The 491,881-nt window shown below is 39.4% G+C and overlaps 2 protein-coding genes and 1 long non-coding RNA gene across 26 annotated transcripts, besides 9 other annotated features; 2 read left to right on the forward strand and 1 right to left on the reverse strand.

Moving 5' to 3' along the window:
- Nucleotides 1-2,061: 2,061 nt before the first annotated feature.
- On the reverse strand, nucleotides 2,062-11,394 carry LOC101929073 (uncharacterized). Its single transcript, NR_120650.1, has 4 exons — nucleotides 11,238-11,394; nucleotides 9,992-10,045; nucleotides 3,677-3,872; nucleotides 2,062-2,205 (listed from the first exon to the last, which is right to left on the reverse strand). It is a non-coding gene; the product is annotated as an uncharacterized LOC101929073 (long non-coding RNA).
- Nucleotides 11,913-290,216, forward strand: MYO3A (myosin IIIA). 23 transcript variants are annotated; one of them, XM_011519500.3, is made up of 36 exons: nucleotides 11,913-12,012; nucleotides 13,428-13,514; nucleotides 17,774-17,830; nucleotides 29,778-29,962; nucleotides 32,558-32,692; nucleotides 74,174-74,278; nucleotides 74,843-74,942; nucleotides 94,504-94,580; nucleotides 99,187-99,332; nucleotides 101,706-101,771; nucleotides 104,061-104,216; nucleotides 144,659-144,758; nucleotides 146,452-146,568; nucleotides 147,795-147,899; nucleotides 148,002-148,085; nucleotides 165,887-166,089; nucleotides 174,065-174,163; nucleotides 174,252-174,366; nucleotides 198,360-198,486; nucleotides 203,082-203,292; nucleotides 206,075-206,222; nucleotides 221,132-221,285; nucleotides 223,130-223,218; nucleotides 225,114-225,243; nucleotides 231,534-231,613; nucleotides 232,430-232,507; nucleotides 234,994-235,199; nucleotides 243,751-243,862; nucleotides 246,396-246,558; nucleotides 248,100-248,223; nucleotides 251,347-252,241; nucleotides 254,385-254,529; nucleotides 270,889-270,995; nucleotides 278,949-278,989; nucleotides 280,648-280,791; nucleotides 289,527-290,216. In XM_011519500.3, exons 4-36 carry the CDS (start codon nucleotides 29,795-29,797, stop codon nucleotides 289,645-289,647), a joined length of 4,851 nt encoding a protein of 1,616 aa, XP_011517802.1. In that variant the 5' UTR covers nucleotides 11,913-12,012; nucleotides 13,428-13,514; nucleotides 17,774-17,830; nucleotides 29,778-29,794; the 3' UTR covers nucleotides 289,648-290,216. The 23 variants fall into 23 exon arrangements, 22 of the variants coding, with proteins under 22 accessions (XP_011517802.1, XP_011517800.1, NP_059129.3 ...); XM_011519498.3 differs by lacking the exon at nucleotides 17,774-17,830 and having other exon boundaries at nucleotides 11,913-12,210; NM_017433.5 differs by lacking the exon at nucleotides 17,774-17,830.
- Nucleotides 52,558-53,104: an enhancer, noted in NCBI's record as "NANOG hESC enhancer chr10:26263803-26264349 (GRCh37/hg19 assembly coordinates)". NCBI's record gives its function as "activates a minimal SCP1, AML or CMV promoter by ChIP-STARR-seq in naive H9 embryonic stem cells {active_cell/tissue: H9 hESC(naive)}" and the evidence as "EXISTENCE:reporter gene assay evidence [ECO:0000049][PMID:30033119]".
- Nucleotides 78,139-79,338: an enhancer, noted in NCBI's record as "BRD4-independent group 4 enhancer chr10:26289384-26290583 (GRCh37/hg19 assembly coordinates)". NCBI's record gives its function as "activates an origin of replication core promoter dependent on BRD2, P300/CBP, MED14 and CDK7 cofactors, and independent of BRD4, by STARR-seq in HCT116 cells {active_cell/tissue: HCT116}" and the evidence as "EXISTENCE:reporter gene assay evidence [ECO:0000049][PMID:35650434]".
- Nucleotides 79,656-80,855: an enhancer, noted in NCBI's record as "BRD4-independent group 4 enhancer chr10:26290901-26292100 (GRCh37/hg19 assembly coordinates)". NCBI's record gives its function as "activates an origin of replication core promoter dependent on BRD2, P300/CBP, MED14 and CDK7 cofactors, and independent of BRD4, by STARR-seq in HCT116 cells {active_cell/tissue: HCT116}" and the evidence as "EXISTENCE:reporter gene assay evidence [ECO:0000049][PMID:35650434]".
- Nucleotides 277,480-278,003: an enhancer, noted in NCBI's record as "NANOG hESC enhancer chr10:26488725-26489248 (GRCh37/hg19 assembly coordinates)". NCBI's record gives its function as "activates a minimal SCP1, AML or CMV promoter by ChIP-STARR-seq in primed H9 embryonic stem cells {active_cell/tissue: H9 hESC(primed)}" and the evidence as "EXISTENCE:reporter gene assay evidence [ECO:0000049][PMID:30033119]".
- Nucleotides 291,472-292,039: an enhancer, noted in NCBI's record as "OCT4-NANOG-H3K4me1 hESC enhancer chr10:26502717-26503284 (GRCh37/hg19 assembly coordinates)". NCBI's record gives its function as "activates a minimal SCP1, AML or CMV promoter by ChIP-STARR-seq in naive and primed H9 embryonic stem cells {active_cell/tissue: H9 hESC(naive and primed)}" and the evidence as "EXISTENCE:reporter gene assay evidence [ECO:0000049][PMID:30033119]".
- Nucleotides 292,040-292,605: an enhancer, noted in NCBI's record as "OCT4-NANOG-H3K27ac-H3K4me1 hESC enhancer chr10:26503285-26503850 (GRCh37/hg19 assembly coordinates)". NCBI's record gives its function as "activates a minimal SCP1, AML or CMV promoter by ChIP-STARR-seq in primed H9 embryonic stem cells {active_cell/tissue: H9 hESC(primed)}" and the evidence as "EXISTENCE:reporter gene assay evidence [ECO:0000049][PMID:30033119]".
- Nucleotides 292,606-293,172: an enhancer, noted in NCBI's record as "H3K27ac-H3K4me1 hESC enhancer chr10:26503851-26504417 (GRCh37/hg19 assembly coordinates)". NCBI's record gives its function as "activates a minimal SCP1, AML or CMV promoter by ChIP-STARR-seq in naive H9 embryonic stem cells {active_cell/tissue: H9 hESC(naive)}" and the evidence as "EXISTENCE:reporter gene assay evidence [ECO:0000049][PMID:30033119]".
- GAD2 (glutamate decarboxylase 2) lies at nucleotides 294,056-382,242 on the forward strand. 2 transcript variants are annotated; one of them, NM_000818.3, is made up of 17 exons: nucleotides 294,056-294,569; nucleotides 295,294-295,353; nucleotides 295,526-295,675; nucleotides 296,727-296,960; nucleotides 301,571-301,661; nucleotides 302,223-302,335; nucleotides 307,346-307,461; nucleotides 323,605-323,684; nucleotides 346,803-346,857; nucleotides 348,324-348,440; nucleotides 351,320-351,384; nucleotides 358,693-358,771; nucleotides 364,029-364,178; nucleotides 370,149-370,256; nucleotides 370,586-370,675; nucleotides 378,472-378,679; nucleotides 381,718-382,242. In NM_000818.3, exons 1-16 carry the CDS (start codon nucleotides 294,494-294,496, stop codon nucleotides 378,643-378,645), a joined length of 1,758 nt encoding a protein of 585 aa, NP_000809.1. In that variant the 5' UTR covers nucleotides 294,056-294,493; the 3' UTR covers nucleotides 378,646-378,679; nucleotides 381,718-382,242. The 2 variants fall into 2 exon arrangements, with proteins under 2 accessions (NP_000809.1, NP_001127838.1); NM_001134366.2 differs by having other exon boundaries at nucleotides 294,458-294,569; nucleotides 378,472-382,242.
- Nucleotides 295,782-296,410: an enhancer, noted in NCBI's record as "H3K4me1 hESC enhancer chr10:26507027-26507655 (GRCh37/hg19 assembly coordinates)". NCBI's record gives its function as "activates a minimal SCP1, AML or CMV promoter by ChIP-STARR-seq in primed H9 embryonic stem cells {active_cell/tissue: H9 hESC(primed)}" and the evidence as "EXISTENCE:reporter gene assay evidence [ECO:0000049][PMID:30033119]".
- Nucleotides 470,107-470,166: an enhancer, noted in NCBI's record as "active region_3164". NCBI's record gives its function as "activates an Ori minimal core promoter by ATAC-STARR-seq in GM12878 lymphoblastoid cells {active_cell/tissue: GM12878}" and the evidence as "EXISTENCE:reporter gene assay evidence [ECO:0000049][PMID:35858748]".

Consider the following 491,881-nt stretch of genomic DNA (forward strand, 5'->3'; position numbering starts at 1 on the left):
GCTTGCAGTGAGTCAAGATTGCCCCCCTGCACTCCAGCCTGGGCAACAGAGCAAGACGCCATCTCAAAAAACAAACAAACAAACCGGGTCTCACTCTGTTGTCCAGGTTGTAGTGTAGTGACACAATCCTTAGCTTACTGCAGCCTCAAATTCCTGGGCTCAAGTGATCCTCCTGCCTCAGCCTCCTAAGGAGCTGGGACTAAGGTGTGTGCCACCACACCCTACTAAGTTTTGTTTGTTTGTTTTTTTGTTTTTGTAAAGATAGGATCTCTCTATGTTCTTTATGTTGCCGAGGCTGGTCTCAAACTCCTGACCTCAAATGATTCTCCTACCTCAGCCTCCCAAAGTGCTGGGATTACAGGTATGAACCACTGCACCCAGCCTCCAGTAGGGTTCTTGTGAGGATTAAGTTAAATGACGTATGCAAAGGGCCTAGCAGACATATGGTACAGGGTTAGTGTTCATTATGCTTGTTTCTTTTTTCAGATAAACTCATTGAAATGACAATTAATTGTATCTTGACTGTCACAGTAAAAAAATTTCAGAAGGACAAATGTATATGGAAGGGACTAGGGTAGTTCCACTCTTTTTCTTGAAGATGATGAGGACATGGCAACCTTGCAGCATGCAGATGTACATTTCAGCTTCAACTTCTCTTTGGCACCACTGGAAGCAATCATTCTCAATATTTATCCTCCCACCTATCACCCATCCAATCTGGACTCTGCCTAGTACCAACAATGGCAAAAGCCCCTACAACAAGGCGCTAAAATTATTTACTATGATTTGCTTTGCCTGAAAGATGCCCCTGTATTTGTTTATAAGCATCATAGACCAAATGCTGAAAGATGTAAATTCCTGGTGGGTTTGGGTGAAAAAGAAATGAGTCAGTGACTCTGAAAACATTTTCTAACTTCTTTACAAAGATGTATTTTGTTCTTTTTGTTTTGTTCTGTTTTTACATTTACTTAACTGGTTTTCCTGCTTTTCAAACAAAGCTATCTTGTACAGAATCTAGTGCCCCCATTACACTAATTGGCAATGTAAATATTTTAGCAAACTCTGTGGGATCACTTTACCCCAGCTTTGGGTGAATGTATAATTTAATGCTACCGAGACAACTCGCACCATCCCATCACTGGATGCTTCAGAATCCAGTGAATTCATTACATGGCAAAGACTTTTGCAAAATTTTGAAACCAGAAGTTAGTTTGCAATGGGGAGGACAAAGCTATGCTTTCTTTTCAGCCCCATGAACGCTCAAAAAGAATGCAGATTGGTAGTTTTATTGCTATTTGCTTAAATCAAAGGGAACAAAATTCTTCCACAAATGCACATGTTCAGAACTCTTGGCCGATTAATTAACTATTGTAACCATAGGGAAGGCTAATTATATTGCGAATCACAAGTTTACCCTGAGTCATGTTGCTCTAAAAATTCTATTTCATGGTCATTAAATGACCTTTATGTAATTCCTTGATATCCTTCCTTTGGTGTTGAAGGAAGTTTGATTTGGAGTGAGATATGCAATAATTATTTTCTGTGTTGATTTTTCCCTCCTTTTTTCCTCTTCTTCCTCCTCCTGCCCCCAATGTGCAGTATTACGGAAGTTGCTGTCAAAGAAGGAAGTTTTAGCAGTAATGAATTGCCAAGGGAAAATGCAATTATTTTCTCAAATAGATTTTTTTCATTTATTATATGATCCACCTTTAGTTGTTCCTATGATTCCTCATTAGAAGCGATGGATCAGGTTTGAAATCTGGAGCTGTTCAGGGGCACCAGCCTGCCTTTCAGGGTTGATGAGATCGATCATAGGAAATGTGATAGAGCTGGCTCAGCCCAAGTTCCTGAGTGACAACACTGCGTCCTGCTCTGGTAGAACTTGAGTCTGTGGCACTCCCCAGTGACAGAACCAGACCCCTAGGTGTGTTAGTGTCAAAAAGGAGCCAGGCAGTTGCTGTGCGTAGCTATTTTGCTACATTTAATCATCTACGTCAGGAAGACAGGATTCATTTATATAATTCAGAATCTTCATTCAAGCAAAGAATATGGTTAGCAAAAAACTGTAGTTTCTCAAAGCCATACAAGCAATTTTATTTGTATTCCTGCAGAAAACTTAATACCAGGCAATTAAAGTAAAAAATACATATTTTTAAGTGGTATTGCTGGGGGAAATTTCTCCATCAGTCTTAATTTTGGCTGTCTCTGTTGGAAGAAGCACATAGTTTTAGTAGGAGGATTTTCATGAAAGGGAATAATAGCTCAAAGTAGTAGCTACTATTTATCGAGTCAACGAAGTGCCAAGCCCTTAAATATGATATCGTTTACCGTCCTTAACATTTCTGAACTTTGTTCTTCACATCTCTTTGAAGGGATTAATAATATCTACCTGGTTGAACAAATGAGAAACATCAAGGTTCTGAGAAATTAAAAGAATTATGCAAAATTCATGCACCTAGTGATTTTATGCTGGTGCAAAAGTAATTGGGGTTTTTGCCATTACTTTTAATACATTTAATAGAATCAATCGTAGTGATGACAAAGGCCACTGTCTTTCCATAGGCTATTAATTTTCTTGATTGAAATAGTTGGCATATTGGAAACACAAGGGAAAGAGTTTTGTAATAACAGCCCTGAAATGCTTCTGTGAGAAAATGATGGTAATTATAATAATGATGACACAACAGTAATAATTATAGCTAATATGTAATAATTATGTATTATATGCCATGTAATGTCCTCAGCCCTTATAATTTTAATTTTATTTAATCCTCAAAATAATTCTGTGATGTAGACAATAGTAGTACTCACCATTTTCTAGAGAACTAAATCAAGGTGCAGAAACCCTAAATGTTGTACTCATTGTAACACAGCTAGTAAGTAGTACAACTGAGAGGTAAACTGAAAATAAATTTAATTAAATGTGTATAGTAAATTTTTTTAAAGCTGCTATCTTAAAATAAGAGTTGAGTTTTGTGATGGTTAGTTTCATGTGTCAATTTGACTGGGCTAAACAGATAGCCAGGTAGCTGGTAAAACATTATTCCTGGGTGTGTTTGTGAGAATGTCTGCAGAAGAAATTAACATTCGAATCAGTAGACTGAATAAAGAGACTGCCCTCAGCAATGTAGGTGGGCACTAGCCAATCTATTGAAGGCCTACAGAGAACAAAGAGGAAAGGTGAATTATCTCTCTCATGTTGATCTGGGACATGCATGTTCTCCTGCCCTGGGACATTGGACATCATAGCTCCTGGTTCTTGGGTCTCAGAAGTCAGGACTTACACCACGGGTTCTCCTGGTTCTCAGGCCTTTGGGCTTAGACTGAAACTATACCACCAGTTTTCCACGGCAGATGGTGGGACTTTTCAGCCTCCAAAATTGCACAATCTAATTCCTTATAACAAATCCCTTTTTATATATCTACATATATTCTATTGGTTCTGTTTCTCTGGAGAATCCTGACTAATACACATTTCATAGGTGAAACAGAAACAAAACTAAATAAACTCTATTGAAATGTAATGACACAAAAGGAACTGCATAACTAAACTTATTGGCTTTTGTAGCATAGAGAGTAGTTTTGAAGTACTCTCATACATTCGCAGCACTTTTATAACCAAAATAGCTTCATTCGATTTACCCTCTTTCTCAGACTGATTCCCTGCCATACTTACCTCCTAGGGGTTTTCCACACTGGTAACATCCTGAATGTTTGTTTGCCTGGTTTAGCCTGAATATGTTCAGGATCTCCTAGAGGTTATCTGTAATATCACACTGTCAATAGGAGACAATAACCCAGTGCATTTTGGCCTGAAAATTCCTCACACCCTAGCATCTGATCATTCGAAGTTAATGGATGCTTCATTTGTTCTGTAAATACAAAGGTCATGCATAAGGTTTACAAAATACCTGGTAACTAAATGGAAAACAAGAACTTTGCTCTGTATTTTCAGACCACTTCCCTCCAAAATTGTTTTTATCTCCATCATTTTTTCAACTCTACCATATTGTGAGTATATCTACCTAGGAACACCCAAATCACTACTTAATTGAATTCACAATTCAACTCCTGAATGGTGACATTCTGCATGATGCTGATAAATGAAGAATATCCTCAAGGGGAACAATGTTAACTGTGTTATACAAGCTCAGAATCCCCACCAGGGAGCTTCCAGCTCTTAATTCCTTCCTTCTATTCCTCTTCTACTTATTACAAGCACTTGCAACATTCTTGCAACAAGAATTCCTAAATTCTTGAGACAGTTCTGGTCAGAAGGTAAACTCTCACACCAGCCATACTTCCACTGGCTGGAGCAAAGAGGGAGTAAGGAAGGAATCTCTGGAGATCGGCGTGCTTCAGAGGATACACTCCTCCTCCACGACACGCTGCACCTCCATGGTTTCAAAGTAGCCTCTGTGCTCCACAGGTTCCGTCCCCCAGCCTCACCTCACATTCTAATTCCTCTAGGGCCCAACTGTCACTTTTGCCGTGGACCCTGCCCTCCCTGTCCTGCTGAAAATTGCAGCCTCCACCGCTTCACCCACTATTTATCCCCTTTCCCTGTTCTATTTATTTTCACATTTATCAACAACTAAAATACAGTACATTTGCCGGGTGTGGTGGCTCATGTCTGTAATCCCAGCACCTTGAGAGGCTGAGGCGGGCGGATCACTTGAGGTCAGGAGTTAGGGACCAGCCTGGCCAATATGGTGAAACCCTGTCTCTACTAAAAATACAAAAAAAAAAATTAGCCAGGTGTGGTGGTGTGCACCTGTAGTCCCAGCTACTCGGGAGGCTGAGGCAGGAGAATTGCTTGAACCCAGGAGGCAGAGGTTGTAGTGAGCCGAGATCTTGCCACTGCACTCCAGCCTGGGCGACAGAGCAAGACTCTGTCACAAAAAATAAATTAATTAAATAAAAATAAAATGCAGTATATTTTACTTATTTGCTGATTTATTTTGTCTCCACAACTAGAACACAATTTGCTTAAAGGCAGAGATTGTTGACAATTTTTTGGGTTATCATATTCCCTACACTTAGAACACCTGGCGTACAAGAAGCTCTTGAGCCATATTTTCGAATGAACAAAATAAGAAATGACTTATTTTCTTAATTCTTTTTCTAGGTACTGATCCTTTACAAGCAGGATTCTACACCATTGGTATAAGGGTATCTGTCTTTGTTCCCTGCAGAAACTGAGTTGTGGTCCATGAGTATAAGCTTAACAATAGACACTGTAGCAAATTGAATCTATTTGTAGGACCATCACAGTTACCTTCCCAACTTGAGTTTCCAGTAGCCCAAGCCCTACTACCCTAATATTAATCAGAACATGAGTGGAATATCTGGGCAAGAACACGTGCACAAAGAAAAGCCAGGGCTCTCTTTGAGACCTTGGCTGTGCCACTACCTTGACATATGACCTTAGGCAGATGAATTAACCCCAAATGTCCTACTCCATAAAACAGGGAGTTGGAGTAAATGATGTTCAAATAACCTTTCATTCTCATCATGCCTTCTAGCCTCCAACCCAATATACTCCACAAAGGAAAATACAGGAGTATAAAGATAGACTGCTAGTATTGCTGCAATACAAAGAGGGCTGAAAAACAAAAATAAGAAAAACTCACAGTAAAGATCAGATTTTTAAAAAGCCATGTTAGCTGTAAATATTTTGAAGAAAAGATGTCAAATACCTACCTTTACTTCTTTTTATCTTTATTTTTAAAATTTTTTATTGTAGAGATGAGGTCTCGCTATATTGCCCAGGCTGGTCTCAAACTCCTGGCCTCAAGGGATCTTCCTGCTCTGGCCTCCCAAAGGTGGTCCTGCAGGCTGGCTAGCCTGAGCCACTGCACATATCCACCTTACTTTTTTTTTTTTTTCTGAGACGAAGTCTCGCTCTGTCACCCAGGCTGGAGTGCAATGGCACAATCTTGGCTCACTGCAACCTCTGCCTCCTGGGTTCAAGCGATTCTCCTGCCCCAGCCTCCCGAGTAGCTGGGATTACAGGTGTGTGCCACCACACCTGGCTAATTTTTGTATTTTTAGTAGAGATGGGGTTTCACCATGTTGGTCAGGCTGATCTCGAACTCCTGACCTCGTGATCCACCCGCCTCAGCTTCCCAAAGTGCTGGGATTACAGGCGTGAGCCACCGCACCCGGCCCACATCCACTTTACTTTTTAAAGAGGTTTTTTTTTTTTTTTTTTTTTTTAGATAAGAGTCTCACTCTGTCACCAAGACTGGAGTGTAGTGGCATGATCTTGGCTCACTGCAACTAGCAGGCTCAAGTTATCCTGCCACCTCAGCCTCTGAGTAGCTGGGACTACAGGCATGCACCACCATGCCTGGCTAATTTTTTGTATTTTTTGCTGGAGATGGGGTTTCGCCATGTTGCCCAGGCTGGTCTCAAACTTCTGAGCTCAAACAATCCGCTTGTCTCAGCCTCCCAAAGTGCTGGGATTACTGGCGTGAGACACTGCTCCCAGCCTTAAAGAGGTTTTACACCCTACTGTGTTTTCTCAATGCTTGTCCCTTCTCTCTATCCCCAAAATGTGTGGATTATAAACTTGTCTTATTTATGGTCTTCATTAAGTTTTCTTGGAAAACACACCTTTTAGAATGAAACTACTTTTAATCTGCAGCTTTATTTCCAGTTAAGAATCCAAACCAAATATTTACATTCTAATAACAATTATTTGAAATGTTATTGTGTCAATCATGAGATTCAATGGAAGTATCTGATAATAAATGAATTTAGGTCAAGGTAAGAAATAAATAGCAAAAACACAAATTCACTCTACAGCAAATGAGACCTATTCTTCCATTCTATTCATTGTAGCACTGCCCGAAATGTACAGATCAGTAGGAAAATAAAGCCTATGCAGTAGGTGCTATATGAAACAGTTTGCATACACTTGACAAAAGTGCACATTTCAGTTAAATTATATAGTGAAATTATACAATTCCTCCCTCCCACACAGTAACATAACAGCAAAACAATGACAAAAGTTCAAAATTAATAGAGAAACATCAAGTAGAGGCCACCAATAAGATCTTAAAATGTGGAATATTTTACTAACAACTATGTAAGTCAAATCTTGGACTCCTGCCTGAATAGATGTAAGATGATCATTTTGATGTATTTGAATGAGTAGTATGTATATGTAAATGTTTTGAGGTCCTGATAGCCGCAAAACTGACAATAAAGGCACAACCAGCTAAAAGTGCCCAAAATAATAATCAAGAAAACACCTGAGCCACGTGTTCTAAAAAGTTAATAATGCAAATGATCAGATGATTTAGATAAGGTTAGTAGTGAAAGAATGTGTAGGTTTTAACTGAATATCACTTATATTGGTAATCTTCCATCTTGGAGTATCAGCACATATAGAAGGCAATTTTCCAAACATTTTATAGTTATATGTGGCAAAGACGGGTTTCAAATTCAATGCCTAGAACAGTTGCAGCACCTAGAAGTACCCAGTAAATATTAATTGAGTAATGAATAAGAAATGGAGGGATGGATTCCTTAAAAGTGGTCTACTATATCCATCATACTAACTCCGGCAAATGCATTTTCCTAGGAAAAGAACAGTCAAGCATATCACAACTAAGATTATAATGGTTCAGTAAGTATAAAAGGGAGTGGGAATTCAATGTGGATACAGAAAAGAGAGAAAGTCCTAAGAAAGTCCTTAGGACACAGGAAGGCCGAAGCCCATTCTTGGCCCATCACTGGGAAGCTAGTTCAGTGGGGTTTAGATCATTTGAAGCATCATGTTTTCATCCTTGATAGCTCTGTGAGAATCAAACTCTAATTTGAGCATTTACAGAGGTGGTAACTTTTGGAATTTAGTGTGATAAAGAGGTGATTACTAAGATGGTGGCCTTTGAGAAATCATTGATTCCTCCCTTCAGTTTCCTTATTAGTAAATAGAGACACCTACCTTACAGGTATTTCCATTAAAGAGGGACATTATGCATATAAAATGAAATAATGCACTAAAAGAAAGTTTGCACTTTTAAAAGAGAGAACTTTTAGACCTAAAGGCGATTTACTCTGTTTTCTTGCCTGAGAGGGTCACCACCCAGGCATAATCATAAATGCATGGAGTCTTCCTACAAGGGGCTTGAGTAATATATTTGATTTGACTTATTATAAAGTGGAGAGGGCAAGGCAGTAGAAAAATTAGGAAACATCTGGAATACTCTAGGATGGCGAAGGCCTAAATAAGGCAATATCAGCAGAATAGAGAGATAAGGCTAAATTTGAGAACTAATTTGATTGGGCTGCAGTTCATGTACAAATATCACAAGGTAGGGTTTATGAAGCTCAGAAAGCAGGAATGAGCAATCTTTCTTCCCTTAATTGATCTCCCAGATCACTGGGTCACTTGTGCTGGGCTAACTGATGAGACGCCATTAGTCTACAAGGTGGAAGTTTGCTCCTGGCAAGTGCACTCATTTTTTTTTCTCTCTCTCTCTCTTTTTTTTTTTTTTTTTTGAGATGGAGTCTCGCTTTGTCATCCAGTGCAGAAGCGCGATCTTCGCTCACTGAGATTGCTCCACCTCCCCAGCCTCCTGAGTAGCTGGGATTACAGGCATGAGCCACCTTGCTCGGCCCAGTTCTGCTTTCTCTGAGTCTTTTTGCCAAGAAGTAGATGAGTCGGTTAAAACTGGAATGAGGCTGGACTGTGGCACGCACCCGTAGTCCCAGATACTCAGAAGGTTGAGATGAGAGGATCTCTTGCACCCAGGAGTTTGAGACCAGCCTGAGCAACATAAGGAAAAACAAAAACTTAAAAAAAAAAAAAAAGTTGATATTGCCAGGTGTAAGATGAACAGGACACCATGCTTCTTCCAAGGGCAGGCTGTGCTGTGAAATGTCAACAACAGTCCCCTTTTTTGAGTGACTACTTCTTTCTAACTCATTGGAAAATCTTGCTTCCTATGCTCATAGACTATCAGAAAATTTGATTTTTGAAATTATGTCAGTAAAAATGAAACCTCCCATAATTGCTTGTAGGATCTAACTCACTTTGACAACAGAGACATGGCCCCGATTTACAACTCAAGTACAGAGCTTCAGATAAGGAGTTTCCCAAGACAGCATTCCACATTTATCCAAGGAAACAGAACCCTTGGTCACAGCCCAAACCTCATGTTGACTCCCAGCTCTGCTTTGCTTTGAGCCTATCAAAACTCCACTTCATGGTTCCTCTAGTTTGCAGTATCTCTACTGTAACATTGAGTCAATGAACCTGACTTTGTGGGACTGCAGGTTTTGTCCTTGATGGTCTTAGGCTGGTTGGATTGGACACACTATTCTATTCCGTGTTAATGCCATTCTTTTCATTATTATAGCTTAATTACATGTTTCTTTTTTCATTGCCTTATCAAAAGGTTCTCAGGGCTGGAGGCAGTGGCTCACACCAGTAATCCCAGCACTTTGGGAGGCTGAGGTGGGTGGATCACAAGGTCAGGAGATCGAGACCATCCTGCCCAACATGGTGAAACCCTGTCTCTACTAAAAATACAAAAATTAGCTGGGCATGGTGGCGGTGCCTGTAGTCTCAGCTACTCGGGAGGCTGAGACAGGAGAATCACTTGAACCTGGGAGGCGGAGGTTGCAGTGAGCCGAGATCGTGTTACTGCACTCCAGACTGGCAACAGAGTGAGACTGACTCCGTCTCAAAGAAAAAAAAAAAAAAAAGTTCTCAATTTTTTTTGTCTTAGAACCTTCCTTTATTTACACTCTTAAAAAGTTTTGAGGACTCCAAAGAACTTTTATGTTATAGCAATTAAAACTGAGAAATTTTAAAAATATATTTCACTACTAAGCTCATTACATGTTAACATGAATAGCATATTTTTAAGTGAAAAATACCTGTATTTTCCAAAACCAAAAAAGTTTAATGGTAAGAATGGCATTATTTTATATTCTTGCACATTTCTTTAATGTCTGGCATAACAGAAGACGTTACCTGTTTCTGCATTCAATCTGTTGTGATATCACATATTATGGAGCCACTGGAAAACTTCATCATAAATTCATTTAAAAAATGGGAGAGAAAAAGGAGTGGAAAAAAGTCTTATTATTAAAGTAATTTTGGTCCTGTGAACCTCCCGAAATGGTTTCAGAGACCGCCCCCTGACCCCCAACAAATTTCCCCTAGACCACACTCTGAGAACCACTGGACTTAGCTCTTCTAGCTTCTGTAGTTTTCATATGAATTCTAGAATATATTTGTCTCTTAATTTGGGAGGTAGTAATTATGTGTTTAACATCTTGTCTTCTAACTTAGGATTCCAGTGTCTTTCCAATTATAAATAGTCTGTCAACAATCCTGCATTTTTAAATTTTTTCCCACTTTTCTCCTATATTTCTCATTTTTTATCATTCTTAGTTATTTCATGTTCTTTCATGCTTCTATTGTGAATGGGATCTATTTTTCTATTGTATTTTAATTGGGTGTTGTTTGTCTCTATTGAGATTGTGACTTTATTTTGCATGTGAGCACTCAGTTGCTCTAATTCTTAAAATCTCCCAGGTATGTCCAAATGGCCATAATTATGTTGAATAATATATTTGCTGTGATCTGTTTTTGATGAGATAACTTCTTGATTTGAAGCTGTTCATATATGTTAGGCTTTTGATTCAATATAATCCCTATTACAAGTCCACTATTCAATTTCTAATTTTTTTTTTTTTTTTTTTCGAGACGGAGTCTCGCTCTATCGCCCAGGCTGGAGTGCAGTGACGTGATCTCGGCTCCGTCACTGCAAACTCTGCCTTCTGGGTTCACGCCATTCACCTGCCTCAGCCTCCCAAGTAGCTGGGACTACAGGGGCCTGCCACCATGCCCGGCTAATTTTTTTGTATTTTTTAGTAGAGACGGGGTTTCACTGTGTTAGCCAGGATGGTCTCGATCTCCTGACCTTGTGATCCGGCCGCCTCGGCCTCCCAAAGTGCTGGGATTACAGGCGTGAGCCACCGCGCCCGGCCCAATTTCTAAATTTTAAAGCTACTTTAAGAGGAAGGGTCTTGAATATACTGAATGACCTTTTGAAACAGATTTTTAACATCACATTTTTTCCTTAAGATATGCATTGATTAGGATTAGATGACCTCTCTTTGGTCTCTTCTATAATTCTCATTTAGATAACATGAACGACAGACCCATTGAGATAATTAACAGAATCAAAGGATGTTTTGGTTGTAGTTCTCACCTGTTCAATGGATGAAGGTATAGCAATACCCAATATGTCCCTAGAGACTGTTCAAGAGAATCTGGCCATCAGGGTCCCCCCAGGTGAGCCCTGTGTGACAGGAGACCACAGAAGGTCTGGAAAGGATTGCAAAGGACCAAGTAGAGGGTTGGTGACTAACGGGCTGCCTCCCGAGGGTAGAAGTTCTTGCCTTTAACTTCAGCCCCAGCCCCAAACTCCTTAGCAGTCTGCAAAAGGGAACTGGACCCTGGGAGCGATCTCATTAGCCACTCACTATCCCTCTTGGACCTGAAACCCATTACATTTTCCGGGTCCGAGACCCTCGTAGTGTGGGGAATTTCCTGGGAGGAAGATACTACGCGGGGCCGGGAGCAGAATTTGCTCCAGGCACTGGGCCAGTCCATGAGGGCTCCAGGATCCAGGGGCCCCACTCCCTTCTCGCCGGGCTCCGGGCCAAGGAAGCGCGGCCGGAGTCCCGGGAAGCCCCTCGGCAGCCAGCCAAGGGCCCTGCGAGGATGTGGATGGCGCGGATGGCGCGGCCTCCACCTGCGGGCAGTGGAGAGAGCGGCGAGAGGAAGAATATTCCCCGCGAGCCGGGATAAGGGGCCCCTTCGGCTCGGTTGACCCAGGTCAGATCCTCCCGCCGACCTTCGGCCCGCCCTCTACAGGCGGCCCAGTTCTTCCCCTGCTCGGCTGCCCCTGCCCGCCCCTCGAGGGAGCGCCCGTAGCCAGCGCCCCCGTAAAGAAATAAGGAGGCGCCCGGCTTCCCGCCCAGGTACGTGTCGGGACAGCGCAGGGGACTGGCTTGGGGCGGCGGTGGGTAGCGGCGCCCGCGCGGCGCTGGAAACGGCCCCGCTTCCTTGGACCCCGGGGCTTGCAGGGCGGGCCCGGGGCTCTCTGAGCGCGAGGCTGCCGCGACCGCCCGCCCGCCCAGGTCAGATCCGGAGGACCTGTGTGTTTGTCGGGGCCTGGGGTGAGAGAGGGGACTCGAGGGGAGAAGTAGAGCGGGAAACCAAGAGGGGGAATGTGAGGCTTGAACGAGCTGGATGGGAGAGCTCGAGGGGAGGAGAGGGATGAACTTGAGGGGGAAACGGGGGCGGGGGTGAACTCGAGGGGGAGCCAGGAGGAGGGAACGGGAAGGGTGAACCTGAGGGGTGGACTTGAGGGAAGATCTTGTGGGTGAACCCGAGGAGGGAACGCGAGGGGATAGTGAGGGGGGATCTCGAGGAGGGAACGTGAGGAATGAACTTGAGGAGGGAACGGGAGGGGTGAACGTGAAGTGGAAACAGGAGGAGGGAACGGGAAGGGTGGCGTAAGGGGTGAAGGAAGATCTTTAGGGGTGAACTTGGGAAGGAAACGTAAGGGGAGGACCTCGAAGAGTAACGAGGGGCGAGAACTGAGGGGGCCCTGCAGGGAGACTGGAGGGAGGAGGCGCCGAGTCTGGCGGGTGTCGCCTCGGAGACCTGTGGCGCGCGCGGGCTTTGCGGCGCCGCCCACAGGTGGCGCTGGGTCGGCCCGTCCCTGAGGGAACTGCGTTCCGGGTGATTTCTCAGAACAAGCAGGTCGGTGGAGCTGGGCTCCCTGCAACCCCAAATGCATCCGTAAAGGAGTTTTAATTTTAAGGAGAAAGAGCAGACAAGAAAAGTATGATCATTATTGAGAAATAGAGAAACCTACCAGGAAAGGATGTCCTTTCAAGTCTGCTCACCAACAGCTCTGTTCTGTTCTCCAAGTAGTTGCTAACTCGCACCTTGCTACTATCCCCCTTCCAGAAAAAAAATTTTATTATTGTTAGAATGGAAATTGGCCATAAGCCTTGAAATGACTGTTGTAATGCCACTGAACCCTACACACTAAGCGTTTTTGAAAACTCAAAAGAATCTTCATTTCTGGTTGTTTCTAGTTTTCTTGGTGAATTAACTAATTGTACAGGTGCACTTAAACCTTCTTAAGCATTTTTATAATTCAGACGGATCTGGTAGCTTGAGAGTTGTTTAATGCCAGCATATGAAATGAGGGGCTTTAAGTTCCTTGTTCATTGTGTAAAAGTGCGAAAACTTAGTTACTGAGGAATAAACTATTTGTCTTGCCCTTCTACCTAGAAGTTTCTAAGTTCAACTTCTGATTATTTTCCCCAGATCCTGAATGTTTACTCCCATAAAGCCATGATCTTTTTGTTTTGGGTTACAGGCCCAGGGCCCCAGTGCAGCCTGGACACAGTATTCAAAGTTTTGGCGTCTGAGCATTGTTATGCGTTATTTTCAAGCTTTGCTAACGGTAGGTGATAAAATTGACAAGTGTTCTGGGTTTGCCAGAACCTAAGTGCCAAGTTTTGACAGATAAATTGGGTGCATGTTATTCGTGCCATATTGATTTTTATTACATTATAAAAGATAATTATTTTAAAATGGGAAAATTTACAGATGCATAAGCTTTCAAAGATAACATGGGCTTTATGAATATATTGATGAGATGTCTAGCATGTGAAAAATTACATTCATTTGTCTTAGTCCTTTAAAATTATTATTTGGGGACGAAAATGCAAACTAAAAGATTCAATTTTGTAATCTTTAATATCAACTTAATATATATGTGTATATATACATATATTAAAATTTGGTCATGTCACATAATTTGATAGCATCATCTTGTCCTTTTTCGACTGCATCTTTATAGCCTAATTTTTTTTTTGCATATATTCTTTGAAAAATAACTTTCTCTGTCAAATCCAAAATATTTGAAGGTCCATTATTTGCTACAAGTGGTTTTGATAAATAAATATTTGGAGGCTGAAATACCCTTTAGAATGTATAGTTCTTTTATATAAATCATATAAAGTTTGTAAAATGTTTATTATGTAAATAATTTTTGCAGTGTTATTTCCAGCTGCGTTTTCTTTTTCTTTTTATAAACAAGGATCCTTTCATTAGTTTTGTCCGGGAATTGATAATTTGAATGATTGTACCTAACAAACAAACTCCCTCCCCCTAGTAATAGGAAACAAATTCAGTTATTCATTAGAGGGTAAATAGAAGATTTCTGATAAGCTTTCAAATTGATACACAGACGATCCCTTACTACTTTGGCGACACATTGGGAGTTAGGAACCTCAAGTTGGGAAGCATTACTCTTTTGAACTAAAATCATCTATCATTGGACACGTAATTTCTACCATGAACTTAAACATTATGACCTTAAAAACTTTCTAATCTTCAGTTTTCTTTTATGAAAATATGGGTTACAGTAATGCTTTTCTAAAGGGCTTCTCCTGATAATTAAGTGACATACTGCATGTAAAACTTTAAGCACAGTAGGTACCTGGAATATGGTAAGCAGTTAAAAAAAATAGCCACTGTTAATATCCATTTTTCCTGATATCTGAGGGTGATTAGACAATGTCGATATGTTTATAGTTATAGATCATGTCTTGATAAAAAATGCAGAACCTCATATAGAAGTCGTATGCGATAGTTTCAAGCCTGAAATTGGCCTTTAGAAATGTTTCTTTGGGTCAGCTCAGTACTTTAAAATAATTGATTTACTTACCGGTATTTTCAAATTAGTAAATTTTGTGTAAGTTCCTGGAGTCCTGGCTTCTCCTGAAAAAAATGGAGGACCAGGCAAGACAGCTCTTGCAACTGCTCATGGCAGAAGCCAGGATGAGTTGCCCACTTTGGGTGGGGTATACATTCTCCACTTTGCCACATTGCTGCCATCCTCTGCCTTTATTTCATCAAGTCCTGCTTCACTCATATATTTTACCTCCCTCACTCCTGCAGACATTTGAGTTTGTGATTTCAGACTCTGGAAATATCCCTTACTAACTTGAACGGTTAATTATATGGCTCACACAATAGCTTAACTGTCATCCTTTGAAAAGGAGAATAATCCTGTATTGCAATTTACGAAACAGTTCCTCATAAAACTCAGGTGATGCTTATATCAACTCTGAGAATTTGTTCAGACATGCATTATTATCCCATTTTACAGCTGTGGACATTGACTTTTAGGTTTATACTAAAACTTAAAGTAATGATCTGGTGACTTAAAGTTTTTTGGAGGCTCACTAACACCACCTTTTAAAGATGGAGATTTTTTTTAAAGGAAATTATAGTCTTTCTTTTGGTTCTAGCATTTATTTTAAGAAGTACTTTTATCCTCATAAAGGGAGAAAATGAATGGTGGAGAACGGAATACAAATACAAAAGTATTTAAGTAGATTTTGTATTTCCTCTTTGCAAAACATTTTTAAGCAAATTGAAGGGAATAAAACATTGGTTATGGCTCATTCAAAACAGAGCATACATGTAACTGGACAAGGTCTGTTTTAAACTATACTGTTATTGGAAAGCTGGAAAGAATGTGTGTCCAGTTCATGTGGTCTGTAATTAAGCTAGACCAGATTTCTGTGACCAGTTAAGCTAGACCCATTCCTCTGTTTTAATGTTCTGTAAGAAAGGAGACACCCGAAACTTGTTTGGCGATTCAGACTAGTGTTTTACAGGGCAAATTTAATTTTTTGTAGGTTTCTTTGAACCAGGAGGGCTTTGTTTTATTATTTTCATAGTCATTCCAGGAGAATAATCTATAGAATAAATTAAAATCAGGCATATTGCATTTACGGGTGTAGTAACTGTGTATGGTCCTGCTGATATGTGACTGTGTATGAGAGACGTTCAAACCAGTCTGATAGAGGCTTGGGGAAAGCATCTAGGCAAAGACAACAGGTCCTGGGGCAGAAAAGGGTTTAACAATGTTGTAAGTCCCGTCGGAAGGCAATTGAGGCTGAAGTCACTGAGAGTGGTGAGAACACAGGAAAGTCAGAAATGGCCAGATCATTCAGGGTCTGGAGAACTTGGTAAAGAATGTGGATTTTGTGGGGTTTTTAGCAGGAAAATAAGATGATCTGATTTCTATGCTGAGATCATCCTGGCTACTCTGTGGAGAGAGACAAAATTCTATAGCTGACCAGCTGAAACTCCAGTGTGTTTCTTCCATCATAGGCAGCAACTTCTTTTGAATCTGATGTAATCCTTATGTGATGCAGTGTAAGCAGCTTGACAGAAGTGGGTCCATAAAGGGAAGGATCTGTGAATAGTATTCTACAGAATATACATGATGAATGTGTATAAAAGTGAGACTCATGATATTAAAATATTGCTTGGTTTTGAGTAAAGCCATCTGCTGTCTTCTTAGCATGTTCTATATCAATGAGGCAATTTATATTTTCATTAAAAAGTCCTGCTTTCTGCATGTATTTTGGAAAGTTAATGATTAAATTTATTGATATTTGCATTATATTAGAAAAGAAAACATGCCCGTGTTCACTTATGAAGCAGTTATTACTAAGGTGGGTTTCTAGCCTCTTTCACCAATAGATTTGGTCATTACATATGAAGTATTATGAGATACAGAACTTGGAGAGAATGATTTTTTTGTTTAACTTATGTACTCTCCTTAGAGGTTATATGAGTAAAGAATTAAGTGTTTGGAGTTAAAATATGAAGGCACATGAATGCAGTCATTTCAAGAAAAATAGCTTTTTTCTTTCTATTTTTCCTTCTGTAATATTTCTAGGAAATTGTCCATCTAATCTGGTTTTAGATTTATTAATATAAAATTATCTTTTTAGTCTCTGCTCTAATTTGTTAGTCTTTTCATCCTTAATGTTGCACATCTCTACCTTCTTTCTTGCTAGTTTTTTCTTGATCAATCTTGACAAGGATCTCCCTATTTAAAAAAAATTATCTTTAAAGAACTATTACATTTATGAATCCCCTAATCTTTTTTTCCTGTAATGTTTTTCTTTAATTTATACCCTTCTCTTTTTCTACTGTCATTGGTTTTATATAATTTTAGCTTTTCTTCCTTTCTAATGTAAAATTTGAGGCTATATATTTTCCTCTGTGCACTACTTTAGTTGCTGGTCATACATTTTGTTGAGTAAATTTTTCATTATTATTCAGTTCTAAGTCTATTTTAAAATGTTCATTATGTTTACTCTTTGACTTTTAAATTGTTTAGTGCCTTTTTAAGGTATGCAATTGTATAGTTGTTTTTTTTTAACAATGTAGCTTGCAGTAGTTAATTTCTTACTTAATTGCATTGCAATCATACGTGCTCAGAGAGTGTATCTATTCTTTTTTGTATGTAGGATTTCATATGTATTCTGGCATATCCATTAAATTCTCCTTGTTAATTATGTTGTTCAAATTTTATTTATCCTTACAAACATTTTTTTGTTTAGTTAATCAAAAAATTACTGAGAAGGTATGTTAAAATCTCCCATTAAAATTGTGAATTTATTTCTTTATTTCTTTCAGCCTTTATTTGACATGTTTTGGGGTTCTGTTTTGAGTTTTTGTATTTTCTTGATGAATTAAGTTTTTGATTACTATGTAGTGGCCATCATGCCTCTAATAAATATTTTTGCTTTAAAATATATTTTGCCTGATATTGAGCTAGCCACATCACTTTCTTTTATTGAGGATTACATGGTACCATTATTGTACTTCCATTCTTTTCTCTCTGTTTAGGTTTTAGGTGGATGTCTTTCAAACAGCCTGTAGTTACCAATTTCTGTCTTTTCACTGGTGAGTGTAGTCCAGTTATAATTATTGTGGTTACTGGTATATTATAATGATTTCCACTTGTTATTTCATGCTGTCTATTTCTACTGCTTTTTCTATGTTTCCTTTATTCTCCTTTCTTGAATTTTTTAATTGAATGACTTTTGTAAAGTCAGGTTTTTTTTTTCTGCTAATATTTTGGAGACTATACATGGTAATCTGAGATTCTGCTGTTACAAGTATTTGACATGTATATTTTTCTTTTAAAGTCTAAAGTTATTTCTAACTGCTTCCTGAACTATATGAGGAACGTAGAACATTTTAAATCCTATCACATTTCCACTTTTGATTATTACTGTTCAATCTTGTCCAACAGAGCCCATTATTGTATCCTACAATTATATAACATACAGTTTCTTTGCTGTTTTTGGTAATTTAGACCTTTCTTGCGGGATCATTGTCATTCTTGAAACATATCCTTTAGAAGTGCTCTTTCTCAGGGGTCAGTGGTGTTAAACTTTTTTTCTGAAAAATACCTTCATTTTGCCTTTCATCTTGAAAGATACTTTTATGGGTACTTTTGTTAATTTCAGATTAACAATTATTTTCTTTCAGTGTTTTGAATATATTATGCTACTGTCTTCTTTTGAAAAACCAGCAATCATTCCAATTATTTTCCTCTGTATGTAATAACTCTTTTCTATCTGGTTGACTTTAAGAACTTCTTACTGTCTTTGATGATGCTGTATAGTTTCATTGTGGTATATATAAGTGTGGATTTCTTTTTATTTATCTTATTTGAATTTTCCTGAATTGGAGTGTTCTACCTTTCAACTATTTTGGAAACTTCTCAGTCATTATTGATTGCCTTTTCTCCATTCTCTTATTTTCTTCTCAAATTCTGATTAGATTTGTATTAGGCTGAATCAGTCAAGAAAACAGTTAATGCCATATAGTTCAACAGAAGGAATTTAATATGGAGAATTAGTGACAAATGTTTGTCATATCTGAAAGCCAAATAGGGGATAGTGAGGCAATTTAAAAGTTAACAGTAGCAAAAGACTGTTGTCACTTCTCAGGCTGCAGGAGGTAGTCTTAGCAGAACCCAGAATCCGAGGCTATCTAGAACCCTGACAGTTTCTGTCCTACAGGGACAGGGACCATAGAGAGCCACAGCAACTGATGGAGACATCACCATAGAAAGCAAAGAAAGCAGAGGAAAAATATTTTGATTTCTCCTTTCTCTCTACTTGGGACTCACTGGCAGAATTTCTCAGGGCAGGAAGCCAGCTGGACAAGGAGTGTAGGAAATACGGTTTTGAGATGTCGGTCCCCGAGATTCAGGAGATGGATGATCATGCATGGATCTGAGAGCATCCTGGTCATCCCATTCTCCTCTCCCTATCTTTTAACTTGTTTTTCACATTTTTCTATTATTTTGACCCCCTGTATTACATTCTGGGTAATTATATTGCTGTGGTAAAACATAAATTACATAAAATTTACCCTTTAAACTATTTTTAAATGTGCAGTTGAGTGGTATTAAGTACAGTCACATTGTTGCCCAACCTTTAACACCATCCATCTCCAGAAATTTTTTATTTTCCCAAACTGAAACTCTGGATTCAACAAAATTCCTGTTCTCTCTTACCCCAGCTGCTAGCAACCACAATTCTACTTTTTGTCTTTGAATTTGACTATTTTAAACATCTCATATGAGTGGAATCATATAATGTTTCCCTTTGCGACTGGCTTATTTTTCTCAACATAACGTCTTCTCGGCTCATCCCTCTCATACATGTTGTAGTATGTGTCAAGTTTCCTTTCTTTTTAAGGCTGAATAATATTTCTTTTCTTTTCTTTTCTTTCTTACTTTCTTTTTTCTTTTTTTTTTTTTTAGATGGAGTCTCTCTCTGTCGCACAGGCTGTAATGCAGTGGCATGAGTTCAGATCACTGCAATCTCTGCCTCCTGGGTTCAAGTGATGCCTCTGCCTCAGCCTCCCAAGTACCTGGGACTACAGGCATATGCCATCACACCTGGCTGATTTTTATATTTTTGTTAGAGATGGGGTTTCACCATGTTGGCCAGGCCGGTCTTGAACTCCCGACCTCAAGTGATCTGCCTGCCTCAGCCTCCAAAAGTGCTGGGATTACAGGCATGAACCACCGCGTCCAGCCAATTAATAATCTGTAGGTGTATACAGCATTTTGTTATCCATCTGTCAGTGGACATGTAGGTTGTTTCTGTCTTTGGCTATTGTGAATAATACTGCCATTAATGTGGGTGTACAAATATCTCTTTGAGCCTTTGATTGAATTCTTTGGCTTATATTCAAGAGATGAAATTTTTATCCTATGGTAAGTCTATATTTACTTTTGTGAAGAACTGCTGTACTATTTTCCTCAGCAGCTGCAATATATTCCTGCTAGCAATGCGCAAGAGTTCCAATTTCTCTACAACATTAACAACACTGAAATCGCTTTCTGGGTTTCTTCTTTCTAAATAATAACTTCTAATGAGCATGAAGTGGTATTGCATTGTGACTTTTTGATTTGCATTTTCCTAATTATTAGGATGTTGTACATCATTTCATATGCTCATTGACCATTTGTATATATTATTTGGAGAAACTTCTAGTCAAATCCTTTGCTCATTTTTTAATTGGGTTTTTTTTTTTTTAGTTGTAGAGTTATTTATATATTCTGTATGTTAACCCTTTATCAGATATATGATTTGCAAGTGTTTTTTCTCATTGTGAAGATTGTCTTTTCACTCTGTTGTTAATGTTTTGTACATTCCTTGATATCCAAAAGTTTTGGTTCTTACCAAGTCCAATTTATGTATTTTTTCTCTTCTGCTTGTGCTTTTGGTGTCATATCCGAGAAATCATTGCCAAATCCATTTTCATGAAGCTTTTCCCTTATGTTTTCTTCTAAGTGTTTTATTATTTTAGCTCATATGTTTAAGTCTTTGATCTATTTTGAGTTAATTTTTATATATGATCTAACAGTAATGTTCTTTTGCATGTGGATATCCAGTTTTTCCACCACCACTTGTTAACAAGACTGTTTTTTCCCTATTGTTGGAAATCATTTGACTATATTTCTGGGCTATTTCACTCTATTTGTCTATGTGTACCAGTACCACAATGATTTGATTACTGTAGCATTGTAGTAAGTTTTGAAATCAGGAAGTATAAAACCTCCAACTTTGTTCTTCTTTACAAGATTACTGGAGATCCTTTGAGATTCCATATGAGTTTTAGGATGTATTTATTTCTATTTCTGCAAAAAACATTGGGATTTTGCTAACAATTGCATTGAATTTATAGATCACTTTGGGAAATATTGACATTTAACCAATATTAAATCTTCTAATCCATGAACACAGATATCTTTCCATTTATTTGTGTGTTCTTTAATTTCTTTCAGCAATGTTTGTACTTTTCAATACACAAGTCTTTCATCTCCTTGGTTAAGTTTATTTCTAAGTATTTTATTCTTTTTGATTCTATTGTAGATTAAATTGTTTTCCTAATTTCTTCTTCTGGTTGTTCATTGTTAGTGTACAGAAAAACAACAGATTTTTGCATGTTGATTTTGTATCCTGCAGCTTTGCTGAATTCATTAATTAGTTCTAACATTTGTGTGTGTGTGTGTGTGTGTGTGTGTGTGTGTGTGATTCTTTAGGATTTGGTACATATAAGATCAAATAGTCTGTGAACAGAGATAATTTCAATTCTTTCTTTCCAGTCTGAATGCTTTTATTTATGTTTCTTGCCTGATTGCTCTGACTGGGATTTCCAGTACTATGTTGAATAGAAATGGTAAAAGTGGACATTTTTGTCTTGTTCCTGATCTTAGGAAAGAAGCTTTTAGTCTTGCACCATTGAATATAATGTTAGCTACAGGCTTTTTATAAATGGTTATTATGTCAAGGTCGTTTTTTTCTATTCTTAGTTTGTTGAGTGTTTTTATTTTGAAAGGGTGTTGAATTTTGTCAAATGCTTTTGCTGCATCAACTTAAATGATCATGTGTTTTTTCCCCTTTCTTCTGTTAATATGGCATATTACATTGATTGATTTTCATATGTTGAATCATTTTTGTATTCCAGAAATAAATCACCATTGGTCATGGTGTATGATCCTTTTAATATGCTGTTGAAGTTAGTTTGCCTGTATTTTGTTGAGGATTTTTGCATGAATCTTCACAGAGATATTCATCTCCAGTTTTATTCTCTTGTAGTGCCATTGTCTGGTTTTGGTGTCAGGATAATGCTGGCCTCATAGTATGAGTTAGGAAGTGTGCCCTCTTTTTAATATTTTTGGAAGAGTTTGAGAAGGATTGTCGTTAATTATTCTTTAAATGTTTGGTAGAATTCACCAGTGAAGTGATCTGGTCCTGAGATTTTGTTGTTATTGTGGTAGAGAAGTTTTTGATTACTAATTCAATCTCTTTTGTAAGTGATACCTCTTCAGATTTTCTACTTCATCATGATTCAGTCTTGGTGAATTGTGTGTTTCTAGGAATTTGTCCACTTCATCTAGTTTATCCAATTTGTTGGCATACAAATGTTAACAGTACTCTCTTATAATCATTTTTAATTCTCTGTAATTGGTAATAATTTTCCCTCTTTGATTTCTTGCTTTAGTTATTTATGTCCTCTCTCCTAGTAAATCTGCTTAAAGGTTTTAAAGGTTTCGAAGAATCAACTCATGGTTTTGTTGATTTTCTCTACATTTTTATTCTCTATTTTATTTATCTCTGCTGCATCTTCATTATTTCCTACTTTTTTTGTCACCTTTAGGTTCAGTTTGCTCCTCTTATTCTTGTTCCTTAAAGTGTAAAGTTACGTCATTGATTTCATATTTTTCTTCCTTTTTAAATTTAAGCTTTTAGAGCAACAAATTTATCTCTTAGCAGTACTTTTGCTGGATTCTGTAAGTTTTGCTATGTTGTATTTTTATTTTCATTTGATTCAAGATATTTTCAGTTTTCTCTTGTAATTTCTTCTATTGGTTGTTTAATAGTGTACTGCTTAATTTCTACATATTTGTGGATTTTCCAGTCTTCTAGTTTCATTACATTTTGATCATAAAGGATATTTAGCATAGCATGTTTTCAGTCCCTTTAAATTCATTAAGGCTTGTAATGCAGTCAAACACATAGTCTATCCTGAAGAATATTCCTGTGCACTTGAGAAAAATGTGTATTCTGTCACTGTTGGGTGCAGCATTCTGTATATGTCTGTTAGATCCAATTGGTCTATAGTGTTGATCGTGTCCTTTATTTCTGATTTTCTGTCTCATTGTTCTATCCATTACTGTGGATATTGAAATCTACTATTATTGTAGAGCTGTCTGTTTTCCCCTTTAGTTCTGTCAGTGTTTGTTCATATATTTTGGAGCTCTAAATTTTGGTACATATATGTGTATAATTGTTATGTCTACTTGGCAAATTGACCATTTTATCATTTTCCCATTTTCTTCTTTGTCTCTTGTAAAAGTTTATGACTTGAAGTCTTTTGTAGATAGTATATAGTTGCATCAGATGTGTTCCTTTATAAAATTCATTCTGCCAATCTGTTTTTTGATTGGAGAGTTTAATCCATTTACATTTAAAAGACCAATAGAGAAGAACTTACCATTATCATTTTTTGGTTGTTTTTCGATGTTATAACGTTTTTGTTACTCATTTCCTCTAATACTATCTCCCTTGTATTTAGTGTATATTTTGTAATGACATGTTTTGATTCTTATTTTCTTTGTGGTTACCATGGGGATTATACATAACATCCTGAAATTATAGCAACTTATTTTAAACTGATACCAACTTAACTTGATTGCTTATAAAAATTCTACTGCTTTACAGCCCTGCCCCCACACTTTATGTTATTGATGTCACAAATTACGTTTTATATATTGTATCCCCACTTAACATAGATTTATAAGTATTTTTATGTATTTGTGTTTGAAATTCAAGATAAAAAAAGTGGCATTAACTAAAATTACAATACTACTGGGTTTGATAATTTTCCATGTAATTACTTTTACTGGAGAACTTTACATTTTCATGAGACTTCAAGATATTGTCTAGCATCCATTCATTTCAACCTAAAGGGCTTCATTTAGCATTTCTTGTAGGGCAGATGGAGTGGTAATGAACTCCATCCATTTTTGTTTATCTGGGAACAAAAATTAATTTTTTTTCTCATTTTTGAAGGATAGTTTTCCAGATATAGAATTCTCAGTTGACAGGTTTTTATCTTTCAGCACTTTAAATATATTATCCCTCTGCCTTCTAGCTTGCAAGATTTCTGCTGGGAAATTCACTGATAATCTTGAGAGTCCCTTGTATGTGATAAATTGCTTTTCTCTTGCTGCTTTTAAGTTTCCCTTTTTTTTTTTTTGTCTTTGTCTTTTCACAGCTTGATTATAATGTCTTGGCATGGGTTTCTTTAGATTTGCCTTGCAGGCCAGTTGTGGTGGCTCACACCGGTAATCCCAGCACTGTGGGAGGCCGAGGCGGGTGGATCACGAGGTCAGGAGATCAAGACCATCCTGGCTAACACGGTGAAACCCCATCTCTACTAAAAATACAAAAAATTAGCCGGGCATGGTAGCGGGCACCTGTAATCCCGCTACACGGGAGGCTGAGGCAGGAGAATGGCGTGAACCTGGGAGGTGGAGCTTGCAGTGAGCCAAGATCACACGACTGCACTCTGGCCTGGGTGACAGAGTGAGACTCCGTCTCAAAAAAAAAAAAAAAAAAAAAAAAAAAAAAGATTTGCCTTGCAATTCAGTGAGCCTCTTGGATTTCTAGATGCATGTCTTTCCTTAAATTTGTGAGGTTTTTGGCCATTATTTCTTCAAATAAGCTCTCTTCCCCTTTCTGTTTCTCTTTTCTATCTTGAACTCTCATAATGTATATATTGGTCTTGTTGGTGGCGTTCTATATATCCCTTAGGCTCTGTTTATATTCCTTCGTTCTTTTTTCTTTTTGCCCTTCAGATGATAATTACAAGAAATTTGTCTTCAAGTTCACTGACATTTTCTTCTGCCTATTCAAGTCTGCTCTTGAACTCCTTTAGTAAGATTTTCAATTCAGTTATTTTATTTTTTATATCCAGAATTTCCATTTGGTTCTGTTTAATAAATTTATCTGATTTTGTACAGTCTGTCTTATTATAGATACTTTCACATGTTCCGTCTATCTCTATTCTCTGAAAAAAAATGCATAAGATGGTATTATTTCTTTTCTTTTTCTTTTTTTTTTTTTTTTTTTTTGAGACAGAGTTTTGCTCTTGATACCCAGGCTGGAGTGCAATGGCATGACCTTGGCTCACTGCAACCTCCGCCTCCCGGGTTCAAGCGATTCTCCTGCCTCAGCCTGCTGAGTAGCTGGGATTACAGGGATGCACCACCATGCCCGGCTAATTTTGTATTTTTAGTAGAGACAGGGTTTCTCCATGTTGGTCAGGCTGGTCTCGAACTCCCGACCTCAGGTGATCCACCCACCTCTACCTCCCAAAGTGTTGGGATTACAGGCGTGAGCCACTGCGCCTGGCAAAGATGGTATTATTTCTTTGGAAAATATTTGATAAAATGGGTTGTTGAAATCATTTGAAATTTTTCTATGGACTCTTTTATATTCATTTCTATTTAATATTCACCAAATATTTATGGACTATCTACTATGTGTCAGGCATGGTTTTAAAGTCTTTGAAGTACATCAGTGAAAAAACAGGACAAACATTTCAGGCCTCAAGGGGCTTACATTCTGGTAGTGGAGAAAACAAAACATAATTACAGGAAATTATGTAGAGTGTTAGGAAGTGATAAGTGTTATCAAAATAGAGCAGGGTAAGTGAGACAAGGAGTTGGGAGGCAAGATGGGATGCAGGAAGTAAGACTGGGATTGTAAGTAAGATGATCAGGGTGGGACTTATTGGGGAGGTGATGGCTGATGTAAGACTTGAAGGAAGTGAGGGTGTGAACCATGTCAATATCTGGAGAAAGAGCATTCTAGGCAGAGGGAACACAGATAACCCAATGGGAAACCAGCCCTGCTATGTTTTAGAATGAGCATGAAGCCAGTTTGGTTATTTTATTAAAGAAGAATTAGGTGCATGTTTACAAAAACAAGCAGAATAATTGTTGAGATGAATCTGAAGATCCTGAAGATACGTTTTTCATTGTATTATGATCAACTTTTCTATCTTAAAAAAATCCAAAAGCTCAATATATAATAAATCTATTCAAAAAGATGAGTATTCATTTCAAAAATGTAGCTTTGCTAGTACCTTTTCAGAATTATGGTAAATGCACATATCAAATTATGTTAAATATATATGTTGAAAATAATTATTTGGCTTACATGATCATATAACTAAGAACTTATTTATATGTTTTAATTTTATAGGCTAGAGAATTACTTTTCATTCTTTGCATGCTAAAGTATTAGGGAAAATATATGAACATTCATTTTTATGTCAAATGCAATTTACCATAGTTATTAAGTAATTAGTTGTTTACTAGCTGTGACATTCTATTTCATTCTTAAAGAATAAACAGCTTTGTATGGAAAAAGTGTAGTTTAGCAGTCAAGAGACTTGATTCTAGCCTAATTCTTGAAATTATTTAATGTATTATTTTGAAGCAGTCATTTTAAATGGCTTCATTTTACCTATGTGTTGGGAGTTTTGTTCATTTGCTTTATATGGAACATGACTAGGTGTATTCTGTTTCCAAAATGCCTCTTTTTTGTCATTTTGTGACTTTTTTAAATAATGTTTTACACTATATTGATACACTGCTTTAAATATTTGTCTGATTGAGAACTGTTAAAGAAAAAATTGCATTTTAAACAAATTCCTGCTTATTTTTAGTGTCAGCTCAAATCTTTTCCTGACCACTTCAGAATTTTTTCTGAATCTTTTCCTGGTCAGTTCAGAATAAACTGCTTTTCACCTGGGCTATTACAGCACTTTATGCATATTCTTATTATTTATCACTTTTTATAATATGTTATAGTTACATGTTTATTAATCTATCCATGAGTTTTCTATCTTTGTATTTCCAAAACTCATAAAAATACTTTGCACATATTTGTTGTTCAGTCAATTTTTCATTGAATTCTTATGTCTGTGTATTGAAAAACTAACAGTTAACTCCTGAGAGTTAATATATCAGAAATGAAGACTGTGTTCAGTAACATTACTGCTTGAAAGGCAGTATTCCATGTAATGAATGTTTCTGTTGGTTGACAACTCCTATTTCAGACCTTTAACAAGATTTAATTTGGTTTTTTGGTCTAACGTTTATGTTATAGAGATGGCATAAATGCTTATTTGCATGACTCAAGTAGATGTAAGAAGTAGTGATTTTGTCACTGATTATGAAATTGTTAAAGAGGATGATTATTACTGATTACCTCTTTGCATTTTGGATCAAAGACATGAATTTCATAAGGATTAAGTGTTCTAAGAACTATTCAGAAGTGTGTTTTTATATAGTAATACAATTTTTAGCATGTATTCATAGCCATTTACTCGATAATGTGCCCGTAAGTATAATGAATCAGAATATGCTCTTTATTGTGTTTTGGATTTTCACGTTCTTTTCAGTTCTCCCTAAACCTTATTTCGCTTCCTAACTTAAAAAAAGTATTTTTCGAAGAACCCTATTCATTTATTTATTCAACAGCTATATATTTAACATTTACCGTATTTTCTAGGTACAGAGTAAGGCCAAATCTATTATTAGATTTGGAAGTGAACAAAATAGATTAGGTCTCTGCTGTCAGAATTAACAATGAACAAATAAACATTTGCCCATTTAGTCAATATTTATTGATTGCCTACCATGTACTAGGCATTGTTTTCGGAATTGTGGATACAGTCATAAAATAACAAAGCCCATACCCTCATGTAGCTTACATTCTAATGAAAGAATAACAGGATAAGTGGAGAAGGCTAACTTCATAAAGGTTGGTCAGGGAGGGCCTTTCTAAGAAATTGACATTTGAACTGAGATCTACAGGACAAGAAGGAACCAAAGGAAAAGGCTATTTGAGGACAAACAGCAGTTACCCCGGCTAGCAATGAACTTACTATGTTTGATGCACATTGGTTTGTAGCTTTTGAGGTCAGAATATTAAGGATTTATTATTCCTTCCATTTTTTTCAATAAATTATGAAGTACAGGCATCACTTGTAAAATTTGGTAGGAGAAGGTAAACAGCAAAGAGGGAACAATTTGTAGAGAGACAAATTTGAGGAAAGATATCACTTTGAAATAGTAATTCCAGAGAACAGGGAATATACAAACAACAGAAGTGCAGTAGGGTTGCTGGGCAGAGTTGAGAGTTTACTTGTCAATGTGTTATCCTGAATTTTAAGTGAAACTAGTCAACATGGTTGTATGGTTTTCTCAGTTATGGGCACAGATGTGAAGAAGATGTAGTATTTAACCAGAGTTGTTTTCACCCTCCAGGAGAATATGATGGAAAAAGGGAGGAACAAGAGTGTTTAGGGCCTTTGTAAAGACGTCACAATAATACAAGGCTTAGAGTCTATCCTGAGGAAGGAGAAATGAGTAGGGAGTGAAAAATTAAGAGGGCTGATGGGCTTAAAGAAAGTTAAAGATCAGTGGATTGGTGATGTGAATAAAGGTGAAAGTTGTGAGTGTGGCCAGACAAGTGAATTTCATGGGCTAATATGGAATATTAATTTATATTGAAAAGAGTGTGGTTTGTATAGATAATTGAAATAATGTGAGGGCTACCAGAAGTGCTAAGAACACTTTCCTTTCTTTTATTATTCTCACCCTTTTTTGTAGTTTTATAGAAATGATATAATATAGGGAGAATATAGAAAAGAGCATTACTTGGAAGAAAACATAAAATGTCCTTTATAAAGTCACTTGATCTCACTGACCTATTCTTTTAATTAATTGACAAATCAATTAATTATTTCAGCAGTGTGCCAGGTATTGGACATACAGTAATGATATCAGATACATAAATGCTATCTGATTTATAATCACAATAACGGTACCAGTGGTGATATAGGATAGTGATATTATTGATAATATTGATAATGATATCAATAAATGGTCTCATTGGCCATATTCTTTAATTAATTAATCAGTCAATCATTTCAGCCCTGTGCAGTTGCTGCACATACAGTAATGATGTCAGATAACAGCAGCGTAGAGTGCTGCTGGAGTACCGAGGTGGTGCATGCAACCCAGATGGGGTGGAGAGTAGTCACACTTGTATGAAGTGGTCTCTAAGCTGAGGTCTGAAAGATTAGTAGGTTTTGCAATTTAGCAAAGAAGCCACAGGCAGAGGGGGTCAGGAATAGTGTATATTAAAGTCCTCAAGAAAGAAATGCCTTGAGGTATAAATAGCTGAATCATAGTATATGAGAGAAGAGGCTGGAACATTAAGCAAAGGCCATATTTTAAAGAATTTGGTAGGTTATGTTAAGGAAATTCCATCCTAAAAGCCATGTTAGAGGACCCATTATTGAGTTTTGCATAGAGAAGTGACATAAAACGTGATCACTTATAAAATGCAAGATCTGCTTAAATGAGGAAGTTGAATTTTATCTTCTCTAAGGTTCATTCTAAAATTATTTGATTTGTTGTGATACATGAGTATAAAGAAGAAAATCAAAATTATATAAATATGCCTCTTATTTTAATCTAAAAAGAATTAACAGCAATTAATAAGAGACTAGATTGGACATAGAAATAAAGCCCTGCTTACAAAGCATTATTAAATTCATATTAATGTTTGCAAATGAGAATTGAAATTCAAATTTCCTGTGACTCTGAAATATGTTTGGTTGCTGTTGAATATTTTCTATCATATCAGTGAAAATATTCGCTAATTTCCCATGGGTTTGTGTGTGCCATTTGATATCCTCAATCAACTGTAGATGAAACTGTACTTCTTATCTCCAGGTTTTTAAACCTTTGAGATGTTTCCATTAATTGGAAAAACAATCATCTTTGATAACTTTCCTGATCCTTCTGATACATGGGAAATCACTGAGACAATTGGCAAAGGAACTTATGGGAAAGTTTTTAAAGTATTGAATAAGAAAAATGGCCAAAAAGCAGCAGTCAAAATTCTTGATCCAATTCACGTAAGTCATATTTTTTCCTTCTAATTAGCTTTATTTTTATCTGTATGAAACACTTAAAAAGACTGTATTTTATCTTGATTTATTCATCACAATAGCAGTCTAAAACAGGTTACAATTTGAAGATAAATGTAAAAGAGAAGTCTACTTATTTGCTTTTCCAAATTTCTGTGCTTAGTATATGTAATAAGGCACAATAAGTACTTGATGAATAAATGCATAAGCACGCAAAAATGCAGCTCTCAACCGACGATATTATTAAAGTTGACTGAATGTTATTTTAGACATGAAAAATTGTAAAGATACAAACTCAGGGGTCTAGAAGTAATCCTGAAATGGCATCTTAACCATATCTTCTTTTCGTCCTGTGTTTATTTAGGCTTCAGGAGGTATTTCTCTTAGGCCAAACTAAAGAAGACTTTTTAAAATGAAATTTATTTCAGAGAAAGAAAATTAATTTTCAGGTTTGCTTAAATGTTTCCAAAGCAGACATGGTGTGGATTTATAATCAGGGCAAAGTTCCTTATTGTGAAGAATTAAATTTCATGTTCAGCTCTGCTAGTCTCTGCTTACAGGAGGCCACAATGGGGGCCCCATTTGCTTTTTTTTTTTTTTTTAAGTAGCAGTTGTGATAAGCGAAACTGCCAAACCTTTTCTCTGTTGTTAAGAGCATGAGACTACTGAGATTCTATCTTCTGGTAATGAGAGCTGGCAGTTTCAGAATATCTTCAGGTTGCTGGGAGACACCTTTCTCTCCCATAGCACATGGGAGAGCCAGAATGAGCTCAGTAATCAGATGCTCCCCAAACATCTATTGAAAGCAACTGCTCCAATTAACAGACTCTTGCACACATGATGGGAGCATGGCATGATGAAAATGATGTAATGTGTATAGAGAGGACATCAGAGTGCTAGGTCCTTGTTACACTCATCTACTAACTGTGAGATGCTGCAAAAGGTCTCTGAGTCTCCATTTGTTCGTCTTAGGGTTGCTGTTTCTTTTTTTATTTTTATTTTTTGATAGTTTATTTCTGCTAAACCCATTATAACTACACTCTTCCATATTATTTTGAGCAGAGGAGAAAGGTAGGGGAGGTTTATTTTAAAGCAATAAATTAAATAAATACACTGGAGGAAAAAAAATGAGACTCAGTATGCCCAGGCTTAACTGTTGCTGAATGTCTTCACATTCTCTTGGAAACTTCTAAGCATTTAAACTGAAGGAACAGAGGTACAAGTTAAGTTCTACCAAAGTGACTATACCTCTCTTTCCTGTAGCCTTTGCATTAGGGATTCAGGTGTGTGGCAGCAAGAGAAAGAAATTCAGCCCAATCCCATTGTCTGGCCCCATAGTGTATCTCTTTCTCTTCCTTCTTAATGGAGAACAAATGGCTTATAATCCATGTAACGACTATTCTTTCATAATTTACTCACATATGGTATACCTACAAGCCTTATAAGTCCCCCCTATTTAGTATAATTTAATGAAATATTGATTTCATGACTATTAAGCTTAATTTATCCTTTTGCTTTCATTCTTGTCACAGTACATATACATTTTTCTAAGAATTATTTATTTACTCTTCATCATGTCACAAGTCAAATAAAAAAGATTTATAACCAAGAGATTATAATCTTAAATAAATTTAAATGCATCCAAACATCTTGCAAAGATTTGCTTATTTTAAATTAAAGGAGTCTTACTCTTACATATTTTTAATCAGTCATTTTCTTTTCAAGAGAGGAGTTGAATGAGTAAGATGAGAAGGTAGCAGGCTCGGAGTCTATATCTGGATTTTACAGTAACCAGCTCTGACTTCAACTTCTCAGGGCTTAACTTTATGCCTTTAAAATTAGAGCTCAGATTTAAATTTCTACCTCTATGATTCCATGATTCTATAATAAAACAACATAGGCATTAAATGTCACTGTAAAAGCAGTATTAATAAGGCTTTCTCTTATTTATTGCTGTATGAATTGTTTCATATATATGCGATTTTCTAGAAATATGTCTAAGTGGCTGTCTTTCATTCTGATTGATAAGATAGCAACCTGTTCTTCTTTTGGTGAATGGACCTTTAGATCACTAAAGGTTTTGTGCAATCTTTTATAACTTAACTCTATTTGAGTTTTTTGGAAAAGTGGGAATTTATTGTTTGTATGACTGATTTTTGGATAGCTTCTAAATATCCTATTTTCCAAAGAAACAAAATGAACCAGATTTCCAGTCCTAAAATTTATTATTTCAGGTCAATGGCTTTGCCCTTGTAACAAAGTTAATAATACAAAAAAGCAAAATCATCTGGAGTAGCTCTCCATAGATGTTTACTTATAATTGCAAATAAAAATAACATTTTATTTATCCATTTTAAAATTTGATGAAATTAATATAACTTGAGATTCACTTGATTAGCATGAAAATCACAATCTCTCCCCTTAAATTATGTAATGAGAAATTACAATACATAATACTAAGCACAGTAAAAACTATTATGACCTTGACATAATGAAATTCTGTATTTGGTATTCTATAATCTGTTTCTTTGACATTACTCATGGTTTTCTCACAGTTCTATTCTTATGACTTTTTGAAACTAGGATATTGACGAAGAGATTGAAGCAGAATATAACATCTTAAAAGCACTTTCTGACCACCCTAATGTGGTCAGATTCTATGGGATATACTTTAAGAAGGATAAAGTAAATGGAGACAAGCTGTGGTTGGTTCTTGAGGTAAGTGTGTCAGCATCATTTGTATGGGTGGAAACTTAGAGTGTGGTTCTGAAATGACTTGTTATACTATTTATGTAACATTGATATCATAAAAACAGTTCTGATAAGTTCCTGACCAGCCATGAATGTTGTGCCTAGTTTTGGCCTTGCCTTCTTAAGAAACATCAAAAAATTGAAGGAAAGCCACAAAGACTAGTAAATATTAAAAAGAAATGACTCCACAATAAAAGACCAAATAAACTGAGATTATTTTTCCCACAGAAAAATTAAAAGGGATTTCATTATATTTATTTATTCATCTGTATTTTGTTTCATTAACATGTGATAAGCCTCTGTGCCAGGTGCTAGGATATAAGAAAAAATTAATGTTAAGTTGAGGCTTCATTAGACAAAAATAGTGAGCTATGATTTTCTTTTTCTGTCTTTATTGAATGCTAATGACTTGAGCTACAGAACCAGATATTTATATTTACAGGGAAGAAAACTTACTTAAAATGGTGTCGATACTGAGTAAGTTGCTAAAGGAAAGCTGTAGTGTCTGCCCTTTCCAATCCTGAGAGTAGTTTTTCTTACACTTAAGCAATCCTCTCTAAGGCAGGAGTACTAGCAGCTCCTGCACTAAGGTGACTGTCAGTCCCAGAATAATTCCATTTTTCTGATTTTCATTGAACATTATTCAAGTGTGGTAAACATTATTTCTAATAAAATCTATTAGAATTTTTTAAATTGCTTTTATCAAATTCAGAGACAGTAGATACCTTTATTTGACAGCTATAACAGCATATATTTATTGTGTTCATCATTGTTTTATTAGCATTTGAGTATTTTATTTCTTTTTGAATGTTTCATTGCTTTTCCTGAAGTGGCATTGTCTTAGTCTGTTTGTGCTGCTATAACAAAAATCCACACACTAGGTAATTCATACAGAATAGAAACTTATTCCTCACAGTTTTGGAGGCTGGAAGTCCAAGATCCAGGAACCAGCAGGTTCACTTGTCTGGTGAGGCCTGTTCACTTCCAAGATGGCACCTTGTTGCTACATGCTCTGGAGAGAAGAAACGCTGTGTTCTCACATGGCAGAAGGCAGAAGGCAAGAGAGCCCAACACTGTGTGGAGCGTCTTTTTAATAAGGATCTTAAAACCGCATTCATGAGGAAGATGCCTTCATGGCCTAATTACCTCTTAAAGGTCCCACCTCTTAACAATATCACTTTCACCATTAAGTTTCAACACATGAATTTTGGAGGGGACACAGCCAAAGTGTAATAGGCACAATAATCATATATAAATTATATTAAGACTTTATATTCATATTTTTCTATTATGGTTTTTTTTTTTTTGAAATGGAGTCTTGCTTTGTTGCCCAGGCTGGAGTGCAGTGGCACAATCTCAGCTCACTGCAACAGCCTCCTGAGTTCAAGTGATTCTCGAGCCTCAGCCTCACAAGTAGCTGGGATTACAGTCACATGCCACCATGCCCAGCTAAATTTTTTTTTTTTTTTTTTTTGTATTTTTAGTAGAGACAGTGTTTCACTGTGTTGGCCAGTCTGGTCTCAAACTCCTGATCTCAAGTGATCCACCTATCTCGACCTCCTAAAGTGCCTGGTCTCCATTATGGTTTTTAAATGATTCTACAAATAATAGATGATCATTGTAGAAAATATTTGATCCTATTAAAAAATTCTTAATATTTAACATATTTGCTTCATTTTTGTATGTTTTTTTCTTTTTTTCCTTTTAAAAAATTTTAAGTACAGGAGTACATTTGCAGGTTTGTTATATAGGTAAACTTGTGTCACAGGGTTTGTTGTACAGATTATTTCATCACCAAGGTGTTAAGCCTAGTTCCCATTAGTTATTTTTCCTGATCCTCACCATCTTCCCACCCTCTACCATCAGGTATCTGTTGTCCCTCTCTATGTGTCCATGTGTTCTCATAATTTAGCTCCACTTATAGGTGAGAACATGTGACATTTGATTTTCTCTTCCTGCATTAGTTTGCTAAGGATAATAGCCTCTGGCTCCAATCATGTTCCTGCAAAGGACATGATCTCAGTCTTTTTTATGGCTGCATAGTATTTCACAATGTATATGTACCACATTTTCTTTATTCAGTCTGCCATTGATGTGCATTGATAAGGTTTGGCTGTGTCCCCACCCAAACCTCATCTTGAATTCCCATGTGTTGTGGAAGGGACCCAGTGGGAAGTAACTGAATCGTGGGGGCAGGTCTTTCCTATGGTATTCTCATGATAGTGAATAAGTCTGATGAGATCTGATGGTTTTATAAGGGGAAAATTTCCCTGCATAAGCTCTCTCCTTGCCTGCTGACATCCATGTAAGATGTGACTTGCTCCCCATTGCCTTCCACCATGATTGTGAGGCCTCCCCAGCCGTGTGGAACCATAAGTCCTTTAAACCTTTCTTTTGTAAATTGTCCAGTCTCGTGTATGTCTTTATCAGCAGTGTGAAAATGGACTAATACAGGCATGTAGGTTGATTTCATGTTTTTGCTATTGTGAATAGTGTTGCAATGAACATACATGTGTCTGTGTCTTTGTGGTAGAACAATTTCTATTCCTTTGGGTATATACCCAGTAATGCAATAGATAGCTGGGTTTCATGGTAGTTCTGTTTTTAGTTCTTTGAGGAATCATCACACTGTTTTCCACAATGGCTAAACTAATTTACAATCTCACCAGCAGCATATAAGCATTCTCTTTTCTCTGAAACCTCACCAATATCTGTTATTTTTTGACTTTTTAAAAATAGCTATTCTGACTGGTGTGAGACGGTATCTCATTGTGTTTTGATTTTCATATCTCTAATGATCAGTGATGTTGAGCTTTTTTCATATGCTATTGGCTACATGTATATCTTCTTTTGAAAAGTATCTGTTCATTTTCTTTGCCCACTTTTAATGAGGTTGTTTGTTTTTTCCTTCTAAATATAAGTTCCTTACAGATGCTGGATATTAGACCTTTGTCAGATGCATCGTTTGTAAACATTTTCTCCTATTCTGTAGGCTGTCTCTTTACTCTGTTGATGGTTTCTTTTGCTATACAGAAGCTCTTTAGTTTAATAAGATTTCATTGGTCAAGTTTTGCTTTTGTTGGTATTGCTTTTGGAGTCTTCATCATGAAATCTTTGCTGGTTCCTATGTCCAGAATGGATGGTATTGCCTAGATTGTCTTGCAAGGTTTTTATAGTTTTGGGTTTTACAGTTAAGTCTTTAATCTATCTTGAGTTGATATTTGTATATAGTGTAAGGAAGGGATTCAGTTTCAATCTTCTGCATATGGTTAGCCAGTTATCCCAGCACCATTTATTGAATAGGGAATCCTTTCCCCATTGGTTGTTTTTGTCAGCTTTGTCAAAGTTCAGATAGTTTTAAGTGTGTAGACTTATTTCTGGGCTCTCTGTTCTGTTCCATTGGTCCATGTATCTGTTTTTGAAACAGTACCATGCTGTTTTGTTTACTGTAGCCCTGTAGTATAGTTTGAAGTTGGGTAGTGTAATGCCTCCAGCTTTGTTTTTTTGCTTAGGATTGCCTTGGCTATTCAGGTTCCTTTTTGGTTCCACATGAATTTTAAAATAGTTTTTTTCTAGTTCTGTGAAGAATGTCATTGGTAGTTTGATAAGAATAGCATTGAATCTATAAATTGCTTTGGGGAAGTATGGCCATTTAAATGACATTGATTCTTCCTATCCATGAGCATGGAATGTTTTTCCATTTGTTTGTCATATGATTTCTTTGAGCAATGTTTTGCAGTTTTCATTGTGGAGATCTTTCACCTCCCTGGTTAGCTGTATTCCTAGGTATTTTATTCATTTTGTGGCAATTTTAAATGGGATTGTTTTTATCTGGCTTTCACCTCCCTGGTTAGCTGTATTCCTAGGTATTTTATTCATTTTGTGGCAATTTTAAGTGGGATTGTTTTTTATCTGGCTCTCAGTTTGACTGTTTTTGGTGTATAGGAATGCTAGTGATTTTTGTACGTAGATTTTGTATCTTGAGATCTTGCTGAAGTTGTTTATCAGCTTAAGGAGTTTTGGGGCCAAGACCATGGAATTTTCTAGATATAGAATCATGTCGTCTGCAAACAGGGATTGTTTGCCTTCCTGTCTTCCTATTTGGATGCCCTTTATTTCTTTCTCTTGCCTGATTACTCTGGCTAGGACTTCCAATACTATGTTGAATAGGAGTGTATGTTTTTTGTATGTTTAAATTTGTTGACAACATTACTTATGAAATTATCCTATATTCTTACTTAATGTAACTTCAGATAGTTTTAATCATTGTTATGTTTTTCAAAGTAAATACATTCACTTGAGTAATAAAAAACATAGTTTCAAAGGGTTGATGAGATAAAGCAATAAAAACATAGACCCAGTTTAGTGGTGCCACCTTCTCCTGAGCAGTCCACACTTTTGATTTGTTGTGATTGCTATACCTAGAAGAATGGCTGAGCTTCTACACTGCCTCATTTAGTAATCCATGTTCTTAATTTTGGCAATATTGTTCATTACACTTTTGGAGCGCTTCATCTGCCCAGTCTTGTTTGGAGACCTACCATGTGTCTGACCTCTTTGATATCTCTCTGCTGCCCACCTTGATGGAACCACTGGTTCCTGGATCCCTTGGCCTCCTCTTTTCAAGTTTCTTTCTCTGTTTGGCTCATCATGTAGTAATTTGTGCCTCTCCCAGATTACCCATTTTGCTGATGTCACCAAATCTTGAATCCCTCCAGTTCAGTGTCAGCAGGGAACAAAATTTCCAGTCTCTTAACCTGGGTGTGTGTGTGTGTGTGTGTGTGTGTCTGTGTGTGTACTGCTCAGGCAGGCTTCTGAATGTTGATATTTTGCATATGTGATAAGAGGGTTTCGAGTCTTTTGATTAAAGACTTCCAAATGACCCCTTGCTTTTTGCCCTGCTCCCCTCAACTGCTTCTCCACCTCTACTATTCCCTAGCACTATCTGGGTTAATCTGTTCAGGTGACCGCAAAAGAACCACACAAAGGATCTTAGTTTGTGGCTTCCTCTGCACTGCTAAATCAGTTACTGCTTGCTTATCTGCTTTCCATATTGCAAAATTTATTGAATTTTTTTGCTCAGTGTTCTCCTTTTTTCTGTCCTCTTTTTCTTTGTGGTTATAATTGTTTATTCCTTTACTAGTGTTTTAATGGAGATTCATGAGTAAGAGGAAATAAATTTATATATTTCATTTGCCAACTTTATGCTCTGGAGCCTTTCAAAATGTATAATAGTATTTTCAAAAATCTTTCATCATCTGATGCTGTATATTATTTTACAAAATTAAATAGCCATGTATGTTCTTTAAAAATAGACAATTTATCTATGATTTCAATATTACAGTTGACCCTAACTTTTAATTGTTAGGGATGACAATCTCCCATGCACTGAAAAATCGAAGTGTAAATTTTGACTCCCCTAAAACTTAACTACTAATAGTCTACTGTTGACCAGAAGCCTTACTGATAACATAAACAGTCAATTAATGCATATTTTTATGTCATATGTATTATATACTGTATTCTTACAATAAAATAAGCTATAGAAAAGAAAATGTTATTAAGAAAATCATGAGGAAGAGCAAATATTTTTACTGTTCATTAAGTGGAAGTGGATCATCATAAAGGTCTTTGTCCTCATCATCTTCACATTGAATAGTCTGAGGAGGAGGAAGAAAAGGAGAGGATGATCTTGCTGTCTCAGGAGTGGCACAGGTTGAAGAAAATTAGAGGATGGTCTTGCTGTCTCAGGGTTGGCACAGGTGGAAGAAAATTAACATGTAAGTGGACCCACAGAGTTCAAACCCTTGTTGTTTAAGGGTCAACTGCATTTTTTATTTCTCTAGTTTGAGATAGGTTTGTATTTTTAGCAAAATCACATATAAAAGCAAAGCTAAACTTTTACTCATCTAAGCTTAGTTACCAAATAATAGAATATAAATTATGAACCTAAACCATTTTGCCTTACATTAATGGATAATTTTAGAGTTTAATTCTTGTTTGTGTTTGCATATTTGAGAAGTACTGCTGTACATAATCCTTGATGTAATCTTGAATATAATTTTTGTTTATATCCTTCAAAACATTTTCGATAATGAATTTTTAATTTTTCTTCCATGTATAGAATCATTGGCAGATGTGCATTTAAGTGGAGATTCAGGTATTCTGTCTAATATTGGCCTAAATGGCCAACAAAATAAGGTGTAAATCTTTTCCCAGGGCTTAAAAATATTGAATGAGATCATTCATTGTTATTATGCCTATTAAATCCCTATTCTAATATCTTGGCATTTCTCACCTGGAATTAGGAGACAGTTGGAAACTCCTGATATTAGTTAAATGTTTTTTGAGAGAGCAGATTGATTAAAATGAGTTGGATTGATTAAAATGTTTTGGGAATATCTTATAAGTAAAGCAACATCCAGATATAATGAATCAGTAGAGTCGCTACAATTTATTTGAATTTTGTCCTTATAATTTATTATCAGATGGAGATATTGGAAATATCTCTAAATGACTTTGGAAAAAAAGAATAAATTTAGTTTAATAAAATGGTATTTCCAAAATCTGATCTACTTGAATTTACAAAGTGGAGGGAAAAAAAAGGCTAAGGAAAGCAAGAAGTTGGCAAACTGTATATAAGATAATTGATTTGCATATGTAAATTAGACTAATCACATATACACATAAGTGGCTAGATGTACAATTACCTGATTTATAAACATGAATGGTGCAGGTGCTGCTTTAGAGGCACTTTCAGAAAATTGGCTTGTGGCATCAATGCTTTGTAGTACAACATGACTGCTAATTATACCTTTCATTGTAATAAAGTCCATTTAAATTATTTTGCATGAGGGTACCAAAAGAGGGGCAGTGGCTGTAATGTTACCCAGAGAATCATGTTAACAGTGCTAGGCTTTTAATGTGAATCTACATACAGAAGGTGAGTACTGGAGGGGATGTATCAGAGCAATGAGTTACTGTCCTCATTCTAAGCCTGGTGTGTGTGGATGGCCATACTAGCCTAGAGAAACTCCTGTGAGATGCTTTTCACAACGAAAAATCACTTTACTTATATTTCAATCCAGAGTTGAAATCCTAAGAATAATGATGTGCCAGATCTTGCTGGGCAGTCTGTTTTCTCTAGTTACAATTTTAAAATTATTTCTTTTGCTTTCTGATATGATTTTTCTCTTTTATTTATTTTACCCTCATTTGTTATTTTATAAGTTTTTGAGCATGAATGATATACAAGGACTCTGTTTAGGAGTTATTTTCATCTTAATTCTCTGCATGTTTATTTTGAGAATCTAAATGGTACCTAGGTTTAGTAAAAGGGCACTAGTTGCTGGCCCTCTGAAATTCCAGTTATACACTTGAATGAAGTTTTATGCTGTGGAAACTAATTTAGTTTTTTATAGAACATCTACGGGGAGTTTTGTTGTCATTCAATATTTTAGGTTTTCCTAATGATGTAGACATAAAGGGAGAACCAATGTTTTCTGTTTGTTTCTACCTATGCCTCATTTTGAAATACCTTATGTATATTCCTTTCTGCCTGTTGCTATCACATCTCTTGACTGACTTGTTTAGTGAGATGTAAATACTTCTTTTGACTTTGCACTGCCTTTTACCCCTGATATCTACTGTTGGGGATCAGTATCAAGCGTGGAGGGGAGCTGGGAAGATGAGGACTCGGGTAGGATTCTTCAAATGCTTCCTACCTGAACCGGGAGACCGTAAAACAGAATCAAAATTGAGTTAAATCAGTCTCATATAAGGCATTTGCTATTGATGGACACAAAGGGGAGAACTGAGATTTAATTGTAATTTTCCCCTTCTTGGTTGGATGAACAACCACATTTTAAGTAGGTAAGGAAATCTGGGCTTCTCTCTCAGGAGCTGTTTGCTTAGTGTGCCTTCAGCCATAATGAATCCAAAATTCAGAGTTAGGACATCTTTCTGTTAAAAGACCCTTTCCCTCATAATCCAATCTTAGCTATAATTGCTCCTTTCACAGTGGTGCTACAGACTACATTCTATTATTCATTTGAATTGGTCCTGATTTGTTCATTCATAATAGTGACATTGCTTTTTCTCATTGCTCCCCAATTATAGCAATTTTTCTCTTTGAAATTATATCCTTTTCAGGAGACTAAAGACTGCCAATTACAGGTGGTATTTCAAAGCACGAAAATTCAGTAAATAGTCATAAAGCCTCTCAAATGCACATTTTCGGTCATCAAAGTGGTTTTTATAGACATAAATACTACTTTCATGTGTCATGCATTATTGGTTGTTCTGTTTTTATACTTACATCTAGTTAGTAATATCAGGCCTGCCTTGAGGAAAGGAAACATGGAATGATAGAAAGAAGATAAGTTAGAATGAATGTGAGCTTTCTGTTTGTTCAGCTATTAACCCTTTAATGCTACTGCCCTGGAGGATAACATGTACACAGAAGGGAATATAAAGCCTTTGCGGACTTGTATATTTGTGAGGGGTCAGGAGAAACAGGGCAGGAGTGAGGAACTGGGCTGCTGAGTTACTTAGATGGCACAGAATTGTTCCTTCTTCCCTTTGGCAGTTCACAATTGCAGTGGAGTAGCAGACTCACAGTGTGATTCCTTTCATGTTCTTAAGGCTGGAACCACCATTCCCACCTCTCATGTAAAAGGCTATTATTTGGTGTACTTGCAGTAGAACAGACAGCCAATTACCTAGAGTTGTTTCATTTTTTGTTTGTTTAAAGGGCAGGATAGAAACATGGCCTAAATGTACTTCTTTATACTCTTCTAACTTAGGAAATTTATACATAATATATATAACTCTTATATATCTTTCTTTCCTAATTGTACTTCAGTGCCGGAAAAAGCATCTTCTTTGAATAGGCATGCACATTTATAGTGTTACTTCAGAGGTAAGAAAATATGAGGTGACCAGTGATGTCTTGCTATTTAATAAATTAATAGATTTTTATTGTACACATTAAAATATTTCTTCTGGTAAGTTATTTTCTCTGTTATCATAGATTTATTGTTGATTACATTACTAGTGTGCTATAGTGTTCCCCCTAGATTTTTAAAGCATTTTAGGGTGAAGTAAGTGTTCTATATTTTGATTTAGTGGTTACATGATTGTATATGATTACTAAAATACATCCAACTGTATACCTAAAAGAGCCAATTATATTATACAACAATAATACCTTTAAAATACTTCTAGTTTACACATTGGAAAAGGAATGTGAAAATTTTACACACTACAAAAGCACACATTAGAAAATGTCTATTAGGTGGTAGTCCCAGTTTTTATTAATATTTTATTAGTATTTTATTGGAATCCAGAATTTGGTACATTAATATATTTCATAGGAATTAAGATGAACATATCACACTTTGCATATACAAACAAACAAGCAAAAATAAAACTAATAAAAACTCACCTTAGCTTAGCTTTGTCCCCTGATTTTTAACTTTTTGTTGTTTCTATTTATATCTTATTGTACTATGTCTTGAAAAGTTGTTGCAGTTATTATTTTTGATTGGTTCATCATTTGGTCTTTCTACATAGGATAAGAGTAGTTTATACACCACAGTCACAGTGTTATAATATTCTGTGTTTCTCTGTGTACTACTATTACCAGTAAGTTTTGTACCATCAGATGATTATTTATTCCTTATTAATTTTGTTTTCTTTCTGACTGAAGAACTCCCTTTAGCATTTCTTGTAGGATGGGTTTGGTATTGATGAAATCCTTCAACTTTTGTTTGTCTGGCAAAGTCTCTATTTCTTCTTCATGTTTGAAGGGTATTTCACTGGATATACTATTCCAGGGTAAAAGTTGTTTTCTTTTTCCTTCAGCACTTTAAATATGTCATGCCACTCTCTCCTGGCCCATAAGGTTTCCACTGAAAAGTTGCTGCCAGAAGTATTGAACCTCATTGTATGCTATTTATTTCTTTTCTCTTGCTGCTTTTAGGATCCTTTATGTATCCCTGACCTTTGGAAGTTTGATTATTAAATGCCTTGAGGTAGTCTTCTTTGGGTTAAATCTGCTTGGTGTTCTACAACCTTCTTGCACGTGGATATTGATATCTTTCTCTAGGTTTAGGAAATTCTCTGTTACTATTCCTTTGAATAAACATTCTACACCTGTCTCTCTCTACCTCCTCTTTAAGGCCAATAACTCTTAGATTTGCCCTTTGGAGGATATTTTCTTTTGCACTGGGTCTTTTACTTCATGGCGGCAGATTCCCTTATGGCCCAGAGTGTGTTTAGAAATGTCATCTGGGAGCTAGGGCCTGGAATGGGGGCCTCATGATTCTGATTGGTACCCTGTCCTGCTGTGGCTGAGCTGGTATCCAAGATTCAAGACAAAGTCCTTGCCACTCTTCCTTCTCCTCTCCTCAGGGGGAAGGGAGGGGTTTCTTTTGGAGCCTTGAGCTGTGCAGCCTGGGGCTAAGGGACGTGATGCCAGCACTCCCTTGGCTGCCCCAGTTGGTGTCTCAGTTCGTTGCGTGATCCCCGAGTCCACTGTCTCTGGGCCCTAGTGCAGCACTAGGACTTGCTTATGATTTGTAGTCCTCATGGCCTAGATTGCTTTTCAAGTTTACTTGAATATATAGAGTGCAAACCTGCAAACCTCTGTAGCGAGGTTTGCAGGCACTCAAGTTCAGACTGCTGGAATTGGTAGTTCCCCTCTGCCTAGGCTGAGTTTAAATGCTCCCTCTGTGGGTGGGCGTCAGTTGAGCTTGCCCTACTTTTCCTTTCTGCTCTAACAGGACAGTACTGAGTTCAATGCCTCACAATTGCTGTGTTCGCCCTCCTGCAGCACCCAGAGAAACTCTGGGCACCACCCATTGGCTACCGGGGTAGGGAAGGGGTGGTATAGGTGATTCAGAACTGTTTTTTTTTTTCTCTCTCTCTCTCTCTCTCTTCAGTGCCTCCTTCAGCAATATGAAGTTAAAACCAGATACTATGGGTGCTCACCAGATTTTCGGTTCTTAAGAAGGTGTTTTTTTCTGTGTACATAGTTATTAACTTGGTGTCCTTGCGAGGGGGTGGGACTGGGATAATGGGTGGAACTTTCTATTCTGCCATCTTGCCCCCGCTCCCTGGTTTCTAAACCCTGAAGCCACGATATACTTTGAAGAGGTATCTTCCATAGCATGTGAAAAGATGACCTCTGTCATTTTATTACGTGTGTGCGTAAGTTTACAGAACTGAAGTTTATTCATCTAATAATTTATTTATTCTATAAATAGTAATCTGTTACTCTGCACCAGCCATTTTGGTAGGTTCTCAATATTGAATAGAGAACAAGACACTCTGCCATCATGGAACTTGCTGTATAGTGGTGGAGGAAGACAATTTAAAGCTAAATTTAAAAGTGGTTATTTGTGTTTATTAGTGCTATGAAGAATATAAAAGGGGACATTGATAGGATAGGAAAGAGAAAACCTTTTGTGAAAAGAGTAGTCAAAGAAGTTCTATGTGAGGAGGCAGCATTTTAATCTGCTACCTGAAAACAAACAAAAAAAAACTGAACAGTTTTAGTACCTTTATTCTTTGAAATAGCCCCCAAACTACTTTTATGAAAGGAATCTCAATATCTTGAACCCCATGCAGCAAAAACTGCAAGAATGGTGTCTTGGAAACTGTGGTTTTCTAAACAAGCACAAAGGTGATTCTTATGAAAGGAAAGTCCAAGAAACTCTATCAGAGGTTCTCAAATTATAGTATACGTAAAAACATTCTGGGGCTTCTGCTTCTGGTCATGACAGACCAGGTATTGACATGCTGTTGTACCATAAACAACGAGAAAGCTAGACAAAACATATTTTTAAAAACACAACACTTTTTAAATATTGGAAAAGAGACTTAGGACTGTGACATTGATAAAAGGAAATAAATGAGGCGAACACTACAATTACCTCATCATTATTCATAGAGGCAGTTTCCAGAGCACAGGCAGAAGGAAGCTGTTCCCAAGGAGATCAAAGCAACTGTTGCTGCACTGAAGAAATTGGAAAGGCAGAGTGACTGGACTGTGCAGAGAAGAGGAAGTTATGCAGAAAAAAGCTCTGAAAATCTACATAAAGATTATCTACACAATCTAAATAAGTACATAAAAATATTTAACTGAAAACCCACATAGATATATGTAGAGTGTGACTTCAGGCAGTTTGGCAAAGAATAATTACCAGAGAAAGAATCAATGTAGGGCTGTAATCCACACAACTACTGGAGTTTGTGCAGGATTGAGAGATGCTCGAGTTACTACCAGCCAAAATGGGGAAACTTCACTGAACGCCTGAGACATTTAATAGAGACCCTCCAGAAAGGTTATACATTGGAGGAAGGACTAAACTAGCCCTAGAATAAGAGCTACCTGAAAAGTTCAAGTTGATCCACAAGTAATTAACTGCCTGCCAGAGCAAAATTCAACATTTATTATTAGAAGACAGCAAAATCTACAATTCAATAATGTAACACTAAGAATATCCAGCTCCAATATTAGATCACTAGATATGTGAAGATTCAGGAATATGCAGCCCATTATCAGAAGAAAAATCAGTCAATAGAGTCAGACCCAGAAGTAACAGAGATGTTGAAATTAGCTGGTTCGTACTTTAAAATAGTTATAAATATGTTCAACAATTTAAAGAAAAACATGAACATAATGTTGAAAGAAATGGAATATAGAAAAAAGAACTGAATAGAACTTCTAAAACTTAAAAATATAATATATATGATGACAAATTCATAAGAATCAGGTTTAACAGCACAATAGGCATATGGGAGAAAAGATCAGTAAACTTGAAGGCAGGAAAATTTAAGCTGTTCAAACTGAAGCATAGTTATCAAAATAAGGCTGGAGAGAAAAGTCTCTGTGACCTATGAGACATTACCTAGTAGTCTCACCTATGTGTCATTGCAGCCTGAGAATGGCGGGTGTAGGGGGTGGAGGATATCATTTAAATAATGGCTGAAATTTTTCTAAATTTGCTGAGCACTAAGAAGCTGAAGAAGGTCAAAAATCACTCAAGTATGAGAAAGAAAGCCACACTAAGGTATGTCATAATCCAAATGCTGAAAACTAATGAGAAGGATTATAAAAGCAGCAAGAGAAAAAAGACACATTACATTTAGGGGTCATAGATAAGAATGGCCACTGGTTTGTCATCAAATGCAATGGAATGACATCTTTGAAGGACTGAAAGAAAAGTCCCTTCAATTTTGAATTCTGTATTCAGTGAAAATGTTATTCATAAATAAAGACAAAATTAAAACAGACATTTATGTCAAATGAAAAAATGAAGAATTTACTGGCAGAGACCTGCACTATAAAAAATGTCAAAGAACATTTTTTAGGCTGAAGGAAAATGATTCCAGGTGAAAAGTCATACCTACAGAAAGGAATAAAAATCACCATCAGTGGTAAATATAGGGCAGATATGAAACATTTGATTTTATACTTGTTGTATCTTTGAAAGAAAAAACGCTTTTTAGAACTACAATTATAACTCTATATTGTGAAGTTATAACCAGTGTAAATAGCAAAGGGACAGAGGAGGAAAATTGGAAGTACAAGCAGTTTACCCTTATCCAAGGTTTTGCTTTTCACAATTTCAGTCACCTGTGGTCAACCACTGTTTGAAAATATTAAATGGGAAATTCCAGAAATAAACAATTCACATTTTCAGTTGTGTGCCTTTCTGATTAGCATGATGAAATATCATGTGGTCCTGCTCCATCCCACCCAGAATGTGAATTATCTTCTTGTGCAGCATATCTATGTTGTATATGCTACCTGCCTATTAGTGACTTAGTATCCATCTGGGTTATCAGATTGTCATAGTATTGCAGTGCTCATGTTCAAGTAACCCTTATTTTACTTAATAATGGCCACAGGCCAGGCATGGTGGCTCACGCCTGTAATCCCAGCACTTTGGGAGGCCAAGGTGGGCGGATGACAAGGTCAGGAGATCAAGACCATCCTGGCTAATACGGTGAAACCCCATCTCTACTAAAAATACAAAAAATTAGCCGGGTGAGGTGGCGTGCACCTGTAGTCCCAGCTACTCGGGAGGCAGGAGAATGGCTTGAACCCGGGAGGCGGAACTTGCAGTGAGCCGAGATTGCACCAGTACACTCCAGCCAGCCTGGGCAACAGAGCAAGACTCCATCTCTAAAAAAGGCCCCAGAATGCAGGAGTAGTGTTGCTGGAATGTTGTTATAATTGTTCCATTTTACTAGTAGTTATCATCTCTTACTGTACCTAGTTTATAAGTTAAACTTGATCATAGGATATATGTATAGCAAAAAGCATAGTATATATACGGTGCAGTACTATCTGTGGTTTTGGGTATCCACTGAAGGTCTTGGAACATATAATCCGTGGATAATGGGGGACTAGTGTATACAATTAAAGTGTCTTATATGTGAAGTGGTATGTTATTTTAATGTAGATAGTGATAAGTTAAAGATGCATATTGTAAACCCTAAAGCAACTGGTAAAAAATAAAATGAAGTATAGCTAATAAGCTAGTGGAGTACAAAATGGAATACTAGAAATATTCAACCCAAAGAAAGTAGGAAAATAGGAAAAGAGAACAAAGAAGAGACGAATAGAAACAAATACAGCAATGTGGTAAACTTAAACCCAGTTATATTTATAATTACATTAAGTGTATATGATTTAGACTATACAATTTAAAGGCAGAAATTATGAGACTGGATTGTAATACCCAACTACAAACACACTTTAAATAGAAACATGCAGATAGATAGATTGAAAGTAAAGAGATGGAGAAGCTGTACAATGAAAACATTCATTTTATTCATTTCAATAGTTGGAATGGCTATTTTAATATAAGGCAAGGTAACTTCCAGACAAGCAGTATAATCAGAGACAGATGACATTTCATAATGACAAAAAGTTCAATTCATCAAGAGGAGAAAACACTTTTTAGTTTGTGTGTGCTTAATAACAAAGCTTTAAAATTATATGTGTCAAAAACTAAGAGAAATGAAAAAAGAAATAGTCATATCCTCAATATTAAATGGAAATTTCAAAATCATTTCCTCAGTAATTTAAAAAACAAGTAGAAAATTATTTGAGGATACATAAAATTTAAATATTCTGGACCATAAGACAAATATCAACAAGTTTAAAAGAGTCAAAATCATAAAAGAATATTATCTGACCATAATGGAATTAAATTAAAATCTATAAAATAAAAATATAAGAAAAACTAACAAATACCTGGGAATTAGATCACACACCTCAAAAACAAACTTTAGGTCAGAGAGGAAATCAAAAGAAAAGTGTGAAAATATTTTGAATGGAATAATGGAAATGCAACATATCAAATGTGTAGAATGCATTTAAGCAGTGCCTAGAAGGGCATTTGCACCTCCCTGTAATGTATATTAGAAAAAAAAGATTTAATATCGGTTATATAGATTTTTGCCTTAAGAAGTTAATAAAATTGAAGCAAATTAAATCCAATATAACCTAAATGAAAGAAGTAATAAAGATAATAGTAGAAATCACTTTAGTAAAAAATAAACAAAAATAATAGAATGAAAGGAAGAGTTGTCTCTTAATAAAGTAAATAAACTTGATCTCTTTAGACAGATCCAGAGAAAAGTAAGAAAATACATATTATTTATATTAAGTATCAAATGGGGAAAATTATTATTGAATTTATAGACATTCAAATGATATTAATGAAATATTATGAACAACTTTATATTGATAAGTTTGGTAATTTAGTGTCTTGGGTCTTTCTGGAAAGACATGAGTTGTATAACTGATATGAGAAGAAATAGAAAATGCAAATAGTTTATATTAATAAAAGAAACTTAATAATTAAAACCCTTTCCACAAAGAAAATACCAAGCCCAATGACTTCACTGGTGAATTCTGTCAAATATTTATACTAACTTAATTCTGGAGAGATATAGAAATATTATTGCTCTAGCTCTATTCCCTTTTCATTTTCATTCTGTATTGTTATACACATTGTATCAGTAAATAGTAGAACCGTGCATTTTTTTTATATTTTAAAGAAAAGCAGAAGAAAGAAGAACAAGTATTTAATTATAGTTTGTTATCTGTCTTATTTAATGTTTCCAGTTCTTTTAGTTTGTTCCTGTGAATTTGAGTTCCTGCCTGGTGTGATTATTTCAGTACAGCTTTGCTCCAACCCACCTCTCTTATGCAATTGTTAAATATGTCACATTTCTATATATTGTAGGCCCAACAATACAATTATATGCCTAATGTTTTATACAATTGCTTTTTAAATAAGTTAAGAGAAAAAGGAAGAAATATGCATTTACAGTATATCTTCATTTTTCTCTAATAAAATAATTATCATTACTAGTGCTCTTTGTTTTCTTGTGTAGATCCAGATCACTATGTGAGATCACTTACTTTCATTCTAAAAAATTTCCTTTAGTATTTCTAATAAGTTGGTTCTGCTAACAGTGAGTTCTGTCAATTTTGTTTACCTGGCAATGTCTTCATTTCCCCTTTATTTTTGAGAGAGTTTTGCTGAGTATGATAGTCTTAGTAAGGTATTTTTTCCTTTAGCACCTTGAATATGTCATCTCTCTGCCTTCTGGCCTACATAGTTCTAATGAGAAGTCAGTTGTTAACATTGTTAGTTCCCTAATATGTGACAATTCATTTTTCTTCTGTTAATTTCAAGATTTTCCTTTTATTATAGGCTTTCAACCTTTTTACTATTGTGTGACTAGCTTGGACCTCTTTGCATTTATCTTTTTTTGTTTGTGTGTTTGTTTGGAGACAGAGTCTCACTCTGTCACCCAGGCTGGAGTGCAGTGGCACAGTCTCAGCTGATTGTAACCTCCGCCTCCCGGGTTCAAGCAATTCTCCTGCCTCAGCCTCCCAAGTAGCTGGGACTACATGCATTTATCTTATTTGAGTTCATTGAGCTACCTGAATGCTTCTCATTAAATTTGAAAATTATCAGTCATTACTTCTTCAAAGATTTTTCTTCTGCTGCTTGTTCTCTCTCTTGTTTTCTCATACTGTCATTACATGTATGCTTATATTTCTCTGAAACTGTTCATTTACCTTCATTCCTTCTTCTTTTTTTCATATTTTATAATCCCAATTCAAATCTGTTGAGTCCCTGTAGTGAAATTTTCATTTCCATAACTGTAGTTTTTAAATCTATAATTTTCACTTTGTTCTTTTTTTATGAATGATGAGTGTTCTCTTTATTGATATTCCATATTTGATGAGACATTACCATCAAACCTTTCTTTGCTACTGTAAGGATGATTTCCTCTAGTTCTTTAAACATATTTATATCTTTGCTTTGGAATATTTGTCCACTAAGTCCAATGACTGGGCCCGCTCACAAGCCCTTCTTTTTTTCATGTGTATGGATGATATTTTCCTGTTTCTTTGCATGTCTTATTTTTTTGTTGTTGTTGAAAACTGTACATTTCAGAAAATTTGCTTAAATTATTATAAGAAGTCTTCGTACTAAGTTCCCTGGGTGGGGAACTTGTTGTTTGCCTGTTTGTTTAGTGACTTGGCTGGACTATTTTAGTAAAATCTATTTTCCCCATCTATGAAGCCTTTGATGTCACTCTTCAGCAAGCACAGCTTAGGGCATATGTACAATCACCCTGGAATGACAGTGATTTTAACAGGGCTTTTCTATGACTGTTTCATTCCCTGGTCTTTTTATTAATCTGTCTGCCTCTGTTGGTGCCACCCCCAGTTATTAGGCTCCACTAATTGTCAGCTGATTCCTCTGTTGTTTCCAGCAGTGTCCTGGGGCATGAATTGTTTCACAATCTGATTCAATTAAGTTGCAGACTCCTTACAGGAGTACTTTTTGTGGCTAGCTTTGAGGTTCATTTTGATTCCAGGACAGTTCTTCTTAGCTGTTTCTTTTTAAAAATTCTATTTGCTAATTCTGTGAAGAATGTCAATGGTAGTTTAATGGGAATAGCATTGAATATATAAATTATTTTGGGCAGTATGGTCATTTTCATGACATTGATTCTTTCCATCCATGTGGACGGAATAGTTTTCCATTTGTTTAGGTCCTCTCTTATTTCCTTGAGCAGTGGTTTATAGTTCTCCTTGAAGAGGTCCTTCACATCCTTGTTAGCTCTATTGCTAGGCATTTTATTCTCTTTGTAGCAATCGTGAATGGGAATTCATTCATGATTTGCCACTCTGCTTGTCTATTGTTGGCGTATAGGAATGCTTGTGATTTTTGCACATTGATTTTGTATCCTAAAACTTTGCTGAAGTTATTTATCAGCTTAAGGAGTTTTTGGGCCAAGACGATGGGGTTTTCTAAATATAGAATCATGACATCTGCAAACAGACAATTTGACTTTCTCTCTTCCTATTCAAATACCCTTTATTTCTTTCTCTTGCCTGATTGCCCTGGCCAGAACTTCCAATACTATGTTGAAAAGGAGTGGTGAGAGAGGGCATCCTCATCATGTGCTGGTTTTCATAGGGAATGCTTCCAGTTTTTGCTCATTCAGTATTTTATTGGATATGGGTTGTCATAAATGGCTCTTATTATTTTGATATGTGTTCCATCAATATCTAGTTTATAGAGAGTTTTTAACATGAGGGGATGTTGAATTTACAGTAACCAAAACAGCATGGTATGGGTACCAAAACAGACATATAGATCAATGGAACAGAACAGACACCTAAGAAATAACACCACACATGTACAACCATCTGATATTTGACAAACCAGACAAAAACAAGCAATGGAGAAAGGATTCCCTATTTAATAAATGGTGCTGGGACAACTGGCTAGCCATATGCAGAAAACTGAAACTGGACCCCTTCCTTACACCTTATACAGAAATTAATGCAAGATGGATTAAAGACTTAAATGTAAAACCAAAAACCGTAAAAACCCTCGAAGAAAACCTAGGCAATACCATTCAGGACATAGTCATGGGCACAGATTTCATGATGAAAACACCAAAAGCAATTGCAACAAAAGCCCAAATCGACAAATGGGATCTAATTCAACTAAAGAGCTTCTGTACAGCAAAAGAAACTATCATCAGAGCGAACAGGCAGCCTACAGAATGGGAAAAAATTTTTGCAATCTACGCATCCAACAAAGGACTAATATCCAGAATCTACAAGAAACTTAAGCAAATTTACATATGTAACAAACCTGCACATTCTGCACATGTATCCCGGAACTTAAATAATTTTTTAAAAGGTATAAATTCAAAAAATAATTCTATTTGCTAAGCTGTCCAGTCTGTGGTTAGCTTGTTGCTCTCATGGAGTTACCAGCCTCAGTGTAATTATCAAAATCTCACTCTTTTCAAGAGTACTCTTAGGCTTTAATTTTCCCACACTGTCTCCCAAATACAGTCAGAACCACTGCGGAGAGCTTTGGAGTTCTTTGTTCTTATGACCTGCCTCTCCCTCTGGGCCAACTCTCTGAGCCACTGTTCAGGAGCTGGCAGCAGAGACAGGGGCCCACATCTCTTAGAGTGACACCTTGTTTCACATTGAACTGGCTGGGGATGTTTGAGGGAGAGGATGGCTCAAATGCCACAGACTCCTACTGTTCTAACTGAGATTGTGTTATGATCTTGAATGTTTCTTCGCTGACTGTATGCCCTTATGACAATTTCCAAAAACTTAAAATGGCTCTTTATTTTTCCAATTTTTAGTAGTTATGGTTGCTTCACTGGAGAATGAATTGATGAGTTCATCACACCACCATTCTGGAAACAAGAGTCCTAGAAAATATTTAAGAAAGAAATAATCAGTCTTATTGCCTCATTTTATGAGGCCAGCATTATACTGTCAACTGAAGAATTGGAAGATTCATACATTTGGAAAAGAAAGCTTTATTTCTTATAAAGTGTTGCAGTCTGCAAGCTAGCCATCTGTAGGCTGGGAAGTGTGGCCTCTGGTAGAAGCCAAAAGCAGGCACTTTGAGGGAGGGAAGGATAAGACAGGAATTTATGCTGAATGAGTTGGCTAAGTATACATATTCATGAAGGGGAGGCATGTGCACGCACAGTAGGTTATCTTGTATGTAATATGCATTCTGTGTTTGCTTTGGGATGGAGATGTAGCATTTAAATGTACTACAATTAGGTCCTATACATGAAAAGGTGAAGCAGAGGACAGGAAGGCCCTCAGTGCATGCAGCCTCAGAAGACTGGCCAGAACCACTCCAGGATCAGGCAGTCTCTTATCAGAAAGGAATGCTAGTTAGTTGCTGTGTTGAAACCACAAAAGTGAGGGGTAGCATTAAGCAGTTGGTTGAATTAAATAATGGAGCAAGTATCTCAAAAGGGCTGCTTTCTGTTTAATCTTTAGGAAAGAAAGCGTAACGGCAGTTATCAAAGAAGAGGGTGTAACAACACGTGTCCAACTTATCCCATCATGGCTGGGACTGTTTTTAAGGTTTCTCTAGGGTCTACTTGGCCAAGAGAGGGTCTATTGAGTTGTCTGAGATGCTTAGGATTTAACTTTTATTTCTCAACAATGTTGAAAGAAGACAAAGACATCATAAGAAAATTGAGTCTGACATTCCACATGAACCCAGATGTAAAGTACTTCACAGAGTATTAACAAATAAAATCTAGCAATATATAAAAATATTAATACATCATGACTGAATGGAGTTTATTTCAGGAGTGAGTGCAAGTTCGTTAAAACATTAAAATGCATTTGTTAAAACATTAAAAATTCTCTGCACCACAATTGCATTAACAGAATCAAAGTGGAAAAAAATCATGAAAGACATGCCGAAATTCAATACCCATATGTGATAAACACAGTCAGCACACTAGGAATAGTGGGAATTTTATCTAATAAAGTGTACCCACCCAATTTAAAGGTAGTAAGCTAGAACTTTGGACATTGTACAAAACCATATAAATGAAATATGTTCAAAATCTTTAGTCTTTGGGGAAATTTAAATTAAAACCACAATGAAATGCAATTAGACATTTGCTAAAATGGCTAAAATTAAAACACTGATAGTACTGAGTATTGGTGAGGTGGCAGAGCCAATTGTACTCTTATACACTGCTTATGGCAGTGTAAAACAGTTCAGTTACTTTGGAAACATACAGCAGTGTCTTATAATGTGACATATACGCCTACCACATGATCCAGAAGTTTCACTTGTAGGCATTTGCTAAAGATTAGTGTTTCCAAAAGACTCAAGCATGAATATTGATAGCACTTTTATAATGAGCAAAGTGAAAACGGGAATGAATATTAGAAAATCACAGTTTCTGCTTTTGTAGCCTCACACAGAATATAGTCAGACTAAGCTAATGGCCTTAAAACATTATTAGAATAAACAAAAAACAATTGAAAAACAACAAAGCCAGTAATGCCAACTATAGAAATTAGCAATCATTTTTCAGAAATTTGAGTAAAAATCTCATGTCCCCTCCTAAAGACAGAATACATTCAGAGAACTTAACAAAGGCTGTCTTTGGAAGTTAGCTGCAATGATCTGTTTATATAATATTATACCTTTTGATTTAGTTTTGTTTTGTAATGTTTGACTACAGCTAGGGTAGAGAATTCATTTTCAGTGCTGCTCTGTTATTTAATTAGTGTAGCTCTAGCTTAGGAAAATTATACTTCAATTTTGTTTGATTAAAGAACACTAAGGTCTATTTTAGCATTGTGTTGCAAAACTATACATAATTATTTTTCAGTCTACTATTATAAAATCCCCCTTTTAGTCTATCTTGGTGATTTAAAAATTGCATAGGCTAAATACGACATAATTCATTCACCTGGATGCAATTATTTTTAAAGGGAAACAATATCATTTTTATTTTTTATTATCTGTTGCCTAATTATACGGTATTTACTTTTCATTTAAGATATTTTAATTCTTCATATTTATTTTTAAAAACTCATATTTCAGTTTGAATATTATCTTGTTACTTTTCTTTATGTAAGAAGGACATTTTATGCTGGTTGAAGAAAAGTATATTTTGCAAAAGACCATATTTGAAATTTCACTAATTCTAAATGAAGAATTAGAGAGTTCATGGTATGTTCATATCTGGAGGTTCTTTAGGAAGATTTTCAGACACAAAGTCATTTGTGGTGTATTGATATTTAGTTATCAACAGTCTGCTTAATAATTTCCATGTTTGTCTATTCACTTCCTCCTCCAATTTCTTTTCCATTTTAATCAAACTCTTGAAGTTTCATTCAGAAAACTTTTTCTGTTCTGAAAACTAAACCACTGATCCTACTTTGGTAACAGAGAAATAAATTCCTTGTATGAAACAGGTACAGGAGGGGTTGGGCAGCATTCAAGGGGAGGGGATTATAAAGAACTTCAGTTTCTCCTGGTCAGGTTCATGTGAGCCTCACCTAGTGGTTTCCCTAACAGCAGATACAGCCATAGTCAAGCAGATAAACCAATATACATTCAAAGCAAAATGACTGAGAAAATATTTGATTTTAAAAATTTTGTCATTTGTGATTTTCTGTCCCTAATCTCTTAAAAATTAAAATAAGTGGGGTGTATTTTTTCTCAGTGTAACTTAAATAAAATGAATGAATGAATAAAACTTGTGTTTCATATTATATAAAATGAGAATTTTGTGACTTTGAAGAGCAAGAGTTTAGGTTTACATTGACTAACTTACTAAGCCCTAAATACTAGATGTTAACAAACCTTAGGTATGTGTTCTTTACAAAATAGATGCACAAAAGAGAAAGGCATTTCTCCTTTCTCTTTGTCCACCATCTCACTTCCACTTCCAGATAGAAATATCCAAAAGTATCACATACAAGAGTCTCAGTATTTTGGGGAGACAGGAGTGGGGAGGTTCTGTTTCTGATATCAATGTTGCTATCTCTTTGCAATTTTATATAGTTTTTTTGTTATTTACTCCCAAATCTCTGGCTTCTAATGTGAATTTTTTTTTAATAACATGTATAGCAAACGATGTAGTAGAAGACATAAAGGATATAAGGCTTTTTATATTTTCAAATATACTGTGTGATTTATAAGTAAAATTTGAATATCTTGTTTTAATAATTTATTCTATTCCTTTCATATGTTAAACTTAGAGAATGATTTTGAGTTTGTTTTTATTGAAGTGTCTTTTGTCTTGAAAAATTAAGTGGCTATGTTTATTTGGAATAGGAATGATGTATTAATCTGTTTTCACACTGTCAGTAAAGACATACCCAAGACTGGGCAATTTATGAAAGAAAAAGGTTTAATTGTACTTACACATGGCTGGGGAAGCCTCACAAACATGGCAGAAGGCAAGGAAGAGCAAGTCACATCTCACGTGGATGGCAGTAGGCAAAGAGAGGAGCGCTTGTGCAGGGAAACACCCCTTTCTATAACCATCAAATATCATGAGACTTCTTCATTATCAGGAGAACAGCACAGGAAAGACCTGCCCTCATGATTCAATTACCTCCCACCAGGTCTCTTCCACAACACATGGAAATTGAAGATGAGATTTGAGTGGGGAAATAGCCAAACCATATCAAATGAAGTCATATACCACCTAAAATTGTACTTTATTATTTCTATAAAATACTTAGCTAATATAAATAAGAATATAAGAATATTACAGAATATAGAATTATAGATCCTATGTAGGAAATTACTATCTTAGTTGAATTGCTCAGATAACTAATAACATTTTAAGGGAATTTATCAGGTGACATTCAAGCCACAAAACAAATTTCATGGGGAGAATTTGTTTATATGCTTTAGATTTCTATATTTATATTTTCAGAAAGATTTGCATATTTTATCCCTTTGATATGGTACTATTGTTGCTAGTGGTAATTGTGGGTCATATGTTTGGTATGTGCAGACTATTATTATTGCCTCTCGTCTGCTACTTCATTGTCTGGAAATGTTTGATTGTAATTTTTTTCCACATTGTTTGCTTAGATCTGTAAAATAGAGGATTATGAAATCATTTTGGAGTTCTTAGAGAATTGGTATTCATGTCTTTCACCTCACATTCTAGTGTGACTTTAACTGGTCTTTCTTTCTGAAGAGAGCAACTCACTGCATTTTAGTATACAATCAATTGTGAGGGTATATCTCCTGCACTACAAGCCAACTCAGTGGCTTCTACAGAATTAGAGTACAGTGTTTGCAGTTATTAGAGTGAATAGCATTGTTTCTTTTTTAACTATTAAAAATTTCCTGCTTTGGTTTTTGTATACATACTTGTTTTTAAAAATCTAGTAAGCTTAAGTAGTTGTAGTAAGAAAATGATTTAATCACCATCTTACCAGGGTCACAAAATATTATCTTAGTTTGGAGAAAAGCTTTTCTTCTATTACCAAAAAAAAAAAAAGAAAACAGTGACCATACAGAAAAAAGTTGATAAATTTGAATCACCCAACCCACCCTCCCAAGTGTACTTCTGTGTTCCAGAAGACATCATAACCAAAGGAAACATACCAAAACAATCTGTAGAAAACTATTGTCAACATATATGACAGCAGATTTAATATTCTCTTTAAAACCTTTTATTTTTTCCATTCTAACTCAATGTTACCAGTCTCTGTGAAATTCTATAGTACTTTGCACATAATTCTTTTACCACATAACTATAATTCAAGACCTACATACAGTCTAGGTAATTGTGTGTTTTCCCTCTAATGAGGGGCTTTTTCAACCTTGGCACTGTTGACATTGTGGCTTGGATAATTGTTGTGGGGGCCTTTCCTGTGCACTGTTGTATGTTTAGCAGCATTCCTGGCCTCTAGATGCCAATAGCAGTTTCACAGCCTTGACAGTAAAACATATTTTCAAACATTGTGAAGTGTCCGCTGGTTATAAAATCTCCCCCAGGCAAAACAAACAAACAAAAAACAAGGAAAGGCCGGGCGCAATGGCTCACGCCTGTAATCCCAGCACTTTGGGAGGCCAAGGCGGGTGGATCATGAGGTCAGGAGATTGAGACCATCCTGGATAACACGGTGAAACCCCTTCTGTACTAAAAAATACAAAAAATTAGCCAGGCGTGGTGGCAGGCGCCTGTAGTCCCAGCTACTCGGGAGGCTGAGGCAGGAGAATGTGGTGAACCTGGGAGGTGGAGCTTGCAGTGAGCCGAGATCGCACCACTGCACTCCAGCCTGGGCAACGGAGCGAGACTCCGTCTCAAAAAAAAAAAAAAAGCAAAAAACCCCACATAATGCTTATAAAATCTCTTCCAGGCAAAACAAACAAACAACAATAAGAACAACAAAAAACCCTCACTATTTTGATTGTATTTTAAGCCTCTTGAGAAAAAGCGGTCCTAGTCATCTTTGATGCACTTGAGCACCTACTCAGTGTTTTGCATATAGTAACAATTCAATAAATACTTGTTGATTTTAAAGGAATAAATTATGATTCTTCTAAATTCCACTTTCTTAATCAAAAGTATTACATTATGAACACATTTATATATAAATGTGTCAATACCTCACTTGTCTAAAAATGTATTGGATATAAAATTCAGTCATGAGTAGAATGATTTCATTCTGGAGAAGACATTCTAGGGGCACTTCATTTATATTGAACTTGGATTAATTTTGTGTGCTTCATATTATTTCAGGTCCTTTTTGTATATTCTTGGTGTTAGCAACTGTGTTTTTAAAACAAATTGGTAGACTTTATTTTTTGAGCAGTTTAATTTTGCAGAAAAATTAAGCAGAAAGTAAAGAGCTATATAAGCTTCATCTTGTACTAGTGTGGTACATTTGTTACAACTAAGCCAAGGATGATACATTATTATTAACCAAAATCCATAGTTTACATTAGGGTTCCCTACTGTTATACATTTTATGGATTTTGACAACTGTATGATGATCTGTATCAATCATTACAGTATCGCATAGAGTAGATTCACTGCCCTAAAAATTGTCTGTGTTGTACCTATTCATCCCTCCCTCTCCCCTGAATCCCTAGCAATTACTGATCTTTTCATTATCTCCACTTTTGCCTTTTCCAGAGTGTTATATAATTGGAATCACACAGTATGTAGCCTTTTCAGATTGCCTTCTTTCATTCAGCAATATGCATTTAACGTTTCCCCATTCTTGGTGTTTGCAACTAGATTTTAAACACAATTCAGGGTTGTATCTCCTGTTTCTTGGACACTTACCACTAGTAGAAAAGTGTACTGTTATAATTTGACATCCATATACCAACCATACCATACATCACACTATATACAAAAATTAAGTCAAAACGGATCACAGACCTACCTGTATGTAAAACTGAAAACTATAACGTTCCTAAGGAAATTACAGGAGAAAAAAATTGTGACTTTGAATTAGGAAAAAAAAAATTTAGACACAAAAAGGCACATTTTATGAATTTGTTTTAAATGATCAATTTAGAGCTTCTGCTCTTCAAAAGACACTTAAAATAAAAGGGCAAGCCACAGGGTTGGAGGAAATACTTCCAAAACATCTATTATGATAAAGGACTTATATCCAGAATATATAAAGAGCTCTCAAAACTCAACAATAAGCAAATAAGCAGTGAAAAAATGAACAAAAAATTGGATGTTTCACCAGAGAAATTATATGGATGGCAAATAAGTACATGAAAAGATGGTCAATGTTATTAGTCATCAGGAAAATCTACTCTAAAATCACAATGAGATACTAGTACTATTTAGAATGGCTTTAACAGGATTAAAATGGTGGATAGAAGGCAAGATTAACTTGCAGCTCCTACTCAAGACAGACAGAGCAGCATGTGAAGACTCACATCATGAAGTTTTACTCCAAGAACTACCTACCACAGGAATATACCAGGAAATCTGAGACATTTTGAAGGAACTGGATCACCTCTTCAGGTTCCCTGAGATGCCAAAAAACTGTGAGTCTGCTTGCTTTCTCAATGGGGAGGCTCGTAGTCTGGGGCAAGCTCTCAGCCCTGGTTACCAGCTGCCTGGAAATAGACTGGGTGCTGTTGATGGGGCACGGTGGGAGTGAGACTGGCCTTTAGGACTGCAGGCTGTGTGGGAGCTGGGTGAGGCTTGTGCATGCCAGCTTACCCCCACTTTGCTGGTGACCTGTGTGACTCAGCAGAGGCAGACATAATCTCCCTGGGAATATAACTCCACTGGACTGGGAACTACACCGTCATGCCCCACAGCAGCCACAGCGAGCCCCACCCAAGGAGAGGCTGAGCTCAGACACACCTATCCCTGCCGCCACCTGGTGGTCTTTCTCTACCCACTCTGGTAGCCAAAGAGGAAGGTCTTGGAAGACAAAAACTCTTGGAAGCTCTATGGCCCTGCTCACCACCTGAGAAACCTGAATACCTATCCAGGTGTCCCTAGGGCAAGTTTGCATGCTCTCTATAGGACTGCAGCTGATATGCTATTGAAAGCACCACCTCCTGGCTGGAGGCCAACCAACACAAAACCAGTGCACTAAACAAAAACACAACCAAAGACCTTCACTAAGCCCACTTTACTCCCCTGCTACCTCCACCAGTGCAGGTATCCACAGCTGCAAGACCTGAAGATGGATCACATTACAGAACTCTTTGCAGACGCTCCTCAGTACTAACCCAGAGCCTGGTAGCTCTGCTGGGTGGCTGGAAACAGAAGAGCAAAACCAATAACTACAATTTGGGTATTAAAAAACCCCATTCCTAGTGAAATGGAGAGAACACCATATCAAGGGAGCACCCTGTGGGACAAAAAAATCTGAACAGCAGCCCCTAAATCCCTGATCTTCCCTCTGACATAGTCTACCCAAATGAGAAGGAACCAGAAAAACAATTCTAGTAATACGACAAAACAAGATTCTTTAACACCGCCAAAAGATCATACCAGCACACGAGCAATGAACCCAAACCAAGATGAAATCTCTGAATTGCCAGAAAAAGAATTCAGAAGGTCAAATTTTAAGCTAATCAAGGAGGCACCAGAGATAGGTGGAGTCCAACTTAAAGAAATTAAAAACATGATACAGGATATGAAAGGAAAATTCTTCAGTGAAATATTAAATAGATAGCATAAATAAAAAACAATCACAACTTCTGGAAATCAAGGACACAATTAGAGAAATGCAAAATTCACTTGAAAGTCTCAGCAACAGAATTGCACAAGCAGAAGAAAGAACTTCAGAGCTTGAAAACAAGGCTTTTTAATTAATCAAAGACAAAGAAAAATGATTTTTGTTTTTTTTTTTTGAGACAAATTCCCACTCTGTCACCCAGGCTGGAGTGCAGTGGTGCGATCTCGGCTCACTGCAAGCTCCGCCTCCCGGGTTCATGCCATTCTCCTGTCTCAGCCTCCCTAGTAGCTGGGACTACAGGCGCCCGCCACCACGCCCAGCTAATTTTTTTTGTATTTTTAATAGAGACGGGGTTTCACCGTGTTATCCAGGATGGTCTCGATCTCCTGACCTTGTGATCCACCCGCCTCGGCCTCCCAAAGTGCTGGGATTACAGGTGTGAGCCACTGCACCCAGCCAGAAAAATGAATTTTGAAAAGTGAATAAAGCCTCCAAGAAATTTGGGACTATGTTAAATATCCAAACCTAAGAATAATTGGTGCTCCTGAGGAAGAAGAGAAATCTAAAAGTTTGGAAAACATATTTGAGGGAATAATTGAGGAAAACTTCCCCAGCCTTGCTAGAGATCTAGCAAATACATCCAAATACAAGAAGCTCAGAGAACACCTGGGAAAATCATCACAAAAGATCATTGCCTAGGCATATAGTCATCAGGTTATCTAAAGTCAAGACAAAGGAAAGAATCTTAAGAGCTGTGAGGCAAAAGCATCAGGTAACCTATAAAAGAAAACCTATCAGATTAACAGCAGATTTCTCAGCAGAAACCCTACAAACTCGAAGGGATTGAGGTCCAATTTTTAACTTCCTTAAACAAAACAGTTATCAGCCCAGAATTTTGTATCCAGAGAAACTAAGCTTCATAAATGAAGGAAAGAAGGTCTTTTCCAGACAAACAAATACTGAGAGAGTTCACCACTACCAAGCCAGCACTACAAGAACTGGTAAAAGGAGCTCTAAATCTTGAAACAAATCCTCCAAATACAACAAAATAAAATCTCCTTAAAACATAAATCTCACAGAACCTATATAACAATAACACAATGAAAAACAATCAAGGTATTCAGGCAACAAATAGCATGATCAATAGAATAGTACCTCACATCTCAATACTAGCATTGAATATAAATGGCCTAAATACTCCACTTAAATGATACAGAGTGACAGAATGGATAAGAATTTACCAACCAAGTTTCTGTTGTCTTCAGAAGACTCACCTAACACATAAGAACTCGCAAAAACTTAAGGTAAAGGGGCCAGGTTTTTCGCAGGCTACATAAATAACACACCTGGTCAAACCAATCCCCTGGGCCCTATGCAAACCAGAAACCACCTCCTCCAGCCTCCCGATACAATAAACTACCTTTCTGCCACACATGGTGTTTCTTTTTGTTCCAAGCCCCCCTCCCTTGTCTCTGTACAGGGAAGCTGTTCTCTTCTTCTTTCTTGCCCATTAAACTTTTCGCTCTTTGAAACCACTCCACGTGTGTCTGTGTCCTGTCAGCACAAAACCAAAAACCCTGGTGTTCCTACAGTCATCAAAGCCATATCAAGACCACAGTGGAATAAAATTGGAAATGAACTCCAAAAGGAACCCTCAAAATCATGCAAATACATGGAAATTAAATAACCTGCTCCTAAATGATCATTGGTCAACAATGAAATCAAGATGGAAATGAAAAAATTATTTGAACTGAACAATAATAGTGACACAACCTATCAAAAACTCTGGGATACAGCAAAAGCAGTTCTAAGAGAAAAGTTCATAGCATTAAATCCCTACTACATCAAAAAGTCTGAGGCCGGGCTTGCTGGCTCATTCCTGTAATCCCGGCACTTTGGGAGGCTGAGGCAGGCAGATTGCCTGAGCTCAGGAGTTTGCAGCCAGCCTGGGCAACACAGTGAAACCACGTTTCTACTAAAATTCAAAAAATTAGCCAGGCATGGCGGTGTGTGCCTGTCGTCCCAGCTACTTGGGAGGCTGAGGCAGGAGAATTACTTGAACCGCGGAGGCAGAGGTTGCAGTGAGCTGAGATCATGCCACTGCACTCCAGCGTGGGTGACAAAGCAAGACTCTGTCTCAAAAAAAAAAAAAAAAAAAAATTCTGAAAGAGCACAAATATATACAATCTAAAGTCACACCTCACAGAACTGGAGAAGCAAAAACAATCCAAACCCAAACTCAGCAGAAGAAAAGAAATAATGAAGATCAGAATAGAACTAAATGGAATTGAAACAAACAAACAAACAAACAAAAACAACAGATAAATGAAATAAAAAGCTGGTTAGACAAAGATTAACCAAGAAAAGGAGACAGAAGATCCAAATAAGCTTAATTGAAAACGAAATGGGAGATATTTCAACTGATACCAGAGAAATACAAAAGATTATTCAAGGATACTATGAACACCTTTGAGCACATAAACCAGAAAATCTAGAGGAGACAGATAAATTCCTGGAAATATGTAACCCTCCTAGATAAAACCAGGAAGATATAGAATCTCTGAACAGACCAATAACAAGCAGCAAGTTTGAAATGGTAATAAAAAAATTGCCCACCAAAAAAAGTCCAGGATCAGACAGATTCACAGCTGAATTCTATCAGACATTCAAAGAAGAATTGGTACCAATCCTATTGATACTATTCCAAAAGATAGAGAAAGAGGGAATTCTCCCTAAAGCATTCTGTGAAGCCAGTATCACCCTAATACCAAAACCAGGGTAGGACATAACAAAAAAAGGAAACTGCAGACCAGAAGAAAACTGCATATCCCTGATGCACATAGATGCAAAAATCCTCAACAAAATACTAGCAAACTGAATCCAACAGCATATCAAAACAGTAATTCACCATGATCAAGTGGGTTTTATACCAGGGATCCAGGGATAGATTAACATATGTAAGTCATAAATGTGACACACTACATAAACAGAATTAAAAATAATAATTACATGATCATCTCAATAGATGCAGAAAAAGCATTTGACAAAATCCAGCATCCCTTTATGATTAAAGCCCTCAGGAAAATTGGCATAGAAAGGAAATACCTTAAGGTAATAAAAACCATCTACAACAAACCCACAGCCAACATTATACTGAACAGGGAAAAGTTGAAAGCATTCCCCCTGAGAACTGAAACAAGACAGGGATGCCCACTTTCACCACTTCTATTCAACATAGTACTCGAATTCCTTGCCAGAGCAATCAGTCAAGAGAAAGAAATAAAGAACATCCAAATCAGTAAAGAAGAAGTCAAACTGTCACTCTTTGCTGATGATATGATCTTATACTTAGAAAACCCTAAAGACTCATCCGAAAAGCTCCTAGAACTGGTAAATGAGTTCAGCAAAGTTTCAGGAAACAAAATTGATGTACACAAATCAGTGGCTCTGCTATATGCCAACAGCAGCTAAGTGGAGAATCAAATCAAGAACTCAAACTCTTTCACAACAGCTGCAAAAATAAATAAATAAACTATTTAGGAATATATCCAACCAAGGATGTGAAAGACCTCTTACAAGGAAAACTACAAAACCGTGCTGAAAGAAATCACAGATGACACAAAAAAATGGAAACACAACCGATGCTCATGGATATGTAGAATCAATATTGTGAAAATGACCATACTGCCAAAAGCAATCTACAAATTCAATGCAATTTCCATCAAAATACCACAATCATTCTTCACAGAACTAGAAAAAAAATCATGAAATTCATATGGAACCAAAAAAGAGCCCAAATAGCCAAAGCAAGACTAAGCAAAAAGAATAAATCTGGAGGCATCACATTACCCAACTTCAAACCACACTATAGGCCATAGTCACCAAAACAGCATGGTACTGATACGAAAACAGGCACATAGACCAACGGAACAGAAGAGAGAACCTAGAAATAAAGCCAAATACTTACAGCCAATTGACCTTCAACAAAGCAAACAAAAACATAAAGTGGGGAAAGGATACTCTATTCAACAAATGGTGCTGGGATAATTGGCAAGCCACATATGGAAGAATGAAACTGGATTCTCATCTCTTACCTTCCACAAAAATCAACTCAAGATGGATCAAAGACTTAAATGTAAAACCTGAATCCATAAAGATTCTAGAAAATAATATGGGAAAAACCCTTTTAGACATTGGCGTAGGCAAAGACTTCATGACCAAGAACCCAAAAGCAAATGCAACAAAAACAAAGATAAATAGATGGAACTTAATTAAACTAAAAAGCTTCTGCGCAGCAAAAGAAATAATCAGTAGAGTTAGCAGACAATCCACAGAGTGAGAGAACATCTTCAAAATCTATATATCTGACGAAGAACTAATATCCAGGATCTACAAAGAACTCAAACAAATCAGCAAGAAAAAAAATCCCATCAAAAAGTGGGCTAAAGACATGAGTAAACAATTCTCAAAAGAAGATATACAAATGGGCAACAAGCATATGAAAAAATTCTCAACATCACTAATTATCAGAGAAATGCAAATCAAAACCACAATGTGAAACCACCTCACTCCTTCAAGAATGGCCATAATCAAAAAATCAAAAAATAATAGATGTTCGCATGGAAGCATTGAAAAGGGAATATTTTTACACTCCCATCAACACCACTATGGAACCACTATGGAAAACAGTGTGGGGATTCCTTAAAGAACTAAAAGTAAATCTACCATTTGATCCAGCAATCCCACTACTAGGTATCTACACAGAGAAAAAGAAATCACTATATGAAAAAGATATTTGTACACACATGTTCATAGCAGCACAATTTGCAATTGCAAAAACATGGAACCAGCCCAAATGCCCATCAATTAACAGGTGGATAAAGAAAATGTGATATATATATATGATCGAATACTACTCAGCCATAAAAGGGAATGAAATAATGGCATTCACAGCCACCTGGATGGAATTGGAGACCATTATTCTACATTATTCTAAGTGAAGTAACTCAGGAATGGAAAACCAAACATCATATATTCTCACTCATATGTGAGAGCTAAGCTATGAGGACACAAAGGCGTAAGAATGATACACTGGACATTGGGGACTCGGGGGAAAGTGTGGGTGGGTGGTGAGGGATAAAAGACAGCACACTGGGCACAGTGTACACAGCTCGGGTGATGGGTGCACCAAAATCTCAGAAATCACCACTAAAGAACTTATTCTTGTGACCAAACACTACCTGTTCCCTAAAAACCTATTGAAATTTAAAAAAAATTTAAATAAAAATAAAATAAAAAAATAGAATGGCTTTAATGAAACACCTCACAATGTCAAGTGCTGATGAAGATATGGAACAACTAGAACTCTCATACACTGCTAGAGGGGCTGCAGATGGTATAGCCATAGCCACCGTGGGAAACAGTCTGGCTGATGCAGAGACAGTTAAATATATAACCCATAGGATTCAGCAGTTTCCTCTCTTTGTACTTACCCAAGAGAAATGAAAACTTATATTCACATCAAAATCTGTACGTGAATGTTCATAGCAGTTCTACTTATAATTGCCAAAAACAATTAAAATGCCTTTCAGTTTTATAAATGAATAAACAGTGGTTCATCCATTCAGTAGAATACTCAGCATTAAAAAAAAGGAATTAAAAAACCCATTAAAACAGCATTTAGAAAAAGAATGTGCAAAGAAGCCAAATATTTACTCTTGTGTTAACATAATAGTCAATTGCAGAAAGTACAGCCAAATAGAGGCCACACTGGAGAAATAGGAAGATAAATTTAGTCTCCCTACAGTGCTTTTAGAAGTTTAAAACACAGCCCTAAAACTCTTTTTTTTTTTTTTTTTTTTTACTTTTTTTTTAGAGACAGCGTCTCGCTCTGTCGCCTAGGCTGGGGTGCAGTAGCTCACTGCAGCCTCGAACTCATGGGCTCATGCAATCCTGCCTCAGCCTACCAAGTAGCTGAACCTCAGCTATGTGCCACTATGCCTGGCTAATTTTTATAAAAAAATTTTTTTAGAGGCAGGGGTCTTACTGTGTTACCCAGGCTGGTCTCTAACTCCTAGCCTTAAGTGATCCTTTCACCTTGGCCTGCTAAAGGGCTGGATTACAGATGTGAGCCACTGCACCCAGCCAAACTTAGTTTTTTGGCTTTTTTTTTTTTTTAAAGCAGCTTGCAATTTAAAAGATACAATTTCTTTTCAATCAATTGTGAGTACTTTTGTGAGCCAGCAGCACTAGGCCACAGTGGAGCCAGTCTGACCTTTTATTCGGCTTCCAGGGCAGCAACACTCTTGTTTATGCAGCTAAAAGGGTATTACCCTTCCTGATACAGAAGAAAAATGCAAGTCTTGGAATGCTAGGCTGCACATACTCCTGTATAACCTGAAAGAAGTTTTCTCTGAATGAAGAAAAACACCAAATATAAATGTGCCTCAGTTTTTTCATGTTTAACATGAAGATGATACTACCTACTTCAGACAGTGGTGAGGTTTAGAGATAATCATGTAAACTGATTAGAAATGTGCCTGGCACAAAGTAAGTATGCAATTCATCTTAACTATTATTATTAATCCAAAATGTACTATAAGTGTTCAGGCATCCAGTAAAATCTAATCACCACATTAGAAAAATTGCATGAGAAAATTCATTCAGTTTTTCAATTTGCTTTCACCTTCTGACTTGGGTTAGAAGAGAGTCAGGGAAATGATGGTTTCTTTAGTTCCCAAGCAGGTGGGAAAGGAGGAGGCCCCGTATGTCAGGGTGATGGGCAGGGAAACCACAGAAAGGAGCCGTGGGATGTGTGACAAGGCTGATGGCAAAGGCTGAAGTATTAAGGATTGGAGGATCAAGGATTTGTGGGGTCAGTGCTTCACTGGGACGTTCTCTTGTTCCAGGGCCATTTATCCAGTTATCTTCCATTTTTAATTAATATTTGCTGCTAATATCAGTGTTTCTCTGTTCTGCAAACATACAGCTCTTTTGAAAGTTTTCTGTGATATTTAATATTACGTAACTTTGGAGAACCCAGATGTGGAAAACTCCCCTACCATGTTCCTTCCTCTTGTTTTTGTATGTATATTCTCCCTGTTTTGGGTGTGGGGAGGGGAAGGAGGATGCCAAAGTATGTACGGGTACATGATATTCTGGGTAATTTTCTAAGATATTATTTGTAATACTTACTGTAATAATAATGTATCCTGAAATTTTTTCAAATTTTTAAATTAATGTACATACAAAATGGTATATAACTGTTTTGAGGTGACATAATCTATTGCACTATTGATTAAACTATCATAAATCAATAATGCTTTTAAGCCCTAGATCCTAAAATTTGAGAATAATTTGTAGAATCATAATTCTTTTTTTTAAGGTAAAAGAGTTGTATTTCTTTTTTTAATATATATATTTTTTATTATACTTTTAAGTTCTAGGGTACATGTGCACAACATGCAGGTTTGTTACATATGTATACATGTGCCATGTTGGTGTGTTGCACCCATTAACTCGTCATTTACATTAGGTATATCTCCTAAGGCTACCCCTCCCCCCTCCCCCCACCCCACAACAGGCCCTGGTGTGTGATGTTCCCCTTCCTGTGTCCAAGTGTTCTCATTGTTCAATTCTTACCTGTGAGTGAGAAGATGCGATGTTTGGTTTTTTGTCCTTGCCATAGTTTGCTGAGAATGATGGTTTCCATCTTCATCCATGTCCCTACAAAGGACATGAACTCATCATTTTTTTATGGCTGCATAGTATTCCATGCTGTATATGTGCCACATTTTCTTAATCCAGTCTATCATTGTTGGACATTTGGGTTGGTTCCAAGTCTTTGCTATTGTGAGTAGTGCCGCAATAAACATATGTGTGCATGTGTCTTTATAGCAGCATGATTTACAATCCTTTGTGTATATACCCAGTAATGGGATGGCTGGGTCAAATGGTATTTCTAGTTCTAGATCCCTGAGGAATCACCACACTATCTTCCACAATGGTTGAACTAGTTTACAGTCCCACCAACAGTGTAAAAGTGTTCCTATTTCTCCACATCCTCTCCAGCACCTGTTGTTTCCTGACTTTTTAATGATCGCCATTCTAACTGGCATGAGATGATATCTCATTGTGGTTTTGGTTTGCATTTCTCTAATGGCCAGTGATGATGAGCATTTTTTCATGTGTCTGTTGGCTGCATAAACGTCTTCTTTTGAGAAATGTCTGTTCATATCCTTCGCCCACTTGTTGATGGGGTTGTTTGTTTTTTTCTTGTAAATTTGTTTGAGTTCTTTGTAGATTCTGGATATTAGCCCTTTGTCAGATGAGTAGATTGCAAAAATTTTCTCCCATTCTGTAGGATGCCTGTTCACTCTGATGGTAGTTTCTTTTGCTGTGCAGAAGCTCTTTAGTTTAATTAGATCCCATTTGTCAATTTTGGCTTTTGTTGCCATTGCTTTTGGTGTTTTAGACATGAAGTCCTTGCCCATGCCTATGTCCTGAATGGTAATGCCTAGGTTTTCTCCTAGGGTTTTTATAGTTTTAGGTCTAACATTTAAGTCTTTAATCCATCTTGAATTAAGTTTTGTATAAGGTGTAAGGAAGGGATCCAGTTTCAGCTTTCTACATATGACTAGCCAGTTTTCCCAGCACCATTTGTTAAATAGGGAATCCTTTCCCCATTGCTTGTTTTTGTCGGGTTTGTCAAAGATCAGATAGTTGTAGATGTGTGGTATTATTTCTGAGGGCTCTGTTCTGTTCCATTGGTCTATATCTCTGTTTTGGTACCAGTACCATGCTGTTTTGGTTGCTGTACCCTTGTAGTATAGTTTGAAGTCAGGTAGCGTGTTGCCTCCAGCTTTGTTCTTTTGGCTTAGGATTGACTTGGCAATGTGGGCTCTTTTTTGGTTCCATATGAACTTTAAAATAGTTTTTTCCAATTCTGTGAAGAAAGGCATTGGTAGCTTGATGGGGATGGCACTGAATCTGTAAATTACCTTGGGCAGTATGGCCATTTTCACAATATTGATTCTTCCTACCCATGAGCATGGAATGGTCTTCCATTTGTTTGCGTCCTCTTTTGTTTCACTGAGCAGTGGTTTGTAGTTCTCCTTGAAGAGGTCCTTCACATCCCTTGTAAGTTGGATTCCTAGATATTTTATTCTCTTTGAAGCAATTGTGAATGGGAGTTCACTCATGATTTGGCTCTCTGTCTGTGATTGGTGTATAAGAATGCTTGTGATTTTTGCACACTGATTTTGTATCCTGAGCCTTTGCTGAAGTTGCTTATCAACTTAAGGAGATTTTGGGCTGAGACAATGGGGTTTTCTAAATATACAATCATGTCATCTGCAAACAGGGACAATTTGACTTCTTCTTTCCTAATTGAATACCCTTTATTTCTTTCTCTTGCCTGATTGCCCTGGCCAGAACTTCCAACACTATGTTGAATAGGAGTGGTGAGAGAGGGCATCCCTGTCTTGTGCCGGTTTTCAAAGGGAATGCTTCCAGTTTTTGCCCATTCAGTATGATATTGGCTGTGGGTTTGTCATAAATAGCTCATTATTTTGAGATATGTCCCATCAATACCTAATTTATTGAGAGTTTTTAGCATGAAGGGCTGTTGAATTTTGTTGAAGGCCTTTTCTGCATCTATTGAGATAATCATGTGGTTTTTATCTTTGGTTCTGTTTATATGCTGGATTACGTTTATTGGTTTGCATATGTTGAACCAGCCTTGCATCCCAGGGATGAAGCCCACTTGATCATAGTGGATAAGCTTTTTGATGTGCTGCTGGATTCGGTTTGCCAGTATTTTATTGAGGATATTTGCATTGATGTTCATCAGGGATATTGGTCTAAAATTCTCTTTTTTTGTTGCATCTCTGCCAGGCTTTGGTATCAGGATGATGCTGGCCTCATACAATAAGTTAGGGAGGATTCCCTCTTTTTCTATTGATTGGAATAATTTCAGAAGGAATGGTACCAGTTCCTCCTTGTACCTCTGGTAGAATTCGGCTGTGAATCCATTTGGTCCTGGATTTTTTTTTGGTTGGTAAGCTGTTAATTATTGCCTCAATTTCAGAGCCTGTTATTGGTCTATTCAGAGATTCAACTTCTTCCTGGTTTAGACTTGGGAGGGTGTATGTGTCCAGGAATTTATCCATTTAATCTAGATTTTCTAATTTATTTGCGTAGAGGTGTTTATAGTATTCTCTGATGGTAGTTTGTATTTCTGTGGGATTGATGGTGATATCCCCTTCATGATTTTTTATTGCATCTGTTTGATTCTTCTCTCTTTTCTTCTTTAATAGTCTTGCTAGTGGTCTATTGATGATTTTGTTGATTTTTTCAAAAAACCAGCTCCTGGATTCATTGACTTTTTGAAGGGTTTTTTGTGTCTCTATCTCCTTCAGTTCTGCTCTGATCTTAGTTATTTCTTGCCTTCTGCTAGCTTTTGAATGTGTTTGCTCTTGCTTCTCTAGTTCTGTTAATTGTGATGTTAGGGTGTCAATTTTAGATCTTTCCTGCTTTCTCTTGTGGGCATTTAGTGCTATAAATTTCCCTCTACACACTGCTTTAAATGTGTCCCAGAGATTCTGGTATGTTGTGTCTTCATTCTCATTGCTTTCAAAGAACTTCTTTATTTCTGCCTTCATTTCATTATGTACCCAGTTGTCATTCAGGAGCATATTGTTCAGTTTCCATGTAGTTGAGCAGTTTTGAATGAGTTTCTTAATCCTGAGTTCTAGTATGGTTGCACTGTGGTCTGAGAGACAGTTTGTTATTATTTCTGTTCTTTTACATTTGCTGAGGAGTGCTTTACTTCCAACTATGTGGTCAGTTTTGGCATAGGTGCGGTGTGGTTCTGAGAAGAACGTATATTCTGTTGATTTGGGGTAGAGAGTTCTGTAGATGTCTATTAGGTCCTCTTGGTGCAGAGCTGAATTCAATTCCTGGATATCCTTGTTAACTTTCTGTCTCGTTGATCTGTCTAATGTTGACAGTGGGGTGTTAAAGTCTCCCATTATTATTGTGTGGGAGTCTAAGTCTCTTTGTAGGTCTCTAAGGACTTGCTTTATGAATCTGGGTGCTCCTGTATTGGGTGCGTATATATTTAGGATAGTTAGCTCTTCTTGTTGAATTGATCCCTTTACCATTATGTAATGGCCTTCTTTGTCTCTTTTGATCTTTGTTGGTTTAAAGTCTGTTTTATCAGAGACTAGGATTGCAACCCCTGCATTTTTTTGTTTTCCATTTGCTTGGTAGATCTTCCTCTATCCCTTTATTTTGAGCCTACGTGCGTCTCTGCACATGAGATGGGTCTCCTGAATACAGCACACTGATGGGTCTTGACTCTTTATCCAATTTGCCAGTCTGTGTCTTTTAATTGGAGCATTTAGTCCATTTACATTTAAGGTTAATATTGTTATGTGTGAATTTGATCCTGTCATGATGTTAGCTGGTTGTTTGCTCATTAGTTGATGCAGTTTCTTCCTAGCATCGATGGTCTTTACAACTTGGCATGTTTTTGCAGTGGCTGGTACTGGTTGTTCCTTTCCATGTTTAGTGCTTCCTTCAGGAGCTCTTTTAGGGAAGGCCTGGTGGTGACAAAATCTCTCGGCATTTGCTTGTCCGTAAAGGATTTTATTTCTCCTTCACTTATGAAGCTTAATTTGGCTGGATATGAAATTCTGGGTTGAAAATTCTTTTCTTTAAGAATGTTGAATATTGGCCCCCACTCTTTTCTGGCTTGTAGAGTTTCTGCCAGGAGATCCACTGTTAGTCTGATGGGCTTCCCTTTGTGGGTAACCCGATCTTTCTCTCTGGCTGCCCTTAATATTTTTTCCTTCATTTCAACCTTGGTGAATCTGACAATTATGTGTCTTGGAGTTGCTCTTCTCGAGGAGTATCTTTGTGGCGTTCTCTGTATTTCCTGAATTTGAATGTTGTCCTGCCTTGCTTGGTTGGGGAAGTTCTCCTGGATAATATCCTAAAGAGTGTTTTCCAACTTGGTTCCATTGTCCCTGCCACTTTCAGGTACACCAATCAGACGTAGATTTGGTCTTTTCACATAGTCCCATGTTTCTTGGAAGCTTTGTTCATTTCTTTTTATTCTTTTTTCTCTAAACTTTTCGCTTCATTTCATTCATTTGATCTTCAATCGCTGATACCCTTTCTTCCAGTTGATCGAATCAGTTGCTGAAGCTTGTGCATTCATCATGTAGTTCTCGTGCCGTGGTTTTCAGCTCCATCAGGTCCTTTAAGGACTTCTCTGCATTGGTTATTCTAGTTAGCCATTTGTCTAATCTTTTTTCAAGGTTTTTAACTTCTTTGCGATGGATTCGAACTTCCTCCTTTAGCTTGGAGAAGTTTGATCCTCTGTAGCCTTCTTCTCTCAAATCATCAGTCATTCTCCATCCAGCTTTGTTCCATTGCTGGTGAGGAGCTGCGTTCCTTTGGAGGAGGAGAGGTGCTGTGATTTTTAGAATTTTCAGTTTTTCTGTTCTGGTTTTTCCCCATCTTTGTGGTTTTATCTACCTTTGGTCTTTAATGATGGTGACATACAGATGGGGTTTTGGTGTGGATGTCCTTTCTGTTTGTTAGTTTTCCTTTTAACAGTCAGGACCCTCAGCTGCAGGTCTGTTGGAGTTTGCTGGAGGTCCACTCCAGACCCTGTTTGCCTGGGTATCAGCAGCGGAGGCTGCAGAACAGCGAATATTGCTGAACAGCAAATGTTGCTGTCTGATCGTTCCTCTGGAGGTTTTGTCTCAGAGGGGTACCCGGCCCTGTGAGGTGTCAGTCTGCCCCTACTGGGGAGTGCCTCCCAGAAAGGCAACTCGGGGGTCAGGGACCCACTTGAGGAGGCAGTCTGTCCGTTCTCAGATCTTAAACTCCATGCTGGGAGGACCACTACTCTCTTCAAAGCTGTCAGACAGGGACATTTAAGTCTGCAGAAGATTCTGCTACCTTTTGTTTGGCTATGCCCTGCCCCCACAGGTGGAGTCTACAGAGGCAGGCAGGCCTCCTTGAGCTGTGGTGGTCTCCACGCAGTTCCAGCTTCCTGGCCGCTTTGTTCACCTACTCAAGCCTCAGCAATGGCGGGTGCCCCTCCCCATAATTCTTATCCTTGCATTTGAAAATCAAGCTCATGCTTCTCCAAATTATCTTCTAAAAATTAATTCATGTGAAAATTGTGTTCTAGGAATTAATTTTACACAAGTCTAAGTTTATATATTCATTTTATTTATGAAAGCATAAAGATAATGGCATTAATCATTTGAAAGAGAACATTGGAACACTTTTAAAAATGTCTTGGAAGAACTTTTCTAGAAAGAACATAAAATGTCACATGTTTTTAATAGCCATCTTAAAATATTCTTGTTTAGCTCTGCAGTGGAGGATCAGTGACTGACCTTGTGAAAGGATTTCTGAAGAGGGGTGAAAGAATGAGTGAGCCTCTAATTGCCTATATTTTACATGAAGCACTAATGGTAAGGCAATTTAAATTGTATGTGCATTAATTATGAAGCAGTTCCAGTTAAAAAATGTAGATCCTATTTTTAGAAAAATGTCACTAGTGATACTACATTAGTATTTATTGATGGAAGAATATATGCAAAATCTGACATGTTCAGCATAGCTAATTCTTTTTTTCCACTACAAATTTACTTTCATTGGACCAACAGGATCCTGAATTCTGACCTCTTAAGTGTATTTCTGAGACTGTGATAGTGATGAAGGTAGAAAACTAATAATAGGGTTTTTTGGCCATTATCTTAGATAGGTATATGAAATATTTTCTTCCATTGAAACTCACACATTTGTAATACGATATTTGCTAAGAATTAAGGAGCATGCTTTGATTCTGTGAATTTTTATATAATTCAAAGTGGAAATGATGTTCTTTGATGTGACTAACTCAATGTGAAACATTTGAGTGTCTGAATGTTAATTTTATTATGTGTTTCCTATTGATTTTGTACAGGTACATCATCTGAAAATTTTTATTGTTTGATGCTTTTGTTAAGAGTCATTATATATTTCTTATCTTCTAGGGACTTCAACATTTGCATAACAACAAAACTATCCACAGAGATGTGAAAGGCAATAACATTCTATTGACCACGGAAGGTGGAGTGAAACTAGTAGATTTTGGTAAGTTTTGTTTAAAATGCATGAGTTTTAACTCCATAATGAACTAGTATGATATGATTTGATCTTTTTCGAATGGCCTTCCTTTCTAGGTATTGGAAATAGAGGAAAAATCAGTAGTATCTTATTGAGGTAAGAAGTGCAGAGATAATTTGGCAAATGAGAGATTCCCAGAAGAAAGGGTAACTTCTTTCAAGTCAGCTAGTTTGTGCTCATATAACACCAGTGTAGTAACATGCGTAGTTGATCCTCTAAAACAGACAGCATCTCAAATGATTACTGTAAGCCTATAATGACAATCTCATGGTTCCTACTAGTGATTGCTTTGCAAATGGACATATATCCAAATCCAGGATTTTGAGATGTGAGGGGAAATTTTCATTATCATCTGGGAGTATTTCCTCCCTCCTAAGGAGAAACAGGAAAAGATGGTCTCTTTCTTCCTCAGGACCCTTGCATGTCATACAGTGATGCCGGAAACTGCTACAGTTACCTGTGACTAAGATGCTCTGTCCTGAGCAGAAAGCCAGCTCTGAGAAAGGCAGAGCTGAGAGAGGGGAAGAATGGGGGTGTTTGATAACATAATTGAGGCACTAAGTCAATCAACTTTGGAGCCTACCTTATCTCTGGACCTTTTGTTATGTGAAATAATAAATTTCCATATTTACTAAACTTTCTTGTGAGAATGGATGACAGTAATCCTGAAGATGTCTCAGTATCCTTCAGTCGTTATTCTCCTTCCCTTTTGCACTGTAGGTGGGTAAGGTATCCCTCCTTGTGTTTCTGTAACCTGTGTATACTTCCTTGTTTGCATTTATCGTATAGAATTATAATTATACATTTGGTCTTTATAGATAAAGATACTTAGAAATATAGGTGGACAGACAGAGTCTTTGAGAAGTGGGACTGTGTCTTAGTCTATTTCGTAGACCTAATGCTTTGAGTATAGAAGTCCACTGAGTGTTAGTTGAATGAATGAGTCTTCCTTCATTTTGCATTTTGGAAACTAAAGCTCAGCAAGTTAATGGGTTAATTTTTAAAATTTCTTTAATATCTAAGTATTTTGGCTTAGCCCAGGAATGAATTTCAGAGCATCTAGAGAGGAATGGATGAATAGTGTATCCTCAAACATGCATGTGCCTATGCTTTGTTTTTCTCACCTGTGCATTTGAAAACTTCTGAGCAGCAGTGAATTTGTGAATTCCTGATTAATAACTGGGGTGCAGCTAGTCTATGTTTCTGGTTGAATTCAGAGCCTTGAGCAATCTGTCTGGGTTAGTGTACTAATAAGGGCTTCTGCTTGAAATTACAACAAATCATTCTTCACTGCTTCATAGGAGGGGCCATTATTCTCTCCAGAAAATAATTTTGTCTACCCTGTAAGACAGACTCAAATGGAGAACTTGCTATTTAACTTGGGATCTCACAATTCCCTTCCTCTAAAAAATAGATACAGTAAGTATAGCATAGATTGAAAATTGTTAAAACAAGTATCAATAAACAACTTTTTAGCTATTAAAGAAAAATTTGGTAAACCAGAAGCTTTGAGAAATGTAAATTCCTATGATTTCCTCCAAAATAAACTAGATTGAAAACATATACTTAGATAACAAATAAGGCAACCTTTTATATATTTTTGTTTTGTTTTGTTTTGTTTTTTGAGATGGAGTCTCACTCTGTCGCCCAGGCTGGAGTGCAGTGGCACGATCTCGGCTCACTGCAAGCTCTGCCTCCTGGGTTCACACCATTCTCCTGCCTGAGCCTACCTAGTAGCTGGGACTACAGGCGCCCACCACCATGCCTGGCTAATTTTTTGTATTTTTTAATAGAGACGGGGTTTCACCATATTAGCCAGGATGGTCTCGATCTCCTGACCTCATGATCCACCCGTCTCGGCCTCCCAAAGGGCTGGGATTACAGGCGTGAGCCACCGTGCCTGGCCTTTATATGATATCTTTTTAAAACATCATAAATTGGAGTAGTTAACAAAATGAGAGCTTTGGTCTTATATTATTTGATTTATAGATTTTTGGCAATAATTAGAAAAGAGGGCCAGTTGCTTATGAAATGCATTCCTAGTATCTGACACCAAAATATTATTAATTACATATAAGATAGTACTTATAATATTTCTATTCTCCACAGTAAGAGGACATGGATTCAGTTTGCCTATGGTGATTAGTAGGTTGTTGTATGAATTAAAACCTGAGGATGGTAGGGGTGTACATTTATACTGAAAATTCTTGAGGGCAGAAAGAACAAGATGTGGTAAACCACAACCTGCAGAATCAAACTGAAAATCAATGTCCTCATTTTATTTTTAAATCAAATTTTCAGAGAAAGCTACAGCTGGGAGTAAAGGGTTATAGAATCAATTTTATTTGAATCTGTCACTTCATAATTATACTATCAGCTCATTATTGGGTACTGAAGATCTTAGATAGCTGTCAGGCACCTCATACTCAGAATGTCCAAAATGGAGCTGCACCACCTCATCTGTCTAGAAATCTGCTACATATAAAGAGTTTCTTGTCTTAGAAAGTCGCCCACATCTACTCATTGCTCAAAACGAAAATCTTAAGCTCATCCTCGAGTCTTCCCTTGTTTTCACCTCCCACTTATACAACTTAGACACAAAACTTGTCTCTCTGTTAGATATCGCCAAATTCCATCTTTACTGCTCCTGCCCTAGTTCTAGCCCTCATCTCTTGCCTGGGCTCCTGCAGTTATACTTTACTGAACTCCCTGCATCCTAATCTCCTTCCTTTCCTTCCAATCCTTTCTCCACACTGCAGCCAGGGGGATCCTTTCAAAAAACACATCTGATCCTGCGACTACCTTGTTCAGTATCTCCATCCCTTGGGGAAGGCTTTTCCTTATGATCCTCCGTGCTGGAACAGAGTAAGCAACTAATGAGTAATAACTTCTTTATATCTCTTGGTGCTAATCAGGTACCCTCTCTTCCTATTACCTATTAGCCAGGTCCACATCTTTCACTACCTTAAATGTGCCATAATCTTTCCCAGTCAGAGCTCTTACACTTGTAACTTGGAAAATACTTCGAAATTTATTGACGTGCTTTTTCTTTTTTTCCTGCCTGATAACATGATCTTCACCCCAGTGTGCCTGAGGCATCACTCTGTTTGGCAGTGGGAAAATAATGAACATTTATTCTAGAAGAAATGCAAATTGCAAAAAAAATGATTGAGGTAACATTCAGTTTTTAGCATTCAAAAATAGGAATTTATAGCAAGGCTATCTCCTGAGGAAAGCCTATCTCCTGAGGAAAATCTGTCTAAATTGCTTACCTTCTCTTTAGCATATGGAGAGAAGTTTTCAGGGATACACCACAGGGTTTTTTTTTATAAGACGGGGTCATTGTGGAAAGATCAAACAGGGTGAAGCAGGGCAGTGAGATGAGCTTTTTTTTTTTTGAAACAGAGTTTCCCTCTGTCACCCAGGCTGGAGTGTAGGAGATGAGCTTTTAAAAAGATAATGAGGGCAGGAAGGAGCTCTTACCTTCTGTATTAGCCCATTCTCACACTGCTATAAAGAACTACCTGAGACTGGGTAACTTATAAAGAAAAGAGATTTGATTGACTCACAGTTCCACAGGCTGTGCATGAGGCATGGCTGGGGAGGCTTCAGGAAACTTACAATCATGGCAGGAGGGCAAAGGCAAAGCTGGCACATCTTACTATGGTGGCTGGAGAGAGAGAGTGATGGGGGAAGGGCTACACACTTTTAAACAAGCACATCTCGTGAGAACTCACTATCACGAGAACAGCAAGGGGAAATCTGCCCCCATGAACCAATCACCTCCCACCAGGTCCCTCCCCCAAATTACAATTTGATATGACATTTGGGTGGGGACACAGAACCAAATGATGTCACCCTCACACTTCCTACCACTCTCACTCGCCATTCCTGAGGAAGCCACTCAGAATCTGCGGCATTCCTGTCTGCGGTGAGCCACATCATTGCTAACCTGGAGGGGCAGAATGATCAGATAGTGGAAAGACTCAAGTTAGCTTTTCCAAACCCTTAGCTTTAGTTTTCCAGAAACCTGAAAGTAATTGATAATCTGGCTGGAAAGTTTCTAGAAGGGGTTTTTCAGAAGATAAGGGGGGTGGGTGTACAGTGAGGCACTGGGCAGATCCCCTGGGCCAGCTCTGCTGTGTCTAAATGGGAGTCAGCCAGAACTCAGAGTGTTCTCAGCTCTAACTGGAGCAAACAGACTTAATCTGCAGGAGGAGCCACAGGAAGTGCTCTCTGCATGAGAGGAACAGACCACAAGCTCCCTGGAGGCAGACTACGGCCTGGGAGCCCAGTAGGGCACCTAGCGGCTAGGCAGACAAAAGCATATGGCCCCTTAAACTAGAAAGCCACCATGCCCAAGGACCCTCTCTTTTCTCCTGACACAAGGTCTTAAAAGAAGGAGGAGGGGCAGGCATGGTGGTTCATGCCTATAATCCCAGCACTTTGAAAGGATGAGGCAGGAGGATTACTTGAGCCCAGGAGTTAGAGGCCAGACTGGGCAATATAGCAAGACCCTGTCTCTACAAAAACTTATTTTAAAAAATTAGTCAAGCTTGGTCACATGTACCTGTAACCCCAGCTATTCAGGAGGCTGAGGTGGGAGGATTGCCTGGGCCCAGGAGTTCGAGGCTGCAGTGAGCTGTGATTGCACCACTGCATTCTAGCCTGGGTGGCAGAGTGAGACCCTTTCTGAGGAGGGATGCCATCTGAGAAATGGAGAAAACACTTTTATCCAAGAGAGACTGAACCCTATCTAAAAGGACTTATGGATTTATTGAATTTAACTGAGCTTTATTTTTCTTCCAGCCAGTGGGCATGAGCTTGGGGAAAAGCCATAATAGTTATAGTAAAAACGAAGAAATTGCAATTTCTCTGTGTATCTAAGAGTAGATTCTGAATTTTGACCAGTTACACACATGATACTTTCCCTGCATAGAAACCTTCCCTCTCCTCTGCACTGTTATATATAAAGTTTCAGTACCACAAAAGAAATAGCACTCGAATATAATTCAAATATAAAATTTTCTTTTTAATTCTCAGCAAGGCAAGTTACTTCTATAGAAGGATGCACCCCTAGAGATGGAGCAATGGTGAGCGCACACCTGCACAAGGGAGGGGAAGGGGTTCTTATCACTGATGCACGTGGCCCCTGCTGCTGTGTCGTTCCCCTATTGGCTAGGGTTAGACCGCACAGGCTAAACTAATTCTGATTGGCTAAATTAAAGAGAGTGATGGGGTAAGTGGTTTGGCAGGAAAAATGGTTATGACCGAGCAGGTAATCGGAATAAGTCAGGGTGGACCAGGTAATCGGAATGAGTCAGGGTGGACCAGGTAATCGGAATGAGTCAGGGTGGACCAGGTAATCGGAATGAGTCAGGGTGGAGCAGGTGATTGAAATGAGTCAGGGTGGAGGAGGTAATTGAAAAAGGTTGCTTTATGAGGAAGTTAAGTTTAAAAGTAGAAGGCAAAGAATTGAACATACTGACATATTGATTCTTTGAAAAGAAATTTAGAATTCATATCTAACAGCACCCAGCTAACTTCTGCTTGCCCAAGTTTTCCCCAACGCCCTGTACTTCATTTAGCCAACCAGTTGTCAGACTTCACTGTAATCATATTTTATTTGAGTACTTTCTCTGCTAAGCTGTAGATTTCTCTGGTCTATCACTTTGTCACTTTGTCCCTAGAACCAGGTACAGTGCTAACATTTTGAAAGTACTTAATGAATGAATGAAGGAGGGGGAAGACTTGCCATATAATTATGTGACAATGAGAAAGTCACACAGAATCTGCAAGGGCATCAACCTGCACATCTACAAGTGTGAAAAAGTCTCTGCCTCCTAAGATTGGTTGCTGTGAAGAATAAATGGGATGCCAGAGGCAAACTACTTAGTATAATTGCTGATACTTCATAATTCAGAAAATCTAAACTGTTACCATTATTATGAGATAATATTCCTACTTAGCCTATAGCTCAGTGCTATACACATAGTAGGTGCTTAATAAATAGTTGCTAAATAATGAAAATCTGAGTTTCCAAAAGAGGTGCCTCTTTATGTTTCCAAAAAAGAAAACAGTAACCCTCTGCTAGAATAAATTCAGTATTACTTTAAATATGAAGCTACCTAATTACACTAAAAGTAAGATTCAGTTTGCTAATGCTCATTATGAATACGGCCTTTAAGAAAAACTTTTAGTTTTTTATTAAGTGGGGTATACTTTTACAAAAAATCACCAGATACCTCAGAGAGCAAAATGACAAGTGAGGTTATAAATATTATTAATGAAATGTATTAGCCATTACTGGTATATGATCAGTCAATCAATAATATGACTTCCCAGGAGATAGATCCCTTCAGGCAAGTGAACTAATGTCTGAAAAAAAACAATCTTTATCTTGAATAGAAAATGAAAGAGACTAAATTTAAAGGACAGCCCTTAGTTCTTATTTCTGCGGATTTCTCTCTGGGGAACTTCATTTCTAATAGGATACTTAACATTTCAATACAAAAGTACAGAATGTACTTTTTGTGATTTATTTAGACCTCATTCTTATGACAGAATATTTTATGGTTTTAAATCTCTTATTACCCACATGCCCCATTTTAGACCAAATCCCCAATGCATAATGTAGGTCAAAGAGAAGCTGTGATTTGTTTATTAATAACCCACTTTTTAGCACCAAGTGAGGCAGTACACCCGAACTTAAAAATTATGGAGTGCCCTTCAATCCTTCCTTTCTTTATGAATAATTTAGAACAAAAGCCATTGGGTGGGACAAGCAAGCATGGGAGTCCAGGTGCAGCTCAGTAGGCAGTTTGGAGTCTGAGAGGGGTAAGGAAGGTATCTGCTGGCAGGGAGTGTTGGGTCCCCAAGTGGGATGAGAAGCACATCCATGTAGGGTGATGGGGATGATCCTGTATGGGGACGAACTTCCTGTAGATGAGAAAGGTATCTGCATAGGGATCAGGGTGGAGAGAAGAGACTGGTTACCTAAAGGAGGCCTGATACAGTCAGGAGATATACTGAGGACAACGGGCGGCAGGTTTCTTACTGTTACAGAAAAGAATTATAGTGATGTTGGGTTGGAATTGGAGGTATCAATGTGAACTCACCATTTTATATATATTTAATATCTGTTTATATTAATATATATAAACATATAAAAATAAATATAATGTGAATGCATGTGAGTGTGTGTGTACATATTACCTAGCTAATTCCACTAACAGGGTATTAAGAGAGCACATCTAGCACCTAGCTTTTGGTTTTTAAATGTAATTCTCAACTAAAAGGAATCAAGGATTCTTGGAGAAAGGCTGATTTTAGGGCTCCATGAGATGACCCTGGAACTTACTGTGCCCTCCAAATAAGGAAATACTCAAATAATGATGGAGACATGTCAGAAGCACACAGAAACCAACTTGAAGCAATTCTTACTCTCTAGATCTGGGACAGTTTGAGCACCAAAATACTAATATTGCTGGTAATGATAGTAATTCACTGAATGCAATAAAAACTCCATTAATCCATACTGTCATAAATACATACATAATTAAATGAATGGGGAGAAGCAAAAGCTTTTCCTTACAGAAGAATGCTGATGAGTAAAGATAGAAGAAATCGTGTAATTTTAAAATTCATCATTTGGTAACCATCTATGTAATAATTAATTCATCCAAAAATTTCAATGGCTGCTAAAACTAGTGAGTTAAGTTTTGATTAGAAATAGGGTAGCTTAATTGTTTCGAAATATCTCTCCACAAAATACTAATTAATTACAAAAGAAAGAGGGAAAGATTACAGGGGAGAAGACTGGCAGACACAACCATTAATCAAGTGCTCAAAGCAAACATAACTAGTAATGAGATGAATGCAAACCACACAGCACCTGAGAGGATGCAATGAGAAGACCTCAGCATCACTTCTGTGATGTTCCTGCCAAAAATAAAATCGTGAGGGAATATACAACAAACCCAAATTCAGGAACAGTCTATAGAACAACTGGCCTGAAATCTTAAAAAAAAATGTTAAGTTCATGAAATTCAAGAAAAGATTGAGGAACTCCTCCAGATTGAAGGAGATTAGAAACTTGACAACTAAAAGCACCACATAATCCCGGATTAGATCATTTTGTTTTAAAGGACATATTTAGGACAGTTGATGAAATTTGAATGGGCTCTGTAGAGTAGATGATAGAAGTGTATCAGCATTAAAATTCCTGATTTTGAAGGTTGTGTAAGGGGAATATCCTTGTTTGTGGCAATTACAAACAAATATATAGGAGTGAAGGGGCATTATGTAGCCCACCTTACTCTCAGATGGTTCAGGAATAAAAGTACTTTGTAGTTTTCTTGCCAACTTTTCTCTAAGGTTGAAATTATGTGTATATGTGTATATATATGTATATATGTAATACATATTAGTTGAATGTTATGAATCTTGAAAATTTGAGAGCTAGTGCTTTATAGAGTGAAATAATACACTGAAAAAGAAACTAGGGGGAAACCATTTTAAAAGCTGGCAGAGTTTTCAAATGCTCATAACTATATAAAACATTAATATATTACTCATCCAGAATACATTTTTGTACTTTGAGGAGGCGACTTTTACCTTATTTGAAAGGCAAGGTCTTTATAATTATTATGTAAAGTTGAACCATGAATAAGTGGACTCTTTATTTTAGAGCTTTATGATTCAAGCAGAACCTGTGGGCTCAGGAGTTCCAAAACTGACTATTTTTCAAAGTCGAATTAAGCTATTTAACATTATAGAAACTGCTGTAGGTTTCAGTCAACGATCTTTTAGTTGTAAGGACTAGATGCCCCAACTAGCTACTGGGTACATAACGAAATGAAGGCAGAAATAAAGATGTTCTTTGAAACCAACGAGAACAAAGACACAACATACCAGAATCTCTGGGACACATTCAAAGCAGTGTGTAGAGGGAAATTTATAGCACTAAATGCCCACAAGAGAAAGCAGAAAGATCCAAAATTGACACCCTAACATCACAATTAAAAGAACTAGAAAAGCAAGAGCCAACACATTCAAAAGCTAGCAGAAGGCAAGAAATAACTAAAATCAGAGCAGAACTGAAGAAAATAGAGACACAAAAAACCCTTCAAAAAACTAATGAATCCAGGAGCTGGTTTTTTGAAAGGATCAACAAAATTGATAGACTGCTAGCAAGACTAATAAAGAAGAAAAGACAGAAGAATCAAATAGATGCAATAAAAAATGATAAAGGGGATATCACCACCAATCCCACAGAAATACAAACTACCATCAGAGAATAGTACAAACACCTCTACGCAAATAAACTAGAAAATCTAGAAGAAATGGATAAATTCCTGGACACATACACCCTCCCGAGACTAAACCAGGAAGAAGTTGAATCTCTGAATAGACCAATAACAGGCTCTGAAATTGTGGCAATAATCAATAGCTTACCAACCAAAAAGAGTCCAGGACCAGATGGATTCACAGCCGAATTCTACCAGAGGTACAAGGAGGAACTGGTACCATTCCTTCTGAAACTATTCCAATGAATAGAAAAAGAGGGAATCCTCCCTAACTCATTTTATGAGGCCAGCATCATCCTGATACCAAAGCCAGGCAGAGACACAACCAAAAAAGAGAATTTTAGACCAATATCCTTGATGAACATTGATGCAAAAATCCTCAATAAAATACTGGCAAACCGAATCCAGCAGCACATCAAAAAGCTTATCCACCATGATCAAGTGGGCTTCATCCCTGGGATGCAAGGCTGGTTCAATATACGCAAATCAATAAACGTAATCCAGCATATCAACAGAACCGAAGACAAAAACCACATGATTATCTCAACAGATGCAGAAAAGGCCTTTGACAAAATTCAACAGCCCTTCATGCTAAAAACTCTCAATAAATTAGGGATTGATTGGACGTGTCTCAAAATAATAAGAGCTATCTATGACAAACCCACAGCCAATATCATACTGAATGGGCAAAAACTGGAAGCATTCCCTTTGAAAACCGGCACAAGACAGGGATGCCCTCTCTCACCACTCCTATTCAACATAGTGTTGGAAGTTCTGGCCAGGGCAATCAGGGAGGAGAAGGAAATAAAGGGTATTCAGTTAGGAAAAGAGGAAGTCAAATTGTCCCTGTTTGCAGATGACATGATTGTATATCTAGAAAACCCCATCGTCTCAGCTGAAAATCTGCTTAAGCTGATAAGCAACTTCAGCAAAGTCTCAGGATACAAAATCAATGTGCCAAAATCACAAGCATTCTTATACACCAATCACAGACAAACAGAGAGCCAAATCATGAGTGAACTCCCATTCACAGTTGCTTCAAAGAGAATAAAATACCTAGGAATCCAACTTACAAGGGATGTAAAGGACCTCTTCAAGGAGAACTACAAACCACTGCTCAAGGAAATAAAAGAGGATACAAACAAATGGAAGAACATTCCATGCTCATGGGTAGGAAGAATCAATATCGTGAAAATGGCCATACTACCCAAGGTAATTTATAGATTCATTGCCATCCCCATCAAGCTACCAATGACTTTCTTCACAGAATTGGAAAAAACTACTTTACAGTTCATATGGCACCAAAAAAGAGCCTGCATCGCTAAGTCAATCCTAAGCCAAAAGAACAAAGCTAAAGGCATCACACTACCTGACTTCAAACTATACTACAAGGCTACAGTAACGAAAACAGCGTGGTACTGGTACCAAAACACAGATATAGATCAATGGAACAGAACAGAGCCCTCAGAAATAACGCCGCATATCTACAACTATCTGATCTTTGACAAACCTGAGAAAAACAAGCAATGGGGAAAGGATTCCCTATTTAATAAATGGTGTTGGGAAAACTGGCTAGTCATATGTAGAAAGCTGAAACTGGATCCCTTCCTTACACCTTATACAAAAATTAATTCAAGATGGATTAAAGACTTAACCATTAGACCTAAAACCATAAAAACCCTAGAAGAAAACCTAGGCATTACCATTCAGGACATAGGCATGGGCAAGGACTTCATATCTAAAACACCAAAAGCAATGGCAACAAAAGCCAAAATTGACAAATGGGATCTAATTAAACTAAAGAGCTTCTGCACAGCAAAAGAAACTACCATCAGAGTGAACAGGCAACCTACAAAATGGGAGAAAATTTTCGCAACCTACTCGTCTGACAAAGGGCTAATATCCAGAATCTACAATGAACAAATTTACAAGAAAAAAACAAACAACCCCCTCAAAAAGTGGGCGAAGGATATGAACAGACACTTCTCAACAGAAGACATTTATGCAGCCAAAAAACACATGAAAAAATGCTCACCATCACTGGCTATCAGAGAAATGCAAATCAAAACCACAATCAGATACCATCTCACACCAGTTAGAATGGCAATTGTTAAAAAGTCAGGAAACAACAGGTGCTGGAGAGGATGTGGAGAAATAGGAACACTTTCACACTGTTGGTGGGACTGTAGACTAGTTCAACCATTGTGGAAGTCAGTGTGGCGATTCCTCAGGGATCTAGAACTAGAAATACCATTTGACCCAGCCATCCCATTACTGGGTATATACCCAAAGGACTCTAAATCATGCTGCTATAAAGACACATGCACACGTATGTTTATTGCGGCACTATTCACAATAGCAAAGACTTGGAACCAACCCAAATGTCCAACAATGATAGACTGGATTAAGAAAATGTGACACATATACACCATGGAATACTATGCAGCCATAAAAAGGATGAGTTCATGTCCTTTTTAGGGACGTGGATGAAATTGGAAATCATCATTCTCAGTAAACTATTGCAAGAACAAAAAACCAAACACCACATATTCTCACTCATAGGTGGGAATTGAACAGTGAGAACACATGGACACAGGAAGGGGAACATCACACTCTGGGGACTGTTGTGGGGTTGGGGGAGGGAGGAGGGATAGCTTTAGGAGATATACCTAATGCTAAATGATGAGTTAATGGGTGCAGCACACCAGCACCAGCATGGCACATGTATACATATGTAACTAACCTGCACATTGTGCACATGTACCCTAAAACTTAAAGTATAATAATAATAAAATAAATTTTTTAAAAAAGGCCAAATACAAAAAGCAGTCTCACAAATGAGAGAGCAGGCCCAAGGGGACTGGAACTGGGACAGGTAAGTGAAAGGCAAGAGCTGAGACTGCTTGCTGCCTCCTACTCTCTCATTGGAGAAACAGTCTCTTCTCCCTACTCCTCAGGTGCGGGTGTGCAGAGCAACCTCTGGAGTTTTTATGTTGCTATCAAGTTCACTCAAAAACAGAAGCCTTAACCTCCCTTGTCTGACCTCAACACAGCTGTAGAAATTTTATTAAGAGCTACCAAGTGTGCTTCTCTATGATGTGATAACTTCAGGTAAACCAAGAGGACTTTACTTATATTTTTAAGAATGACTTCTTTGCTTCTCAGTCCTTCTCATTGTAAAACAAGTATTTTGGACTAGAACTAAAATATCTTAGTCTGCAGCTCTAAAATTTTAATCTCTGAAGAACTTTAAGTTAATAGAAATTGTGGTGGGCAGGAGAGAGGACAATGGAGCAGGTAAATGGGGCAAAAAGGAAATGGAAAAATAAGACAAGGTATCAGTGATGATAGTGTACCATGAATGAGAAGTATGCTGTATACTCTCTACAGCTAAGGTCCAGTACTGGACATATGTACACATGTACATAGTCATCCAGGATTGAATGATGCAGACAGAGCTAGGTGCATAGTTCATATGTCCAAAGCCAAGAAGAATGCAGCAAACAGTGTGATGTTGAGATCTTTAAAGAAAGCCATATAATTATCTTTATTATCAGATATGAACTAAGTTTTAAAGAAAGGAAAAGATCTAGATCCAGGAAGACTGGAGAGGATGGACTTCCAAGAGAAATCACATGAATATTGATTGGAAAGGTGGTTGGAGTGAGCCAGTTACCTTGAGTTGCTGTAGAGACTCATTGAATCTTAAAGCTAGAAAGAAGCTTAAATATCATTTGGTATAAAGTACAGGAACCTCAAAAGATTTTTTAACCTTGTTATATGCAAAATGTCTGAATATGAATTTCTTGATGTGAAAGTATATAGCATCCATGAGATAGACTAAGTAGTTGTTTTTTTTTTTTTTTTTTTTTGTTTTGTTTTTTTATGGAGTCTTGCTCTGTTGCCCAGGCTGGAGCGCAGAGGCGCAATTTCGGCTCACTGCAACCTCCGCCTCCTGGATTCAAGCGATTCTTCTGCCTCAGCCTCCCAAATAGTTGGGACTACAGGCACACACCACCACACTCGGCTGATTTTTGTATTTTTAGTAGAGACGAGGTTTCACCATATTGGCCAGGCTGGTCTCGAACTCCTGACCTCGCGATCCACCTGCCTCAGCCTCCCAAAGTGCTGGGATTACAGGCATGAGCCACCGCACCCCGCCAAGATTCACTAAGTAGTTTTTAATCCAAAAGTAATAAAGATCACTTATTTATTCCAATCCCCTAAATTAAACAATGAGAAAACAAGAGCCTACAGAAGCAAAATGACTTGCTGAAGGGCACACTTTAATATTCCATTTGCTAGAGATTTACAATGGTTTTGAAATATACTAACTGAAGAGTTTTGCATATATTTGTTAAATACTATTTAATTAAATAAGATTGTCAAATATAGCATTCTGTTTACTTTGTGGATTGTTTTTGTTTTTGAGACAGCATCTCACTCTGTCACCCAAGTTGGAGAGCAGTGGTGCAATCTTTCGGCTCACTGCGACCTCTGCCTCCCTGGCTCACAGGTCTATTTACATATTAAAGATGATTATTCCTGGCCCAGGGTAGTGGCTCACACTTGTAATGCCAGCACTTTGGGAGGCAGATGTGTGTGAATCGCTTGAGCCAACGAGTTCAAGACCAGCCTGGGCAACATGATGAAACCCTGTCTCTACTAAAAATACAAAATAAAAGTCAGCCGGGTGTGGTAGTGTGCGCCTGTAGTGCCAACTACTTGGGAGACTGAGATGGAAGAATCACCTGAACCCAGGAAATTGAGGATGCAGTGAGCTGTGATTGCACCACTGCATTCTAGCCTGGGCGATGGAAGTGAGACCATGTCTAAAAAAGTTTAAAAAAAAAGAAAATTATGATTTATATACTTAGTTTACATTATTTAAAAATCATTTCAACAAACTAGAAAACATAGAGGAAATGGACACATTCCTGTAAGCATACAACCCTCCTAGATTGAATCAGGAAGTAATGGAAACCTTAAACCAATAACAAACAGCAAGATTGAACTAGTAATTTAAAAACTGTCAACAAAAAAAGTCCAGGACCAGACCTATTCACTGAATTCTATCAGACATTCAAAGAAGAATGGATGCCAATCCCACTGAAACTATTCCAAAAGACTGAGAAAGAAGGATTCCTCCCTAAATCATTCTATGAAGCTAGTATCACCCTGATACCAAAAGCTGGAAAGGACACAACTACAGACCAATTTCCCTGATGAACATTGATGCAAAAATCCTCAACCAAATACTAGCTAACTGAATCCAACAGCACGTCAAGAAGATAATTCATCATAAGCAAGTGGTTTTCATCCCAGGGATGCAGGGATAGTTTAACATATACAAGTCAATAACTGTAATGAATCACATAAATAGAATTAAAACCCAAAACCATATGATCATCTCAATAGATGCAGAAAAAGCATTTAACAGAATCCATCATCCCTTTATGATAAAAACTCTCAACAAACTAGGCATGGAAGGCACCTATCTCAAAATAATAAAAACCGTCTATGACAAACACACAGCCACCATCATACTGAATGGGGAAAAGTTGAAAGCTTTCCCCCTGAACAGGAACAAGACAAGTAGGCCCACTTTCACCACCCCTATTCAACATAGTTCTGGAAGTACAGAGCAATTAAGCAAGAGAAGAAATAAAGGACATCCAAATTGGAAAAGGGGAAGTCAAACCTGGCTGTTTGCAAATGATATGATTGTATACCTAGAAAATCCTAAAGACTCCTCCAAAAAACTCTTAGATTTGATAAACTAATTCAGTCAAGTCTTAGGTTACAAAATCAATATACACAAATCAGTAGCCCTGCTATACCCCAAAACGACCAAGCTGAGAATCAAATCGAGGACTCAATCCTTTTACAATAGCTGCAAACAAAATAAAAATACTCAGGAATATACTTAACTGAACAGGTGAAAGATCTCTACAAGGAGAACTACAAAACACTGCCAAAAGAAATCATAGGTGACACAAACAAATGGAAATGTATCCCATCCTCATGGATTGGAAGAATCAATATTGTGAGAATGACCATACTGCCTGAAGCAATCTACACATTCAATGCCATTCCCATCAAAATACCAATATTATTTTTCACAGAATTAGAAAAAAATGATTCTAAAATTAATATGGAACCCAAAAGAGCCCAAATAGCCAAAGCAATCCTAAGCAAAAAACAAAACAATACAAAAAAACTGAACAAAAACAAAAAACAAATCAGGAGGCATCACATTACTGGACTTCAAATTATACTACAAGGCTGTAATTACCAAAACAGCATGGTACAGGTATAAAAGTAGGCACATAGACCAATGGAACAGAATAGAGAACCCAGAAATAAAGCCAAATACGTACAGCCAACTGATCTTTGACAAAGCATACAAAAACATAAATTAGGAAATAGATACCCTATTTAATAAATGATGCTGGCAAAACTGGCAAGCCACATGTAGAAGAATGAAACTGGAACTCTATCTCTCACCTTATACAAAAAGCAACTCACGATGGATCAAAGACTTAAATATAACACCTGAACCTATTAAAAATTCTAGGAGACAACATTGGAGAAACTTTTCTAGACATCAGCCTAGGCAAAGAATTCATGACTAAGACCCCAAAAGCAAATGCAACAAAAACAAAGATAAATAAATGGGACCTAATTAACTAAAAATCTTCTGCACAGCAGAATAAATAATCAACGGAATAAACAGACAAACCAAAGAATGGGAGACAATATTTGGAATCTATGCATCCAACAAAGGATTAATATCCTGAATCTACAAGGAACTCAAATTACCAATAAAAAAAAAGTCCATTAAAAAGTGGGCAAAGGACATGAATAGACATTTCTCAAAAGAAAATATATGAAGACCAACAAACATGAAAAACTGTTCAACATCATTAATCATCAGGGAAATGCAAATTAAAACCACAATGAGATATACTACCATAATCCTGCAAGAATGGCCATTACTAAAAAGTGTGAATACAATAGATGTTGGCAGGGATATGGGGAAAAGGGAATACTTACACGCTGCTGGTGAAAATGTAAATTAGTACAACCTCTATGGAAAATAGTATGGAGACTCCTTAAAGAGCTATTAATAAAAGTAGATCTACCATTTGATCCAGCAATTCCACTGCTGGATATCTACCCAAAGGAAAAGAAGTCATTATATGAAAAAGACACTTGTACTTGTTTGTTTATAGCAGCACTATTCACAATTTCAAAGATGTGGGACCAACCTAAGTGCCCATCAACTAATGAATGTATAAAGAAAATGTTGCATGTATACACCATGGAATACTACTCAGCCATTAAAAGGGATAAAATAATGTCTTTTGTAACAACTTGGATGGAGCTGGAGGCCATTATGCTAAGTGAAATATCACAGGAGTAGAGAACCAAAAACCATATATTATCACTTATAAGTGGGAGCTAAGCTGTGAGTATGTATTACATACATGTGTGATGTAATGGACTTTAGAGACTCAGAAGAGAGTGAGCGGGAGTGGGGCTAGGGATAAAAAAACTACCTCTTAGGTACAGCATACGCCACTAGGGTAATGGGTGCACTAAAGTCTCAGAATCTACCACTGTATAATTCATTCATGTAACAAATAAACACATGTACATCAAAAGTTATTGAAATAAAAAAATAAATAAAAACTATTTTAAGCGAAGAGTTGTCTAACCAATGTGGAAGTCTTAGGCCTTTTAAAAATGTCAACTGTAGAACTAGGTTTTAAACTTCATATAACTTTCAGAAATGGGAGAGCAAAACTTTTGCTTGTTACTGCATGCCAATATAAAAGTCTTATTTAACTTTAAAAAAATCCACCAATTTAAATATTAATCTGATTTCAAAATATTAATCTGATTTCAAAAATACCTTCACAGAAATATCCAGAATATAGTCTTACCAAATACTGTTTGACTTATGCAATAGGAAATGGGGTGGCTGTACAGTCATGGAACAGTCTAGGAAGCATTGTTGGATGACCTAAAATAGCCATGGCCCTCCCAAGTTGACACATAAAATTAACTATCACAGTGTCTTAACCTCATCAACAAAATAATAATGTTAGATGGTATAATACAATTTATGACCCCTTTATGTTGACAAAATTCTATATTTTTATAGTTTCAGTTCTCATTCCTACAGTATTTTGTTATTAACAATGACAAAAACTATGCTTTTCTCTCTGCTCTATTGAGATGTCAAGGGTTATAGCAAATTGAGTTCCCAGAAGTTGTCTGGTCTATTTGAGCCACAATAGAAAACACATATTTGATGTTTCTGCTGTCTTTCTAAGATCCTAAGAGTTTTCTTGACTACAAGAATAAAGCCTGCATGTTTCTATCCCTAGAAATAGCACTTATGCGATAGGGAATGGAGTTGCTGTACAGCCATGGAATAGCCCAGGAAGCCTTGTTGGACAGAACTAAAATAGCCTGAAAATTCCCTAGCAAAGCAAACGACTGAAGAAGCATTAACATAAACCTAAACCTCTATAATGTTCCTGTGGCTTTGACTTTTAATAGATTATTGCTCTTTCTATTAGCCTGTTTTCTGTTCAGCCTTGGTCCTTTTTGACCTCTTTTTCCTTTCTGTATCTTCTCATTATACCAACATTCTGCCTGGAATTTTCCACCCATCAGCAGCTTCTCTCTTGAGATGATTATGTAACTGTTTATCTTGGTGACTTATTCCTTTAGTTACTCTCTAGACAAGATGATTTTCCTAATCTTCTTTACTTCCTAGGGCTCCTGAACCCATATTTTGGATCCCTGTTGCCTTTAAAAGTGATTTATGTCAATCATTTTAATAGAATTTTGCATTTTTCTATCTTAGCTATTTTTCTTGTGGGAATTTACACTAAGTAAAAATATCATTTGTCCTCAGAAGAGTGACTTTTCTTTCCAGCTTAAGTTTACTAACCTGAAAATGAGCAAGTTAGAATTCATGACCATTAAGTTATCTTCTAGCTGTGAAGCTAGTTTTGTGTTAGTTTAATGATCTTGATGTTTAACAGGCATTGCATAGCACTCAAAAAACATGAAATTTAGTAAATTCCTTCCTCTGTCACTTGTTCATAGTTGGGCATGTGTCCTGTTTTTAATGTTACACTCCTCACTCTTCTGTCTAAGTATATTTCCAATACTGAAACACCCATTTGGTTGCATATGGCCGTTGAATTTCATGGTAAAAGTCAAATGCCATCTTGGAGAAATAAAATATATTTCCATTTTAAATCTCCTTTAGTACCTTTCCTCTACTTGGCTTTTAAGATAAGCAACCAAAGCCTAAAATTAATGTGACTTTGGGGAGGCACTTTTCAAAGCAGGGAAATCAGGTAGTAAAAGCCCATGATTTGGGTTTAACCCATCAAGTCCAGAGCAAGGTGAAGGGTAGGAGCTCTGTACAGTCAGATAACCAGGACCCCTTGTGTGAGGAGCAGGAGTGTGAAAATGGAGAAAAGAAACTGTACTCCTAATTCTCTTGAAGGTCAGTTATGAGTGTATCTAACAAGGTGCAATTAATGGAATGACATGACTGAAATATTTGATTATACCTCTTTACTGTAGCTCTTCAGTCTGTAATCTCTCTAAAGGAAGAGAACTCGTTCTGTTAATGATGTTGGTTTAAATAGATATAGTTAATTTGAAACTTCCAGTCAGATAAGGTGTGATTTGCCCAGGGTTGGTAGATGGAAAATAATTTTATGAAGATTCACAAGTCACCTACTATGTGCATAACACCATATAGGACATTCTCAAACTCACTGGAATTTGTTAGTGGGCAGGGACAGGAAGAGGGCAGGGAGGAAGCACGCCATTCAAATAACAATTACATGACAAAATATGTAAAATCGTTTACAATGTAGAAGATAGAAAGAAATAGGGATCAGTATAATTGGAGCAGATTAAAAGCCAGCATGGGGGAATTAAGACTTGAAATGGGGCTTTAGGAAGGAGCAGGATTTGGAGTTGAGAAAGAGAAAGTAGGAGCACCATTCTGGTTTTTGGCTCTGCAGAAATCCTGATTTAGGATCCTTTAATGTGACACTAGGTCCACTGGCAGGTTTGAGGAAATGGAATTTTAATATTAGTTTGCAAAAAAGATTATAGCAATTGAAAGCTCTTTATATGAGTAATTAATGCAAAAAAGTACATCTTGTCTCTTCCTCTAGGTGTGTCTGCACAGCTCACCAGTACCCGGCACCGTCGGAACACATCCGTAGGAACACCGTTTTGGATGGCTCCTGAGGTCAGATAGAGTTTTGAGGCAGACAAACGTAATAGCTGATCCTGTTTGACTTTCCTTTTTATGTGTACTCTATCTCTGTAAGCATTTTGGAATATAACAGAAGAAACTCTCAGTTGTGTTATTTTCATGTGAGAATTTTGCATGTGTGAGGAGGCACCTGGGAGGTGGTCAATAAATGGGCTGTGAATGAACACGAGTCAATGAAAGAGGGAATGAGTAAACCAGATGATGTAAAGAGAAACTACTTCCAGGTTTGATTTTTCATTAAATTTAGGTGTTTAGCATGTATCTGTACTAATGATATTTACATTATCTTTTAAAATTATAGTAGAAATATAATATTATCGGAACCCCTAGCCTTTGTGGGATCAGATTCAGGTCCATTAACCCATATGGCAGGTTCCTGTGTTGAGTCACTCTGCCTGGGGGCTATGCTCAGCTTTAATAAATTCTTTACATCATTACCTTTGGGAGGTTGCAGATAAACTGCTAAAATAGTTGAGGGAAAAAGTTTTCAAGAGTCATCTTCTCCCCCCATCACTATTAATGATTTTAATCTTTTAAATTATGTTTATCACTTATGAAGGACCCTTATTTTTGAAGACTCTCTCTACAACTGTTGGGGAAAGCGCTGCTATTTATCTCCAGTTTTCTAGGGAGTGAAGGGAGGAGAAGTAATTAATATACTATATTAATATTTTCAAATCTTATAATTAAATTTGAGGATTAAAAGCTGGTATGCTGTTTTTATTTGAATACTTGTTTAATTATTACTTGCAAAACAAGTTAAAATGTAAACTTAATACAAAATATGGACAGAGAATGAAGTATTTTAAGAAACTTAAAAAAATCCACAATGGATTAAAAAAATTTTTTTACCATGGAGCATATCTTAGAGTAAAAATATAAAGTATAGTCATAGAAGCAAAAACAAAAATTGAATAGGAGAATCTCAAAGGAGAGTTTCTTTAGAGTTTGTTCTGATATATTACTAGTGTTTTTAAAACTTACCAAAAAATTACAAAAATGAGAAGTTAATAAGAACCTAGTTATAATACCAAATATTGCATTTTGTTTGCATATATTAATATAATAATAAATAATATTACATATAATATCATTATATAATTAATATCCTAGCTTTATGGGTTTTGTATGTTTATTTATTATAACAAGCCATTATTCAATATTTAAATTTCCATTTAGTAAAAACACTTATTAATATGCAGTTACTAGACAGTAATTTTTCTGATGTCAGTTTTATTATTAATAAACCTATAGTAGCACAGTAGGGCTTGAAAGTTCTTTCTGGCTTAGCAAACTAATGGATATAATAAACATGAAAAAAGGTTCACTACAGTTTTTTTCAAGCTGTCATGGAAATACATGTTTGAGATTTTGTTCATATTATATTCATCTCTCTGTAATAAGTATTTTCTAAACTTGAAGAACATATTTTAAATAATCAGCTTTCTAGTTAATCAAGATATTCCATATCTACCACTCTATGGTATTAATAGCAGATTTCTAAGAATTAGAAAGCAATAAGGTGAACAAATATAAATATATTCACCATAATGGCATAGAAGTATTTCAGTGTTTTTAGAGCCCAGGAGGCAAGGTTGTTCAAATCAATTATCACTTGAAAAGTGAAATTCTTGATTGGCATGTTTAAATTAAATTCTATATCAAAAGTAGCATTTGCTGGTTACATAAAGACATCCTCTGCCAGGATGAAGGTAACAAGGGAATTAGCGACTGTAGTAGGTGACTGTACAACTTATCATACAAACCAGGACACCCTGGAGAGCGAAAGGGGGTGATATTTATTATGATTCTAGGACTACAAGCATTAAACAAGAATGTCTAAGGCAAACTGGGACATAGATTCACCTGAGCCTATATGGGTAGATATCCTCTGACCACACATGTAAATTCATGAAATAATGTATTATCCTGAAAAATAATTTTCCTTAGGAAAAAAATGATGGGGCAAAAGACATTATTTTTACACTCTAGCAAACAAAGTTATATTAGACAACAGAATGAGAAATTCGTATGAATGCATTTTTGAATTTTTAACAGCTTTATAAAGGTATAACTATAGAATTAGGTCATTTAACACATACAATATTCTGATTTTTAATGTATATTCACAGGGCTGTGCAATCATCATCACAATCATCACAAACGTTTTTGCTCCCCCTCAAAGAAACCTAGTACTCATTAACATTCACTCCTCATCTTTGCCTAAACTCTCCTACTCTAAGCAACCATTAATCTATTTTCTGTCTCTGTGGACTGGCCTTTTCTGGTTATTCTATTTATTTATTTATTTATTTATTTATTTATTTATTTATTTATTTATTTATTTTTTCCTGAGACGGAGTCTCGCTCTGTCCCCCAGGCTGGAGTGCAGTGGCGCAATCTCGGCTCACTGCAAGCTCCGCTTCCTGGGTTCACGCCATTCTCCTGCCTCAGCCTCCCGAGTAGCTGGGACTACAGGCGCCTGCCAACACGCCTGGCTAATTTTTTATATTTTTAGTAGAGACTGGAACTACAGGCAACTGCCACCACGCCTGGCTAATTTTTTATATTTTTAGTAGAGATGGAGTTTCACCATGTTAGCCAGGATGGTCTCGATCTACTGACCTTGTGATCCGCCTGTCTTGGCCTCCCAAAGTGCTGGGATTACAGGCGTGAGCCACTGTACCTGGCCTGGGTATTTTAAATAAATTGAGTCATACAATATATGGCCCTGTGTCTGGCTTCTTTTACCTAGTGTAATGTTTTCAGGGTTCATCCATGTAGAAGCATGTATTAATGCATCACTTATTTTTAGAGTTGAATAATATTCCATTGTATGTATAGACCACATTATGTTTATCCATTTGTCAGTTGATGAACATTTGGGTGTTTATCACTTTTTGTTATTATGAGCAATATTCCTATGAATATTTGCCACATGAATTTTTAATGTAAAACTTAGGACTTTACTGTTTCCCTCAGTACTTCAGGCTGTGCTCTCTGATTTCAGCAGTTCACTCTCATGTGATATTAAAAATACTTTCATAGAAAAGGTTAACAAGCACTGTGTATGATGATGTCCCATCAAACTAACTCTTAAGTTGAGAAACTATTCTGTCTTTATATATAGACATATATATATGCACATATATGCACATGCATAATTTATTATTGTCCTTCAGGTACTTAGAAATGAATTGGTTAATGGTCTTCTTATTTGCCCATAAACTCGCCATCCACGCCAGAGCCAGAATATTACCAATAGCATGCATTGGCCTCTATCCCTTCCTCTATCCCAACTCCTTGCCTCCTCTCAAGAGTGTCTGTTGCCCGATATGTTGTGTTTATCATTGCCTTCTTTTTACTTTTTAATCACACTGATATGCTTATAACTAAACTGTTTCCTGTCATTGCCATTAGTGTCAGGTATTAATAAAGATTTATTTATGAAGTAGTCACCTTTCCTGGATGACATGGGTGTAAATCTTACCAACTGAATTCTAGTGTGCCCACACATGGATTTTTTAAATGTGTTAAGCCTGATGTTAAGTGAAGTCAGAAGGTGAGATATCATTCCTAAAAGGGCCTTAGATTTTTCACTTTATATATCATTTTACAGTACTGTATTTAAATGACACAATTCTACATCTGCCATCATTCTAAAAATATCTTTTATTTTTTCTTGTGGGTTGGCATGTACAAAACATAAAATTTTAAAAATGCAAAAAATGGTTCTTAAAATGTAAAGTTGAATTTCCTTTTTGTGTTTATTGATGTTAATAATTACCATTCACAATCAATCTGCATTTGTACTTACACATTTAGAACTAAATTGGGAAGTAATCAATGCAATAATTTCTCTATCTAATACAATCTTATAAAATTACAAAAACAAATTCCTCTTTTTTCCTTGACTCTCAATTACATCTTTCGATTACTGACATGTTTTAAAACTGGTTGCAGTTTTACAATTTAGGGTGGCCCCAGATAGGCTGTTGGTAAAACCACATCAAGGTTTATTTTTATTTAGTTTTCTTTTATTAGTGGCTTAAACCTTTTGCATTCCTCCAAACTTGTCTTATTCCTCCCTTAGGTAGCCTTGCCTTCTAGTTGCCAGTAGAGACCAAGGCCATCTAACTAGACAGCCCTCAAGCATATTTACCTTTATTTCCTCCACTTTTAATTCTTCAAAAACATAGCCTTCATCTTTGCCCATTCCCTCAATAGACATTTATTGAGTGACTACCACTGCCCAATCTTTAGCTGTGCATTTGATCCCATCCCTTTCCATTTGGGACACGATTTCTTTCCTCTTTTTGTTCCATATTTTCAAAAATATTTTTCATAGGCTTCTTCCCTTATATTTTAAACCTCCTAAGGTATTATCTGTTCCCAGAACAAAAATACTACTACCAATAATAATTTGATCTTTTATTCTCCTCCTAAGTTACTGCCTTCGTCTTTACTTATAGCTATCAAACTTCACCAGTTTAAATACTTAATGCTTTGTTCTAAGTATTTTATTACATGCTTGTTAAAGTCACAAATTTCACCTTTTGATGGTGTGGTTTTCTACTAGGTGATTGCATGTGAACAGCAATTGGATACCACTTATGACGCCAGATGTGACACTTGGTCCCTGGGTATCACGGCCATTGAGCTGGGTGATGGAGATCCTCCACTAGCTGACCTTCATCCCATGAGAGCACTCTTCAAAATACCAAGGTCAGATGACTAACATTGGGTCCAGTATCTGCAGCCCGATTTACTTCCTCCAGCCACCAAGTGTTCATCATGCTCTTCATGGAGACGTTCAGATATATTCCAACAAGTTGGGAGCAGAAGATCCTGGAATATTATTCTGCTTCTTCTGAGACATTGTATTTGTTCAGTAGTTGCATTTCCCTGGTCTAAGTAAAAGAGCTTTCTCTTGATAATCAGTGTGTCTTTCTCTCTTTTGCTAGGATTTGATTTCAGAAAATAGCAGTTCCTCCCACCCTTTATCCATTCCCCAATGAGTCAGTGAGGCATCAGAGTCCATAGCCTGTGCAAGTGTTTTGCTTTGCTTTACCTACCAATCTAGTAATTTTTTACTACTTGCTAAGATTTCCCTTTGTTCAGAACTTTAAAATAATATTATTAAGAAAATTATATATAAAATTTATCCAGAAAATAATGGTTTTAAACATGTTAGTATTTTGAATATGTTAATATAAAACAATAAATTTAGAAGAATAACCTCTTTTGGTGCCATGAAAGCACTTGACTATTTATGTGGCCCCCCACTCCTTCATGTGTGTTTCAACAGATTTTCCCCTACTATCCTATAAACTAATTTCTTTAAACACTATTTTCTATGAGTGGTGGTTAGTCCCTTGATGTTTCAGATAACTAATGTGAAAAGACTGCCTATATTTATTAAAGGTGTTATTTTTAAATATCTTTTTAAGGATTTTGCCTTAATTATAATGCAGTGCACAGCCAGAGCCTGTGGTGACAGGGTTCCAAAACATTAGAATATTTGGCATCTAACTAAATTATTATAAGACTAAAACATTTGAATTCATTTTTAATTTTGCCTTTGAATTTCTTGTCCTATCTAGATGTTCCAAATTATAATACCTTGGCTATATATCATCCTTTACATACTGCTTATTTTGTTAAGTGGAGAAACAACATTATGGAAAAGAATGGAAAACCTCTATACTAAATCCAAGACATTTCATTAATTTTGAAGAAAGCAGGAAAAAAATCTGTAGTTTCTAATTCCTATTGTCATTCAGTATGTAAGGTGAAGTTCTGTACTGCCTTAGCTGTTTTAACTGTGGATTAAACCATCATATTTAGTCTGATGTTATTACTCTTGATGATAATGCCACATGAAGGAAGGATGACACTGTTGATAGATATTGTACCTAGGTAACAGGCAATGTGCAAAGTAATTCTAGAAACTGCATCATCTTAGTTATTTCTTAATTATGTCTACCAGCAGTGGAATTCCAAGAATACTGACTATGGTAATATGGAGAAAAAGGGAATCTGAAAAGCTACCCAGTTCTGAGTGTTCTGAAATAATCCAAACTTTGTTATTCAAAGCAAGCCAATAAATCTCATAAAAGGAAATTTTCAGGAGGACAAGAAACAAAACAACATTTCTGGAGAAAAGAATTACTTCTTTTAATGTGCAAATTAGCAATCTTCAAATTGTCCTAAGGATTGTGAAATGAGCTTAGTCCTGATCTGGGGTAGATGAGTAGCTGCACTTTTCTTTAATGAGCCTGTACAAACTGTACATTAATTTCATTATAAGCTATTTAAGGAGTAATGCAGAACTGAAGACAAAGTATTTCCATTTCACTAATGAAAACAAAGAGCTGTTAGAATTAACATAAAGCAGCACTTCAGCAAATTCAACTATCATGGTTGATCAATGTTGCTTGATTACAGAGTTAGATCAGCCTCATTTTCAAATGATGTTCCTTTGTATTCAACGAATGTGCCAAAAAATATATTTGTTCAGCTTAAACTGAAAGGAATTAATAAAATTGTTAAAGTTGTATTCACAGCTTTATCGCTAATAGTATTTTTCAGTTCCTTGACACTTTGTAACATGTTTCCTGCCGTGTGTCCAGTAACAACAGAACAACAACTCATAAGGGCATTCTACTGTGCGACTCCCTGGCACACCTTCCTCCATATTCCAAACAGGCCACTTCTGTGTTCCCTGGATGTTCCTCAGAGACTTCATTGGGACTCATAGGAAAAAAATACCTTTCCCCAGTATCTATTGTTTCTATTCTGTTAAGTATTGATGTTTCCCCCTAGAGCTAAGTAAAAGCAAGAAGACTCTTTAAAAGAAAAAATAATAACAGTTGGAAAAATCAGGTCATATGTTAAGTGCTTACAGAGAAACAAAGACCGTGTCATTTTGTATAAAGAAAGATGAGTAATGATTTATCTGTCTTGGAATTGGGAAAAGATGGAATCCTTGATTACAACTGGCAGAACCTAGGATTGCATTAGTCTATCTGGCTCTGCCTCTCATTTTACACTGACTGACCAATATACAGAATCCAACATTGATTCTTATTTTTCTAGGAATCCACCCCCAAAACTAAGGCAGCCTGAGCTATGGTCAGCAGAATTCAATGACTTCATAAGCAAGTGAGTAAAAACAGTCTTTTAAAAAACCAAAGATATTCCCTCCTGCTATAACTAAATCTCCTCCTATTTCTTCTTATCTGTTAAACAGCCCCAGAGATTTCTATTATTTTCTTCAAAGGAAGCATCTATAGTGTCTTTTAAATGTTGGGTGAATTTATCATTGCTCAGATAATGGCCTTAGGGTCATGTTTATTCACTGATCAATAGCTATGCTTCTGTGGACCCTTTATAATCAATGGTCATGTTCTTCTGTTCGCCTGTGTTTTGCCTATGGGTGTCATTTCATATGAGATGGGTCTCTTAGCATACCATTAGGTTTCGCTTCTTTATCCATCTTTATCCTCTGTGCCTTTTAATTGGGGCATTTAGCCTGTTTACATTCAATGTTAGTATTGGCATGTGTGGATTTGATCCTGTCATCATGTTGTTAGCTGGTTGTTATACAGACTTGTTTGTGTGGCTGCTTATGGTGTCACTGGTCTGTGTACCTAAGTGTGTTTTTGTAGTGGCCAGTAATGGTCTTTCCTTTCCATATTTAGCACTCCCTTCAGGACCTGTTATAAGGCAGGCCTGGTTGTAGTAAATTCCCTTAGCATTTGCTTGTCTGAAAAGGATCATATTTCTCCTTTGCTTATGGAGTTGTAGATGCTTCCACACAGATCCTCAATGGAACTTAGTGTCTGACGTATTTCTTGCAGTTTCCCCTCTGAGAAACATTTCCTGGTTTCTGCCAAGCAGTTAGTATTCTGTCCTGGTTGCTATTGATTTGGTTTGTCTTCCTCTAGTAACATTGCCAGTTGTATTTAGCTTACCTGTTTTGACATCTTTCTCTATAACTAGACAGTAAGCAACTCTAGGGCACTGAATGTGCCTTACTTGTCACTGTAACTCCAGTGTCTAGCAGAGTAACTCCAGTGTCTAGCAGAGTGCCTAGTACACATTAAAGATTTGATAAAGTTTTGCGTGAATAAAATAATTTCATATGTGCCTCTTCTGAATACATAGATACAATTACTACAGATGTCAGAAATTAATGCATTCTGTTAAATTAATGGAAAACTAAGAGCACTTGTTCTTATTTTTTAGACACTGGCATTCTTATTCCTTAGCATATTTTAGCATTCCGGGGAAATATATTTTTGGTTAAGCTCAATGAAATAAATTGCCTAATTATCATAATACCGATTAGAAATGGCGCTACTCAAGCCAAGGCATGAGTTTCATCTTTTTATGCTTTTTTTCTTTTTTTTTTAATATCCCCAAATGACAGCCCAGTTTTCTCATAATCGTAGACTCTGTGAATTGCAGGGTTAAAGGGGTCTTGGAAAGTTGTACAGCCCAAGTTTATATCCAGAGGTTAAATCCTTCTCAAACATGTGCACTCAGTGGCTGTCCAATCTATACTTAAATATCTCCAATCAAAATAGTATTTCCTAATGCAGCTTATTCTACTTTGATAAGCCTCACTCTTGAAAAGTTCTTCCTTAGACTGATCTGAAAGCTGTTTCTCTCTTGATTCCACCAACCAATTCTAGTTCTCTTACCCCTTGTGACCACTGAAAACTACTTGAATCCTTCTTTTACATATTCAAAGTCAGCTGTCACAGCTGGTTAAACTTTCTACATTTGTTCAAATGCTCCTCCTGTGCTGTTGTTTCAGGTGCTCTCACTAGTCCTATCCTTTCTCATGAATATGCTCTGGTTGAACCTATCAAGAGGTACAACAGGCATTAGTACATCTGCTGTATGACCTCAAAAAATACATATTGACATGGAATTTAAACATCCTTAGCTGAGTGGCCTTCTCAAATGGGTTAGCAGTTTTATCACATAGAAAGAAACAGATCAATTGAGAAGCCTTTAAAAGCATTTGTGAAGGGAAACTGCATTGTTTGTTTTAATTTTAGATAAGCATTAGAACTATAATGACTTCATTGTCATTTATCTGCAGCTACTGACTTGTAAAGGAGACTTTGCAGTGGAGACATTTTAATTATCACTATGCAATAATCCTTACTGGGAGACGACAGAAGTGGTATTTAGTTGAAAGTTGGTATCACTGCAGCTTAATCACTCACAGATGTGTGCACTTTCACAAACATTTGTTTCATCATATTGCAGTTAGCTATTTTTGAGAGATTAAAAATTGCAATTAATATATTTTAAGCTTGGGCTGAGCATTTATGAGGAGCATCACTCTCGTGTGTTAGATTAATTTTTAGGAATATGAATAATAGTTTCAAAACTCTAACTTATCTAATAATTGCATGTTCTTTTTTGCCAGTGCAGGTGCTTGACTAAAGATTATGAAAAGCGTCCAACAGTGTCAGAACTTTTACAGCATAAATTCATTACTCAAATTGAGGGCAAAGATGTGATGCTACAAAAACAACTAACGGAATTCATTGGCATCCATCAATGCATGGGAGGCACAGAAAAGGCCAGGTAATCAAATAATATCTTGATTCCAAAATCCAGAGATTATTGAAAGATTTTGAACAGTTTAACAATGTATTAGTTTTTAAGGTGAATAAAATTTGGAGGTAATGGGGACTTACATGAAAAGTGAATGTCACCTGTTGAAATGCCTCTCAATATTGGTAAAATTACAGGCAACACTTTCTTTTTTTTTGAAACAGAGTCTTGCTCTGTTGCCCAGGCTGGAGTGCAGAGGCACGATCTCGGCTCACTGCAACCTCCACCTCCCGGGTTCAAGCGATTCTCCTGCCTCAGCCTCCCTAGTAGCTGGGATTACAGGCCCATGCCACCATGCCTGGCTAATTTTTTGTATTTTTAGTAGAGACAGGGTTTCACTGTGTAGCCAGGATGGTCTCGATCTCCTGACCTTGTGATCCGCCCACCTCGGCTTCCCAAAGTGCTGGCATTACAGGCGTGACAGGCTGCACTTTTTAAACAACTTTGTAAGAACAAAGAATGTAAACTTCAAAAGATCATTTTTGTATTGGTATATGTTTTCTTGTATTTTCTGCTTTTCTATAAAGTAAGATATCTTAGATTTGGGATTTAAAAAAACCATAAAACTTGAAAGACCTTTTGACACTATTATTTGTTCATTTTCCCTGGTTAAATTATATTTAAAGATCATTTTAAATATCTTCGTACATCCTATTGGGATTTTAAATAGTATATAAGTTTATTTTAGGAAATTTAAAAGTCACAGAGAAATATACAATGGAAAAATAATCAAGTATAACATTTTAATCTGTAACCTTTTAATATCTTCTTCTTGTTGGATATACTTTTTTGTTTTTTTTGAGACAGGGTCTCACTTTGTCTCCTAGGCTGGAGTGCAGTGGTGCCATCTCTGATCACTGTAGCCTCAACCTCCTGGGTTCAAGTGATCTTCCTTCTTCAGACCCCCAAGTAGCTGGGACTATAGGCATGTACCACCGTGCCTGGCTGATTTTTGTATTTTTAGTATAGACGAGGTTCTGCCATGTTGCCCAAGCTGGTCTTGAACTCCTGAACTCAAGTGATCCACCTGCCTCAGCCTCCCAAAAGACTAGGATTGCAGGCATGAGCCACTGCGCCCAGCCAAACATTTTAAAACATTTTTAAAACAAAATTGGAATAGTATTATATGTGTCCCAGAGACTGTCTTCTTTCACTGAATAGTGAATATCCATATAATTAAACATTCTTCTAACACAACATTTTAATGGCTAGATAGCATTCCCTTGCCTGACAATTTAATGATTAATTTAAATAATCCCATACATTTTGGTAGTTACTAATTGTTTTTACTCTCTCAAGTAACTGTGTAATGAACAGTTGTACATTAATCTCTTACTGTTTTCTTAAGATAAATTTCTATAGATAGTACTATTAAGTCAAAAAATTATTAAAGTTAAATTTATAATTTCACTTTATTCTTGAAAATCCTATTTGTTTCATCCCAGAAACATATCACTATTTAGGGAGTTGGAAGAAGTGAATAAGACATTACTTATTTGAATTCCTGTTGTGAATATACACATTTAATTCCCATTTGTTTAATGCCTACTATGTGCCAGATTTTGTATTAGGACTTCATTATGTTATCTCATGTGATTTTACAACAAGTCTGAGGAAAATATTTTATGATAACCCATTTTCATAGCTGAAAAGAACTGAAGTTTGCAGAGGTTAATTAACTTGCACAAGGCTGCACAGGAAATAAATGACTTAGCAAGGATTCAAATTCTGATCTTAAAGCCCAAGCTTTAATTCACAGGAGTAAATGGACTAATGATTGTGGATGATCTTGGGAGATAATAATCCTTGCCTGTTTGAGTTTACAGCCTTGCTGCAGAGACAGACCTGATATACCTTTAATGAGGAAGAATTAAGTGACAAAAGAAAGAAGCAGATATGTAGTTTATAATGAGGAGATAATCATGGGTCATCCATGCCCATCTTTTTATCTTTGTGTAAATGTAGTTTCATAATCTGCTGCAACCTCATTCTTCCCGAAACAGACAACCAATAATCAAAATAAACAGAAATTGAAGTGTATTCACATTGTGTAGGATGTTCAATGTCAAGAACTGTGAAGGATATGAGATATTACCCTACCTGCAAGCTCACAATTTGGCTTGCCACAGTTTCATGAATGCTGGTAGAAGACACAAGATTCATGGATGAGAGACAAAGGACTTTACTACTCATTGCCGAGCTGACAGCATGAGTTTATGTTCACATTGGTTCTCCTTGCCCCCTAGAGTCCTAGGGGAAATGTGGAATAGGTGGATGTTGTGTCCACACTTGGCTTGCCTCATAACTGGGAAATCCTGAACTTGGGAAACTCCAATCTTTTAAATAGGGGCTGCTTGCATGCTTGCCCAAATTTTGCCTTGGAGGAAACATTAGCTTTACCATCCTGGACACCAGATAAGATTTCCATCTGTCCTAGTATTTTTAATTTCCAAGGCTGTTTGCTATACAAACATTATTGAAAATATAGTCTGGAACAAAAGCTAATATAAGACATGCAGAAATTTGAGAGACCCATAAATAATTGTCTCTCAATGTTCAAACATCGTGAGAATGGTTGCACTACACAGTATTTAGATTCTCATGCTTGTGCTGTAAGTTTCAGTGATTATTGGGCACAGTGTTATGCTCAACACTTTCTGATTCTGAGACACAAGATGTAGTCTTGTTTATCCTGTTAAAAATTCAGAATATGCTTTCAGTATGAGAATTCATGATGTACTCAGTTATGGAAATTTTTCAGTTGTTCTTTTAAATATTGATCCTCTCTCATTCTTTTCACTTTTTATTTCTGAGACATAAATGTTGGAACCTCGTATTTTACCTCACATGTCTTGCAATTTCTCTGTCATGTTTGTCACCCATTTATCAATCTCTGCTATATTCTGAATGAATTCTTCAAAATTGTTTCCCAATTCACTAATTTTCTCATAGAACTGGGCCTAGTCTAGATATCTTATATACCAATATTTTTTTCGTGCTGATATCTATTATACATCAACATCTATAGTTTTCATTTATATAATTTCTTACTTGGTGAGTGGTTTTTTGTTAATCACTCTTTTCATATCTGACTTTTTATGTCTGGCTATTCATTTTTTCTTTTGGGGGAATGTAATTCCGCTTTTTTTCTCTTTGATCTTAAACATACTTTTTAACAGTAACTCTCAGATTTGCATTTCAACACAGGTGAATTGTCCTGATTATTGAGTTCATTTGTTTATTTAATATTTGGTTTCCTTAGTCTAGGGTTCAGAATTTTAGTTTGCCTTCTCATCTTGAGTGGGAGGTTTTTTATTTTGGTTTTTCTTTCCTTCTGCATTCTATTTGGAGGGTTTTGCCTTTGCCATTATCTGGTTTCAAGATTCCCCAGGGCCCATTGTGATTTGAAGGAAATTGCAGATCCAGTTGCTGAGCCAGTGGGAAGTAGATCTTATGTCTCTCCATCCTGCCATCTCAAGCACCTGGCTCCATATAAAAGGAAGAAGCGGCAGTTTTTTCAATCTTTTTCCCAGGCAAGGGACCCCACACTCAGCCCCATTCTTCCCACCACACCTCGGTCAAGGCCTTCATTGTGAATGTGTGTTTCAGTTCCTTTACTCTCCAGGCCTCTTTTTCCCGTTTTTGGTGCCAGACTTTGAATCAGCCTATAGTTTCTGCCCTCTTACCTGGTGCTTTTGTTTGCCCTGTTAGGTCGTCTCTAATGCTCATCTTGTTTTAGAAAATATCTTTGTCTTTTTTACTTTATTTTTTTAATGTGTAAGAAATATTTTATTTTTTATAAACGTATGTTTGGAAGAGGTGGGAGTTGAACTTGAATCTTTACCCACAACACTCTCTTGACCATGGATCTTAGTTCAAAGGAGGAGGGAAGATTATCCTGCCCTCAGCATTCATATTCACACTAGTCCCAAAGTGTGAGACATACTCAGGCAAAAGAAAACAGGCTTGGTTATGCCACTGGCAACACATTAAACAAAAGCTGTCTTCTTGAAGATCACGAAAAATAACTTGATTTGTCACAGTTTCTGATGTTGGTAAAATGGATCAAAAAATCTGATTGTATTAAATCAACATAGCTAACTCAAAGCTGACATTTTTCTTTTTGTACATGATGTCATCCTTTAGAACTGAAGGTATGTGCTTGGCAGTATAATTTTTTAAAAATTAAAGATTCAGCTTTAAAGAAAATGGTCCTAATATAAATTGAATACAAACTGAATATAAACTTCCTTGTTGAGGAAAAGTGGAGTGTTGGGAGATACTATGGAATGGATATGAGAACTTTCTATTTTAAGTCAAGACCTGAATATAAAACACATCACTTTTCTAACTTATTCAACTATTCTGAAGAATTAAGACCATGTTATAATACACTCCTCAAAAAACGGGAAAGCATTTTTCACACGAGTTAAAATTGACAATGTTAGAAGGCAGACTAAATTGGGAGAAACTCTAGTTATAAAATATTTTGAAAGAAAATTTTTCTTATGAATCCAGTATTTTTAAACAGTTGACTATCTGATTTAATGGGAATAGATAAAAGTCATTTGTAACTGAAATGTGCTAATTCAGAATTCTTGAGTAAAACAATACAAGCCCACTTAAAAAGTAAAGCAGTTTAGCGGACAACATTGGATGGCTCAGAGAATGGAGAGGATGGGAGAGAGCCAGGTTTAGTCATGAAAGCCGGTGGCTTCAACTGTCCTTCCTCAAGAATCACCAGCTAAAAGGCTGCCACTGAAAACCACCCACCTTTCTCTAACATTGCCTGCAGTGACACTAGTTTCTTGAATGCTACAACCCACTCAAAATATTCGTAAACTGACTTTGAGCTTTATGTTGCTTCCTTGAGGTTCTAAGTTCCATACTGGACCATCTGATCGCCCACGTGTAGGTCACAGGCCCACACTGTAGGTGAAAGTAGGTGGTGAAAGACACTTGGTCTCAGCTCACTTCCAGTTTCTATGTGAGAGGCAGAGTCCTACCTGCTAACCATTTTGAAATTTCTTCCCCACAGCAGAAGGGTATTTTTGAGCTGCTGAAGCAACAGGTGGATAGCCATTATATGGAATATTTTTTATTCTATTTCATTTTATTTTAGAGACAGGGTCTCACTGTTGCTCAGGCTGGCCTCAAAATTCTGGGCTCAAGTGATCCTCCTGCATCAGCCTCCTGAGTAGCTGAGCTTACTTGCACAAGCCACCACATCTACCTCCTGTATGGAATATTTAACACTTCCTACAGTTCTTTATTTTATATATCTTGAACATTTGCCTAAAAAATTATTTAAGCTATGATTGTCATTCCTCATAAATAAAGAAAATATCTAATCCAGCATCTACTTAAATAACAAATTCCAAATTAAAACTTCCTTTTTTTGAAAGTCATATTATTAACATGTTAACATCTTAAATTTCTTTTGTGTTTTATATACAATGCAAAATAACTTTAATATTTTACTTGATGCTCTCAATATGCCAGTGGCAATTACCTTTGATATTTATAGATTGTTATATTTTGCATATAATTTCATAGAAATAAAAAGGATTCAGTAACTCCTTTTTCTTACTAATTTTGGTTTCTTAGACCAAACATACTGGCTGTATTTGTGGTGCTGTTGCAACTAGTCCACTTGTCCCAGCATCTATGGTTTTCAGGCCAGAATATAAGGCATATTTGAGACATATGTGGAAGGATTAACAAAAGAAAGACAAACTAAAAATTGACCATCCAATCAGTGTTAAAAGTACCGGCCAGGTGCCGTGGCTCACGCCTGTAATCCCAGCACTTTGGGAGGCCGAGGCGGGTGGATCACGAGGTCAGGAATTCGAGACCAGCCTGGCCAACATAGTGAAACCCCGTCTCTACTAAAAATACAAAAAATTAGCCAGGTGTGGTGGCAGGCACCTCTAATCCCAGCTACTCAGGAGGCTGAGGCAGGAGAATCGCTTGAACCAGGGAGGCGGAGGTTGCAGTGAGCCCAGATCATGCCATTGCACTCCAGCCCGGGCGACAGTGTGAGACTCCATCTCAAAAAACAAAAAAACAAAAAAAAAACCAACAAAAAAAACACACAGCCCAAGCTGTCAATTCCTTATTAGGCGTGGGACTTTATGTAATGTAAATTCGCTCAAATAGGATTTTGATTTTACAAAACAGAACAATGAAAAGAGAAAACAAAAAAATAGGAAGTAATAATAGGGTTCCTTCCATGTGGCACAATGCATGACTCCATTTTATGTTCTATTTTCTGGGCAAGATAATTTTTCTTTAATGGCTGTGACTATGTCATGTTGAGAATTATTCACCCTTTGGAACATATACGCTTTTCCTTGACACATGAGACTTTAAAAATGCTATCCCCACTGCTTTTCTGATAACTATGTTTTCAATTCCTATCTCCACATGACTGAAAGATACTTCAAACTCAACATGTCCAAAATTAAACTTATGGTATTCCATCTGTGTTCTTTGTTCCCTTATTTTATTTTATTTTATTTATTTTTTTGAGACAGGGTCTTGTTCTGTCACCCAGGCTGGAGTGCAGTGGCACGATCTCAGCTCACTGCAACCCCCACCTCCTGGGTTCCAGCGATTCTCCTGCTTCAGCCTCCCGAGTAGCTGTGATTGCAGGAGCCCGCCACTGTGCCCGGCTAATTTTTGTATTTTGTTTTTTTAGTAGAGATGGGGTTTCACCATCTTTGCCAGGCTGGTCTCAAACTCCTGACCTCGTGGTCCACCCGCTTCGGCCTCCCAAAGTGCTGGGATTACAGGCATGAGCCACTACACCCAGCTGTTCCCTTTCTTATTAATGGCACCACCACTTATCTCATTATGCCAACCAGAAATCCAGGGATTATCTTAACCTATTCCTCTCTCCTACTTTTCATTTTTAGTCCAAACCAGGACTAAATGTCTTACGATCCCACTCAACACCAATTGTGCTATAATCTTTGCTACCCTAGAAATCGCGGATTGAGATGACATCCATGTTGTCTCAACATTTGTTGAGGCCATTGTATAAAGGTCTAGATAAAGGTTCTACACAGAGGTCTGACAGCTGAATCCTTTATAGAGCCTGTGCTCTGGGGCTAACTTTTTAGTAAACAGGATAAGACAAGAACATAAATAACCATTATACAAAGTTTCAATCCCATTTCCACTAGCAGGGGCAGGAGGGCTTATCCAGGAGGTCGCCTTTGAATCAGCACCATGAGGGATAAACTGGACTGAATCATGTGAAGATAGAGTTATCACAAGATGAACGTTATAGCAGGAGAAACAGCCTGAGCAAAATCATAAAATCAAGGAGATAAGCTGACAGAAAGGCAAGCATTTAATCAAGCTGTAAGGGGAAAACCCAGAAATAGGTTTGGAGAGGTATACAGAGACCAGACCACTGAGAGCACTGAAAGTCAGACTGAGAGGTTTGACCTGTGTCCATGACAGCCCACAGTGGGGAGTACCCCATCGCCAGCTCTTAAGCCACCTGTGTCCCTTTTGTTGGTTCTAAAAGGTAAATTATGGATACACCAAGGCAGACTACAGCAATAATTTTGGATTCATTTTGCTTGTTCCCAGTATGACCATTTTCTCATATGTTTCTTTTTAACTTTAAAATATGGTATTTTTTTGAAGGTAGAGGGAGTTGGTCCCAACTTTGTTTAATGATCATCTATCTCTAAATGTGCTTAATTGGGTCTTGTCCTTTTGCCATCTTCCATTACACAAGAGTGGGTGCCCAGACCTTATTATGGACACTTGAATCCCAACCCCTGCCTTGGACTGCCAGGATGGCAACGCCACTGTCTACAGCAGCCCACTCAAGCTAGGGACCCAGACAGGAGTATTTTTCTTCACCTAGTTCAGTGTAAGTCGATTCTAATGGCCCCATAGATGAAGTAAAGACTGTATCTCAAATTAAAATTAGAAACAGGAGAGCACCGTTCTGAAAACAAGATAACCTAGAGTTTGCTTTTATTTAGATAGGAATCTATCATGAATCAAGAAACTGGATAATGATAGCTCCATCATTAAAATACATGGCCATTTGCTATGACCAGATCTAGTCGCTAGTCTAGAAAAAAATAGAAAAGGAGCTACAGTTCACATAAAGATAATTATATTAATAATACTAACAAAGGCTGATGTTGAATCTTCAGTGTTGAAAGGATGATGGATTTGCTTCAAAATTATGTATTTAATAAGCTGTAATAGGCAAGACGGGCTAGTGTCTGGATATTTATATATTTAATATATTGATATATATTTAATATTGGTGTATATTTAATATATGTGGACATTTATTTGTTTCTATGTTTTTGTGTTTTTTTTACATGAAGCGTGTGTGTGTGTGTGTGTGCGCACACATCATTTGTGCTTATATTCTAAGTAAGATTTTATTTTAGAAAATTCCCATCTTATCTTGGCTAAAATAAAAAGTAAAGGAAATGTCCCTGTCAGTGCTAGAAGGAAAGGTCTCGTAAAGGAATATACTGGTAGCTGTGTCCATCCAAGATGGACAACTCAGGAAGAAACAGATAAAGCTGGGGAATATAGCAAGGATCCCTCTAGGACCAGGAAATTTGGAAAAGAAATAATAACTTACCCTTTCCTGTCTTAAATATTTCCTTATGTCAGTCTTCAGTACTTCCTCTTCCAGAAAAGCTCCCAGAATAAAAACTAAATGGCTTTTTAACGTGGTCTCCAGGAATTTTAAAAGGAATAGGCAATTGAATAATTATTCCCTGGAGAAGGCCATTGTAAGTACCTCTGCTCCTAAGTAGCACTAAATAAAGGAATTCAAGTAAAGAAGAAGAAGCAGTTGCTGATACTACAAAAAAGTTGTAAATAATTCTGAGAATAAGTTACATTGTTGCTTCAAAATGAAACAGTGTAAAGAACCATCATGCAATCTGCCCACTTGTGCTAAATACCTAGTTCAGTTCCTGTCTTTATCATACCACTTTCCCCCCTGCCAAGTAATTATACAATCATAGATTATTTTTGCTGGAAAGGAACTTTGAATGTGGATCCTTATTTTAGAGATCAGGAAACTAAATCCCAGAGAAATTGAATCCTGCCTTCTGAGACAATAGCCAACAAAGCTGTAACTCAAGTATAATGATTTTTCAGACTAGCTCTTTTACTAATTTCTCTTTTCCTCACTGGTGTCAGAAGTTGGCGGTCACAAAACTGATGGACAGATTTTGTTTGAGCCACTTTGTATGGTTTACTCACAATGGGCATTTACACTTAAATTTTATTTTATTTCTTTGGTATACTGCAGTTAGAGTTTGCATTACTAAGTAGAATATTCAATGGTCAAGGAATCTTTGTTCATGTTTTGCCTAAGACTTTTTTTTTTTGAGATGGAGTCTCCGGCTGTCGCCCAGGCTGGAGTGCAGTGGCGCCATCTTGGCTCACTGCAAGTTCTGCCTCCCGGGTTCACACCATTCTCCTGCCTCAGCCTCCCAAGTAGCTGGGACTACAGGCGCCCACCACCACGCCTGGCTAATTTTTTTTGTATTTTTTTTTAGTAGAGATGGGGTTTCACTGTGTTAGCCAGAATGGTCTCAATTTCCAGACCTCGTGATCTGCCCGCCTCGACCTCCCAAAGTGCTAGGATTACAGGCGTGAGCCACTGCGCCCAGCCCCCTAAGACTATTTTTTTAATTAAATTAAGGATACAGAGTGTGGAAAAACTAAGTTTAAGATGGGTATCTAACTTATCCTTGAAATGTTTGGGAAATGATAATTTAGGAACTAGGTTTAATGACATATTGATATGGGTGTTGAAATCATCAACATAGTGATGTTTTCATTTCTTTTGGAAAGAGTCTCTCATGCCTATGACGAGTTTTGGAGTTTGCCTATGTTATTAGTAGCCAAGCTCTCAGCAGGGGCCAACAAAACTGCATTCAGTGAAAAAAAGGCCTGGACCATTTTCTCTAGTAATTAATACTGTAAGTTGTACTGCACTCTCAGACTTTTTTTAGCCTGTTATTTTGTGTGCTCTATGTGATCTACTTTTCAGTCTTTAGTTTCATTTAGGCTTAAAATGACAAGTCGCCAGTGGCTCCCATCACAAGTTGCCGATGACAGTAAGTGTTCCTAAAAGGACCAACTTGCTCATCTCTCCCTGTGGATCCACCCATACTGTAGCCCCTGGGGCCACTTGCTGGTTGCTGAACCTGCTATGCATCTTGATTCCTCTCCATTTTGGCTCAGGGAGTGTTCTCTCCTTGAAATCTCACCCACCTTCATTCTGTTCTTGGGAATATACTTAAAACCAGTCTCCAACTGTTGGCACCTTTGAGAAACCTTTCCCAGAAGTTACAAGTATGTGTTTACACTTCCTTTCCTCTGTGGTCATACATCACTTTGTTCTTCAGTTAGACACACCTGGGATAGAGTCCCAATCCTGCCGTCTATTAGTCTTGCCATGAACTAATTTTGTGACTCTGTACAAGTTACTGAACCTCTCTTAGACACAGTTACAACCTGTTTATAAAATGAGGACACCAATAACACCTATCTGGTAAAGGTGAGAGGATAAATGAAATGAAATAAAAAGCATGAAGCACCTGTACAATGTTAGCAGTCACCAGCATTTTGTGGATAGTTACATGCATCTGTATTTTACAAATCTTAATCATCTATGTCTCCAGTGCTGAGTCTAGTACTTTGCATGTAGTAAGTGCTCAATAAATTTATATTATTTTGAATTGAAGAGTTTGGGTTGAGATCTGAAATAGAATGCCTTGATATGGCTTTATATGTTCAACAGACACAATAGTGCGTTTAGCTATTTATTACTTACTGTGAGAAAAAAATTGGAGAACCAATTAACATGGAAGATTTTTTGAGATAAAGGTTTTGAAATTTTGTTCTAAATTTTTTAATAGATACTTCCAAATCTATTTTAATATATGGTGAGAGATAGGGATCTAGTTTCATTCCTTTGCATATGTATACCCAGTTTTCCCAACACCATTTATTGAAGAGATTGTCTTTTCCCCACTGTATGGTCTTGGCACCTGTATTAGACCATTCTCACACTGCTCTAAAGAACTACCTGAGACTGGGTAATTTATGAAGTAAAGAGGTTTAATTGACTCACTGTTCCTCAGGCTGTCCAGGAAGCATGACTGGGGAGACCTCAGGAGACTTACCATCATGGTGGAAGGGCGAAAGGGAAGCAAGCACATCTTCACATGGCGTCAGGAGTGAGAGAGTCAAGGGGGAAATTCTACACACTTTCAAACAACCAGATCTCATGACAACAGCAAGGAGGAAGTCCACCCCCATGATTCAGTCACCTCCCACAGGGTCCCTCCCCCCAACATTAGGAATTATAATTCAACATGAGATTTGGGTCGGGGCACAGAGCCATATCAGCACCTTTGTGAAAAAAGAGCTCACTGTGGATTTATGGACTTATCGCTGGGTTCTCTATTCTGTCCCATTGGTCCATGTGTCTGTTTTTATGCTAGTACCCTGCTGTTTGGGTTACTATGCCTCTGTAGTATAATTTGAAGTCAAGTAATGTGATTCCACCAGTTTTGTTATTTTTTGCTTATGATGGCTTTGGCTATTCTGGGTCTTTTGTGGTTCCATATAAATTTTAGCAGTGTTTTTACTATTTCTGTGAAGAATGTCATTGATATTTTGACAGGGATTGCAATTAAATCTGTAGATTGCTTTGGGTAGTGTGGGTATTTTAACAATATTGATTCTTCTAATCCATAAACATGGAATATCTTTCCATTTTTTGGTGTCCCCTTCAATTTCTTGGATCAGTTATGTAGTTTTCATTGTAGAGATCTGTCACTTCTTTGGTTAATTCCTAGGCATTTTATTTTATTTGTAGCTATTGTAAATGGTGTTACTTTCTTGATTCCTTTTTCACATTGTTTGTTGTTGGCATATAGAAATGCTACTGATTTTTGTACGCTGATTTTGCACTCTTTACTGATTTATCAGTTCTAATAGTTTTCTTGTGGAGTTGTTTAGGTTTTTTCAAGTATACCGTCATATCCTCTGCAAACAAGGATAATATGACTTCCTCCTTTTCAATGTGGACTCCCTTTATTTCTTTCTCTTGTCTGATGGCCCTACCTAGGACTTTCACTACTTATGTTGAATAACAGTAGGCATCTTTTTCATATTCCCAATCTTAGAGGAAAGGCTTTAAATTTTTCCCCATTCCGTATGATAGTAGTTATGGATCTGACATATGTTCGTTTTATTTTGTTAAGGTATGTTTCTTCAAAATCCAGTTTTTGAGGGTTTTTGTCATTTAAATTGATGCTTAATTTTTCACATGGTTTTTGTCCTTCATTCTGTTGATATAATGTATCACATTGATTGATTTGCATATGTTGAACCATCTTTACATCCCTGGGATAAATCCCACTTGGTCATAATGAATGAGTTTTTGTTTGTTTGTTTGTTTGTTTGTTTGTTTGTTTTGAGACGGAGTTTCGCTCTTGTTGCCCAGGCTGGAGTGCAATGGCGTGATCTCGGCTCACCACAACCTCCGCCTCCTGGGTTCAAGCGATTCTCCTGCCTCAGCCTCCTGAACAGCTGGGATTACAGGCAGGCACCACCAGGCTCGGCTAATTTTTTTTTTTTTTTTTTTTTTTTGTATTTTTAGTAGAGACAGGGTTTCTCCATGTTGGTCAGGCTAGTATCGAATTCCCAACCTCAGGTCATCCGCCTGTCTCGGCCTCCCAAAGTGCTGGGATTACAAAATGTGTAGTTGAATTTGGTTTGGTAGTATTTTGTTGAGAATTTTTGCGTCAAGATGCATTTGTGATATTGCCCTATAGGCTTTTCTTTCTCCTGTACTTTTCAGAATAGTTTGAGGAGGATTGGCATTAGTTCTTTAAATGTTTGGTAGGAGTCAGCAGTGAAGCCATTGGGTCCCAGGCTTTTCTTTGCTGGGAGACTTTTTATGACGGCTTTGATCTCATTACTTCATATTGGTCTGTTCAGGTTTTGGATCTCTTTATGGTTCAATCTTGGTAGGTTGTATGTGTCTGGGAATTTATTTATTCTAAATTTTTCAATTTATTGATGTATATTTGCTCATATTAGCTACCAAAGATCCTTTGAATTTCTGTGGTATCAGTTGTAATGTATCCTTTTTCAATTCTGATTTTACTTAATTGGGTCTTCTCTCATTTTTCTTAGTCTGGCTAAAGGTTTGTCAATTTTCTTTATCTTTAAAAAATCAACTTTTTGTTTCATTGATCTTTTGTATTGTTTTCTTCTTTCCAATTCATTTATTTCTGCTCTGATCTTTATTATTTCTTTTCTTTTACTAATCTTGAGTTTAGATTGCTCTTTCTTTTCTAGCTCTTGCATACATCATTAGGTTGTTTATTTGAAGTTTTTTTTTAATTTTTGATGTAAGCACTGATAGCTATAAATTTCCCTCCCATTACTGCTGTCACTGTATTCCATAGGTTATGGTATGTTGTGCGAAAATTATAATTTTTATTTCAAGAATTTTTTCAATTTCCTTCTTAATGTCTTCATTGACCCATTGGTTGTTTAGTATCATATTGGTTAACCCTTTTCCTGTTTTTTTTTTTAAGTACAGCTTGCTGCTATTGCTCATTTAATTTTACATAAACATGTTTTTTGAGACTGTAGCAAATCTGACTGATTTTCAATGTGAAAATAAAATATATAAAAACTCTTCTTGGAGTTATTTCAAAACAGAACTAACATTAGAATAGTCTGAATCATCAGAATTGTCTATTTTGGAAAAATCAGATGCATCAAATGAATCTTCAGCCAACAATTGTTCAAGAACGATGTTAACATCACTTGGAGGGATGCTGTGTTTTCTAGGATTTGACATTTTCAGCAATTGAGAATTACTATATTTTGTAAATGAAAGTACCACTACCAAAACCAGAATGCTATAAATAGAATGTTATCTTTTGTTTCCGAAGTTAATATACCAGAGAGATGCAAAAATAATAAGAAATGCAAAATACTTCATGACAAAGTTATCTTAGGGTAAACACTGCAGCCACAAGCACCACTAGCAAGTATTCTTGGGGTAAATGGGAAAAGCGTTCATTTCTATGTGTTTGTGTAGTTTCCAAAATTGCTATTGTTACTGATTTCTAGTTTTGTTTCATTGTGGTCAGAGAAGATGCTTGATATTATTTCCATTTAAAAAATATTTTAAGACTTGTTTTGTGACCTAACATATCATATATCTTTGAGAATTACCCATGTGCTGAGGAGAAAAATGTGTATTCTATAGCCATTGGATGAATGTTCTATAAATATGTATTAGGTCTATTTCATCTATAATGCAGATTAAGTCTGATGTTTCTTTGCTGATTTTCTTTCTGGAAGATTTATTCAATGCTGAAGGTGAAGTATTTAAGTCTCCAGCTGTTATTTTATTGGGGTTTATCTCTCTATTTAGCTCTAATATTTGCTTTATATATCTGGGTGCTCCAGTGTCAGGTGCATATATATTTACAATTGTTATATCCTCCTGCTGAATTCACCTCTTTATCATTACATAGTGACCTTTTTTGTCTCTTCTTATAGTTTTTGTCTTGAAATCTATTTTGTCTGGTATAAGTATAGTGACTCCTGCTTTTTTTGGTTCCGGTTGGCATAGAATACCTCTTTCCATTCCTTTATTTTCAGTCTATGTGTGTCTTTTTAGATGAAGTGTGTTTCTTGTAAGCAACAGATCATTTGGTTTTAGTTTGGGTTTTTGTTGTTGTTGCTGTTGTTGTTGTTTTTATCCATTCAGCCACTGTATGTCTTTTGATTGGAGAGTTTAGTCCACTTACTTTCAATATTATTATTGATAAGTAAGGAAGTACTCCTGCCATTTTGTTATTTGTTTTCTAGTTGTTTTGTGGTCTTCTCTTCCTTCTTTTCTTCCTTCTTCTCTTCCTTTTAGTGAAGGTAATTTTCTCTGGTGGTATGATTTAATTTCTTTCTTATTTTTTGTATAACTGCTATATGTTTTCTGATTTGAGGCCACCACAAGGCTTGCACATACTATCTTATAACCCATTATTGTAAGCTGATAACAACTTAACAATGTTTGCATAAACAAACAAACAAACAAAATGAAAACTAATTAAACTCTACCGCTTTGCTTCATTATTCTGCTTTTTAACTTTTTGTTGTTTCTGTCCATATCTTCTTGTACTGTCTATGTCTTGAAACATGATTGTAGTTATTGTTTTTGATTGGTTCATCTTTTAGTCTTCCATAATTTACCATAGTTACAGTATTATAATATTCTGTGTTTTTCCTTGTACTTACTATTACTAGCAAATTTTGTACCTTAAAATGATTTCTTATTGCTCATTAAAATACTTTTCTACCTAATTGAAGTATTCCCATTAGCATTTCTTGTAGGACAGGTTTATTCTTGATAAAATCCCTAATTTTGTTTGTGTGGGAAAGTCTTTATTTCTCCTTCATGTTTAAAGGGTATTTTTGCCAGATATACTATTCTAGGGTAAAATATTTTCTCCATCAGCACTTTACATATGTCATGCCACTCTCTACTGGCCTGTAAGGTTTCCACTAAAAATTCAGCTGCCAAATGTATTGGAGCTCCCTTTTATGTAATTTACTTCTTTTGTCTCACTACTTTTAGGATCCTTTCTTTATCTTTAACCTTTGGGAGTTTGATTATTAAATACCTTGAGGTGGTGTTCTTCAGATTAAATCTGCTTGGCATTCTATAACCTTCTTCTTCTTGGACATTGATATCTTTTTCTAGATTTGAGAAATTATCCCTTTCAATAAACTTTCTACCCCTCTTTCTCTACTTCCTCTTTTTAGCCAGTAAGTTTTACATTTTTCCCTTTTGGGGGTATTTTTAGATCCTGTAGTTGTGCTTTATTGTTTTTTATTCTTTTTTCCTTTGTCTCTTCTGATTGCATTTTCAAATAGCCTGTCCTCAAGCTCACTAATTCTTTCTTCTGCTTAGTCAAATCTACTGTTAAATCTGATGCATTCTTCTATATGTCAATTGCATTTTTCAACCCCAGAATTTCTGTTTGATTATGTTTAATTATTTCAATCTCTTAGTTAAATTTATCTGATAGAATTCTGAATTTCTTCTCTGTGTTATCTTGAATTTCTTTGAGTTTCCTCAAAACAACTATTTTGAATTCTTTGTCTAAAAAAGTCACATACCTCTCTTTCTCCAGGATTGGTCCCTGGTGACTTACTTAGTTTATTTGGTGAGGTCATGTTTCCCTGGATAGTTTTGATGCTTGTGGACATTCATCTATATTTGGGCATTGAAGAGTTAGCTATTTCTGGTAGTGTTTGCAGTCTGGACTTGTTTGTGCCTATCTTTCTTGGGAAGGCTTTCCAGGCATTTGAAAGGACTGGGCTGTTGTGATCTAAGCCATATATGTATTAGGGGACATCCTCAGCCCAGTGATTCTGTGCTTCTTGCAGACTCATAGAAGTACTTGGATAAGATCTTGAATAATTTCCTGGATTGCCAAGCAGAGACTTTTGTTCTCTTCCTGTACTTTCTGCCAAACAGAGTCTCTCTCTCTCTCTCTCTCTCTCTCTCTCTCTCTCTGTTCTGAGCTAGATCTAGGGATGAGATGACACAAGCACCCTGGTGGCTACTGGGACTGCACTGAGTCAGACCTGAAGGCAGCATAGCACTGTGTCTTGCCCCATGCCCACTGTAACCACTACCTGGCTACTGCCTATGTTTGCTCAAGGCATTGGAGTTCTACAATCAGCAGGTGGCACAGCCAGCCAGGATTATGTCCTTACTTCAGTTCAGGACAGTGAGTTCCCTCAGGCCCTGGGTAGGTCCAGAGATGTCATCAAGGATCCAGGGACTGGAGTCAAGAACCTTGGAAACTTACCTGGTGTTCTATTGTAGTGTGGGTGAGCTGGCCCTCAAGCCATGAGACACAGTCTTTCCCACTCTTACCTCCCCTTTCCACAGGCAGAGGAGCTTCACCCCATGGTCACCACCACCACAGGCCCTTAGGGAGTACTGCCACGCTACCAGCAATGTTCACTTAAGGCACAAGTGCTCTTCATTCAGCTCATGGTGAATGCTGCCTGGCCTGTGACTTAGCCTTCAGGGCAGCGGGCTCCTTTCCAGCCCAGGGCAGGTTCATAAATACTGTCCCAGACTCAAGACCTGGAATGGGGACCCCAAGAGCCCACTTAATGCTGTATGCCCCTGTGGCAAAGCTGGTACCTAAGATGCAAGACACAGTCCCCTTTACTTTTCCCTCTGCTTTTCTCAAGAAGGAGTCTTCTGCCCATAGCCATCACAGCTGGTAATGTGCTGATTCTTACTTGAAGCCAACAAGTCTGAGTCTCACCCAAGGCCCATGGTGTACTATCTGGGTATCACTGCTGGTCATTCAGGGCCCAAGAGCTCTTTAGTCAGCAGGTGATGGGTCGTGCCAGGTCTTGGTTCTTCCCTTTAAGTCAGCAGCATATCTTCTGGCCCAGGTTGAGTCTAGACATGTCATTTGGGAACTAGGGCCTTGAAAGGGGACCTCATGACTCTGATTGCTGCCCTATCTTACTATGGCTGAGCTGGTATTCAAGATGCAAAACAAAGTCCTCTTTACTCTTAACTCTCCTCTTCTCAAGTGGAAAGAAAGATTCTGTTTTGGAGCTGTGAGCTGTGCAGCCTGTCATTGGAGAAGGGGTGGAGCAAACACTCCCTTAGCCCACTGGCTCTGAGCCCAGTTCAGCAGTAGGACTTACTTATGAGTTGCAGTCTTTGTGGCCTAGGCTGCCTTTCAAGTTTATTTAGCACCCTAGAGCACTGTAGCCCATGCTGGCAAGGCTTGCCAAATCTCAAATTCTGACCACGGGGATGGGCGATTCCCCCTGGCTAGGGCTGGTTTAAATACTCCTTCTTTGGGTGAGTGTCAGCTGAGTTCAGCCTAGTTTTGCTTTCTGCAGTGATAAGATGGGTTGGCCTTGCGGGAGTCATTTTGCCAAGGATAACATGGTCTCTGTATATAACTAATGCTAGGGAGAAGAGCACTAATTTGACCCAGTAGCAAAGCCTTAATGATTGGAGGGAGTCAGAGCTCTGAATATACACATTGGCTCTTAACAAAAGCCATCTCAAGCCTAGCCCAACCAATGGGGTACATATCTGTGTCCTAAGGAAGGGTGGGGCTACAAGTAAAAACTGAAAGAACTGAAAGCTGTTTCACTCAACCTGTAAAAGGAGGGTACAAGCAGCTGTGCTTTTCCATGTCAATTAGCACATAACATATAGAATATAACACATAACAAACAGATCCATCTATTTGACTCCTGGGTGAATGGAGCTGCAGAAGGGCATGGCATGCCTGGTGTGCAGGCTGTCCAGCACAGCAGCAGTGTATCCACCCAGAGCCTCAGCAGCAGAGGAGCAAAATCCCTGGCAGAGCAAATGGAGACACTGCTTCTCTGGCTGAGCAATGCTGAGCCTGGCCAGCAAGGACTCCATATGCTCAGGAGCAGCAAGAACACCCAGAGTGACTAACAGGGTGCCAGCCACCATCTGCCCAGCAAAGTGGGAAGGAGACCAATGTCCAGCTAAGTGAGGACTGAGTACCAGTGGTGTCTGGCTGAAGCAGACTTGTCCATGAGCACTTGTGAGACATACTTAGGGGGACTTTGTAAAGTGACAGAAGTCCCACATTAGCATGTGATAACAATCAGCCTGCAAAATTTGATTACTAGTGTTATGACACTTATTGTACCCCTAACTTGTATGGGTGGCATTAGATAGATAGATAGATAGATAGATAGATAGATAGATAGATAGATAGATAATGTTCATTATGTATGTATGAAAACATGCACACATAACACAGTTCCTGGTCCATAACTTCCATAGTCCTTGTATTTCCTGAGTGACTAAAACAATAAGCATATCTTTTGTTGAAGTATGTGGCTTTTTGTCCTTGGTTCATGTAGCAGCTTTGGAACAGCTTCAGAGTGATAAAGGTGACAGACAGACTTTTGTTATAGTGTTGGGGTGCTTTAGGTCTCAGAAGCAGTCCTCAGGAAACAGAATCTCATTTTCTGACCTTCCCCGGTCCTCCTTTCATCTGCTCCTTTTGCTCCCCAAGCAGGCCACAGAGACCAAAAATAAAATCTTTACCCACCTTTCTGTCTTGGGGCTGCCCGTAAAGAAATTATCTGACCTACCTTCTCTGATTGCAGATCATAAGACCCACTCTTTATCCAATCTCGTTTCTACAAGGTTGTCCATGCTTCATTTGTGCCTATCCAGTGAAGTCTCCATAAAAGGCCCAAGAGGACAGGGTATGGAGAACTTCTGGCTAGCTGAGCTCTTGCAGGAAGGTGAATAAGAACTCATTCATGTGGAGGGTGGCACATGATCATGGAAGCTCCTTCCCACATGCCTTGCCCTACACATCTCTTTATCTGTATCCTTTGTAATATTCTTTATAATAAACCAGTAAGTGTAAGCAAGCGAGGCACTCTAGCAACTTAATCAAACCCAAGGAGACGGTCATGGGAACCCTGATTTATAGCGTTGGTCAGAAGCACAGGTAAAACAACCTGTGGCTTGCTATTAATGTTGGAACTGGGGAACAGTCTAGTAGAACTGAGCCGTCAACCTGTGTAATCTGATACTATCTCCAGGTAGATAGTGACAGAATTGAAATGGGTTGGAGGACACCTATTGGTCTATTGGTGTCTGTTGCAAAACTGATTGCTTGCTTGATGCATTGAGAAAAAACTACACACATCTGGCCACAGAAGTCTTCTGTGTTAATTGTGGTGTGAGAGCAGAGGAAAAACTGTATTTTCAACACTGGTGGCCCATGTTGTACAACTCCAGGAGGCTCTATTCATATCATATTCCACATCAGTGCCCTCACCCTGGAGCACATAAACGGAACATTAATGGTGCCTCCCTGGAGTTGTGCAACGTGGACACGTGGATCAGGAGCCTGAGAAAATTCTGAATACATTTGCTTTACAACCCAAAATAGATTACCATCTGTGATATTAGCTATGTACACAAATAGAGAACCCAGTAGAGTTAAAAGCTATCCCTGGTTCATTGTTTGTAATCTGGATCCTGATTTAGCCTGAAAAATTTTGTAACCCAAAGTACTTTCATATAAGATTGCATTCACATATAAATACATTCAGTAAATATATACAAGGATGAGATCGTAACATGATTCTCTGAAGTTCACGTGGAATCATTTATTAGTTGTTTCTTTGGTACCTTTAGCATCATTCAATGAAATATTATTTTTCATTAGTAGTTAGTATTAAAATATGCTCAATACAGATAGGAACACTTAAATTTTATCAGCTATTCAGATCACTTTACAAATTCTGAAGGTTTAGGTAAGATTCCCAAATTCCTGTAATGTAAATGTTTCCAATGATGTTCTAGAAATAATTAATTATTTTACTGATAGCATTACCTGTTTTTAGCTTCATTAAATGGACTCAATTGTTTACTTGTTTCAAAAATATTTGTACATTTTCTTGTAATTTTATAATTATTTTGTTCAAAGAGATTTCTGAAAACTATTACATTTGATTTCATGGGACAAAATAAGATGAATCCAACAAATATGTGTACTTAAATACAAAGAAATAAAACACATTTTACTAAAAATAACAAAATTTACTGAAAAATTCTGAGTATACATCTTTTGGCCAGAAAAAAATTATTGTAGAGAGAGAAAAAAAGACACATATAACCTAAAGGGTTATCAAGAGCTTTAACCTACATTATGAATTTCAGTAAATATTGCAATACTAAGTTTTTGTGTTTTTTCCTTCAAATTAGCAATGCCTAGGATTTGACTGAATCCATTTTTACTATTGGTGTCATAAGAAAAGACACATTTCCGGCCGGGCACAGTGGCTCACGCCTGTAATCCCAGCACTTTGGGAGGCCGAGGCAGGTGGATCACGAGGTCAGGAGATCAAGACCATCCTGGCTAACACGGTGAAACCCCATCTCTACTAAAAATACAAAAAAAATTAGCCGGGCGTGGTGGCAGGCGCCTGTAGTCCCAGCTACTCTGGAGGCTGAGGCAGGAGAATGGCATGAACCCGGGAGGTGGAGCTTGCAGTGAGCCGAGATTGCACCACTGCACTCCAGCCTGGGTGACAGAGCCAGACTCCATCTCAATAAAAAAATTAAAAAAGAAAGAAAAGACACATTTGCATAGACTTACATTTACTATTGAGTTCTGCCCCATAGGAGGCCGGACACTGAGTACGGATGATAAAATTTGTATTCTTTTTTTTTTGCAGTGAAACAAGATGCATGGGTTGAATGGAGTGCAGAGCAACTGTTTTCCCTGGGTGCCTTCACATTTTTAATACTCTAAATACATTTTTGTCATTATATCAAAGGCCTTAGTAATAAATCTATTGACAGTACCTTACTGGAAAATTGTGCTTTAGAGTAGATATAACTTTAGCAATGACAGATAAGGGGGAGAAATATTTTTTAAGGACAGTAGTGTAGTTTTAGGTCAGAATAATTTAGTCTTTGAGTAGAATTCAAACTGACATGCCCCTCATTCCTTACTGCCAGGAACACAGGGCTTTATCTCTGGCTGTTCAGTTGCCCTAATCTTGTTTGCTTTCCCATTTACTTCTCTAATCTCTGAAAAAAAGTATTATATTTAACAGAATTTGTAGTTTTGGAAGATTCTGATTTACTTTGCAGTTAGGTAGTATACATTTATATAAATACAGCTTGTTTTTTTTTTTTAAGCGAAAAATCTGAAGTCAAAATTTCCAATGTTTTAGCAAAAAGAAAGAAAGATAGGGAAATAAGTAAATACCTAACCGTGACAATGCCAGTCTTGGAACTAGAAATTGAAATGGAATATTATTATTTCATGTCTATTCCCACAAGGGGAACTTGTGCTATAGATTATATACATACATATATACATATGTGTGTGTGTGTGTGTGGTCTGTGTATATAAAGCCTGACAGCACCTGGGCAGCCCAGACTAAAGTATAGATGTTGTTCCCTGTCCATGAATGATAGTGTAATTCTCTTGTATTTATTCATATAGGTTTGAGGGTGGTCGTGCATTCTATTGTGGTCCTGCTAAATTTGATATGCCATTTAAATATCAAAGTAGAGTTATCAAGAAGGCAGTTGGATATAGTAGTCTGGACTTCAGGGGAGAAATCCATGTTGGAGATAATGCTTTGAGTTGTTTGCTTAAAGAAGTATTCAATGCCACGGCATTGGATGAGGTCACTGAATGTGAGTGTTAAGAAAGAAAAGTGAAAGAGGCCCAGGACAGAGCTCTGGGAAACAACAACATTTAGTCACTAGCAGAGGAGCCACAATAGGAGATTAAGGGAGTGTAGCCCTCAAGGGAGGAAGAGCAGAGAATGTGGTCTGTTGCAAGCCACGTAACCTGAGTGTTTTGGAGAGAATAGTCAACTTTGCCAAGTAGTGCTGAACATTCAAGAAAATAGTGTAACATTGAATTTGGCCCCACAGAGTTATTTAATGACCTTGACAAGAGCCACCTCTGTAGAGTGGGGTGAAGGACATATCAAGATGACATACTCATTGATATAAACACAGAGAAGGGCAGATAAACACTGTAACCTTTCCTGTATAATGCACCTCAGTCTAATCATGAGAAAACATCCAAAGAGCCTCAGTTGAAGGGTATTAACCAGGCAGTCCTAGCCAGGAGAGGTGGAGGTGAGAGACAAGGTGAGGAAGGAGAAATAGGGAATATGAACTCCTCTTTTAGGAAGCTCAGCTATGAAGGGATGAGAAATAGGGCAATAGCTGGAAAGGATAGGGGATCAAAGGAGATAATTTTAAAGATGGGAGATACTAGAGCACAGGTTGTATGCTGATGGAAGGAGGAGGTTGATGATACATATGAGAGGGGATCATTATAGCAGTGGATCCTGGAAACAGCAAGTGCACAGCAGAAAAGTTAGCCTTTGCTCAAAGCAGAGACAGTTTCTTTTCCATTAGAACCAGAAAGGAGGCAGAGTGATGCAAAGATGAAATTCTTTCTTTCTTTCTTTCTTTCTTTTTTTTTTTTTTTTTTTTTTTGAGACGGAGTCTTGCTCTGTTACCCAGGCTGGAGTGCAGTGGCGCAATCTCAGCTCACTGCCTTTGCCTTCTGGGTTCAAGCAATTCTCCTGCCTCAGCCTCCCGAGTAGCTGGGACTACAGGCACCCACCACCGCGCTCAGCTAATTTTTATATTTTTAGTAGAAATGGGGTTTCACCATGTTAGCTAGGATGGTCTCGATCTCATGACCTCGTGATCCACCCACCTCAGCCTCCCAAAGTACTGGGATTACAGGCATGAGCCACCGCACGCAGCTGAAATTCTTTCTACTTGTTTATAGTTGCTCAGTGAGGTGTGAGTTATGGTCATCAGTTGAGAGTTCTGGTACAGAGGACTGTAAAAGAAATGTCTTTTTAGTCTTTTTTTTCTAGGTTCTCCATAATGAACATGCATTACTTTTATAATTAGATAAAAGATTACAAAAATTTATATCCTTTGACCCAACAGATTTTGTTCTTTTGCCAAGGAAGAGGAAAAATATTTCTGTACAAATATATTTACGGCCTCCCAAAGTGCTGGGATTACAGGTGTGAGCCACCGCACCCAGCCATTATTTTTATACTTGGAAAAAATCAATGTAATAAAAACAATCATACACTCACCAGTGACCCATCATGCCATTTAATGATTCTTGGAAAAGGTAAACACCATCAACCTTCCTAGCCATTAACCAGATTATTTTCCTGTAATGGTGTTTGTCCCACAGAAACTTGCAGCGGCTCTGGTAATACAGCTCTATATGTTAAAGGGACTGTGCCACTCCATCTTTGCAACAAAATTCTACTTACAGAAACTGTGTTTCTTTGCTGTTTTTTTACTTGTGTCTATGCTTTTACTTGTCTCTAAGCTAAGCGTGGAGTGAAGAAAGATGTCAGGAATTCTGCAGATGGAGAATAACCATCAAATAGTCTTGCCAACACAGATATCAGATTTATTTCAACATCTAAAACTCAGGTCGCTCTATCTAAAATAATACAGAGCAGAGAGAAGTCACATTTACAGCGTAAACACGCAAAATTTCCCAGTATGACATTTTTTTTCTTTAGCCTCCAGACATCTGATTCCTTTTCAAAAGCACACAAATCCTCTCACCCAGCCCAGAGCCACCCAAAAGGGATTTCCATATGGTAGATGTTGCTTAAAATTTGCTAACAGACTTAATGAAGTTACTCCTCTTAACAGGTAGGATTGTGCCTGTTGTCCAACTCATAAATAAAGGATCATACATCACTTCTTTAGGTTGTTCCTTAGTTGTAAATCAAAATTTATACCAGAGTGTAACATATCTTTTCTTCTGTTGTTTGAATATGTAATCCGTGCATATTAAAATAGTGCACAGCTGTAGTCAGTGAAAAAGCCTTCCCACCAATGTCCCTCCACAGAGGCAGCCAGCATACCCAATTTCTTGCATATATTTCTAGAGATATTCTATTTATATATAAGCAAATAAGTGGAGCATTCATGAAAAACTTAATAAGACCCTTAAACATCACGTAATATTCTTTATCACTGTATCAAATACATGAAGGATGGTGGTCAGAAAAGCTTATAATGCCAGAAGCCACTAAAAATTGGAGATTAGAAAGAATTTAATATTTTTCTGAAATAGAAGTCTAAATGATTGGGGAAAAGACAATGCTTTAAAAATTGATTTCTATACACATCAGTTGCATTAAAGGAGACATCTAATTGGGTGAGCATATAGAAAAATACTAATCGTTGCTACTGGCTTGTAAATTTTTAATATACTAGACATTTTATGGTTTAGTTTTTTAAAATAGTTTCACTCTCCCAGTCATAAAGTATGCATTGATCTTTAATACATATATATATTATATACTATCTATAATATTATTTTATATATTAATATATAGTATATATAAAACATTATATATTAAATATAAATATATATTTAAAATTATTTTGTGACCCACAGATGATTGATAGCGGCTTGCCATCCCCCACTTCAGACTCCTCTTTTCTCCAGATTTTTTGCCTATTACAAGGTCAGCAGTTAATGGCTCATAGGTCAAATCAGGCTTGCCACCTATTTTTGTGAATGAAGTTTTATTAGAACACAGCTATGCTTATCCATTTATGTGTTGACTGTAGCTGTTTTCATGCCATAATGACAGGGTTGAGTATTTGTAACACAGGTTGTGTGGGCTGCAAAGCTGAAAATATTTATCTGATCCTTTACATAAAATGTGCCCTGGAGTAAGAAATCTTCATTATGGTAATGAATGAGCAAGAAGCATTAGAGAAAAGAAAACTCAAGAACTGATTTTAAATGTGCAATAACATTATAAGGTATAGAGTATCACATAGGAATATGCAAACTATGTATAAAATCTCTTGGATTTCAGTTATTTCATATGCTTTAGTGTCCACCTAGAAAAAAGTAGGGACACTGCTCTTATAGAGATTTAGAATAAATTAAGGGTGTGGGTACACAAGTACATACATAGCTAAACATGTACGGATTTTCATCTACTTTCATGTATCACTTTTCCAATCCCATCCTTCTTTCCAACATTGCTACAAATTTTATGAATATATATTTATCTGTGCAGCCCAGATTAAAGTACATCTTTAAAGAAGTAAATGTGAAAGAGAAAAGTCTCCAGGAATGAAGAGGGCAATTAAGACTTACTGGGGGCTTGGTCACTATGATATCTGTCACTCCAGGTATTGAGCGTTGATCCAGTGCTATGGCTCACCAGGCTGGTGTGTGCTTCCTTCTCCACCATCATTTCAAAACTACATACCAGGTCAAAGGGGTCAAACTGCAGATAAATAAAATCTAATCTCCTAGGGCACACCAGGGAGAGCCTGTACTCCCGTCGGTACTACCAATGCTGGTAGACAACGTTGGTTGTTCATGTTACTGGAATTTAAAGATGGATAAGGAAATGAATACAAAACCATTGCTTGGATTTATGTTTAACAAAAGATTGCTATTCTACCCCAGTGGCTCCTTAATCACCTTAGGTGATACAGCTTGATATTTACAAGAGTATTTTAAAGCAAAGTAAAAGCAAATAAAGCTGTTTCATTACAACAGTACAACTAAATAGTAAGGATAAAAATTTAACATCAGGCAACAATAGTTGTTTTTTTTTCAATTTTTAGAGCAGAAATACAAATAAAGCTATATTAACCACCCCTAAGGGTATTTGTGACCTTTGACAACACTGAAAGAAAATATTTATAGTCTGAAACTATGTCTCTCCAGTATTACAGAGTAAATGAAAAATATAATATGGTTAACAAGTTGTACTTTTCACAAGAGGACAAAATTCTTATAGAAGGATTCCGACTTTGCTTTTTCCAAGTCTTACAGAAAGAAAACATTGAAAAAAGTAACAAGAATGGAAAGAGTGGGAAAGTAACAAGAATGGAAAGCACTTCTATAAAACGAAGGCAAAAGGCAAATATTAAAAGTATAAAATTATCTTGAAACATATTTAATATATATATGTATGTGTGTATATACACATATACATTGAAAAGTACATATATTCTTTGTCTTAGAATATTTAATTTGTTTATAACCAGAGTGTAAAAATAAAAATACGTTTTCTTTGGTTTCACAGTAGATGAACATTTAGTAAAGGCAAACTATTCACTCAAATATATTTTGAGCATCCATCATTTGTGAGAATCTGATCTAGGAGTACAGGGTATGTCAGTCAGTGATAAAACAAAACAAAACCTGTTTTCATGGAACTTACATACTTATTGGAAGACCCAGACAATACATATAAAAAGTTTATTGAGCAGTGTAGTATATCACATGGTGATGCATGCTAAAGAAAAATAGAGCAGCTGGGCACGGTGGCTCACCCCTGTAATCCCAGCACTTTGGGAGGCCATGGAGGGCGGATCGCGAGGTCAGGAGTTCGAGACCAGTCTGGCCAACATAGTGAAACCCCGTCTCTACTAAAAACACAAAAAATTAGCCAAGTGTGGTGGTGTGTGCCTGTAATTCCAGGTACTCAAGAGGCTGAGGCAGGAGAATCACGTGAACCTGGGAGGTGACGTTTGCAGTGAGCTGAGATCGCGCCATTGCACTCCAGCCAAGGCAACAGTGTGAGACTCCGTTTCAAAAAAAGAAAAAGAAATGAAAGAAAAATAGAACAATATAAGAGGGACTGGAAGTCCTCAGGGTTGGAGGGTGGGATTACGATGTTGAAAATGGTGGTTATCCCAGACCTCGCAATCAAGAGAAGTACTTTAGGCTTGTGGCTCTTTGGGCAGAGAGAAGAGTCAGCCTTTGAGGCAGGAGTGAGCCAGGTGTTAGAGGCTCGGCCAAGAGGGATCGAGAAAGCTAGCGAGGAGTAATTGGGGACACACTGTTAGGAGATACGGTGGGAGAAGCAATGGGGTGGGTGTGGGATCAGATTATAAGAGACCTTACTTTGAGTGAGTGACATGGGAGGGTACTGACCAGATGGGTGACATTTTTGAGTTATGTTTTAAAAAGATCATTCTCACTATATGCAATAACCAAGGTCGGAAACAATGGTGGCTTAAAGATCAGTGTAGTAGCAATGGAAGTTTTGCTTTAGAAATAGACATTTATGATTTTATTAAATACTCTAGGATTTAGATGGAGAGCACAATATTGTTTAATGAAGAAATCCCACCTTTTCACCCATGTATTCAATCAGCAGTTCATGGAAAACTCTCCAAACTGTTTTTACATACGGTCCAGGTTTTCTTAGCTTCCTGCCAATATTTCTGTATTCTGTACATTTTCCATTTGCCTTTCTAGATTTTGGTAGGCTGAGTAACGACCCTCTGAGACACCTAGGTCCAATCCCTGGGATCTGTGAATATTACTTTGCCTGGCAAAAGGAACCATGCAGTTGTGATTAAGTCAAGGATCTGGAGAAGGGGAAATTATCCGGGATTAGTGGCCGGGCCCTAAATATAATCATAAGAGTCCTTATAAGACAGAGGCAAGAAGGTTAGTGAGGGAGAAAACAATATGAGTATGGAAGCAGCTGTTAAATTGATGCAGCCATGACCGAAGAATGCCTACAGCCTCCAGAAACTGGAAAAGGCAAAGCAATGATTCTCCCCTAGAGTCTCCAGAAGGAACCAGCCCTGCTGATGACACGGTGAATTTCCAGATGAAACTGATTTGGGATTTCTGGCCTGCAGAACTGTGAGAGAATAAATACTCATTGTTTTATGCCACAAGATTTGTGATAAACTTGTTATAGCAGCAATGGGAAACTAATACATAGGTCTACTTCCTGCTTCTTCACTCTGCCCTGTGCCCTGGAAAGCTGACCCTGGTGTGCTGCACCAATCAAGCACCTGCAGATTGGAAGTGACAATGGCCAGGATCTACCTAAGGCAGCAGCTTCTATCCAGTGGTGCTAACCCTAGAGCTACAGCTCTCTCTTGGCTTTTGGAAACCACTTCTTCCGCTTGCAGCTTCTGGCCAAGGGTAGTGAAAGTTGCTGTAGAGGGATCTTCACTAGCTCTTGTTTGTTTCCTTTATCAGTGCCCACACCTTCATAAAGACAGGCTCTTTATCCAGTTTCTGCTCCAGCATTTAAGGAGGTTAGAAGTTGTCACTCCATCCTAACAACCAGTGAAAACTGAACAAAATGAAAAATCAACAACTCTTAATTGGATCCATCAGAGAATAAGGTTACAGGGTAAACCACTCCCCACAGGTAGGAAAATACAGAAAATATCAGCTTATTGGAGCAGAAACATGCAAGCAGAGACATCCAAGGGAGCAATTAGTGGGGTGGGAAAATTTGAACTGTAATCGATGAATTGCTGGAGGCTCAGTCTGACAGTTAAAAACTGTAGGAGATTCCAGTCACAGGTGGCCTCCGTACTTTTATGGGTTTTACCTCCAGATTAGTCAGGTTCTCACAGTAAATTTCAGAGAAAAATCCCTTTGTGTTTACATCAGGGAGAGAGGAAAAAGTGCCATTTAAAAATATGGCAGAGCATTCTGTTCCTTTTAACATGGTTTACCCTCCTCTTGTCCTTCCTAAGGAATAGGAGGGGAGTAGAGAAGGAGGAGACTGAGGCACTTGTGAAGATCACAGTTGAAAGTCACTGTCATTAAAAGGTTGAAACCTAATCATATAACTATAGAATGCTTCCACTCCCTTATGCCTGTAGCATGTTACCAACACATGAATTAACACCTATTTATTGGAGTTACTTTTACCCAGTCTTGGCTATCAAAGAAAAATTACAAGGCATACTAACAGGCAAAAATCACAGTTTGAAGAAACAGAGCAAGCATCAGAACCATACTTAGATATGGCAGGTATGTTGAATTACCACACCAGGAATTTTTTGTAAGTCCACAGTTAATATGATAAAGGCTCTAGTGGATGAAGTAGATGACCTGCAAGGACAGATGGGCAATGTAAGTAGAGAGATGGGAATTCTGAGAAGGAATTTGAAATGTTAGAAATCAAAAGCACTGTAACATAAATGAAGAACAACCTTAATGGGCTCATTAGTAGACTGGACTCAGTGGAGAAAACAATCTCTGAGATATATCAATAGAAATGTCTGAAATGGAAAGGCAATGAGAAAAAAGATTGAAAAACTGGAATAGAAGATCTAAGAATTGTGGAATAACTAAAAAAGGTATGATATATACATAATGGGAATACCAAGAGAAGAGAGGAGGAAACAAATATTTTAAGCAACAATGACTGAGAATTTTCCAAAGTTAACGTCAAATACTAAACCACAGAACCAAGATTCTCAGAGAATGCCAGGGAGGATAAATATTTTAAAAAGATACCAAACATATCTATAGCACATGTAAATGGATAATGGCAGGGCATATGTCCCAGAGACAGTGATGATCTGCTATAAACAGAATGTAGAGAGCTTTAGTGTTGGAGGCTGAGGAAACTAGGTCAGGGGATGGCATTATTACTGAGAAATACAGATGTCCTAAATGTGTTCAAGTTCCAAATGCCCAGAAGCAAAGCGCTATCTTCCCTCACAAAATCTGAAACTCCTCTAGTATTTATCTCATTGACAGATACCATCATCTATTTAATTGTACACACCAGAAATCTCCATCTTTTTCAACTCTTATATCCACTACATCACCAAATTATATCATTTTAATCTCTTTAAAATTTCTCAAAACTCCATTTTTTCCATATCCATGAAGGAGATGATGGTGTCATTGACTGAGGTAGAGATAATTGAGGTGAGGCACAGTAAGAAGGACAGGAGGAAAAAAAAAATAGATGCCATGAAAGCTACAGAGGAGAGAATTTCAAGACAGTAGATCAATAAAGTTAAAGGACACAGAGGAACTGAATAGAATGAAATCTAAAGAGGGCAGTTGAATAGGACGATAAGAAGGTCATTTTACTTTCAAGAGGCTGATAGCAGTGCTGATGCCAGAGTTTAGTGAGTTGAGGAGTGAATGTAAATAAGGAAGGGTTCTGTGAATTAAGATTGTCCTTTGAAAAGTTGACAAGGAGATTGTTAAAATTTGAGAAAAATGCAGCAAATTGAGGAAAGGACAACTTAGGATGGTAGACTTGATCAACTGAGAATATGGACCCGGTGGAAAGGAAGCTTCTGATAGGATGATAGAGCAAGTTACACAGATAAAGAATCAATAGACAAATTAGTAGGGTTAACCCTGGAAAAAAAAGGCGATGCTTCCACCCTGGAAGTCACAGAGAAGTTGGGAGGGATGTGAAGAGGAGATACATGAAAATATACTACCATTTTGAGATAGAAGGGAAGGAACCTGAGTGAGTTTGTGTTAGTTTCCATTGAAGAAAAGGGAAAATAGATATTGGAAGCTTGAAATGTAGACATTTTTGGACAACTGCTATGTAAAATGAGCTAGGAAGTCACCCTCTGGATGGGTAAAATAATTAATGAGTAGACTTCAAGGTCCAGTGGAGGGAAAACTAAAATCTTTCAGTCGTGAGTTTTGTGACCACAAATAAGCAACACTGGAGCTGAAGAGAAGTCAATGGCTAATTGGATCTATTAGTCAGTGCCCTGGAAGCAAAAATAGCACAATCCAAAGAAGTGTGATTGAAGAGAGTTTTTGTTTTTACTTTTTATTAAAATCAACTTTATTTTTAAGAGCAGTTTAAAGTTCATAACAAAATTGAGAGGAAGGCGTAGGGACTTCCCATGTGTCCCCTTCCCCCAGGTAGGCACAGCCTTCTCCACTGTCAACATCCCACACCACAGTGGTACTTTTTTACAATTAGTGAACCTACATTGACACATCCCTATCATCCAGAGTCCACAGTTTACATTAAGATTCACTATTGGTGTTGTACATTCAATAGCTTTTGACAAATGTATAATGATAAGTATCTACAATTGTAGCATTGTACAGAATAGTTTCATTGACCTAAAAACGCTCTGTTCTCTGCCTATTCATCTCTCTGTGTCCTCTAATTTGCTGTCAATTAGTGATCTTTTTTACCATCTCCATAGTTTTGCCTTTTCTAGAATGTGATAAAGTTGGACTCATATATGTAGTTTTTTCAGATTAAGTTCTTTCACTTAGCAATATGCATTTGTATTTCTTCCATGTTTTTTTCATGGCTTGATAGCTCATTGCCTTTTAGCACTGAAAATACACTATTGTCTGAATGTACTAGAATGTATTTACCTATTTCTTCCTGAAGGACATCTTTGTTGCTTCCAGTTTTGGCAATTATGAAAAAAGCTGCTATAAATATCGATGTACAGGTTTTTGTGTGGTTTTCTACTCATTTGGGTAGAAAGAAGCACAGTAGCTGAATTGTATGGCAAGAGCATGTTTCATTTTATAAGAAACTGTCAAACTGTCTTCCAAACTGGCTGTACCATTTTTCATTCCCACCAGCAATGAATGATTGCTGTAGCTTTATAGGAAGTCTTGAAATTGCACAGTGTCAGTCCTCCAGCTTTTTCTCCTTCAATATTGGTTGCCTATTCTGGATCTTTTGACTTTCCATATAAACTTTAGAATCAGTTTGCCAATATCCACAAAATAATTTGTTTGGATTTTGCTTGGGATTGCATTGAATCTGTAAAGCAGGTTGAAAAGACCTGACATCTTGATAATATTGAGTCTTCCTATCCATGAACATAGAATATCTTTCCATTTACTTAGTTCTTGTTTTATTTTATCAGAGTTTTGTAATTTTCTTGTATGTATTTTGTTAGATTTATACTTAAGTATTTCATTGGGGGGTGCAAATGTAAGTGGTATTGTGTTTTTAATTTCCATTTTCACTTATTCATTTCTGGTATATAGGAAAGCAGTGACTTTTTTATATTAATCTTGTGTCTGAAAACCTTGCTGTAATTGCTTATTCATTCCAGGAGGTTTTTATGCTGACTCTTTCAGATTTTCAACATAAACAATTATGTCATCTGAGAACAAAGATAGTTTTATTTCTTTCTTCTCTATCAGTATACCTTTTAAGTCATTTTTTGGTCTTATTGCATTAGCTATGACTTCCACTATGATAATGAAAAGGAGTGTAGAGAGAGAACATCCTTGCTTTGTTTCTGATCTTAGCAGGAAAGCTTCTAATTTCTCATCATTATGTATTGTAACTGTAGGCTATTTTACATGTTGTTTATGAAGTTAAGGAAGCTCCCTTCTGTGGCTCATTTACTGGGAGTTTTTATCATGAAAAGAGGTTGAATTTTGTCAGATGCTTTCTCTGCATCTATTGATATGATCATGTCATTTTTACTTTTTAGCCTATTGATGTGATGAAATATATTAATTTATTTCACCCATCAGTCACCACCCCTACATACAAACACTCTTCCTCAGGTTACTGGAATCCTACTTCTACTTAAAGACCAAGATTAAATGCTAAATCTGCTAAGAACTGTATCCACTGTTCCAAAATGGAATTAATTTTCCCTCCTTGCTATTTCCACTTTATATATTACTTTAATTTTGGCATTTGCCGTATACTTTGTGTTTTTTAAAAATATTTGTGTTCACATCTCCCACTAGTTTGAAACTCATTGATTGTACAACCTGGATTTTTTTCCACATTCAGTAACCCCACAACACTTGGGAAAATGCTTGCACGTGGCAGGGTCTCAATAAATATGAGTTGGATTGAACTGCATACTTAGATTTTTATTAAAACAACAATGACACTTTGGGAGGCTGAGGCGGACGGATCACTTGAGGTCAGGAGTTTGAGACCAGCCTGGCCAAAGTGGTGAAACCTCATCTCTACTAAAAATACAAAACTTAGGCTGGGCGTGATGGCTCACGCCCGTAATCCCAGCACTTTGGGAGGCCAAGGCGGGCGGATCACCTGAAGTCAGGAGTTCCAGACCAACCTAACCAACGTAGAGAAACTCCATCTCTACTAAAAATACAAAAAATTAGCCGAGTATGGTGGCGCATGCCTGTAATCCCAGCTACTTGGGAGGCTGAGGCAGGAGAATCACTTGAACCCGGGAGGCAGAGGTTGTGGTGAGCGAAGATCATGCCATTGCACTACAGCCTGGGCAACAGGAGCGAAACTCCATCTCAATAAATAAATAAATAAATACATACATAAATAAATAAATAAATTTAAAAAATACAAAAATTAGCCTGGCATGGTGGCGGGTGCCTGTAATCCCAGTTACTCGGGATGCTGAGGCAGGAGAATCGCTTGAACCTGGAAGGCAGAGGTTGCAGTGAACCGAGATCTCCCCACTGCACTCCAACCTGGGTGACAGAGTGAGACTCCATCTCAAACAAACAAACAAACAAACAAAAGACAGTGATACAAGAATATTCTAAAGCCAATGCCCTTCCAAAATTCACAGCTCTCACTTTCCATAAATTTCCATATCAAAATATGTTTTCCTTACAATTCTAATATATGGCACTTGGCATGTAGCTAAATCTGACAAATCAATGTATGCATATTTTAAAACTTATTTAATACTGGAAACATGAAAATTAACCAGAAAAATAAGCAGTCATGATTGATTAGATATTCACTGATGTATAAAGATGATGGAAACACTTAGATGTTCTTGCGAAAAGGTAGATGGACTTACTCATTTTAAGAAATGCCCAATATTATACAAAGAAAAATGATTTAAAGCTATTTTCTATCCAAACCTCAAACATTCAGTTGGTTTCAGGCAAACATGGGTATTGAATTAAGGTAATGAAGATTCAAGACAACTTTTTATTTTTATTTTTATTTTATTTTATTTTTTTTTGAGACGGAGTCTCACTCTGTCACCCAGGCTGGAGTGCAGGGGTGCAATCTCAGCTCACTGCAAGCTCCGCCTCCTGGGTTCATGCCATTCTCCTGCCTCAGCCTCCTGAGTAGCTGGGACTACAGGCGCCTGCCACCACGCCCAGCTAATTTTTTTGTATTTTTAGTAGAGACGGGGTTTCACCGTGTTAGCCAGGATGGTCTCGATCTCCTGACCTCATGATCTACCCGCCTCAACCTCCCAAAGTGCTGGGATTACAGGTGTGAGCCACCACGCCCGGCCGACACCTTGTTTTTTGCAGCTTTGTATCAAGACATAAAAGGATGAATAACACTTGATTTCTACACACAACTTTCTCAAGGTATAGCAGGAACAATGAACATGTATAGACTTCATTAAATATGAGAACTTCTCCACTAGTGGTGTATTCTCTCTGGAAAGACCTGCAGTGTCTTCACAGAGAGGGTAATTTAAGACTAACTTTGAAGGATACGTAGAATTTTGCTGAGCATGGAAGGAAAATAATTCCAGGTAGAGAAATGGAATGAACAAAGTACAGAGTCTTGAAAATGCTTGGTATATTAAGAGCCCTTCTGTACGGAGCTGATGGAGAATAATGTTGGAAAGGTTGTTTAAGGCAAGATTGTGAAGGCCCATGAAATCCATGCCAAGAAAGTTTTAAGTTGTACCATAGAAGATAGGGAGCCATCTGAGGTTGTTTTAATCATCACAATGACCAAATCTTTTCTAAGTTTTTGACGGCTAATACCAAAAACATCATAGAAGATGAATTCACAAGAGTGGAAGAGTGAGGGCACCAACCAGCCAAGTATTGATCCCTCTGCTCCTCACCATCCACTCCCTATCGTTCTCCAGTAACAGTCTGTAGCAGCCAAATGGGTCCATAAAAACAGAAAATTCAGGGCCCTTCAATTAAATGGATAATTGGATTTCTTCCTCTTTTGTCTTAAAAAGAATATATCAAAAATGGTTATACTTATAAGAATCGCTTTGAAAATAGGGGAGTAAATGAGATGATACTTGTTCAATTCAGCAAATGTGGAGACCAACTATGTGCAAATTCCATGCCAGACGTTGTGGGGGGATATACAGTCACTTAGTCATTCAACTAAAGTTTATCGAGAAACTACACTATTCTAAACAATCTCCTTATTCATGGGATACAACAAGAAGCTAAGGGCATAGTTTTGCAGATCTTGATGCTTACATTCTAGTAAGGACTTCAAATATTAACTAAATTATCTACACAAGTGTATAATTTTTTTAAGTGGCATAAAAAATTATGGAGGAATCTTGTAATCCCAGCATTTTGGGAGGCTGAGGTGGGCAGATCACGAGGTCAGGAGATTGAGACCATCCTGGCTAACATGGTGAAACCCCATCTCTACTAAAAGTACAAAAATTAGCCATGCATGGTAGCGCGCCTGTAGTCTCAGCTACTCGGGAGGCTGAGGCAGGAGAATTGCTTGAACCCAGGAGGCAGAGGTTGCAGTGAGCCGAGATCACACCACTGCACTCTGGCCTGGCGACAGAGTGAGATGCCATCTCAAAAAAAAAAAAAAAAAATTATGGAGGAATCTAATTAAGAGTTGCAAATAGGTATAAGACACTATTTCTGTCATTAGATACTTTTTTTTAATATCAGAAACATGATTTGCAAATAGTTTCTCCCAGTCTGTGGCTTGGTTTTATTTTCTTAACAAGAAAGCAGCAAATTGAGGACTGTACACCTTAGGATGATAGAAGATGTGATCAACTGAGAATATGGATCTGTGGAAAGGAAGCTTCTGATGGCATGATACAGCAAGCTACACAGGAAAGAAAATCGAAAGACAGGTGGGGCGGGTTAACCCTGGAAAAGAAAGGTGGCACTTCCACCCTGGAAAGTGAAAAAGAAGTGTGTATGGGGGTGAGGGAATATGAGGAGAAGATAGATGAAAATATACTAACATTTTGAGATAAAAGGGAAGGAACTTGAGTGAGTTTGTATTAGCTCCCATTGAAGAAGAGGGAAAATAGATATTGGAAGCTTGAAAGGTAGACATTTTTGGACGACTGCTATCTAAAATGAGCTAGGAAGTCTCCTGCGGAGGGGTAAATAATTAATGAGTAACTCCAGGGTCCAGTGGAGGGAAAATTCTAATCTTTCATGTGTGAGTTCTGTGACCAGAAATCTGCAACACTGGAGCTGAAGAGAAGTCAATGGCTGGCTGGATCTAGTAGTCAGTGTCCTGGCAGGAAAATGACACAGTCCAAAGAAGTGTGATTGGAGAGAATTTTTTGTTTTCATATTTTATTAAAATAAACTTGCACAGTGCAGATGTTTATAATTTTAGTGAAGCCCAATTTATCAATTTTTTATTTCATGGATGATATTGTTGGTGTTGCATATAAAAACTTATTTCCAAACCCAAAGGTATCTAGATTTTTTCCTATGTTATCTTCTGGAGTTTTATGGTTTTACATTTTACATTTAGATATGTGATTTATTTTGAGTTAATATTTGTAAAAGCTGAAAGGTCAGTGTCTTGAGTCACTTTTTTTTGCATGTGAATGTCCAATTGTTCCAGCACCATATGTTGAAAAGATATTCCTATCCTAGGAAATTTACAATCTAGTAAAGGGTATAAGGCCAGCACACAAATGAATGACTGAAATGACATTTAACTAAGATATCTATCCTAAAGGATGTGTAGAATTGTGCTGAGGAGTGTAAAAGGTGACATTTAAGGTGGATTGTGAAAAGTGAATAAAGTTTTATCATACAGATTGGGCTGAGGAGGAAACAACAAGAACAAAATGACAGGTGAAGAAAGCACAGGGATGTATAGTTTAAGAAACAGAAACAAGTCCAGTTAAGCTAAAGTGTAAAAGCGTATTTTCTGGCAAATACACTGGAAAGACAGATTGTGTAATGTTATGGAAGGCCTTGAATGAGTTTCCTATAATTAGTCATTGAACAACTATTTATTGAGTGCCTACTGCATGCCAGGCACTGTTAACAGCTGCTGGGGACACAGCAGTGAACAATACAGGTACTCTGTCTTACTAGTACCATAAAATCTAGATTGGCATTATATTAATTACAATCTAATAGGAGAAGACAGAGGACAAGGTAGAATATGAGAGGTGATGAGGAAAATTGGGGGAGAAGGCAATGGCTAAAAATAGAGCAGGAAAAGGGTGATGAGAGATTCTGGAGAGAAGCCACTAATTGACAAGGGCTCACCAGGAAAAGACTCTGATTAATATAATATTGAAAGAAGCCCATGGGAAGCAAGAAAGAGCTTTACAGATACCAAAGAAAATGGCATTCCACTCAGAGGGAACAGCAAATACCAAAGCTGTGAGGTAGAAGCATGCTTAATGTGTTCAAGAAACAGCAAGGAAGCCAATGAGGTTGGAAAGAATTGAGTAGGAGGGATATTAGAAACAGATGATGTTAGAGAAATAATAGGGGTATTGAGGGAGGCACAGATGCACAAATCATATGGGCCTTGTAGGCCATGGTAAGGCATTGGATATTCCTTTGAGTAATAATGGTAAGATCAGGAACTTTGAGCAGAGTAGTGACATGATCTGACATTTTTTTTAAAGATCACTCTGGCTGCAGTGTTGGGAAGAGTGTCAGAAGGTAAAGATGGCAGCAGGCAAACCTCTTGGGAGGCTGTTGCAGCAGTGAGAAGAAATATAGTGGGGGGATGGTGGGGAGAAATGTCTAGCCCTAGATAGAATTTGATGATAGAGCTGATGGAATTTGTATACAGATTGCATGAGGGCTGTGAGAAACAGAAAAGCCAAGGATGTCTCTAACATCCTGAACAATCAGAAGAAAGGAGTCACCGTTGACTGAGATGAAGAATCATAGGAAGGAGTAGGTTTGGAGACAGAGTATTTAGGAGTGTGGTTTGGGATGTGTCTGTCTCTCCAAGTGAAATATCAAATAAGCATTTAGATGCAGAAGTCTGGAGTAGTAGTTATCAGTGAATGAGTGGTGTGTAAGGCTATGATATAAGGAAGTGAATGTAGAGAAGAAGATAACTTCAAGAACTGAAACTTGGGAGACCCCCAAAATGTAACAGAAAGATAAGGAAAAAACCGAAAAAGATACTCAGACAGAGATACCAGTGAGTTAAGGAAGAGAATCAAGAGAGACTTACAGGAAACCAAGGCAAAGGTATTCAAGAACGCCTTTGTTAAATGCGCCTGGTAGATTAGGTAAAATGAGGACTTAAAATTGACCATTGGATTTAGCAATGTAAAGGTCAATAGAGTCCTTAACAAAAGCTGCTTCCACAGAGTGTCAAGATGAAAGCCTGAAGAAACTAAGTATATGCCGAGCATGGTGGCTCACGCCTATAATCCAAGCACACTGGGAGGCCAAAGTGGGCAGATCACTTGAGGTCAGAAGTTCGAGACCAGCCTGGCCCACATGGTGAAACCCTGTCACTATTAAAAATGCAAAAAAATTAGCTGAGCGTGGTGGCCACGCCTGTAATCCCAGCCACTCGGGAAGCTGAGGCAGGAGAATCACATGAACCTGGGAGGCGGAGGTTGCAGTGAGCTGAGATCACGCCACAGCATTCCAGCCTGGGTGACAGAGCGAGACTCCATCTCCAAAAAAAAAAAAAAAAAAAAAAAAAAAAGTATACATAATTCTTTTGAGGATTTTTACTATAAAGCAAAGAAATAGAACAGCAGATGGAGGAAACTGGAAGTCAGGGGAGGCAGTTTGTTGTTGTTTGTGGGGTGGGTGATATAACAGAGAAAATTCAATGATGTAGGAATGAGAGAAAAAGCAGTGGGAGTGATGTCCTTCCCTAAATGAGAGAGGACAGAAGCTATTATAGTATACAAAAAGAGCAGTGGGCCGGGCGCGGTGGCTCACGCCTGTAATCCCAGCACTTTGGGAGGCCGAGACGGGCGGATCACGAGGTCAGGAGATCGAGACCATCCTGGCTAACACGGTGAAACCCCGTCTCTACTAAAAATACAAAAATTAGCCGGGCATGGTGGCGCGTGCCTATAGTCCCAGCTACACGGGAGGCTGAGGCTGAGGCAGGAGAATGGCGTGAACCCGGGAGGCGGAGCTTGCAGTGAGTCGAGATCGCGCCACTGCACTCCAGCCTGGGCGACAGAGCGAAACTCCGTCTCAAAAAAAAAAAAAAAAAAAAAAAGAGCAGTGGGCTTAGATAGGGGAACAGGCAGTTTATTAATAGGCTTAAATTTCTAAGCAATAAGAAACCATTACAGTTTTCTGAGTAAGTGTTAAGATTCTTAATAACCCTCATAATCTATATATTCCTTCCCCTTTTACCAAGGGGCAAATCCAGATACTTAAGAGTATGTCCAAAAATAAATACCAGAAATACAATCATCCCCAAAATAAAATGGATGTCCAGAAAAGTTTAAATAAACCATTGTGTTTATCTCAGCAACTTCTCCTTTGTGTTAAATCAAGATCTTTATGCTGTTTTTGAAAGTTGTTGAAATGTTTTACTTTGAAAATAAACTTTTTGGTACATGAAATCTATTTTTACACACATCTAACCTTTTGAAAATTTATAATGTGATTTATTTTGTATTCCTGTTAAATTTTGCTGAATAGTAATTAAAAATGACCATACCTTGATCACCAATGACCTAACACTATCTCCAACAAAATTAGGAATGTAATGAATTCAAACCCTTCAGCCTCATCACCTTGTAACAGATTCAATCACACAGAAATTTAGAGGAAGCTTTAAAACAAATTATATAAAGATAGTTCTTGAAGGAAATTATGTACTCTTGATCATCCATGAAGTAAATTCTGTAATTTGCATTTTTCCAATGGAAAGGAGTAAACAAACAGTAAAGATCAAATATATTAGGCTATTTTCTGGTATCTTATCATTGAATTTAATAAACAGATTCCTAGAGGATTTTCAGTATCATATGTATCTAAAACTTTTTTCCACTATGAGCAGTAATCAATTCTTAAATCAGAAAGCGTTTTTCTCCACAGACGTGAACGTATTCACACGAAGAAAGGGAACTTCAACCGACCTCTAATATCCAATCTGAAGGATGTAGATGATTTAGCAACCCTAGAAATTTTGGATGAGGTAAGAATTTCAGTTTAATTAAACTTAGACATTCCAGATGTTTTGTTAATTTATAGAAGACACGGGTATTGGTAGAAGGGGAAGGAATATATAGATTATGATGGTTATTAAGAATCTTAACACTCACTCTGCCCATGTCTCCCATCTGTAAGTCTCATGCTTTCTTTGTCTCTTAGCTTCCTATTATTTCACTTATCTTCAGTTTTAATCTATATAACTCAAATTTCCAGATCTTTCCAGCCTAGTGTTCATTTTTGTCTGATGCTCAACTGATAGGGGTGAGGTCCTCGCAGTGTAAGTTGTTAGGCCACAGATCTTCCTTCTTTTTCATTATTTGTGGGAGTCTCAAAGATATGATTTATTGTATTCAAAGAGCAGTCAGCCTATTGTAACCACCATGTGGTGGCCTCCCGCTTTGTCCTCTCCTGTTTCAGCTCTTAGTGGCTGTACCCAGAAACTCTGGGATACCTCAACAGCCTGTCTGTTACCATGGTCAGTGTTCTTCCTCATGGGATCACAAAACCCTTGTTTCACACAGCTTATCTTTCGGGGGTATTGAATTCTGCTTGGAACTCCTTATTCTAATTATCTCAGAAGTATTTCAAACATTTTTGTGAAGGTAGAGATCCAAGCTATTAAATTCTAGTCTCAGCCTACTTTCCCCTCACCCTTCTTTGTTCCACGTAGTCAGATCATTAGAGAAATAAATGCCCTCTTTTTAGCAGAAGGTCAGGACTTCTGTCCTGCCTGATGAACACCTTTTTATTTTTTTTACACTGCTGATACATGCCTGAGCATTTGACTCAGAAATGTACCAATCAAGAGGTAAGTTCTGAATAGAGGTAGTCATTTGGTAAATTTAGGGTTGCATAAACAACTCAAGTACTTCCTCAAAATAATCTCAAGAACATCAAACATCTTGAAATCAAATCATGTTGGCAAGTCAGAGATTGCAGCACCTTTCTGAATTCTTACATATAAAATTTTTTAATAATGTGAATTCCTAGGCTTGTGGATTGCAAAGAAGTTTTCACTAATCATGTTGTTGACCAAGATATTAATATATTAAATGGTGGGTTTGTTTCTGTTGTCTATATTTTATTTTTAGTTTCTTTTTGGACCTAAGATCTTTTGCTCCTCTCTTGTGTCATGTACTGTAAATGGTGGTTTCCGACATTATCAAAATCAATTCATTTACTCAAATGACTTATCAACTATGAAAATTACATTTTAAAATTTTTCATAGTACTTCATAAAGCCAAAAGTCTGAAAAAATAAAAGGACTAGGACATTCCATAAAGCCACTGGATCACCTTGATTTGGAATTAAATCATATTCACTTTATCTTCCCTTCCCTTTTCTCTTTACTTCGTTTTTAATCTTTACATCACTTAGTGCTATTACTTCTTTTCTTGAAAGCATTATATATTTAAAATTCCTGTGACACATAATATGTCCTTTGGAAAATGCAGGTAACAATGACATCCTCTGTGGCTCTCAAAACCAAAGAAAATGGCTGTCAAGTGAATGAGTAGTTGCAGAGCTGATGTTACATGTTTTTTACTATCAGTGTGTCTGTTTTTCTAATCCTTCGTCCAGATTCCAGATGTTCTGTTTATTATTGTTTACTTTTTAAATTGTAGTTGACCACAAATAATTTTTAAGAAGGAGAAATTATTTTATTTTATTGCAGAATACAGTCTCAGAGCAACTTGAGAAGTGTTATTCCAGAGATCAGATCTACGTCTATGTGGGAGACATACTCATTGCTCTTAACCCTTTTCAGAGTCTGGGTCTTTACTCCACAAAGGTATGTCGTATGGGGTGCATTCTGTTACTTCATACACATAATTATACATTCAGATACTTAAATTAATTTAAATGAATGCCAGAAAATTTTATCCAGTATTTTGAATAAACAGTTACATAATTTTTGTTAAAACATAGAACTAGGAAAAATAGAAGATAGAGTCAATCTGGGTGCAGTTTGTGGTCTTGCTTTCTCCAAATGCGTGTGCCAGAGTGTTAATTACATTCAGTTATTGGTAACGGCTCTACATTAAATATTGTATCACTAAACAGATGCCTTTAAAAGCATATACTTAAATCTGCTTAAAAAGGTATGTACTTAATGTATGTCTGCCGCTGAACTGAGTATGGGAGCGTCAAAAGTATAATTACATTGTTTATGTAGATAATACATACTTAATGGCTTTAAAAATTGTCACTGTGAGTTAAAAATTCCTTTTGATGTATTATTGGCTTCATTAATATCACAAACATGTTTTATGAATATGAATATATAATTATCAATTATTTAACCACTGGTGGCTTACATATAGAATACTATTCTGGAATTAAACAAGGTTGTTTTTCATTTTTAATTGGACTCATTCTCTTCTGGCTATTTGTGTACTCCAGAAACTTATTTAATACTGTTCCTAATAGTTGTTTTTGTGTGTGAAAAGTACATATCTCTGTCATCTTTTGCCATCCTAAAATTTACAGAAATAACAGTAAATTTATGAGCCTTGACCTATGTTTCAGGAGATACGGGTTTTGGTGCAATCTTGCTATCAATTCACTGTGTGATCTTGGACAAATCAAATGAGAGAATGTATGTTAAATGACGTGAAAGGAAAAAAGTGGTTATCATGTGTGAGACATTATTATGTCCAAGGAGCAGTTAACAAACTGAAACCCGATCGTCTTATTTTTAATGTATGCTTTCATTTAAATACATAATGGAATTTTGAAACCTTACATTCTGCTTTGGAAGTGGAATGCAGAATCTTTTAAATTACTTTATGTCATATCATATTTCTGGGCTGTTTTGTGTCAGGCTCTTATTTTACATAGTTATACATTTAGATATATGTGCAATATGTGTGTAACATGTATGTAATAATGTTTTGGTGGAATGAAATGGTGTTTTTATTTATACTTTGCTTTAAAAATTGGAGCTATATTTGTAAATAATTCAGGACTTAAATAAAAACAAAAAGCCCTACAAAATGTATTCTTTTTAACCTTTAGCATTCCAAACTATATATTGGATCAAAGAGAACTGCCAGTCCTCCTCACATTTTTGCAATGGCTGACTTAGGATATCAATCTATGATAACATATAATTCAGATCAGGTAAGAAGAGTCTCCCATTCTTAGAAATTTACCTCTTAGTTACTTAAATGTCACTTAATTTTGAGGATAAGGTCTTCTCACAGTTTTCTTTTCTATGTATAGTGCATTGTTATTTCTGGAGAAAGTGGTGCTGGAAAGACTGAAAATGCTCATCTTTTAGTTCAGCAGCTGACAGTGCTTGGAAAGGTATAATTTATTTTTTTCTCTGTCCCATCAGAAATATTTGTTGAATTTCATAACTTAATATAACTGATTAGATTAATATTCTCTAGTATCTCACATTTAATAATGTACAGAAATTTTAAAATACAGTTGTTATCCTTTGAGAGTTTAAAATAATGAGCAATATGAAAAGCATGTACTCTGTTTTGAGGATTTTCTAACTTTTATCACACTTATTAGGCAAGGCTTATAAAGGTGATTTTCATTGTTTTTAGTCCCAGTGCATTTATTGAATGCTTTCTTTACTTTTTCTCCTTTTGTTGCTAGCAGGTTAAAAGAGAGTCAACAAACAAAAATCAATTGTGTTTACATACCATATGTATATACTAGTAATGGTCAATTGCAAATTGAATCTTAAAAGTGCCATTAACAATAAAATCAAAAAAACATGAACTATGTAGATCTAAATATTATATGTGCAAGATTTGTTTGCTGAAAACTGAAAGAGTTAAAAGAAATAAAAGACCTAAATAAACGAAGAGATATAACATGATCATGGATTAAGTGACTCCATATTATTAAGACGTCAGTCTTCTACAAATTGATCTATAGATATAATGCAATTACAATAAAAATCCAAACAGGATTTTTTTTTTGGTGGGAATTGACAAGGTGACTCAAAAATATATATTGAAGGGCAAAGGAGCTAGAATAACCAAACAATCTTGAGAAAGAACAAAGTTGGAGGATTCATGCAACCTTATTTCCAGACTTGCTGTAAAGCTGCAATAGTCAAGACAGTGTGTCATTAAAGAAAGGATGACATACAGATTGACTGAACAAAATAGTGAGGCTACTCATATATGGTTTATTGATTTTTGACAAAGTTGTAAAATTCATTAATTAAGAAAGGTGGTCTTTTCAACAAATAGTGTTGAAATAATTGGATAGGCCCATACAAAAAAAAGAACATTAATCTATACTCACATGTTATACAAATTTTTAACTCAAAGTGGATCATAGATCTAAACATAAAACCAAAAGCCATAAAATTTCTACAAGAAAACGTAGGAAAAGTTCTTTGTGATGTTGAGTTAGGTAAAGAGTTCTTAGATTCAACACAAAATGCATAATTTATACATGGAAAAATTTGATTTTGTCAAAATTAAGAATGTCTGTTCTCTGAGGACACTGTTACAAAAATGAAAACACAACCCACAGACTCAGAGAAAATATTTGCAAGACACACAACTAGTAAAGGACTTGTATATGAAAAAAACTCATACAAATCAATAAGAAATGAAATGACAATTTAAAAACAAACATAATGTTTGAACAGTCACTTCACCAAAGAGGATATGTATGGTACGTAAACAAATGAAAAGTTGCTCAACATCAGTATCATTTGGGAATGCAAGTTAAAACCACAAGAAAACACTATTACAAAACTATTAAAATGGCTAAAATGGCTAGTGTTTTTTAATCTAACAATACCAAGTACTGAAAAAGATATGTGTATTACTCCATTCTCACACTGCTATAAAGAACTTTCCGAGACTGGGTAATTTATAAAGGAAAGAGGTTTAATTGACTCACAGTTTTGCATGACTCGGAGGCCTCAGGAAACTTACAATCATGGCAGAAGGTGAAGGGCAAGCAAGGACCCTCTTCACATGGCAGCAGGAGAGAGAACAGTGAGAGAAGGAGGAACTTGCCCAACACTTATGAAACCATCAGATCTTGTGAGAATTCACTCACTCTCATGAGAACAGCATGGGGGAAACTGCCCCATGATCCAGTCACCTCCTGTCACCTCCTTTGACATGAGGGGATTACAGGTCCTTCCCTAGACACGTGGGGATTACAAATCAAGATGAGATTTTGGTGGGGACACAGAGCCAAACCATATCAATATGTGTTACCAAAACACCAGGGGTTTGGTCTAGGTCCTGCTACTTGCTGCGCAGGAAGCCAATGACTGAGATGATGAGTATTGCCAAAGAACTAGGCTTTAATCGGGTGCTGCACCCAGGAAATGGGAGCTGTCTCAAATTTATCTCTTTGACCAATTAAAACTAGGGGTTTACATAACAGGGAAGACATGTAAGAATGTGTAAGAACACAGAAACTAGGGAGAGACAAGGAAGCAATAATGATGAATGTGGGGTCTGCATCTTATTGTCTGGATGTGGTGATCTAGTGAGTTTCAGTTCTTTGATACTTTTTTTGAGAGGCCTGAAGGTGGTTCATCAGGAGGGAACTCAGATAAAACAAATTGTAAAGTTCAAGCTCCAAGACCAGAAGGGTCAATTTTCTATGTTTATAAAAAAAAAAATCTGTGGGACTATTGGGTTTCATATGGAGCAACTGGAATGCTCATATATTTCTGGTGAGAATGCAAAGTGGTACAGCCACTTTGGAAAACAGTTTGGATGTTTCTTATAAGCTCCACTTACCATACAACCTAGCAGTTTTACTGCTATGTGCTTATTCACACGAAATGAAAACCTATACAGAAACCTATAGACAAAGATTTATAGAGACTTTATTTACAAACTCCAGAAAGTGGAATAAACAAACTATAGTACATTCATACAGTGAAATATTACTCAGCAATAAAAAGGAATAAACATTGAGTCCAGGAGTTCAAGACCAGCCTGGGCAACATAGCAAGACCTCTATGAAAAAATTTAAAAGTTAGCCAGGCATGATGGCACATGCCTATAGTCCCAGCTACTTGGGAAGCTGAAGTGGAAGGATTGCTTGAGCTAAGGAGGTTGAGGTTGCAGTAAGCTATGATGGCACCACCGCACTCCAGCCTGGGTGACAGAACAAGACCCTGTCTCAAAAAAGGAAAAAGAACAAACACTGATACAAGCAATAATGAATTCCATTTAATTATTTTTGGATGAGGCCGGGAGTGGTGGCTCATGCCTGTAATCCCAGCACTTTGGGAGGCCAAGGCGGGTGGATCAAGAGGTCAGGAGTTCAAGACCATCCTGGCTAACACTGAAACTCCGTCAGTACTAAAAATACAAAAAATTAGCCAGGCGTGGTGGCAGGCGCCTGTAGTCCCAGGTGCTTGGGTGGCTGAGGCAGGAGAATGGCATGAACCTGGGAGACGTGAATGGCATGAACCTGGGAGGCAGAGCTTGCAGTGAGCCGAGATTGCGCCACTGCACTCCAGCCTGGGCAACAGTGCAAGATTGCGCCACTGCACTCCAGCCTGGGCAACAGTGCAAGACTCCGTGTCAAATAATAATAATAATAATGATAATAAATAAATAAATAAATAATTATTTTTAGATGAAGCTCAAATGCATTATGCAAGTCAAAGAAGCCAGAATCAAAACACTGCATACTGTGTGATTCAGTTTACATGCCATTCTTGCAAATTTAAAACAATACAGACAGAAGCAGATCAGTGATTATCAGGAAATGGGGGTGGAGAGAGGGGTTCACTGCAAAGAGTCATGAGACAATTTGGGGTGGTGAAGGAATTATCCTATATGTAGACTGCGATGGGGATTACATGATGGCACATGTAAAAACTCTCAGAGCTGTACAGTATAAAGGGTGACTCTTACTGTATGTAAATTATACCTTAATTGTTTTCAAAAAAGGAAGCTGAGGATACACACTTTGATTTTCCAGGTAAAGATCTTAAAGTAAGATAAAATTGTATTTTAATAACATTAATGGCCAAAAAAGAAAAAAAACTGTTTACAATTTATGCCTGTAAAAATTTTTATTATGATCTATATGGTTATAATTAGTCATGTTAAAATTTTTGCCAATTCTGTGATTATAGGAATCTTGTGTTGCAAAACACCAATAGGTTCAAGGTTAAACCTAATCTCTCTATAAAAGAGTGAGGCTGCATAGTTCAAAACAACTACTTAATTGAATTTAATTCACTTTTTTCCTTATGCATTTGGAATTTATTCTGATTTATACTGCCATGAATGGATCAAATTGTATCTTTTTGTCATATAGCTATTCAGTTATCCCAATACCACTTATTAAAAACCCATTCTTTCCATAAATTTGAGATGCCACACTTATACTATACTAAATATCCTCATGCAGTTTGGTCTACTTCTGATTTTCTGTTCTGCTCCTTTGGCCTTAGTGTCTGTTCATGCACCAGTGTCACACTTTTTATTGCTGAAGTTTTATATACTTCATTTTTTTCTTTTATATATATATAAAATATATAATATATATTATATTTAATTATATATACAATAATGTTATATATAATATAACATGTAATATATCGTTTGCAAATACTTTTTCCTAATCCACAGGCTGCCATTTCATTTTGGTGATTGTTTCCTTTGCCATGCAGGAGCTTTTGACTCTGACATAGTCTTATTTTCTTTCTTTGCTTTTTTTGCATGAGCATTTGATGTGATATCCAAAAAATCATTGCCAATGCCAATGTCCAGAAGCTTTTCCTCTATGTTCTCTTCTAGAAATTTTATAGTTTGTAGTCTGATATTTAGATCTTTTATCCATTTTGAGGTGATTTTTTGTGTATGGTATAAGATAAGGATCAAATTTCATTATTTTGTGTGTGTAAATCCAGTTTTCCCAGCACCATTTATTGAAAAACTATCCTTTCTTTATGATGTCCTCTTAGTGCCCCTGTCAAAAATCAGTTGACCGTAAATGTTTGGGTTTATTTGAGGGCTTTCATTTCTATTCCACTAGTTGATGTGTCTGTTTTTATGCCAGTACCATACTGCTTTTATTACTATCAACTTTGTCATGTAGTTTTAAATCAGGAAGTAATGATGGCTCTAAATTTTTCTTCCTCAGAATTATTTTGGTTAGTTGAGGTTTTTTATTATTTCATACAAATTTTTGGATTTTTTCTTTTTTAATTTTTATTTATTTTTTTTAATTTTTCCATAGTTATCGGGATACAGGTGGTATTTGGTTACATAACTAAGCTCTTTAGTAGTGATTTGTGAGATTTTGGTGCACCCATCACCCAAGCAGTATACACTGCACCATATTTGAAGTCTTTTATCCCTTGCCCTGCTCCAGTTCTTCCCCACAAGTACCCAAAGTCCACTGTATCATTCTTATGCCTTTGCATCCTCATAGCTTAGCTCTCATGTATCAGTGAGAACATACGATGTTTGTTTTTCCACTCCTGAGTTACTTCACTTACAGTAATAGTCTCTCATATATATATATATATGATATATATATGTCTCTCTCATATATATATGATATATATGTCTCTCATATATGATATATATGTCTCTCATATATATATGATATATATATGTCTCTCTCATATATATGATATATATATGTCTCTCTCATATATATATGATATATATGTCTCTCATATATATGATATATATATGTCTCTCTCATATATATATGATATATATGTCTCTCTCATATATATGATATATATATGTCTCTCATATATATGATATATATGTGTCTCTCTCATATATATCTATATGTATCTCACAGTTTCTTTATCCACTCATTGATTTATGGGCATTTGGGTTGGTTCCATGATTTTACGATTGTAAATTGTGCTGCTATAAACAGGCGTGTGCAAGTATCTTTTATGAATAATGACTTATTTTCTTCTGGGTGGATACCCAGTAGTGGAATTTCTGGATCAAATGGGAGTTCTACTTTCAGTTCTTTAAGAAATCAGCATACTGTTTTCCATAGTGGCTGTACTAGTTTACATTCCCACCAGCAGTGTAGAAGTGTTCTCTGTTCACCACATCCACACCAACATCTGCTGTTTTTTGATTTTTTGGTTATGGTCATTCTTGCAGGAGTAAGGTGGTATCACATTGTGGTTTTGATTTGCATTTTCCTGATCATTAGTGATGTTGACCATTTTTTCATATGTTTGTTGGCCATTTTTACATCTTCTTTAGAGAATTGTCTATTCATGTCCTTAACCCACTTTTTGATGAGATTGTTTGTTTTTTTCTTACTGATTTGTTTGAGTTCATTGTAGATTTTGGTTATTAGTCCTTTGTCAGATGTATAGATTGTGAAGATTTTTTTTCCCACTCTGTGGGTTTTCTCTTTACTCTGCTGACTTTTCCTTTTGCCATGCAAAAGCTCTTTGGTTTAATTAGGTCCAAGTTATTTATCTTTGCTTTGGTTGCATTTTCTTTTGGGTTCTTGGTCATGAAATCCTTGCCTATGCCAATGTCTAAAAGGGTTTTTCCAATGTTACCTTCTAGAATTTTTATAGTTTCAGGTATTAAGTCCTGAATCCATCTTGAGTTGATTTTTGTGTAAGGTGAGAGATGAGGATCCAGTTTCATTCTCCTACATGTGGCTAGCCAATTATCCCAGCACCATTTGTTGAAAAGGGTGTCTTTTCCAGATTTTATGTTTTTATTTGCTTTGTTGAAGATCAGTTGGCTGTAAGTATTTGGATTTATTTCCAGGTTCTCTATTTTGTTCCATTGGTCTATGTGTCTATTTTTATACGAGTACCATGCTGTTTTGGTGACTATGGCCTTATACTGTAGTTTGAAATCAAGTAGTGTGATGCCTCAAGATTCGTTCCTTTTGCTTAGTCTTGCTTTGGCTATGTGGGCTCTGTTTTGGTTGCATATGAATTTTAGAATTGTTTTTTCCTAATTCTGTGAAGAATGATGGTGGTATTTTAATGGGGATTTCATTGAAGTTGTAGATTGCTTTTGGCAGTATTGTCATTTTCACAATACTGATTCTACCCATCCAGGAGCATGGGATGTGTTTCCATTCATGTCATCTATGATTTATTTCAGCAGTGTTTTGTAGTTTTCCTTGTAGAGGTCTTTTAGCTCCTTGGTTAGGTATATTCCTAAGGTTTTTTTTTTTTTTTTTTTTTTGCAGCTGTTGTAAAAGGGGTTGAGTTTTTTGTTTGATTCTCCACTTGGTTGTTGTTGGTATATAGAAGAATTACTGATTTGTATATATTAATCTCGTATCTGGAAACTTTGCTGAATTCTTTTATCAGTTCTAGTTTTCTGGAGGAGTCCTTAGGGTTTTCAAGGTAAATTATCATATCATCAGCAAATAGTGACAGTTCGACTTCCTCTCTACTGATTTGGATGCCCTATATTTCTTTCTCTTTCTGATTGCTCTGGCTAGGACTTCCAGTGTTATGTTGAAGACGAGTGGTAAGAATGGGGATCCTTGTCTTGTTCCCATTCTCAGAGGGAATGCTTTCAACTTTTCCTCATTCAGTATTACGTTGGCTGTGGGTTTGTCATAGATGGCTTTTATTACATTAAGATATGTCCCTTGTATGCTAATTTTTCTGAGAGTTTTAATCATAAAGTGATGCTGGATTTTGTCAAATGCTTTTCCTGCATCTATTGAGATGATCTTGTGATTTTTGTTTTTAATTCTGATTATGTGGTGTATCACATTTATTGACTTGTGTATGTGAAACCATCCCTGCATCCCTAGTATGAAACCCATTTGATCATGGTGGATTATCTTTTTGATATGTTGTTGGACTCAGTTAGCTAGTATTTTGTTAAGGATTTTAGCATCTTTGTTCATCAAGGATATAGGTCTGTAGTTTTCTTTTTTGGTTATATCCTTTCCTGGTTTTGGTATTAGGGTGATGCTGGTTTTATAGAATGAATTAGGGACAGTTCCTTCTTTCTCTATCTTGTGGAATAGTGTCAAAAAGGTTAGTAACAATTCTTCTTTAATGTCTGGTAGAATTCTGCTGTGAATCCATCTGGTCCTGGACTTTTTTTTTTTTTTTGGTAATTTTAAAATTACAATTTCAATCTTGCTGCTTGTTATTGGTCTGTTCAGAGTATTTGATTCTTCCTGATTTAAGCTACAAGGGTTGTATTTTTCCAGGAATTTATTCATCTCTTCTAGGTTTTCTAGTTTATGTGTGTAAAGGTGTTCATAGTAGCCTTGAGTGATCTTTTGTATTTCAGTGGTGTCAGTTGTAATATCTCCTGTTTCATTTCTTAATGAGGTTATTTGAATTTTTTTCTTTTCTTTTCTTGGTTAATCTTGCTAATGGTCTATCAATTTTATTTATCTTTTCAAAGAACCAGCTTTTTGTTTCATTTATCTTTTGTGGGGTTTTTTGTTTGTTTGTTTCAATTTCATTTAGTTCTGCCCTGATCTTGGTTATTTCCTTTCTTCTCTTTGGTTTGGGTTTGGTTTGTTCTTGTTTCTCTAGTTCCTTGAGGTGTGACTTTAGAATGTCAGTTTGTGTTCTTTCAGTTTTTTTGATGTAAGCATTTAGGGCTATGAACTTTCCTTTTAGCACCGCCTTTGCTGTATACTAGAGGTTTTGATAGGTTGTGTCATTGTTGTTCAGTTCGAAGAATTTTTTAATTTCCCTCTTGATTTTGTTTTTGACTCAATGCTCATTCAGGAGCAGGTTATTTGATTTCCATGTATTTGCATGATTTTGAAGGTTTCTTTTGGAGTTGATTTCCAGTTTTATTCCTTCTGGTCTGAGAGAGTGCTTGGTATAATATAACTTCAATTTTCTTAAATTTATTGAAGCTCGTTTTATAGCCTATCATATGGTCTATCTTGGAGAAAGTTCCATGCACTGTTGAATAGAATGTATATTCTGCGGTTGTTGGATGAAATGTTCTGTATATATCTGTTAAGTCCATTTGTTCCAAGGTATAGTTTAAATCCATTGTTTCTTTGTTGACTTTCTGCCTTGATGACCTGTCTAGTGCTGTCAGTGGAGTATTGAAGTCTCCCACTATAATTGTGTTGCTGTCTATCTCATTTCTTAGGTCTATTAGTAATTGCTTTATAAATCTGGGATCTCCAGTGTTAGGTGCACATATGTTTAGGATTGCGATATTTTCCTCTTGGACAAGGCCTTTTACCATTATATAATGTCCCTCTTTGTCTCTTTTAAAGTTTGTTTTGTCTGATATAATAATAGCTACCCCTGCTTGCTTTTGGTGTCCATTTGCATGAAATGCCTTTTTCCACCCCTTTACTTTAAGTTTATGTGAGTCTTTATGTGTTAGATGAGTCCCCTGAATGCAGCAGATAGTTGATTGTTGAGTTCTTATCCATTCTGCAGTTCCGTATCTTTTAAGTGGAGCCTTTAGGACATTTACATTCAATGTTAGTATTGAGATGTGATATACGGTTGCATTCATCATGCTGTTTGTTGCTCGTGTACTTTTGATTTTGTTTTTTTGTTTCTGCTTTTAATTTATATTTTTGTTTCATAGGTCCTGTGTGATTTATGCTTTAAAGATGTTCTGTTTTGATGTGGTTCCAGGATTCATTTCAAGATTTAGAGCTCCTTTTAGCAGTTCTTATAGTGGTGGCTTGGTAATGGTGAATTCTCTCAGCATTTGTTCATCTGAAAAAGACTGTATCTTTCCTTCATATATGATGCTTAGTTTCGCTGGATACAAAATTCTTGGCTGATAATTGTTTTGTTTGAGGAGGCTGAAGATAGGGTCCCAATTCCTTCTAGCTTGTAAGGTTTCTGCTGAGAAATCTGCTGTTAATCTGTATGCTTTCCCTTTTAGGTTACCTGGTGCTTCTGTCTCACAGCTCTTAAGATTCTTTTCTTCATCTTAATTTTGGATAACCTGATGAGATGAGAGTGTGCCTAGATGAAGACCTTATTGTGATGAATTTCCCGGGTATTCTTTGTGCTTCTTGTATTTGGATGTCTAGGTCTCTAGCAAGGACAGGGAAATTTTCCTTGATTATCCCCACAAATATGTTTTCCAAGCCTTAAGAATTCTCTTCTTCCTCAGGGACAGAGATTATTCTTAGATTTGGTTGTTTAACATAATCCCACATTTCTTGGAGGCTTTGTTCATATTTTCTTATTCTTTTTTCTTTGTCTTTGTTGGATTAGGTTAATTTGAAGACCTTGTCTTCGAGCTCTGAATTTCTTTCTTCTACTTGTTCAATTATTTTGCTGAGACTTTCCACAGCATTTCACATCTCTAAAAGTGTATCCAAAGTTTCCTGAATTTTTTATTGCTTTTTCTTTAAGCTATCTATTTCCTTGAATATTTCTCCCTTCACTTCTTGTATCATTTTTCAGATTTCCTTGTATTGAGCTTCACCTTTCTCTGTTCCCTCCCTGATTAGCTTAATAACTAACCTCTTGAATTCTTTCTCAGGTAAATCTGGGTTTTTTTTTTTTTTCAGTTCAGATCCATTGCTGGTGAACTAGTGTAATTTTTTTGGGGGGAGGCGGGGCGGGGGTGGGTGTTGAAGAGCCTTGTTTTGTCATATTACCAGGGTTGGTTTTCTGGTTCCTTTTTATTTGGGTAGGCTCTATCAGAGGGAAAGTCTAGGGCTGAAGGCTGTTATTCAGATTCTTTTGTCCCACAGGGTGTTCCCTTGATGTAGTACTCTCCCTCTTTTCCTATGGATGTGGCTTCCTGTGAGCTGAACTGCAGTGATTGTTTTCTCTCTTCTGGGTCAAGCCACCCAGCGAGTCTGCCCAGCTCTGGGCTGCTGCTGGGGGTTGTCCACACAGAGTCCTGTGATGTAAACCATCTATGGGTCTCTCAGCCATGGATACCAGCACGTGTTCTGGTGGAGGTAGTAGGGGGAGTGCAGTGGACTCCATGAAGTTTCTTAGCTTTGGTGGTTTAATGCTCTATTTTTGTGCTGGTTGGCCTCCTGCCAGGAGGTGGCACTTTCCAGAAAGTATCAGCTGTGGTAGTATGGGGTGGAACCGGCGGTGGGTGGGGCCCTAGAATTCCCAAGATTATATGCCCTTCCCCCCCCCCCCGCCCCCGCTACCAGGGTGGGTAGGGAAGGACCGTCAGGCGGGGGCAGGGCCAGGTGTGTCTGAGTTCAGACTCTCCTTGGGCGGGTCTTGCTGTGGCTGCTGTGTGGGATGGGGGTGAGATTCCCAGGTCACTGGAGTTGTGTACCTAGGAGGATTATTGCTGCTTCTGCTGAGTCATGCAGGTTGTCAGGGAAATGGGGGAAAGCTGGCAGTCAAAGGCCTCACCCAGCTCCCATGCAAACTGAAGGGCGGGTCTCACTCCCACCATGCCCCCGCAACAACTCCGAGTCCATTTCTAGGTAGAGGGTGAAAATGGGCTTGAAAACCTGCCGCAGGCTATCCTCCTCCCAGCTGCAAAAGAAAAGTGCTTGGCTCTTCCCTGCCTGTGGGGTCTGCACACCAGATTGGCACCCTCCCCCGAGTTGGGGCCAGACTTCTCGCCCCATTCAAATTGTTACAAAGTTCAGCTAAAGATTTCCTTCTTCCTGTGCAGTTTTACCTCCTGCTCCTCTGACCACCCTACCATTGGATCCCTGTGGTGCCAGGCAGGAGTGGCCTGCTAGGGGACCCAGGAAGCTCCCAGGGCTTTTCTGCTGCTTCCTCTACCCCTATATTGTGCTTGGCTCTCCAAATGGATTCAGTTCCGTGTAAAGCCAGAAACTTCTCCCACAAACAGACCTTCACCTTCTCAGCTTCTCCAGTGGGGATGTGTGTTCGGGAGAGGAGGGTCTTCCTTTCCCACTTCTGCAGTTGGGACACTCACAGTATTTGGAGGGTCTCCCGGGTCCTGCAGGAGCAATCCGCTTTCTTTAGAGGATCTATGGGTCCTCTTGAGATTGCTGGTTTGTTCTTGCAGTTGATCTGGAGCTAAAATTCACAATGCAAGCCTCTGCACGCTGCTCTTTCTGGAGCTGCAATCTAGTCCTGTCTCCCATCTGCCATGATGATTGACCCTTCCTGGGATTGTTTTTTTCTGTTTCTGTGAAGAATGCCTTGGGATTTTGATAAGGATTGCATTGATTCTGTATATTTGAGTAGTATGGATATTTTAACAACATTAATTCTTCCGATCCCTGAGATAAATTTTCATTTATTTGTGTCTTCCTCAACTTCTTTCATCACTGTTTTATAGTTTTCAGTGTACAGATCTGTCACCTCCTTGGTTAAATTTATTCCTAATGTTTTGTTTTTATGCTTTTGTTAATGGGATTGCTTTCTTGATTTCTTTTTCAGTTAGGTTGTTATTTATTTATAAAAATGTTATTTACTTTTATATGTTGATTTTGTATCCTAAGATTTTATTGAGTTATTACTTCTAACAGTTATTTTTTTGGGATATTTGGGGCTTTTTACAGGTAGGATCATGTTATCTGCAAATGCAGTAGTCTCCACTTACCCCACAGGGGATATGATCCAAGATACACTTGTGGTTGCCAGAAACTGCAGATAATTTCAAACCCTATATATACTATTTTTTCCTAAACATCCCTATGATAAAGTTTAAATTATAAATTAGGCACAATAAGAGATTAACAATAACTAAAAATAAAGTATAACACTATACTGTAATAAAGGTTATATGAATATGGTCTCTTTCTCTCTCTCTCTTTTTCTCTCTCTCTCTCTCTCTCTCAGAATACCTTAGTTTCACTTGTTTCAGGGGATCCCTTGCTGACTTCTTTGTATAGGCTCAATGCTTTCTGGTGCAACCACTGACACCAATCAGAAAACATTTTCTGTTCATGTCTTCCACCCACAAATTTAATGCCTTTTAATCTTAACTGAGTACTGATCATGCACTGTGACTATGACTTTTGGAATATGATATGTGACAGTAAAACTAGCACAAGTTTCTTTTTCCTTCTTCACAATTTCACAGATAGTAGACCGCAGCATACAATTTTTTTTCTTCCCTTATGAAGTCAAGAACTTTCATCTTTTCACTTCAAGCAGGCAAATATGGTTTCTCTTTGTTGTATTCGAATTGTCAGCATGACTACTCTTGTGCTTTGGGGCCATTAAGTAAAATAAAGATTATTTGACTGCAAGAACTGTGATACTGTGACAAACTGAGAGGGCTACTAAGTTGGGTAACAGGTGGGTAGCATATACAACATGGATACATTGGGCAAAGGAAGGATTCACTTTCCAGGTGGGACAGAGTGGGGTGGCACAGATTTAATCACACTACTCAGAGTGGCATGCAATTTAAAACTTAGAAATTATTTATTTCTGGAATTTTTCATTTAATAGTTTTAGACCATGGTTGACTGTAGGTAACTGGCTCTATGGTAGAGATAATTTTACTTCTTCCTTTCTGATTTGGGTGCCTTTTATTTCTTTATCTTGTCTGGTTGCTCTTATTAGTACTTCCAGTACTATGTTGAATGGAAGTGAAGAGAGTGCGCATTTTTTGCATTGTAACAGATACTATTGGAAAAGCTTTTAGTTTCTCCTCATTGATTATAATGTTAGCTGTGAATTTTTCATAAATTGCCTATATTATGCTGAGGAACTTTCTTTCTATACCTAAACTGTTGAGAGTCCACATCAAGAAAAGATGTTGTGGTATGTTAAATGGTCTTCTATAACTCATATATATGATGTAGATTATTCTGTGGTTGAAAAATATTAAAAAATGTGTCTTCTCAACGTAAAGAAACTTATTACCACTTTGCTTAATATTGCTTTTCTATTGCCTAAGAAAAATTTATATAATTGTAGGTAGCTCCTGTATTCTTTGGGAATGAAAATGGTGATGCCAAAGAATATTTCATTCCTTCCAAAATGTCCTTTTTCTTCCTGCAGAATACTGCTACTTAATGGAAATCACAGCAAGACCAGCAATTTCTAGATAGTTCGTAAGAATCTGGGACATTCTGTCAATAGAAAGATAATAGCTATAGAAAGGCCTCTTATGAGTTATACCTTAGTAAATGCTTTTCTTTTTGTAATCTCATAGGAAAAATTGAATACAGCTTCCACTTTTAAAATTAAAAAAAGAAGAGGTGTTGGACTTTGTCAGATACTTTTTCTGCATCAGTTGAGATGATTATGTGGTTTTAATCTTTGATTCTGTTAATATGTTGAATCATATTGTTTGATTTGCATATGTTAAGCTAGACTTGCATGCCAGGGATAGATTTTGCTTGGACATGATGTATAATCTTTTTAATATGTTATTGGATTTGGTTTGCTAATATTTTATTGAGGATTTTTGCATCAGTGTTCATCAGAGAAATTGGCCTGTGGTTTTCTTTTCTTGTGATGCCTTTATCTGGGTTAGGTAGTAACGTAATGCTGGCTTCATAAATGTAGTTGAAGGTATTCCCTCTAGCTCTATTTTTTTAATTATTTATTTATTTGTTTTTCTTAGAGACAGAGTCTCACTCTGTCACCCAGGCTGGAGTACAGTGGCATAATCACAGCTCACTGCAGTGTCTGAACTCCTGGGCTCAAGCGACCCTTCTGCTTCAGCCTTCCAAGTAGCTGGGACTACAGGCATGTGCCACTGCACCTGGCTAATTTTATAATTCGTTGTACAGATGAGGTCTCACTTTGTTGCCCAGGCTGGTCTCAAACTCCTGGCTTCAAGCTGTCCTCCCATCTTGGCCTCTCAAAATGCTGGAATTATAGACATTAGCCACACTATGCCTGGCCTAGCTCTACTTTTTAGAAGAGTTTAAGAAGTATTGGTATTGATTTTCTTCAAATGTTTGGTGGAATTCAGCTGTGAAGCCACCTTATCCTAGGCTTTTCTTTGTTGGGAGGTTTTGATTACTTCTTCAATTTCTTTATTTGTTTTTGGTCTGTTCAGGCTTTCTAATTCTTTCTGACTCAATTTTGGTAGGTTGTATTTTTCTAAGAATTTATCTACTTCCAGGCTACCCAAATTGCTTGTAGATAATTGTTCATAATAGTCCCTATGATCCTTTTTATTTCTGATACACCTGTTGTAATTTCTCTACTTTCATTTTTTATTTTACTTATCTTAGTCATCTCTCTTATTTTCTTAGACTAGTTAAGGGTTTGTCAATCTTATTTTTTCAAAAATGAAACTCATTTTATTGATTCTTTTTATAGTTTTTCCTTTCTCTATTTGATTTATTTTTGCTCAGATTTTGATTTTTTTTCCTTTCTTCTGCTAATTTTGGCTTTAGCTTTTTCTTTATTTTTTAGTTCCTTGAGGCATTATGTTAGACTATTTATTTTGGAGCTTTCTTCTTTTTTAATGTAGGAATTTATTGCTACAAACTTCTGTCTTAGAATTGCCTTTGCTGCATTCCATAGGCTTGGTATGTTGTGTTTTCCTTGCTGTTTGTCTCAAGGTATTTTTTTACTTTCCCTTTTACTTTCTTCTTTGACCAATTGGTTGTTCAGGAGTACCTTGTTTAATTTCCACATATTTGATCATCTGTGATGCTCCTGCTTAGGTGTGCCAGAGGCTTGGAGGCTCAGGGTGCAAGGTGCCACCTCACCTGAGATGTGTGGTGGCAGCAACTACTTCAGTGTTCAGGAGGCCTGCGGCCCTCTGAGAGCAGAGTGCTGCCTCAGCTCTGGTGGAAGGGAGCTCCCTCAGCCAGGCTCAGAGCCTGTGCAGACTGCAGGGGTCTCCAGTCGCAATGACTGCAAGTGTCCACAGTAGTGAGAGAGGTTGCTGGGGTATCTTGCTTACCTTTTCCTTGCAGGGAGCTGTCCTTCCTTCCTGCTTGTGAGCTGATCCCCACTTGGGGCATGAGGTGGTAAAGGTAAGGTGTTTCTTTTCCTTCTCTATGTGGCCTTTCTGGGTTTCCGTGCTCTACAGGATTTCTTCTGGCTGCTTTTTTGCTGTTCTCCAGTGTGCTCCTTTAGTTATTTTGGTTTAAATGTACTTGTTTACTCATTTGCAGGTAGGGGGAGGCTTGAAGGTGTATTAGCCCATTCTCACACTGCTATAAAGAACTACCTGAGACTGGGTAATTTATAAAGAAAAGAAGTGTAATTGACTCACAGCTCCACATGGCTGGGAAGGCCTCAAAAAAACTTACAATCGTGGGCAGAAGGTGAAGGGCAAGCAAGCACAACAAAGCAGGAGAGAGAGAAAGAGGCAGCAAAGGGGGAAATGCCACTGTTAAACCATCAGGTCTCATGAGAACTCAGTCATTATCACAAGAACAGTGAGGGGGAAATCCGCCCCCATGATTTAATCACCTCTCACCAGGCCCCCTCCCCTGACACGTGGGGATTACAATTTGACATGAGATTTGGGTGGGGACACAGAGCCAAACCATATCAGAGGGAGAGCACTAGGAGCTTCTGGCCAACCATCTTGATGTCACTCCTAATTCAAAATGATGAGTAGGAAGAATTCCATGTTGCTGTTAAAAAATAATTGACTGGTTTTAGTATCTTCTATCAGATGTGTTGACCTAGTGGCTTAATATAACCTCTCCTTACCAGATTTGTGACCCTTTCGGGAGTGGAAGAGCCAGGAGAGACCTAAAAAAAAAAGGTGGTGCTACCCCAGGTGTCTGATCTCAGCCTTTTCTTCCCCCTTGCCCATCAACCACCCTCTCCTTACTTCTAGAAGTATCATTCTAAAAGGTTTTAACAACAGTGAGATAAGATTTAATGTGGGGCACGGGGGCAGTGAGGCACAGCATATTATCCTGGTGTAGAGGAGCTGAACACTTGAATGAATTTTCTCACGGGTCTTTGCTATTCTGTCCTGATCTGCAGGCTGATAGAGTTTCTCATCAATGATAAATTAATTGTGTGTGAATGTGGTTCTGTAGATGTCAGCAAACTTCTTAATCTAATCTCTTTGTCTTGTTTTAGATTAATGTTAATTGGGGATAGGTATATATATATTTTCAGATTCCTACCCTTATCACATCTTATCTTGTTTTTACTTATGTCCTTGATAAGGATTTACCAGATGCAAAAACGAGGTGTTTGGTAGATAGAACTTACCTTTGAAATATGCAGTCTTCCAAATCTTACTTAACAGGTCACTGCTATTCAATATATGCCAATGAAAATGTTATCTCACCTTTTTCATGGGTGCAAGGCCAGCCCAAAGCATTTTAAAGAGCCAAGTTCATCCCCCAAATTACTACACTCTTCTTCCACACCTTATTGCCTCTTTTATAAGATACCCAAAGTTCTTACACAGCCTCAAAACTTCATTGTGAATGCCCCCTCCAACCCACTCAAATTCTAATGTAGTCTATGTTCCAGAAATAGCCACCACTGCTCTCCCTCAACATAGAAACTTTGCAGTAACTCTAACATAGTTGATCTCGGTAAAGTATTAAGGTAGGTATTACACTGAAAATCTACTTAAGCTAACTTCTGCCAAGTTGTGAATAACTAATACCTCCCTAAACCTCTGGGGGCAGAGGTTGGAATGCCTTTGTAAAAGTGATTGGCTATTAACCCAAATAAATTTCTACTCAGTAGAATTTCAACTGAAGTGGTAAAGAAGAAAAATGGAACATACTTCTTTGAGGAGAGGAGCATAAGAGGTGGGGAAGGAATAGAGGTAGAGCCATGTAAGCCTGCTAACCTTGACCTGGTTTCCACTCCTCCCATTCATACTTCTGAGCTGTTCTCAGTTTTCACAATTATTCCCTTCTCTCTGCTTCTGAATTAATGAGTTATCTTTCCTCTCTTAGTTTCAGGGTTAGCAGCTTCTGTGGAAGCCAGTAAAGTGGTTCTGGCTTTGGGGACTATTTGGATGGGGGCCCACGCAGGTGGAGGAGGAATAACAGAATGACAGGTGTACTTCAATGTGCGTAGGCTGCTTATAAATTATGTTTGTAAATCAGGCACTGAACAGAACTGCGCTTGAATAGAAAAGTATAGAATATCTCCTTGTCCCTTTTTAAGAAAACAAGTGAGTGAATCCACATATGGGAGGGGGAAAATAGACCAGGATGTAACATCTGCCAATATATCAGGAACATGCTTTTGTATGTTTATATCTACATAAATTGCTTACCAAAGAAGAGACATTTCATTATATACCAAATTAATTTTTTATGTTTTTAAAAATATCTTAATATTTTCTATTTAGGCTAATAACAGAACCTTGCAAGAGAAGATTTTACAAGTGAACAATTTGGTAGAAGCCTTTGGCAATGCCTGCACTATTATAAATGACAATTCTAGCAGATTTGGAAAATACTTAGAAATGAAATTCACCTCTTCTGGAGCGGTAGTGGGAGCACAGATTTCTGAATATCTCCTGGAAAAATCCCGAGTTATCCACCAAGCTATGTAAGTTTATTTCAAATCTCTCCTATTTTGGAGGAAGCAGAAGCAAACATAATACTTTAATAGTAAAATGTCTTTCTCATTCAATAAAATTTTATTTATCACTTACTATATGCAAAGCACTTACTATTGAGAATGAAGAGATCCATCAGCACTGTCTTATTCTCAAATATATGTTACATCCAATAGAGGAATTAATGTATAACCTAAAATTTATGCTGCCAGATAGAAAACCTAAGCCCATCATAGAGGTACTAACAGCGTAAATTAGAGACCATTCTGACATAGCAGAGAATATATTTATCTATACAAAATTAATGTGAAATTTAATTAGAAGTAACTGAGTCCTTTTCTGTTTTAAATGCTAGCATATATAAATAGATCTTTGTATTCTATTCTTCCTATGTTTATATACAAGGGACCAAATAAAAGATTCAGGAAGGAGCTTTATCATATTGACCTTTTATTGCTGGCTGATTTAAGCCATCAATACTCTTCATAATGCTTTGATATTAAGTTGAATGAATTCCTTTTGCGGGTTTGTAGCTTAATGACAAAGTTTCTCTCCTGTCTCACAAAACATCTTTGTTATTCTAAAGAGGAAACTATCGTTACACATTGGATTTGTACCCTGGTGGTTACATTATTTTGCTTAAAAGCATGGCAAGTTAGAATCTTTCATTTTTCTTATGTTGGTTTTATGCTAAACATACTCTACATTATTGTAGTAGTATGTCATGTTAATTCACAGTAACATAATAAGCTCTTGTTTTATATTAGTACATTATTATTTAATGTAAGTGCCTTCAAGCTTGGTGTCATTCAATTCATGAGTAAGTCATGAATAGAAGTTGCCTGGAGTCCAGCTCCTAATATGGAAAATTACTCTTTGGTCTTCAATTAAAAATATGGAAGGAGGCCGGGCACAGTGGCTCACACCTGTAATCCCAGCACTTTGGGAGGCCAAGGCGGGTGGATCACGCGGTCAGGAGATTGAGACCATCCTGGCTAACATGGTGAAACCCCATCTCTACTAAAAATACAAAAAATTAGCCGGGCGTGGTGGTGGGTGCTTGTAGCCCCAGCTACTCGGGAGGCTGAGGGAGGAGAATGGCGTGAACCCAGGAGGCGGAGCTGGCAGTGAACCGAGATCATGCCACTTCACTCCAGCTGGGGTGACAGAGCGAGACTCCATCTCAAAAAAAAAAAAATGGAAGGAATGATTATTAAACACATATGGCTTTCAACTGTGGTACCACACCGTTTTAATCCACTTTGGGTAAGATATTTAAACCTTAAAGATTCTTACAGGATCTTGGCTCTGTAATTCATTGTATGTATGATTTGAAACAGTTTACTTAACCTCTCTGCACCTCTGTTTTTCATCTTTAAAATGAAATAGCATTAGTACCTACCTATCAATTAAGACAAGGTACCTACAGTATATAGCACAATGAATGGCATATATTAAGAACCCCATAAGTTTAAGCCATTAGTAGTAATAGTAGTGTTAATAGTTGATTAGAAATAACATATAGCACAGTACCTGGGATATTGAAGATGTTCAGTAAATGGCAGATACTATTTATTGATGTCTGTCCAGTGCCCAAAACTCAGTGGACATGTGTGTCAGTGCCGTTGCCACCCATAACTAGAAGGACCGCGGGATCTTAGCAGATGTGGAAACTTAGCTAGTTCTCAAAACCATTTGTTCTGCTTTCATAATTGTGTAAGCTTCTCCTTCAGGCCCTTCAGGAAGAACTACTTAAGAGTAACTAATTGGTAGATGGCACCACCATGTTGCACAATGTCAAGGGATATAATTCACGGTGTATTCTATGGAGTTGAGTGCAGGAACTCAGTTCATATAGAAGAGCACATGAACAGAACACTCTGGAGTTACACAATGAGGCCCTGAGCTTGTAACCATAGAAATAATATCATTAATGCTTACTGAAATATCGTAGGATGCATTCTAAGAAATAGCATAGTCAGGATTATATTTAAGGCATGCTGTGAATTAAGTAGTTTTTTTCCCCCTAAGGAACTATTCTAATTTTACAAGTTTGCTTATTGGGGAAAAGCATTCCAAATTCCAAATTCACAATCAAGTGGAAATATAACTCAGTTATAATTTGAGCACAGCTGTCTTTAATTTATAACACTTTTTCCATTTTTATATCTGTTTTTTCTTTCACCTAATTTAATTGCATTTTTAAGTTCCAGAGGAGCTTTGAGTGACCTATGAATATGAAAATATCAGACATGTGATTGATGGAAGAATTCTTAATAGGTACATTTACAAATTATAAATTTAATTGCACTGTTATCAATCAGGGTACTGAACAGAAAGAACAAGCTCAAGGGTTTTAACTGAGAAAACTGTTTACAGAGATCACATGGGCATTGAAGAGCCAAGAATGAATGGTGAGAAGCCCATGGACTAACAGGGGTGAGGAGCCATGGCTGCCTTCCTGTCTGCAGGTGGAGGGAGGGGCAGCACTAGTGCCTGGTGCCAGCTGCAGCTGTGGATCAGGGGCTGCCTGTCTGGAGCTATGGCCCTAATGGGACACAGCCAGTCAGGGAGAGAGCAAGGGGATAACATCCCAGCCTCTCTCTCCTTCATTCGCCTGTTTCCTGCCTGTGCTTCCTATTGGCTGAACCCATATGGAAGCCAGAGAGCAAGGGAGCCCAAGAATTGCAGGCTGTAGGGATTGGCCCTTGGGGTCCCAGAGCAAGACAAAGAAGAGTGTAGAATGATTTGAGGAGCAGGGAAGAATTAGAGCAGACGAGTATCTTTTTTTAATGAACTCACCCTTTCTTTTAAGACATTTTGTTCTTTTCTTCGGTTTTTGCCTCTGGCGATGTCATCCCAGCTCAATCTCTGACCACATTTATTTTTAGATTACCTTTCTAATGATGATAGTACTATCTTATAACTTGTGACTTAAATCCTTTTCTAAACATAGATAGTTTTCAAGGAGAAAATTTTAAAAGAGGCTACTTAATTTCAAGAATAAGATGAACCTATTGAAGGCAATGCTAGATAATTCTCATAAATACAAATTATAGCTATTTCCATTGCAGTTTCCTCCTGTTACTACAGTTTAGTTCAGCAAGCATTGATTGCATTTCTCTGATGTCCCCAGCACTTAACAGGACTCTATAGGAGACATAAATAAGTGGCTGACATGGTCCTCTCCATTGTGGAGAAAGGGAAATGTATTTATGGAGCAATTACTCTATGTCAGGCACTGCACTAAGCACCTTACAGCCATTATCTCTTTTAATTCTTCCAGTCATGTGACAGGGTGTCATTTTCTCTTTTAAAAGTGAGAAACTAAGAGAATTTTAATAAGTTGCTTAATGTCAAAAAGCTGGCAATGACTGAGTTGGAGTTTGAAGCCTCATCCTTCTGTCTGACTCCCAAGCCCACCATTCATGCATCCATCCAGCCATCCGTCTATTTGACACATATTTATTGAGTGCCTACTGTGTGCTAGGCACAGGAGACATAAAGCCAAGTAAGGCAGGATTCCTGTGGTAACACAGCTCACAGTATGATATAAAACGTGCTGATCACTCATTGGTTTCTAGTCTCTCATGAAAGTAGGAAATGAGTTCATCTGCTAAGATTGAGCAGGTAGGTGGCAAGAGGAGGGGACTGAGGAGACTGCATATCCAGGAGGAGAGAGTTTACAAGGAGGGAGCTGTGATTAAAAAGGAAAAACTGAAAGTGTTGTTTTACGAATACCCTGTAGTGCCTTAAGAATGCAAAGCTTCGGCCGGGTGCGGTGGCTCACGCCTGTAATCCCAGCACTTTGGGAGGCCGAGGCGGGTGGATCATGAGGTCAGGAGATTGAGACCATCCTGGCTACACGGTGAAACCCCATCTCTACTAAAAATACAAAAAATTAGCCAGGTGTGGTGGCAGGCGCCTGTAGTCCCAGCTACTCAGGAGGCTGAGGCAGGAGAATGGCATGAACCTGGGAGGCAGAGCTTGCAGTGAGCCAAGATCGTGCCACTGCACTCCAGCCTGGGCAACACAGCAAGACTCTGTCTCAAAAAAAAAAGAATGCAAACCTTCATTATTAGCTTTCTAAGTCTGATTGTTGGCCACTTCGTTGAAGATTCAAAGGTTTCACAGGTGAGTTAAGCTATACCCTTGTGAGTACTTTGACACCGTTTGAGGCTGTCAGAGGCCTTGGCTGCACAGGTAAGCTTCAGGGTGCAAAGCAGGTGAACACACATATGAGACAGCCCTGAGGGCCTTCCTGCAAGCAGCTGAGTGGAACTCACTCTGAAGAAGTGTTAGAAGATCCACAAGTAGGAATGAGGCCACAATAAGAGAAATTATATTTGGTAACTTGCAAGACCCCATGTCTGTCCCCAGGCGGTCCTGACCTGGGAACCCCTGAAAACATTAGCAAGTGTGGGATACTGTAGTGCTCTGTGTTCTTAAGCACAGCTTGATATGGTTCGTGACCCCGGGTAAGCTTTGGAGGTGTGTTCTTTTCCTGTTTCTTTAACTTTCTGATTGTCCGCTGAAGATCAGTATATTCCCAATAGTATCTCCAGATCTTTTCAAATTATAATTCTCAATAAATGTAAACTGATGAAGAGAAATCCATTAATATTGTTTGTCTAAGTTTTAACACTTAACGGATACAATGTACAATTAATGTACATTGTTAACAATCACAAATGTTAACACTTAACTGATACAAATGTGATCATGATTGTTAACACTTAATTGATACAATGTACAATTAGTGTACATTGTGAACAATGTAGTACAGTGTTAACATTCACAATTGCACTGTATTAGTTAATGTTAACAATCACATTGTTAGCACTTAACTGATACAATGTACATGAGTGAAGTGCACAGTCAGTGTGCTTCATTAGAAGAAAGCAAACTGAATTATATGCTGTGCCAGTCGTAGAGAAGTTTTTATTATTTTGTGGTGAGAAAAGACAAGAACTAAAGGAAACTTTCAGTTTTGTTCTAACTTCACTTGTATGCAATGTTGGTGTTACTTGCATTATCACTGGTGACCACAACAAGTAACAGAATAGGATGGGTTCTGAAGGAAAGGACCCAGCCTCTGGACCACCCCTTTTCTTGAAACCTTCACTTTTCTTTGCCCCATGACTAGATTCTCCTGATTCCTCTCCTACCTCCCTGAATTTTTCTTCTGTTTTAGATTTATCCATCCAGTCTCACATTGTATATTTACCAAAGATTTGTCCCTGCAGCTTTTCTCGTTTTTTCTCTACACTCTCTCACTTCAAAAATTCTTCTGACATTATGGCCTCAACAGAGAGCTCTACGTGATTGACACCCAAAGACATACCTCTCCCCCTCTCTTAAAACTGAAAAACATTTACATTTTTTTTAAAATTGCCAACTACCTACATATCCTGCTACCATCTCAAATTCAAGTGAATACACATCTCAAATCTGTTTCTTTTCCCATAGCCCTTTTCTTTTGGAATGGAACTATCCTTCTCTAGTTATATAAGACCCCCCGACTCTCTCTTCACTCAGGGGAGAGTTTCAGTGCAGAATGCATGCTAACCAATAGCATTGTTACTTTTCTCTTTAGAAATGTCTTCCTTCCTTTTGAAATACTAACAAGGAAGACCAGAGATCTGCATTATTCACCTTATCAAACTCTACCCTTTCATATTAAGTATTTCAATTTGTTAACTTTCAAGAAAGACCAAACAGGGTACCTTCAATAATTATTAGCGTGTCTGTCACAAGTATCAAACCTTTAATGTTATTTTAAACCTACATGACTGATGTGTTGGAGTCCTTATTGAGCTTCTGTAAAAAATTATTCTTGTGATGGCTTTTGGCAGAACCTTGGATCAAAACTAGAGATTATAAAATAAAGCCACAGTTGTTCTAAAACTCCACTGCATTATTGGAAGAGTAAATACATATGGATATATCTGAGTTACTGTTGATTCTGAGGAAAACTTCTACATACTGAAAGAATGAATAATTTCTTTTTTTTTTTTTTTTTTTTTTGAGATGGAGTCTCGCTCTGTTGCCCAGGCTGGAGTGCAGTGGCACGATTTCGGCTCATTGCAAGCTCTGCCTCCCGGGTTCATGCCATTCTCCTGCCTCAGCCTCCCCAGCAGCTGGGACTACAGGTGCCTGCCACCACGCCTGGCTAATTTTTTGTATTTTTAGTAGAGACGGGGTTTCACCGTGTTAGCCAGGATGGTCTCGATCTCCTGACCTTGTGATCCGCCCACCTCGGCCTCCCGAAGTGCTGGGATTCCAGGCGTGAGCCACCGCACGCGGCAAGAATGAATAATTTCTAAAGAGAGCAATAGTAAATTTCCATCTACACTGAGATTATACTGCATAATATACAGGGGGAGAAGACCCTGGAATGTTTTTAAATCCTTTCTTACCTTTTAAGTAAAATAATTTGCGTGTAATTATGCATATCATGAAGTGGGCTTTTTTCCGTTCCATGTACTTCATATGGAAAAGAATTCAAAGGCTCCTCTGTTCTACTAAAAATAAGCTTAATAATAATAATTCCTTTTCTGAAAGTATTTCATTGGCCCCCTAAGTTTGCAGATAAAGGCTGTGGAGGGGGTGAAGGAAAGGAGCAGGGCAAGAGGGGATGCAGGCTGCTCCGGAAGTTTGGGTGTGATGAGTTGAGGACCCAGAGCACAGTTCAGGCCACTGCCAAAAGTGGCAGGAAGGGGAGTATCCACAACAATTTAGTGTCTCCTGCCCCAACCCCTATGGTGGCATCCAAAGCTTTGTGGTGGGATGACAGTTTTATACCAATGGAAAGAGAAGTAACAATAGAAAAAAGTGAAGACAGCAAGTCCTTCTGGTTGAGACATAATTAATTTAACCACTGTAAAAGGAATCCTACTCTGCCCCAACCCCAGCCTGTGAGCCTGGTGATAATGGAGTGAACAGTGAAGTGAAGATTGAGGACCATCCTAAAACAGGAGGAGATCCTAGTGGGAGGACGAGAAGGGGAATGCCACAGAGAGATGCAAACCCCAGGGTGTCCCAGCTGACCACTAGGCTCATCAAGAGTGGAAGTAAAGCAGGGAAGTAGAGATGGGGAAACTATAGAGCAGGAAGTTCATCCTCTGCTGTTTCAGCAGAGAGCCTGAAAGTGTGATTTTTCCCTGGAGCCCACTACAGCAGAAGGAAGACATGAGGGAAGGAGAGGGGACCCCAAGGTCCAAGAAATTATGTTGTGGAACATCCTGAAGTGGAAACTTACCTTGTTGTAATCATATTCCCTTAATGGCATTATTGCAGCATCTGGAAAATGCTAGTTATGCTACTTAGAATCACAGAGTCATGGGATTTGAGACTTATAAGAAAGAGATTCCTCATACAAGTGAGAAAACTGAGTCTCAGAAAGACAATATTAAAAGGTGGTTAAAGGCGTGGGCTTTGGGGTCAAATAGACCTGATTCAAATCCATATTAATCATCAACTCTGTGGCTTTGGGGGAGATTGACAGCTCTAATCCTCGGTTTCCTTCTCCATAAAATAGGAAACACATGACCACCTCAGGGGCTTATGGTGGGTTAATGAGACAATGTAGCACTTGTAACCACTGGCATGGCTGTATACATTATTCTTTTTCTGTCTGCTCCACTGGCATGTAAACTCCAAGAAGTTAGGGATTTTTGACAGTTTTGCTCCTGCTATATCCCCAGCGCCTGGAACAGTGCCTGGAAGTCACTCACGAATGTATACTGAATGATTCCTATGAAGTGATTAAGATAATTTCTGGAATTTAATGACAGTGGTTGTTGAAAATAATGACAACAATAATGACCACAGAAAGCCAAAATGCAGTATTCAGAAAAGCCCATATCAGCACTCACAGTCGTTGTTCAAATAATTATATTGTCAAGTAACTTAAGCAAGAAATGTTCTTACTAACTACCTTACTGTAAATATCTTTTTTTCCAGTGGAGAAAAAAATTTTCATATTTTTTACTACATTTATGCTGGTTTGGCTGAAAAGAAGAAACTAGCCCATTACAAACTGCCTGAAAATAAGCCTCCCAGGTAATCTACCAGGTTGAGCTTTCATCAATAATACTTTCACTTTTCCCTTAATTTTAGACTTTTATCCTTCCTTTTATATTTTTTTTAGGTACCTACAAAATGACCACCTCAGAACAGTACAAGACATCATGAATAATAGTTTCTATAAATCCCAGTATGAATTAATTGAGCAATGTTTCAAAGTCATAGGTTTTACAATGGAGGTAAGTATGAAAGACACTTGAACTTCTTTAGAAAGTATCTTTTTATCATCACTAATGTTAAGAGCATTTATTGAGTGATTAATATATACCAGCATAAGTGCTTTACATAAATTGAAACAGCATTATGAAATAACTGGAAATATAATATTTACTTTATAAGTGAAGAAATAGTGGCCTTGAGATATAATTGAATTTCATTTTGTTCTTAACCTTTTATTTTACTTATACTTACATTTCCCATATACATATATGGGAAATATATATATAAATACATATATAATTTTACATAAATATATAAATTGCATGTTCTTTTTAGTGCAGTCTTTTTAATAACAACTTTATTAAGATATAATTTCCATACAATATAATTCACCTATTTAAGGTGTATATTTCAGTGACCTTTAGTATATTCATAGAGATGTGTATTCATGACCATAATCATTTTTAGAATATTTTCATATTATAAATTTTTCACCCCAAAAAGAAATATGGTAGCAATTAGCATATTTCTGATGCAATTCTGACTTCATCCCTACTTTCTATCACTATAAATCTGCTTTTTCTGGACACTTTACATACAAGGGATCATATAATATGTGATCTGTTGTGACTGGTTTCTCTCACTTAGCATGTTTGCAAGGTTCATCCATTTTTGCAGCATGTATCAGTACTTCATTTTTTTTTAAAGTAAGTTCTTTAACGTTTTATTTTTTTTTAATTATATTTTAACTTCTAGGGTACATGTGCACAATGTGCAGGTTTGTTACATATGTATACATGTGCCATGTTGGTGTGCTGCACACATTAACTCGTCATTTACATTAGGTATATCTCCTAATGCTATCCCTCCCCCCTGCCCCCACCCCATGACAGGCCCCAGTGTGTGATGTTCCCCACCCTGTGTCCAAGTCTTCTCATTGTTCAGTTTCCACATATGAGTGAGAACATGCAGTGTTTCGTTTTCTGTCCTTGTGATAGTTTGCTGAGAATGATGGTTTCCAGCTTCATCCTTGTCCCTACAAAGTACATGAACTCATCCTTTTTTATGGCTGCATAGTATTCCATGCTGTATATGTACCACATTTTCTTAATCCAGTCTATCATTGGTGGACATTTGGGTTGGTTCCAAGTCTTTGCTATTGTGAATAGTGCCACAATAAACATATGTGTGCATGTGTCTTTTTTGCATGTGTGCATGCAAACATATGTGTGCATGTGCATGTGTGATAATCCTTTGGGTATATACCCAGTTAATGGAATGGCTGGGTCAAATGGTATTTCTAGTTCTAGATCCTTGAGGAATCACCACACTGTTTTCCACAATGGTTGAACTAGTTTACAGTCCCACCAACAGTGTAAAAGTGTTCCTATTTCTCCACATCCTCTCCAGCACCTGTTGTTTCCTGACTTTTTAATGATCACCATTCTAACTGGTGTGAGATGGTATCTCATTGTGGTTTTGATTTGCATTTCTCTGATGGCCAGTGATGATGAGCATTTTTTCTTGTGACTGCTGGCTGCATAAATGTCTTGAGAAGTGTCTGTTCATATCCTTCGCCCACTTTTTGATGGGGTTGTTTGATTTTTTCTTGTAAATTTGTTTAAGCTATTTGTAGATTCTGGATATAAGCCCTTTGTCAGATGGGTAGATTGTAAAAATTTTCTCCCATTCTGTAGGTTGCCTATTCACTCTGATGGTGTTTCTTTTGCTGTGCAGAAGCTCTTTAGTTTAATTAGATCCCATTTGTCAATTTTGGCTTTTGTTGCCATTGCTTTTGGTGTTTTAGACATGAAGTCCTTGCCCATGCCTATGTCCTGAATGGTATTGCCTAGGTTTTCTTCAAGAGTTTTTATGGGTTTAGGTCTAATATTTAAGTCTTTAATCCATGTTGAATTAATTTTTGTATAAGGTGTAAGGAAGGGATCCAGTTTCAACTTTCTACATATGGCTAGCCAATTTTCCCAGCACCATTTATTAAACAGAGAATCCTTTCCCAGTTTCTTGTTTTTGTCAGGTTTGTCAAAGATCAGATGGTTGTAGATGTGTGGTATTATTTCTGAGGGTTCTTTTCTGTTCCATTGGTCTACATCTCTGTTTTGGTACCAGTACCATACTGTTTTGGTTACTGTAGCCTTGTAGTATAGTTTGAAGTCAGGTAGCATGATGCCTCCAGCTTTGTTCTTTTGGCTTAGAATTGTCTTGGCAATGTGGGCTCTTTTTTGGTTCCATATGAACTTTAAAGTAGTTTTTTCCAATTCTGTGAAGAAAGTCATTGGTAGCTTGATGGAGATGGCAATGAATCTACAAATTACCTTGAGCAATATGGCCATTTTCATGATATTGATTCTTCCTATCCATGAGTATGGAATATTCTTCCATTTGTTTGTGTCCTCTTATTTCGTTGAGCAGTGGTTTGTAGTTCTCCTTGAAGAGGTCCTTCATGTCCCTTGTAAGTTGGATTCCTAGATATTTTATTCTCTTTGAAGCATTTGTGAATGGGAGTTCACTCATGATTTGGCTCTCTGTTTGTCTGTTATTGGTATATAGGAATGGTTGTGATTTTGGCACATTGATTTTGTATCCTGAGACTTTGCTGAAGTTGCTTATCAGCTTAAGCAGATTTTGGGCTGAGATGATGGGGTTTTCTAAATATACAGTCATGTCATCTGCAAACAGAGACAGTTTGACTTCCTCTTTTCCTAATTGAATACCCTTTATTTCCTTCTCCTGCCTGATTGCCCTGGCCAGAACTTCCAACACTATGTTGAATAGGAGTGGTGAGAGAGGGCATCCCTGTCTTGTGCCAGTTTTCAAAGGGAATGCTTCCAGTTTCTGCCAATTCAGTATGATATTGGCTGTGGGTTTGTCATAAATAACTCTTATTATTTTGAGATATGAACCATCAATACCTAGTTTATTGAGAGTTTTTAGCCTGAAGGACTGTTGAATTTTGTTGAAGGCCTTTTCTGCATCTATTGAGATAATCATGTGGTTTTTGTCTTTAGTTCTGTTTATATGCTGGATTACATATATTGATTTGCATATGTTGAACCAGCCTTGCATCCCAGGGATGAAGCCCACTTGATCATGGTGGATAAGCTTTTTGATGTGCTGCTGGATTCGGTTTGCCAGTATTTTATTGAGGATTTTTGCATCGATGTTTATCAGGGATATTGATCTAAAATTCTCCTTTTTTGTTGTGTCTCTCCCAGGCTTTGGTGTCAGGCTGACGCTGGCCTCATAAAATGACTTAGGGAGGATTCCCTCTTTTTCTATTGATAGGAATAATTTCAGAAGGAATGGTACCAGCTCCTCTTTGTACCTCTGGTAGAATTCGGCTGTGAATCCATCTGGTCCTGGACTTTTTTTGATTCGTAGGCTATTAATTATTGCCTCAATTTCAAAGCCCGTTGGTCTATTGAGGGATTCAACTTCTTCCTGGTTTAGTCTTGGGAGGGTGTATGTGTCCAGGAATTTATCCATTTCTTCTAGATTTTCTAGTTTATTTGCCTAGAGGTGTTTATATTAATCTGATGGTAGTTTGTATTTCTGTGGGATTGATGGTGGTGTCCCCTTTATCATTTTTGTTGCATCTGTTTGATTCTTCTCTCTTTTCTTCTTTATTAGTGTTGCTAGCGGTCTATCAATTTTGTTAATCTTTTCAAAAACCAGCTCCTGGATTCATTGATTTTTTGAAGAGCTTTTTGTGTCTCTATCTACTTCAGTTCTGCTCTTGTCTTAGTTATTTCTTGCCTTCTGCTAGCTTTTGAATGTGTTTGCTCTTGCTTCTCTAGTTCTTTTAATTGTGATGTTAGGGTGTCAATTTTAGATCTTTCCTGCTTTCTTTTGTGGGCATTTAGTGCTATAAATTTCCCTCTACACACTGCTTTAAGTGTGTCCCAGAGATTCTGGTATGTTGTGTCTTCATTCTCATTGCTTTCATTTATTTCTGCCTTCATTTCGTTATGTACCCAGTAGTCATTCAGGAGCAGGTTGTTCAGTTTCCATGTAGTTGAGTGGTTTTGGGTGAGTTTCTTAATCCTGAGTTCTAGTTTGATTGCACTGTGGTCTGAGAGACAGTTTGTTATCATTTCTGTTGTTTTACATTTCCTGAGGAGTGCTTTACTTCCAACTATGTGGTCAATTTTGGAATAAGTGTGATATGGTGCTGAGAAGAATGTATATTCTGTTGATTTGGGGTGGAGAGTTCTGTAGATGTCTGTTAGGTCTGCTTGTTGCAGAGCTGAGTTCAATTCCTGGATATCCTTTTTAACTTTCTGTCTCATTGATCTGTCTAATATTGACAGTGGGGTGTTAAAGTCTCCCATTATTAATGTGTGGGAGTCTACGTCTCTTTGTAGGTCTCTAAAGACTTGCTTTATGAATCTGGGTGCTCCTGTATTGGGTGCATATATATTTAGGATAGTTAGCTCTTCTTATTGAATTGATTCCTTTACCATTATGTAATGGCCTTCTTTGTCTCTTTTGATCTTTGTTAGTTTACAGTCTGTTTTATCAGAGACTAGGATTGCAACCCCTGCATTTTTTTGTTTTCCATTTGCTTGGTGGATCTTCCTCCAAACCTTTATTTTGAACCTGTGTGTGTCTCTGCACATGATATGTGTCTCCTGAATACAGCACACTGATGGGTCTTGACTCTTTATCCAATTTGCCAGTCTGTGTCTTTTAATTGGAGCATTTAGCCCATTTACATTTAAAGTTAATATTGTTATGTGTGAATTTCAGCCTGTCATTATGATGTTACCTGGTTATTTTGCTTGTTCTTTGATGCAGTTTCTTCCTAGCGTCGATGGTCTTTACAATTTGGCATGTTTTTGCAGTGGCTGGTACCAGTTGTTCCTTTCCACGTTTAGTGCTTCCTTCAGGAGCTCTTGTAAGGCAGGCCTGGTGGTGACAAAATCTCTCAGCATTTGCTTGTCTGTAAAGGATTTTCTTTCTCCTTCACTTATGAAGCTTAGTTTGGCTGGATATGAAATTCTGGGTTGAAAATTCTTTTCTTTAAGAATTTTGAATATTGGCCCCCACTCTTTTCTGGCTTGTAGAGTTTCTGCCAGGAGATCCGCTGTTAGTCTGATGGACTTCCCTTTGTGGGTAAGCCGACCTTTCTCTCTGGCTGCCCTTAATATTTTTTCCTTCATTTCAACCTTGGTGAATCTGACAATTATGTGTTTTGGAGTTGCTCTTCTGGAGGAGTATCTTTGTGGCATTTTCTGTATTTCCTGAATTTGAATGTTGTCCTGCCTTGCTTGGTTAGGGAAGTTCTCCTGGATAATATCCTAAAGAGTGTTTTCCAACTTGGTTCCATTGTCCCTGTCACTTTCAGGTACACCAATCAGACGTAGATTTGATCTTTTCACATCATCCCATATTTCTTGGAAGCTTTGTTTGTTTCTTTTTACTCTTTTTTCTCTAAACTTCTCTTCTCGCTTCATTTCATTCATTTGATCTTCAATCACTGATACTCTTTCTTCCACTTGATTGAATCAGCTACTGAAGCTTTTGCATGCGTCACATAGTTCTCGTGCCATGGTTTTCAGCTCCATCAGATCGTTTAAGGTCTTCTCTACACTGTTTATTCTAGTTAGCCATTTGTCTAATCTTTTTTCAAGGTTTTTAGCTTCTTTGCAGTTCAAACATCCTCCTTTAGCTCGGAGAAGTCTGTTATTACCGATCATCTGAAGTCTTCTTCTCTCAACTCATCAAAGTGATTCTCCGTCCAGCTTTGTTCCGTTGCTGGTGAGGAGCTGCATTCCTTTGGAGGAGAAGTGGCCCTCTGATTTTTAGAATTTTCAGCTTTTCTGCTCTAGTTTCTCCCCATCTTTGTGGTTTTATCTACCTTTGGTCTTTAATGATGGTGATGTACAGATGGGCTTTTGGTGTGTATGTCCTTTCTATTTGTTGGCTTTCCTTCTAACAGTCAGGACCCTCAGCTGCAGGTCATTGGAATTTGCTGGAGGTCCCCTCCAGACCCTGTTTGTCTGGGTATCACCAGCGGAGGCTGCAGAACCGCAAATATTGCAGAATGGCAAATATTGCTGCCTGATCCTTCCTCTGGAAGCTTCATCTCAGAGGGGCACCTGGCTATATGAGGTGTCAGTCGGCCCCTACTGGGAGGTGTCTCCTGGTTAGGCTACTCAGGGGTCAGGGACCCACTTGAGGAGGCAGTCTATCCATTCTCAGATCTCAAACTCCGTGCTGGGAGAACCACTACTCTCTTCAAAGCTGTCAGACAGGGACGTTTAAGTCTGTAGAAGTTTCTGCTGTCTTTTGTTCAGCTATGCCCTTCCCCCAGAGGTGGAGTCTACAAAGGCGGGCAGGCCTCCTTGAGCTGTGGTGGACTCCACCCACTTCGAGCTTCCCAGCTGCTTTGTTTACCTACTCAAGCCTCAGCAATGGCTGCAGCCTTGCTGCCACCTTGCAGTTCAATCTCAGACTGCTGTGCTAGCAGTGAGTGAGGCTCTGTGGGCATGGAACCCTCCGGGCCATGTGTGGGATATAATCTCCTGGTGTGCCGTTTGCTAAGACCATTGGAAAAGCACAGTATTAGGGTGGGAGTGTCCCGATTTTCCAGGTACCATCTGTCACGGCTTCCCTTGGCTTGAAAGGGAATTCCCCGACCCCTTGTGCTTCCCAGGTGAGGCGATGCCCTGCTCTGCTTCAGCTCACACTCCGTGGGCTGCACCCACTGTCTGACAAGCCCCAGTGAGATGAACCTGGTACCTCAGTTGGAAATGCAGAAATCACCCATCTTCTTGTTGCTCACGCTGGGAGCTGTAGACTGGAGCTGTTCCTATTCGGCCATCTTGGAGTCAGTAGTTCATTTTTTTATTGTTAAATAATATTTCATTTTATGGGTATACTTCATGTTATTTGCCCATTCATTAGTTGATGGGCAACATTTGGGTTGTTTTTGCTTTTTGTCTATTATGAATAATGCTGCTATGAACATTCATGTACAACATTTTGTGTGGATGTAAGTGTTCATTTATCTTTGATATACACCTAGCATTGCAAATGCTGAATAGGGTAACTCTTTGTTTAACCTTTTCACTAAATTGTTCAACTGTTCTCCAAAATCACTGCACCATTTTACATTCCCACCAGCACTGTCTGAAGGTTCCAATTTCTGCATGTCTTCGTCAACACTTATTGTTATCTGTCATTTTGATTATAGTGATTCTAGTGAATGTGAAGTGGTATCACATGAGGGTTTGGGTGAATTTACCTAATAACTTATGGTGCTGAACTTCTTTTTCATGTACTTATTGGTCATCTGTGGCTCTTTTTTGGATAAATGTCTGTTCAGATCCTTTGCATATTTTCTAATTGGGTTATTGTCTTTTTATTATTGAGTTGTAGAAATTTTTTATAATCTAGGTATACTAGCCCCTTATCAGATGTCTGATTTGCAAAAAAAAAAAAAATTATAGTATTTGTTATATTTTCCCTTTCTTGATGGTGTCCTTTGAAGCACAGAAGTTTTTAAATTGTATGAAGTTCAGTTTATCTGTTTTTTCTTTTATTGTTTGTGATTTTAGTGTTGTATAGAAAACCATTGCCTAATCCAAGGTCACAAAGATTTATGCCTAAGCTTTCTTCTTATAGTTGTATAGTTTTAGCTCTTACATTTAGGTCATTGTTCCATTTTGAGTTAATTTTTGTGCATATTGTGAAGTAGGGATCCAGCTTCATTCCTTTGCTTCTGGACATTCAGTGTACCAGCACCATTGTTGGAAAGATTATCCTTTCCCCATTGTTCTTGGTCAAATATCAATTAACCACAAATATATAGGTTTATTTCTGGACTCTCAATTCTATCTCATTGATTTATATATTTATCCTTATACCAGTATCACACATGAGTATCGCAGCTATGTAATAAGTATTGAGATTGGGAAGCATAAATCCTCCTACAACTTTGTTCTTTTTTTAAAATTTTTTTTGGCTTTTCAGGGTCAGTCCCTTAAACTTTAATATAAATTTGAAGGATCACCTTGTCAATTTCTAGCACCTTTAAAAAAATTTTTTTGTTCAGCTCCCTCTTCCCCATCTTACCTCCTTAAATCTACATCTGCTCTCTTTCTCCTCCCCTAGTTAATGGATGTATACATAGTCCAATATTCCATATTTATTTACCTAGTCCCAGAGTCTTGTTTATAGATACACACACACACACACACACACACACACACCCATGCAGATGTTGACACATGCATATATATGGTGAGATGATCATTGTTTTATTAATATGGGATTATATTACACACACTTTTCTATATCTGATTTTTCTCACTCAGCAATACCTGTGAAAATCCCTTCAAATCACCAAATATATCACTGAATCACCCCTTTTAAAGGTAGTATAATGTTCCACAGTGTGTACTACCATAATTTATTCAGCCGTTCAGCCATGACTGGGCATATAACTATAAATGTTTCCAGATCTTTGCTACCATGAGCAAAACTGAAGTATGTCCTTATTGACTGGTTCATTTCTTTCTGTGGAATAGGTTCCGTTCCTAGTAGTGGAATTTCTGGGTTAAAAGGTGTATATTTTTTAAATTTGAATAGAACTTGCAAGATTGCCTTCCAATAGTTCTGTAGCACTTCACATTTCCACCAACAATACATATTAATACCCTTCCCCCACTCATTCCTGCCAGCAATGTGTTGTGGCTTTTTAAATATTTCCTAGTCTGGTGGGTGAAAGTAACATGTTGTTTTAAATTTGCGTATCCTTGACAAATAATATATTTGAACATCTTTCTATTTGTTTGCCAGCTGCTTAGATTTACTCTTATGAATTGTATATTTATATATGTTGCCCCTTTTATTGAATTATTTATATGCTTTATGTCAATTTGTAAGGGCTCATTGAATATTATAGACATTATATGTTTCTATCATTTGTGTTATAAATGTTTCTTTATACTTGTATAATTTGTCTGTGACTTACTTTTTGTCATATTTGTTTACCATAATGAAGTTCTAAATTTTCGTTTATTCAAACAAATTTACGTTTTTGTTCATAGTATCTAGGTCTCTACTTTCAGTTAAAAAGTTTTCCCCTAACTCTAGGTTGTATGTGTAGTCTCCTAGATTTTCTTGAAAGTTTAAAAAATAAATTTATCTTTAATCATTTGAAATTTATTTTATGGTACCAGATGGAGCACCACTTTTCTTTTATTCCAGATGGAGAGCCAGAATTGACTTATCCTATATTAAGGCCTTATATGACATATAATCTATTTTTGATGCCTCTATTTTAGCCATCAATCTATGTTTTCTACTTCTATACAGTATTCTGTTGTCTTGATTACAGTGGTTTGATTCTGTGTTTTTCTAGTAAGGCTATTCCTGCTCTCGCTTTCTTCTTTTCCATATTTTCCTTAGCTATTGTTTAGCATTGCTTGTCCATACAAACTGTAAGATCAATATATTCAATTCCAACAACCCCACTTGGACTTTTAATTAGAATTATATTGAATTTATATATTAATTTTTGGAGCACTGTGATTTTCATGATATGTATGTCTTCTCATCCCAAATTATGAAGCGACTTATGTACTTTTTGTCTTACAACTTTGTTTAGATGCTGTTTCGAGTTTTTAATAATAATCTATACTTATATTCATCTGGAACTTGCATCTTATTTTTAAATTTATTAATAACTATGTTAAGGTTTTTATTATAAGGGAAATGAATTTTCCAATGGCAGAATTTTTGAGATATATAATCATGTCATTAGCAAAAAGAAGAGTTTTACCCCTTTCATGTCATGTCATCATTTCTTTTTCTTGTTTGTGCTTAGATCATCTAAGACTAGTCTAAGTCAATATTAAGTAATAATGATTATAGTTGGCCTCTGAGTCTAGTTTCTGATTTTAAGTGGTTTTAGTGTTTTGCTATTTTTTTGGAAAAGAATATTTATCATAATTAATTTCCTTTTATTGCTGTTTTATTTAGGGTTGTTATTAGGAATTCTGCTGAATTTTACCAAATTTATTTTTAGCTGCTATTGATATAATCATATTTTTTCCTACAGCAGTTTGTTGATGCCTCCTTATTCTGTTGATAGATTTCTTAATATTTAAATATCCTTACATTTCTGGAATAAACCCAATAGAGTCCATCTTTATCATCTTTTTGATAAATTTCTGTATCTATGAGCTAGTATTTTATTTCGAATTTTTGCATCTATATATTTAGCAATGAAATGTATCTATTTTTTTCTTTTATATCAGATTTGATTACTAAAGTTATGCCAGTGAGCTTTTTTCTTTTTTTCTTTGGCCTATGTGAGTTAAAATCAGTTCCCAATGTTCTCTGAAGACAAGAAGCACCTTGACACACATACATGAGTCTTAACCAGACCTACCGTATAGAAATTTCTGGGAGAGATCTAGTATTTGCTGCCATTACAGCACCCCAAGTAATTCTTATCATTAGAGAAGACTGGGGACAATGTCTTTTAAAACCTTAAATAAAGATTAGAGGCTGGGCGCAGTGGCTCACGCCTGTAATCCCAGCACTTTGGGAGGCCGAGGCGGGTGGATCACGAGGTCAGGAGATCAAGACCATCCTGGCTAACACAGTGAAACCCCGTCTCTACTCAAAATACAAAAAATTAGCCAGGCGTGGTGGCAGGCGCCTGTAATCCTAGCTACTTCGGAGGCTGAGGCAGAAAAATCACTTGAACCCGGGAAGCAGAGGTTGCAACGAGCCAAGATCACACCATTGCACTCCAGCCTGGGCGAAAAGAGTGAAACACCATCTCAAAAAAAAAAAAAAAAAAAGATTAGGGTAAAACTCAACTGTGTCTGACCCTTGGGCCTTTTTGATATTGAGTCTTTAATTACCTTTCTGATTCTTCTATGATAATTATCTTTTTGAATTTGTTTTTCTCTTTCAGGTTATTTGTATTTTGCTAAGAAATTATCATGAAATCTTATGCCATAGATTTTCATGCTGAATTTTCTTATAATACTTTAAATTAATCCCATATCTCTGGCTTTGTTTCCTTTCTCATTCCAAATAGAAATTCTCATTTTTGCCCTTACTCTTTTATCTTTAATTGGGTTTACAAGGGGGTTTCGAATCTTAAAAAAAAGAGAAAGGCAAAACCACAACAGCTATTGGATGCATTTACCCATCCGATAAATGTTTTCATTGTCTGTATTATTGGTTTTAATTTGATTTTTATATTTTTATTAATTTATTCATTTGTTTCTTCTGTTCTTTTTTTTTAAGAGAATACTTGGTTTCTCTATTTCTTTACATTTGTTATTGAATAATGAAAGCATTTAAGGCTAGAAATTTATCCCCAAGTAATAAACACTTCCTTATGTCCCATAGGTTGTATTTTTTAATTTTTGTAACAAAGTATCGTGTTTAATAGGGACGCCTAAGGCTTTTAGAGAAGCTTTCAGACTTTGCTCGTAACAGTTTATTGTTTGCTACATTGATTCAGAGTGTGTGATAAAAGAAGATTTTACTCTAAATGTGAATCAGGCTTTTAGATGAACTCTTTCTGGAATTTTAGATGAACTCTTTCCGCAATTTGTTGAATTTTGATTTCATTTTCATAAATGACACTCCTGCAGCTTTAAACAGTCAATGTGTCTGCTTAAGAAGTTTACCAAGATCCCTTGGGTTATCAGATCTCTAGTAAGAGCTTAAGCTAAAACAAACAAACAAAAAACTAATTCTTCAATTATTCTCAAAAAAATTAGAAAATTTAATCAACAATATATAAAGTGTAGAAATGCTAATAGACGTGAAACTTTATAAAAATTATTCAAATTGTATGCTATGAAATTATTGAATCTAATGATTTTGTAGTCTGTTTTTAAGGCACTGTTGACTCCCTTCTAAAATGGAAGACTATCAGCAATAACTTTAGTTCCATGATCATCTGCTTGCCAAAAGTAATATTTGTAAAGATGTAAGTGCTTTTGGCATATTCTCCAAATAGGGAAATTCTGCTCTTGGCAGCTCTGAAGACAGGAATCTCTCAGTCTTGCCTTCTCTTTGAAAGCTTTTGGCTCCATCTTGAGTATCCTTGCTGCAGGCTTACAGGAGGTGGGGACTGGGGAATGTTTTCAAGACCTTACCCCTAGAAGATGAAGTGTGATCTTTACCAACTGGGTGAGGTTGGAGAAGAAGCAGAGTAAATGGATTTTATTTTGGTTGGAAACTAGGGCCCTGCCTTACAAGGGAGGTTTAGGTAAATCCAGTGCCATCTTTGTCCATCAAGATCTTAGAAATCTTCACTGATCCATCTCCCCAAAGCTAACTTTATAACCCAGAAATTTTCCAGACAGTTATTTGATAGAACAAGAATACATAGATTCAAATGGAATTCCAATTGTTTAGTTCAGCACTATCTTATTTAATAAGGACTTCTTGAGAGATTTTGTTTTGTACAATCCATGTAAGAATGGAAAATGTAGAATAATGATATGACAAGTTGCCCACTCTAACTTAAGAAATGAGAAATAAAAATTACTATGAAAGGAACTTTGTTAGACTTAACTGACAAATCAGACAGTATCTGTAACAATGAATATTTAGAGTACAGTACTACCCTCTTATCTGCAGTTTCACTTTCTGCAATCCCAGTTACCTGTAGTCAACTGCAGTTTGAAAATATTAAACAGAAAATTCTAGAAATAAACAGTTTTAAATAGCATGCTGTGCTGAGTAGCATGATGAAATCCCACTCCTTCCATGCTGGTAAATGAATCTTCTCTTTGTCTGGCATGCCCATGCTGTATAGGCTACCTGCCCCTTAGCCAATTAGTAACCCTGTTGGTTATCAGTTCAAAAATACATAGTACATATATAGAGAGTTCAGTTCTATCTGTGATTTCAGGAATCCACTGGAGGTCTTGGGAGGTATCCACCATGGATTAGAGGGGACTACTATAATCTGGTGTGTTACAGTCAAACAATTGTTGCTGTGAAACATTCCAACTTTTAAAGTAAACTTTTCTAGTATGGGCTTTCTCCTTAACCAAGAGAAATTCAGATTTGATGAAGAGACTCTTTCCTGGCTACTTTTACAGGTCCAGAATTTAGAATCTCTCATTGAATTCTGAATAAACATTGCTACTCTGTTTCTAGAGGAATTAATTGCTTGTAGGGAAACTGGTGAAAGAGTTTGAGGAGCCAGAGGGGAATCTGGAAGGCTATTTCCAGCACCAATCAAGAATTATTAACAATTCCTCTTGGGACCAGAGCGGGAGTTATTGCAATGAGTTCCCCCAAAGAGTTCTGATTTTACCAGAACATTATGAATTATAAGGACAACAAGAAAGTTGTACTCTAGACTCAATGGCAAGCCAAGATTGAATGCATCCTTAGGAAGACACTTTACTCGCAAAAAGTCGTGAGCTGAAGTTAAATGACTTTTTGGCTTAAAAGTAGAGACTCCAACTTGACCATCTTCATTTCTGAATCATGCTTTCTCTCCATTGATTCATGGACCCTACCTGGAACTTTGGATTGACAAGTCAGGCTGTCCATTCTATATCTACTACACTGCAGCTGTAATTTGGGAACTCAGTGGTTCTGTGGTCTCTAGGTCAGAAAGGAGATGAATGAGCCCCTTCTCTCTCAATGCATTAGATGGTTTTTAGGCTATAAAATGGAACAAAAATCCATTGTTTAATGCATTTTCTCTGAGGGCTTTTGGAGAAGCTTTCACACTTTGCTCTTAGCTGTAATTTGTTACAGTGAGACAGTACCTGGTTCTTAAGTGGCCAGTATGTGAATCTCATTCCCCCATCTCCCTCCCTCCAAAAAAAATTAAGCAGCAAAGGTTGTCAGGATGTCTGGAATGATACATAAGGACAGGAACATTGGCTTCACCATAGCACCTTTTGTCTGAGAGTTGAAAGAAAATGATGAGGAGTGAGTAGGAGTTGAACAATTGAGAGATCACTAAGCATTTAGAACTTATCATGGATACCTCGTGTAAAGGATAGAGTGTGCATACCCTTGTACATGCCATGAGGTCTGCGTGGTAGGCATCCTATCATGCTGAAATTTGTGCCATTGACCTTACCTGATTGTCTTTTGGAAACAAGGTCTGAACTGTAGGACCTGGAGTCAGAGATGACCCTGATATATTTCTGGAAAATCGTTTTTTGGGTTTTCTTTTCTTTTTTTTTTTTTTTTTAAGAGATGGGATCTCTCTCTGTTGCCCAGGCTGGAGTGCAGTAGTACAGCTCACTGTAGTTTCAAACTCCTGAGCTCAATCTGTCCTCCCACTTCAACCTCCTGATCAGCTGGGACTATAGGTGATTACAACCATGCCCAGCTAACTTTTTAAAACATTTTTTGTAGAGATGCATCTCACTATGTTGCCCAGGCTGGTCTGAAACTCCTGGCCTTAAGTGATCCTCCTGCCTCAGCCTCCCAAGTAGCTGGAATTACAGGCATGAGGTGCTGTGCCTGGTGATATTTTTAATGCTAGAGAAATAAGTGTGTTCATAATGGCTTCAACTCTGGAAGAGGAACTCCCTGACTCAGAAAGCATGAGTTTCAGCCATATTCCAGGTGATATGTGGCCCCCACCCAAAGACTACAGATGAGCTAGGGGCACACTCCAAGGAGACTCCACATGCCACCCTGTTCTAAATATAGTCTCATTCTTATGCTCTAATTCTGATGTCCCAGGCATCATAAATGACCACTTGAGTGTTTTGCTCTTGTTAGTCAGCCTAACCCTAATTCTACCCCTACCCCTACCCTTTCCTAGGCATGACCACTTCCAGGTGCATCTTTCCCTGCTGCCAACATTCAGTTTCAAATCTGGCCACTCCCCTTCCACTGCATCATTTCTCCTCCCTCAGTCCTCCCTAATCGGGTCCTCATTCTTCCCACAGTTTGTACCTATGAAGACAAGCTGATTCAAGCAGTCAGTGTCCTGGCTCTTAAAGCAGAGCCAATTTATTTGGGATTCAGTCAATAAAGAAAAAAGCAGCAGTCATTCTTTTCCTCAATCTTTGGTCATAAGATCAATGTTGCTAGTGGTAGATGCTCCTTGTGAACTGTGCCTGGCTCTGTTGGATGCCTGGTTAGGGGAAAACGGGAGCAGCTAATAGAAGCTCAGGGCATCCTTCTAACTGGAAGATGTACAATAAACAAGACAGTGCCTGCTTGTGACCAGGGGCTGGGCCTCTTCATAGCTCTTTTCCCTGCCTTTTGTCTTCAGAGTTGATCTGCTTCTTACACATTCACTTTTTCAGAGTTTGCTATCTTAGAAGCAAGGATCATTTTTAATTGGTTTGTTTACTTCAAAGTCCCACTCATCAGAGGCAGTGTTTCGCTTATATTTGGCTCAACTACTTTCTCTTGCTTGGTTTAGTAACACTAATGTTTACTAACATTAAAATGAAACCAGTTTTGCAGCTAGCATCTATTGACAAATATAATTATTTATTTCAAACTGTATATTCCAAATTTAAACATATTCAATGCTTATTGAACATCTAAACATATAGCTTAGGATAAAGGAAAATATAACATCTGTTTTTGGATCTGAAGCACAACCACTGCTAGATATTTTGGGAAGGCTTTTAGTCCAGTTCAAGGTGATTCTCCGAGGGTGTGGTGGCCTCCCATCTAACAGCAGAAACTGTCCCAGTTTGGATTTGGTAGAAATAAACCGCATGAGCATTTACTTCCTTTTTATCCCCAATATTGATTTTTATGCTATCTTATTGGCTTTCTTGGATATGTTGTTTGACAATAGCTGCTTCTAATCTATTTTGATAGTAAAAGGCAACTTTAATATCAAGATAAGTGGCATGATTCTGACATCCTCTAAGCACAGCATGCGACCTTCACAGTTTACTGCAGCACAATTTGAGTGACTCTCCAATACAGTCTCTTTTTCTCACTGTCTCTCCTGCTCTCTCTCTCTCTCATTGGTGTTGACAGCACCCCAAGTGTATGTGTCCCTTTAAATACTCTCAGAGTTTACAGTTCACGTGTGCATTTGTGATTCAGCACAATCCAAAGGAATGACAGGCAAATCAAATTCAGATATTCTCTAAAAATAACACCAATTAGAAATCTCTGAAACCGTTAAACCATATGATTTCCTAAGCCATTTCCCTGCCATAGTTTTAAAATAAATGATTGGTAGTTTGATGATTCATAGTAGTTTGATGATTCAATGAGTAGTTTGTCTCATTTAGAAACAATTTTTACCATATAATGGGAATTTTCGGGGGGTTTTTTGCACAAATTTATGTCTTATGTCTAAGATGAGAATGCCTTTTTTCTGTTTTAATTGCGCTTTCATTTCTTATGATAGTCTAAAAATCACATGCTAGCATGTTTTCTTTGGATTATTAGTTATGTCTTTAGGGAAGATCAAATAATATTTGTGAAAGAAATTAAATATTTTAAAGCATCACAAAAAGGATTGAATTTCCATGAAATACTCACTTCATTTTTAAAAATTGGTTTTAGGCCAGGCTTGGTGGCTCACGCCTGTAATCCTAGCACTTTGGGAGACTGAGGCGGGCGGATTGCCTGAGCTCAGGAGTTTGAGACCGGCCTGGGCAAACAGTGAAACCCCGTCTCTTTTAAAATACAAAAAATTAGCCAGTTGTGGCAGCGTGCACCTATAATCCCAGCTACTCAGGAGGCTGAGGCAGGAAAATTGCTTGAACGCGGGAGGTGGAGGTTGCAGTGAGCCGAGATTGTGCCACTGCCCTCCAGCCTGGCAATAGAGCAAGACTACGTCTCAAAAAAACAAAAAAAAAAACAAAAAAAAACTGATTTTGACCAGAATGGAAAGGGTGTGTGTATTCCATTTGGTTTGTTGTTTGTAATAACTTAAAAATAACAATTTGATACCAAGTTATTTTTTTCAATCAAAAAACATAAAACAAGTTACAATTCCAGAATGCCATGATTTGGCCAACATTGATGACTTGAACTAAATGACGCAGCCAAGGAGGTAGTTGGTAAAATAAAAATAATTCTGTGCTAGGGAGTCAAGATCCCTAGGCTAAAGTCCTTGACACTGCTTATTTCTGGCTGTGTGTCCAATAACTAAACTTTCTGGTCTAAGCTTATTTACCAGTAAAAGGAGGGGAAAGGGATAATTAATTTCTGAATCACTTCGAACTCTATGATTCCATGACTAAAATTGAGGGGCATTTAATTTCCTTCTAGTTTCTGCAGATTGCTCATGCTGTTTTATTGCTTTAAGTGTCTGCAGAATTGAACCTAAGAATAGAGAACATATTAATATCTCACATACCAACAGCTGCAAATGCTGATTGCAGAGCATCTCCTTCTATCCCATCAGTTCTTATCTGCCTGGTATGTGAGTTGCAGTAACATCCCATCCTGGGTTCCCTCCTCCCCAACCTCCCTCCACCCCAGCCTGCCTCCCTGTCCTTTCTCAACAGGAGCATCAACACTATGGCCTTCCAAGGATTAGACTGGATGGTGCCAGATCTGCCAGGGATGGGCCACTTTGTCCTGGTCCATGATGACCCCCACCTACTTTGAGATCTGGTCATTGTTCTCTCTCCCAGTCCTCTCTCACATGGGCATCAGTTAGGCATCAGGTATAGGTTGAGGCCCTAAGAAAGGACTTAGCACATGTTGCCAAAACAACTCTGTGCACCGAACTCAGTCTACCCTGCATGGACTGTTGCTTCCATTCCCAAAACAAAATCACTGAAAAGGAAATCATATATTTCCCAACCACAGGGCTCTGCCACTGAGAGAAGTTAATTGGCTTTTGGAAAAAAAACAACTTGGCTTAGTGAGATCTTTTTGTTCTCATAAACTCTAACCACTCACTGAGGATGCAAAGTTTGACGTCAAAAGAAGAGGACATTTAGATTTATAAAAAAATTCTGAGAAAGATAAGTAGAAACAATGAGGCACAGATTAAGAGACATAAAACAAATAAGAAAGATTCTGTTTTGAAAGTGAAGGAAATTGTACTGTCACTTGATTGAAACAAAAGAAAACAGTTTGACAAGCATTTATTGAGTACTACCTGTGTACCAGGCCCTGTGCTAAAAGTTAGAGATGTGAATTAGTCACAGTCTTTGTCCTCAGTAAGTTTATAATCTGATAGAAGAAATATACACTAGGCATCATTTCAATAAAATGTAGTAAATTCTATGAGAGCAGAGAATTTCACGGAAACACGAAGTCTGGGGTGGAAAAATGAACACCCCAGAATGGGAAAAAAAGAACAGCATAAGCCAGAACTGAGACATGAAATTAACAAAATAACATGGAATGCTTGGGAACCTACGAGGAGTTTGGCTGGCTGAAATATGTCAAAGAAAACTAGCTGGAAATGACAATGGACAGGCAGTCAAGCACAAGAAGATGTGGCACCTTCCTTCTCATGCCTTGGTAGGAAGCTGGAGGTTTATTGCTAGGGGAATAGGGGCCATTGAAGGATTTTAACTGGAGACATAGGAAGATGTGATTTGCCTGCTAGAAAAGTCACTCTGACAGCCGTGTGGAAGACGGATCGGCGAGTGGCAAGACCAGAGGCAAGGAGACTGGTCAAGAAGAGGATCATGGCAGAGGCAAGCTGTGTGCTAATCATGCTTTTGAGTCTAGGTATGACCCTCACCTTGACAGATAAATATGCAACTAAATGCAGGCAGTTCACCTGTTAGTTGTTTTTAATATCCAAAGAAGGCATGCTTGTGCTCAGAAAGGACAATTTACAGTTGCTTATATTTAATTAATTCAGTGTATGTATTAATGATTTTGAAACCATGTACCTATATCTAGATTTTTTCTTAAGCTTTTAAGTTCTGCTCACTCATCATTTTATTCAATTTATGAATCCAACAGTTTTTTGTATAAGAATAGAAAAAAATCTTAGTCAGTTTTTCTTTATTCATTTAACTCATAAACATAACTTTACATTGCCCTAAACAAACATAACTAAATTCTCTTAAACACTTGAACTTATATAAAAATTTAGTACATCTCAGTCTTTTGAATGCTCCAAATGATGGACAGGGCAGGCTTACAAGGACTGATAAGTGCCTTCTAAACTTTCTAATAATTTACCACATCTTCTTATGCACTTAAACTTACTAGTGCATAAGAAGATCTAATAATTCAAAATTATTAATGTAGTAAATCAAGTTGTTTTACATTTGAATGCAGTTTGCAATCAAAATATGTTCTGCTTTTCAAATTAAAGTCATAAGTGTAATATCAAATAAGTATTTAAATTTAAGTCACAAGACTAATTGTCAGATGCTTTACTATGTCACTAATATGATCTTTACTGTGTCTCACATATTAACAGTTTTAGATATTTAAGAATAAACACACTGATTCTTCCAAGATTACATATCTTATTCATAAATTTAACAAAAAAAAAGCATTAGTTTGCTAGGGCTGCCATAACAAACTACCACATACTTTGTAGCTTAAACCACAGAAGTTTATTGTTGACAGCACAGGAGGCTCAAAGTCTGAGATTAGGATGTGGACAGGGTTTGTTTCTCCTGAGGGTTGTGAGGCAGAATCTGTTCTATGCTCCGCTCCGAGTTTCTAGTGGTTCCCCAGTAATGATTGGTATTCTTGTACGGCAGGTCCATCACCCCATCTCCACCTAAATTTGTCTTCACCTGGTGTTCTCCTTGTGTGTGTCTGTCTTTTCACATGGTGTTCTTTTAAACAGACACCAGTATAGTAGATTAGGAATCCACTGTACTCCAGTATGACCTTATCTTAACTATTTACATTTGCAATGAGCCTATTTCCAAATAAGACCACGTTCTGAGTACTGGGACTTAGGACTTCAACATATGAATCTGAGGGGGACACAATTCAACCCACAACAGATGCTACAGATTTCATTTACTTCAATACCTCTATTCTTATTTTTATATTTTCCTGGGATTATGAGCTGAGACTAAAAGTTCAGGACTATTCTTTGGGGACAAAGCATTTTGAGACTTTCTCCAAAATCTAGATCCTGCATTTTTCTGGGACAAGGTTTCTCAACCTCAGTACTATTTACATTTGGAGTGAGATAATTCTTGTGGGGTTTCTCCTGTGTGATGTAGGATGTTTAGCAGCACCCTTGATCCCTACTCCATAGATGCCAGTAGCACTCCAACCCCATTTGTAACAACCAAAAATGTCTCCAGACATTGCCAAATGTCCTGTGAGGGCAGAGTTGTTACTCCTTTCCCCACAATTGAGAACCACTATTTTAAGGTCATTTAATCCAAGCCATAGATCTGGGTCTGTTCTCATCAGATCCAGTTGGGGAACCCCAAGATGTACCTTTCAGCTGATATTTAGTTGTGATACTTGGTGTATCATACATTCCCCTGGGCATATTTCAGGTGTTACTCCTACTCAATTTTCATTATAACCTCTCTGAAGAATTTTTCTGCAGGTTTGGGTAGGTAGGATTTGGAGATGCAACTCTGTATACAGCCAAGCCTCTTCATTATTTTGCTGGATTCAACCAATCCCTTAAACTTTATGATGGAATTCTGCATCATTTTATATACTTCCAAGTTCATAGACCAGTTTTATACTCATTATATCGGTAACATCCTTATCGAGGGTAAAAAAACACATTTAAAAAAACTGTTATTTAAGTTCAGGGTACATGTGCAGGTTTATTAATATAGGGAAACGTGTGTCACGGGGGTTTGTTGTACAGATTATTTCATCACCCAGGTATTAAGCCTGGTACCCATTAGTTATTTTTCTTGATCCTCTCCCTCCTCCTACCCTGTGCCACACCTCCTACTGTCCAACCTCTAATAGGCCCCAGTGTGTGTTGTTCTCCTCTATGTGTCCCTGTGTTCTCATCATTCAGCTCCCACTTATAAGTGAGAATATGCAGTATTTGGTTTTCTGTTCCTGCGCTATTTTGCTAAGGATAATGGCCTCCAGTCCATCCATGTCCCTGCAAAGGACATGATCTCATTCTTTTCTGTGGCTACATAGTATTCCATGGTGTATATGTCCCACATTTTCTTTACCCAATGTATCATTGATGGGCATTTAGGTTGATTCCATGTCTTTGCTATTGTGAATAGTGCTGCAATGAACATATGCATACATGTATCTTTATAATAGAAAAATTTATATTCTTTTGGGTATATACCCAGTAATGGAATTGCTGGGTCAGATAGTATTTCTGTCTTTAGGTCTTTGAGGAATTGCCGCACTGTCTTCAACAATGGTTGAACTAATTCAGACTCCCACCAACAGTGTAGGAGCGTTCCTTTTTCTCCACAACCTCACCAGCATCTGTTATTTTTTGACTTTTTAATAATAACCATTCTTACTGGTGTGAGATGGTATCTGATTGTGGTTTTGATTTGCATTTCTCTAATGATCAGTGACATTGAGCTTTTTTCATGTGATTGTTGGCTGTATGTATGTCTTCTTTTGAGAAGTGTCTGTTTATATCCTTTGCCCACTTTTTAATAGGGTTTTTTTTTTCCTAAGGCCTATAGTTTCCTCAAGAAAAATACAGCACAATGTCAGATGCTGTATGAATTTTTCCACCTGAAAGCCATGAAAGCCCATGCTGGTTCCTTCATTGCAAGTTATACATATTACAAATGCTAATTCCTTATCAGAGTTTCCTTAGAAAAATGATCTACATCTAATATATCAGCATATGTATTGTTACACTTCTGAAATACACCCTACATCCATTTACTTCTTTCCATCTCTACCATTTACTGTTATATCCAAGCCACTGTTATCTCTCACCTAGACCATTGCAGTAGCTCCTGAGTTTTTCCATCTTGCCCCAGTCCACTCAGTTTCACAGGATAACTAGACTCATCCATTTAAAACACAAAAATAATGTTGCTTCCCACTCTGAAATCTCTGGTAGTTTTCTCTGGCAATTAGCACATAAATCAAAGCTTTTTTTTTTTTTTAATTGTGTCCCAGTCTCACTCTGTCACCCAGGTTGGAGTACAGTGGCACGATCTCGGCTCACTGAAGCCTCCGCCTCCTGGGTTCAAGTGATTCTCCTGCCCCAGCCTCCCGAGTAGCTGGGATTACAGGTGCACACCACCACGCCCCGCTAATTTTTGTATTTTTAGTAGAGATGGAGTTTCACTGTGTTGGCCAGGCTGGTCTCAAGCTCCTGACCTCAAGTGATCTGCCCGCCTCGGCCTCCCAAAGTGCTGGGATTACAGGTGTGAGCCACAGTGCCCAGCTCCAAGCTCTTTCTGTTGGCCCAGGGAGCCTGGGTGGTCTTGCCTAGGCTCACCTCTCTGAGTTCTTACTGCACTGTTCCTCCTCATCCTCACCCTCTTCCAGCCCTCGTATGTCTTCCTTCTTTCCTCTAGGAAGGTTTTTGCCTTTGCTGTCCTCTGCCTAGAATAGTTCATGTCTGGTGCCTTCCTGTCATTCAGGCCTCAACTTCCTGATGGCCTCCTCCAAGGGCAGCCTTCCCTGACCTCCTAACTGAAAAAGCCTGCCCATCCTTTCCCAGGAACTCTCCTCTTTATTAAGTTAGCACTTTTTGGCTCTATTTTCTTCGTAGCCCTTGTAATTTTTTTTCTGAACATATCATGTTATTTATTTGCTTATTTTCCTACTGTCTGCCTCCCCACGGCCTGAACACCCCAAGGAAACCAGGATCTTTAGCCTATCTGCTACTGAATTACCTGTGACTAGAACAGTGCCTGGCATAAAATATGTTTTTATTAGATCAATGAATAGATATCCCACATATATATTCATTCAACAAATATATTTGTTGTTTATGTATTTATTACATATATATGTATATTATGTATGAGTAAATGCATGCCTTGAAGATGTTTTTTCATATCCAGCTTTTATCTGGACTTGGAATATGGGAGTGAATGGAATAATCACCTTTGTTAAGTGTAGGAGCTGGGCTGGAATAGATGCAGCAACTTGTAAAAACAGTAAAGAATGTTGCCTCTTTCCTGTACTTCACTGCACCATGAACATAGTTGAAGAGCTAGAATTACCATAGACTCCTTGATAAATGCCTCCAGTGTCTCCAAAAAGAATCATATATGTGTGTTATGTGTTTCTGAATGTAATTTGATGTACCTTAATTAGGAATGTATGTTAAAGAAGTAATAACTACTATAAACTCTATACTGTCATCTAAAATTCTTATGTGGCCTGGCACAGTGGTTTACACCAATAATCCCAGCACTTTCAGAGGCCAAGGTGGGCAGATCGCTTGAGCCCAGGAGTTCGAGACCAGCCTGGGCAACATGGCGAGATCCTGTCTCTATAAAATACCAAAAAAAAAAAAAAAAAATTAGCTGGGCATGGTGGCATGCAACTGTACATCTACACAGGAGTCGCAGGTGGGTGGATCACTTCAGCCCAGGAGGCAGAGGCGGTAGTGAGCTGAGATAGTGCCACTGCACTCCATCCTGGGCAACAGTGAGTCTTTGTCTCAAAAAAGAAAAAAAAAAATCTTACGCTTACATTTAAACGACACATATCCTTTGATTTTGGTCCTGGGATCTTTTGATTTTTCTTTCTTAGTCCTCCTTTATTCATACATATAGCCTCACTTTTAAGATGGCCTCAAGGAAAATCCATATGGTAACAACCACACTAAGTTCTGAAATTAAATTCTGCATGGATAGATTTATCTATGGCCTAATGAATGAGGCATTTCTACTTCCTCTGAGAACAGCTTCTCATTTTTATTTTTTATTCATATTTGCATTTATAAAATATTTTTAAGCACTTAAAATTTATTTTAAGTAACAGGCACTATGCTAACCTCTGAGGTTAAAATAATGAATGAGGCTGAGCCTACTTGGATCTCAGTGTGGCGTCATCATAGTCTGTGGATAGATATGAAAGGGCCTGAGGGTTCTCTTCCAGTCTGTCCCCAGCCATAGTCACTGGTTGGCTGTACTCAAGGAAAGAATGATGCCAATGTTTCTGTGGTGTGTTTCAGCAACTTGGTAGTATATACAGCATACTCGCTGCAATCTTGAATGTTGGCAACATTGAATTTTCTTCTGTGGCAACTGAACACCAGATTGACAAGAGCCACATTTCTAATCATACAGCCCTGGAGAACTGTAAGTTTTATTACCTTCTATTCAAAACTGAAATCTTTCAAATCTTATGACATACCATAAGTATCACATAAGGACCATTTCAAGCAATTGTGCTAACCTAGAATCCTTAAAAGAATACTCAGATTTAATGTGTGTAAAATTAAAATTTTAAAGTCCACTACTTAAAACATCTTCATGCTTACAAATTAACTGATTACTGTAGAACACATTTCTGAAGACTAGGCTTTTACAACTATTTTGGGAGCTATTTACATTTCGATATAAAAGCACAGATAGTATAGTTAAAATTCAGTAAACTGATCTGAAAAAGAATTATGTTATTGTCTTATAGATTTAGCATCTATACCATTTTACAAGTAATAAAGACCTGTATGTTTCCATACTAGATGGATTCTACAGCCATTCATCCTGGGTTGATTAATTTTGCGATCATTTCTACACAAGAGAAGCATGTCATAGTATTTGCTTCAAATCAAGTTTTTCTTAATAGTAGAGTTTGATAAATTATTTCCAGTAATTTAAGGTTTTCCATTAATATCTTCAACAGCACAGCTTTTTTCTATTTAGTGTTGCCTAGTATGCCCTGTTATTTTATTTTTAATATTGGCACATGCTTTCATAATTGCATATTTGCTGTTTCATTAATAATAACAAATGGAGAATCACTCCTCGTCCAAAAGCTCACACCTCTAATCCCAGTACTTTGGGAGGCCGAAGCTGGTGGATCACCTGAGGTCAGGAGTTTGAGACCAGCTTGGCCAACATGGTGAAACCCTGTCTCTACTAAAAATACAAAACTTAGCCAAGCATGGTGGTACACGCCTGTAGTCTCAGCTACTCGAGGAGGCTGAGGCAGGAGAATCGCTTGAACCCAGGAGGCAGAGGTTGCAGTGAGCCGAGATCGTGCCACTGCACTCCAGCCTGGACGACGGAGCAAGACTCTGTCTCAAAACACACACACACACAAAATGGAGAATCATGATACAAATTTTTATTTATATACTTTTTCCTGATTTATGCTTAGGAACAGAGTGAGATGGTGTAGTTTTAGGGGGCTAAGTGCCAGATTATCCTGGTCTGGACCTGTCCCCAGCATCCCTATAAATGCTATCCCACTGTGTCTCTGGAGCCAATGTGATAATACAGTAGCACAAGTGTATGGAATTGGCATGTAGTGACCGGCATGTGCCTGGAAACCTCAAGGAAACATGTTCTAATTTTCCATATTTAAAAATTTTTAATTGGCATGTATGATATTAACTTATCAGAAGTAGAAAGAATAACCCTACAACTCCATTGATAAGATGTAAATCTCACATCTGATCATATTCAGAAGAGCTAGCAGCAGCCAATGGAATGAGTTGCAATAGAGATAGGTTGTAGATAAGAGTATACCTAGAAACAACCATACTAAAAAATGATTTTGATGATTGAGAACCTATTTCTGCATAACAGAAGACAGTCATATAAGTTACAAAATGTTGATATTAATATGAATATCATTAAAATTAACATACTTTCTGGAATAACCACTCATGGAAAGTAGAAACTTTATTAATTTACATTAAAATGATTTCTAATTGAAAGTTATAAGGAATTATGTCCAAACCAAGGCTGCATTTCCATATGGTTTTACAAGAGCCTTGTTTCAATTAAGCACCAGTTCTGACCATTTTGTCCCATAAATATCTCTCAAATCTGACCACTTCTCTTTATCATCATTGTCACCATTCTCATCAAAAACAACATCACCTCTCACCTGAACTAAGTGACCTCCCAGTTGTTCATTTCACATCAAGAATTGATTTTTTCCAGGTCATTCTCCACAATTCTTTCAGAAACCACATAACCCATCTATCAGTGGGCTCTCTCAGTCTCCCCCTTTCCCTCTCCATCACCTCCCTCTCCCCCTCCTTCTCCTTCTCCTCCTTCTCCTTTTCTCTTCCTGCTTAAATTTCTTACTGGTTTCCCATTCTTGCTGGATAAAGATAATCAAGACTAGTGCTTTGTTTTATAAAGTATTGTGCTTAGCAATTTATCCCCAGGTAAAATGCCTAGCATGTAGTAGACAATAAATGTATGTCAAATAAATAAACAATGTAGGAACAGAAATAGACATACAGATCAGTGGGAGACACTGTTCAGAAACAGATCCAAAGTATATTACCAAAAATGGCATCACAGATCACTAGGGAATCGGTATTGTAGGGAACTAGCTAACCATTTTGGGGAGGAGGAATTTGAATCATTCTTATATACTGTATATCAGAATGAATTCCAAACACACATAAATTTAAATGCAAAAAAATCATAAGAGAGACTGGAATTGATTTATATAATATTGAGGGGAGAAAGGACTTGAAGTTTATGTGTAGAAAATCAAAAGCACAAATTATTTTCTTTAAAAAGTGGATATTTGACTACATAAAAATTAAAACTTTTATACTAAAAAAAGAAAGCATAAATAAAATTGCAGTACAAATGAAACTGAGGGAAAATATTTGCAACATATATATCAAAGCATTTCTTTAAGCTATGAAGAGGCTCATATAAATTGATCAGGAAAAGATGAACATATCAATGAAAATATTGCAATTTTCAAACTAAGCAACAGAAGTTACCAATAAAAATATGGAAGAAAAAAGTATTCAGCTTCACTAGGAATCAATTACAAATAAATAGAAAACATTTTCTCCTATCAAATTGGCTATTTTAGAAAAATGATAGTCCGTGATGTCCATGAAATTGAATTGAAGTTATTGGTGTTTTATTTGGCTGAGAGGAGTGTAATTGGTTCAGAGATTTTGAAGAGCAGTTAAATAGTATATATCAAAAAACTTTCAGCCAGGCCCAGTGGCTCACGCCTGTAATCCCAGCACTTTGGGAGGCCAAGACGGGCAGATCACGAGGTCAGCAGATCGAGACCATCCTGGCTAACACAGTGAAACCCCGTCTCTACTGAAAATACAAAAAAATAGCCAGGCGTGGTGGCGGGCACCTGTAGTCCCACCTACTTGGTAGGCTGAGGCAGGAGAATGGCGTGAACCCAGGAGGCGGAGCTTGCAGTGAGCGGAGATCGTGCCACTATACTCCAGCCTGGGTGACAGAGCAAGACTCCATCTAAAACAAAAAACAAAAAACAAACAAACAAAAAAGACCTTTCTTGATCCCAGGAGTTCGAGGCCAGCCTGGGCAACATGGCGAAACACTATCTCTACCAAATAATAATAATAATAATTAGCCAGGCAGGTTGTCATGCGCCTGTGGTCCCAGCTGCATGGGAGGCTGAAGTAGGAGGATCTCTTGAGCCCAGGAGTTTGAGGCTGCAGTGAGCCATAATTGTGCTGTAGCACACCAGCTTGGATGACAGAGCGAGACTTTGTCTCAAAAAAAAAAAAAAAAAAAAAACTTTTACATATTTACGTATTTTGAAAAATTGCTGAATTTAGGCAACCTATGCTAAGAAAATAGTACAAAATATAAACACAGATTTATGCTTAAAATATTTATCCTGGCATTTTTTAAAATTATTGATATATTATCATATTTGTCAAAATATTATGCAGCAAATTAAAGCATATTTACAGACAATATTGAACAAAATGGGAAATGCATAAGATGTTATATGAGATAAAATGTTTATGCAGACTAATGGTAGTAAATATGCCTAGAAGGAAAGAAATGCAGAATGTTAACTTAGAAGGTAAAATTTCTGCAATGAGCCTATCGTACTTCCACGATATGAAAAAATATAGGGTTTAACAATCTTAGCCATATAACCAAGAAACATCTTGTCACAAGTGCTAAAAGTAAATGTAAAATGTTCAAAATATTTTAAAAGGAGAACAACAGATTTGAAAAATTAGCCAATCTGTCATGTAATAGTTTTGGTTAAAGATGTTTATTATATTCAAAAATGAGTTTTGTTCACGGAATTAAAGTGTTACTAATTTTAAATTCCCCATGAAATGTAATCAACATTAAATGCCAAATAAATGTTTGTTCAAACATCCAGTTTTAACAAAATTTAGTAATTGAAGTATGAAACTAAAAAGTAGGATGATATGTACATGAATGTCAAGTATAAGTACATGAATGTCAAGATAAGTTTGTGCTCTTTCTGTTGTGTATTGCAGAAGGTACTTGAAATACATTTATTGAGGTATACCCCTGAAGTCTAAGTAACCTGTTCCAGTTAATTTCTACATTTTGAAAATATGTATATAATAATGGTATCCAAATTATGCCAAATCTATTCATTATGTTTTAAAATTATTTAGCATAATTTAGTGAAACTATATTTGACATCACATAAACAACCACTCGCTTATGCAGCTGTATTACTCTGCCAGCCAGTGTGATTTGGGTTATGTTATAATATGCAGTAACCTAAGTTTAACCAGCTGAGAAAAGTTGAGAAAAATGATCAAGAAGAGACATAGGACTCATGTTGGATAGTATCATATTTTTACATTACATAATCTCCACACATTTAATTCATGTCATTTGAAGAAGGCAGATTAAGACATTTTCATTTTTGGGGAGTGACCTCATTGCCATAATTTCTTCTAACAATGCATCTGTTTGTTTTTCAGGTGCTTCTTTGCTTTGCATTCGGGCAGATGAGCTACAAGAAGCTCTCACCTCCCACTGTGTGGTCACTAGAGGAGAAACAATTATACGACCCAATACTGTAGAAAAAGCTACCGATGTCAGGGATGCCATGGCTAAAACTTTATATGGACGTCTCTTTAGTTGGATAGTCAATTGCATTAACAGTTTGTTGAAGCATGACTCATCACCAAGGTAAAAATTTTTACAGAAACATTTTTTTCCCAAATGTCAGGTGATGTAAGTCTACTTTCTAATTGATTGTTTTGTATAGATCTCTTTCAAGATGTTTCTATAATTGATGTAATTAAATTATTAAAATGATAATTTAGTAGATAAGCTTCACTTCCTAATAGTTCCACCTCATAATGCCACTTAACTATAAAATTTTTAAGTTGCTGCAACATAAAACCTGTAGCAACATAAATAACACAATAGAAAGTGAATTCTTAAAATGTGATATCTTACTATGAACTAATAGGTTTTTTTAATTAGAAGTTGTACCATGAAGCATATACCATTTTATGCTTGTATAAAATGTCAGCTCAGCAGTCCTTTGTTTTTATTTTGAAGGTTTAAATTAAACTTTGAAGATAAAGGAAAACTTTATTTTCATATTTTAACTCTCACTGTAATGCCATTACAGCCTCACTGTAACTCCAATGAAATTTGGTTCAGAAATGCACTAGATAAATGTAGGTAATAGTAAATGGCAGGGCCATGATGTAAGCATTGTTATCTGACTGTAAGTCTAGATCCTTCCTTCTTAAAGATAATTACAGCCACGACTGACTGAGTGCTCTCTATAGGCAGGGCTTATACATGGACACAAGTCCTTCCATCTAAAGCTTTGTTCTGTGATAAATGGCATAATCTTTAGAATTTTGCATGTGGAAAAGCAAGATGGATGCCTACCATAAGATCACCTCATTCACACTTGCTTACTAAGCATAAAAGACCATTTATACACATTTCAAGTATGCAATTCATTATTATTTTTTTCACTAAAATACATACCACACCATTATACTATGTATAGTCAAACTGTCTAAGACCTTATCCATTATTTCTCCATGTTCTTAACTTTGTGTCTCTCAAAATTGCTTGTGTACCTCCTGGGTACTATCTATACCATTTTCCCATTACAATGTAATGGTCAAAATGGTTGTATGTTCTGGTACGGTCATCTATATTATGTCAAGCATTCATATGAAAATGGAAAATATTCAGGGATTTTTATTATCTGTATATTCCAGAAAATGTAGGCAAGATGGCAAGATATTTAGAGATTTGGCCTCATTTTGTTAATTATCATCTGCATGTTTGGCACTAAATGATACCTACCCAGAAGGGGGATCTACTATATCCACTGTAGCCTATGTACTAAATGTACATATACTAAATATACTAAATGGCAACTTTCCTTTCCATTCACTAATGAAAACCATCCAAATCTTAGATTTTAAAATTTTTTACAGAAAGTCTAAAAGCTAAAGGGAGACCAATTGAAATAATTTAGTTCAACTTTGTTAAGTTGTACACTAAGACTTTAAACGGTATATGTTGTATGCTGGGCTTTGCCACTATCTCGTTATGGGACACTGGGCAACTTACTGCATTTGTCTGGGTCTTTCCCTCCTCAACTGTTAAATAGGGGCATTGAATGACAAGTCAGTGGTCTTAGTTGTTGGGGTGTATCTTGGAGCCTTTTAAGAACGTCTTGAAAACTGCCTATTTCCTTCACTTAAAAATAAAAAATAGATATATTTCTATATGCCCACGAAAATATTGCACGCTTATGATTCCATTCCTCTTGAAAGCCATTAATAGATCTTACTTTAAGAATCTCTGAACTAGATTATTTGTAAGGTCCCTCCTGCTTCTAACACTTTTTTATGCAATGAGTTAAATATTTATCTCTGTGGGATCCTGTGGGGCAAAGAGATTGTAAAAGGATAATAATCTTGACTAAACCAGCATAAGTTTTAACTAGACATCTTGCCTCATACAATAATACAGAATTATTATTCAAAATAAGAACTTTCAGAAATACTCAAATAGCTTTCCTTTTGTCCATCCCAGCACATATTTAAAGTATTCTACAGCCTGGATTTTGAATTCAGTTGCTTCCTCCAAATGTAGAGCGGATCCTTCAGGTCACAGTGTGCAGTTGCTGACTGTCATTTCCAAATCACTTCCTTACATAATACTAAGTGTAACCCTGGAACACCTAAATGATGAACACAAAGAGAAGCTTTTGTACTTTCTTTTTATAATTCACATCAAAATAACTCTACAATGTATATATTTCTTTGGGGAGGAGTAAACCTTTTGACCAATAGTAAAAAAAAAAAAAAGTATTTGAAATACTTAATTGTAAAATAAAATTTAATTATATTTTAAAGTATTTAAATGTAAAAATAAATCCCTATGTATTTGTATTTCTCCAGTTTGCCATTTGTTCTATATTAAAAAATTATAAGCAAATGATCCAAAAACAAATAACAATTCTTTAAAATAATTAAGATCTTTTTAGTAAGATTTTCAAAATTGTTCTCCTAAAATGAAAGACTATACTTTTTAACAGAATTTTTGCTTTCCTGGGAGAGTTTTTATTGAATATGTTTTTGCTGTGTTCTAATTGCTTCCCAAGTTGTTCTTGTAATTCCTGACTCACTCAAGCCTGTGACTTTGTTCTTAGGAGAAGAAAAAGTTTCTTTTGTTTCAGTGTATAAAAGTATCGGAGTGGTTTCTGTAGTTCAAGGAAAATATTGTTTCATTTTCATATAAAAATCAATATCTGCCGTTATCTTTATGTGCTACAGAGAGAAGCTATTTCAGTTAAGAAAGTTTCACTCTAAGTGTATGTTCTTATAGTAGTTTCTTAGCTCAGTCACAAATGGTAACTCTAAGATTCCCTGTTTTACATTACCTCTTCAGGAAATAACTCAAAATAATGCCTCTTCAATTCTTCTAGTGGGAATGGTGATGAGCTGAGCATTGGCATTCTTGATATATTTGGCTTTGAAAATTTCAAAAAAAATTCCTTCGAGCAGCTGTGCATTAACATTGCAAATGAACAAATTCAGTATTATTATAATCAACATGTGTTTGCATGGGAACAGGTAAGTCTAAGTACTTACTATAAATATGCATGCATGCATGTATTATAGGCAGACTTGTACAAATGAAGCAGGACCTTAACCATAGATTTAATGCCTTAAACATTTTAGAAAGACAAAAGATTTTTATTATCTCCACGTCCATAGTAAAAACAAACAAAAACAAAAAAACTGGTGTGAATTTAGTGTGACTGATATGTGATGTTAAATGTCCTCCATTGAAAATCGGTACACTCTTCTCCAAAACTTAGAATTCTGAGCCTTTGTAAACGAAGATATTTCCTTTGAAAATTTAAGTAGACAGATGCGTCCAACAGTTTTTCTTTCTGTAGACTACATAGCTGAAATTCCTTTTGAAATTTCAATATCCAGCTAAAAGCCATTAAACTTCAGAATTCCAGTAGCTAGGCAACAGAATATAAGATAATGGGTTTGATGCAAATGCCATGAAATGATCATTTTGTCAGGGTACAATGTGTAATTTATGAATCAGCTTCAAAAAATATTCCTCCTTAGAGAAAAATCAGACTTAAATCACATTTGATGTACTGTAATACTAAGAATACTTAAATTATTTTATTAAATCTAAAGGAGTCATATTTAATATCATCCAGTATGTCATTTTTCTCCTTCAAGTAATATTATATTGTTTTGCATTTAAATTAGAGGTACATGAACTTCATTTTATTCAAAATATTTAGGCTTCTTAAGAGTTTATTTTGGAATTACATTTTGAAAACAGTGGTCACAAAATAAAACATTTCGATTTTGACATTTCTTAAGCCAAAAGAAGACATAAATTTAAGACCTTATCTAGTTGTTCAGCTCTTTTTCATCTATCCCAGGATGTTCCATCAAATATTCATTCCCTCTCCCTCTCTTCCTCTTCTTGTCTCCTCTGCTCCTCTCTGTCGGTGCCCTCCCATAGCCTAGATATGCGAAGAAATATCTTTAAAATCTTAAAAGCAAACAGAATAAAAAACAAAGCCCTTTTCCACTCTGCTTATCTCTGTAGCATGGTCCTCTCTTTTCCCCTCACAGCCAAGCTCCTTGAAAGCATGTTCAGCACTCACTGCATTGCGTTTCTTCCTTCCCCATCTGGTACTTTGAGGCGTATCTGGCTGTGACCTCCCCAATTCCCCTGGAATGGCCCTTCCTCATCTCATCAGTCATTAGTTCATTTTTGTCTTTCTCACTAGGCATCTCCTTTAGATCATATATTGTGTCTTAATTCTTTTTGTCTTTTTAGAGGCTGACACGTAGCAAGTGTTCAATAAGTAATGTTGCCTTGCTTTAATGCTTCACAATACTCACAGCATCCATTTGAACCAGAGACCAAAACAAGTAAAAAATTTTTGGTTTGAACTTTTTGATATGATCTATCAGAATTGCTAACTTTATGGGACCAGGTGTATCCCCATGCATTGCTCATGTGATGAATTAGTGACTTGCATTGGTAGATCTCTGTTGTTCTTTTGGTGGTTGGGTAGACTCTGGTTTTAGCCTTAACCAAGGTACAGATATTTCAATAATTATTGCTTTTCACTGTTTATAAAATGTTAGTTTACAAATTGCTTTTTTTTTTTTGAAACAGAGTCTCACTCTGTCACCCAGGCTGTAGTGCAGTGGGGTGGTGTTGGCTGACTGCAGCCTGCGCCTCCCAGGCTCAAGCAATCCTTCTGCCTCAGCCTCCCAAGTAGCTGGGACCACAGGCATGCACCACCACACCTGGCTAATTTTTGCATTTTTTCATGGAAACGGGGTTTCACCATTTTGGCCAGGGTGGTCTTGAAATCCTGGGCTCAGGCTCAGCAATCTGCCTGTCTCGGCCTCCCAAAGTTCTGTGATTACAGGCATGAGCCACCAATCCTGGCCTACAAGTTGCTTTGATTGCTGGCCTTGAATTTCATTCATGATCCCAATGCTCTTAATTCTTTTGTCTAAGGGCTTGTTACAAAACTTATTCTATAAAGCCCTTTAAGATACCCTTGAGAGGATTTTGAAATAAAACAACTCAAAATTTCCCCCAACAAAATAAAACATTCAACTAGAATCCAGGATTATACAAAGCATTTTGAGGAATTAAAACAATTTCCAGTCCTTTCAGGTGCCTTCCTAGAATAACTATCTAGGAATTTCTGCTTCATAGTCTTATGAACCAGACATTGGCAGTTGAGTATGATCAGATTGCTGAATGTGTTATCCAGAAGATACAGAATTAGTCAATGACTCTCTTGATTTTAACACGTGAGTGTACTTGTTTTTTCTTTCTAACTCCCAGGTGAATGCTGAAAATGTAACTGAGAAAAGCTAACTAATTGTATGTAGCTATCACAGACAAAGAGCACACTTACACTAATTTCTGTAAATGAGAAACTGCTATTAAATCTTGAATTAAAGTCTTGGTCTACATTTTTTGGTCGAATATAATTACAGATTTGACCTAACTGAGAGCTCCTTAGTTTAATAGAGCCATTATTGCCTATTATTTCAGAAAGAAATAGTGTTCTTACTTTCATGAGACTTACAAATGATCCGGCCAGATCTCGGCACAAGTCTTGGGCAGCACCTTTACAGATGAAACACCTCTGTTCCTGCTTAAACCAATAAACATTATTTTTATTGACAGTTGTACAACACTGGAACATAAATAACAGTCTGCTGAAAGCATTTTCCTATTTAGTCCAATTTCAGTGTATTTGTAATAGACAGTGGGACACTCCAGCAAAGCTGTTTACAATGGTATTTTGAATATCATAATATCATTTTCCCATTGCCTTCCATTAAAAAAAGATCAAGAAACTACAGTAAAACATTTTTTTGTGAAAGAATTTATGATGGTGACCCAATCTATAGCATGCAGAGTAGATAGTTTTATGTTTCTTGGAATTGTTTCCACCTGTTTGCATTACCTTTGAAACATTTTCCTAAATCCAGGAATCTCTATTATCCACTCACTGGCAGCTATACCTCCTTTCTCTTATAGCCTGCTTTCCCATGGACAGTTACTATATGCCTCAGAATCTCTTAGTAACAACCTGGAGCATCCACTTTGTATCCCTTTATTTTCCTTATTATCTAGATATTTAGAATGTTAAGAGAGCTTGTGTATAGAAGCATTATTTTTCTATGTGTAAAATATGTAGCTCCTAAAATTTTCCTGGAGTTTGATATTTTATAGTATTTGAAGCTTTTACAGTTTCCCGGCACTGGGAGAATAATTTTATGTATATTTATTTTAATGAAATCTAAAGATACTATTTGTATCTCAATAGTTTGAAAATTAGATGGTAATCTATGTCCCCACCCTGCAAATAGAAGATGATCAGCCAAGAAGTATAGTTGTAATTATTTTAAAATTTAAGACTCAACCCCTTCTAAATGAGTTGCAGCCAAAAAGTATATAATTTACTCTCAATTGTATCAATTCCACAAATATAGTATTCATATTTCAGCCTTCGCTATTACATTCGTACACCATTATTGTGTCATACACTGTCAACTTCCATTTTCTGAGAGGCTTTTATTTTGCAGCTCAAATGGCAGTATTCCATTGCCAAGAAAGGAAGTGTTTTTTTCACAATAGCCCTCATGCTGAATTTCCACGATAAATATGTAGCCAAGGTTTTGGTTTTGTTTGTTTGTTTTGTGGTTTTCTTCCGTCGGAAAGGGAGCTTAACAGTAATCAAACTGTGATATAACGACTGAAGTTCTCTGGAATCACCTATCTCATATTAGAATCCCACATGAGAAATGTACATACCTTGTCAAAAGTGTTCTCATGCAGCTGCTGTAGTGGTGGTTTTTGTCCTTTGTCTTAATTTTGCACTGTGGTATCATCATTGTGGTATAGAACATACAAAAGAAATGCTCCCTGCTCCCTAGAAGTTTATACTTCAAATCAAGGGGAGTACATACCAAGGACTGGTCAATCCTGGGCATGACTTTGAATTGGAACAAATGCCACTGTTCTTAAGGGCCAGTGAGCACCTAGAACATGTGTATGATGCTACAGCGTATTGATCTAGAATCCTGAAAATTCACTCCACTTATTTATGTGTGCCTATTTGTATTTTGGATAAGCTTTCTTCATCCATTAGAGCAGCACATCTGACTATTAACTGAACTAAAGTTTTTTTTTTTAAATGAGCTATTACTATTTATTTCTGTAGAAGGATGAGCTTTTACAGACATCATTTAGACATGCATCTATGGGTTTGGAACTGAATGTCAGAAGTAGTTTTAGAAGCAGGAAACTATTACTATTTACAGCACATAATGGAAACAATAACTGCAATTATGGCTCTAGCTTCTCTTGCAGAAAGTAATGTGTATGACTCTCATCTCCAGCTGCTCACATTCTAAAGTTTACAGTGTTTGAGATTTTAAATGTGGGCTCCAACACATAATTTGTGGCAATTACAAAGAATAAAAATTCACTTAATATAAAATACCTACATTTTCAAAACTTTTTACATTATAAAGTAAAAACCAGTCATTTGATTTTTAAAAATGTGTGGATGATTAAAAATAACCCCCTTATCAGTGTCTTCACATTGTTTTGCTCAAAAGTGTGAATTATTATTTTAAGTTCAACTTTCTTCCCTATTAAGTCATATGTGTGCAAATGGTAACATTTGTCCCATTTTAGCTCTCCAAGTGATAAGCATTTCCTTTAAGTGTCAAAGCAGCCAAATACATTTGAGAAGCCCTTAATACAACAAATCTTCCTTTTTAAGTGCTTGACCAAGTGTTAGGTTATTAAATATTCCTTAAATGTTTCACACACTGAAGATGGCAGCTGATGTCCACGTGGTTGGTTGGTTGGAGGTGTTTCGGGACCCTTGCAGCAGCTCTGGGCTGTGGACCTGTTGCTCTTCTCTCCCTCTGGCTTCGCAGACGGCCTCTCAGGCTCTGTGTTCCTCATCCCTGCTAGGCAGCTGCGTAGCACACTTAGTCTGTTTCTCTTTCATTGGTGAAGTTTGGTCGACACCCTTAATGTGATGTGGGGATTTGTGGTACTTATTTTGATGATTTAATGATATTCTTAAATTTAAAAGGTTTTTTTTCTTTTCTGAGTTGGGGTCTTGCCCTGCTGCCCAAACTAGAGTGCAGTGGCACAATCAAGACTCACTGTAGCATCGAACTCCTGAGTTCAAGTCATCCTCCTACCTCAGCCTCCTGAGTAGTTGGGGCCACTGGCGTGTACCACCATACCTGGCTAAATTTTCAGAAGTTTTGATAAAAAGTAATTCTCAGTGAAATACATAGTTAGAAGTCTAGATCCATATGATAGTACTGTCGTTTTCTACATGTGAGGTTAGAGCATACTATTGACAAACCAAAATACAATTTTTTGGTAAAGATTTAAACATGGCAGTAATGGAAAAATAGTTTAAGGTGAAAGAGATCCTGATATACAGAACACTGTATTTCTGAATTTCTAATCCAAATGCCTCCTTATTCTAAGCTGATACCTATTAATAGAATATAAATTTGTAAAATCCTTTATGTCTCTTAAATAGTTTTGAGAAACAGGTATCATATCCAAAAAGTGACTAAATTGGAATTTTCATCTTAGCATGCATTAGTATATATATTTTTTTCTGAATAAGGAAGCTGCTGTAGGGAGAAATATTCTAAAACTCATCTCTTCAAATTTTAGTAAAATGGATGTAAAATAAAACATGAATATTTTATTAGGAATTATCCAAAATACTTTCTCATTAGGTTATTTGTCATATTCTGAATTAATGACTTGTGTCATCTCAAGTTAATGATGGCCAGCATTCTCTGTGACTTGCTATTAACATTAACATAAAAACTAACAGGATCATCAATATCAGCTTCAAATAGAAAATACAGGAAGAAATAGATTTCAAATCATAAATCTTATTTCATAACAAGAGTTCACGTTTTTACAGGACAAGTATTATCACTGTTTTTTAGAATTTAAAAAAGTTATTTCATTAAAGTATTATTAAAATATGTGTATATAGAAAGAGAGAATGAAAAATCAAACATGATGAAGCTTAACAATTGTGGAATAAACACCATGTAAAGGGTACACAGGAGTTCTTTGTACTATTCTTGAAATTTTCTGTAAGTTTTAAATTATTTCAAAATGAAAAGTGGCAAAAGTTTTTTTTTCACTGTAATAAACATAAAACATACTCAGTTCATCCTGAGTTATGGTAGCACCCTTAAAGAAATCTTAGATTTTCAACCTTTAAAATCTTTCTGTTTGATAAAGGAGGATTTTTGTCAATGGTTAGAATAAGCAACTTCTTCTCAATGGTTTCTCTCTACCCTGGGCAATGTTTTCATGAATAGGCACACTCATTTGAGCAGGGGTGAGTAAGAGTTCTTTTACTAAAATACAGACTTCAGGGACTATATATGTCTATGTAGCTTCTTTCCTGTTGCAAACGTTCTGTCCACAGTCTTAACCACATTTATTCATTGAGTTTTATAACATATCCAAGCAGTTGTGCATTCTGAAATATTAGAAGAAACCTAAATAGGTTATCTATATTTCATTGATTAAAATGACTCCCTCTCCTCAACTGTGATTTGCCCAAGGTTATAGGACAGTGAAATGAAACCAGGACCAGAGTAAAGGGCTTCTGACAGCTATCCATGGTTTTTCTCATGAACAAACAAGTAAGCAAAGAACAGGGATCTAGTAAAGTAATCTCCTGTGCAGAAGAAAAAGGTGCTCTTTCCTTCTTTCTTTCTAAATAGATAAGAGCACCTTTTTCTTCTTCATAGGATATTACTTTATTAGAATAATCTATTAGATTATTAGGTTATTAATTCATAAATATAAATTATTATTTAATTATTAGATTATTTCTGTTGGATTAGAAAGAAGGAAAGAAAAGAAGCATAAGTCAGTCTTAACATGAAAAGCCAAGGAGAATCAACATAAGGCAGGATAAAAGAAGGCAGGAAATCCCAGGGAGCACTTAGGCTGGCAGCAGAGGCTGGCAAGGGTTGTGACAGCTGGAGACCCCTCACAGGAAGGAACTAGAACTAGAAGGTGGAACAACTGAAAAGGAGAATACAGCCACAAGCAAAGAAATCTCAGACATGATTTTAGGGTTGGAATGGAAAGGCAGAGAGCATCTTTGCCATGTCCTAAAGAACAGAAACTCGACCGGGCGCAGTGGCTCACGCTTGTAATCCCAGCACTTTGGGAGGCTGAATCACCTGAGGTCAGGAGTTTGAGACCAGCCTGGCCAACATGGCGACACCTCATCTCTACTAAAAATACAAAAATTAGCCGGGCATGGTGGTGGGTGTCTAGAATCCCAGCTACTCGGGAGGCTGAGGCAGAAGAATCGCTTGAACCCAGGGGCCAGAGGTTGCAGTGAGCTGAGACTGGGTCCACTTCACTCCAGCCTGGGTGAAAGAGCAAAACTCCATCTCAAAAAAAAAAAAAAAAAAGAACAGAAACTCTATCTTTCTGATCTTTAAATTCTACCTTCCCCGGCCCCATCTACCCCTAACCACACACAGAGTAGGCACTCCTCGAACATTTCTGGAATTTGAGTATATCACATCCTCTCCAGTGATCTGTACAAAGACAGCATCACAAACCCAGGTGAATTGCCAGTGCCATCTCATGATATAAATCTCATTCTTCCTTCCTTGACCTAAAATGGGTAGGACCATAAAAAAGTGGACTAAACTTATAAAAATAAGAGATACTGATTTATGACTTGAAAACAAACACAGGAGAATATTGAGGGTCATATATACCAGCTATTAACATTTCCCCATTCTGAAATATCTACAACTGTGGAGCAGTGTCAAATGGTGAACTTGCCTATCAGAGAAGGCTATGACATTGTTCCCCAGGTGTAAGTTCTGTGAAAGAACTAAGTGTTCCCTGTCACTGCATATACCAGCCTTTTATAAAAGAAAGATGTCACGAGCCAAAGTCCTCAAATCACTTCAATTGGTGACTTTGGAAGAATCTTTTTAAAACTTTGGGCTTGGATAAAACTGTCAGAAGGTAGTAGAGAGTGTTCTCCTATAGTAAAATGATGAGGTGGTGTGTCAGAGGGAGTGGGGAGAAGACTGTTCTAGAACCTGTCTATTTTTTACTTGAGGATGTAGTCAGCCTACTTAAGCAGTGTTCATCTACTGCTATCTGGATTGGTGCTAAGAAATAAAAACACACTAAGTACAGATTGGCTGGGCATGGCAGCTCACACCTGTAATGCCAGCACTTTGGGAGGCCAAGGTCAGCAGGATCACTTGAGGCCCGGGAGTTTGAGACCAGCCTGGCCAACATGGTGAAACTCCATCTGTAATAAAAATACAAAAATTAGTGGGGCATGGTGGCATGTGCCTGTACCCAGCTACTCAGGAGGCTGAGGCATGAGAATTGCTTGAACCCAGGAGGCAGAGTTTGCAGTGAGCAGAGTTCGTGCCACTGCACTCCAGCCTGGGCCACGGAGCAAGACTCTGTCTCAAAAAACAAAACAAAAAAAAAAGACCCAGTAAGTACAGGTTGATTGGTCTGGTGTGTACTAATGTAGGTGATGAGACTATATAAAAAATAAAATTATTGTTGATTCTTAAAGATTTAGGTACTACATAGAAGGGCAATAAATATTCATTTCTGAGTGCTAAAGTTATTTGTGAACTAGAAATGTAGGTTATTCTATATTTTAAATTATTCCAGACATGGGTAATTTCAGAACTTCAACTAAGGAAACAAAGATTTGAAATAGTTCACTGTTGCGGGAAGTCAGGGACCCTGAATGGAGGGACAAGCTGGAGCTGCGGCAGAGGAACATAAATTGTGAAGATTTCATAGACATTTACTAGTTCCCAAATAACACTTTCATAATTTCTTATGCCTGTCTTACTTTAATCTCTTAATCTTGTTATCTTTGTAAGCTGAGGATGTGTGTCACCTCAGGACCACTGTAATAATTGTGTTGACTGTACAAATTGATTGTAAAACGTGTGTTTGAACAATATGAAATCAGTGCACCTTGAAAAAGAACAGAATAACAGCGATTTTAGGGAACAAGGGAAGACAACCATAAGGTCTGACTGCCTGCAGGGTCGGGCAAAAAGAGCCATATTTTTCTTCTTGCAGAGAGCCTATAAATGGACATGCAAGTAAGGAAGACATCACTAAATTATTTTCCTAGCAAGGATTAATACTCTGGGAAAGGAATTCATTCCTGGGGGAGGTCTATAATCGGCTGCTCTGGGAATGTCTGTCCTATGTGGTTGAGATAAGGACTGAGATATGCCCTGGTCTCCTGCAGTACCCTCAGGCTTACTGGAGTGGGGAAAAACCCCACCCTGGTAAATTTGAGGTCAGACTGGTTCTCTGCTCTCAAACCCTGTTTTCTGTTGTTTAAGATGTTTATCAAGACAATATGTGCACTGCTGAACATAGACCCTTATCAGTAATTCTGCTTTTACCCTTTGCCTTGTGATCTTTGTTGGACCCTTATCAGGAGTTTCTGATTTTGCCCTTGTCCTGTTTCCTCAGAAGCATGTGATCTTCATTCTCCTTTTTGCGCTTTGAAGCATGTGATCTTTGTGACCTACTCCCTGTTCTTGCACTGCCTCCCCTTTTGAAATCCTTAATAAAACTTGCTGGCTTTAAGGCTCAGGTGGGCATCACGGTCCTACTGATATGTGAGGTCACCCCCAGTGGCCCAGCTGTAAAATTCCTCTCCTTGTACTGTTTATCTTTATTTATCAGCCAGCTGACACTTATGGAAAATAGAAAGAACCTACGTTGAAATATTGGGGGCAGGTTCCCCCGATAGTTCACCATTATTCTAGTCCATCTTCCCAACTAATGGTACCTCATTTAGGTCTTCCAACTGTATTTTTTATTATTAGAAATCTGACTTCTAACAATGTTTTAGAATTCTGTTAAAAGTCAAATTCTAAGGAACACTTGAAGACTGTAGCTTGTCATATCTCAAGAACCTTCTGATAAGATTATGTTATGATAATAATATCATCATCATGGTGATAGAAGGAAAAATTTCCAAGCTTGGGGCTTACATTTTTCTTCAAAATGACTCATATTATTGAAAGGCAAGAGAAGTCTTACTTCGTATGCCACAGAGAGGCAATGCAAGAGCAATAGAAGCAGTGTGAGCAAGCTGACAAGGAAGGAGTCTAGACCTGCAGGCGAGGGCTACAGAAACCATAGCTGATGTTGTGACTGCCCTTGTCAAGTCAGTCCACTGAGATCAAACTCAAGAGGATGATTTCCCCAGGAAAGTCACTCAAATGCCAGCTTCATGAATGGATTCCTGTGGAATGTTGTCCCACAACCAAGAGGACACACAGAAGGAAATGGGAAAGAGACCAGGGAGCAAACATCAACCTGACACCAAGGATGTTTTCAAGAAAGTCCTGGAGCCTTTCCCTTCATTTAACTCTGTCTGATTGCTAGCTTCACAAATCGTCAGCAACATCACAACAACTGATGCTGTAAGGAAGCCTCTGAGTCCAAAACACGTCATGTTTCTTATTATGTGGTTTCAAAACAATAATACTCCTAATAATAGCTGACAGGCATTAAGTATGTAGTATGTGCTAAGCATGTATCTACTTTATTTCCCCCAAAATCTATCCTCTTAAGTAAATACATAATCAAAGAAATGCAAATACAATAGGCTACAATTTCCCCCATCAAAAATAGATTAAAAATATATATATTTTTTGAGATGGAGTTTCATTCTTGTTGCCCAGGCTGGAGTGCAATGAATGGCATGATCTCGGCTCACCACAACCTCCACCTCCTGGGTTCAAGTGATTTTCTTTCTCAGCCTCCCAAGTAGCTGGGATTACAGGTATGAGCCACCACACTCAGCTGATTTTGTATTTTTAGTAGAGATGGGGTTTCTCCATGTTGGTCAGGCTGGTCTTGAACTCCTGACCTCAGGTGATCTGCCCGCCTCAGCCTCCCAAAGGATTAAAAATATTTTAATGAAAATATTCATTGCTGGTGAGGATGCAGCAAGTTAGAAGTGTTTATTATTAGAGTGCAGTTTCTTCAAGCTTTCAAAAATCCATCTATGGCCAGGTACGGTGGCTCATGCCTATAATCCCAGCACTTTGGGAGGCCAAGGTTGGGGTGCGGTGGGGGAATCATTTGAGGTCAGGCGTTTGAGACCAGCCTGGCCAACAGGGCAAGACCCAACTCTACTAAAAATACAAAAATTAGCCAGGCACGCCTGTAATCCCAGCTACTCTAGAGGCCAAGGCAGGACAATCACTTGAACCCAGGAGGCAGAGGTTGCAGGGAGCTGAGATCATGCCGCTGCACACCAGCCTGGGCAACAGATTGTCTAAAAAAAAAAAGTCAATCTACAAACACGTTTCAGGTGCCTGTAAAATGTTCATACCATGTGATCATCTAATCAGTTTTAAGATGTAATAGAAAATACAGAAAAGCTTGATGCACAAAGCAGTACCCCAGAGCATGGTAGAGTGCATGGAGAGTGACCAGTTAAGGAAGGGAAATTGCTGAATTAGGAAGATGAAGGAAGGTCTCTCTGAGGAGGTGAGACCTGAATGATGAAAGTGAACCCTCATTGTATTACTCATCTGTGCTGAGAAATCTGTGCTTAAATTTGCACCTGATTTACAAGCCATGTGGACGCTTGCAGCCTGTCTCAGCCCATGGTGACCACCCTTCCATGCTGCTGTGCAAGTCTGAGGGCTCAATGTAATCATCTTGAATCTCTCCTGGAATGGCCGTTTGGCCCTAAATATTTAAGCTGGTTGTTTAGGCCAAGCTTCTGTGGGCTTTCCTGCCACTGTGCTGCTTCATGACTCAGACTCAAAATTCAATGAAAAACAAGGGAGAGGCTGGGCACGGTGGCTCACGCCTGTAATCCCAGCACTTTGGGAGGCTGAGGCAGGTGGATCACCTGAGGTCAGGAGTTCAAGACCAGCCTGGCCAATATGGTGAAACCCCGTCTCTACTAAAAGTACAAAAATTAGCTGGGCATGATGGCAGGTGCCTGTAATCCCAGCTACTCGGGAGGCTGAAGCAGGTAGAATTACTCGAACCCGGGAAGTGGAAGTTGCAGTGAGCCGAGATGACACCACTGTACTCCAGCCTGGGTGACAGAGCGAGACTCTGTCTCAAAAAAAAAAAAAAAGAAGAAGAAAAACAAGGGACAACTTTGTCCAGGTGTGGGATTTCCTAACATCTAAATCTAATGATTTTCCTGAAGAAAATATATATAAAATGATTATTCATCTATTTTCAAAAGGGAACTCAGACAGTCTGAAGAGAGTAGGAATTACATTAGCTAAACACTTCAGCTTTAATACAGTTAGTAACTCTGCTCACCTTATGCTTTAAATGTATATGTGTTTGTTTGTTTGTTTGTTTTTTGTTTTATGAGATGGAGTCTCGCTCTGTCGCCCAGGCTGGAGTGCAGTGGCGCAATCTCGGCTCACTACAACCTCTCCCTCCCAGGTTCACGCCATTCTCCTGCCTCAGTCTCCTGAGTAGCTGGGGCTCCAGGCACCCACCACCACACCCGGCTAATTTTATGTATTTTTAGTAGAGATGGGGTTTCACTGTGACAGCTAGGATGGTCTCGATCTTCTGACCTCGTGATCTGCCTGCCTCAGCCTCTCAAAGTGCTGGGATTACAGGCATGTGCCACTGTGCCGGTACCTAAATATATTTTTAATGTACAGGGCAGAGCAGAGGACTTTCTGAAGAAATAGGAGCTTTCTTTCTCCATATGCTTGAAAACAACTAAGTATTTTGGGATCATAACTGCTATATAATACATAATTATTTTAGGCATTATAATTTTGCTATAAGTATTTTATAAATTCTGAGTAATAGCGTTTTTTTCTTCCTTGGTTTGCCTGAAGTCCCTAATACTAACAAGTGTCTTGAATGGGAGCCCATTGTTTTCCACGCCACTCATCTCTGCTCTGTGTAACCCGCCACAAAAACAGTCAGTGGATTTTGACACAGGCAAATAGAAATGACAAATGCATTAGTTTAGACCTTAACCTCGTGTACTTTCTGTATAAAACAGACAAAAGTTGTTTTCAACTTTGCAGTTGCCATTTAAATTGTAATATGCTGTGAGCATGATGTGTCTAACAGTAAAATAATTCTAGGTCTACTCACTTCTCCCAAGGTTACCTTCAAATACAAAAGCTGTGAAACTTCAAGTCATCGTTTTCATTTTCTTATACTGGATAAGCTAAATGCCTTTCAGGTTCTCCACCTTTTAGACCATCTATTCTTCTCATTTTTATGCATTAGATTTCATTTTATTTAAAAATATGCATTTATTTTTCCTGGTGACACCTTTGAAATGAAATTTCAGCTTCATAAGGCCCCTACCATAGTGACTAAAAGCTCTGGCTTATCAAAATGTCCCACCTGCCACTGGCTACATTGCAGATGTTCCCAGAAATTTTTCTTTCTCTTTACTATTGTAGTACATTATACATCATAACTATCCATCTTATGTTACTCACATTATTTCAAATTATATTTGAACTTTGTGGAGGGCCGGGAGCTTGTTTTAAACTTCTCTGTCATCCACTATAATGCCTTGCCTTCAGTATTCAATTAATTAAAGAATATATTAAAATAACAATGAAAATGGTCTGTAATTTAAACATGGGAATGTCACATAGTGTTCCACTCGAGTCAGTGATTGATTTATACACTTACCCAGGAATGGTTGCTTATCACCTGAGAAGCAGTGACTCCCCCACATGCAAGCATGGCTGCATGTCGTAGTTCAGAGGTCACACATGTACTCTGTCTGACAGACTTCAGCACTGGGCTGGGGACAGTGTAAAGGCAGAGTCATAGAAGCCAACTGGGCACAAGCCTTCATGTCCCTTTTGTAAAGTAGATCATAGGTACCTATGCTGTGCTGGTACCTTAACCCTACAGTAATTATCTGTGGTTCATTGTTTCTATTTTACACATCTTATATTACACTATACTCAACAGCAAATTATTATTAATATGCCATATGTTTTTACTTTGTGAAGTGGGGTTTGTTACCCCCATTTAATAGATTAGAAAATAGATGTTTATAGAGTAAGGAAATTCCAAAGGATTTTGTGGCTAGGCAAGTGGCAGAGCCGAGATGAACCTATGTGTCCTTGGTTCTAAATCCACTGGTTGTTTCTATAACTCTCTGCTGTCTTGTAACTACGTAAATGTCTGGAATTGTGATTGAAAAGTTATATACCTGTGCTTGAGAGATTCAGTGGGGAAAGTATACCTCTAAGATGTATCTAGTTAAATATTCTGTAAAGTCTGGAACATAATTTTGTTACTTCTCATTAACAACATATTTTCCTACATCTTGAAAACTTAGGATGTCCATAATTCTAGTATGGAGACTAGAGCTTCTTTTATTACTACCCTGAGTATAATCAGTTCAGACTTTAAGGAACAAGCAGCAATGTGGAGAGAAAAATAAAATGATACTCTCAGTTTAAGAGCAAGGTCAGGCCGGGCGCGGTGGCTCATGCCTGTAATCCCAGCACTTTGGGAGGTTGAGGCGGGAGGATCACTTGAGGTCAGGAGTTTGAGACCAGCCTGGCCAACATGGTGAAACCCCATCTCTACTAAAAATATAAAAATTAGCCGGGCATGGTGGTGTGTGCCTGTAATCCCAGCTACTCGGGAAGCTGAGGCAGGAGAATTGCTTGAACCTTGGAGGCAGAGGTTGCAGTGAGCCTAGATTGCGCCAATATACTCCAGCCTGGACGACAGAGCGAGTCTCCGTCACAAAAAAAGCAAGGTCAAAGGGAGCAATTTATTTTAATATATGCAAAGTAAAATTTTAGGTAATTACTATGAAGCTATATATTATTCACAGTTTTAAGTGGTTTTGTCTTTATTATAGAATGAATACCTAAATGAAGATGTGGATGCTAGAGTTATTGAATATGAGGATAACTGGCCCCTCTTAGATATGTTTCTGCAAAAGCCAATGGGTTTACTTTCCCTACTTGATGAAGAAAGTAGATTTCCCAAGGCCACTGACCAGACTCTTGTAGGTGAGTTTTCAGTCCAGTGTGTCTGCATGGTTTTATGAATAGAGTCTTGTCATTCTGAATGATTTTTTAAATGGCTTTAAATTATCTGGAAGAAAATAGCTGTCACAAAGCCTGCATATTTGACTTTAAAGAAGAGCCTTTGGATTTAATACCTGGACCAGTGCATGTTTATGATAGGGTAAAATATTTAGTGATAAATTAAGCAAGTTTAAATATTGGACTTCTCCTTATTTTGTGGTGAAGCTCAACCATAGAATCACAGGTTATAAATGACCTTAGAAATTTTCCAGCCCAAAATTAGAAATTGGTGAGCAGTGCAAAAGGACAGCTCTGGAATTGAGAAGAGATAGTTAACAGGTAGGAAATAAATTAATCTGTGATGTTCTGTTCTATTCATTTATTTAATATAGGCAAATCACTTCAAATACCTTAATAACCTCTAAGTTACAGTACATTAATAAATATTCATGATAATAATCCTAAGTCATCAAAGTAAGATTAAATGTATTCATTTTTTGTGTTTGAGAAAGCAAAGAAATGTATAATACATTTTAAAAGATCACCATTCAAGCTGGTTAAAATGAAAATGTCTTACTCCTTAAATTAAAAAAGAAAAAAAAACTAGATTTTTCAGATATCTGAAAAAAAAATGTTTTTAAACGCAGAACATTGTGTTCCCTGATGATAGGAGGTATTTATTCTGTATGAGAAATACTTTCAGAAAATGTGGATTCACATCTTTCTGTCATTTACTTTGGGTGACATGTAGAGCCTCTTTCTTACCATTAGGTCTGTGATGTTCCTTCTTTCTGACTCACTGATTGGCTTAATTTCTCCTCAAATTGGACAATACTAGATGGAAAATAAACTGACCCCAAAGTGGTGGGGAAAATCATTTCATAGCAGTCAGTTGATTTTTAGATCAAATGATCCTTCTAGAATAAGTTCTCCGAAGGTGGCAAAATTGTTATAGAAATTCAGCTGCCTTTAAGATCATGTTTTATTTCTCATGTAATCAATAATAATTTATAGCTCTACAAGTAGAAAAGAGAGCAAAAACGCCAGATTTTTAGGCTCATGGCTTGACATCAAACTGTGTTTTACAAACCTCTTTGGTCAGTCTCAAGTAGTTTACTTCCTCCGTACCAGTGGTTCTCAAAATGTGGTCCCCTGCCCAGGAACATCAGCATCACCTGAGAACTTATTAGAAATGAAAATTCTTGGATCCCACCCCAAACCTACTGAGTCAGAAACTCTGCGATTAGGGCCCACAACCTGTGTTATAAACCCTCAGCCAGGTGCAGTGGCCCACACCTGTAATCCCAGCACTTTGGGAGGCCGACACAGGTGGATCACCTGAGGTCAGGAGTTCGAGACCAGCCTGGCCAACATGGCAAAACCCTGTCTCTACTTTAAAAATATAAAAAATTAGCCAGGCATGGTGTCGGGCTCCTGTAATCCCAGCTACTTGGGAGGCTGAGGCAGGAGAATCACTTGAATCCAGGAGGTGGAGGTTGCAGTGAGCCAAGATCGCACCATTGCACTCCAGCCTGGGCAACAAGAACGAAACTCTGTCTCAAAAAAAAAAAAAAAAAAACCCTCAAGGTGACTCTGATGCATGACATGGCTTGAGGACTGATGCCCTAAATCGTAATGTAATGGTGGAAATTAATGATCTTGAGTTTTACTTTACCATGTATAATTCTATTCCAAATCTGCATATATTAGCTATGTAAAATTTTCTTTGTTCACTGCACATTGTCCTTTTTATGGTAAATAATTTTCGCAGTATTTTTTGAGGATCTCATACATGCTTGATATTTGAGTTCAGTATTTTTCTACAGAAAAATTTGAAGGTAACCTGAAATCACAATACTTCTGGAGACCCAAAAGAATGGAACTTAGTTTTGGAATTCACCATTATGCAGGAAAGGTAAGAACTCTAAAGAATTATGACTGAGTTTCTCCTTAGCCTTTTAATGAATAATAGGATAGACATGAAAATTATGGCCCAAAATGTTTATAGATAATGATAATGTCATAGCTGTCTGTTTCCGCCCCCACTGGCCCTAATTATGCCCTCTGATGTCCTGTAATCCATCCTGTCCTTTGCTAGCCACTCACTATGGAGGCCAGACCCACTCCAGGGCATGCGCTTCTAGCATCTATGCTGAAGAGGTTAAAAGAAAAGTCTTTCTCTTAGTTTAACAATCATAAGTTTATAGTTTTTCTAGAGGAATCATTTTTAAGTAACTAAGAAAAAACAAAAAGAAAAGACACAAAACTGAAAGAATCCTTCGGTGAGATTAGCTGGCAATGGTTACCTATTTGTTTCCTTCTTGTAGCAATGCCTGAGGACCTTTGGTATAGACTGCCTTTTTCAGACTTTAGATGATTCTCTCTCTACTGCACTCTTTGTCCCTCCTCCCTTTCAAGAAGAGAAGGTGCCAGGCTGGAGGTACAGTCAGATAACTGAGCTAAGCCAGATGAATGGATTATGATGCAGTTAGAGGAAGAAATGTCTCTACATTGACAGAAACACATTCCCACAGCAGAGAAAACCTCAGATTTGTTGTCCTAGACCCAGAGGATGCTCTCTTTCCTTCCTTCTGCAGAGAATGACAGGTCATTCTTTCACAATGATGTCATAAATATGGGAGGACAAAGAGGATATTCAGATCAAGAAAGAATGTATCAAATGAAAAATACATAAAAATAAAATTACACAGAACTTAAAGTTATCTAAAGTTATCTAAAGAAACAATCTATTAGTCTGCTCGGGCTGCCATAACAAAAATATCACAGGCTGCATGACTTAAACAACAGAAATTTATTTTTTTGACAGTTTTGGAGGCTTACAGATCAAAGTGCTCTAAGTGGGGTTAGCATCTGGGAGGCCTCTCTTCCTGGCTTGAAGATGGCTACCTTCTCAAGGTGTCCCCACATGGCCTTTGCTATGTGAGCATAGGGAGTGGGGAGAAATATCCCTGGTTCCTCTTCCTGCTCTTATAAGAACACAAGTCTTATTGGTGTAGGGTCTTACTCTTATACCTTATTTAACATTAATTACCTCCATAAAGGCCCTGTCTCCAAATACAGTCACAGTGAAAGTTTACATCTTCAAAATCTGAATTTTAGAAGAACACAATTTGACCCATAACAAATACTATATTGGATCATTTCCACAAAAATCTTTGGATAACATTGATCTTTAAAAAGTCGTAAAATTGGCTAGGCATGGTGGCTCACGCCTGTAATCCTAGCACTTTGGGAGGCCGAGGTAGGAGGATCACTGGAGCTCAGGAGTTCAAGACCACCCTGGGTAACATAGCAAGACCTCATCTCTAAACTTTTTTTTAAGTAATAACATTATTTAGAAGTGCCAGAAACACAAAAAGCCACAGTGTTTTTAAATCACACTACTACTGAGATAAAAATCTATCATGGCCAATTCAACACAGGTGGATCAATTATCATAGAAATAGGAATGCCTTTGTGGCTCAATATGCTTCCTTTATGCTGCTCCATCCCTCCAAACAGAGAAAAGAAACATACCAAATTCCTAATGTAATAAATGAGAGGAATCAAACCTCTTTGGTCATTTCAACCCAAATAAAATCAGTGAGACACAGATGATAAGGAGCTACCTTAAGATGATAAGGAGCTACCTTAAGATGATAAGGGGCTACCTTAGTAAATGCTTGTATCACTGTTGCTGAACATAGAGTAAGCTCATAATGAGTATCTGTTGTTGATGATGATGATGGTGAGGAGGAGGAGGATGACAATGACATTGATTGTGATAATTATAGCATACTGTATCAACAGGTCCTCTATAATGCAAGTGGATTCTTAGCCAAAAACAGAGACACTCTTCCTACTGACATTGTGCTACTTTTGAGGTCATCCGACAACAGTGTAATTAGGCAACTAGTCAACCACCCTCTGACCAAAACAGGTAAGACAATTTTCCTTACCTGGAAGTTTTCTGAAGCCCAATCAAATAGTTTCTATCTCTGCGCTTTTCACTAATTTCATCCTTAATTTTTCATGTGAGTTTGTTTTCGGCTCACTAAATATTCATTTGTTAATATCCTCTGCCCCAGATCATCTGAAGAAAATATAAAAATGAATATAAATAAGCTAGTTTTTCATTAAAGGTAAGTGTTTGCAGCAGTCATGCAGAAAATGTGGTGGTATCCTAGCTACTCACTACAAGAGTATACTGACCTCCAGAGTTCAGAATTACCTGGGCAAATCAGGAGTGGGCAGCTTTTGGATGATTCTTTGAGGTTCCAAAAGTTTGGTGGGCTCTCTTATTGATTAAAAATGGACGTGTCTTTGTTCCACCCAACCATAATACATCCTTGCATTTGCTGTAAGTAGAAAAAATATAGTTTGGGTTGTTTTTCTTTACTGGAGTTTAAAATTGTTCTCTGCATTTCTTTTTTCATAGTTTTATTGAAGTATAACTGAAATACAAGAAACAGCACATATTTAAACAGTAAAATTTGATGAGTTTTTGACATATATAAGCACCTGTAAAACTATCACCATGATTAATAGTGAACATACTCATCACTCACAAATGATGTTTCTCATGACCCTTTATAATCCTTCCCTCCAAACCTCTCTGTTCTATCACCATTTGTTGAAGAGATTGTTCTTTCCCCATTGAATTGCTTTGACACTCCTTGAAAAATCAATTGACTAATAAATAGGTCTATTTCTGGACTCTTTATTGGGTGTCATTGATATTTATCTATCTTTAGGCTAATGCACACTTCTTGACTACTGTAGCTTTCTATAAAGTCCTGAAATCAGGCAGTACAAGTTAACCTGACTTTGTTCTTATTCAGGCTTGTTTAGGTAATTATAATTTGTTTGCTTTTCCATATACGTTTTAGAATGAGCTTGTCAATTTCTACCAAAAATCCTGGTTGGGTTTTGATTGGAATGCACTGAAACTATAGATCAATAATGGGAGAATTGGTATCTTCCCAACATTAAATCTTCCAATCAGCACAGTATAGCTCTCCATTTATTTAAGTCTCCCTTAATTTCTCTCAGCAACATTTTGTAGTTTTCACTGTACAAGTTTTGCACATCCTTTGCCAAATTATCTGCTAGTGTATCACATTTTTATGTGATTATAAATGGTAATTTTTAACTGAAATTCTGGTTTTTGCCAGTATATGAAGTCTAATTGATTTTTGTATATTGATTTTTTGCCCTGCAGCCTTGCTAAGCTCATTTATCAGGGTAGCTTTTTTTTGTTAATTCCAAAGGATTTTCTTCACAGATTGATCATGTTGTCTGTGAAGAAAGAGTTTTGCCTGTTCTTTTCCAATATGTTTCCTTTTGAATTCTTTTTTCTTGGTTGCACTGGCTAGAATCACAATGCAATCACCAGTGTTGAACACAGGACAGGTTGCAAGAGTGAACACTCTTGCCTTTTTCCTGATCTTGGGGAAAGAGTAGTTAGTCTTTTAGTCTTTCACCACTGAGTATAATGTTAACTGTAGATTTTTTCATAGAAGCCCTTTATCAGGGGAGAAGTTACTTTTTTTTTTAATTCCTAATTTCCTGAATGGTTTTTTTTGTTGTTGGTTGTTTTTCGTTTGTTTGTTTTTGTTTTTCATGTTTTTTTTGAGACAGAGTCTCACACTGTTGCCCAGGCTAGAGTGCAGTGGCACAATTTCGGCTCACTGCAACATCTGCCTCCCAAGTTCAAGAGATTCTCCTACTCCAGCCTTCCGAGTAGCTGGGATTACAGGCGTGCACCACCACGCCCAACTAATTTTTGTATTTTTACTAGAGACAGGGTTTCACCATGTTGGCCAAGCTGGTATTGAGCTCCTGACCTCAGGTGATCCACCCGCCTCGGCCTCCCAAGGTGCTGGGATTACAGGTATGAGCCACCACGCCTGGCCAATTTCCTGAGTTTTTATCAGGCATGCATATAGTATTTTGTTAAATGCTTTTTCCACATCTACTGAATAGATTACCCTTTTTTTTTGTTATTTTTTTAAATTGACAGCTAAAATTGTGTTTATTGTATACAAATGACATTTGGAAATATACGTACATTGTAGAATAATGAAATCCAGCTAATTAACATATACATTACTGTATATAATTATTTGTGGTGAGAACACTTAAAAATCTACTCTCTTAGCAATTTTCAAGTATATAATACTATGAACTTACGTATCCTATCTAGCTGACATTTTATCCTTTGACCAGCATCTCCCCAACCTACCTCTTCTCACTGCAACCACCACAACTACTAGTAACCACCATTCCACTCTCTAGCTCTATGAAATCAACTTTTTTAGATTCCACAAATTCCATCCAGTATTTGTCTTTTTTGACTGGCTAATTTCACTTATAGTGTCCTTCAGGTTCAACCATGTTGAATAGTATTCGTGTGTGTGTGTGTGTGTGTGTGTGTGTAGACACCACATTTTCTTTATCCAATCATCCATTGATGGACACCTGGGTTGATCATATCTTGGCTATTATGAACAATGCTGTATCTGTTAAATGGTGAGTGACTGATTTTTTAATCATTCCTGGGAAAAACCTCAAATGGTCATGATGCATTGTACTTTTTATATATTGCTGAATTCAGTTTGCAAACATGTTTTAAGAATGCTTGCATCTTTGTTTATGAGGAATATTGCACTATAGTTTTCTTATGCTTCATTTTGTGACTTTGGAATCACAGTAATGCTGGCCTCATAGAATAAATTGAGTAATATTGCCTTTTCTTCAATTTTCAGGAATAGTAGAATGAGTATTATTTCTTCCTAAGTTGCTTTGTAGAATTCACCAATGAAGCCAACTGGGCCTGAAGGATGTTTTGTGAGGTTTTCAACTACAAATTCAATTTGTTTAGTAAATATAAAGCTATCTGAGTTATCTAATTTTTGAGTGAGCTTTAGTAGATTGTGTTTTTTAAGAAATTTATTTCATCTACATAGTCAAATTTATTGACACCGTTGATTACAACATTTTCTTACTATCCTTTTAGTATCTGTAGATCCTGAAGTTATGTCAGCTGTCTCATAAGTGACGTTGGTAATTTGTGTCTTCTCTCATTTTATTCTTGATAGATTTCCTAGACATGTGTTAATTTTATTGATCTTCTCAAATGGTTTCATTGGTTTTTTTATTGGTTTTGTTTCTATTTCATTCTCTTTTTCTTTCTCGTTTATCTTTGTTGTTTTCTTTCTCTGCTTACTTTGTGTTTTATTTTGTTTCCTTTTTTCATTTCTAAGGTAAAACTTAGATCATTGATTTAAGAAGACATTTTTCTAATATCAGCACTTATATGGGTTATTTATAAGAGTTTATAAGGTTTCCAAATATGGTGAGATTTTTCAAATATTATTTATGGACTTCTAATTTAACTTCATAGTGTTCAGAGAGCGTACTTTGTGTTATTTAATCCATTTAACTTTATTGAGATATGTTTTAAGACCCATAATATTATCTGTCTTATTTTATTTTCATTTGCACTTGAAAATATTGTTTATTCTGCTGGTTGTTGGATGAAATGTTCCATAAATGTCAATTAGGTCCACTTGATTGAGAGTATTGGTCACATCTTCTGTATTCTTACTGTTTTTCTCTCTCCTGGTTCTATCAATTACTGAGAGAGGGATTTTTAAATATTTGGCTATAGCTGTCAATTTGTCTCTCTTTTTTTTTCAGTTTTTGCTCATGTATTCTTAAGCTATATTATTAGGTAAATAAACATTTAAAATTGTTATGTCTTCTTGATGGATAGACTCCTTTGTTATGTGATGACCCTTTTCATCCTTGGCAGTATTGTTTGTTCTGAAATCTACTTTGCCTAATATTAATATAGAGACTCCAGCTTTCTTATGATTAGTGAGTGAATGGCATATCTTTTTCCATACTCTTAATTTCAACTTATTGTTTTTCTTTATATTCAAAGTAGGGTTTTTCTAAACAGCACATAGTTGCGTCTTGGTTTTTTTTAATCCAGTCTGACAATCTCTGCCTTTCAATTGAGATGATTAGATGATTTACATTTAATGTGATTAATGATATGGTTGGATTTGACTCTTATCATCTTGCCACTTGTTTTCTGTTGGTTATATTGGCTTATTTTCCCAGGCTTTACCTGAGTTCCCTCACTCGCTGCATTTCAGGCTGACACTTCTCCAGGCAGAAAGCTGGCACAATCAGAGGGCTCACCTCATTTGTCTTCCCTCTCTTAGGGATCAATGTCCTTACACTGCTTGACGCACAATGTATGAAACCTGTTTTTCATTTTGTATGTCTTTTTAGTTGTTTGAGGTGCGAAGGTTAATCTAGTCGGTGTTACTTTATCTGACCCAGAAGCAAAAGTCATTAATTTTGACTTTAACAATTGCCATCCCTTTTCATATACACCAACAGCATCTATCCATCTAATTCCATGTTTTTTGCCCTTATAAAATATGCAGCCAGGCTCTAAATACTATGTTGTGTTGCTTGGCTATCAGCAGAACAGTGTCTGGTTGGCCAGGGAGAAGAGAAGAACTTAATAGTCAAGTATGTTTCAATAAACTCAGAACCTCAGAGATAGCAAAGACATATGGATTTTATATTCACCCAGATGTGCAAACATGTAATAATAATCATAGACAACTTTGTTATCTATTATGTGCTAGGCACCGTGCTAAGCACCTTCAATTACTCCTAATAACAACACAATAAGGAGGCACTACTTTTTTACAAATAAGACATTAAGGCTTGAAAGTGTTGAGCAGCTTTCCCAAGGTTTCCCAATGGAAAATGTTAGAGTTAGAGTTCTTCAATTCTATATTATGATGTCTTCAAGATTCTAAAATAACCATGGCCCTTTGTATATATGACTTCACATATGACATACAGTTCAGCCATTTTTAGGGGAAAGTGCACCACAGTTACTTGCAGCTCACGTCTTTAGTTGGGTTTATCACAAGTTTGTTCATTAGGTGAGCTATAAAAACCAAAATGGATATATTTTCAGAAATTAAGGTCTATGCTAATTTTAGTTCCCGTTGATCTACATAAATAAATTTAAGCGAAATTCCTGAAACTGCCACTCTAAAGATCATCTGTTACTGTATCTGTCCACTCTGCTGTAGTCAGTAAGTTTCACATTTTGAAAAGTGAACAGGGCAGTGTGCAGGGCAAGCCTAGCATGGAAACTGTGGCACACACCCGTCTCAGCCCCTCCCCTGGAGTTCGGATGGAGGGGAGGAAGCAGAGCAGAGGCCCTGCCAGGCACACTCCCATCATGATTCCTTCCTGCACCATCTTAGGCCAGCCTTTTGCAACCATAAAGAATGGGAAAGGTTTGCCAAAAACATTCAGCCTCTACTTATCACCTAGAAGAAGGAGAGAGACAAGAAATGATCTTTCTGAATTGATACTGCATTTTGAAGATATTTTGCACATTACTATTAGGATAATAAACTCTTCGATTGTGGGTTGGTTGGTTCCTTGTGCTTGGTGGGGTGAGAGCTGTGAAAGTGAACTGCATTTCAGGGGCCTTCCATGTGCCAGACATATTATCGCATTTCATCAAAACTCTGTGAGGAAATCACCATTATTCCCATTTTATGGATTCTGGGTGCAGATCAGAGACTAAGTAAATGACCCAAAGGCAACACAGTTTAAGTACTATACCTGGGATTCAAAGCCAAGTCTTTCTGGCTTCTCAGGCCATAATTTTTTCACTGTTTTGGGTTGTGTGCATTTGTGTAGTCCTTAGAATGAAGCACGTTTCTGAAAGTTAGATTGAAAAAGGCCATTGCCTCCAACCATAGTTGATTTGCTTATAACCACCTCATGCAAATTAATGATTCATATGATTTTTCAGGCCAATTGTAAAGCTTAGCCTGTGTTAAAGAAAATCTCAGATGCCATTTATCACACAAAAAAATAAGAAGCAAACTGCTCCCTCAATCATAATCATCTCAAGTCTTCTAGCAATTCAAAGGAAACCCAACACCTCAGCCTTTTCTGTTTTCCAAGCTCAAGAGTTTTTTTCTGAATTTAAAATTTGTTGTACATTTTTACATAATTTTTTTTATTCCTAAGTTCCTCCATAAATAGTTAACCAAGCATATGATTATGAATATTGCAGGATTAACAATGCTTATTTTAACATTTAAGTAAATGGGAAAAATCATCTAGCCATTAAGGATTCTAAAAGGTATATTACATTTTTCTACATTCTCATAGGTAATCTGCCACATTCTAAAACTAAAAATGTTATAAACTATCAAATGAGGACTTCAGAAAAATTAATCAACCTGGCAAAGGTAAGAAAATGCTTTTTTTCTTGGCAGTGAGTCTAAGAATCTAACCGGTATGATGGCAATATTTGTATGCTTCTCAAAGTCAACAGTTTTTTTCTTAGTTTTTCTCCCTTTGATCTTGCTTTTCTGTTTGAACAGATATTTATGTTATGTTCTTGTTACTGCTAGGGGCTAAAATAATCATGCATTTCTGATATATTAATATTTCCAACTCTTCTTTTTTAGCTAGTTTTTGGGGGGCAGTTTTTGTTTTTGTTTGTTTGTTTGTTTTTGAGACTGGAGTCTCACTCTGTCACCCAGGCTGGAGTGCAGTGGCATGATCTCAGCTCACTGCAACCTCTGCCTCCCAGGCTCAAGTGATTCTCCTGCCTCAGCCTCCTGATTAGCTGGGATTACAGGTACCCACCCACACCCAGCTAATTTTTCTATTTTTAGTAGAGACAGGATTTCACCATGTTGGCCAGGCTGGTCTTGAAGTCCTGACCTCAAATGAGCAGCCTGCCTCGGCCTCCCAAAGTGCTGGCATTACAGGCATGAGCCACCATGCCTAGCCCTTTTTTAGCTAGTTTTAAATGTTACACTAAGACCAACTAAAAATGTACTAGTGAAGATGAGAGATATTCACAGTCTACATAAGACCAATTAAAATTCCAATGAGACTGACAAAACAATTACCTAAAGGAAGAATATCAACATTTTGCTGTTTTACATATTTGAATGCATAAACTAAGATAGCCTGAAGGAAAATGCCACATGCTGTCTGTAGATAATAAAGTACAATAGATACCAAGGCATCACTGTCTTCCTTGGTCTCCTTAGGGCGACACTGGAGAAGCCACACGTCATGCCAGAGAGACAACCAACATGAAAACACAAACGGTTGCATCATATTTTAGAGTAAGATATTAAACTATGATGTATTGTGCTTAGGGGTGCTATTTAGTCTAAATGAGTTACAGATCAAAAGCCAGTAACACTAGCAAAGAGAATGTTTATTGTATTCCATTTACTATTGTTAGATACAGGATATGTTAGCATCTACCTTCAAAATCTGCAGATTGGTTTATTTTTACATTCTACCTGTGAAATTATTGTATCCCAGGTCAATCTTAATGAAAGTCTATACCTTGATTAAAATTTGTCCATAGAACAGAATGCATTTCCACTAGAATAAAACCTAAAAGGATTTTTACTTCAATGCTATGATAACTACCAATTCTCCTTCCCCATCCTGAATGATTTTAGAGTAGACAGATAGGGCAAGGCTGAGCATCCATCTCCATTTCATATCACCCTGCCTGTACAGAGCTAAAAACCTCAAAAGGAAAATAGAGCCCGTGTAGGAATGGTGCGAGGAGAAGAGTCATCAGGAAGATGCGGTAACGTGCTTAAGAGAGTGTGCTTAGCATAGGATCAAGGCGACCTTCCTTCCTTGGGCAATGTAGGATAAAAGAAAAAAACCAAGTACTTTTTTTTCCTCTGTGCTCTAGATAACCCTCCCATTATTGGTTCCAGTTCTTGTTTACCTATTCTGATAAAAACCTATTAACCATCCAATGAAAATGAAGAAAATACCACTAAAACTTGGAGTTATTACTTATGTAATTTAATGTGGAGGAGGTGGAGGAAATTAGATTAAATTTACTCTAAGTGTTCAGTGAATGTATCCAACTCTCTAGCAGAAACATAAAATTCTTTAAAAAATATATGAGTACCTTTACTAAATATTTTTTAAGTCCGAAGCTCATAGAAGACAGTGTGTACTTAATCATCTTTGAGTAGTGCCAGTACATTTATATGCTTAATACCTGACGTTTGTTGCTAATACATTTCACTTTACATCAGAAATGCAGCATAGGTGAATCACTGAACGTATTTACAGCCAAGTTGTTTCCTTTTTTTAAGTGAGTTACCCAACACCATTATCATACCACTGTTGTTGGCATCAAACACTGTATGTATGTTTAAACCAGATTAGTTCATGAAATCTTTTTAATCTTCAGGCTGAAGTGAGAAATGATAGAAGATAATCCCACCTAACATGAAGTGTGTTTTTAAAGCTATTTTCATTCTGCAGAGAAGACTGAACACAGTGTAACACTATGCTTTAGTCCCTCAGAAAAACCAGCGCCTAAATTGCAGGAAGGTCCTGCTTAGAGTATCACCCCTGTACCACCAGTACTTGGCAGATGTTCGCACGAGTAAAGGAATGATGACTTACAGATAAATGTAATGAAAAAGGCTCCAAAGTGACAGGCCCAGCTGTTTGAAAAGATCACATCTGAGCCTCAGTGCCCAAGAGGAAGCCATGCAAATTCAGAGCTTTGTCGGTTGCCAATTTCAGCATTTGTTTTGCACTGGCTTTATGACTGTAGGCTCTTACATTTCCAACACTAAACGGGATCCAGCCGTCAATTGCTATTTGTGTCCATACATTACCTCACCAATAAATGTGATCCTGGTCTTTGAGATACTCGCTTTCTGGGATTCCACTTTTAGTTGATTATCCTAATATGTTATACTTACTTGTCTAGTAATTGGCTACTGTTTTAATAAGGTATTGCTATAGAACACAGTTTCATATCTATGTGAATTTTTTAAATTATCCAAAAATAAATAAGAAAATGATCAAATTAGAACTGATGAAAATATTTAATTGGATTTCACTTTGCTTATATCTACTTCTTACATATTAAACGCTATTGACTTTTCTGTCCTTATTTTAAACTAAGAGATGATCCTAACAGGGATTAAGGTGTTCCCTTTTTTTTAATTGTATTTTAAGTTCAGGGGTAAATGTGCAGTTTGGTTATATAGGTGAAGCTGTGTCATGGAGGTTTGTTGAACAGATTATTTCATCATGCAGGTATTAAGCCCAGTACCCGTTAGTTATGTTTCCTGATCGTCTCCCTCCTCGTACTCTCCACCCTCCAATAAGCTCCAGTGTCTGTTGTAAAGTATTCCCTTTTTTACCATCTATAAAGAGAGAGTTGGACAAGGAAATTAATATATAAGAAGGATTAGTAAGATTGTATAATATTATAATTTGGTAAGTTAGCCTAAGAGTATATAATTGCTTACAAACTACATCAAAAATAATTTTATCTGTTAATTAAAGTTGCCTTAATGGTTTATAAGCAAACTTTTAATAGCTAAATTTCTAGTTACTGCCTCTACATTTTTATAAGTAAATCTGTATTTTTTAGAACTATACTATAAATAAAATGTTCATTAAAACAGATTTTCCTCCATTTACTGTGACTAATGGGAGCATTTATAACATTCATTTTTTGAATGTTATTCTTGTAGTAAAAAGAAAGGCCTACAAGCTCATACGTTTTTGTATGCTACATTGGGAAATTTATTTTTGTTGTGTATTATAGTATTCCCTGATGGATTTGTTGTCTAAAATGGTGGTGGGCCAACCTCATTTTGTCCGTTGCATCAAACCAAATAGTGAGCGTCAGGCAAGAAAATATGACAAAGAGAAAGTTCTGCTACAGCTTCGGTACACAGGAATTCTGGAAACAGCAAGAATTCGAAGACTAGGATTCTCCCATCGGATACTTTTTGCTAACTTTATAAAGCGGTATGTGGATTTCTTTTTCAGTTTCTATTGTGCAGTTTATATAAAAATCATTCAGAAGAATTATAAGAAACATAATATGAAAAAATCTTTAGAGGTCTAGGAGGGAGGCATTTTGTTCATGCAAATGATTATGTGTTGAAAAAAGAAGATAGCTATTAACTGAGGCTGAAAGACTCTGGACAGATGGGTGGTACTATGTGGTATAGGCAGCATGATCCAGAGGCGTGAGCTTCTGTACTGAGGAGTTGGAGAATCTGGGTTCTCGCCCTAGCTCAGCCACTTGCTATGTGACTGTAGGCCTATACCACTGATTCTCAGCTGGGAGAGATTTTGCCCCTCAAAAGACACTTGGCAATGTCTGGAGACATTTCTGGTTGTCACATCCTGTGTGGTGTAGGGGCGTGGGGGGATGCTACTGACCTCTAGTGGGTAGAGGCCTGGGAATGCTGTTAAACAGCCATTCTACAATTTACAGGATGGCCTCCCCACAACAAAGAATTATCCAGCCCCAAATCTCAACAGTGCTGAGGCTGAGAAACCCTGGCCTATAACCCTAACCTCACTTTACTCGCCTACCAAATCTGCTCTAACTACCTGATAGGATCCTTATAATGATCAAATGAGATACTGTCTCTAACGGTGATTTGGAAGATGAAACAATTAGGTTTATGTGTCAATTTAAAAAGCTAACATAAATTTTTTTAAAAGAATCAATTGGTATAAGGAATGTTTTATTTTATTTTTTTTTTTTTTTTGAGACGGAGTCTGGCTCTGTGACCCAGGCTGGAGTGCAGTGGCGCGATCTCAGCTCACTGCAAGCTCTGCTTCCCAGGCTCATGCCATTCTTCTGCCTCAGCCTCCCGACTAGCTGGGAGTACAGGTGCCCACCACCATGCCCAGCTAATTTTTTTTGTATTTTTAGTAGAGATGGGGGTTTCACCGTGTTAGCCAGGATGGTCTCGATCTTCTGACCTTGTGATCCACCCGTCTTGGCCTCCCAAAGTGCTAGGATTACAGGCGTGAGCCACTGCGCCCAGCCAAGGAGTTCCTTTTAATATTTGAGATTAACATAAAATAAATTAAGCTATATACTAAATATATTTTATTGAGTAATACGTTATTAGTAATGTGAAGGTTCAATATCTTATATATTTAATATTTTAAATGCCCATATTTTTTATATTTTTTCAGTTCTATCATTTCTATTGGTCATTAAACATAATGAAATTTCCATTTTTAAAGATGAAGTCTATTAAAATTTTCAGGTGAAACCCAGTATTTGAGGAAGTCCCATTTATAATATTCTTCACCCTTTTTCAAAGTATATAAATTACTATTAAGAACAAAACCGTGTTTTGTGATTGCACATCAAACTTGATTTCTAATTTTCCTCCCCTCCTCCGTAAAACTTTATGCATTTTATTAGCCATTCTTTTACTTGGAGTAACCAAGACTCCTTCTAAATGTGATGAGAATTCTGATTATTTCTGCTAATTTTTTTTTTTTTTTTGAGACGGAGTCTTGCACTGTTGCCCAGGCTGGAGTGCAGTGGCCGGATCTCGGCTCCTGGGTTCACACCATTCTCCTGCCTCAGCCTCCTGAATAGCTAGAACTACAGGCGCCCGCCACCACGCCCGGCTAATTTTTTGTACTTTTAGTAGAGACGGGGTTTCACCGTTTTAGCCAGGATGGTCTCCATCTCCTGACCTCGTGATCCGCCCACCTTGGCCTCCCAAAGTGCTGGAATTCCAGGCATGAGCCACTGTGCCTGGCCTATTTCTGCTAATTTTTATATGTTCAGCAAATTTGTGGTAGTTCTTGATTTAGTTTTTCTTTTTTTTCTTTTTCTTTTTTTTTTTTTTTAGACAGAGTCTCGCTCTGTCACCCAGGCTGGAGTGCAGTGGCGCAATCTTGGCTCACTGCAAGCTCCGCTTCACAGTGAGCTTGCATTCTGTGCAAACTCACGCCATTCTCCTGCCTCAGCCTCCCGAGTAGCTGGGACTACAGGTGCCCACCACCACGCCCGGCTAATTTTTTGTATTTTTATTAGAGAAGGGGTTTCACCATGTTAGCCAGGATGGTCTTGATCTCCTGACCTCGTGATCCGCCAGCCTCGGCCTCCCAAAGTGCTGGGATTACAGGCGTGAGCCACTGCACCCAGCTGATTTTGGTTTTCTTTAGAGACCTGGGATTATTTATTTGGAATGCTTTGAAATCAAGAAAACTCTACTACCTTTTTCATGATGGAGATCAAAATTACATAAACATATGACTTTTGTGTTGGCCAATCCTTATAGTAGTTTAAGACAAACCAAAACCTCAAGTTTAGAGTCCAGAAATCTAGTTAGCAGCTAATCATCAACTTTACTTCCTACAGATCAGACACAATTTTATAACCAAAACTAAGAAATAAAAAAATGGAATTTTTTTATTGGCTAATAGGTAAATTCTCCATCCTGCTCATGAAAGCAGGTAAACCAAAAATACTAGATACAAAGGAGTTTCAAATATCAAATTAAGATTAAAATTTGACCTTATTATCATGCACTTCATGTTTCAGAAAAAAATGAGATCTTTAATTTGCTTAAATAGTAATATAGATATTATGAGTGTAATATTAATATAAGTACTCTTAAATTTCAGTGATTTTTTAATGTATAAGGCACCATGCTAAGCACTGTGGGAGACACTGAATTTTAGAAGTGGCTTGATCTTCAATATTGGACAGTCCAGTTAGAATCACCAGAGGCACAGACATGGAAAGTTAACAAGCAATGTGAAGTAATAAGTGCCAAGGCCAAGAGAATGATATACACAGTGTAAGAGTTCAAGGGAAGGAAGAGCATCTCCAGGAAGGCTGATGAGAGAGGATATCAAGAAGAGGCATTCAGCTAATGCAGAAGGATCATTTGATGCCAGGAGTTTGAGACCAGCCTGGGCAATGTAGCAAGACCCCATCTCTAAAAACAATTTTTTTTAATTAGCTGGGTGTGGTGGCTCATGCCTGTAGTCTTAGCTACTCAGGAGTCTGTGGCAGGAGGATCACTTGAGCCCAGGAGTTCAAGGTTACAGGAGGCTATGTTCATACCACTGCACTCCAGCCTGGGTGACAGAGCAAGACCCTATCTCTAAAAAAAATGAAAAATAAAAAAATAAGAAGAAGGACTCAAACTGGGACTTGAAGGAGGGTACGGCTTATGGAGAAAACAGGAGTTTTCTTGGTGTACAGGTTGGTGTGCCAAAAGCTAGCGGGACTTAGATTGGATTGGGTTGGTAGAGTGGGCATTGCATTGGTGAAGTGACAGAAGATAATATGAAAAAACAATTGTGTTAAAATTATGAAGAGAGCCTTGAATACCAGCCTAATCTTATAGCTTGAAAAATAACCATAGTTTTACAATGTAGAGCATAATGAGAATAAAACCTATTTTCTTAATGATATTGTAGTTCAAATGTCAGAAATGAGAATAAATTCTTAAATATATTTGTAATTATTGTGCTATTACAGAATAGCAAATTACTACACAATAAATAAAGAGAAGGGGATAAAACTAAGTGTATAGAGAACACATGAATAGCTGTTCTGAATACAGGAAGTTCCAGAAATAAAAGGCTAAACCTTTTCTGTGTCACTAATTTGGAAGTTGTCATCCAAATTGGCATAGACTCTTAGGAAGGCAGAACAATTTTCAGAGGTTCTATGGGGGTGTAAATAGAACTGCTAATCCTCTGCATAGGATGCAAAATTCCCCAGACCCTTTGTTCTGTTGTAGATAAATTCTTCTGTTCTATAACAAAGAAACAATCTTAAGGAAAAATATACAACATGAACTTTGCACAAGACACTGGGTTTTTACTGCAGCTATTTCAAAGGAACCCTTACGCTAACAAGCCAGCCACTTAACTTGGCTCCATTTTCCCACTAAGCACCTGTACATAATGGTTTGGCTACCAGAGCTCTAATACAACTAGAACTTACTGAAGGCAGTAGTATGGTGGAGTAGATAAGTACCATGCTTTGAAGTCAGCAAACCCGGGTTTGAATCCCAACTCTGCCACTTACTAAATCTGTGGCCTTATTCAAAGTTACTTGAGTTCTATAAGCTTCAAGCTTCAATGTCCTTGGCTGAAAATAGGGATGATAATAACAATATCTACATTATATATGTGTTTATAAGTATTAGGTGAAATAATATATATGGATTTTATTGATAGAACCAGGTGTCATCAATACATATTAGCTATAATTATTTTTATTATTTTTTTTGCCTCAGTCTCAAGCTCCCAAAATTACCTATGACCTATAGTGGCCTAGGGGATGCCCTCCATAAGCACGTGTGGCTTACCTAAGTATTTATTTCCACAAGTCCCAGCAACAGCACATTATACATTCAGCAAACGTTTAGTTGAGGGACCCACTGTGTTCCAGTCCTTGAACTAAAAATGAGTTCAAATCTTAATTGAAAGATTCAAAGTCCAAAGATTAATGGATGAGCCCCTGACATTAAGAAACTCACAGACCTGTTATGGAAACAGGGCTTTAAAAATCTGCATTATCATGCAATGTAAAGTCAGCTGCAGGCAGCAAGGGTGTGGGTATCCTGTGTTCATTGTTGTGTCTGAGGCACCTAGAAGGGTTCCTGGCAAATAAATAGTAGGTGCTCAAGTATTTTTCAAATTAATGAAAGAAGACCGGGTATTTTTAATGAAAGTATAAAGAAGATACTCTGAGAGCATAAAGGAAGGATGGTTTAGATTGTATGAGAAATTCTGATAAAGCAGAGAATAATAAAAGTAATACATAAAACACAGCAAAAATATTTTTACTTACAACATCAATGTAAGTTTGTTTTTTAACCTTTTGATAAAGGCTTAATTTTTTTCTTTGAGTGTACATCTATTAATTATAGTTTATTGGCTCTTTCTTGCATAAGCTATCTGTAATCTCTCATTTATGATTTCCAGTTAACATTTCTTGGAGTGAAGCAAGATATTAAAAATACTTGTGAAACAGCCACAGGACTGAATATTTCTTGATTCTTATGATTTTCCTCAATGCTTTGTAATTGCTTCATCCACGTTTAATTTCATGGTTTTTTACAAGACTTCTTTATAAAGTCTTACCAAAGCATTTGATGCAGTTTTATAGAAACAATCCTCTGGCTTTCTCACTTAGATTTCAATCTGATATTTATTTGAATAACATCACACCAAATACAACTGGCATAAACAGGTTTGGGGGCAAACACAGCTCATCCAGTGAGAGCAAACACACACACGGGCGCACTAGTGAGAACTGCCAGCCTTGAGCCTTAAGTGTGCAGCGGACCTCAGTTGGTGCGTTTTGCATAAGAAAAGACAATTTCATTACTCCAGTTAATCTGTTAATTGAAGATACATTGAGGAGAGTTTTTAGAATATTGAAAAAGTAGGTCTTCCTTAAGGAAACTAGGAGTGGGATGAAAGGGCGCGCAAGCGTAGTGAGTTACACATACGAAGGCATAGAAGCATGAGCAAACATGGCCCTCTGGCACAATTTTAAGTAACTTTCATGACTGGAGCTCGGAGTGTCATGGAAAATAGCAAAGAGGAGGCTGGAAAGGCAGATAGGGATATAGGAGGGCAGAAGGGAGCTTGCATGGTAGTCATCATGTGTGGCAAACAATTTAAAGCCAATGCTTTTTGGCAGGTGTAACCTTCTCCTCCGACATTCCCACTGCTCCCAGGCTCCCATATTTATGGTATCTGCCTAGACTTTGAAAGCACCTGATTTTGCCATCCCAGCTTAGAACTTGGGACATCCATAGAGACTTTTCGAGTCAGGAAAGGACATGATCAGATTTTCATTTAAAAAAAGATAATTCAGACAGAGCTGTGGACGGTGGCTGGGGCAGGGCAGGGGAGTGACAGTGGAGGTAACTAGTTGGGAGGCAATTGCAAAAGTCTAGGTGAGAAGGGATGAGGTATTCAATTAAGGTAATGGCAGCAGGCATAGCGAGAAACAAATGGATTCCAGAGAGACTTTAAGCTTGTTAGATCCATAGAGTGAAGAATAGGGAAGAGTAGGCTGGCACACAGATTTCTAGCTCACCTTTTAAAAAGTGGTAATATCATTCATAGAGACAGGAAATGGAGGAGGAAGGAAAAAGTGATGAATGTCGCTGAGTTTAAAGTTAACCAGGTGGGCATGTAGAGTAGGAAGTCATAAATAATGTGTTTAGAGTTGATATCAACAGTTAGGGTTGATGGTGTAAATTTAGGAATCACCACATACAGGAATAGTTGGAGCCAAGCATGTAGATGAGATGCCTGTGGACAGAGCTTAGAAAAAAATGGAACACTGTAGAACACTAGCGTTTAAGCAACAAGTCATTAAATCATTAAATATGGGGCATGCAGGGAGACTAAGAGGGAGGAGGAGAGGCAGGGGACATTAGGTGGAAGCCTTGGAGAGAGCAAGACAGAACAGCCAATAACAGCAAGTGCTGCAGAAAAAACGCTTACAATTAGAATGGAAAAGGACCTGTTAGATTTCACCACTCCTGCATCCTTTATGAGTAAATAAGAGGCCTTGTTGCTATGTGATTAAATGAGATTCTTGGAGCTGAAGAAGTGATGGGAAGTGAAGAGTGAAGAGTGATGGGAAGTGAAGACGATTATTTTAAACCGTCTTTCAACTTATCAGCAAAGCTAGTGGAAGAAACAGAATCATTACAGATGAGCGAGGCTTAAGGTGTTTGCTTTGTAACAACACACAAACATCCATTTTGTAAATGGAGGGAGCCAGAAGAGAGAAATGAGATTGAAAATATACAGAAAAGGAGGAGGAGATGGCCTCTAGAACACAGGCGGAGGATGAAAATCTCCTCTGAAGGAGGAGGGAAAATTGATAGTGAACAAATGAATTTTTATTTGGGGAAGAAGCCTATGAATTGTGTGTCTGGTGGCTTCCAGTGATATAGTAGAGAAGCTTGTCTGCTGAGAGAGGTACGGAGGGCAGGGGCTGCTGGGAGACTTGGAGAAAGCAGGACGCAATTAAGTCGCTTTTGTGAGGAAGAAGAGAGGAAAGTGGCCCTGGACACTGGTCAGGATCCAGAGCTTTCTTGGGAGCCTGGCTGAGTCAGGAATCCACACATCCACAGGGAGCCGACTGTGAAGATTTTCTCTGGCTGTGCTCTGAAGCCCGGCACGAGGATAGAGACGCAGATGATTGGCGGGTCCAGGCACGCATGTTTGCAGGGAGTGCACAACAAAGGAATGAGAGTAGGAAAGGTGCGGGGGCTGCCTAAGGGTGGCTCCTGCGATGAACTGTGAGACCCTGGCTGGTTCTGGAAGGAAGGAAAGCCAAGAGTTGATGGACAGGCTGTGAATGCAGAGTCGCCGCTACTGGGTCACCATGTGTACATGAGCGAGTTAGTCCTGAAGTGAGCAGGCCTAGTGGCTAATAGGCACTCCCTGGGGTTATTTGCACTAACAGCAAAAGTTATGGTCACTTCATTCTATACCATTCTAGGCCAGTATTCTTCTCCACGGAGCCTAACAGAAGCTACTTCATTGCAGATTTAATGAGGTGAAACTTAGCAAAGTTGAAATATGTTCATTTTAGAGGTTTTATCTCCGGACTCATTTTTAGATGAGGAAATTGATACTTAATTGTGACATGTCCAAGTATATACAGTTAATGAGTCAAGGGTAAAACTCTGCTCTGCATGTCACCGTGCCACCTCAGCCGTCTACATATCAGGGCCTCTCTTTTGAAATTCAAAACCTACCAAAATTTGCTGCTTTGTTGCACTGGACTTTCAGGCTAATCTTGCACCAATAAATTAAAAATAGTAGAGTATTAAAAATTCTGGAAATCTGTCTTTTTGCACAAGATTATTGACCAGTGTAAAGCAGATTTTCTTTCCTTAATTCATCCCCTTCCCCACTAAGCCTTGTGATTTAACCTGAGGACCTGCTTTCAGTTCTTTCCTGCATTAGCCCTTCCTCTTTCCTTCCCTCGATTATGGATAGATTAACCAATAGAGCAAAACTCTAGCAGGAGACATAGTGTCCCTCAAGGAAAAACAATGATGGAAGGCATGTATACAGTGATGGGAAGTTTCACTGGAATTAAGCTCCATCACCCAATTTGAAGATCAGCTTCCAGAGTTTTGTTAACACTCAATGTGAAAAATAATTCCTTCTGCTTCCTGCCACTGCAGTCCTGCACTTTTTAGTGTCCAGAGAAAGGTAGCGAAAAAACAAAAACAAAACTGCTAATTTTTTTGACTGATGGAGTTCTTGTCAGGGGAGTGCAGTATTAAGTTTTGAAAGGTGATCACAAAGGTGAAAACACAATGCTCAAATTTATACAGACTGGACTGGGTTTCCATCAGTTTGGAATTTGGTCTACTCCGAAGTTGTTCTGAGGATGCCTAAAGGATTTCTCCGCATCAAGTCTGGGCATCTCTTCCTCAGCCCCTGCACTAAGTTGTTGGGGAACCACCAAGCTACAGAGATGTTGGCACTTTATGCAATACTAACCAGCCCTTTTTTCCATTCCAAGGTACTACCTTCTCTGCTACAAGTCGAGCGAGGAGCCCCGCATGAGCCCTGACACCTGTGCCACCATTTTGGAAAAAGCTGGTCTCGATAACTGGGCTCTTGGAAAAACAAAAGTAATGTTTTCATGTAATTTTCAGGAAAATAAATAATTATGCTGGGTTCACTGAGAATTGTAACATTTTACAATGTTTGAAAGTATGGTTTTTTTATGTTATAGAATCTATAACTTACAATAGAGGAAGTAAAGTTATAAACTCATAAAGATTTTCTTTTTCGTCAACATTAAAGGCTTTTGCTCTTCATAAAGATTTCTTTTAAGAAATACAAAAGGCTGGGCAAGGTAGCTGACACCTCTAATCCCAACACTTTGGAAGGCCGAGGTGGGAGAATGGCTTGAGCCCAGGAGTTCAAGGCTGCAATAGCTATGATCACACCACTGCACTCCAGCCTATGCAACTTAAGACCCTGACTCTAAAGAAAAGTTTACATTGAAATTTAAAAAAAGAAATGCAAGAAAAATTTATCTTGAAGATTTATCAAAAAAGGATAAACCATAATGATTGTACTTTACTTCAGATGGTATTGAAAACAGATATATATTCTCTAGTTTATCACTACTAAATATAGTTAAAAAGCTGTAGAGAATCATAATGATCCAAATAAGATTCGTGTTTTCCTTTTTTTCTTAATTCTCAGACCTGCTTCTATCATAAACTTGAAATTTTTCTGGAGTAAAATATTCACCACTATTACTAGACTCGCTATATGTATTGGACATTGATGTGTTTATATATTAGCTTGCAGAACCTGTGAGATCTTAGCTTATTTAATCCCTTAGAGAACAAAGTAAAAAGCATAACCAATCTTGAACATGGAAGAAAGAGAGGTCACTGTTTGGAGAAAGGATGTATTGGTCTTCTCAGGTATTCTCATAGCATTACGAGACAGGGATCAGGAAATAAACAGGGTTCCATTGTGCACTGAATATATCTTAAGGGGATATGAAATGTATCACGGGGAGGATGAGGAAAAGAGCCAAGCTAAAGCCAAGAGATACTCATAGATTGACCACTCAAGAATACCTACTATCAGCCACACCACAGAAGTAAACCAAAACAAACTCCCATATTTGCAAAGAAATTTATAATATTTGTGTCTTGGGTGTAGGAGATGTGGGAGAGAATTTTAATAATGTTTGGATGAGAAACTATCCCTGTAACAATTTAAGAGATTTAAAAAAAAAGCCACCTTAAACTGAGTGTCCTGTGTATTCAGTAATCCATATTTACTTTAGTAAGGGGATATTTTGGGCATTAAAAATGAGTATTTTATTCACACCATTTTCTCTTAGATTATAAATTTCAAAATGATCAATTTTATCAGGCTAAAATCTCATGATTTATGGTCTGAAACACATGCCTAACTTCAAATGGAGTTTTAACTTGTAAAAAGGCCTTTTGCAGTTATAGTTCTGCATGATATTTAAGTAGCATTTTAAAGCTATTTGTATTCTTCCACTTCACCTTTTCCAACTCATTAACATGGATAGAAAGTATTAATATAGGAACATTTCTAATGTCATGCAAAAAGAAATGATGACCTTTTTAAACAGATTGAATTTTAAATGAATTGTCAACAGCAGAATGGACTAAATGTATTAACATCTAGAGTCCTGTAGAAATTAAAACTGAATTAAATCAAACCTGTAACACAAACGTGTTTACCCATGGTGCCAAGCTTTTAAGTAATGGAACACTGAGAGAATTCTACAGTCAGGGTTATCAGGTCTCATGACTCAGCCATAAAATTTGAATGTAAGTGACTTTCTTGAAGGATTCAATAAACTCTTTGAGATGAGTTTTATTAGGAAATTTAGCCATTAAAAGGAAAACAAACAAAAAACAAGCTTTTCATTTCCTTGGAGGAGGGGAGAGAAATGTTAGATGAGAACACGCCAAGCCTTCTGGCTCCTCCCTTGCTCCAATTGATGTTGATTTTAGAATAATCAAAAGTCAGCCCTCCCTTCTCCATGGCAGCCTTTGGGTCCAGTGAGAACCTTGTTAATGAAATCTGCCTGGGGCCTTCTCTTGGCCTTATTCTCTTCACTGACAACAATACCAGCCCCAAAGGACAGTGACCTGCCTTGTTCATCTCTGTATCCCCAGCAGATACGTACCTGTAACAGGTCTCAATAACATTAATAAACATTAGATGAATTAACTAACGGAACTATAATTCTGTCCTCTACTTTATAATAAGATCTATTCAGATTTTTTTAATTTGGGAAATATAGTTGCCTTTAAAAAATAAAAAGCATAAAAATTAGCTTAGCCCAGAATATACGATGCTAGAAACTTTGCTAAAAGAGCTCAACATCCTCCACTCTTATTGTCTCATCCAACAAAACCTAGTTACCTGTTGTAAATAAACAGCATGGTTGTCACCTTCTGCATTTCTTCTCAAAGAAATGTTTTCTTCAAGCATAAAAATCTGTACTGTCATAGTGACATCTAGGGCAAAGAAGCAAAAGACAGTGATTTCCAAAATCTCAAGCAATTTAGAATGTGTTCTGTTCTTCAAAGCACAGCACATAACTGCTTCACATCTGTGTGCCATGGTTCTTTGTATTATATTTTAATTTTTCAGGTGTTCCTTAAGTATTATCACGTGGAGCAGTTAAATCTAATGCGAAAGGAAGCTATTGACAAGCTTATTTTGATTCAAGCTTGTGTCAGAGCATTCTTGTGTTCAAGAAGATACCAAAAAATACAGGAGAAAAGGAAAGAAAGCGCTATAATAATACAGTCAGGTAATCTCTTTGACATATTTAGATATGGTCATAAAATCAAATCTTATAATACTTCTTACAGGCAAACCTCCAATTCTTGTGTAGCTTTTGTGTTTAATTCCAGACTGTGTTGCCTTGATACTTTTGCTATATTAAATCTAAGTCAAATTGTTTTAGTGATTGACACTTTTAATATTTGGATAAACGTTTTGTCTTAAATAATTTAATTTTTAACTTTTCTGTCAAGAATTAATGGAACACAATTGACCTATTGTGGAAGATATAGCAAATAATTAATTATAGATCTCAAGAATCATATTATTATAGCTCATTGGACAATAAGAATTTTTTCTACTTTATTCCAAAGGTTACACTTGCCATAATTTTTGACAACTTAAATCTTATTTTGTTAAAGGGCATCCATTTATTTCTGTTAACTGTAGAGAAATAATATTTATAACCATACTTTACTTCACATACTTTTATTAAGCTGTATTAATAGACTTTGGATTTTGCTTTCTATTTTTCCATAAGAAATGAAATTTAGATAGAGCTTGTCACAGCCTAGTATGCTCTCTTTCAAATTTTTTTGACTGGATACTTAGAGAAAAAAAATGTATTTTGCTTTTTAACCTATACACACACACACTACAAGCACTGTGTTCTGATCTTTTTAATTCTAGTCTATTCCATTTCATTTTTAGATGCTAGATTTGGCCTACTACATCAATTTTATGATCCACTAATGGTTTGCAGCCTGCATTCTGAAGAACACTAATATCGTGGGCAGAGGAGCTGACTGACATTCAAGAGATTAACATTCCAATCCCCGTTCTGTCAATCAGCAATGAGTCATCCTCATCTCTTTTTGTATTTTAAGCCCTTAACTTCTCACTGAGAAATCAAAATGCAAACTCAGTAATTTGGGCTCTAATCCTTTATCCACAATTTCAAAATTTATAAAGCTCTGATAAAAAGGTTCTTCATAGAGCCTTTGGCAGTAAAACATAGCAATGTGATGTGAAGTTATTTACAGTTCTTTACTCCCCCAACTTAGTAAAAATATTCTGTTTTTCTGAAGAAATAGTCATTGATTATTGGGCGCTGCCCTGACACAGGGAATGTTACAGAATATATATTTGCTCTGTATTAACTTTCTAAAACTTAAAAAAAATTAATCTGAATTCTCAAATATACAATCTGATCATCTGAAATGTATCTGGCCAAAATATATGAAACACATAGCAAAAAAATGAAAATGATTATTACTGAATTTTAAGCAAATGAGCACACTTTGTCATCAACTTTGCTCATCTCTATCATTTTGATTTCATTTTAGTATTCTTCTTAGTATGAAAGTTACTTTAGTTATTGTTGCTATAGCTTGCCATGTAGAAGAATCTTGTTAATGAATCACATTTTTAAGTGAACCTGTTCTATTTGGCATTTTAATTTTATTTTCCTCTTTGACATCAATGGTCAAAGCCACCATTTCTACTCTTTAAAGTAAATTTCTTTTATTTGTTTATAATTAACACTACTATGGGCTTTCTGTGTTTCAGCTGCAAGAGGACACCTTGTCAGGAAACAAAGAAAAGAAATTGTTGACATGAAAAACACAGCAGTAACAACCATTCAAACTTCTGATCAGGAATTCGACTACAAGAAAAACTTTGAAAATACAAGGTATAATGATGTTCATTCTTATACCGTTGTAACATATAGATTTTTCAGATCTGTAAGGTCATAGAATAATGTTCACAGCCTTTCTTGTACTAGTCAGGTTCCTGATACTGACACATCAAATGTCAGTGAACACCCAGAGGCTACTTTTGTGTTCTCTATCCTATTTTGGAGTTATTTCTCAAATGTTTTCTTCCTTGGCTTCTACCAGATTGCTTTCTATAATTCTACTTCTAATTCTGAGTGTCCTTTGCTAATATGTCCTCCAATCCCCACATTTAAATCCTCATCCATATCTAAATGTATCCCTGGGCCCTCTCATTCATTCCAGTGGCTTTAATAGCCAATATGCCATTGGCCCCTATGTCATAATCACCAGCTGCTCTTTCTTCTTGTGAGCCCTCATGTCTGTACTTCCAAGTGCATGTTAGCAAACCACTTATTCACTTATTCAGCAGGCTTTATGCTGGGCAGTGGGGACACAGATACGTGAAGCAAAATCCTTATCCTCAAATTTCTCAGAGTATTACAGAAAAAACAGGACAGACAAACACATCCCTCTTGTAAAATGTGTTAACTCTGCTATAAAAATAGGCAAAGGGTACACTGGGGGCAAGGAGGAGGGAACCCTGCCTTGGTTGGTAGTGGTTAGGGAAAGGGAAAAATATCTACATTTTGCCCAAGTGGTGAAACTTGAATTTATCAAACTGAGTACATGGTCATCCAGAGAGATAAAGATCATTCCAGCCCCAACCCTAGTCCCCTTGTTTTTAACATCAAGTCTGGCCATAGAAAGGGTGAAGGAATGAAATAGAAGAAGAGGTGGCTTCCTAGCTTCCTTCTTTCCCCACACACCCACATCTAACGTTCTCTTCACCCACCGCTATTCTCTCCTGCCAATAGTGGTCTCACAGATGATCTCATAGATGACTTCTCTGCCACCTCTTCCCCTCACCTTCACCCACACATTCCCTGAATCCCTCAGGCCAACCTCATTTCCTTATTTGAAAAACAGGAATGTTTATTTGAAGTTTAGATACATTTGGTGTTTTCAGTTTTTGTGTATTCTGAGACCTATATATATGCTCTCTGTCTTTGCTTGTGAGGATCCAAATGATTTGTTTCTCTTTGTTACTGGCGATAAAACAGTCCAGCAAACTTCCAGACATCACAGGCCTGCCTCAGGAGCAGGAGGCTGGATGATACCTGTGACTTCTGTACTTCAGTCTGGAGGCTGAGAGAAATATAAACTGGCTGCAAATCGAAGAAAGATGGACTAATTGTACTACTTCTAGAAATTACTGCTTGTAGATATCACATCTAATAAGGAAGTGTGATGTTCAATTACATACCCATTTGCTACCACCTTTCTTCTGAGGATACCAGGGATTAGCTTTCAATGTAGCAGATACTTATTAAGAATCTACTGCACACAAGATCCACTTCAGGGCACATGAGTGTGAGTAAGAAGCTATCACTGTGGTCTGGGATGGAGAATTTGACATTGATTGGGCTAACTCTCATGGGAGGTGGATGACAAAGTCAGACATGAAAGAAGTAGAGGCAGAAAGTCAAGGGAAGCTTGTAGAGAGGAAAGTTAGGGAAGGGAGAAGCAGGTGGGCCTGACCACTGCCAGAGATCTGCGGGCCAGCACTCCCTCCCTCCTCCACTTCTGACTTTCCTTTTCCCTCAGCTACCTGAAGCGCTTGTTTTCACTTAACCATTCCCTGTCAGAGCCCCTGAACTGTGACCTAGAATACCACAGCGGGGAGCTGGAGAAAGGCCCAGGCCGGCAGGGCTCTCCAGCAGATGTCAGAAGAGATCGCCAGTCCTCCCCACGCTGGAGCTCTGAAGGGTTGATCCTCAGAAGCACCCATCATTGCACATGTTCCCCAGCCAGCCGCAACACAGAGTAGAGTTGCCTGAGCCCAGACATGTAACTGATGTGGGAATTTCAGCAGTGTGTACAAGTCTTCACCAGTGAAATGCATTTAAAGGATCAAAACTAACTTATAAATGGATTTTTCGGAACGTAATCAGTTAGGGACTGCACGCTTATCTTCTTAGTTGTATTTTGAATAAATGTAAGCATTCTTAGAGAGGTCAGTACTATGGAGGAATTCAAAATACTAGTGTAGCGATTCATCAAAATCATGGGCATCTGATGCCCTACCTAGTTTTTTGACTGATCCTAGCAGGATTCTGCTATGCCTCCTGTACTAGCCTGGGGATACCACAGTAATTCTAGTCCTAGGAAGTGGCCAGTAGAATTAGAAAAATGGAATCCCGGTAGCTTTTTCCAGATTTGACTCAAAGAAGAGTCCGACTTCACAAACAGATCACAGAAGACCTAAACTCTCACATGGGTTTCTGGGCTAAGATGAAAAGTTTGGTGCAAAAGCCCTCCAAGTAGCAACGAGAGGTGTTAGCATATCAAGGTGTCATGGTATGACATTTTCATTCCATCTTAACTTTTTTCTTGGCTGTATTGCTCTTGTAAGGGTTTTGCCTTTGGCTAGAAAAAAAAAAAAAGATGCAGAGAAAACCTTATCTTCAAGTGAAGGGGAAATCATTTTGGAAGGATATTAGCAAAGTAGCAACTGTGAAATTTTGGCCACCGTATTACATGATCATGAACTGTAGCGAGGACATTGCTTTTCCTTTAATTTTATAAGATACTTCCTCTGATCAGTAAACTTAGTGCTTATTAAAGTACAGTATGTCAGCCAAGTGAACATACCCTGCTTACTGGTATCAAACTTAGGTATATTTTTCACAGCATCTCACTACTAAAGGTACTTTGTTTTGAAAAGGATATATTTTGAAAGGATTAAGTTCCTAGAATTTTGATATCTCATTAAATGAAAAGATGGTTCTTCATATGCTAGGATATTTCTCACTCCGAGTTGAATCTGGTTTTCTCATTATTTGAGTAGTTATCACAGTTGTCACCAGAGAGAACATTCTGGAAAGCACTTGATTAATGTGACTTGATACTTTTTAATTTTGAGCTTTCTTTGTTCCTTTTGCCTTTCTCCCACCGGTATCTAGCATATAACTATTGCCAATAGAAGTAATAAGCTCCAGTTTAGTACTGTATATTCAAAGATAATATATTTTACACAGGGAATCTTTCGTGAAGAAACAAGCAGAAAATGCAATCTCTGCTAATGAAAGATTCATTTCAGCTCCAAATAATAAAGGAAGTGTATCTGTAGTGAAGACTTCCACTTTCAAACCTGAAGAGGAAACCACCAATGCTGTGGAGAGTAACAACAGAGTGTATCAGACTCCAAAAAAAATGAATAATGTGTATGAGGAAGAGGTTAAGCAAGAATTCTACCTTGTAGGGCCAGAAGTAAGCCCCAAACAGAAGTCTGTCAAAGACCTGGAAGAGAACAGCAATCTAAGGAAAGTGGAGAAAGAGGAAGCTATGATCCAGAGTTACTATCAGAGGTACACAGAGGAGAGGAATTGTGAAGAGTCAAAAGCAGCATATCTAGAAAGGAAGGCCATATCAGAAAGGCCAAGCTACCCAGTGCCTTGGTTAGCTGAAAATGAGACTTCCTTTAAAAAAACTTTGGAACCTACACTTAGCCAAAGGTCAATTTATCAAAATGCAAACAGCATGGAAAAAGAAAAGAAGACATCTGTAGTTACCCAGCGTGCACCGATATGCAGCCAGGAGGAAGGCAGAGGCCGTCTGAGGCATGAGACAGTCAAAGAGAGGCAAGTTGAACCAGTGACACAGGCCCAGGAGGAAGAAGATAAAGCAGCGGTATTCATTCAGAGCAAATACCGGGGTTACAAGAGAAGGCAGCAGTTGAGGAAGGACAAGATGTCTTCTTTTAAGCATCAGAGGATTGTCACAACACCAACAGAAGTAGCAAGAAACACTCATAATTTGTATTCCTATCCCACAAAACATGAGGAAATCAATAACATCAAGAAGAAGGATAACAAAGACTCGAAAGCAACTTCAGAAAGAGAAGCATGTGGTTTGGCAATTTTTTCAAAACAGGTATGTGAATAAATAAATTTATTTACTAATAAAAGTCCCTGGGAACTATACAATAACTGAATTAAACACATAATTAATAACTGGTAGATTGTTTTATCTGCGTTGATGGGCCCGCAAACATTTTTAATAAAATGTCTCAGGGATTGTGCTATTCAAATAGCCAGGAACTTTTAACCCAATTTACCGTGGTAACAATAGTATAAAATATGATAGAAACCTCATGTAGTCGTGATACTAGAGATTGGTTTATACAGCTTACTAAAATGCTGAGGCTCGACAGTGAAAAGTTTGATGTATCTTTAATTAGATCTTTAATTAGAGCTAAAAAAAAAAGTCGTTTTAAGTTTTCTAAATCCTCCAAAGTTTATGCTTTCTCCCTTTCACAAATTTGAGAAGACATAATTAGGTATCAGATTTTGATAGGTAGCCACACCGAAGCATATACAGTGAAGATGAAAGTCTGCATGTCACATCATGACAGTGAATGAACAGTCATGGAAAATAAGGAATCACAAAGAAAAAACGCAGAGAAAAGTTCCCTCCTGGAGAATATCTCATGCCAATCATAGGTGTGTTTCAGCTGTTTCTAGAGAGGAGCATAGGAAGCAACAGGTTTTAGGGCTTCTCATGGGTATACATGCAATTTGTCTCTGATACATACAATTTATCTCTGATACATACAATTTATCTCCTATAAATTGGTGCTATGGAAAGATCGCAAGAACCGGCTTCTGTAAATACCAATTCCACTTCCTCCTTTCTCTTTCTAGGCATTTAACCTTCATAAAATCACTTTATGTGTTAGCACTGTTATTTTCTCCAGTGTGAAATGAAGAGTTTTAACTGGATGATCTCTAAAATACATGAATTTCCAGGGTAATCAATGGTGTATGAAGTAATAAAAGAAATATCATAATGGGTTAGTTCCAAGAAAGACTATCTAATATTCCTGAGTCCCTAAACTCCCCTTTTTGTATTTGACAGTGGCTGAGCCTATGAGAAACACGATAACTGCACTTGGACCCTTCCTTAGTGCGAGAGGTGTGGCCCAGACATCTCCAACTTCTAGCTGTCAGTAGAGATCTGCCATTTTTAATTTACCCATCCCCTTCCTACTCTTCTTAAGCATGTGGAAATAGTGAGCTTAACGAACATACAGTTCTTCTCACTCCAAAGACCAAATCAGGGATTAGAACTCAGACCTGCTATGCCGTGGAGACATGAGATGTAGAATTACCAAGGCATCCACTAGGAGCTGGCCAGTAATGCCATGGAGTAAATTCACTGCTCCATGGAACAAAGCTAGAGGCTGTCCCAGCAGGAGCCTCACACTCAACCCAGCAGGACAGCCGTGTTCTCAGAGCCAGGATGCGGACACGATAGAGGCGGGGGGCAGAATGGAAAGAGAAACCAGAATAGAGCAGCCCTGAAATCAGGGTAAAAGACTGGAAAGAAGGCCGGGCGCGGTGGCTCAAGCCTGTAATCCCAGAACTTTGGTAGGCTGAGGCGGGCGGATCACGAGGTCAGGAGATCGAGACCATCCTGGCTAACGTGGTGAAACCCTGTCTCTACTAAAAATACAAAAAATCAGCCGGGCGTGGTGGCAGGCACCTGTAGTCCCAGCTACTCTGGAGGCTGAGGCAGGAGAATGGCGTGAACCCGGGAGGCGGAGCTTGCAGTGAGCGGAGATCGCACCACTGCACTCCAGCCTGGGCGACAGAGCGAGACTCCGTCTCAAAAAAAAAAAAAAAGACTGGAAAGAAAAGGAAGGAGGTTTACACAATCAAAGGCAGCAGAGGGGTCCTCAGGACAGAAGCAGAAAGGCAAACACAGCAGAGTGGCGAGGCTGGAAGCCGGATCTCAGAAACCTGGGAAGGAGTCGATCAGAACAGAATTCTGCATGTAGCATGACGTGCTTGGCAGTTTTAAAGAAAAATGTGAGATGGCAAGTATTCAGAGCACAAGGGGGGAAGGTTGTCAGGTGAGAACTTTATCAGACCTTGGTGCAAGGGACAGGGTGGGCCCTGGAGAGGAACATGAGAGTCCCCAAGAGTGCTGGTAAGGCGTTTCCCAGCCCCCGGTGCCTGCAGAACTCTCTGTATTCTTTTCCTTGATTTAACCTGACACATGACCTTCTTTTTAGATATCAAAGTTATCTGAAGAATATTTCATTCTGCAGAAAAAATTGAATGAAATGATTTTGTCACAGCAACTGAAGTCACTTTATCTGGGTGTCTCGCACCATAAGCCAATTAATAGACGAGTTTCTTCTCAGCAGTGCCTCTCAGGTAAAAATCAGTAGAGTTAGAACTTCCTGAATGGGAAGGAAATGCCAGATACTTTGTTTATTAGTTTCCCACCATTATTCTATGGCAGATTTGAGGAGCCTGTGTCCTGTCTTAGGAGAACCTTTATTTCATTTCTTATATGGAGATACAGTTTTTTTAGGATGTTCTACCCACTTTCTACCTTCTCTGACTTAATTCCCCTCCATTTAGTATGTTTTCCTTTTTTCATTTTAACTAGAACTTGGCATATGACGCCACAAGGGAATAAAAGGGGTTGGTATAGAGAGGGGGGCTGGCAGGAGGCAGATTTGATAAGAGAGCGCAAAAATAGAAATAGAAATATTTCTATTTCCTTTGTCAACATCTGCAACCTTGAGTATAGAGTGTGGAAGGTGCAAAACCCCATTATACAAGAAGTATTGTTATTGAACTTTTTTCTAGTCAACCTATTATACTAAACTGGTGAGGAATTCAATCTCAATAATTTTCAGACCTCCCTCTCCCCAGAGCTGTGCAAAGGTTATATGGCCTTGCACACCACCAAAAGATCAGGTACACCCTGTAGTCTCTGGTCATTTGCCCATGAAGTTACTGTTGGGACACTCATGGCTCCAGCTGGCCTCCATGAGCCCTTCAGGTTGGGAGGTCTGGCTGCTCCCACACCCTGCAGGTGGCACCTAGACTGTGGAGGTCTGGAGCCTCATATTATCCATGCCCACTCCAGGTAGCCATTCTCTCTGCAGTCTTATGACCTCCCCCAGGAGCTGTCACGGTAAAGTTCAGGAGTCCCACGACTTTGAACCCTGCTGACCTCTGCCCAGAAGAATCTGCATTTATTTTCCCTTGCTTTCTTGGAGGCCCTCCGCAATCTCACTGCCCCGTTCAGGGATCCCTGACATCATCTCTGCAATGAGTTTGGCTGTTACCAAAGACAGGAGGAGCCACTGACCTCATGCAACTTCTAATTTCTTCCCTGAAAAAATCTCTGAGGCAGAAATATACTAAGATGCACTTGGCTATTTGCCTGATATGAGAGGAAGGGGAAATACCTTAATGTTTTCATCAATTATTCTGCCACATCGTTTTCAAGTCAAGAATTGCAGTGAAGCTGACCACAAATGGCTCTTTGGTGCCCTTCATTCCTGCTGCTCTCCTGCTCTCTGGCCCTGGCTGAGAGCCTCCTGCTGTGAAGAAGAGAGACTAGCAAGTCAGAGCCCAGAGGCCCATTCATTTGGCTGCTGCAATGGCCTGTGCCCAGGAGGCATGCTGGCAGGGTAGGAGCTGAGGGAAGGCCAGGGCTTCAGGTTCCCTCATGGTCACAGAAGTGGCAGCACTGGTGAGTGTGGGGCAGAGAGGAGCAGGTGGTGTGGGGAAGCAAGGAAGCCAGGCAGCTCACCCCAGGCCGCTGCTGGAAAGGAGAGGTACAAATGGGAGGCAGCGTCCTGGGAGGAAGTAGAGGTCGCCACCAAGATTTTCACTTTTGAACATCTCAGGTCAGGAGTTCAAGACCAGCCTGACCAATATGGTGAAACCCCTTCTCTACTAAAAATACAAAAATTAGCTGGGCCTGGTGGCAGGTGCCCATAATACCAGCTACTCTGGAGGCTGAGGCAAGTAGAATTACTTGAACCTGGGAGGTGGAAGTTGCAGTGAGCCGAAATCGTGCCACTGCACTCCAGCCTGGGTGACAGAGCGAGACTCTGTCTCAAAAAAAAAAAAAGCAAAAAGAAGAAAAAGAACAACAACAACAAGGGACAACTTTACCCAGGTGTGGGATTTCATAACATCTAAATCTTCTGATTTTCCTGAAGAAAATATACATAAAATGATTATTCATCTGTTTTCAAAAGGGAACTCAGACAGTCTGAAGACAGTAGGAATTATATTAACTGAACACTTCAGCTTTAATACAGCTAATAACTCTGCTTGCCTTCTGCTTTAAATGTTTATTTATTTATTTATTTATTTATTTTTGAGACAGAGTCTTGCTCTGTCACCCAGGCTGTAGTGCAGTGGCGCGATCTCGACTCACTGCAAGCTCCGCCTCCCAGGTTCTCACCATTCTCCTGCCTCAGCCTCCCTAGTAGCTGGGGCTCCAGGCGCCAGCCACCACGCCGGGCTAATTTTTTATATTTTTAGTAGAGATGGGGTTTCACCATGTTAGCCAGGGTGGTCTCGATCCGACCCTGTGATCCGCCCGCCTTGGCCTCCCAAAGTGCTGGGATTACACCGTGCCCAGCCTAATTTTTTTTTTTTTTTTTTTTTTTTTTGAGACGGAGTTTCACTCTTGTTGTCCAGGCTGGAGTGCAATGGCGCGATCTCAGCTTGCTGGAACCTCTGCCTCCTGGGTTCAAGTGATTCTCCTGCCTCAGCCTCCCCAGTAGCTGGGATTACAGGCGACCACCACCATGCCCAGCTAATTTTTGTATTTTTTTTTATTAGAGACTGGGTTTTACCATGTTGGCCAGGCTGACCTCAAACTCCTGACGTTAAGTGATCTGCCCACCTTTACCTCCCAAAGTGCTGGGATTACAGGCTTGAGCCACTGCACCTGACCTAATTTTTCTTAAATGTATGCATAGTTCACATATATTTCAGTGTTGGTCTCTGTTGAGAAGTTTGGTAATGTTTTTGTGACCAAAAATATACCATAAGAAGTTAACTCTTGTTTATATCAGTCTATTGTAAAATTGGTCATTTCGCTTAAAGTTGCAGTTTCTAAGAACCCATTGACATTGTCAAGTGAGAACTTACTGTATGATGATGTGGCTGTTCAAAGAATTACCTCCAACAAAGGTTCCAAGAACTCCTAGTGTTTTATGCAAACACATTCAAACATTCATGGAACAGATAAATCTCATTGTATGTGATTTGTTTGAGAAAAAAAGAAAGAAAAATATACGAAGTTACCTATTTTATGATGTTCATCTGTCCTAGAACAAAAGTCTAACAATAACATTTTTTAAAAACTATTGTTCAATCTCAATTATTAATTAATTAATTTTTGAGACAGAGTCTCACTCTTTCACCCAGGCTGGAGTGCAGTGGCACGACCTCGGCTCACTGCCACCTCTGCCTGCTGGGTTCAAGTGATTCTCATGCCTCAGCCTCCCGAGTAGCTGGGACTACAAACGTGCGGCACCACGCCTGGCTACTTTTTTGTATTTTTAGTAGAGATGGGGTTTCACCATGTTGGCCAGGCTGGTCTTGAACTCCTGACCTCAGGTGATCCACCTGCCTCAGCCTCCCAAAGTGCTGGGATTACAAGTGTGAGCCACCGCGCCTGGCCTCAATTATTAATTTAGAGATAAAATTCCTGAGTATAGTATTTAATACTAGCCAATGGAATGCAATAGTACATTAAAAGACTGTCCACATAATACATATTAATATAACATATCAAAAGATCAAAAAAACTATCTTGATAAATGCTGAAACAGTTTTCAGTAAAATCCAACACTCTGTACTGATGAAATGTAAAACTCTTACTAAACCAAAAGCAGAAGGATATTCTTTAACAATATGAAGAATACGTTTCTTAATTCAATCATCTACCTCATAATTAACTATAAAACACTGGAAGCAGTTGCATTAAAAAGGAGGATGAAGATAAAGATACTAGTAACACCACATTTTTATGTTATTGGGAAATTTCCAGTTAATGCAATAAGACAGCAAAGAGAAGCTTTTTCAAAAAGCATAACTATCAAAAGGGAACAGATGGGATTGTAGGACTATTAGCAGACAACATTAAAAATGCAATGATTGATGCTAGGAATAGAATTCAGTAAGGATGTATAGTTATATAGATAGATATTCTTTCCTATAAAAATTTCTAATAGAAAAAGAGCCCATTGGAAATAATAGCAAAAAAAAAAAATCAATACCTTGAAATAAAGCTAGCAACCAAACCTGAAAGAGACAAAAAAGAAGAGATGCATAATGGAATGATACATTGTGTTTCTGAATTGAAAGATAAAATACGGTAAACATGACCATTCTAAAATTACTTTCTAGGTTTAAAAAAATTGCATTCAAAATCTCTATGAGATTTTCTTTGGAATTTAAGAAAATATCCCTAAGGATCATTTGTAAATTTCAGAGAAAAAAAGAATAACTATAAATGAGGACTTATTCATTAGATAGTAAAATGAATAATGCTATAATAATTAAAATCATATGTCCCCTTTACAAAAATCAATCACAGATTAATGAAACAGAATAGCCCTAAAATTGACCTGAGTATTTATAAAAACCTGTCATTTACAAAAAGATACATACGAACAGAAAAGAAATGGATGGATAATGCTTAAAATGTCTCTGATTTGGGATGAGGAAATAAAATATTCTTATCTTCTGCTGAATGCCCAGTTATTTTCCAGATGCACTGATCATTTAAATGTAAGAAATAAACAAACCAAATGAAGCCAGATGCTATGAACTGAGCATTTCACAATCTCTGCTTAGAAAGGACAAACTATAAGAAGTAATAAAAGGAATTACAAAGAAAAACTGTGATAGATTTGGATTACATGAATGTTAAAACCTTCTAGAGATTCCAAAGCATGATTAAAAGTTAAAGAGCTGAAGACAAAATATTTGGAACAAATGTAAAAAGAGTTAAACTGTTTAGCGTAGAAAGAGCTCTTTATAAATCATTCGGAAAAATAGCACTCTCAATGGAAAAATGGCACAAGCCATTAATTTATTTACAAAAGAAGAAATACAGATGGAAAATAAGCATATATATGACCACTCTAGGAGTAAAAAAAATAAAAAGTCAAACCCACTACTATTCTTTACTCATCAAAATTGCAAGTATGAAAAAATATTTTAACAGTAATAACAAAGTGCTAATGTAATTATTCCCAAACATATGGTAAGATGGCAGTGTCAACATTTTGAAAAGTGACTTGGCAATATGTCCAAAAAAAAAAAAAAACCCCACTGAATTAGTTTATATCATTGACCCAGTAAACTCACTTATGAGAGCATAGCCTAAGGAAACAATCAGAGCTGAAAAAAAAATTGTGTATATGGTAAGAAAAAAAATTGAACAATAGGAGAATGATTAATAAGTAATGACACATTCACATATGGAATATTAACAGCCCTTTAAATTCATTTTTCAAAGAATAGCCTTAGCAAACTGCTAGCTAATCTAACCACTGAATAAAATATTGCAGAATTGGAATTGTAATACTGTAAGTAATTCAGCTTAATCTTCACATACGCGAGGTGGTTCATTAACAACAAGAGCCCCTAAGTCTAGGGTTCTAGAAGAGTTGAGTGACTAGTTAGTGAGAACAAGATGGTCATCTCCAGTATAGCGGATACTCTCCATCCCTCGCTAACTTCACTTCTATATAAAATTAAGAATCTGAATAATATTATTGCAACCTGGTAGAGGACTTCCACAGCCACATGTGGTAAGACTAGAGTGTCATCTCCAGATCTGTCACCTTTGCTGCCATGCTGTCTCAAGCCACTAAAAGTTTCTTTGATACTCCTCCAGCCAGCTTGTGATCAGATGTGCTCTAATAAAGAATAATCACTTTTTAAAAATACTGGTATATTTCAGCTCATCTTGATAGGAACCAAAAACCCTTTTATCTATGTGTTATGAAGTATGAGCGGAGGGAAAGAAAAAAACAAATGTTGTGTGTTTAAAGTCAGAGAATGTTCTTCAATTCTGTATTTTTAACAGGCCAATCTAAGAAAATGACTATGAACAGTCAATAAATAATTTTTTTAAGTTTGGCTCTCTGGGAAAAATTATTCCAAGTTTTCACCTCAGGCTATGTATATAAATTTTTTAAATAAATGAATACCCACTTCATTTTGAAAAATAGCCAAGATGTAATTAGATGCCACCTCTGAGTTTTCCTTATTCTCCAAGCAAATAAACATGTATTTTGGTTGTTTGGCTGTATCCATAGTTGGTGGGCAGTCATACACAGAAGACGTGCTCACAGTGTTCCGCATAACAGCTCATTCTCCCCAACAAAGACCTCACTCTCAGGGCACCCTTGGTATCACCATGTGCATTCGCATGTGCTTCTGTTGTGGCGCCCTGTTTTGATGACTGCTCACATATAAGCGAGATGACCAGGCAGGTGTGTGTGTAATCTAACTCCTTGGACTAGAACAAAACGAACTGGCTTTTGAGGACTGTAATCCATGCGAGATGACAGCCCAAGGAAAATGACAGAAGTGGAGTGCCAAGATGTAGCGATAATGTGCAAGAGACAAGCGACAGTCCAGAGGGTGTATCTGTGGGTCTCACCCCCCACACAGGCTGCTTTATCCTCCTGCTTCTCCTGCCACAACTAGGAGAGACATGTGGGGCAGGAACCTTACCTGAACCTACCAGTATTGTTAAAAAACTAAATGTTTCGGCTGGGCGTGGTGGCTCACGCCTGTAATCCCAGCACTTTGGGAGGCCGAGGCCGGCGGATCACGAGGTCAGGAGATCGAGACCATCCTGGCTAACAAGGTGAAACCCGTCTCTACTAAAAATACAAAAAATTAGCCGGGCTTGGTGGCGGGCGCCTATAGTCCCAGCTACTCAGGAGGCTGAGGCAGGAGAATGGTGTGAACCCGGGAGGCGGAGCTTGCAGTGAGCCAAGATTGCGCCACTGCACTCCAGCCTGGGCAACAGAGTGAGACTTCGTCTCAAAAAAAATAATAATAAAAAATAAAAAATAAATAAAACTAAAAGTCGTTTTCAAGGATCTGGGTATTAATTCAAAGTACCCAAATCAGAGAGCGGCCAAAAGCTACAAGCCCATGACCTATAGGATGGGTAGAGGTGGAAGCTATCCCTGGGGCATCGGCATTCAGTTGGCAGGAAGAGAAAGGCCACGGGAGTGGTTGTGCAGTTCAGAATGGGGCTGGGGGTGGCAGTTGCCTCTTGAGAAGGTCAGAGAAGACTGCGAGTCAGATCCCCTAAATAGTAACACATCCCCTAAGTTCTAGGGACACTCAGAGCAGGACAAGCACGTACCCTTAGCTTTTCACCTCAAATAAACTCAAGAGAACAGAGATATCCCAGAGTAGACGCAAGAGGTCAAATCCAGGGCAAGCATGAGAATTAAGGGTACGAAGGCTCAGGCCTGTAATCCCAGCTACTCGGAAGGCTGAGGTGAGAGGGTTAGAGCCCCGGAATTCGAGACCAGCCTGGGCAACATAACAAGACCCCATCTCTTAATAAAAAGAGAGAGAGAATTGAACATGTCCGTCGGTGCTAAAGGAAGGAGGCCATGCAAGGCAGAGAGGACTCCTTTGGAACTGTCCTGTCCATAAGCTCAGAACTGTGTGCAGCTCTCTTTAAGTCTAGAACCAGTGCCAAAACAGCCAGCCTGGCCAAGGGCAGATGAGGTGACTGGTGGAAATGGCAGCTTCCAGAAGGCAGGTTGCAACCATGACTAGAGTGAGTCTGCCTTTAACATGCAGCAATGAAAATTCCTCTCCTAAGATTTCCCATAGATCACTCTATTGCTTGAAGGTCATAGACTCTTAGGAGGAAATGGAAATTTACAAAAACTGAAAAGTTGATTTATTAAGGAAAAAATTACAGTAACAAGTGCATTTCTGTTCTGCTAATATTTGATTTAGACATGTGATATTTCTGCAAATTATACTCTGCATGTATACTTAAGTAAAACAGTGTAATTATCATTAAAATGAGACTAATACTGAAATTTAATTTTCTAAATCAATTTTCCCTGGCAATGAGTTTTAAATCTATCTTCTTTCTTCTGAATGCAAAAAAGCGGGGATGTTAGGTGATTCATTATCCAAAAAAAGTGCATTTCTGACAAACCAAAACACTTAATGACATTATTACCACAACTGCAACGTAAATAAATATCTTACCTTCTGGCTACTGAATACAGCAATAACCTTTACAAGCTAATATTTACCACGCACAACCCACAAAATAGCCACAAACCTTATTATGCTAGTACCCACATTGATATGCTGCTGATAATTTGTGATTATAAATGTTTATGTCACTTTTGTAATTAAGGGGTTAGGATGAGGTTAGTAGAGAGTGTTTATATTTTTCCAAAGGAGCAAAAATTCACAGATCCATTAGAGGCCAAATAAATGTATGCCTCTCTGAAATATTTGTATGCTGATAAGCTCATGGGAAGTTTGCTCTTTAAAAAAATATTCTGAAGGAATTTAAGCAGAGCAATCATAGTCTGTTGAATGCAATACATTCATCATAATTTTCATTCACTGGCTGGCCACCTTGCATTGCAATATCTTAAGTGAGACACCCCTTAAGACTAGTCAGCCCTCTGGCTTTAGATTATCCTGGTGAAGAAACAATGTCAAGAAGCTAACACTAAAGCAGATTAGATTTTCAGAAATTCTGAAAATTCAATGCATTTTGATTTTTAGATCTCCATGATACACTAACATGCATATTTATGATTTTACATCAATGCTACCATACCATACATTCCAGGATTCTTTTTTTTTTTTTTTTTTTTTTTTTTTTGAGATGGAGTCTTGCTCTGGTACCCAGATGGGAGTGCAGTGGCACAATCTCAGGTCACTGCAACCTCTGCCCCCCAGGTTCAAGTGATCCTTCTGCCTCAGCCTCCCTAGTAGCTGGGATTACAGGCGTGTGCCACCATGCCCGGCTAAATTTTGTATTTTTAGTAGAGATGGAGTTTCACCATGTTGGCCAGACTGGTCTCGAACTCCTGGCCTCAAGTAATACACCCGCCTCGGCCTCCCAAAGTGCTGGAATTACAGGTGTGAGCCACCGCACACAGCCCATTCCAGGATTATTATTTAATGTAGTGTTTTGTTTTCTTTTTCTCTTTTTTTTCTGTTTGCTCCCCTCTGTTCCTTTTCTCAACCCACATTACTCACCCCCAACCAAGGGAACTAGTATTATAGAAAATGTAATTTTTCATATTTTTTGCAGATGTGCATACATGTAGGTGTATATATATAACAGAGATTTTCATCATTGTTTTATATAAATAGGATCATAATATGATCATAATATAAACACTTAAGCAACTTGCTTTTCTCAATACCTTTGCAGGAATCCCTGCATATCAACTAGTATAGCTGTAATTTATTCTTTTCAATGGCTGCATAATCCTCTATTTGTGAATCACAATAATTACATAACCTTTTCCCTATTGTTAGATATTCTCTTTGTTTCCATTTTTTGCTACCATGAAAAATGTTGCAGTAAATATCATTGAAAATGTACTTGTGTACTGGAATTTTAATATTATGGGACAAATCCCCAGTGATGAAGTTACTGAGTTACAAGATGTTTTTGGTTTTAATAGATTGGTTTCCTAAAAGGCTCTAGAAATTAACATTTCCTTCAACAATTTGGGAGCATACACTTGTCCTGACATCCTGTCCATCAGTGATATCCTTCTTTTTTTTTTTTTTTTTTTAGATGGAGTCTTGCTGTGTCACCCAGGCTGGAGTGCATTGACGTGATCTCAGCTCACTGCAAGCTCTTCCTCCCGGGTTCACACCATTCTCCTGCCTCAGCCTCCTGAGTAGCTGAGACTACAGGCGCCTGCCACCACACCCGGCTAATTTTTTGTATTTTTAGTAGAGATGGTGTTTCACCGTGTTAGCCAGGATGGTCTCGATCTCCTGACCTCGTGATCTGCCCACCTCGGCCTCCCAAAGTGCTGGGATTACAGGTGTGAGCCACTGCGCCCAGCCAATATTCTTCTTTTTAATCTTTGCTAATGTGTAGCAAAGTAAATGGCATCTTGTTTTAATTTATATTCCCTTATCTGCTAGTAAATTCAGGTGCCTTCCCATGCTTATTTGCTTTTTGGATTTGTGCATCTTGAATTTTCTACTGGAATCTTGCTCACTTTTCATTGGTCTATATTTTTGGTAGTCATTTGTTAGCACTCTTTGCATATTAAAAATATGAACCCTTTATTTATATCTGTGTTGTAAATATAGCCTTCCAAGTCTATCATGTGTCTTTTGACTTTGTTGCCAAATAAAGGTTTTTGCCTATATTTAATAGGCAAATATGTCTTATCTTTTTTATGACTTCTGAATCTTGATAAAAATATTCACACCCCTAGATTGTTCATGAATTATCCCAGATTTTCTTCCAAGAGCTTTATTACTTATTTTATTTACATTTATCTTTAAAGCATGAGAAATTTATTTTTATATGTGATGACAATAGTGATCCAGTTCACAGAAGTATATGAATATCTACTATTCACTTAGCACTACATCTCTAAGCTGAAATGAAATCACAGTCTTTGCATCTCCAAACACTACCACATGTAGATCACCAATGAAATGACACAAAGACATCAAAACCTAAGTCATGATCCCCACCATCTAGAGACTTCGAGTTCCACTATTTAAAAAAAAAAATTCACAGTGAAAAATAGTAAGCGGCAAGAATATGGGATTAGGTTCTATGTTAGTTTTCCAGGGCTGCCATAACAAAGTACCATAGACTGAGTGATTTAAACAGCAGAAACTTACTTTCTCACAGTTCTGGAGGCTAGAAGTTCAAGATCAAGGTGTCAGCAAGGTTGTTTTCCTCTGAGGCCTTTTTCCTTGCCTTTAGATGGTCATCTTCTCATGGTCTTCTATTTGTGTGTGTCTGTCTTTTTTTTATTATTATTATACTCTAAATTTTAGGGTACATGTGCACAACGTGCAGGTTTGTTACATATATATACATGTGCCATGTTGGTGTGCTGCACCCATTAACTTGTCATTTAACATTAGGTATATCTCCTAATGCTATCCCTCCCCCCTCCCCCCACCCCACAACAGGCACCGATGTGTGATGTTCCCCTTCCTGTGTCCATGTGTTCTCATTGTTCAATTCCCACCTGTGAGTGAGAACATGCAGTGTTTGGTTTTTTGTCCTTGCAATAGTTCACTGAGAATGATGGTTTCCACCTTCATCCATGTCCCTACAAAGGATATGAACTCATCATTTTTTGTGGCTGCATAGTATTCCATGGTGTATATGTGCCACATTTTCTTAGTCCAGTCTATCATTGTTGGACATTTGGGTTGGTTCCAAGTCTTTGCTATTGTGAATAGTGCCACAATAAACATATGTGTGCATGTGTCTTTATAGCAGCATGATTTATAATCCTTTGAGTATATACCCAGTAATGGGATGGCTGGGTCAAATGGTATTTCTAGTTCTAGATCCCTGAGGATTCGCCACACTGACTTCCACAATGGTTGAACTAGTTTACAGTCCCACCAACAGTGTAAAAGTGTTCCTATTTCTCCACATCCTCTCCAGCACCTGTTGTTTCCTGACTTTTTAATGATCGCCATTCTAACTGGCGTGAGGTGGTATCTCATTGTGGTTTTGATTTGCATTTCTCTGATGGCCAGTGATGATGAGCATTTTTTCATGTGTTTTTTGGCTGCATAAATGTCTTCTTTTGAGAAGTGTCTGTTCATATCCTTCGCCCACTTTTTGATGGGGTTGTTTGTTTTTTTCTTGTAAATTTGTTTGAGTTCACTGTAGATTCTAGATATTAGCCCTTTGTCAGATGAGTAGATTGCAAAAATTTTCTCCCATTCTGTAGGTTGCCTATTCACTCTGATGGTAGTTTCTTTGGCTGTGCAGAAGCTCTTTAGTTTAATTAGATCCCATTTGTCAATTTTGGCTTTTGTTGCCATTGCTTTTGGTGTTTTAGTCATGAATTCCTTGCCCATGTAAGGAATGGTATTGCCTAGGTTTTCTTCTAGGGTTTTTATGGTTTTAGGTCTAACATTTAAATCTCTAATCCATCTTGAATTAATTTTAGTATAAGGTGTAATGAAGGGATCCAGTTTCAGCTTTCTACATATGGCTAGCCAGTTTTCCCAGCACCATTTATTAAATAGGGAATCATTTCCCCCATTTCTTGTTTTTGTCAGGTTTGTCAAAGATCAGATAGTTGTAGATAAGTGGCATTATTTCTGAGGGCTCTGTTCTGTTCCATTGGTCTATATCTCTGTTTTGGTATCAGTACCATGCTGTTTTGGTTACTGCAGCCTTGTAGTATAGTTTGAAGCCAGGTAGCATGATGCCTCCAGCTTTGTTCTTTTGGCTTAGGATTGACTTGGCAATGTGGGCTCTTTTTTGGTTCCATATGAACTTTAAAGTTGTTTTTTCCAATTCTGTGAAGAAAGTCATTGGTAGCTTGATGGGGATGGCATTGAATCTATAAACAAACCACTGCTCAATGAAATAAAAGAGGATACAAACAAATGGAAGAACATTTCATGCTCATGGGTAGGAAGAATCAATATTGTGAAAATGGCCATACTGCCCAAGGTAATTTATGGATTCAATGTGTGTGTCTGTCTTAATCTGCTCTTTTAAGGACAGCAGTCACATTAGATTAGGACCCACTTTAATGACATCATTTTAGCTTAATTACCTCGCTAAAGACCCTATCTCCAAATACAGTCACATTCTGAGCTACTGGAGGTTAAGATTTCAACATGTGAATTTTGAGGTGACACAATTCAGCCTGTAACAGGTTTAAAATGGCTTGTGCAACTAGCAAGTACCATTTATGCTCAATGAAAGAGAGATCACTGGGGAGTCAGTGAAAGCTTCATGAAAGAGATAGGATTGAAGGTGGACATTGAACAAGCTTAAGATTTCAGTGAGGCTATGAAAAGCTTTTCTATGAGAAGGTGAGAAAAAGCAAAGTTACACCTATAAACATCGTCTCTCAGGGCTTCAGTGAGATAACTGGACTGACAAGAGGAGAAAGTCCATTTGGGGGGAAATGGGAGATAAAACTGAAATTGCTAAGATTGTAAATAACCTGGAGTCAGAAGTTTAACTTGATGAAGAAAGAAAAAAGAGGCATCATCATAAATTTTTGAAACTTGAAATTTCACAATTAAAGTGGTATTTAAGAAAGGAAAATCTGGGCCAGGTGTGGTGGCTCACGCCTGTAATCCCAGCACTTTGGGAGGCTGAGGCGAGATCACCTGAGGTCAAGAGTTCGAGACCAGGCTGGCTAACATGCTGAAACCCCATCTCTACTAAAAATATAAAAATTATCTGGGCGCAGTGGCAAGCACCTGTAATCCCAGCTCCTTGGGAGAATGAGGCAGGAGAATAGCTTGAACCAGGGAGGCAGAGGTTGCAGTGAGCCAAAATTGCACCATTGCACTCCAGCCTGGGAGACAGAGCAAGACTCCATCTCAAAAAATAAAAATAAAAATAAAAGGAAAAAGAAAGGAAAATCTGGTTTTCATTTGTGAGATAAAGCATAGAAACCATATTAAGACTCTACCACAGTTATTAAATGAGTCGTTTCATCCAGAGTGATTGCAATGGCAAATGAGACTAGGTGGTGGATGAATATTAGATATTTCAAAGGATGTGTCAAAACAATGGACAGAAGTTAATGATTGCTTGTCTGTAGGAAATGAAGAAGAGGCACACGGCAAAGGTGTTATCATTGTTTTCAACCTGGGAAGCAGAAATAATGCTGCCATTGAGGTTGTAGTGTACAGAATGTTAGATGGAGAAGAATGATGACTGCGGGTTCATTTGAGTCTGAGAGAGAAGTATTCAGTAAGGAGTAAGAAATTAGGGCAGGAGCTCCTATGGGATGGGAGGGTCAAACCTGAGGTGTGCATTAGGAACACCAGAAATTGCCAGGACCTGAGGAGAGGATGATTCAATCCAGGAGGCAAGGGGAAGATCACTTAGTCATCTTAAGCACTTACTATGTGTCAAGTATTTCTATAAGTACTGGGAATACAAAGAAAAATAAGATAAGTCATCTACCTTCAGAAACTTTATCCTGAGTCATGAAGACAAGGGGTGTTTAATAATGCTTAATGATGAAGGGTCAGAGACAACAGGGACAGATAAAGGACCTTTGGATTTGTTGGTGAAATGCACCCTTCACCTTCTATTTGACATTAATTTTAATGTCAAAAACTGCAATTCCCTTTGCACCAACCTAATAGAAAGCATTTTCAATAGACAAATCAGATTGAATGGGGGAATATTTGATGAAAAAATGAACACAAGATCAATAATGCCTTTATTCCCAGAACCTTTTTTTGTTTTTCACTCTCTTGGCAATTATTCAGCTTCTTGGCCATCTTCATTTTAATTAATTTGTATTATGATAGTAATGTTCTGATATTTTAATTCAGATTTTAAATAATATTGAAGCCAAGTTAAAATTTAGTCACATACCACATTCATGTTTCTAAAAATATTAAGAATATCTAATAACTTATACCATATTTTTATGTTTCTTGCCATTCAGATTCAAATGAGTAATATAAATGGATATGACAAATGCATTTTGAAATGATAAAAGTTTGCAAGAGCCAATAGAAGCTATTTAATAATCAGCACTGGGAGAGAGGATAATGAGAAGGAAAAAAATAAAAGAACACTATTTATGATGGTGGCAAGAATTCAGGCCTTACCATCTTTCCTCGTGCCTGTGACAGTCTAAGATGGATCCAGAAATGGCTCAGATATTTGGACTCCCTCCACCTCCTCCATCTATTCCTTGAAAAAGGGAGAGAGGGAATGGGAGATGAACCTCCAGGGATGGGTTGGACAGTGCTTTCACTTTTGTTTATTACTAATCTGTACTAACATGGTCTCATTGACAAAGATCTCTTTTTGTTTTATTCAAAAAAGACAGTAATGTATGATAGTTGAGGTTTCTCTGAGGAGCATTGTTCCATGCACTACACCTCTGTGAAGTACTCCCAATTAGCTGATCTCCTTTGTCACCCAGACATTTCCCATACCTTTTGGAATGAATGAGCTGGATAATGTCAGAATATGAATACTTCTGTGATCAGTGTCTTTACTTAGTGGGCTGGTCAGGGAACTAGAAGGTTAGACGTCTATGAGTCTTTCACCCTCGGTTGAAGCTGATTTACACTTGCCAGTCACAGTTGTTTACATATAATAAATATAAATATTCATTTATTTGATTAGTCTAGTTTGGGACAGCTCTGTTTCTCTGTGTATTTCAACATCTGGGGATTAGGAATCATCACTCCCCCTTTACTGTATGCAAGAATGAGCTATTACTGCTTTTAAAGTCCTACCTAGAAATATGTGCTCAGGTGTATTGAATGAAGCTTTCCAATAAGTACCATACCCAACTCACACTTGTATCCTGATCTATCTGTCGAGCAGACATTCTTGCGCAAACAGAGTCGGTGGATGGGGTGGTCAAGAATCATGAAAAAAGTAGAAATATGTAATGAGGTCTATTAGCTCTGTAAATACAAAGCCACTTGTAATGAACATGAACATCCAAGTGTACAGATCACCAGAGGCTCTGACGGTGTTGCTCCCGGTTTGAGATCTTGGCTATATTAACAGAAAGAGTAGGAAAAGACAAAAAAATTTATTCTCTCTTGGTCACTCTTTTAATGTCATATCTAAAACAGCTGTTGGTTTGAGGTTCTAAATTTTGGAGAAAGAATAGATTAGGCTTTTGAGAAAGAGTCAACTCTGCAAATGAGCTGTCTCTTCATTTGGGGCCATAACATATGAGGCAGTACTTAAAAATGAAGATCGTGCAGTGCTTGGATAGACGGGTCACTGCGTGAGGCTGGTACAAGGGGGAGGGAAGGGACAGAAGAGGTTCTGTGAGCATAACATTCCTTTTTAAGTTTTTTTTCTGGCAGCTTTGACCCCTGACCTTATCCATCCTCTGAACTGCTCTATTCAATTCCACGTGACCAAACTATGCATTCTTTCTCGTTCTTTCCTTCCTCCCTCCCTCCCTCCCTTCCTTTCTTTCCTTTTTTTTTTTTCTTGAGACAGAGTTTTGTTCTTGTCACCCAGGCTGGAATGCAATGGCACGGTCTTTACTCATTGCAACCTCTGCCTCCCAGGTTCAAGCAATTCTCCTGCCTCAGCCTCCCAAGTAGCTGGGATTACGGGTGCCCACCACCACGCCTGACTAATTTTTTTGTATTTTTAGTAGAGACAGGGTTTCATCAGTTGGCCAGGCTGGTCTCGAACTCCTGACCTCAAGTGATCTGCCTGCCTCAGCCTCCCAAAGTGCTGGGATAACAGGCGTGAACCACTGCACCCGGCTGCATTGGTTTTCTTTTTCTTCCTCTTGTTTTCTTCCCCTTAGCTCTCAAAGTCCTAGACCACCAGACAACTAGAGGAAAGCACATGGTGAGGAGTAGGATAAGGGTTGGTTATGCAGCAAACGTATTTCCTTTTTCTCCAGCCTTAGCCTCAGTCATATGTGTATAATTTCTTATTTATCCCAAAAGGAAAACATCACTTGATAATAGTATTTGTAATTAAATACTTGTTTATGATCACCTTTCTTATAGGTGTCTGTAAAGGAGAGGAGCCAAAAATATTGAGACCCCCAAGACGACCCCGGAAACCCAAAACATTAAATAACCCTGAAGACTCCACATACTATTATCTACTTCATGTAAGTGGCTCACTCTTACTATCAGATGGGAGCCATCACATCTACTAATGGCCAGTGTGAAAACTGTGGCTAGATTAGTTCAGGCACAAAGGAAGGCCTGGCAGGACAGAGATGCGCTTGGTCTCCTCTTCACTGCCCTCCCCTGGCTGGGGATCTGGGCACTTTGATCTCCTCCAGCCCTTCTTCCTCACATTCAAGCCTCTCCCATGGTAGTACCTACCATGTCCTCCTTGCAGCTTTCTCTGCTGGTCCATTAATATGAGCTGATATGAAAATATCAACTCAGAAAGAGAAACCCATCATAGCAGGAGCTCTCCAGAGAGGGGCCCTGGTGTAAATGGGTGGGTTATGGTGAAACTAGAAGAAAAGGAAAGAAGAGGGGAAACAGACGTTTATTAAGCATCTTTTAAATTCCAGGCCTAGAATAAGGCTTGTTCACATCCACTGTGATAGCTAATCCTGGAAATATCCCTGAATGTATTATCCATATCTCTCAGATCAGGATTCTGAGACACAGATAAGCATGCCTTAGCTGCCAGGCCATTCATTTTATTGAGGTCTTCTGACCCCTCAGCTCCTGCTCACTAACAGCATGAGGACTCATTGGCGTTGCCCCTGATCGCCTGGCCTTCTTCTCATGTTCCTGTTCTCTATAAATGCCACTGTCATCCACATGGTCTCATAAACCAAGAACCTGGGAGTCATTCTGGTTTTTGTCCTCTCTCTCATACCTGTGATCCATCAGTGGCTCTAACTGTGGCTTCTACCTGCAAAAGCTCACTCCAACTCATTTCCCCCCTCTAATCTCACAGCAATTACCATATTTCAGACTATTAATCATTTCCCACTGTGGAATATTTCAGGTCCCACGTAACTGCCTAATCGCATCCTCTCCAGCCTGCACCTGAAAATGTCTCTAAACCATACCTTTGAGCATGCTCCTCCCTTAATTGTTCTTTTAATGGCTCAGCAACTCCTTCAGGATGAAGTCCTGATTCCTTCCAAGGCCTTCTTCGTGGGACCCGTGACTGCTTTTCAGCCTCTTTTCTTGCCCTCTTCTTGTCCTCGAGCCATAGTGAACTGCTTGAAACTCTGCTGGTGAGCTGCATTCCCTCATGCTCCCGAGGCCTTTGCACCCTCTGGCTGGTCCCTCCATTTGCAATATTTATTCAGTCTTCCACTCCCCACTGCCACAGTGACACAGCAGCACTCCCCTATGCCCTGGAGAACCCAGAGGATGTGTTGAAACCCAGAGAATCAGTTAGAAATAAGTTTCCCACCTCGCAGGCAGAAAATGAAGCTCACACTTGACCTCCAAGTTAGCCAGTCTTCTCTAGTTCATTCCCTTCTGTCTAGTGATTTCTTTTCAGTTTCCAAAGAGGGTTGTCTGTGGAAACCCATTCTCCTCCCCTCTCATTTCCTTTAGACAATCCCATTAGCTACTACAACCTCAGTGACTGCTGATTTCTGAATCTTGATCGCTGGCTTAGATCTCTCTGTAGCTCCAGACTCAAATATCAAACTACCTCATGTTTGTTTTACATATTCTACATAGATACACATGGGCATCCATGTATACATGTATAGAGATATATACACACACATACACATCCATACATGGGCGCACACACTCACAGCTTTGTTGAGATATAAATCGCATGCCATACAATTAACCCACCTTAATATACGTTAAATGGTTTTTAGTACAATAATCACAATCAATTTTACAACATTTTCATCACCTTAAAAAGAAACTCATTAGAAGTCATTACCCACTCCCCACCCCCTGCCCCAAGCTCTAGGCGATCACCAATCTAGTTTTCTGTTTCTGTAGATTTGCCTATTCTGGACATTTCCTATAAATAGAATCACACAATATATGGTCTTTTGTGAATAGTCAACTAATTTTACAAACCAGTAATCTGACTATTACCTTGACTTCTCCCTCGTTCTCATCTTCCATATTCAAAAATCTAAATCCAAATATCTCTTGAGTTTCTGTTTCTCTCCATGCTCTGTGCTAATACCCTCTTCCAGGCCAGCATGTCTTGTCAGTAGTTCTGAGTCACTCCTCTTACTGGTCCCTTGGTCTTGTTTTTCCCCTTCCAATTAACGTATTTTCCACACTGTAGCCTGAGTTGTATTTCTAAAATTAATATCCAATTATACTATCCTCCCATTGATGGAACTTTTCTGTTACGTCTCACTGTCCTAAGATATGAAGGCCTGTCAAAATCTGGGCCTGCTCACCTTTCCAGCCTCTGTGCTTGATATTCATTCATTCACCCCTCCAAACTCTCCACTCCAGCCCTTCCTTCCCAGTAACCTGCATTCTCCTCTTCAAATTGTCCACGAACATTTGTCCTTGGACATGCCCTTTTCTCAGCCTAAAACACACATCCTCTTCCCCTTCTTGTCTTTCATGATCAAAACACCCTCAGCCTAGATGTCTTTTTCTTCAGGAAACCTTCTTGTCACTCCCAAATCCCAAGAGAGCTCTTCCTATATCCTCCCGAAGAAGCCCATACTTCCCTTTTATGACACTTTATCATGCTAAAGAGGGATTGGTGTGGCTTCCACGAGGTCAAGGAGTTTGCCTATTGCATTCAACCTGACACATAGCAGGCATGCAATAAATATGTGTTGTACAAATGAGAGCAATGAAATAAAAGAATGAAAAACAAATAGGAGTAAATTGAGAAAAATCTAAAATTCCAGATACCTGCGTTTGACAGTCACTTTATATAGGAAGCTGAATAAGAAATGAAATTGATTTTTTTCTATGCTCTCAAATAATTTAAAAAGCAGCAAATACTCTGACATTTGTTTATGCAATTAAATAGAACAGCAGAAACAAGATTAGAAATTACCAAACATTCCCTATTAACCCTGAGTTTAAGTAGTCAATGATACTCAATGCTCTTTATTAAGTGCAACTGAAATGACAAGTGATTGTGATGGCTTCAACAGCAGATACTATTCCCAGTATGAGAAATTGTAAAAGACCTGAACTGAAGTGAAATGTTATTACTAACAACCAGTGAGAAGTGTGGAGCAAATTCTGAGCCTCATAAATGAGTTCCATCCCCAAGAAGCTTACTTTGTCATTGCACTATTATTTTTAAGTGACTATATTTCCATACATCCTAAGTCATTAGGGAATAGGATCCTTTTTAATAACTCTGAGTTTGAAATCTATGACTTCAATGAAAAATAACACAGAAAAGGAGTATATTATTACAAGTGAAGATATACCACGTGTTCATATTTATCTGGCCCTTCCCAGGATTTGAGGCATTACACATAGTGAAAAGTGTGGCTGTAATGAGGCCCCAGTCCCTTTAACCACCAAACACTTTCTGTAATTTTAAATGGTTTTCATGAAAGTCTTTCTAAAATATATTATACTGCATATTTTAAACCCTTTCTTGATGACCCAGGGTCACTTAAGTGAATGAATTTTTTTTAACTTTTTTTAATGTTTTATTTTTCATTTTTATGGATACATACTAGTTGTACATGTTTATGGAATACATGTGATATTTCGATACAAGCATACAATGTGTAATGATCAAATCAGGATAACTGGAGCATCCATCGTCTCAAGCATTTATTTCTTTGTTAGGAACATCTCAATTCCACTGTTTTAGTTATTTTGAAATATACAATAGAGTACTGTGAACTTTTATTGTAGCACTATTCAAAATGTTTGTTCTTGATTCTTGTTACTGAAACACCAGGGGTTTGGTTGAGGTCCCGCTGCGCACCACACAGAAAGCCAATCACTGAACCGAGTATTACCAAGGAAGAAGGCCTTAATCAGGTGCCGTAGCCCAGGAGACACGAGCTCAGTCTCAAATCCATCTCCCTTACAGATTCAGGCCAGGGATTTATATAGCAGGGAGGAAATGTAACAATGTTTAAGAAAACAAGAACTAGGGAGGGGCAAGGAAGTAGTCATGGTGAATGAGTGCAGTGTTGTGGTGAGTTTCAGTCCTTTTTTTGAGGGGCCTGAAGGTTATTTCCTGAGGAAGGAACTCAGATAAAACAAAAGTTTCAAACTTTAAGACCAGAAGGGTTAGTTTCTATGTTTATCAAAAAGAACAGTCTATGGGACTATTGGGTTGGTTTCATTTGTATCTATACTTACCAGAAGATCCCTGACTGCCATGGCTAAGGCAGCACCCAATCTCTCTTGTATGTCCCTGGCCTGCTTCATTTTTCTCCGCTGCATTTTGCGTTTTTTGTTGTTGTTGGTGGTGGTGGTTTTGAGACAGAGTCTCACTTTGTTGCCCAGGCTGGAATGCAGTGGCCCAATCTCAGCTCACTGCAACCTCCGCCTCCCGGGTTCAACCGATTCTCCTGCCTTAGCCTCCCAAGTAGCTAGGATTACAGGCACCTGCTGCCATGCCCAGATAAATTTTTTGTATTTTTAGTAAAGCCGGGATTTCACCATGTTGGCTAGGCTGGTCTCAAACTCCTGACCTCAGGTGATCTGCCCGTCTTGGCCTCCCAAAGTGCTGGAATTACAGGCGTGAGCCACCACACCCAGCCTTCTTCAGTGCATTTATAAATATTTATTTGTCTACTTGTCTCCTGTGTGACTTCCCCCTCTAAACTAGAAGCTCTATGGAGGCGAGGCCTATGCTCGCTGTTACAGCCATACTCCTCAGAACACTGTGCTGCTTACATCGTAACTAGAAGACTGTTAAATAATAGACCACTGTAGTACAGTACTCTCAGGGGCTGTTGAGTTGTAGAAAATTATTTCCTTTACATTTGCCCAACACAAACATCTCTGCTTTCAGTTGTTTTGCTATTTTTATAGTTTTTGTTTTGTTTTTTTTTCTCCTTGGATGTCACTTCTTACAATGGCGATTCTAGCGGCCTTAAAATCAGTATTGCCTCTTTCCTATGACTTGATGCTCTTTATCTCTTACGTCCAGGAAATGCTGCTGCTGTGTCCAAAATAAGAGTGAGCCAAGCCGCAGAAGCGTGCCTGTGGAGGAGAGCATTAGCGGAGTGCGCATGGCCTGTTGTACTGCCTGGGCTAATGCTCAAAGCTGTGCAGCATCAGCAAAAATGACTCAGGGCCAAGTTTCCTCAAAAAAACGAGTAATCGAACACAATCTTATCAGAGATCCCTTCCAATTTTATTATTCTTTCCAGTACTTTCCCTGAACTACAGCAGTAGCTAGTTTGGCCACTCCAAAGTCTTTTTCTTCCTAACTTCAACGTTTAGCTCCTTCATCCGTCTAAATAAAGAAATTGGTAGTGTATTACCAAAAGGAAAGTAAGATTGTGCTCACCATGATGTAATGGATATGAATTTTAACGTTTTGTCATAAAACATATTTCTTTATGTCGGGTGGGGCTGGAGGGGGAGTGCAATGTGCCTGATTAAGGAACAGGTTCTTCAAAGTCTTCAGAGCTAAGACACTATTCTTTAAAGGCCTCCTCAAGAAACACCCAAGCCAGAAAATCTACGTGAGTCATGTTTGTCTCCTCTTTCTTTCTTTTCTCTACTCTGGTTCTACAGGAAATTGCCATGGGACATTTGCTTCTTTATTTGCATTTCAAATTTCAAGTTTTTAATTTGTAATTTCAAAACTATAATTGAAAACATTGTACATCTTCGCAAAAAAGTCCCCACTATAAAGTCCGTGTAATAAATTTCTTATAAAATCCTCACCTTTGAGGAGTGATATGCTTCCCTTTTCATGACAAAGGGTAGAGGTTAATGCATCGTGCTCCCCTTTTAGCCCCAGCTGTTAGGAAACTAAGAGACAAATGTAAGCCTCCATCTTAATGCACCTACTTCCTTTGCCTCCTTTGTTTCTCATTTACAATTTTTACTTTATTATTTTGATTGTATAACGACTTATATTATGAGCCATCTTAAATAATTTTTGGAAAAATATATTACTGAATTACATTTCATGAGAATATTCTAACACAAGGCCACGCGCAGCGGCTCACACCTGTAATCCCAGCACTTGGAGAGGCCGAGGTGGGTGGATTGCTTGAGCTTAAGAGTTCGAGACCAGCCTGGGGAACATAGCGAAACCTTGTCTCCACAAAAACTACAAAAATTACCTGGGCACGATGGGTCATGACTATAGTCCCAGCTACAAGGATGGCTAAGGTGGGAGGATCACTAAGGTGGGAGGATCACTTGAGCTCAGGAGGCAGAAGTTGCAGTGAGCCGAGATTGCACTGCTGCACTCCAGCCTGAGTCACAGAGCGAGACACTGTCTCAAAAAAAAAGAAAAGAAAAAAGAATATTCTAACACAGGCAAGAGTGAAAGATGTCTGGACAATACATCCTCTTCTAGGAATTCGTGTAACTGAGAACCAACTTATATACACCATGTCCCAGAAGGAAGTGCTGATCTAGTATAAATAGGATCTTCACCAGCCTGAGAATTCAAGGGCAGAACATTATTTGATTCTTGGTTATATAAAGGGCATCTCTGTCACTCAACATAGTGCCATCACTTAAGCCTAACTTTGAACTATAGGCAATTGTTACCCAGAACAAAAGGGACTTTTTTTCAGGTAATGGATGAGGGAGGCAGGACCTCTGTAGGAAACTACTACTGAAGTCATGTTAAAACAGAAACAACCACCACAACAAACAGCACCCCAGTCCCGGAGATCATTAACTGAACTGCTAGTGGCCACTGTTCCTATGCAGGCAATGTAATTATTTGTAAGCGCCTCTTAGCCTAGGGCATTGGATCAAGAATGTGAAGTGACAGGAAACGGGAGAACAGGAATGTAATTGATATCCTGCCCTTACATTATTTCCTGAATGGTCTCCTCCCAGACTTGATGCAAGGAAGCACTCACTTCCACCTCATCCACCCGTTAAAATGCCAACCAATAAGAATAAAAGAAACCATGAACTGTTTCACTCATCTACTATTTTAGAGCACAACAAATGATAAATCCTGAAAAAAACGTGACTTACTGTGTCTCTAAGAATACTGGGGAAAACCCTCAGTATTTATAAACCATTATTAACTGCCATTTTTGTTATACAACACTTTTATGGTACCAGCCAACTTGATACCTGCTATAGGGTTTCCACAGTTATAATATCTTCAGTTTGTTCAAGGTGAGTATGGTGTCTGTTTTCTCAGCCTAAAAGACAAATACGCTGTGGCAACATGTAAATAGATGAGCTCAAATGTATTGAAGTAGCACACACACAAAAACACATTACTAATGCTACAGTGCAAAAGATAATACTGGTTTGTATATAAGGTGAAACTTACATACAAAGGACCATTTTGTTAGTGTTCGAATTGAAGTATCAGTTAAAATATATCTAATGATTTCCATATTTGCGTATCTTAATTTGTTCTGACCTTGATACATAAAGTTCTCAACTATGAAAACATTGTGCAAATGAAAACATATATCATCTGTGCTGCTACATTTATGTCATAAATGGGCTCCTATAGGTTTATGAAGTCACAATTCCATTCTTTTTGCGGACTGTTTCACCTGCCGTCCATATTCACCCATCTGTTTTACCTGCAGACAAAGAAGCAAGACATTCAAAGCAGCTTAATTAACCTGCTTCCATCACAACTGCATTTGTATAGAGAAATGGGCTTCCCAGAAATTTTAGTTTGCTCCCGTTTGTAGTAAATAGATCTTATGTATAGCCTTGTTTATATTGGTCACTGTGTGGGAAATACATTTTTCATGTGGAATGCAAAGATTCGTTTCAGTTTAGGTGTGGCAAAAATAACCAGAAATTTATAATTAATAAAACTTGAGTAAATTATATTTCTTTAAATTTTTAAAATATTGTATCCACTTGCTTATTTCTAACTTAGTCTTTTAAGAGTAAATGTATTTACATATTAAGATTATAGTTATATATCCATTATATTAAGATCATAATATTATATAGATCTTTTGAATTCTTCTTTCCTTTAGAAGTCAATCCAAGAAGAAAAACGAAGACCAAGGAAAGACAGGTAATTATTACTTCTGGATTTCAATCAGTCATCTTATTCAAACAAAAATAAAAATCCATGTGTTCAAATTATGATTTAAAATCACCTATTTTAGGCCAGGCGCGGTGGCTCACGCCTGTAATCCCAGAACTTTGGGAGGCCGAGGCGGGTGGATCACGAGGTCAGGAGATCGAGACCATCCTGGCTAACACGGTGAAACCCCGTCTCTACTAAAAATACAAAAAAAAAAAATTAGCCGGGCGTAGTGGCAGGCGCCTGTAGTCCCAGCTACTCAGGAGGCTGAGGCAGGAGAATGGCGTGAACCCGGGAGACGGAGCTTGCCGTGAGCCGAGATTGCGCCACTGCACTCCAGCCTGAGCAGTCGACTGGGCGAGACTCCGTCTCAAAAAAAAAAAAAAAAATCACCTATTTTATATGCATAGATTTGGAAAGTAATGTGCACCCAATACATTTACGTTACGAATATGTGATTTATATATAATTTATAAGATCCTGCCTACTGGAAATCTATTGAGCCAGCATAGCACTAAGAACTTAAATATGTTTTAAATGAATCGTACCCTCCCAGTAGGTAATTTGCTTTTCTTGTTCCATGGAATGGTTTTGCTTGGGCAATTTGAACATACCTGTATTCATGAATTTCCTTTCCCCAAACTCCTTTTTGCTTTTTCTCCTTCTACACATGCTAAATCTTGCTGCTTGTAATTTTTATAGATTTGTTAAGAAGATAAGGTTTATGTTACTTGCAAGTATAGCACACTTAAATTCACATTATTCTCCTTTTCTTATATTTCCCACTGATATTTTACTCTTTTAATATTATATCACTGTTTTAATCAATGTTCATGTCAACCAATTTCCAGACAGTGAGTGCTAAGAACAAACAAGAGCGTTTCTATTAAGCATGAGTGAACACAGTTCTTTATTTCTGAATCAGTGACATCCTGAAAGTCCTTTTTAGATTAGTATCTGTAATTTGAAAAGTGTGTTTTCCTGGAAGCATTGTAACACCTGGAGATTTCCCAGACCTACCTGTTTATCTCTTAGGAAGTCCCAGAGCACCATAGGAACCAGACTGTGCCCTGAGTAGAACCAAGAATTAACATGGGCAAGGATGCACCCTTATGTGTATGTCATGTGTGGGTGTTAAAATCTAGCACAGAAATTAATCCGCTAAAGAACAGAGTAGAGGGAGGACAGAATGTTATTCATGAAGGAGGTAAGTTAAGATCATATGTGTATCAATGTACTGAGGGCTGATAAAATTTGAAAATGCTGAGTATTAGTACACAAAGGTGAGCTTTTCTGATAATGGCCTAAAGGTCAGTAGTGACTGCTGATCTGGACTGGCCAAACTGAAACACTGCAATCACTGGCTATTCTAGTAACCACTAGTTTGGTGCCAAGTTCAGTGCAATAGAACCAGGAAAATGTGTTCCCACAGCTAATGTTCTGTTCAAGGTAAGATATGAAGGTTTTTCTTTTTTACTTATGGGATACACTGTTTTTCCCACATTTCAAGACCTTCCATTTCTATTGACATGTGTATGTTACTCTAAATTATAGTAAATACTTTTAAAGAAAAAAAAGTATCCTGTAAGTTTAAGTGAGTAGAAAATTAGATTGATGCAATGGTGTGTTTATGTGTTCATTTACAGTCAGGGAAAATTATTAGATTTGGAAGATTTCTATTATAAGGAATTTTTGCCCAGTCGTTCTGGACCAAAGGAACATAGCCCTAGTTTAAGAGAACGAAGACCACAGCAAGAACTCCAGAATCAATGTATTAAGGCTAATGAAAGGTAAAAAGCTAAACTTTAAAGTACATCATTTGCAGTTTTATACTCACAATTTCATTTCTTAAGATATTTCACTTTATATATAGATGAATGACAAAGCACTCTTACTGAATATTGCATCTTTGGAGTGATATGGTGTTTAAAAGTAATGTCATGTACAGTGTTATGGTAAAGTAATCAGATACCTCAGTTTTCCTAGCAAAAACTGAGTTTTTATCTGTTTTCTTGGAGTAATTATTAACAAAAACTCCTGTTATTTAATAAAAGTACTTCAGTTTGGATGATAAATTATTATATGGTCATCTGATTGTAAGCAATATATCATATCCAAAATCTATATTCAAGCTCAATCAAAGTAATTTTAATTACTCATTGGTTTCTTAATTATGCTTGTTAATTTCTCAGAATCAATGATGTCAGACCCAAAAACATTTGAGAGAAAGATTCATAGAAAAATGCATATTTTGGACTTGAATTCTCACCTTGCCACCAACTTTCTGACATTAAGTAAATTATTTTGTAGCTTATTTCATACTTTAGGAATTTTTTCTCTTTTCTCCCAAAATATCTGTGGCATTTTGAGATCTGGGTACATAATAAAACAAACATGACATATGAAAAATGGGAGTAATGATGGAAAACAAAAAGCTGTTCATCCAAAATTCTAAACGAATATCCTGTGAATCTAGGGTCCTCAGAACCCTCACCCATTTTACAGAGTGACATGGTGGTTAAGAAAAGAAGTTTTAGAGTCACATGGTCTTAGGTTTGGATCCTGATCCTGCTGCTTAGTTGTTGAGTGACCTTGCTCATGATAGTTGACCTCTTTAAGCTTCATTTCCATATCTGCAAAAGAATTTACTAATAACTGCCTCACCATGTTGTTGTAGAGACTAAATGTAGCAATAGGGTACTTAGGAGAGGCATAGGAAAGGTGTTCTATCAGTGGTGGCTATTATCATCTTTATTTGCTTTTTCAGAATCCATCTAAACTATGATATTTGCCCTTTGCCTCCAAAAGAAGATGTGCTCTTCCATCTTGGGATCCAGCACTGTAACATGTTGGAGCTTAGAGATGTTCTAGTCTAATCTCAGAGCTCTGTACAGAAGAACACCAAATGCCAGAAAGATTAAGTGATTTGCCCAAGATCACACACTGAGTTAGTGAACTAAAATCCCAGATGTTCACTCCCTGCCCATTTGCTTTTCACTGACTTACCTGCTTCCCATTTTAAAAGCTCACCCTGCCCCTTCTCCAATGTATCCTTCCCCTTCCCCCCACTGGCAGATACACATCTGCTATGAAAGCGTTCTATTCCTGAAATACTCCTGATGTAGATTAAGTGATGTCTATGGGTGTTATTTAGTATCCACTGCAATAAATGCTAGCAGCTAGTATTGTTGACTGCCTACATTGTGCTAGGCACTATGCCATTGTCTCATTTAATCCTCACAGCAACCGCACGAGGCAGTTACTATTATTGCCCCATTTTATAGATGAGGAGGCTAAATCTACAAAGTTTAGTGACTGCAAAGAGTCACCTAGATGATAAGTTCATGGAGCCAGAATTTCTAAGTTTAGAGTTGATGGCCTTAACCATTACTCAGTATTTCCATCCTATGCAAAAGATCATGCTGGGCATTTGAAGAAGGGGTGGATAGAATAGTGCATAAGATGTGATCCTTACCTCCAAGAGCTTGATGCTGAAGGAAAAGTATACCCATATAACAAAGCTGAACAAGGTAACTCAGATAAGGTTTTTTTTTCTAAACTAAGGAAGGTTACAGAGACAAAACAGCCTTGACAGTATCCTGAATTTAAAATAGAAAACAAAAACCAAACAGCGAAATAGTGCTATTGAAACAATTGGAGAAATTTGAGACTAAGCTACATGTCAGAAGATGTTAGTGCACAAAGAATATCTTTTTGTGTATATACACACACCAAGTATTGGCATTGCGCGAGAGGGTGTAAGTCTGGGAGTAAGAGACAACAGCGATGGTGAACTGAGTGCCTTGTGATTTTTTTAATTGACAAAACGTGTATAAACTTGTGGTATAGAACATGATGTTTTAAGATACATGTACATTGTGGAATGGCTTGATCATGCTAATTAACATATGAATTACCTCACTTAGCTATCTTTTTTATGGTGAAAGCACTTAAAATCTACCCTCAGCAGTTTTCAAGTACACAATACATTTCTATTAACTATAGTCACCATGTTGTACAATAAATCTCTTGAATTTATTCCTCCTGCCTAACTGACATTTTGTATCCTTTGACTGATCTCTCTCCCCAGTCCCGTGACCAGTGCCCTGGTAACTACTATTCTACTCACTGCTCTGTGTGCTTGTCTTTTTTTTTTTTTTTTGGGGGGGGGCTTCCATGTATAAGTGAGATCATGCTATATTTGTCTTTCTGCACCTGACTTCTTTCACTTAGCATTCTGTCCTCCAGGTTCACTCGTGTTGTTAAAAATGGCAGGATTTCTTTTCTTTTCTTTTTTTTTTTTTTTTTTTTTTTTTTGAGACAGAGTCTGGCTCTGTCGCCCAGGCTGGAATGCAGTGGCACGATCTCGGCTCACTGCAAGCTCCGCCTCCTGGGTTCATGCCATTCTCCTGCCTCAGCCTCCCAAGTAGCTGGGACTACAGGCACCCGCCATCACTCCCGGCTAATATTTTTTTGTATTTTTAGTAGAGACAGGGTTTCACTGTGTTAGCCAGGATGGTCTCGATCTTCTGACCTTGTGATTTGCCCTCCTCGGCCTCCCAAAATGCTGGGATTACAGGCGTGAGCCACCGTGCCCAGCCGGATTTCTTTCTTTTTTAAGGCAGAAGGGTATTCCATTGTGTACATATACCACATGTTCATTATCCATTCATCCATTGATGGACTCTTAAGTTGATTCCATATATTGGCTCTTGTGAATAATGCTGCAATGAACATCTGAGTGCAGATTTTTTTTTTTTTTTGAGTGAGTCTCGCTCTGTCATCTAAGCTGGAGTTCAGTGGCATGATCTCAGCTCACTGCAACCTCTGCCTCCCAGGTTCAAGCGAGTCTCCTGCCTCAGCCTCCAGAGTAACTGGGATTACAGGTGCATGCCACTCTGCCCGGCTAATTTTTATATTTTTGGTAGAGACGGGGTTTCACCATGTTGGCCAGGCTGGTCTTGAACTTCTGGCCTCAAGTGATCCATCCGCCTCGGCCTCCCACAGTGCTAAGATTACAGGCGTGAGCCACAGCGCCCAGCCCAGGTATCTTTTTTACATACTGATTTCATTACCTTTGGATATATGCCCAGAAGTAGGATCATATTTATTTTATTTTATTATATTATTTATTTGTTTATTTATTTTTGAGACATAGTCTCACTCTGTCACCCAGGCTGGAGTTCAATGGCACGATCTTAGCTCACTGCAACCTCCACCTCCCAGGTTCAAGTGATTCTCCTGCCTCAGCCTCCCAAATACCTGGGATTACAGGTGCCTGCCACCATACCCATCTAATTTTTGTAATTTTAGTAGAGATGGGGTTTCACCATGTTGGCCAGGCTGGTCTCAAACTCCTGACCTCAGGTGATCTGCCCACCTCGGCCTCCCAAAGTGCTGGGATTACAGGCGTGAGCCACCGCGCCCAGCCTGATTTTAATTTTTTAAGGAACTGCCATACTGTTTTCTGTAATGGTTGTACTAATTCACATTCCCACCAATGATGTGCAAGAGTTTCCCTTTTCTCCCCACCTTTGCGAACATTTGTAACCTTTCATGTTTTTTATAGTAGCCATCCTAACAGGTGTGAGATCTCATTGTGTTTGTAATTTGCATTTCCCCAATGATTAGTGATATTGAACATTTTTTCATATACGTGTTGACCATTTCTCAGTCTTCTTTTGAGAAATGTTTATTTGGGTCTTTTGCCCATTGTTTAATTGGGTTATTGGAGGGTTGTTTTCTGTTTGGGTTTTTTTTTTCTAAGTTGTATCAGTTTCCTTATATATTTTGGATATTAACCACTTACTAGATGCATAGTTTGCAAATATTTTCTCCCATTTAAATGATTGTTTCTTCATTCTGTTGAATGCTTCCTCTGCTGTGCAGAAGCTTTTTAGTTTGATGTAATCCCATTTGTCTATTTTTTTGCTTTTGTTGCCAGTGCTTTTGAGATCACAATCATTGCCCAGACCAATGTCATGGAGGTTTTCCCTTATAATTTCTTTCTTTTCTTTTCTCTTTTTAGGCAGCATCACATGAGCTAGCCCCTGTATTTTCTTCTAGTTTTGCAGTTTCATGTCTAATGTTTAAGTCTCTAATCCATTTGGAATTGATTTTTGTATGTGAGATTGCTATTTGTAAGTGAGATAACAATCTAATTTCATTCTTCTGCATGTGGACATGTGGTTTTTGCAGCACCACTTATTGAAGAGACTGTCCTTTCCCCATTGTGTGTTTTTGGCATCTTTGTTGAAAATCAAATGACTGTAAATGTTGGATTTATTTCTGGGCTCTCTATTCTGTTGGTCTATGCATCTGTTCTTATGCCAGTACCATGCTGTTTTACTTACAATAGCTTTTTAATATAGTTTGAAATCAGATAGTGTGATGTCTCCCTGCTTTCTTCTTTTTGCTCAAGATAGCTTTGACTACCAAAGGGTCTTCTGTGGTTCTATACAAATTTTAGGATTTTTTTCCTATATTTGTGAAGATGTCATTGGAATTTTGATAGAGATTCCATTGAATCTGTAGATTGCTGTGGGTAGTATGAGCATTTTACCAATATTAATTATTCTGATCCATGAACACGGAATATCTTTCCATTTATTTGTGTCATCTGCAATTTTGTTCATCAATGCTTTATACTTTTCAATGTATAGATCTTTTACCTCCTTGATTAAATTTATTCCTAAGTATTTTTTGTAGCTACTGTAAGTGAGATTGTTTTCTTGATTTTTTTTTTGATAGTTCATTGTTCTCATGGACTTTAAATGAATGAAAGCTGGTGACAGGCAATCAGTGATTAGAGAATGGCACTAGAGGAAAAGAGGACAACAAGAGGCTGACATCTGCTTGTCTCCTCTGAAGATGGGACCTAGTGGGGTCTCTGTTGGGCGGTGGTGAGAGATGTGGGGTGTTTAGGGCATAAGCAGGTTTTAATTATGGCAAGATGATCAATGGAGGATAAAAAGGGGAAAATAAGATGGAACACAAGTGCCTCAGTTAAGAGACAGGAGAATTGTGAAAGAAGCATCAACAAAAAAAGAGGCAAAAGGATACAAGGAGGAAAGCCTAAGATTTGAGCCCTATAGACCTGGGTTTGAATCTGCACTCCACTTCTTACTAGCCATGGCAACTAGGATCAGTCTGTTTTCTCATCTGCAAATTGAAAATAACAAGAATCTAAGGCTTTGCAGTGTTGTCCTTAGAATTAGAAATAATGTTTGTGATATACCTGGCAGATAGTTGATATTTAATATTCTTAAAACAGAAATAAGCTGAATAGGTATGAAAATTCAAGTCAGTAACTCAGAAGAGGATGATCTGCTCCTTCAATACCCATCATGATGCTACTTGACCTTCCCCGTCAAGTATCCACTGAGCTCAGGATGCCCTGAAAGACCTTGCCAAAGGTTTTTTTCTTTTTCTTTTCCTTTTAATTCCCTATTCAGAACAGACCAGAATAGAGGCATATTCCATCTGCAGGCTACGTTCTAGACCTCTCCTTTCACCATTATTTTCATTCATTTGCATATATGTCCAATGGCCTTGCCCTCTCTCCTTCAATTATATTCAACTGGCAAACTCCAATGCTGAGTAAAATCAAAACAATTTAATCCCACTTAAAATTATGGCCACTCCTTAGGCAGCCCCTTAGTTACTTTGCAATATTACATTTCCCTAAAAATTCCTTATGCCACTTTCCCTGTCCACTCTTTCAAACTTCCTCCTCTCTCCTCAAACCCTCCAAACTTCCTGGCTCTCAGCTGACAACCTTCTTTTATAACAGTAGCAGATAACAGACACATGCTGAATATATCAGTCGTCCTACCACTTACCTATCTACTTCCCTCAGGATTCTATGGATGACCTTTCCACCCTCCTAGCTAAAGTGAAACCTTCCCTTTGTGCACTAAATCCAAGTGCTATCATTGACTCAAGGACATTGTCCTGCAATTGTCCCCTCACTCTTCTGCACCTTGAATGTTTGTTCTCTTTACGAAATCATTTCTGGCAATTAGTGAACATGATGCATTCAGATCCATCTTAAAAAACATCCTTGACCCAATCCCCCCCTACAACCACCCATTTTTTCTGCTCTTCAGTATAGTAAATGAATAATACATGAAAGAGTAATGATACTACCTCCTGCACATTCTTTCTTCCTATTCTCTTGAGCCGCTTCAAGGTCAGGTTTCCTCTCCCAGCACGACACTGAAATTGCCTCTGCCAAGGTTAACAGTGACCTCCGTTTTGCCATGCTCTGTGATTTAACACCTATGTTACTCATTTTTTCTTTAAGTACTTCATTCACTGGCCTTCAGGACAGCACTTCTCTTGGTTTGCCTCTTACTTTACTGGCTGCTCTTTCTCATTCTCCCTGCTGACTTTTCTCATTTCACTGATCTCTCAGTAATGGAGTGTCCCAGACCTTTGCTTTATCAACATGCACTCTCATGACCTTAAATATTGTCTGAGTACTTAAAATTCCTGGCCTGGCACTGTGGGTCATGCCTGTAATCCCAGCACTTTGGAAGGCTAAGGCAGGAGGATCACTTGAGCTCAGGAGTTCAAGACCAGCCGGGGTAACATTAGTGGGATCCTGTCTTTACAAAAACATAAAAATAAAAAAAGGAGCCAGGCGTAGTGGCTCATGCCTGTAGTCCCAGCTACTCAGGAAGCTGAGGCTGGAGGATCAGTTGAGCTTTGGAGGTTGAGGCTGCAGTGAGGCTGTTATTGTACCACTGCACTTTAGCCTGGGTGACAGAGTGAGAAAGAGCGAAAAGAGAGAGAGAAGGGAGGGAGGGAGGGAGGGAAGGAAGGAAGGAAGAAAGGAAGGAAGGAAGGGAGGGAGGGAAGGAATTGTCTTTGTACTTAAAATTTGTGAACTGAAATATCTAGCCTTGCCATGACTTATATATTTGATATCTTCTTGAATATCTAATAAATATCTCAAACTTAGCATAACCAAAACTAAAATGTTTATCCCACTGCAAAAATTATGCTTCTCTGCAGCCTTCCCCATCTCATTAAATGACAGTTCCATCCTTCCAGTTTTTAAGCCAAAAGCCTTGGCGACATTCTTGGTTCTTCTCTTTCACACCCCACGTTTAATCCATCAGTGAGCCAACCCTTTCAGTTCTACTTCCAAGTATGACCATAATCTGGCCAGTTCTCACCTCCTCCTCCACAGGCCTAGTGTAAGCCACTATCGGTCTTGCTTGGATTACTACAGAATCTCTTAACAGGCCTTCCTACTTTCATCCTGGCAGACAGATCCTGTTATGAGTGATTCCTCTGCACAGAACCCTTCAATGTTTCTCTCACTGTGAGGAGAAGTCAAGTCCTTGACATGGTCTCAAATTATCTGAACACTAAATTATCCGAACACTCTATCCTCATTCCTCCTTCTCTCATCTCTTGCTATTTCCCCCTCTCGCTTACTCTTTTCAAGCCACAGTGGTCTCCTTGCTGTTCCTTGAACACGATGTGTACACTCTAGTCTTGCAGCCTTTACATTGCTTGATCTATCATCCTGGAATTACTGCCCTTCCCCACGAGATCTGCATGGCTCACTGTCTTCCTTCAGGTCTCTCCTTATATATCACCTTGTCAGAGAGGCCTTTCCAACCACCCTGTATCAAATTGCCTGTACACACATGCACACACACACACACACACCACTCTTTCCCCATTACCCAGCTTTACTTTTCTGTGTAGCCTCTCACCCCCTGGTGTTTTCAAGTTGTCTGTGGGTCTCCTGCACTAGACTATAAACTCCATGACAGCAAGGACTTCTGCTCACCTGTCACCTACACTGGTGGCTGGTACTTAGCAGGTGCTCAGTGAATGAATGAATGAATCAATGGGGAGTGAATGAATCTATGTAGCTGCATTTTTAGGGAATACCCCACTTTCCAGACAAGCTGCAGAATCTGAAGGTAAACATTGGCAGGGGTTCTCAGCAATGGATTCAGAAACTTAGCCCAGCAGCCTCATTGAAAACATTGAAACACTGAAAAAGCCAACAAGGCCCATAGCTCTTGGTGTCACTAACAGAGCAGTTGGTCAGATTTTGAGTGAGCATTTTTTAAAGAAACATCTGAGCAGTTTTAAAATGCAAAATATTGAGTGTCTATTTGGGCACTTTGAGTTTTTTGTTTGACCAAAGTGTGTTAAAATTAAGGTATTAAAATAAATATTTGTTTATTGGTTGTGAATTATTGCAATCCAAACTCACCTTTCCAAACTGCACCTTCTGAAGCTTTAGTTAGCACGTATCTAAACACCATTACCAGGCTCCACCAGCCCCTCTGCTCCTCAGCTTAGAGGAGTTTTTAAAACCTGTTGAGAATTATCGCAGATACGTTTGGCCATTATCCAGTCGTTTCGATTGTGCCTTTCCTAAATGTCCGCGGTTGGCAGAACGTGGGAGGAAGAGGACCCGCCTAACTCGGGGTAGGTGGGGACGCGCTGCTCACTGTGGTGAGGTTGACACTTGGGCCCTGGGTTTCACTTGCAGGTGCTGGGCGGCGGAGAGCCCCGAGAAGGAGGAGGAGAGAGAGCCAGCAGCCAACCCCTACGACTTCAGGAGGCTCCTGCGCAAAACCTCCCAGCGCCGGCGCCTCGTCCAGCAGTCCTAACCGTTCAACGAGGCAGTCACCGCCGTCGGAAGGCGCTGGAGCCTGCGGGGCAGCAGGGGCCAAGCAGGCACTCTGGGGCTGGCACCAGCAGGCACTGAAGCTGCGGCCCTGATCTCCGCAGAGGCTGCCTGCTGCGCTCGGCCCTCAAGTGCCCGGGCCGGCCTTCGTGCTCCGAAACAAGAGACCTGGGAGCCCTCGGGAAACCTCCCCCGACGCTCTCTCTCGGAACTCCCGCACCCTCCTTTCTCACCAGCCCGCCAGTTGTGGCAACCCTGTCCTTGTTCCCCTAATCTATCACTTTGTTCTTTTTTTTTGTGACTCCTGTGGACTCCACTGCGCCTGGGATCTCGCCAACCCCTCTCTCATTTGGGGTGACTGAATTCACAGATTTTTTTTTTTATTGGAAACGGCTTTTCTTGGCCAACAGAACACTTGCTAGCGGTTGAATCTTAGAGAAAAAAGCCCGGGAGGGGTGGGGAGAATTTCGAAGATGTATTTCATCTCAAGCTTGCTCTTTCTCTTCCTTTGGTTATTAAGGTCACTAAATAAAGGAAGTGCCTTGGAAAACCCGTGGTTTGCGTGACTGATCCCTCATTTTCCCCTCTAGGGCTTCTGAGGGGCTTCTGCTATAAGGCTGTGCTGGTGACGGGCCCAAGGAGGGGCGTTGAGGTGCCTTCATCAGCGAACTCCCAGCACCACCCAGCCACTTCAGACAAACACAATCTAAGCTAAAACCCCTTGCCACACAAACGCAGAGGCCTCCAATGTCTAAATCCCCAACACACCACACGTGCTCGCCTGCACGATGCCTTCCCAATCTGCGTGACTGTCTTTGGCCCCATCTATAAAGATGCTAGTGCCCCCACTGGGTGGAACTGTCAGATTTCAGGTTCTCCCGGTCTGCAGATTTGGGGCCATCTTTGCTACTCCGACTTTGTGTGTATTTAAAATGGGGGAGGCTAGTGGGTGGACAGAAGTTTGCATTCCTGGGTTGACTGCACCTTATTCTAAAACCCGGTTTAAGCTGTTTTATGAAACTGACATTCCCATCTAAGCAACCTGGAGAGGGTGAGGACAGGTGATGAGGTCGTTGCATGGAATTGGAAGAAGGGTTCTGATCACGATGGGGCTCACCCCTTGTGTGGGTGCCCTTGGCTCCTGCACCCACAAGCCGGAGTCAAAAGACTCTGGGGAAATATTCGAGGAGTGAGTGAGGGCATGTGCAGAGGGCTCAGAGCGTTTGTTGCGCCGCTGGTCCACAGGGCATAGTAATCTCGCCAACTCAAAGAGTTGGCACCAAAAGGTCCCCAGAGCCAACTCGTGTAATCTCTTCATTTTACAGATGCAATGTGGCCAAGGGAAAACCTGCAGCTATGGCATGGCAGAGTCCAAGTGCCCTCCAGGCCTTCTTTTTCCCTGGGTTAGCGGCACAGTCTTGCTGGGGTTGCGACTGAAAGTAAGGAGTAACCCTCAGCTGTGCGAATGCACTGAGGAGCTGAGTATGGCCCAGTACCCAGGAAACCAGCACAGCAGGTCACCAGAGAGAGGGGCTTGGGAGGGGCAGGGGTGTCTAAAGCCCAAAGTGGCCTGGCCCCCTTCCACCTCTAGCTGCCTGTCCACTTGCCTCCAGAAGGCCTGGGTTTGTGGGGAGGGCGGAGCAGGGGCCAGGGGTAAGGAGCAGTAAGCTAAGCTCAGCTTTTCTGCCTGGCCACCCTTCAATCTAGGCGTCCTTCTTGGGTGGCCCCTGAAGACAAGAGCCCTGGCACTCAGCCCCTTCTGTTATTTCTGTTGGTGTAGGGAGAATTTATGGAGGGAGGCAACAGACTCCCTCCCTAAATTTTTCCTGCACCAATGTTTTAAGTGAGAATAGAAAAGAGAATGGCAAAGGCTTGGTGAATGCTTGGTTGCAATATTTTTGTGTTCTTCCGTGGTTGTTTCCTCTTTTTCTTTCCATCTTCCCTTCTTTCTCTGTCCTTTGACATTTAAGCACGGGAAGGACACAGGAAAATGTGTGCCAGACACTCTTCTTTGGGTCAGCCTGAGACCCATATGTTGGTAAACCAGACACCTAAGGAAACTGTCCCTACAAGTCGGAGGATTGGGTCTCTCGCCCCTCATCTGAGGAAGGGCCTTCCAAAGCGGCCGCCTTCCCTTCCCATTCACTGGCTGCCTCCTTTGTGAACTAATGACTGTAATTATTACCTCCCAGAGCTCTTTTGTTATCTCCAACCCCAAGCCCCGGAGAGGGGGAATGGGCTCTTTAGTGAAATGAAAGTCATTACAAAGCAAATTACCGTCTAGGGAGGGACAGCCTTCAGGAAAGACAAATCAGATCTCCATCTGCATCTGAAGTAGGGTGTGTTTAAATAAAAAATGTAAATATCACCATTAGATCCAAAGTACTCCAGAGCTGTGGGATTTAATGGAGTTTAAACGGTAGCACTTGAAGCCATTGCTTTACCAAAAAGAAAAAAAAATCAGTTAAATTCAGGTGTTTTAATCCGTTTCTTCTTTGGGGGTTTTGTGTGATTTAAACGCTTGCTTTTAAGAACCTTTATGTTTTCAACCACTCATCCATAGTAGAAAAGTTCTGCAACCCTAGACTGCTGGCTTGAAGGAAAACCTTTGCAGGATTTGATATGGATTTCAACAAAGAACCAGCCTCTGCGAGGCTGGAGAGAGCTGCGGAGCTGCCATGCCTGAAGTGCAGATGGCTGAACCACAAGTCTTTAGGTTTCCGGAGTTGTTATTGTGGTGACCTAGAGTGTCAGAGCCAGGAGAGCAAGAAAGAGGAGCCAAACTGAGCCCTGAGTTTTCGACCACCCGGGCTCCCACAGCCTGGAACAGACTTCACCTAGCACGCTCAGTGCCAGCCTTCGGCAGGACGCTATCAACGCCCGACTGGTTTCCTGCTCTCATCCTGGCGCCTGGGCCCAGTTGCCATAGTGTGGATCCCATGACTCCTCAGGGAACCCCTGGACTCAGGCACGCGAGAAGAAGACAGCGCTTTGTGGAGAGAATTGACCAGGGACAGTTATGCTCGAGCACACAGGACTTGGGCCTGTATGCGTCCAGCATGGGCCCCAGGATGTCCCTTCTAAGCGAGGGTCGAGGGGTGCTCGCCCAGACGGGATCCCCGGGTCTCTGCTTTGTTAGCAGCTTTGGTGGCTGGTTCAGGAGGTCAGAGAAATAAAACGACTTGTGAACACAATGGAAATGACAGGCGCTCTGGCCAGGCGCGGGGAAGGCAGCCGCCTCGGGAAGCCGACCTCAGCCCTTTCCTCTCTCTCCCTCCCTCCGTCTCCCCCAGAGCCCCGGAGCTCCGAGGTGCACTTGAAGTTCATCTCCACTGCCAGGAGAACGCAGCGCAAACTGTCAAAGGGCTCCCAATCCTTAGGGCGTCCTCCCTGTCTGCAATAGCTTTTTGTAGAAAGGAAATCATCAGAACGATTCTGACTTTCTCCTCCTTTCTTTATTAGAAAAAGAGAAACCGCCTCCTAATACGCCTCAGAGAGAACCAATCTCGCGCTTCCGGGTCACCCGCTACCGCGAAGATTCTCTGGGGGCGAGGGGGGGCATTGGTTTGAAGCCCCTTAAAACGAGGGCCCTGCAGGCGATGCCTTCTTTCCTACTCGGATTTGTAAAGCCGAGATTGCTTAGTTGGAAACCCTGTTCTCCCCTCCCAGGCGCACACAGATCCCCCTTACACGCAAGCAGCGGGCGCTTCCACGCCTCCGCGGGCCAAGGTCACCAAATGCCCTGATTCCATCCCCCACCCGCCATCAATCCTGCCGACTCTGGCCGCTCTGCCTCATTCTCTTCCAAGAAGTTTCCATTCGTTTTATTTTTTTTTCCCCAGCCCGAGGTCCTCAGTAGACTCCAGCGTGGATTTTAATTGCCTCAATCAGCAGTCATTCTCCCCAGCCGTCACTCAGAGCCTGGACGGTGGGTCCCGCGATCTAGCCCTTGGCTACGCAGGAACGGTGCGCCCCCGGGTACGGCGCGGTTCAGCAGGCAGGCGTCAGGTTCTACCAAGGCGCTGAAATGAGCCCATCAGCGGGTAGGAGCCCTTCCCCCGCCGTCCCCTCCCCAGGCTCGTGAACGGCGCCTGATGCCCGCCCGGGGCGCGAGCTCTCGAGGTCGCAGTGACCTCAGCACCTGCTTGGAGGAAAACGGCGCGGGAACCCCGCTTCCTTCCCCTCAGCTGGAGCCAGACCTCAAACAAAACCCCAATCGATGCACACAGAAAACTCCTCTGGGCCACGCTTCCCGCCTCGCCGAGGTCTCCCCAGTCTGCCCCTCGCTGACGCTGGCGCGCAGCGGCTGTGGCAGCACCCGGGACAGCGGCCGCCCGCACTTCCCGCCTCTGGCTCGCCCGAGGACGCGCTGGCACGCCTCCCACCCCCTCACTCTGACTCCAGCTGGCGTGCATGGTCTGCCTCGCATCCTCACGACTCAGCTCCCTCCCTCTCTCGTGTTTTTTTCCTCCGCCGCCCCCTCATTCATCCCCACTGGGCTCCCTTTCCCTCAAATGCTCTGGGGCTCTCCGCGCTTTCCTGAGTCCGGGCTCCGAGGACCCTTAGGTAGTCCCGGTCTCTTTTAAAGCTCCCCGGCTTCCAAAGGGTTGCCACGTCCCTAAACCCTGTCTCCAGCTCGCATACACACACGCACAGACACGCACGTTTTCTGTTCCTGCGTGACACCCGCCCTCGCCGCTCGGCCCCGCCGGTCCCCGCGCGGTGCCCTCCTCCCGCCACACGGGCACGCACGCGCGCGCAGGGCCAAGCCCGAGGCAGCTCGCCCGCAGCTCGCACTCGCAGGCGACCTGCTCCAGTCTCCAAAGCCGATGGCATCTCCGGGCTCTGGCTTTTGGTCTTTCGGGTCGGAAGATGGCTCTGGGGATTCCGAGAATCCCGGCACAGGTAGGAAGGAGAACGGGGGCCTGCGGCGGGCGAGTTTTGCGGTGGTCTGGGGTTTGCGGAACTACGGAGAAGACGAAGGAGGTTTTTCCACCTGCAACAGGAAACTTCTTCGGGCGCTTCTCCCTGCTTTTGGGCTAAGTCCTTGACGGCCCAAGAGCTCAAGACCTCTACAGCCTCTTGTACCCTGGGAAGACGCCCAAATAGTCTCAGGCCCGTTCCACAGAAGGTTGGAAGAGCCCCCCAAAGACCGCGGTGTCTCGGGGACATGGAATTCCGTGGTCCTGGGGCGCTGCTAAGATCCGGGTGTCTGGACCCTGGGGTGGGACGGAGTGACCGTGAAGATAGAAAAAAAAAATGGGAAAGGTGAGAGATTTCTTTATCTAGAAAGACAGTCTGCGAAAAAATGGATAGCTTCAGTGTTTAGGAAAACTCGTCCAAGGTAGGCAGGGAGAGGAATTTGCCTGAGCCGATTGGCACCTGGAAGGGCAGCGGTGTGGGCTTCTCCTCGGGAAACAGATAAAGGAAATGAGGGCTGGCCCGGGCCGCCAGCCTCCCGCTTGCCTTCTGCACCTGCCGGCCTCACCGAGTCCTGAGCGGCCCCCAGGAGGAAGGCGGCCCCTCCTAGGACCCCGGACTGATTGATTTTCACATAGAACGAAATTTCACACGTCCGTCTGTTGTTCTCTTTCTGCCTCGCTGTCTGCCTGCCTATTCTTCCTTGCAGCGCGAGCCTGGTGCCAAGTGGCTCAGAAGTTCACGGGCGGCATCGGAAACAAACTGTGCGGTGAGTGCCCAGGGACCGGGGCGGCCAAGGTCGGCCCGCGGGGTCCAAGCAGTCTTCTCACCTCCGCATCCCAGTCAGCGGAGTCGGGGTTTCCTGGCTGCGGGTAGGCGGGAGCGAGGGAGCCGGGCCCGGCGGAGGATTGACGAGGCCCGCGTTCGGTGTCCTTACCCAGCCCTGCTCTACGGAGACGCCGAGAAGCCGGCGGAGAGCGGCGGGAGCCAACCCCCGCGGGCCGCCGCCCGGAAGGCCGCCTGCGCCTGCGACCAGAAGCCCTGCAGCTGCTCCAAAGTGGATGTCAACTACGCGTTTCTCCATGCAACAGGTAAAGACTCAGCGGGGAGCCCCGGGGCGCCCCTGCCCCTCTCTCTGCCCCGCCCACCGCGGCCGGTGCGGGTCCGGCGCTGAGAGCCGGACAGGGGCGTCGAGGTGGCAGCGGAGGCGGGACCTGCCAGAATCTTCAGATAAAAGCGAGAAATGCGGGACCTGCCCGCTGGGTCCAAGCCCCCGAACCTGGCCTCGGAGCTCCAAGAGGGCTCTGAGGCCGTGGCGCTCTTCCCCCAGCGCGGCCCTTGGGATGGCGGGTGGCCGACGATCCAGGCGCTCGTGCGCTCACTGAATCGATGACGGCTGGCTTCCCTAGGCCGCTGGGGCCTCGGGTGGGACTCAGTTTCCAAATACCGTGCCCGAGAATTCAGAATTGCATTTTTTTTAGGTCTTTAGATCACGAGAGTGATTTGTAGCTGCAATTGCACAAGAGAACGATTCCATTCACATGAAACCCGCGCGCCGAGTTTTACCCCCGTGCACTTACACACCGTCTCCCAAATGTACGCGCGCACACACACATGCAGACACACATGCATACGCTCTCTCTCTCTCTCTCACACACACACACACACACACACACACACACACACACTGACTTTAGAAACAGCGGGCCTTCCTATCAGACCAGAGATCCTAATGCACCTGTTCCACTTTGGTTTGCCCGAAGGCATTCGAGACAAACACTTCTGACGTGAAATATTTATGTAAACATGTAAGATGGTTTACTGAGAAACACGTTTAAGACGAACTCCTGTGAACTAGATAAACGGAGGTACACGCTCTTCAAAAAAAGAAGGCAAACAATATAAGTTATGAATTGAAATGCAGTAATTAATTTGGGGAAGAGAAGAAATCATAATTTATCTCATTCATTCCCTTCACCTTTGAAAAATGTCTCCCTTTTAAAGAAAAATGTTCTGCCTTTCCAAAAGCTTTATCTAACATGAAATCTCTCAATTCAAAGAAATGTTATTGCCTCATCAAGATCTTGCCTTGAATATTTTCAAAGTAAAATTAAAATGTGGCATTTTAATTTCATTCTTTAGACCTGCTGCCGGCGTGTGATGGAGAAAGGCCCACTTTGGCGTTTCTGCAAGATGTTATGAACATTTTACTTCAGTATGTGGTGAAAAGTTTCGATAGATCAACCAAAGTGATTGATTTCCATTATCCTAATGAGCTTCTCCAAGAATATAATTGGGAATTGGCAGACCAACCACAAAATTTGGAGGAAATTTTGATGCATTGCCAAACAACTCTAAAATATGCAATTAAAACAGGTATTGTCTCATCGAAAATAATAAAGCTCTTTTTTCGTTTACAATTTTTATTTTATTTTTTTCTATAAAATGTTTTGTTTGATGGAGTTACTGATATTTTCAAAATTGCAAAGTTATTTTCATCATGTAAAAAATAGTCATTATTAGAATGATTCTAATCCAAAGCACCTTCCACTGCTATTGTTCATGCTTCTGAAGTTGATAATGTCAGAAACATGATTTAAGTGTAAATCATCAGATTTTACGTTGCATGTATTTGGACACGGAGGTTATACCACTGGTATAGAAGCAAATATTCATCAGCAGAGACCAGCAGAAAGAACTCAAAGTGGAGAAAGAGAATATGGAAATAAAAGCTCGAAAAATGCGTGATCCAAACAAAAGCCCGAATACCAGTGCTGTGCTGGTATTTTCTTTGGCATAAAACTGATCAGAAACAGGACTCACCACCCTATTAATCATTGAGTGGGAGGGATGTTTTCACATTGTGTCAAATGGCCAACCTTTCAGATTTGAATTCAGATTTTCACTTATTTTTAAGGAAATGTGCACAACACACAAGCAGGCATGATACAGACTAGCTTAGCAATTCAGCCATGTTATATAAGGATGTGTGTTCCTCCCAGCCACTGTATATGTGAGATAAAGAAAAAGGGGGGGAGGGGCAAATCAGATATCCTTAGGGGGAAATTTTTTTAAATGTACTTTTGTGGTCTCTTGGCTTTTCACAGGAGTCTTTATATTCCATCCATATTACAGCTTCATTTATAACATTTATTTGGGTGCATTCCGAGCTTTCATGTTATCTACACAAAGTCAGCCATTCATCTGCCCAGGTCTTGATTACCCTCGCTTTTTACGTTGTCTCTAATCATCCTGATACACGATGGCTGACACTTCATTACGGCAATAAAAATAAGTATGAATGAATTTCCAGGGGTGGGGAGGACTTTGTGGATCGAAGTTGATGTGTAGCCTTTAAAAGATTTGCTAGCAAATAAAAAATGTGAAATATGACATGAACATTCATCACCATAGAAACGTCATCTTTTTAGATTGCAAACATTTTGCTGATGAATTAGCAGTATTACGCTAATCAATAACAAACATTCTTAAAATGTTTGCTGTGAGAAGTTTAGTTCTTTTTTTCTTTTTGTTCACATTATTTGTACCAACAGAGAAGAAAGGTAGGCATACAAAAAGCCTTGGGACATAGATTTCTATCAAAGTCAGGCTATGGAATAGGAGTTTTGAAGGTGTATTAGACATCATCCTCAATTAACGTTCATGAAGAACCCACGTGATGTTTATACCAGGCATTAAAAATTTTCCTACCCCTCCTCAGCTTTTCCTGCATTCATAGTGCAATCCTGGGTGATGCTTTTAATTCATTTTTTGACCCATTCCCCATACCTTATATTTAGATACGTTAATAGTAAATTGCCACCTATTGTTTGTATTGCTACCAAACCAAAAAGAACCTATGGAAATGTTTTGTGTCTTCATCCTTGAAAGCTAGTGGTGCCTGAAATGCAGTCTACAGAGTTAAGATAATGGGAACTGCAAGTCAATGAAAGTAATAGTTCTGTCTATCAACGTTGCATTTAGTGCCAGGAAAAGATGGGCTAATTCAATACTTACATTTTGCCATAATGCTTATGAAACTGTTAGGTGTCACTGTAATGCATTTTATTTAAAGTTCAGATAAAAATGTGATGGATTAAGTTGGATTTCTAAGCAAGGCATATCAATTCAATCTCTCAATAGTTTTCATAACATATTTAGTCTGCTGGCCTTTTCCTTCAAATAGCATTTCAAAAAATTAACAGCAGTCATTTTCTCTATTCAGCTGGCAACTTTATAGATTTCTGTGCTATAACTGTCATACTTGTCATCTAATGCTATTTAGGGTATGTCAAATTAGTTACCATCCTTGCTACTACCAGACATTTTAATACTCCTCAAGAGATTATTTTATAAAATGCATATTATCATCTTGTTTCTACTGAGAGACCTTAACCTGATTTCCACTTGGGCTCCAAGCTTAGAGAGGAGTGAAGGGCAGTGGGAAAATGAAGTCTTCATGGATTGTTAAAATTACCTCTGTAAAAAGAAATGTTGGAACACGGAAAACTGAGCAGAGAATGATAGAATTCCAGAATAATTTGCATTTGCAGAGATCATTAGATTTGGTGCTAGTGGTGGTGGTGCTGGCTGGGGAAGAGTAGGACTTAAATGTGGTCCTGAATCTTTTACCAAACCATCAGACAAAGGGAATTAAGCGTCAGTAGATGAGGCAGCCCTAGTGTGAGTGTTGCCAGGACATAAAGAGCAGTTTGGACCGACTTTTGGCCTCTTCCCAACTGATCATGAGCACAGGGTCAGAGTTGCCTGAGGCTGGTTGTTCGCAGAGTCTGCGCATCCTTCCGGGCTCATTTGCTAGTCTGCAGGGAGCATCCCTGAGTCTGAGCAGCCAGTTCTCACATCTCAAGCTCGCCACCTTCCTGGCTGCATAGGCTGTGTGGCCACCCAATGGCTGACGCAGTGCGCTCTGCTCCCATCACAGGGCCTGGCAGGGTGGCGACAGCAGCAGGAGGCCAAGGGCTGCAGGGACACCTGACCTATGGGGGCAGGTCTCACAATTCCTTGGAGAGAGCCCTGCCTTGATTTGCTGGGCAGCCCTAGGAAGCAGCCTGTAGGGGCCACAGGATGGGAGCAAATGTCACTAGGGGAATATTTCTGCCAGAAATCGAGAGAGCCTGTTGATCTGACCTGTCAAACTATCTCCCTCCCTATTTTCACATCATCATCAGGGAATGAAATTTTTGAGGCAGGAGAGATTCAGGTGAAATGGCAGAGCAAGGTCAAAATATATATAGGGAGGAAGGGAAACCTAGCAATGAAAGCGTCAAACCTGTTTTCACTGTTTACGGAAAGTTATCATCAGGGTGAATTGGCCTTCTGATATCCAGAGGCACAACACACCCCTCACAATCTCTCTCCATCTTATGCACAGGTTTTCATTCCCAAGTTTCCCTAGAGTTAAATACTGTCTAATCATAGACACCACATTCATCCAGAAAATGAATATGAATTATAATCCTTATTAATTTCCTCACTTGAAAAAAAAAGGGTTAGGGAAAGAGAAATGAAGGAGCATCGGGAGGGAGGAAATGGCTGTGATTTCAGCTGCGAGCATAATGAAATGGGGAGTCAATGAGGCAGAGAGGAGTGAAGGGTTGCTCCAGACCTCAGTGGCCACAGCAGCAAAAAAGCCTTCTCACCCTTCGTGGATGGGTAAACTGAGGGGGTCAGCATCAGAGATAGAGGGGTACCACACGAGGCCACAAGGACATAAAACAATGCTGGAGAATGTACAATAGATACACAAGTCCTGATCCCGCTAAAATGGGCTCCCTCCCAGCTTATATCTTTACCCAGTGTCTGTCTGGCCACATGCCTGAGGCTGATAAGAGAGCACTCCAGTGCAGGAGATAAGCTAGCCATTGACTTTTGTCCCTGCTCTTCCCCATTGCCTTCCTTTATCTTGTTTTGCCTGTGCTGGAGATGAGAGACAATCACATCCCAGGCTTCAGACAGATGTCCAGGATGTGGAAGATACCTTTTTATCAGATGCTATTTCCACAATGGCCCATCTTCTAAAATTTTTGCTGCTGTGCAAATCACGGACCTATCGATGACAGGCTTTTGTGGAGCAAGAGGAGAAAACTGAATGCTAATGACATATTTATAATCACATTTTAAATAATAGCCTCAGGAGAGTGTGGATGTCAATCCATTTAGAGAGTTTTAGAGGAATCTAGAAGTTAATTAGATAAGCCTTGCGATGGACTAATCAGTCGATTGAGTATATCTTTCTGTATCTTGTTGATAAAACAGTGATGTTGACTGTATGTGGCCTTATTTTAAATCACAACTATGGAGGAGCGCTGTTGTTTATAATTAACAAAGAAGAATTGACAAGAATTAGCTTTGTCCATGCCATCTTTAGACAATCATCACCTTTTGAATCCAGGGCAAATCATTCAGCAGAGTGTCCTATTTTCTCATTTTTGCCCTGTCTTTTGTAATCATCAGCCATTTGTCACTGATATTATTATGAATGTTGGCATGCCTGGCGGATGTCATGGTATGACCGATTCTCAGAACGACTACAAAAAAGGACTTCTAGCAGCATGAGTATAAAGGAGAAGTTACCTGTCTGAATGGCTGTGGGTTGCAGTAGCATTTTAGCTTGCGAAAATATTGAAAATAGAAAAGAGACTCATGCAGATTGCAAACCATATTTGTTATATTTATAGGGTCCGATTAAAGGAAGATTTGTAGGGTATGTTTTAAGAAATATCAAAACCTAAAGTAGTCTTCGTGGTTAGAGGAAACGCTTTTATGGTGTGTGTGTGTGTGTATGTGCATGTGTGTGTGTGTGTGTGTTCTTGTGCATACACACGTGTGTACATGTTGGATTTCTACTTATGGATTTCCTGTTACTGACAGATCTTTCAAGGTCCTTTAGCTAGAGAAATCATGTGTTTGAGAGGCATTTATTTTCACTGGAGGCAATCCTGATTCTGGTATTCCATTTTATTCAGGGCATCCTAGATACTTCAATCAACTTTCTACTGGTTTGGATATGGTTGGATTAGCAGCAGACTGGCTGACATCAACAGCAAATACTAACATGTAAGTAGCCAAATGTGTTTTTATGTAATTTAGGATAATTATTAGTGACATTCCATAGTCTTTACATCTTATGTGAAAATCTGTTTTTTATTAAGTAGCCACTAAAATAGTGATACAAACTTCTGAAGTGTGAGTGTTCACTTTAATGTAACAGAAAGTAGTCCTGATACATCTTCCATGTAATCAAACTCTACAAAATTTTTAAAATACAAAAGAGACTTTTTTCTCACGTTTGATTTATTATTGTGCATAATGTCAAAGACAAATGGGACCAGATATTATATTTTAAATCATGTTACTCTGCAATATTTTTTATTTATTCAATACAATAAATTCCCCTCGTGCATTATGTCAGTAGTTGGAGCTCTTGACTGTAGGGATATAGAAAAAATAAACATTTTGGAAGGCCTTTTTGAAATAATTTTCTCTCTGCTTAATGTTATAATCATAACACTTGTAAATGTATGTTTTGAAAAAGGAAATAGTTCTGTAGCTATTGTAATGATTGTAAATTATTTATCTGAGTTACAGAGGTAAAATGTGGCCATTACTACATTTCAGGTTCACCTATGAAATTGCTCCAGTATTTGTGCTTTTGGAATATGTCACACTAAAGAAAATGAGAGAAATCATTGGCTGGCCAGGGGGCTCTGGCGATGGGATATTTTCTCCCGGTACATGATATTTCAACTTTCTTTGTGTTTTTTCTTCTAATATGCAATGCCTTGTTGTAAACCTAGGGAAGATTAAAAATCTAGCCTATGCCTCTGCTTAGGTTAAATAGACTGTGTGTTGATCAAAAGAATGACTGTGATTAAGTGCACATGACCATTGAACATGCCTCCAAGCTAAGTAACCCATGCTTGAACATCAGTTATTTGTGTGCAAAGTGAGCATAATCAGAGATGGTACTTACCCAGTGCTTCTACTGTGACCCTACAAACAGGATGTACGGATAATGTGGAACAAAGGAATCAAGATTCCTAATCAGGAAATTCACTCTCTGATGCTCTTCCTAGAATTAGTGAAAGGAAATGGGTAGCCTCATTTAATAAAGCATTTGCTGTTCAAGGGTGCATAGCAAGGTATATCTACTCAGTAGAGCATATGGACCACTCTGTCTTTGAAATAACAAGCACCAAAGTGGATTTACACTAATTTCAAGGAGGACAGAGAACGCTTTGGGAGAGAATTTCTTAGAGCAAAAATAGAGGGTGACGATTTCTTCAAGAGATTTCTCATCCCTTCTCTTCTTTATCATGCCATTCAGTCTTTTCCATCCTGCCTTTTTATCACCAGCCATTGAATTCTAAGCTCCATTACTTAGACCTCTTCCAGCCAAGAGAATCAACCTGAAACAAAAAGCTGTGCCCTTGGTTTACAGTTCTGTGTGTGACCTTGGTTTGATGCAGAAAAGAAATAGAAGTTAGGAAGGCAATGCAAAGAGAGTCACTGACCCATGGAAAAGAAACCCGATGTGCAGACCATCAGCTAATCAGTGGCAGGAGCGGATGTCATTAGTCCACTGAGACAGGACCCACCTGAGAGAGAGGCCAGAGCAACACCTGTCGTTGTGTCAGACAGAGCAAAGGCCAAGTGGTTGTGCTCTCTCTTCAGCAAATCTACAAAGACAAGCAAATGATGAGGCGGGGATAGGGGAGAAAAGAAAAAGTGAAAAGAAGAAATGATAAGCAAGAGTGACCCCAAGGCCAGGGCTTAAGTTAAGCATGTTTGCCTGCAAGCTCTGGTCAGCTATTTTATGTGTTTAAATATATAGCACAATTTTTCAGGTGCTGAAGGAAAAGGTGTTAGTTAAATGGAAGGGAAAATTAGCCTTTTAAAAAGTCATTGAACACCAGCTGTGATGAATTTTAAGCTAGCCTTTATTTTTTATGGCACTTAGTACTTAGTTTTCCTTTGGAAAGCCATCCCTGTTGAGGGAGCTTGGTCATCATTGCCTGATGCTTTGAAAACATTGTTCATGAGGAATGAGGTGGGGTACAGAGATCCACATCATTTCTACCTTTCTTCTTCCCACCCTTGTGTGGTTGGTTATAGGATTGATCTGTCCCTGAGATGAATCAAGAACATGCTGGGCTCTATTTTTTTTTCTTTTATTTGCATTTATTTTATGCTGAATTTATTCCCGTGCATAAGTTTTAATGGTCCCCGGGAGTAGGGAGAGGACAGATGTACCTGTTGACCCTGAAAATTTGACTAATTTGACTAACAGCTAGGCCTAATTTACCTGGCTGGTCTGAAAAACCTACATGCCCCAGAAAACATACACCCAGAGAAATAATTCTCTTAGGCAGTTCTGCTAGGCTTAGAGCTTACCCTCCACCCTCACTGATAATGGGGGATTTTCACATGGAGAAGACTTCAGCTTGAGCATGGGAATTATAGGCTTCCTTGGAGCCTAAAGACCCATTTGCTCTTACGCCAAGATGCAAGCCATAGATGTCACACTACAGTGCAGTGCAGACATTGCAAAGTTGGGAGGAGACAGCAGAAAAGGTCATTGCAACCTGTTTCTGCTCTACTTTCTACAAGACATCACAGACGAGAAGTGGCTCATCACATCCTTACTGGCTATGGATGCTATTCCCGGGAGCAACCAGCCTTGCTCCTGCAGTAAAGGGTCTTACAATTTAAGGGGTGGGGATAGAGAAAGCCACACATCTTATGCATCTGGGATCTAAAAGTCTCATTCCCTGGGACTCAATGTGAAGAGTTAGGTCTGTGACTTAAAACATACTGTGTCATAGCTCCATCAATAATATCCAAAGCCTTCATGCTTCATGGAAAGTCCTTTAGGACTCCTAGAAGAAATCTGCTTTTGTGATGTCACCTACACTGGGAACCAGAGAAATACAGAGCATTCCTTACTGCTCAGCAGGTCACAAAGCACAAAGACTAAAGAGGGGCTAGGAAAGAAAGCTTGGCTTAGTCACCGACCTTTTCCTAGCTAACAGGGTTTTCATAATGTTTCAGCACTTGCTTTTATTCATGTATTTTATTTTTTATTTTTTTGAGACAGAGTCTCACTCTGTCGCCAAGGCTGGAGTGCAGTGGCACGATCTCAGCTCACTGCAACCTCCATCTCCTGGGTTCAGGCAATTCTTATGCCTTAGCCTCTAGAGTAGCTGGGATTACAGGCATGCACCACCATGCCCAGCCAATTTTTGTATGTTTAGTAGAGATGGGGTTTCACCATGTTGGCCAGGCTGGTCTTGAATTCCTGACCTCAGGTGATCTGCCCACCTCAGTCTCCCAAAGTAGCACTTGCTTTTACATCCTTTCTTAGAGGATTCGTAGGAAATAAGAGCAGGTAGGGCTCACGCATTTGTCCTCATGCCTCTGTTACACAAAACAGTCTTCTCTGCCTGGAGGCCCAGAAGCCTCTTTCTCTCACTCAGAGCTGCTGAGCCTTTAGCCAGAGGACAGCTGAGTTGCAGAGTGAGGTGTGGGAGGGCAGGGCTGGAAGCTTCAGAAGAAATGCACATGAAGAGCACTTTCTTAGGATACGTCTTCCCCTTTCTCTTCTTCCCTCCTTCCTTCTCCAGCCTCTTTAAGAACAACTAAATTCTCAAACAAGATCATTTTGCTCCCCACAAGGGACATTTGGCAATATCTATAGATGCTTTTGATTGTCTGGGGGAGAGGGTGCTATGGGCATCTGGTGGGTAGAAACCAGGGATGCTGCTCAACACTTTACAATGCCCAGGTCAGCCCTCACCAGTTATGTTGCCCAAAATGTCAGGAAGTGCCAAAACCATGAGCTAGGATGGAATTTCCTTCTGAAGCAGACCCTGCTTCCAGCATCCTACAGCCAGCCTTTCACACCGGGTGTCTGCTCAGAGCAGGCGTGACCTGGATTCTACCTGATTCTACCTGTCCTGTATCTCTAGAGTCCAGAAAGGAAGGAATCGCCCTGATTTTGATTGAGGACAGAGGCATGTGTCTGGGTGATGAGTGCTCTGTGCTGGGCAGCCTGCTTGAATCAGAGCCCAGGGCTCAAGAGACAAAGGTCATACCCCTGCCTGGGCCATTCAGCTTGACATGGAGCCCTCCTGCTCCTCAGCCACCAGGAAGGAGAGTAACTCACAACACTCACGTGACGGCAGGACTTGGGGTGTTCCCCTTGGTCAGGAGGTAGAGGCAGTACCTTCACTCTGCCCCATGGCCTCATGTCTTCCATCCCAGCATATTAATTTGCATTCATAACAATCTGTCTTTCCTGAATTGCAAACATCCTAAACTTCCCAACAGCCCTGCATTTTCTTTGCTTGTCAAGTGAGACTCTACTTACAAGACACAAATCTTATGGCGTGGAATCCCTGACAACTTTTGGATGACACAGAAAACGTAACACAATATGGACTGAAAATTCTCTTAGTTGTATGTTTGTCTATACTTATGAAATAAGTTTTGTTAGCTAATACAATTCTATTATTTCAATGATGTCTTTGAGAGGGAAGAACTAGTTTAGAGGGAATGAATAGATGAGTATGATGAGATGGACGTGGAGGTTTATCCTTTATAACAGGGGTCCCCAACCCCCTGGTGGTGGATCGGTACAGGTCTGCGGTCTATTAGGAACGGGGCCACAGAGCAGTAGGTGAGCAAGGGGCAAGCGAGCATTACCGCCTTAGCTCTGCCTTCTGTCACATCAGCAGCCACATGAGATTCTCATAGGAGCGTGAACCCTATTGTGAACTGCGCATGCGAGGGATCTAGGTTGCATGCTCCTTACGAGAATCCAATTAATGCCTAATGATGTGAGGTGGAACAGTTTCATCCCAAAAGCATTCTCCACCCCACCCCCACCAGCCCCCGACCTTCCATATGTGGAAAAATTGTCTTCCACGAAACGCATCACTGCTGCCAAAAAGGTTGGAGACTGCTGCTCAGTAAAAATTGTTGATTAGGCCAGGCGTGGTGGCTCACACCTGTAATCCTAGCACTTTGGGAGGCCGAGGCGGGTGGATCATTTGAGGTCAGGAGTTTGAGACCAGCCTGGCCAATGTGGTGAAACCCCGTCTCTACTAAAAATACACAAAAAAATTAGCCGGGTGTGGTGGTGCATGCCTGTGGTCCCAGCTTCTTGGGAGGCTGAGGCAGGAGAATTGCTTGAACCCAGGAGATAGAGGTGGCAGTGAGCGGAGATCGTGCCACTGCACTCCAGCCTGGGCGACAGAGTGAGACCCTGTCTCAAGAAAAAAAAAAAAAAGTTGATTAGCAGCTTACACCAGTAACAGCTGATTTATGTTAATCCAAATGCAAGGCACTGAATGAGTTGAAATGAAAAAAAAAAAGCTTTCTCCATCCAGATATAACCAGAATTTTACACACCTAGTGCAGAATGACCATGCTCACAAGCTGGGATGGAGGCAAACCTTTTGCTTTTGAATTAAAAACCTCTTCAAAGGGCTTCCAGCAAGAGTAGAATCCACTGCAGTTCCCCTTAGTGACTGAGATGGGGTGTGACAGTGGCACCTGTCCTGTCCCCATGTGCCCTCTGGGGTAGCGCCTTTGAGTCTGAGGATTCAGTTTAAAGATAGTCAATAGGTTTTTCTTCTGAGTCCAAGGAGGACTCAGGTCAGTGGAAATAAGGAATGTTGCTTGCATGTGAAATGAGGTTGATAATAAATAAAGTAACTGCGTGTTGCTGTGCACTTTAGGTGGCGCCATATCTAACATGTATGCCATGATGATCGCACGCTTTAAGATGTTCCCAGAAGTCAAGGAGAAAGGAATGGCTGCTCTTCCCAGGCTCATTGCCTTCACGTCTGAACATGTATGTGTTTCTTTTCCTTGCAAGTTTAAGGTTATGTTCCATAAAGCCCGAGTTTAAGGAGTGATGGCTGGAAATGCATTATCCCCAGAGGCCCTCTTTCTGGAAGACACCTTGGGAGGGAATGGGGGAGAAAGCTGAGTGGTACTATGGGGTGTCCTCCTTGACTCTTTGAAATTCAGGAAAACCCTCAAAGATAAAGGAGCAGCCTGGGCAATATAGTGAAACCCCATCTTCACAGAAAATTTAAAAAAAATTAGCCAGATGTGGTAGCACCTATGATCCTAGGACGCTGAGGTAGCAGAATTACTTGAGTTCAGGAGGTTGAGACTGCAGTGAGCCGTGATTGCACCACCACACTCCAGCCTGGATGAAAGAGCAAGACCCTGTCTAAAAGAAAAAAAAAAGGAAAATATTTTTAGCTCTAGTTCCTACCCTTCGCTTCTGCGCAATCAAGTTGCATATTAAGGGAAGGGGAAGAGGAGGGAAGGGGAAGAGGAGGGAAGGCAGAGGGACTGTGAGCTCATTTGGACCATTGATGCTACGCCCATGTAAGCAAAACTCCAGAGGAGCCTTTGATACAGTTTTTCTGTTTGAAAACTCAGCCCACTGATCTGATAGATATTCTGCCCTCATGGTGCCTTGAGCCTTTTTGTTTGTTTGTTTGTTTGTTTGAGACAATCTCGCTATGTCACCCAGACTGTAGTGCAGTGGTGCAATCACAGCTCACTGCAGCCTGAGCCTCAACTTCCTAGGTTCAAGCAGTCCTCCCACATCAGCCTCCTGGATAGCAGGGACTCCAGATATGTATCACCATGGCTGACTAATTTTTCTATTTTTTATAGAGACAGGGTCTTGCAGTGTTGGCTAGGCTGGTCTCAAACTCCTGGCCTCAGGTGATCCTTCCACCTCGGCCTCCCAAAGTGCTGAGATTACAGGCGTGAGCCACCATCATACCCAGCCTGAACCATTTAACATTCATCTTTGGCTGACTTGACCAGAGGTTTTGTTACCATAAAGAAATAGCACCGTACCAGGCACGGTGGCTCATGCCTGTAATCCCAGCACTTTGGGAGGCTGAGGCAGGTAGATCATTTGAGGTCAGGAGTTCAAGACCAGCCTGACCAACATGGTGAAACCTCATCTCTACTAAAAATACAAAAAAATTAGCCAGACAAGGTGGTAGGCAACTGTAATCCCAGCTACTCAGGAGGCTGAGGCAGGAGAATCACTTGAACCGAGGAGGCAAAGGTTGCAGTGAGAAGAGATCGCATCACTGCACTCCAGCCTGGGCAACAGAGCCACACTCCATTCTCAAAAAAAACAAAAACATAAGACTGTTCCTTCATGATCTCTGCCTCACAGTAGCCTGGGCTTTGGAATACAGCTGCCTCAGAGACAATCAGGAAGCCCTCTGATAGCCAGGGAACTAGGAGACAGGGAGGGAGGAAGGGCCTAGAGGGAGACTCAGGGCTCCTGTAAGGAAATGTCACTCAGGAGACGCAGGGAACCGTGGTGGGTCTCAGATCCAGATCCACCATGAACTTTTTCTATTTCCTATTTTAAGTGAGGTATGTGTATCTATGTGTGTGTGTCTGTCTCTGTGTGTGTCTGTAGGTGTCCATGACAAGGAAATAGATTGGAAATCAGTGGATACAGTTCATTACCACAGCAGTAGCTGTGGAATTAAAGGAAACTAGCAATTCCATGTTAACAAATTATCAAAGCATCTTGTTTTCAGTCATCTTTTGGGGTTTTATTTTGTGAAATGTCCTTCTTCAACGTATAGGGGTCACATTGGGCAAAAACCACACAGCCTAAAATTACTTAGTATTTTACCTTTCTGTTGCTGCTGGAACAAATGATCACAAACTTTGTGGCTTACAACAATATGAATGTATTACCTTATAGTTCTGGGGGTCAAAAATCTAAAATGGGAAAAGCAGGGCTGCATTCTTCCTCGAGGCTCTCTGGAAGATTCCGTTTCCTTGATGTTTCCAGTTTCTAGAGGCCACCTACATTTTTTGGTTCATCTTCAGAACCAGCAGCATAGCATCTTTGGATCTCTCTCTTTCTCTCTCTCTCACCTCTACTTCTACCACCACATCTCTTTCCACCTGTGGCTCTCCTGCCTCTCTCTTTTGGATCTACTCAGATAATCCAGGGCAATCCCCCGTCTCAACCTTAACCTAATCACATCTGCAAAGTCCCTTTTACCAAGTAAAGTAACATATTCACGGTGTTGAAGATGAGGATGTGATTTTTGTGGCAGGGAGTATCTGTTATTCAGCCCACTCTACCTAGTACCCCACCAGGAGATAACTTTCTTTTCTCAGCTTCTCCAAGGATAGAAAAACGTGATCTATTTTTCTCCTCAATTACTATTTTCCTGAAATGGGTTTGGACCCCTAAATAGTTACATGTTATTACATTCTCAGCCTCAAAAAGTCCAGATGATCTTTTATTGGGCGTCTTTTTCTTTTGGCTTCCAAGCTGCGTCCACAAGTTAAAATGAGTTTGGTCCAGCAGCAAGCCACTCTGTGCTCTCTGCCAGGCATCTCTGGTTTGGGCATGAGCTTCTCAGCCTCATGCTTTATGTAAATTGACTGAGACTTGATCAGGCCATGTGGTCTGAGGATCTAAAAATAACAATTTTGCTCTACCTTCTTTTCCTGATACTGTAAACTCAGTCTACTTTTTTTTTTTTTTTTTTTTTTTGAGTCAGAGTCTAGCCCTGTCGCCCAGGCTGGAGTGCTGTGGCGTGATCTCTGGAGTGCAGTGGTGCAGTCTCGGCTCACTGCAACCTCCATCTCTGGGGTTCAAGAGATTCCTCCTGCCTCAGCCTCTGGAGTAGAGTAGCTGGGACTACAGGCACGTGCCGCCACACCTGGCTAATTTTTGTATTTTTAGTAGAGACAGGGTTTCACCATGTTGGCCACGCTGGTCTTAAACTTCTGACCTCAGGTGATCCATCCGCCTTCACCTCCCAAAGTGCTGGGATTACAGGAGTGAGCCGCCACGCCCAGACTACTTCTTCATTTCTGAGAAAGAAACACAATTCGGCCGTATAACAACCATTTGACTCTCCCTTCTCCTTCTTGTGTCTCTATCTATGCATACAGTAGTGAAGGATCATTTGAATTACGAAGCTCTCCTAAAATACCAATAGGCTCTAACTTTGGCCTATCATTTGGGTTATCATTGCCTTATCATTTTTGACAAATAGTTTTTTTAATATATAACACCTTATATCTGACTACTATTTGACAGTTTCCAAAACACTTTGAAGATATGGAACTTTGATTCTCACAGCAACCTTATGGGACAAGTAGAACAGAGATTGTTATCTGCATTTTACAAATGAGGAGGCTGAAATTAGCTAGGTAGGTAGAGCCAAGATCAGACTGGGTTTACTGGGTCCAAGACCAGTGAGCTCCATGCACCGACTACCACTGTAGAAACCAGATTAAAAGATTCAGCAACAGAGCTTTGTATACAGCAGCTTATCAATTGACTTAACATCTTATACCTTCCCTGATCAAGTTTCCACCAGGAGCTGTTTTCTTAATGTGAAACCGATGCTAATTTGTGACTCTCTCTTTCTACCAAAAAACATTCTCATCATCTCGTAGGGTTGGGCTGGAGGGGGTTTTCGGAGCTCATTTAAAGCCGTCCTGCATCTTCTTGAACCCTTGACCCTAACCATCCTGGACAGGTGAGCTCTTAAAAGTGAGTCCTGCCTTTGAAGCTGCAGGTTAAGAGGTAATACGATCCCCATCGCTAGTTCCTTCTGGGCTCTAGACCTCAGACATTATTTTCAATTCATCATTTAGTGTAGCTTCCTTCTGGCTTCAGGCCAGGCCACATATTTTCTTGGTCTTTTCAGATTTTACAATCACACTGTCTCCACCAGCTCCAGAAATAGATCTCCAGAGGCAGAAAAAAGAAAATTACCAAGTCATTTCTCAAATGCCTTTTCTCCGGCTAGACAACATCAATCTTGGCATGGAGGCTTCTTTCCTCAATTGCTTGGCTGGCAGGGAGAAAGGATAATGGAGGGGCTGCTGTGTTGACTCAGTGAGGAGAGGGAGGCCATGGGTCAAGACAGACGCTGCTTCGGGTGTTCTCTCTTCACACATTTTGAGAGGTTTCCAAGGCCCAAGACTCCTAGAAAATCAAATGAGAGCCTTATAGAACTTGTGCCTCAGTGCCTGGGACACAGAGAGCTCTGCATAAATATCAACCAACTTTAAAAAACAACAACCTCAGCCGGGTGCGGTGGCTCACGCCTGTAATCCCAGCACTTTGGGAGGCTGAGGCAGGAGGATTACTTGAGGTCAGGAGTTTGAGACCAGCCTGGCCAACATGGTGAAACCCCGTCTCTACTGAAAATACAAAAATTAGCCAGGTATGTTGGTTGGCGCCTGTAATCCCAGCTACTCGGGAGGCTGAGGCAGGAGAATCACTGGAACCCGGGAGGCAGAGGTTGCAGTAAGCCAAGATCGCACCACTGCACTCCAGCCTGGGCAACAGAGTGAGTGAGACTCCGTCAAAAAAAAAAGACAAAAAAAAAAAAAAAATCCCACCTTGTTTTACAGATGAAGACACCAAGCCCCAGAGGTGGGGGATACTTTGCCCATGGTGTCACAGCCAGTCAATGGCAGAGCAAGATTCGAAGCCTCAGTAATTTCTCAATAATACCAACACTGCTCTTTATAAACTTTTTTTGCATTCAGTGTATTTTATTGAATTGAAAAATCATTCCTTTGATGTGTCATCTAAGGATAGGCTCTGGAATCAGACAAACACAGGTTGAAATGTTTGGTTTTATCATGTACTAGTTGTGTGACACTGGACAAGTTACTTAATCTCGCTATGCCTCAGTTTTCTGATCTGGGAAAGGAAAGTCATATTAATGCTCCTCTCATAAGACTGTTGGGAGGGTTCAATTAGACACCATCACTGAAGAGATTAGCATAGTGGCCAGCCCAAGACTGCTCTTTCAACTACTGGGTTGGATGTCCTAAACGCTTCTCTCTGGCTAGCTGCTCTAAATTCACTTGTAGCATCCTTTCTTAAATCCCATTTTCCCCATGTTGATTATTCTTTTTTTTTTGAGATGGAATCTCTCTCTGTTACCCAGGCTAGAGTGCAGTGGCGCCATCTCAGCTCACTGCAATCTCTGCCTCCCTGGTTCAAGCGATTCTTCTGCCTCAGCCTCCTGAGTAGCTGGGACTACAGGTGCATGCCACCACACCTGGCTAATTTTTTGTATTTTTAGTAGAGACAAGGTTTCACTATGTTGGCCAGGCTGGTCTCGAACTCCTGACCTCAGGTGATCCACCTGCCTTGGCCTTCCAAAGTTCTGGGATTACAGGCGTGAGCCACTGTGCCCGGCCCCGTTAGTTATTCTTGTGCTAATTTCCTGATCTACTGAACCAGGTCACATTACTATCCCTTCTTCCAATCTGAGCACTGAGTTTGTAACTTGGCATGTTTAGAGCCATAGGGATGGGAACAACATTGCGAGACTCTGTGGCCTTCTGCATCCAACCAGAAATGTTCACATATTCATGAAGGGAAGAGCCATTTTGTTTTCTAAATGACCCTTCACTCTGTCTCTGTTGCACCCCACCAAAGCTACCCACTTCTTTTCTGGCCACCAACACCGACTAGAGCTTTGCTTATCTGATGAGGAGGGCAACCTATTAAATTTTTCTGGTTGTTTGAATCAACTGTTTTCTTGTAAAACTTGAATAAGACTAAATTAAACAACTAGTCTTTCTGTGGCAAGCGTTTAAGAGTTCCAAGATTACTTTTCTCTAAAATAGAGAATCACAAAATCTCAGAATTGAAAGTGATCTTAAAGATCCTTTGGTTCAACACATCCTTTGCTGGAATCTCATCCCGTTCCCCAAATCTTCAGTCATACAAAGGCTTGGCAAAAATTAACTTGATGAGTTTTAGGTTCTCTCTTTAAAGTAGGTTTAGAGGGAAGCTAAGATCCCAGCTCAATAATTCACATCTCAAGCTCTGAATCCTTTGAAAGCCTAAACCATGAGCTCAATTCCAAATTCCTCTTATTTCTTTGTGGCACAAGCTCTTCCAGAAATATCTTCCGCGAAACAGCATAACCTCATCTAGGAAACATATTCTTCCTAATCATAACAAACAGTGGCTCTTTAGGCAAATCACCGTAACTAATTCGCTCCGCTCTTCACATGCCAAGCCTGGCCCACACCCACATCCCCCAGAACCAGTTGCCAATGTTCTGCTGAGGCCCCTTGTGGCTTCGACCCACTTCTGTGGGGAGGTAATTCTCAAAATTGCTCTATTTTAGTTTATTATTTTATTTTGGAGACAGGATTTCACCCTGTTACCCAGGCTGGAGTACAGTGGCACGATCATGGCTCGCTGAAGCTTCAAACTCCTGGGCTCAAACACTCCTCCTGCCTCGCCTCCTAAGTAGCTGGGCCTACAGGCTTGAGCCACCACATCTTCAGAAAGATGACTTTCTTTTCTTTTTTCTTTTTTTTTTTTTTTGAGATGGAGTCTCACTCTTGTCGTCCAGGCTGGAGTGCAATGACGCAATCTCAGCTCACTGCAACCTCCGCCTCCCGGGATCAAGCAATGGTCCTGCCTCAGCCTCCCAAGTAGCTGGAATTACAGGCGCCCACCACCACACCCGGCTAAGTTCTGTATTTTTAGTAGAGACGGGGTTTCACCATGTTGGCCAGGCTGGGCTGGAACTTCTGACCTCAGGTGACCTGCCTGCCTTGGCCTCTCAAAGTGCTGGAATTACAGGCGTGAGCCACCGCACCTGGCCATAAAGATGACTTTCACGTATCATTATTGGAGAGGTTTTTAGTTTCAAAAATAGATCTCCTTTAAAAAATTCTTTTAAACAGTGACCTGTTTGGAAACAGGGCTGTTTGGGCAATTTGGAAACAGATGACTTCCACAAAATGTATTGCTCCCCCCTTAGTCGGAACTGACAGTGAGTGAAATTGTGGGCTAAATCTATTTACCTTCAGCACCCCTGCTCCTGTGCTGCATTCCTACCTCCTTCTCACCTCAGGGCCCTCATCGCTCCCATGTTATTTTCTCCTCTACCCAGTCCATCCAAACCTCCTCTCAGGAAAGAACCTGAAAGCCTTGCTGAGATGTAAGCAATAGGTAAGACCTCCCCATTGCCTCTCCTGGGGATATTCCCATCGCACTCAGAGAGGCAAAGCTGTGAGGTGCTGAGACACAACTCAGCCACTGTGCAGAGAGATGCTTCCTTTATTCCTCCCTTCCTTTAGTGCTGCAGGCGCCAGGCGTTGCTTCTGGCACGGGGGAGAGAGCAGTGGGCAGAACACACCCAGTGCCCGCTCTCAGCAAGTGTCCCTTGTTCTGGGGAAGAAAGGGATGGGAAGGGGCTCCTGAGATCCCATCCACGCCAGGTGACGGATGCTCCCTTGTTCCCAGTGCCAGGTCAAAAGTGGCTGAACAGACTTATTGTTCTCCAGGTTAGTGATATATCCTGTGAGCTTTGGAATTGATGAAATGGTGACAGGCCCTGCTCTGCCACCTCCCAAGGCATGACCCTTCGTCTCCTCCTCATCTGTAAAATGGGGATGATGATACCCAGCTCCCGTAGCTGTGGGGAGGATGAAGCAAGATGATACATGGGAAGGGTAGTGCACTGCGCATGGCTCTCGGTGAGCCCCTCACAGATGACACTGTCGTTAGAAGGAGCTGAGCCCAACCAGGAGACGAGACAGAGGGAGCAGGGAGAGCAGAGTCGGGGCCAGTGATTTCCTTAAGAGGGATGTGCCCTTCCTCCCAAAGTGCCAAAGCAACACTCAAGGATCCACAGCCTTGGGAGAGTCTAGATCCTAGATTGCTACTTGTATAATTTTGAGATTTCCCTACATACATATATTTATTTTAAGAAGTAAAGTGAATTAGCCGGGTGCAGTGGTTCATGCCTGTAATCCCAGCACTTTGGGATGCTGAAGCAGGTGGATCACCTGAGGTCAGGAGTTTGGGACCAGCCTGGCCAACATGGTGAGACCCCACCTCTACAAAAAATACAAAAATTAGCAGGGTGTAATGGCGGCACCTGTAATCCCAGCTACTTGGGAGGCTGAGGCAGGAGAATCACTTGAACCCGGGAAGCAAAGGTTGCAGTGAGCTGAGATCGCACCACTGCACTTCAGGTGACAGGGCGAGACTCCATCACACAGACACACACACACACACACACACACACACACACACACACACACAAGAAAAGAAAGGGATTGACATGAATTTTGTTCGAAGATTTCACAATGCCACTTGAGGTAAGGAGGGAGACCTGAGGACAGTATCACATTAGGTAGAAGGATGGGAGGATAGGAAAGGCTACCCTTTTTGGGGATAGCCCAAAAAATGATATGTAAGGCACCTCACATGCCACAGCTACACTTCTCACATCAATTCTGCCAAGAGAGGACTTCATCATTGCACCTGAGCAAATCATGGCTCAGCATGAGAAAGTAATTTGCCTAAATAGAAGCAGGTGTCAAACCCTCATCATTGTGCCTCACATCACCTCTTTCCATTACACACTTTCATTCACTCTTCATGATCCACAATCATAGAAATAATTGTTGTCCACAGAGTGCTCAAAATGACTGAAGACATACTCACTACTGATGTTCACATTTGTCACTGAAGATCATTCTTGGATCTCTTTTCATGTTAAACTTAACCTGGTACACATCATTCCTTTCATTTGACACTTATTTAGGGTATAAGCTCACAATGGGGCCACCTTGATCTACTAGTCAGAACTGAGTGTGACTAATAAGATAGCAGCTTCACAGACGTGCCTGTGTACAGATCCACATCACCTGCGAATCACACAGTCTCTAAAAATGTGTCTGGGAGGTCCCCTCCCCTCCAGATCATTATAATTAGAAACCAATGAGGTGGTCTCCCAGAGCACAAGCTTGTTTGTAAATCCAATGCTTTAGCAAGAGAATGTTCTTTCGGGCCAGCTGGCGAGCAGAAGTAAGGACAGAGGCGACCAGTATTTCTAAGGAAGCTGTAGCTATCATTTCCCTCAAATCTTAGGGTGTACTGTATAGGAGCAAGCGAATGGAGGTGTCAGAAGGATGTGAAGGAGGAGGATACGGTGAGAACTGCAACTGCTGAGGGATTGGCCCCGGGGGATGGTGGGGTGGGGGGTGGTCAGGAAGCATGAGGAAGGGTCAAATGGGCAGATTCCAGCTCATTGATAGGCTGGGCTTCAAGATCTACTTGTTGAGGACAATATATAATGATCCCCATTCCCCACACACCCACTAATTCCACCCACAAAGGGTGTTGGAACAAAAGAATCAAGCCTGAGGACAATTGGTCAATTGATGGATCTCAGAGCTGGAAGGTAGAATGCTTGATAGGATGTCAGAAGAGTTAAGAGCTAAGATTTCCCAGCCAGTGTGTCCTTTCTCTTTATTTGAGGTCTCTGTGTTGCTTCTTTCTTCCCTCTAGCAGCTGGCTTGGTTAGGAGAACACACAGCTGCCTCCAGCTTGGGCAGGACCCCACCTTAGGCCTTCTGGAGCAGGTGCCAAGAAGACCCCTGGTCTTGCTTTTAGAATAGGCTTTAGATTTGAGGCATTGGGGTCCACGGAGTCCACCAGAGCCACACCAACATTGGGATTTGTGGCCAGATAGTTAAGGCAATAAATAGTGACATTTCCCCGGACTTGTTATCTGAATATGTGGTCAACAAATTCAACAAATATTTTGTCAATTATACGCTATGACAAAGTCTTCGCCCTCATGCAGCCTGCTGTGTTCTCGTAGTGGACACACAGTGAACTAATATTAGAAATAGTGTCTTGTGGTGATGAGATTAGGGTGGTAGTCAGCTACTTTACAGGATGGTCATAAAAATATCTCTGTGTGGAGGTGATATGTGAGCAGAGACCTACATTGAATGAGGGAGGGAACCATGTAAGTATTTGAAGGAAGGTTTTCCAGGAAAATGAACGGCAAGTGCAAAGACTCAGAAGGGAGAACAAGTTTAGCAAGCTCACAGAAGACCAGGAAAGCCAACGCACCAGGTAGACAGAGTGAGGGGAACAAAGACAGAAAATGAGGTAGGGGAGGTTGCCAGCCACTGAGGACTGTCTTAATAATCTGTGTCCTCCAAGCCCAGCAGAGGCTTGTCCCTGAAACCCTGTGATCTGTTAGGCAGTCAAATCTCAGTCTCAGTTAAATATTTGGATGAAATCAGCAATGGCTTGAAATAATTGATATGGCTTTCCAGATGTCTTGTCCCAATTCTAATAGAGGAGGAGAAACCGGCATGCCAAGATTCTAAACTAGTTTGTCTCAGAGCTTTCTACCACTCACCTTACTCTCCCACCATCTCTAAAGGGATTAGATTTACTGTCCCCATTAAAGAGTGAAGGAGCTCATGCTGCACCCTCCAGTCTAGGGCTAGGAGGGATGGGCGCTGCCCTCTCCAGCCTGATACGCTCCTTCTCACTCACTCTTAGCTGAATATTCTCATCCCACTCAAACCTAGAAAGCCTGCTTATTTTTTTAATTACAAATATTTTATAATTATAAAATCCCTTATTTATTTGTGCATGTTTTAAGGATAAGCTGAATCATGTAACCTGTGTCTGGTTTACCTACATATATTTTTTTAATAGAGAAATTACTCTTCCTTGGGAGGCTGAGGTGGGCAAATCACTTGAGATCAGGAGTTCGAGACCAGCCTGGCCAACACAGCAAAAACCCATCTGTATTAAAAATATGAAAATTAGCCAGGCATGGTGGCAGGTACCTGTAATCCCAGCTACTCAGGACGCTGAGCCAGGGGACTCACTTAAACCCAGGAGGCGGAGGTTGCAGTGAGCTAAGATCAAGCCACTGCACTCCAGCCTGGGCAACAGAGTGAGACTCCATCACAAAAAAAAAAAAAAATGTGGATGGGTGCAGTGGCTCACACCTGTAATCCCAGCACTTTGGGAGGCCGAGGCGGGGTGGGCGGATCACGAGGTCAGGAGATCGAGACCATCCTGGCTAACGCGGTGAAACCCCATCTCTACTAAAAATACAAAAACAAAAAATTAGTCAGTCATGGTGGCAGGCGCCTCTAGTCCCAGCTACTCCGGAGGCTGAGGCAGAAGAATGGCGTGAATCCGGGAAGCGGAGCTTGCAGTGAGCTGAGATCGTGCCACTGCACTCCAGCCTGGGCGACAGAGTGAGACTCCGTCTCAAAAAAGAAAAAAAAAAGAGAGAGTGAGAGAAATTATTCTTCCATCAATCTTTACTTTTTCATTTAGTAGAAAATAAAATTATTTGGGCTTTAATATCTATTGTCCTTAAATAGAAATATGATTTAATCCTAAATAAGCACTAGATTCTATTATCAAGGCTCTACTGTAATTTTTCGCAAATCCAGGGAGGGGACGAGGGTATTCTCATTAGCTCATTCCCAAGCCATTTTATTAATGAACAACTGATCATTACAAGAGTCTTGATTATTTTGGGACAAATTTGAATTCTTGTAGCTTCCAATTTTTGTTCAGAATTTTGTCTTCTGAAGCCATTGAAGAGTGAAGGAACTCATGCCACACCCTCCTGTCTAGGGCCAGGTGGAGTAGGATGCTGTCCTCTCCAGCATGATGTGCTCCAGAGCAGCCTATCCCCTGATCCCAGGCTTGGCACAGCCCTTCACCTGAAGGCCACCCATGTCACATATCCTTAATGCCCTCTGCTCATTTCTTTTTTTTTTTTTTAGAACTGAGGTGTCTTTTATTTCAAAAACGGATCTGATTTTCCTAACAAAACTTTCCCCAACACGTTACCTTTTTCTCCAAGTTTCCTCTGTCTGTACGTGTATGCACATGCATGAGTGTGCACACACATGTATTTTTAGGTGGAAGTACAAAAAATTGAAGTGTATTGAGGTATTTTGGAAAACTCTATAAATAGCTTCCTTGCATTGAGGGGAAGAGGGCCTTTTGGCCCTTTGATGATAATAGGTTGTTATCTTCTGAGGTGTAGTTTGCGTCCTCACTCCTCTGGGTGGTCTGCTAGTATGTGCTGCTGACAGATGTAGTTGCCCAACTCAGCATTCTTTGCTAAAACATCTCCCCTCAATTCTTGTTGGCCTTGCAGATACTGTTGAATCACTGGTTCCATTTGTTTGTTTGTTTGTTTGTTTGTTTTTGAGACAGAGTCTCACTCTGTTGCCCAGGCTGGAGTGCAGTGGCGTGATCTTGGCTCACTGCAAGCCAAGCTCCGCCTCCCTGGTTCATGCCATTCTCCTGCCTCAGCCTCCGGAGTAGCTGGGACTACAGGCACCCGCCACCATGCCTGGCTAATTTTTTTGTATTTTTAGTAGAGACAGAGTTTCACCGTGTTAGCCAGGATGGTCTCGATCTCCTGACCTCGTGATCCGCCTGCCTCAGCCTCCCAAAGTGCTGGGATTACAGGCGTGAGCCACCGCGCCCGGCCACTGGTTCAATTTTTATATTTGTTTCCAGAGAACCCTCTAGGTTCTCTCTAAACACCTGCTTTCCAGCCTTCTCAGCATCCAGGTGGTTGTTCTTCAGACACTCTTTTCCTCTGGTTCATCAACAAGTACTTCCATTCAAAGTGGTGCTAAGGAATAAAAACGACTGTCCACATGTGGTCTCGCCGGCCCAGAGAGACATGCCATTTAAGCTATCTTCACTGTTTCTCCCTCATTAGGTAGATGCTTTTTCCTCTCAAGTTTTCTTCCTCTCCATGGATTCCTTTCTATTTGTGAATAACGTTAAGCTATTTCTCTGCTCCCTTTCCTCAAAATATAAACAGACTCGATGTTTGCTACCTAATTTTCTTTTTCATGCTTCATCTCACCTTTGTTCCCTGTCTTTAAGCTTTCTATCTGGGCATGTGTTTTTCTTTAAATCTGCAGCATTTGGTACCGTGATCAATTATCCTGGGTAATTGCTCCTCATTTAAGAACCCCTATTCTTTCTCATTAAAGACTAGACAAGAATACGTCCTCCCATTGACCAGGTGCACCAGATCTCTTACTTATCCCCAGTTCGCCTTTTTGCAGTTTAGTGCTTAAGAGCTCATTCACAGAGGGGTGTAATTTGAGTGGCTTGCATGTACTTAGTTGGGGCAGCTGGCTGTCTCTTCCCTTCTGGCTGTAAGAGACTTAGCTTGCCTCTGAGCTCCTTCTCTTTGGGGTCGCCCAGGGCTCTGCCAAATGCACAAAAAACCCCCCCCCTTTTTTTGGTGGGGGAGGTCATGCATCTTTACAAACCTTGATCTAATTAAGCTTTCTCCTCTAGTTCCTAGGTATCACGGTAATGACTGTCCACTTTGTCATTCTTAGGTTGTAAAATGAAGCTAATGGCCCTTTCTCATTGCTTCTAGCTGCACTGAGCTTGTCAAACTCCACAGCTCCAGGTCTCCTTGATTGGTCATCATTATTTGCTGCTGTTATAAATGTGATTTCTTCTTGGTGATTAGACATACCCCCTAAAAATACATGTGTTAAGAGTTCCTGTGCTGTGTGTTTGAGAATTCAGAAGAGTACAAAAGTGGGCATTCGAAGAGAGAGGACCCTCTTAGGATCCCTAACTTAAAATTCCAGTCAGCAGCCCTTTGGAGATGTAAATTGAGGAAGCAGCTCTTCTTTTGGACAGCTTAATGATGTGTAGTTAATAGTAAGAGGCTGATGGGCAGATGCAGTACAGCTGGGCTTAGGTTAGCCTTTCTCAGCTCTCCAAATGGCACGGTGATTACAACCATTGAGACACACAGTCCTACCCGGAATCAATAACCAAAGGCACAAAGACTTTGGCGGTGGCTTGGCAGTGTGGCCTGTTCTGTACACGCAGACAAGTCATTCTGCCCCAGCCAGTAATTGATACCTCTTTTTTAAAGCCTGACTCAGGCTTGGCAGTTGCCTGTGCAACAAATAGCCCCTCCAGCAACTGGAATAAAGAGTGCTAGATTTAGGGTCACTTGTCCTCTTACCTGAGTTTACTGAGTTTCACTGAACCTGGGAGAAACTGAGTGTAACTTCTTGGTAACATATAAGCCTGGGAGCCATACAATACATAGCTGCTGGAGCTGGTTGATGTATTGTTAAGCCTTGTATGTAAAATTGGCTTTGAGTTCCTGTGTGTCAGGTTATTGGATCCATTTACAATTTCCAGCATCTTTCCAGTTTCCCTCAAAAATCTCAACAAGAACAAAAACTAAATAAACGACTGTATTCAAAATGGGCAAAGAACTTGAATAGACATTTCTCCAGAGAAGATGCACAAATGGCCACTAAGCACATGATGCTAAGCACAAGATGTTCAACCTCACGGATCGTTAGGGAAATGCAAATCCGAAGCATAATGAGTTGCCATCTCTCATTCATTAGGATGACTGTTATCGAAAACAGAAAATTATGATTGTTGGTGAGGATGTGGAGAAATTGGAAACCTCGTCCACTGAGAGTGGGAATGTAAAATGGTACCGCCATGATGGAGCACTGTATGGATGTTCTTCCAAAAGTTAAAAATAGAAGTGCTGTATGATCTAGTAATTCCACTTCTAAGTATCTACTCAAAGCAATTGAAAGCAGAGTCTTGAAGAGGCAGTTGTACCCCCATATGTCACAGTAGCATTATTCGCAATAGCCAAAAGGTAGAAGCAACCTGTTTGTATAAATGGATGAATAGCTAAACAAAATGTGGTATGTACATGTAATAGAATGTCATTCAGCCTTAAAAAGGAAGGAAATTCTCACACATGCTACAACATGGATGAACCTTGAGGACATTATACTAAGTTAAACCAGTCACAAAAAGTCAAATACTGTATGTTCCACTTATGTGAGGTACTTAGAGTAGTTAAATTCAAAGACAGAAAATGGAATGGTGGTATTCAGGGGTTGGGGGTGGGGAGAATGAGGAGTTGTTTAATGGGCACGGAATTTTAGTTTTCAAGATGCAAAGAGTTCTGAAGATGGATGGAGGTGATGGATTGCACAACACTGTGAATATATTTGAAACCACTGAAATGTACACTTAAAAATGGTTAATAAGGCTGGGCACAGTGGCTCATGCCTGTAATCCCAGCACTTTGGGAGGTTGAGGCAGGTGGATCACCTGAGGTCAGGAGTTTGAGACCAGCCTGGCCAACATGGTGAAACCCTGTCTCTACTAAAAATACCAAAAACTAGCTAGGCATGGTGGTGGGCACCTGTAATCCCAGCTACTTGGGAGGCTGAGGCAGGAGAATCACTGGAACCCGGGAGGCAGGGGTTGCAGTGAGCTGAGATTGCACCATTGCATGCCAGCCTGGGCGACAAGAGCAAAACTCTGTCTCAAAAAAAAAAAAAAAAGAAAAAAGAAAAAAGTTAATAATGCACAGTGGTGCCTGTCGGGGCTGGGGTTGGGGGTGTGGGGGGAGGGAGAGCATTAGGAAAAATAGCTAATGCATGCTGGGCTTAATACCTAGGTGATGGGTTGATAGGTGCAGCAAACCACCATGGCACACGTTTACCTATGTAACAAACCTGCACATCCCGCATGTACCCTGGAACTTAAAATAAAAATAAAAAAAAAATAAATAAAAACGGTTAAGATGGCATTTAAGTTATGTTGTTTTACCACAATTTTTTTTTTTTGAGACGGAGTTTCACTCTTGTCTCCCAAGTTGGAGTGCAATGGCGCAATCTTGGCTCACTGCAACCTCCGCCTCCCGAATTCAAGCGATTCTCCTGCCTCAGCCTCCTGAGTAGCTGGAATTATAGGCGCCCGCCACCACACCCGGCTAATTTTTTTTTTTGTATTTTCAATAGAGACTGGGTTTGACTATGTTGGCCAGGCTGGTCTCAAACTCCTGACCTTGTGATCTGCCTGCCTCGGCCTCCCAAAGTGCTGGGATTACAGGCATGAGCCACCACGCCCAGCTGTTTCACCACAGTTTTTAAAAAAGCACAAGTGAAGGATGCCATCTTCTCTCAGCAGCCCAGGCTTTGGAGGAACAGACTAGAAATGAAAGGAAAAAAGGAAAACAGAAAACAAACAGCCAGTGGAATGGATCTTGTCTGTATATGGAACTAATTGCAAATATATATATTTTTTTTACAGAGTCATTTTTCTCTCAAGAAGGGAGCTGCAGCCTTAGGGATTGGAACAGACAGCGTGATTCTGATTAAATGTGATGAGAGGTGAGCACGCATCGGCAACTCTTGTTGGTTAGCAATTTGCAAATTCCACACAAGTAGTGCCTTTTGGTCTGAAAATAGGAGAGGACCACGGGGCAGCAAGTCCACCTCCCTCCCAGCCTCTGCAGCCTTCGTTTCTTTTTAACATGGGCTCCTGCTTCTGTTGCTCAGATGTGGTTCCTTGATGCCATGGAGCCTTCCACAGCCCTTGCCTGAATCAAAACCTTTGTTAAATCCATCAAAATATTCTACACCAAGAAAGTGCAGAAAGACTTTCATCACCTGGGCACGTTAGCAACAGCAGGCACTTTGAGCACTGATTTATGGAGGTGTCATCACTTTGGGCACCATAGATAGTGTAAGCTTGATGGGGTGATTACAGGAGGGGACGTAGTATAGGGAGCAGGAAGTAAATAAAGCACCAGCAACTCAACAACTGGAACCAGAGGACTCAGGGGAAATCCCTGTCTTAATTGACACCTGAACTTCACAGGGACTCTGGGATTCAGTGCGGTGCTTTGTGGGAGAGATTTTAGAATGTCCACGTAAAGTATCACTGGCCTGTAGGCCTGAAGCCTACTAAAAATTAGATTCAGTCTCTAAAGTTTCATTAAGAATTTTCATTAAATTTAAAGGAAGCCACTCAATTGGCCATTTATTTATTTATTTGTATTTATTAGTCAGATGTGTACTGATTGCCCACCATGTCACTAGGCTCTAGAAAAGCACCATACGTTGATCCCGGTTCCCTGCCAGGATGTGAGCTAGGTGGGAAGAGGCAGTGTCGTCAGAAGGAGATAGTTACAGGGTGGAACTGCATGGCATGAAGTACACATTTGAACTTTGAGAAGACCTAGAAAGCTTCATGCAACAGGCAGGAATTGAGCTGGATTTTTAAAATTAGGAGTGAGCTGGACAAGTGGAGGGAAAGGCAAGGGCAGTTACAGAAGATTGAATACCAGCAGCAAAGCTGTTACAGGAAAGGGGTCCTGATCCACATCCCAAGAGAGGATTCTTGGATCTCGCGCAAGAAGGAATTCAGGGTGAGTCCATAGAGTGAAATGAAAGCAAGTTTATTAGGAAACTAAAGGAATAAAAGAATGGCTACTTCATAGACAGAGCAGCCTGGAGGCTGCTGGTTGCCCATTTTTATAGTTATTTCTTGATTATATGCTTAACAAGGGGTGGATTATTCATGCCTCCCCTTTTTAGACCATATAGAGTAACTTCCTGACATTACCATGGCATTTGTAAACTGTCATAGTGCTGGTGAGAGTGTAGCAGTGAGGAGGATGACCAGAAGTCACTCTCGTGGCCATCTTGGTTTTGGTGGGTTTTGGCAAGGTCTTTATGACCTGTATCTTGTGCTGACCTCCTATCTCGTGACTTAGAATGCCTTAACCGTCTGGGAATGCAGTCCAATAGGTCTCAGCCTCATTTTCCCCAGCTCCTATTCAAGATGGAGTTACTCATATTCACATGCCTCTGACAAAGCCACAGGAGGAGGAATGAGCACCTCACGGGGTCCAGAAGCCAAGCCTTAGCAGAGGCATGGGGGAGGGGCAGCCACAGCAAATACGGTGGCTCACGTGGAATTCAGAAAGCTCTAAAAATCCGGCTGGGGGCAGTGGCTCACGTCTGTAATCCCAGCATTTTGGGAGGCCGAGGCGGGTGGATAACCTGAGGTCAGGAGTTCAAGACCAGCCTGGCCAACATGGTGAAACCCTGTCTCTACTAAAAATACAAAAATTAGCCGGGGGTGGTGATGTGCGCCTGTGGTCCCAGCTACTCAGGAGGCTGACACAGGAGAATCGCTTGAACCCAGTAGGCAGAGGTTGCAGTGAGCCGAGATCATGCCATTGCACTCCAGCCTGGGCAACAAAGCAAGACTCCATCTCAAAAAAAAAAAAAAAAAGGAAAAGAAAAAAAAAAAAGAAAGCTCTAAAAATAAGCCATGTTTACCTCTGTTAGCGAACCAAACTGAGGTTCACTCGCCAGCAGCAGTGAGGCCAAACATCCACACACAGGTTTGCAGCAGGAGAAAGGAGGACATTTATTTGCAGGGCACCAACCAAGGTGAATTGAGCAGCTCATGCTTAAGACTCAGCCTCCCCGATGGCTTGCAGGTAGGGGTTTTTAAAGGCAGGGATAATTTCAGGAAAGCAGAAGTTACAGGCAAATTGCAAATCAATACATGGTGGTTACACATCAGTTTGGCCCGAAAGGGTGGGATATCTTGAAGCAGGACTTATAGGACATAGGCGAATTCAAAGGTTTTCTGATTTGCAGTGGGTTAAGGAAGAGCAGCTTTGCTTAAAATTTTGAGGTCAGCAGAAAAGAATGCTAGCTCTGGCCCAGGGGTGTGCCTCCCTCCAGGCCCTTCAGGAAGAAATTTAGAGCAAAGAAAGGTGGTCAGAGTTCAGACCTCAGTTTCCCCTCATCTGAGGTTTACGTACCAGCCAATCCATTTGGTGGGAGTCCTGGAGTCCTGGTTTGTGAAAAACAGCCCAAGGATGTATGTTAAGATGTTACCTTTAGTTTCTACAGGGAATCAAATATCCTGTGGTTCTAACTTCCTCAGAAGCTGATCGTTTACTTCTCAGGTCTTGCTAGTGCCTGGAATTTCCCTTGAAGGAACTCGTTTCCCTTTATTTTCACACTTAGAAGTATTGCCTGAAGACCACTAAAAGGGCTCCCTGCCCCACTCAGCTCTGGGTGATGAGGTTAAAGAAGCTTACCACTTTCTTGTTTACACCTTTTTATATTGCCTGATTTTGTTTGATTGCTGGCAGAGAACATAGCTTTGCAATCAGAAAAAAAAATGGTGTTATTTTTTCTTTTGGGGCAAGGAGAGCTAAAGTTAGAATTTAAGCTGGATAGGTCTGGAAACAAGGTAACTGGAAATAATTTTCATTAAAGAACATGAGTGAAGCCACCCTTCAGGAGGCAAGATAGGCGAGAGGATCTCCAGTCAGGAAGGCCAGTAGGAGGCCCTAGCAATTAGACAGGCATTAAGGATAAAAGGATGGGAGTGAGGCAAACACATTTTGGAAAAGAAATTGCCTCTTTTTTTGGCGGGGGAGGGGATGGAGTCTCGCTCTGTTGCCCAGGCTGGAGTGCAGTGGTGCTGTCTCGGCTCACTGCAACCTCTGCCTCCCGGGTTCAAGCGATTCTTGCGCCTCAGCCTCCCTAGTAGCTGGGACTACAGGCACTCGCAACACGCCTGGCTAGTTTTTGTATTTTTAGTAGAGACGGGGTTTCATCATATTGGTCAGGCTGGTCTTGAACTCCTGACCTGAGATGATCCGTCCGCCTCGGCCTCTCAAAGTGCTGGGAGCTGCCTCATATTTTTAAGGCTACCAGTGTTCCTCAGTAGCCGGTACTTAAGAACTGAGATTTGAAGAGAAAACTGGAGTTTAAAAATGTGAAGAATAAATGTTTAGATGACTTTAAAACTTTCTTAATCTGTAGTTGATCTGTTATGGGTGAGGAGCCTGGAGTTGAGGGAAGAATCACCTAGAGGGCCGTGGCCCGCTGGCCTAGGCAGTCTTCCTTGCTAGCCTTGGTAGCTGGCGTTCTCCAGTGAACCCCAGGGGGCTGAGAGGTGACTGGCAGAGCAGTAGGGGCTCTTGACTCTACTCTTCAAAGCATCGGCATCACTGCTCCTACTCCTGTGAAAATCAGGTGTGACCGCAGAAGTGGTCTTGGATGAGTCCACCAGGCCAGCTAGGCGGCTCATCATGGGAACAAGGGGCCTGCCTGAGGACATCTGCCCATCTAAAGGCAACACTCTGCTCACAAGAGAAGTTCAGGCCTAGAAGAAGGAAGACCAAGAAGGGAAAACAGAGGAGTGGTGGGGGAAAGGGACCATGGACAGGGCTGCCAGGACAGAGGCAGGAGGGGTTTGCCATGCACCACCAGGAGGGCGGAGAAGGAGGCAGGAGGGGGATGCTGGAGAGCCGGCGGGACCTACGATCAGTGACTGGCCAGGGGGCCTCAAATGTGAAAGTCAAAGATATTTATTTCAACAATTTTTTTTTTTTTAAGACATGAGGTCTTGCTCTTTACCCAGGCTGGAGTGCAGTAGCCCATTCCAGCCTGGAATTCCTAGGCTCAAGCAATTCTCCCCTCTCAGCCTCCTTAGTAGATGGGACTACAGGCCCACACTACGACACCCAGCTCATTTTTGTTTGTTCGTTATAGAGATGGAGTCTCACTATGTTGACCAAGATGGTCTTGAACTCCTAGCCTCAAACAATCCTCTCATCTCACTCTCCCAAGTAGCTGGGATGAGTCATCACACCCAGCTTATTTCAACAATTTTAGAAGTCATTAGAACAACTGAAATACAATACTAAAAAGTATGCTTTTTTCAGAAAATGGCTCACTCTCTAGTACCCCTGTCTACTCACATACACCCCTTGGGAGAGACAGAGGGAAATGGGCCACTGGGCAGCTAGGGCTCGGGGCTTTCTCCCTTTGTGCTCATAAGCTTTGTGGGATGAGGGAAGAAGGAGGGGTCGGGAGAGGCAGGAGTAAGAAAGAAGGAAGTGGGAAAGAGCAAACAGAGTAAGAAATAAAAGGTGGGAAAAAATAAGGCCTACGAGAAAAAAGTTTGTGACGGAAAATACAAAGTAAAGCAAGGAGGAGAGATGGTGAGGGCAATGTGAGTGGAAGCCAGAAACACAGTGAGAGCTTTAGAAGGAATAAATGACCATATTTACCATTTAAAAAGCAATATATGCTCACTTTTTTTAAAAAAAAGAAAATAACAGAAAAATCATAGTTCCACTGTACAAAGATCATCGCTAATACCACATTGGTGTCTAAACCTTTGAAACTCTTTTTCTAAGCACAGAAATTTGTTGGGTTTTTTTTCCTTTTTTTTTTTTTTTTTTTTGAGACAGAGTCTTGCTCTGTCGCCCAGGCTGGAGTGCAGTGGTGTGATCTCAGCTCACTGCAAGCTCCGCTTCCTGGATTCACGCCATTCTCCCGCCTCAGCCTCCCAAGTAGCTGGGACTACAGGCGTCCACCACCATGCCCGGCATTTTTTTTTTGCTTTTTTTTTTTTTTTTGTATTTTTTAGTAGAGATGGGGTTTCACTGTTAGCCAGGATGGTCTTGATCTCCTGATCTCGTGATCCACCCACCTCGGCCTCCCAAAGTGCTAGGATTATAGGCGTGCACCACCATGCCCAGCCTCATCTTTCTTTTTCTAATTAGACATGATAACATGAGTATTTTTCCACATGATTACAAACACAAACACACTTAACTGTATAACATTTTACATATGAATATGTCAGAAAGCATTACAGTACATTTAGAGAGCTGGCTTTGGAGCTGGCTTTGGAGCTGGATTATTTAAATTCCAATCTCAGCTCCAGCACTAGCCTGGGCAAATGCCTCTCTGTGCCTCAGTTTCTTTATCTGAAAAAACAAAAAAGTAATGGCGCCTGCTTCATAGGATTGTTATGAAGATTCAATGTGTTGACAAATGTAAAATGCTGAAAACAATCCGACAATGGGATAAGTCCAAAATATCAGTCCCCTGCTATACATTTTTCTATTTCTTGTGTTACTGTTACGAATAACCTTTGTATCCTTCAGTGAACGTCCTTATGCATCCATAGCTTCTCCATTTAGGACAATTTCTTTCTATTCTTACTAATTGAAATGATATGAATGTTTTTAAGGAAATGGATGCATCAGATTAACCTTGCAAAAGATTTCATCAATTTGTTCTCCTAGCAGCATTGTATGAGAGTATGTTGGAAAAAAATTTTAACTGTGCTATTAGCTATATGGCATCTTTGACTCTATATTGATAATTCACATCATCTGTGTGACATGAGTTTAAGACTGAGAGCCTGGCCCTAATGGTTTAAGTGACATTGAAGTGTTTGGGTTCAGAAGCCAAGGAGAAAGGTGTGGACAATCATTTGTAGCCACCATTGGGGTCAGAATCAATTAAAACACTCTCGGCAGCCATTTTATTTTTATTAGCACGTCCTTGTAAAAGTCAGATGTACAGTTCAGAACACCACGTAAGGCTGACAAGGTGAGAGTCTTCATGCTTGTTTCCCGTAATGCGCTTTGTAAAGTTCATTCAGCCTTCCCAAAACACAAGCCTGGACCTGCCCTCTGTGGCTTTCAATTCTTGTAGTTACCCGTTCCTACCACACATTAGTCTATCAGTGGCTGGGTGATAGGTTTTATTATGTTCTGCAGACAGTTGAAGGTTCACAACTGAGAAGAAATGTCCCAGTGAAAGAGAATAGTCTGTGTCTTTCTAGCAATAAGCCCAATGCTGCATGTGGAGGAAGATCCTGCGAGGTACATTTTTTTTTCTTTTTTTCTTTTTGAGACAAGGTCTCACTCTGTCACCCAGGCTGGAATGCAGTGGCACAATCTCAGCTCACTGCAGCCTCTGCCTCCCAGGTTCAAGAGAGTCTCCTGCCTCAGCCTCCCAAGTAGCTGGAATTACAGGTGTGTGCCACCACGCCCAGCTAATTTTTGTATTTTTAGTAGAGACAGGATCTTATCATGTCACCATGTTGGCCAGGCTGGTCTTGAACTCCTGACCTCAGGTGATCCACCCGCCTTGGCCTCCCAAAGTTCTGGGATTACAGGCATGAGCCACCATGCCCGACCCGGTACCCCTTCTTTTTTTTTTGAGACGGAATCTTGCTCTTGTTGCCCAGGCTGCTGGAGTGCAATGGCGCAACCTTGGCTCACTACAACCTCTGCCTCCAGGGTTCAAGCGATTCACCTGTCTCAGCCTCCCAAGTAGCTGGGATTACAGGCATGTGCAACCACACCCAGCTAATTTTGTATTTTTAGTAGATATGGGGTTTCTCCATGCTGGTCAGGCTGCTCTCGGACTCCTGACCTCAGGTGATCCACCCGCCTCGACCTCCCAAAGTGCTGGGGTTACAGGTGTGAGCCACCATGCCTGGCCAACCCCTTCTTAATTAGCAGTCACAGGGGCTAACTTTGGGTGACAGTTCAAAGTGAAACACGGTTCTCAGTTAAAACAAAAAAAAAAGTTATAATAAATCTTTGTTTGTTTGGACTAGGTTCTTTTAGAGTTGAAAATTAAAAAGCATTTTAATTTTATTAAATATACTTAAAAAATGGAATAAGATAAGGTAATGTAAAACTTCAGTTCTCGTGGCTTTCATTTTGATGTGAAGCATTATAACTAAACAGGAATATTCTATTTTGTAAAAATTACTTATTAAATTCGAAAGAAGAAAATGTGTTAGGTGAATACAAGATTTCATAAGTTACAGCTTGAGGTTTCCTTTCCTTGTTAACAAAAAGTTGAATATTCAGTGATGAGGTTGATGAATTTTTATTCATGTCATTCATATTTGCAAAATTTGAATTAGTGGAATCTAGATTCATGATGTGTAGCTGTAGCTAAGAATAGAAAAGAAAAGTGCATTAATATAGAGAGGAAAATAAACATTTGTGAAAGAAAACAGAGCAATATTTCAGAATTTGCTTGGGCCACTGAGCAAAAAGATGTTTCCCAAATATCCAGTCAAGGGAAGAGGAGAGAAAATTTCTATTGTATGGATGATAATTTGGAAGGATGGGGAGTTCCTATATGATGGAAGTGAGCTCCTGTGAGCTCCATCTTTTGGCTGCAGGCAGTGGTCTTGATTGGAACACAATGGCAGACATGGTGGATGTAGTCCAGTCTAGCGTGAGATGAGCACAGGAAGGGAAGCACCATGATAGAGAAAGTACTGGCTGTTATTGATTCACATCCAGTTCTGCAACTAGGGGAAGGATTATGGGAGTCATCCAGATAAAGAGAAGAGGCAAAAATGTCCCAGGCAGACGCCACAGCACATTCTAAACCAGGTCCCCAACCTTTTTGGCACCAGGGACTGGTCTCATGGAAGACAGTTTTTCCACGGACAGGGCTGTGAGGGGCGGGGGTGGCAGATGGTTTCAGGATGAAACTGTTCCACCTCAGATCATCATCAGGCATTAGTTAGATTCTTTTTCTTTTCTTTTAATTGAATTAATTAATTTATTTATTTTTGAGACGGAGTCTCACTCTGTCGCCAGGCTGGAGTGTCCTGGCACGATCTCAGCTCACTGCAGCCTCTGCCTCCCAGGTTCCAGTGATTCTTCTGCCTCAGCCTCCTGGGTAGCTGGGTTTACAGGCTCACGCCAGCACGCCTGGCTAATTTTTTTATTTTTAGTGGAGATGGGGTTTCACCATGTTGGCTAGGCTGGTCTTGAACTCCTGACCTCAGGTGATCTGCCCGCCTCGACCTCCCAAAACATTAGTTAGATTATCACAAGAAGCACACAACCTAGATCCCTCACATCCGCAGTTCACAGCAGGGTTCCTGCTCCTATGAGAATCTAATGCCACTGCTGATCTGACAGGAGGCGGGGCTCAGGCGGGAATGCTGGCTCAGGGCTCACCTCCTGCTGTGTGACCGGTTCCTAACAGGTCACCATTAGTACTGGTCCGTGGCCCGGGTAATGGGGACCCCTGTTGTAAACCATGGATGTGAGAGAGAACCTGGCTTGTTCAAGGAACTGAAAAGAAGAGAGGACTTGGTCAGAATGTCCTTGTCATGTGGGCCTTATGAGCCATGTTAAGCCGTTTGGACTTCTGACTAAAAGACATGGGACATCACTGAAGGGTTTTGAGCAGGGGAACAACAGCATATTTTTGTGTTAGAAAGATTATTTTAAATGCAGAGTGGGCGGGATGAGAGACTGGAAGTTGGTGGATGTTGTAGTCATATGAATGGGAGATGATGAATAGCGGGCCGACCAGATGCAGAGCAAGGGACAGGGAGTGCTGGAATGAACAGGAAGTGTTGGCTGATTGGTGTGCAGGTTGAGACAGGAGGCAAGGATGAATGCCAGGCTTCTGGCTTGCCAGCTAAGTCCAGGCGTTGCTATTCTCTGAGATAAGGGACCCTGTCTGAGGTGAACCATTCAGATTTGGAGATACTGAGTTTGACGAGGTTATGAGACACCGAAGTGAGAGTGTCTGGTAGGCAGGTGGAAGTATGGGCCTGGAGCTCAGGAGGTACACTAGGGAGGCCGTGCAGAAGGTGGCCTGGGAAGGAACTCTCAGGAGCATCCACACTTCAGGGACAGGCAGAGTAAGAGCAGCCTACAAAGGAGATTGAGGAGGAGCAGCCAGAGTTGTCAGAGAATCAGAAACCGGGGCCACGAGGGCCATGAGAGTGTTTCCAGAGAAAGGAGTGGTCAGCTGAATCAAATGCTACAACAGGTGAAATGAGGGCCAACAACTGCCCATCAGCATGACTTCTAAGGAGGCGGCTGATGAGTTTGGCAAGGGCAGTTTCAGTGGAGGGGTGAGGGCAGAAGGCAATTTGCAGTGGGTTGGGGTGAGGTGAGTGGTAGATGAGAAAAGGGAGAACTAATACAGGCAAGGTCCAGGAGGTGGAGCCGTGAAGGGGAGGAGGCAGGGCTGAAGCTGGAGGGGAGCTTTGAATCCAGGGTGGCTTTTGGCTTTGTTGTTTAAAGGAGAGGGGCTTACTGCCCATTTCGCTATGAGGTGGAGGACCCACTAGAGAGGAAATGTGAATTATGGAAGGAAAGAAGGAAGGAAGGAAGGGAGGGAGGAAGGAAGGAAAAGGGGAGGGGAGGGGGAAGGGGAAGGAAAGAAGGAAGGAAGCAAGGAAAGAAGGAATGAAGAAAGGAAGGAAGGAAGGAAATAAAAAATCGCAAAGGTTTAATTTTCGTTATTGAGTTTCCTAGTCTTTTGACTAAAATTGTGTAGGATCTTTCCCTGAGAAGCTCACACAAACTCTGAAATTATTTCAAATCCTAAAATTGGAAGGAAACAGAGAGGAGAAAGCAACGGGAGAGTGATGTGTGATGGCAGGTGCAAGGAGGACTGGGGAGGGATGGGGAGGAAGGAGGGGAGGGGCCAGCCTGGGCTTAGCCTATGTTGACAAGCTGCTAATGACTTTCAAATCAGACACCCTTAGAGTTGGAAAGGTGCTCAGACCTTAGCTCATCCAACTTTTTTTTACATTGTATTATTAAAATAATTTCAAATTTAAAGGAAAATTGCAGGAATAGTAAAAAGAATGCTCATATACCTTACACTCAGATTCACCAGTTATAAACAGTCTGACACATTTGCTTTCTCTCAATATATGCTGTATATAAAATCCAATATTACATATTGAGTGTAATATTGTATGTATTAATTATATATGTATGTATATATGCATATTATATATATATATAGAGAGAGAACCATTTGCAAGCTCCTTGCAGACATCACGCTGTTTTACCCCTTAATATCTCAATGTATGTTTCCTAAAAACAAGGATATTCACTTACACAATCACAGGCCAATTATGAAAATCAGGAAATGTGACATAGATAGAATACTATTATTAAATGTACATACCTTATTCGTTTCTTCAGTTGTCCCAATAGTATCCATTATAGCTATCTTTCCCAGTCCGGGATCACACGTGGCATTTAGTTGTCATGTCTCTTTGGTCCCCTTTAATCTGCAATGTTTCCTCTGCCTGCCTTTGTCTCTCATGACATTGATGTTTTTTATGAGTAGAGACCATTTAGTTTGCAGGTGATTTGGATTCATCTGGTGTTTTCCCATGATTAGATTCAAGTGATGCATTTGGCTTAGGACTTTCAGGAGGTGAAGTTTGGCTTTCTTGAGTGCATCTCATCTGGAGGTTGGTCTCATTATCAGTAATATCAACTTTGATTTTTTGGTGAAGGCAGTGTCTGCCAGGTCACTCCGCTATGAAATGACTATTTTCTCCTTTGCAGTTAATAAGTATCTTGCAGGGGATGCTTTGTGTCAGCATAAATACCCCGTTGCTTCTGAAATGTTCACCCACTAGTTTAGCATCTACTGATGATTTTTCCCTGAATTATTGTTGTGATGGTTGCAGAACAGTAATTTTCTAACTCCGTCATTCCTTCTGTATTTATTAGTCCTTTCATTCCACTGTAGGGAAGAGATTTTGTCTTTTTGTTCTCTCTCTTGCTGTCTCTCATTTATTATCAGTATGGACTCAAAACTATTTTTAGAAATTAATATGCTCGGCTGGGTGCGGTGGCTCATGTCTGTAATGCAGCAGTTTAGGAGGCTGAGGCAGGCATATCACCTGAGGTCAGGAGTTCAAGACCAGCCTAACCAACGTGGTGAAACCCCATCTCTACCAAAAATACAAAAATTAGCCAGGCATGGTGGTGGGCACCTGTAATCCCAGCTACTTGGGAGGCTGAGGCAGGAAAATCACTTGAACCCGGGAGGCAGAGGTTGCAGTGAGCCAAGATTGCACCACTGCCCTCCAGCCTGGGAGACAGAGCGAGATTCCGTCTCAAGAAAAGAACAAATTAATATGCTCTAGCACCTTCTTCCACTCATTCTCCCTGCTCTCTTCCATTCACCTCTTTCTCCTCCCCTCAGGGTACCCCTGCCATTATCTGAATTACTCATAATTTGTTGTAAAACCTTACAGAAAATAAATCTGACCAAGACGCATGATACCTAGTGGCATAGGACTACAAGAGTCATTGGCTTTCCTAGCTCCCATGTAACACAAGAAATCTGTTAGCCATTTTGATTAATACTTTTATACCTACTACTAGTAGGTATTAGCTACTAGTACATTTATATACATTTTAGCCTTTCTTTTAAACGTATCACTCCAGCTTTATAAATTACAGTTAGACTACACTTCCCTGTGCTTTTTAGTACCACACTTTATCATACAATTGATTTAAACAATTGAAAGTATAAATAACCTGGGGTCATTATATTCTTTTGTTAAATTAGCTGAATTGTAACCAGTGCCTGAGGGGTCGTTAGGGATGCTAATTAACTCTTTCGGGTCCTTGGGAAGCTGTTCAGCGCATTGTAGTGGGATAGACTTCACAGAGACACCGAATCGATTATTCCTGAGCAGGGCTGTGGGAAGCCCTCTGAGTGGCATATTTCCTGTGGGTGTAGATGCAGAGAACTCAGGGATGCTAGTCCTGTGTGTACTTCATTCTGCCCTATCTCAGGAAGGACTATAATAACAGCTGACACTGATTGAGAGTTTATGCCGTGCCAGGCACAGCTCTAGCCACTTTACAAAATTGACCTAATTAATTCATTTAATTAGAGACACAAAATAGTATATTCTTTCACATTTATCTGGTGCTAACATAGTTTACAAACAACAGTTTTAAACAGTATGACAAGTTTTCTATCATAGCCCCTCACAGGGGATATGTCTAACATCACATGGCTTGTAAGTGAAGAGTCAGGGTGTGGACTCAGAAGAGAACCCTTAGTGTTCATTAGTTTAAACAGAGCTCCTTTTTTATTGTGATAAAATACACATAACATAAAATTTCCGATCTGAGCCATTTTTAATTGTGCATTTCAGTGGTGTGAAATACACATATTGTCGTGCAACCATCATCAATATTCATCTCCAGAACTCTTCTCACATTGCAAAATTGAAATTCCGTGCTCATTTAACACTAACTCCCTACCACCCCCTCCCCACTATCCCCAGGAAACGTCCACTCCACTGTCTCTACGAATTTTACTACTATGGGTACCTCACTCACATGAATGGAATCATACAGGATTCGACTTTTTGTAACTTGTCTATTTCACAATGTCCTCAAGGTTCATCCATGTTGTAGCATGTGTTAGAATTTCCTTCCTTTTTAAGGCTGAATAATATTCCATCGTATGTGTAGATCACATTTTGTTTATCCGTTCATCCATTTATGCGTACTTACTTGGGTTGCTTCCACCAATTTTTTTTTTTTTTTCTTTGAGACAGAGTCTCACTCTGTCACCGAGGCTGGAGTGCAATGGCACAATCTTGGCTTACTGCAACTTTTGCCTTCCAGGTTCAAGCGAATTTCCTGCCTCAGCCTCCCAAGTACTTAGCTGGGACTACAGGTGCACGCCACCATGCCTAGCTAATTTTTGTATTTTTAGTAGAGACAGGGTTTCACCATATTGGTCAGGCTGGTCTCAAACCCCTGACCTCAGGTGATCCACCCACCTCAGCCTCCCAAAGTGCTGGGATTACAGGCGTGAGCCACTGTGCCCAGCCTTACTTCCACCATTGACTAATAGGAATAACGCTGCAATGAATATGGGCTGAAAAATTACATCTTCAAGACTCTGCTTTCAATTATTTTGGAGTAGATACCTAACAGTTGAATTGCTGGATCACATGGTAATTCTATCTTTAATTTTTTGAGGAACCATCATACTTTTTCCTCAACTGTTTATCATTTTACATTCCTGCCAGCAGTACACAGGGTTCCAATTTCTTCACATCCTCACCACCACTTGTTATTTTTTGGGTTTTTGGTTCGTTTGCTTGTTTTTCATAGCAGCCTCTTTATGGGTATGCAGTGGTATTTCATTGTGGTTTTCATTTGCATTTCCCTGATGATTAGTGGTGTTGAGGATTTTTTTTTCATGTGCTTAGTGGACATTTGTATACTGTTTTTGGAGAAATGCTTACTCAGGTCTTTTGGATTGGTTTTGTTATTGTTGTTGTTGAGTTTTAGGACTTCTTTATTCTAGATATTAATCCTTTATCAGATATATAATTTGCAAATATATTCTCCCATTCTGTGAGTTTCCTTCTTACTCTGTTGATAGTATCTTTTGTTGTACAAGTTTTTAATGCTCATGAAGTCAAATTTTTCTATTTTTTTCTTTTGTTGCCTGAACCTTTGGTATGATGTCCAAGAAATCATTGCCAAATCCAATGTTATGAATGTTTTGTCCTATGTTTTCTTCTAAGAGTTTTATAGTTTTGGTTCTTACATTTAGATCTCTGATGTATTTTGAGTTAATTTGTATTTTGTTGTATAAGAGATGGCTGCTTTTTAAAAATAAGAATGACAACATAATTCTCCTATTCCGGAAGCCACACATATTCATTGTAGAAAAATAAGCAAATAAAAGAACCTAGATATAATCTGTCATAGTATTTGATGGCATGTAGTTTAAAATATATTTACATATATTTTAACATAAAAGACATATAAGTATTTACTTAACATAAAAGACACTATAAGTATTTACTGATTAGAAATTTGTTTTTTACATAGCAAATATTATGGACGACTTGCATGCCTTAGAAATTCTTCAATACAATTCTCATTCACTATTTAATAATCCACTGTTTATAATTTATATTACTTAACAAATCTGTTGTTAAACATTAAGTTGCTTTAAACTTTTACTATTAAAAAATGCTATTATAAACATTATTGCGGGTAAATATTTGCACATATCCTTGTATTATTTTCTTAAAATAACTTCCGGCTGGGTACATGGCTCACCCCTGTAATCCCAGCACTTTGGAGGGCCGAGGTGGGCAGATCACCTGAGGTCAGGAGTTCGAGACCAGCCTGACCAACATGGTGAAACCCCATCTCTACTAAAAATAAAAAATTAGCTGGGTGTGATGGCGCGTGGCTGTATTCCCAGCTACTCGGGAGGCTGAGGCAGGAGAATCACTTGAACCCCGGAGGCGAAGGTTGCAGTGAGCCAAGATCGAGCCACTGCACTCCAGCGTGGGTGCCAGAGCAAGATTCCATCTCAAGAAAACAAAAAAAACTTTCCAGACGTAGAATTTCTGAGCCCAGGACTGTGTCTATGCTGAGTTATGATACTTGCTGTCATGTTGCCTTCAGAAAAGACTCAGCCAGTTTACACTTCCCCAGTACTATAAAGGGGTGCCTACCCACTATGTCCTCACTCAGGCTAGGAATTAAAACCTTAAGTGATGTGTGTCAATCTGATGGATGGAGCTTTTTTATTATTCATGTTTTCATTTACAGTTTGATAATTAGCAAAGCTGAGTATTTATTTTATTTTTGTAGGTCATAGTTGGTGTATATACTTATGGGGTACATGAGATGTTTTGACAGACACAGGCATGCAGCGCAAAGTAAGCACATCATGGAGAATAGGGTATCCATCCCCTCAAGCATTTATCCTTGCAAAGTTGAGTATTTTATACTTATCAGTTATTTATAGTTCAAAAAGAAAAAGAAAACAAAACTCTCTTTTGTCATGTATGTTGCAAATGTTTTCTAAAATGTATCACCTGCTTTTTTATTTCATCTGTTGTATCTTTTAAAACATTTCAATTTTTGGTAGTCAGAGTGATCATCAATTACTTATTTTTTACCTTTAGTGTCTTTAGAAAATGTTTTCCATTCTTAGAACATGTTAATATTCATTTGTTTTCCCCTAGAAATTTTGTGTTATTATTTAAGTAGTTGACTTAACTGAAATGTATTTTGGTCTATGGTGTTTGGGAAGTATGTAATATTTTCTTCTTCCTTCCCTCCTTCTTTCCTTGTAAAATGCCTTTGTAAAATGAGTTTGGAAGTATTTCTTCGTTTTCAACTACATGGAAGAAGTTGAGAAGGATTATTATTAATCCTTCGTTAAATGTGTGATAGAACTATCCAGGTGAAGCTATTAGGTCCTGGGCTTTTCTTTGATGGGAGATTTTTGTTTTCTGATTCAATTCCCTTATTCATTATTGGTCAGTTAGAATTTTCTATCTCTTTAAGAAGAATGTTCTTGTCCCAAATTTAATGGAAATGTATTTAGGCTTTTGCATTTAGATACGATGTTGACTCTTGGTTTGAAGTAGATGTTTTTATCGTGTTAAGAAAGTATCTTCTTAATTTACCAAGAATTCTTTTGTTTCTTCTCTTCTCTTCCCACCCTCTTCTCTTCCTCCTTCTCCTCATCCACTTCCTTCTCTTCTGGAATGGATGTTGTCTTTCATAAAATGCCTTTTAGACATCAATTGAGATTGACACTGAGATAATTTTCTAACCTTGATCTATTGATAAGATGAGTTGTGCTAAAAGGATTTCCTAGTAGTACACACCTTTGCATTCTTGCAACAAATCCTACTTGATGCAATGCGAATCTTGAATTTCCTTCAGGATTATAATTTCTAATATTATATTTAGGATTATTATAGCTACATTTGTAAAATGTATCTATAGGTTTCTCTGGGCTATCTCTGACACGTTTTGCTTTCAGAATTATCTAGCTTCAGAAAATTCATTCTGCAGCTTTCCATTGTCTTCTCTATAAGAGTTTAAAGAGCATTATATGTTATTAGTAAACTTGCTAAAATTTACTATCTGGGCCTGGCATTTTGAGGTGGGGGCAGATTTTTGGTAACTTTTCTCCCACTTATTTCTTGGTTATTAGTTTTTTTTTTTTTCAATTTTTCTATATATTATTGAATCAATTCTTGTAATTTACCTTTCCCAGGGAAAAATTATTTATTTTCTCAAAAACTTTAAGATTATTATAAAGCTTTACATAGAATGCTTTAAAATATTAAAATATCTTTATTCATAACATCTCTTTCATTTCAAATGTTACGTTTTCTCTCTTTTATTTATTGGACTAATCAGATATTTGTGTATCTGTTGATATTTTCAATGTCCCATCTTTTGAATTTATTAAGTTTACTTTTTATTTAGTTTTCTAATTCACTAAAAAAAAATTCCTTGTTTCTGCTTACACTGTTGTTTCCCTAGCTTTTTTGGATTAATTAATTTAGTTCTTTTTATTCTCTGTTATTTAATTTCAGAAGCACTCAGAGCTATACATTTTCCTCTGAGAATGATTTAGGATGCTTCTCATGTTTTTGTTTTATTCTCATGTCATTAATTTTTAATGTTCTGTAACTGCCATCTTGATTTCCTCTTGGACTCCAAAGTTATTTATTTAGAGTAGCCAAGCATGTTTTCTTACATGATAACTTGAACCTTTTATCATAATCCTTTTTTTTTTTTCCTCTCTACAGATACATTTAGGGAAGAGGGACGGTAGTTTGGGGAGAAGGAGGAGTAATGTGAGGTGGTCAGCACACCTTCTTGCCCATACATATACCTCCCTGTCAGCTCTAATACTACCCTTCAAGGGCAGCAGTAAGGAGGTTTCATATACAAAAGAAAATATCTCCTTACCATATCATGATTGGAGTCTCAGTTGCACATCACTTGCATTGTTGTATAGTCATAGTATGTGTGCTAAGTAAATGCTTTTGGAGAAAGTCAATGGGAAGAATAAATATTACTAGAATTATACACAAAAAATCACCCAAAATATCCTTCTCTTATAACCTGAAAATAATGCTAAGTGATTCAATTGTGCACATTGGAAAACAAATCCTAAAAGAGAAAAATATCATTAATCATTATAGTTAAAGTTCTTTTTCCAAATCCAACTATGTATTTGGATTCACTATTTATAGCAAATAGGAAGTTCACTATTTATAATTATGGTAAAATTCTTTGCAAAGGGCCTGGTTTTGTAATACAAGTACTTCTTAAATGGTCAGTTTTGACTTTTGTTAGTTTATTTATCTTAGGGGCCTAAGACAGGCTACCCATGTTGGTATCAGCTATGTAAAGACACGGGGAGCTCTTTTCCCCAGGAGAAATCTCTGGTAATTTTTACTGCTCCTGTGCAATTCATCTTCAACAATTTTTTCCCCAAGTCAGTCTATGCAGTTTCTGTAGTCACTACGCAGTCTGTGCAATTTGAAAATTCACCTGCATCCATTAACTCTCCTTGCCATCTTGATAGGATAGTTTTGCCTAGCACTGACTAGTTAAAAAGCAAATATAAACAAACAACTAGCAGGTTTTTTTTACTGCTATTGCGTTTGAATGCTACACTAGGTAGAACAACATCCTCAAATATGTTTTAGGGTGAGGTTACGTGCTTTTATTATTTACTAGCCAATGCTGATAGCAGTAATTGGGGTCACTGGACCGCTCAATCCAGGGGGCTTCCAGAAAACCACATGGACATTTTGCATATGTCATTACAATCCTAGAAGTCAACCTGAAAAGTTTTTTTGTTAAGTCGGGGTAGTTGTACAGTGCCAAGAATCTAGGTTTTGTTATCAGACAGCTCTAGATTTGAAATCTGCCTCCTGCTAGCTGTGTGACATTCTGCAAGTCATATAATGCTAATAACAACAATAACAATACTACTGCTAATAACAATGTAACAATGTTAGACTGTCAAACACACATTGAGTGGTTACCAAATGTTAGGCAGAGTTTGCTTAATATTGTTTATACTTACTATCTTATGTAACCCTCATACAAATCCTCTGAGACAAATACTATTATCTTATAAATGAGTAAAAAGAAGAACTTAAACTTCAAGTACACACAGTTAGCATATATGATCTGTGGCAGGAACCCACTATTCCATCTCCAGATTTCAAGCTTTTTTTTTTTTTTTTTTGAGACAGAGTCTCGCTCTGTCGCCCAGGCTGGACAGTGGCGCGATCTCTACTCACTGCAAGCTCTGCCTTCGTGTTCAGACCATTCTCCTGCCTCAGCCTCCAGAGTAGCTGGGACTACAGGTGCCCACCACCACGCCCGGCTGATTTTTTGTATTTTTTTAGTAGAGACGGGGTTTCACTGTGTTAGCCAGGATGGTCTCGATCTCCTGACCTGGTGATCTGCCGGCCTCAGCCTCCCAAAGTGCTGGGATAACAGGCGTGGAGCCACCATGCCCGGCCCAGATTTCAAGCTTTTAACCATAGTCAACTGCCTCTCTGAACCTCGGTTTCCTAATCTGCACTGTAAGTGCAAAATAACTCTCTTGTAGGGTCGGGAGGAGGAGCAGGGATCGCACAGTTACTGCTTCTAAAACTGGTCATTTATCGTTGCTGCTGATAGTGCTGCTATTATGTAAACTTAGTCAATTTCTAGCAGGAAGGATGTACGCATACTTTCTTCTTTGCACTCACGTTTTTAGGAATAGAGCTAAGCCCTACTCACTTAGGAAAGGCTGATAGTATCTCTAGTTTCAGCAGGGCCAATGAACGGGGTCAACTAGTGACTCAGGCACCCTACATGTGACCATCTGCAAGCCTGCCTAGAAATACAGACTCTCCAGTAACCTGCTTTCTTTGGTAAGATAATCAGTTCTTCCCTTTGGAGCTATGGGGAATTAGGCATGAAACTGGGACCATGGTCCAAGGTACATTCTGTGTCTTTTTGCTTCTTCCCACAAAGAGAAGATGTTTCCTGCTGGTGATTCTACCTGTTGTTCTTCCTGGGATTTTTCCAGTCAACTTAAGGGAGTTATCTGATCCTATAGCATCATACGACTTTTTTTTTTTTTTTTTTAGACGGAGTCTCACTCTGTCGCCAGGCTGGAATGCAGTGGCACAATCTCGGCTCACTGCAACCTCCACCTCCCGGGTTCAAGCAATTCTCCTGCCTCAGCCACCCGAAGTAGCTGGGACTATAGGTGTGCACCACCATGCCCAGCTAATTTTTGCATCTTTAGTAGAGACGAGGTTTCACCGTGTTGGCCAGGATGGTCTCAATATCTTGACCTCGTGATCCACCCGCCTCAGCCTCCCAAATTACTGGGATTACAGGTGCGAGCCACCGAGTATGGCCAGCATCATACGACTTCTTAAAGGCTACTGCTAACCAAGGATCTCAATGCAAAACACCTTGTCCAAAGCAGCAGTCTGTTTCAATGGCCCTGACTTTAGTAGCAGTCCCTTCCTAAACACTAACAACTAACTGAGAGCAGTGTTATAAAGCATCAGTGGCCACTTAACTGTAAGCTTAAAGGCTGGATGTATAATTATTAAAGATATATGCTTACGTTATAGACATACTTTTAGACCACACAAAGAGTATGGAACAGTCGCCATCCAAAGCCTCCCAGGCACCAGGCGATGCTTGTGCAGAAAGGCCAGGACTGATCCAACAGCTTCTCATCTGCAGAGGACAATCTGTTGGTTGTCACCCAATTGTCTCTGTCCCCGCAACATATGGGCAGTCAGAGGATGGACAAGGCTACATCTGGAGCTCCTTCTGCTCACTGCCCTGCAGCCCTGAAGGCTCCAAACCATGGCACATATGAGAAGTACTTAGTGTGTTCCACAGTTATTTAAATACCTCCCAGGCTAAAATGTCCCAAGCAGCTTTTCTTAACATATGGACCCAGGTCTACGTGCATCAGAATCACCTGGGTGACTGATGAACATGCAAATTCTTGTGCATATTTGTCTTTTTATCAGTTTATTATTTGTCTCCCTTGATAGCATGGAAACCCTGGAGAGTAGAAGCTGTCTTGTTTACCCTGCTACCCCAGTTCCTGCAACACTGCTTGGCACATAGCAAGTGCTCAATAAATATTTGTGGGATGAATTAATTCCTGGGCCCTATGCTGACCTACTCAATCAAAATCCCTAAGAATGGGGCCATGTATTTTAAACCGGGACTTCAATGATTATTATGCTCACTAAATTTTAAGAACCAGCGTTCTAAGGTAATCCGGCCAATTCTAAGATAGAGAAAAAGATGGTAAGTTTCCTCCCCCAAGGCGTCCATATTCACTATCTGGTCAGACATTAAGTTAAACATATTAATAGCCTTGGGTTAAACTTTCCCTTCTAGCCATATTCCTCCAACAAATGTTTATCTACCACCTGCCATATGTCAGGCTCTGGGTCCTAAGTAGAGAAAACAAATATAGTTTTGGAAGGCAGAGTGCCCAGGAAAAACTAGAGCCACCCCCATTCCTTTCCAATCTGCCAGAGGTGAACACTTGGAGTTCATGGTTTGACAAGCCTACTCCCTCCTTCTGCCCAAAGTTCGCTGATACAGGAAAGAAACAGACTATATGTTCATTACTGTTTTCCCGGCAGGTTTGTATGACACCTCTGGTTCATGAAAGTCAGATGTGAGCTTAAAATATTTATCTTATCTTAAAATAATCAAACCTTTCCAAACAGGTTTCCTATATGTTTGGCACCTTTGAGTTTGTTCTGGAAGCTTAGATTATATTTTGAGTTACTCCCTGGACTTTTACCAGTATTTGATCTTGGGCAGTCACTTCTCCTTTCAGGCTGTTGCCTTATTTGAAAAATGAGAAGGTTCGACTAGAATCAGGCATGTCTTGGAGCCCCTTCCAATTTGAATGCACTCTCATCTCTGACTCCTCAGTGCCATCTTACTGCCTTATACTTAAAAAAAGTTAAGTATGATATGATTTGATGAGCAAATAATGATTGTCAAGCTAGTCTACCCAAAATTCTCCCAGGCAAAGGTGTTTAGCTTTTGGTAAAGTTGGGTAAAATTCAAGATTTGCAAAAAAAAATTTCTAAGAGTTCTCACTCTCAGTTTTCTTGTTTACCTGCAAAAATACTATGGCAATTTTAATGTGCTTTAAACTTTATGTAAAAGATAAAGATAATACCCACACTTTCTCAGAAATTTGAACTTTTTATTTATATCAGGGCTGGAGCAAGGTGCTTTAGCACAGCCTGATCTGATCAGGTTGAAAATCACTGCTTTAAGGGATGCCCCCAGGCAAAGTTATGAAGTGTAGGAAGATTTATAAGGAGTGAGAAGCTCTCTGTGTCCTTTCCTCAACCACATCACCCTCCCTTCCCTCCCCTCAGTCTCACAGAAGTTCCCCAAAGGTAGGCTGCCCTAATCTAAGTCCATAGTCTTTGCATCAAATGTAACTGTAATGCCCCTTTTTCCATTCCAGCCTGACAAACTAATCACTGGTAACTTGTCCATTACCATTGCCCAGGTAATTGTCTTTCTTTGGGAAACAGCTTCACTTAAATCAGTGATTCCCAATGCTTTGAGGTTTCATGTCTGCTTTATATTCCAATTATTTTGTCACGCCTCCTTTATTGGCCTGAAAAAAAAAAAGGGTCAAAAATATAACTTACCCTTCTCACTATATAATGCCCAAATTATTTTTTTAAATGAAGAAATGTGATAGAAGTAATTTGTAATAAATTAACTTATTTCAATATGTAAAAGCCTAAGCAAGACAGCACTAGAAGCTGTGATGAAGTCCAGTGCTTGCTGTATGTCTAGACTCACAGGGAGAGCCACAAAGGTACTATGGAGTCAATGACAAATACCAAAAACCCCACTCACTGCTCACTATATGCCAATAGCATCCCACAACCACTGATTGTGATAATCACCTCTACCATCAGTTATTTTTCCAAAAAGCCTTTTAAAAACCTAGATCAATGACCCTGATGCAAAGTTGGCTATGTTAGCAACCTCCAGAGAGCTATTTTGACTTAAAGAATGTTTCTCTGGGCCGGGCACGGTGGCTTACGCCTGTAATCCCAGCACTTTGGGAGGCCGAGGCAGGCAGATCACAAGGTCAGGAGATCGAGACCATCCTCGCTAACACGGTGAAACCCCGTCTCTACTAAAAATACAAAAAATTAGCCAGGCATGGTGGCGGGCGCCTGTAGTCCCAGCTACTCGGGAGGCTGAGGCAGGAGAATGGTGTGAACCCGGGAGGCGGAGCTTGCAGTGAGCCAAGATTGTGCCACTGCACTCCAGCCTGGGCGACAGAGCCAGACTCTGTCTCAAAAAAAAAAAAAAAAAATGTTTCTCTGTCTCTCGTACCATGATTATTATAATATTAAGCAAAGCAGTATCTGTGTTTTTATTTTAGGAAAGAAGCATTTTTAGGGTTGAAAGGATGTTTGAAACTTGAGCCCATGAATTTTTGGCCTTCTTTACGCTTTTAGCACTTGGAATGTCATTAGGTAGCTATTTCACTTAGTATCTTCATCCAGATATTTCAGAATGGATTTTCTCTTCCTGCTGTTTCATTGGTATGTGAAATTGCAGGTCGGTTTATTCAAAGGTTTGGAATAAAAAGGTTTCTCTGAACTCTCCTTTCATTGCCAAACATTTTGCTCCAAATCAGGCTTGTTTTAACTGAATTAAGAGGATGACTTAATAAGAAGCTTCTGTGCACAGCAGAGGGTCATGGTAATCGTTCTATAGGGAACAACACAATACGGTCACAAGTCTGCAAAACGTGCCAGAAATGATAGTCATGCCTCATCCAGGCAAGTAAATGCATCCTTCCTGGAAGCAGTCAAGGAGTTGTTTTCTCCGAGTATTGTTATCAACAGTTTGGGGTTGGACTTTACCCTCCTGCGGCCACTTACGTTGTAAAGACGATGAAGCAAATTATTCAAAGCAAATCTATATTTCTTTTTCCTTCCAGAGGGAAAATGATTCCATCTGATCTTGAAAGAAGGATTCTTGAAGCCAAACAGAAAGTAAGTTTCTGCCGGGAGCTTTATCCAGCCCATATTTCTATTTCCATCCACCGGAGAACAAAATGTGTTTTGGTTTTATTTTAAAAAGAGGATCCAAGCCTCAATCTCCCAGGTTTAATGAGAACATAGAATTCTGCATCCAGTCACTATTTATTTCTCTGGGTTATAGGCTCTGCTTTAGAAAAGTTTAAATTGCTGAATAAATATTATATACAGAGATACAGTGAGCGTTTCCAAAGCATTTGTCTTCCTAGGTACTGAGGGTTGGCATGAAACACCCACACATTTGAAAGAATATTTTCAGAGGCGGGGAAATAGCAGAATGCTAATGCAGTATGTGAGAGACCCTGGTGCAGTTCTTCAAAAGGGGCCAGTTTTTCCCGTGTAGGTGCATGCTGTTAGCATTGGCTCTCCAGACGTCTTATTTTGCAGGAAGCAATTTAGAACTCTTTTCAGAAGTAACAAGTTCTGAATGCCTGCCCAAGATTCCCAAAGCTCTAGAAAGTCATTTACAACCTGGGATGGCTCACAAATCAGAGAATTTGTTTCTAGAATTCTTTGTTTACCATTTGGTAGATATAACCTACAGTTTCTGATTTAATAACATACACATGCATTTTATCATTAGGAACTCAGAAATAATGATTTACGTTCATATGCCCTTTTTCGTTTGGTTTTGTTTTACTAAGTGGCAGGCAGCAGGAGAAGGTTTCCCTCCTTGTGCAAGTACTAGAACTACTTCTAGTAACATCAACTAGAAGATTAAACCTTTGCTGCCACCTAAAGACTGACACCATAACATCACGTTCTATAGACAGGACAGAGTCCTTATGGAATGAGGGACTATGGCGATCCTGTTTGTGGCATTCTCCTGCCTTCTTCCAGCCCGTTACTTCAATCAGTTTTCATTTAGCCATGGCCAGAGAGACTGAGGACTAGTTAGACGGATAAAAGTCATGGCGTATTATTTTAGCCGCTCCGTGCTGAAACGTGAAATAAATTATCTGGGCATTTTCCAAATAGGAATAATGGGCTGGTCAGAGCTACTTCTCTTCATTCTCCTGCCTACTCACTCTAGGGGATTTATGAAGTTCAGAGGCCTCGTTGTGAATAAGGAACACTTGAAAGTGAGCAAAGGGGGTTAAAAGGGCCAGAAAGTCTACCGGGAATATATACATGTCTCGGGGACGTCCCTGACAGCCTCTGGGTTCACTACAGCCTCTTCTGAGAATCAGAATGTCTGTTCTTTTAAGACACAGTCAGGTCCAACAGCATAGCCTAGAGAACTCAGATTCCAGAGAGTGAACATCAATTTGTCCCAGACCCCGGGGTGTCAGTAACTCTGCTGCTGCTTCCTCAAATTCAGACGTGTCTGTTAGGGAGAGAATTTCCATTGCTTTGAATCAGCTTTTTAAAAGAACCCTTGACTCTGTTTTCCATGATTTGGGGCTTTCTCGTTCGCACAGGGGTTTGTTCCTTTCCTCGTGAGTGCCACAGCTGGAACCACCGTGTACGGAGCATTTGACCCCCTCTTAGCTGTCGCTGACATTTGCAAAAAGTATAAGATCTGGATGCATGTGGATGTAAGTATCCCTTAGGGACTGGCCACTAAAACGTCCTTGCACGTTTTTCATGTGGGACACACAAAGGAAATTTGTTTTCTCTTTTTTTAACTTGGTCAGCTTATTTTCAGAGTGGTGATATTAAAGCTTTTAAAGCTGGATGAAGCAAATTAGCACACAACTCACACAGTACACACCGTGCACCAGAAGCATCCCAAGGCTGATTATACCTTAATGTCCCCAACATGGTAATATTTGTATTTCTATGATCAGTACCCAAGCTGACCACTTTGTTCTCAATTCATCGAGCCATTGCATCCATGGAGGAATACAACCTACGCACACAGTCCTGCTGTTCCTCACTTACCAGAATGGTCAGAAGAGTAAAGAGGAGTTGCATTTATGTAGGAAACCCAGAGAATTAAAAACAAACAAAAGCAAAAAACTGAAGCTCAAGTTAGATATTCCTGTATTTAGAGAGGAAAATAGGCTTGACAACTTCCTGGGAAATAAGGACCACCAAAGTTCCAATTTCGTAGCTTGGTCAGCTAAGAAGATAGATTATATTTGAAACGTTTTGACTTCAGGCCTTGTCACACTAAAAAATAATGAAGGTGTTCCCTCCAGAACATTTTCCAATGAAAAAAAATGTGTTAAGTTTTAGAAGGACCGAAGGGATTTAAGTTTAGATTAGTATTACTCAAAGTGTGGTTTGACGATTAGCTACCACCTGCAAACTGTTAATGATCCATATGAGATAAAGAGTTTGTGCCAAACCATCATCAGTCACAAACCATCGCTAATCACAAACCATCACAAACTAAGCGCAATGCTTGGCTCAGCTGATAATTTTTTCATTGCAAGACTTTCTCAGTGAAGGAACGCATAAGTTGATGTTCATTCGAGTGCAAGATCCTTATGTTGTCATGGGCCAGCACTGGGTCTAAGCCAGGGCTATAACAATGATCTAGCCCTGGCTTAGATCATTTTGGCTTTATAATAATTATTCAGACCAAATTAATGCTCTTTTTTTTTTCTTTTTGAGACAGAGTCTTGCTCTGTCGCCCAGGCAGGAGTGCAGTGGCGTGATCTTAGCTCACCGCAACCTCCGCCTCCAGGGTTCAAGCAATTCTCCTGCCTCAGCTTCCTGAGTAGCTGGGATTACAGACGTGCGCACCCATGCCCAGCTAATTTTTGCAATTTTAGTAGAGATGGGATTTCTCCATATTGGCCAGGCTGCTCTCGAACTCCTGACCTCAGGTGATCCACCTGCCTTGGCCTCCCAAAATGCTGGGATTACAGGCAGGAGCCACCACACCTGGCCTCATTAATGTTCTTTTCTTTAGGGGCAGAAAATTTCCACAGGCTTAGCTGGGTGCATTTCCATTATTCCAGAGTATTCCTGCAGAGCAATCACCAATGTTCTTTATCCTCCCTGATTCACAGTGTGAGTCGTTCATTAGGCTACCAGAGCCCCTTTCATTTTACACATGAAGACACTGAGAAAAGACTGAACTATCCGATATCATTAGTGACCTGGGCCTCAGGACTGGAAATCCTGGTAGACCTTGCTGGCTGATTCAGGAAGAGGATTACCCGGCAACTTCAAAAATGAGAATGTCTGTGTGTCCTGAGCCAGCAGAAGCTATGGGTTGTTCCTCTGGGCCTCCTACTTAAATTAGAACTAGGGAATCTTTTAACCAGTTTTATTAGCTTTTCTTTGAAACATACCAAGTTTACCACTTACTCTTATTAGCTTTAACATTCATACATTCTATAAAGTAGAAAGAATCTTAAAATAGTACACGTTTGGAAAATCATAATTTTTCAAAGTGCAAAAGAACTGGGCCAGGTGCAGTGTCTCACGCCTGTAATCCCAGCACTTTGGGAGGCTGAGGCAGGTGGATTACCTGAAGTCAGAAGTTCGAGACCAGCCTGGCCAGCATGGTGAAACCTCGTCTCTACTAAAAATACAAAAATTAGCCAGGCATGGTGGTGGGTGCCTGTAATCCCAGCTACTTGGGAGGCTGAGGCAGGAGAATTGCTTGAACCCAGGAGGCAGAGGTTGCAGTGAGCCAAGATCTCACCATTGCACTCCAGCCTGGGCAACAAGAGCAAAACTCTGTCTCAGAAACAAAACAAAACAAAAAGAGGGCTGAACTTACAACAAAAGGTGGGGGGAAGTGATTATATCATAAAAGAATTTTATAATCCATTTAAAATTATCCTAGAATTATTTGTACACACAGAGGAAAGAAAGTTAATATTTCCAAATGAATCTCCATCTTGGCATTCTATTTTTAAAGGAGATTACTACACCAATTCAAATCTTCAACCTTGATCAAGTACAAATTGTTAAGACGTGTTCTAACTGCTCAGCTAATTAACTGGTATGAATCTTCCCTGCTTGTGAATTTTGGACACAGAAATTATCCAAAATCACACATCAGTGAAATAGAGTTATGAAGCCACTTCTTATTTCTGGAATCATTTAGACTTGTCAAAAGAGTTTTCCCTGCAACTTGGAAGCTGTTTAATGGCCCTCCTGCCCATCTTCTCTGCCTTACACTGTGGGGACCACAGGGTTTCGTATTCTGAGAACATGACTTCATGAGGACTAATGGTGCTGGTGATAGGTTTGGGAGAGGGTCTTTCTCTCTCTTCTACGGACCAGGAGCTATGCCTCCAAGGTGGCTCCTTACACCCATATAAATGTGGGATGGAATCTGAGACCTTAGAAGGGCCCTTCGGTGTAAACTCTGAAGGTTAGTGCCAGAAGGAGGTGGTCAACTTCCTAAGTGGCCTGGGGTCAAGATCATTTTCACCTAGAAAGACACCAGACTATAGAAATCTAGGCAATGACAAACTGCTACCATTTTCCTCATATGATTTTTTTTCAGGCAGCTTGGGGTGGGGGATTACTGATGTCCCGAAAACACAAGTGGAAACTGAGTGGCGTGGAGAGGTATGTTGCATTTTTCTTATTAACAACATAAAGTGTTAAAAGCTAACTGTGAAACACAAATTACAGTCAATTTCCAGGAACTTTTGGAATACTGAGTGAACTCACTCTATTCAGTGCTTGTGTTCCTTGCCTTATGTGGTATTACACTCATGAATGTGGGTAAACAACAGAAAAATCAAATATGTAAATATTATGTGTAAACAACAGAAAAATCAGAATACACATCAAGCGACCCAGGTAGAATCTCTTTCAGACATAGAGATTCCTGTCTAGGGTCTATTCCTGGGATCTCTGAACCAACCACAAAAATTGTTTAAAACCTACAGGCAGCCCACGTTTTACTAGGGAGAAGATTTATAGCTTTCATGTTTCATAAAAGGATAATATCCACTGCTTAAAAAAAATAATAATTTTTCAAAGCAAATAAGCACCTTGTAACTTATCAATGTTGAAAGTTTGGGTTTGGGGTCTAAGATGGCCAGTTCACTTAAAGTGAAACATACTAGCAATAGCCTCATCTCATGTTTCATTCCCGTAATAACCTTTCTCTGACACAGCTCCGACTGATGCTGCAAAGCACCTTTTATTTAGAGCCTACGCAGAAGACTGTTGAGAAAAGCTGAAAAACACAAAGGCAGTGATATCTGATTGGCATAAAGCACATTCAGGTCCAAAGAAAAGAGAACAACAGAATGCAAAATACAGGCTCTGGTTCTGAACCACATGCAAGGGGAGCCCAGTTCTCTCATCACAACATGGCAGGTCAGACACAGTGGTGAGCTCTGGCACTCCAAGTGACCAAGAAAGCCTGAATTCATCAGAGGCTGCCAAATGCCCACCATCCCCTGCCAAGTCGCCAGATGCTGCCCAGCAAAAGCGTCACACTGGCTCTGCCACTAGATATCTTGGCACAGTTTCTGTTCCAGGACAAGGAGAGACGCTGATGGAGCACAGAGGCACTTGTGAGCCCTGGGCATGTGGGAGGCCCAGGCCAGAGTGGCTGTGCAGAGGGTGCGATCTGACACCCAGGCCCAAAATACACAGAGAACCCGTGAGTGTGGAAAGAGAGGGGTATGGTTACTGGGCTGGAGTCAAGAGCATCCCACCAAATTAATGGAAAGAAGGCAAAAAAGAGTTGGGATACACCAGCTAAGGCCCATGTCAGAAGGGTCACTGTCCCTGAGTCTGATGGCTGGGGTCAGAGCCTGGCCTGAGCACAGCGGTGTTAAGGCACCTGGAGCCACCCAAGCTCTGATTGCAGGGCCCCATTTAGATGCCAGTGGATGAGGGCAGGTGTGTCTCCCTCCCAGGGTCAGCCAGTGCCAGGCCTCTGCTCTTGGACCCTTGGGGCTTCTCTCAGGCCTAATCCCTTTCCATCTTGAAGATCTGCAAGAAAGCAGAAGCTTAAGGAAGAGGCAATGAAGTAAACAGGGAGAGACAATAAAAGAGAGAGAGAGAACAACTTGGAAGGTGCCTGCTCACATGATCAGAACAATAATTAAATTCATGTGCTTTCAAGAGAGGTGGCCTATGTACAGTACTTTCTCTTCTGTGAGTTTCTGACTGGCACAAAAAGTCTGTTACTTTACCTTTGATGCCACTTGCAACTGTAAGTGCTGAAAGTCCTGGCACATCCTCCACTTAAAAACTCACTAAATTACCTACCCTGAGCCTTAGAAAAATAAACACCCACACGATTCTGTACCAAAGACTATTATTTGAGAGCAAAGCTTAGAACGTTCATCAGGGAACACAGAGTTTCCTCTTATTGCCGCAATTCTTGAAACTGTACTGTAACTAAACTTTTCAAATGGAATAACCATATATGAAGTCCTAAAAATGAGGGGGCTGCTGGTGTTCCACTCTGAGCAGAATCCCCTTTAGCCACCCATTTAACTGAGGATACCCCTCTCTCACTGACTTATTAGCAAAAGGCATACTTTCTAAGTGAATACAGTTGGAAGACCAGTGGAAACCACATAATGTGTATGGCCACAAGTTTAGGAAAGAAATGTGTCTCACTTAGGGAATGACATTTTTCCAAGCTCCGCAAACCAAAGTTTAGAACTCACCCTAAAAGTAGAAGAAATCCGTAGTCAATTCTTGTCCCCAAATCCAGAGGATCCTTAGTAGTCACAGAGGATCCTGAATGCCATTCTCATACAAAATGGCACAAGGGGGCCGGGCACGGTGCTTGTAATCCCAGGACTTTGGGAGGCAGAGGTGGAAGGATCATTGAGGCCAGTTCAAGACCCTTCTGGGTAACAGAGTGAGACTCCATCTCTACAAAAAGAATTTGTTTTTTTTAAATTAGCCAGGCATGGTGGTACTCATGGCTGTGGTCCTAGCTACTCAGGAGACTGAGTGAGGCAGGAGGATCACTGGAGTCCAGGAATTTAAGGCTACAGTGAGCTATGATGGCACCACTGCACTCCAGCCTGGGCAACAGAGACCCCATCTCTAAAAAAATAAAAATAAAAATAAATAAATAAATAAAATGGCACAAACACCTGGAGCCCTTTCTGGCATCCCCTTCAAGAACCAACCAAATTCTCAGAAAACAGCTCTCTTCCTTGCTAGCACTGTCAGAATGTCGAGAGATGGTGCCGCTGAGAGGGCACGCCACAAACCCTGAGACTCCAGAGCATGACTCTGTGCATTGTATTTTTATTTATTTTTATTTTTATTTATTTATTTTTGAGATGGAGTCTCACTCTGTCACCCAGGCTGGAGTGTGGCAGCGCAATCTTGCCTCACTGCAACCTCTGCCTCCCGGGTTCAAGCAATTCTCCTGCCTCAACCTCCTGAGTAGCTGGGGTTACAGGTATGCGCCACCATGCCTGGCCAATTTGTTTGTTTGTATTTTTAGTAGAGATGGGGTTTCACCATTTTGGCCAGGCTGGTCTTGAACTCCTGACCTCAAGTGATCCGCTCGCCTCGGCCTCCCAAAATGCTAGTATTACAGGCGTGAGCCACCGCGCCGGCTTCTGTGCATCAGACTGACGCGTCTTTAGTCTCTCCTGCCCACAGGCTGCTGCTTACCGTAATCATCCTCTGATGTGTTCCACTCTCAAGGCTTTAAGTCGCAGCTGAAGGTGCTGGTACAGTTTCTGCTGCATCACCAGTTGCTCTCACTCCTGCCCTGAGAGCCAGGTGTTCAGGATTTAATTCGATCATTGCTGAACCTCTGTCATAGGCAAGCCACAGCACAACGCACTGCATGGGTGCAAAGACGAGTATGATATAAAGCCTATCTTCAAGGAGTTCAGAATCTAGTGGGGAAGATTGTCAATGAACAGTGGATTAAAATTCAAGGCAAGGAAGTAAAGGCTGGAGAGACAGACGTGGGAGCTGATTGGAGAGCACAGAGAAAGGAATGTTTCCTTCTGTGATTACAGGGAGCTTTCACCAAGCAGGGCAACATTGTAGCTCAGCATCATAGCATACAGGGTACTTCATCGGGCAGAAATGGAAAAGGGCATTCAGGCTGAAGAGACACACAAGTGTGAAAGTGCACAGTGTGTTGGAGAAAGTTCAAACCCGTTTGGTTGGAGGATGCCATGGTTTAACAGCTGTGGCCAGGTCATGGGTGGAAAGTGCAGAAGTCTTGGCCAGCCCAGGGCCCGCCCGCAGAGCCAGGTCAGAATCTGCGGGGGTTCTTTCCACGAAACATAGATCCCTGAGCTGGGAGTCACTGCTGTGTGGCTGCCATTATGCGTGGAGAGCATTAGATTCCTTGGGGCGACAAAACCCATGGAAAACCTTTGCTGCAGGAGCCGTAGTGGGCTTTGAGCAGAAGTGCAATGTGATCTCACCTGTGTTCTGGCATTAACTCTGCATTAGAGAGGAGACGGGAGCCAGGGACAGACTAGAAGCTATTAAGCTCTTAGGAACGTCCAGGTGCAGGACAGGAAAGAAGCTGAGTGTGACCTAAGCTGTAGTAGCAGAGAAGGAAGTAAGTGGATGGACCTAGGAGAGGGGGAGAGAGAACTGTAAGGGGCGGTATAGAGACGGGGAAGAAAAGAGTGAAACTAAGGACAACAGTGAGGTTTGGAGGCTGGAGGCCTGGAAGGAAAATGGTGCCAGGAACACAGAATATAGAGGAGAAAGAATCAATCTAGAAGGTTGAGCAGTGGCGATTGGGGCCTATGGATTTGAGGCAGAAATAAGAGCACAGGGAGATGTCTTAAAATAGCCCTGCGGGATTCAGTTCTCTCCAACTTACACAAACTGCAGAAGCCGCATGACCGAATCCCACAGCAAAACATTTTGAAATGAACCTGAGGCTGTTTTTTTTTTTTAAATAAATTGCCAACATTTCTGAAATCAAGTCCATGTCATCGAATCAATCTGCAGGGCTTTTTGCCATCTTTATGCCTCTGAGAGGGAGGTGGGACAGAGAATTCAGTGACAGGTAGTTGGGGGCCTTGGCAGCTTCTCTTCTAAAAAGACAAATAGGCCCCCACGTAGAGATAAACACCACAGCCAGACATGGAAGACAGCTGTTTTCCTCTCCCATCAGGCATTCTTACTGACAAAGCTGAGTTTATCCGAATTAGACATCTAGCCATAGAACATGATGGAATGTATAGAATGGCCATGTGTACGTGCATGCACGGTGTCACCAAGCTCACAAATGACAGAGATGAAATCCATAGCAAAAGCCAACCTTATTTAATGCTTACTGCATGTTAAGCACAGTTCTAAGCACTTCACCTAAATACATATTATTATTCTCCTTTTCTAGTTGAGGAAATCTAGGCACAGAGAGGTTAAGTAACTTGCTCAAAGTCACACAGCCAGGAAGTGATGAAACCTGAACGCAAACCCATACTATCTGGCTCCTGAGGGCTTCCCCCTTAACTATTATGTCTGCTTTATAGCCCAGGGTCCTGACTCCAGGGTCATTCTACAAAGCAAGGAGGTATTTTTTTGGAGGGAACTTTCCAATACCTCAATGCTGTTATTACTCATTAAGTCCTTTAGTCTTCTCTCCAGGGGTAGTTATCTGACCATGAACTGCCTTTGCTTCTAGTTCCTCAATTCCAGTCGTAAATGTATCTGACAACCAGTGTCAGAGCCAGAGAAAGACCAGAAGCTGAGCTAGACTATTCGTTGGCCCAGATGAGATCCCCAGGCCAGTGAGCGCTCTCTGACTGTCTGGCTGACACCTGCCCTTCATCAAATGAATGAATCGGGTCTTTCCCAGCTTCTCATTTTTTCCCAAGGCCATCACACCCGAGAGGTGGGAACTGGATGAGCCCACGTCCATTGTACGGCCAGACAGGGCAGCAATCCATGGCTCTCTGGAGGCAGCTGCCACGGGTTATTCTACTGTAATACTTTCCTTCCTCCTTTATGCCACTCATGAAACTCCACTGCCAGGACCCGTCAGTCTCTCCGGAGACAAGCGTAGAGGCTCACCTTACCCAGTAAATGTGTGAAGTGAGCCATGACATTCACAGTGGGAGCAGTTGCTTTTCCCAGAATCCAAACAGGAGCACGGTGGAAGTGAGGGAGAGAAGCCGCAGAAGTTAAACAAAGCCACAGAGATCATACTGAAAGAATCTGGGGCCTTAAAAAATAAGCAAGATTTAACAAAGTGAAGCAAAGGGAGATGGTGTTCCAGGAAGAGGAAACAGCATGATGAGACCCAGGAGTATGAGAATAGAATTCTCTGAGAACAAAAGTTAATCTGGCCTGATGAAATGGGTAAAGAAAAGCGAAGAGACCCAAGACCTAAGGCGTAGCTGGGGCTCACCCCAGGGGCTGCAGGAGCCGTACCCTGTATTTGGAATTTGGGCTGGAGGCAAAAGAAAACTGTCAGTGATTTCAGAGAAGGAGAGGGCCATAAACAGAGATAGAAAATAATTCTGGTGCCAAGTGAAGGATGAAATGAAGACCGAGTCAGTTATGACACAATTGCTGAATCCAGATTAAAATAATAATTATTATTAAAGGAATCTGAACCAGGACTACAGCTCAGACTTTTGAAATAATGTAAATCCCTGAGCACGGAATCGCTGTTGTGTGATCCACTGTTACTGATGAGAGAGCATCAAATTTCCCCAAGGCATGAGGCAAAAAAAGATGGAACTCTCCCCTGCTGTGGGAACCACACACATCTCACCTGCAGTCTGGAAAGAAAATAACTCTGGATTAGGAAACAGATGGAAGCAGGGGCCTTGCCAGAAGCTACTACAAAAGGACGCATCTGAGAAATTTGGACATCAATTGATTAGAAAGGAAAGATCGAGTTAAGCAGTGGAATGAGCCCTCTCTTTGAGCTCCAGGACACTGCAATAGCAAGAACCATAGAGGCACAGGAGGCAGCTGCCCTCACTGGCCAGGTGCTCTGGCCATCACTGGCCAAAGGAGGGACCCTGGACTGGAGGATCCCAATCACTCTAAGCTGTGCTCTGAGATCACCGTGGAGGCAGGGTGCATGCTGCCACTGGAGCAGGGGCACACCACATGGAGACCCACGCCCTCACCTGCTATTTCTGTGGACAAAGAAAAGTTGCAGTGTGAACTCCAAAAAACTGAGACAGGTCTCAGTTAATTTTGAAAGTTTATCTGGCCATGGTTGAGGACGCACGCCCGTGACACAGCCTCAGGTGGTCCTGACAACATGTACCCAAGGTGGTCAGAGCACAGTTTGGTTCTATGCATTTTAGAGAGATGTAAGAAATTGGTCAACATATGTAAGATGAACACTGGTTTGGTCTGGAAAGGAAGGACAACTCGAACTGGGGAGGGGCCTTCCAGGTCATAGGTAGCTAAGAGACAAATGGTTGCATTCTTTTGAGTTTCTGATTAGGCTTTCCAAAGGAGGCAATCAGTTATGCATTTATCTCAGTGAGCAGAGGGGTAACTGAATAGGATGGGAGGCAGGTTTCCCGTAAGCCGTTCCCAGCTTGACTTTTCCCTTTAGCTTAGTGATTTTGGGGGTCCGAGATATTTTCCTTTCACACATATTTAAGAGTCTACTTTGTGTTTACTAAATACAGTATCATGGGAGCATGGGATGGGGGTGAGGGTTGAAAAATTACCTATTGAGTACAGTGGTCACTATTTGGGTGCTGGGTACACCAAAAGGCCAGACTTCACCACTACGCACTATATACGTGTAATAAATCTACACTTGTACCCCCTCAATCTATTTAATTTTTAAAATTAAAATAAATAAATACATTTAGTGTCAATCTGGAGTCTGAGAAACAATACCAAGAAACTGAAGCTCAGTTGCGCATGCCCTGAGCCTGTCAGGGTGGAGTGCCACCCGCTTATGTGATTTCTTTATTTTAGGGCCAACTCTGTGACGTGGAATCCACACAAGATGATGGGAGTCCCTTTGCAGTGCTCTGCTCTCCTGGTTAGAGAAGAGGTATGTCTCTCTTGACTCTGTGTCCCAGTCCGTGCGTGGGCTTTGACTGTCTTTATGCGGTTGACTTTCTCTGGAAATGTCAAGATCACCGGGTCTTCTCTATGGTCCTACTCACATTCCCCAGAGAGCCCTTTCTAGATTCCTGTCTGCAGGGTGAAGGTCTGGTGCCTAACAGGGAAGAAAGGATAAGAGGACCTCAAATTTCAGAACATAAACTTTGACCTAATCTCCATGTTTTCAGTATGATACCCCTTTCCTCAACTGTTCCTGCATTCCTCCAATCCAGAGACCCTCTATGTCACTCTCCCAAAAAATTAAATTTCCAGGTTTTTTTTCTGGAATCTGAGAGGAGATCATTTTTCCTATATAACAAATATACATGATATAGGATTAAGGGTGGTGGTAGGATCCAGATACATAACATGTATATGTATGTGTGCATGTTCTGATTACAGTCAGATGATTAATCTGTAATCTCTGATTACAGATGATTACAGTCTATCTATTTAATATTTAAAGCCATGTTCAAAGTGTAAGGAAGCTGCATCCTTATTAACCAGAAAAGAGAAGCAGCATCAATGAGCACTTTCATGAATGAAACCATCTTGAAACCATCTTGAAAGATGGTTCTGTTCACCAGGCCTAGGACCATTCTCAGTAGGTGAGCACTGTTGGTCAAGGCCACTACATCTGCCTTCCGTGACGCCAGGCCGGACTCATAGTTCCTCACTCCCACATTTATTTTGTTGATGAAACCCAAATAAGGAGCTTCAGATGATCCCCATTCAATTTTATCTTCTTAGCATTAATAAAGCAACCCCAGATTAAAAGAAATTTTAAATGTTGATCTTCATTTACTTTTTTTTTCTTTTTGAGACAGAGTCTCATTCTGTCACCCAGGCTGGAGTGCAATGGTGCGATCTTGGCACACTGCGATCTCTGCCTCCTGAGTTCAAGCGATTCTCATATCTCAGCCTCCCAAGTAGCTGGGAATACAGGCACCCGCCACCACACCTGGCTAATTTTTGTGGTTTTAGTAGAGACAGGGTTTTCACATGTTGGCCAGGCTGGTCAAGAGCTCCTGGCCTCAAGTGATCCGCCCACCTCAGCCTTTCAAAGTGCTGGGATCACAGGCATGAGCTACCATGCCCAGCCAAATATCTATCTTCATTTACTTAAAAATATTTTGCTTTGTTCCTAGTTATACAGTTAATACATTATTTTAGAAAGTTGAGGCAGAACAGAAAATATAAATAAATTTAGAGTCACCTCAAATTTGTGTAACTTAGGGATAACCATTATTACCATTTTTAATATTTTCTCCCACAATTTTTTCTAGAAATAAATATATTTAAAAAGTATAAATAAATATATATTTATAATAAAGTTGCTATCATCTACCTCATATACCTCATATATACATGTTGATTCTTCTTTATATTTTACATTATATTGTGAGCATTATCTTCCAAAACCTGATTTTAATGGCCTCATATTATTCTATCACATAATTCAATGAACAATATCTCTATGGTTAAAATATTAACCAATGTTTTACAGAGTCACTTGATAGAATCCTTAAACATATACCTTTGATCACATTCCTGATTATTTTCTCAAAGTAGACTCCTCAATGTGGGATTGCTGGGTCAAAGAGTGTTATTACTTCTGTGGTTCTTAATACCTCCTGTTGTCAACTTCAAATTTACACAGCACGCCTTCTGTGTCTTCATCAGTAATAAAAATATGGACACAGGATTGAAGACAGCAACTTCCCCTCAAAATGAGATGAATGCATTGGAAAATATCCTTTTGGACTGGTTTTTCATCAGTTAAAAATCCAGTCCAATGTATTATCATCTGCCCCAGCTCATGCAGGGCATGAGACCTCAACTATAATTACTTCAAAGGAGAAAATAAATTTTTGTTATTTAGAATTCAGCCAGATGTTTTGACAGTGGCTCCCATCATGTCCTTACAGACCAAAAGGGAAATGCGAGCCGGAGGAAAATAGAAAGATTTGGAACTGATTAGATGACTGCATTGGAAGGATCTACTGACTGGCAATTTGATGTTACCCAGGATAGAGCCTATGGCTTGGTACCTAACCTGTAGCATTCGAAATATTCACGGACTGTTTGAGTAAAACATAGAAGCTTATTAATGTTTCAGATGAGAGGAGACTGGGAGGTAGAGTAAATGTGTGTAGGAATGGAATCAGAATACAAGATGATTTTTACAGACTGGAGCAGTAAGCCACATCCAAAAAGGGACACTGTTATTGGAGACCATTGTAAGGCTGTGCTCTTAGGTCCATGTATACCGTGGCTGTATTTTGATTGGACAAGGAAGGCTTGTTTCTACAGCTAAATTGTTGGACTTGTGAAAAAGGCAAAGGATATCAGCTCTACAGGGTCAACAACGAGTCAAGAGAAAAATGCCACACAAAATACATTAATGAGTTACAGCAAGTGGAATTTCAGCATGAGAAGGTGGTGGTCTCCCACCCTCCTCTAGTTAAACCACACCTGCCATGCTCTGCTTAGCTTGGTACCAAATTGTCCATGGGGTTCCATCAAGCTAGAGCCCAAACTGTGGGGACCATTTGGTAAACGTGGAAGAGGGATGATTGAAATAGCTAAAGATGTTTAGCCTAGAGAGGAAAAGAAAAGAAAAGGGCTGAAGGGAGGATGGCAGCCTTCACCATTTAAAGGACTCTCAAATGGAAGAGATTTGGAAATGATTAGATGACTGCATCAGAAGGACCTACCGACTGGCAATTTGATGTTACCGTTGAGGCTGTGGGGAGCTGGTTTAGTAACACCAGGTGGTAGAGATTTGACAGCAAAATCAGAACATCTGACTTGGGTTCAATAAAAGGAATACTTCTAAAAATTAAGCTGTCCAACAATAGGAATAAGTTAATAAGGGGAGGAGATTAAATAGAGAGATTGGACAGCCACTTATTAGTAAGGGTGTAGAAATGATTCCTTTATTGAGGAGGAATAGAGTAAACGAGCTCTAAATTCCCTTACAAATCCAAGACTTTATGATGCTCTGACAGCATTTGTTTATTGGCATCCAAGGAATAATGCTGTTCCATAAGATGGTAATAAGAGTTCCCCAATAAGAGAGTTCTCAGTTTTAAAAAGGCTGGGATATATTGGTTTAGAGTTAAAAACAACTTATGTTATTTCAGGGCTTACTGGGGCCCTTAATATGCTGATAATTATTGCAGTATCTAAGAAGAAAGACTAGATGATATCGAGTTTCCTAAATTTATTTGAGCACGGGAATCTCTTTATGTACAGCAACTATTAATGTGTTTTAATGTGTTTTAAATAGTTTGGGACAGGATGGTCTATAACTTTTTCATGGCTCAGAACCAGGATATCATCTCACTAAGGCCTTCTGTAGGGAAAACAGCATCACTTTTGCTTGTCATGTTGTACAGTAATGAGACTGCGGCTGTTCAGCTTTTTTTTTTTTTTTTTTTTTTTGAGACGGGGTCTCTTTCTCTGTCGCCTAGGCTGAAGTGCAGTGATGTGATCTTGGCTCACTGCAACCTCCACCTCCTGGGTTCAAGCGATTCTCCTGCCTCAGCCACCCCAGTAGCTGGAACTACAGGCACCCACCACCGCCCAGCTAATTTTTTGTATTTTTAGTAGAGATGGGGTTTCACCGTGTTAGCCAGGATGGTTTCAATCTCCTGACCTTGTGATCCACCCGCCTCGGCCTCCCAAAGTGCTGGGATTACAGGCATGAGCCACCGCACCCGGCCATCCAGGTTTTTTAGGGCTCATGTGTTTTTGAGTTGTTTTCTTTATCACAGTAGGAATAGGTCTGATCCATTCAGCATTCCACACTCTCTGAGGTGGTCTTCCTTAGTATTGATGGCACGAAGGTGTGAGCTTGCATGGCCTGAGGAATAATGGTACAAAGTTTCTGTGACCATGAAACCAAATAAAAGTGAGTGTTGCAAATTTTCACCTTATTGGTCTTCAAGTGAATTTTCTTTTTTGAGTTCAGTATATTTCTACTGATCTAATACAAATACATCGTATTTAATTTTTCTTATTCTGAAAAATAATGAAAGGATTCCAATATATGTGAAGCCTAAACTACAAGGTAGAGTCCAGTTCTGTTGTCTACCATTTCAGCACTCCGTCTTTCAAAACCAAATTAAAATTGTAGTTGCATTGCATTGTGTTTTAGTGTGGACAGTTTTCAGAAGTGTTCTCAGTTTTAACTTCAACTAAGTGATGACACTTTAGTCTTGTCTTCTTTTGTCGTGAGTCACAAAAGAAACAAAACCAAATGCCAAAGCTTTTGTAAAATCACAATTAGACAGAAGAGAACAAAATAGTCAAAGGCTTCCAGTGTTTCATGACAAATTGAAACACGGGGTTTTTAGTGAAGAGACTGTCGATACTATTTTAGTCGGAAAACATGATTCAGTCACTATTCTCTGGAATAATTCAATCACTTTGCCACCCATTTCCATAGTAAGGTTACAGTGCCAGGGCAAATGAATGGCCATTGACGATGAAACTTTCCACTTATCTATCTCAAGGAACTGAGTATGCGAATGCAGGACTGAAGCTCTGACCACTCTTGAGAGAGGAATATGACATTTGAAAGATTGGTTATTTAAATTCACCTCAAAATTGCAATATGTGGGTTTTTTTTTTTTTTAGATTTTAGCATATAAAAATGATAGCAATGAGCTGCCTTAAAAGCTATGATTTCCAAAGGGAGCTCAAACTCCCTAACAGCTAAATGATAAAGTACTTGAACTAGATATGGATGGAAATACTGGAAGAACCACACTAATAATATTTCACAAAACCAAAGAGTTTCCAAAATATTTTAATCATGACAAAACCAGAATAGTAGGATATTCTCCCAAAGAAGGGGAACATTTAAATATAAATATATGCTCTGGTTGTGATTTTTATTTATCAGTTGATTTTTATAAATGCCTTCTCTTAAAAGGGAGAGTAAAAGTATAAATGTGTCCTTGCTAACCTCCGTGACATTTGACCCTGAGCCATTGATCCCACAGAGTTGACCATTACAACAACCTAGACACTCCTGTCCAGAATTGCCCCCATTCTTTTTTTTAAAATTGATTCTTACTGTTTTCTTTCTCTAAGATATGCAATGTCTCTTACTTCTTTTTTCTTATTAATTTTTACCAATATAAATCTAATAAGTAGTCAGTAGAATTTCCTAAATTTTCTCTTCTCTCTTGTAGGGATTGATGCAGAATTGCAACCAAATGCATGCCTCCTACCTCTTTCAGCAAGATAAACATTATGACCTGTCCTATGACACTGGAGACAAGGCCTTACAGTGCGGACGCCACGTTGATGTTTTTAAACTATGGCTGATGTGGAGGGCAAAGGTGAGTATGTATGGACCAGCTAAATGTCAACTAAAAACAGAACCTTTATCTGGTGACCCCATTATGAAATGTCAAAAAAGTGATTTCCAAATTGAAATTTCCTTACCCAAGATTTGCTTTCTTTAAACTTGCGTCTAAATACCTTCATTTGACATGAGGAAAAATATAGTCAAATCCATTGTTTGTTTCTTTTCTAGCCAAATTGATTCAAATGCTCACTCATCTGGAAAACAAATCCATTTTGCTTTATATAGCAGAACACCTTGAATTTTAACAGGTGTTTATTGTTATTGTTGTTGGCTTTTGTCTGCTAACTTGGTTTTTACCCAGTGATTGATCACCTGGGTAGGTGAATGCAATCTGAAAGTATAGGTCTGGAGAACAAAAAAGAAAAAGTAAAAAGCCCACCATGATAGCTTATTTTTTGACATTTCAAGGGATAACCTCTAGTTACAAAGCTTTTTATTTCCCCCTAATCTCCCAAAATACCTAATCACCTCCTTTTATGTAGATTCTGAGTTTCCCTCTGAATTTAGCTGTAGGTGATCCCTCCTTTTTTCAGCAAGGAAAACTCACTAACTAACAGTGTGCAGGACTTGCTTAGACTTAATTGTAGCTTTCCAGGAGCCTACATTTATGTTTAAATGTAAGCAGGCTGGATAGGTCAAAGATTTTATTTTTAATTTTGACCAGATTCTTAACTTAAAGGTCACAAATTAGTGCCTGCCCATCCGGCTTCATTTGTCTCCTGTAGGAGATAAATAGACAGAGCCAGCTGTATATACTATAGAAACTCCAATGCAAAAAGAGAGTTCGAGGAAACCTGACATAAGAAAGTGAGAAAGGGGGCGATTAAAGGTGTCAACCTTAATAACAGAGAGAGTCTCTCTAAGAGAAAAGATGTTGATTTGGAAATAAAGCATTGCAATAGGAATACATGTGCCATAGTAAACTCTATGCACATTCAAAGGAGGTAAAGGAAGGCAAAAGTTTTTAAAGGAAGAAATGAGGAAGATTACATAATTGTTTTGAGATAAATATCCTTGGCTACAAAGATCAATAACAAGGGTGATGCCAGTCCGAGGCTGGATAGGCAATTGCTAGGCAGATGTCCTTGCAGAAGTATTTTTTTGTATGTAAGGTTGTGGTGGCCTTTGAGCAAGGTTGCCATTTTTGCAGTCTTATGTGACAGTTTTTGTTATCTGGTATACAAGGCATGAGAACCCTCTCTTCATGGTTTTCCCTGGCTCTATCTATCAGGATTTTCTTAGCATTAGTGACTCCATTTTGATTCTAACAACATTCACAAGGGAAATCTGGGATACCATGAGGTCCTTTATGCTTGGTGGAGTGGATATACATTTGGCTCTAAGGTGTGTAAATAGCCTACTTAAAGAGGTAACATGCTCAGTCCCATAAGAAAAAGCAAATAACTTGGTCAGCAGGAGGGAAGTATACCAGGATAAGACCAGTGAATGGGTTCTTCCACAAGTCTGTGTAAAAAGGTAGGAACCATGTCCACGGCAATGCATTCCTTATGCTTTTGTTTATAATTTTTTTAAAGTAACCTAAATTACTTTAAGCAGTTTAGATGATGGGATTCTTAACAAGAAAAAGAGGGAGTTTTCGAGTGAAGCAATGTGACCCACAAATATTTTATGGAATCTCCTTTAAGTCCATTCTGGCAAAAAGATGCAGTTTAAACAGAAAGATGGTCTTGCTTAAAGAAGAAATAACTCTTTAGTGGTTTCCAAGGATGGCTGGACTGTACATCCTTCAGGGAAGCCTCCTTAATACTGTTTACTCCAGCTGAACTTTTTACATGTTGCTAAATATTAGGCAGCTACAAGAAGCTAAATATCAGGAGCTTTACATGAAGTGAAGCTCCACTGTGTTGCCTGGTAATGGTGGGGTGACGGGCCCCCTTCCTCTTTTGAAAATTGACAGCCCAACAAGGACAGGTATCTGGTCCCCACCACCTAGTGGGAGACTCATTCTGCTAGCAATGACACTTTCATTTGGAAGAAAAACCCAAAGCAGTCAAGAATGTAAAGTATTGATGTACCTCCAAGCAGCTTTAAAATGAGCAGGGTTTTCATTTCATTGATTGGTGGGAATTACAAAATGATGAATGTAAATATCAGGTAGCAAGCTGAGGAAACCTTGATCTCTGAATATTGTGCCAAGTTCTCTCTTACTTCAAGTATCATTCTTTGTGGCTTTTTTCCCCTGTGGTGTTTTTATTACGGTAATGATCATCAGTGATATTTATAGGAAAACGTTTCTCTCATGGTTCATCAGTTTCTGCTGCTCCCTTTCCATCTGAAGCCTCCTCTCCAGCAGGGGCAGCACAGTTTCTTAGAGAAATAATATGGAGGGCATCAGGTGTGAATCGAACAGCAGGACCAGATGAAGCCCAAAATAAAAGCAAGAGCCCCATGAAGGCACCAGGGAAGGGGATGAAAAGAGCAAATCACAGCCACTGTGTTACTTATTCTTTTACTTACTTGTGGAAACACCGCAAGTATCTAGACATCTAGCCGCAAAAACTTCCATTTTGTTTTTCAATCTAAACCTTTGTGAGTTTTTTTTTGAAAAACGAAATGATAATCATTATTAAAGTAATAAGCTAAGTCCTACAATCTAGATCAAAGGTGAGGAAAATTGTACTCTCACAGCAAAGCTCTCTCTCTAGCCACACTGGCCAAGGAAGAAGTCATCCTCTTCCCGCAAGAAGAGCCATGAAAGAGTTGGCTATGATGTTGAATCTTGCCTCCCCACAGGAATGAGGAAACAATCTGGAAAAGATTAAGGAGGAGAAGGAGGAAGAACATAGCATTAATTCACTAAACCCTCTGTTGTCAGACATGCCTGGAGAATTCGGTGTTTTCCACATTTTCTCCTAAGATAAACCCCATGAGAAATAGCCTAAGTATAAATTATTCTTTGAACTAATCTGCTAATGACTAATGGAGCTAAATGCACTGATGACAGCCATCATATTAAGTCCAAATTAACTTGATTAGAACCAATTTATGCAAAAAATAAGACCCCTGATTTAGGTTGCTAAGCGGCATACTAGCTGGTTAAGATATGGATTTTTATTATCATCAGCAAAGGCCCAGTGCCTACCGTTGACTCTCCTCTTACGGAGTTGGCCTTTCATTTTGTCTGCATTTTATTAAATAATCCTAGGACCTAATGATTATTTCCCAATGTTGACAGATTTCTACGGTGGCTAAAACTCAGTAGCTAACAAAAATAAGTAAATAAACTTAAAATTACATCTCCCCCCCACCTTTTTTTTTTTTTTTTTGAAATGGAGTCTTGCTCTGTTGCCCAGGCTGGAGTGCAGTGGCGTGATCTCAGCTCACTGCAGCCTCCATCTCCCAGGTTCAAGCGATTCTCCTACATTCCCTTTTCAGGCCTGCAGGAATAACTTCATTTATAACAACCAAGGTTTCATAGCAAATCTCTGTGTTTGTATGTAGTCATACAAATAGTCAGTTTTCCTTGTGGTTTTTTTATGATTAGCTTTTCTAATTAAAAATGTGGATAACAGAGGGACTGGCAAATGGCTGTGAAAAAAAATACCAGGAAAAAAATATTAAAGGGAAATGGACATCTGGCATCCTTTGCTGAAAATGAATGTTTACTTTCTCTCTAAAATATTAATTTATTTTAACAAGTAGATATTCAGCATCTATTATCGTGTCTAGTACTGAATGGGATAAGAAGGCTCTCATTTTCCAGACAAGATAAGATAAATGCACAGAAATCCATCATAAAAGACAGATTAGGACTGATCACAAAAGAAATCCAGACACATCTGGGGAATTTAAAGGACGGAGAGCTCATTCCTGGTTTAAGAATCAAGATGATTCACAAAGAGATGACCTTTGAGATAGGACTTGAACAGGATAGGTAGAAGAAGTAGGATTTCACCCAGCAGTGCTGTGAGAAGGCCATTCCACGGAGTGGTTGAGCAGGAGTTCAGTGCATATTATGAAAGTGAGGGAAAGTCTAATTGACTGAAGGGCGACTTGGGAGCTATGTTCCAGGTGAAAAGTAACAGAGCCTGAACTAGGGTGATAGCAGCAAAAATTGAGATAACAGCAAGGGATTCGGTAGTTATTTCAAAAGCACTGTCTCTGGGGCCTGTGAATGTTTATAAAAGCATTTCAAGAAGTGGAGAATGATCATGACCAGCTCTCAAGATGTCAAACCCCAAGACCACATAGAGGCAGCAGCTGAACACTTGGATGGTGAGATTGCTGAAGTATTTAATGAATGAAAGAATTTTGAAGAATCTCCTAAAAGCCTTCAAAACCTTGAAAATAAAATGTGGATCTTAATCCCATAAATATTCAATATGAACGGGAGGCACCCAGGGCACACTAGAGTTTTCTGTGTCATTCCCCATGTATATCTTTAGCCCCCAACTAAAGGGGCAGTCACATGGCCCATGATCATCCCCATAGCAAGGTCCCAGACCAGGGGAACCAGAGGTCTTTAGTAATCCCATTGCTGTTGCAGTGCAAACTCTTCTTCATGGGAAATCAGAGAGGCATCATCATTCCCATCTGATCAGAGAGTTGGCCAAAGCCATTCATCTGGACAGGGTCAGAGGCAAGCTGGTCATGCCATATCCTAGATCAGATATGCAAAAGTTTAAACCCAACTCCAGACTGGTCCAAAGGATCCAGGTTGGAGAAGAGCAATTAGCTTCCCTCACTTCTACCTACAGTCCATCCCAAGTGAACCCAAACTGTCAGGTCATTCCAAACCAATTATAATCTCCTTAGCACCCATAGATGCAGAGAGCTCCTGGTATGGGTGCTGGCCAAGCATCAGGCATCAGCCCAAGCTCTTCTTGGGGAGGCATCAGGAACCCATCAGCCTCCTTGAGCCGATTACCTGGGGGAGCAGTCTCCAAAGAAGTGAATTTCTGAACCCATTTGATATCTCCAGGGCAGCTTGTTCTTAAACCTGCTTCAGATGTCACAAGTCACTGGGCTATGTTGGGCCCCCTTAGCTGAGATGATGTGATCTTGTATGAAACAGGCAAGTGGGCCCATCTCATCTCCATTACAATTGCTTTCTCTAGGTTCTCTGCTGGAGAAGTTACTGGTAGGCAGGTTCAAAGTGCTTCTGAGATGAGCACTGGCTTTTACTCTTAAGCTTTCTCCATCAGCACCCAGTAAACACCCAAGGAGATAAGAGGAAAGCCATTTTGAAAAGTAACTCTCTTGTGTGTCCCGATGTCAGTTAAACAGCTCCAGTCCAAGACTGTTGTGTTGGTTTTCCCAAGTCTGGATTCAGAGCTTCCAGAGCCAGAAACTAAAAGAAATCAGTGATAATGTTCACCCATTACAGACACGTGAGTCATTTATCTGCCCCCAAAGGAGAACTGTACAGAGCTCGACAGGCTAACAAAGCATCTGGGTGCTCCCTAAAATTCCTGCATCCATTTGTTCAATGAAGTCAGTGAGCACCTACCCAATTTTTTCTGTATCAGGTACACTGGCAGACAAAGATGGGCTCTGGGAATGGAAAATGTGCACGTTGGAGGGGAACTAAGCAGGCATTCTGGGGGGTCTCTGGTGATGCTTTTTATCTGCAGGAAGAGAGTAGCTCAGCCCTCCTGTTATTAATGACTTCCATGATTATTCCTATGAATAGCAGAGGCACATTTTCCTCTTGAGTAGTCAAACTAATTGCCTGGGGAATGGAGGCTCTGGAAGAAAAGGAGTTCCGTGTAGAAAGCAGTAATGAAAGGGAACAAAAGCACCTGACGGGGAGAGCATTGAAGAGAAAATAGCGCTGAAAAAGCCTTTGGAAACAGCCTTGTGTTGAGAAAGTGCCAGACGGGGCTAAGACAGAGACGGCAGGATGACGGTCAGTCTCCAGGGAAATCGCTTCCTCCGCACTCTTAGCCTGCTTAATGAGCTGTGTCCTTCTCTTACCTAGGGGACTACCGGGTTTGAAGCGCATGTTGATAAATGTTTGGAGTTGGCAGAGTATTTATACAACATCATAAAAAACCGAGAAGGATATGAGATGGTGTTTGATGGGAAGGTATGTATTTGGATTTCTACAATCTCAGAAAGTTTAGTCAATTCCAACCCTCATCACTGATATGATGTAAATGATGTGCTGTCCAGGTAAGTGGGACGATTACAGAGGGGAGCAGTGGATGACGGGGTAGCTATTCCAAGCTGGAATAAAGACGAAACTCTCAAAGTGGTCCATATAACGTTGTCAAAATCATGCCCTCCAATGGCAATTCCTGATTGAAAAGTGGGAATTGTGTTCTGAACCTGCTGAATACATCGATTTGAAATGTTCTTGGAATTTTCAAAATTGCCAGCCTGGGCCAAATGTGAATCTTCCTTTCCTCTTTGTAGCCTCAGCACACAAATGTCTGCTTCTGGTACATTCCTCCAAGCTTGCGTACTCTGGAAGACAATGAAGAGAGAATGAGTCGCCTCTCGAAGGTCAGTGCTCCAAGCTCCTCTGATACATGTGTGTATTGAGCCTTTCATGTGCACATCTTCTTTATGACATATGCCTGTGGCCTTAGGAGACAGCCTACCTGGGTACATGGGCCCATTCCCGTCTGTGGACTCCTACAGAGCCAGGACATATAGAGCCTGATATATGCAGACATTTTTCTTCTTTTTTTTTTTTTTTTTTTTTTTGAGATGGAGTCTCACTGTGTCTTCCAGGTTGCAGTGCAGTGGCGTGATCTCAGCTCACTGCATCCTCCACCTCCCGGGTTCAAGCGATTCTCCTGCCTCAGCCTCCCGAGTAGCTGGGAATACAGGCACTCACCACCACGCCCAGACAATTTTTGTATTTTTAGTAGAGATGGGGTTTCAATATGTTGGCCAGGCTGGTCTCGAACTCCTGACCTCAGGTGATCTGCCCACCTTGGCCTCCCAAAGTGCTGAGATTACAGGCATGAGCCACTGTGCCCGGCCTATGCAGACTTTTAACAACTCTATTTGCTTGTTTTCTGAGAGTGAGTTTATGATGTCTTGAAAGAAGTAGTCAGGCGATAACCTTTGCTGGCATTCACAAAGCAACAAGGACGTTGCTGAAGTTCATTGATGTTCCAAGTGAAACTGGTGCTCAGTTACAAGCACAAAAGAGACTTTAGGTACCAGAAATGGTTAGCAAACAACGCTGCTGCTGACCCTCTTGAGCTGCCAAGGTCAAGGCTACCCTGGGTGTGTCCTTAGAGCTGTGGTGACCCCTAGAAGGTAAGAGGGCAAAGAGCAATAATAACAGCCACTGTTTTGAGTGTGCATTGTGTCCCAGCTCAATATCAGGTGTTAGGTCACTTAAAGCCTCAGAGCAACCTGACATGGGAAGGATTGTCCACCCATCTTGCTGATGGAGAAACTGACCCACAGGGAGAAAATGTAACTCCCAAAATCTCGCAGAAAGTCTGCATCCGAGCCTAAGGGCTTGAGCTTTAAATGGTACTGTGGTAAGACACCATTAATCTTTCATCCTCTCCTGCTCCCAGCACTTATACATGGGTGAAATGGGGTTTACAGTGCACATCGAAGCGGGGTATATGCAGGACCTGTCCCCCATTCGAAACTAGGGATGGTCATGTAGACTTGGATCTCAGAGTTGATTTGGTTGGTTTGGGGGTTCTTTTCATTTATCATAAAAGAGGGAACCTCCTCCAGTCACTGCCAAGAGCCCCGCAGGCTGTCCCCTCACTGCTCAGGAGCTTGGGCTGTCTCACTGACCTTTGGGAACACTTTAGTTCCTTCTACGTAAAATGAAGAAGAGGATTTTGTGTAGATATAAAACCTTCACTAAAGCTTTTATGTGTTAACATCTGTCCTTAAGCAACCCAAGATCAAACTCCTCATCGGGAGGAAACTTCCATATGGCTGAGGTCTTTAAACCAAGCCTCCTAATTAGAGTAGTGATTTGCAATCCTGGCCATACATTAGAATCATCCAGAAACTTCATAAAAGACACTAGTGACCAGGTCTCACCCTGAAAATGTAATCAGATTGTGCTTGGATGGGCCTGGGAATGATTCTGGAAGTTATCTAGATGATTCCAATGTGCACCTCAGCTAGAGAACCCCTGATCTAGAGGAAAAAATGGAAGAAAGCTTCTAGAACCAGGATCCGTGGTGCATGTGTCTGAGATGGAAGGGGCTGTGGTTGTGTTTGATGATTTCGTGAAGTTGGTTCATTCCAGGAAATCAAGCCCACAGGGTGGGAGGGAATGAGTAGAGGTCGCATTGGATAAGATGATCGGTGCAGGCAATAACAACGAGAATAGGGGGTGCGGGTGTCTGCTGTCATTTGAGAGGAAAAAATTCTTATTTTTCCTGGAATTTTTATGGTATACCTTCATAATGTAAAATTTCTTAACAATGACTTATTTAACCAGTTAGAAATTAGATGCCTCCATTCTTTTTGGCTTTCACTTCCTTATTGAACTGACTGGCCAGAAAGAGAATCCATGGACTAGTTTGGCTGATTTCATTTGTTGAATCAGTCCATTATCACTGGGCTGAGGGATGGAGCAAGATGGGAATACAGAATAAAAACTTTTTTTTTTCATCATTTTCTGAACAAAAGTCAACTTGGAGGCTCCCCCTTTTAAATATCACTCTTCAAATGCCTCCTAGGTTTCAGCACCTCATATGAGCTGTAATGAAGAATGGGGATGGAGATTATTTCCTGGAGATGGCAATTAGAATATTAGTAAACTGTTTTTATACTGTTGACAATTCAAATATGAAAATCTCCGGGGATTGCAGAATGAATTCTCCTGATTTTTCTCCAATTTTATTACTGTAATCAAGAGAATTCAGCAATTCAGATTTGGAAATGAAAATAGAACCACATGAATACCAAGTTTAACTTTTGTTCACGTATGCCAATGATTTTTTCAGACTTTCTGGAAAGTTCTTTATTAAGTGTGACGCCCTTAAAGTATCATGTCCAGGAACCAGTAAAATATTCATACGCATGCACACACACACACACACACACACACACACACACACACACAGTCCCAGAGGGAAAAGAACTGAGGTGAAATAATCTATGCTGTCCAGTATGGTAGTAATAGCCACATGTGGCTATTCATATTTAAATTTAAATCAATTAAAATTAAATTCAACCAAAAATTTGGTTCTTCAATCACACTAGCCACATTTCAGTCACTCAACTTGTGCCCAATGGCTGTTTTATGGGACAGTGCAGATATAGAACATCTCCATCACTGCACAGAGTTCTGTTGGTCCAGGCCGATATAGACTCAAAATTTGGGGAAATGCAGAGTTTCCTGTGCAGTTTATGTGAACCAAAAGAACAAAGTTAAATTCTGGACAAGACAAGGCAGAGAAATTACTCTGTACCATCTTGCCTGATTCATAGCTGTAGTGCACAATAGGAACTCAAAAATCGTTTGTTGAGCTAAAATTGTATCTTAGCGTGGTTGAGCTGCAAAAACAGACTAATATAGACTGGGTAGCTTATAAGCACAGAAATTTATTTCTCACTGTTCTAGAGGCGGGGAAGTCCAAGATCAAGGTGCCAGTAGATTCCGTGTCTGCTGGAACCCCTACTTCCTGGTTCGTCAATGGCCTTTTTCTCCCTGTATCCTCACATGGCAGAAAGAGGTCAAGGGAGCTCTCTGGGGTCCCTAAGACTGTGCCTTCCTGAACTAATCACCTACCAAAGGCCCTATCTCCTAATATCATCACATTGAGGGGTTAAGATTTCAACATATAAATTTTGGGAGGACAGAAAAATTCAGTCTATAGCAAATACCTTAGGCATATTCCAGAATAAGGAAGGGAAACAACATTTAGGAAACCTAATAGTGGCTCATAAGCCTTTTTCCAGAGTGCACTATTTGGGGACAAATATCTGGATAACAGAAGTTATTAATAAAGCAAATACAGTCATATCTTCATGAGGGTGGTAAACACGAGAATCCAGTCAGTGTGCTTCCTGCTGCTCTGTCAGGACTATGATCTTGCAGATGGCGCTTTGTCCCTGAGGCAGTGCAGATGATGAATGCTTGGGGCACTATGAGGATGTGACGCCACACACATGCCTTGGACACAGGGAGGGGCAGCAAGTGGGCTGTGCCAATGTTTACCAAACAAGAATCAAAAGGGCTGGTCTATTGATCACCTCTTGTGTTTCTGGTTCTTTATCTTCTTATTTTAATTTTTTTTATTCTTGATCATTATCTGGTTCTGTCAGCTTTTATAGTCCTACACTGATTGGAGGACTTTTCAAAGGTTAGCAGTGGATTTAATACTAAATTTGTAAGGAAGTAGCCTGGACTTATATTTAATACAGACTCTTTGAAAGTCTGTGTTATTAAGTGCAATAGAGGATTTAATTGGTGAAATTTTCGCATATTAGAATTTTTTTTTTTTAAGACAGGGTCTCACTCTGTTGCCCAGGCTGGAGTACAGTGGTGCCATCTCGGCTCACTGCAACCTCCACCTCTCAGGTTCAAGTGATTCTCCCACCTCAGCCTGCCGAGTAGCTGGGATTACAGGCACACACCACCACACCCAGCTAATTTTTATATTTTTTGGTCAGGACAGGGTTGGGACGGGGTTTCACCATGTTGGCCAGGCTGGTCTCGAACGCCTGACCTTAAGTGATCGGCTCACCTCGGCCTCCCAAAGTGCTGGGATTACAGGCATGAGCCACCAAGCCTAGCCAACAGTTTAGAATTTCTCATTTAATTATTCTGCTTTTACATTTTTCAGAAATTTCTCGCAGTCTTCCAAAATGTAAAAACAAAGAGGTTTTCTAAGACATAGTGAAAAATACATTTCTGTGATATCTTTTAAGTTTATTTCATAATGCTTTACTATGCACCCTCTTTGAAAGGGACAAATGTGGATTCCAATTATGGAAAAGTCGCCTGGTTATTGCTTTCTAAAGGACTGAAAAAGCTAATGGCACAAGAGAGAAGACAATACCCTAAAATTATTAAGGCAGGCCCAAAGAGCTCTTGTTGACTATACCTTTAGCGAATTCTTCAACATGCAACCACTCTTTCTCAACTTGCGTTCTTTATTTAGGAAAACTAGGAATCCAACCAAAAAGTACAAAAGCCTAGAAATAAGTGAAATCTCTATGTATTTCATCCAAAAGACCACTGGGATGGCTAGATAGTAGAAAGGAGAGCTTTATTGATGATATCAGTTTGCAAACTGGGAAGAGACAGCCTCCAGCATGTGTGGAAGGTGCCCTCTCTTCCAAGAGAGGAAGGGCAGGTTGGGTTTTATGCCTCACAGGGCCTGTATCACACAGTAGAGTCATACATATTCAGTAGGTTTTGGGGGAAAGCTATCCATATTTATGAGGGGAGCTGAGCACATGCAGAATGAGTAAACATATATGTAACATACATCCCATGTTTACTTCGGGGCAGGGTTTTAGTGTTAGAATGAGGTGAAATTTGGCTCTTCATGTCAAAAGGTGAACTGTAGGACATAAACACAGTTTGTGCACCGCATCTATAAGCTGCTAAAACTGGCTTAAGGTCTGCAATTGCTTACCAGGAAAGAATGTGTGTAAGGTCAGTCTTCTGTCTAGTCAGAGTTATAGTGGTCTGGTTAGTAAATCAGGGTAAGGAGGGGGTCTCATAGCGCCTATTGTTAGGGAATTTCAATCATTAGGAATTTAGTAATTTGCCCTCCAGCCAGGCCTTGAACCCTGGACCCATCTTAGTTGATATAGGAGTGTCTATTTTGGCCCCACAGATCACATATATTCATCAGAATAGTCCGAATCTTATTTTCCTTCTTAACTTGCAATGAGTGAATATACAACGAAGTAGATGTTCATGTTCCGGCTAATTTTAGTTCATCAGCATTTTCTGGAAGCAACCAAAAGTCATATGTATTTAGACAGCTGTGATTTCTGCCAATTCAGCTTGCTTCGGGAACTGAGGGGATTCAATCTTACTTTATGCCCAAATCTGTTTGCTTGTGGCTGTTAGCATTAATCTTTTAACCTTTGATTTGCATTCATCTGAAAAGCTAGAGATGATTGTCCTTAATAATTAGTGCCATTCTTCTGTATTTTTGCTTGGATTACCCATGAAAACTAAATGAGACTTTAATTTACTGAGTAAAGCTCTGTCATTATTTTATCAGTTCTAAAGGGCAAGCGTGATTTATTATACAAATAAAACTAAGGAATGGTTATGTGACTTGTCCTTAAATTCCTGCAGCCAAGTGGATTTGGAATTCCTTTTCTAATCTGAGATTTATCTTCGCAGGAACCACATTGACTTGACACGCCTCACAACACAAAGGATAAATTCCATGCCCCTTTGGCTGGAATATGCTAGTAGATCTATTTTCAGAAGTTAATCTCAGATTTGAGATATTTTAATTCTTCTTCTTATTTATTCCCTGGGATGAGTCCAGTGCTCTGCATACATTCTTAATGCTTTAGGTGAAAGAAGGATCAGGCCAAGAGAAACATTCCTCCCCATGGAACAAGGGGTGGGAAGGGATATAAGAACTCAATGTAGAGTCAGAAGATCTCAATGCTGGAATCATCCACGTTCATTTTTAGAGAAGGAAATTAGGTTCAGAATGAGAAGTGAAGGTGAAGTCTACCTGTTGACCTTGTCTTTGGTAACTAACAAATGATTGGACCCAATGGGAACATTGCTATTTTATGCATTGGATACTTTGAAGATGAAAACTTCATTATAAACCAATGATTATTTAAGAGTTGATATTTATAAGTCACATGTTCATAACAGCATTCCATTTGAATTGAACTGTCTATTTAAGATAAATCCAGCTGTGATAGAAGGCATGGTCTCCATTTTGAACCGGGTTTCTGACCATATGAAACTCAAAGAAGTCTAAAAGTTTCTCTGATGTCTATCTACCATTTGCAGAAATGAAGATCAGATATTATATATTTACAAACTCCAGTGGTAAATATATGTGGATAGACTGTATGTACAGTTAGACATGATTTAAGTTTTTGCTTCTTCCTAGATAGCTGTTTCTATTATGCTACTCTTTATAGCAATAAGAACTTAGGAATCCCCCAACATGAACCAAGCACTGTGCTGGTAAAGAACAACAACAAAAACAGTAGAAGACACTGTGTCTGCCCTCCAGGACCTGACAGTTGAGGTAGAGAAAGAAAATGTATTTGCTTGAAAGTAAGAGGATAGTAGGAAATTAGCATATAGTCAGAATCTATGGGGAAGGATCATGGATGATATGTTTACAGCTTAAAGGAAGAGAGCTACTGATGGACACTAGAAGTCAGGAAAGGCTTCATAGCAGTTGTAGGACTGTGGTGGAATCTTGAAGTGTGTGTAGGATATGAACCAGAAGAGAAAAGGGATGGATTCTAAGCACAGAGAACAAGTATGACATAGTAACACTGATGACAAGTGTGAAGGGATAAAAATACATATGGTAAATTCAAGAGATATTTAATAAAGGAGTCTTGTCAGAGTTGAAGATTCATTTTGGCAAGTGGTGGAAGATGAGGCCTCATAAATGGATGATGAAAGGTCTTTGCACTGAACTAGAGTTTAAACTTAATTTCATATACAATAGAGAGCTACTGAGGCTATAATCAAAAATCTGGCATAAATAGAGTATAATCTCGTCTGTGGTATGCTATCCTGTCTGTGATATGAAACATATGTTAAGTCCTTGTGAGTTCAGCTTTTTGTCCCAGCTAATTATCATCATTATTAAGGATTATCTTTCAAAATATCTTATAAAGTGAGGCACTGCAAAGAGAGAACGAAAAGAAACTAGAAAGCTCTGGGGTTTCAAGAAAGTTGCCAAAAGTCTGCTTATCTTCATATATCACCTGACACTCAAACTTACATTTTGGTAACAATCCTCTGAACTGTTTATTTCCAATGTTTTTACATTTACTGTGGGGGGAAAATGCCCCCAAACGTCTTGCTAACCCATTTAGCTTGGGGCCAATACTAGATTCATCCCATCCTCCCAAAACACTAACTGGAAAGTCAAGGACAAGGTGGCAGGCAGCTGATAGTCTATCACTTATTATTCCTCTTATCACTTGCAGGATCTTGAATGTGTTAGACTGTTCTAATTCTCTGATCCCAAGAAAACTTGGAGGTAACTCTTTCAAGAGAAAACAATAAGGTTCTGACTGTTGAGCTAAAAACTAAAGACGCTGCTTGCTGTTGGGTTCTTTGACTCAGGGGAGAGTCCCAGGAGAAAGTCACCATGCTGATATGGTCTGTCCCACAGGTGGCTCCAGTGATTAAAGCCAGAATGATGGAGTATGGAACCACAATGGTCAGCTACCAACCCTTGGGAGACAAGGTCAATTTCTTCCGCATGGTCATCTCAAACCCAGCGGCAACTCACCAAGACATTGACTTCCTGATTGAAGAAATAGAACGCCTTGGACAAGATTTATAATAACCTTGCTCACCAAGCTGTTCCACTTCTCTAGGTAGACAATTAAGTTGTCACAAACTGTGTGAATGTATTTGTAGTTTGTTCCAAAGTAAATCTATTTCTATATTGTGGTGTCAAAGTAGAGTTTAAAAATTAAACAAAAAAGACATTGCTCCTTTTAAAAGTCCTTTCTTAAGTTTAGAATACCTCTCTAAGAATTCGTGACAAAAGGCTATGTTCTAATCAATAAGGAAAAGCTTAAAATTGTTATAAATACTTCCCTTACTTTTAATATAGTGTGCAAAGCAAACTTTATTTTCACTTCAGACTAGTAGGACTGAATAGTGCCAAATTGCCCCTGAATCATAAAAGGTTCTTTGGGGTGCAGTAAAAAGGACAAAGTAAATATAAAATATATGTTGACAATAAAAACTCTTGCCTTTTTCATAGTATTAGAAAAAAATTTCTAATTTACCTATAGCAACATTTCAAATGTATTTAAATACATATAATTTTACAAAAGGAAAATATATATATTAAAAAAGATATCCTATTTTGTAACATATAGATTTTTATTTTATATAGGTTATACAAACTGCGGGGGCAGATATAAAATCTAAGCCAGATTTTTTTTTCCTTTCTCTTAATGGAGGCACAATAAAACACTTAGCAAAGTTATTTTGAAACATTGACCCACGAAATTCTTAAAAGGTATTATTGCTTCTTTCTATACATGTTATGGCTTATCACATCTCTAAAGTTAGTATTTCAAGACAAACACAAAAGAATACTGCGAGTTCTTTAAAATAATTGATCCCATTGGCAGTAAGATTCTCTTCCCCTTTAAGTTTTCCACCCATTTTACTCTTAGCGGACTCACTCTGCAAGCGTGACAAACCAGGCTTCATCTCAGATTAAATTAGGGTAATTGTCTCTATTCTGCTTTCCAGTTCGGCCTGTTTTGAACAGAAGGTTGATGCTAGTTCTTGAGGCATCTTCCAAATAGTATTCTTTTATTAGGTCATTTGAATTAATTAGAGAAAGTAAAAATAAAACCTTATCAGCCTGAGCAAAGAGGAATGAAGCACACTCCCAGAATGTGGTGAGCCCAGAAAATTAAAGTTGGCCTTGGGAGAAGAGATCTCTGTGGGACAATAATGACATCATCCTGGCGCCATATTGCCACTGTCCAGGAAAGAGAAATTTACCTCCAGGCCAGTTGCGCATTTCCATCCCCTCCCCATTCCTCCCCACAAAGTCTCTCCCACTAGACTCCCTACCACTGGGACCCAAAATAGTTACTTTATATTCCATGGGTGGTTGTTTTTCTTCCATGAAATGAGCCTCTCACCCTAGATTTTGAGGCATTATCTTAAGATTTTCCTTTATCCATCTCCCATCGAGATCCAAAGTGACCAGAATATGCAGAAATAATAAGATCCTTAGAATTCAAAATAGTATTTTTAAAACATCCTTCTTTCCCTGTGAACCTGATAGAAAAACATGAGCTAACAAAAGCTTCCATAGATATTTATGGGGTCACACATCGTCAGATTCCAAGTGCTGATTGGAGAACAATAGATTGATATGCAGACTGCAAATGCAAATTTAGGAACATTCTCCATTTCTGAATGGACCAGGTAGTTCAGTACTCAGACTGCAGGTATACAAGGGAAGAGAGAAGGCCCTGCCCTTCAACGGGTAGAAATGCCCTACAATATAACATAGAGAAATGCCCTATAATATAACCACAGGATCCAGCCATCTGAAATTTTCATAAGCTTCCCCCTACATTATTTCTCCTAGGCTATATGCAAAAACAGTGATAACTTGATATGAACATGGCTTTGGGCCCTTTCTGTCTAGAAAAACAAATGGGTTCACTATGACAATCAGAAATAAACTCTTTCATCTGTCCCGCAGAATTTCATGAAGGAGTAACCTTCCATTCTAGGCTTTGTCTAATGGCCAAGCATTAGACAAAGCATTAGAAAGCAGTTCCTTTCTCAAAACTGCCTGCTGAGAATAAGCACATAGCTGCCCGACTATCCGGAGCCTCAGGCCCAAAGGTTCCACTTCAGAGACAGAGATGCTAATTGATCCAACCTGCTGTCCTTCGTGGAGAAGACAGTGGGGCCCAGTGCCCTGGTGAACCAACCCTGCTGTACTCCAGGATGCTTTATCTTTTGAGTTACAGATCCTAGATTATAAACTGCTGCTTTTTAGGTTAATGAGATGGTAAAATTTTAAAGGACAATTTGTGCCTATATATGAAATTCCAGCAAAACAATTCTAGCAACAACAATAGCTCTTCTTCCCCGCTCCCCTACCCCTTCCCAGTACTCCTTCAAATTGGCTGAGAGCCTTGCTCAGGCCTGTGCAGGGAAATCCTTACCAACTGTAGCCCAAAGAAGGAAGCAAATAAAAGCCTAGTAGGTCCCAGTAGTTTAATAAATCATCTTGAAAGGAGATGTGGAATCAGGTCAGAAGAGAGTAAGGGAGGAAGGGAGGGAGGGAGGGAGGGAGGGAAGGAGGGAGGGAGGAAGGAAATGAAGGGAGGGAGGGAGGGAGGAAAGAAGGGAGATTATTTTTAATATTAGCCCAAATTCCCAGTGCCATGGTCTTTATGTGTGCCCATTCTTTACAAATCTTAGAAAAGTTTGGTTTTAGCTTTAATCAGAACTGACATGGCCATTTTCATTTATACAGCAATATTGTGTTTATCATTTAAAATACTTGAACAAACAAGTGTGATATGTCTTTATCTGAGACCTATACATGGTATGGACTTCATATACTGCCACAGGATGTGAGGAAAGAAAAGGAAATCAATTCTGACTGTGTTGCCTTTATTATCTGGATAATACTGTCTTGTCACCTCAGATTGGGGTTGTGCACTTTAGATCTGAACTGTACAGTGTTGCAAATCAACATGTGTTTCTGTAAAAGCTTGTACAATATATTATTGATATGTCTTTTTCTGTGTGGTAGCTGTATTGAACTTTGATATTATGAAAACTACATTTGCATCTGTTCCTGTTCTCTCTCTCTCTCTCTTTCCTAACTATATGCCCTCCACATCGGCTCTAATAGAGAACATGCCCTCAGCTAAGCCCCCTACTGAGAAACTTCCTTTGAGAATTGTGCGACTTCACAAAATGCAAGGTGAACACCACTTTGTCTCTGAGAACAGACGTTACCAATTATGGAGTGTCACCAGCTGCCAAAATCGTAGGTGTTGGCTCTGCTGGTCACTGGAGTAGTTGCTACTCTTCAGAATATGGACAAAGAAGGCACAGGTGTAAATATAGTAGCAGGATGAGGAACCTCAAACTGGGTATCATTTTGCACGTGCTCTTCTGTTCTCAAATGCTAAATGCAAACACTGTGTATTTATTAGTTAGGTGTGCCAAACTACCGTTCCCAAATTGGTGTTTCTGAATGACATCAACATTCCCCCAACATTACTCCATTACTAAAGACAGAAAAAAATAAAAACATAAAATATACAAACATGTGGCAACCTGTTCTTCCTACCAAATATAAACTTGTGTATGATCCAAGTATTTTATCTGTGTTGTCTCTCTAAACCCAAATAAATGTGTAAATGTGGACACATCTCAGCCTGTGGATAATTGTTTTGACTTTGTCTTATAGTGGAGATGATTTTCAACAAATTGCTAGAATCAAAGGCCCTTCACTTGTCAAGGAGCTTAAAGTGTCTTTGGGTCTTTTGTAGGGAAAAAAAAGCTCTTCTGCAGCTGCCCACACTGTAGCTTCTGAAGGATATCTTTGTCCCACTCTGATTTCTCCTTCAATCAGATCTGATATTTTTTTAAAAAATATTTTATTATGGAAAATTTCACATACATAAGTAGGTAGAGAAGATAGTATAAACTCCTGTGTAGCCTTCACCCAGATTCAACATCTACTGATTCTGAACCTGAATCTTGTTTCATCCATTCCCCCACCCCTCTCCCTCCCCAACACTAAATTATTTTTATCTGAACCTCTAAGAGATTAGGAATCTTTTTTTTTGTTTTTGTTTTTGAGCCAGAGTGTCACTCTGTCACCCAGATGGGAGTGCAGTGGTGTAATCTCGGCTCACTGCAACCTCTGCCTCCCAGGTTCAAGTGATACTCCTGCCTCAGCCTCTCAAGGAGCTGGGATTACAGGTGTGCACAACCACGCCCAGCTAATTTTTGCTTTTTTTTTTTTTTTGAGACAGAGTCTTGCTCTGTCATCCAGGCTGGAGTGCAGTGGTACAATCTCCACTCACTGCAAGCTCCGCCTCCTGGGTTCACGCCATTCTCCCGCCTCAGCCTCCTGAGTAGCTGGGACTACAGGCATCCGCCACCATGCCCGGCTAGTTTTTTTGTATTTTTAGTAGAGACGGGGTCTCACCATGTTGGCCAGGCTGTTCTCGAACTCCTGACCTCAGGTGATCCACCTGCCTCGGCCTCCCAAAGTGCTGGGATTACACGTGTGAGCCACCGTGCCTAGCCTGGACTCTTAAAAAAAAAAAGTCCTCAATACCATTATCACAGCTAAAAGTATAGTAATATTACCATAACAATGTCAAATATCCAACTACTGTTCACATTTTGCCAATTCTTAATTTCATAGCAAAGCCCATGGCCTGTGGCTCAGAAAATCTGGTGAGGCTACGTGTTTCAGGACAGCGGAGACATCTACAATTCAGGCACACAGTACAACGCCATATATGCCCCACTGTGCATATGCTGTGTGTATTTTCCAGTGTGCTGAGTCTATTTCTGGACTTCTGTGAGTTGCAAGTTCTGGTCTTGTGTTCAGGGGCTTTGCTCCCTGGCTCTCAGGAGCAGAGGCTAAGAGGTGTGCTCAGGTTAAAAGCTAGAAAACCGTAGGAATTTAACAGATGGAATAGATATGCCTGATGTGCCTTGTCGGGTGCCGGTTGCCCGACAGGCTTGAGTTGCCCCTAATGGTAAAATTCTGGATGGAGTAAAGAGATACGATTTTAAACAGAGATGGGATACAGGCGGACAAAAAGGAGAGAAGGCTGAATTTCTAGCTAATTTCGATATTGATTATAGGAGAACCAGTAGAAGATAGCCAGATAAAGAGGACACTGCACATTCCTGCCTTTGTTCACATTATTCCCTTGGCCTAGGAAGAATTTTCCACTTCTCCACGGTTTGGGGAGCATCTCTTGTAGGTGCTAAGAGTGCAGGCTCTGGAGTAGGATCACTGGGGATCTAATCACAGTCCCACACTGACCAGCTGTGAGACCTGAGCACATCACCTGACTTCCCTGACTGTTTCCCAGTTTCGCAACAGCAATTGTCAGAGGTGTTTGAACCAGAGCAACTCCATCTTGAATAGGGGCAGGGGAAAATGAGGCTGAGAACTACTGGGCTGCTTTCCCAGATGCTTAAGCCATTCTAAGTCACAGGATGAGAGAGGAGGTCAAGACAAGACACAGGTCATAAAGACCTTGCTGATAAAACAGTTTGCAGTAAAGAGGCCAGCCAAAATCCACCAAAACCAAGATGGTGATGAGAGTGACCTCTGGTCGTCCTCATTACTACACTCCCATCTGCACCGTGACAGTTTACAAATGCCACGGCAATGTCAGGAAGTTACTCTATGTGGTCTAAAAAGGGGAGGCATGAATAATCCACCCCTTGTTTATCATATTATCAAGAAATAACCATAAAAATGGGCTACTGTCTATGAAGTAGCCATTCTTTTATTCCTCTACTTAATAAACTTGCTTTCACTTTATGGACTCACTCTGAATTCTTTCTTGCGTGAGATCCAAGAACCTTCTCTTGGGGTCTGGATCAGGACCCTTTCCTGTAACACAGCCTTCTTCATGATGTTTTTGTGTGGATTCAATAACATGGATGCACAGCACTTAGCATGGTGCTTGACACCCAGTAAGTGCTCAACAAACCTTGTGCTTGTACTGATGATGAGTTCTGTAAGTCAACTCACGTCACCTCCTTAAATATTTACCCTCCTCTGAATTCCCCAACTACTAACTCTCCATCAGTAGTGGTCACTGGGCACCCACCTAACAAGTCCAGCCTGGAAATGTCATCTTTGGCATCATCTTCTGCTTGTCCAATGTAGATTACCAACAGAGTCAGCTAACATCGCTCAGATTTGCTGGCTAAAAGAACTGCTGCCTACTCCAATTAGGTGAACACACCTCTCTCTAAATTTAAACCCAAGGCAATGTTCAGTTCAACTCGGTGTTTGCCATCTGAGACAACTCTGTCTGAAGCTTCATAGGTGTTTTCCATTAACAGGGCCAATCAGAGCCGTCTTACTCTTTTAATTTACTTGCTTATCAAAACACGCATACATGAGTATGTGTATATACATATATGTTATATATATGCACATATATAGCTATATAGTTGAAAGTGCACATGGACACACCCACTATAATTTAATGGACTTGGTGGTCCAATAATAACATTATAATTTATTTCAATTATTGACACAAAACAGGAGCAAACACCAAAAGATCAATAGCTCAGAGTTCACGTTTAGAGAGAACTAGAGTGGTCCATTTCCCCAAAATTAAACAGTAATGCTATAAAAACACACTGTGAGGATGCGGGTGGTTCACAGGCGTAACAATCTATGTCTATGAAATGGAGAGGCTTGGGAGAGAGGAAAGGCCTGGAGCAGAGCAGCTGAGGAAGGGAGCAGGCTCTGGGGACTAGCCCCATATCCCTTCCCCATCCTGCCCACTCTCCCTTCATCCAGCTCCCTGTTCTTCCAGCCCCCGAGCTGTTGTTTCACCGGTGATCTCTAAGGAAAATGTAAAATAAAAATTGCTTTTAAATGGTAAAGGAACTACAAATGAAATTGCCTTTGCAAACATTGTAACAGTGAGAAAATTATGACAGCGAAAGAGATTTGATCTGACCAATCCTCATCTTGCCTGTAATCTCCAAACTGCCCTTCATCATTCCTGGGCTTGGACCAACAAACTTTGGGAGAAATTTAGTTTATAGTTTAAATGATAATAGCCTCCCCAAAACTAAACCGCCTTTGTAAAGCTAAGGAAAGGCCACCAGGTTAGGAGGATGAAAGGACCCTGAATTCTGCTAAGGTATAGACATAAAGGATTACCAGCCATTATTCCAGAAGTCCTAAGATTTGCAACTCCTCCAATTACTACTGCAGATAACATTACTATTGTAGAACCTGAGACTGGCCTTTTGAGATGTCTTTTCAGGTTTTTGCGTTTCTGACAACCCATGGCTCCATCGGAACCCACCGACCCTGACCCTGCTGAGCCATCCTGCAGCCCCACCTAGAAGCAGACTCCCTGGCCCTCCAAACTATCCTTGAAAAACCCTAGCCTCTGAATTTTCAGGGATATGGATTTGAGGATTAACTCTGTCTCCCACGTGGTGTGGCCGGGCTTGTGTCCATTAAACTCTTCATTGCAATGCTGTGGTCTCAGTGAATTGTTTTCTTTTTTTCTGTGTAGTGAGCAGGAAGAACCCATCGGACGGCTCCACAGATGGACAGTTTTTGCCACGGGGAGAGCAGATGGTTGCGTGTGAAAGACAGTATAAAATTTTTGACAAGAGGGGAAGAGAGACAGGGTGGATAGATATAAGCTAAAGACGAACTAAATGAAAATATTCACCTGGACCTTGCATTCTCCTCCACTGAGGGACGCTGCTGGCCTTCTTCCAGTCCTGGGCTCTCTGAGGCCCCTCCCAGTAGCCCAGTCTAAAGGGGATGCTCGCATTTGCCACATCTCTCCCAAGAAGAAAATACCTAGTTAAGAGACCTGACTGCATTTACCTATCCCATAAAGCCTTCCTCACTTACCCTTAACGAAACATACTGTGCTTGAAACATTAAGTCTGTGTAATCCTGTCACTCCTGGCATCTGTATTGCCTAGAATTGTTCTCCAGCAGTTTGCCATCTGTAAATCTGGTCTTTCCATTTTTCTTTGAGGGCAGAGACATGCCTTCCAGTCACAGACTTAGACAGCTGGAAATACCCTTGTCGACTAAAAGAGTCAAACTCTGTAAAATATTTGAAGAGATTTATTCTGGGCCAAATACAAGTGACCAATGGCCCGAGATACAACCCTGAGGAGATTCTGAGAACATGTGTCCAAGGTGGTCAGGCCACAACTTGGTTTCATACATTTTAGGGAAACATAAGATATCAATCAATACATGTAAGATGCACAGTGGTTCAGTTCAGAAAGGTGGGACAACTGGAAGCAGGCAGCCATAGTTAGATTCAGAGATTTTCTGATTGGGAGTTGGTTGAATGAGTTAAGTTATTGACTATAAGACTTAGGAATGTCTGGATTAAGACAAGGGGTTGTGGAGACCAAGGTTTTATCATGTAGGTGAAGCCTCCAGGTAGCAGACTTCAGAGAGAGACTAGATTGTAAATGTTTCTTATCAGACTTAAACAGTCTGATCTATCAGTAATTCCAAATGGGAAGAGGGCTTAATGAGGCATGTCCGACCCTCCCTTCCCATCATGGCCCAGACTAGTTTTTCAGGTTAGGTTTGGAATGCTCTTTGCTGAGAGACAGGGGTCTATTCAGATGGTTGGGGGCTTAGAATTTTATTTTTCATTTACACCCTGAAAGGTCATCTAAGGTAGAGTTTCCCAGACCCTGGGCTTTGGACCCAGGCAGAGTGAAGATGGGTCCAATCTGTGGCCAAATGAGAAGCCCAGGACAACCAAGAAGTGTTTTTGGGAAGCTAAAGCTATTCAATTTCAAGGACAGTCTCATCTCAGATTATGTCCTCATTATATTTTTAAATTGTTATTGTTCATAAGGTATCCTTTCATTTAAAAGATAATATAGTGATGACATCTTAGTTGACAAAAGAGTCAGAAACTTCATTTTAAACCCCTGCATCTTAAAAATTATAGTGGTATATAAACTGTAAATCTGAGAACCACCAATTTCATCAAATCTTGCAGATTCTCCCCACCGCATTTCAGGGTAATTAGCCCTTAATAAATGTTATTCAAAGTGACTTGAATATTTACAAGTCAAATTGAAAGCTTTGGAAGACCGTGGATTGTGGTGTAATCTCTGTGCTACTAGAAGCTAAGGATCTGCCAAATGAAAATGTGTTTTCATTTCAAATTCACACACATCCCAACACCTCTCAGTGTTGGAATCCTACCTGTTTGTGTGCATTTTACTGCAATCTACCCAGGCAGGTGCTATCTTTGGCTTCACTCTGGCAATGCAAAATCATGAGATTTTCATCTTTTTCCTCCCCAGGTAGCCATTTAATGATATCAGAACCTAGGATCTTTCATGATATTTCAAAGAAACAAAAAACTTCAAAATCAGTCTTTGATAGATGGATTAGACGCTGTGACTGTAAAAATACCAAAATATATTTGCCTCACTCTGTTTGGTTCAGATCAGAGTGAGTTCTGGGGCTACATCATGATGTAGATGGTTCCCTGCTTCAATGAGGGGAGTGGCAATTCTTCTACTTCACGTTTGTTTCCTGGTCCATGATTCAAACAAATTCACACATTTGACAACATCTGCCGCTGCATGGAAACCAACAACTCTCTGCAACACAGATCAAAACGTCCATTTAGGGAAAGCACCTGGTTTAACATCTGCCTTGTTTATGCAAAGAAAGCTCTGATTTGAAATGACTTTCTAAACTCAGTGCTTTTTAAATATTGGCTGTCCCAGTTAACTCCCAGGGGAAGTCAGCAGTAGAGGATGGGGAGGGAGATGAGTGTGAAGAGAGGGCAACAAAGCTGTTATTGCAGTTTTATCTTCTTCATCCCAAAAGGATATTAGAGTTTATTTTCTTGTGGCCTTTGATGAACTGCAGTTACCAAATGTCTACATCAGATGCATATGTGAGTATTTTAAGACTAAATAATGAAAGGGATTTGTTTTCATTGTAGAAACAATATTAATATTCAATGTATATGGGATTTTTAGAGATGTCCCTACTCCCATCATCCTTGCCTGATATTTTTTTCATGTGTAATAATAGTAGAGGGATTCCAATTACCATGGTAACCCAAACAGCATTTGAATGGCCTGCCCAGTGTTTATGATAAAACAACAAATTGCAGGTGTTAATTCTGAAAGACAAGGGTTCTTAGGAAGAAAATTTTTTTTTTGTTCTAATGCCTGCTAAGCATTGAGTTCTATTAACTTCCTTCCCAGGGATGTCCACAGCAAAGCAAATACAAATCTGACTTGGTAAATATTAGGAGTGGCCGGGTGCGGTGGCTCATGCCTGTAATCCCAGCACTTTGGGAGGCCAAGGCGAGAGGATCACTTGAGCCCAGGAATTTGAGACCAGCCTAGGAAACATGGTGAAACCCCGTCTCTACCAAAAGTATACAAAAATTAGCAAGGCTTGGTGACACACCCGTGTAGTCCCAGCTACTCAGGAGAGATGGGAAGATTGCTTAACCCTGGGAGATGGAGGTTGCAGTAAGCTGAGACTGTACCACTGTACTCCAGCCTGGGGAACAGAGTGAGACCCTGTCTCAAAAAAAAAAAGAAAAAAAAAGTTAGGAGTGCTGTGATTTCACGGGAGGAGGTATCCCAACGGCCTGGGTTTGCAGCATCTTGGAAACCTAGATTCCTGCCAGGAGAGGTCAGGTCTGTGCTCTCACGTTTTCATTCCTCTCACGCGGAGACTGCTGGAGCAGTAGCTAGTGTCAGACTGCCTGGCCTCAGATGCTGGCTCTGCCATTTATTAGCTTTGTGGCCCTGGGCAAAGCAGTTAACCTCTCTGAACCTCAGTTCTGTCATCTGTAAAACAGGGACAAAAATAACACTTACTTCATAGGGTGATGGTGAAGATTCAAATGAGAAAAAAGTCCGATGCCTGGAACAGAGTGACTGCAACATGTGTTAATCTTATCTTTATTTGGTGGTGTCACCTGAAAGGACTGGGCTTAGAGGCAGGCCCTTCATGCTACCTAAACTCACCCAGAGAAGATCATGAATTCCCACATAAAGGATCATGAACAGCAGTGTCACCCTGTAGAAAGCCACTTATGAGGCATCCCTGAGGACAGCAGGCAGGTGACGGAGGCAGCCCCCATCACATCCTTAGTCCTAGCTTTATTAGTGACTGGACAGAGACCCAGAGGGCTGGGCAGGAGAGTGGGGGAAGGAAGGAAGAGCAAGAGGAAATCAATTATTTTAGTTGGAATGATAACCTGCTACTCATTCCCCAGGTGCATTCTTGCCTCAGACAGGCACGCATCAAAGAGTTAGAGCAAAATGGTATGGAACAGAAGTTCTGGCTTCATAAGAATTGCTAACATGGTCATTTGCCTAATGGTTACTGGCCTCTATTTCCACAATGAGAAGTAGTCATTGGTGCCAACTCACCACGGTTTGTGTCCCCCCAGATTTCATATGTGGAAACCTATCCCCAGTGGGATGGTATTTGGAGCTGGAGCCTTTGGGAGGTGATTAGGCCATGTGGGTGGAACCCCATGAAGGGGATTAGTGCCCTTATGAAAGAGGCCCCAGAGAGCTCCCTCACCCTTCTGCTATATAAGGATGCCACGAGAAGTCTCCATCCTAAAAGTGGGCATTAACTAGAATACAACAGTGCTGCCACCCTGATCTCATACCTCCAGCCTCCAGAACCGTAAGAAATAAATTTCTGGACTAGGCTCAGTGGCTCATGCCTGTAATCCCAGTACTTTGGCAGGCCAAGGTGGGAGGATCGCTTGAGATCCAGAGTTCAGGACAAGCCTGGGCAGCATAGCAAGATCCTATCTCTAGAAAAAATTAGCCAGGTATGGGAGGGCACATCTGTAGTCCCAGATACTCAGGAGGCTGAGGCGCGAGGACCACTTTAGGCCTGGAGTTTGAGGTTGAAGTAAACTATGCTTGTGTGCCACTGCACTCCAGCCTGAGCAACAGAAGGAGACTCTATCTAAAAACAAAAATTTTTTTTAAAGAAAGAAATTCCTGTCTTTTATAAGCCCTCCAGTCTGTGTTGTTTTATTAAACCAGCCATAGCTGAATAAAACAACTGAGGACACACTGTAAGAAGGAAAAGTGATTTATTCTCCCCAAAGCCATTCAGGACTTTTCAATAACACACACACACACACACACACACACACACACACACACACACACACACACACACACGCAAGTAGCAAAGGAGCATAAAAAGTTCTGAGTTGAGGTCAGCCCTGCTTCCGAGTTAGCCCCTGCTTTGTAGCTTGTGCAGGATAAACACGAATAAACTATGAACTCCTGGGGGCTGAACAGCCACTTCTTTACCTGCAATCCTGTCTCCGCTTTTGGAAAAAAAGTTTGTGTTCCCTGTCAAAGTGTCAGAAGAGAGGTTTCTAGGCTGTGGAAAAGTAATTAAAAGCTTATTACAGTTGGCAAGAAAATCACTTTCAAAAGGGATTTCAATTTATTTAAACACAGTAACTTTGTAAATTCCAAGAAAATTCAATTATACAAACGTGAAAAAAATAAGAGAGAATCAGAGTCTCAATTCAGACTTTAGTCAAAAGGAAATCTTGCCGCCGTGTCTTTTGCCTTCTCTTTATTTCCTGTACAGTTTGTCTCTTTTAAGATTGCAGAGACTACGATAGTAAAGGATAGGGATTTTCTTTACTATTCACTTTCATTTAAATTGTTCACAACCCCTCTGTACCAGGGAGACATAGTCTAGTGGGAAAAAACATTTCTCATTGTGCGTCTCCACGGCTGGCTGGGCCGGGCTAGTTTATTTTCAGGAATGAGCAGATGTTCCAATTATTACTTAGCAGCCAAGATGTAAAGAAAGAGGTGTTTCAATATGTGTGTGTGTGTGTGTGTGTGTGTGTGTGTGTGTGGGCTTTTTAAAGCTGCAAAGACAAAGCATCCTCTCACTTTACATTTTTAAAAGAATGATGGAATTCTAGGTAAAATATATATTGAGAATGAACCATAGTTAGTTACACATGGGTAGGGAATTAAATTCTCACATTGAGTGATTATCTGTTTCGTTCATAATAACCTATCATAAATTATGAGGAGATTACTTAGTCTATGAGTAGACTCAATGCATGAAGGACCCCCACCCATTGGCACCATTAATCTCGTCTTTACAGCAATATTCCATAACGGCATTGAAGGATGGCAGAGTCATGGACTGATTTTTCTGTCTTACCTTCACCCTGAATCTAAGGCAGCTACTCCAAAATTCCAGAAACCCCCTCAATACTTCCTAGACCAATGGCAAAGTTCCCTACTTCCCAATAATATATTGTCCCTTCACTTTATGAATTCTGAGTGCCTTTTCCTCACCTGTAAAATTGGCTTAGTGATACTTATGGGAGAGGGTTGTAGGAATTTAATGGAAAATATCTGGAAGGGCCTTGGCCCTGGCAAACTGCCCTTCCTTCCCCTCCTCTGTCCTGCAATCACTCTTCCTCCCTGTGGTCTTAGAATCGCCTCCTCTAATGGAGCTGTTGCTGGTAAGTCAACCGGATCTACAGATGCACTGTGAATGTGATTGTTCACTGCCCTGGGTAGCTCCTACTAGAAACTAAGGGCTTTGTTTGGCTTTGTTTAAATAAAATATCAACTGAGTCAATGTGCTTCTGCAGAAAGAGTCGTGGGTGGGTTTGAGCACATCAGGAGCGGGTTTTATGCTAGTAAACTCATTTACAAGGACTTTATTGGATTCCATTTAGACAGGGCTCCACAAGGGGCAAACCAGATAATCACCCATTAGCTGGAGAGCAGCGGCCACCTGAGACAGAGGACCCTAGGTTGACAGAGCGACAAATGCCACTGTAGCTGCCTCTGTGCAAAGAGATGACTCAGTCGGGTCATGGAAGGCCTTGGCATGCGTGGAATAGAATCAGCCAGGCTGTGTCTCCCACGCCCGGCACCCTGCAGCCAGTGCTCAGGAGGAAGTGCATTCAGCCTTCATTCATCTCCTCACAGACCAGAGGAGGCTGCTTTCCCTGGCTCTCCTTTTTTTTTTTCTTTTTATCACTCTGTTGCCCAGGCTGGAGTGCAGTGGTGTGATCTCAGCTCACTGCAACCTCCACCTTCCGGGCTCAAGCAATTCTTGTGCCTCAGCCTCCTGAGTAGTTGGGACTACAGGCGTGTGCCACCATGTCCAGCTATTTTTTTTTTAATTTTAGTAGAGACAGGGTTTCACCATGTTGGCCAGGCTCGTCTTGATTCTTGGGCTCAAGAGATCTGCCGCCTCCCAAAGTGCTGGGGTTACCGGCATGAACCACCGCACCCAGCTCTCCCTGGATCTCTTTTAAGGGGAAACACACAAGGATCCTGGCAGCCAAGACCCCCCCGAGGAGGGACCATGTTCCTTCAATTTCTGTCTGGCACAGAAACCGTAATTATCTTGTCCTCTCTGTGCTCGACCAAGGGAAAAACAGAACGGGGAAGAGAATAAACCGACAAAAGCCTCAGTTATTATTTCTTTCTGAGTGTAAATAACACAATTTGCTTCAGGAGTGCAGGGAGACACATGCTGCCTAAGAACATATACATGAACTTCCCATGTTAAAGAATAGGTACATAAAATAGATAATAGACTTCATAAACTCCCTCTGCACCTAAGAATCACAGCCTAGCTCCTGAAAGAGTAGGGCAAGAAGGCTGGGCCCGGTGGCTCACACGTGTAATCCCAGCTCTTTTGGAGGCCGAGCTTGAGCGGATCACCCAAGGTCAGGAGTTCGAGACAAGCCTGGCCAACATAGTGAAACCCCGTCTCTACTAAAAATACAAAAATTAGCCGGGCATGGTGGTGGGTACCTGTAATCCCAGCTACTCGGGAGGCTGAGGCAGGAGAATCACTTGAACCCGGAAGGCGGAGTTTGCAGTGAGCTGATAACGGGCCACTGCACTCCTGCCTGGGGGACAGAGTGAGACTCTGTCTCCAAAAAACAAAACAAAACAAACAAACAAACAAGAGTCAGGCAAGAGTAAGTCGGGATAAACACTGAATACATGCAATGCATTTGTTGCTGGGAGACAAAGATGAGATTACATAGTCTTGGGCTTCAAGGAGCTCTCAGTGCGGCAGGATAGAGGAGGTAAATTCACACAGAGTGTTGCAATCATCCCTGTAGTCCTGTGAGGATGCCTCCTTGGGAGCACAGAGAAGCCTGGGTCTTGAAGGATGTTTTCCAAAAGGTCGAGAGAAAGAAAGGTTTCCCAAGTCTCCCGCAGCACAAGTGGAAGGTGCAGGAGTCCATCCCGAGGAGCAGCGCTCCAGGAGACAGTGTGGCTCATAGTCCAGTGGGTCATCTGGGGCCACTTCTCCCCTCGCCAGACAGGATGCTGTGGTCTTAAGGGGCTAAATGCATTTTGTTGACTAACAGACATTTAAAAAAAAAAAAACTCAAACCTAGTGAGGGATGGGTGTGGAAAAATAAATAAATTTTTTTTGAGGGTCTCACTGTCACCTAGCCTGGAGTGTAGTGGTGCCACTGCAGCTCACTGCAGCCTCCATCTCCCAGGCTCAAGTGATCCTCCCACTTCAGCCTCCTGAGTAGCTGGAACATAGGTATGCAACACCATGCGTGGCTAATTTTTTTTAATTAATTTTTTACAGAGACAAGATCTCAGTATGTTGCCCAGGCTGGTCTCAAAGTCCTGGGCTCAAGTGATTCTCCCGCCTCAGCCTCCTAAAGTGCTCAGATGACAGGCATGAGCCACCATTCCTGGGTCAATAAACATCAAACCTAAATAGTTACTGTCCTGGAAGCATCTATGAGAAAAGGCGGGGGACTGTCTGAGGTTAGGCAACAAGTACACACTTATTTGGGGTGTGGGTTGCTTAGGTGAGGCCCCTGGGGCCAGAGCGAACTTCCCCAGCACCTCTTCTTCACACTGGAAGTCTTGACCCTTGGCCGTTGAAGGCTGGAACCCTGGTTCTGTACAAAGAATACCACACAAAAGAGAAGTCTGCGATGGAAAATTTTACTTAACTAAAAACTATGATTTCTTACAAACAGGTAAGATTAGAACAAGTGCAGTTTTAGGGGCAGCCATAGGTTCAGGAACCCTCAAGTGTTACAAGCTGTAAGAAATGTTCAGATGCATTTAACAAAGGGGGATAAAACCTTGCTCAATTTATTATGCTGCAAGTAAGTAAAAATCTAGAGAAATCATTTTATGCACTTAGATCTATTTCATTTAGAGTCAATAAATGTTCAGTCACATAAACTAATTCGTGAGTTTACCACAGAGCACATTAAAAATCATCTGTTTCCATTTCAGACATAACTACATGAAATCCTGCCCTGCTTGTCACCAGCTTCTACCAGTATCAGTTCTTCTGTAAATCCATCGCTTTGTCTCTATTACTATTGCCACTCACCTTAGTCATGGCCCTAATTTCGACGTGGAATGTTGCAATAGTGATACTAAGTTAGTTAAGGTTCTTTGGTTACAAGTAATGAAAATAAACTTAAACTATCGTAAAGAAAGAAAACTGGGTAGAATACTGCAATAGCGCATAGAATCCAACCCCAGGAACATTCAGAACTTGAGAAGGGCAGGGATCAGGGTGATTTGATGATGTTAGCCACGAGAGTTTATGTTTGTTCCCTCTGGAGCCCTACCATCCATCACTTGACTCAGCTCCCAATTCCCAGTCTCTGTCTCTTGATTTTTTTTTTTTTTTTTTTTGAGACGGAGTTTCGCTCTTGTTGCCCAGGCTGGAGTGCAATGGCAAGATCTCAGCTCCCCGCAACCTCCACCTCCTGAGTTCAAGCGATTCTCCTGCCTCAGCCTCCCGAGTAGCCAGGATTACAGGCATGTGCCACCACGCCAGGCTAATTTTGTATTTTTAGTAGAGACGATGTTTCTCCATGTTGGTCAGGCTGGTCTCAAACTCCCAACCTCAGGTGATCCGCCCACCTCAGCCTCCCAAATTGCTGAGATTACAGGCATGAGCCACCGTGCCCGGCCTCTTGTTCTTACTCTTAAGGAAGAATGTGATTGGGTGAGCTTGGGAACAAGTGTCTCCCCTGGTCAAGGTGGCCATCTCCAAGATGCTGGTATCATGTAGTATAAATAAGGTTCCCAGTCCCCATGCCCATAGATCAGGGACAAACGTCAGGAAAAGGCAATGGTTCATGGCATGGCTGGCATCTCAATAGGTGCCACTAGTTGCCTAACGTGTGCAAACACACACACGCTTTCTCTCTCCACAGGTGATTCACTCCCTCAAGCATTCATCTAGCCAACACGCATTTATCCAGTACCCACAATGTCTGGCCCTTGAGACATAATGGGGAATAAAAAGAGGCTCAGTTCCAGTTGTCATGGGGATATTCCTAAATGGAGAGAAGACAATAAAACAAACCAATGTAAAATTGCAATTTTAATATGTCATATATTTTCAACAAAGCTGAAAGAGAGGAATTTGAATGTTCTCACCACAAAGAACGGATAAATGTTTGAGGTGATGGAAATGCCAATTACCTAGGTTAGATCATCACACAATGTATTCGTGTATAAAAACATCATACTGCACTCCATAAGTTTGCAAAATTATTATGTGTCAATTAAAAATAAAATAAAGGAAGGAAGGGAGGGAGGGAGGGAAGGAGGGAGGAAGGAGAGAAAGAGGGAGAAAGGGAGGGAAGGAGGAAGGCAGGGAGGAAGGAGGAAGGAAGGAAGGAAAGAAGGAAGGAAAAGAGTGCTTGCTATGTGACCTTACAAGAGCCTATGATAAAGACGTTACTTTCCTGATAACTTAAGAGAGAAGGATAAGAGTAACTCAGGTATAATGGGGAAAACGTGTTCCCGGAATGGGAACTGTGTATGTAAACACCTGTGGGGGATAGAAGCCACTCTAGCAAAAGTGATTTACAATGTTTGAGTTTTGTAGGTGTCTAATCATTAATGAACCAATAGTCCTGCCTATCGTGTTCATTGCTATCTCCTGGCTGCCACAGCAGAGCTTGGCCCCTGGCCATCAGGCCTCATAAAGGAGTAGACAGCAAGGGGGAATTTGTGCCAAGGTGGAGATGGAGACAGGGCGAGCACAGGACCTGCAGGGCTTTGGAGAGCTTTCTAAGGGGTTGTGTCTTTGTCTTAAAAGAAATGAGAATAGAGTGTGGATTTGCATATTGAAAGGATATCATCAATGTAATTTGTATCATAAATGTAAACCCATGTTATAAAATGATAAAACATTTTGTCAATTTTTAAAAAAACCATCAAAGAAATAATGAAAGTATGGAGAAGTGATTGGAGAGGGTTCAGAGTAGAAGCAGTGCCCTCTGGGAGGCTATGACCATGGTCCAGAGGAGCATGACAGCATCTTGGACCAGGGTGGCAATGGCAGACATGGACGTGCCACGGGTCCAGTGTTCTAGGAGTCTTTGCTCTCCAGAGAATGACCTTGCCGCCTCCATTCCATCATGCACTCCTCCCCTTATTCCTCAGCCTATGGGTATGCATTTAACCAGCAACACCACACCCTACACCAAACAGGGAAGACACGAAGAAGACAGAGAAAATCATAGTATTCCTTTTCTAAACTGGCAAAAAAACTTTCTTGTTCAAGTTCTAGTAGGAGAAAGTGGACAGAAAACAAGTTTTTTCTGCTCCCTCTCGGCCAGATTCCATTGAAGGTAGAGAAAAGTTGAGGAATTAACCCACAACAGTCTTAAGAACAAGGGAAGGGTATTGTCAATGAACCAGAACGTACGTGTTTCTGAAAGAAGAAAAACAGAGACACTGAAACCGCGTAGAGAAAATAGCGGTGTGAACTGGCCTGGGAGAAGGTGGAGCAGAGGAAGGAGACTGTCTTCCTAGCAGAAGTTCAGCAAGATCTAAACTCTGACCTGGCAGGTTATGGGGACCAGAAGTGAGGAGGGATCAGCAATCTGGGTAATTAATTGAGTGCATGTCACCCAAACACCTGTGCAGCTGTGCAGGTGGCCCTTGCCCCTCACTGCCCCGCAAACACCTGCCCAGTGACTCTCTAAAGCAGCCCAGGCCCAAGCAAAAATGGACAGTATAGCCTTTAAAGAAATTAAACAACCTATGACCACCCTGTATAGAGCTGTGGTCATTTGGTCATGGTAGATGTGCACTCGATACATCCCACCCGCAGAACCGTCACTCAGCCTCCCATTTATGGGAGAGCTCTTCAGAGATAACATTTATCCCAACTGCAAGTGAAACCCATACCTGCTACTAGATTGACCTAAGCTTTTGTATGGCTGTGTGAACAAAACTGACAAATAAAAAGGAGCACCAACTCAACCAAGAAACACCAAAAGTGCAGGGATTGTGTGTGATGAACTAACAGAACAGATCCCAGAAGAAGCAGATAATTCAGGAGTGAGAAAGAACACACAAAACTCTAATGAGTGTCATTAAGGCAATTTAAGAAGTCATTGTACTAGAGAGTGTCAAGACTATATTTCGTTTATAAGATACAAAAACTAATATGGAAATAATTATGGTTGCTGAAATTTAAAAATAAAGCAATAGATAAAAATAAAAAGTTGAGGAAATCTCTAAAAGTAGGAAAAAATAGACAATAAGATGGAAAATGCAAGAGAAAATTAGAGAAAATTATACAATCAAGCCAAGAGGTCCAAGAAAATACAACAGAAAAAAACAGGAGGTTAAAAAAAAATCATCACAGAGAATGGGATGGGGGTATGGGATAAAAAACTACATACAGGGTACAATATATACTACCCTGGTGATGTGTGCACTAAAATCTCACCACTTTATAATTCATCTATGTAACCCAAAACTACTTGTATCCCAAAAGCTATTGAAAAATTTTTTTAATCTGTAATTAAAAAAAAAAAAAAAGATCTTTGAGTGACACATGACTGTAGTCCCAACGACTCAGGAGGCTGACACAGGAGACTGCTTGAGCCCAGGAGTTCAAGGCCAGCATGGGCAACATAGCAAGCCCTCCTGCCAAAAAAGGCCTCTGGGCCAGGTGCAGTGGCTCACGCCTATAATCCCAGCACTCTGGGAGGCCAAGGCAGGTGGATCATCTGAGGTCAGGAGTTCGAGACCATCCTGACCAACATGGAGAAACCCTGTCTCCACTGAAAATACAAAAAATTAGCCGGGCATTGTGGCACATGCCTGTAATCTCAGCTACTCAGGAGGCTGAGGTAGGAGAACCGCTTGAACCCAGGAGGCAGAGGTTGCAGTGAGCCGAGATCGTGCCATTGCACTCTAGCCTGGGCAACAAGAGCGAAACTCTGTCTCAAAAAAAAAAAAAAAAAAAGTCTTTTGAAAAATGTTTGTATCATCGATGTAAACCCATGTTATGAAATGATAAAACATTTTGCCAGTTTTTAAAAAATCATCACAGATATAATGAAACCTTTTTGGTAATATTGTGGACTAGATTCCCTTACCTTCCTTTTGGTTGAAACCAGCTAAAATTGTTAGATAATATATTTAAACATATTCTTAAAAACATCAATGATCTGGCAATAAATAAAAAATACTCCAGGTTAGGAGCTTCATGAAGGCAGAAATCCAGAGAAATAAGCCTAGCACTAAGCCAGTTTTCACCTTGAGTTTATTTGCCAAACTTTGTGGATCTGAGCTTTGGTTTCATGGCTTCCTGGGAGAAAGGAGACCAAGCTCCATGCCTGCTGAACAGAGACTCTTCCCCCATAAGGCTGATACCTCACATAGCTACAACCTCAGTGTAGGTTTCTGAAGAACCAGTCGTGTGGCTATTGAAATCACCAAGAATAAAGCAGGAGTTGCGTTGGGATGACAATGAATCAGATGTTACAATCGACGAAAAGTGAGTAAGTATCTGAAAGTGCCTATAGATGCCTGCAGAAAGGAAGGGCAGTGGGTTGCATGGTCCAATGGCATGAGATTCAAAGACAGGGGTCTGCAGGGAATTGGAGAGGAGGAGGATGGAATTAGAAACAGAAGGGGCCCAGGAGAGTAACCCTACTTTCAAACCTGCTGGTTCCAGGTCTGTGAGAGTGAAAACTAGCCAGCAACCAGCTGCATAGATTTCAGAGAAGCAGAGTGCCGAGGAAAAGCCAGGTTTGAATTAATGCAAGAAGAAGTGCATTTTCAGAAAAGACACTGGGGATGTGGGGAATTTAGGTGAAGACTGCCCAGTGGAAAGGCTTCAGGAGTAGAAGATGGATGGGGCTGGAGTGTGCACAAAGCCTTATGGGAGTAAGAGTCTGTGTGGTGAGGGGTGGTCTGGGAGTCTGGGGCTTCTTGTGATGAGGACACACAAGGAGATGAAGAGAACGAGAGTAATTAGTCCCTAAGGAAGAAGCCAATGTCTTGTTAATAGGCATCTACTAAACATGCAGTGAAAGGGTTTAGTCACTCTATTGACAAGACATTTACTCCCCACAAATTCTTCCATTCTCTCCACCCACCATCAGACATATAGAGACATTAAAAATTGGAAAATAATTGTCTTCTCACCTATAAAACTCAATAAGATCACAGTCATCATTATTTCAAGGCAATTAACAGGGATAATATCCTGCCTTTCAGTAACTAGATTACTTCCAAGAACTAACTGTAAGGTATTTTGTTTTTTATTTTTTATTTTCATAGGTTTTTGGGGAACAGGTGGTATTTGGTTACATGATTAAGTCCTTTAGTGGTGATTTGTGAGATTTTGGTGCACCCATCCCCCGAGCAGTGTACACTGAACCTGATTTGTAGACTTTTAACCCTTACACCCTTCCCACCATTTCTTCCTGAGTTCCCACAGCCCATTGTATCATTCTTATGCCTTTGCATCCTCATAGCTTAGCCCCTGCTTATGAGTGAGAACACATGATGATTGGTTTTCCATTCCTGAGTTACTTCACTTAGAATGATAGTCTCTAATTCCATCCAGGTTGCTGTGAATGCCATTAATTCATTCCTTTTTATGGCTGAGTAGCATTCCATTGTGTGTGTGTGTGTGTGTGTGTGTGTGTGTGTGTGTGTGTGTGTGTGTGCATATATATATATATATCACAGTTTCTTTACCACTAGTTGACTGATGGGCATTTGGGCTGGTTCTACATTTTTGCAATTGTGAATTGTGCTGCTAGAAACATGTGTGTGCAAGTATCTTTTTCGTATAATGACTGCAAGAACTAACTGTAAGTTAATTGGAGATTCCAACTTAAGCCTGGGAATATAGTCCTACAAGTATCCAGCCCCATTCCTGAAGTGATCCCATCAAACATGTTTCAATTATTATTTTACTATTCTGAATTAAATTGAATTCTTCCTTAGCCTCTTTAAGTAAAATGTAAATCTGATTTTGAAGAAACGAGATGCATTCTCAAAGACAAACTAAAATATATATGTCAGGTAGACGGTAAGATCTCCACAGGTGGGAGAGCAATGACTGGAAAAGATGTGTTCCTATAATGCACAAGCTTGGAATGAATTCCAGACAAGGGAGGTACAATGTGATCTTTTAGTCTTTTCATGACTCAGCAGATCTTCAAGTACTTACATTGCTTCATTCGTGCCTCTCTAGCTACTGCCCTTTGATTCTGTGGAGAAATGTTAAATGGAAAGGAAGCAACAAGAAAAATAAAGAGGTTTGAGTAAACACAGCTTGGCTATGTTGTATTTCAAGAATACCTAAGGGAGACTGGACATGGTGGCTCACACCTGTAATCTCAGCACTTTGGGAGGCCCAGCTGGGCAGATCACTTGAGGTCAGGAGTTCAAAAGCAGCCTGGCCAACATGGTGAAACTCCATCTCTACTAAAAGTACAAAAATCAGCTGGGTGTGGTGCACATGCCTGTAATCCCACCTACTTGGGATGCCAAGGCAGGAGAATCCTTTGAACCCAGGAGGCAGAGGTTGCCATGAACAGAGATCACAGCACTGCACTCCAGCCTGGGTGACAGAGCAAGACTCCATCTCAAAAAAAAAAAAAAAAAAGAAAAGAAAAAAAAAAAGAAAAAGTACACCTAAGAGAACTCTGAATGCACATATGGACCCATCGGATTAGAAATATTGATTGCTGGCAAAAATGAGTGCCTTTTGAGTTGTTGGAACCAAAGGAGTATTTATACCAACTTATTTGAAAATGTCTTAATCACTAAGTATATTAAATATGGGAAACTGAAAGGTTTGCTTGGATATAGTGCAGGTGGAAAACTGGAAAATATGTAAATAAATCTTAGGCTCAGAATTCACCTCAACCCTAGGGTGTCCAGATCATACAACTATGGATATAAAATCTGCCGATCATCACATTTGAAAGAAAGGGAGAAAGTAAGCGTTTTTTTAAAACTGAGTGACAAATCCAGACAGACAGAAAAAATATGACAAGAATACAATTAGCAAAAATGTAAACGAATCTGATCAAACATAGCAATTTGTTGAGAGATTTTTTTAATTTTCCACATCAAAAGTTATGTTAACATTGCCCTGAAGGGTCTCCACTAGAGATAGCTAAATTGGTAATATATGAATTCAGTAAGTACTAGACATGCCATGATGGTCTATGGCATGAATTCCTGATGTTTTTGAATCATGAACCCCTTTGAGATTGACATTAGTGCTATGAGGCCCTCTCTAAGAGAAAGGATATAAACAAAATATTTCAATGCACCAAATATTAATTTTCTTCATGTAGCTGAGATGAAAGCAAGTTTTTGGTTTTGTTTCATTTTATGATTTTCAAAACATCGGTAATAAAATGAAGACAGGTATCCTGTGCCTACTTCACAGAGTCCTAGAAGCTGAGTCATAGACCTCAGAGGGTCATAGAATCACAGGTTTAGAACTTTTGATCCTGGGATAAGTTTTGATTTGAAACTACAAAGGAGCTCAAGTTCAGAGAGAAAGACCTCCTTCATTCTCAAAGCCACCATATATATATATATATATATTTTAATGGCCAAGGACACACAGAGGAGAGGGAGCTCATTGAAGAATCAATGAATCAGATTCCTCTATTCCCTTCTGAAATTCATCTGGGCAATCTTTCTCTATGAAAACGAATACTACAATGAATATCCTTGCCTGCACACATTCACACACTGGACTAATTACTTTTTTAATGTGAACTCTTGAAGCAGATTTTTTTTTTTTTTTTTTTTTTTTTTGGAGACAGAGTCTCACTCTGCCACCCAGGCTGGAGTTCAGTGGCGCTAACACAGCTCACTGCAGCCTCAACCTCCCAGGCTCAAGTGATCCTCCCACCTCAGCCTCCTGAGTATCTGCAACCACAGATGCATGCCACCATGCCTAGCAATTTTTTTTTTTTGGAACAGAGTTTCTTGTTGCTCAGCTGGAGTGCAATGGTGTGATCTCCTCTCACTGCAACCTCTGCCTCCCAGGTCAAATGATTCTCCTGCCTCACCTGCCAAGTAGCTGGGATTACAGGCGCCCACCACTAAGTCTGGCTACTTTTGTATTTTTGGTAGAAACAGGGTTTCACCTTGTTGGCCAGCCAGGCTGGTCTCGAACTGCTGACCTCAGGTGATCCACCTGCCTCGGCCTCCCAAAGTTGTGGGATTACAGGCATGAGCCACTGCACCCGGCCTAATTTTTAAATTATTTATAGAGATGGGGAATCTCCCTATGTTGCCCAGGCTGGTCTTGAACTCCTGGGCTCAAGTGATCCTCCCACCTTGGCATCCCAAAGTGCTGGGATTACAGATGGGAGGCACCACTCCTAGCCAAAGAAGACATTTTTAATCAAAGAGTGGGTGCATCTTTAAAGTTTTTAGTACACATGGCCAAATTTCCCCACAGAAAACCTGTATCAATTTGTACTCAGATAAGCAGAGTACAAATTGATACAGATTTGAACTCTGTGCAGGGATTGCCCCCACCTCCCAAATCATCACCAACACTTCCTTGACCTTATTTTATTGCTTTTTAAAAGTTAATTCATATATCTTATTCATGTAAGTATCTGTTTATCATTCATTTAATATAAAAGAGTAAGTCTAGGAGATCCCAGGTCATGGAACCCTTGACAAACCAAGGTGGCTAGTTTTGACTTTAAAACTCCTAAGAAAAATTAATGAGACACTGGGGAGCATGGGCACTAGGAAAAAAAAACATTAAATGGGACAATCTATATTAGAAAATGAAAAATCAATACCCCAGGCAGACTAAGACTTAAACATAAGCCTAGAACTATCCTCAAAGAGATAAAGACAGGTATTGAAAACATGAGGCAAGAAGAAAAAGTTACAGAAGGGAGATCAACTGGTGACACAGGGCATGAAAAATATCATAGTTGCAGGAATGCATTCGCCAGAATAAATTAAAGAGCAAAGTGGGAATGAAGAACCAACCAGTGGCCTTGAAGGATAAAAGATAAAAGAATGAAAGAAAAGTTAAGAGACATGGATGACAGACATCAAAACTGAGTGGAAGGCACCTGAGAGTGGACAACAATGTCACTTACTCATGATGATGTGTCAAGTCTAGAATAGGAACTCAGCAAAAGCATGCTCCCAGCTACTATTTCTTTTGGGAAAGTGGAAACCACTATATATATTCATATATGTGTGTATATATATATATATTCAAATATGTATATAAATATTCAATATATAAATATATCTGTATATATATTCATTTCTGTGTTTTACTGAGTTTCCTTATAAAAGTGTTCCAGATGGTGACAAGAAATTCCAAAATATATTTTATTCAATATAATTTTCAAAACTATACTGTTTACCTCTTAAGTAAGAAAACCCAGATTGCAGGCTTCTTCTTTAATGTGCTGTCATGAAATCAAGTGTATTTTTAACATGTTCTGAACAGAGTAATTTATAAAGAGATAGGATATAATTTGAAGATTGGGATAAACATCATCCTAAAGATAAAACAAGAGAAAAGATGTCTTGTTGGCTAAATAAAAAACATTGTACAAATTGTTTCTCATTTGGTAGCATCTATTTGATGAATATAAATATGCTGGGTTTTTTCTTAAAAAATAAAAAGGACTTGCTAAAAGAAAAACTTTAGCTGAATTAAATTTAAAGCAGTTTAATTCAGCAAAGAACAATTTGCAAATCAGGCAGCCTCCTGAGCCAGAGAAGGCTCAGAGACTCCAGCAGAGACATATGGTGGAAGAATATTTATGGACAGAAAAAGGGAAGTGATGTACAGAAAATGGAAGTGAGTTACAGACACAGCCGGATTGGTTACAGCTCAGCGTTTGCCTTATTTGAACAAAGTTTGAACAGTTAGCCACTTTTGATTGGCCAAAACTTGGTGATTAGCACAGAATAGATTACAGTCTGTTTATAACTCCATTTAGATCATAGTTCACAATGTACGGAGAAATCTTTAGGCTGAACTTAAAATATATACGGAGGCAGTTTTAGGATAAACTTGATTTACCAGACTTTCCAGACAAGAGTTTTTTTTTTAAAATACTGTCTATAGGTTTAATTGATCTCTGGTTTATTCGATCTATGTGCTAAACAGTTAAGAAATGGCACATGATATTTACCTCCTGTTGGCTGACACACACACAAAAAGAAATGGCACAAGAATAGTTATTTTCAGAATTGTTCTCCCTTAAACAATGAAAATCCAAGTGTTTATTCTTCCTTTAAATAAACTTGCTTTCAAAACCCTTTTTTCCAAACCTCTTCTGTGATTTTTCTCCCATTTTTACACTTAGGCTTTTAAATTGGAAAATCATGAACCATGGTCAATGGAGACTAAGACTAAGGAAAATAGCTATCAAAATAAGTCAAATTTACTAAAAAGAGTTATAGTAACATCACACAGTACTCACAAATAGGAAGCTTTCTAACAAACCACTTATTTCTGAGATATGTGTTCCAAGTTGACATATTGTTAGGGATTCCAAACAAAGGAGCTAGAGGACATCATCTCATTCAACTCCATTATTGATATATGCAGAAACTGAGGCACAGGGAGACAAACAATGTCGCCAAGCCAGTGAGTGGCGGCATCTAAACTAGTATCCCGTGCCACAACCTCCCAGGCCATTTCTTGCAGTTGTCAGTGAGGTTATAGTATAGAACATTTTTAAATACTGACTAAATTATGCAGACTTGCAAGAAAGCAGATGATACAATCTGTGAAGCTTGGAAGGACAGGAGAGAGGCCTGGAAGGGCAGATGGCCAGTGTGTATTCAGGCAAGGAAGCAAGAGGCAGGGAAGCAACTGGAGGGAGGGAGCCTTCAGCAAGGCCTTGGCCAGAAGGGCTCCTTGTCCAGGGAGAACCCATGGAAGACCCCATGCAGGAAACTGCTCACGGCCACCAGGTCTCACATAGCCATGGCTGGATACATGCCTAATTCAGTGGTAGAGGATACCGAAGGGCTGCCTGTGCACCAGCCCTTCTGATACTTGCCTCCTTCCTCTTCTACCCATACCCACACGTCACCTACCCCTGTTCCCTCCCTCCACAGCCACCAAGACCATCCCAAAAGAAGTCAGTCCAGTTGATTCCCCAATAGGTCTTGTAAGTGTGTGGAATTATCTCAGGGAGTTTCTGCTCCTCCCCAACCCAACCCCAAAGTTTTACTCCTTTTCTTGCTGATTCCTGAAATTCCTTCCATTAGAAATAGAAACTTTCTTTTCCAATGGGGATAGGCAAGAGCTTAAAATGTAAATGTTTGATTTAATTGTCATATTGGCTGGTATACATTTCACTGAAATGTTATCAAGCAATGGCTAATTTGCTCTCTCTTCCTCACCAACTCACCCAGTATGTCAGCAATTTTATCAGCTTTACCTACGAAACAGCCTGTATCCAAACACTTAACACACTCACCTGAAAAGTTCAGGCAACAATCGCCTTCTCATGGGTCTCTCTGCTCCAGTTCTGAACCTTTCTCTTTTCCTAGAACATGCATTTAAGTCGATAGAAGTTCCTCTGAGTACTGCTTCTCCCTCTTGCCATAGGTATTAATTTAAGTTCGTTCATTGTCATTTATTTCTTAATTGTCATTATTTACTTCTTGTCTATAATTTAGGTTTTGATTTTCTTTTTAACACATAAAGCATATAGAACAGTATTTTTAATTTTCATGAGATGAGTTTTTTTTTAAATTTTCTTGCTTTTATTTTCTAGTTGTAGTGAAGCATAGTTAAAAATATAGCCTGTACAATACCATTCGGGACATAGGCATGGGCAAAGATTTCATGACGAAAATGCCAAAAGCAATTACAACAAAAGCAAAAATTGAGAAATGTGATCTAATTAAACTAAAGAGCTTCTACATAGCAAAAGAAACTATCATCAGAGTGAACAGACAACCTGCAGAATGGGAGAAAATTTTTGCAATCTATCCATCTTGCAAAGGTATAATATTCAGAGTCTACAAGGAACTTAAACAAATTTACGAGAAAAAAAAAACACAAAAAATCCTAATAAAAAGTGGGCAAAGGACACGAGCAGATACTTCTCAAAAGATGACATTCATGCAGCCAACAAACATATGAAAAAAAGCTCATCATCACTGGTAGAGAAATGTAAATCAAAACCACAATGAGATACCATCTTATGACAGTCAGAATTACAATCATTAAAGAGTTAAGAAACAACAGATGCTGGTGAGGTTGTGGGGAAAAAAGGAATGCTTTTACACTGTTGGTGGGAATACAAATTAGTTCAACCATTGTGGAAGACAGTGTGGCAATTTTCAAAAATCTAGAAGCAGAAATACCATTTGACCAAGCAATCCCATTACTGGGTATATAAGGAATATAAATCATCTTATTATAAAGATACATGCATGTGTATGTTCATTGCAGCACTATTCACAATAGTAAAGACATGGAATCAATCCAAATGCCCATCAGTGACAGACTGGATAAACAAAATGTGGTACATACACCATGGAATACCATGCAGCCATAAAAAGAAACAAGATCATGTCTTTTGCAGGGACATGAATGGAAATGGAAGACGTTATCCTCAGCAAACTAACATAGGAACAGGAAACCAAAACTAACCTCAGCGAACTAACACAGGAACAGAAAACCAAGCACCACATGTCCTCACTTACAAGTGGGAGCTGAACTATGAGAACATGTGGATACAGGGAAGGGAGAAACACACACTGGGGCCTATTGTTGGGGGAGGCCAGGGGAAGGAGAGCATGAGGAAGAATAGTTAATGGATGCTTGCTGGGCTTAATAGCTAGGTGATGGGTTGATCTGTGCAGCAAACCACCATGGCACACGTTTACCCATGTAACAAACCTGCACATCCTGCACATGTACCGCAGAACTTAAAATAAAAATTGAAAAACAAAATAAAACAAGTTACATCACCTAGATATATATATGGCCTGTATAATGCAACCTAGCAACATCTACTCTCTGGCCAATATATGATTAATTTTTGTAAATATTCAATATCACTTATTTGGATGTAAATTTCTATGTGTGTGCATATGTAGGTATGTATACACACATATATAAGTATATGTACACATATATGTACGTATAAAATTCTCATTTTTTATATATATCCAAAATTTCTAAGCTTTATATATGTATGATTTATATATACACGTAGAAATAATCTAATTGTAAAATTTGCTACTTGAATCCTGTATGTTAACTGAAATAGAACTCCACGATGGCAGAGATTTTTGTTTATTTTTTCCCTGCTATAATCCTCAGTATGAAAAACAGTTTCTGGAACATGGTAGGCATCTAATAGATGTTTACGGAATGAATGCTAAATATCCATCTATTTTCTACTTTGCATGTCAATTTTTGAGAGATATATATTAAAATGCCTCAGTGGACTGCATCAGAAACTCCTCCGAGGGGCCAAATGTTTGGGAGAAAAAGGAGTTGACAACATTGCTGAGAAATTTAAAGGCCCACACAAAACTGATTCAACAAAGACTTACTGTGTACCTCAGGTCTTCAGGCACCGAGAATTTAAAGACACCAGAGCTCCTGTTTTGCATAATTCCAGGGGGCACCATACACATCCCAGTTTATGTGAACGTGACCTCTGAAGTTGTGCCGTGCACTCCTACACAGCTATTTGTAGGGCCCTATGCTTGTTCTCAATTGTACTTAAAATACCTACTGGGAGGCTCAGAGGTTTGTATTTTGAGGTCCGATAACTCTATGTAACAAATTCTATACATCACTATATTCAAGGCATGGCTTCCCCTGTTCTCTGCCCTGCCACAACCTTAACACCTCAAAACACACCTCTTTCTCTCTCTCTCTCTCTCTCTCTCTCTCTCACCCTGGCCAACCTGTAATGTGTTGGCAAATTCATTATAGCAGCAGATGCTCTTCTTTTCAGGGACTATTTAACTCTGGACTTTTGTAATAGTCCAAAACACACACACCTACAATGAAAAACATCTGTGGGATGAAAACATTTGTGCAATGAAAAAACATCTGTCTGAAATCTGATTTAGGGCTGTCTACCACAAGTCAGGAGAGTTCAACCCCTGGATATGTTCATGGTCAATGATAGTTAAACTATTATAGCTCTGGGTAAACCAGACCTTGACAGAGCCTCCAATCAGTAATTCAATAACTGGAAAACTGACCCCAATCATTGCTCATTGCCCCTGCTCAAAAACTGGTTCCACAGAATTAAATCATTTCTCTAAGGAAATTTTCAAAGTGAATGATTTATTAGCAATTACAAAAGAACCATGACTCTGCTTGGCAGCTATCAGAATGCCGTGACCTCAGTGAGTTACAATGGAATTTTCTGGAAGAATGTAGAAGAGAAAAAAATGTTACCAAAGTTTTGCCAGAAATTCTGTAAGCATTTTGATGTTTCGACCATTTTATTCTTTCCTAGGACGTTTTTCTATTCCTAGCTGAATATAGAACCTGGTTGTCAAAATTGTGATCATCTCTCTTTCTTATTCCAAGCAGTCAGGTTCCCTGATACCTCCCTTCAACAATGCTACTAATGCCCATCTCTATCTAGCAACGTTTTCTTCCTCACCTGCTTCCATCACTGCTGTATGCCCTGGGGTCTTAAAGGTATGAGGAAAATATGTGCTTCAAGAAAAATAGTAGTGAAATTTTGGGAACATAAAAACTGCTTCATGCACTGAGAAAATTTCCACCACTGCACTTAGACATCTACTGAATGCCAAGTGCCTGAAAACTAGGGCAGGGGTTCTCTCCCACTGCAAACCAAATGTGTTAGGCTGTAAGCTCCCTGAAGGCAGCAGTAGTGTGGCAGGCCAGGTGTCACTAATGCAAGCCTCCGTAACAACAGTTTCAGTACTGACTGAGTGGTTAAGTTAAATATTGAAAGCTAAAAAAGCCAGTGCGCTTATATAAAGGCTGGAATGTAACAAAAGCCTACCAAGAGCTTTGCCTAGGCTTTTTTCTGGGCCTTAAAGCATGATTAAACAAGTTTTACTGTGGGTCTGGAGAAACTCTCCAGGCTTCGACAAACAAGTTTACTGCGGGTCTGAAGTAAATCCCCAGACCTCCGTGATTTAGCAGGAGACAAGAGTAATCACCCCACCACCTGGAACCATTTAGATTAAGTAAATTTACTGAGGCTCCAGACGAAGGTCTTCAGGACTAGACCTTAGTTATAGATTAAAAAAAGTTAATCACTTATGTCTTTAGATGAATGCACACTTACACGTAGACATATAAGCTCTAGAAAACTTTCTAATTTTGAGTTTGTCTGGTGATAATTTCCAGGCCTTCTCCCTGTAACTGGTTACAGAAATAAAAACTCTGTTCCTTCCCAGTTCATCTGCATCTTGTTATTGGGCCGCAAGAAACAGCAGCCTAACCCTCAGTTTGGCCTGGAAACAGAATGTGGCATGCCAGCCAGGAGAGACCAGGACGGTGCTGTGTCCAGCAGCCAGAGGCTTGTGACCAGACAGTGTTCAGGAGGATCCCAGCAGCTGCCAGTGAGATTTTCCCGGGAACCCTTTTGAAGGGTCCTGTGGGTAAAAAATGCACATCTCTTTCACTACTGGGGAAGAACGGAGATCAAGAGCAGACATGCTCAAAAGGTGAGTTAACCAGATTGTATGACAGGAGCCTATTGTTTTCCTATCTGGGATTGATAAGCCATTTGTCCGGTACGACCGTGGGAAGAAATAGGGCTCGCTCGTACACCCACTTTGCATTTTGGTTAAGATCAGGTTTTGAGTTGGTTTTGAGTCTTTTTGCCCAGTGCACTCCCCCTTATGTTGTCCAAACTTTGCCTCCACTTATTTGTGTATTGGTCTTATTTCCTTTGATATCATGTAAACTTGAAAATGGAAGGTATTGGGTCCATTCCTGCTGGGAGGCCTCTGGGAAGGAAAAATATTTTTTAGAAGCTCAGTGGTTGAGAGTCAGCTTAACTGAAAGCTAACATCTAAGATGTGTATATGTATGTGGGTGTGTTTGTATTTAAAAGGCCTTCATGTTTTTGTTTTTGTTTTTGTTTATTTCTCTCCTAGGACCTTGTCTTTTTGAGCAAAAGTTTTTTCTTCTCAGTTAACTGAATTCTGTTTTCTTCATTAATAGCTATTTCAACAGAAGCTACTCTGGGGCTTTTTTTTTTTTTTTTTTTTTTTTTTTGAGACGGAGTCTCGCTGTGTCTCCCAGGTTGGAATGCAGTGGCGCGATCTTACTCTGGGGCTTTTAAGAGAAAGTGTAATTTAGACACTTAGAAATGTCTTTGTTTGGAAAAAAAATTTTTAAAGTGCACTGTAAAAGCATCACATGGTCTAACCTCATAATACTTCTACCTTTTTGAAAACCCAGGATTCAGTGTGGGCTCTGCCCGGAACTCAAAGATACAGTTAAAAGATAGGAGAAAGGAGGTCTTACAAATCTATAAAATGGTTTTCTATTGGCATGCCTAATATGTCTATGTATTTATGTCTTGTGTACACCATGTTTCACTATTGAAAATATATAAAAGAGTTCTGATTAATTGGCTCAAAGAAAAATAAAAGTGCTTAAATATTTTAACAGAAAAATAGAAAAGACTAGTCAAATGCTTTTTCAAGTTATGTGACTAAAAGAAAATCTTTAATAAACAAGCTAGCTTTAAAAATTATTGGTAAAGTAATATTAGAGATGTCTTAAGAGTTGCCGACATACATTTTTGTTTGCATTTATTGATCACACAATTTCATACTTATCTCTACCAAATACTATAAGGTGTCAAAATTTGGCATAGAAGCTACAAAACTATAATTTATCCCAAAACAGAATGATCTTTGCTTGTGTAATTTCTAATAAATGAAACATTAATATTGGTTTAATGGAGATAGCTAAATCTTGAATTATTTAGTAAAAATATCCTAACTTATAATCTTGTGGCCTTAGGCAGTCTAGTCCACAGACATGAAGGAAGTTTGTTCTGGGAAAGGACTGTTATCTTTGTTTCAAAGCTAAACTATAAGCTAAGTTAATGAACAAGAATAGCTTGGAGGCTAGAAACAAGTCAGTTAGGTCAGGTCGTTTTCACTGTCTCAGTTACAATTTTGCAATGGCGGTTTCATAACTTTAAATGATGACTATTGCAGTTTTCATAAATAATCTAGGTAAATGATTAAAATAAGTAGATAAATGTAATGGAATACTCATAAACAAACTTGCCATAATTTCGAATCTAAAGTTATATTAAATTAAACAACGGATATTTCATTATTTGGGTATTCTCCAATAAAATACATTGTAGGAAAACATTCTTTTTTAGTTCTAATTTCCTTGAAAAAACTTTCTGCTGCTTGCTCTTTCTCAACTCCCTCTTGAAGGCAAATGACTTAGATTTGCTCTTCTGGGGTTATTTTCTAGATTTCATGGGAATTCTTTATTCCTTTTATTCTTTTTTTCTCCACTGGCTATGCATTTTCAAATAGTCTGTCTTTGAGCTCACTACTTCTTTCTTCTGCCTTATTAGTTCTGCTGTTGAGACCTTCTGATGCATTTTTCAGTTCAGCCAATGTATTTCCCAGTTCTAAAATTTGTTTAATTTTTTAAAAAATTATTTCAATCTGCTTGTTAAATTTCTCTGATACATTTCTGAATTGCTTTTATATGTTATTTTGGAGTTTGCAGTTTCCTCAAAACTGCTAGTTTGGATTCTTCATCTGAGAACTTACATATCACTATTTCATTAGGGTCAGTACTGGAATCTTGCTCTGTCCGTTTAAGGAGGTCATGGTTCCCTATTTGCTGTTGTTTATTATAAACATACAACTATGTCTTCGCATTGAAGGATTCGTTATTTTTTCCAGTCTTTGCTGTCTGTGTTACTTTGCTCTTACTAGCATATGTGTGTTTAGAGGTTACCCGTGAAATTTGCCTGTTAATTCCCTTAGCACTAGATCACTACCTCCTTTTTGGCACTAGATGGTGCCCTAAGACCAGGTTTGCCGCAGCTTTTGCAGCCTTTCAAAGCACTGCCGATCTTGGAAAGAAGGTGTCCCAGAGGGGATTCCCTGGCTGGGTGGGAAAGCTGGCTAGGGGTTTGTGCCCTCAAGGATCCAGGCAGTGCACCTCCTACAGCATGGTGCTGCCAAACTGCCTCTCTGATTTGGCATCTCTTTGCCCGGGATGGAGAGCAGCTCCCAAGTTGTATGCACTGGGGCTGCTTGCCCCACCTCTTCTGTCTAGCTCCCAGATGCCCTCAGGGTCCTTCTGGCTGCAGACACTCATGATGCTTCCCATGGGCTGAGACAGGAACAGCTTTCCTGCATAGGAATTCAAGATATTGGGGAAGATGGCTGTCCACCTTGACCTCCCTTTTTCCGGTGCTGAAAGCGTGAGTGCTGGGTGACATTTCCAGGAAGTGCCTCGCAGTTTGAAGGAAGGCTATTATGGATAGAGAAATCAATTTATCGTATGTTCTGCTTGCAGTTTTTCACGTCTTTGTGTCTCCAGGGATTGTCACAGCCTCGGTTTTGAGTTCTTGGATATTGGTGGTGATGATCTTTACACTGGCTAGTTCTGTTTCATTTTCTGTATGGGAGAGTGAAGTCAGATTACTTCTTCTCTGCCATTTTGGTGACATCACCTTAACCCTTATACTTTTTCACATCAGTGTGGAAAGCTTAAATTCTTCCATTTTTTGTCCTATATATTTTCAAAATAGATTTTTTTAAATGCCTCCCCCAAAAAAGGAGTTGTAAAATCATATCTTTTAAAAATTATATTAAATCCAGAGTTTTGTTTTTGTTTCTTAACAAGCACATTTAAACCCTCTAAGCATGTGCCTTGTTTGAATGGGATTGAATGTAATGGTAGTTGCTTTGGAGTTTCTAGGCCTGAATTGCTCCAACTTTGCTTTTACTCATCCAAACCCTGCTTTGGGAAAATTGAAATCCATGAATATTAAAAATTCAAATTTTCACATAATTAATCTGAGTAATACATTTTACTATGAAAGAACTCAAAATGTGCTTTTAAAAGGTTTCACTTCTAGTTTCTCCTAAGAGTTTCACTGCAGCCTTTAAAATACCCTTTTCCAAAACTCTATGTAATTTTCATAAATATATCAATGGAGTATGTGTTTTTATGCATATCAAAATAGGTTTCTTACTGGTTCCCACTTCTCTAACCATCAAGAATAGTGATACTGGTCTGGCTCACAGTGGCCTGTAAGCCCAGCACTTTGGGAGACTGAGGCGGGAGAATCACTTGAGGCCAGGAGATCAAGACCAGCCTGTGCAATAAAGTTAGATGTAAAAAAAAAAAAAGAATAATGATTCTTTATTTTATTTTTATTTTTTTTAAGACAGAGCCCAGGCTGGAGTGTAGTGGTGCCATCTCAGCTCACCACAATCTCCGCCTCCCTGGTTCTAGCGATTCCACCGAGTAGCTGGGATTATAGGTGCACGCAACCACACCCTGCTAGTTTTTTTTATCTCTTTATTTGTATTTTTAGTAGAGATGGAGTTTCACCATGTTGGCCAGGCCAGTCTCGAACTCCTGACCTCAGGTGATGAACCCGCCTCGGCCTCCCAAAATGCTGGGATTACAGGTGTGAGCCACCGCACCTGGCTGAATAATGATACTTTCAAAGAGCTAATCTCCTGGTCCAACATTCCACCTTTCACACCATCTCCCACTCTCTCACCAAAGTGTCCTATAACTGCCCTCCTTAAAACTTTTTACATCTGCAAAACTAAGTCCAAATTCCCGAGCATGACATACAAACCCTTTATGATCCAGTTCTTTCTTATCTCTCCAACCTAAGCTCTTGACAATTTCTCCTTTCCAAGCCCCAAGTCACCCACCACTTCCTCTTCCAGCCTCTCCAACTATGTTGGACTCCCCAACGCACTACACAGAGTATACTAGTACAGGGTGTGGCCTGTTCTGTGCCTAGGCCTGAATGGTTGCAAACACCTAAGCATGTGAGCAATTTATTTGTGTATTTGGCTGTTTCCCTCCTCAGGCTGTGGGTTTTTTGAGGCCTGGGATTATGCTCTATTATATTCATGTACCCACACTGTGCCTGACACATGGTAGGTGCTGATAAATATTTTATGAATATAAAAGTTGAAATAATTGAAATAAATAAGAATAACCAATGTTTACACAGAAGACAATACTCAGAAACTCATAAGGGACAGGAATTTTATTTGATGCTGTACATTACTGTTAGTAAAGGTGACCATTAACACAGTTGGATCCTCAAATGTTGATGAATGATCTAAAAAATGGAAAACTGTCTTTAAGCCACATATTGAGCAAAATAAAACATTACTGGTAGATGCATTATATTGCATTTAATAAAATGTGTCAATACTTATAAAAGTATTGCCTTTATGGAAACTCTTGAAGCAGAATCATTGTCTGGGGTAAATACCCAAGGTTCATCATCTCACACCAGGGGAATTGAGGACACAAATACATAAGAAGTGAGTATAAGAGTGGAGATTTAATAGGCAAAAGAAAGAAAAAAATAGAATAGTTCTGTCTCCTGCAGACAGAGGGGTGCCAGAGTGGGTCTTCTGGTTCTGAGGTGAAATGCATGGGGTTTTATAGCCAAGCTTGAGGAGGTGGTGTCTTATTTACATAGGACTCAAGAGATTGGTTGGGCCAGGTGTGCTGTTTACATAGCATGCGAAGAAGCTGGCTGCCTCACTCTAATATTTTATTATGCAAATAGACTCTTTACCTGGCCAGCACCATGTCGGCTTCTTTACTGCACACATGGTTGACAAAGAAAAGGGAAGATGGAGCCTCCATGTTGAACATACTTGGCCCCACGTAGCCTTTTCCTGTTGGCCAAGCTGCTGTCGTTCACCCGCGCAAGCTTCCAGTTTGCTTGCCTATGTCTGCAGCTCGATTTTTAAGGCTGCTCTTTGTTAGAAAAGAAATGATTTGGGGGCTGCTTTTCATTAAAAGGAAAACCTTACCGAGGACTTCCTTACCCTCACTATCTGCCTGAATAATTTCTTTTTAATTTCTATATTAATATTATACAGATTATGCTATTTCAAAATCATTCTAGATTAAAGGAGGCTTGATCACAAACTGAAAACCTGAGTTAAAATACATACATTTTATCTCACATATAGGTAACTATTACCTTTACAAAATATATTTTAGAACTTGTTATAACAGAGGATGAAAGTAAACACAGCACTTACTCCTAGCTTAGGATCAAACACTTGGAAAACATCTGACAAAAGTCTAATAGTCAGCATCTATTAGAAACGTAAACAAATATACAAGAAAAAGCAAACAACCCCATTAAAAAGTGGGCAAAGGATATAAACAGACACTTTCCCAAAGAATACATACATGTGGCCAACAAGCATGTGAAAAAAAGCTCAATATCACTGATTATTAGAGAAATGCAAATCAAAATGACAATGAGACATCATATCACAGCAGTCAGAATGACTATTACTAAAGAATCAAAAAATAACAGATGCTAGTGAGGTTGCAGAGAAAAGGGAATGCTTATACACTGTTGGTGGGAGTGTAAATCAGTTCAACTATTGTGGAACGCAGTATGACGATCCCTCACAGAGCTAAACATGGAAATACCATTTGACCCACCAATCCCATTACTGGGTATATACCCAAAGGAATATAAATGATTGTACCAAAAGACACATGCACATGTAAGTTGATTGCAGCACGATTCACAACAGCAAAGACATGGAATCAACCTAAATGCCCATCAATGGCAGACTGGATAAAGAAAATGTGGTACACAAACACCGTGGAATACTATGCAGCCATAAAAATGAACGAGATCATGTCATTTGCAGGAACATGAATGGAGCTAGAGAGGATTATCCTCGGCAAACTAATGTAGGAAAAGAAAAAACAAATACTGCATGTTCTCACGTACAAGTGGGAGCTAAATGATGCAAACACAGGGACACAAAGAGGGGAACAACAGACACTGAGGCCTACTTGAGCGTGGAGGGTGGGAGGATGGAGAGAATCAGAAAAAATAACTACTGGGTACTAGGCTTAGTATCTGGCTGATGAAATAATCTGTACAACAAACCCCCATAACACAAATTTACCTATATAATAAACTTGCACATGTACCCCTGAACCTAAAATAAAAGTTTAAAAAATAAACACTTAGAGAAGAAACTTGGGCAAAAGTATTCCTGCAGGAGAAATGTCAGACAGAAACTCCCTTAATGGAGGACATAGCCCTGTGTCTGCTACTCTCCACCTGAGAAATGTGGAGAATACTTAATATCTTAGCCATCTCCCTAAATTTTCTTTCCTCACACACTTACTGCCTCAGAGGCCTGGTGGCCCAGGTTTCCTGGAACAATGTATTTGGCATAGCTCAGCAAGCTTTCTCTCAAGTTTACAATCTCCTTCTTTGAAAGTATATTGTAAAATTCTTAAAACATATTATTTGGCCCCAGATAGTTCCTATTGTTTACTTAAGCAAGTTTGAGCCATTCTGAATTTTAATGGGTTCTGAAATAATATTCACATGACTTTTTTCCCTTAATTGCTGTCTTACCTGATTAATGCATATTCCCAACGGTGGCCAACAGTTATCAGCTGCTTTACTGCTGCATCATATTTCATCAAATTCCAAACAGGCACAAAGAGAAAAAGGAATACAAGATGTATAGCTCAAGGGTTGGTGATAGAGTTAAATTCTCATGAGGGCTGGTTGTTTAAAAGTGTGTGACATCTCCTTCCCCAACTCCCTCTCCTGCTCTCACTCTTGCATGATGATACATCAGCTCCCCCTTTGCCTTCCACCATGACTGGAAGCTTCCTGAGGTCTCACCAGAAGCTGAGCAGAAGTCCAGCACCTTGCTTCCTATACAGCCTATAGAACAGTGGGCTGATTAAACCTCTTTTCTTTGTAAATTACCTAGCCTCAGGTATTTCTTTTCGGGAATTTTTTTTTTTTTGAGACAGGGTCTGTCTCTGTTACCCACGCTGGAGTGCAGTGGTGCAATCTCAGTTCACTGCAACCTCTGCCTCCTGTGCTCAAGCCATCTGTCCACCTCAGCCTCCCAAGGAGCTGGGATTACAGGTGTGTGTCACCATGCCTGGCTAATTTTTGTACTTTTGTAGAGATGAGGTTTTGCTATGTTGCCCAGGCTGGTCTCAAACTCCTGACTCAGGTGAGCCACCCGCCTCGGCCTCCCAAAATGCTGGGATTACAGGCATGAGCCACTGCACCCGGCCAGGTATTTCTTTATAGCAACATGAGAACAGTCTAATACAGTTGGATCATCTAATAAAAAAAAATAAGAAAAATCTTTCAAGTAAAAGAAAAAGAAAACCCAGGATCCCTGCTCCAAGCTTTTGCTTGCTCAGTGGGATTCCCTCACAAATTCTCCAGTGCCACTTACAGAGAATTCTTTCTGGGATTTCAAGGGAAATCTCAGTCAGCAATCTACATCCCCACAAATGTCTCTCAGTTTACAGCAATGAACAGGCCTCATACCTCCACCAATGTGCAAGGCAACTCACAGTCAGTAATGGCGACACATGTCTCTTCCAACTCTCTTCTGTCACCTCTTTCATCCCTCCCCACCTCCACCCTGTTGTGACTCCCATTTTTGACAAATCTGGCCTGTTAGACACTAGCTGGATTCAGAACCATGGAGAAACTATGGCACATATTGACTGAAACAAGAACTGCCTCCTGACCTTGCCCAAGATTGTGTATCCAATAGTGACACGGAGAGACTCACATTGGGAAGACAGGATGACTCCATGTGAAGCAAAACTCAACTGTCAACTATTCCAGACGTTCCCAAAACATTCTAAGAATTGTCATAAGTAACTTGAGACTTGCATCATCTAAAATTGTATTTCCGTCTTTCTTCCCATGCAGAATATTCCATGACATGTTTTAAAATTCCTACAAGAAAATTTCAGACAGCCTCATTAGCTTTTTGCCATGGTACTTGAGAAAAACACCATCTTTTTTCTCATAGAAAGCTTCTCACCAGAGCTTTTAAAATTTCAACTACAATTTATTCCCTCGAGTCTTCCAACATGGCTACCAATACTTCATATATTAGTGCTGTGAACTACTTTACCTTAGTAAATAGTATAACAAAAAGTGGGAAACATCAAATACCTGATGGCACATAAAGCAAACAGAAATTTGAGGGAGAGGTCTGGTACAATGGCTCATACTTATAATTCATTCACTTTAGGAAGCTGAGGTGGGAGGATCTCTTGATTACAGGAGTTCAAGGCTACAGTTAACTATGAATGCGCTACTGCACTCCAGCCTGGGTGACAGAGCAAGACTGAGAAAGAAAGAGAAAGAGAGAAAGAGAAAGAAAAACAGAAAGAGAGAAAGAGAAAGAAAAAGAGAAAGAGAGAAAGAGAAAGAAAAAGAGAAAGAGAAAGAGAGGAAAGGACAGGAAAGGAAAAGAAAAGGAAAGAAAAGGGGAAAGTAGAGAGGACAGGAGAATGGAAGGAAGGAAGGAGGGAAGGAAGGAAGACAGGGAAGGAAGGGAAGGAAGGGAGGGGAGGAGTGGAGGGAGGAAGGAAGAGAGAAAGAGAGAGAGGAAGGAAGGAAGAAAGGAAAAGAAAGGAAAGGAAGGAAAGGGGAAAGTAGAGAGGACAGGAGAATGGAAGGAAGGAAGGGGGGAAGGAAGGAAGGGGAGGAGTGGAGGGAAGAAGGAAGAGAGAAAGAGAGAGAGGAAGGAAGGAAGAAAGGAAAGGAAAGGAAAGGAAGAAGGGAAGGAGTAGAGGGAGGGAGGAAGGAAGAGAGAAAGGAAGGAAGGAGGGAAGGGATGAGGGAAAGGAGGAAGCGAGGGAGAGAGGGAGGAAGGAAGGAAGGAGTGAAGGAAGGAAGGAAAGAAGGAAGGAAGAAAGGAATTTGAGGGAGACATATGAACTCAACATTGAACTGGACACCTGAATATTTGGGTTTCTTTCCCAATTCTTTCACCCCATAATCAGTTTCTAAAACTTCAACATCCACATGCAATAGTCCCAGTAGTGCCGTACAGATTCACCGTTCAATGAAAGATGAAGCCACCTGAAGTTGTCCTTTTCATCATCATCTTTAGGGCTCACATCTGGCACCTAGTTAATGCCTGAAAGCCAGCACCAATACTATTATCTCAGGGAACCTGTTCTGGCATCTAGACGCCTACTGTCATCAGTATAGTTTCAACCTGTCAACATGGCAGTGCTAGGCAGTAGCAGTATTTTCTTCAAGGAAGTCATGATTTTCCCCCAATTTTGCATGTGTCTTTTAATTCGGACAGCATTTACATTTTTCTTCTTTCCCTCCAATGTTCACTTAAAAAGAATGGATTCTCTTAGCTGTTTTAGGAATCATCTGGTCTAAGGAAAACTATGTTTTCTGAGTTTTCATTTTTATTTTCTTCTGCTCCTTTTACACCACCAGAAACATGGAGCACAATGACATTTTTATTTGAAGAGCTGGTCATCTTCCCTCAGTAACAAGTGGCTTCTGTGAGTGCTCTCATCATTGGTAAATTTCTGGCTCATAAAGACTTTCACCTCAATTTCTCAGGACATGCTAAAAATTATTATTTGGTATTCTTGCCATTTTCTCATCTTCCATTTCTAATTATCTATTGTGGCTCTTGGGGGGCAAATCTTTTCTTTTGCAATTTATCGATTCTTCATGTATAATTAGACCCCTCAACTTCCTTTCACAAGCAGAGCTTGGACCTGAGCATGTTTAAATCAAGAGACAGGAGATTCTGAGCCACACTGCCAGCATGCTGATGAATGCTATCACCGAGATGGGCAAGGCGTAATTAACAGAACTTTCAAAACATAAAATGCTCTACAGTCTGTCTCTACATGCTACAAGCAGGGTGTTATATTACTTGCCAGTATTCACAGGTTCTGTGAGATTCCACTAAAAACACCTAACAATATAAATTAGGAAAAATACACACACACACACACACACGCGCGTGCACGCTGGCGCACACACACACACACACACACACAGGGAGGATGGAGGGAGGGACGAGGGAGAGAGACATTTAGAATTTTAAGTTCTACATTTATTCTCTTTTCATTCCCCTTCCCCTAAAAATAAGAAGAAACAGTAAACATGTTAAAAAAGAGCAAGGAGAAGAAAGTCAGGAGACTGGATAATCCACAATTGCATCATGGGCTCCTGAGAGATGGAGGCACTGGCTGCGTGTTTCTCCACGTGATGCCCACTCATTCCGTGCCCTTGTGCTAAGGAGGGAGGGTCACCAGCAACTTTTATTTGTTGGTTTGTTTTTAAGTAAAGAGTCCAAGATTCCAGAAACCATCCTGCATTCATACGATAGCGATAAAATCATTTCATGTATTTTGCTGAAAATTTAAAACCTGGGAATATGTTCAGTCCTCATTTTACCATTTATACTCCTTTCTTTCAACACTCTGTTTTATTTTTAAGTCTATTTTTTTTTTTGCCAAAATAATAAAACGTGGAGAATCCAGCCAATGCAGAAAGATGAAAATCAAGCTGGAAGCCCTTTTACAACCCCATTCCATAGAGATAATCTCCATGAAGAGGTTTGGTTCCATCACACTGGAGTCTTTCTATACATTCACAAACATATAGATGTAGAAAGATACAGGTTTATAGAGGCATCGAAAAATTTGACTTATATAAACATATTTGAGGTATATGTGTATGTTTCTGTATTTACATATGTGATTGAACATGGAGGCAAACACAGGGCAAAATCTGAGAAATATACAAATGCGTGAGGCTATATTTCTAAGTATTGTGTTTGTGTGAATGTGAGAGTCACATAGACATACACGCATTTGTCTGTTAACTCTGGCACCATAATTCCTCTCAGGATGGTAATTGCATTTGTTTAAGAAAACTCTTTTTGTATATTTCAAACTAGCTAGAAGAGAATTGTAATGTTCTCAATATAAAGAAAAAAGATTGAGACGATGAGTATCTCAGTTTCCCTGATTTTATCATTACACATTGTATACATGTACCAAAATATCACATGTACCCCAAAAATATGTACAACTATGATACATCGATAAAAAATGAACACTAAAAAAGAAAATCCTTTTGCAGGGCCTTTTGGAATGGGAGATGAGACACTGAGGACATGGGTATTTGCAGGAGATGAAGTAACACACCAGATAATTTTTAAATTATTATTATTGCTGTTATGGCTAATGTTTATTGAGTACCTACTATAGGTCAGGTCCTATTCTAAAATGACCAAACTGATGCCCAGGAGTAAAAGAGGAAAACTTGCTTCTGCCACAAGGAGGATGGGAAGAGAAGAGACAGGAAAACAGAAAAGGGTTGGGGGAAAGGGAGGCCTCCTGGCTAGGGCTACGTGAGGAGTAGAGACAGTGACATGGCCCAGGGTCAGCCCTGTCCTCCCTCTTTGTCCACATTTGTCTTTTCTTCATCTTCCTCCCTAGCACAAAAACAATTATTTTTTTCTTTTTTCAGGCCCAGAAACTTGGTCAATCTTAAGTTTTGTCAATGTCCTCTTTTTTTATAGCTACAGAGGACTTTTTGTTTTTGCTTTTATTACTTATGTATGTATGTATGTATGTATGTATGTATGTATGTATGTATGTATGTATGTATGTATTTTGAGACGGAGTCTCGCTCTGTTGCCCAGGCTGGAGTGCAGTGGCGCAATCTCGGCTCACTGCAACCTCCGCCTCCCGGGTTCAAGCGATTCTCCTGCTTCAGCCTCCCGAGCAGCTGGGACTGCAGGTGCACCACACCCAGCTAATTTTTGTATTTTAGTAGAGATGGGGTTTCACCATGTTGGCCAGGATGGTCTCAATCTCTCGACCTCGTGATCTGCCCGCCTTGGTCTCCCAAAGTGCTAGGATTACAGGCATGAGCCACTGCATCCGGCTGCTTTTATTTTTATTTTGATTGTTGGTTTTCTTTTCACCACAAAAAAGCTTAAATTTTCACACAAGCATATTTATTAGCATTTTCTTTATGGATTCTGGTTTTATGACTACTTGTAAAGACCTTCCATATCCCAAGATTATAAAAATGATTTTTACTCATGTTTTCTATTAGTACTTCTGTGATTGTATTTCTTACATTTAAGTCTTCACTGTAACCAAAAATTGTTCTGAGCTATAATATAATGTAAGTGTGTTAATAAAGTGCAATGTAAGTAATATAAGAATCCATGTTTAATGGCTAACCACTTGGTCCCACATTATTAGTAATTCACCTTTCCTACTGATTTGAAATGCTACTTTTATTTATATACTGTAATCCTATTAGTTCTTGCATTTTTTTCTGAATTCTCTATTCCTTTCCATTGATTACACCATCTATTACAATGCAAATATCCTATGTTATTAATTAAGGTCACTCCATAATGGCAATGGTTAAGTTTTGTTGAATGCTTATTATATACAGGCACTATTTTACATGTTTTACAAGTAGAACATAGGCATGGAGAATTTCAGTAATTTACCTAAGTGCACACACATATTAAGTGGAATAGTAAAGATCTGAACCTAGATTGTCTGGCCCTCGTGACTATCCCTTAGCCATTACATTAAACTGCCTCATCAGGAGAATGGCGTGAACCCGGGAGGCGGAGCTTGCAGTGAGCCAAGATCGCGCCACTGTACTCCAGCCTGGGCGACAGAGAAAGACTCCATCTCAAAAAACAAACAAACAAACAACAACAAAAAAAAAACTGCCTCATAACACAGCCTAATATTATAAGACTGTTCTACTCTCGTGACTCTTCTCTTTCTGAATTTTCCTTAATATTATTTTATACTTATTTTTATAGATGAACTTTGGAATTATTTTTGATAAATTCCACCCCAAATCTAATTTTACATGGGGATCCTAAAGAATGTACACATTGGGCTGGATGTGGTGGCTATAACCCAGTACTTTGGGAGGCTGAGGCGGGTGGATGACTTGGCGTCAGGAGTTTGAGACCAGCCTGGCCAACATTGTGAAACCTCGTCTCTACTAAAAATACAAAAATTAGCCGAGAGTAATGGTGGGCACCCGTAATCCCAGCTACTCAGGAGGCTGAGGCAGGAGAATTGCTTGAACCCAGGAAGCAGAGGTTGCAGTGAGCCGAGATTGTGCCACTGCAATCTGAGGGACAGAATGAGACTCCATCCAAAAAAAGAAGAAGAAGAAGAATGAATGCACATATTGATTCAGGAAGAATTGGTATGTCCAATAAGTCTTCCTATCCCTGAGTAGAGAATACCTCACTATTTGTCTTCTTTTAAATCCCTCTGTAGGGATATTTGCAAACATCTTTGTGGTGAGAAGACTTGATCTGTTCATTTTATTTCCTCACTAATTACTGCTGATATAAGAAAAGATTAACTTTTGTAAATTAATGTCAAATAGTAGTAGTAATAGTGGTATCTTAGCCTTATTTGTGACTTTAATATGACTGCTTCCAGTATTTTGCCATAAGTATAATCCTACACTTCGGTTGGAAAGATGTACTTTTATCATGTTAAAGGAGTATTCACCTATTCGTATTTTACTATGATTTCTTTAAAGTCAGGAATAAACATTGACTTTTATCAAATGCCTCTTCTATACCTGTCAATGTGATTATATATTTTTATCTTTTGACCTATATATACGGTGAGTTACATTAATAAATATCCTAATATTAAACCTTTCTTAAAGTCTCAGAATAAACCCTTTTGGCTTTGTGTACTCTTTTAGTTTATTGTTGGATTCTATTTGCCTTGTCATTTAGGATTTTTGCATAGATATTCACATGTGAGAGAAGTCTATAATTTTCTTTTCGTGCTATTTTTATCAAAATGTATATGCTGGTTTTATAAAAGTCTTTTCATGCTCTGTGCTCTGGTGCAGTTATAAAAGCATCATAATTATCTTAATTTCTTGAACATTTGAAAGAATTCACTCAGGAAAACATCAGAGCTCAGCACTTCTTAAAGGCATAGCTTTCAGAAAACCTGAAGGGATCAAATACATAAATAAAGAAAGCTGATACCATGTTGACACATATCTGTGTTGGCTCAGATCTCCACAGTTTGGGAAGAGATTGACCTAGGTAAGTGAAAAAGGTTATTCATAGAAAGGACACAGAGTAAAGTCATGACATATGGCAGAGATCGGCAATATCATCCAGGACAGCTGGAGGTGCAAGCTTCTCTTCTGGACTCCAAAAATCCTGACCAGCGGATGTACAACTGCAGATGGCCCTAGAAGCCTAACTCCCTCCTCCCAGGCAGTCCTCATGTGGAGTGTGTTAGAGATCACCTCACCTGTGCTGGGGCACCTCATTCATCATAGTTATACAGGCAACAATACAACCTCAAGGACCAACGCACTATCTTCCTCCTCCCCAGGCTCTCCCAGCGTGCTTCAAGTTCACTTCTCACTCTGTGCTGAGAACCAGAATAAAGATTAGTTTTCTAGAAGCCTCTGGGTCTCAAGCCAGCAACCTGTAGAACAGTCTGGGGTGTGTGTACATCTACCTGTCAAAGATAAAGAGAGTCGTTTCCAAGAAAATACACTATATTGGAAAATACACTATATGAACAAAGTAATCATTGCATACTTGCCAGATCATGATCTTCTTGAAGCTGGTTCCAGGTCTCATATAATTGCAAAAGCTCCATAGCGGACCTGATAACCTAAAAATAATTGTCTAATATCCTTTAGACTTTTGTCCACTTTTCCAAATCTCACATAAAATCCTCAACAATGATGCACTTTAGCAGTAATAACAACATTCTCAGATGACATCTATACCCACACTTGCCCTGTGCTCTACGATCTAATAAAGTTTTCTTCTTCCTGAACTTGAAGGAGACTAGAAGTTGATGTGTGGTAGGAAATATACTTCATGGTAAAGGATATAGGATGAATTAAGGAAGGGAGACAAGAAAACAGAAAGCAAGTCTAATGAAAAGTTAATGGATTTGCAAGGTTTGGTTTGGAGAATGACAGGATGTAAGTCTGAGTAATAAATTAGGGCCAGAAGGTGCAGAGCTTTGAAACCAGGCTTGCTTTATTTCATGCTTTCTTTTCATCAGGGAGTGACATGAATGGATTTACATTTTGAAAAGCCTCTTCTGGCATGTTGTGGGAAGTCAGGGACCCTGAATGGAGGGACCGGCTGGAGCTGCGGCAGAGGAACATAAATTGTGAAGATTGCATTTTAATATGGACATTTATCAGTTCCCAAATAATACTTTTATAATTTCTTAAGCCTGTCTTTACTTTAATTTCTTAATCTTGTTATCTTCGTAAGCTGAGGATGTACGTCACCTCAGGACCACTGCGATAATTGTGTTAACTGTACAAATTGATTGTAAAACATGTGTGTTTGAACACTATGAAATCAGTGCACCTTGAAAAAGAACAGAATAATAGCGATTTTTAGGAAACAAGGGAAGACAACCATAAGGTCTGACTGCCTGCAGGGTCGGGCAAAAAGAGCCATATTTTTATTCTTGAAGAGAGCCTATAAATGGACATGCAAGTAGGAGAGATATCACTAAATTCTTTTCCTAGCAAGGAATATTAATACCCTGGGAAAGGAATGCATTCTTGGCAGGAGGTCTATAAATGGCCGCTCTGGGAATGTCTGTCTTATGCGGTTGAGATAAGGACTGAGATACGCCCTGGTCTCCTGCAGTACCCTCAGGCTTACTAGGGTGGGGAAAACTCTGCCCTGGAAAATTTGTGGTCAGACCGGTTCTCTGCTCTTGAACTCTGTTTTCTGTTGTTTAAGATGTTTGTCAAGACAATATGTACACCGCTGAACATAGACCCTTATCAGTTCTGCTTTTGCCCTTTGCCTTGTGATCTTTGTTGTACCGTTATCAGTAGCTCTGCTTTTGCCCTTTGTCCTGTTCCCTCAGAAGCATGTGATCTTTGTTCTGTTTTTCGCCCTTTGAAGCAAGTGATCTTTGTACCTACTCTCTCTTCTTACACCCCTTCCCCTTTTGAAACTCTTAATAAAAAACTTGCTGGTTTGAGGCTCAGGTGGGCATCATGGTCCTACCGATATGTGATGTCACCCCTGGCGGCCCAGCTGTAAAATTCCTCTGTTTGTACTCTTTCTCTTTATTTCTCAGCTGGCTGACACTTATGGAAAATACAAAGAACCTACGTCGAAATATTGGGGGCAGGTTCCCCCAATACTGGCATCTATAGGAAATGTATATGAGGGATGGAAGAGACGAGAGGTGGGGAGACCAGAAATAACAAACAGTTCAGGAGAGGGATGGAAAAGGCTGCGGTGAGAACAGCGGGCAGGAGGGATAGAGGAAGGAGAGGAAGCCCGGACTTAAAATGTACTAGGAGGAAAAATCAATAGAACCTAGAGACCAGTTAGATGTAGGGGGCTGAAGAGACACGGGAGCCAAGGGTACATCCCAGTTTTATGAGACTCATTGAAGTAAGAACAGGATGAGGAACTAGGCGGCTTGGGGTTCCATTGTGGTGACTTTAAGGTGACTGTGGACACCATGTGGAAATGTTTACCTAGGAGTTCTGCTTAGAAATTTGGATTATTTCGTTGCTGAACAAAAAGGAACAGAAAAATCTCAAGGAAAGGGGAGGTTCTTTTGAAGGACATTGGAAGCTGAGGCACACCAGAAGTAAAAGCTAGCGGGAATTTACTCTCTCTTTTACCCACCTCTCAACCCTCATGGGCTTTGAGAGCCACAGGCATCCACTCTCTATTCACTGCAACAGATTTGCCACTCTGCACCCAGAGAGAACTTTCAAGAACAAATCTATTCAGGCCACTTCAGATTCATATCTTCCAGGACGCTGAGGATAAAATTCAAAATCCTAAATTTAGCTTTTGTCCACTTTTATAGTCAAGTCTAGTGTATCTCTCTGCCTCATCTCTCATAACCCTGTCCCTTGCAACTGATGAATGGTGGAAGATTGAAGGCAGAGTGAAGGAATGAAATGGCTCGAGAGATGATCTCTCATCTTTTTCTTTCTGTGTATCAGACTCACTTCCGTGAGCCTCTGAGTTCCTGCTCTTCTTTAACTTTCTTGCGTATGGCTCTGTCTTATCATGGAACTCACCTTTATTCCTGACATCATGTCTCAGTAGTATATACGCACACATACACATACATATATAGTATTTTTGTTTTGTTTTGTTTTGTTTTGTTTTTGAGATGGAGTCTTGCTCTGTTACCCAGGCTGGAGTGCAGTGGCCCGATCTTGACTCATTGCAAGCTCCACCTCCCGGGTTCATGCCATTCTCCCGCCTCAGCCTCCCGAGTAGCTGGGACTATGGGCACCTGCCACCACGCCTGGATAATTTTTTGTATTTTTAGTAGAGATGGGGTTTCACCATGTTAGCCAGATGGTCTTGATCTCCTTACCTTGTGATCCACCCACCTTGGCCTCCCAAAGTGCTGAGATTACAGGCATGAGCCACTGCACCCGGCCAGTTTGTTTATTTTTTGAGAGGGAGTCTTGCTGTGTCACCCAGGCTGGAGTGCAGTGGTGCGAACTTGGCTCACTGCAATCTCCACCTCCTGGGTTCAAGTGATTCTCCTGCCTCAGCCTCCCAAGTAGCTGGGATTATAGGTGTGTGCCACCACACTTGGCTAATTTTTGTATTTTTAGTAGAGATGAGGTTTCACCATGTTGGCCATGCTGGTCTTGAACTCCTGACCTCGTGATCCACCTGCCTTTGCCTCCCAAAGTGCTGGGATTACAGGGATGAGCCACTGCGCCCAGCCTCAGTGATACTTTTTAACAGCATAAAGTAAACCTCCCTTAGTCTTTATGCTGCAGTTCCAGATTCCCATCAGAGAGACTCTGGTTGACTCATTTTGAGGGTCAGGTGACCACCTTCATTCCAATCAGCTTGGACAAGGGTCAATGTCACATAGAAAGGAGGAGAGCCTCCTCAGGGGGAGGGGGACAAGCAGGCTCTCAGAGATGCAGGTGTAGACATCAAATCAGTGATTAGCTCTTCTATCCCAAATTCTCTCCTTTTTGTTATGTGACCATATTTCTAATTTTTCAATTCGTATTTAAATTTTGTTCTAATATCACAAAGAATCAGTGCAGTCCACCCTCTATATCTGCAGGGAATTGGTTCCAGGACCTCTCAGATACCAAAATCCGAAGATGTTGAAGTCCCTTATGTAAAATGGCATAGTATTTGCATATAACCCCTACTCACGTCTATATATATATATATATATATTTTTTTTTTTTGTAGGGACAGGGTTCTTGCTATGTGTGTCAGGTTGGTCTCAAACTCCCGGCAATCCTCCCACCTTGGCCTCCCAAAGCACTGTGATTACAGGCATGAGCCACCAAAGCCTGGTCCTCTCTTATATTTTAAATAATCTCTAGATTCTTTAGAATACTTAATACAATGTAAATGATGCATAAATAGTTGTTATATTGTATTGTTTTATTTTTTTAATTATTGTATTGATTGTTATTCTTATTAGGTTTCTTTCCTAAATATTTTCTATGTGTATTTCATGAAATCTGTGGATTTGGAGGGCTGACTGTTATAACTAAGGTAGTTTTAAAATTTCAGCTAATTCAGTATCATCTGATAGGCATGTTCTTTTCTTTTATCAGATTACTTGTAGAAATACTATAATTTAAACAGAAATGTGGCTTTCTACAGTAGTCACAGAAGGCTCAGCGCTCTTCCAAAAAAAAAAATTAGGTTTAGAATAAAAACATTTTTATAAATCAGGAAGCCAAAAAGCACAAGGTTATTGACTACATCTGTCTTTAGTAACAGATGGTAGTACTAATTGTTATTCAGGAGTGACATATTGTTTTAATTTCTCAGGGGTAAAATATGAAAGTAAATGTGCATAGATTTTTAGCTTTGAAAATTTTATGACTCCCTTAAAACAATTCAGAAATAAGAAATAAAATGTGTTGTCTTTTTTGGGGGGAAATGATGTGGCCTTTTTTAAGGAGAAGCATTTTTAGAAAGGATCAGAAAATATCCCAACTTAGAAAAACTCATTTGAAATTAAGTTGTATATTTGCATTTGAATGAGGTGCTATTTCTGTTCATTTTGATAAAATCAGCATTCTGCTTCCAGTAATATTCAGAGATTTGTGTCAGGCCTCTGAGCCCAAGCTAAGCCATCATATTCCCTGTGACCTGCACGTATACATCCAGATGGCCTGAAGCAACTGAAGACTCACAAAAGAAGTGAAAATGGCTGATTCCTGCCTTAACTGATGACATTCCACCATTGTGATTTGTTCCTGCGCCACCTTAACTGATTGATTAACCTTGTGAAATTCCTTCTTCTGGCTCAGAAGCTCCCCAACTGAGCACCTGGTGACCCCCGCCCCTGCCCACAAGAGAAAAACCCCCTTTGACTGTAATTTTCCACTACCCACCCAAATCCTATAAAATTGCCCCACCCCTATCTTCCTTGCTGACTCTCTTTTTGGACTCAGCCTGCCTGCACCCAGGTGATTAAAAAGCTTTATTGCTTATACAAAGCCTGTTTGGTGGTCTCTTCACATGGACGCACATGACAATTTGACTATCAAACTTTCATTGCAAGTCATGGTGATGAAGAAGTTCTGCACTCACCATTCCAGAAGATTCAGAACAGATCCCTTGTTCAGGGGTTCCTTTAGTGCAGATAGGGATTTTATTAATTGTTGGAAAGATAAAGCATCTCCTTCTACCTGTGGCAGCTGGATCATTCTCACTACACAGAGCTAGAAATTTAAATAAATAAAGGAGAGTAAGATGGAGGTGTGCATGGACATTTAATGGTTCATCAGACTGAATGCTAACAGTATATAGCTGTATGTTTTACAAGGAGGAACTCCAGAGTTTTGAACTCGATGCTTGCCAAACTTAAGCATAATCTTTGAAAGAACAGCTTTGAAATCTCCAGTTACATATTCAAATTCTCTTCCGTCTTGTCCATTGGACACCCACCTACATAGTCTGCTTTAGGATGGAATTTTCTGCCCATCACACTCCAAAATATTTCATCCTCTGCTGTGTCCTTCCAAGGTGCAGGTAAATTTACCATTAGAGGGCTACTCTTTCGGATTAAGCATTGTGCTTCGCAGGGGACCTCTTTGAAAGTGTCATTTTTTCTGAGAGAGGTCATATAGAACATCACTGGCATCTGCACCTGTAAGGATTTATCAAATAGCTGTGTAGAGTGTGGAGTAACAAGAGGGAGAAGAAGAGGCCGAAAATGAAAGAGAGAGAGAGAGAGAGAGAGAGAGAGAGAGAGAGAGAGAGAGATGCTGTTCGTCAGCCCAGCATGAATTCAGTGATTATGCTGATGTTTCCCTCAGTGAAATACCTCTAACAACTAACAAAACTGTTGCAAGCTTGGCTCCTGCTTTGTTAGACTTATTTAAATCACAAAACTACCCCAATCAGATAGCCTCTTTGATTTGAATTATGTTGTATCCAAAGGCTACATTAAATGAAGCCACATTAAATGAAGTCATTTCCATGACCTTCACTACACAACTACATGAAGAACACAAATAGCCTGTAATTTGCAACTCAATCACAATCCCGTTCTCATTTTCCAAACTGACACAGAGCCAATTTGTAAAATGTATAGACACTTAGCGCAGTACCTGGCAGTGCTATTTGAATAAGCACTTGGCATCAGAATGAAACTGGCTTTATCAATTCTTTTTTCTCCCCAGAATTTGTGATTAGAGAGCCAGAAAGAGAAGGATAGGGATCCCACAAGGCTGGGATTGGGAGATGTAATTGGAGAAGGTAGGGTGGCCTGTTCTGCCTTTTGAACTCAAGAAGCAAGAGAAAAAGTCAGACTACTGAGAGAGAAAGGAGGACGCAGTGGTTATACAGAGAGAGTCTAGACAGCTTGACAGTTCCTAGCTCCAGTTCCTTACTAAGTCTGACTTCACTTCTAATCCTGGGGTATAGGAGACCCCTTGTGTCCACATAGTAAATTCCCTTCTGCTACCTGTTTACTTTTGCTTTCAGTCAACCTAAATGGAATTCTGTTGCTCGACAGAGTTGCAATTAATATGGTTCTTGGGATGGTTCTGCAGACACACCCTAATCTGTAACTGTACCATGTCAGGGAGGATTTCCAAGAAGGCTTCCAACAGAGGCTACCTTGTTTTAATTAAAGGTCAAGATGCATTTCAGAAGAATGCCCTGCATACCACTGAGAAGATCAAGAAGTTAGCCACTCCTATCATCAGTATATCAACAGCATAAGAAGCAGTCAAATGGGATTGTCCTCTGAAGACATAAAACATAAAATCAGTACACAGTGGATCAGAATAAATACACACCAAAGCATCATTTATAAAAAATTGGCCTGGTTCGTATGCCAACAATTTGATTATAACATGACTGAATGTATTGAATGCAATAACATCTGGAGAGAAACTGTGTCCATCAGATTTGGGAACTGCTTGGCCCTGGGAATTTAGAAAAATGTAAATTATACCACCATCACCCCCAACTTCCATTAGTGACAGAGATCTAGAAATCCATTCTGGTTTTCCTCCAGGGATGCTGACCCCTCCTCATTAAAGGACCAAGAGTCCCCTTTTGATTCGTAAGAATCTTAGGGAAGGAGCTCAGGGAGCTGAGGCTGACTCAGACTCAGTCTTAACTCAGTGGATCAACAGCAGCAGAGATGCCTTGGCAGTGTATACGAGGCTGGTCTGCAGGAGTCATATGTGAACTGGAGAATCTGGTTGGCCCCAAGCCTTCATGATGATGGCAGTGCTGGGGCAGTAGTCTCCTTGACGACAGCTTATCTTTGAGCTTCCCTTCTCCCCACACCTCTCTTGAGGATGTGCCCAGGGAAGTCACTCCATGAAAATGGTCATGAAAATTTAGGGTTAAAACTTATACATTTCCTGTCATCTCATAAATATGAAGAGGTAGAATGTGGCAAGCAGAATAATGGTCCCCAAGGATGACTACATCCTGCTACTGGGGACCTGTGAATATGTTAGGTTTCATGGCAAAGAAGAATTAAGGTTGCTAATCAGCTGACTGTAAATTCGGGAGATTATCCTGGATTATCTGAATGAGCCCAATGTCGTCACGAGGGTTCTTAAATAAGGCAGAAGAAAGATCAGAATCAGACGGAGATTTGAAGATAAAAGAAGGAGTCATGAGTCAAGGAACGCAACAGCCACTAGGAGCTGGAAAAAGCAAGGAAACATTCTCCCGTAGAACCTCCAGAAGGAGCCAGCTCTTCCCACACCTTGACTCTAGCTCAGTGGGACCAATTTTGAACTTCTGATCTCCAGAACTAATTTGTGTTGTTTTAAGCCACTAAGTTTGTGGTAACTTGTTACAACAGCAATTTGTACAGCAGTTTGTGCTGTGATAATAGAATACTGGAGCCTGGGTAGTTCATGAAGAGAGAAATTTATTCCTTACAGTGTTGGAGGCTGGGGAGGCCAAGATCATAGCACCAGCAGGTTTATTGTCTGGGGACAGTGTGGTCTCAGCTTCCAGGATGGTGCCCTGAATGCTGCATTCTGTGGAGGGGAGGAACTTATGTCTTGGCATGGCAGAAGTTAGAGGGACAAAAAGCATCAACTCCATCCATCAAACCCTTTTATTAGGGCACCTAATTCCCTTCATCCGAAAGGAGTCCTCATGACCTAATCACCTCTTAAAGGTCCCGTGTCTTAATACTATTACATTGGCAACACCTGAATTTTGGAAGGGACTTTCAAACCATAGCAAAAACTAATATTTTGGTACCAAGACTGATATAACAAATGCCTAAAAATGTAGAAGTGGCTTTGAAATTTGGCAATGGGCAGAGGCTGGGAGAATTTGGAGATAGTGTGATAGAAAATGCAACGTTATTACAAGTCTAGTACATAGTGAAAAAAGGAAAAAAAGAAAAGCAAATGCCAGATTGTCCTGAGTGCAGAGTTTTCAGCTCCTGGGCACATGGCACCACTCACATATCACAGTGCGCACTGGGAATGGTGGCTGTGGTGGGGTCTCAAGGAAGCCAACATAAACTTCAAGGAGAGGTGCTTTGTGCATCCCAGCTGTCCTGTGGACAGTCCAGAAGATAGTGGTGGCAAATGGCCAACTTCTGCAGCCCTCGCCCTGGTGCTAGAGAGAAGCCCTCCTTAGCAGTTTTACAGGGAAAGGTGGATTCCCTAGTCTCATACTACATCAAGTTAAGGTTTAGCCATGGTTTTGAAAGGGAGCAGTCACATTCTAGACATTCCAGAATGCATGGCACCCTCCTGCATGACAGAATACAGCACAATTTTTAAATGTTCTTCTAGGCATTTATGTAGGCAAAATACCTGGATATAATTACCTGAAATTAAAGGCTAACTCTATTATACATAGAGACATAAGTAATTTTTGCAGGCTTTTAATATGCATTGAACTTTCCAGGAATACTTGGAACAGTATAAATTATGCTCTTGTGTTTGAAAATTTATCCAAAATGTTCACTATTTCAGGAAACTACATAACCAATGGCAACTTTGCTCATATGTAGTCTATCTCCATCAGTCTATAGCTGCCATTGATGGCGATTCTATATCTAAGTACAAGCATGTGACTATTCCATTATGTCTTCTGGTATAATAGTTCCCAAGGATTAATTATATGTAAATACGTACTATGGACTCCCCCTCAAAATTTGGTTTGGATTTCAAGACTGATTACACACTGACCAAAAAGGATATGAAAAGCTATATTACTCTCATTGTTGGTGGGATTGCAAAATGGTGCAGCCACTTTGGGAGACTGGCAGTTTCTTGCAAAGCTAAATGTAGTCTTACCATAGGATCCAGCAGTCACACCCCTAGGTATTTACCCAAATAAATGGGAACTTATATCTACACAAAAACCTGCATATGGATGTTTATAGAAGCTTTATTCATAATTGCCAAAACTTAGAAGCAATCAAGATGTCCTTCAGTAGGTGAATGAATGAACAAAGTGTGGCACAGCAGAGCAACAGAATATTACTCAGCAGTAAAAAGAAATGAGTCACCAAGCCATGAAAAGACATGAGAAACATTACATGCATATTGCTAAGTGAAAGAAGCTAGTCTGAAAAGGCTACATTCTGTATGATTCAAGCATATGACATTCTGGAACAGGTAAAACTGTAAAGACAGTAAAAAAATCAGTGGTTGCCAGGGGCTCAGGGTGAAGAAGAGAGGGATGAATAGATGAACCACAGGGGATTTTTAGGGCAGTGAAACTACTTTTTATGATACTATAATGGCGAATATTAACATTACACATTTGTCAGAACCCACAGCAATGCACAACGCAAAGAGTGAATCCTGATGTAAACTATAGACTTTAGATAATACTGATGTATCAATATTGGTTCATTAATTGTAACATGTACTACAGTAATGCAATATATTAATAATGGGGGAACTTTAAGGGAGATGAAGAGTGAAAGGGGATATGTGGGAACTCTTTGTACTTTCTGCTCAATTTTCTGCAAACCTAAAACTGCTCTAAAAAATAAAATGTATCAATATGTTTAAATGTGATTATACAAGCCACACACCACAGAAAGTATTTTCAACACACACGTATGCATATATCTGACAAAATAGAAGAATAAAAAGCCCCCAAAGATCAATAAAAATTGGACAAAGGATATAAGCAAATAATTCACAGAAGTGGAAACTAAAACGGTAAAGACACAAAAAGATGGTCAAATACATTAGTAATCTGAAAAATGCAAATTAGAAGCACAGTATAATGCCATTTTACAGCCATTACATTGGCAAAATCTAAAAGGTCTGAAAATATCAACTCTAATTTACTGCTTTTGGAAGTATAAATCAGTAGAACCACTAAGGAGAAAAATTAGGTAACATCTATGTATCAGTTATCTGTTGCTGAGAAACGAATTGCCCCACACTTAAGTGATTTGAAACAACATACGTTTATTACCTCACCATTTCATTGGGTCAGGAGTCTAGATGTGCTCAGATGGGTCTTACAAAACTAAAAAAACTATGGTTATTCACACTTAGATATGAAGCAGTTTTTCTTCCTCCTGAAGAAAAGGAATCTGTCAATTCAAGGAAAACAACTGGCAGTATATTTTTGCCAAATGTAAAATTCAGGCTTTCAAACAAAAATTAGAATTTTAGAAAACTTGTATCCACCATCCTGAACCTGACAACTTTTCAAGACCTTTAAAATAATATCACTGGTGATTTTAACAAATTAAGTTTTTATAATACATGATCATATGTTCCTATTTAGAATATCTGTGTAATTCATTAAATCAATATTTTCTAGATGACCAATACAGGTTGTTACAAAATTATACACAGCCAAGTGATTCATTCAAAGTATAAAATAGACCAATGGAATTTAATGTAGCAGAGGTAAAACTTCACTGACATAAGATTCACCATCTGAAAAGGCTACAGAAATACTTCTTCCATTGCCAACTGGGTATCTATGTGTGGACAGATTTTCTTCATATGCTTCCATCAAGGCAACAGATTACAACAGATCAATGGCTGAAGTGGATAGTTAAATCTAGCTTAAGGATATATATTTTATATGGATACAACTTTGTATTCTTCTCATCTGATGAAAGAATATTTGGTTGATTTATGATCCGATGATCCTCAGACAAAAATCTATTTGGAGTATTCTTATATGGAGTGATCCTATAGTCATGACTTCTCTAAGCTTTAACAAGAACTTATATTTGCGAAGAAGCAGAGTGTGCCCAAGGGAATATTTTTGGGGTGAGAAATGAGTGTTAGAATCCTACAGATGAGTCCAAGAAGTCCCAGAGATGAAACAATTGTCTAATTGGTAAAGAAAAGGGCCCTTTCTCTCAGACGAAAAAAAAAGCACATTGTTATTCTTTGCTCTTGGATGTATTGTTCTGGTTTTTGGAGGGAAAATAGGTGTCCTAAACCAAGAGCTCTGTTATGTGTAAAAGTTTCTTTTAAAAGGATGGGGGCTGGAAGATCTTCTGGGGATATAAGACCTATCTTTAGGATGATGGAAAATGGAAACATGAGAGAGATTTTCAAGTAGTTGGTGAACACATCTGAGTTGAGAGCTTTGAGAAAGTGTCTTGTGCCCTTCAGCAAGGTGGTTTTAGGGGAAGGTCTTGTGATGAGGAATTTCTCCTGTCTTTCTATCTCTACTTTTCTGATTCACAGAATCCCTCTCCCAGACATCCACCTGTCTTTAGGTGGGAGTGCATGAGCTTGAAAGCAATGAGCATCAATCCTCTCTTTCTGGAAGACCTTAGCTAATAACAAGTCTCTAATATATAGAAGATAAAACTATTTGGTATGATGAAGCAGAAAATACCTCTACATATGGACAAAAAAAAATGGCCAATCTCTCCATAACCAATGTTGAAAATTGGAGAAATAATAAACATTTCTTACCATTCTGCATTTTTATGAGCTCTCTCTGAGACAGACCTATCCAGGAGAAATATTCCTCAGAGAATTTATGAGATGAAAGGTCATAAAAAATCCTCTATGGTTTCTCTTTATCTTGCTATTTGAAACACTTGTAAACATTTATGTGGGGTTTTCAGGAGACTTAAACCTCTGGTTCAATTTGAATTCAAGGTCTTTGAAGATAGTCATCAGTTTCTGCTTCCTTTAAAACTTCTAATTACACAAGCACAGCCTTTCCTGACATATGGCTATTGGTCTGATTTAAAACTTGCTCATTTCAGCTTGTACCTTCAGTCTCATCGCAGCCTGAATTCTAAATATAACCCACTTTTCTTTAAGACATGAACCCAGTGGAGTGTGAATTCTACATAGAATTTCACACAACTGTAAATATTCATACTACATTTACTGCCTTGGTCCTAAATCTCTTAAAATATGAATTTTAAAATATACAATTAAGTCAATAAAGCAGTTTACTCTTAATGACTGCTACACTTACGTGGTCAGAGACAACTATTTTTAAATCTCTTCTTAGTGACAAAAAGTTTCCAATGGATTCATTTCAACGAGGATCAATACCCAACTTCCAGGAGAAGTAATACTCCATGGAAGACTGTCTAAATATGCTCTGATTTTGGATCCCATATTTTCCACCCTGTAAGCTACTTTCACATGCAGGCTCAGCCCTTGGTTTAGTTCCTGACTCCAGAGGAGTATATAAGAGGCCTCCAGTCTTCTGGTCCTCCTTCTCTTGTTCTGCTTTTTAGCTTGTTTGTTTGTTTGTATTTTGTTTTTTCTGTTTCTTCTTTGCATTTTACGCTCTTCTATTTTTTTCCCAGCTTTTTTCCTCTTTCCCCTTCACCAGCTTTTCTGTTACAACCAAAGCTTTAACCTAAATACTCGCCAGGCAATGAGCGTTGCCAAGTTTGTGGCTTCGAATCAGATAGACCCCATGTTTGAGCCTTCTCTCTGGGAAACCGATTGAGAACATACCAGACATTCACAATGGTTTCGAATTAAGTGAGGTTTGCTGCAACCTACTATGAAGTGACCTTGCACCAGCATCCTAGGTTATTCTCTGGGCCTCTACACATCTCTGTTCTGATTCTCCGTGAAAACCTCACTGACCCTCGATACTGGAAACATCCATGCAGAGAGGCAGGGAGCCTGACTTCATACCACCGAATTCACATTAGTAACATCTACTTCCTCAGCTATGCAAACTATTTTCCTTTTATACACTTACTTTTTGGGACTGAGCTACTCTTGGTACATCTAATACTACATCTATTTTTCCAAAGCTTGTAGAACTTTTTAAATGGAAATTCCATGCTAAAAAATAGCATTCTAAAATGGAAACATTTTAAGGTATACAATTCAGTTCTGAAAATCCTTGAGAAAAAGATTCATGGCAATTTGTTTTAGTATGAAAGTTATAGTGGCATTGTGGCAAGGCTATTCTAAGGTATCTAATGTATGCATGAGCATTCTTAGATGTACAGGGAAATGATTCTGTAGTTTTTGCACCAAATTTTGCCAGTCAAGAGAAATGACCTTATAAAGAAATTCAAGAAGCAGAGAGTAGCTGTGACCCTCCCTTCCACTAAGGTGGTACCAGCTTTTCAGAGGGAGGAATGTTTCAGCCTCATAACTACCTGCCACTGAAAATGTGCTTAGACTGTTCCACATTATTTCCATTTCTAGGTAAAATCCAGTGTGGAAAGAATTTACAGCATCATAGGCAGACGTGATAATCAAAATATTTAGTGTCTGGTAGGGTGGGGATATGGGCTGCTCAGAATGGTAGTAGCCTAACCAGTCAGACCAGATGCCATAGTACGTACCTGTCAGTATCAGCTCTGGTTTTGGAAATCTATGGAACAATGAATCCAAGAGACTAAGGGTATCAATATTTTGTATTGCATGCATTTTCAGTATGTCTTTTGCTCATTTGAAAGAAAGAGATGGTTTGGGTAAGCGGGAATTTGGAAAGCCTCATTTCTTAAGGTAAAACTGAGTTGTACATTATATCATCATGTAGTTTCCTCCTAAGTTGAAGGTGCTGGACACGGTGCCTGAATAGCACAGGCATAATAAGTAGTTAAAATAGTGCTGTTTGTATTGTATCTTTTCTTGTCAACAAATGCTTATCCAGAATTTATTGAAAATCTGTGACCACCCTGAGGACCTGGCTGGGTAATTTAGAGGCTCCACAGCAATATCTGACTATACAAAAAAAAATCAGTTGAGTGCTCACAGAAAATGATAACAAGGAAGAGGAAATTGATGACTGTATAAAGTGGACCATACCAGCAGATAGGAGACAAAGAAAAGAAAGTCAACATAGAAATGCCAAAATAGAAGAGGAAGTAAAAAGGGAGCTGGGAAAACGAGGTATTCTAAAAATAGGCCTTGTGAAATTGAATAGCACTAGGATGGGAAGTAGCCAAGTTTGGGCACATGAAGCTAAGAACTACAGTGACTTACATGGTAGAAAGCTATGCTCAGAAAACTTTTCCTTGTCTTCTCTTGTCACTCAGGACAAAAGGAGTCTTTTTTGTTTTTATTTTTATTTATTTTTTAATTTTTTGAGACAGAGTCTTGCTCTGTCACCCAGGCAGGGGTGCAGTGGCATGATCTTGGCTCACTGCAACCTCCGTCTCCTGAGTTCAAGCCATTCTCCTGCCTCAGCCTCCCCAGTAGCTGGGATTACAGGTGCGCACCACCATGCCCAGCTAATTTTTGTATTTTTAGTAGAGACAGGGTTTCACCATGTTGGCCAGGTTGGTCTAGAACTCCTGACCTCATGATCAGCCCACCTCGGCCTCCCAAAGTGCTGAGATTACAGACATGAGCCACCACGCCTGGCCAAAAGGAGTCTTTTAAAAAGCCAACTGAGCAAGGCCTCCAGGACCCTTAGGTAGGCTCAACAAATGTACGGATCTTGAAGCCTTTTCTCCACTACTCACACCCACACTCTAGCCCTGGGATTTAGTTAGTGCTGGAAGTCTGTGATCCTTTGTTAGCATTAGATCATGAATAATAAAGTGACAAGAGACAGCATTTAGAAATAACTGCAGCTACCAAGAAAGAAAGTTTTGCCCTGTGGGAAGAGGAGGGAGAAAGGGAAGAGAGGAGGAATGAGCCTCTTGTAACCACAGTGCCATGCTATGCTTACAGCAGAGGAGGTTTTCTAACGAAGACGTTCGGTCAACTTGGATACATAAATGTTGAAGGATGTGTATGCAGTAGTCAAATGTCTACCTGCCAATCATATTTCATTTTTTAACCTAGTTACATATATACGTAAGTCACATATGATTAAAACATCTTTTAATTTAACAATGTCGATTTTTTTCCACTCTCATGTTCCATTAAAAAATTGTATTCAGGCCGGGGGTGGTGGCTCATGCCTGTAATCCCAGCACTTTGGGAGGCCAAGACAGGCAGATCAACTGAAGTCAGGAGTTTGAGACCTGCCTGGCTGACACGGTGAAACCCCATCTCAACTAAAAATACCAAAAAAAAAAAAATTAGCTGGGCTTGGTGGCAGGCACCTGTAATCCCAGCTGCTCAGGAGGCTGAGGCAGGAGAATCGCCTGAACCCAGGAGGCAGAGGCTGCAGTGAGCTGAGATTGCACCACTGCACTCTAGCCTGGGTGACAGAGGGAGACTCCATCTCAAAAAAAAAATTGTATTTAAATTATCCACATGTACCTTTGACATCACTGTTGTCACCATCACTTTGGAATCACTGAGCACAGTGTCCACATTTTATATGTATGATTCTGGCTCTGCAATCTTTATTCTAAGCCACAAATAAGCATTCACAGAATATTGTCAGTTAGTTACTTCATTCATCTTACAGAGGCTTTTTTTTTTTTTTTTTTTTTTTTTTTTTGAGACAGTATCTCACTCTGTCATCCAGGCTGGAGTGCAGTGCCATGATCACAGCTTACTGCAGCCTCAACTTCCCAGGCTCAAGCAATTCTCCCACCTCAGCCTTTGAGTAGATGGGACCACAGATACACATCACCACGCCCAGGTAATTTTTATATTTTTTGTAGAGTTGGGGTCTTGCCATGTTTCCCAGGCTGCTGTCAAACTCCTGCGCTCAGCAATCCACCCACCTAGGCCTCCCAAAATGCTGGGGTTCCAGGCATAAGACAACACACCTAGCCCATTGATGCATATTCTTGATGTCTAAACATTACCACTTGATGCATGATTCTTCAGAGAATATAGTAAATATTGAACAAATGCAAAATGTTTATGTGAATGAGTTACAAGTCAAAAGGACTCATAAGTCAAAATAAAAATAACTTATGCATCCCATGCTTAGCTTAAGACGTGAACATTACCTTTTTGAAGCTCTCTGTGGGCTCCTTCCTAATCTCTTTGCCCTTCCTGCTCATCCATTTCACTCCCACTGGTAATTTATCATTTTAAAATTTGTGTTTATTGTTTCTTTGCTTATAGATTTTTTCTTTCTTTCTTTCTTTCTTTTTTTTTTTTTGAGATGGAGTCTCGCTCTGTCGCCCAGGCTGGAGTGCAGTGAAGCCCCGTCTCTACTAAAAATACAAAAAATTAGCCTGGCGTGGTGGTGGTGGGCACCTGTAGTCCCAGCTACTTGGAAGGCTGAGGCAGGAGAATGGCATGAACCCAGGAGGTGGAGTTTGTAATAAGCTGAGATCGTGCCACTGCACTCCAGCCTGGGCGACAGAGTGAGACTCCATCTCAATGATAATAATAATAATACATAAACAATATTTAAAACCCATTTATTCATAATGATACTAAAATAACTGATATAAACCAACATGTGAATTTAGCAAAACATCCAAGAGACAATTAGGGAAAGCCAAATGTTGACTGAATAGTTGGTGGTATTAAGAAATTATTGGCTGGGCGTGGTGGCTTACCCCTGTAATCCCAGCACTTTGGGAGGCCGAGGCAGGTGGATCACCTGAGGTCAGGAGTTCGAGACCAGCCTGGCCAACATGTTGAAACCCCCTCTCTACTAAAAATACAAAAACTAGCTGGGCGTGGTGGTGTGTGCCTGTAATCCCAGCTACTCGGGAGGCTGAGGCAGGAGAAACGCTTGAACTCAGGAGGCAGAGGTTGCAGTGAGCCGAGATCACACCACTGCACTCCAGCATGGGTGACAGAGCAAGATTCTGTCTCTAAAAAAAAGAGAGAGAGATTACTGTTATTTCTTTCAGATGTGACAAGAGTATTTTAGTCATACTGCTTTGTAGAAATACTCACTGAAATACTTATGGATAAAATAATATGATGTTATCTAAATCATTTTCCAAACAAGGCCAAAATTCAGGAAACTCTATCTAGAAAAAGAGTGTGGCTATTAAAAATACACATTAATCTAAAAAGTACCACCATCAGATAAGATTTAAAATGAAAACAATGTGTTCTGGACAGGAATACTGATAATAAACAGCTTAATTGTTTGTTTGTTTGTTTTGAGACCTGGCCTCCCTCTGTCACCCAGGCTGGAGTATGGTGCCACAATTATAGCTCACTGTAACCTCAAACTCCTGGGTTCAAGCAATTCTTGCACCTCAGCTTCCAGAGTAGCTGAGACTACAGTCATGCACCACCACACCTGGTTAATTATTTTATTTTATATTGTAGAGATGGGGTTCTCGCTATGTTGCCCAGGCTGGTCTAGAACTCCTGGCCTCCATCAATCCTCCAACCTCTGCCTCCTGAAGCCCTGGCATTATAGGCATGAGCCCTGACAGCTTGCTAGTATTTTAAGTACAATTGGTAAAACTTATAAACAAAAAAAAATAAAAATATTTAAATGATCAAGGACAATTTATAAAAGAAGTGAAATGCAGAAATGCAAAGTTACCATGAAGAAATTTAATTGATACTTCATTAGTAATGTGCTTACCCATTGATGTGCCAAAAATCAGAAAACCATTTTTTTTCAGATAAGAATAGTGTGGATGACCTTCCAAGAGAACATCTCACAGTGCCCTCTGGAATCAATGAGTCACAGCATGAGTAGGCAGGGGTGATGTTCAAACACATCAGCAATGGCTCAATAATCAACCAACTAGAAGGACATGTGCCAGACCTGGTTCTGGAGGTTCCTCATTGGCTGGGCAGGACCCATTTATTCACTGACAAGGAAGAAGCCCTGGGTTGGGCAAGGAAGTGCCAAAATGCCAGCAGGAGTCACTTGGAAGCTCTGTGTAACAGCTCTTAATGAATCAGTACAGAATTAGTTTGATATTTCAACACCTAGAGGATCCCTAGAAGATGTTTGGGTTTGCTAAACATTAACTCTGTGAGAAGAAACACTCATAATCAAACCCAATATTATTAAAGTGAGGACTAAGCAACATTGTTTCTCACTCACAATGCTAGCTCACCTTCTATGTGTGACTGGGAGTAGCTGTGGCTAGCAACCATTTGGCTCTTAAATCTGTCTATATCTGTGTATTCGTATGTATCTCATATATATGTGCATATATGTGTAGATACTTTTAGGCAGAAATCAACATGCATAACAGAAACTCGTTCTCCTCCTCTACCCACATTTACTGCTGAACAGCCAAAATTTTAGACTCCATTTAGTTTCAGACTCTTATCAGAATGACCTAGCCAGCCAGCACCTTCTTATAAATTCTATGTACAAGATACTTTGTGGTGATCTAACTCCTTAGCTACATTTTCACCATTTTATCTTGCTATGACACTCTATGTTCTTGCCATATTGAACTACGTATAGATCCTTGAACAAGCACTTTATTATTAATAAGATTTTCTCTCCTTGGAATGTCTCTCAGGCCCCCTTCATTTATAGGTTGTTGCGGGAAGTCAGGGACCCCAAATGGAGGGACTGGCTGGAGCTGCAGCAGAGGAACATAGATTGTGAAGATTTCATGGACATTTATCAGTTCCCAAATAATACTTTTATAATTTCTTATGCCTGTCTTTACTTTAATCTCTTAATCCTGTTATCTTTCTAAGCTGAGGATGTACGTCACCTCAGGACCACTGAGGTGTTACCTGTACAAATTGATTGTAAAACCTGTGTTTGAACACTATAAAATCAGCGCACCTTGAAAAAGAACAGTGATTTTTAGGGAACAAGGGAAGACAACCATAAGGTCTGACTGCCTGCAGGGTCGGGCAAAAAGAGCCATATTTTTCTTCTTGCAGAGAGCCTATAAATGGACGTGCAAGTAGGAGAGATATCGCTAAATTCTTTTCCTAGCAAGGAATATTAATATTAATACCCTGGGAAAGGAATGCATTCCTGGCAGGAGGTCTATAAACAGCCGCTCTGGGAATGTCTGTCTTATGCGGTTGAGATAAGGACTGAGATACGCCCTGGTCTCCTGCAGTACCCTCAGGCTTACTAGGGTGGGGAAAACTCCGCCCTGGAAAATTTGTGGTCAGACCGGTTCTTTGCTCTTGAACTCTGTTTTCTGTTGTTTAAGATGTTTATCAAGACAATACGTGCACCGCTGAACATAGACCCTTATCGATAGTTCTGCTTTTGCCCTTTACCTTGTGATTTTGTTGTACCCTTATCAGTAGTTCTGCTTTTGCCCTTTGTCCTGTTCTATCAGAAGCATGTGATCTTTGTTCTGCTTTTTGCCCTTTGAAGCATGTGATCTTTGTACCTACTCCCTGTTCTTACACCCCCTCCCCTTTTGAAACCCTTAATAAAAACTTGCTGGTCTGAGACTCAGGCGGGCATCATGGTCTTACTGATATGTGATGTCACCCCTGGTGGCCCAGCTGTAAAATTCCTCTCTTTGTACTGCCTCTCTTTATTTCTCAGCTGGCGGACACTTATGGAAAATAGAAATAACCTACATTGAAATATTGGGGGCTTGTTCCCCCAATAATAGGTATATTTCAGGGGTCAATTCAGATTTTTAGCACTTCCTGAAAGTCTCTAATGTCATAAGTATAGCATTATAGAAAGTACTGGAGAGCTTACTTTTCCAAACGAGAAAACTTTCTTCCACATTTATTAGTCAAAATCCCCATTCACTACTCTCTCAAATTCCTAGCATCACTGAGTCAATAATTCAACAGATTTTTCTCCAACAGTCTGTTTATTCTGCTTACATCTACATTCCTCCATTTCCTCTGGCCCTTTCCTCGTCTGGTTCAGAATTAGTGGTGGTAATATAGAAATCACCAGCAGCCAGGTATTGGGAAAGACTTCCTTACCACAGAAGGTGAAGGGATGGTTCAGCACCAAGGACAGGGGCACACGGGCCCGCTTACTTTCCTGCCTTCTCCACCTCATGTATATTTTAGTCATGCTGTGTGATTATGTCTTAGATTAAGTGCCCTTCCTCATTGCTGAGACTAACTGTATTATCATTTTCACTTTATGCTGAAATTTGTTTCTTATTTATCTCCCTTATCGTTCCTCCTCCTTACCCTCACTTAGTACAATTCCTGGGGCATAGTAGGCTAAATAAATTTTAGATTAATTAATAAATGAATCAATCACTCAATAAATTAACAAATATATTTCAGAAAGGAGACTAAAATCCAAAGAGACACAAATAAAACAATTTTGCAAGGAAGCAAAAATAATATATTTGTTATTACTCCTTCAGACATCAATTCTCACCCTGGCTTTGCATCAGAATGATCTGAAGAGATTATTGAAAATGCAAACTCCAACGTGGGGGACATAGGAAGACCCTGTCTCTACAGAATATTTTAAAACTTAACCGGGCATAATGGTAAGGGAAGCGGAGGCAGGAGGATTGCTCGGGCCCAGGAGTTCAGAGCTACAGTGAGCTATGATCAAATCACTGCACTCCAGCCTGGGCAACAAAGCAAAAACCCTGACTCAAAAAAAAAAAAAAGAAAAAAAAGCGAAAGCAAACTCAAAGGTGCTTCCCCAGAAATACCAGAAATACAGAAAGTAAGAGAATTCTGATGGTGTGGACTTGACATATGTAAAGAAGTAGGGGGACAGCTTGCACAGGTGATTTCCAAGGGCATGAAATATTTCTTCTACAGTTAGTTATAAGTTCTGCTATATCCCTACAGGAGGAATTAAGCATGTGGAAGGGAAAGAAAGCTCCAGCTGCCCTGGTTCATATGAGCAACAGGACCCAATCTTTTCAGCTGGGTAAAATGAAAATCAGCAGGAGCTGCATCTTTATTCTGATACCTGCTGATCTCCCACTCATGATGTAATAGTACAGGTAAAGTTATTCTTTGATTAAGTTTCTTACAGATTCTGGATATTAGACCTTTGTCAGATTCATAGTTTGTGAGTATTTTCTTTCATTCTGTGGGTTGTCTGTTTACTTTATTAATAGTTTCTCTTGCTGTGCAGGAGCTCTTTAGTTTAATTAGGTTCCACTTATCAATTTTTGTTTTCATTGCAATTGCTTTTGGGACTCAGCCAAAAATCATTTGCCAAGGCTGATGTCAAAAAGGCTATTTCCTAGGTTGTCTTCTAGGATTTGTATAGTTTAAGGTCTTACATTTAAATCTTTCATATATCTTGGTTAATTTTTATATATGCTGAAAAGTAAGGGTCTAATTTCGTTCTTCTGCATATGACTAGCCAGATATCCCAGCACCATTTATTGAATAGGGAGTTCTTTCCCCTTTGCTTGTTTCTGTCAGCTTTGTCAAAGATCTGATGATTATAGGTGTGAAGGCTTATTTCTCAGTTTCCTACTCTGTTCCATTGGTCTATGTGTCTGTTTTTGTACCAGTAACATGCTGTTTGGGTTACTGTGGCCTTATAGTATAGTTTGAAGCCAGGTAGTATGATACCTCCATCTTTGTTCTTTTTGCTTAGGATTGCTTTGACTGTTTTGTGTCTTTTTTGGTCTCATATAAATTTTAGAATATTTTTTCTCTAATTCTACAAAGAATAACATTGGTAGTTTGACAGAAATAGCATTGAATTTGTAAATTGCTTTGGGCAGTATGGCCATTTTAATGATATTGATTCTTCCAATCCATAGGCATGGAATGGCTTTCCATTTATTTGTATTATCTCTGATTTATTTCAGCAGAGTTTTGTAGTTTTTGTAGAGATCTTTCACCTCCTTTGTTAGGTATATTTTTAGTATTTCATTTTCTTTGTGGTTATTGTAAATGGAATTGTGTTCTTGATTTGACTCTCAGCCTGGGCACTATTAGTGTATAGAAATACTATTGATTTGTCTACGTTAACTTTTTTCTCCTGAAACCTTGCTAAAATCATTTATCAGTTCTGTTAGCCCTTTGGCAGAGTCTTTCGGGCTTTCCATTATAGAATCATGTTGTCAGTGAAGAGAGAGAGTTTGACTTCTTTTCCTAGTTGGATGCCTTTTATTTCTTTCTCTTGCCTGATTGCTCTGGCCAGGACTTTCAATAGTATATTGAATGATATAGTATAGGAGTGATGAGAGTGGACATCCTTGTCTTGTTCCAGTTCTCAAGGGGAATGGTTCTGGCTTTTGCCTGTTCTGTAAGATGCTAGCTGTGGGTTTGTCATAGATGGCTCTTATTATTTTGAGGTATGTTCCTTTGATGCCAAGTCTGTTGAAGGTTTTATCATGAAGGGATGTTGGATTTAATCAAAAGCTTTTTCTGCATCTATTGAGATAATCATATGGTTTTCACTTTTGATTTTTTATGGGTTAATTACATTTAATGTAAAAAGTGAAAAAATTTTAAGTAAAAGTGAAATGGTTTTCACTTTTAATTGTTTATGTGGTTAATTACATTTATAGACTTGCCTGTGGTGAACCAACCTTGCACTCCAGGAATAAAGCCCACTTGGTTATGGTGAATTAATGTTTTGATGTGCTGTTGGATTCAGTTTACTAGTATTTTGTTGAAGACTTTTGGGACTGTGTTAATCAGGGATATTGGCCTAAAGTTTTCTTTCATTGAATCTATGCCAGATTTTTGTAGTAGGCTGATACTGGCTTCATAGAATGAGTTGGGAAGCAGTCCCTCCTCCTCATTTTTTTGGAATAGTCTCAATAGGATTGGTGGCAGTTCTTTATACATCTGGTAGAATTCAGCAGTAAATCCATATGGTCCAGAGTTTTATTTGGTTGGTAGTTTTTTTTTTAATGATTCAATTTTATTGCTTGATATTGGTCTATTCAGGGTTTCAATCTCTTCCTGATTCAATAAATTACTGCTTCCAGTAATTTATCTATTTCCTCTAGACTTTCTAGTTTGTATAAATAGAGTGGTTCATAGTATTCTCTGAGGATCTTTTGTATCTCTGTGGTATCAGTTGTAATGTCATCTTTGTCATTTCTGATTGTATTGATTTCGATATTTTTTTTTCTGTGTTAATTTAGCTAGCAGCCTATCAATCTTGTTTGTTGTTTTAAAGAGCCAACTCTTGGTTTCATTGCTCTTTATGGATTTTTGCATCTGAATTTTATTTAGTTCTCTAATTTTAGTAATTTATTTTCTTCTGATAGCTTTGGGATTGGTTTGTTCTTTCTTATTGTTCTATTAAGTGAAAAGTTAGATTGTTAATTTGATATTTTTTAACTTTTTGATGAAGGCATTTAGGGCTTATTAATATTTTTGAATCCCTAACTAATATGGTATGAAGTTGTTTTCTTGCAGGAGGGTGATCAAACTCTAAAAATTATCATTGGTTTTAAAAATAACATTAGGTGATACACTGAAAATTTCAGTTTATTTGACACCATGATGAAAAAGATAAAAATTATTTTAAAGTATATCTCTACTTTAGTTAGTACAAAATTTATATTTTCTTCCATTAAAATGAAAAATATTTTCCATATGCCTGATCTTTTCAGAAAGGTTAATCTCCAAAATATAACCAACAATCTTTGTTAGTTAAGGTATTTATATTGTTCACGGAAGAAAATCCTCTCTTAAATACAACTAGAAGCAACCTGTTTAATATTACTAAAGATTGTGACATGTGGCTTCCATGTCCTGCTTTGTCAAAATAGAAGCAGAAGAAACAATGCTGGAAGAGAAATGGAAATGAGAAAGACCATTACAAATCATCTACAGATAAACATAAAATTTATAACTAAACAATATGGGGTGTGAATTATCAAAGACAGAAAAGTTATTCAAGGTCTAATCCAGAATCACTTCTGTACTGGTTTATGTCTTGGGAGTTTAAAATGTAAGGCATTGCAAGAGTTGTACGTGTAAGCAATGGAGTTTCTTTTGTATTAAGAAAGAAGTCTATATTTATCGAAACTCAAAAACTTCCTGGTAATTTAATTCAAAATGCTTCCTACAACCCATCAGCTGTCCCTTCATCTTCAGACTGGTAAGATATTTTCCAACCAACTGTTTTTCATAACTGGGCCTGAGGTCATGTTCACATCCAGACCTGTATTTTTCACCTTGCTCGATACTTTGCCCTTTTAACACTTCTAAATCAGAAATAACTAAGTTCTGCCACACCATTCTCAGGGAATGTCTCTCTGGGAAGAACAGAGGTTGTTAGAATGCTTTCCTTAGAGACTCCTTTGAAATTGTATTGTCCTGTACAACAAATAATAGACTAGGAGTCAGGAAAACCACATGTTGAGCAACTCACCTAACACGTCTAGGCTTCAGATATTTTTATCAGCTTCCGTAGAAAAAAAATGTATTTAAATTTAACAAAGTAAAATTGCTACATTATTGTCCATTTTTTGAGATTTTTGCCAGTTATCAATTTATTGCCTCTCAATTCCAAATCCACCCTTTTTTAATTTAAAAAAATTTTGTAACACTGCATTGAGATGTAATTCATGTACTGTACAATTCACCCTCTTAAAATTTTCAATTTCATAGTTTTTAATACTCACAGAGTTGACAATTATCACCACAATCAACTTTAGAACATTTTTATCAACCCAAAAAGAAACCCCATACCTTTCAGTAATCACCTCTCAATTCTTCATCCTCTCCCCATCAGCCCTCAGCAACTGCTAATCTACTTTCTGTCTCTATAGTTTTGCTCATCCTGGACCCTTCATCTAAATGGAACCATAAAATATTTAGTCTTTTGCAACTGGCTTCTTGCACTTGGCATCATTGTTTCAACTTTCACCCATGTTGTAGCATATATCAGTACTTCATTTCTTTTATTGCCAAATAACATTCCATTGTATGGATATGCCCCATTATATTTATTCTACCAGTTGATGGACATTTGTGTTGTGTCTACTTTGTAGCTGTTACGAATAATGCTGCTGGGAACATTTCTGTACAGGTGTTTATGTGGATGTGCGTTTTCATTTCTCTTTTTTGTTTTTATTTTTATCCCTGGGAGTGAAACTGTTGCATCATATGCTAACTATATGTTTAACCATTTGAGGACCTCCCAGATTATTTTCCAAAGCAGCTGCACCACTTTCCCTTCCCGTAAGCAGTGTATGGACACCAACTGCTCCACACTCTCACCTACACTTGTTACCTGTCTTTCTGACACCTTTTGGACAGTAACAACCATCTTAGTACATGTGAAGTGGTATCTTATTGTAGCATCCACCCTTCTTTGCAGTGCTCTGTGAGACACAGCATTTTTTTTTCTTTGCTGCCACGAAGTGAAACTTTTCTGTATAGGCTGTGGAAGGGATGCCAGAAGAGGGAGGAGATTCTTCCTGATTTTGGTATGCTTTTCTTCTCTTTCCTAAAGCAAGGCTGCTAGTGGCATGCAAGAGACCTACTGATGTTCACCTTCCTCCAAGTTTGGCTGGCTCCTAGGCAGGCAACTTCCTTCTCACCAGCCCCAAACTCTACAAACTTGGAAGAGGGTTCCCCACCTACTGCAGACCAGCTCGGGTCAGAGACAGCTCAGGAACTTCATCGGCATAGGCTACCAGTGCCTTAGGCCACAGCTGGTCCGCAGCTGGTGGGGATCCCTCTTCCAAGTTTGTCCTTCGTGGATTCTCTTTCCCTTAGCCCTAAAGGGAGTAACTGTCGCCTATCTTTGCTATTGCTGTGTTGTTTGGAATTTTCCTTTTTCCCTTTTACTAATTGTAATTCCTAGTTAATAATATTTGTTTTTAAGAGATGGGGTCTCACTCTATTGCCCAGGCTAAAGGGCAGTGGCACAATCATAGCACACTACAACCTCAAACTCCTGGGTTCAAGCAATCCTCCCATCTCAGCCTCCCGAGTAGATGAGACTACAGGCACAAGCCACCTCATTCGGCCCTAGTTAATCATCTTTCTCTTAAATAGTCCTTTGTATATATTACTGATGTGATCTCTATTACTGATGTGATCTCTATTACCTGTCTGGACCCTGACAGATATAAGATTCACCATCTTTTAATGCAACATTTTTTTAAATTAATCATATCAGCACTACTCTAAAACAGAGTTCAATTATTTTTTAGAAACTTAGGTGCATTAAACTACCATTGTAATGTGGTCTAAACGACTTTTACAAGTTTTCCACAGGATCATAATGTAAAAATATCTAGTAAACAATTGTAAAAAGAAAATTATAAAGGGAAATTCTAAAACTGCTGAATTGTTATCATTTCAATGAACAAACTGTAGTTTTATATGATACTTTACTTTCAAATTTTAATCAGCTATCATTTGAAACAAATGCAAACACATGTGTCCAACACAAAAACAAAAGTTGGAATCAGCTGCTTCATGTATTTGCAATATATGTGTCCCTTTAGCAGCTACTTTCTATCACATTCAGTCTAAAGGTTACGATCTGTCTTCAAATTACAGGTGAAATGAGAGCACTTGCTTATGATACAGAAGAAAATGGACTAAGGAGAGCTTTCTCTAGCCATTAAGATCAAATTATAATGGAAACTAAGGAAGTGGTTCTGCATTGTCATCAGTTAGAACTGCCAAGTTTATAGCGAACCAGTCTGGCGTAGGCACGGCCCCAAACTGGATGGAACTCTATTCATCCTTCTCTAATTTATTTTTATCTTGCTACTTCCTTAAAGCTGCCTTAAATCATGTCAGAAGTCCACATCCATGCTCAATACCCAGCATTTGTTCTGGCACCTGCTGACCTTTTGCTTTTATGTTGTTCATTTGATACTTTCTATTCAACATATAATTGTTGGTAAATCCTGATGTGAATGTCCATGCTACAGCATTGTAGCCCTGAGGTACCACCAGATACCAAAAAAAAAACTGACTATAATTATTAAGAAGCCATTAACCTGGGCTACTCAAGTGAAAAATAAAGCATCAAAATTTTACTCTCAGGTCAATGTGAACATGGCTATGAAGGCATTCAAACTAAGCTCCAGATTGCTCTGCAGAAACACAGCCTGACCTTCATTACCATGATGCTATCATTGAAGTTGTACACAGGCTACAATTCTCAAGATGACTCCTTGAAAAATTTAAAAAATTTATTTTTAAAATTTCTCTAGAATAACAGTGTTGGGCATCTGTTAAATAGAGCAGTCTTATGGCTCTCCTGACCAGTTAATAGGAACAAGGCTATACAGCCCAGAATCCCAAAGTAGGAGTATCTCAATGCAGTACCTCCTTTTGTTCCATTACATCCCCAGACACATAATACTTCCCTATGAGACGAAGAAAAGGGCATAGACTTTGAGATGGCCAAACAGGGTTCAAATCAGGCCTCTATCAGAAAAAGCACCATGAGTTTGCCAAATCATTGACTTCTCTAGGCCACCATAAAGAGGGCAAAATACTACCTACCAAACACAGTTATCATACAGGTTAAAATAAGGAAGATAAAACTTGTAGGCAATTCCTGGCACATGCTAACTGTTGAACAAATGGTTATTAGGAGTGTGATGAGAGGAAATGATATAGCACTGTCTTTAAAGTTGATGAGCTCACGCACAGTGAAAGAATGGCATTGATATTATCGCATTTGGTGTAAATGGCTAAAAAACAAAAGCAACTTCTTATAAATTTGTGGTATGTCTCTGTCATCATTCAAACATCAAGTATGACACTATCTCATAAGTCAATGTTCCCAACCATACGTGAAAGTTCCATACAACAGTCTATAGGGTAATTTGCCTTCTGTAGGCGAAACTGTGGTTTACCAAGTGTTATTAACTAAATATCTATCACCTCTTGTCCACCAAAATGTATATGTTGAATCCCTAACCCCTAGTATGACTATATTTGGAGACAGGGACTTTAAGGAGGTAATTAAAGTAAAATGAGGTCAAAAGGGTGGGGCTCTGATCTGATAGAATTAGTGTCCTTAGAAGAAGAGACACCTGAAAGCTTCCTCTCTTTCCTCCCCTTCCAAGGATTCATGCATCTGAGAAAAGTCCCTGTGGGGACATAGTAAGAAGGCAGCCACCAGCAAGCCAGGAAGAGAGCTCTCACCATAAACCAAATCAGCCAAAACCTTGATCTTGAACTTTCTAGCCTCCAGAACTGCAAGAAATTCAGCCCAAGCTGATTGAGATACCAGTCAATTCCTAAAGTGTGCTTGAAAGAATGACAAGTCTCAGAAAAAAATTATATATTCCTTGAGTATCTTTAATTCTTACATATAGGGGTTGAGCTCACTTACATGCATAACATGTACAACTTAGCATTCCTGATGTTTCAACAGATAATTTACTGTTTATAACCCTAATAAATGCCTCTCATTACTAAAAGGCTAGAAATATTGAAATATATTTAATCAGAAACCGCTTGATGGCAAACTGGCTTTTATAAGATTAAATACATGAATAGGAGGCATTGCATTAAAACCACTAAGAAATATTTAAATGTAAGAATTTAAATAGCCAGTTTCAAGACAATAATTATGTCTTTTGAATGAAAATGCCCTAGACTACTTCAGGTACATCCTATATTCCTATCTTTGATGTTTCAAAACATGTGTAGTTTTTTAGTGACTTCAGTATTCATGGCTTGAGTGTGCTAGTTGATGTCAAACATGACTGGCAGGCACATTGCCACTGAATGTGGCTGAAAATAAGCCACACACAGAGCCAACAGCATCATCTGCAGCGGGCTTAAGAATCACAGCATCACAGATCAGAGACTGACTTCTTATCAACCCTCCAGCTCCATCTCAAGCCTTTATTTCACAGCCACATCCAGGACGCAAGCCCTCTCTTATATGTCTGTAGTGTTCAGTCCAGAGTTACTGCACAGTGTTGAGATCTTGCTTATTCATTGAAGGAGTGGCCTGCCCCTCCACACTTGTGGGTGTTTCTCATCGGGTGGGACAAGAGACTGAGAAAAGAAAGAGACACAGAGACAAAGTACAGAGAAAGAAAAGTGGGCCCAGGGGACCAGCGCTCAGCATACAGAGGACCTGCGCTGGCACAAGTCTCTGATTTCCCTCAGTATTTATTGATCATTATCTCTACCATCTCAGAGAGGGGGATGTGGCAGGATGATAGGGTAATAGCGGGTAGAGGGTCAGCAGGAAAACATGTGAACAAATGTCTCTGTGTCATAAAGAAGGTTAAGAAAAAGGTGCTGTGCTTTGATGTGCACATACATAAACATCTCGGTGCATTAAAGAGCAGTATTGCCGCCAGCATGTCTCACCTCCAGCCTTAAGGCGGTTTTCTCCTATCTCAGTAGATGAAACATACAATTGGGTTTTACACCAAGACATCCCATTGCCCAGGGACGAGCAGGAGACAGATGCCTTCCTCTTATCTCAACTGCAAAGAGGCCTTCCTCTTTTACTAATCCTCCTCAGCACAGACACTTTACGGGTGTCGGGCTGGGGGATGGTCAGGTCTTTCCCTTCCCATGAGGCCATATCTCAGGCTATCACATGGGGAGAAACCTTGGACAGTACCTCGCTTTCCTAGGCAGAGGTCCCTGCGGCCTTCCACAGCGTATTGGGTACTTGAGATTAGAGAGTGGTGATGACTTTTAACAAGCATACTGCCTTCAAGCACTTGTTTAACAAAGCACATCCTGAGTAGCCCTAAATCCATTAAATCTTGAGTCAACAAAGCACATGTCTCTGTGAGCATAGGGTTGAGGATAGGGTTACAGATTAACAGCATCTCAAGGCAGAAGAATTTTCCTTATACAGAACAAAATGGAGTCTCTTATGTCTACTTCTTTCTACATAGACACAGTAACAGTCTGATCTCTCTTTCTTTTCCCCACATTCATGGGTGAAACCAGGAATAATTTTTTAACTAGGCTTTGGTACCAAACATTTCAGTTTGGCATATAAAGCTCCTTTGATTATTCTACGGATACGAAGTCTGCCTTTTTTGCTCATTATCTGACTTAAGGACTAGGGGAAAAAAGGCACTTTGCTGATTCCCTAAGTGTTATATAACAATAAACAAGTCAGAGTTTGTAGAGGCAAACAGGAATGCTCACACATTACTGTGAAAACATCAGTGATAAGTAACCACCATCTTTCAAATAATCTGATCTATGCACAACTAAGCTGGATACTACATTTTCTCCATAGTACCAGCCTTATGACAAATTTGCAAGTTTTATGAATTTTAAAGAAACAATGGAATTCTATAGGGCAGATTCAATAGAAAGAAAAAAGCATGGCAATTATTATAACCACCTGTATACTAAACACTAACTTCTGAAGACTGACTTACAGGGAGGAAAAAATGCAAAGAAAATGATAAAGGTAAGCAGCAAAAGGCAAGAGTCCTTGAGGGTTCTATGAATAAGCAAATAATAAAATATAACCAAATATTTGAAAGAAAGCCCAAAATACTCTTAAAAAGTAGAGAAAGATTGAGAGTATAAATAAATGGGATAAAAAGTAAATAAAAGCATAACAAATATCAATCATTTCAGCATTTACATGTTGAACTTCATTGGTAAATACAACTTTAGTTTATAAAAAGCCTTATCATTTTTATTAATATCATAGTTAACTGAACAAGTGAGAAGTATCCACATGTCTTACAGCTAAAGTGTTCTTATGAGCTTTGCTTAAACAAATACAAGTAGATGTTGGCTTGACTCAAAGTTAGGTGTACATAATTTCTGTGGCATTTATTTAGTAACTTTTTTTTGTTCAGTAAATGTAAGAAAGTCCTGAATTTACTGTACTAGTTGAAGTTAGAGCTTATGTTTAATCCAAATCTCTTTAGCTGTAATTCTCAGGAAATAAGACTATATTTTGTATAGGTTTTTTTAAAAAGACTGGTCTTCTTTTTATGGAGTTGATCCCACTGACAATGACTCAAATATATTTCAAAAGCCCAGTCCTATTAAGTGTTGATTTCACAATATGTAAACACTGGGTAGTGCTCTTTCGGGAGAATTCAAAATATTTCAGTAGGGTTTTACTAGTTTCCAAGGACATTGGGTAGCAATCCGTATAATAGACATGCTAGTCCCATGTCTTGAGCAAACTGATAGGTTCTTCCAAGAACACAACCAGGAAAACCAGTGATCATGGTGCAGCTGTGAGTCTCAAAAGAAGAAAGAAGACTTACATCATCTTCCAGGCTTCCCTTGGGCATCTGACCACATTTGCTGCGCAATTGCAACTGGCTGGATATCATCATGAGCCAACTGATTTAAGGCAATGTTAACTATATTACGCTAGTGGATCAGCTATGTTAACAACACCGTTTGCAGCAAACCTAACATACTTCTAAGCAAATCAACCAGAACAGACCAGATGTGTCTGTTTCTCTTGAGATTTAAGTAGATAAGTAGATTGAAACACAATAATTTGTCAGGACATAGTCCAGTAGGTAATTCTGTCCTGGAAACAGTGGCTAAAAGAGTCATAGAAATTGCTGATGGGATCCAGAGGAGATTAAACATGCTCACGTCAGAGCTGTCTCCAAAACAGCACACAAGACACTCGGCAGGGGAGAGAATCTCAACGTCCATCAGCTCTCTGGCCTGGACCCCAAACTGGTCCAAAAGTAGAGAGTACTGTGGCTGAGTAATTGATACCTGATTGCATACATTCATCAGTTTTACATTTGTACCATTCTTGCTGATATAAGAGATCAAGGGAAACCCTTCATGGCCACCAGAGGCACCCATGGAATAGAAAATCTGGTTAAAAACAAACTTGTTATTGGTAAGCTTCCATGAACCACACGGCCCTCCCAACATGGAATAGGCTGGTCATGTGTGGATAAGATATGGTTCATTTTAAACTAGGATGACAGTTACTGACACTGCATTGCTGTTGAAATCTGTGCATTCGTGGCCACTGCTCTATGTCATGAGACATCCAAAACAAGCTGAATAGGTATGTGAAGATCATACCAATGGTAGTCTTTGCTTTGGCTGCAAAGCTGATGAGGACTTCTGAGGCTTACTTTGAGGACATGACCAGGCCTCACTTGGGCAAGCTGCTGACACCAGTGCTCCAAGAGTACCTCCTCCTAGGGGGCTCATTCCCAGCTCCACTGAGCTCAGATACTTCCGCACTGTAATTTGAATTTAAGGAGAACTAGAGAGAGTTTCTGCAGTTGTGTTTTACAGCATAATTGAGGTCAGCCCATAGTAAACAGCATTGCCTGAATGCCATCCTCACTGGATGCTACAGAACCAGCTTCCTCTCCTTTTACTTTGAGTTTTAGCCCAGGATAGGTTTAAGCAGAAGAAGACCTGGCTGAGGGTCACTCAACATCTGCAGCCCAGGTCTTGGCAAGCTGATTTCCACCAGGTTCTGAACAAGCCATGCCTGACAAGTCTGGCATTCTTGCACTTCTTTATTGAAGAAATAGCCACCACCACCCAATCCCAGTATAGCATCTTTCTCAGCAACACCCAGGCACTGGAAGCCACCTATTTAGAAAGGAAATAATATGCATAGCATCTATACTTTTAAATAACTTTTGAGAAAATAGTTCATAGTTAGATTAAAAGATTTACTACCATTTATGTGAGAGGAAATAAAATATTTAAAAGAACAAGTGGTCTATAAACAACCTTGCTTGCAGAAAGTATTAAAATATATTAGAAAAAAAGAAGAATTTAGATAGAAGGCGTAAAGAAGTCGTAGGGTTTGGAAGAGTTGGAGATTATATTTCTGCAAGCAAATCCAGACAGAGAAAAGTTAAGAAAAACCTACCAGGACTTGAATACTGCGCTTTTTTCTGTTGTTGATAAGAAAAAAGTGCTTGAGAAAACTGATGGTGCCAAGTCACAATGTTGTGCTGGCTTCTGCTCTGCTTTCTCGGAGAATTTCCAGGGAATCATTACTCTGCATCCGGTGGGAAGGGGTGGGGGTAACATCCCTAGGCCTATCTGAAAGCTTCCTCTTAGCTACACAGCATGTATAAGTGAGATAATACAAAGCCTTTTTAGCTTAGTCACTGAAAATGCGCTTGCCAATTCAAGGTAAAAATGGTCACTTCCAGTTTGAAACTTTGGGTAAATACTCAGTCACTTCAAAACAATCCCCCTCCCTCCCTCCTCCTCCTCTTTCACTGTCTTTTCTTCCCAGGGATGATATAAGTTCCTGAGGGACCTGGCTGGCCCCGATGCCTAGACATCCCTCTAGGTCAGATCACTAGAATGACGTTAAAGTTGTAGTCTAACATCAGAAGAGAATAAATGTAGATTTGAAGCCCTGCCAGACAGAAACAGTTCATTCATATTCTACAGATATTTATCAGGTACCTCCCACATACCAGATGCTGACTGGGTACTGGACTCCACAGTGATTAAAATAGATAAAAACCTGCCTTCATTGAGCTTTCATTCTAGTGGGAGGGAAAGCAGAAAGTAAATAACATGAGAAAATACTTAATTTTCTCAATCAAGTTATCTTATATTAAACACAACTTGACTAATTGTAACCAAGCCATTTTCATTGTTGCCACCAGATAGCTCATGACAGACAGACACTGAGCCCAAATGCCATTATTACTACTAATCCACCAAGGCCCTTCTCCTCTGAGTCCACATACTACCTAAGGATCCTTCTTAGCACAATTCTCCAGGTATTTCTTACCAATAAGGACAGTCATCCAAGAAATAATAGTATTCTTTTGATATCCAGAATATAGCTCAAACTAGGTGCTATGGTCTTAATGCTTGTGTTACCCCAACATTTTCATGTTGATACCTAATCCCCAGTGCAATAATATTAAGAAGTGGGACTTTGGGGAGGTGATTAGATCATAAGAGTTCCACCCTTGTGAATGGGATTAGTGCCCTTATCAAAAAGTCTTAAAGGAACTTGTTTGCCCCTTCCTTCTGCCTTGCTAGGACACAGCTCAGAAGGTGCCATCTTTGAAGCAGAGAGGGAGCCCTCACCAGACACCAAATCTGCTACTGCCTTTGTCTTGGACTCTCCAGCCTCCAGAACTGTAAGCAAGAAATTTCTGTTATCTACAAATTATCCAGTTGATAAGGTTTGGCTCTGTGTGCCCACCCAAATCTCATCTTGAATGGTAATCCCCAGTGTTGGGGGAAGGGACCTGGTGGGAGGTAATTGGATGATAGTGGTGGTTTCCCCTTGCTGTTCTCTTAATAGTCAGGGAGTTCTCACAAGATCTGATGGTTTAAAAATGTGTGGCACTTCCCCCATGTATTAGTCAAAGTTCTCTAGAAGGACAGAAATAATGAGATAGATGTATTTATAAAGGGAAGTTTATTAAAGAGGATTGACTCACACGATCACAAGGTGAGGTCCCACAATAGTCCATCTGCAAGCTGAGGAGCAAGGAAGCCAGTCTGAGTCCTAAAACCTCAAAAGTAGGGAAGACAACAGTACAGCCTTTAGTCTGTGGTCAAATGTCCAAGAGTCTTAAAGCTGTAGAACTTGGAGTCTGATGTTCGAGGGCAGGAAGCATCCAGGACAGCAGAAAGATGGAGGCCAGAAGACTAAGCCAGTCTAGTCTTTGCACGTTCTTCTGCCTGCTTGTATCCTAGCCATGCTGGCAGCTGATTAGTTTGTGCCCACCCAGATTGAGGGTGGGTCTGCATCTCCCAGTCCACTGACTCAAATGTTAATCTCCTTTGGCGACACCTTCACAGACACACCCAGGAGCAATACTTTGCATCCTTCAATCCAATCACCTTGACACTCAATATTAACCATCACACCACCTCACTCTCTCACCTGCTGCCATGTGAAGAAGCTGCTTGCTTCCCCTTCACCTTCCATCATGATTGTAAGTTTCCTGAGGCCTCTCAGTTATGCTTCCTGTTAAGCCTGTGAAACTATGAGTCCCTTAAACCTCTTTTCTTCATAAATTACCCAGTCTCAGGTAGTTCTTTACAGCAGTGTGAGAACAGATGGATACACCAGTCTATGGTATTTTGTTACAGCAGCCCAAATAGACTAAGACACTGAGTTTCAAGCTTAATTCTCCAGTGCACCATCCCCCAAATTTTCACAGTTATCTTGAAAGGTAATGACTCTCTTGACCCTAATAATTTAAAAATGTTTTGGAAGAATTTTTGGATAGAGTAGAAATTCAGAAAAAAAAATGATCTCGACATTTCTAAATTTAAGATACTATTCTACTGTCAAACATTGAAAGCCATATATGCACCTTCATATATAAGTGTACATATGTGCTTTATGTATTTTATGCTCATATGTGTTTTATATGTGTATGCAAGGGAAAGAGTAGAAAACAGGCTGAACCAATGATTTCCAGTACTATAAAATAGAGACATTATATATTAATTAAAATTCTCTGAGTTAACATAAAATTATCTAAATCTGCATAAAGAAAGCTAAAGCATTATCTAACGCACTACAATTAAATTTAGGGAAAAGTAAACAAATCTGAGAAAAATGTATTATCCTGAGGTGGTTAATTATTAGCCTTCACAAGTTCAACATAGTTTTTTTCATTTTTTTTTTTTTTTTTGAGACGGAGTCTCGCTCCTTCGCCCAGGCTGGAGTGCAGTGGCATGATCTCGGCTCACTGCAACCTCTGCCTCCCAGGTTCAGGCGATTCTCCTGCCTCAGCCTCCTGAGTAGCTGGGATTATAGGCACGTGCTACCACACCTGGCTAATTTTTGTATTTTTAGTAGAGATGGGGTTTCTCCATGTTGGTCAGGCTCGTCTCGATCTCCCGACCTTGTGATCTGCCCGCCTTGGCCTCCCAAAGTGCTGGGATTACAGGCGTAAGCTACTGTGCCCGGCCCAACAAAGTTTTATGGAAGGGCTACATAATACAGTCATTATCTTTCTGGGCAAATCATATCCATAGAGACTCATATGTTTAACATTCTTTTATCATAAGTCAGAGGATAAGGGTCCTACTTTCAATTTAAAAGTATTGGATGTGACTGTAGCCACAAGGGCTGACCACTATAAAGAATTTAATATTCCTATTTCATTAAAAAGGATAAAACAACATTTGGAAGCAAAGCTTGTCAGGAAAGATGTTTTTTAACCTTACCCTGACCCCCCCTAATAATTGAGTACACTAGATGCCCACATCCCCATTTGTATTTTATTCATTACTTCTAGTCTCTTCTTCGTGGCTCCTTTCACCATCAATGGGAGGTAGGCCTGGGCTTGGCAGATGAATGAGGGAACTGATCTTACTCTTCTCTAACTAAATAATAAACAGCATCCCTTCAGAACATATCAAGTCCTTTACTCCTTAGCCTCTATTGCTTATTAAATATTTGTAAAAAGTGCAATAGTTGAATTACCAAGATCTAGCCTTTCTCTCCTTTTTTGAGTTTTTTTAACCAAAAGATTCTAAAACTACTAACTAGTCTGAAAGACGAGTCCAAAGACAGGGAAAGAAAACAAACAACAGAAGTAAAATCAAAAACAACAAAATTTCTGAAGCATAAAACACCAATCTCTTTTATGCAAAAAAAATCTGTGAGCTAACCATATTGTAAATTCTAGTGAACTCTTCTAAATGTATCCTGATTCCAAGTAAATATGCTTCCAAATTCAGACAAGACTCCAAAAATGGCAGACACAGCCCACTGGACAACTTCATCTAATCAGGCAATAGGCTTAAACAGTCACAGCTGTCCACTCCCAAAGTGGGCTTGTAAGGTCAGGTAATTCACAGGTCTTTTGTTGATAAATGGGAAAAGAGTCACAGGAAGCTCAAGGCATCAATCAGTCTACATTCACTGCAAGCCCTAGTCAGCCTTCTCTCTAATGGAAATGCGCTCCTCTCTCACATTTGTGGTTTTCTACCTTGCTTCCTAGCAACTAACCATGGGCAGAGGTTTTCGCACTAGTCCATGAAGTAAAACGGGGAAGCAGAATCCTACTGTCTCTTCCATCAGCTCAATGAGCTCATTCTGCAAAGGGAGGGAAACCAGGACAACACTCATTCACTCACCTTTTCTGTTGCTGAGAACTGGACTCTGCCCCAGGGAGAAAATATAATAGTACAGACATTTAACCCTGTTAATGAATTCTTGCTATCTACCAAGAGGAAGTTCCCACTTAATCACAGAACTAGTCCTAACCTGGCCAGGTGCTGTGGCTCATCCCTGTAATCCCAGCACTTTGGGAGGCCAAGGTGGGTAGATCACTTGAGCTCAGGAGTTCAAGACCAGCCAGGCCAAGAAACTTCATCTCTACTAAAAATACAAAAATTAGCTGGGCGTGGTGGCATGCCTGTGATCCCAGCTAGTCAGGAGGCTGAGGCAGGAGAATCACTTGAACCTGGGAGGCGGAGGTTGCAGTGAGTCGAGATCAAGCTACTGCACTCCACCCTGGGCGACAGAGACTGTGTCTCAAAAAAAAAAAGAACTAGTCCTAAACTTTTTGAGCTGGGTGTCAGTCACCTACATTTATTAAAAGAAACCTCCAGGAATAATAATAAAATAAAAATTAAAAAATAAAAAAAACCCCTAACTCCTTTTTTTGACTTTCACATGCACTATTAAATTCCTTTGACTCCAATTTACTTTCTGAGTTGCATTCTGACTTGATAACTCTTAAAACATCTTTGGGTTTCCTGAGAAGTCACAGGCAGATGATAGGGGAACTCCTAAAGGAATTCTCAGAGGTGTCTGGGTTTTTTTTGTGTGTTTGTTTTGTTTTGTTTTGTTTTGTTTTTGAGACAGTCTCACTCTATCACCCAAGCTGGAGTGCAGTGATGCGATCTCGCTCACTGATCTCGGCTCACTGCAACCTCTGCCTCCTGGGTTCAAGTGATTCTCCTGCCTTAGCCTCCCGAGTAGCTGGGATTACAGTTGCCCACTGCCACATCCGGCTAATTTTTTTTGACACCTAGGTTTGCTTTGTAGCCCAGGCTGGAGTGCAATGGCATGATCTCAGCTGACTGCAACCTCTGCCTCCTGGGTTCAAGCAATTCTTGTGCCTCAGCCTCCCTAGTAGACGGGATTACAGGCATGTGCCACCATGCCTGGCTACTTTTTTTATATTTTTAGTAGGGATGGGTTTTCACCATGTTGATCAGGCTGATCTCAAATTCCTGGCCTCATGTGATCCACCCCCCTCGGCCTCCGAAATCAGCCCTCAGAGGTTAAAGGAAGGTAATTTGCAACAACAATTTTTCCCAGAAAGTCTAGAAATTTACTAACCAGTACACAGATAAGCAAGGGTTAACTGCTTATATGTTTGAGTTCATGTGAGTATATGTGTTTGAAAAGACCTTGAGTGATCAAATCCAGGCCTATTATCCTTTCTCATGTTTTTATTAAAAAAAAGATACTTCTTAAATATATTATATAGGCTATTCAGATATTTTATCTTTTTACCACATGTATTTGGAGATTTCATGCATTTGTCTCTATCCTGAAAAGTATAATCACATTGTGAGTCACGAAAACAGAAATTATATAAAGACACTATAATGTTGATTTGGTCAGCTTGTTTGGAGGAAATTGTGTACCTTTCTTTTTAAATTATGGAAAGATAAACTTAGAATTGGAAATACCAGTGGAGTTTAGAAATATTCTGTTTGCAAATATGAACATAAGAGGTTATTTAGGTTACACTAGTTCAACCACTACATTTTTGGCAAATAAAAATTTTAAAATTGCTCATTATATACCACTTAAACATTAATGCAATAGATTTTACATTCGCTTTTTAAAAATCGCATATAAAATTGAACTTAAGAGTCATAATTACTTCACAGTGCAGCCCACCGCCTTATGGAGGTATTTTAAAATCACTAACTATAATAGATAAAAGTTATAATATTTGACCAGACAAATCCAATCTGCATTTGTGGAACATTCAGACATGTGATGGGGCGGAGTTGGCGGGGGGAGCCCTGCAGGGCATAAAGTACATTTTTCACCCTGTGATATTCTCTTTTGGAAATTGCAAAATTCATCGGTTTCACAAAGGCCACAGTCTAGGCAGCTTGCTCCATCATGAATCACTTTCACATCACCTTCAGCTTTCTGCACAGAGTATGACTTCTACAGATGACTTTCCGATCTGGTTTTGTGGTCCATAAAGAGGAGTTGCAAAATCACATTCAATGTCCTCCTGCAAGCTACAGAAAGACATATCCTGCTTCACAGTATCAAAGAGCATACTATACTGGATTTTCTTTCAATTCATTTGCTCATATATTTTCTTTTGCTGGTCTAGAATAGCTTGTTGCTAGCTAATCAATATTTGCTATATTTCTGTGAGTTTTTGCTGTAAATCAGCAATAACTATGTGCTGACTCTTTTGTATCTCAACCAGTTTTTTTATCCCTTTGCAAGTTCCAGATATAGGACTAGTGCACCCCAGATGGGTCTTCATCTTCTCCTATAACATCATAGGAACAACAAAGATGTCTCTGGGCCGGGTATGGTGGCTCACATCTGTACTCCCAACACTTTAGGAGGCTGAGGCAGGCAGATCCCTTGAGCCCAGGAGTTTGAGACCAGCCTGGGAAACATGGTGAAACTTCACTTCTACAAAAAATACAAAAAGTAGCCCGGCGTGGTGGCATGTGCCATGTAGTCCAGATACTCAGGAGGCTGAGGTGGGAGGATTGCTTGAGACCAGGAGGTCGAGGCAGTGAGCCCTGTTCGCGCCACTGCACTCCAGCCTGAAGGGCAGAGAGAGACCCTGTTTCCAAAAACAAACAAACCAAAAAAAAAAAAAAGATGTTTCCAGTATAACAATTCTTCATCTTCCATTCCAGCTTCAGCACTGTAAAACGCTATATGTTAAATTTAAAATGACCATGTTAACAACATAACGTCCTATTTCAGAAACTTTAAGCTTACAGAAATCTTAAGGCCGGGCGCGGTGGCTCACACCTGTAATCCCAGCACTTTGGGAGGCCGAGGCGGGTGGATCACGAGGTCAGGAGATGGAGACCATCCTGGCTAACATGGTGAAACTGCGTCTCTACTAAAAATACAAAAAAATTAGCCAGGCGTGGCGGCGGGCGCCTGTAGTCCCAGCTACTCCGGAGGCTGAGGCAGGAGAATGGCGTGAACCCGGGAGGCGGAGCTTGCAGTGAGCCGAGATCATGCCACTGCACTCCAGCCTGGGCGACAGAGCGAGACTCCGTCTCAAAAAATAAATAAATTAAAAAAAAATTATATAATAAAAAAAATCTTAAGCATTTCACCTGTGCACCAACATGAAAGTTTAGGCTGTCTGCTTAATTTCATGTACAACAATCTTAGACTACTTATGGCTTTAGAGCATCAAAATTTAATAGATGCTTCTTAAAATCAAAGGTAATAGACTTTTTGATACAAAAACTGTCTGGTTGTGCTTTTTTTTTTTTTAAATTCCACACAAAACCATAGTCAAAGCACAATGCCATTTAGCCTGTGAGTCCCCAAAGCTATGCACAGAATTGAATTATTATGCAGAAAATGTCAACTTTGTAGTTAACCACAGCCTTTAGGGGAGAAAGACAGTAGGATCATAGCTTTTGTATGTGTTTATTTGTGTGCCCATGAGTGGTTGTGTGTGTGTGTGTGTGTATGTTTCACTGAAGCACTCCTCCAGAGAGTGACCCATCTGATAAGACATCCTCTGTTCATTTGTTATTCATAAATAAATGGCTTGTTTCTGGAATTTTTTTAAAGCACACAGCTAGTGGATGCTAAAAACAACCTAGAAAGGAGTTAGGAAGTTAAACTAAAAAGATGAATTTAATGTAATAACCATAGCATACTACCATTCTCTCTTTTTTCTACCCACAACATTTATTTGTGCAACTATATGGCTGGCCATTTGACTGCTAATGTTTCAGACCAGTATGGCCAAAATACATCACTCTATTTCAGAAAAGAGAGAGATTGTGCCTAATACTTACAGATGTAAAGTAACCAGTAACTATGCTTATGAACCAATTCTACAGAAATATCAGGAAACAACTAACTGGGCCTAACAACAGAACTAATGTACAGAGATTTAATAGGCCTTTTACGGGAAGGAGAAACGGCAATATGAGAACTTACTATGTATCCTAATAAAAGTCTCATTATCTCACCCACAGATTTATTTTCAATGAAAAGCCTACCTGAGGAGTTCTGTACATAAGTTTTCTATAAAACATTTTATGAAACCACTTAGCCAGCCCAGAGATTCTCAATAAATTATATAATAACATCTGGGGTAACAAATCTCTATCCTCAAAGCTGCCATTTGATAGCATAGAAAGCACGCACTTAAATAGTAGAAGACAATAAAAAATGCCAGAGCTCCTATCAGAAATACTTTGAAGTTTCTCTGATGAAGATTTCTTTAAAGGTTTTCTTTTCACACTAAGGAGATGGTTATATTTTGCTAAAACTCAATGACTTTTTTGCACAAAGTATAGTTGGCCCTCTGCATCTGTGGATTCAACCAACCTCAGAAAATATAGAATAAAAAATGGATGGTTATATCTGTACTAAACACATACAGACTTTATTTCTGGTTATTATTTCCTACACAATACAGAATAACAACTATTTACATTTAGAATATATCTAAAAATGCTTAAACAAAAAATTGTCAATAAGTCAACTGTCCCTATACAAATGGCCAATGGGTATATGAAAATGTAGTCAACATCACTAATCATCAGGGAAATGCAACTCAAAACCACAGTGAGAGATCATCTTACCCCAGTTAGAATGACTGTTATTAAAAAGATGAAAGATAACAAGTGCTGGCGAGGATGCGGTAAAAAGGGAAGTCTCATACACTGTTGGTGGGAAGATATATTAGTGCAGCCACTATGGCAAACAGTGCAGAGAGTTCTCAAACTACCATACGATCCAGCAATTCCACATGTATCCACAGGAAAGGAAATCAGTATATACCTGCACTTTCATGCTTATTGCAGCACTACTCACAATGGCAAAGATAGAGAATCAGCCTAAGTGTCCATCAACAGACAGATGGATAAAGAAAATGCAGTATTTATACATAATGGAATACTTATTCAGCCATAAAAAAGAATGAAATTGGCCAGGCATGGTGGCTCATGCCTGTAATCCCAGCACTTTGGGAGGCCAAGGCAGGCAGATCACAAGGTCATGAGATCGAGACCAATCTGGCCAATATGATGAAACCCTGTCTACACTAAAAATACGAAAATTAGCTGGGCATGGTGGCGGGTGCTTGCAGTCCCAGCTACGTGGGAGGCTGAAGTAGGAGAATCGCTTGAACCCGGGAGGCGGAGGTTGCAGTGAGCCAAGATCGCATCACTGCACTCCACCTGGGTGACACAGTGAGACTCCATCTCAAAAAAAAAAAAAAAAAAGAAAGAAATCCTGTCATATGCAGCAATATGGATGGGATTATGTTATTATGGAATTATAGGTGGAATTTCATCATTATGCTAATGAAATAAGCCAAGACAAATATCACATGTTCTCACTCATATATGGGAGCAAAAAAGTTGATCTCCTGGAGGTAGAGAGTAGAATGATAGATACCAGAGGCTAGGAAGGGTGTGTAGGTTGACGGAGGGGATGAAGAGAGGTTGGTTAATGGGTACAAACATACAGTTAAAAGGAATAACTACAGACCTACAGATAGATGGAATAAATCTTAATGTTCAGTAGCAGAGAAGGGTGACTATAGTTAATGACAATGTATCATATATTTTAAAATAGCTAGAAAAGAGGATTTAAAATGTTCCCAACACATAGGAATGATAAATACTTGAGGTGATGGATACCCCAGATACCCTGACCTGATCATTATACATTCTATGCATGTAAGAAAATGTCACATGTACCCCATACATACCTGCAAATATTACATATCAATTTTAAAACTAGGCCTGGCAAGATGGCTCATGTCTGTAATCACAGCACTTTGGGAGGCTGAGGTGGGAGGATCACTTGAGGCCAGGAGTTCGAGACCAGCCTGGGCACCACACTGAGACCCCCATCTCTACAAAAATAAAAATAAAAATAAAAAAAATAGCCAGGCATGGTGGCACATGCCAGTAGCCCAGCTACTCGGGAGGCTGAAGCAGAAAGATCACTTGAACCAAGGAGGTCGAGGCTACGGTGAGCTATGATTGCACCAGGGCACTCCAGCCTGAGCAACAGAGTGAAACCCTTTTTCAAAAAAACATTTTTTTTTAAATAAGTCAACTGTCCACACAAAATAATCCCTTAGACAACTTTCAGCTTCTTAAAAGTGGTCTATCCTGGGCATCCCCTTTGGCTAATTTAACACAAGCCAGCTTGCCTTAAACAGCGCGGAGGTCATACTCATAACATTTTCTTTATTCTTATGTTTATTGGAGGCAAAGACACAAAATTCTCCTTTGCATAGAGAAAAATAACTAAAACCCCCATCCAAAGGCAGTTGACTGCGGAGAGGTCTCTAATGACCTAGAACTCATGGGAAAATGCAGACTCCATCAGGCCCAGCTGAAGACAACCGGGTAGTTTTTGTTTTTTAACAGCTTTATGGCAGTGTAATTGACATACAGGAGAAACAAAAACAAAAACAAACAAAAAAACCCTGCATATATTTAGTGTATACAATTTGATGAGTTTAAACACCGGACAGACATTTTTAAACTCGTTTTTCAGTTGAATGTGCCGCACACCGAGGTTTGGAAACCACCCGTGAACTTCTATCCCAATCCACCCGGACATAAGGGAGCTGATGGCCCAGGCCCGCGCCTTCCAGCGGGGCAGGCCCAGCGGGGACCAGTTCGGCAGGCGCCTCCCCCAGGGTCTAGGATACCTGCTGGAAAGCTCGCAGCAGGGCCCGCTCCCGGTCCTGGGCAGGCCCAGGCGCGTCAAGACGCCGCGGCTACCTCTGCGGAGCGCGGCCGCTCGGCCACCAGCCCCTTCCCGCCCCCCGAGCTCCGCGGCACTGGAGTCCCCGGGCGGTGCCATGCGTCCCTGGAGCGCACGACACTTTCGGGCCCTGGGGACCCCGGGAGGCCGGGATCTGGCCTGGGGTGGAGGGCGAGGCCAGTCGGCCCCCACCTGCTCACCGGGCAGACTGTACCCGGGCAACGGCTCCCCGCAGCTCCGGCTTTTTGCCTGAAGCCCCCTGCAGGCAAATTCCGCGTCGCGCGGGCCCGCGGGCGCGCTGCAGTCTCCGAGCCCCAGGAAGCAGAGACCCAGGTAGGCAAAGCCACCGCCTGGCCGCGTCAGCTCATGTGGGCCTTGAGTCCAGCATCGCGGCCACCTGAAGGAGGAGTGGCAGTGAGCCCTGGGCAGCACAGACCACCACGTGCCCAGAAACCAGGGATGTTCCTGTCTCCAAACACCCACTCGCGAATCCCTTTAGCTCTTGGTTCAGCCAAGAAAGCTACCAAGCCGCGTGGCTCAGAAGCAGCGCCTCGTGGGTCACTTTCTGCAGGCTCTGCCTGGGAAACCGAGTTCTTGGAGCCTGGAGATGTTTCTCTAGGCTGACACACCCCTCTCAGGGGCGCCGTCTGGGGACGCCACCCTCCCCATGTCTCCTTCCTGTCTGTTCATCCACAGTCTGAGAACTTCTCTAGTTCCTCTAGTGTCCCGCCAGCCCAGCTGAGGCTCTCCAGGGAAGGTAGTGGTGTCTGCAGGGGTGCGAGATCCTCCTCTGCAGCCCTGACTACTCAGCCTAGAGGGGCTTACTGAGGGGTAGAAATCCGAATTTGCATGCAAGGCAGCCGCGGCCGTGTGAGCAACCTCCTCTGAAAGCTTCTGGAAGAATGTCTGACTTGTGTAACATTCCTGAGACTTCCTTTTTTTCTTTCATTCTTTTTTTAGAGATGGGGTCTGGCTGTGCTGCCCAGGCTGGTCTATAACTCCTGAGCTCAAGCAATCCTCGAGCCTCAGCCTCCCCAGTAGCTACGACTACAGACATGAACCATCACGTCCAGCTAATTTTTAAATTTTTTTGTAGAGAAAGAGTGTCACTATGTTTCCCAGGCTGGTCTTGAACTCCTGGCCTGAAGCAGTCCTCCCACCTGGGGCTCTCAAAGTGCTAAGATAACAGGGGTGATAAACCACCCCCGCCTGGCCCTTTAATACTTCTTTAGTATCAGATTTCCAAAGCACCTCTCTTCAAGCCTTAGAAGATTTGCAAGAAGACCAAAGAAGCACAATGACATCATGATGAACAGGAAAACGGGGCTGCACTGACACCGCCTCAAATTCCAGTCAGTTCTAATTTTGAGGCCAAGCTATATAGATCCATAAATGATGCCCACTGCTTTGCCCACCACACACATTATCTTTTTTGTGTGTGTGTGACAGACTCTCGCTCCGTCATCCAGGCTGGAGTGCAGTGACATGATCTTGGCTCACTGCAACCTCTGCCTCCTGGGTTCAAGCAATTCTCCTGCCTCAGCCTCCCAAGCAGCTGAGATTATAGGTGCCCACCACCAGGCCCGGCTAATTTTGTATTTTTAGTCGAGATGGGATTTCACTAAGTATTTTTCTTTTCTCAATTCTGTTATGGTAAAATCAATCAAGTTATGCTAAAAATCAGTCAAGCTGTGCTAAAAAAAAAATCAATCAAGTTATGCTAAAAATCAATCAAGCTGTGCTAAAAAAAATCAATCAAGTTATGCTAAAAATCAGTCAAGCTGTGCTAAAAAAAAAAGTCAATCGAGTTATGCTGTAACTGCTCCCTGGGAAATACTTACGTCAAAAAAAAAAAAAAACTAAACATATACTTTCTGACTGCCAAATACCTGACTCTAATTGTGTAGGTCACCTAAACCAGAACATCTTATACCTTGCATTTCATGAAATTAGAACAACTTATAGAAAGGATGTTTTTGCTACATTTCAGGCAGTAACAATCCAAGTGCTTTTTAAAGGATTTTTGCCAGTTAAAAGCTTAAGCTTTTGTAATCACAGCTAAGCACATGCTCTCTCTCTTCTCTCTCTAATACACACACACACACACACACACACACACACTCACAAAATGAATCTCATTAAGCACTTTTTTCTCTAGCCACCCTTATTATGCAATTAATAGCACCCAAGCTGAAAGCACCTTTGATGTCTTACTTAAAACTAAACATTAGTGCTATGGTGTTAATGTTTCTGTTTCCCCTGCCTCCAAATTCATATATTGAAACATAATCTAGAATGCAATAGTATGAAGAGTTGGGGACTTCGGGAGGTGTATTAGTCGGTTTTTACACTGCTATAATGAACTGCCCGAGACCGGGTAATTTATAAAGGAAGGAGGTTTAATTGATTCACAGTTCAGCATGGCTGGGGAGGCCTCAGGAAACTTACAATCATGGCAGAAAGCAAAGGAGAAGCAAGACACCTTCTTCACAAGGTGGCAGGAAGGAGAATGAATGGAGGAGGAACTACCGAACACTTGTAAAACCATCAGATCTCCTGAGAACTCACTCACTGTCACAAGAACAGCATGGGGGAAACTGCCCCCATGATTCAATTACTTCCACCTAGTCTCTTTCTTAAAAAGTGGAGATTATGGGGATTGCAATTCAAGATGAGATTTTGGATGTGGACACAACCAAAGCATATCAGGAGGTCATTAGGACATAAGGGCTTTGCTTTCCTTTAATCAATGGGATAAGTGTCCTTATAAAAGAGACTGGAGGGAGCTCATTAGTCCTTTCCACCATGTGAAGACACATAGAAGGTGCCATTTCTGAGGAATAGGTACTCACCAGATGCTGAATTTGCTGGTGCCTTTGATATACAAGATATATGAGTTAAGAAGAAACTGTTTAAGCAGAGAGGGTAGGAAATCTTTGGTAAGGTTTTCATTTTAATGAAAAGCAACCCCCAAAGCATTTTCTTTTCTAACAAAGAGCAGCCCGTAAAATCAAGCTTGAGACATAGAAAGGCAAGCTAGAAGCTTGCACAGGTAAATGCAGATCGCTGTGCCAATAGGGAAGGGGCTACCTGGGGGCTAGTTCAAAATGGGGTCTCCATCTTCCTTTCCCTTGACAACCACCTGTGCAGTCAGGAGCAGAGAACATTGCCCCCAGGCAAAGACCTCATTTGCATATAAAAGATTAGGGTGGGGTGGCCAGCTTCCCCAGGAGCTGGTAAATGTCACACCTGGTCCAACCAATCTTTGGGCCCTATGTAAATCAAACACCACCTCCTCAAGCCTGTCTACAAAACCCTGTGCACTCCACTGCGGGCTGGAAGTCCTATTTGGGCACCCCTCTCTCCCACAGGAGAGAGAGTTGTTTTCCTTTCTCTTTTTTTGCCTATTAAACCTCTATTTCTAAACCCACTTTTCGTGTGTTCAAATACTCTATTTCCTTGGCATGAGATGACAAACCTCAGGTGTATACCCCAGACAACAACACTGCTTCACCTTGATCTTGGACTTCCCATCCTCCAGAGTTATAAGCAATAGAAATTTCTGTTGTTTATAAATTACCCAGTCTATGGTATTTTGTTATACAGCCAAACAAAGACAATTAGGAACAAGAAAAAGAGTCAATATTTTCTCCTTTTTTGGATTATAATTATGTAATAACCACCGTTTATTAAACAGCAATTATGTACCAACTATTTTACATAACTTTCCTTCAAGTCAGACTGTAGCCTTATGATGCTATCATTTGTTGTGTGTGTGTGTGTGTGTGTGTGTGTTTTCTTTCGAGATGGAGTCTCACTCTGTCACCCAGGCTGGAGTGCAGTGGCGCAGTGGCTCGGTCTTGGCTCACTGCAAGCTCTGCCTCCTGGGTTCACGCCATTCTGCTGCCTCAGCTTCCCAAGTAGCTGGGACTACAGGCGCCCACCACCACACCTGGCTAATTTTTAAAAATATTTTTAGTAGAGATGGGGTTTCACCGTGTTAACCAGGATGGTCTCGATCGTGACCTTGTGATCCGCCTGCCTCCCAAAGTGCTGGGATTATAGGCGTGAGCCACTGCACCCGGCCATTTATTGTGTATTATGCTTCCTATGTGCAGGGCACTGTGCTAATTTATATATAGTATACTATCTGACTTTTTCAGAATAATAGCTTTAGCAGACAGCTATTATTATCCCTACTTTGTAAAGAAAATGAACTTTCAATTAATAATTTGTCCAAACACCTATTATGTGGAAGTTCTGGAACTCAAACCCTGATCTGTCTGAATCTGAACTCAGTTCTATCAGGATCTAAAGTCTGAATTTTTTCTAGAATATCATCCTTTCTCTCAATGTTGCCTAATTTTTAGTTGCTTAGGAGGGTTATAAATAAATATCCAGCTTACACTACATTTGCTTTATCCTTTGAGGAAAATTTTTTAAAAAGCTGCTACTTGCTAAACACCGTGCTCTGTCACCTGAGGCCAGAATGAGGAAATGTAGTGGAGGCAAACTATGTCCTTCTGTAAGTTGGGAGCAGAGTAAATGTAGATTGATGTTCAATGTAGATTCTATCTTAACTATTCTGTGTTTTCATTTAATCTGTTATTGTACTGCCCAGTTTACAAATTACACCGTAATTTAGTTTGTCACACACCTTTGTAATATAAGTGTGAATTACCCATTCAGGGCTACTAAGAACCTCAACAAGATCTCATAACTTGAGCCAGGTTACAGTTGGCAGAGCTGATTCCAAACTGGACTTCAGGCACCAAAACCTGGGTCTTCTTCACCAGTTAGAATGGTGATCATTAAATAGTCAGGAAACAACAGGTGCTGGAGAGGATGTGGAGAAATAGGAACAATTTTACACTGTTGGTCGGACTGTAAACTAGTTCAACCATTGTGGAAGACAGTGTGGCGATTCCTCAAGGATCTACAAGTAGAAATACCATTTGACCCAGCCATCCCATTACTGAGTATATACCCAAAGGATTATACATCATGCTGCTATGAAGACACATGCACACGTATGTTTATAGCGGCACTATTCACAATAGCAAAGACTTGGAAACAACCCAAATGTCCATCAGTGATAAAATGGATTAAGAAAATGTCGCACATATACACCATGGAATACTATGCAGCCATAAAAAAGGATGAGTTCATGTCCTTTGTAGGGACATGGATGAAGATGGAAACCATCATTCTGAGCAAACTATCCCAAGGACAGAACACCAAACACTGCAAGTTCTCACTCATAGGTAGGAATTGAAAAATGAGAACACTTGGACACAGGGTGGGGAACATCACACACTGGGGCCTGTCGTGGGGTAGGGGGAGGGGAGAGGGATAACATTAGGAGATATACCTAACGTAAATTATGAGTTAATCGGTACAGCCAACCAACATGGCACATGCATACCTATGTAACAAACCTGCACGTTGTGCACATGTACCCTAGAACTTAAAGTATATTAAAAAAAAAACAAAACACCTGGGTCTTCTTATTCTAATTCCCTGCTTACTGATATCACTTCTTATCATTTCCTCTTATTTATACTGGGTTTTTTTCCTGTACTGAAAAATCACCAAGCTCTGAATTATCCTGAAAGCTACTCTTTCAGATTCTTTTTTTCTTTTCCCTTTTTCTTTTTTCTTTCTTTCTTTTTTTTTCTGTGGCAGAGTCTGGCTCCATTGCCCAGGCTGGAGTGCAGTGGAATGATCTTGGCTCACTGCAACCTCTGCCTCCCAGATTCAAATGATTCTCCTGTCTCAGCCTCCCGAGTAGCTGGGATTACAGGTGCCTGCCACCACACCCTGCTAATTTGTGTATTTTTAGTAGAGATGGGGTTTTACCATGTTGGCCAGGCTGGTCTTGAACTCCTGACCTCAGTTGATCTGCCTGACTCGGCCTCCCAAAGTGTTGGGATTACAGGCATGAGCCACCGTGCCCCACCCTCATTCAGATTCTGATTCAAATAACATTTATTTAACACCTCTGAGACCCCATGCCAAATATTCTTGTGTGCATTCTTATCCCTACCTTATGATAACCATTTAAGGTAAGTATTATTCATCTTATAAACTATTAGTTCTCACAAAATAAGAATCCTTTCAAAATAAGAATCCTTGGCCTCCAGGACTTTACAGTGTAGGAGGCTGACAGTAAAAGCCATGCTGATTAGAGGTGATGATATTCCCTTGGGACGCACCAAGTGTCTGTGCCGTCTCTCAACCTGTCAGCTCCCTCTTCTCTTTACTTCATCCTGCAAACCCCATCAGCCATCATGTCTGCATCACTCCTCCTGAAATTCTCAAATCCCTCAGCCCTCCGTCCTCTCCATGAGCCCCTAAGCAAATGCACCCCCGGGGCTGCAGAGCACACAGCCACTCACACAGGTGCCAGTCATCATTCAGTTTCCACATCCACTGGACCCTTCTTTTTTTTTTTTTTTATACTTTAAGTTCTAGGGTACATGTGCACAACGTGTAGGTTTGTTACATATGTATACATATGCCATGTTGGTGTGCTGCACCCATTAACTCGTCATTTACTTTAGGTATACCTCCTAATGCTATCCCTCCCCACTCCCCCAACCCCATGACAGGCCCTGGTGTGTGATGTTCTCCTTCCTGTGTCCAAGTGTTCTCACTGTTCAATTCCCACCTATGAGTGGGAACATATGGTGTTTGGTTTCTTGTCCTTGCGATAGTTAATGGAATACTATGCAGCCATAAAAAAGGATGTGCTCATGTCATTTGTAGGGACATGGATGAAGCTGGAAACCATCATTCTCAGCAAACTATCACAACCACTGGGCCCTTCTAAGTCCCCACTCCCAGTTTTCTATGTGGTTCTCCACAGCAGCTTTTTGAAACCTCTTACCTCTCAGCATCCTCCTCATTCATCAGGTCCCAACTCCCTCAGCATTCAGCCATTGCAAAGGCATCTGTACCTATGTTCATTCCTGCCTTTGTCCTCATTAGCAAGGTTTGGCCTCACTCTTTTCCCCAGAGCTCCAGAATTCATCCTTTTCTGCCCGTATGCACCATCTCCCTATCCCTTTTAAGTACCTCCTTTTATAAACATGCATTCTCTATTCTCTGCCCACCCACCACCCCCGCTCGAAAGGGTCTGACCCTGTCACCCAGGCTGGAATGCATAGGCACAATCATAACTTGCTGCAGCTTCGAACTCTTAACTCAAGCGATCCTCCTGCCTCAGCCTCTTGATTAGCTGTGACCACAGGTGTGCACTACCGCACTTAACTGATTTTAACATGTTTTTGTAAGGACGAGGTCTCCCTATGTTGCCTAGGCTGATCTTGAACCCCCGGCCTCAAGTGAACCCTTGCTTCAGCCTTCCAAAGTGCTGGGATTACAGGCGTGAGCCACCGTACTTGGCCCTCTGTTCTCTCTCATAGTAAATAACAACAACCAAAAAAGGGCTCTTCCTTAACTGTCTACCCACTTCTAGCTAAAGTCCCTGCATTCTACCCCATCACTCCACTGAAACTTCTCTTGCCCAAGTCATTCACGATTTTCCTGTTTCTAAAACTAACAGATACTTTTAAGCCCTCGTCTTTCTTGATCCTACTGGAGCATTTGATACCATTCCTCACTCTATTCATTTTCTTTCCAAAGCTTGAATGGCATTTTTCTCTGACTTCTCAGGTTAGAGGAAAACATCCTTCATGAACTCATCTTCCTCTGCCCATCTGTTAGTGTCTGGTGTTTCCAAGTCCCATGCTTGGTCCCTAGCACTGTACTGCAGGCTCACACAACTGTCTATGATGGTCCCTAAGCTCACCTCCCGCTATGCACTCCCTTATAAATTTCATCCCTGGCTATGCTTTCAATTACTGTATATGCACTGACAACTCCCAAATCTGTATCTCCGGTGCTAGGATTCCTGTTAACCTGCAAGCCCATCATCTTGAATATCTCAGAGTAAACAGCACCCTCTTCGTCTGGCTCCACATCAAATCTTCACTCTCTCTCAATGAAAGGTACTATCAAGGATAGCATCCTTGTCACTCATAAGGTCCTTCCAAAGCATCAGTTGCATTTAGCAACAGACACCCGATTCTGATGATTGGGTATGGGGATAGAATTTCCCCATATTTCTCAAGTACCTGAGACACGCTTCCACAAGTGCATTTTCTTCCAGCTCTATATGATCCCAGTACACCAAACATGACTATTGCTTTGCTACCTTGTGTCAGGAACTACATGTTCTCCACTACCACCAGCGATGGAGTTCTCATTTCAACACACCTGGCAGGTGAGCCTGCTCTACAATCTCATTTTAGCCTCTACTTTCTTCACCTTTCCTGTCACCAATGGTTGTAGGTTGGGTTACCTGGAAGCAGAGACTGGGATGAAGATTAGAGTTCAGAAGTTTATCAGAGGATGGTTTCTAGGTAAATGCCTTGGAAGAGAAGCGATGAAGCAGGATTGGACAAGGGGAGAAGCTGGTCTACTACGCAGTCTCAAAAAAAGGCCTCAGCCAACTCCACAGGGAGCAACTGGGATGGCCCTTCAGAGTTGTCCCAGGTTGCAGCAAAGGGGCCAGAACTTTCTGCTCACATGTGGACCAGTTATTGGATGTAGCCAGTGCTCTGAAGTGGGTGGTGATCATAGGCCAGACACCTCTCTACAGATGAGGGCAATTTCCAGAAAGAGCTTCTGGTTGCTGGCTATTCGCTGGCAGCACTCCAACCTGCTGGGGACCTGGGCATCTTAGCGAGCACTACACCACTGTACTATTGAGGAAGGCACTTGATTTCTCTGTTTCCTTGTCTGTGAATTGAGGAGGAATAATTGTATTATCTGATAGGGATAAGAATTAAGGAAAAAAAAAACAGCCCAGTACCTGGTGAGGCACATGCTAAGCCCTCAATAAGTGTTAAGCTATCATTGTGATTATTATTACTTTATAGGTATATTTTATTATAATATTTTATTAGTTTCATTTTTCACACCTCATTCATTCAGAAGCACCTAAGATTTGGTTATAAGTTACTCTTTTTTTTTTTTTTTTTTTTTTTTTTTGTGAGACGGAGTCTCACTCTGTCACCCAGGCTGGACTGCAGTGGTGTGATCTCAGCTCACTGCTACCTCTGCCTCCTGTGTTCAAGCCATTCTCCTGCCTCAGCCTCCCAAGTAGCTGGGACTACAAGCGCATGCCATCATGCCCAGCTAATTTTTTGTATTTTTAGTAGAGATGGGGTTTCACCGTGTTAGCCAGCATGGTCTCGATCTCCTGGCCTCGTGATCTGCCCGCCTTGGCCTCCCAAAGTGCTGGGATTACAGGCATGAGCCACTGCACCCTGCCTATAAGTTACTCTTGTATGCTCTCATAGCATCCTACACTCCTACACTTAACATACCATATTATTATCGCCTTCTCATCTGTCTCCCTTACTAGAGTATAAATTCCTTGGAAGCATTCACCTCTTAGCCTTACCTACAACCTGGCTGGTCTTGCAGCCTGCCCAACCATGGCTACCCGTTCTCTCCTACCTCACACAACTCTGCACAAGGCTCTGCCATTTTTTCCCCTCCTTGCCACTGTCATCCACCAGCCAGCCTCCAGCCCATCCCACTCACTCATTGAAGGTTTGGACGACTGGCTCACAGTTGCTTTACATCTCATTTCCTGCTGTCATGTGATGTGACCTCAGTGTCCACAAGGACAATCCAGACAAAATCCTGATCCCTCAGTTCCTTGATCTCCTTACCTCTAATGATCATTATCTCGACTCCTCCTCTCCTGCCCATCCCGTATGAGGTGTGCAATTCAGGCTGCACCCCCCTGTGTGGCAAACTGAGTGCTCTGCGCCAATAGACCAGGCATCATTCCAACTTCCGATGATCCAGACATCATTCTGATTGGTCAGCACCTTTTTTTTTTACAGTCATTAAATATTTTTAATATTACCCCTACCCATGAACATAACCTAAAACATATATGTTCAACTTTTTCCACTATTCTTCAGTCTCACTGAAACCAATCCATTGACTGCTCTGGTTTCTCCAAATTGTTGGCCTCTTTCCTTCCTTTTTATACTAAATCAGTTTAGAGCTAATGGTCATTCATTTCAGTAAGATGTTAAAAAAAAAAAAAAAAGCTTTAAATCTCTTGTCCCAGTGTCTTTTTGTAGTCCCATTTGGGGTTTGTAAGGTGCTGCTTTCTCCACGGCTCAGGAAAGCCTTGCTAGAGAGAGTCCCATGCCAGGGTTTCTTGGTAGTCTCCATTAATTCATGATCCCCATCCTCAAATGGTCCCTCAATGTGTCCTCAAAATTCCTCACGTTTCCTACTCAAATTGCTCCCTGGCTTTTTGCAGTCTCCCAACATGCTTCTCAAAATCTCAAATTCCTTCCTCCTGTCCTCCCTCAATGAGCAAATAAACTAGCCTTTTAATGAATCTTATGAAAAAATGAGTTAAAATAATACATGCACATTATAACAGGGGAACATCCGAGATATATAAAGAAAAGAAGTCATAATATCTCTGATATTATCCAGCTATAGGCCCATTGCTCTGAGGAAATCAATGTTAAGAAGCAAGTGGGAATTTCTTGGCAAATTCCTTCAAACTCATATGAACAAATGCAAATATATGGAGACATGTATATGGGGCATGTATCTGTTCTGACAACAGTGGGATCATGTTATAGATATTTCTCAGCAGTTTGCTTTTCATAGTTAACCATAACAATGGACATTCCCCACCTTTGCCAATATGTATCATATATATGTATATATATGATGTCTATATCATGTCTATATCAAATATATTGTGATATATAGATGCATGTCAGTATATAAATTATATCTGAATACATACAAATGTATTATAGAGATAAACCACCTCTGTTTAGCCTGTGCAAAACTCCAGGATAATTTAACTGCATAGCTACTCAAGGCTCCCTCTATCACAAAGAATTTCCAAACTGCATACCTAAGCAAGGCAGAACAGATCATGATTAACTCAAACATTTAAATACAATCATGTCTAGAGAACTCAAAGTAAAGAACTAGACTTTGTAGGATCTAGAACCAGAAATACCTTTTGACCCAGCAATCCCATTACAGGGTGTATTTCCAAAGGATTATAAATCATTCTGCTATAAAGACACATGAACACGTATGTTTATTGCAGCACTATTTACAATAGCAAAGACTTGGAACCAACCCAAATGCCCACAAATGATAGACTGGATAAAGAAAATGTGGCACATTACACCATGGAATACGATGCAGCCATAAAAAAGAATGAATTCATGTCCTTTGCAGGGGCATGGATGAAGCTGGAAGCCATCATTCTCAGCAAACTAACACAGAAACAGAAAAACAAACACCACATTTTCTCACTCATAAGTGAGAGTTGAAAAATGAGAATACATGGACATTGGGAGGGGAACATCACACACCCACACACCCGGGCCTGTCGGGGGTGGTGGGGGGCAAGGGGAGGGAAAGCATTAGGACAAATACCTAATGCATGTGGGGCTTAAAACCTAGATGACAGGTTCATAGGTGCAGCAAACCACCATGGCACAAGGTGCTATGTGACAAAGTGCACATTCTGCACATGTATCCCAGAACTTTAAAGTAAAATAAAAGTAAAAAGATAAAAAATAAAATAAATAAATAAAAAAAACCTAGATCTACAGTCAGGGCATTTCCACCCCGGAACAATCTCTGTTGCACTAGCAAGGTCACATGACATGGATCCCTATTAGTATCTTTTTATGAAGGGATTTGTCTTTGGCATATTAACATTATTCTAATTCAGCCATTCACTAATTGATAGACAGCTTAATCATTTTCAGTTTTCTTGCCATGACAAGCAAAGCTGTAATAAATATCCTGGAACATATGGTTTTTCATAACACTGCTGTTATTTTCACAGGAAAGATTTCTAAACTAAAATTCCTGTGCCAAAGAGAATAGATTTTTTTTTATTTCATAGAGATGTTCAGATTACATTCAGCAAGGATGCAGCAATTCACTGCTGTCAGAAGCCAGGTAAGAGAGCACCTGCCTCCCCGTACTCCTGACAGCACAAAATGGGATCTCTCCCCACTTCATTTCTTTTTTGTTTTTTCGTCTGTCAATTTGATGATGAAAAATGTATTTTCTAGAGAAATAGGAATGCTTTTATATTTTTGGTGGGAATGTAAATTAGTTCAACCATTGTGGAAGACAGTGTGGTGATTCCTGAAGGATCTAGAAACAGACCATTTGACCCAGCAATCCCATTACTGAGTATATACCCAAAGGAATATAAATCATTCTACTATAAAGACACATGCACGCATATGTTTATTGCAGCACTATTTACATTAGCAGAGACATGGAATCAACCCAAATGCCCATCAATGATAGACTAAATAAAGAAAATGTGGCACATTTACACCATGGAATACTATGCAGCCATAAAAAGGAATGAGACCATGTCCTTTGCAGGGACATGGATGAAGGTGGAAGCCATCATCCCCAGCAAACTAAAACAGGAACAGAAAACCAAACACTGCATGTTCTCACTCATAAGTGGGAGTTGAAAAATTAGAACACATGGACACAGGGAGGGGAACAACACACACCAGCACCAGTCAAGGGGTGGGGGGCGAGGGGAGGGAGAGAAATAGGACAAATAGCTCAAGCATGTGGGGCTTAACACTTAGATGACAGGTTGATAGGTGCAGCAAACCACCATGGCACACGTATACCTATGTAACAAGCCTGCATGTTCTGCACTTGTATCCCAGAACTTAAAGTAAAAAAAAAAAAAAAAAAAAAAAATTATTCTCCTGGTTTAATTTTACTTACTTGACTTCTAGAAAGTTTGAGTGTCTTTTTATATGTTTATTGGATATTTACATTGTATCTTCTATGAATCACTTTTGCCCTTTTTCTTATGTGTTTTCTCTTACTGATTTAGAGAAATTATTTCTATTGTGAATATTAATAGTTTTGTCTGTCATATCTGTTGAAAATATATTTCCCATTTCTTAGTATTTTTATTTACTGTTTGTTCATGTGTTTGCCATGAATTTTTAAAAGTATTTATGTAACAAAACAAATATATCTTTCTGATTACTGAGTTTACTGGTTTGTTTGGGAGCATTTCACCATTGAAAATTTGCTCTCCAAATTTTTATTCTAATCATTTGTTGTTTTCTGATATTAAATATTTGTTATTTTTGTATATAGTATGAGAAAGGGCTCTAGCTTTGAGTTTCTTATCATTTATCTCCCCAGATATATATATAATGTTATATTAATTTGATATATATTTAAATATATACATCTACCTATATTCATCTATCATCTATCTATCTATCTATTTATCTAATGTATAGATAGAGTGAAAATGCCTTCTATCTTAAGTCTGTTTTCTATTGCTGTAACAGAAGACCATAGACTGATTTTCTAGGAAAATTTATTTCATCATGTTTCTGGAGACTGGGAAGTTTAAGAGCATGGCTCAGATACCTGGTGAGGACTTTCCTGCTGCATCATAGCAGAGCAGAGAGTGTCACATGGCAAGAGGGCAGAAGCAAGAGAGTCAGAGAGTGCTCGCTTTCATACGAAAGCCACTCCTGCAATAATGAACCCACTACTGTGACAGCAGCATTAATCTCTACATGAGGGCAGGGGGATTAAGTTTCCAACACAGGAATCTTTGGGAGACACATTCAAACTATAACACCATTTTTGCCATGGGTTAAAGTATCATATATATTTAGATCTGTTTCTGGATTCTTTAGACTCTTCCACTAACCACTTTATTTCTGTCACCAATTAAAATCTTAGGCAAGCTTTAATAACTGATAAGCCAGGTTTTTACTTACTAGTATTTTTCCTTTTTTCATTATGTTCTTAGATTATTTTGGATATCTATGCTTCAGTACTAATTTTGTAATTATTTTTATCCAGTTTATTACCAAAAAGTTACATTCTAATTGGAATTTTAGTAATTTTGAAGTATTGACCTATTTATGATACCATGTCTTCCCATCTAGCCCGTTTCACTTGTTCCTTATTATTTATCAAGAAGGTATTATAGTTTTTTTTAAATAAAGGTCCTGTGCCTTTTTTGTTAACTTTTTGGATACAATTATGAAAAAAAAAAATGTATTCTATTTTCAAGTCTATTTGTAGCTGTTTATTACCAGAAGGAAAAAACTACCGGGCTTTGAATAGTTACCTTACATCCAGCTACCTCACCAAATAATGTTATTAATTCTAGATGTTTCTTAAGTTTACTGCTTATACTATTTGCATGTATAATTTTGCCTCTTTCACATTCATACTAACTATTGAGTTACTGTTTTTGTGTATTTTATATTTATTATTATATTAACTATAATGATTACTGTGTTATAACTTCAAGAACAATATTGACTAGTTGCACTAGGAGTGGGCATATCTGTCTTATTCTTAAATTTAAAATGGCTGCAGCATTACACAATTTAGTATCATTTGTCAATTGGGTTTTGTGATTTTATTTTATTATGTTTAAGCAATGTATTTCCATTCCTACATTACTAAAAATTTATAAAATTTATGCTAGGAATGACAGCTGTGTTTTATTAAATGAATTTATGAGATTTGGAGCTAAAAACACGTACTTGTCTTTTCCTGCATTGATATACGGAATTATGTTACTAGGTCTTCTAACACTAAACCATCCATGCATTGCTGGGATGAATTCTTCTGAGCATGATACAGTCTTCTTTCAATATACAGCTAGATTTGATTTTCAATATTTTATTATTTTATATCTAGACAAAATAGAAATTCATTTGTACTTCTTGTATCTTTTATACTATCTTTTCAGAGTTTGATATTGAAATTATTCTAAGGTGAACTGCATTAGAGACATCTCCATGATTTCTATGGATTAGGGTGGATTAACATAGGAATAGCCTATTTTTTAGAAGTTTGAGTTAATTCAGTTATAACAGCATTTGAGTCTGAACCTTTTTGTTAAATATAGAAGTCAGCATTTCCAGTATCATCCATGGCAAATAACCTTTTAATGTTTTCTGCACCCTCATGGAGTAATTTTAAGAGTTAATATATTGGTAATCCATTTTCTTTCAATTTCCAGAAGTATTTTATGGAATTATTTATTATATTCTTATGTACTTACTTAATTTCTTCCAAATCTCATTTCAAATATTATTCTCTTTTGTCTCTTTTTTTCCTTAATCAGGATTGTCAAGGTTTTATTTTTATTTGTTTGAGGGTTTTGGTTGCTTTTTAAAAAAGTAAAAGCCTGTTGTCCCAGCTACTTGGGAGTCTGAGGCAGGAGGATCACTTGAGCCCGGGAGTTAGAGCCTGTAGTGTGTTATAATCACATCTGTGAGTAGCCACTCCATTCCAGCCTATGCAACATAGCAAGACTCTGTCTCTAAAAAGAATAAATTATTAACTGAAAGTAAATTAAGAAACAAGTATTTGTTGTAATTTACATTTTCTGAAAAATATTTATTTTTATTAATTTCAACTATCCCTTTCCATCATCCTACTTTCTTTTCATTCATTTTCCTGATGTTTTAAAATTTCTTAATGTTGGGCTATTGCGCCAGCTGAATATGTGGAAGGCAGGAGCCTGGAGGCCAAGCTTAGCTGCCTTCCATGCTCCCTTTACATCTTCCCTCTGTGTGCCTGTCCACAGTGAGTCACGCATGAGAAGACAGACTGAAGAGAGCAGAGGGCCCAGGCCTGGAGGAATAGAGTCTAAAGGGATCCCATGATCAGTTAGTCATCATCAAAGGTCCTTGCAAGTCAAACATTCTAATTGATGTTTTTAGTAATGGCTCACTAGCAACCCTTCCCTTGACAACTAGTAGAAAGCAAACAAAATATTTTTGAAACCTCTTACAGACATAGAAGGCACAGAGAAGGTACAAAAGTAACAAGCACTTGAGAATGCAAGATTGCAGAAAGAAGGGATGTATAGAATTCCATATTCAAGCAATTATTCCTCTTGAGGGATTTGCTGATTAACAAACTGCAATTAGGTCAGAAACTGAGGAACTGACACTCTTACTGAGATGGGAGACCAAATTAAAGTGAGAACCCAGCAAACAAGAGAGATTTAAAGGGATATTTCAGCTTTTTCAGTGGGACCCCCCCAAGATTCCTAAAGGACTGCATCCGGGAGTGGGTTAGAAATAAATCAGAACTCAAAGGACTATGACATCATCTAAAGGCTCTAATGATATCTACAGCTGTTTTTTTTTTTTTTTTGCAATGCCCACCATTCAATCAATTACCTCTCATACCATAAATAAGACCACATGCCCCCCAAAATTATGAGCATTAAACAGACCCACAGGAAATTACAGATATCGGGGGCATCAGACACAGGTTTTAAAATAATTATGATTAATATGTTCAAGAAATGAGATGGCATGATGAAGAAACTCAGTAGAGAACTGGAAACTGATCTTTAAAAAAGACAAGAGAAAGGAGGGGAAAATATAAAAGTCAATCTTAACAGTTTGTGCAGTATCTCTTATCTGCAGACCACGGGATTTATATTATTGCACTCTTGGTGCAACTTATAGTATGTATGTAATAGCTTTTATGAATTGTTTGAGTTATGAATTTCTATACCCTCTATTAAAATGGACCTAAGTTTTTAAATGAATTATAGAACTGGAATTATGAACAAAATCAATTGGGTTTAACAGTAGATTACAGAGCTGAAAGGATGAGTGAAGAGGTAGATCAGAAGATCAAAGCATAGGAAGGTAAAAAAGAATTTAAAACTATAGAAAAGAGCCAGAGACACATTTGACACAGTAAAAACTTTTAATATACATGCAATCTGGATCCCAGAAAGAGAGGAGTGAGGGAGCAGGACAAGAGTGATTTCTGATGAACTAAAAGCTCAGAATTTGGCCGGGCATGGGGGCTCACAGCTATAATCTGAGCACTCTGAGAGGCTGAAGTGGGCAGATCACTTGAGGCCAGGAGTTTGAGACCAGCTTGGCCAAAATTGTGAAACTCTGTCTTTACTAAAAATACAAAAATTAGCCGGGCAAGGTGGTGTGTGCCTGTGATCCCAGCTACTTGGGAGGCTGAGGCAGGAGAATCACCTGAACCTGGGAGGTAGAGCCTGCAGTGAGCCGAGACCACATCACTGCCCTCCAGCCTGGGTGACAGAGTGAGACTCCAGCTTAAATAAATAAATAAATAAATAAATAAATAAATAAATAAATTTTTACAAAAATAATAAAAGCTCAGAATTCGTTCTGAAATTGACAAAAGACATGAAACCACAGATTCACTTCCTCACTCATCTTTCACTGGGGGCATTAGCTCACCCAACATCCTCTTTCCCATTCTCAGGTGGGCTTGCCCTGAGGTCAGCTGTGTTCTGCCCTTTCCTCTCCACCCTGAGGAAACAGGTCTGCCTTTGTAATGATCAAGCTCCATGGTCCTCAGCCTCGGAGGTTCTCAATACTTGCTGAGAATCATCTGGGGTGCTTTCCAAAAATACAGATCCCCAAACTCCTTCTCCACCCCTGAGATTATGATTCAGCTGGTCGGGAGGTGGGGCTCTGAGTATCTGGTATTTTTTGAAGATCCCAAGATCATTCTAATGTGTAGCCAGCAGCTGCTCAGCCTGGTACCAGGTGAGTCCAACTCCGTAGGAAACATTAGAAAGATGTTTTTTCCCCAAGTCAAACTGAATTCTACAATTCAAATTTGCTAATTACAGAGCTGCTGTTTTTATCTCCATCTGTCTGATTCCTACTATTCTTAATTCAGCTTAGAATTCAAGATAGAAAGAAAGGGGTATTATTTATTAGCAGTGAAAAACTCAACAATTCACTGGTTAAAGATCCTAATCATAATTCCTTTAATATGAAGAATTAATTCAATCTGACATTTTAGCCCTTAGTCTGTGTCAGTGCACATCTATTTTGATTAAAATTGTAATTCGTGGCTAGGCACGGTGGCTCACACCTGTAATCCCAGCACTTTGGGAGGCCAAGGCAGGCAGATTGCTTGAGGTCAGGTGTTCAAGACCAGCCTAGTCAACATAGTGAAACCTCATCTGTACTAAAAAAGATACCAAAAATTAGCCAAGGGTGGTAGTTGGCCCCTGTAATCCCAGCTACTCAAGAGGCCAACGCAGGAGAATTGCTTGAACCCAGGAGATAGAGGTTGCAGTGAGCTGAGATCACACCACTGCACTCCAGCCTGGGTGACAGAGCAAGACTCCATCCCCCAAAAAATACAATAAAATAAATACAAGTAAAAAAAATGTAATTTGTATTTGTCAAGAATGTGTAAAAATTATGAGGCCTCTTTGAAAATGGTACATAAAAAGACCAAGGCTGTCCCCATGGTGGTCCCTATGAACTTTGTGTTCCTCTCTATTGAGTTTTACCTGCTTTTCCTGAAAAAGAAGTCAACTACAGTAGGTTAGTGGCTCTAATTGGCTGTAAAAGTGTGTGAAAGATTTCAGGGGTAACCCTAGGAGACAGAAGCAAGAAGCACCACTGTATAACCACTCGACTGGGACCTACTGCTATCACCTCCACAAAATGATAAATGTGTAATGAGGATGAATGCCTCAGAATACAGACAGATGAGCTAAACAGCAAACAAGGGCAGTGAAGAATGACTGATAACTGAAGTGGCCCCTGGGTAAGGAGACAGGGAGACTCACTTGGCCCTGGCCCAGGCATCACTAGAAAGACAAAGTAAAAGCGATAAAGAGGGTGAAAGGCTGGAGACATGCTGGTCAAAAGGTACAAAACGTCAGACGGGAGTGCTATTGTACAACATGATGACTACAGCTAACAACAATGTAAATTAGCCAGGTGTGGTGGCATGCACCTGTCGTCCCGGCTACTAGGGAGGCTGGGTGGGAGGACAGCTTGAGCCCAGGAGTTTGAGGCTGCAGTGAGCCATGAGTGTGCCACTGTACTCCAGCCTGGGTGGCAGAGCAAGATCCTGTCTCAAAAAAGAAAAACAAAATGTAGTGTATACTTGAAAATCACTAACAGCGTAAATTTTAAGTGATCTCACTGCACATAAAAATAAGCACGTGAGGTAAGACATATGATAATTAGCTCAATTTAGCCATTTAATAATGTAAACATATTTCAAAACATCATGTTGTATGTCATAAACATGTACAACTTTTGTCAATTTAAAATTTATTATTATTATTATTATTTTTTGTCTTACTCCATCACCCAGGCTGGAGTGCAGTGGCACAATCTGGGCTCACTGTAACCTCCACCTCCTGGGTTCAAGTGATTCCCACCTTCTGGGTTCAAATAATTCTCCTGCCTCAACCTCCTGGTTAGCTGGGATTACAGGTACCCGCCACCATGCCTGGCTATTTTTGTATTTTTAGTAGAGACAGGGTTCCACCATGTTGGCCAGGCTGGTCTCAAATCCCTAAACTCAGCTGATGCCCCTGCCTTGGCCTCCCAAAGTGCTGGGATTACAGGCATGAGCCACCATGCCCAGCCTGTTTAAAATTTTTTTAAAAAAGAAAGAAATAGATGGAAATTATGTATTGTCTCTACTAAAGTTTAAATTAAAACCCTACTAAACATTTTTTAAACTGTAAATTTCTTTCTTAGCAGTCAGTGAAAGTAAACTCACTCAAAGCTATACCACAGGGGACTCTGTAGTGGCCATACATGCTTGTTATCACCAGGATGTCACTGCAGAAGGAGCTGCTGAAACTCCACTCTTTGTGGCTCCCCATTAGCTCTCATCTCTGGATTGTTGTGACCACTGAGCAAGAGCAACCAGGATTCCCAGGAGAAAGTGAAAGATTGGCATAAAGGAAGTGTTACAGAATTAAGGATTGAAAATATCGTTTTGTAAATAAAAGGATCTTCCCTCTGGAAAGAGTAGACTGTATTTTGGGGTGTCATTATTTAGCAAGTATTTGGGTACCTACTAAGTGTTTTATATAGATGTGTTATCTCAGCTAATCTTTGTAGTTACCATATACTAAAAGTGTAAATAGGTCAGGTACGGTGGCTTACACCTATAATCCCAGCACTTTGGGAGACCGAGCAAGGAGGATCACTTGAGCCCAGGAGTTTGAGACAAGCCTGAGCAACAAGGTGAGACTCCATCTCTACAAAAAAATTTAAAGATTGGCTGGGCATGGTGGTGTGTATCTGTGGTCCCAGCTACTTGGAAGGGTGAAGTGGGAAGATCGCTTGAGCCCAGGAGGTGGAGGCTGCAGTGAGCTATATTTGCACCACTACATTCCAGTGCAGTGCTGTGGGTGACAGAGCAAGACCTAGTCTCAGACAATAAAATAATGTGCAAATAACAATGTAACACTCTAATGTAGGTTATACCTTATTCTATTTAGTGACTTTCCTTTCAGTTTACGTGATAAATTACTTCAACTGAATGTTATAGTAACACATGTTGTTGAGTTCTGCTTAGATAGAAAGCATCACATACCAAGAGGCTATAATATCACATTTATTTCATCATTTACCCACATTTGACAAGAATGGCTCTTTAAAGATAATGACTTTTTAGCTACAAACTAGAATCATTAAGTTCACTTGCCAAAGAAGAGAGAACATTTACTTTCAAGATGTCAGTCAAGATCCTTTAGCACAGATCTAAACATATAGATGCAATGAATAACAAGCCAAGTACATGAGACTCGCAGCTTCACTGTGCAAAGACTCTGTTAACTTGCATATATAGGAGCTGCTTTTCCTTGCTTCATGGTTGCTTCCAGTACAATTCAAAAGAAACATACTCTGCCACCCAAACACCTTGACAAGTGACATAGATCTTTCCTGAAGATTTCTTGTGGACATCCAGGGAAAGATAACACAGCAGGGCTGTCCCAGTAAATCTGGGGACCCAAGATCTTAGCTTGTAAGATTCAAAAGTCAAGATCCAGGTGTCAGATACAAGTTATCTGCAAGTATATATAATCAAGATTAGAAAATTCTTGTCCCTTAAGCTTAAAAAATGAAGTTCCCTGGGTATATTAGATAGCAGTCGTGTTTGTGTGTAACAGAGATCTTAAAATTAGAGATTTAATCACACAAGGGTTGATTCCCTCACATACAAACAATCTACAAGTAGCTAGTCCAGGGCTAATGAGGCTATTCCACAGAGCCTTCAAATGCCCAGGCATCTTCCACTTTGCTGCTCTGATGTCCAAAGCTTCTAAATTCAAGGTCATCTCATGGTCCAAGAGGGCAATAATTGGGCTTGCATTCCAACCAGCGGGAAAGAGGATATGAAAAAAGGCACACTTCAAGGGCACTTCCTGAAAGTTCCAAATAATACTTTCACTTATCTCTCTTTGGGCCAAAATTTATTGACATGGTTGCAAGTAGCTACAAGGGAGGCTGGGATACAGACCTGCTAGCTGGACACATTATCCAAGATTCTGTGTTAAGGAAGAAGACAATGGATTTGAAATATATGCAATTGAGCAGAATTCATTTTTCCCACCTATACGTTCAGCCTCCAATCAAAGCTTGGGATGGGAGGAGAGCCTTTGAGAGAAGAGGAGCAGAAAGGGAAGTTGGCATGGATTTCCCAGCCTTTTGGCCAAGTCTGCAGGGATCAGAGTTCTGAGTCAGGTAGACTCATACCCTGATGCTCATCTGGATGCCCTTGGAGGATGCCAGTGTCCCCCACACCCTCACAGCTGGTAAATATAGTTGCATGGCAAACTGAAGCCAGTGGGCTGGAAAATGCCATTCACAGTCCCCAAGCCCCAACATGACGTGGAAAGCCCCAGCATGACGTGTTTCTCCTGTGTGTCTAGAATAATGAAGAAAAGACACTGAGAGCTGAAATCAAGGCACTTAGAGGTGCTAAGACCAAGGAGGTTTGCTGGGATTAACTTCATAAGATTCAAATGAAAGAGAATTATATCACCATGAAAGATAGTCTGAAAAAATTTGATTAAGATCCCTTTTGAAAGTATAACAGAAATAACTTAGAATCAGTTGGGGTTTTAAAAAAATGAAAGCTGAAATGATGGAGAACTGTTGACAGAAACGAGGATTTTACTAAATATAATCTCATTGACTAATTGTAAATGTGGCTCCAGGAGAGAACAACAATATGGTTTCATTGAGAACAAATTACAATTAAAAAGTGGAGAAATATTTCTATATGGGTCTAGCTAAAAAGTTAAATTTTTAGTAATGAATTATTTTATACTTTTACCTGAAGTTGTAGGATATAAAACTGAATAAAGCAAACCAAATTAGAAGTAGCTGAGGTAGCTTTTGTAGGATCTGCTTGGTCATTCAATTACACCAACACCTTCTAATATCATTTATGGTTAACATTGAAAA

The sequence above is a fragment of the Homo sapiens genome, chromosome 10, assembly GCF_000001405.40.
Source record: "Homo sapiens chromosome 10, GRCh38.p14 Primary Assembly".
NCBI lineage: Eukaryota > Metazoa > Chordata > Mammalia > Primates > Hominidae > Homo > Homo sapiens.

Bases quoted from the DNA above. Each gene is read 5' to 3' on its own strand.
- GAD2 (NM_000818.3), top strand. From the start codon at position 294,494: ATGGCATCTCCGGGCTCTGGCTTTTGGTCTTTCGGGTCGGAAGATGGC. The intron at 294,570-295,293 runs GTAGGAAGGAGA...TCTTCCTTGCAG, and splicing joins TTCCGAGAATCCCGGCACAG to CGCGAGCCTGGTGCCAAGTG. The intron at 346,858-348,323 runs GTAAGTTTCTGC...TCGTTCGCACAG, and splicing joins TTCTTGAAGCCAAACAGAAA to GGGTTTGTTCCTTTCCTCGT.
- MYO3A (XM_011519498.3), top strand. From the start codon at position 29,795: ATGTTTCCATTAATTGGAAAAACAATCATCTTTGATAACTTTCCTGAT. The intron at 206,223-221,131 runs GTAAGTCTAAGT...TCTTTATTATAG, and splicing joins ATGTGTTTGCATGGGAACAG to AATGAATACCTAAATGAAGA. The intron at 280,792-289,526 runs GTAAAAAGCTAA...TTTCACTTGCAG, and splicing joins TGTATTAAGGCTAATGAAAG to GTGCTGGGCGGCGGAGAGCC.